The sequence below is a fragment of the Erithacus rubecula genome, assembly GCF_903797595.1.
Source record: "Erithacus rubecula genome assembly, chromosome: 12".
NCBI lineage: Eukaryota > Metazoa > Chordata > Aves > Passeriformes > Muscicapidae > Erithacus > Erithacus rubecula.
The window spans coordinates 3,517,214-4,093,929 of NC_136664.1; the positions used below are offsets into that span (position 1 = coordinate 3,517,214).

The window sequence follows — 576,716 nt, forward strand, 5'->3', positions numbered from 1 at the left end:
ATGTCTTCTTTCTAACAAAGCCTGTTTCAATATCAAGAATTCTTTTTTTCTGACACGGGCTCAGGTTCCCTGAATCCTTTCCTCCACCATTCCTGATTCAGGATTAACAGGTGCTGTGTTAAGGGATGTGGCCACGAGGGATTGGGATTAACAGAGTCACAATGGGAGAGGTTTCTGCTCCTGGATAGCTCACAGTCCTTTTGGAAATGTGGCAAACACAAAGCATGGACTGTCTCAGTGTGGTTTTGCTCTTCTCACTTTCACATGTTCCTTCTTTACCATCAGCAACTGCAGCAGAACAAAGGCATTTTAAGACAAATTCTTGAAGTTTCTTTAATTTCTTGCTCAATGGAAGGTTTGGGTTCTGGAAAAAAAAATGCAGGGAGATGAGCAAAAGTATCTGAGTTGCACTGAAATCACTGCTGGTGTGAAAAGAGGAGACATGAGAGCCTTAACTTTGAACATTTATAATGGCAGCTGGATAAGCAATTCTTTCACATCTGCTTTCAGGAGCTGAGTGGTAAAGGGAGACACAGGTGTTTTGTTGAACAGTGAATTAATAGATCCTGGTCTCTTAATATGGATGTTGCTGCATTGTTAGGACTGGAAATTTAAAATAAGTTATTATTCTGCAACTTTTTACTTCTTTTTTTTTTTTTTTTTTTTTTTTTTTTTTTTTGTGTGTGTGTATGTGATTTCAATCCATCTTCTTTTTCCACTTTGCCATTTTGATACATGGGAGGAGAAAAAAGGGCAAGAAAAATAAAAAAAATCTTGAGGAAGAAATGTAACACTCTCAAAGCTTTCCCTAGAAAAATATTTCTTTTTCATCTTGCTGTAAGTAAAAGACTGAGCTGGTCTGAAGTTGGCTCATCCTCGCTTTACTCAGAATCCCTGTCATGGTATCAGGAGCTAATGACTCCTCTTTACCTATTGAGATAGTGCTAAATTCTATTTACTGTTGTCCCTTGAACAGCTAGGGCAGAAGGGGATGAGAGAGGATGGGATAATCCCCTGCAAGGCAGCGTTTAACTCCTGTCTGGAGCAGATAATTGCTGCATTCCTGGGAGATTAGCAGCAGGAACCTTCCAGGGTGGAGTGAAGACACCGAGCACAGAATGAAAGATGCAGGAATAAAGCAGGGTGTGAGCAGATGGAATGGGGCTTGTGCCTCAAAACCAGAGAGAGAATTTCCTCTCTGGGCGCTGATTTAATTCAGAAGGGCTGGGGAAGCCTTGGGATGGCTGAAGTGGTGCCTGTGAGCAGGAGGAAGGGTGGCTGGGCAGGGAAAAACCCTCTGACACTCACCTGTGAGCAGGGAACTGCAGAGAGACACAGCAGTGTGGCTTTGGGATGGATTCACCCCAAAAATAACAAAAACAGCAGCAAAAGCTGCAGAGAGTCACAGCAGTGTGGCTTTGGGATGGATTCACCCCCAAAATAACATCAACAGCTGCCAAAGCTGCAGAGTGTCACAGCTGTGTGATTTTGGGATGGATTCACCCCAACACCAACCTCAGTCAGAGGCCTTGGTTTTGTTTTTGACACTTAATTTGCAGTACAGAATTATTTTAACAATAAACTTGATTTTAACTGTTTAATAAGCTTCACTCTGCCTAACAGTCCAACAGCTGAAAGTCACTGAGAGATTTGTGACATGCAGAATTTTGGGATAGAGAAAGAGTTCTTTTGTAGTTTTCTGAAGAATAATCCCAGAAAAACCCATTGTTTGGCACAGCAGTTTAATTTAGGAGTGAAATAAAGCTCCAGTGAGATTTGCAATTTGCACTGCAGCCCTGTGACCACTGTCAGTGTTTACAGCAGAGGGTGAGCACAGTGTTCTGAGCTGCTGGAAGGACACAGGAACTGAATTTCTGCACCAATTGACCCTGCAAGGAGTTGGGCTCACTGATGCTTTTGGGTCCCTTCCAGGTTGGGATGTGTCACTCAGTGCCATGGTCAAGGTGCTGTTAGGTCATAGGCTGGGCTTGATGATCTCAAAGGATTTTTCTAACCCAGTTAATTCTGTTCTTCTGTGATATTTTATCACTCTCTGGTGGTGTCTGTGCAATTGCAATGGAAGCCAACAGCCCATTTGTGGACTTTATCCTGAACTTCACCTACTCTTTACTTTCCAATGCAAACAGATTTTATCATGTTGCAGTGATCCTTGTTGAATGAACACAAATCTCTTACTGTGTGACAACATCTCAAGTTGAGAAATTGTACTGGGTAATGTGGATGTGCTGTTTCTAAATGCTGTCTCAGATGAAATTGCAAATATCATTGAAAATGTCTCAGGGAATGTTAATAATTCTAAATTCTCCTCCTGGCATCCTTTGAAAATTGTCTCCCACCTCTCTGCTGTGCTGGGAATTACCTCTTGTTTAGCAGGTAAGTCATGACCCCACAAACCACAGTGGTCTGATGGCAGAACAAAGATTTAATCACAGCAGGGAGGCAGAAAAGGAACTGTTTGTGTTCCACTTGCTTTGCTGTCACACCTTGTGAGTGCTGTTAATAGAGGGGGGACCAGAGCTACCAAAGGTGTTTGCATGTGGAACAGGCAATAAAAAATGCTGATTGCATTCTGACTGAACACAGCTTTGCCTGGGTATCAGCTGAGTTTGTCATTGTCACATGGGCACAAATAGAGAAAAGCCCTGTGACTTTTGATTTGAATGTTGGTTCATTTTTGTTTTGTTTTGTTTTGTTTTTTTATTCTCCTTTCAAGCTCATAACATTCTGCATCAACACTAATTTCTGGTGAAAGCAAAGGATCAGAAAATGGGGAATGACCTCACAATCAGAAGCAGCAAGTGGAATTTAACTCATTTTCCTGCTTGCCAAAGCTGTCATGGAGAGCTTGCTGCTGCTCCAAAAGTCACTTGTGCTTATAATAATTGGAGTTGCAATGATCTGGAACTGCTTGATTCAGCTGAAGTTTTGGCAGGTGGTTGACACAAAGAAGACTATTAAAACACTGTGCTAGCCTTGAAAAAGTAATTTCAAATTATTTGCATGCCTGTAATACTGTTACAGTCATCAAAAAGAAAACCCCAAGATGATCAGTCTATTAGCTATGGAGGTGCAGTTATCATTTTCTGTCACATAAAACAGGTGAATTACAGATTTTGGGGAATAAATGGATTGAGAAAGTTCACTTGGTTAGCTGCATTAAACATTTTGCTATTATAAATTAAACTGTTCCTCTCCATATTTTGATGTATAACTCAAGCTCTCTTGGCACTCTTAGTGAGCCTTCCTATCTGGAACTGTGCCTGATGAGCAGGTCTAAATGTGGAATTGCCCAAAAAATGCATGAAAAGCTTCTCCTTCCTCTTCCAATGCAAAACAATCATCCACCTCTGAAAAGCTCAGAATAAATCCTTTATTTCATTTTTGAACCTGCTCAGATTTGCAAAGCCCTGTATATCAGAAAATGCCAAGTTTGCCACCAGATGTCAGCTAAGACTTAAGGAGATGTTGTTTTCCTGGACCCAAAGTTACTTTTGAGATTGTTCAGCCCAAATCAGTTCCTTACAACTGCTAGTGGATGCTCAGGCTTGTTTTTAGCTGCCTTTAGCATGTCTTTAAATGAAATGTAAGATAACACATTTTTTATGACCATTCAGTCAGCTGCTTTTGTCTCTGTGGCTGTGGAAGGTTGTCTCACACAAGCTTTGAGGATTTATTTGACTTTTTGCACTTTTTTGCTGTTAATTTGGTGAAAAGCTGAACAAAGTCCTTAATGTGCACCTCAGAACCTCCCTCAGAAGTTTTATCTGGGAATGTTAAATAGCTCTATGATAACTCCACATCCAGGTGTAGAAGTTTTATGGCCATTGCCTCATTGCCTGCTCAGTTTTGTGTTCATCTGATCACCTTTGGGCACTCTGTGCTCAAATTCTGTATTTTGGTGACATTTTGGTGGCACAGGAAAGCAATGTGATGTGCTGAAGAGCACAGAGTGTGTTTCTGTGGCATGGAAATGTTGGTGCCAGCCACAGAAAAGGGCGGGAGAATTGGAAAGGAACTGAGATGAGTTGGAGACTGATGGATTTTACCAGCTCCTTTAATGTGATCATAACATTTATTTTGTTATCACATGGAGCAGCAGCATAAAAATAGATACTAACAACTCCTATTGACTCAAGAATTGATGCTTTCAGCCTTAAAGGGTCTGTCTTCCTCTCTGTAAAATTGTTATGTCATTCCCTGTGATTAATTCTCTGATGTTAAATTGTTGGTGGGGTTTTTTTTGGTGGTTTTTTTTGTTTGGTTGGTTGTTTTTTTGTGTGTGAGTGTGTGTGGTTTTGTTAGGTTTTTTTGGGGTGTTGGGATTTTTTTTTTTGGTGTTTTGTTGGTTTTTGGTTTTTTAATTTCAGGAGATTTTTGTTGTTTGATTGCAACTCTCAAATCTCAATACCGAGCCAAAGTCCTGTTACTACATTTCCACCATGGAAAAAGAAAATTGCAGGCAGTTTTTAATATTAAACTTTGAATTGCTGAGAGCCAAAAATCCATCCAAATGAGAACTTGCTGTGCAGGGATGCCTGCTCTGTGGCTTTTTGAAATTTGAGTCATGACATGAAGTCAGCCTTGTGAACTGCTGCTGCCCACAGGCATTTCATCAGGTTCCAGCAGGAATATTTCCTGCACCTATCAGCAAAATATCTTGAGGAAAAACTGTCCTGACCTACTGACCACAACCCTTTGCACTGCAGAAGTCACCACTGCAAACTTTAGATTGCATTATTTGTTAGATATTAATTGGTACCAGTGTATAAAGTGTTCTGGCCCTGTGAGAATTGCACACTCAAATTTGCTGCATTGCAAAGCTTTGAAAACAACGTGTGTTTCTCCCATCAGTAACAGAGACCTTGCTAAAGAGTTGAAGAGGAATGTAGATTGCTGCAAGAGCTGCTGCTTTTCAAGAATTACCTGCATGGAAAAACTGAAGGTTCAGAAAAGAGCTCTGTGAGTGACTTGGGCTTTTCTAATCCTAATGTCAAGACTAACTCGTGAAGAGACATCCAGGGTAGGGATATGTGACAGCAACAGACTTAATCTTGCTGGAAAGGATGTGATGAGGTGCAGTGGTTGGGGCTGTAAAATCAGATAAAATCAGATTTCAGAATGGATGATTCTGGGGCTGTGTCACAGCTCCAGCAGAGTTGAAGTGCATGGTGAGGTTGTGTGAAGGTTCTTGAGCTGTGTGCAGGTAGAGGGCTCAAAGTTCCTCCTGTGGTGCTAAAATCTGTTCACATCAGAATCAGTTCAGGGCTGTGGTTCTGCACTGAAGCCCAAGGCTCTGGACTCCAGGGTTCAGTCCCAGTTTTGCTCCAGATATTCTGGAGGTGTTGGACAGATCCTGCCCTGTGCTCTGCTCTGAAATGTGGGATGTGGGGCTGGGATTTCACTACAGACCTGGACACAAAACACCAATCCTGCCTTCCCTTGAGGAGCCACTTTCCCTGGGAAGTGGCAGAGCCTCCTTAGTCAGGTGTGTTGTTTGCCAAGCCAACTTAGAAGCTCAGCTTGGTGGTTTTGGGGGAATATTGCTCCACCAGGCTCTGCAGTGCTGCCTTTCTTTCCCCCAGCATTTTCACAGGCACTTTTCCTTTTGTCTCCCCTTTTGAGGGGAAGCTGAGAGTGAAGTTACCCACAGCAGAGGTGGGGAGTGCCTGCACAGCTTCTCTGGGGAGGTGTGAGAGCACCTGAGAGCCAGGCAGGGATGCTCCAGGCCAGGACTGTGACACACACACTTAGTCCTGGTACCAGCAAAGTCTGAGCTCCCCTCCTTTCACAGTCTGCTTGCATGGCACAGCAGCTTCCTTGGGCTTTTATCCATTCTAATTCCACTATTCCCTGAAAAAATAAGTCACTTATTCTCTGCTCCTGCCATACCCTCAAAAGGAAAGAAATGTAAATCAAGTTCAGAAATAAATAAGGTAAAACTCGGCCCAGGAAGGACAGGCAATGAGGCTTGAAAATGAAGTTGGGAAATCTGCATCTGTACAGATGTGTGTGGTTAGATTTGTGCACATGAAATGTCAGGCTCCACGTTACATGAGCCCATTTGCAGTTTTTATGAATAAAGCACCAGCAGGCTTTCCAGTGTGAGGAAATGGGACTGGGATCTTGTCTCTTGCTGTGATTCATCTCAGCATCAATATTCAGATGTGAGTGCACACCAGCCCCTCTCTGCACTCACTGCTCCCTGTGTGCAGGTAGTTGCACAAGAAGAAATAATCTGAAGCAAATATCTTTGAATATTCAGCCCTTAATGTGTAACATTTAATCACTAAATGCTGAGTTTGAGCTGTTTTGATGATGATGATGGAATGATTAATAAAGTGGTCTGAAAAGTAGTTCAGAGCTTCTCTCTAGGGAGTCTTCCTTAGCCAATTTTGGCAAGACAGCCTCCTGCAGCAGCAGAATCAGAAATGCCAGTTGTAATTGAAATTTTTAATTACATTTCCTGCTTTATTTGAAGGTAACAAGCATCTGGGTCAGTGGTGTTTTATTTTTCCTCCTCTTTGTGTGTTGATAGTGCTGAATGTGTACTGTGAGCCCTTGGCTTTCTAAAAATGATAAAAGATGAGTACAAAGACAAAATGAGTCCCTTCCAGAGATAACCACAGTGTTTTGCAATCCTTTTCACAGCCCTGCCAGGCACACTGCAAGTTCACTGAAATAAAGTCCTCAAATTTCATGTGGTAATAAAGAGAGATGTAAGGGTGGAATGGTGCAGGTGGGCAGAGCAGTGGGCAGGGGCTGCAGCCCTCACAGCACCACACCCAAAATCAGAAACCAAGAAGAGAGAGTGAAAGGAGATAAACCCAATATGGGATTTCTGAATGAGACAATTTCTTTATTTCTTGCAGAAGCCACCAGCACAAAGGAGAGCACCCTGGAGGGTGGGTGATGTTACCAGGGCCAAAGAGGGGATAAAACTATAAACAATTGCTGAAGATGAAGAAATCACTGCAGCCTGGTCAGCAGAGTGACCTCAGAGTGCCCTGGGCTGCTCTGCCATCACATCCTGCTCCTTCCACCTTATCCTGATGAGGTGATCTGGGATTTGTGCAGCCCTGGAATAGAAATAGCCCAGTAAAAGCTGAGACACCTCCCCAGATGGTTTTGCCTCCTGTGCAGCCCACCTGCAGTTTAAGTTCTTTAGTCACAGACAGTTGCTTCTGGCTGGGATGTGCTTTTTGCATTTCTAACTATTTTTTTTTTAATGTCTTAATGATTTGAAAAGGTCAGCAGGGAGGAAATTAAGCAATCTGGAGTTTGGCCATGGGGTGGGCATTCAGTGCTGGCTGTCTGCTCCTCATCCTTGCTGGGTGTCCTGGCATTGCACAGAGAGCCAGTGCCTGTCTTTGCTCCTGTGATATTCTGCCTTTAGGATGGGTTTATATCTAATTTTCCTGCTGAAACAGAGTGAGCTACACTGAGGCTCTGGCCTGCAGACCTATTGCTTGACACTTTTTACATTTTACTTTTAAACACAATTTATTTAATATTATGCTGGATGTCCTTCTGACAAAACTTTTGGTACATAAAGTTAATGTGTGTCTTCCTGAAGAACTCCTGTTCATATTTCCACTGGCCACAGCTTTCAAACTGGAACACCTGAGTTTTTTTCCTTCTGGAAAGGCACTGCAAAGCCTCCCTTCTGAGCTGCTTTTGTCTGTTTGTGATAAAGCTGATGGCAATATTTCTTAGACACAGCAGGGTCAAATTCCTCCTTCATGTGTCTTTTTACCTCAGAGATGTTATAGCAGAAATCTCCTTCAGGCTGTGTTGTCAAAAGATCTCATCTCCTGTTTGAGAAGCAGAGTTGCCCAGTTTTCAGAATATATCAACACATCAAGGACATTCTCAACACAGTTTCAGTGAAAACACTCAGAGTTTCTGAAATGATGTTCTTTTTCTTAGATACATAAATTGTAGCTGAGCTTTTCAGAAAATCTCTTCTTGGCAACAGAGCTGATAATGTTACAGTCCAGGTTTGAGCATCCTATAAATTGAGCTCTATTAATGTTAATTTAACAAAGTCAATAGCTGGTTTTTACATTATAGGTTCCTGTAAATATATGCTAATTTTAAACATCTGGTGTAGAAATATAAGCCAGGAATTTAAATAAACCATTAGTGTTCTTTTGTAGGATTTCCTTAATAATGTATTTTTGCATTTTTTTTTCATTTCAAATTTAAAGTTTCTACTTAATTTTTTCATTTCAAGGAACTATCTAAAAATTGTTTAAGGCTCAGAGAGAGAACTTCAAATTTGTGATTTTCAGATGATGGGGAGAGAAAGTGCAAATCCATTTTAAAATGAAAATTCTAGCATGGAGATAAAATTGACTTTTGAGCCATTAACTCGCTTTTAACTCTGCCATGTCTGAAAATAACTGTGGAAAAATTAATGTTCATTTAAGAGTGAATTTCTATAACCAGCATTTTAGCAGATTATATGGCAAATGTGTTGTTTGATTTTATTTTTTTTCCGAGAACTTGAAATACAAAATTGTTTTGTTGAGGTTTTTTTTTTTTAGTAGAACTAGAGCTTTAAATTAATTTAAAATTTATTCTGTATTATTTTGTGCTGTGGTTTTGGCTTCATTGAGATGCCAGCTGCAGCAGAGGCCCCGGGGTGTTCTCTCTGTGTTTGTTGGCGCTTGTTTTACAAAATCTGCCTCGTGTACAACAAGGATGGTTTGGGTTCAAAAACAAAACCAACAAAACAAAAGAACAAAACTCCTCCAACAACATTTTTAGTGTTAGAGAATTAAGGTGTTACTGCCTTAGTGTTGCTCTGGTGAGGATGGGCCATGGAAATAATTTCATCCTCACACTGCTTGAGAATAATTCCCCCCCACATGATCTTTGCTCAATTTCCCTCACCCTTGTACAGTTAAACCCCAGTTAAAAGAGAAATTCACTGGTTCCATGTCCATTGGTCCCAAGTTACTCAGTTCTTGGTCCTTGGTTTCCTGGTGGTTATTGATCCCTTCACCTTTAATATTAATTCCAATTTTTCATTCTCTTATGGATGTTTTCCCAGACCAGGTGTCCAGACTGTGCCAGGGGTGATGTTTGAGTTGATGGTCATTAATTGTCAGTGTATCTTCTGTGCTATTCCCATTTTGCTGAAATGTTAAACTCATTTATTCCCCAGTATTGGAACAGTTCTGTGAAAAGAAACTTCAATTCCTTCCCATCTGGGCAAAGGTGAACAAACCCCTGACTAAAGTTAAATAAAAAACTTTAAATTTGGTGCAGTTTTCAGCATTGCTGCTGCTCCTCCTGCAGGGTGGGATGTCAAACCCCAGGGGACACTCAGGGCTGGCACTGCTCTGTCAATAATTTCCCATCCCTTTTCTCTATTTCATGTGTAGGAACATTGCTTTCTGCCCCTTTTATGAGGAATTCCCTATTTTCAAACAGCAATTTCCTTTGGAGATGAATGCAAACTCAGCTACCAGCTTCTTCCCTCCTTGATGATGCATTAAAGAAATATTCATCAGGCAGCCAGAGCTGTCTTTATTTACTCCTGTTCTCCTTTCCCTAGAGCTCCTTGTGCCTCACTTGTGCTGGCTGCATAATTATTCTTCATCTTGAAATGAAAAACTGACTTTAAAATGTTTTCTTCATGTGAACACAACACTCCATCCCAAGGCAACACTTACAGATTCGAATTTAATTGTGAATTAATGGAAAAGGGAGAGAAAGAAGCTGTACATTGTTAGGGAAACTTACAGTGCTTGTTGCAATAATAAATGTTTTGGAGATTTTTTTCAGATTTTTCCTTAGTTCTTGTAGTCATGCTTAGCTTGAATGCTCAGATTGTTTCTCTGGAATGTCTGGAATATCCAGCTGTCCCTAAACATCCTTGCAGCCAACATTCACACGGAGATTCATACAGAATCTCCACCAACATCTTTTTATTTCCACTTGGCACTCATGCTCGAACCCATTCCTTTGAAAAGGGTTTTTTTTTCCTTTATCTGCTCCTTGGACCGTGTGTCTCTCTCTTTACATTCCTTCTTTGCCTCTTTCTTTATCACACCCAGTCAAATCTCTCAGGTTCACTTTTAGAGCCATTTGCAGCCTCTCTTTGCCTGACCCTTATCTCAGGGCTGGGATCCAAACCCAGCCCCCGTATCTGATGCCAGCCCCCATCTCCCACCTCTTAATATGAGCAACAACCAACTTTCAGCTTTTCCCTCCTCACTGGGGAAAAGATTCCAGTGCTTACCACAGAGCCACAGCTTGGTTCTCTTTCAAATTCCTCTTTTAAAACAAATTTCTCTTCTAAAACTCTGTTTTGCTCAGAGCTCCTATGTAAATCTGCTGCTGCTGAGAGAGAATTCTGCCATGTGATGTGTGTTTAGCACAGCCCTGCTCTTTATTTCTGCTCCTTTTTATCATAAAAATTGTGTTGTGGAGGGTTAATTTATTTTTTTTTATTTTGGTTGCATATGTAGGTCATCCAAAACAAGTCATAAATTAATACTGGATCTGTAAAAATGTCTCTTGTCTTGACAGGGAAAAGGTTGAGATCAATTCTGAAAAATTGAGAAAAGATATATTTTGACAGTTTTTAAATTTATTTTTTTTAAGTGACAGCTCCTGCAATAGATTTTTTTTTTTTAAATGCAAGTGTAACAACTGGGAAACAAAATCAAATCATATTTCAAACTGAGTGATGTGTGCTTGGAACTAAGTGCTCTGAGTTTGAGGGTAAGAAAAGTTCTTTGGCCTTTGGGAGATGTCAGGAGAACCTTCCCTCTGATTAGAGTGGAAAATTTGGGGGAATTGTACAAATTTGATACAAAACCTTTGTCTGCCAGTCCTCAGGCTCCTGGAAAGGGAAAATAGGATGTGTCTGTGTAATTGTAAACCTTGATGAGATTTTAAAATATCCTGCTCTTCTAGTTTTTTTCTCTATCAAGGGTCAAATATATTTTCAGGATCTGTCAGACTCAACAGCTTCCAAAGTCAATTTTTAGTACTTTGCTTAGTCTGGGAAGGTAATTTTTATTACCTAGAGTGATTTTTCTTGCCTCAGTTTCAATCCCTTTGTTTGCCACAGACAGAGCCCTTCTCTCCTCCATCAGTATCTGATTTTTTCCTCAGGATTTGTAGCCACATTTGTCCTCTAAGGAAGGTTGGGATGTATTTTTGAGACCTCTGAGCCCCATCAGAAGTTCCTAAAGATGTTTTTTTCTGGTCTTCCTTAATCTCCTGAGCTCATATGAGACTCCACTCTCTCTCTTCTGCTCTGAAGACATAAACACACTTGAAATAATGTGCAGCTTTACAGAAATTTCCCTGTCTTCACTGAAGTCTAAAGCTTTCATGAGAAGAACAAAGGAAAATAAAAATTTGATTTCCATATGCAAAAACCAAGGACTTTTCCAAGCCCTGCAGTCCTGGATGAGGAGGATTTCAGAGAGGATAAGAGTTTCTGCAGCAGGACCAGTGGGTGATTGAATAATTAGTGAGGAATTCAATCACTGTATGGATCTCAGTGGGCCCTAATTACTCCTCCATGCATGATCCCTCAAGCCTTATGCAAGTGAATTTTCATTAAAGCTGAAGAGAGATTTTTTTAATTGCCTGAGAATTACAAATTTAGGCTGTTGACATGTTTGGGTTTCCTGTTTGTTCAGTGGGGTTTGGATGGATACCCAAGACTTTTTTAAGCTAATTTCAAAGATCTGCCCAACTTCTCTGTGCTGAAGAAGGACAAAGCTGGGCTTTGCAAAGCACTGAAGTAGAAATAAATCAATAAATTCTGCTGAGCATTAGACTTTTTGTCTGAAGAAAAAAAAAATCCAGCAAAACATCAACTTGGAATCGTATGGTTTCCTATTTTCCCAGAAAATTCCTCTGATGGACAGAGGCAGTAAAGCAGCTGCAGGAAAATAACGGGCAAGATTCTGCATGGGTATAAAGGCAATAAAATCCTAACAGGGAGCTAAATCAGCTTGCAGGGCTGGAGCAGAATGTGTGCATTGTTGGAAAGTTTTTCTATCCAGGAACCCTGAAATAATGGCAAATCTTGGTAAATATTCATCCTCAAAGGGATGCACAAGTTCCCTGCCATGAATATCTGCATAGACAAGATTCCTTTGCAACCTTATATAAAGCTGGGGAAAAGCATATGGAAAATATATTTTCAAAGGTATTATACTAAAAACCTCAATTTTTTTTTGTGTTGTATCACAGCTTCATTTTTTTTTTCTGTCACAATGTAAAGGTGGCTGAATTTTCTTAAAATGTTAAGTTAAAAATTATCAAATTTTCACTGTCTTCACTCTCCCAAGAGACAAAGGGGGATATTCTCAATAATCTCTCTACAAGTCAGAAAGCTTTTATGAGGGAAATGGCATTTTCAGAGTGACTTTCCAAATCTTCAAGCTCAGTGACTTGGCTCTGGGACTGTAGGGTGAGAAGCCAGGACAGGAGAGGAAGGGTTAGGTCTGGATGAGATGTTTCTGTTCCAGGTTTCCAATTTAGATATTCCATTTTCCAGCAGTAACAAATGACCTTGAAGTTTGGAATGGTCAGGTTGGAGTTCACTGCCTGTTCCAGGGCATGGATTGCACATCCTGCAGCATTTCCAATGGAAATACTCTGGGAATTATTCAAATAAACAATATTTTGAATAGTTGTGTGTATTGGGTAATTCTAGAATTAGAATTCTGTAATTAGAATTTGGGTAATTTGGGCAGGAGGAAGGAGAGGAAGAGGGATGAAGGTTTGTCTGTGAGATGTGGGATCCTCACACAGCTTTTGCTCCTTGGGAATGAGCCTAAAAAGAAAAGTCTGCTCAGGTCAAGAGCAGGTATTGGTCACTCAGATCTGTGGTTCTGGAGTCTGCACTGCTGGAAGAACATGATTTTGCTTTGTGCCAGCACTTGGGGCTTGGGAAAACACTTTTCTGTGTTCATTTTTAATTGATTTTCAGGCTAGATCTTAGGGGACAACAGAAAAAAATGTTTCTTATATACCAAGAAGAAAGTACTTCTTTTTTTTTTTTTTTTTTTTTTTTTTAACCATTAGGTCAAACATCAAAGGAGAGGATAAAACCTTGATGTTTCTTCATATTTTTATGCTACTTTTCTCATCTTTGTGAAGGTTTTTGTGGGGACAGCTGTCTCTGTCCCAGAACTCTGACACTTCCTAGGCTGTCATGGGTGCCTGTACACAGAGATTTAAACCACAGGACTCCAGGCACAATGGACATTCCAAACAGTGCAAAACAAAACCTGACTTTTATTGTTCTAACTACTTGGAAAGACTGAAAGTAGGTGTCTGATTTTGCTCATTGGTATCTCTTGAGGGTTGTTCATTAATCCAGCTCTCCTAAAATCTCATTTTGGAAACATTTGGCTGTGACTGGAACCTTGTAGAGTATTTACTCATTCCTGGAAAAGGTCCTGATGCAGTGTTAGATCAGGCTTGCTCTGACAGATCTGCTTTATTTGTGGTTACAGCCATTGACAATTACTCTGGTAACTATAACTACAGACTAATTAGGAAAAAGCACTATTTAAATGCTAAATAGATAAGGGAGCTAGAATTCTTTTAGCTTGTCAAATTGATCCATTAAATCTCTGTGTGTTGTACCTGTAATTTCAAAGCTCCAATTATCATACACTTAGTGAAAGGAGTGATAAGGTTTTCTGGAGCAGAAAGTGATAAGAGATAAAAGTGAAAAGTTACCTAATAATAACTTTCACTAAAAGCTATCAACAGCAAATGTATACCTGTGATAAGAACCAGAAGGCAAGAACTTTAAATCCTGATATCTGCCAGCAAACAAAGTGAGGGGGAGCAGAAGCTGGGAGGAAATGTCAGCAGGATTTTGGGACAGGATTTCCATGTCCTGGGAGCCCTGACTTTTGGGAAATTTGGTGTTCCATGCTGTCCAGGTGGCAAAAAGCCAAAGAGGATGGAGGATCTGAGCCCTGCTGGTGCTCCTGGTTCTCCAGGGGATGGTTTGGGGCTGTAATCCCTGGAGAAAGGCAGCACCTCCTGGGGGGGGCAAGAGTTTATTCTGAAAATTGTGTTGCCTCAGATCTTCTCTTGAAAATCTTTGAGGGATGACCCAAATTAGATGAGAATTCAAGCCCTGGTGAAGACTGGAGTCTAGAGGAGAGGAGAATTAGAGGTGCTCTGCTTCCAATCCACAGTGGGGGGAAGCTGAATAAAGCCTGTCCCATCTCAGGGGTTTTCTGTTGATCTGAATCGTTGAAGTTGGGAGCTGGAGAGGTTTTTAGAAAGCCTGGAATCAATTCTTGAAAGGGTTTAAAGGTGAGAGATTGAGTGAGGGACAAATAATTTTGAGAAAAAAGATAAAAGGAGGAGGAGTGTGGCCTTAAGAAATGGTGAGACAGAAGGGATTGCTCTTGTCAGGCAGAACTTCACAGGAAAACAATGCAGAACTGGCTGCTGTTTGTGAGAAGGGGGAAAGAAATGAAGGATCATTATTTTTTTGAGAACCCAAAAGGCTTTATTTCATTTTGAAACAAATTCTTTGTAAAATAATGGCAGGTGAGCATATGTACTCTAAATGGCACTTCAACCTCTCTTCAAAAAAGTCACCAGTATTAAAACACTCATCTTTACCTGGTGGTGTTGTTTGCTTTCTTTTTCTGTTGGTAGATTGGAAATGCTAAGCCTTATTTCTAATTGGTTATAGAGATACTGATGGAGGAGTTTTGCATAGAAGCTGAATTCTTTTCAGCTCTGACAACTGAGAAAAAGATGAGAAACATGCAGGTAAAAGGCAAGAAAAAGGCGATCACTTTGGCTTTTAGAGTCTCTTTGGAAGTTTGACTTTAAATGAAGGAATGTTTTCATCTGAATGGTTGAGATAAAGCAATTAAACGGTTTTGCCTCTGAGAAATCAAAATGTTTGTTCCAGGAGAGGGAATGCTGATGCTCAGATGATTGAAATGCACTTTTAAAGCCTCCTTGAGCTGAAGTGTGTCCCCCAAACCAGTGGCAGCCACACATGACACGGGTTTGTAGGTGGCAGGAGAAAAGGAACACTGGGTAAGAGGGAAGGAGAAAATATGTGGTGAGATTCTTGTGTTTTCAAGATGTGCAAAGGAGTCAGCACAAGATTTCTTCAAGTTTTGTTCTGCAGAACCTTATTCTGAAATGGATATATTTTCTGAACACTTTAAAATTTTGTGATAAGGGTTAGGAAGGAGGCAGGAAGCAACACTGGCCTCCAGTCAATTAGAAAATTATCTGCCTCCACAATAGGATCACTTCAACAGCAGCAGCCCTAAAATTGTGGCTCAGTTGTCGTAATAACTGTCCTTCTTATAAATACACCAATTTTTTCAAAGGCTATTAGTAACAGAACAGGTTAGGAATTATTATTGATGGTGAAAACTGTGGAACCTCTAAATTTAGTAATGTTTCCTTAAGTGGGGAGAAGTGGTTGTGATTGTGTGTGACAGATTGCTGATGTCCCCTCTGACAGGACAAAGAGGAATGACTCAGATTTAAACATTTCATTAGATTTTTCCTGTGTCTTGGGACAATTTAACATCAAATCAGTAAATAAGGAATTTAAGTGCTGACAGAAGGGAGGGTGGTGAGAACTGGCTCAATATTTTTGGCTGTGTGAACTCAAAGAATTCCCCCAACAGTGAAAATTGGCCAAATCCACACTTCCCAAAAAGTAGTTTTGTACTGGGGTAGAACTGTTCCAATATTTGCCTGATAGGGAACTTTCCACATGGAATAATCTCACTAAACTTCAATGTGAGCAGAAATTACCAAGCAATGCCTTTATGCCTGCTGAAAGAGCACAAGTAATTTCTATTAATAAGTGTAAAATAAAGATTTTTAGGGTTTCTCTCCTCACTGTGAGCCTCAAAACCTCAAACTTTTGAGCAATTTATCTGCTCTGTGTTGCTGGTTCGTGGGTGCTGACTGCTCTCCCATCTGCAGGAAACAATTTGTTTCTTTACATGTTTAGAGGTTCTGTGGGATAAAATGCAACAACTCCATAATGACAATAATAACACCTGACAGGCCACAAGTATTAGATTTTATTAGCTAACCTGTATTAAGTGTGAATTAAAAGCTAAAAGGTCTGCAGTGACACCTGCAACAAACACTGGCAGCATTAAATAATCCATCTTGACCAATTTTAAAATTAAAGTGTGTTAGATTTAAATCTAAGCCCTTTGCACTATTTTGAGCATCACTTTTTTTTTTTTTTTTTTTTTTTCCCTTTGGGATAATGGATGACTATTGACCACATAAAGAAGCATCTTCAGGGAAATCAAAGGTTGTTGGAGGGCTAAAAATCCCTTCTCTGGGCTGCAGAAGGAAAGCCCCAGCCCAGTGTGTCCTGCTGGATGGAACAGAGCCAGATTCCTGGACTGGCATGATGGATTCCCCTTCACCTGCTGCCTCCATCTCATTAGACTGCAATGATTAAAGAGTTATCAAAGTTTAATATTTCAAAATGACTGCACAAAAGCAACTTCTCCTCAGGAGAAGCTGCATTAGAGGCTGTCACTCAGGTACACAGAACTCTTCCCACAAATCTCTCCCTCTGGGCACTCCTTCCCCCACCTGCACACTCAGCCCTTAAATTTATGAGGAAGTGGTGAAACCTTTAGCCAGCAAGAGCCACTCCTGAGGATAAATATGGGCTCTAAATTATCCCAGCCCATCGGGCATATTGGTTATTAAACTTTGCCTGGTGCCAGGGGGTAGATGGATGTGCTGTGTCATTGCCAGCTGTATTAATTGCATGCTAAAGATTTTCAATTATTTAGGTAGAAATATGGATTGGAATTATACCAGGATTATTCAGGTGACTCTGACAAGCTGCAGCTTGAGATGTATGGAAACAAATGAGGTGCAGCTTAGTTGGATCAGGCATTGACTGTTGTCACCCTTTTGCTGTTTTCCTTCTCTCCCTTCTCTGCACTCTGTGCACAGGTGAGATTAGTCCAGAAGAACAGGAGCTGGTGCTAAAAAAATCAATCCCCAGCACTTTCCCATCAGTAGATCTGTGGCACAGTCCTGTTCCCACCCTCATTACTCCAGAGGAAATGCTAAGAAGCTGAGTGACTTGCCCAGAGCCACTTGGAGAGAGGTGACAGCTTTGCTTAGAGTCTGTTTATCCTGGATCCAGACCCTGGCAGAATTTCCTAAGCTGTTCCTCTGTAAAAACCCCCTGAAAAAGCACCTTTAGAGGGTGGTGCCTGGGCTGGGGATCAGCACAGACCAAGCTCAGACTCTGTGGACCCTGAACTGGGATGTTTGCTCATCCAGCACAAAGCTGCAGAAATAAGAGGATAAAAAAAGGGGAAAAAAAAAATCTTTGGAGCCTCTAATTCATCAACTTTGCCTGCAGTTGACATAACATGAATTTTCTTTTCTGGGTAGCAATAGATTCTGTGAATTGTGACAGAGTGCCTGGCAAAATCCAGCTGTGCTATGTGAGTGCTGATAAGGCTGCCAGTCTGTGTGGAATGGGATCCCTCAGCATCTCTGTTTGGATATATAACATTTTCACCAAGGTCCTTCAGGTAAGAAGTTGAAAAACTTCATGCAGAAATCCAGAAGTAAACAAAAGTCACAGCACAGGAAAGTCTGAACTGATGGAAATCAGTTTAAAGTTGCACAAATGCCTGTACCTGATATGCTGCAGCTTTTACTACAGTTAAACCCTGGTATAAAAAAAACCCCAAATTTTTGTGGAGGTTTTTATATATGCAGTGGCTCTATGTTCTCACAGATTAGCTTTAAGGAAAAAGAAACAATTGCATAATACATACCATTTGAGTTTAGAGGGAAAGGAGTTATTTAATGGAAAATAATCAATCTGCAATCTGTCTTCCATCAGAGACTTGGTATAGGAGCTCATTCTTCTGCATCAGGCAGGAAGGGTCACACCTCTGCTTTTATATGGATTATTTACTTCCTAAATGTTATATTTAGCTCTTAATTTCCAGCATATTAGCATTTCCCCTTGGCTGCCTCTGTGAGTTACCTATGTCAGAAGGTTAGGGCCAGAGCACATAAATGTTAATTTAGGAGATGCAGTTCCTTTTGCAGCACTGAGCTTACACATAAAAAAAAAAATTAATCTAATTTTCAGAGCATGGGAGTGTGTGAAAGATGCAGGAGTTAAGGGGTCAGAGGCAGCACAAGGCAGAAATGGCTGAGGGATAACTGAGGGATACAAAAACTGGTAATGTTTTATGGTTTTGACCTGGTAGAGATGGAAAAAACCCTCCCCACCTTCATTACCTTATGTCAGCTGGCACTAGAAAATGTAAATGATAGCAGAGATGCAAACAGGGGAATGGAGCTCACTCTGTTCTTCATCTCTCACCAAAGCACAGCTGCAAGCAGCCTGCACAGGTATTGATAGGCAGGGGGAGGTGAGAAACACTGGGGAAGCAACAGGAGCATCTGTAATAGGATATGAGAGATGATGAGTTTATTTCCAGGCAAGCTCAGCAGTGGTTTTCATGATCTCTCATAATAAACACAGTGGTTTATTATTCTTTTTCTAATTGATTGCACTTGGTGCTGCAGGTTTAAGTGGCCATTAGGACAAGATGTCCTAGCACTGACAACATTCAGTTTGGCAGGGACACACTCAGAGCAGTGCAGCTGCAAAGAGAAAGAGTTTTACTGATTTATGCATAAATCCCTTTGATGCTGCTCTGGAAACAGAGGGGATCTTTGGCCATGAGGATAAACAACCCTGCACAGTACTCTGCACCAAGCTGCAAACTCTTACCCTTAGAGAAGTGCAGCTTGTGAAGCTTCCAATGCTTGATATTTTCTGCTTGTGGTGGGAGTGAAAGACAATTACAAGAGGTGGCCAAGCTGGCCACCAAGAGCTTTGTGCATTGCAATGCTGGAATTGTCAGCAGCTTGCCTACTTGTAACTTGTTTTTCTCTGGCCAGACCCAAGGATGGTGCTGTAAATTGGGTGTCCTGATGACCTTGGGGCTGCTGGCTGCAGAGATGAGAACTGCAGCTCTTGTGAGCCACAAGGAGCTGCACAGAGGCAGGAGTGATAATGACACCATGAATATGCAAGCAGTGCTCACTGCCAGCACCATCAGCACAGATGTTCTCCTGCATCTGGGGTCCACATCCCCTTTGCACATGTTCCCACTCAACCTCTGCTTGGAATATTTCCACCCACTGGGGGCTGGCTGACTGCTCAGCCTGTGGCATCTCCTCCAGTTTACCCTGGTAACATCTGTGTGCAGCCATCACAGACCTGGCACTTGCTCTGGGCTGGTTCTAATTTCCTCTTCTGGTAGCAGCAAGGCTCTCATTTTCCAGCCCATTGAACATGGCAAATAAAGAGAATGGTGCTGTCAGAGCCATCAGCTGTCCTGATCCCACCCAACCTGCAAGTGCTGATCCTCCTGTCACTTCTGGGATCAGGGTGGAGCTGATGGAAGCATCTCTCCCACCAGGACACCTGCCTGTGCTTCTGAGCATCACCCTACATTCTCTCAGCTCTGTGTGTGGCACACTCCACCATCACCCATCAGACTTTGTACCCTCCCTTCATTCTTGCATTAAAGCACCCAAAGAGTAATCAGCTTATTCATCAAATGGTTCCAGAGCTCCTCTGGGCTGTGGGTTTGGTGGCCTAGAATCCTGTTGCTCTGTTTTGAGGGGTGATTCATCTGTGAGGTTAGTTGTCCAATAATTATCCACATTAGGGAGAGTGAGTGTAAATGACTTTCTCCTGCCCACATTTGAGTTTTCACCATATTTGAGTTTTCAAGCACCTCCAGTCATGTTACAGAAGCCAGTGAAAATGTGGAATGGTTTGGGTGGGAAAGGAGCTCTCAGATCCTGTATTTCCATCCCCTTACCATGGACAGGCAACTTTCTACCAGACCAGGCTGCTCCAAACCTCATCCAGCCTGGCCTTGAATGTTTCCAGTGGAGTTGATAAAGTCATGTGCAAGTTCTGCAAATGACCATGAACAGGATTTACAGCATTCCCTCAGATGTTCAGCATGGTTCTTCCTCCAGGGAGGCACAGAAATTGTTGAAATGAAGGAGCAAACAGCTTTGTGAGTTCCCAATTCCTAGGAGCAGGACTGGGGGGAGGTTATTAAGAACACTTTGCAGTTTAGTTATCAAACATGTTTGCAGGAGTTGGGTTGTTCTTGGCTTGCTTGTTAGCAGTGTGTGCTTTCCGTGAGCAATAATTGAGATTAAACATCCTCTGGGGAAGGAAGTAATTTATTTTGTAGTAAACTGATATCTGTTGATATTTTAACATTTTCTTACATTATTTATCAGTAGATTTGCATCCATGAACTGGAAAATATAATCTTTTATTGGGCAAGAAAAGTAATTTAATGTTAAATTTAAATAAAATATTAATTACATATGAAAAGGCTTATGTAGCACAGACCACGTACTACATATTATTACAAATTGTTCATGCTGAATAAATTGCTTTGCAGAGAAAATGGGAATACATTAGCAGAAAATAGAAGCACTGGAAGGTAGCTGTTCACTTTCTTAGATTGGTTGGTATGGTTGAGCAGGTTGAACATGTGGATTCATCTCCTGAAGACAGGAAAGCAGGAGAGAAATTGTGGGATGGCAGCTGCCTGTCCTTGGCTGTGGGAAGGCTCTGCTGGCTGAAAGGCATTATAATTCTGCAATGTGTAATTGGTTCATGTCTCCTTTTCCTCTCCTGTCTGAGAAGCTGCAGCTGGGAAATTTGGGGTTTCCACACTGCACTTTTCCAGTTCATCAGAACCCTAATGATTCAAGGAATGGTGTAATTGGGCAAAGAGCTGGATTAATGTTGTGACAATTAATTTAGGACTTTAATTCATGTCAGGCAGAGGACAAGCTTGGGGAGAACAGCTAAATGGTGGTGGGGAAAGCATTTAATTCCACCCACAGCATCAATATTCTCTGCTAGCACCAGCTCTCAGTGCAGGACTTCACACAATAATCCCTGCACTGGGCATTAATTTCTGTGTTGTCTTGGCCTCATTTAGTGTTTTATGTGCTGAACCCAGTGATATCTGAGGCAGGAACTGCTTGCTCAGATGGATAATGTCCTGGCAGAGAATGCAACACCTCTGGAAGTTGTAGGAATAATGTGCATTGTCTCCCAGGCTGGAAAACCTTCCTGAATTTCACATGGTTGAGAAGAGTTGTGGGTTTGAGCTCGGTGTTTCTTTGGGTGAAGATGATTTATCCTGATTTATCACTGTGACCTGGGCAGAGCTGGTTCCTCTGCACCTGCACAGCCCCTCCTGCAGCTGGGAGCTCACATCTTCACACCATTTGTGACAGAGATGAGAGTCCTCTCCAAACCTTTTTCCTGAGAGCTAAATCCACCACAAAAACAAGGCTTTCAAGACTTTTTCTAAGCACAGAGATGTTGAGCACTCAGATAAAGATCATTTTTTTCCCCCTTACAGCCTCTTCAAAAGGCAACTGTGTCTAATTCACAGACACTCTGCACCCATTTGGGAGCGTCCTGCAACTCCCATCCCTTTTCTACAACTGGAACACTCAGCTAATTTCAGTAGTTTTTATTGTTATATAAGCTATGTGTTTCTGTGGGCTTGTTGTGGAGTGATTAATAATTAATACTTGTGCAATTTCACCTGAATATCTCAAAGCTCACAATCTTTGCACTATCCTTTAGAGTGCTGGATTATAAAATGCCAGGAAAACTTTGTGCATGCAAATTAATTGTCAAGTTTATGGAATGAGGCCTGAATACTTGGGTTGCAGATAGCTATATTTGAATAATATCCTCCACCAAGTGATAAATAATCTAAATATTCAGTGTGTGCAGCTGTCAGTGCGTGTCCATCCTTCATGTTTTCCTTATCTAAGGGACTTTACATCAAAGGCCCTCTTTGGTGCATGCAGTCATGCATATGTTTAAATCCACCACAGTGAGATGATTTTCCTGGCATTCCTTTGTACATTTGATGATAAAATTCTAGTGTGCTGCTTAGTTATGATGCAGGATGATTCCTGCTCTGTTGTCTCTCAAAGCTATCAGTGTATTTCATCTGTATTTCCACCTTGTCTCTCTGAGCACACAAGAGCAGTGATGAATTCCACTCTTAAAAATGTGCTGTATTCTGGCAACACAGACACAAAAACCAGCATTAACTACCCAGAATATCCAGAATTTGAGGAGAGTGCTCAGGGCAGCTGTGCTGGAAACAGCATTTGTCCTTTTACAGCTGCTGGATGGATCCAGCAACCCTGAGCTGGAAACAGAAATCCCTCCACTCTAACTCGTGCTCTCATGAACATATTAAATTAATATACACCCCTGAATCAGGGTGTGAGGATGTTTCCTCACAGGAATGTGTTGGGAGTCTATTGCCTGTCATAACATTGATCCAGGCAGTCAGCTCCAATGGATTTGTTAAACGGGTTTTTACATCAGCACATAAACCCAGGAATTTATGGCTTGCCATAAGGCACACAAAGTGAGATCTCAGCTCCCTGTGGTGCACAGAGCAGCACACATCAGGGATGTCACTGTTCCTTGTAGCATCTATTACTCCAACCTGCTGCTAAAATGCAATTCTAGGCTGTGCCTCATGTATTTCAGGAGATGGGCTAAGACAGGGAGGTGGATAAATGGCTGTGGGGTGGTAAAAGCTACCCTCCTCTGGAACTTTTTGTGATTTTATTCTGAACATGAACCTTTCTAACCCTGCTTTTGATAACCCTGACAGTTCAGTTGACCACTAACAGCACGGATTGATTGAAAACACAGGAAAATCCAAGCGATGGAATTAAAGAAGTGCCAGAGCTAAATGATGGATTGCCAGTCTGAAATGAACTTTTCCATGCCAACAAACTCCTCTGCAGGCTCCATTTGTGTACAGCAGCTGATGCTAATTGCTGCTAGCAGTGCTGCTTGGGCTCTCCTCCAGTGTCTCTCTGCTGAGGGGCTTCTTCCAGTTCTGGAGAACAATTTCTGTGCCCCTTGCAGCCAGCAGCAGTTACCCAGCAAGTCCTCAGAGAGTTTCAGCAGCTGCTGCTGAGACTCTGGAGCTTCCTTTCCATCCCCTCATGGTCTCCAGAGTTAGTGTCCCCAGTGACAGCAGCAGTTTCCACCAGAGAGGCACATCATGGGTGAGTTTGGACTGGTTTTAGAAATTTTTACACCTTTAAAACAATGCTGTGCTTCACAGCAGCCACAAGCCTCCAACAACAGCAGCTGCTCCAGGTAGGCTGAGGTTGAAAGAAAACTTCTGAGGTCAAAGGGAACCTTTTGTTCTCCTCAAAGAGGTGCAGAATCCACTGCTGGTGACACTTTGGGCTGACAGGCATAAACTCCCCCGTGCAGATTTTAATTTGTGTGGTCTGTGCTTCCCTGTGAGTCCAAGCACCAAATGTACCTTCACAGGCATGCAGCCACCCCTGAGCTGCTCCTGCTTTTGCTGGGTGAATTTCAGCCTTGTTTCATTCTCATTTCATGCACCGGTGTACAAATTTCTTATCAGCTTCTTGCCAGAGTAATGTGTGTCCCATGCTGGGCAGCTGGATGTCAGGGCAGTGTAAAAATAAAATTGTTTTCCATTGGCTGGGCTTTGGGAAAGGAGAGTGAGCTGCAAAGCTGGTTACATCCCAGCCTCCATCTCATACATTTCTCAGGTAAATAGTGACCACTGTCAGAGAGCTGCCTGCTGGCTGCTTGATGCCTGCAGTGAGGAGAAAGAACAGCACAATAGCTGCCAGCTGCTGTGCCTTTCTCAGGTGGGATCTCACTGTCCTTGGAGCCACTTCTCTGTGGGAGATGCTGGGGGTGCCCTCTCCATCCCATCCCATCCCATCCCATCCCATCCCATCCCATCCCATCCCATCCCATCCCATCCCATCCCATCCCATCCCATCCCATCCCATCCCATCCCATCCCATCCCATCCCATCCCATCCCATCCCATCCCATCCCATCCCATCCCGTTTTCCTCCCTGTGCTCTGCTGTGGCTCTGGAGCAGGGGGTGGGTGCTCTCAGCTCCCCCTGGCCCTGGGAGCTCCTGCAGCAGCAGCAATCTGCTCTCAGAGCCTGCCCTTCACACTGACTCCAGATTTCAGCTGCATTGGAGCCAGGGCTGCACTTTGTGCCATTTTCTGCAGTGAGTCCTCAGCAGACAGGATGAGAGAGGAGCTCTGGGGAGGGATGTGCTGCCTCAGAGACAGTGTTCCAGGTGAGCTCTTTGCAAAAGTTTTGTCCAAAAAACTCTGACAGGGACCTGCATGGGTAGAGAATATAAGGAAAGCTGATTTCCCATGTGTTAGGGTCTATGGCTCATTGATCTACATTACTTCCTTATTTTTATTTTAAATGTTTCACTGTGGTCACAGCCCTGATCAGACATTAGTGTGAGTTTGGAGCAAATCCTTGGGGTGCTTTAGATGGTCCACTGGAGGTGAGGGAAGCTTTAAGAGTAGATGACCTGGACCCCAAGAAAGATCTGGCTCAGAAATCAGCTTTTTTCTCAGTGGATAACCTTCATAACCTCCCTCTCTTCCTGCTTCTTCTTACAAAGCTTGCAGGTATTCTGCATCTTTGAAACTTTTTCCCCTCAAATTTGATTCTAACCTGATGGACAGGCTGAAAAGCTGATTAGTGAAAGACAAGCTCTACACTCATCCATGTATCTTATTCTCTGATAAGATACCAGGCTAGTATCTATAAATTATAAAGGAGCTGCCCTAAATTTCACAAGATAAGCTTTATCACGAGGAGCAAGAAAAGAAAAACAAAACAAAAATTATTTGTTTATTCCCTGGGTAATGTTTCAGCCATCATTATTCTTGGAACCCTGTAGCTTGCCACATCAAGCAAAGCATCAGTTTCTGGACACCCTGCTGACCACAGGGGAAGGATGCCAAGTCCTTCCCAAGCCCAGGACAAACAGATGTGCTGCCTGCAGTGCTGAGCCACTGACTAGAAAGGCTGGATCAGTTCTAGGAAATTAACATTATTTAGCCTTTAGCAGAGAAATCCCATCCTGGCTACTCTTTTTAATAATTTTTCTCGTAGTCTGTTTCATTTCTACAAATTCCCTGGTGGGACTTGTAATTTTTTTTGTGTCTGCACAGAATCCAGAGCAGAGGATCAAGCAGCAGAGGCTGAAAAAGCAAGCACATGAGCCTGGGTGATATGGCACAGGAGTGCAGGCTCCTCACTCTGCTGGCTGCTGCTGCCAGCACTACAAAGAAAATTGCTTTCCAAATACAATGACTGTCTGAAGCCCATTCAAACCAGAGCAGGACAAACCTCAGAAGGGCCTGAGGTTCTGTTTGGCTCAGATAAGCTTCAGAAAGGATCTAACTGTTTTGATGATTATCAGAAAATCTTACATCTGCTAGACTGGGCTGCAAAACTTGTCAGAAGCTCTCAGCTTTCTTTTTTTTTTTTTTTTTTTTTTATTCTGCTACCTGCTTTGAGGCAGGTGCACCTCTGGAAGGGCCTCAGCAGTGGAGATGAGTGGCACATTTAAAAGAATTCAAATGGACAGGAGTGCTGGTGTTCCAAGGAATGTGGGGCTCCATTCTCTGATTCCAGCTGGGCAGGGATGATAGAAAAGTGGATGACAGAAGGAGGAACAGCCATTGCCTTTTAGATCCCAGCAGCAACAATACAATTTCCACTCTTCTGGCTGCAAGAATTTTCATTTTTGGGACAGTTTCCAATTCATTTTTGGATTTTTTAAATTTTTGTACGGAGTGGGAGCTCCTCTTGCCCTCTCTATAATTTTAGGTAGAACAAACCACAAATTCTGGCTAACATTCTGACAAAACACAGATTATCAGTATTTGACTGCTCTCTCTTTCTTTGGATTCTGGAGATGTTTGTGAGACTCCCATTCCCATGCAGCTGCCTTGGGTTTGTGTTGATCTTGCTTTTTCCTTTTTGCCACCACCCTTTTCCAGGGGAGCATCAAGGGGAACTGACAAGGCAGTAGAAATCTGAGTGTTAGAAAAGAACATCCTTTGAAGAAAGTGCACCAAAATATCCTTATTGTGAAGATTCTGAACCCTGTGCTGTATTTATCTGTGGGAGTTGAGCTTATGCCTGTTCTTGTTCCCATTTTTGAAATGTGCACAAGTTCTGAGTTGCAGATCCACAGGTTTTTTTCAAATAAATGTGTGTAACTGGCAATTTTGGGATGCTGACTCATGGAAGGGGTCAGCAAAGGGGTCATCAAATCAAAAGGTTTGATCCCCAAACCTTTTAGAACAGCTTTATTAAGTGGTTTGAAAAAAAAAACAAAAACCCAAAAAAATGACCAGGATCCATTAAGAGCAAAACCTTTATGTTAAAGCTCAAATTCTGCTTTTAAAAAAGGTTTGAAAAGGATTAATTATGGCAGTTACCAGGCCATATTCCATGTGGTGGAACTTCAGAGAAGCCTAGAGCTGAGGAAGAGGTTAATTGACATGGAAATACGAGGCTGGGATGGTTTTGTGCTTGGAAATTTCCCTGGCCTTGCTTGTCAGGGAGCTGATTCCAGAGGAATCTTTGCACTGTAGGCTGAAAAATGCTTTTTGAGACCCAAATTCCTGAACCATCATGGTTGTTAGATCACAGAACAGTCCAGCAGCTGCATGAGTGAATTCTGAGGGAATCCCTCAGTGGATAAACTCCCAGTTTTCATCAAAAGCTGTGCAATATTATTAATCTCCTATTTCCATTGGCTCAATCCTTACTCCAGGAGCTGTGCCCACATTCCTTCCTGGTTTTTCTGCAGCAGAGTTTCTCTGGGTTGAAGAAACTTGTCTCTTTTTCCTATTTCCTGTATTTTACTGGTGCAGCTGAACTTCAGCAAGAGGGGGCACTTTGCAAGCTCTGCTTTTTTGCTTTTTTTGCTTTTTTTTTGGTTTCTTCTTGCAAAGACTGTGAGAGTGTCAAGCATCTTAGATTTTGAGATTATAAATTCTATTCTTTCTCATCCTGAAGAGCCCTTGACCACAGCTTCATTCTTTGTTTCCCACAAGACTCACTGATTAAGTCAGAGGGAATAGTCAGGATTCAAAGAAAAAGTGTCATTTCTAAGTAAAAAATAATGACTCAAGTAGAAGGATTTCACAGGAATGCTTTTCTACTGTGATTTGAATGTATTTTGGGTATATGGGTTAAATGTATTATTCTCTTTGGTGATCTGCAATAATATCTTGCATCTCTAAGAAAAAGATTTTTTTTAAAAAAAACTCATATGCTTGTTTCAGAGCTGTGGCTGAATTAATTCTTAATATTACCAGGGTTAAAGCACCATCTTTATCTGAATGGAAAAGGGGAAAACCTCAGGGTTATTTTATTTGCATACAAAAACCATCTCCAGCAATAACAGTGGTCAGTGGCTCCTGAGCACGGGGATGTGTTTCTGTCTCTCTCATTGTGCACTGGGAATTCCAGTCATTATTATTGTTATTGTCTGCCTTGTGTTGCTGGTGATGACACAGACCTGGTCTTGTTTTCTGCACCAACACATGGGTAACTTGGAGTCTGCAGTGTAGAAATTATAAGGAGTGTTAGATTATAAAAGTAATTCTAAAGTGTAGAATAGTAACATGAACAAACTCAGATATTATATTTTTAGCATCACTAATGCTAAATCTACATTCTTCCCTTATTATTTTTTTTTTTTTTTAGCAGTTTCAACAGGGATTCCTTTAAAATTTAGAATTAAAAAAAAATCCAGCTGTGAGTTTTCTGCTGGCTCACTCACAAGGACTGTTTGTTTTTATTTTTACCTTTAACACTGCAACAATCCTCCATCAACCCAGACCAAAATTAACTGCCAGAAATAAAAATTCTAATTGAAATTCTTAATTACCTGCCTTCAGGTGTGCTCATGGATCATCACAGGCTAAGGGAACCTGCAATAACTGTGTAATAATTTAGGGCTGGCAGCACATGAAGCAGAAGTGTTCATCCCCAAGGGTCTCTGGTGCCTTGGGGACAGTCCCTGGTGTGTTTGTGGCCCCAGGGGTGACAAGAACAGGGCTGGGGTTCAGTCAGGAGCAGGCTCTGACCATGATGGAATGCAGAAGGGTTTTGCTCTTTACCCATGTCCAATTCCATCAGCTTCCCTGCAGGGAAAGGTCTTTAATCAGCCCCTGCTTGGGAGACAAATCCTGCTAATTATGTCCATGCTGATCGGCTCCTTATCTCTAATGAGACAATTTTGGCTGATAATAATCTGGAAGTTGTTTTGTTTCACCAAGACAAAGACAGCCCCAGTTCTCCAGCCCTCACTCCATTTAGTTAAATACAGCACTAGAGTCCATTGCAGCTTCTCCTTCAATTCACTGGCAAACTTCTGGTTGGATGAGTTTAATTCTAGTAATTAATTCCCAGCCATGCAGCAAAGCTGTTGAATCAGAAGGATCTGAAATCTCTTGCTTGGTGTTGAAAATAAATAATATTATATTATATTATATTATTTATAATATATAATATTTTATATATGTTTATTATATATATATTGGGTTTTTTTTTTAATTAAGCTGCTGTTCAAAGTGAGCGATGACAGGATTGAACCATCACAGAAATTACAAAAATCCAGCACAATTTAAATTGTACTACCTACAACTTTTCCACTTTTCTGCAGGAAAATGAGCATCCCTTGTTACCAAGAATAGAGTTCTCTGAGTTATTCCAGCTGGAGCATGTAAAGTGTGAGCCAGCCTGAGTCTCCCTTTGAACCTGAATTTTCATTAAAATCTACAAAGTGGTGCTGAGTTTCAAACAAAAACCCAAGAAATGAAACAGAGCAAAACTCTTGAGTTTTGATGAGTTTGACTTTGAATTTTGGTTCCATCTGTAAAGGTTTGGGTATAGGAAATCAGGCCAAAACCACCAAATTAATTTGAATCCAGTCTTTCATTAGTTCCCCTCAGATTTTAATTTTAAAGTGATGTTAAGTTTAAAAGTTTATCCAAAGGCCAATGGAGTTGTTTGGAGTTTTTTCCACTGACATGTGCAGGCTGAAGTGCCAGGTGGCACCGTTTAATCTGAAATGTTTGATTGTTTTATCAGAGTTTATCACGAGTTTAATCTGAAGCATGTTTCAGTGAGGCACAAGCCATGTTTGCTAATACATGCCAAGGAGCTTTTTACCTTGTTACTCTAATGAAATATTCAATTAGAACAATCGTTTAGTTTAATTGAGCAGTTACCTGATAATCTGCACATGCTTAATGGGGTAAATGTTTGAGGCAGGTGCAAAAAAACCCCCCAACCCTTCAGTAAATTAAACTAATACAGCATTCAATGAACTAATGAGGTGTTGTGGGAGTTGCATTTCAATTAAAAATCGATGAGGGTGTAAAGAACTTATGGAAGTTGTTTGTGAGTTTTGCCTGCTTTTCCACGGAAGGAGCCTTGAACACATGGCTGAGATGGAAATGAAAGCTGAAAGTAAGTTTTATTGAAGATATAACAGTCTCTCTTCCACCTGCATTTGGCAGTTTTTCACAACCTGCCTGGCCTCACCCATGCTCCACATTTTTATTTATTTATTTTTTGTATTTTCTGGATTTTCTCATCACCCTTTATGAAAGGGCCAGCAGTGAGAATAACCAGAATACATCTCAATTCCTGCAGGCACAGTAGAGCTGGGCTGTGTGGCTGAAGCAGCCATTAGGTTTATGGACTTTGAGAATGAATAACCCCAGATATTCCTGCAATAAACCAAAGGGAGGGATCCTTAATGCTTTTCCAGACATGTTTGGAGTTATCCAGCAATTTGAAACTCCAGAGGCTGAGGCTGGAGTGGGCAGGAGCAGATTTGATTGTCAGCCTTGCAGTGTCCCAGGGAGGACACAGATCATTTGTGGGGGCTGCATGCTCCAAATGGGTTATTGGAAGGGAAGAAAAGCAATCAGGACAAGGTACAGCAAAGGGAGTGTCTTTGGCAGGGCTTCTGCCAGCCTGAACCCAAGGTTTTTGAAGTTTTTAAGGTTTTTTCCTGTTGATGTGGTGGCTGCTAAACCAGACATCCCCTCTCCTTTGTGATGGTCTGACAATGCTTTAATGAGTTATAATTGTATATCTTGAATTGTGATTACAATAATATTATTCACAAAGTTTATCTTTTGCTGCATTGCTCACAGGAATGCCCAAGGGCAGGCAGAACTTTTCATGGGCTTTCTGCTCTCCTTATTCTGTTAATGGGGGGAAATCAGTCTGTTTTGTTAGGATTTGTGATTGTGTTGTTACATGTGCTGAAAGAGCAGCAGGAGCAAAGGGCTCCTGATTCAGCCCAGGGATCTAACAACCAGCAAACACAATTAACCAAATCAGCAGCAGAATATTCACCCTGCACACAGGGGAGGCCTTACTGAGAGAGAGGGGCAGCTGAGCCACTCAGAATTCAGGATTTTGGTTTCTCTGGTGCTTTGCTGGGAATCAGATCCCCAGACAGCAGTGGAATGCTCTTCCTCACCTTGGTGTGCTGCCTGACATCCAAAATGTATGTTTAGATTACGGGTTTGTCCCCAAAATAAAGTAAAATTAATATTTTATGGCATCTGATGAGAGACTTGCCAAAAAAAGCTGCAAATAATCTAAACCCTCAAAAAGACAGGGACATCATTCTTTACTGGAGTAATTACCAGCTACAGGATTAATGAGTTTGAAATGTGTTGTTGCTTTGTTAGGATTACTCTTGACAGATGGACCTGTGATTTAGCATAGCACTTTCTTTTTCTAAAAATAATACTTTTCAACACGAGGAAATTATTTGTCATACTCAAAGTGTCAAAATATTCAGAAAGCTGCCCAGAGCAGGAGTGAACCAAACACCATCCAAAGTGAGTTTTAATGTGGATTTCAGTGGCTGCTCTGTGAATCATACAGAGCTGTATTTCCCATTTCTGCTCTGGTTTATCCTGTGGAGCACCTGACCACCAGGGCAGGGCTTTGGTGAGGCAGCAGGGAAGTTTTAGGAGATGCACAGAGCTGTGTTTTTGGAGAGGGTCAGGCTTTGGGTTTAATGCCATGCTCTGCAAGAGCCAATTCCCAAATCTGCTGGAACCAGAGGATTTGTGTTGACTTAGCAGCCAGTGAATCCATAGAGCTTTCTGAAAATGGCTCAAACCCTTCTTCTCCTGAAATCCAGCAAAACCCCAAACCTCTTCAGCCTGGGTGTTGTTCTGGATTCTGCTTTTGAGTCTTGTTCAGTTCCATATGGAACAAATCCAGGAATGGGTGAGAAGCAGCCACCAGAACCTCCTGGCCTGTGCTGTTCAAAGGCTCAGGGCTGCATCCCCTTGCAGTTTTTTATTAATTTTACAAGTGCAGTTGCTTCTCCCAGCAATTTTTTAACCTTTTAACAGGTGGGTGTTTGCATTGTTAGGCTTAGAACCAACATTCAGTCTTAAAACAACACAACCCAAATTAGATTTTAAAATATTGATCAGTTTTTTGGCATTTTTGCTGTGGCAAAGTTAGAGATAGCTGCAAGCAGGCTGTGAAAATAGGTGTGCTGGAGGAGGCTTAATTCCCTTTGATGAAGTGCTTATTTTAAAGCACAGACATTATCTGTATTGCAACCCTGTATGCTTTGGAGTTTTGCATAATTTCCAGCAATCTCAGTGCTGGAATTCTTCCCCATTACGTATTCTGCTGGTTAATTTATGAAGTGTGAGGAATAAAGCTGGTTAAAAATAAATTTACTTTGGTGCTACTTAATCTTTCTCCACAATACGTGCCGTAATTAACATATTAATCTGTAACAAATGCTAAAAGTTTCTTCCTAATCTCTTTGCCATACATTTCATTTGACATTTCAGTTATATTTCACTGCCTTGCCCCGTGAGCAGCGAGCAATAAAAAAAAAAATTCAATGAAACTCGGCATATTCATACTCAAAATCTGATTTTCGTATAAGATTAATTTGATTTTTTTCTTTTTTTTTTTTTTTGTGAAAAGGCTCCGTGGCTGGGAAGAACGTGACTCACATGAACAAAAATACCATTTGCTAAATGCCAAGGGGAAAGTGTGTGTGTGGGGGGATAGAATCAGGACTTAGAGATGATTATGTAACATTTGAGATGCACTCTGAGCTATCTCAGTAGAAGTTAAGTGAAAAGCATCACAGAGGCAAATTAACTTGTGTCCTTATGGGGAATCAAAAGCTCTGAACCCTGGAAGTGAGTGCAGAAATGTGCAGGCACCACAGCCTGCCATGGGTCAAACTCCTCTCTCAGCACATCAGCCCTGCTCACTTCAGCTTGGGAAGCAGCTGGAGGAATTTAGGGAGATGATGGAATGATTTGTTGTGTTACAATGGCAGCAATATTTTGGGTTTTAGTTTCTCATTCAGCCTTGGGAATTAAATAAAGCAGTGCTGAGCTTAATCTGGAGGAGTTATGGGAGCAAGGTGATTACAAAGAAAAGTTTCATTTGGTTCCATCAGGGCTGTGCTGGATCAGCTGAGAGCTTTTTGGTAGACAAATTATTATGGTTTGTGTTGGAGCAGCAGCTCAACGTGGACAGGGATTGACAGAGTGACAAAGGATGATGAGCTGGGTCCTGCCTCAGGTGATTTATAATCTAATAAAAGAACTCTAGAAACCATTTGATAGAGTACTGAAATAGTATTATGGCATAATATCCAATGTGGTACACCTAACTAAGCAAACTCATTAATCTATTTGTTAATTTTGAATCCATTTCCCCAAAGTCTCTCTCCCAGACTTTTCAATTATTGCAAAAGTGAAAAATCTTTTTTTTTCTGAGATTACAGGAGAATGTTTCATTAAATAGGAGCAACTAAAGGATAAGGTGGCAAATTCCCAGTGTTGCTCCTGCAGAAAAGGAAGTCCAAAACTCCAGATTCTCAAAACTGCTGCTCATCTTTGATTGTAAACTGGGAGCCACCCATTACTTTTTCGTTAGAAAATGATCCATAATTCAAAGTTGTGATCCTGTCAGAGCTTTGGCCTGAGGACTGTAAATTACACCACAATATGAATTTATTTTTTGTGGCCCCCTCTGTTTTCCTTTCCAGAATTTCTCTTGTCCTACTCAGCTGCTACTCCTGCTGTATTTGCCTGTTTGAATTTCCCTTCCAAAATGAAGCTGTCAACACTTGCATTTTTAACAAAATTGATAAATTTTGGAGTATTTCTCTATTTCATTAGTTCAAAGGATAACCCTTTTTTTCCCCAGAAGTATTTATTTACCTGCTGATTTCACATAATTTTTACAATTTATGCCCAGACAAGCCCTGGGAGTGTCCAAGGCCAGGCTGGACAGGGCTTGGAGCACCTGGACAGTGGGAGGTGTCCCTGCCCATGGGACATGGATGGGTTTTAAGGTGCCTTCAACCCAAACCATTCTGATCCCTGAGCAGCACCTGGGGCAGGTGGCACCTGGCTGTCACACAGTGCCATGTCCTGGGGCACATCTGCATCCTCTGCAGCAAAAATCCTGCAGCAGCAGCTCCAGGAACCTGCTGCTGAGCAGGAGTTATTAATCTCACTTAATTTAAAATGTATGGCATCTCCTGCTCAAGGTACCTGAGCCAGAGATGGAAACCAGACAATTCTGGCATGATGGATTCCTGAAAAGTGTCACAGTTTCTTGTCAGTTATTTATTCCCCCAGCGCTGATGCATTAATTCTCTAATACTTTGTTCCAGATTTTTTCTGGGCACTGAAGTTAAACCAGCTCATCTCCAGCTGTCTGTGTCTTCCTTTCCACCTCTTTGTGGAGCTGGGTGTGATTTTTGCCCTTTTCATTCCTCCCCCCTGCTCTGAAGCAAGGCTGCTGGTGAGAGCTGGGCTCTGCTGTTTGATTCAGAATTTCTCTGATATTGCATTTGAGAGCAGCCAGGAGAAACTCCTTGTTCTCTTTTCCTATTCAAGGAACTCCTTTTCCATTCAAGGAATGACTGGAGCAGAAGAAAGAGATGTCCAGGCCTTAGCAGGATTATAATTAAAGGGAACAAAGGTAAAAAATAAAAGGAGGGGTGAGAAAGAAAATAAAAACAAAAGACCTGAATTGTCACAAAGTAGCAAGAAGTGGATCTCTTGATTTAAATCAATGATATGCTTGTAGGTGATTTTAGCTTAAGGTCTTGCTCCCCTCTTTTATTCTTTTTTTGTCTTCAACAGAAAAAGAAAGTTTTAGGTTGCTAAAAAATATTGCTATTGGGATTTCCCTCTGGCAGACCACCATTATATTTTATAAACAAATAAATATGTGTATATACATCCTCACTCAGCAGAACTGATGGTTGCCAGTGATAGTTCTAAGCCCCCAGTCTAGGTAGAAACAGCTTTTACTTGAAATCCTGAGTGTAGCTCATGGCACATGAGATCCCAGAGGTTCTGAAATGTCATTTGGTTCCTGAAAGAAAAATTCATGAGAGCTCAGCACTGGACAGCTGGTCCAGCCCTTCCCTGGCAGGATGTTATTACAAATCTCCTCTAATATTCTGCTTGGAAGATTTCTGCCAGCATCAGCCCAGAGACCAACACTGGGGTTTGAAGTCCTCATCTCTGATGTGATATTTCTGTCTGTGATAACTCATTTGGCTCTCTGGGCTTCAAAGGAAAATTGTAACTGCTGTATTTGTAACCCAGAGAGTTTTCATGAACTCACCACTCAAGTTCTGCTTTGTTCTTACACTAAGAATACCAAACTGCTCATTTGGATGGATGTTGGTCTGGTTTTTATTTTTCAGTTTGGTGACTCATTTTCTAGACAAGGTTGATGTTTCATGGATGTGCAGTAGATGGACTCGTTCTTCTACAAAACAGCAGCTTTTTTTTGTTCTTCAGTAGTTGTTAAGAATTCTAAAACCTTTTCCTCCCTCCTTTTTCTCACAGTACACTGTATTTAGCAGTCAAAGGGCAAATTTTTCACAATGGCTTACAGGGAATATGCCGTACACCCTCAAAAATCCCCACTAAAATAAAAAATCATCATGTTAAAAAAATCATCATGTTAAAAAATCATCATGTTAAAAAATCATCAACCCAGCTTTGGAGGCCTGGGCTGGCTGCTCTGCTCTTGGGCTCACAGGATGTTTCTGGCTCATCTGCAGAGGCATTTTAAACATTTTGATCGTGCTCAGGACTTGCCCTTTTGTGGCTGGCAGGGCTGAACCCATGGAAAGATCAGGAGTGGTTAGGGTGGTTTTTTGGGAAAGGTGGCTAATCTGAGGTGAGCACAGGGAGGAGAGATGTCATGCCAGGAGTCTCTGTGTGTTTGGAGATGAGTTTTCTGGGGGAAGGCACCAGAAATGGAGCCTCAGCCAGCAGCATCCCTGGGGGTTTGTGCTGGGGTTTGGGACAGGGACTGCTCCTCTCTAGGCACAGCAGGGCTGTGAAGTAGGAAATGCAGAGGTGGAAAGGCCAGGCAAGGTCTGGAGGGTTGATTCAGAGCATTTCTCATCCATGCTGTGCTCTGCCATGCAGGGCTGCCCCTTCCCAGGGGTGGGAACCCTGCCAAGGTTTGCTTTGGGTTCTTTCTCCTTCCTGCCTCCCAGAAATTCAAATTTCCTGAGCTGTCTCCATCTCTGTGTGCTTCTGCCAGCTGTCCCTTACTGCTGACTCTGCCTTCCTTCTGAGCTGCTGATCCTGGTGCTGTCCTGGCTGCCCTGCTTTGGACATTCTGCCAAACCCCTCTGGCCAAAAACAAGGCAGGAACATCCTGAGAATCAGGAAGGGGAAGGTAAAAGACTGATGACAGACTCTCACACCGTGGGCACAGGTATGGATGAAAAGTTTATGATCATAAAGACAAAAACTCCTGAAGGAACAAGGTCTGGCATTGAATAATGGGGGAGTGCCAAAGATTTTCTGTAGCTGGAGAAAAAGTGTTGTTGTTTCTCCTGGGTGGATACAGAAAATTGATAAAAATTGTAATGTGATCTGGATCAAAAAAAAAAAAAAAAAAAAGATAAAAGATGAAATTTTGCCATTGCACAGAAATGCAGTGAGAGTCACTGAGAGCAGGAATATTGTTATGCAACTCCTGGAGGGGAAAAAACAAAACTCCAATATCCTCTGGGATGTGTTAAAATATGTACCAGCTGATCAGAGATGGTTATTCAGAATATTGCATGTGATTTCAGGTGCTGGCCATTGACTAGGGAGTTTATGTCCAACCACACCACACTGAAGGATGCTGGACATGGGAAAAACCAACAGTCACTGGAAAAAGCAGAGGAGAAAACAAGAAAAATAATTTTTCAGGTGATGAAGAGTTCACATGTGGTCCTTGAAGGTTGTTTTTAATACTGGGTATTTTAAGCACAGTTCTATTTCTTTCTTTAGTTCTTTATTTCTTTATTTCTTTGGTGCTGCTGGACAGCAAAGGCCCCTGGAACTCTTCTATTTGTGTGTAATTCACATGTGTGTTTAGAGTGAAGCAGGCCACAGATTTTTAGATTATTTAATGCAGCAGAGAGTGAAAATGGAGAAAGGGCAGAATTTTCTAAGAGGGAATTCCATCAGCAGAGTACTTACCAGTGGGAAATAGGGGTTGTGTGGCATTTAGAGGTGAAGGCAGGTGAGAATCCAGAGTAATTTGAAAAAATACTGATGTGGGGATTGCAGTGTCTGATTTATTTTGTCTTAGAGAAAGCTCTTAAATGTGAAAAACTGATGTTTTTGGGGCAAATTCATACCTAACACAGATTGGTGTACCTCCAGTGTTTCAATGAATGATGACATCCTCTATCAGCTGAGGAATTTATCTAAAATTTTACTGGAAGCAGCACCTGAAAAGAAAAATAAGAGATCCTGGTGCACCAACACTCCCAAAGCAAAGAGCTGTTATGATCAAATATCTAGAAATTTAAATGTGCTGACAAAGTGTAGCTCATTAAAACACTGATTAAAAACCTGTTTCATAAGTGATGTTGTAAATTGATCTGATTTCCTAATTTTGTGCAAATTTTTGTTTTCTTTTACCACTTTAAAGGAACACTATTGTTAAATTATATTAAAAATGTAAAAACCCACATTAATTCATTTTTCTCTCAGAATAATGAAATTATATTCAATGTTATGAGCGACTGAAAAAATATATTTACACTCATGCCCCAACATGCTTGTACTGTGTTCTGCACTGTTAAAATTCTGGAAAAACTTTCTTATAACATTGCAAAACTTTTAAAGTCGTTGCCTTTTCCACAAAACATCCAGTGTTCCAGGAAAAGCCGTTTATCATAGAAAACACATTGTACAACAAAGTTACAATCTCTAATTAATACAGGAGATTTTCCCTGTGCTCTGAATCCCAAATTTGGAATTATCAGCCAGCAAGGTAATTAAGGATAAAGCTGCTGGAGATAAGTAACTCTTCAGCCATCTTCTGGGTGACATGTGAGAGCTCTAAACACTCATTAATCTTCCAGAACTCACCCCATGTGCAGATTCAGAGCAGATCTAGTCCTGAGCTGCACCTTGAAATTTCATTTTTGGACGTGGAGCTGGCATCACATCTCAGATTTTGCCTCGGTGGATCCTCCATAAAAGGTTGATTCTTGAGACAAGAGGAAGAATATGTGCTGTTTAATTGTTTATTAGCAGGAGAAGTTCACAGGGTGGAAGGAATGATTGTTTATTGAAACCAGACCTTCAAGGGAGTCTTTAATTATAAAACAGCTTGATGTTTTAAAGGAAATGACAGCAGCAGCAGCAAGAACAATTTACTGTGGGTAGCAGGTTGAGTATAGCTTGGGGCCTATTAATCAGTTGTGCATAACAACTATCCCATAAAGAAAGTGGAATTAACATGCAGGAAATACTGCTGCTGCAGGAGGACTCAAAGAAACATGGCTGGGATTGAAATTGTAATTAACAGTTGCATCCTATGACATGGAGAGGAGCAAAAGCCTCAAATGGGGATGGACAAAATGAAGATATCAGTGGCCAGGTTTGAAAACCCCCCAAGAACAAAATAGTGGCAAATATTGAGGAAATTGGCATTGGTACTGAGACACAAACCAAGTTTGTTTTTTTTTTCTTTTTCTTTTTTGTTTCTTTGTTTTTGTTTTTGTTGTTTTTTGGGGCATCTCCAGTTTCAAAGGCAGAGATTTTGTTCACCCCAGAGCCCTGCTCTGCAAAGTCCAGGGCTGGAATTAAGTGTCTAACTCAGCTCCATGTGCCTAAACCCTGAAATCCTGGAAGCAGATGTTGCTTTTGGTCTTCAGAAATTCCTTGTAGTGATGTTTCCTTTCATCACATGTGTCAGGGAGAAGGCTGAGGGATTTCATTTCAGGAATTTCAGGAGTTTCAGGAATTTCAGGAATTATTTAATGGCTCCATTGCTCCTCAGCCAAAACAGAATTTGGGGACTTCATCTGGTGTCTTTTCCTAGAACAAGTGAGATTTCTTCTGTGTAGACTCAGAGATGGAAAATTCTGGTTTAAGCTCTGAGGTCTCTTTTCCTTTTTTTCTTTTTTTTTTTTTTTAAATTTTTTTTTCTTCATTTCATTGGGCTTTCTGTGCTTGTGGTACGCCAGGTAATTAGTTTCCAGGTAAATTAATCTTCAAGTGACACCAGGAGGTGGGAAGTTAATTCTCACACATTTCTGGCTCCTTTCTGACTCTCCAATTATTCCTTAGAGTTGTAGGGGCTGTGTTCTAGAAAGGCATCTCAGCATGGGGTTAAGCAGTGCCTGAGCACAGGGAAAAGGGTAAAAAATCACCATTTTTGACAGGCCCACAGCTGCTTGGAGATTGTCATTCCCCAATTTTCATTTCTGTCCTGTTGTTGTTGTAAATTATTAATCAAACAGTGATTACCTGTGCAATCCTCTGAATTTCCAGAGAGGTTCTTAATGTGATCTAACACACCTGTCATGTGCTGGAGAGAAGGTGGGAACCCTCAGCCAAATTTTTCCCTTTTATTCTGCTGCAGCATCTTGTTTATGAGTCAGGGAGTTTGGCATGAAGGAGCATGATTTTGCTGTGAATTAAATAGGAAAAGGAAAAGCTTGTGATACAGGTTGAAGAACAGAAGAAAATGCTGGCTTGGGTGCCCAGAAAAGATCTGTACAAGGTAAAAATAAAGTGAAAATTCTGCAGGCACCATGGTTTAGAGGACAAAGCTGAAAGTGCATAAAAATAATAAAGAAAGAATTAAAAGACTTGGAGAAAGCAAGGAGATATCAATATATCTGACAAAAAAAAAATACAGGTTGCAAGAATTTTTGTAAAATCCTGTGAGAGTATAATTGAATTTTGGGGATTTTTAAGACAAGTAAACATAAGTGATGTCATCAGATCTTAAAAAAGGAAGATAAGTTCATCTGCAGGGTCTGAAGTCTCTCTGGAGAGATTCAAGATGAGGTCAGACAGGTAGGATTGGGAAAGGCTTGCATTATTTTATCCTCTTCATGTGCAATTGCTGGAGTTGTGTTTGATTTGCCAGGAGTAGAGGTGATAAAATACATCAGTGATCAGGAGAAATAAAACCCCAACAGCACAGGTTCAACACTTACACTCAGAGTGGGGAGGGTGTAAATGCCTCAGTACAAAATTACCTTACTAATTTAGGAAAAAAACAACGTGGGATGTGATTTTTTTCTTTGAGTTTTTACAGAGGAATTGTTACTTTTCTAAACCCAGAAGGTATTGTTTTACTTTTGTTCCCCATCAGCCTTGGAGGAGTCCAAGCCTGAAAGACTAAAAGACCAAATGTAAAAAAAATATTTTCCCACCTTCTTCTTACCTTTTGACCTTTCCAGAGAAGAAAAGCAAAGTCTCGTGTGGAGACAGCAAAGAGAGGAGCTGTGGAAGGGAGAGGCACCAAGGTGAACAAAAGAGAACTAAACCTCCAAAGTCAGCTTTTATCTGAGGGCAAACTGGAGCAGAGCAACATTTGAGACAGAGAAAACTCAGCCAGGCAGGTGGAAATGACAGCTCTGTCAGCATTCCATGCAGGATCAGTCCAGCACATCTCAGAGCATTCCCTGCTTGCAGAGAGCTCCAATTTCCATCACTTGTAGAGCAGCTGCTCCCTCTCAAACCCCAGTGCTGCACACTCCCTTTTTCCTGCTGCTTTTCCTCACCTTCTACCCCAGAGCCTGCTTTTCCTTATTGATTTCTGCACTTTCACTTGCTTTACAAGGTGTTGCAGCTCCTGCTCAGGCCAGAGGGTCTCACCTTGCTCTGGGACACAGGGATGTAAATCCAAACCTTTTTTTCCTGCCTCCTCCACTGCAGGATTTTAGCAGAGCACTCAAACCAAACCCACCCAGATCCACCCACCTCACACTCTCATTTCATCCCACTGTGAAACAAACCCTTGGAATATTTTGTTAAAAGAAAAAGGGTTAATAAATAAATCGATAAACCTTTTTTTTTTTGTTGTTGTTATTTTATTGCTAGGTCAGAAAGCTGTACAAATGAAATGATTTATTCTGAGGTGGTTTTTGCCACGTGCTGGTCTCTGTGGAGCAGCAGAGGAGTTTGGCTGTCTCAGTTGCAGGTGATGCTGGCACTGGTGACATCTTTGTCTGTTGGTTCAGAGCAGAGAGAAGGTCACTGGGTTTCCTCAGTGACAGAATGAGCTGAGGACCCAAATATAAGAAGGCAGCATTAACTGAAATAGATGAAGAGGTAATTAACCTTCAGACTTGTCAGTATTTCCAAGAACTGCAGGCAGCTTTCCCTGTGTCATTGTATTGTGAATCACCCCGAGAAGATTTATTTCTCACCTGCATCCTCCTCATGTAAAAATCAAAGTAGTATAGCTTGCCCAGGAAAAAAAAAACAAAACAAAACAAAACCAAAAGCAGCATAATATCTTGGTGATTTCTTAAGAGATCTCTTCCCACAGTTATAGGTATCTTAGAAAGGAAATTGATGCTTCTTCCTTTTTTCTTTGTGTGTTCTTGGTGCCACAAGCTGTGCACAGCATGCTTTCAATTAATTTAAACTAACTTTCCATCTGCTCCAGCAAATGTAGGATTTGAGTGAAAGGCAGTATGATGGAGTGACACAGAATCTGCTGATAGCCACTAATGTGGGAGCCAGTCTGCTGTGGGAAATGCAATATCCAGAGTGTTCCCTTTCTACTCCAAATTAAAGGCTCACTTCAGTGAAAAATGATTATTGTTTTCAATATTTGCCTAATCAGGATGGGAAAGGAAAGCTCCAGTGCTGGAGATGGTGATTTACATTTTACAGAGTGGAGAGCAGGATGTATCAGATCGATTCCTTTTTAATTGCCACTTTCATCAAGCTTTATGGTATGGAATTATTTCATTATGTTTCTACACTTAAAACAAAACCACAAAAATGCTGAAGATGATTGGAAAGCTTTGGCTGTGCTATCAGTTTGATCAGAACACCGTGTATGTTGCAAATATTCTGCTTTTCCCCAAGGAATTAAATTCCAACAAAGGTATTTAAATTAGAAAAGCCAAGGCCACAATAAAACAGCGACAATGGCAACATTCAAGTAATGACAAAGGCTAAATTATAGTAAATGTGTACAATTAAATCCTCTTGCTATCAAATGTGTGCACTTTACAGACATTAATTAGTCCTTTGTGTGTGGGCATTATTGGGGGTTTGTGCTATTGGCTTTTTTTGGGAGCTGATGGTGTTTTTTCTCTTTTTTTTCAATTATACAATAGGAACTAACTGTGATTCTGGCACCAGCCCTTCAAGCAATAGCTATTTAGAGCCATGTGGTAATTAAGTTTTACCTGCAGCCCAACCTTGTTCCCAATTGAGCTCAGGAGAATATGTTTATGGTTCTTTTTTCCTCCCAATTTAAATTATTACATGAATTTGCAAACAGGAATTAATTTGGGGCCCTGCTTCCTCCATCCATGTATTTCTTATTTTAAGTCCTGTGCCCTCAGCCCTGGTTGGCCTCTTCAACTGGTGAAACCCATAAAAATCAGAATTCTGGGGCTTGGTGAGATGTGCAGGGAGCTGTGGTGGCAGCATTTCTGTGAGCAGCAGCAGGGAAAAGATAAGAAACTGCTTCTTGTAATTCATACCTCAAACTCAACACCACTTGCACTTAAGAGTGGATTTCATGGAGAATAATTCTGTATAATCCTGTGTAGATTCATGGAAATTGATGCCATGTTTTCATGGCAATTATGTACCTGCAGTCAGGGCAGATTCTTCCCTGCTGCTGCCACCTCTGTCACTGCACTGGCAGTTCTTGGTTTGGGGGTTTTTCTGTTTGTTTAATTTGGTTTTTGTTTTGTTGCTTTTATTTAAGACCTCATTCTTGGCAAGGCTGAGCAAGGGCTGAATTTCAGGTAACCTCATAGTCTAGCTATAGATCAGTGTAATTTGTAATTTCCTTCCTTCCTTCCTTCCTTCCTTCCTTCCTTCCTTCCTTCCTTCCTTCCTTCCTTCCTTCCTTCCTTCCTTCCTTCCTTCCTTCCTTCCTTCCTTCCTTCCTTCCTTCCTTCCTTCCTTCCTTCCTTCCTTCCTTCCTTCCTTCCTAATCCTTCCTTCCTTCCTTCCTTCCTTCCTTCCTTCCTTCCTTACTTCCTTCCCTTCCGTTCCTTTCCTTCCTTCCTTCCTTCCTTCCTTCCTTCCTTCCTTCCTTCCTTCCTTCCTTCCTTCCTTCCTTCCTTCCTTCCTTCCTTCCTTCCTTCCTTCTTCCTTCCTTCCTTCCTTCCTTCCTCCTTCCTTCCTTCCTTCCCTTCCTTCCTTCCTTCCTTCCTTCCTTACCTTCCTTCCTTCCTTCCTTCCTTCCTTCCTTCCTTCCGATCCGTTCCTTCCTTCCTTCCTTCCTTCCTTCCTTCCTTCCTCCTTCCTTCCTTCCGTCCTTTCCTCCTTCCTTCCTTCCTTCATTCCTTCCTTCCTTCCTTCCTCCTTCCTTCCTCCTTCCTTCCTTCTTCCTTCCTTCCTTCCTTCCTTCCTTCCTCCTTCCTTCCTTCCTTCCTTCCTTCCTTCCTTTCCTTCCTTCCTTCCTTCCTTCCTTCCTTCCTTCCTTCCTTCCTTCCCATTCCTTCCTTCCTTCCTTTCCTTCCTTCCTCCTTCCTTCCTTCCTTCCTTCTCCTTCCTCCCTCCCTCCCTCCCTCCCTCCCTCCCTCCCTCCCTCCCTCCCTCCCTCCCTCCCTCCCTCCCTCCCTCCCTCCCTCCCTTCCTCCCTCCCTCCCTCCCATTATTTTTTCATTCTAACCCACTACAGTTCAATCATGAATTTTAATACATGAAGAGTTTTTGAAGTGATCTCAATCCCAGAAATAGTTTGGCTTTAACCTGGTGGAAAAACCAGGGAGTTTTACCTGGAGCCTAATTAATAAGGTTTATTTCTTTCTGTACTTTTTAAGTAGACTGATGAGCAGCAGAACCAAATGAAGCCATGCTGAAACTTCCCTTACTTTTGCTCCTTCATGATGAATATCAGTGTTTTAAAGTATCTTTGTGTTTTTATATAAAAAGGCACAAATTCAGAGCCTGCCCTACCTCTCTCCTCAATTCATGGCAATTTTGGGACTAACATTTCTTGCTGGAGCTGTTTCATTCTGCAGACAAGAATTACAGATTTCCCAGGGCAAGGGGATGTGTGAGCAAGAGCCATTTAATTTCCTTTAGTTCCTTTCTTGTTTGCTGCAAACAGACCCAACCAAAGAGAAGTCAGTTCCTCTAAAAGCTGTTTTTCCTCATTGGATATGTTTTATATGTAGCAGTGGTTTCAAACTTAGAAAAATATGAGGCAGAAAAGTTTTCTACTAATTTTATCTGTCCAGCTGAGTTAAGAAAAAAATAAAAAAAAGACCTTCTTTTGGACAAGTGGTGAAATCATTCCTCACTGATATTTAGCAGAGATCCCATGTGTCCAAAACCTTGTCTGCTCCCCCAGTTATGTCCTGTTGTCTAATGAAAAGTGTTAACTTCCTCTCCAGACCTCTCCTCCCTGCTATTCTGCAGGACATTTATCCACCTCCAGCAGATAATGGCCTCAGGAATTTATATGCTCAACCTGAAACCCTTGTAAGAGAAGTAATTAGACAGGCTTAATTAGAGCTGGCATGACAAAATTTATGTCAGTAAACGTGCCCAATTCTGCCCAGAAAGGCATTTTCAAAGGGCTCTGACTGCTGTGTTAGTCATGCTCATTTTTCAGGCAGTGTGTACAAGTGTATAATATTTAACCACCATTAAATGTTTCTCCAGTTGGAACTGTTTCATGCAGAACTCATCCATTTAATCGATCCATCTCGTTCATTGTTAGACTGCAACTGGTGTGGCTGCAAAGAAGGGAGAGAAAAGGAGAAAATGAGATGCTCCATTAGCAAACACCATTTGCAAGTGACAGATTAAGCTATTTGAAATGAAGGGAAACGTGAGTCATTTTGGGGACACTTTATTTTATGCATAAATTGGATCGTTGGCTGAAAAATAATCACTTGGTCCATCAAAGACACAACCCAGAAATGAGGTGGAGAGAGAAGTTAACAGAGGATGAGTAATAGAGGTAAGAGAACAAGTGTGCAGCAAGGCAGGGATGATAATACAAGTTATTTAACATGGCAAACAATGGCAGCTAATGATAATTAACAGTTAAGTGAACACATTTTTCCCCTTAAAAAATCTGGTGTTGGTGTCAGTGGGATTTGCCTGACTGCAGATGTCGAGGGGGAACATGGATCTGCAGTGGTAACAAGAAGGCAGGAAAGGATTATCAGAGCATCACTTTTAGGGGGAGAGGGGAAGTGTGAGAAAAGGAATAAAAATCAAAAAGAAGGATATCAGGAAAAATGTGCAGCCTCCTAGGTCGTGCTTCTAGATCTTTCTTCTGCCTATCAGAAAAAAATTCCTTTATGGATATAACTACATGTGTGTTTAACCTGCAGGTTCTAAGTGACACTTTATTGTCAGACTAATTTCACTCCAAAGCACAGCCCCTGACAGCCCTCCCAAGGTGAGAATTGAGTCCTTAACCCATTCCTGGCTCTCTGTACCCAAAACTGCCCACAACAGCAGGGGACTCTTCCAGGTTATCCTAATGCTTGGTAGCCACAACAGCTCCCTGCTAAAATCTGTTCCCAGCTGTGATGGCATAAACATTGTATTTAATGAAGTTCCAGCTTTTTTTTTTTTTTTTTTTTTTTTCATTATTAATACAAAGGTATGTTTTCTTGCTGGAATAGGATAAAACATTCTGACTAATAGCTCAGGTATTATTTTCAATAATAATATTTTGGGACATGATAAAAAATAATATATATTTGTGTTTTAACCTGCTTGCCTGAGTCGAATTCCCTGGCTCCATTATCTGGCTTTTTTGCTTGTCTCTGAGAAGCTTCACTTGAAACAAGCCAGCCATGGATGGAGAATATCCATTCCTCCAACCTGGGTGGGGGCACAGCTCTGCAGTCCCTACAAGTGGAAAGTGCTTTCAGATTATCCTGAGTAACATACAGGAAACAATAATTCAGCTGTCAAAGACTCAACAGTCCTCACTCAGCCATGGTGAATTTTCTCTGTCCCCTCTCCATCCTCGGGAATGCTCATTCCTTGGAATAATTCTTGAGTCATGAGGGATGTGAAGAATAGGATTTAAGGTTAAATAAAGCTGTTTGGGACTAAAGAGAGTCACCCTGGGGGTTTCTGGGTTCAGCTGAGAAGTCTAGCATTAAAAAAAATCCAAATATTCCACCCTGTCCAAGCAGTTCAGTATTCAGGGAGAAAACCATGGTTGAAGAACAATAATGGGCATGGTTCAAGGGCATTAATCATTAACAATTATTCAGAGACAGCTTGCATCAGGCTGCAGGAAATCTAAAATATATATAAATTAATGCTGGAAAAGTCAGCTGAGTTTGAAATCACCTCCCTTCACAGCCCCTATATTGTATATAGGATTAAGAGTTGGGTTATTTTGGATTTTAGGGCTGCACTCATTCCTGGGCCACTGGATGAATAGAGATGTCTTATATTTTTATAGCAGGCTGTTGAAAATAAAAATTTATTTATAGTGCAGGTAATGGCTGAAAGCATGTAATATTTTTAAAATTATTTTAGACATTAAGTTTTAGCTTCCCACTCTAAAAATGTTGACTGTAATTTTTAAATGTTTGAGGTATTCCGTGGTTACAAGGAATGTTTCTGGAGCACTATTTACTATTTTCTTTTTTTCAACTTAATTTCTCCTTGTTTTGGAACTTTGGGAGGTTTTTTATTCATATTTTGCTGTTCTTGTTTGGTGTTCTGTTTTGTTTTTTTTTTTTTAAGTTTCTTTTTGTTGTTTGTTTGTTTCTGTTTGGTTTTTTGTTTTTCGTTTTTTTGTTTTTTTTTTTGTTTGTTTTTATTTGTTTGTTTTGTTTTCCTTTGTTTTGTTTTGGTTTCGGGTTTTTTTTTAAAGGAAATCTTTCTTATAGGCTCATCATGCCTTAGAGGTAATTATTAAGATTAAGTACCTGGCTTCTACAAATTGTTATCTCAATTCACATCCAAACAAATCAGAATTGCAACATACAAGACAAATCCTTCTAGAGTTCTAAAATGCTAAGATACTTGTGCACTCCAGTTCTTTACATTCTCATTTTTGCCTTGGTTTCTGTGGGCTGCTTTTCAATTAATAAACAAGCTTTCAAGGCTCATGGTGGGTCCTAGATAAGGTGCAGAAATTATGCTAAAATATGCGGCGATAATTGGGTGTCAATTTAAGAGCAGGTTTCCCATTGAACAGGTGCCTGTTGTTTGCTGTCACCCCGAGGTTATTGGTAATTCACTGTTAACAGCTTCCCGGGGGCTCCTTGCAGTTCATTTCACACTTGGACATTGCAATATTTGCAACAATTCTCAGAGTTCAGACATGTCCAGGGGACTTTGGCAGGGCCAGCCAAGCAAAATGTTAATAAGGAAAACAGAGCAGGAGCCTGAGCCAGGATTGAGCTGCTGCCAGACTCCATCAGCACTGCACAGTGTTGACATGGAAAAAAAAAAAGGAATTCTTTCATCTCTCACAGCCCTAAACCAACGGGGATTTTATTTATTTATTAGCAGAGAAATAACAGAATGAAATACAAAGGGAGGGATTGGAAGAAGCCACTGTGTTGGGCCAGTGATGCCTCTCTTGAATGAGTGGAAATCAGCTGGAAGCACAGTGCACCCACATCAAACAGAGTGTGCCACCCTGCAGGAGAATTTACAGCTCTGCAAACCAGGAGAAAAGTTCCAGCCCCAAAGCTGAGCTGATTTTACAGTCTCATGCTTTGGTGTAAATGCTCCAGCTGTGTAAATGTGTAAAGTGAGGCTCAGATGGATTCCCAAAACCACAGGCCAGTCAAGCTTCAGGTGCTGAGAGCATCTCCAGGTCTGGTGGGAGCAGCAAATGCTGGAGTTGTGTTCTGTAATGAAAGACTGACCTCCACAGGGCAGAAATCAGAGCTGGCTGCTCTGTGAAGTTCCCTCCAAACTGCACGACAAGACTTCCAGGGGGGAGCACCAGCATCAAACTTTAGTTTGGATTTTAGTCTGAGCCCCATCCTGGGTTTGGGTGTAAAGAGCTGTTCTTAGCAAATCTCTGCCATTTGTCTCTCTGCGGGATGCTGTGCTATCAAAAATGAGGGGCAAAGTTTCACTGCCTTCACTCCTGGGGCATCCTACTTCTAAGCAGGAAAACTGTTGGATTGAGGGCTTAAAAATAAAAATAAAATTTTAAAAAAGAAAAAAGGCTAGTAATCTGCTTCGGTGGTATTTCTTGAGAAATATAACATTCTTCTTTCATTTCAGTCATGAGAAATGCAGCAAAATCAGGGGAAGCCCCTGAAAGTCTGGTTTGTACCTGGTGAATGTTTCTGCTCACAGGAAACTGGGCAGCTTTTGACAGTGGCTGATGGCAGAGCAGCCTTTGGGAAGAATTAACTTACAGGGATCTGCTGAAGGGAAAATGCTCCATGGCTGAGGAGCTGAGCAGGCTGGGAATGTTGGTGTCAAATCTTAGGACATTTCACATTCATTTGTTTAAGTGAAAGATGCAGAATGCCAAGGGAGGGTCTGTACAGAAACAAAGAGAGAGGTGTTTTATGGGATAAGTAGATGAATCTGTTATTTTTCTCTTTTATCTATGTGTGAAGACCCATAGAAAAAAAAAAAAAAATCCCACTTCATTTCCCTCCATTTCCTTTGAAACCAAAATATAGATCCTTCTCAAAACCTTAAATTGGAAGCAAATCCATCTGCCAAGCCAATCCAGATGACTGGAACAAACCCATGCTGCCACTTCCACCCCTTTAAAGGTGCTAGAATTGCCCCAATTCCCATATTAATTATTCAGTACTATAGTTTAATTGCATGTTTTTTTTTTTTCCCAATGAACCAAGGTTTTAATGAGCATTCACTATTTAATAAGCAATTAAAAATAGCCTATTATTTTGTGTCTATGTGTGTGTAATAATGAAGCTCATCACCTTAACAGCTTATATTTATATGTATACATATTTTACTACTTTGATTTGAACAATAAATCTAGTGCTCCTAATTATTTAGCTCTGTTTTAAATGAGCTATACCTTCACTAAATGATGGTGTTTAATGCCTCCCTCACTTATTAACTTAAGCAGGTAGAGGAGCTGCAGTGGCAAGAGGACTTTGCCTAAAATTGAAGAAAACAAGCCTTGGATTGCATCCACTGAAGCCCAGAAGAGATGTGAGTGCAGCACTTATTTAATTTTGCTTCAGGTACTGGGAAACTGAGCAAAGAACCCTGTGCCAGAAAAATGGAATTAGGAGTGTGAGGAAGGGCTGAGCTCCCCAGGTGTGAGTGAAGGCAGACAGCTGCAATTATTTATTTACAGATTTTTTTTTTTTTTTTTACAGAATTTATTACAGAACTGATAAAAGAGAGAGCCCTGATGGGTCTCCCACAAGGTGCCAAGCAGAGCAGGAGTGATGGCAGGACATCAGTGCACAGAAACCAGAGGTGAGAAAAGGAGGAAAGTCCAGCCAAAGGAAAAAACCTTGACAAGCAGCTGTTGTTTCATTTCCTGGGTGTCCCCAGGACATGGCAAGCCATTTTCACATGGATTTATGCAGTTCCTGCATTGGTAACAATGGCAGAACTTTCCAGGCACTGTGACTGGGCTCTGCAGCACTGGGGTAGATCCAACATGATGCAGTTAATGGTCACAGCTTGTACACGTGAGTTTAATGGCACAAAAAGTCTAAATCTTTCCTTTAGACACTGTCTTGTAACAACATTTTTTCTAATTGCTGCATTATAAGGTTTCTGGTGTGCTTTATCTATGGACTCTGTCACATTCTCTGTGATCCCCACATGAATTACACATCCCCCACGTTGTTCTTTTTTCTTTTCAGCAATCAAGGATGTGAAAGGCTGGGAATCTGTTAATTGGGGCCTCTGTTCTCTGGAGGTTTTACTGGTTTTGCTCAGTATGAAACATGATGTCAATTAAGTTACCTTGGAGATGTAGGAATAAAATTTAGTGTATTAGCTCATGATGACTTAAAAGCAAAGGAAATACTTTATTGTTATATAATTATTTTATCAGCTGGGGAAGGGGTTGTTCAGCTTTTAGGGTTTTAATGATTCCAGTGGGAATCAGATGCAGAAATCCCACCAAATGCTATTTCCCTTGGTGCCAGCTGAGCCAATACTGCACACTGCAGCCCCAAGGCAGGTTACAATCACTGGTTTTAATTATATGACACACTTAATTACAACTGTCCAGCTATGCTTTGCCTTCTGAGTTTTCAGCATCCCTGACAGTAATCAAGGAGTACGAACACTTCTTGTTTTGAACAGCCTCTCTTGGAAAGTGCATCCAGCAGAGGTGATGGTGATACCCCACAGCTGGATATGGAGCAGTGAGTTGGGAAATGAGTCAGAGGAGTGATCTGGGCTGGAGTCACTCTCTGCAGAGACCAGGGAGCAGCAGAGGTCAGCAGCAGGGCCAGGGGGATGAGCAGAGTCCGGCCAGAGGTGAGCAGGTCGAGCCTCCCAGCAGCTTTGCAGCAGGAGCAGTGACCCTTGCTTTGTTTCTGCAGCTAAGAAGGTTGCACTGAAGGCAGAGGGATTGTTCTGATTTACTGTTGCTGGAGAGAAATCATAACTGGGCTGGACTGTGCAGAGTTGCCAGCTATCAGCAGCCCAGAACAGGAGGTGTGAGATGAGACACAGGAAGGTTGAAAGGGCAGCACAAAACTTCCCCCAGCTCAAAACCATTCAGCATTTTCTCTCTGTTAAGGCTTCATTGCTTATGATTTAACTTTGTGCTGTTTCAAACCTTCTTTCAAGGTCCAAGGCACAGCTTTGGTTTAGGACAACGATCTCAGCTGAGACCAAAGCAGGTGACACATGTTTGCTGTGGCTTTCAGGTAATGAGTGACCTTTTGCCCAATTGCACCACAAGCTTCATGTTGGCTCTTTCATCCTCTGCTTATTATGGACCACATGAAAAGCCCCTTTAGATTCAAAGCCTGATAAAGCATCAGCAACAGGCAGGAGCTGGAGGTGGGTCTCAGTGACAGAAAGCTGCTGGGGCTTGTACTCAAATATTTCCTTCAACTGCTGCCCTCCCTGCCCAGCTTCCTCTATTCTCACAGGTATTAAAAGGCTATTTTCAGAGATATTCTACTTTTATGTGGCTCTGTCACTTTAGATAACTTCCTAGAAGATCTGAAATACAACCTGCAGGAATTTCAGAAAGCCAACAGGCTTTGGCTTTATGCTGGAACAAGAATTCCCTGGTAGAGGGGGCTGAAATTTGTTCAGCCATTTTCTGTGCTGCCTGTGCAGTTCTTGTGTGTGCTGTGTCCAAGCTGATGTGATGGTGGTGGTGAGGAAGGTGAACAGCTGAGGCAGAAAGGAAAAGCACAAAAACCCAGGAGAGCTCCTGGCTGCAGCCCAGCCTGGGGAATTCTGCTTTGGGTTTGCCTCAAGGCACCCACACTAGTGGAAATGGGGCTTTAGACAGCAAATTGTTGTTGTTACCTGAATATTCAGCTGCTGCTTTCTTGTGTGAGCAAACCTTTTTCTTGTGTGGTCAAACCACCCCTGCAGTGTCCAAGGCCAGGCTGGATGGAGCCCTGAGCAGCCTGGTCTGGTGCAAGGTGTCCCTGATCATTCAAAAGATGGTTTTTAAGGTCCCTCCCAACCCAAATCCTCCTCTGTGATTCTGCTGACCTCTCCAAGCTCCTAATTCTCACTCTCAAACCACATCACGTGAGGTAAAGGCTGCAATTTATCTCCTTCACTAAGAACATCCTGAGGTTTCTGATGTTCAACACAGGCTGTTCCATTCCTTTAGTCTGCAGGTGAATTTGTGACCCTCCACTCCTGCAGCGAGCTCTATGTCCAGACAGAAGGTAAAAGCCCATACATCCTTTATTTGAGCATTTCACAAATAAATTACAAGTTTCTTTGCAACCACGTCATAAATCAAAACGTTTATTTACACCTCAGAAACAGCAAGCAATTCAGCAACTAGGGCCCAAAGGAATGATTACCTGGAAAAGGAGCTGGATTAAGCATCTTGAAAATAAAAATAAAATATTTTCCTCCTTGCTTGGACTATTAAAAAAGGAAAAAAATCATAAAAAAAAATCTTGATGGTAACTTAAAAGGGACAGAGGTTGCTATGGGGTAGATGTGGTTTTACAGGAGGCTGAAATGGCAATAACAACACTCCTGCTTTGTGCTGAGTTCCCCATCACAGTCCCCCAGACACAGATTTATTCCTCAGCCCCAGGCAGGGGGTGTGTGCACATCCAAACACCCAGCCTGGCTCTAGAGCACATTCATTTCACCCCAAACTGCAGAGTGCACTCCCTTGCAGATGCAGAGGAGTGCAATGCTCCAGGCTGGATGAAACTTTCCCAAACAGCTGTCCCACTGAAAGCTCAGCAATGAGGAATTCTGGCTCCAGACCCTCCCCTTTCCATTATTGGTGACCTGCTGATCCACAGACAACTAAAAAAGAGTCAGTAAACAATGATGCATATCTTCAAATTATATAATTGTGGTGTGAGGGGACAGCTCAAGGCAGCAGAAATACAACAGGAGAGTTGAGGCAAGCCTGGAGTTTAGTGTGGGGACTTTTTAGCCTTTTTTTATTTGCTTTAAATCAGACTGGTTCAGTACATGTAGCCCATGCTGTCCTTTATCTCATGAATTCATGCCTAATTGAGGGAATTAAACTGCTTATTCCAAGTCCCCATGTTGTATCAATCTCCTCCCACCTGCATATATTTTATATATATATTTATATGTGTATATCTCAATATATCTACATATATACACACATAGCAGTTGTGCAACTTTCCACTGAGGGTGGGGGGAGTGCATCCATCCCACTGGGACAAACCCAAACCTGCTCTGTGTCCTGGTGAGAGGCAGAACAGGGCAGGCAGTGGGTGATGTGCTTTGTGGAGGAAAGACTCAGCTCTATCTGCCTGAAAGAGAATAGCTTTAATGATAATTACTAATGTGCACTGCATGTTACTTCTAAAGATTATAGAGCATGGAGTTAACTGAAAGGAAATAATTGCTCTTTTATTTTTCTTTGTGTTAGCACTGGTCTGGATCTCTCAGACAACAGAGTTTCTGGAGATGCAATGAAGGCAAGACAGGAGCAGAGTTTTGCTTTAGACTTTGTGTTCTCAAGCCAATGTGACTTTAATATAATTCATTTTTTTTTTCTAAATTAAATAAGACATTTTTAAACGTATTCTGAAAGCAACTTAGCCTTTAGGCCAAGTGATGTCAAATTATTTGTGTACAGAATTCTTCTCTGAGTGAATTAGTAACATTTGAGAAGAAAATTGGCAGCTTTCTCAGTTTTTCAGACAAGAGGCCTTTGCAAAAGAAAGACAAAAGTTGTCAGGATAATAGATGTCTTTTTGTAGTGATAAGGCATTTAAGATAGGGCCCTACAAACTGCTTGTAAGTCCATAATTTAATAAATGAGGTTTGTATTATAGTGATCCATAAAATGACTGTGGAAGAGAACAGGATAAATTATTTGACCCCATCCATTTCAAACAAAGGTTAAACCAGATTATCCTGGGAGCCTTGGAGACACCTTCAGATGCTCAGTGAAGGGCAGAGTCACCTGTGGGTGGCTGGGTGTCCCAAACCTCAGAGTTCTGATGCTGTGTAAGCACTCAGCAATCCTGACAAATATTGCAGCTTTGCTTTCACAGCCAACCAGCAAAAAGCAACACGTGGGGAGGTGAAATTTCAACTAAATCTGGTTCATTGAATCTCAGTTCTGGTGATGGAGCTGCTGTTTGATTTCCAGCAGATGAGAATGGGGCTCAGGGAGTGTTTCCACCCTTACCTAATTTTCCTCCACACCCAGCAGGAAATTCAGCTTATTTCACTTTTTTTTTTTTTTTTTTTTTTTTTTTCACTCTTCAGAACTACAGCTACTGAACAAAATGGACCTTAATAAATGCACACAGGAATATTGGAAAAGCACAGACCAGGGTTCAGTTAGCAAGCACACCAAAAATGAGACCTTTCTCTTGCTAATAAACTCCCCTCCCTGATGGTTATTCCCAATTTTTGTTTCAACAGCACATAGCCTTTTCAAGTGAAATGACTTTTACAAATAAAAAGTTTTGTGCATGTTACAAAACAATAATCAACAAGTTCACTGTCTTTCCAGCTCTAGACAGCATTTATATATCTACAGACACAGAGTGAAATAAATGTTGGTGGAACTGAAATAGCTGGGTAGGAGTAAGGGGTGTGTTATAAAAACAGCAAGCTTGACTGAGGGATGTTAAATATAATCAAGTAATAGAAAATAATACAACCACTTTTGTAAATTTTCTTCTTTTTCACTCAGTTGTAGAAAAATGGTTAAGTCATTGTTGCTCCTTTGTTTCAGGAAATGGACATTGTTTTTTCGAGCCAGAGGTGACACCATTTATTCAGGTAGGAAAACTCAGATTCTGCTGTGGTTCCTCATAGTGTGTCACACTATGAATGTGCTAAAATCTGTGCTAAATGGGGAGAAACATTAAGATGGCAGCTTCATCTTCTCCTGGCATGCTTGGATGGGCTCCCTGTGGAGCCTGGGACACTTGGGAGAGGCTGGCAGGCTTTAATGTGGGAGCAGAAATAAAGGGAAAATGGGAGTGGAGCCCTGGATGCACCTCGGGTCAGAGCTTCAGCCAGACCCTGACCTCTCTGCACATCAAAATTCTGCAGAGGATCCAAAAATAAACATCTTATCCTTGGGCACAGGGTGGTAGGAAGAGTCTTCCCCCTGTTGGTGTAGCTCAGGGTGAAGGGTTTTTTCTCTTTATTCTTTTGGCTGCCTTTGGAATGATTCACCAAATGCTCTCTGAGTTTAAAGAGGGAAGGGCAGATTTTTCTGGGATTTGACAAAAATGACACCAAAGTCAAGGGGGGATCTTTCCAGAGGTGGGTTTGGCTGGGTGGAGAGAGGAAAAAAAAAAAAAAAAAGAGTATCTGTGGGGGAGGGTAATATAATTTCTTTTATTCAAGATAGAGGTTTTGTAGCTCAAAGCACAGGGTGCAGAATATCTTTGGGTGCATTCACTGAACATACAGGTTGGAATTCCAGAGGTGCCATACAGTAGTTAAATCGTTCCTTTTGGAAAAAAAATTGCTTGAAAATAATATATATATATTTTTTTAATTTAAAAAAAAAGACGTGGTTGTTGATGGCAAAGCAGCAGCACGGGGTCAATACAAGGCATGGGCAGGGAGGGAGGATAAGCTGTTAATGTTGTCCCTGTTGATGTTTGGGATCAGGCACTTCCCTGCTGGGATCCTGAAGCTGCCAAAGCCCCTCCTGGAGTCCCTGCCCAGCTCCCACTGACCCTGAGGTGCCACTTGGGTGACCCAGAGGCACCAGGGGCAGGTTCCACTTGGTCAGGACTGCAGGAGTTAAGCTGGAAGAGAAAAATAGCTCTGAAGGCAGCTCATATCTTATCAAGAAATCTCCAACTTAGGATAGCTCACAACACAAACTCATTTTTCCTCTGTCGCTGTTGTTATTACTCCTTTTGATTAAAAAAAAAAAAAAAAAAAAAAAAAAGGAAAAAAGAATCTGTTTTATATTTGGTACAATACAGGAAGTCAGAGAAAAAGCTATTGTACAGCAAATTTTAACCACCAACACACATTTAATATCTAGTGTAGCATTATGGGAAACTAAATGTATGTCTGGACTTATTTTTAACGTTTCCAAAAATCTTTACTATTGAAACATGTAGGTGGTGTGGAAGATATGCTCATAATCTCACTGTGGGAAGGATGCCATTGAGTATGACCCATAGGTACTGTAAAAATGCTAACTAAAGAATGCAGCTGCAAAGTTCTATTGCATAAGGAAGCTTTCTTGTTTAAACTTTAAATAAGCAAGTTTATTAAAATATTCTAAGACACTTACCTTACCCTAGTTACTGGCAAGCTCTAATAAAAGCCACAGTCTGTCACTAGTATACTTTTTGTGTTAATTTTATAAAAATTTGGTGTGAGCTTTGATGGATCATTTACAGTTTATTAACAAGATGATCATCTTCGTACAGTTAGAAGGAAATTTTTTCTTTTTTTTTTTTGACCTTACATGCTCACAGAATAAAAAAGGATCCATATTCATAGAGAACAAACACCCTTTTTTTTTTTTCCCCCATGTCTGCAAACAGGTGTGGTAAGTTCACACACACAAAGAAATGCTCTTGTTACTCTGAACTGGAAACTGTGTACGTGTGTATGTATGTATATATATACCCAAACTATGGATCTGTGTGTTTGTGAGGGCATTTCTAGAGCAGGGCACTGTGCTGCTGCTGGCACAGAGGCTGAGAGAGAGATCTGAGCCTTGCTCTTGGGCTCACCTGCAGAGCTGATGGAAACATTTTGCCACCTGCCCCAGTGACTCCAATCAGGCTGAGCTGCTCCTGGTTCACCTGGCTGCTCCTCCTGCCTCCTCAGCTCCCTCTGGGGCAGCTCAAGCCCTGGGGACTTGCATTTCTTGTTTGCTGACCCTGAGGTGTGAGAGGGGCCATGGCAGAGGTCAGGGTTTGCTGATGCTGAGCAGCAAACCCAGCAGGTTTAGCCACGGTGGGACAGCTGCAATTCATCTGTGGCTGTGTCATTCTGCTCCCTCCCTTCTCATGCTCCAGATGAACGTTTTATAAAAGCTAAACCTGTGGTATAACTCTTCTCTCTATATAAATATATATATATACATACACTCATACATATACAAATACTAACCCACAGACAAAATATTTTCTGAACAGTTGAATAGCAACAAGTCAACAGATAGAAAAAAATGGAGTCAATCTGGTTTGTTGTTTTGTTTGTTTTTTTTTCTTTTGTTTTTCTGCTTCCCCCAAGGTCAAGTTTGGATGTCATGGTCTTTTAACATTCAGAGAAAATTTGGAGTAAACCTTGTGTCCTGCAGGAGGAACCCAGGGGCACAGGGGCTGTCAAACACCAAGGTACAGTTGGGCAGATTGAGTGAGGTTGCAAACTAAACTGGAGCAACTGAGGCCGAGGAGTGAAGAACAGTAATTGTAAACTGCAATCTTCAGATCTGATGGTTTTCTTTTTTTTTTTTTTTATTATTTTTTCCTTCTTCTCGTTGCCACGGCAACTCGGTAGGACAGCTTCAGATGGCAGAATCCTTACAGACCTAAAGGAGGAGATGGGGGTGAGTATTGCCATGCAAATCACACATCTTTCAGCTCTTTGGGTTTCCTTCTCCCCACTCAAATCGCTGGTTGAGTGCATGAACATTGCCAGTGGTTAAATATGGATTATCTGGGTCCAGGGGCAATTATTGGTGAATGCAGAAATCTGCAAGAGGAAACCCCAAAATGTCACTTGGGGCAGTCAGAGACCTTTGTGGTGCAACTCTGGAAGATGTGGTGAGAGGATAAATTCTGATTTTCCCCCCATCATTTACATCTGTGCAGGAGCACAAGGAAATGCCAGCCCTTCCCTCCCTGCACATCCTGACAAGCAAAGAGCAAACAAACAGTTTTGAAAAATAACACTCTATTAGAGCCTTATAGTTTGTGAATATAGCAGGGAATAAAAGGTCTGGTGTATATATTAATATTGCTACAGAAATATAAGTCTTACAGGTGGGTTTTTTATTAAATAAAGTGAATGTGACATTTAAATTTTAGATGGACACTGATAATACCAAGGCAGTAAAGAAATTCAGAAAGTAGAGTTTAGGAGCAAATCTAACATTAGCTGTAGCTCCAGCCTATAAAACCAGGGGAAAGACACATCAAAACTCACTCAGCAAATGTTTGTCTAATATTTACCTGTACACTTAAAATATTTTAATATTGCAACATTGATAGTTTGTCACCACCACAGAAATGTATTGGTCAATGTTAAATACTGGTTTGTGCCCTTTAAAATTTTTTAATGATCTGTTTGCCTTTTAGGGCAAATCAAATTTAATCTAATTATTGATAAGGCTGTTTTGTTTTATCTGTTTCTTTCTTGTTATCATTTGAATTGATGTCAATATTGAATTCTGCAGCAATTCAGGCACCTGGATACCAACACCTGCCTGGCCCCTTCCCTGCAGCACTTCAGTTCTGATAAACAAAGGTAAATCAAGCAAATTAAGTGTGAGAAATCCATAGAGGTGCTGATTGATGGGGCTCATTGAAGTGAGAAGTTTAACTGAGATTTCCAAATAGCACAAAATCTAGAATTCCTTGGTATATGGATTTTTAACCTGCTGCTTAAAGAAAAGGTCTGGCCACAAAATCAGGACTCACATATAGGAGATTTATGGTCATGACTGCCAAAGTCTGGATATATTTGGATTAGGAATTCCAGCTAGAACTAAATTCCTGTAAACAACCTGATCTCCTGGGTGGTGAAAAGAAAGAATGTGAGACTCTGACCTCACAGACAACCTGGAAAATAGCATTTCCAGATGCCAATGAAGGTAAGTGTCATTAAAGGGCATTTGTTTAATCCTGGCTCAAAGGAGCTGACACTGCTCTGGGGTTGCTGGAGCTGCTCTGAATCCTTAGGAGATCCTTGGAGGTCTTCCTGCTAAGGACAGGCACTTGTGCATGATGGATGAACAGCAGCTGTGCCTCTGAGTTTCTGTGCAATCCACAGGCTGAAACGTCACCAGAGAAAGCTGTCAGCACCAAATTTCTAAATATCCCACCAATTCCAGCAGCCAGTGAGCTGCTTCCCCAACATCCTGTAAATAAAGGGCAGGATTTGGTGATTTATATGCACACCTGAAGAAAAGCTTGTATATTTTACATTATTTTGACAGACATAATGAATGTTACTACCTTTCATACACATTGTCTTTCCTGAGTAAATGATGTACAAAAACTAGTTAGTTCAGCTTTAATTATAAATCATTTTCTGTTGTATCTATTGGAGGCCAGTTTGTCTCTCACAATAAACTCTTGATCCTTCCTGTTACCCCACCTGCCTCTACAAGCACCACCCCAATTCTTACTCCTTTCACTTCAAAGCTCTACAATCCCTGCCTAGATTTTCTTTCACTGAAATTGCTTCTCAACTTCATCCTTTCTTGCCTTTGATCCATTTAATCAGATGCCTGAAAAATCTGATGTTCCCTTGGCTCCTGGGACTATCTCCTCCTATAATTTTACTATGATTTCTGTAATCACTTTTCCAGCCTGTCCATTGGTCTTCTTCCTCCAGATCATTTTTTTGGGAAACCTTTCCCTCCCACACTTAGGTTTCTTCCCCTTCTCAGTGTCACAATCCATTCCTGCTCAGCAATCACATCTGTGCTGACAGTTCAGAGCTCTTACTCTCTTTTTCCACTTTTCCATTTAGTCTAAATGTCAGCCTCCAGCTCTGATAACTTTTTGGATGTTTTCCTGACAGCTCTGCACTGCTACAACTCAGCTCTTAAACCTTTTCCCTGAAGCACTCCCTTCTTTGATTTCTCAGGACAACACCATCACCCTGCCTCTTGTTCCAGCCTGAAAGCACAAACAAACCAGAGGAGGATTTTGTCATGGAATCTCCTTTCTAGGTCTGTGCATTTAGGTTGTGTCAGTCTAGAGGATTCTCTCTCATGTTGTCCCAAAGGGCTTTTTGTAGCCATTCAAACAGCTAAATCTCCTACCCAGACTCTCACTTATGTTTTCAGCATCTTCCCTGAGCCCCTGACAAGCTGAGCTGCTGTGTGCTCATCTCCTGTCAGCCCTGTGCTGTACAGAGCATTTTCCTGCTCTGCCACTTTGACAAAACCTCTGCAGCTCCTTCCCTGTCTATTTCCCCCTGCACATTCCTGGATTTTCCCTCTCATTCTGTTTTTCCTCTCATTCACAGCCCATGGCGACAACTTCCCCTGGTGTGTGTTTAAAGAAACTTGGATATCTTCTATGGAAAGCTGTGTCCCAGCACCTGCTGGCACCTCCACAAAACTCTTGGAATTGGCTGGGGATGCCAAGACCACTCTCAGTTCAGCAAAGCCTTGACCAAGGTTGTGTTAAAAAAATTATTCCAAACACTGCTTGGAAACCATTAATGGTGATTGACCCTTTTGCACAGCTGGAATAGTTTTTGCCTCTGGAAATCAGATTCAACACTCAAAATTATGGTCTCTAAAGTTTCAGTAGGCAACTGTCTTTGGTAAGTAAGAATATTCAGGATCAAATGGATCTTGATTTTTTCTATTACACATAAAATGGAATTGCTTCTGTCCTAGAGTTGCTGTGGTTAATAACAGAGTGCCAGTTATAAATTTACATTCAGCAAAGGGTCATATAAGGTATTAATTGGCCAAACATTCTGGCCAGTAACTCCCTTAACACCAAACCTACAGGAATCAAGGATAACCAAAGTGTTGCCCAGAAAACTCAGCCCTGAATGGGAGGAAATCCACTGAAATCAACACAACTGCTCTGGTAGAAACTCACTGGGGAACTCTGAGCCTCTGGTCCATATTTAAAGTCTCTCTGTTTTCTCAGCTGGATTTTCCAGTGTTCATTATTTTTTCCTGTATAGGAATTGTGGGTTTCTTGTTGATTTTTCTTTATTGTCCCCGAAAAGAAGGAGCAAATGAAAGTTTCAGAAATGCTCTCACACAGCCAAATTTTTAGCCTGTTTCTTATTTGAGCCCCAGCTCTAACCAGCTCACCTGGTGACTTTTCCACTCACTTTGATGGGGTTGAATTGTTTTTTAATTTTTTTTTTTAACCCAATCTTATGTATTTTATAGCACAGACAATTTTAAGTTTGCAGCTGACAATAGCTCATAAAATATATTAGTATTTAAAGAACACTGTGAGCATAAAATGTGGAAATAATGTGTGCAGGGAGCACATTTGCTAATCAATGAGAACTGTTTCTTTAAAGAACTTAATTCCCTGGTAAGCCTGGCAGGTTTAGATCTGCACACTAATGATAATTAGGTCTAGTAATTATTATATTTTCTTTTTTTTATCAGCTCTGTCTCCATATCTGGCCTCAGCACTCAAGAATTATTGCACATCATGTGTTGTTTTGGATGTGATTTGGCAAAAATTACTTGCAACGTGTGATTTGCTGCCCAAGGCACTCAAGCCACAAAGGTGGGGTGGGAATTTTTGCTCTGCACATTCTCACAAACAGCTGTTTGCTGCTGGGCCTTGCAAGAGGAGCTTTGCTTCTGCTGGAGAAGAAAACTGGCAAAATTGTGAGAGTTTGTTTGGATCTGATGGGCTAATAACGTTATCAATAATAATTGTGCTATGGGGATATAGGTGTAAGTGCCCAGTTCAGGGTAGGAAGACTCATGACATGGAAAATTAGATGGAATAAATCCCTCCTTCTACTCAACTAAAGTTTACTGACTGTATTTGGAGTTGATGATGGTGGCCAGCTCCAGAAGAAAGCCTTGAATTAGGCTGATTTGGTATGAAAAGGGTGGAATCCACCTAATTCAGTCCAAGTTCCTAATATTGGCTTTTTCAGGGACAGCTCCCTGCCTCTCACACTGGACTAACTCAAGGTTTACTCCTCATGTTCATCCACACAACAGAAGAAAACGGAGAGGAAAAAAATGCACCTAATTTAAGATGAAGTTTTCATAATCTGCATTGCAGGATGTAAACTCATTCCCTGTGGTTCAGGCTGCCAGGAGCTCATATTCCAGCAGAACCCTTCCCTCCAGCCAGCTTGCAGTGCTGTTTGCACAACTTCTGATCTCAGAACATGCTTTGGTACTTCCCTGCTTTCCCTGTTGCAGCCAGAGCTTTCTCTGAACATATTTACATATTAGTCACTCAATTCCCTGCTTATTTTAAAGAAACTAAATTGAGTAATTAAAAGCCTTTGAAAGATGTGCTCCTTATGAGCCCAAGCTCACCCTACATTACACAGATTCTGCTTCTACACTGCAGTTAAAACCTCATAAAAATTAAAGGCATTTAAGTTTCCTGCTGACCATCTGTACAGGAATGAGCTTTACCCAAAATGCATTCATCCTTTAATTCCCATTAAAATAAGAGAGTTAACACAGCTGGAGTTTGGAGTTCAGCTCATGCATGCTCCATTTCTTTCAATTACCCTTTCATCAGAAATATTACATTAATCTGGCATAATTAAAAGTCTACATTACATCATGGACTTTATTGAAACTTCAGTAATGCTAAAGAGGTAACAAAAATGATGGAAGGGATCAGCACTGTGTTTCTGATTAGGCAGCTAATCAACATCCAGGTACTTCTTTCCTGGATTTACCATCTAGGAAAGGTCATTAATTAGAGGCATAGTTATTAGTCTGTCCTTGATTCAGAACTTTGAAAAATAAAAATTATTTTCATGTGCATCACTGGTTGATTTATCACAGGTAGCTTCCAACCTCAGAAGTTTCACAGTATTTGCACCATATGCCAATAAATTATTATAAATTTCCCCCTAAATCTCACTGAATTTGAAGGACTATTCCCAGTCACAGATATCCTGTGTTTTCATTTCTGCAATTAAGAAATTTGGGTTTAATATAAGCCAGAGCAAATTGGTGATCTCACTGGACACGACACCTTGGGGAAAAGCTTATAAAGACTCCAAAAGTAAATTAGTTTATCCTGAAAGCTTGCAGCTTATAAAATCACACACAATTTGTTTCTCATTTATGTGAGAAGTTATTTGGAAGTTGCTAAAGATGGGAAAGGCAGTGTGTGTGAAATCAGAGTCTCCTAATTGCACTCAGCAAACCAGTGCCAGTGTTTAACTTCAGGAGCTGAAGCTGTGCCCAGAATGTGCAATCCAACCCTCCAGCCTGCACAGGGGGACACATTCCCCCTGCTGAGGTCATTTCACCTGTGTGACACCAGCACAGGGAGTTTCCCAGAGTGGCTCTAGCACTGCTAATTTATTATAATTGTGTTTATTATAATAATTTATTATTACAATTTATCATTATTGTAAGACTGCCAGATCTAGAGCAGGGCTGGTGGAAGCCAAAGTGATTTTCTGACCCTGGCAAGGACAGTGCTGGACACTTGTCTGTGCCTGCCCTCTCCCCTGTCAGGTACTCACACTCCCTGTCTTAAGAGCTGTTCCTAAAAGTGCATAAAAGAAATATTTCCTGAAAGAAAAGTTGCTCAGATGAAGTAAAATTCTGACTGTCCTCGCTTAGAAATTCAGAGCCCAGTGCTCCCCTAGGTTTATCAAATAAAACATCTCCTAATATAATTCCTGTTCTCCAGGGATATGAACAATCTCACTGGGAGAGGGGGAGTTTTAGGGTAGAACAGCCAAGATGTTCTCCATAGTTATTTTTTAAAATTGATGTGAATTTCAGAATTTGCCAAAGCAGTGTTGCCTTCATTTAAGCAATAGGGAATTAATGCTTCCTTAATTTTTCAGCTCTGTCAAAACTAAACAATTGCAGAGGTAGCTGCCTGCAGCCTGCATGGATATTCCTCATGCTGTAATCTGATAACTTGAATGGAGTGGTTGAAAATATTCAACAAGTGAAATGAGTAAGTGCAGTTTTGAAACAGCTGCATTGAACAGGTCTGCTGATTTTTTTCATACAGATGCTGGAAATGAAATGCATCAAGGGTAGCAGGGATCCAACCTTCTAAAGGTCTGGAAGCTGCTCAGGCAGTCAGATCTCATCTCCCACAGCAGCACAGCACAGGTTACCATCACTTTCAAATCAGCAGAACATGAACAATCCAGACACATTCAGATCTGTAGGTATAGACTAAACCCAGCTTGAAATCCTAAATTAATCATCTGAAGAAATTCTTGTTGAGTAAGAATACAAAACTAGAGTGAAGTGTTATGCTTAGAAGCCATGGGAAAGGAATAGCCAAACTCAAAAATTGCCAGGTTTGACAGTGTTGGTATCAACATTCTCATTTCTATTTTTTTGAAGAACTTCTCCTAAACGTGGCCAACCAATGACCTATCCTAATTAATGATATGGAAAAAATAAGGCTTTGAGATGTGGTCTGAAATACTCCAAACTTTAATGGCCCTTTTTGAGGGCTTTGTGAGTGTCCACTGGGTATTACAGAAGCAAAGGCAACACTAATAAACCTTTAGGCACCACGAATCTCCTCCTGATCTTTAATATCCCAACTAAAACTGCATAGAAAACTGTTCACATTGAGTTATTCAGATGTTACAGAGTGGGCAAATATCCAAGGACAGACACAGGGAAAAGAAACAAACATGCCACAGTAATAGTGACCATTAATGGCAGGAAAAAAATGCTTCCACTGGTCATATATTCAGTGCTAGTTTTTAATCATGGGCCTCTCCAGAGCAATCCTGATGATAACTATCTGAAATTCAATATTTATGTGGCTTTAAGAAGTTGTTCAGAAAAGAAATACAAAATGTTATGTATCAACAATTACTCTGAAGCACTGTTGAGAAAATGAAAGCATAAAAGTGTTCCCTTGAATTCCCAGCTCTAAATGGGCCATCAAACCAATCTCTTTAAATGTCCATTTATGGGCCAGAATGACCAGCAGCAATAATATTGCAGCTCTTGGGGAAGGAGCTGCATTTGCTGCTAATGCTGCTCCTTTTAGCATTCCAAACACACATCCTCTAAACTGCCCTCTTTTTTCACCTCTGCACTTCTGCAACGTGTTTGGACTGTTCCAAATGTGTGTAAAATGCCATTTCCCACCTAATTGACTCAATAAAATGCAACGTTATCGAGCACATTTTAAATATGCTGATGTGTAATTTGGGGGCATTTCTATTTGTCTTGTCTGGTGTACAAACAGCCTGTCCCCAATTATGGATATCCATATGGATTTCTGGGCCATTTCAAGCCCCATTAACTTTAGGTGGGCTCCCAAACTGCACAATATATTGCAGGGTTGGAAAAACCTGCAGAGAAATCAAAAGAATGGACACAGCTCTGTGTTAAAAGTGAGATTCAAATTAAGGTTGGCTCAAATTGAAGCAACCCCTTAACCCCCAAACTATCCTTTCCTTAAGAATCAACCAAAATCTTTAAGGACAGGAATAAAAATGGTGTTTTTCTCATCCAGGCATTTGAGAAAGCATTTATTTCAGTGATATTTAGCTGCAAAAATAATAATATTCATGTGGACCAAAGCATCTGTGAAAAAAAAAAAAGCAATGAGTGATATGGATATTGCTGCTGCTATTTGGTTTGGGAGGTGAGATTTACATCACTGGAACTCAATAAATATCAGAAATCTCCAATTTCACAGAGAGCAAAATTTAGGTGATATTTTAGGTACCTATATGGTGCTCTAGCACAAGAACTCAAAGTAGAGCAGTGGGAAAAAAAAAAAAAAAAAAAAGAAAACAAACACAACCAACCACCTCAAGAAAGGATCTTTCACAGCAAACTCTCCCCATTTTGATAGTTTTTTTTTTTTGTAATTCTAGCCAAAATAAGGATATTTCACTTCTCAGAAATGGGAAAATCTATCTTGCCGACTTCCTTAGTCTTTTTAATTAAACTGATCAATTTTTACCTTATTTTTAAATAAACTGCTATGAAAAGTAGAAAATTGCTGTGGAAGATTAAAAGGTGCTAAGACAACCTAAAAAGAAAATCACCAAACCCAAACAAATAAAACAAAGAAACAAACAAGAAGTATTTGTTTTAGCAAATTCAAAGGTTGGGAACACTTCCTCTGTAACTGTATGGAACAGGGATGAACTTTTTCCTTTTTTTCTTGGGAAAACCCAAAAAATTCCACTGGAAAAACTGAATGGTTGAGCCCTGAAGCAAAAAAAAAAAAAAAAAAAAAAACAAAAAACAAAAAAACAATTTGACTGTTTAAAACCAAGCCAAGCAACTCAGAATAAAGGCTGCAAAGTGGGAATGTGCAGGTAACAAATCTGCACAGGTAATGGAAGGAGCAGTGACCTTAAAGGTCTCTTCCATCTGGATTTGTTTTTTTTTTTTTTTTCTGGTGCCTTTCAGGAGCTCATTGTTTCACTTTTCAGCCATTTGATGTTCCTGCAAAAATAACACCAGGTAAACAAGAGATACAGGGGCTGCTGCTGCTTTGAAAAATGAGCTGGGTGAGAGATAACACTACAGGATTAACTCTGCCTGTCCAGCTCCATGGAAATTTAAACCCACCAGGTTAATATAATTCGATTTCTTTTTTTTTTTTTTTTTTTTTTTTTTGGCAGTGGTTTAATAATAAATACATCATTTTCAAAGGAAAAAAAAAACCAACAACTGTTTTTTTCTCTATTGGCTCTGTAGCTGCAGTTCTCAAATGAGAAAAAAATATAGTGAGGGACAGCCAGCACTAAATAGGAAAAGTTTGTGGAATTAAAAAGAAATTAAATTCAGGGGTATCTCTAAGGCTTCTTTGCAATTGCAGCACAGACATCTGTGCAAGTCTCTGTTTTTCAAACACACCTGAGGCCTTTCACCCTGACTTTATCAAATTAATTGCAATGTAGAGACCTCCAGCTTATTTAATTTCTTTAAATTTTCATTTTCTCCCTCATCTGGCACTTCACTTTCTGTTCAGAATAATGGAACACTTTACTTATTCCAGCTCAAGTCAACTCACAGCTTTGCAATCCACTGGCCAGGTGAACAAAAAAAGTTTCTTATCCATGGTTGATAGTCAAAAAAAGATTAAAAATTGAGTTTTTTCAACATGAAGTGTTCAAATCCCAGTCTTTTTATAGCAAGGAAATTTAAGTAAAATATTACTGACATGACTATTGTGCTTTTGGTTGTTCTTTTATTCCCTTCATTCCACACATTTGAATCTAACGTGGTCTTTTATGTTGGTAGAATATAAAAGAAGATATGAAATGCAATTACCATTCTATGATTATGCAATTAAGTGAAATAGTTATTGTAAAATCAAAAGCCCAGAATTCAAATGCTCCTTTAAATACTACTAATAATATAAATAATTTGTAATAGATCTAAAGCTTAGTTCTGGCAGCCAGAGTGGTTTTCTCAGTCTCCCATAGGCCCTGGGGGAGATTTTGTTGCTGTTTTTTTTTTTTTTTTTTTTTTTTTGTCAACATGCACAAAAATTTGTTTTGTGCTTGTTTTGCTTTATTTCCATCTCCATCCCCATCCTTGTGGAATGTTAGAGCTGCTCTCAGTGAGAACATTGAGGAGCCTTCCAGAGGGAACCTGTTTGTAATTCTGGTGGTGTTGAGGTTTCCCTTTTTTACATTAATTCTGAGCAGGTTTAGCTGTGATGGCTGAGGCAATGCAGCACTCAGGGACACCATGGACAACCTCATACCACAGCCAGACATAATTTGCATTTTCACTCATTCTCTTCCTCAAGGAACTGATTGTTGTAGCTCCCCTCCCTGACAAAGAACCCAGATTTTTTTTTCTTGCTTTTTCCTCAATCTGAACTACTAAATTTTGAATTATATCTGAACATTTGGTCCTGTCTTGTCTCCAGTAATGGGAAGGAAAAGCTGACAGAGGTTAAAATGCATCCTAAATATGGGGTCTGCTTTAATGACAAGTGACAATATTCTTCCCAATATTTGTCACCATTACCTGTTGTGAGTTTGGAAACTCCTCTGCCTGTCCACTCTCCAGCTTGCCCTCAGTAAATCCCAATGGCAATAGATTAAATATAAAATTTACCAAGAGACTCAATTTGTGTTCATCATCTTTTAATTCCACCTCTTTGTTTCACTGTTCAAATCTGCCCATCTATTTTGGCATCCTATATTTTCTATTTCTAGCTGCCAGGAACTCCTCATTTTTTCTTGTTCCAACCATCTCTACCTTCCCAGGGGCAACTGTGCAGTCTGTATCCCATTATCCCTCAATATAGTGAGCACAGTAGGAGATCTCCAGAATGGGAGGAACTGCTGGGTTTTGCATCCATTTCAGTTTTAATCAGGCTCTTCACTTGTGTGCTCAGACACTTCAGAAATCTGCCACATCTGACTTCTTTCATGATTTAAGACGGAGGCACATGTTCTAAGCATAGATAATAATTGCACCATTTAAATGATAATGCCAAGATGTTTTCTATAGGAGAGATATTCATGCAGGGCTCTTTCACCACCAGCAGCTCTTTCTGAGGGCTATCTATCCTCACACCAGATGTCAAATACAAAAAGAAATACTTTGGCATGAGTAACAAAGTTCATTTGACTGAAGGATTTACCTCCCAGGAACATAAAACACAAACACAGGGAGCAAAGTCAGCCATGTAAGGGCTTTTGCTAAAATTAAACCCATAACTTGCCACTGGAAATGGGACGTTTCATCTGTTCAATAAGCACTAAAGTTCTCTTTGTTTTTATGGCATCGTAATCTTTGATTACTCTGATAAATATTTGGACTATACAAAGCATTGCAACGGAGCTAATCACAGTTATAAAAAAAAAATCTGTGTGTGGAAATGAATTGGGAATGGGATGATAGCAGCACATTTCTGAGAAGTTCAAGCACAGAACCAGATTATTCTGACTGGCTCCCAGCCTCATTCTGTTGTGTCCCCATGCAGTCACACCTGAGGGAAAAGCTCAGGGGAGCTGTGGGGCTGGCTGGCTCTGCACAGGCATGGCTGGGTGGCAGCTCCAGAGATGGAATGACAGCCATGGAACACCCTTGGGATGCCCTTGGGGTTTGTTCCACCCACAGCTGAGCTGAACAGCACCTGCAGCCAAGAAGAGCAGGCCAAAAAGTGCTTTCCAATACTTCAACCTGGCTTTATAATTCAAAGAAAACTGTCAGACTTCTTGGTGGGGGCTGTGAAGAACCAACATGAAAATAACTTTCCAAAGTAAAAGGCTTTTCTCTACCTCATTGTATTCTGAGCAGGTGCATTAATGTAAATAAAGTTCAAGTGCAAATCACGTCAGATAAGAAAGTAATTCCAGTGGTGAAAGTCACGCCTAGTGTAGCAGCAGCAACATTTATGAAGTGGCAACAAGAATATATTTGAATCAATGGGCTGCATATTTATATCACTGCTGCACTAGTGTCACACCCTGTCAAATATTTTTAACATATTACTCCTAACAGCTGAAGTTTGCATTTGGTTCCAGGAGACTAAACCCAGAGCAGCTGAACCGAAGCCAAAGCAGATACTTGAGATGCCACTGATTGAGACTAAGAACAGGAATTTGCACTTAGCATTTATATAGTCCTTTTCATCTTCAAAGAGCATCACAAACATTAGCTGGCACCAGCTCAGCTCACAACGACCTTCATGCCAACCTTTTGGGATGAAAGGAGAAGCAAACAGGGACAGGAGGTGTAATCAAGCACGCAGCAAGGCTCAGATGTGGAAAGGATCTCTGCCTTGACCTCTCCCCTCCCTCCTGGCAGGTTTTCTCTCAAGGAGAATACAAGGCTTGTCACCATGGCTCAGTTTAAGTCACCATGCAAAGTGACTGTTAATTGTATTCTTGTAGACTTGTATTTGTTCCTACAAGGTGAAGGTAACAGCCCTTAAATAAGAGATTTACTAGCATAGTTGTAGGATACAGCTTTTCCTTTGAAACAGATGGAAATTCAAAACTAACACAAAAATTTTGCTGGCAGCTGTCACAGGACTAGCCAGGGACACACCCAATTAAACTGTGGATTCTGGGGGTTGAATTCCTACTTTTGAGTCTTTTTTTTTTCCACTTCCAATTCAAGTTAGGAATTTTGTAAATCTCATTTGGAAATCTTTCTCAGAAACAGCAGATATTTCTTTCACCCATCAGTTCTCTCTGCCCTCCAACCCTGGCTGGCCATTTGATTATCAGCTCTGGGTGGTTCTAAGCCCAGAATCTCAAAGAAGTTCCTCATGTTCCAGTCACTTGCACATTTTATGTGGAGGAATAGATTGAAGCAGACAGCCCTCGTTTTCCTGGTGACCCAGAACAGCCATTGTTACACAAACACCTTTAATCTCTTTTTTCTGGCTTTGAATTGAATTCAAGTGGGGAGAGATGAAAGCAAGCATTGCACAAATCTGCTACTACAGCTGCTGCTTCTCAGTTTATCATATGTTAGCTCTGATTCCCTTTGATTCCTCTTAAAATTATTGCTTCTATTTCTTAATTTGACAATCAGGCATTCATTGCTATTTTATTTTATTTTTTTACTATAAAAAAGTCTGCTCCCCCCATCTTTCTCACAGCTATTCCCTCATGGAAAAAGAACCCAAAATTACAGCATTATGATATCTATGTATGAATTTAACTTCTCCCTTGGAGGGTTTTCTGATGCAGAGTGCAAATGAGCAGATAAACAACACTTCATTACTTACAGCTCAGCAAAAGACTTACAAAATAAACTGAGGAGTGAAAGGAGGATTAGGGTCAGGCTGATGTGGAGAGCATCAGTTGCACTGCAGTCCATTTTGGATTTCTTGCAGGTACACACTTGTAATCTCAGTTCTGTGGTGTTGGTCAGAGGAGGTTTTCCAGAATCTGTCACTGAGATGGGGATGTTGTAATTGGCCTTTTTCAGGTTCTGAAGCAGGATGACCTGGGCATGGGTATCTGCAAGGGATGAGGGGAGAATTAACCAAATGTTGGTGGCTTGGAAGGGTGAAGGAATCCACAAGCAACATCAGACATGTCAGTTAGTCATGGAAATCAGGAAGAAAATGAGAATGCACTAAGAAAAAAAAATAAAATAATTGAACTGGAGGAAAGAGACAGTACTGAAATTCTTTCATGGGCTGAAATCTAGTTACACATGTATTCCAAACCCCACCAGAAGAAAGACTTGCAAGAGCCCCTTTTGTTTAAATACATTATTTGCTCTGCAAATTATTGCAGAAGTTGCCTGTGAAAATTAATACTCTACTGAAATGTTGGGACATGCCACCTCCAAAATGACAAGAAGAGATCATAAATTTACTTGCCAAATGAAAAAAATAAACCTTTTTCCAGGAAGTACAGGCAAAGCTGCTGAAACACAGCCATCACATCCAGCTCTAGTTTTTTTTCTGAGACTGACATAAACTAAAAGATTGGAGAGTGGCAGAGAAAAATAATACATTCCAGAAAAGAAACAGGAATAATCCACAGTAAGAAGAAATGTTGGGCTTTGTGCCCACAATTCGACATACAAACCTTTTGCAATCTCATGATCCTCTTACCAACTGTGTAAGGTCCCAGTGCATTATTTGTGAAGAGTTTAAATACTTAAAATTATGGAAGTTTTTCAATTACATTGCTAAAGCCCATGCAAAACTTTTGTGCTGTCCTATTGCAAAGCCATGTGCACCTTGTGCAAACAAATTATGTGCCATGAGATAAATGATCTTTACAAAATTGTCAGTCATTAGTAGCCCCTCATGAATGCCAAACTGAAAGAAGAAAGTTCAGCCAACATAATAAAAGAGGTTTCAGAGCTGGTGTTTGCACAGGCAGCTGGCCCAGCAGACCCAGCACAGGTAAAGCAGCAGCAGTGGGCCCATCCTACAAAACCCCTCCTAAAACCCCACAGCACCACTGGGATGGAGGGAGGAATAAATACACCATAACTGAAGTTACAGCCTTACTGTTAAGCCTGTTGATTCTCCACAACTTTTCTGGGCCAGATTGCTTGCTGAGCTCAAATTTGAATGGGTCTGTGTTGGGATGAAGGTCTTTGTCTGATGCTCCTAGAACCACTACCCTGAGATCTTTTGCATCGTCACAGACTTTGGCCAGTGTTGGATAAAGGGATGGGACATTGTCATTGACATCCTCCAAGGTGATGTGCAAAGTTCCTGTGCCTGTAGCAGGAGGGTTACCTATAGGAAAAAAAAAACAAACATCTGTTTATTAAATCACATTTCCAGAAACTCTTGCTCCTATTTGCACCTGCAGGCTTGCAAAGGGAAATAACTTTTATTGTTCTTACCTCTTTTATATGGAAATTATTGCTTAAAAAACCTGATGAGTCACTCCTGGAAATTCAATGCTGATTTTCAGAATGAAGCCTGTCTGATTCTCTACAGCATGGAAAATTATTCTAAGGAAACCTCAGGGAGAGGAATATTTTGAAGTTAAAATGAGAGTAGGGCATGAATAGATATCTGGAACAGAATCTGTTCATCAGCACATACTGAGAGAAACATACTGGGAACCATCCCCTGGATAGATAGCACAGTATTAAAGGAATCAAGAATGAGACAAGTGAGAGAAGTGTCAGCAGAGAGGAATGAGGCTGTGTGGTGGGTGCCCAGCAGCAGAACAGGAGCAGATCTCTCCTAACAGCCCTCAGGGCAGTTGTGTCAGCACAAGTGAGAGCTGTCAGAGGCAGCTCTGGGAAATGAGATGGGTTATTTACCCTGTGCTGGCAGCTCTTTCAAACTGATTTGGCAGCCCTGACCCAGCTGCAGAGGTGAGGCTGGTGTTTGTTCACCACTACAAGGCTCAGTGCCAGGCTGTGAGTGACAGAGCAGCCCTGGTGGCACTGGTGGCACTGGTGGCACTGGGCAGGCAGGGTTTGCCTGCTGGGAGCAGCACCTCATTTCACAGGGGTCACCCAGGAGCTGACAGGGTTAATAATAACTTCCAGTCCCTGCAGAATGAGCCACTGACCCAGAGCACAGCAGCTCCTTGCAGCTCCCCTTGGCACCCTGCTAAAACCACCTCAAAGTTTTCTGAATGCACATTTTGTCCTTTTTTTGTGGCCAGCACTTAGTGAGGTCTCACCTGAAATGCTGCACTTGTGGGTTGTTGATTCCTCTGTGATCCCTGCACTTCCCTGAGCACAAACCCTTCTCAGAGTGGATTCAAGAGGCTTCACTTGACCTGTTCAAGGTGCCACAACATTTACAGTTCAGCCCTGCAAGAGGCTCCCCATGGTCACCCTGCCCACAGCAGCCCAAGAACTGAAAGTTATCCAGAGCAAATTTCAATAATCCAAATTGTTGCTGTGCTGGGAGAGCATCCCAAGGCAGTCCCCCGTGGTGTGGATCTGATAAAGTGCTGCCTGCAGCAGGGTGCAATTAGTCCTTTCAATAACAAATGTTACTAATGGTGACACTTCATCTGTTTCCTGCGAGCAGAAATGCATCACAAAGGCAGAATGTTCATCCTTCCCCAGCCTTGCCCTCCCTTCTCATCTCACACTTTGTCATCAGAAGGGTTAGGGTTGAGTTCTTTTTAATGAAATAGAAACTCTTTTTCACTTTTTATTGGACTAATTGAATTTACAGAAAGGCTCCAATCCGTTTTTTGTTCTTGATATATTATTAAGTAAAGTCATACGGCAGAATGGATGAAAAGACATTCTAGTATTTGAAATATGATCATAAAAGCCAGCCTTTCATGCACTTAATTAAACTGCTGTCTTTAATTTCAAATGCATTATTTCCACACTGGACTGATAATGTCTTATGCACTGCCCTTCTTATCTTTCTCTGAAGTCAGTAATATTAAAATCTGCCTTTTGAAATGAAGAAGCCAACAGCATTATGGATGTCCTGCTATTTTGTCACACACAGATATGGCTGTGTTCTCCCTGCCATGCAAATGTTTCACTCTTTGTATGGTTCAGGGGCTGGGCAAGTATTACACACAAAAAATAAAGAGAGAAAGGAAATTGCTTCTGCCCATTTCGATGACTTATTCTTTGCTTGGTTTATTTACAATGATTTAAACAAAAACCTTTCATTGGTTTATGAAGACCTCCAAAAGAAAAACAAGCAAATGTCAGGGTCATAAACTGGAGCTTGTTAACACATGTCATAAAAATGTAACAAGAAATGAATCAAGCAAAAATGGCCACAACTCATCCATTGGGAATATATGACTTTCATAAATTTGACTGTATCATGCTGTTGAAACAATTCAAAATCCCATGATCTCCAGACACCTTTGATTTTGAAAGGGAAGTTACCCATCGAATATTTTAATTCTGAAGTAAAACTTTTAATTTGTATTGTCAAACCTTGTAGCTGGAAGCAGAATTAATGGGCAAAGCAAGACCTAAAGGGTCCAACAATCCTTGGGAGAAGCTTTTCCAAAGAGCTCTGATCCCCCTTGCCAATGACCAGAACTGACCACCCCTCCTGAGGATGAATATTAAATATTTGGGTGGCCTTAGAGCCATAGGGGACAGAGAGAATTCTAAACTGCCAGAAGTGGCACATCTGGGAATATACCATGGCAGTCATAGGAGTGGAACAGCACCACTGGTTTGTGTAAAAGCTGCTGAAACAGAGGCTGAAGGATGGAGAATTTAATATTGAAACAAAGTGAAAACTTGGTGGCGAACTGAGTCTCCAATGCAAAGGGTTGTTGCCAGGAAATGTAGATTTTAAATTGGATTTTAGTGCTACCAGCATAAATGGCCGTGTTGCTACCTCCAGTTGAAAAAAATAGCTTAAAAATAAATGTTATAGAAAAAGATACTTAGTATACTTTTAATGCTTGAATCTTAATGAAAAGCTGCCCAGAATAATATCAGAATTATTACTGTAAAGTCATGACTTACTGCTCTTCAAACAAGGACTCTGAGATCAATGCTTTTTGTGCTTTCTAATGATGCTGCTCTGAGAATCTAACCCCAAATTTCTGTCTCATCTCTCACATTGTTTTTTTTTTTTTTTCCTCTCCATATGCTGTTTTTCTGCTCAGAAAATCTGTCTGTGCTGTGTGCCTTGGCAGCAGTCCCTCCCTGCAGGCAGGGATCCCATGCAGACAGCCCTGCTCCACTCCACCCCTGCTCAGGATGAACTCCATTAATGGTTCAGCCAAAGCAAATGGAACCAGCAGAGGGGAAGACACCAAAATCTCATGTGCTGCTCACAGAGCTGCTCTCCTCAGAGCCATATGCTGACATTTATGTCCCTAATTCCCCACAAATTCAAATTTCCTGTGCCTTTTCCACACGTATTAACATATAGATGCTTTGGAAAATATATAAAATAAATAATCTTCCAAAGTTCCAACCCTTCATTCATGCCCTCAGATAATATATGCAGCTCCTGGTTTTGAGTAATTACATTTCAAAAGAGCACAGCTCTTTCAGCATATCAAATTGCTACTGACACATGCCATCCATCTTAAACACTGTTTTCAGCATTCTAATTTCTTTTTCGAATCATGAGTCCATGATGACAAATTAAAACAATATTTTGTGTGCAATTCATATTTTACTGAAATTCAAAATGGCAAGAAAAGGATGAGTCCTCAATTTATTTTCTCTTCTCAATTAATACAGCAATTAAGATAAGGGGTATAAAACTGGCTTAATTGGGTTGCCATGGTAACTAATTGCCTGATTTCTTCCAAAATCGTGTGTTTTAGGTGGAATCAATCTGTGGTAATTTAATTATGTACATCATGGAGCCAGAAGACAGGTTAGATTCACATAAGGAAAAGTTCTAATTGCAAACTGCCACACATCCCTTTGTTATCCAGCTTTTTCTAGGTGTGGTGTATTACTGCTCAGCACACAGAGTGCAGAATAACAACTTTTCTTTCTGGTAATTAGCAGTGCCAAGACCTGCACAATAAATGGGATTTGGGATTGCTTGGGTTCAGCTGCTCCTTGGAAACAAACATTTCTTTAGGTGGGACCCCACTGGGGTGGCATGAGAAAAGTGGAATCCAACTTCAGTTTGCATTTAAACCAACCAGCAAGATTAGTGTGTCATTATTCATCACCAGGTGACAACCTTGGACAACATAGGTGGGTCAAACAACCAAAAATAACCAAAGATTTTGTTTTTAAAGAGATAGAAAAAGGCTTCACAATGGGATATGCATTCCACAAAAAAAAAAAAAAAAGAGTGATTGTTGCATGAATAAGGTAAATCTGGGGATAAATTATTTTCCATGGAATAGATATGGATCCAAGGAAATTTTATCTTTTGAAAATTCCACACATTTTCCAGGTATTTTTTTAGCTTCACCTCCAGCCATATTTTCCTTCTCCCTTAGTTTTCCTAGATTGTGACTCAAACTCTCAGAACACAGGGAAAAAAAAAGACCTTTCCTGGAGAGTTTCTAGCATGGCTGAATGAGAAAAACAGACAGGTGTTCTGCTTTGTGATCCTCATCCCAAATTTCCAGTGGATAACAGAACCTGCAGATGACACCACAGGGCACATTTGGAAGGTCTGCTCCTCACAGGTTTCTCCAACCCAAATGATTTCTCCCCTGTGTTTCACACAGGTGTGTTTGGCAGAAAAACTCCCAGTAAAGCTGTGCCACAGCATTGAGCTCAGTGATTAGAGTGCTAAATCCAGGAAATAAAATGATCACCTTTGTTAATTGAATGAAACCTCTGATGTTTCCCAAGTTTGCATAAACATGACTTTGCCCCATTATCAGCTCATTCTCAGATTAAACACAGTTCATGACACTTTAATGTGTTAACTCTGCTGCATGGTATTTCCTACCAGTGTTTAATTTCTTCTTTAATAGGCCAGAGACTCTTATGTTCACACAGGTCTTTAATAAAAAGTTTTCAAATTCCAAAGACACTACGTTGACCTTTTACTGAAATCAAATGTGCTGAGAAAATTAGGATATTTCTTCCAAAAAGACTTTTTTAAAGTGTAATGCACCCCCATAAAGGTCAAAATTTATTATCTATGAATTAACACTGTTTCCATCAAATTTGCTGTTACACATTGCTTCAAGTGTGTTTGAAAAGATACAGGAACTATTTAGATCAGGAATAACATAATTCATACTTTATCACCTTTAGCTGTTAATTTGATAATGCTGAGAAATAATATCATAAAGGTCAAAGAGAATCTCACAAAGAGAAACTTATTTCCTGCAGTAACTCCATTTTCTATGCCCCTCTCATTGTTCCTGTCCAACTGGTAAAGAACAGTTTTGTGATATCCCAAAAAAAGATAAAGATGTGAAGGATTTGTACAAAGAACTACCAAGCACAAAGCTCCAGGTTTTACTTGTGACAAAAATATCCAAGACTGCACTCTCTGTATTCCCAGGGAAGGAAAGGAAAGCCTGTGGCAGCTCAGATTTCCTCAGTGCCTGTGCCAGCACATCTCAGATTTGTCTCTGAGATAAGCTGAGAGGCCAAAGGAAATAAAAACCTCCACTGAACACTTTTGAAAAAAGAATTTCTGCTAAAGTGTTTCTTTTTTTTTATCTCTCCTCCCTTTTCACCACAAGTCAGTTAGCCCAAGCAAATGACTTGCTCTATTGAAAATGCCTGTAAATTTTCACTTTATTACCCTATTTCATTTGGCAATTCTTAATCCTGCCTTTGGCTGCCCTCTCACTGAGCAGCCCCACTCACATTCACTGGTATTAGACAGGCTCCACTTATTAACCTGAAGGGACAATCTGCAGCCTGTGGACAATGCTGCTCTGAGGAGATGCAGACTGTTATGTTCAATCTGATTTTTCCCCCTTTTAAAGTTAACATAACTTTCTTTCAGAGTCCTGAAGTAATTCTGTATTCATTTCATATCATTCTCCCACAATCTGGCTTCTCATCTAATGCAATATTTCAAGTTGGACATTAGCTCTGCTGGCTGGAGAGATAAAGTGGGTCTCCCAGCTGTGCTAGTTCACATTGTCAGTGGCCTGGAAACAAATTTGGGAACAATTCCCAGGGACCCTGTCAGTCCCAGCTGTCCCTGCAGGGAACAAGGCAGATCCCAACCTGCTGAGATCAACTCCAAAACTTCCTTGGCTGCTTTAGCCACAGACTCATTCATCCAGACCAGAAAAACATTTTCCCACTCCCCAGCCCATCTCTAAGTTGAATGTGCTCCCCAGGCTGCCTGGTAATTAATCCAGAGGTGATGCAGGGCACAAGGTTAATATCAGCTAATTAAGTTCTGCTGTTTATTGTCCCTCCCACACGTGGCAGTGCTGAAATGATCATTATTTACACCTTGGCAGTCCTGGGTGCACACAGGGGGTTTGTTTTCTGCGTTCACAGGAGTCAGTAATGCTGGGGGAGATGAACTCTGCTCTGACAGAGCTGCACAACCCAAATAAACACAATTACAGGGCTGGAATCAGGGGCTGGCCCTGAACCCCTCAGAACAGGATTTCTTTTCTGTCTAGCCCTGCTGTTCAGCACAGCTTCCCCTTTTCTCATTTTTACAGAATGGGGAAAAAAAAATCTGAGAATTCAAAGTTCTGGACATGGAATTAATGAGCAAGTTGGAGCATGGTGTCCCCCAAAATCCACTTTACTCAGGCTGGTTCCCACAGCCAAAACCACTCATCTCCTTTCTCCATCTATTCTCCTTGACAATATCTGACTTCACCTTTAAAACACAGCTTTGTCCTTTGGGTAACCCCTCAGTAATATCCCAAATTTTTGCTTTCATTGCGAGATGACATTTCCCAGTGCACCTGATTTTAGGATGCATTAAAAAAAAAAAAAAATCCAGTACCAAGCAAAGGACAGAAATATGTTTAGTGCTACATTTCCCCCCAGAAATTTCCTAAGGAAAATATGTATATTAATGTATAAGTAAATCATAATCTCAGCAGATTTTTTTTTTTTCTGTTACACTTAAGGTGATACTTTCTTTCTCCTGTCAGGCCCTGCAAATGTTCCCTGAGTCATGTGCTTACAAAAATGTAGAATTACTCTCTTAAAAAGAGCATTTTACAATTCATCACCAGGGCTATACCAGCTGCAGCTGTGTAAAAGTGTTAACATATTAGCTGTTATATTACAGGCAAATCTTTTATTTATTTTGTGCCTTTAGCTCAGGAGATTTGGAACACTGAAGATTTTCTCTTTCTTCCCCTGCTGCAAGTCACTTGCTGAATTTTCCCTAGATAGCTTAATTTGGATTCTATTTGACAGAAGGAACTTTAGTACACACAATATGCAAAAAAATGTTGCATTTTAACAAGGAGTTTAGTAATGTTTCTATTGTCACTGTCATTGTATTGAATAGATTATAATCCAGCATATCAAGGATGAGTTATTACTGGTATTTAGTGCCTCAGGCACGCTGACTGCTCAAATATTGTCAAGAAATTAACTCTGATTAGGATGATTTATTACATTTCCAAGAATGCTTCTAGACTAATTGCACCTAGCATTAAGACATCAATGTAGGAAGAAAGGAGTGAGGTATAAACCTAAATTTAAACTGCTCTAAATTTGAAGTTCTAAGATTGAAAACCACAACCAAAAGGCAGGATTAAAAGTTGAGTTTGCATAAAGGGAGTAATAACATTCAAATAAGAAGTAGAGCATAAATTCTCTTCTCAAATTTCCAGTATATCATCATGATAATCTATACATCTGCATAATTTTAAAGTTAATTCCTCTTTCTTCCATTTTCCAAACTGGTCCCTAATACATTTATGTGACCACACAGAGAAATGCTGCAGCAGATGGTTAATTGTACATGGTTAATTTTCAGAAGAGAGCATTTGAGGCAGGAAAGGGAAGGTTTGGTGCTGGTTACTCACCACTGTCGATGGCCAGGAACAGAGCAGTGTAGATGTTGTTGTGCACAAATGGAGATTCCCTGTCCAGCACTGCTGTGGTGCCAACTGTGCCATTGGTGGGGTTGATTTCCAGCCACCCTGCTGGGTCCTTGTACACTGAATACCTGACAAAAGTGCACAAGTTGTTATCAAATTATGGGTCTGAACATAAAACAATTGCATTGCTGCAGAGGAATTGGTCTCTGCACTCAATTGCTTCTGCAAGTGGATCTCTTAATATTTCAAAATCACAATTTAATTTGCCTTCCCTTAGTGCTTTTAAGGTTAGCTGGCAGAGGGAGATACAGAGAGAGGTTTGAATCAATTCCTTTGGGTGTATATATATATATATATATATATATATATATATATAAATGTGTCTGTCCCAAAGTTTAGCAGAGAAATCAAGATTTTCCAGCCAGAACACTTCCAACAGGCCCCTGCATCCACACTGACCTCATGAATCCTATCACATTCCTCCCTTTTCCTGACTCAAAACTCCAGCTGGACTAGAAGTTGTATTTTTAATTTACATTTCAGCATTTTAATTTTTTTTTTCCTCACTATTAGTTATTTTGTGGTGAGGTGCAAATGTACAAAACTGTGGGGAATGGTAGTAAAAAGTCAGACAATGGATTCTCCAGGTCTGTGGGGAGGTGGTCACACCCAGCCCTGCTTGCATACATTTGTTTTACACTCTGGATTCTGGATCTTTCTCTTTCTTCTGATTAAATTCAACCACATCTGTGTTGCCTCAATCAGAGCTTGGAAATGCTGCCTCCAAAATCCCCCAAAATTAAATTTCCTGTTGTGCTCTCTTTCCCTTAATTAGCACAAATATTCAGCCCCCCAAACTGGCAATGTTTAGAGAGATTGTGGAGTTTACACACCAGGAACTTCCCTGCTTGACTGAAACAATAAATACAAGAATGTTCATTATTAGGGCCTAATTCTATACTCAGTTAAATATATTAAGTAATAGAACAACCAGAGCTGAATTAAATGATACCAATTCCCTCTCCAATGAAATGTGTTAATATCTTAAACCAAAACTGCAATCATATAATCAATACCTGGGATAATAACCTGTTTATCTTTTTTTGTAGTGAATTGTTATAGGCCATAAACCACCATACAACCTTTTATAGACATTTTAAATTGCCAGTAATTGACATGGAACTTGTTATTATTTAATGAGTCTGTGACAAGGCAGTGCCTCATAGTGGCATTCACCTGAAAGTGAATTCACCTGAAAGTCCTGGGTGATAATATTGCCAAAAAATTGAAAAAAAAAAAAAAAAGAAAAAAAAAAATAGAAGAAGAAGTCCTGACAGACAGCCCTGCCCAGGCTGCTTTTTACCACAATTTTGGTTCAGGCTGGAAAAATGAAACTTGCTGGGGGCTGCTGAGCCTGGCTGTGGAACACCAGAGTGAGCACCAAACCTTCAGCATCTTCAGCCAGGAAAAATGACACACCTTTAAGAGCTCTTAGGATGTTATAATAAGTTAAAGAGCAGATTTGAAAACCAGAAACTTTCAGTATTTATGTAGAAAAAGAGATAAATAAGGAAAATAGTTGGCTTATTTATGCTGGCAGAAAAGAAACTCTGAATTTCACCACTGGCTTCCCCAGGAGCAGAAATTATCCCTCAGGGAATATGTGGAAAAGAATCAAAGGGAAGCATTAGTGCACAGTGAGATGTTCCATCAACCCAACATGTCCCTCCTCCTAACAGCCATTTAAACATTAATCAATACCTCAGCTTTATCTCCCACAAAAATGAGTGCCTGAAATGGCAACAAATGCAGATCATTATTTCATCTCACTTCTTTGTTTCTTCTTTTATTGTTGTTTTTATAACTTTGCAACAAAGGTATGCACAAAAATATGAAGTGAGGGCAGCCTAAAAAATTCCTAGTCTATTGTAAAACTGCAAATTCTCAATTAACCCCAAAACCATTTCAGAAGATTCAACACTTCTAAAGTAATGAGAATGTAAAATGGATTGTATTATCTTCCCTGATTGCTCTACAAAGCACTGTTGGCTGTGCAAATAAAAACCTGGATTGTATAACCTGTGATTTGGCACAGGATATTGTAAAAGTAGTACTTTGTCTTTCCCACCACATTTTTTACTTATTGTGAGAGCATATTGCAGTACAGTTAAGATGATTGGGTTTTGTTCCATTTTTTTGAGGGCTCTGCTAGCAAAGGTTTAGAACAGACCCACCATAAAAACCATGATAAAAATAGAAGTTTTGAATGCAAAGATTCACTTCCCACTTTTGACTTTGGTGGGATCTGTGGATTTCACAGCAGCTTTTAAATTTTTTTAGGTGTTTAGACATGAACTTTCCTGCATGTACCTCCTGTATCTTCAGTCCTGAGCAGGGATTTATCAGATGCACCCAGAGCTGTGCTCTCTCCTGTGCCAATTTATTTTTATTTTGGTCTTATTCTACTTGCCAGCAGTGCAATTTAGTGCTGCTCATGGAGTTTATTTCATTGTGTTTTTTTTTTAAATTTTAAACTGTGCCAACAAATCCCAGCTCCCAAGGGCTTGTGTGACAAAAGGGAAGGGAAAGTGGGTATAGCATCTTCTGACTGTGACCTCCTTGGTCTGGGTTTGTGTCCTGGTGTTGTCTAAGCCAGGTATAGCAAAGAGAGCAGCAAAAATAAATCCCTCAGACTGGAATTGTCTGTTCCAGTGTTTGGGTGCACACCTTAGACACAGACCTCCAAAGAGACACAGAGAGGTTATGGATGCAGAACAGAACACAAATCAAAATTTGCACTTGGTGCAGAGCTAAAGTAGAGTAGTAGACACATGGAAATAATTTAAAATTTGTAAATGGCATTACATCAAGGCTGGCTGAAAAATCATGAGCCACTAGCCCTGAGAAAAGGTTCACAGGGTTTTTTTGGGAGAGACTGGTGCAGCAATTACAGCACAAATATCCACACCCAGGGAGGCAGTGGTGCTTCTCAGAGAAAGATAAAAAAACCTCCCCAAAATATAAAAGTGCAACATTAAAAATCTGGATCAAAAACTGCATTGTGCTCTATATAGAGATGACATAATGCAGAGTTTTAAAGACCAACCTGCTTCCCATGGAGCTCCCTCTTCTCCACTGTGCTCTCATTACCTTTTGCCTGCACTAATTACAGCAGCATATGGCACCAGAAAGAGCAGAAAGGGAACCTTATTGTAGCACAGTGATTCTCCAGCTGAACCACACTCCACTCTCATTACTGAGGACATGGCAGCTTTTCTGCTTTTTAGCCAGGAGATAACAAAGGTACTGCTGCTCCCAGGCTGGGCTGGCTTATGAGCTTTGGGGAGGGCAAAAACCATCTATCTATCTATCTATCTATCTATCTATCTATCTATCTATCTATCTATCTATCTATCTATCTATCTATCTATCTATCTATCTATCTCTATATATATATATCTATATATCTATATAGATCTATATATCAATATATCAATATATCTATATATCTATATATCTATATATCTATATTTTATATAGATATATATCTAATCTAAATATCTATATATCTATCTGTACATTCCTAGCCTTGCACAGCTGGCTCTCTAATTCCTATCCCAAGTGAAATGAAAACAGTAACAGCAATTCTCTAATGCATACTGTAGTAATAATATATATGTCACTGTACTGACATTCGATTTTGTAAAGATCATTTTGATGTGACCTCCAAGATTGTGTTGGTTTGGGACTTTTTTTTGTGTCTGTGTGTTTTTTGTGTTTTGTTTGTTTGTTTGTTTATCTGTGATTCACTTTTTTTTTTTTTTTTCCCACATACTGAAAAACAATGTGGATTGATTATATGCATTAATTATGAGGTGCAGGTGAATACAGAGGTTTGAATTCCATTTTTTACTCAGATATAAAGCCACTGCCTAAAATCTGCTCTGCATCCCCTAAACACAGCATAAATTTATGGTCCTTGTGACTAAGCCTGGCCTAACAGCACAAGGGAGCTTGTTTGGGTTACCTGAACTAATTTCCATTGCAGGTAAGGACTGAAAAGCAACCAGAGGATTTCATATCAAAGGGAAAAAAAAGCATAAATGCTTCATCACACAATGCTGTTGGGACAAAATGTAAATATTTTGACATCTCAAGAATTACAGTTATAAGAGAAATGACAAAGGGACAATGGTGACCCATTAAAGGCTTTTCCTGATTTTCTCCTGACTCCTGGTCCTCAAGGATTTCAGAGCTCTCTGTGTCCAACCTCAGGGCTCACAGAACCAGAGTGGTAGAATTTGGAGATCATCACTGACAGATTTCAAGATCTTTTGTGAATCTTAAACCTCACTTTGTCTGGCCTAAACACCTTCCTTGTAATCATTATTAACACAGAGTAAACCCAAAAGATGCTGTTAAAAATCAGAAAATGAAAAACTGTGTTTGTGCTTTCCAGTGCCCATCTTTGATTTACACACTCCAGCTACTAAGCTAAGCCTTCTTTAGCATTAAATCACATGAAAGGAGCAGATTTGGGTTTGGGTTTAAATGCACTAAAAGTGTGGCTCTATGCTACATGAGCAGTAAAAACCTCCTGCAGTGCTCTCCTGCAGATTCAGACATGCTCAAATTACCCTGGCTAGATTCTTTATAGAAAAGAAAAGAAAAAAAAAATTAAAAATGTAAAAAAGCACATTGAACTGAAATCGATACTGTTATTAATCAGAATAAACATATCATTAACAAAATCTAAAACCTGAGATAAATCACACTGTTGAGGAAGGTGTTGGGTCAGATGCAATTTTAAACTGACTGAAGATTGAGGATTTATGCAAGAACCATTTTTCAGCTTCCTGGAACGGATTTACAGCCCTGCAATATTTTCACAGGCTGGAAATGTCAACTTAGAGCACAATTAAAAAAAAATAAAATTCAAACTCTCCATCATTTTGCAGGGTTTGCTCCTTGAAAACCTCACATCCCATCTCCCCCCATCTGAACCAAAAGATTCCTCAGCTTTGTTTTGTTTGTCACATCAGGGATTTAACAGGCTGGCATTCATCACAATTCTCTATCTCCAATGATACCATCAAAACAGAATGAAAAATTAGATGAAATTCAGTTTTCAGTCCCCCGCCACTGAGAGATGTCAAATGAGAAAATGGTTGACTAATTAGTTATTTGTGTGGAGAAATAATGGTCTAAACCCCTTGGTAAACATGAAGAAAGTAACAGGAGAGTTGTTGCAACTCAAATAATAAAATACATCCAAACTCAAAACCTACAGCAATTAATCAAATCAAAATAATAAAACTGTATTAATGAGGTGTTTGAATAAAATGTTCTGGAAACGAAAATATTTTTCATTATTATTGTACAGTCTTTCGAACATTTCTCTATGCTGAAACCTAATTTTCTCTTTTTCTTTCCTTTGAGGCAAAAAAAAAAAAAAAAAATCCCTGGAAACTGAGGTGTAAAAAAAAAAAATCCACAAACTCATTTATGTATGTTTTAGTCAGAAGTGATTAGGGCTATGTTAAATGAAGCCAGAGGCCATAACTATCAGAATTATTCCTAAAGCTAGGGAATAATACACCATATCTGGGACTAACACACTGGTATAATCAGGTTGTTACTGTTAGAATAATTGTCAACACATGCAAATCAGTAAAAGTTTTCTCATTGTAACAATTGTGCCTCAAAAGCTAATCAGCATCAGATGAGCTTCGGGGTCTTTTACAAACTACCCAGAGAAGGATTTTGGCAGCAAAACTCTATCAAAGTTTCTGCACACGCCTGCTCTCTGTGCCTGTGCTTCCAGCCAAGGCAGCTGCTCCCACTGCAGATCCATTGCTGCTCTCACTGCCCAGGAGCTGCCCTGGTGGCTCCTGAAAAAATGGGAAATATTTATAGGAGCCCAGCAGAGTCACCAGTGCCATGTCAGTATTGAGCACAGCTGGGGAAAAGCAGATTTTAGAGATTCCCCAGTTTTGTTGTCCTGTGGGATGGGCAGGATGGCTCAGGCTGGGGAGTTTTGATGTGTCTGGGTCAGTGCAGCTCCTGCTGGGCTGGGATTGCCCTGGCTGATTCCAGAGTCCCACAGGAGCCACCCTGGGCTGGGAGCAGCTCCCAAAGGGCAGGGCAGGGGGTCAGCACAGCTTCCAGCCCAGCCTGTGCATCCAAACACATCCCCTGCCCTGCCCCTGCGGGCTCTGGCACCCATCTCTGACAGAAGGAAGGGAATCCACTTCTGCAAATGTATTTCCAAGAGGGAAGGATCATAAAATAATCATTTCAGCAGAGTCTGTGTGTGTGCCAGGGCAATGCTTTCACAGAACTGCTGCCTCAGAGCAGAGTGAGAGCAGCTCACACCCCAGGACCTTCACTGAACACTCACTGGCCTCTTCTGCTGCCTTTTCTCATCAGCACTTCTCAAAAATTCCAGTCCAGTATAAATCTGGAGGATATTGGATATCCCAGCTATGGGGAATAACACCTTGCCACTGTGAAAATAATTAATAATAAAGTCTAGAACTATCCCAGGCCTTTCTGCCAGGACCAGGAAATATCAAGGAGAACTAAAAGCAGAATTTCTTCCTTTGGTACTAAACATTAACAAAATTTTCTGTTAATGACAGATCTTTGGAAAGGAAAAAAGTGTTCACAAATGACACAAACAGAAGAGACAACAAACTGTCTCAGTCTGAACATACACACATGGGATCTGTGGCTACTTCCAAAGCACTCAGAGTTATTAAAACAAAGATTTTTCTCCATCCTATCCCTTAGTTTTTACTTCTATAGTGTGAGAGGACATTCTAGAATGGTTTGGGTTGAAAGGGATGAACCAGGATGAATATTTTAACTTGCATTTCCTTAGCCTACTAACAAAACCCAAAAAAAAAAAAAAAAAAAAAAAAAAAAAAAAAAAAAAAAAAAAAAAAAGGTAGCCTAAGAAAGGACAAAATTCAACACACAATAAATTGGCTCTGCAAGAAGTGGCAATTCAGAAAGAAAATCTGTGAAGGAGCTGACGGTGCCAGGAAGCAGAGCAGTATTTTCCTGTGCTGCTCCTGGGGCATTCCTGAGCTGGCTGGACTTGCACAGGGCTCCTTTGTGAGACTCAGCTATTCCCAGGGCATAGCACAGAGATGATGGCAGAGGAAGAATGTTCTGCTGGCTGGGGAAAGCCTCTGAGTTTGTTGGCACAGTGCAGCCAGAGTGCTGGCAGGACAAACAGCCCAGCCCTGCTCCTTCCCTCTGCTGCCCCTGTGAACACACAGCTCTGTCCCCCAGCTCTGTGAAATTGGGATGGGACAGCCAGGATCAAATGTGCTGCTGCAGGTTCCCTCCAGACACTCCTTTTGGGAGGTGTTGGCTGCTAATCCACTGGTTATTAAGTGTGTTTTCATGTATTTGACAGGCATAATCTTGAGTGGCAGAGATCCACTTGGAATCCAGATTTCACTGAAGGAAAAGGAAAACACTGATCCTGGGAGTTGAGCTGAACCTGATCCAGGCAAAACCTGGCTTAAGCCTTGGGTTTTTCCCACATTAGAGCACTGCCTGAGCTGTTATTGCAGTGCTGAGAGTAGAGCTGAGCCCCAGAAGGATATTTGTGTTTGTGATTCACAACAAGAGCTGAATTAAGAGCTGACATGTCACAGAGTGGATCTGCTGTGCTCAGGGTGAGCCCTCAGGGGGCTGCAGCAGCACCTTCAGCCTCTGCAGGGCCCCTGCTGCTCCTGCTGCACCAACAAAATGCCACTGCTTCTCCCTCTGTGCCCCCCTGCATCCCTGGGATGGAACTGGACAGAGCCAGAGCCCTGTGCTGCAAATTCAGGATCCTGCTGGCACACAGAGTCCTGCAATCATGGGATTACTAAAATTGGAAAAGATATTTAAGGTCATTAAGTCAGCACTGCCAAAGTCACTCGTGTCCCCATCCTCAGGAGGATCTCTGGGCACTTCCAGGGCTGGGGACTCCACCAGAGCCTGCTCTAACTCCTGCAGTGACTCTGAAATGCTTGTGCTGGCTCCAGCCCTTCATGTGGCCAAAGGTTTCCTCCAAGAGGAAACTGTGGGGCTCCAAACCAGGCAAACCACCCCAGGATGAAATAACCAAACCAGAATGGTTTGGGTGATGACAGCCTGATGGCAAACAAGGAGTTAATCAGGAGTTGTTAGTTAGGAATTAACTCCTTGTTCCCTAGTTAAACTCTAAGAATCTGTTATGAAAGTTGAACTCTCTACAGGACAGTGAAAGAGTATATTTTTTATATAAAATAAAATATATTACTTTGTTATTAGTAATGCAAAAATTGATGTGTTTTTCCTTTCAGTTCCCTTGTTTATCTTTGTTTGGAAAGAACTGAATTCATAGTAGGAAAACACTCTCTTGGTGATTTGTAGAGTTATGTAGCCCAGAGGAATTAATATTCATCAAGAAAAAACACTTTCCAACCTTGTACATCAATAATAAGGAAAGGAAAGGGTAGGTGAGAAATTCAGTAACATGTTTAATAATGTGAGGACATAATATCCAAGGAAAAGTTACATTAGCATCTGATAATGTGGAAAAAAGCACACTTATTCCTGGCTAATAATGACTTTAAAACTAAGATTTTTTTTTTCAGCTGATTTTAAATGCACTATGTACTTCTTACAGAAGAAATTTAATTAATTCCTTTTCATTATTTTGGTAATAATGGACAATCTTCTATTTAACTTTGATTACATTGAACTATACACAAAATAAGTGACCTCTTTCTGTCCTGGATGTTGGAGCAGTGTGTGATATCATGTCACATATTTTCTCTATTTTCAGACAGTTTCTTTTGTTTGCTAACTCCCTATCTTTAATGACCATGAAGAATGAGCAGGGCAGTGTGATTCACCTTTTCTGACCTCAGCGAGTCACATTCCCACATTCAAACTATCCAAACTCACTTTAAAGCCACAGATTTCTCTGACCCACCTGGCCCTTATCATGTTTCAAGGTTCTGCATAACCATGTCTTTGCTGTTTTATTTCTAAAATCATCAAGTCCAGCCTGTTCCATTTGTCAGAGGTTGCTGTGCTGAATTTCCCCCCTCTTCACCTTTCTGCCTGTAGGAATCTCTAACATCCAGCATCTAAGAGATATTAGAAAACAAAACACTGCTTTCCACTGGTTGAACAAAACCATTAAAACTCAGATTCCACACTCTGTTATGTTCATTGCAGCATCCCTTTTCTGAGTGATGTTACTGCAAAAGAAAATTATCTTTGCACAGGTAAATGTTAAAAGAAGATGACCAAAATTAAATCCTGAGAGTTATTCTGAAAAAAAAAAAAGTCACAAGGTATATTTCAATATATAATATACAGTGTATTAAACCCCCTGTGTTTTTTCACTGAAATAAAAAATTTAAGTACATTATTTATAGAAAAATTATCTTTTATATACTAAAAGGTGAGTTCATGCTGATGAGGTCAGTAATTTCTCTTTGCAGGTGAAAAAGCTTCTTTCTTGCCAGGATACACATCTGAGGGCTTGCTGTGATGGGCTGCCTACAACAAATCTACTGTGCACAGCACAAATTTTATATCATGTTCATCACCAGAATAACCAAGCCCCATTCAGACATATATTAAACATGACAAATGTGTGTCATTTAGAAAATCTGCTGGCCAGTGATGGAAAATGTGAAGAGGTTAGAGGGGAAAGCTCCAAAGAAATATTCATTTATGACACTAAAAGAGCTTTCATTAGATGCTAAGCAGTGAAAAAACAGGAAATGGATGATTTAGAGCTGCTTGTTTAACCTTAATTTACCACCCTGACAGTGCTGATAAACTTTTTATCCAGGCCTGGCCTGACTGCAGGCTGGTAACAATGAGGTAAATATTTTACCAAAAGTATTCCACTATTTGGCCATATATAGTTTTATTTTGTGCTTGATATCCATTGCATTCAGAGCTCAGAAATATAGTGCTCTGTGAATTTAATGTATTTATTCTTCTAAGATTCTATTATGCCCTAATTACTTCATTCTGTTTAACCCTGGGTTGGATGCCCAGGAGTTAAACTCCCCACACTCTTTTCCCTTTTCTTTTGGGATCCAAATGTTTTGCCAGCCACTTTCAGTGCAGGACCAGGGCATCACTGTGAGGTGAATTTTAATGTTTCCATTTGACAGACAAGGAACTGGAAGCCTCAAAACCTGTAAAACTAAAATAATCTGTTTTCTCCCCCTCCCTGAAATGACAGCAGCTGTAATGAAAAGACTCACCTGGCTGCACAAAGAAGGATTTGTTCAAAAGCACAGTTATACAAAGATTAAAGCCATTAGGGGCTTTTCCTTCTTTTTCTTTTTCCTTGCACTTCAAAACCAAAACTCTGCAGCAGTTTCCATGAGTCAACTGATTTAACACCCTTGGCATGGACACGGGCAAAAATGAGACAGTGTTGTTTCCTTTCTGTGTGAAAATGGTTTTTTTAAACACTGGTTAATAACTTAGACATTCCAGGGCCAGAATCTCTACACTTTGCTCGCTACTAATAGAAAAATTCCTTATTTTAGTCCTGAAGCATTAGGAGATGAATGCATTTGTGCAAAATGGGCTGAATCTCCAGAGAGGCTGGGCCTTAGGCAGTGAGAATTCTCGTGGAAATTTCCCATGTGGAAGAGGAAAGAGTACTCTGCCAGACCCATTAAAACAGGTAATTGTGTGAAAATTCTCTGGGATTTGGAGTGTTCAGTGGAATCTGGGTGAGAAGGGTGGGTGTCTCTGAGCTGAGGTGGTGCCAGCACTGCCCAGAGGAGCTGCCCAAGAGATCCCATGGATAATGATTATCTGGCTCCATGAAGAGCAGGCAGGCATGTCTCTGCAGGCATATTTACCTAGAGTATAATGGCCAGAAAATTAGGAAGAAGCCAGTCCCTAGTAATTCACATTTGAACCAAGAATGAATCTGCAGGCTCACTGCTGCTTAACAAAGTGCATAATTTCACTCTTACTCAGAAACTATTTTGCAGAAATTGGCATCCTTATTACAAAGTTAATAGAAAAATTCCAATTGAACTCCACAAGGCGTTTTTCCTATTACAGTAACATTGCAGAGCTCCATTTAGTAAAAATGAGTGCTTAAACCTTCTGACAATTTCTTCACTGAACTTCAATTCCACTCCAAGGATAGCCATCAGTGAGCCTGAAAGGAGATGGGGTCTTTGTACCTCCAAATGCACAGGCTGGGGCTGCCTTGCCTCTGAGCTGTAAGCACAGGACAGAAATTCTGTGTATTTGGGAAAGCTCCTGCTCCTGGAGGAAAACCTGCTCCCAGATTTTGTGGGAATATAACAGAAATTCTGTGTATTTGGGAAAGCTCCTGCTCCTGGAAAAAAAACCTACTCCCAGATTTTGTGGGAATACAACAGAAATTCTGTGTATTTGGGAAAGCTCCTGCTCCCAGACAGAAACCTACTCCCAGACTCAGTGGGAGCTTTGCCCTGAACTGGGGGTGCACATGATTTATTCTATCCTTAGTCTGGAGATGATAAATTAATGAAATGTGGCCAGAATGTCCAGACAACCTCTGCTCAGTGCCTTCCAAGATTTGCATCTGCTTTAAAGACACAAGTTCTGAATTGTTTAATTGGACACTTTACTTTCATGGCAGGTTTCAGGCTTGGTTTCAGCACCAATTTTCCTGCAAAACTTTGGTTTCAGTGCTTGGTTTTGCAGCTTTTGCCATCCTGTAAAACATCACTGGTGCCCCAATCATACAAATAACCAGCCCAAATAAATTTTTATCACAGCACCCCTAAAAGCTGTAACTCCACACAGACACTCAGGCACGATCAAACCTGGCTGAGTGAGACTCCAGAATTCAACAGCTTTAAAATATTAAGAGAAATTCATACCACCCCCTTCCCCAACAACACAATTCCTCACACTGTGTCCTCAAACTTGATAGCTAACTTATTATAATCAAGATACTCTTTACTTCTTCCAGAGACAAAATCCTGTCTTTTCTGAGACTAGAAGAGAACAGCAATGACAAAGTGAATTATTGTCTAGATCTGCCTTCCACTGCAAGCATAACTTGTGACTGATAGATCCTATTGTTATATTTCTCAAGAAGATCTGCAATATTGTTTAGTCAGTGACATGAAAAATGTGGCCTATAATTTCACAGTTCACAGCCATTCATTCTGAGTGCTGACACGGTTGAAATCATAATGTGGCATAATATTGTTATGCAGGATAAAGACAGAGGGTCTAATTAAACTCCCCTTAAATGCTACATTCATCCTTATTAATCAAGAATTCAGGATTCTAAAGGTAATATCAAGGCAAGTTGGAATAGGTGACTGTGGCTTATTTGATTTTGTGGAAACACAGATTTTCAGTGCTATCATCCACGGCTTTAATATCAATATATTAACTGTGATTTATGCCAACAGAGTAGAGCAGTGGAAAATTTTAAGAGCAGGATCTTCTGACAAGAATTGTCAGGAGTGCTGGAGTCTAGCTTCAGGTAGCTGGGTTCTGGGCAAATTTATGAATCATGGATTGAGAATTCCTGGGCCCCCTGCTTTAGGTAGCCTTCCATAATTTAATTCAGACACTTCTGCTGTTTCAGAGTCCAATCAAGGAGGGAGGATTTATTTTTTAAATTTTTTTTTCCCCCTCAGGAAAGGGACACTGTTTTTCAGAACAGCCTTAGTCTGGGTGAAAATTTCCCCCCTGCTCTGCCTCCTTTTCTACCAGGAGAGGACAAGGAAATAATGCTATACCAACCTGTTTGTGTACATTTAACCTTTCCCCAAACCCTGGCAACTGCTAGGAGAGCCAGACAGGGTGAGGTATGAGCACAGACAGGGCAGGGAGGGAAGCTCCCTCACCTCCCAGCAAGGCAAAAACTGAGATAACAAAGCTTAACCCCAGCTGGTGAGCTGGGATTGGCTTCAAGCACTGAAAATTAAGATATACAAAAGCAGAAAGAAGCAAAGAAGAGATCAAACATCTGCCCCAACACAGAGGCAAAGAATATCAGTAAAAAGAGAGCAAAAAGAAACATCAGTGAGACTTAGGGGTGTCCCTGACTGTGAGAGACACTGAAAGCAGCTGGGGCATCAGTGATGCCAGGAACCCTCCCAGGGGAGCAGGGAGATGCTGGGAGTGAATTAAAGCAGCCAAAAAACACCTGTGAGCAGCAAAGGGACTGAGGGACAGAGCTTGGGAGGCAGAGCAGCAGCATCTGCTCCCAGCTCAGAGGAAAAGCAGCTCCTGTGGCTCTGCAGCTCTGCTCAGAGCTGGCAGAGATGGAGCTGCCTGTGCTGGATGGTCAGCATCAGCTTTTACAGGGCCTGGGCTCTACTTTGGCAGATGTTTCAATTCTCTCAGCAGTGGGATTTCATTCCAGTCGTTTGTTCTCAGATCCCACCTGAGAATTTTTATTTATTTTCTTTTTGTTTGTTTTAATCAGTTGCTTCCCCCACATTAGCTCACCTTGGTGATAAATCCAGACAGTGCTGGGCAGCTACAAACCACCTTCTGCACGGGGAAAATGGGGCTGATTTGGTTTTTGAGCCATTTTCACCCTTCCAGAGTTACATCAGTGTGGTTCAGAATATGAGAGGAGAATAAAGGGGATACAGCACCACTACAGAAACAATTTTGCCTCTTTCCCTTAATGCTGTAGGCCTAAAGAGTTTGCTGAATGGGGAAAGAGGGGTCATTAACTTTCTCAGTAAATGAAAAGTGAAAGTTAGTTTGGTCAAACTAACTAACAAAAAAAACAAAAAAAAAACCCAAAAAAGAACAGAGAGAAAAATAAAAGACAATGCAAGATTTTTACTATTTTTTCCCTTCAGACATTAGTTCTATGATAGACAAATAGAAACATGGCAATAATTACCCATTTAGATAGTATTAACACCTTCAAGGAACAGTGTCAGTAAAAAGACTGCTGTGTAAAATACTCCTGAGCCAGTGGTTGACTCAGAACCTGCAATTACAGGTGGTGGTTGTGCAGCATGAGGGAACTGCCCAAATTCATTCTTTCAGAGCTGATTCTATTCTCTCTTTTCTGGCATTGTTTGTGGATTCCTCCAACACCCACAGCCCTCCAGAGCTGATGATTCTGTGTTTCAGAGTTTACAAAGACAGAACTGAAAAAAACTTTTCTTTGCTTCAAGCAGATTCTCTCTCCCTGCCTTTCCATACAACTTAAAAAAAAAAACAGAAAGGAAGAGAAAAGCAATGTACACTGCCCAACACACAGCAGCTTCAGATCCAGAGATGCACTACAAATTCCCAGTGGCTGGGTTGAGGCAGGTCATCAATAAACCTGCAGAGCCAACTCGAGATGCTCCTGGGTAAAACTCAGAGTGAAAAAACCCTGGTGCTGCATGCTGAGAGCATGGCTCAGCCTCTCATTTGTAACAATGGAGCTATTCTTCTGTCTGCACAAGGAAAACAAATCTCCTGGTGTTAGGAATCAAAGACAAGTCCTTCAGACTCTGGGAGATATATTTAACCATGACTAAGTGTGCTGCTTCCTAAGCATTCACTCTTTAAGTCTTCCTATCCCTCTCTCATTATGTAGTACTTCTGGAAGGGATTGGAGTGTGTCCCAAAAAAGGAGTTTATTGACCTCCACCAGCAACAAAAGTGCTTTAAAAAGGCTTGATGTGCAACAGAGTATGCAAAATTGATCCCTTAAGTGGTTGTGAGCAATGTGATGTGAAGCCTCATATTTGCTCACAGGGGGTTCAGGATCTCTGAAAAAATGCTGGCAAGAGAGAAGAAAAAAGGCATTTTGAATTGTGTTTGTGATTCATGGCATTTGTTGTGTAGAAGGGTGGGGTTTGGCAGCCAAGGAAAGGAACAAAAGTAAAACCTGCTTTTTCCAGAGAATTCTCCTTAGTTTTCTCAACCATTTGGGATTTGGGAGAAGCTCACTGAGCTATGAGTCCCATTTCAGTGCAGTTTCAGCACTACTGCATAGAATTTTAGGCAGCATTTGTTTGTTTTTTGGACAGAGATCATGGCTGCCTCCATTAGAGGTTGGAACATTTCCACTGATTTCCACCAGCTCCAGAAGCACCAACCCCAAAGTCAGGATGACCTGATCTAAAGCAAAACATGTCCCAGCATCAAAAATTCCTGTTCCCAAAGACACTGATCAGTCCATCCTCTAGTTCTTGGTGAAAAGACAAATCATGCACAGGCTGCAAGAAATCCTCCAGATCCAATGGTCAGCCAAGACTCAGCTCCTAAACTACATCTCCAAGTGCCTCATCCAGACACTTCCAGATGTGTTTTCAGCCCCTCCCTGAGCAGATTATTCTAATACCTGACCCCTCTGGCAGACAATTTTTTTCCAGTGCCTAATCTGAGCTCCTCTGGGGAGTTAAAGTCCATTTTCTCTCATCCTGTCACTTGAGACTTGGCAGAAGAGACTCAGTACAAGCTCCTTCAAGGCAGCAAACAAACACAATCACTTTTAATTCAGTTGGGTTCAGCCTCCTCCTCCCCTTCCTCTGATGCTACAGCCTGAAGCCTCATTAACACTTGCAGCACAAAAAAAATGCAATTTATATCAAGAGAAACAGAGTCTGTCCCCTTCCAGACAGACCAGTAGCTGTTATTTGGAAATGCTGACAAGAATAAATGGCTTTGCTGCTTTTTCCAGGGCTTGGAAACAATGTCCTTGTGCTTGCAGGAGCCACTTGTACACTGTGGGGCAGCCTGATAGAAATATTATAAACAAATATCTACATTATTGACATTATTATGTATTATAAATAGATACCTTATTTACATACAGAGCTTCAGATATCTCTGCAGCCTTTCATGTTCCTGTGAAACTCAGTGCAGTTTGGGTTCTAAGTTCTCCAGCTTCAAATGCTGCATTTTAATTCTACTTAATGAATTAGATATGCTTTAGAGCTGGAATAAACTTTTCTTGTGAAGATATTTCTGAAGCATTGAGCCACATTGCTTGCTGAGAATAAACACTGAAACAATATGTTTACATAAATAATTTAAAATCCAAGAGCACAGTAGGTAATAAAAATATATTGCCATGATAAGGCATGAAACCAGAAAACAACACTGCTCTAATTAAAAATTACAAATACACTGCAGTAAACAACTTCTTTACATGCAGTTAAAAGTCTAACTACTGAATATTCTGGACTTGTGGAATCCCAAAAAAGGGAAAAAAATACTGAAACCAATCTCTTCACACACTCAAATATTGAGAACCATAACTGTGTTTAATTAAGATCTACTGTTAATAATGGATTTCAGAGTGAGGTTCTTCTTTTAATTTCCCAAGGTAGAAAATGTTATTAAATTTGGCCTTTAACTTCTCATTGACACGTACACTTGAAACTTCTGATTAAAATTTCAGAGGTTGGGAAGAAGTACCCAAAATTAAACTCTCAAATCTGGCACAAAAATAACAATGGTCCCTGATTAAGAAATCAAATTTCAAAAACTTCATTACTGTTCTATTAATAAATTGTTAGGTTATAATTAAAATGGGGCCTGCTGGATTTCTTTCATTTTTTAATTCTAGAAAAGATGGAAACTGCAGAGAGATTTGGAGTCTCATTTCTTTCCCTAAAACGCATTTTTTACCAGCTTGTTTGAGCTTTGAAATGAAATTCTTCCTTGGCCTGCAAAAACACTTGAAGCTGAAGAATAAGAAGGAAAATTGCTTCAAAAGTACAGCTGTCTTCAGGAAATTTCACAAAGTAAGCCACGTTTTTTGGAGATAAGTAATTTGATTCTGATTCAGATCTGCATTGTTCAAAGAATAAATTCAATCTAGTTGCAGACAATGGCAAAAATGGTTTCTCTACTCATTTTTGTTGGTCTTGAAATGCATTTATCATGTTATATCTAGTAGAGTAACTAAATTTCCTGATTACAAATAATCAGCAACTCCTTCTACAAGCTCCATACAGAAAATTAACTAAAAATATCCCTGCAGTTAGATATATTTCAGTTGTAATAGGTGGAAAAAAAGAACCCAAAGCCCACCAACATTATTAATTCTCTGCTGGTCTGCCCATTTTAAAGAGATTTATACTTTGTTGGGAGTGATGCACACTGTTCACACAGCACAAATCTGACATTCATTGCTTCTTGTAGACAAAACCTTGCTCACTCATGGTCATTAATATTCAATTAATCCACAGACTCCTTTAGGAACCTGTGCTTGTCCTTTATTTTACCATCCAGTCATAGACTGGTGGCATAATTATAAGTCTGAGAACCACAAATTTGGTATCAGGGCTCTGTAAAAGCCCTGCCCATTGTCCCAAACTCTAAACACACACCTCTCTGTGGGAATTTGAGATAAATATTTCAGCCAGATCCCAAGCAGAGAGAGGTTTTGGCTGTTGTACTTGGAATTTGACCCTGTCCTTTATTGCAGATGCTGTTCTCATAACACAGTCTGCTTTTCTCACTGCTGGTACCCAGGTGTTTCAACACCTGTCAGCATTAAAACATCTTTTAAAAATGCTCTTTTATGCTTTCCTGTTATTTTAGCAATAGCACTGACAGGCAGTCGAATTAGCCTTTTCTACCATTTCCCAGATTTCCATTACATTTGCTTTATTTGCCTCTAACTTTCACAATCACTTCCTTTTCCACAGTTTCTTTATATGATCATTCCTGATTCTCAGCCCAGCCTAGTTTAATTCTGCTCTTCTTTTCTGCACATTAAAAGAAAAAAAAAAAAAATCTTACTTTTGGCTATAAGCCTTCCATGCTTGGCTATGCAGATATAGTAAAACTTCTGGGAAAATTCTGTTTATCTTATGAGTTAGTCAAGATTTGGGGGTTCCTTGGCAGCCAGTTGTGAGGTGTGGTGAACTGCAGAACATGTTTATGTTACTTGACTGTTTACACAGCACCCTTAAAGATAATTGAAGAGTATTCAATGACTCACAGGGTATCCTTTAAATTCTGGGTCAATGTAGTTTGGAGAAACTCAGAAAATCAGCAGGTCAAGAGGAAAATTTCAGGTAATAGCTCCTGAATTGTTGGCTTTGATTACAAAATCCCTACATTTCCATGGCTTTTCTCCTTTAGCATCACAAAATCAGTTGTTACATTGATGAATGTTAGTTTTCCCATCTCCCATGGGAATAAATACATAAATTATGGAGAACATAAATAAATTTGTTTCTTAAAATCGGTTCAAAACTCAAAGGAAATAAATATCTGTTCCCTGCACAAGCCAGGTTCTGAGCAAAGCTGCTGGGATCACATTGCCCTGTCTGACAAGCAACAGAAATTCCATCCGTAGACACAAATTTTTGTGTATATGAAAATAAGGGGTCTTTGGAGCAAAAGCTAAACTTAAGAATAAGAAATCATTCTATAAATAAATCCATTTAGAATACAAAGGAAATGATGTGCTAAGAATCATCCTCCAGATGAATTAGTATTTCTATGAGGAAAAAACCTGAACTATTAATATTATTAACAGCATTATCTTTGAAGTGATGCAGAGAGTTGAAATTTTAATTCTCTGCCTTGCCTTTTCTCTTCCTTCCTTGGAGATGAGCACACTCCCCTGCTTAAATTCACCTCCTCATCATTCAAACCCAAGTCCTTTGCAGTGACATTTTCACCAAGCCTTGCCACTGACAGAGAGCATCTTGAAGATCAGCAGCTTTCTCCACTGCAGAGCAGTACACGTGTCAAACCTTCTTTCAGGGTTGCACAATCAGTGCTAAATAACAGCAGAGAGATCTGTGCCTGTGCTCTGGATTGACAGAGCCATTGTTCAGCTGCAGCTTTGAAGTTGTTCTCACATGGTGTTTATCCCCTTTTATACACACTGAGACCCGGGGGAAATGATACTTACAAGGAGAAATGAAAAATTAAACACAGCTGTAGGTTTTAGTGGTAGTGCCTAACCTGTAATTCTCAAATGCTGAGAAAAGCTGGCTGGAAAGCCAATTTAGTTTAAGAGAAGAAAGTGGTTGGTTTTTCATTTTTCATAGAAACTAAAGCCAAAAGACCAAGCCAGGCTGATCAAAATATAAGATGATGATACCACATAATACCCAAGTTTACTCCTTGTGACATGTCACAAGTGTAGTATTATATTATTATAGCACAGAAATAATATTTTATTTTCATTTATCTGGACAAGGCCCAAGCTTCCATTCTTTCACTGGGAAATATTTTCTCAGCCCTTGAAAGTGAATGGATGGTTGTTATTTTACTGAAGAACATTATGAATTATCATAAACTAATTTAAACCCTATGTTAAACAGATGCATTGTTTCTATAGACATTTTTAACTTTTATATATCTTCCCTGGCTCTCATGAAGGAAGAGGAATAAAGAAATAAATTAAAAATAATTTTGAAACTATGCAAAGCCAAGTCTACTGCTTGTGGGCACTTGATTGTTCTATTGTAGGAATCTCACAGTGTGGAAAATTATTGTTTCCTTTCTAATACACTCATGTGTTTTCAACAAACTGAATCTCTAATTGCAGGAAAAAAATACAAATTGTAACTTCTTACTGTGTAGAGACAAAACAGGTTAAACATAATTTGGGCACAAAAGACATTCCCACTCGTGGATGCTGGTGGGAGCCAGGAAAAAAAGCAGTTTGAGTTTTCCCAAGCTACTCAAAGGAAAACAGAAGGGAAAGAATTAATAACAAGGTTTAACAATTAACATGTTGTGGACAGAAGGAAGGCATGAGGAACAATGCTTTGGTACAAGCAAAAGTGATGTTTACAAGAGGTGTTGCCTTCCTTGGACCAATGAGCTTAATTCTATCCTTGGTTCTGTGAAGCAGTCTAGAAAAGTGTGATTACTTCTGCAACAAATCATTTTTTCTGCTCTCTGGATGAAGCCTGCTGCTGTATTCTTTGGCTGCTCCCCATCCTTCAGCGACACTAACGCACTCCCGCGTTTCCAACAAACTGAATCTCCAATTGCAGGAAAAAATATAAATTATAACTGCGCAGAACCAAAACAAGTTAAACCTAATGTGGGCACAGAAGGCAGTGCCCTGCTGGTCCCACAGTGCCCATGGTGGGTGCAAAGGAGAGGCAGTGCCTCACCTGATGGTCTGGTGCTGCAGCGTGTCGGGGTCGGTGGCGTTCACCGTCAGCACCACGCTGCCCACGGGGATGTTCTCCTGCTTGCTCACTGCCATGGGGTTGGGGTGGAACACGGGGCCCTCGTTGACATCCTCCACTGTGATCTGGACCGTGGCTGTGGAGCTGGGGCCGTAGGCAATGTCTGGGATCAGCGGGTCCTCGTTCTCCACCTTGATCAGCAGCGTGTGGAAAGCCGAGATCTCGTAGTCCAAAGGCTGCAAAGCAGAAGATCAGAGGCAGAGTTAAAAGACAAGGCTTAGCACTTTTTACTTAAGCTCACAGCAAACTTGCAGACAGCAGAATTAGCTAGAAAGGGACAACAGCACTCCCTGAACCTGGAACTTGGTGAGAGTTTAGGATTAGACACAGTTCTAAAGGTGATGCCTAAAGAGGCTGACCTGAAACAGAGATTCCTGTTAACTGTGTTAAAAGAATAAAGTGGGGTTTTATTAAAAAACCTTCAAAGGATTCACCTTGGGCAGTACAAGATCCCAGCCATGGCTACACTCAAGATGGACCCCAGGTCATGAGTTTTCATGTTTTATAAGTTTTGGTTCATTCCCATATTGGGTTTAATTGATCAATTACAGCTCCAGGTTCTGCAGTCCCACCCTCCCAGATTCTCTCCCCACTTCCCTCTGTTTGCATTTTTGGGGCTGGAGCTGCAGCATGTCCTTGGTTCTGGGTCTGGGAATGGATTGTTTTAGGTGATTGAGCTGTGAGAAGAACTTGTAACACTTGATAAGAAGTTCAGAGTTATAGACTTATGCAGTGCAGAATCAGGAAAATAGGAAAGCTAAAACTTAAGGCACCAAGGGCATTGAAGATAATAAACATAATGGACTTAAAAACCCATGGAGACATCCTTCTGTCCAAGAGCTTACATTTCTTTGCCATATCTCATAGGCACAATTTGATGCTCATATATCCATGCTTATTTATATGTAGCAAGTATTTAACAAACAAATGACTCACACTCACTAGCTACTCATGGCAATAACACAAGCTGCTTTCTCAATTCCTGTCTTGAAATCAAAGGCACTGCCATGGAAATACATGCATTTGTATTAAGAATTGACAATGCCTCTTCTGAATCCAAGAAGAGAGCATTCTGGCACAGGCAGCAAACAGGTCTATTTTCTTCTTTTTTTTTTTTTTTATTTTTTTATTTGTTAAGTTTGGGACATAAGATTGTTTTCATACAAAGACAGGAAAAAAAATTTCCTATGAGTCTTTAGAAATGTGGGACCAATATACTTTAGAAATGTGGATTCAGTCTGAATCCATGCCCTTTTCTTCCCTACTACTTGCAAGTGTTCTCTGAGAACAAAATAGGGCTCTTGAATTCTAATTGTACCTCCAGCAACAAACAAAACTTTGTTGTCCAATCTCACTATTAATTGCAATGATTACTGCAAATCTGGGTATTATTTTAGCACAATGGCAATACAGCTAGGAAAAGAATTTTAAAAATAAGGTTGCTGTGACAGAAGAAGGGGTTGCACACAGAGTTTGGACAAGGGCTGGCTGCCAAATTTATACCTTCGAATAACCCATCCCTGCTGTGCCTCGCTTTATGCAGTGAACCCAGAGGATGAACCTGACAGCAAAAATACAGGGCAGGAGGGGATTGTTCTTACCTTGACAACAGAGAGCATTCCCTCATTAGTCTGGGGGTTGGTGTGGATCTCAAAGCTCTGCCCTGGGTTCCCATTGATGATGGAGTAGACAGCTCTCCACGCCCCGGTGGCGGGATCATCCCGGTCACCCACAGTTAAGTTCACTATTACACCTGTGACCCCCTCCTTCACTGTGGCCTGGAACTGAGAAAAAAACACAGAGGAAATCGCTGTTATTTCCACTTAATGACCACACACACACGAAATAGCCAAGGCAACATTAATTATTTACCCCAGCAGGAGGAAGATGGAGTCCTTGACCGAAGTGGAATGTTGTGGTGTTTGAATAATGCATTCTCACCTATGAGATATGAGGTAGCACATTTCAGCTGCTCTCCATTTAATAGGTGGCAGATAAGCAGGGATGTGATAGGAGTGGAGCTTGGGAAGGTTCTGATCACAAGAAGACAGCTCAGCTCATGCTGCTGGAAAGTGAAGCTGAAAATACCTGAGTACTGCATAGCTGCACATATTCCCAGAAATGGAACTGAGGGAAGAGGAACCTCATACAGACCACCCTTGCCTTCAAATCTACTTTTATTTACAAACAAATCCAGTTTTACATTTCACACTCTTTTTTTTTTCATGAATTATCCCATCCATGTTCATTTTTCACTGCACATTATCAAGATACAAAACAGATCTCACAAAAACCATTCCCAGAGCACTTTTTGAGGGCTTGCTCTAAGACACTCAAAATTAATTGGACCTCATGCTACTACTTTGTCTGCTTAACTAAAAGTCAGTGCTGCTTCCTTTTTGCAGTGGAAGAATTTCTTATGACCTTGTGAAATGCATTGCTGGACGATTCAACCAGCCAAGCCCTGTAAGAAAATTCTAGTTTATTCCCCATCATTCTTATTTATGTAGGGGAAAAAAAACATGAAGCAAACCATTGGAAAGGCTTGTAAGGGTCAGACTTAATAACACTCCTCACCTTTCAAGTACTTGAGGCTGACGTGCTAAAAGCACTGTATATAAGAGTGATAAGATAATACCTGCTTTGGAGGTGGATAAACCAGGCTGATAACAGACCTAATCCTGAGAAGTGCTGAACATCAGCACTGCCATTACAGATCATTAGGAAATCTTAGCATTTCCAAGGATTAAGCCTTCAAAAGGCCAAAATTACAAACTTTAATGACACAAATAGGTTTTGCTGTACTTAAAAGCTGCATCGTTGGTGACAAGGCATCACTCAAGGGCAAGAGTCACCCAAGTGGCTTCAAGACCTGAATAAACTAAATGTCTTTTCTTCTGTCTTACAGAGCACAAGAAGTCATAACACTGCAGAAGAGTTTGTGAAAATATCAAATCCAGAAAATGGCGTTTTATTAATATACAGATTTCCCAATCTGGACAATAGCAGGTAAAGTGGATTGCTCCTATGAAAATAAAGAAAAGATGACTATGCCTTCCCTTGTGTCCAGTGATCTTTGTGTTTTCTTCTTTTTCCAATAGATTTGATTTATCTTGCCAAACCCTTTTTCATTTTTTCTATATAATTTGAGTGCATGTATTCAGTTCAAGCTTTCCAGCCTCAAACCTGATTTCATAAAAGGATGACATTAACACTGGCTGTTTCTATCTTCCTTGGTGTATCTAACAAAGAATTTAAAGAATCTTTTGATTTTGATAGTCAATGTGTAACAGGTTGTGATGGAGCTTTGTTTCAGACAGTTCATTAAGCTCATTTGCAGTTTAATTAATTCTAAATGATAATACAACAATATTTTCACTTGCTTTGAAACAAATTAAAAGGAAAGCTTTATTAACAATCTTGGAAATAACAGAAGAATTACCAAGACTGTGTTCCTTCCAGCTCAGCCAAATGTCATTGTCAAGCAGACTTGGATACCTCCTACTCTGATTGAAAATAGCCAATTAGCCCAATTGATATTTTTATATTATTTCATATTGTCCCAACTTGAGCATGCATTATATGAGACATCAGAACCATAGGGGTCAGAATTTTTCCCAACAATTTCCATTCAGCTGCATAAAAAAGGTGACCAGACTTTAAGGAGCCTAATAGTAAAGAATCAAACCCTTAGATTTGACCATCTGCTCCTAATTCATATTGATCCTTTGGAAAAATCTTTTCCTTAATCCTCCAATCTGATTCAATTAAGTGTTCAGTACTCCTGGCTCACCTTGGGAACTGTAAGAGCTGTTAGGGTGAAATATTAAAATATGTGGCTGTTTTATTCTGATGCATTTTTGGGAAGCCTGTGTGAGAAATTTATTATTTTTACCCCACCAGTGCCAGGCTGTGATGGAAAATATTGCAATGGTGTGCCAGCTAGTTCAAAAATTATGGAATGTCAGGCTAAGGATATCTAAATCAAGGATATCTCAGCTGGGATTGGCTTTTGTCTGCATCCCTGTTTTCTCCTTGTTTAGGAAGAGCTCTCAGTAACTTCAGCTGCAGAGAGAAAGGGCACATGGACCTGCTGAGCCTCTGACTCCTGCAGGTCAAGGAAATGCCAACATCCACAGGGAGAGGCTGTGCCAAGCCAAACAACTCCAGGTACAGTGGTACCCTCACCCCCAGCATCCTCCATGTGGTGGAAACAACCCTGTAAACAGATATTTGAAGCTGTCTGGAACGTTAGACTAAAATCTGTTCAAGATGGATGGAAAAGCAGAATGATCAGACCACAGAGGTCTACTCTAAATTTATAATGTGAAAAGTGCAATAAATCACAGATTTGTGATTGCAAAAGACACATATCTTCTGTAAAACTGTGTGGCCTTGAAAAATTGAGTGTATTTTATCTAGCAGCCTGTTCAGTCACCTTCATTTAAGTAATAAACCTCCCAACATTTATACTCTCAACATTTACACTTATACCAAGTCCCTTTCTAAAACAGAAGTAAAAAGGGAATTTCAATAATATGAAAGGGCAAAAATAGGAATTTGATTTGGAAACCGAGAAAGAAAACCCCACAGGTTCCTTGTATTTCACAGTAAAAGGTTTACACACTTAAAGCACAGGGCTTAACTGGGAAAATCTGAACCAGTGCTCTAAAATAAAACCCCACAGTGGCTAACACAAATAATTGGATCACAAGTTAATTGATTTTACTCATTTTAAATATCTGCACATCCCCTAAGCACCACTATAAATTAAGAATAAAGTAGATGAGTTCAGTACTTTATTTAAACTGCTATCATTTGGACCCATTTTAACACTAATAACTTAGAAGGTGAATACCCTGGGCCAGAGGGGGTTTTTGGGGGTTTATTGGAAGAAACTGTGTGAATTTACTGCTTCTGAGTATTTGAAATGTGATGTTAACCTGCTCTGTGATGTGCCATGCTGTCATTTATTGTGCTTATCATGCATACAGCCCAGAGATTTTAGCAATTCTGTCACTTTTAAAGTTTTAGAAATATAAGGAAAGAAAAAAATATGCAGTTCTTTTTCTGTATCCAAAATCCTGTGCCAAAATACACAGAAAATGGACTGATACAAACTTAGAAAGAAACACTGAGTGAACAGCAGTTAATGGGGAACTGAAATATTTTGAGGAAATGTAGTGATGGATGTAGATGAAGAGAGTGAGGCTTGTGAAGGTGCATAAACATTGAAAATGTGAAAAGTCAGCAATATTTACCATCATGATGGACTGATGGGAAGCAGAAAAGGACACTGGAATTGTGAGGGATCAGAAAAGGACACTGGAATTGTGAGGGATCAGAAAAGGACACTAAAATTGTTGTGGGGGATCAGAGAAGGACACTGGAATTGTTGTCAGGGATCAGAAAAGGACACTGGAATTGTTGTGGGGGATCAGAAAAGGACACTGGAATTGTGAGGGATCAGAAAAGGACACTGGAATTGTTGTGAGGGATCAGAAAAGGACACTGGAATTGTTGTGAGGGATCAGAAAAGGACACTGGAATAGTTGTGGGGGATCAGAAAAGGACACTGGAATTGTGAGGGATCAGAAAAGGACACTGGAATTATTGTGGGGTATCAGAAAAGGACACTGGAATTGTTGTGGGGGATCAGATAAGGAGACTGGAATTGTTGTGGGGGATCAGATAAGGAGACTGGAATTGTTGTGGGGGCATGGGGCATGGAGGTCCTGGAGGGTGACAAGGAGCAGCTGCTATTTCTTTCAGGAGTCAGCTCAGGGATGGCAGGGAGAGCAGAGATGTTCAGACAGTGTGCTCCAACACAGCCTGAGCAGAGGAGAGTCAGCCCAGCACACTGCTCCTCCCTGCCCTGGACCTTGCAAGCTTCATTTAGTGGCTGTTTGCTGCTGGAGCCAGGAGGTGACACTGAGCCAAATCCTCCTCCACACTGAGCTGAGAGGACACTGCACTGGCAGCTCTTTTGACAGAAATTTCCTCTGGATGGCCCCAGGACAAACCAGCCTTGTCAGACTCCCACCACAGGGCAGGCACACGAAAAGATCACTTTGAAAAATGTTATCACCTGAGAATGCAAACACTGACCCCACCTCAGTCTCAGACATAGCTGGAAATGGTACCCAGACCATGTGAAAATCAGATCCTTGTCTCTCAGCCTCATTAAAGCCTCTGTAGTAAATGAGATTCTGTTTACTGACTTCTCAGAGCAGATGAAGAGTGCACCAGAATCACCTGGGTGTCTCCTGTCCAGCAGCAGCGTGAGCAGGCACAAACAAAATCTTTTATGAAGCCACTAAAAAACTGTCTCAGAGTGGGGCACTGACTCCCAAATTAAAGAGCTGCCACAAGCAGCAAACACAAAGCAAGATAAACGTGCCTGGGGTCGCTGATCACTACCCAATGGCTCATTAAGATTCTGCATGCTGTGATTCCCAATCAGGAACAAACAAATTAAAACTCTGTGTCAGTTTGCATTTATCAGGGTGAGATTCTGGTGGAAGGTATTCTGTGCTGCTATCACGGGTTTGTTTCCTCTTCTATATATCATAAAAGATGGAAAATAATGGGATGTATTAATTCAGATGTCTGTGTTATAAATTCAACAGAGAAATTGTATTATTGCAATTATCTCCCTCCACTGAAGCCCACTGCCTTTGTGACCATATTTTGTCTCTCTAATTTCTTAAGAATGTAATGACAAGTTATAGAATCTCTTGGAACCTTCTTGCTCCTTTTGCCTTTTCCTTTGCATGCTGCCATTCACTATAAATGCACCTGAGCTCCCAGGATCTTATTTGCCAAGGAAACAACACATTTTCCACAGCTCTGTACCTGGAGCATCTCCAAGTACAAATGAATTTTCAGACTGGTCACAAAGGTCTGCATTCTGAATCAATCAGGAATGTCATCATGAATGTCAGAATTGAGCATTTCAGGTGGAATTCAGAGGGACACAAAGCCCAGTTTGCCAGAGAAGGATAAACCAAGTCATTGGTGCTTGAGGCAGGGGAAGCACAAGGAGGAAATAGCATTTGTGCATTGCCCAAAATGCTGCTGATCCTCCCAAACCAAGGGTGCTGCCCTGGGGGACAGGAAAACTTCACCTGAGCAAAATCAGCTCCTACCAAACCCTCCACTGGAGCAATTTAATGGAAAATTGTGTGGTCAAGATGAATTGTAACTTGTTGCTACATCTCCCTAATCTCTTTGCAGATTTTAAAGGTATTTTATTTAAGAGCCTTTGCTATGTGGACACAAACAGCAGCTCTATTTCACTACAAAAATATCTCTATTAGAGAGATGGAGTGAGTTGATGTAAGCTGCACACCAAGCAACACATGAAACACTTGGAAAGCCATTTAGATGAAAGACACCACATAAATATAAAGCATTTTCATGGAATGACAAGGATTTGATGGTGTAAATGAGATGCAAAGCAGAAATTATAGCTGTGAGTCACCTCAACAGGCTTTATTATTGCCATTGTCTTACTGCCATAATGCTGGCTCGTAGGCACTGCATTATTTCTTAACTGAAAGTGTTCCTTTCAGCCTATTCTATTTTTTTTTTTTTTCTGAGTACATAATATTCTTCCACCTCCCTGGTGAAATTACAGAAAGAATTCAATTGTAGCTTAGAAAAAAACCAAAAACAACTTTTCAAATATCTGAAATTGACCATAATAATTCGGGATGCATTTTCAGTTTTTACTTTTGGATGACTTTTCACAGCCTCTGCATTGTAAATGCTTTGTGATCTTTCAAGGCACACACCAGTTGCTTTACAAAGTAAAAGCAGGACTCAGTAATGAAGGACTGAATGAATATTTTTGTCTGCAAAATTTTTGTCTGCAACAAGAGCAACGAATGTAAAAGATCAATAAGGTAAATGGAAATCTAAGGATTCAATTCTGCTCTCTGGAATATGTTACAACATCTGCAGGCTCTGAATTTGTGCCTTTTTCCAGGAAAACACAAAGATACTTTAAAACACTGATATTCATCATGAAGGAGCAAAAGTAAGGGAAGTTTCAGCATGGCTTCATTTGGTTCTGCTGCTCATCAGTCTACTTGAAAAGTACAGAAAGAAATAAACCTTATTAATTAGGCTCCAGGTAAAACCCCCTGGTTTTCTCACCAGGTTAAAGCCAAACTATTTCTGGGATTGAGATCACTTCAAAAACTCTTCATGTATTAAAATTCATGATTGAACTGTAGTGGGGTAGAATGAAAAAATAATGGGAGGGGGAGGGAGGGAGGGAGGGAGGGAGGGAGGGAGGGAGGGAGGGAGGGAGGGAGGGAGGGAGGGATGGGAGGGAGGGAGGAAGGAAGGAAGGAAGGAAGGAAGGAAGGAAGAGGAAGGAAGGAAGGGAAGGAAGGAAGGAAGGAAGGAAGGAAGGAAGGAAGGAAGGAAGGAAGGAAGGAAGGAAGGAAGAAGGAAGGAAGGAAGGAAGGAAGGAAGGAAGGAAGGAAGGAAGGAAGGAAGGAAGGAAGGAAGGAAGGAAGGAAGGAAGGAAGGAAGGAAGGAAGGAAGGAAGGAAGGAAGGAGGAAGGAAGGAAGGAAGGAAGGAAGGAAGGAAGGAAGGAAGGAAGGAAGGGAAGGAAGGAAGGAAGGAAGGAAGGAAGGAAGGAAGGAAGGAAGGAAGGAAGGAAGGAAGGAGAAGGAAGGAAGGAAGGAAGGAAGGAAGGAAGGAAGGAAGGAAGGGAAGGAAGGGAAGGAAGGAAGGGAGGAAGGAAGGAAGGAAGGAAGAGGAAGGAAGGAAGGAAGGAAGGCAGAGGAAGGAAGGAAGGAAGGAAGGAAGGAAGAGGAAGGAAGGAATGGAAGGAAGGAAGGAAGGAAGGAAGGAAGGAAGAAGGTAAGGACGGAAGGAAGGAAGACAGGACGGAAGGAAGGAAGAGGAAGGAAGGAAGGAAGGATATGGAAGGAAGGAAGGAAGGGAAGGAAGGAAGGAAGGAAGAAGGAAAGAAGGAAGGAAGGAAGGAAGGAAGGAAGGAAGGAAGGAAGGAAGGAAGGAAGGAAGGAAGGAAGGAAGGCAGGAAGGAAGGAAGGCGAAGGAAGGAAGGAAGGAAGGAAGGAAGGAAGGAAGGAAGGAAGGAAGGAAGGAAGGAAGGAAGGAAGGAAGGAAGGAAGGAAGGAAGGAAGGAAGGAAGGAAGGAAGGAAGGATCCTCCTATCCCTCTTGCAGACACCATAAATCTTTGAAAACCTTTGAAGATCCACAGAATAAAAGCCTCACAAGAGCCATAAATTAATTTACAGAACTTTCTCCCTGCTTCTTCCCCACAGCAGCACTGAAAGCCCATTCAGAGCTGGTGCTGGTTTCTATCCTCTCATTTATGTGCTTGCAGAAGGCTAAAAGGCCACTTGGGGACTGTAAATAAGTGCTGGTGAAGGTTACTTGAAAAATAGCTGCTTTCTGGAATTATTTTGAAGATTTTGTTTACACAAGATTCTGATTCTTTCTCAGCCCAGCTCAGAGCCTCACTGAGCAAAGGCAAAAAGATAATTCTAACACATATTAATCATATGTTGAATACCTGCTTCAAAGCCTGCTAGCTCCAGGTATATATCAGATGTCTGAAGATTCAGAAGGAAGACAAAGATGCTCTCTTTTTTTTTTTTTTTTTTTCCTCCTTCCAGAATATATAAATAATTTAGAAATGATTCATTCTTCTTCACTTTTCCACCTATAAATGCAAGGTGCATTCAGTGGTTTCTGGAATAAATCAAGTACCCACAAATAATTGGACACCTCTAGAATGATGGTTCAGAGAAAAAACAAATACTCCTTCTCCAGGTGGACAGAGCACAGTGAAAGGTCACTCTATTTATTACATTTAAGGAACTTTGGAGAAAACCTCAAATAATGATGTTATTTCCTGAGCTATAAAAAATTCCTTCACTGCAGGTAGAGCAAACCTTATGTTTAAAACAACAGCATGAGAGAAAATGATGATCCATGATGAGCAGGGCTGAAGGAGCAGACTTCACCTATTCACCTGCCCAGGGAGAGCTCTGCCTTTCACATTTATGAGGCTCCTTGTGCTGAATTCAGCCAACCCAGCTCCTCTCATTTCTTCCTCAGTGCACTCCCTATCAAGGGCAGTGTTAAGCCTGTATTCTTTCTAAGATGCTGGATGTCTTCTTTAAATGGAAGGAACTTTAAATAGAATACACCTCACTGGATTTTTCTTTCTTTTCTCATCCACCAGATTTGAGGAGCATGAAAGTTTTAAAGGATTTTTTTTTTTCCACCAGTTATCCTAATGATGGTGGGAAGGGAAAGGGAACCTTGTCTTTTTTTCATTTTTAGCAGAGACTTTCTCATACCCAAACCTATTTTTCTGATGCTGAAGATAAACATCTGAACATATATGGTGGAATTTACTAACACTGCCCTCCTAAGAGGAAAAAGTCACCTATGACTCATTTTGCAAGGAATTCCTGCCAGTCCCAGTTTAGAGGTGGGATTTATTTAATTTAAGCAACAAATCCCTCCTGCTGCTTCCCTGAATGTGATATTTTTGGGGCCTAGACACAGAATGTGGTCAGAAAACACATCATCTTTCACTGTTGCAGTTGTTACCTGCTCCATGAAGGACTGAATTTACTCCTCTCTGAATATTAAACTGATAAAAAAAGGAGAATTTTATGACAATACTTTTTTTTTTTTTTCTTAAAATTAGCATTGACATATGGAGAGTTAATCTGCTAGAAATTTTGGGAGATTGAGGGAAGTGAAGGAGAAATTTCTCTAAGGACTTTAGTTTGCTCCCAGGTATAAATAAATGCATTGTGGCTCAGTACTGATGGGCAGTGAACAAGACCTTCAGCAGATGCAACCTACTGATGATTTTAAAATTAGTATCATATTTACCTCTAGGAAGTGACAAGAAAACCATAACTAGTGCTATACAAAAGTACTAAACAAATAGAAGTTTAAAAAAAACCCCAAAAACAACACAAAAAGAAATGCCTCATTCTAAATAGGTGAAAGAATAAAACATTTTCTAGATAAAAATCTAGAGGCATCTTGTCCATCTGTTTTATTCAAAAAGGAGCCATATCCTCACCAGTTTAACACTCCTGGTCTCTGCAGAGAGGCAGGAATTGCAATGAAAATGAGAATTTCTCTGTGTCAGAATCTTTGCCCTGGTTGAGAACAAGCAGCATATGCAGCCAGATGAGAAATCTTGCCTTTTCTGCCCCAGGAGGGCTCTGATTGCAGAGGAGGGGGATCCTTTGTGCCAGTTCACAGCTGATCAAGGCCCAGGCTGCCAACAACAGATGCTCTGACACAGGTTCAAGCTCCTCGTGGGGTCTTTGGTGGGCAATGCTGAGCAGCCCCACTCCAAGCATTCAAAGCAACTTGTATCTCCAGAATATTTCAGCTACAAATCCCATCAATTCCCCAAACTTCTGGCATTTTAGGTTGTGCCAGCTGATGGGGATGAGATGCCCTAGATTTACAAGCCCCTCCAGCTGAGAGCTGTCTGAAGCTATCCTGGTTTGAAAAGTCTATTTTGGAAGCAGATAAGAGCTCTGCAAGGCTTCACACTGTTCCAGTGGAAGCAGGAGGTACAGATGGAAGTTTACAGGCAGCATAATCTGCAGTGATACAGAATCTGCCTGAATTTTAGAAATGAAATCTCGAGCCAGCGTTTTGTTTACTGTGAAAAGCTGAGTGAGGAAAGGAGAATTTGGGCTGAGAACTCCATATTTCAATCCATCTGAACACAATAAGTCTTCCAAGTCTGCTGACAAAGTGATGAATGAAGTCTACTGCACATAGTTTCTTCTACTGGATATACAAGATTTTTTTTTTTTCTCAAATTATCCAGTCTACATCCAGTTGGCTCAACATTCATTGAGCAAAATATTACTGCTCTATCAAAAAGCTATGATACAAGAATAATCATTTAGAGATCAGAGACATAAGTGAACTTCCATGATTAATGATCTCTTTCCTTTTCTGTTTTCCTCTCCTAGCAGAAAAAAAAATATTTATTATATCCTGAACATCCAGGTGAGCACTGAGCTCTCATTACTCAAGATGGGAACAACAAAGACCTGGGGCCTCTAACCAGAAAAATTCACAGAAAAATTCTGTTAACACAGAAAATTTTTGTTTCCAAGGTCAAGAATAAAGAATAATAGATATCAATGCAGTATATTTGACTAATGGCCATGGGTGGTGTGAGCCTGCCCATGCAGCACTGGGAGGGGAGAGTTCCAAAGGCAGGGTCAGGGGTGAACCTGCTCTGGAAACTGAGATTTCAGCATCTATTGCAGCAGCAGATGTGTGGTTTGGCATTGCACAGCTGTGAAAAGGTCAGGGAAAAGTCTCAGCCATTCTAAATGGATTTATTGCTTTCTGCTTTAAGGTCTCCATCTCCCACCACCCAGCTCCTTTTGCCAGTGCTCATTGCATCTTTCCTTGAAAGAAAAATAATTGTGATAAAGGAAAATGAAACATTCCTCTTGTGAGAGCCTGTTGTGTGCTTATTTTTTGTCTAGAATGTCACAGAGGGAACATTCAGGGCCCCTTCATTTTCTCACTGGTAATTTATGTTTTCCTACCCAAACATTCTCTGCACACACAATCCTCCTGGAACACAAACACCACTGCAGCCTCAGCTGGATGTGTTTTGTGCAAATGGTTAAGCCTCCATTTGCTCCTTTTTATTAATAAGGAAGATAATAATCAGCTAAGGGTATTTTTCTGTGCTGATACTGAGTTCTCTCTGAGCTGTTTAGAGATTGGGAATGACTGGCAGGACTCTCCAGCTGATTGTCTGAGCACTGAGAATCAGCAGGGAGGTCAAAACAGGCCAGGGTTCTGCACTTGTGCTGTGGACAGAGAAAAGTGGTGCCCAAACACCCAAAAATAGGGAATCAACCTGCCAGACCTGCCTCTGTGTCAGGGTCACATGAATGTGGTGCCTTAGAGCCCCCCAGTAGAATGGGGCTAAAATGTTTCTAAAACATGGGAATTTTATGTATATAGTATATACATATATTTATAAAAAAGTAGAAAGAAAGGTTGGGTCTGATAAATAATATGATTGTTAAATCTAATGATTGTTTGGTAATTGAATATAATTGTTTTTTAATTGCTGCTGGAAGGAGAATCACCACCCTGAGCACAAATGTGCCCCATGGAGGGGCTGGGGGTCAGCAGGCAGCACCTGCACAGCCACAGCTCTGGCACTTGCTGGGATGCCCAGATTTTGTGCAACTCCCTCATCCTGATCCCAGCTAACACACTGGGAAATCCTTCTGCAGCAGCTGGTTCCAAGAACAGCAAATGTCTCATGCAAATACAGACCATTCCCAGGAAATACAGGTGGCACCAGGAAGATAAATAAGAATTTGGTATCACCTTCAGTTTATATCAAACAGCTTTACTGCAGGGCTGAATGTTTACTAAATCAGGACATGTATGAAGAGCAGGAGTTCATTAGGGGACTGTGCTATTGCTCTCTTTTAGGATGGGCTCTCCTCCTCCTGTAGAATCCTGCATGTAATGTGCTCATACATCTGCATCAGTATTGCCACACTGAGCTCTTCCCAAGGACAGCCAGTGCAGGAGGAATTAATTGGATCCTGACACACATTTCTAGATACAGATTTTTCACCTGAGCTTGCCAGTTCTAGGGGAAATCATTTTAAGGGACAATAAATACCACTTTATTTCTGTACACAGCAGTGTGATATACTGTAAGCAGCCACCCTTCCTCCCCTTGGAAGGCAGAAAAATGCTGTGCTTGCAGCTACCTCAGAACCATCTCCTATTTCTTACCTCTGAGTAAGCTCATAATTAGAGTAGAAACACGAGGAACAATTTCAATGGAGCTGTAAAACTCCAACAGAAGGGAAAAAAAAATCTATTCCAGGTTAGAACAAAATCTTTTTTTAATCTGGCTAATGCTGCTTTTGTGCTGATGCTGATCATTATATTTATGACTAACTGTGGGACATTCCAAAGCATCGACACCTGACTTCACTTACTAGAAAAGCAATCACTTGCAGGTATTCAACTTGGTGATTAATATGTAGATACCTAATTTTTAGTGGATTAAACCATGTTGTATCAATTTGGTGGTCTTTAGGATTTATAATCAAACCCTGACGACATCTGATTAATGCCAGCTCAGGCTCCCTGAACCTTACAATATACTTGCTCCTTTGGAGCTGGGATCACAGCAAGCTGATTACCCCCTGATTATCCTGAGTAACTGGGGTCAGAGGTTTGCTGGCACCACAGAACATATTTAATTCAATCAATTCAGTGAGTGAAGCAGTTGGGGAAAAAAAAAAAAAGTATATATTCCAATTGCTGTAATGTAACATTAGAAAAATTGCCCAGGACTTCTGTGCTTCAACTGATGAACATTTCTGCTTAATTTCCAATTTAGTATTTTGCTGGGCTTTGCAGCTTCGATTGCTTGTGGTATTTTCACTCAAAGTCAGGAGTGCTGAGCTTGGAGGGAGGAAGAAACCAGAGGGAGAAGAGCTGCCTGCATTAAGCTGGATAATGACCTTTGTGACAGCCACACTCACACAGCTCAGCTGTGCCTTTCCTGGTCACCCTCTCCACTGGGACCTCACCAGCTCCTCCTGGCTCTATGTGCCCCTTTTGCCACTGACAGATTTCTGGTCTTTCACTCCTGGTAGATTTTTGCTGTTGTTTAGCTGAGAACCACCTCATTTTTCTTGTAAGCAGAGAGCCTTTGATCTCCTGTGGCAGAGCACAGTGGTGATTTCAGACAGAGACTTGGGCAGCTCATTAAAGGCTCCACTCTATGCCTCAGCCTCCTGAAGCACCAAGTGCTGTGAATGGGATGAAACACAAAATCTCCTTTTACTGTTCCCTGAAAACATCGAGGCACTTCACCTGCAAGTGTCCAGCAGCTCAGTTTGGCTCCTGTGAGTGGGGTTTGCATCCCACAGAGGGATCCTGAGCCCTGGGTGGGTGATGATCACAGCCCCATGAGGTGGAATCTGCTCCAAAGGGGCACTAGGGGATCCAACAAAAGTGAGGGACACCAGAGAAAATGGTAAATTTGGATCTGACATGGAGCTTCAGGCCAAGGAAGAGGGAATAACACACAAAAAACATGTTTTTAGAAACACAGACATGACCCCAAAGGATCCCAAGGGCAGGAGGGGGAGATGATCAGTGTGAGCATCCTGTTTGTCCTACAAAGGACTCCAGGTGTTACCACTCCCCACAGCACCCCGACCACAAACACTGGAATAAACCAACTCTATGGCTCAGAGAAGCAAGGAAACGGTGAGAGAAACAGCAGGAAAAGGGGTAGGAGCTGAGAAAGGTGTGTAAAACACTTTTACATCTGTCCTATTATCACTATTGAAATCTTTTCCAAGTTGAAGAACATTTGTTTGTTTGTTTGTTTGTTTAATTCAATCTGAATTAATAATGATTCTTGGATTAGGATGAATTTGGATTGATTTTCAATTTTATTAACATCAAATTCTTGGCTTTGTATATGAAGTGGTTGCCCACCAACAAGATTTTGAATGTAAAAATACAACATCAGGGGTAGCCATTACCTGCAATGCTTCCTCAGAAATTAAAGCAACTTTCCTGAGCAGAAATCTTTAACAAAGGAAATGAAGTCTTAGACCTCTGTTTTCTCTGCAAGGAGGAGAAAGTTGCAATTTAATTTTCTGCTTGCCCACAGAGAAGATCCATTTTGTGTATGTTCCTTTGGGGTTCTTTGGAATGAAAAATGCTATATGGTTATAAAACATTCTCTTAATGAAGCTCACTCTCAACCATCCCTGGAACTGATGAATTTCCTCCTGAAGCCCTGGGCACATTTGCCCACAGGACAAACCCTGGCACAGCTGGCAGCATTTTTGCCTTAAGAGAAGCCCAGGGTAGGAGCTGCAGGACAGAAGTTTGGTGTATTAGAGAAAATCAGTGTCCTAAATGGGACATAAAGCTGAGAACCTACAGACAGTGCCTATAGAACCTACACAGTGCCTGCAGGCTCTCCTTTGTGCATGAAATATTCCCAGCCTGTTCTGCTACAAAATCCAGAACAAATAAAAAAGACAACACCGAAATGACTTAATCAATTCTCCACATCAAACACTAAACCACAGGTAGAGAAGAAAACAAACAGCAGCAAAATCCCATCTCATCCAAACCCTCCAAATCCATACACCCTTCTCCTCCTGTGCTGAGGATGAAAGAAGAAACCACAGACAGCAGATGTTGGTTTTGTCACTTGCTCTGTTCTGGAAAAGGAACTGTGGACAATAAAGGTGGTTTGATGATGTGCAAACAGCAGAAACAGAGAAGTGCAAGGAGCTGCTGGCCATGCAGGGCAGAGGCAGAATTGCTCCATCTGCTCAGCACTGGCTCACAGCAAGGAAGGCAAAGAGCAGGGGCAGAGGTCTGAAGGGATAATTCTGGGTATCAAAAAAGCTGCTGGGGATAAAAAGATTGGCTGGGTGTCAGCTGAACAGGGACAAGGCCAAGAACTGCTGGGCTTCACTGGAGCCAAGGGGAATCCTCACCAGATATGAGACTGTTACCCGAAAGCTCTTAAAGGAAACAACAAGCAAACATTGGAAATTACATAAATAGGAGGGAGGATATGAGGATACATGCATATATATATATATATATGAGGATATCTCAAGAATCCTCCCCTGAAAGTTTTGTGAGAAACCCAATTCCAATAATCTGCACAGAACAAAACACATATGCCTGATTTTCCAGCATTTTTAAGGTTCATGATGTTCATGAACACCCAGGAAGTTCTCTGGATTGCCATGATTTTTTTTTAATGTGCCAAAACCAAGTGATAGGAAAGAATTTCCTGAGTGAGATTCCAGTCTGAAACTCCCCATCAGCCAAATCTCTTCACTGTGCTGGGTTTGGTGCTGACAGCTGGAGATACAGATAATAACTCTTAAATAACTCTTACTGCAGATAAAAATTGTGCCTTTCCTGTGTAACTTTCCTAGCTGGTCATGTCCTCTTTAGGCAACAAAATGTAAGAAAAGGGGAGAGGAAAATAACTCTGATCTCAGCCTGGGGAAGGATCCAAAGGGGACAAGAGTGGCAGCACTAGATATTGAAATTTATTTGTTTTGAGGCCACTGTAGCAAAATTCCTGCTCCACTTAGAGCTCCTCCATTTTTATTAGTGAATTAAAACTCTCCCCTTGTAGTCCCCCAGGAACAAACTGCTCCTGCCAGGCAGACAAGATTTCTGAAGAAAATCACGCTTTTAACAAATCTCAGCCATTACTTCATCATTTTCCTGAATTGTCTAGCAAAAAAGGAATTTAAAGGCCTGCATTAAAATTCTGGAGCAGCAATGAAATGAAGAAAGCAGATTGATTTGCATTCTGTTCCACTCCTCTCTTTGCCAAAGTGATTTTTATAAAAAAAAAAAAATCCCTAAAAATTAAAAATACTTAAGCCCCACAATCTGAGCCTGACAATTCAGTTTTCAACATCAAACCACTGATTTTTTTTTTTTTAAATTTGCTTACAATATAAACCCTTAGAAATAGGGTTTACAGAAAAAAATGCTGCTAGAAGCCCTAGAACTGTCATCCACTCATCCCTCACATGGAATTTAGACAAAATGCCACCCTTGCCTTGCCCACAAGCCCTGCCAGCAGATCAGGATTGAGACAGGCTGAGAGCGCTGTCTGGGGTTTTTATGCTCATTTTTTTCCATGGCAACATCCCTGTTCCACGTGCACAGTTTCATTCCCTCCAATCTCTGCATTGTCTTGTTTGGTTTATCCCTCCCAGGGAGCACCTGCCACGTCTCCACTCTGCTGCAAGACACAAAAAGCACATTTGGAGTGTCTGGGGCCAGCTGGCACTTGTTCCCCAGCCATAAATTTCACTCCAATCACACCCAACCTCCTCACCTCTCCCACTTCCCAGCCATTATTTGTCCCTTCCTTGGTTTCCTGTGACACTCAGCAAAAAGAGAAATTGCATCTCCTGCACTGATACTGTGAACACCAACCCCAAAAGATTAAACACAGCTGCTCTGTGCCACCTTGTCCTGTTGGGGACAATGGCCTTGGAGCCACCTGCACAGACAGCAAAGGGCTTTTCCTCTCAGATCCTGGGTGTCCCTGGATCAGAACAGCCCTGAAGAGATGGGATTTAAATTGTATTGGGGGTATTAGTCCAAAGTGGATGAAGTGAAGAGTATACTTCTCCTTTATATCCCCAGAGTGATAAATGTGAGAGTGGAATATTTTTATTTTTTATTTTTCTAAAGCAAAGAAAATGGGAAACCAACACGGATTTCAGGCACATGAGAAATAGCTTATGAATTTAGATGATAGTTCAGCAGAAATAAATTGTACATCTGTTCATTCATTTGAATAAAGCAGGGAAATGACATGCTGCTGGAGCCTTTGGAGAATGCTGGTATTTTTAAGTGATGATCCTGTAATAGGAGCATTAACATTTGTAATGCTGCCCATACTTTAGGAATTTAAGGAAAATACATTGATGGGATAAGTGAGCTTCAACCTATAGTCTGGACTCCAGGCATTAAAAAGTGAATAAGTTGCTTCCTGAATACTCCCAAATTGGCTCAGGAAAGGCTCTACAGTGGCTTTCCCATATAACACAGATAATCCTCTCAGTGTGTGTTGATAAAGCACACTTATTATTTCTGAATAAATAATTCAGATGTGCAACATGTAGCCGAATTTCTGCTGACTAGAACCCCAGTCTGCACTTATAGGCAGCTAAAGAGGAGTGTTTTCCTTGAGAGCAGCCCATTAAAGAAACCAAGGAGATGCTTTTCCTGGCATGGAAACATGTCCCACCTTCTGTAGGCAGGAACAGAACATTTCCCCTGCATCTCCCATGACACAGAGGTTAGAAATGCAGAAAGCTGCATTGCTTCATTGTTTCTATGCTGCCATTATTAAATGCAAATGTAAGAAATAAACCAGTGGGACTGCAGGGGGTGGTGCATTTTAAAAGCTGTGTTTTGATTTTCCAAACTGATCTCCATGGGAAACAATAAATTAGGAGTTCGATACTAACTGTCATGTTCCCTTTAAAAGCACCATTATTAAGATCATTAAAATTTCCTTTTAATTGATTGCATTAAAGCAATTGCTGCTGGAGTAAGGAGCATCTAAAACTGATTAGTGCTCACATATTGCTCTTTGATCAACTGGGATCACCCTCACTCCAGGAAAGGGAAACAGGAGGGTCTGAGATCCTTGAGAAGTGAAGTTCACTTAAAACTGGATCTCAGAACCCTTTTTTAATATCCCAACACTGTTCCCCACTGTCCCAAAGGAGTGCAGGGTGACCCATTTCATCTTCCCAAAGCTGAGATTTCCCAGGGGTGATGCTGGGAGACTCCTCAGTGCTGACATCCCTGATTTATCCAGCAGCACTGCAGAGTGACCCTGTGCTCCCTGCTGCTCCCTCCAGCTCCTGCAGGCAGCCTAAAACAACTAAAACAGCCTCAGCAGGCAGGCCAGGCAAACAAGGCTCTTTGTAATTTAATTCTCTGGTGAATACAGGGGGATTGAAGAATGGAAATACCCCTGGGACACAGAGACCCCCTGGCTGAACACTTCCCAGCCACAGAACACTCACAGATTTATTGATTGGAGCTGCATTTTAATCAAATGCCTGGAGGAAAGAAAACAGTTCCCAGGGACTGTCAGCCAGCCCTAACATGAGGCATGATAAACCTGTTTGTGCCAGGAGTATCAGGCAGTGCCTGTGTCACAGGAAAAGGACATTAAAGAGTTCAACATCTGCAGGCAAAGTTGAATTTATTTACTTATGGCTTCAATTATTATTTAAGATGGAAAACTTGAAAAGGTCAGAACTGCTAAATCAGAAAGCCTGCCCTTCATTTGTCTTCAAACATACACAGGTTTCTTGGCTTTGTTCACTGAATCAATTAATCAGTAGCAATGTTCTTTGTTTTCAAATGCCAGTTGTGTTATTTCTAAATATGGAAATATATGGTGTTATTTCCAAATGGACTTGTTGATCTTAGAGCTCTTTTCCAACCTAAATGATTCTGCATCTCTGTGAAACACACAAGTACATCCAGATTTCATTTTTGTTTTAACCCGTGTTAGAAAGTGCAGCTTTAGGAAAATGAAACAGGTCTTCAGTTTAGGTAGGCAGACAACTGTGGGCCTGTGTTTTGATATATATATATATATATATATATATATAAAATAAATATATATATATATACATAAATCCAGATTTACTTCTCAGTCTGAAACTGCACTTCCATCTCCATTTGGATGGGAGCCACAGTTTGGATGCAGGCAGTTAAGAATATCAATGCCACAGATAAATCTTCTTCCCTGATATTATTTCAGACAACTGTTGGTTTAGATTTAAGCTTATTTAGCAGGATTGATTTTCCTTATGTTTCTTTCAAAACTTCCTCACATAACTCCTTTGATTCTTCAAACTTTTGGGTTATTTTTTTTTAAATTTAGCTAAAAGATTGCTTTCAACCCTTTAAACTTCTTGAGGACAGCAGTGCTCTCCTCATCATCAGTCTTCTAAATGAAATAAAATAATTGATCTGAGAACATCTGACAGTGCCAGTTAATGTGTGGGTACTGCCAGCCCTGGTGGCTGGAGATGGGTGAAACAAATGAGATGGGGAGGAGGAAATAAAACCTAAAAAAATCCAAATGAGGGATGTGTGGAAGCCAAGAGTGACTGGGCTCGATTTATAGAAGGCAGGCACATAGAATTCTGTGAGCTCTGAGCAAACAGTTTAAGGCACTGAAAACAAAAAGGAGGCTCCCAAGGGAAGTTGGTGATGAGGGGAGGAAGAAAAGTTCACTGGGGGATAGCATCAAGGGCTGGGAAAAGAAATTATAAAAAAGGGGAAAAATCACAGGGACAGAACAAGGATCATGAGAGGACAAATATCAGAAACAGATTGTGGTGATATAGTTAAAAAAAAAAAAGCTTTCCATGTAGAAAAAAGATGAAAATAAGAGCAGAGAGAAAGGGGAGTCCCTCAGCAAAAAGCAATCAGGGGATACAGTCAGGAGTGTGCTGCACATCCTGCTCCTGGAAACAGCAGCAGAGGGTTGAGGAATGTGAGTGATCAGCCCCAGACAGCCAAAGGACAGACTCGAGGAGTCTGGAGAGGGAGGAAAATTTAAAGATAATTATTTAAATTCAGAGACGGCTCCTAACAGACTCCTGACTACAGAATAGGCTCAAAAGGGGGAAAACCCAAGAGTTTGCTCTTTGGTTGGTTGGAACAGGTAAGTTTGTTTTGTCTTAAAAAAAAAAGAGAGTGAGGCAACAGGCAGAAGGAACTTTGAAGGATAAATTTCAGCACTGGGCAAATTAAATATCAAGGAGATGACATAAGTGTTTAGCACAGGGATGTAGAAAAAAAATCTCTATAAAATCTGCATCAAGAGGAGAAAACTCTAAAGGACTGGCTGTACAGCAATAGTTTTGGAGGGAAATATTGGGTGAGGAAAGCAACTGGATTTTCCTAATCAGGTTAAATTCTAGAAAGAGAAAGTGAAGATAACATCAATACTCTGTGCAGAGCTGGGCTTACACATTTTTTGTGACATATGGGCTGAGAACACGAGGGAATACATTTGTAAAAGCAAATAAATATTAAGTGACTGTTAGACAGACTGCTGGAGAAAGGGCTGCCCTTTAAGCAAAGAAGCATCTGGAAATCTAAGGAGAACAAGTCCTGGAAACAAGCCAAAGAAGGAGCTACAAGGGTAGGAATAAATTCCACTTCAGAACCATTTTCCTCAAAAGAGACTGTAACTACAAGGAGTCCTGTATGAACCCCCCTAATCTGCTTTTCTTACATGTAACAACATCATTTTCATTCTACCAAGTTCAAGACACAGCCAGACCTATGTAATTTTATTTTTTCTAAAATTAATATATTTCACAGGCATTTGCTAAAAATTTTATTTGAATAAACCTACAGCTCCTTTTAGCATGGAGAGTATTATCCATTGTCTATTTTAATGCTTCAAAGCAGAAGGAAAAAAGATATTTTGTCTAAATAATCCTGACATTTTGATTCGTGTGCACAGATGGTTAGCAAATTTTGGAGTAGCCAAATCAGTTTTACTGTTGCTGAGAAAAATCTTAAAGTCTCACTTGTCAGTGAAGGAATTGATAAACTGATGACAAAACTCATTCCACTCCAGTGGAATGACCAAGCAGTCACATAAACTATTATTTTTGAATGAATAGACCTCAGCTTTACAAATTCCCTCTGCTCATATAAACTGCAGCAATGATACCAGCTCACACATATTGTGTAATTGGTATTAAATAGGGTTTTGTCTGCTGCAAATTGAATATGTTAAGATCTATAGTGTGTTATCATGTTTAATCCTGCTTCTAAAACAGAACTCCCACAGATGCTGCAGGCATATTAACAGTGTGGGTTCCTCAACGTGTGGGATTACAGTGATATTTTACAACACTTCTAACAATTCCTCTGTTTGTTACTTCTCAAATCAGCTGCTCTGTGTCAGACAAAGAGATTTAGAATTTTTGGTATTTCTGTGAAAATTCTGCATTCCACAGGTGCGGAACTGAAATAATTTATACATGGAGTAAAAGGTCTTTTCAAGACCAAAAAGGAAATACCTGGTCACCTCTCCCTGTCTGCCTGACCTCCAATTTACATTCTGAATTGCTTTAAACTTAAAGAGGGAAGATTAGATTGGATTTTAGAGAGAAATTCCTCCCTGGGAGGGTGGGCAAAGGATCTCAGGGAAGCTGTGGCTGCCCCTGGATCCCTGGAATGTCCAAGGCCAGGCTGGACATTGGGGCAGCCTGGGACACTGGAAGGTGTTCCTGCACATAAAATTAGATGATTTTAAGGTCCCTTAGAACCCAAATAATTCTGTGATTCTATTAACAAGATGATGATGATTTAAGAGTCACTCTGCAATGAATACCAGTATAGAAATCACTGTTTCCACCTAAGGATTTTTGTCAGCTGGATGTCACCCAGCCAAACAACAGAGACCTCCAAAGTTAATTTGAGAAAAGAGATTGATGCATCAATTTTTATCTTGATCTGCAAGCAACTGTGTGAAGTTCCTTGGAATCTCTGTGTCACTTGCCAGCAGTCAGAGTTGAAGCTGGAATTCCTTGGACAATTAATGATGTACAATATGCTGTGAACCCTCTTGGGGAAGAGTGAAATCAAAGGAAATTTTCATGCTGCTTCACCAGTACATTTAGAGGGAAAAAAAAAACTATCAGGGAAAATACTCAAATTTCTAAATGTCCATTACAATTAAAATCTGTAGAAAACAGTCCTAATTTGATCTGAAGGCAAGTCCAAAATTCCAGCTGGCGAGATTTTTTTGTTGCTGTTGTTTAATTAGAAAATCACATAGCCACTCCTGGTGATGATTGCTAATAATTATGTTTATACAGCTTCCCTGAATAAGTGCTCCAAGACTAGTCTGGAGACATTACATTATCTTTGTTTAGCTTGTGCTTCCCTCAAGAGCCTTTGTTTGAGCCTTCCTTCCTTTTTAATTTCATCTCTCCAGCTCCTCACCCAATGTGTTTGTGCTAGAGGTACTCCAAACTCTCACTGCTACTGTTTACTTTGTAATCCTGACCTTAATATCTGTTGTAAAGTTCACACTTCATAGACCACACTGAGGAAGCACATTAACCTTCACTTCTTGGAGAAGAGAACAATAAATTGTGGGTTTATGGCTTTTCTGCAGCTGGCAGAGTTCGGATATGTGCTGTCTGCAGATGGAAGGAGCCTTTGGAGGATAAGCCAGCACTGGGATGGGTTTGTGAGAATTTGCCATGAGCAGTGAGAATTGCTGCTGTTAGTGCTGACCTTCCCTGCACAAGCAGAGCTTGCAAAAGGCAAAGGGTTTGCACAGGGGTTTGCACCAGGGTGGCTCAAATCAGCTGGTGACAGCAAATCAGGGCACCTGGACAAAGGGCAGGAGGGAAACAGAAGTGGGGAAAGAGAAAAAGGACTGGCAAAAATTGAGTTTACAGTGTGAGCCTGCTTGGAGAGCAAGAGTGCTGGGAGGAAAATCAGACCTGAAGGAGCAGCAGTGCCTTTGTGCTGCTCCCCAAATTCCCACTGCTTGAACCATCACTTCTATTCTCAGACCCTTCCCTGCACTGTGCAAGTGTTTTCTCAGCTGCTCCCAGGTTATAAAGCAGGCACTCTGTTGTTTTATGTACCGCTGAAATGTGTTTATCTGGAGATTAAATAGACAACTTCATGTATTTCCTGACCTTGGTGGAGAGAAACAAAGCAGTGGAGTCACCCCTCAGGAGCAGAGATAAATGCAGGAGCCTGCTGCCATGCAGTGAATCCAGCCCTAATTATGTGATAAGTGGATGGACTCCGTGTTGAACATATTTTGTAAAAGTTCTTGAACAAAGTGCTTACACTGGTGATGCAGATAGCTTGCTGAAAGCTACATGAATACAGATTATTATGCACACAGTGTGAATCTGGATGAGTACAGGAACCACTGCTCTTCCAAACAATATTATTTCATTGGCTTGGTTTTGGTATTTTTGCTGAAGAGCTCTCTGTTTCAGTGGATGCACAGAATAATCACATTTGTTTTCCTTTCTCTGAAGTTATTCTACTCTTGAAATGCTACAGCAGAGTATTTGTTGTTAAGGTCATTGGTAATTCAATCCTGAGTGGTGCTGAGCATTTCTCATCACATGAGAATCCTCAAACCAGCTAATTCTGATAAAAACTGGCACACAATATTCAAGAAGTTAAAAGAAACCCAAAAAACAAGAAGGGAAATTTCATTATCCAGATAGCCAGACTGTTTAAATAAATCTTCCAGATGTCCTTAGTTTGGTAGCACCACAACTCAGAAATATTAATAAACATTCTTCTTGATCATGGACATTTTTTTCAGGTTATTTGAAAGCGTTGAGAAGAAAGACATTTGATATTTGGATATTTGATATTCCAAAGATATTTGGAATCCTAATTGCACTGAGAGTTAAAGCAATCTGTGTTCCTAAACCCAGTTTTTTGAACTCCTGTGGATCCTAGATGCCTTTACAGCTATTTATTAAGTCAAATAATATTTAAAATTTTTTTGACATCTAAAATTATTTAAGGAAAAAAAAAAAAGAGGAGTTATCTACATGCCTGTTATTTAGATTTTTAGATTCCTAACTTACTTGTGTGAAACCTGTTCTATAAGTCATGACAGCTCAGAAAATTCTGGATGCCTTGAACTCTACCATAGGTGAGACCAATTATTAACCATGAAGAAATGGTGCAGTCACCAAAAATTTCAATTTCATTTTTGCAGTGACAACAGAATGCTCAGTCTTCATTTAGAAAATAAAATATTTGCTGCTATTTAGATTTTTGTTTCCCTTCATAAATTCTGTCTGCCACACATAAAAAATATACCAGGTAACATCTTTCCTTTGCTTTCAAGGAGACTTTTGGGCACTTGGAGGTATGTCAAGTGTGTTAGTGAACTCCTGCAAGAAGATGAAGTGGAAATAAAGCTGAGTGAAAAGGTCAGTGCAAATATTTATCTGGTGGAGAGGTTTCTGAAGGTTAAGATATGCTCCAGGAGCCTTTCCAGCTGTACTTACAGCTCTAGAAAAAACAAGGGTGGCCAAAGAGCTCCTCTCTGGTGATCCCCAGCCATCCTGAAGCTGCTCCTTGTGCCAAAGTTTACTGACAGCTGGAGAGGCTTTGCCCTGCTCTGCTGAGTTTCTGTGTGAATTCTGATTTCTCTGCATGTAAATTGTCTCACAGCCCAAAAACTGGAGCCAAATGGAAATTCCAATATGCATTCTGTTGATGTGATTTTGCTGTAATGGTTTTTATCCATCCCACAAAACTCTTTTCTCCTGACTAATCAGCGCTGGGGGAGTTTGATCCAATTTGAGCAGGCTGCTGGAGCTTTAGATTGGTTCCCATCACTTTTGGGCCATAATGGAACTCTGATTCTTAACTACCAGCCTGGCAGTGCCTTGTCACCTGCTCAGATCTGCTGGTGCTGCTCCAGCACCCCAGCCCTTCCAGCCTGCAGACAGCAGCCTGTGATGAGGTTTATTCTCCAAACTGGTTTGTTCTCCCAGCTCTCTGAGCCACCCTGGCAGCTGCTGCTGGTTTTGTCTCTGCTCAGCCTGGTTTGCAGTGTGATTTCCATCCCTGCAGGGAATGGGAGAGGGATGCAGCCCTGGCCTTGCTGCCCAGCTGGGTTTGAGTCAGAGGACAGCACTTTGGCTCTGTTTTCCACACAGATATGATTCTCACTAGAAATCTCTCCCAGACAGATGTAAAGGTCTGAGGGAAGGGGTTGGAAAGGGAATCATCTGCCACTAACATGATTGTGTCTAAAGGTGTGGTGCAGCTCACTGGAAGTCCTGCACAGAAAGGAACAAAATTAATTAGGAATCTCAAAGGGCAAAATTTTCCCTGCAAGACAAGAAAAGAAGGACTCAGCCCACAGGAGAGGTGAGATTGGTTGGCTTTAAGCATGCAAAGTCAGTGGGCAGATCTGCTCTGTGTTGCCAGGGTCTGTTTGCCACAGAAAAAAAAGCATTGTGTCCAAGAGAGATGTTTTTGTATAAGAAATATGGAAAAGTAATCCAAGAAGAACTTTAAATTGCTTTTAGCTGCATTTTTGCTCCTCAATACATTTTAGCCAATACCAAGAATTAAGACAGGCACTCTCAAAAGCTTCAAGCCCATTTCTCAACAGTCTGATCTGCAAAATAAATCTCTGCAGATGGTGCTGAGCAAGTGTGGCATCCTCTGTGAACCAGAGCAGACGGAGGTGCAGATTGTCCTCCAGGGGCTGCTTCACCCAGTGGGAAACACGACTGAGCCAGGAGACAGAGCTGCAAACCACCATAAATCATGGGGACAAGCAACCCAGCCACTTACAGGTCTCTACAGGAACTGATGAATCATTTATTAAAGCTCCCATTAGTCATTTATTACTCTTTTATAAACCATTTATCAGCTGGTGTTCAGAATGGGAGCAAATCATATTTTTCATTTAAGATTCCCAGCTCTGGTGTATCTCAAGTCTCACCGTGGTGGTGTTTTGTCAAATTACACAAATTTTATTCTGTTCACGGGAGGCAAGATCTCAAGACTGGAAAATTCTTTTCTAAGAACATATATATTAAAAAAAAGATACCAGGAAAAATATTGTTCTCCCTGGCGTGACAGAATAATTTCTGCCTTTACATTTCTTTGTCCCAGAAATGGGTGGAATTGAAGGTGAGGCTGGAATAGGCAGAAAGAGGAATTGTGTGAGGAATGTTCCCTGGCCAAATGAAGTTTCTGTTTGTTATGTGCCACTTGACAAATCCCACTTTTCCAGGTTTGGCTGGGGATGGGCTACAATCCCAAATCTGTGGCAGAGGAGAAATGTGGGAACTGGGGGCACTGCAGCAAAATCATCCCCTTCAGCCACACCCTGCACTTCTCTCTCAAGTGCCTGGCAGGATTTACCAAGGAAAGACAATATATCTGATATTTAGGGAAAATAACACATTAAAGAGCAGCAATGGAAGTTTTAAAAATTCAGGGCAGAAAATAAAGGCAAACAGAGCGAGAGGAATCTCATTTTGGAGCACACACTCTGCAGGCAGGGATGGAATAAGTAGAATTCATTGGACTATTCTTCTGGAGAAGGAAGGAAAGACAGAAAGAGGTCAAGTCCATATGTTTCTTGTGCTAAAACTCTTTTTTTTTTCCTCTCCCAGGTCTTAGGCAGTATCTGGGCAGAGCCAGGCCTCCAGGAACAGATAGGAGAGGAGAATTTGCCAGCTTGTGTCTTTCAGCAGATGCTACACTGTTAATTTTTCATCACACCACATCCACAGTGACATCAACTCTGGACTAAAATCCTTTTTTTTTTTTTTTTTTTTTTTGCAGTATACAACACTGCAGTGATCCATCAGCAGCTCTTACAGTGACACAAGGAAATAATTGTCATTTTTGTGAATTCTAGGTATGAAAACAACACTCAGCACCATTAGTGTTCACTCATTCCCACCCACTTGGAATATCCTGCAGGATTCAAGCCAGGTATCAGCTTTTCCAGAACAATCTGTGCCTGCTCCTTGCTTTGCTTCATTCCTTATTTTCACATAAGCAATCCCTTGCTGCTGAACAAAATTTGATCCTAAGGCCTTTCCCTGCTGCAAACTCCAAAATCCTTTGTGACACAAAATAATAATAATTCACAGAATTAATTTTCAAACTTTTTCCCATTATAGAAAGAAAGTTGTAAATTTTACAAAGATCCCTAACTTTGCAGGTATCTCTATTTTCAGTCTCTGCAATTTCAATCTGGCACAATATCCCAGCCACTGTGACCTTTTAAAAGGTAGACCTTGCTACCTCACCTGGGATTTTCGGAGGCACTCTTAAAATATTGCTCTATTTGGCATTAAAGATGAAATTATTAAAACCCCTGGAGGGAGCAGGGTACTGTTTGCACACCTGAATGGATTTTTTCACACTGCTCAGAGCCTATTATTAGCAGAAATGTGGATGTGAGAGAACAAGACAGATATTTTGGCAGGCTGTGGAGTGACAGGGCAGTAAGCAAATAATGAACTGGGCTGTATCCCATGAAGAAATGCCTCATTTATTGAGCCATCAAAACCTCCAGGGCTTCAGCTCTTCCTCTGCAGGCAATGATGGAATTGCTCTGCTGGATCACAGGATGCTCAGCTTACACCCTTGGATGAATTTTCCTGCCCCATACTGGCCCAGGAGTGGGATGCAGGGAGGGGAAAAGGGAGGAGGAAGAACAGAATCACTGGACAAACACTCCCTCTGCCAGGAGAGGCACTTTCCACAAAATCAGGCAGGGATAGGACAAGAAGGGATGGACTTAAGCTGGAGAAATGTGGATTTAAATTGGGTATTTGAAAGAAATTCCTCCCTGTGAGGGTGATGAAACAAGTTGTGGCTGCCCCATCCCTGGAAGTGTCCAAGACCAGGTAAGAAAATAAATAACAGGAGCTGCACTCTGGAATCAAAGCTTCAAATCTGCTGAATTTGAGCTTTTCTTTTTTCTTTCAGCTCCAAATCAATAGTATTGCAATCTGTGGTATGCAACTGGTATTAAAATACAATAACTAAGCATTTTCAGCAATAAATCAATTAAATCCCTCCTCTTACATCACATATTTTAACACAGAACCTGCTCCTAAAGGGGGCTGGCAGCACATATTCATTAAAGGCTGATTTTTCCTGCTTTCCTCATGGAATAGGAATATCACTTAGCAAGGGAGAGGAAACATTTCTGTCATTAGCATCTCTAAATAGCAAAAGGTTCAAACCCACATCAAACCAAAATGAAAAAGAGATGCCACTATGGAAAAGAGGAAAAAAATGCAAGAAAAATATCTAAGAGCAGATTTTTCAAAGAAAACAAGACAATGCTGTCTCTTCATACCTATTTAATTTCCATGCTAAAACCCCTGAACTTTCCAGGGTATAAAGTATCTTTACTGTCCCTGACAAAATTGAATTTATGAGCATTTCTGAATTTTTATAGAAATTGATACTAACAATAGATTTTTGACTAAGCAGGCACATTTGGAATTTTTGTGTCCAAATTGCCAAATTATTAAGTCAAACATTTATAATTATACAAAGACTTCTTCAAAAGAATTCAATCTAGAAATATTTCTTCCAGAGAAGAATTCCCTACCTTTGGAAATTCAAGTAGGAAGGACTCTGGCTGACATGAATTGCTATCAATGTTGATTAATCCAATAAATTCTTATTTCTAAATACACCAAGCTGTCCTTGTACATTGTTATTTTCCAGAGGGTTAAAAAAACACAGCATTTCAAAGATATTTTAAGTATTGGTTGTCAGAAAGAAGCTTTCAGAATATTAAAGGCCTGATCTAAAAGGTAATTCTAAGGGAATTAATAGTTTGATCATAGTCACTTAATTGTCACCTCTGTACTTGAAGGGTTTGGATCAGTCTCTCCATGATAATTTTTAGGTGACTGAAACACAAGTGCCAAAGCATTTTACTGTGTAATTATAGATATTTCCTTGGAAAATTGTCATTGTTTCTATTTTTTCTTTTTTTTTTTTTTTTTAACTCTTCTCTGTCATGTTGGAATCTAGTATTCATTTACTTTGTGTTTATAAAAGAACTAATTATTCAAGTAAAACAACAGCAATTTGTTTCAATATAATCCATTGTCAATTCTAATATTAGGCCAGGAAACAAATTTTTAAAAGCTAAAAATATACTTCTGGTTAAATTAAAAAAAAAAACTTCCAGCAACAGGTTTCCTTTTTCTTTTTCCACAATTATCTTAAAATCAGGATCCTGATTCTCATATTTTGGGAATTCACGATTCTCATATTTTAGGAATTTTTCCTTAAAAGTTTGCAGAACCCCAGGAAAATTTTATAGCAAAATCCAACCTGATATTAAGTGAAACTTTTAAAACTCTCTCATTCTTTTCAGATACCAAAATCAGACTCATAGGGGATGGAAGAGAGCAGTGTGTGCAGGGCAGGAGGTCTGGTAGTTTTTGGGTTTATCAGAACTTTCCAGCACCTTCAGCTGAATTAAATTCACAGGGGAAAAAAAAACCTTTCCTGGCAAATTCCACCTGTAGGTTAAATTTGAAGCTTTTAGGACTGGAGCTTTAATTACAGAGCCCCAAACTCTGGCTGGCTCACAGTGAAGTGCTGTAGACAGGCAGAAAATATTTCCATCCACAATCCTGACCATCCAAAACCTTAAGCCAGTTTTAACATTTCCCCCCACAGCAGCAAAGTTACCACCAGCAAATTTATATCACGGGTTTGCACCCTGCTAGCCAATCTCTAAATGACAGAATTCTTTTACCTTGTGGTTGGAACTGATTCACACAAGGTTATGAACATGAAAAAAAGAAAAGAGCAGCTCCAGGGAAGTCTGACACACCGAGCCAAAACATTGTGTACGTGCCATATTTCCTTAAAGAACATCTTTATATTTAGAAACCTGCTAATTATTACTCCTTGCACTGCTTTGTAGGGAACATGTGGGCAGCTCTTACCTCCTTCTTGGTGAATTCTGGTGCATGGTCATTCTTGTCATCAATTAGAATGGTGGCAGTGGCTGTGCCTGTCAATCCCACATCCATCCCACCCATGTCCTTGGCCTCTATAACCAGCTCATACTTTGGGCTTTCCATAGTCTGAGAACAAAAAGAAACAGAGAAGGAAAGGTTAAGGAAAAAAAACCCCAAAAAACCACAGAGGTAACATACTATTTTAAATTAATACTAAAATAATAATTTTTCACAACTTTATTTGGCCTAATAAAACATAGGAGGGAACAGATCTGTTACCACAATTTTACTGAAACACAAGCACAGCTTTCTGTCAGATCAGCTGCTACCCTGGAAACCTCATTTGCAATCCAGCATGAAGGTGAATATTGGTAAACAGTGCATAATTTATCCTGTTATTTAGGAAGATTAGGAAAGAGGTAAGAAATTAAAATATACTTGCTCTTTAAGAGCAAGCTCTACCTTCAGTGCACCAATGTTTAGCAGCTTGCTTCATCAGTGTTATGATGGGTACGTAATTAAATACTAATGTCACAATCTACATATAAATTCACTTTATTAAATCTCATTCATTCTGGGTATTAGCATTTAGACTGGTAATCTAAGTTTGCTCCACTGCAAGAAACAAAAAAGCAGTTTCCAAAACAGGCAGATATTTCCAGTTATTGCCCAAAGCAAATGTGTAGAGTCATGTTAATGATTTATATTTCGAATATCTGATTGTCAGGGGTTCTTACCTGGCTGCCCACCTATTGCAGAACCAGGGCAAAATCCAACTTAATTTCCTTTCATAAAACACAGCCTGAATCTGGAAAAAAACTCCATATTTTTGGCCAGTTCTGGAACGGGAATGTGCCTTTTATTTAAATTTTTTTTTTTTAGAATATGTGAGAAGGAGATCCCAGCTCCTCAGCACACAGATTTTGAAGCATTTCTAGGCCAAGAGAGAAGTCACCACCTCAGTTACTCATCAGATCAGCTATTATGAAACCATGTATTTGTATATAAAATCAACAAGTCAAGCCTGAAGATAAATTTTGTTCTAAAAACTTATGGACTGCTAGGAAATCAGATGCCACTGCCACACAGGGGATCCTATGAAATCTGTTTCCTGAAGTCTTACATTATTCCATGAAATTCATCTCAGAAGGCAGCAAACCAAGAACAGGAATTTGATTTAACATCATTAAAAAATACACAAAGAAGTAGCACAGACATGTCTGCAACACAGATTCACACCATGGAAAGTAACTAAATGTACAGTTTTCATATATTTGTTTTCTAAAGTGCATTAAAACCTGAATGAGACTTCTGTCCCCTCCCCTAGCTGAAACTTTTTCATTATTTTGATTAGAAAGTCATTATTATTGTATGGAAAATGTGCAAAGCCATTTAACACTTCATGTTTATAAGCCTCTTTGCACAGAAAGAAGCCCATTTTTACTCACAAATTGGCCTTTTTTCCCTTGAAAACCATCCCATTTTCTATTGAAAGCAAGCCCATTTATGCTAGAAATTGCATCTACTGCAGCAGAAATGCCTGTGACAGGAGTTCAGTGTTTAAGCTCGCACAAAATGTGAAAAACATTGAAATCTGAGTAGTGTTTCATATAATTATGAATACTTCACACTTCCCTGCTATGCAGCACTTCCTACAACTCGTTCTGACACCAAATATTTGCTTTGCTGGAGGAAGCAGCTGCTGACAGATGCAAACCCTGAGCAGAGGCTTGTTCCCATCACAGGCTCTCTTTGCATTCTCTTGCAAAGCACCTTGCAGAATTCTCCTGCTTCCAGCCCAGCTCAGCCAGGCAGCAGCAGGGATTGTTTGCAGCAGGGTGATTTGCCAAAAACTGGATTTCTGCAGGCAGGGCAGGGCTCCCAGTGCTCCCAGTATGTCCATTCTGCAGGGATGCTCTGGAAGATCTCACGGCACCTCCTCAGCATTTCCCTCTTCTCAAGGATCACACCTTTGACCCCAGTGTGTTCTCCATCCTTTTTCCCCTGTCTTGTGAGCAATAAGTGCTGCTGGAAGGAGGCAGTGAAGGAGAACATCCTTCCTTCCCCATCTCCATCCCTGCCCAGCTGCAGGGGAGCCATAAGTGCAGCGCCCAAAATTTGTGTCATTTTGGGACCCCACAGAGTCTCAGACATGTCCCACCAAGTCAGTGCCTGTCACTAAACCCAGGCCTGCTCCTAAGTGACCTAAGCACAGACTTGCTAAAGCAGTCCAATCAATACCATTTGTTTAGTGAGATATTAGCAACAGAAATAAGCCCCAACTCTCAACAAGTGGCATCTGCAGCTCCAAAGGGCAATGGATTATTTTAATAAATGAACATCAGCTTGCTTGCTATTTATCTACTGTGACTTTGTGGAGTGTGGCACTGTTGACAGGGTTTGTGTAATTACAGCAGGAGAAACCATTCCTTTCCCCATAAATTTTCCCTTTAGTCATTCAGCCAGGCAGGGGTGATGCTGCCAGCTCCTGTGGCTTGACGAGGGGGTGAGCTGAGTGCTCTCCTCCAAATGTCCCCTCCCTGCCACCCCCACCAGAGCTAGCATTCCCATCAGATTGCTGCCCTGACAGAGCTGGCTCAGCACACAGAGCAGGGAGAGGCAGCAATGACACTTTTTCAGAGTTTTTCAGCTTCCTGACAGAGCCAGCAGGAGCTAATCACAACACAGGGAAACAAGCAGAGCAGTGCAGGCACTCAGGTGAATGAGCCAGGGGAGAGCTTTTGGGTAATGCTGGATGAAACCACATGATGATGGGTTCTGCTGGGCTTTACTCTTTCAATATTATAGATCCTGTAATATTGGCTGTCAGTATTTCACACCAGCACCAGGAACAGTCCAAGCCTTGGTCTGGGCTGTCCAAATTCAGCTGGAATTGGCAGCAACATCAGTGCAACACTCAAAATGCAAGGTGGGAACCAGTGGAACTATTTGGGTGATTACAGGGAAGGTTTAGGGCCCTGAGGCTGTGATTCCTGCAGCAGCACCAGGGCTCTGCCAGCAGCAGGACTCCAATCACTTCCCCCAGGAAAACCCAATCCAATATTCCTCCCCTGCAAGACACCCATGGATTGCATATTTTGGGCAGGGCACACTCACTACCACTGCACCAAGCCTTCCTTTGGTGCTTCAATCTTCATCCAAAATCAAATATTGGGGAGAATAGAAATCCCCAAATTCCCAGAAAGCTGATGAAATTAAACCAAACTGTGTTTGGGAAGCAAACAACACACAGAACATTCAAAATCTTTACAAGGTTTTTAAGGATCCTTTCAATACTAATTGTCAATAGAGAGTTTTCTGACTATCCCATGGATATTTATATTTCTGTAATGGTGCAGCAGTGCCTCGACTCTTGTATTTATAATTCTGTTTATAAACTGTGTGTTCATGCATAATTCTGTATCAGGAGTGTGCTGCCATATCGTATTTGGTACTAATGACTTTATAATATAATGCAAACCAGAAAGAAAAATTCTTCGGATTGAAATAATTTCAGTTGGTGCTAAATAAATGCTTGTGTTCATTTAAGATGATAATTGCATATAATGCATACTGAATATGTCCTATTAAGACATAATCAATGTTCTTGTTGAGTAACAATATCAACATTGAATCTAACATTATCTGAGTATGCTTGTCAGGATTTTGACAAATGTAAAATTAAAAAAAAATGAAGCAAAGTGACTATTAGCAGCTCTAACAGACATAATGCTTTGATAATTATAATATCAGCATTTATTTTAAATGCCAGTTTCTGCTGCTTAAAAAGGGTGATATACACAGAGGCTTTGCATTTAGAGTTTGAATTACAGTTTGATGAATAGAAAAACCCAAACTATTCTGTAACATAAATCCTCTTTAGCTCACCAATTTTCAATTTTTTCATATCATAAAGGGAGGTCTACAGTTTAATCACTGTAATAATGTACTTCTATTATGAAGAAAATCAATATCTATTTACTACCCGTGGGGGATGTGGAATTCATGGGTATATCTGGAAGCAAAAGGAAGACTAAATTTTCTCCTTCAGCAGTAGCCATTAAAAAAGGAAAGGAGTTGCTCCAAAGTGTTTGAACCAAATTGGTTTCCTGGCCAGAGTTATTTGTTTTCCACCATGATGAAATCTGTGACTATTTAATATATAGGATATATATTCCTTATAAATTACACATTTATTTTAAATTACACATAAATTTGCACGTTTAATTCTTCATAATGCTGGCCTAACTATAGGGCTTGTGTACATGGATGAGTTTGTTATATTTTATATGAAAATACAGGAATTTAATGGGCATAATTTCAACAGTCTGTGTAAAATTATAAGTTTTGACTGATGTACAAATTAGGATTTGGATATTGAATTAGTATCACTTTGTAGAAGGCTGTACACATGTGCATCTCTACCATTATATATATATTAATATAAATATTAATATATATATTAACACCACTTAAGGGAGTTTTCTTACATGGATGATGATATTCATAAGAATTTCTTCTCAGATAGAGATCAGCAAGCTCTTGGACAGAACAATGGCTAAAGCTTGAGTTTAGTCTGAGCTATTTCCCCTTAAATCATTATTGTTTGTTAAGCTCCTACTAAAAGTAAGTCCAGGGAAGAGAGCAAATATTCAGTATTTTAAATAAAAACCTTAATTGTTTTAAAAGACACAAAACCAGTGAAGTTGGTGCCCCTACACTGGTTTTTACCAGTCAAATATATTTCCCTTCATAACAGAAGGATGTTGATCTGCAACAGCTACTCACTAGATGCTCATGGTTTGGGGAAAATATCATTTTCCATGTCAGCTGTGCTAGAAGTATAAAGCACTATAATAATTTTTAATAGCTTTGGAGAATAAGAATCACAATGTTCCAAGGAAAATACTTGCTGTCAAATATACTGACATCACCCTTTTCTTTTAAAAACACAAGCTATGTTTCAGCTTTCCTCTGGATCAATGTATGTAATTTCTTTTTTTTTTCCCCATTTTTCAGGCAAAAAGCTCAGTTGATCCTCATAATTAAACAGTGCTGCAGAAATCTTTCACTCCAGCGTGAAAGCATCAATTATTATGTAACTTCTTGTGCTGATTTTAGACCACTTAATCACTCTTATAATCCACACTGAGAGGTGCCAGGAATACAAAGACAGAATTTCTCTCCAAGCCCTCTGGCAGCAGACAATGGCTGGAGTGAGGATCTGCTCCCCAGGAAGGGTCTTGAGCAGAGAAAAGACAATTCCAGTGTGGTCTGTGACCAGTTACAGACTCTGATGTGTGCAAACATTCCCTGTGGGTGACTGTCCCCTTCCAGGGGCTGGAAACAACACACACAGAACACATCCTTGCTGGGACAGAGTTCCTCTGGGCTCAGAACCATGGGAATCCCAGAGAGCAGAATCCATGGGGATTCCAGAGATCAGAACAATTCCAGAGCTCAGGACAATTCCAAAGCTCAGGACAATTCCAGAGCTCATAAACCATGGGAATTCCAGAGCTCAGAATTAATGAGAGCTCCAGAGCTCACAATTCATGACAATTCCAGAGCTCACAGTCCATGGCAACTCCAGAGATCGGAATTAATGAAAATTCCAGAGCTCAGAATCCATGAGAATCCAGAGCTCAGAATTAACAGGAATTCCAGAGCTCACAATTCATAGGAATTCCAGAGCTCAGAATCCATGGGAATCCAGAGCTCAGAATTTATGAAAATTCCAGAGCTCACCATTCATGAAAATTCCAGAGCTCAGAATTCCAGACAATCCAGAGCTCAGAATCGATGCCAGTTCCAGAGCTTACAGTCCATGCCAATTCCAGAGCTCACAATCCATTCCAATCCCAGATCTCACAATCCATGCCAATTCCAGAGCTCACAATCCATTCCAATCCCAGATCTCACAATCCATGCCAATTCCAGAGCTCACAATCCATTCCAATCCCAGATCTCACAATCCATTCCAATCCCAGAGCTCACAATCCATGCCAATTCCAGAGCTCACAGTCCATTCCAATCCCAGATCTCACAATCCATGCCAATTCCAGAGCTCACAATCCATGCCAATTCCAGAGCTCACAATCCATGCCAATTCCAGAGCTCACAGTCCATTCCAATCCCAGATCTCACAATCCATGCCAATTCCAGAGCTCACAATCCATGCCAATTCCAGAGCTCACAATCCATGCCAATTCCAGAGCTCACAGTCCATGCCAATTCCAGAGCTCACAGTCCATGCCAATTCCAGAGCTCACAGTCCATGCCAATTCCAGAGCTCACAATCCATGCCAATTCCAGAGCTCACAATCCATGCCAATCCAAGCTGCTGGAGCTCCCCTGCCCTTCCTGCAGCCACAAGATGCTTTTGGGAGAGGAGCCCTGGAAATCATGGCACAGCTTCCCATGAGCTGCACCAGAATCCCCCTTTCCCAGAGTCTGCACCAGAGAGAGCCTCCAGCCCTCCCTGCACATGCAGCTGACTATTCTGGTGCTTTAAATGGTACCTGGCACTACTCCTGTTCCTTATAAGCTTATTTATACTCCAATTTTTGGTGCTGGATAGAAAACACATCATCCACCTTAATGAACTCTATCCACCCCCAAAAAACCCCTGAGATGGACTAGGTTACATCATTTTCCTGGTGCTTAACATTTTCCAAAGCTTCATACTAAACACTGCAGCAGTGCTAGAAAGCAAAAAAATTTCCAAGGGATTTTCCATTAAAATCAGAATATATGGTTGGAGACATCAAGAGTCTGGCTGACAAATGTAGGAGGCACCATTCTTGCTTATCCTGCTCATTACACTTCTAAAAAAATATTACAACTACTACACAATCTGCCAAGTTATGCTTAATTATATTTACAAAGGTAACAATTTGGACAGAACATATGAAAAGATCTATGTCTCAGAAGAAATAAATGTCTGCATCAGGACACCTGCCTGGATGAGGGAAGGTAAAAAGCAGTTCAACATTTTCAACAGGGCTTTCAATCTGGTTGTCTGCACCAGCAAAATCTCAAGGGAGATGTCAGGAGCACTCAAGATAAGAATTCTCCCTTCTGTATTACAAATATTTACATCAACAAAGCTTTTTTAAATTTTTTTTCCCCCCCAAATCACTCTGTTGTTGTAATAAATGTTCATTTCGACAAATCAATATATTTCCATAAAAACTGGTCTCCTGCAACACCCAATCAGCTCTATGTGCAGTGTTAATTATATATTTCATTGTAACAGTCACAATTTGCAATTCAAATAATCCACAGGCCAAAAGGTATTTGCTGAAAAAAAAATGGTCAAATAATTTTCAGCTATTAACATATTAGAGTTGTACAATCTGTTTGCAGACAATTTGTGAGGAGAAAGGAGGGCAAAGTTGTTCTAATAAATTATTAGCTGCAAATTATTGAATCATTCTTAGTCCCTGCTGTAGGTAGGAATGAGTCTATTTAAATCCTAAAAGCATGAAAGGAAAGTTTCTCTTACACAGTAACCTCAAATGGCTTTTAGTAGAGACAGCTTTTCAAATATCTCTCTATAAAAATCCCAATGCCAAGAGAATTCCCTGAGTATGTGGAGGGTGTAAAGGTCAGATAAAATGGATCAGGACAGAGATGAGCAAAGGAGTTCTGCTGGAACTCTCAGAGAGCAGAACTCAGGAGCAACCCCAAAAGCATCCAAGCCTGAAAAGATTCTCAGGCTGGAATAAATCAGCACAGCTCCACTCATTTCAAATGGACTTCCCAGGTTTATTCACACTTTTATTAAGCTTTAACTTGCTCAGTGTGTGAATGAAAACTGGCAGGTCCCCATAGGTTTGTACTCAAACCAAAGCAGAAATCAGGGTGAGAGGCTGCTGCCAAAACATCATGGCACCAAAACCACAGGAATTTAAGGAATTTAACCTCACCTGCACCTCCACATCCCCAACTCAGCATCATTCAGTGCCCTGTTTCCTGGGGGAGGTGAGCCAGCCTGTTTGCCAAAACAAGCCAGGCTCTGACAGGATCTTTGCACAGCAGCTGCAGATAAAATTTTCCCATGAGTTTCAATTTATAATCATCTAAACCAGCGTTTTCTGCCTAAGCAGTAAATGATAATAAGTTTTGTGATACCTGCCTAATGCCAAATTTTTAGATGATGTGTTATGAATGAATCAAAATGAAGTTTACTGGGTTAACATCAGAAATCACATTCTCACAAATTAGGCCCACTTAGGTTATATTTCCCTCCCTAAACATTCCAATTCCCCCAACAGAAAGCAATGTGATAAAGGTCAGGATGGAAATTGTGTTTCTGCTGTGAAATCTGCTTTGCAAATTTGTATCAGTGGTCAAAATACCCAGAAACTCAATTACTGACTTGTTACCACAACCATACATCAGCAGGCCCCAGCAGACAGAGGTTATTTCTAAAATTAGTACCCTAATGCAAAAAGCAGATTCTGTGATTCCAGCTGTACAGCCTTTGCTTGATGTTTATATTGTTAAATATTAATGGAAGCACTGTCTATTATTTCAGGCAAATTATCAGGGACATAATAGTCTAGTTAAATAAGTGCATTGTCAGTTGGAGCTGGAGGGGAAAAAAAGCCTCTGTGTCTGCTTGAATACCACATTTCAGTGTGATATCCTAATCAAAATAGTCATCAAATGTTACTTTTAATCACTATTATCATTTTTCCTTGAACTTTCATTTTTTATGCAAATCTTATTTTAGAGCTTAGTGTTCTATTGCCAGCAATAATTCCAGGTAGCTTTTGAAAAGAGGACCCTGCTGAGAGAGTAATGAATCAGTAAATGATACCAGCTTTGCTCATGGACAAAAACAATTCTGGTGGCTGCATTTACACTCTCTTTGGGTTGTACCTGCAGAATATAAATTGGCCTAATTCTAAATCATCCAAGGGAAAATGATGCAAAATGGATTTCAATTACACTATTTCTGTTTTACCAAGAAGCTTAGCACACTATGGGGTGAAAAATCAACCTCTCCCTAGGATTTGTGTTCTGATGAAAGATGTAACAATGGAATTTTACATTTAAAATTTCTCCAGTCAATTTCATTCTTTTCTTTCTTACTCCTACATATCTTTTTATCACTTCATTTCATGATAAAAAAAGAATTAAATGCCTTTTTTGGAAGTCCTGCATTTTCTGTTCAGTTAAAAAGTTCTCTTTTTGCTAGATTTTCACAAACTACTTTTATTTTCTAAGAGCATTTGCCAAGCAAAGAGCTCCCCACCATCATCCTTAAGTCAGGCTTTGTCTTCCTGCAACCAAACCAACATTTGTAGGTTATTCTCACTCTCAGCCTGTCACTGCCTCATGCAGATTTTGCACTGCAGTACAGTTGCTTTTGTGAAACAATAATTTAGATGACAGAAAACATGGGACAGGTTGCTCAAATAAGAAGAAGAAATACTACTGCAGTATAAACTTGGCTTCCCTGCTGTGCTCATGCTACTCAAAATTTCTGGTGGCCTGGTGCTCTGTAAAGTAGTTTTATATACAACTTTCCTTTAGGAGAACTCCCAAGGCACACTGGAAAGAAAAACAAATTCCTGCCAATGTGCAGACTTAAGAAAGAAATGAAGATGAGATTTAATGACTGAGAGAAATCTACTGGTGTTTGTTTTAAAGGAGGACAAACTGCAATTAAGTGAAAAACTTGTATCACCATGAGACAGAGGGAAGGTGAATGCAGGAGGTGGGACAGAGGAGGACTGGGGGTGAGCAGAGGTCAGGGAAATACAATGGAGAGACTCAGAAAGAGTTTTGCAAACTCCAAGTCCCATTTCCAGGCAGTTCTTGCAGACTAAAAGCAGCAAAGCCAACAAAGGGGAGAATGGTATGGGAGGCACTGGGAGCAGGAGTGGGAGGAAGGAATACTGAGCCCTTTGAAGAGCTGGCAAGAGACAGCCACAGCGTTATTGAAAGAACTTTTCAAAGCCAGGAGGAGCTGAGGATGTGAGCAGCACCTCCACAGCCAGCCTGTGCCTCAGGGGCAGCTCAGAACCACAGCCCTGTGCTGTCCCCTCCTCCCCTGGGGCTGGATTTGGCTGCTTGTCCAGGTGGTGCTCCCTGGGGATGTGGAATGCTCCTAAACTGCACAGTTGGGGTGTGGGTGCTGTGAGAGCTGGAGAAAAAGCAATGTAAGCTGTCCCAAGCTACTCAAAAGAAAACAGAAGGGAAAAAATTAATAACAAAGCCTAACACCTGCAGCTGTGCACGGGACAGCACATAAAAAATGCAGTGTTCTAGTAAAAGCAGGTTTACAAGAGCTGCTGCCTTCCTTAGACCAATAAGCTAATTCTATCCTTTGTTCTGCAATCCAGTCTATAAAAGTGTGATTGCTTCTTGTTTTTCTTCTTGTTTTTCTTCTTCCTTCTACTTCTTCTTCTACTTTTTCTTCCTCTTTCTTATTCTACTTTTTCTTCTTTCTTCTTCTTCTACTTTTTCTCCTTCTTCTTTCTTCTCTTCCTTCTTCTTCTTCCTTCCTCTTCTTCTCCTTCTTCCTTCCTCTTCTTCTCCTTCTTTCTTTTTCTTCCTTCTCCTTCTCCCTTCTGGAATAAGCCATGCTGCTGTGCTCTTTTGCCTCTCCTAGCCCTACAGCAGCAGTTTGGGTGCCTCAGCTCTGCCAAACCCTCATCCAGCTGTTCTGGAGAGAGCAATGTGCAGCCTCAGCTCGTCCTGAGTGCCTGAAGGGATCCACACATCCCTGAATTCCCAGTGTGGCTCACTTGGCACACTCAGAACTGCAGCACAGACAAATCCTGCCCACAGCCAGACTGTTCTGATAACCAAGCTTGGCCACAAGAAGGCAGGAGCTTGGAAAAGCATGAAAAAACTGGGTTAAAATCCACCCCTGCTTAGACACCATAGACAATGTAATTTTGTATTGCTGACAGCTCCCAACGATCTGCAATTAAGACAAATAAATGGCTGAGGCACCTTTTAAATTCCTTGCAGATTGGCAATTCCTGTGTCTGGAACATGACCTGTGAAACCTGAAATTTGTGTTCCAGCACCCAAATGTCCAACAGGACATTTCATGCTGACCTCAACCAGCTCAAGATCTAATCCCTGGCATTTCTGCAGGCCACAGATTGTGTGACATTCTGGAATGCCCTGCAACCTTTACTGAGCCCAAGAAACTTTTATTCACATAATTAATTTATGTGCACAAGTCTCTTGCTGAAACCAACACTGAGCTGCAGGATCAGGTTCATGTCCTGGAACTACTCCAAAATACTTCTGCAAAATGGGAATCAAAGCAGAACCAGCAACCGTAGATCTAATGGGATTTAAATATAATTAATACTGAATACTAAAAATTATAATGTGTAATCATAATGACAATTCAAGCTTAACAAGAGCAGCACAGTAATGAATGAATTAAAAGCAATACACTTTCTCATTCTCAACAGAAGTGTTTGAAACTATGTTTTAATACAAATCCACTGTTTGAACTGGGATTAACAAATATTAGTCTCATTATAAATTTTAATATTATTTGCATAAACTTTATTGAGAGAGAAAGGAAAGGAAAAAAGAAATTTCAATTTCACAAGAAAATTGGAAAATTGAATTTTCTTAAAAGCCGATCTTAAAAGTCACTTTAAATTAAAGAGATTTCCAGAGGCAGGAAATGCTGAGTTAACACTACAACAAATTGGAAGGGAGGCTACAAGTGAAACAATTAGCTTAATAAACAGATGGAGAAGATGTTTTTGAAATTACTGCCTTTGTCAAATGTTCAGCATCTTAAACCTGTTAAGATGCTCTTTATCAAAGCACTAATGCAATTGCTGGTGAAAATGTGAAACAAAATTCATATTATTAGGTGTTATAGAGCAGGACTGGTAGACAGCTGAAAGTAAAACAGAATAAAGAGAAATCAGCACCTAGGATTCTTCTCTGGGATCCAAAGGCTAGAAAAGATAATCAAGGAAGAATTCAGATAACTTCCAGTGCTCACCTGTCCCCAAGCCTTGGATTCTCTGTACCTACCCTTGTTTCAAAATTATTATTTGCCTAAAACGTGGGATTTTCTTATGAAGGAGGACCTACAAGTGAGTGCCAAAATATGATGAGTTTGGACTTCACTGATTTCCCTCGACCTGAGGTTTTGACTTGTTTCCAGGCCAGGGTGGGTAAAATGGATTTATAACATCCATGGAATTTATCAGACACATTTTTTACCTCCCAAGTGATTCCAATTCCAGGTGGTGAGGAGCAGCATCAGACAACACCTATTTGAGAGGTAATTCAGATCATTCATCATCTTGAGTATCATCTGAACCCTCCCTACACAGGGATAACCAACACCTCGTTATTTGGGCCATTATGGAAATTTTCCCTTACAACACACTCAGGAAAGCAGCACTTTAAAGGAAAATGTCACAGCACCAGGAAAGGAAAATGTGCAGCTTTTAAAGTGCCTCCAAACAGTGGCAAATTACAAAGCATTTTTTGATTATTCTTGGCAGATTGAAGGTTTATGTTGAGTTTAATCAATATTTTTGAGACATGGTTCCTCAGAATCCAAGCCTTGTAACCTGAATTTTACACAACTGAGACATTCCTCCATCAATATTGAGAGCAGACAATTCATGTCTCTGTTACAATATAATGTTTCCAAAACCAGCCCTGCATTAAAGGAGCATCACATCCTGCCCTTAAAGTTTATTTACAGATGCTCTATTTAGCAAAGGTCAACAGACTTGCTCCTGACAGCACCCAGAACCTCTCCCTGCAGGGATCAAAGGAAATATTATGGGATCTTTGACTGGCATGGAACTGCTGGGACTCTTCCAGCAATCCAAAAAACAACTGGCTAATAATAAAGGCACCTCTGAATATAATTCTGTCTTCAAAGGGAGCTGCTGGAATGTGCAGAGGGGACTGGGCCAGGAGGGTTTCAGTTCCACTTGGGAGGGTAAATCCAGCAGGTGCCCACTTTGTACGTGCTGTTGGTATCCAGTGATGGGATTTCACATCCTGCTCTTCCATTCACTCCTTTCTCCACACAGACAAGCTACCAGGAAATGCAATTTAATTACAAAATGAGATATCTTGGTGATAGTTGGAAAAGGGGTGGGAGGAAAGATACACACACTTACAGTGAGGGGTGCTGCAATAACTCCCATGTCAGCAATTGAATGAGTTCATATCAATGAACACGTTTAGGAAATAACAGTTTAGGTTAAATAACTTTAAAAAACACAAAGTTTCCACCCTCACAAGTGCCTTTTTTAGCAGGACCTCTTTTCCCAAGCCTTGCACCACAGTGAGGATCCAGCTATCAAAGGCTGCACTATTTCAATCTGACAGTGTTACTCTTGCTGTGCAAACCATCAGTTCAGTGTGCAGCAGGACACCCAGAAGTAATGAAATGTGTCTTCACACGCAGATCCTGATGTCTGCCACAAACTCCCATCAGCTGGATGCAGCAGCACCCCAGGGCAGGTTAACAGAATCAGGGATAAAAGGCAGGACTCGAGGGGTCACACTGAAAATCACTGTGTCTACAAACTGCCTGAGAGGCTGCAGCTCCTCATCTGCAGCTCTGAGCACCTCCTTTCAGCTATAAATGAAAAGATCAAGACTGCCTTCCTGCTCTCACAAGGACCTGCACAATTCCCCTGGTGGATGATGTCCCTGTGTCCCTTCTGTCCCCACCTTGGCTCAAACCCTGCAGCCTGCAGGGTCTGCTCCCCACAAACCAACATCCCAGGAGAGAAACCAGCTCTGTCCTCTTGTTTCATTGACATGGCTTCTGTGTTCCAGGGGTTTTCTTGTTTATTTTCATCTTCACTGAGTGTTTCAGTAAAATCAAGTTTCATCACCTCTGGAGGCAGCAGGGGTGTCAGGTTTTGGATGAGGTCAGCTGCTGACTGCTGCTCACTGAGGGACTCTAATTGGAGCATTTGCCTGACAATTTTAAAGACAATAAGCTTTATAATAAGATATTTGCATTTCTAGTTTGGTTTAGTTGTATCTTTGCTTATTATGGCTTCTGAGTAATCAGCATTCACATGCTTATTTCCCTGAGACTTACTTTGAACCCTCTAAGCCTCTAGAAAGTTTGTTTCTACCATTTAATTGCTATTTTGTGTTTGGTACAACAGGGCTCTCTGGTGCCCACACAAAGTTTGAGGCATAAGTGCTCAGATGCTGTTTTTACCTGGAGGACAACAGCTGAGACTCACTTGGCAAAACAAGGAAAAATAAAAGGAAAGGAAATAAAGGAAATAAGGAAAATAAAATCAAAATTCTTAAGCCACTTGGCCTAAATTTCTCAATGGCCAAGTGACACACAGCTATTCCCTGAAGAGGCAATAAAAATATTCTAATATTAAAGGGGTCATCACACACACTTAGAAAATACTCTGTGTGTGTCAACCTTTGAAGGCCTGAGGAAAGACCTCTGTTATCCATGCCACTGAATGAATGTGCACCTTCCTTCCTCTGTGTGCCTTCCAATTCTTTATAGAGAAAGCTTAATGGCCATGGATTATTTGCCTCATTGGTTATGGTGCTTGGAAATAAAACAATGGGAAATATTCATTATAATGCTGCCTTGTATTGAACTTCCACTTGGCTGAAGTATTAAAACAAGCTGCAAGGAAAATTAAACCTCAGAAAAAAAATGGCAGGTTTATTTATGAATGTGAGAGACAAACTAACAGCTCTATTCCTCTTGGTTTGCAGTGGTTGTACTGTAAGAGCTCTCTGCTCTGGGCTTGCTCTGTCTACCCAACAGATTTTTGTTCTCTTTTATTACTAGGTGGCAGCCTAAGAACAGGAACTGGGGGCATATGGGAGGTGAGATTACAACAAAAACCAAAAAACAAACCCCAAAAAACCAAGAAACAAAAACCCAGCAGCAACAGCAACAAAGCCACCAAATGACTGCCAAGAATAAAAAAATAAACTCATTGTCATATTCAGTATTTCAAGAAGAATCATTTGTGCTGTCAGATTTGAAGGTCTTAATTAGAAAATTCCAAACACACTGACTAAAGAGTAATCTCAGAAACAGATACTAATGGAGGACTATTAGGGTGAAAATTTACCTATAATTTCTTCATCAGTTATTATAGATTAAGACAGATTTTTTGAGAAACATCTGCAATGTATTTGAACAAAGTAAATATCAAAATATCATCTCAAATGGTAGTGAAATATTCATTTATGATATTATTTTATTGGGACTAAAGATCAGAGATTCATCAGCTGATTATAGTTTGCTGTGTGGAATCAATAACATTAAACAGGCAGATTGATCCCTAAAAGCTTTAAATTACTTTTAGCTAAGAAGTTAAATGTAGGTTTTAAATGAATGCATGTGAAAAGTGTACATTGGATATCGCTGGATATTGACAATTTATTAGCTGAATAGTCACTAATTACCTTTTCTGACATGCTAATGGGCAGTGCTTTCTGCTGTCAATAGCTGTGGCTGCAATCCCAAAATGCTGCTCTAAGTCAACACTGAACTAAATTCACATCACTTAGTGAGAGTGGGAAATTACTCCCCTGAAAACTGGAATTCCTGGTTAGTGCATTTGATGACTGCCTCATTAATAACAGAGCAAAAATGCTTCAGGGATTTATGGTGGCAAGAACTGATGATTAAATCCTTTTTTAGATTTAAGGGTGGTGTGAAAGTGCCATCTGAGATCCAGTAAGAGTGATAGGGATTTCATCTTGCTTGCTTCTTCCTGGTGATAAGGTGACTTCTTTCCCAGCACTTTTACATTTCATCTCCAAAGTGAATGAATATTTTTAAAGGCCAAGCTTGTGGTTTCATTTTTCACTCTGACAGGTTCTGAAATGCAGATAGATTTGATATCATATAGAATATTTCTCTTGTTTTAGTTTAGTCATCTTTTGTTCTAGTGCCAGAGAACAAACCAGTGACTTTTCAAATGACCCTGTAAAAACACAAGATCAGAAAACAAAGCTGTTCCTGTCCAGCTGGGAAATCACCTGCTCATCTTGAGGAAGCTGCTTTTTGTTCTTATTTTTTCCCTTTTCCAGCAGTTTCTTTTAATCTATCCTAGCAAGGGGCTTAACAACAAAGCATCTCTTTGAAAAATCCTGTTGAGATTTACAAAAGTGAAAATTCTTAGCACTGAGGTTCAAAGGTGACATGAAAACAAACTGCTTGTCTCACCTGTGCCCTTTCATTTTCCTACTTGGTAATTATTTTGGGAAAGGAAATTAAAAGGAAACATCAAGCACTGAGATTTAAATAATTACAATATGTAAATATAGATGCCTGTAGATAAAGCTGTAATATAATATAAGAGAGGGAACCCATGGACTGCAGGAATAACCAGGCCACAGGAGATGGAAAACACTTTCTAGAGAATAGATTTGCTATTTTGAGGAGAATATTGGTTTATTTGCCACAGAAAAAGATACCTTGCTTTCCCTTTGGGAAAGAGCTGGCAGTTTTAGAAAGAGTTTTGCCTCCCAGCTGCCTGGATCACCCTGGGGATGTGCCCAGGGGAAGAATTGATGAAATCCAAGCCTGTTGAAGTATTTAACTTCCACTTGTTTTTGTAGAGCTGCAGGTAAAGACTCTTTTACAAAAAAAGGAAAAATTTGTTTATTAGAAAATTGTCTGTATAATGCATGCAGAAGTGCAAAGTAGGTGTCAGCAGGGTTTATCTAACACATGCATTAAAGCATTAGCATGAGTGTGCTGACTATGCAGAAGATATAATTTCTTGGTCTAGAAACTTGCTCTAAGTGCTACAGTCTTGATTTTAAATTAGCTATTAAATTATAATATGTGGTTTACTAAACAGTAATTAAAATCTAATTTTTATAAATGCTGTGAATATTAATCCATTCCAGGTTCATTTGTTTTACATAATTCTTATAAATCAATGCATTGCTGCTCTTCTAAAATATTTTTTTTCGTGCAGCATTTCCTCCAAGAGGGACTGGAAATGGTCCCTGTATGCATCCAACAGTTCTCAGTGTGATTTATTTTTGAGAAACTAACACCATATGGGCTCTCACAGCATCCACTGTAATGGTATTGGCCACTGGCTTATTTTTCTGTGCTGTTTTGTAGACTCTGAAACATGAGGTGAATGCAAAACCTGCCTGGAAGGTATCAAAGTGATGGAGCATTAGTCAGGAGAAGAGAAAACTTCTGCAAGTGATGATTGACTAGGGATGTGTTTTCCTGCAGACATTGTACATTGCATAATGAACCCATAACACGAGCATACATCATTCTGTGTCTTCATTAGAAATTTAAACAAGCTGTAAGAGCACTGAGGATAGACCCCAACATGCACAGCAGAGCTCAGGGGGTGATTTATTATCATCTTAAACAGAAGCACAATTGGACTTGACACCACAAACTTTGGTTCACCTGCATCAAGACAACTGCATGTCACTAATTCCAGCATGGAGTAACACCCAGAATACAAATTAGTAATGGAACAGTATTTTCCAACTGCTTCAATTCATTCTTAAACAACAGGCAAGTCATGACAAGATGGAAATAAATTTTAAAAATTCGAAAAATTTCTGGCCAGTGTCTGATATATCAATTGCAAAGCCACTGAGTTGCATTGTACAGCTAAAAGGCTAAAATTTTGTATTACCTGATTAAACAGAAAACACAGATCAGATGGTGCAAGACACAACACTGAAAAATTTATGCAGCAGCAGGAGAAAAATGAAACACAAAGTATTTAAATGTTTCCCCAGGTCACAGAGCAAATTTGTGTCAGCAAATGATTCTGGAATCCTCACTCCCAGGACAAAGCTGTAATTGCAAATCTGTGCATCTTGGAGCAGTGTCTGATTCCTAATACAAAATAGCTTTTTATTTAGCAAAGACATTCAGTCCTTTGCCCTGCATAAACTGAGGCATGGACAGATGTCTGTCAGACAAAAATCTGTCTGGGATGACTTTTGTGACAAGACAGATGCTGCTCCCCAGTCTGTGCAGAGCTGAGTGCTTTGATTTCATCTGGTTTTAAAGTTCTTACTCTTTGACCCTGTCAACCACCACCAAATAATGAGTATCAGGCAGTCTGATTTCACAGAATGGTTTGGGTTGGAAAGGATCTTAAAAATCATCAATTTCCAACTCCTCTGCTGTGGGCAAGGAGCCTTCTACTACACCAGGCTGCTCCAAGAGCCTGGCCTTGAAAACTTCCACAATTTCTCTGGGCAATAAAGTTTTTTCTCCCTTCCTCTCGGGAGGAAACGAAATCTCACATTTGTACAAAAGTCAAGCATTAAGAATTAAATAGGTTCACAAAATACACTGAAATATAAGTGAAAATATCAAGCTCAGGTGCTGAATGTTTTAAAAATGCTACTCCCTTTCATTTGGTGTGTCTGAATTGCAAAACCCTGCTACCTCATTTCAATCTCCTCCTATTTTCTTGCCTTCTACCCAAGCCCAGTAATATCTGTCACTGCCTCCTCTGATAACAAATCCCTCTGATTTAATTTCTCTTAATTTATTCACTTTTGAAAAGGGCACAATAAACAATAATGGCCATTGAAAGACCAAAACTGAGGATAATGAAAAATCCAGTCACTAGCAGTGCAAACTTCAGTCCATTATTAACCTAATGATGTGAGACTGTTTAAATATGATAAAGCTCTTGTTAGGAGTTAAAGCTAAGACTAAATAAATATAAAGCCTGCCTCATTTAGATCATTTGGTCTGTCGTTTCATTTAAGTTAAGTGAGAAATAAATTAAATATTTTATGATCTCTGCTGTCAGGAATTCCTTAATGTTACATATAACCATGCCCTCCTCACTCTGCAAACACAAGCCTGGAGCTGCACTCATCACATGAGGCCAAATTCATCATTAAGGGCAAAGGGATAAGTTCAATTTCAGTAACATCTGCACACAGGGGAAACATCTTGGTTGACAGCCCAGCACAGGCAGCCAGGATGATGAATTTTTTATGCACCACCAACGTTACAAACACTTTGCAGAAGAACTGAACATCAAACTGCCCCTGAACTGCTTTGGCTCGTGCAGCCCCCAGGCAGAGCCTCACCCTGGTTATTGATCCTGGGCTGGATATTGCTCCTGTCTCTGCTGCTGCTATTTTGGGAAAGAAATGTTTTCCTGATGGCTCTGATTCACCAACACTCCCCAAGGCACACCCACAGCAGCAAACCCAGCACTGACAGTGATCCCAGAGTGGAAAAGGGGCAGAGGGAGGGCTTGGCTGGAGTTCTGTAATGACCAGGGCCTGTCAGCACAGCTAATTATTGCCACCTCACTGATGTGGTGAGCAGCAACCTGCTGGAAGATGCTGCAGCTCAATCTCCCTGCTCCTCCTCAGCTGGATTTTTGTCCAGCATGTAGTCATCAACCCACAGAAATTCTACTTTTTTTTTTTTAATTTATTCTCTGTTTAACCTTTCTAAATATATTTGAGTCGTGTGGCTCTACAACAGGTAACTGAATACATTCTTTTGAAATGGATAAGAATGTCTTCAAGAAAAATCAAAGCACCACAGCTCAAGACTTCTCCCTCTACAAACACCACCACAGGGCAGGAGTTCATCTCCCAGCTCTGTTGGATAATGCAGACTTGTCTCAGGCTGTCCTGGCTTACAAAATTTGCTCTAAAAGTAAACTTCAGGTTTCTACTTCTTTAAAGTAACCATCATTAATCCAACACTACTCCCACTCTGCTCCTGCAGTCACCCCCTTATTGCCTTATGGATTTAGAATATATTGGTAAAAGTGATCTGCTGTTCTTGATAAAACTTTTATCAAGAAAAAGAAAATGAGTGAAAACATGAAGATATTTTTATAAGTTGGTATTTCCCCCCTCTACCAGCAGATACTCATCTACTGTGGTCAGATTAGCTTCTGTTCTGGATTATTATTTATTATCCTTTTGGTTTTAAATGGCTGTGTGTGTAAATCCCTTGGATATAAAATATGAATGGAAACATTTATTGCTACAAGGATGAGACTGATTAAATGCCCAGGGCATCCAGAACTCCTGAGAAATTATAACATCTCCAGAAAGAGAAAAATGGTTTGAGCAAAAGGTGCCTTTTCTCTCTTTCTTGTTTCTCTTCCTATTAGTAAGAAGTTAATAAAATCTAATATTTATTTTCTCGGAGTTCTCTTTAAAGAATAGAAGTTTCAACTAAGTGCAAAGAGGAGGTCTCTTAAAAATCTGGCAAAAGAAGATAGAAGGAAAAAAAATTAAAGATAAAGCAGATATTGCAGAGCAATTGTGCAAATATAGCAGAGAGTTCTCCCAAGCACAAGACAAAGCCCTGTGCAGTTTGACTGCTCTGATTCTGTGCTCACACCATCCCCAGCACCTCTCTGAGGACACACCATCAGCTTCCCCCTGGTGCTGCAGCAGCTGCATCCCCAACTTAGCTCTGTGAAACTGAAAGCAATCACAAATAAATTATTTTAGGGGAAAACAATCCAAATCTGAAGGCTGCCATGCAGAAAAGAGTGAGTGTGGGTGATCACAGTGGGGACAAGGACTTCAAACTAGTGCATTAACTTCCTGAACTTCCCATCACTTACTCTTATGTCCCTCTCTATTTAAATGATTTCCTATTGAATTGCTCAGCAGTGCCTCCCCATTACAGTCTGAATATGTATAGACACAGCAGGTGGTTTAAAAATAGCTGCAAGTGCCTTGAAAAAAATCCCTGGAACTTATTAAGTTGGCTAGGGAGAATTTTAATGACACCTACAGCAATTTACAGTTGACAAATTTTTATGTTTCCTCCGTGCAGGAAAACCCAAAATGAATTATCTTGTTTATCAGTGGGAAAAGGACAGTAATGAAACATGCTAATTTGGGAAGGAAAATTAAATTGCAACGTTCAAACAGGTGCCATCCAAACCACATTTGTTCCACCTTGGACTAATATTCTGCAGTATTAAAGGCAGAGAGGTGTCCCAGGTTCACCCAAGGAGATGTAAGCAAGCTCTGCACTGTTCTGCTGCTGCAAAAAGCTTCAGTCTCTTGCATTACATCTCAGGAAGCTTTGCAAATTACACGGTGAAGGGATTTTCTCCATGGGATGTTAAGGAATAGCTGCATCACCAAATAAAAAGCCACACTCCCCCCAAACTACAGCCTCAAATTGGATCCCTTCAAACGTGTGTGTGGTAATGACAATGACCTCTTCCTAAAATGCATTGTAGGGCAGAAACTAGAAAACAGGACAAAGAAAATTAAAATAAACAAACAACCAAACAAACAAAACCAACAAAAACCTGAGCATTCTCTAAAGATAATTTCTGTTCTCACAGCAGCATTAATGCTCTTTTGGAAGATGCACTTTTGATGCCACCATTTGCTATCAGTCATGACTCAAATGTATTTCCACACACTCCACAATTTTATTCCAAGGCCTTTGATTAGGAACTCCCAGGTTTAACTCCAAGGAATTGCAGTACTGAAGTGTCTGATGAGGAGGTGACGTGTCACTGTGGAGACACAGTTATTGCTTTGGATCTGCAGTCCCTCCTGTGGCCACCCACCATCATTTCTAATTATCACTTCAAATCATACAAAGCACATCCCCTGCTATGCACAGAAGGCAGGTGGGTGAGTGGAAATCTATTATTAAAAACAGGCCTCCAGGGAAGGAGAATTACACTGGGCTATTTCTCTTGGTTTTCAGAAATCAGTCCTGTTAGTTACAGCCATTCTCCTGGAGCAACTTGAAAAGCTTTAGGGTCATCCCTAGGACAGGAGGAACCTCCCAGCAAGAGGTGGTGGCTACAGCACAGAAAGAAGGTGGTGTGTGTTTCAAAGCAGTGAAAAAAAGTAGAAAACCTGCAATTACTGCAGGATGACATGATAAAATGCCTCCAGGACAAATCAGTTGTATTTCTGTGAAGAATACTGAAAATATGTTGAGTATAATGGCTCACAAAGCCCTTTCTGTCTGAAATGAGGATCTTGCTACCCAAAGGATAGAGCAGAGTTCAGTTTGGCACAAGAGTGAAGACACTTGTTAAAGCTGAGCTGGGAAATTAGGGAATACTGGTAACTCTGGGTAAGAAACAAGCAGAAGGTTCTGAGTCAGGATATACTACTGCCCATCCTAACCCAATTTATCAGCTCTCATTCAGCATACACAGAAGCTCTTCCTGCTCCACAGCCCCAGTCACAGGAGGGAAAACTCAGTGGATCAGGGAAGGTGTTTCAGCATTCTCCTTCAGCTCCTCTCCAGTTTCCAGCCTGGTCTTCCTGCTGCTGTCCACCCTGCTGAGAAATTCAGGCTTTCACCTCTACCTCTACTTGCCAATGGCTTTGCTTCTCCTATGCTTTAAATAACTCCTTACAAGGGGGATTAAGAAGTTTTTATCTCATGTTCATAGAGGAATGTGGGGTTTTGGTCCAAGACTGAATCTCTTACTTGTAACAAAAATATAATAAAATTGGGAAGAAGCACCTGTGACAGGGTCCAGGTGAGACATGGCAACAACAGCTGCAATAAGAGCACCTCTAGATTTCCTCTCTGACATGACAGAGACTCAAACTGGACAAGATGATTTTTGGTAGTCAGTGCCTTCTGAAGGTGGCTTCTATGGCTCAGCTGGGTTAATTAGCTCAGATAAAGAAGCTCTGCTGCTGGTTTTGAGCTGCTCAGGACACACATTTGAATCCTGCACATCTGACTGGGATGGAGCAGCCAAGCCTGCAGCAGGGTGTCTGCAGAACTTTCATAGTTTAATAATGAACATCACAGAACTGAGAGGGTTTAAATCTCACATTGCTCTTATTTAATTTATGTATTTTTTTTTTTTAATATAAAAGCCTCATCACAGAAGTGCTAGACTGCTTTTTTTTTCTGTTGCCTGAAATGTTATAGTAGCACAATAAAAAGGAACTGCATGGATCTTTTATATAATCAAAGCTATTCCCCCACATCATCCAAAAGGGTAAGACACCCATTTCTCAGTAAAGACATAGGAGGACATACAAAGAACTCTCTCTGTTGTAGACATGATAACAGGGAGGTCAGGAGGATGCTATATTTTCACCAGACTGTTACAAAACCAGGCTTTTAATGCACAAGTTTTGTATAAAAGAGAAAGGGGAGGCAGATGGTGAGCAGGAAAGAATGAACAAATACAGCATTCTACTTTTTATGGGTCAGGGATGGGAAGAGCCTAAGAAAATAAAGCTATTTCAAGGTTTCTTTGAAAATCCTAGTCCCAGTTCTTCCACTCTCTTTTAAGGAGAAGATTAAAATGCCAAGAGTCCATGGGTAGGGAGCAGAAAAAAAAAAACCCCATAAAGATATGTGTGCAGTTTGAGAGAATTTCTGGACTGTAGTGGCTGGAGCAAGGCTTGGAGGGTGAGTACTTTGAGATTTTGCATTTTCTTGAGGTGAAAATCCAGCTCTGGTGAAAAAAAACCCCCAACATTGTCTGCCTCAGCACTGTACACTCTCAGTAAGGATCAATTTCTCCCTCCAGCACCTTTCACTGTGGCAAACTGGTACAGACCTCCCAGGAATTCCCTTTTATTCCATAATCACTCAGCCTTGGCTGGAGATCTGCTCCCTGCTCCTTTTGTGTGTCCTGTTGCTTCCTGCATGGGAGGCTCAGCTTGGTGTCTTCCTCCTGTGCCTGCACTCCTGACAGCTCTGTCCCCAAATTTACACCTCTTCTTACACCCTCCTGTCACTGCTCTCTTCCTTGTGCAGGAAACAAGACAATCACCTTCCTTTTAGCCGTGGTGCAAAATCATGCTGTGCCCATCCAAAAAAATGAGCAAATTCTGCAGAAACATCTCCTGTCCCAAGGGGCTGCTATGAAGAACCTTAAAAGGACAGGAACAAGGAACTAAGAATGAGAGAAAGGAGAAAATAATCAGCAAGGGGGTGAAAAATATGTGACAGCTTATCAGCCACCAGTGACCTCTCTGAACCCTGATCATGTTTATTCACTTCATTAAATATTTTTTTCCAGTTTTACTATAGGAGCTCCAGCATAAGACATGATCTTTGTTCTCCTTATAACCAGTTAGAAATGGCCTCAAGTTGTGCCAAGGGAGGTTTAGTTTGGATATGAGGAAGAGTTTCTTCACTGAAAGGGGGTCAAGCATTGAACAGGCTGCCCAGGGAAATGTCCTGGAAGTGTTCATCAACTCTGAAAATATTTTAAAAATATGTAGATGTGGCACTTGAGGACATGGTCAGTGGTGGCCTTGGCAGTGCTGGGTTAGGGGTGGACTCAATGAACTTGGAGGTCTTTTCCAACTTAATGACTCTGAGTATTAAAAAAATCTTTTAATCAGGATCTTTGAAGACCATCATTTTTAATTGGAAAGGACCAGTTTCAATGAAATATGTATAATTAGAAATTTTCAGCACCAATATGGCTTATTAAAAATAGACTGAGGTTCAAGTTCTTGTAGAGAAAACACAGTGATATATTTCCAGGTGGACATTTTGACCATGCCTTTCATTTTATAACAATCTGCACTTCACCCTTGTGCTGATTCAGATCAGCATTGAAAACCAAGCAGGAGATAAAACCTGTGCTCTGTCCTAGGCTAATGAAAATTTTCCTAAAATCTCTAATTTAAAATTTCTTTCTTAATTTACTTTTTTCCTAGTTAAACTGTTGTCTTTAAAGCTTCCAAGCAAGGTTCAAAAAGCCCAAAAAGCTGTCATGGGAATCCCTGCATTCTGATGAGGTTCTTCCACTCTCCCATTTGGTAACACCCAACACAAATCACACAAAAATCACTCTGCTGCCAGATGGAACCCATTTGTTGAGTGCTTGGAAGACAAGGACCTCCATCTCATCTGAGCTTTGCTTCTCCTCAGCTGCAGGGGGTCCAGCCACAAGGTGTTTCCAGCACCCAGCACTAATGGCAATGACAGCACATCCTGTGTGAGGAGGGCTCTGATTAATATAAAATCACCCTGATCTGATCAGTGCCCCTGCTCCAACCTCCTGAGCTGCTCTTCTCTCTGAAAGCAGAAAGACTCAGGGAAGGGAGAGCACAGACTCTGTTTGATGTGCTGTGTTACGTCTCTTTTTAGTGCATTTAAAAATTCCCTTTCATTATGTTCATAAAAGCTGCATCCATCACTCTGCTCAGCCTAACAGCTGTGGTGCACATAGATATTGATACCCACAGGCAAAACCCTTTTTATGGGACATCTCATGGGATCAGAGAGAGAGGCTCCAAATGTTTCAGCTAAGCCGTAGCTGGGATGACAAATAAATATTTGAGACACTCAGGCTTTCCACTTTTGATTCCTAAATAAAGTCTATAAAATATGGAGCTATGCCTGGAATGAAATGCCTCGTGCCACACACACTGAAACTTATTACCTGGGTTTTGCAGCAATTCTATCATCCATTTAAGCAGACAACTTATCCTAAGATTGTATCAATGATAAAGAAGATTAGGTTTAATATTTATTACCCCTCCTGACCCACATCTAAAGCAACCACAACTGTTGATTTCTGCTGCAAAAGGGATTATCTGTGTAGGATTTCTCACCAAGTTAAAGCAGAAGCTGTCTAAAATTGTCAAAAAGTATTTCTCTCGGAGGTTTTCAAGCCTAATTTTTCATTTATGAAAACTGATTTTCAAGATGGTGGCCTCACTTGTGAAAATGCAACTTTTACTGTCAGAAAAATGGAAAATATACACCAAATAATTGAGGTCCTCATTGCACTTGACTTATTGCCTTGCCTAAGTACAAAGCTGAACTGTAAAAGTGTAAAAATAATGAACAAAAATCACTGATTTCTTTCTAGATTAACCACAACATTAATATGAACACCTGTAAGGGGTTTAAGAAGAGAAAATGAACATTTACAGGGTCTAATATGTGTAAGTGGGTCTAACTGTGCAAGTATATTCATGTTCAGCTTTACTTGCATATTTTACTCATATTTTAATAGCGATTCAAGTAAATTTTATCTATTTATCAATTCAAATTTCCTAGCTGATTTTGGCCTAGACATTCAATATTTCCATGCTTCATCCTTCATCTCCCCCATGCATGAAACTGGTGCAACAATAATTCATTTTGCCCTCAAGAGACATTTGGAAGGGAAATGCTGAATGAAGTGGGGGGGTCACAAACAGCAGAATAATTTGGCAGCCACCACCATTGCTGAGAGGCACTTGTGCTTTTATCCTGGCTGCTCTTTTTGTCCTTTGCTGTTAGTTTTAATGCTTATTTCTTTCCTAATGGATTGCTGCAGCAGAGGACTAGAAATGAGTAATAAGAGTAATTTGCTGTTTCCATTGCAAGACAACACAAGTTGTATTTTTGGCCTGGAACAGAGAATATTGCAGGGAGAGCAGGGCCAGGAGTGAATCCCAGGGAAGGTTCAAGGGAAATGCAAAGTTCAGAGCCTGCTGAGGGTGAGGGCAGGGAAAATGTGACCCAGGCTGGGCCACAGGGAGGTCACAGCTGGAGCAGGGGGACAATGCCTGCACACCCAGGGCTTGCAAAGCTGGCTGAGTCCCCAGAGAGCAGCAGAGGCTGCTGAGAATATCCTGAATTTATCGCTGCTGCAGAGCACTGGAGGGTGGGGAGGGTCACCAAATGCCAGGTTTCCTTTCTCAGACTGATCCCATGGTGTTCAAGCATCATTTTTAACATTTTGACCTGGGCAGGTGTCAGCTGCCAGCTCAGTCACCACTGGGACAAGCTGCCTGCCTGGCAGCCTGGTCACCCAGTGCACTCCATGGCTTTTGGGGCAAAATCAGCTGGACTGGGATGTAACAGAGATCTCCCTCCAGAAACTGTTATCCAGGATTTATACTGCTGTTTGTACAGAGTCTTTTGGTTTCCTCTCCTTCTTCTACCCCCAAATGCCTTCAAATGTGTTATATCTCACATTTCAGCTCAAGAACAGCAGCCCAGACTCATTTATAGTGTTACCCACTCTCCTTTTTAACCTCAGTCCTCAGGGTTTAAAAACCTTTAGAAGCAGTAGCCAAGAGAAGCTGCACTTTTTGTTGAGCTCACACTTAGCAATGAGCTACCTCACACATCAAATTTTATAGTGTAGTTGTAATTAATGATGTCACAGTCGTTCTAATCTTGCATAAAATTTTGCCTGTTGCAACTAAATACCTTTAAAATATACAGCAGAAGACACAAATATTACTAATGAAAGGAATATGCACAACATGAGCTCAAATAAAATAACATTACAATGTTAATAAATTAAAATCTGTATCAATGAATAAGAAATAACATTCCCAGCTAAAAGTCAAATATTCAGATTCAGACACAGGGATCAGTTTAAAGCAAATTAACATTGTCTGATATGAGGAAATGTATGCTAATTACTAATGACTGACTGCCTTTGGAATAATTTCATGCTGTGCCAGCACAGGGAATGGTCATGCAAGGAGGACAAGCAGCACCTTATGAGCAGCATTTGTGGTTTTAGGTCATGCAAGTTGTTCCAAATACATTAATACAACTTCTAGACTGCTGTACTAGAGAGCAAAAAACTGGGATAACTGTTCAGCATAAAATCTGTCTTGATTTTCATACACTGTAAAACATTTCACATTTCATTCTTGTATTAAAAATTTACAAAACTGGTTTAATTTAACAACAGGTGGAAGACAGTCTGTAAAAGATGGTCTGTGAAGCCCCTACAAGGGACAGACAGAGATTTTATAAATATTTTACTGAGCAGTTTAAATGGAAGTGACATAGAAAGTCAGACCCTCAGATAAGCTGGTTTTATACATTTCCTGAATGCCAGGAGGTAAAACAAGTACCTGGAAATAAAACAAGTGCCAGAAAGCAAAAACAAGTGCTATGATCAGGCTGTTGCAGGAATAAAGTAGATTTTTGTTGTTCACAGGCTAGATTTTTATTTCATTACACTGCTGTAAATCCAATTTAAATGGTGTTAAAAGACACCAAAGGTTTAAAAGTGCAAGTGAAAACAAGAATTGTGTAAAGCATCCCCTAGATGGAGCAGGTTGGCAAGGGCCAGGCATCAGCTGTGCTGCCACTCTCAGCTTTACAGAGGCTTCATAACCAAATTTTGATGAAGGACCCTCATTGTACCCTCACTTTACACCCCTTCAGCACATGGCTGGCCACTCAGAAAAACCATCAGGACATTCCTGTTCTGAAAATGCCACACAGATCTTTCCTGGCCAGCACATCACTAAAATAATCCCACTAAAATAATCACCAATACTCCACTTTTTTAAAAATATGTTTCCTTAGCCCTGTAGAGCCAAGTACAGCTACCAGGGAGTGTGATGTGATCTCCCAAAGGCTTTTTCCTACATCAAAAGTCCAAGATGAATGAAGGTTCAGAGACCCAGGTATCTCTTTCAGTTATTTTAAAGTTCTGAGGACAGAATATAAATTTTCCATATCTATAGCACTTAGATCTACAGGGAAAAAAAAAATCATGGCTGTAAGGCAAGCAATTATATTTATTTGTCAATTATAAAATTAGATTTAGGGGTCACTAGAGAATACAAATTCTGAATGCCCCATAAAGCTCTGCTAATAACTACAGATACTCATGATTTTGACCTTTCTATTATTTAGACTTCTATTTCTTTCCATTTATATGGCTTGATAAAAATTAATGATGCTTCACCCTTTAACTGAATTTCCCATGCTCAGAATGACTTCTGAAAATGATTTTGTTTGTTGTGCAGACCAGAGAAATCACACAGCCCACTCAAAATCAGGCCAGGCAGGAAAGTTTTTGGAAGGTAAAAAAGTGTCTGGGACAGGAGGATTCCCTCTTTTCCCACAGTTAAATAAAATCCCACCCATCTGACATTTCCTAAGGAGGAGAAGGTTTATATGAAAAACCTCAGGAGAATTTACGAGCCTGTAAAGTATTTCTCCTCAACTTGCCTCTTTTTTAATCTTGAAAAAAATTACTCCAAATACAGCACACAGTCTCAGATGAGATTAAAAATAGTAGCAGAGTATTTTAATGAAATGGGAACTGTTTCCCCCACTCAAGTCCAGGGAATGAGCATTTCTGCCACCCTAATTAACAGAATGCAATCAGAAATGCAACAGTTCCCACAGGGTGGAATATTTACTTCCATCTCATTTTAATTATTTTGTACAAATGGGGCAAAATTTCACTCATAACAAGGATTTTGTAGTTTTTATGAAGGTCAGGGGTGTAAACCAAGCTTATCCACCCCCTCAAATCTTGAACTTTGGCAAAACTTTCAGTAAAATTGCCTTCAGGGTGAGTTGCTTTGAAATGTTTTACCTTAAACCACTCAGGTGTTTTGCATATCAATGAATCCTAAAGATTTGGTAAATTTGAAGGTAATTCTCTGCAGCTGGATGAGAACACCTGATTTCAGTATTTTCAACACTCAAAACCACATTTACAACAATCAAAACGATTCCTTTTGTAAGTAAATGACTTTTTGAACCTGAGCAGCAAGGACAATGAGCAGGGCATATGTGTAGCATAAATAAACATAATACAGCTGCACAACTATATAAAATGGGATCTCAAATAACAGGGATCATTACTATTGTGCATAGAACATTTTAATTTAAGGTCACTCAACCACAGTGACTCAGTTCTGGAAAAAATATTAACCCTGAGTCCAGGAAAAAAAAAAACCAAAAAACCCTTTTGACAGCCAAATTGCATCTCAAGCTAAGATTCAGAGAACAAGACTGCAGCCCAAAATAAGAATTTCCCTGTGCAGAACAGGCCTTTTGTGTGTGTTCCAAAGAAAATGGCATTACTGCCTCCCATCTAAAAACATCTTTATCCACTCAAGCAGCTCTTCACAATGACTGAGGACACAGAATTGCTTATTAATGTGTGAGGGACTGCAGACTGGAGATGTGGGGTCCCAGAGTGAGAGTGTTCTTATCTGGGTCTTTAAAACTGAAACACAGTGTAGTCTTGCCCTTTGTATATGTTGTTTACAAAGAAATTGTGAATAAAGATATAACAGCAGAAAAAGTTCTGTTCTCCCAGGACCTTGATCCATTTAATTTAATACAATTTTCTCCTTAACAAACTCATAATTCCTTGACACAGTAAAGATTTAAAAGCCTTTAGCTGGTGGTAGAATAGACACATTTTCTATGTTCTATGTTTTTTTTCCAGGTAAACATTTTCCAGATCTTTTCCATTTCTTTATCTGCTAACACAGGTGACAGGAGCAGGCTGAGTGAACTCCAGGCTGGGGAGTGGGACAGCTCCAGATGAAAATTATTTGAACTGGTAAGAACCTCTCATTCTGCATATCAACAGCTGATTAGCTGGAAATTGATTTCCCTGTGATTAAAGAGGATGTAATAAAGGGTATTGCTGTCTTCCTCCTCCTATTAGCTCATTTGAAATCCTTCATATCCTTTGTATTTGTAATACATGCCTTTGAGGAACATTTTCATATAAATTGTATTTTAAGAGTATTACTTCCCCTCCACTGGTACGTGGAATATTGATGTGATCATTCCATTGCCATTTCCTTTGCACCAGGCAGCTGAGATTGGATCTGACATTCTGGCTGTCTGAAATGGGATTCCTGCCTCTTCCTTCCACCAACCAGGTGGAAAGCAGTCTAATTTCAGAGGTGTTCAGCAGTCCCACCTCTCAGCAAAGTACTTTTGAATCCCTGACCCTGCTTATTCAAGTGATTAAAAATGGACAAAAATATCCAATTTTACCCATCTGGATTGGAAATTCTGCATTCTATTGTCCCATGGTCTCATCCAGGTCAGGTAAATCTTCACTATATCCTTCAACTTTAATTTGGGTTGGGTGAATTTCGTCTTTGCTGGAAAAACCACCATTACCAAGGACTTTTCCTGGAAAAACAACCACTACCAAGGGCTTTTCCTGGGCCAGGAATTTGTGGAGCTGCTGGAGAAATTTGCTTTTGGCTTCCTGGCAGGTTTGGACACACCTCCAAACTACCAACCCATGTTACAACAACAAAAACCAAGGGAATATTCAATGCAAATAAATAAATTCAGTACATTTAACATACACAAACACACAAAAAAAAATTCAATAAAGACATGAAGGATTTTCAACCAGACTAATCTCCTCTCAAAATTTAAACTATGAATGGCAAAGCAAAACTTTGCAGGAACCAGAACCAGAATCTCTGAGGATTCTGAAATTCTCAGCATATTCTCCCCAGCACTGGATGGGGTTATCATACAGTAAAACACATGCCAGAAGGTTTCTGTCCCCACTGAACCTCTCATGGTGCACCACAGGCTTTTAGAAACTTGAAATATTATTTATCTGCTGGTTTTCTTTATGTGAATCAAGCAAATCCTGATTTCAGGCATTGGTTTTACCAGATTTTTACTTCTCAGTGATATCACCATCAATTTTTTTGCTGTTTTGATGGTCACAAAAGGAGGTATAGAGAGAAGTCCTTAGTACAAGCCTCATAAATACTTACTTTAAAATTTATGCCTATACTTCAGGAAACCTTCCACCTTGATTGAGTTCAAAGGCTGGAACTGAACCCAAAGTATTTTTTTTAAGTGTCCATTTCGAGCCAGCAGATGTGAGCAAGAATTGTGAGTTTATGAACAAATCTGGAAACACAATTTTTGAGCTAACTGCCTGGAGCAATTTCTGAAGCAATTTTCCACAGTAGAGAAGGAGCTCAGATGACTCATAGACTCTAAAACAATGTGGCTAAAACCACATTTCAAACCCTTTCTTGTTTCTATTCTTCTGCCCTGCTATATCTGTTGATTTGCATTTTTTCTGAAGTGCTCAATTTATATCTTGTAAAAGACTTCCAGAGTCTGATGCTATCTAGAGAGATGGAGGGAAGTTTGTGCTAACTTTAAATAGCACCTTATTATATGAACATCTGGAAATTCAGAAATGAGCTCTTCCTCACTAAAGTCATCAGGGCTCTTCAGAAATATCAGGGGTGCTTTTCACCCATTTCCTTTTCCATTACACACTCACACCTCCCAGGAGGATTTAAAAATCATAAAAGGTCTGGGTTGGAGGGGATCTTCAGGATCATTTCATCCCATTTCATGCCAGGGCAGGGACACCTTCTACTGCATCAAAACCTGCCTTGAAAAGCCTCTAAATGTAGGAAATAAAAGATTTTCAACTCCTTTTGTTGTTGTTGTTGTTGTCTGGCTGGGACACTGTTCATATATGGCTTTTTTGGGGTTTTGTTGGTTTGTTTTTGGTTGTTCAAGCACATAGATGGAAGTTGTTGGCTCTTTTTCTGTTCTCCTCCAAAATATACCCATGAACATTCTTTTAGACAGGAATTTCGTACTTCAATCTTTGCTAGAAAAGCTTCTTGGATATTTTCCTTCACCCAGTTCCATTCTGTTATCCATAAATACCATTATTTGCCAAAATTCCCACTTAACAGAATATCTATTTGTGCTTCATGGTCCTTTAAAATTTCACTATCCTTGTTCTTCTCAGACTCTTTTTCCCAGTTTTGCTCCAATGTATTCCAGAGTGAAAAATTAAGGTATGTTTTATTATTTCAGTAATATATTTGTAGCTCCTCAGCAGTTCTTTATTTAACCTTTCTGATGCTGAAACCTTTTTAAAAATACATAATTTACTTAAGTACATGTTGCTTCTTTATGAAGGAGAAATTAATCAAGAAGTTGAGAGCCACTGAAAAGATATTATTTACGAGACAAGGACTTTAGAAGAAAAAGGAAAACAGAGCCAGGTGAGAAACCTGCTTTAAGATAAATATTTCCAAACCAATTTTTTTTTTTTTTTTTTTTTTTCTGCCATCATCCATCCAGCTATTACCTCAAGACATAAATTCCTGACATTCTGGCTACCTAGTGTTCTGTTGTCAAACACACAAGGATTAGCAGAGGAGTAAATCAGTGTTCCAGCAGCACAGCAGGCTCTGCTCCTCCCAGGGAGACAATTATCCACAGGTTCCTTCCAGAGATGGATTACCCAGGAAAAGCTGGATGTGTGCAGAGGCCATCTGAGGTTTCCCCTACTGCTCAACAAAGAAATAAATCTTAGTGGTGCTTTCCTTTTTCCAAAATCAGGATTTGGGGAAAGCAGAAATGGGTGGTTCTGCATTAGCCTGGCAGCCTGATAAACAATATAAACAACAATAAAAGATGGAGCAGGAGCTGGATGTGCTCTCCTTAATGCACATTTTATTAAAGACCCAGTGGATGCTGATAGCAGGAGAATCATCCATGATGTTTGTACAATTAGACAAACCAAAGCCATGGGCTGAGTGTCTCTGCAGATGAAGCCTTGTCTTTAATCTGCTAAGGATGTTGTTATTCCTTTCTGCTCTGACAGAGGTTGTTATCAGATAACAAAATCCACACACCACAGAAAAAAATTCTTGAGATTTTCTGATGCACAGAATCGCAGAAATTTCTAGAATTATTTCCAGCAGAACAGAAGGGGCTGAGATTGTGAATACACATAATTGTACCTCTCCAGATGTTTGCACAATAGCTAAAATCCACACAGCAGTACTGCAGAGGGAGGAAATGACCATGCAAAACCAAATTTGTTTGGGCTCTTTTTAGTTCCAACCCTTCCTGTTTTGTTTCTTTTTTGTTTGTTTTTTTGTTTTTTTCTTTTCTTCAGGAGTTGATGAATGCAGTCACCCCTTGTGTCTGCAAGGGGAGGGAAATTTTTCACACCACAGAAGGTTTTTAAGCACAGATCAGTGGCATTTGTGGTGGACTGTGGAATCTGAGAGCTAAACACCTCTTTTATCATGGACTGTACAAATGCACTTCTTACCCAAAAACCTAAATTAGGTTCCAAAACCCAAAAAAGGTACTCTGAGTCCCTTCACCCATTCTGGAGCAATTTTATTTGCTACTCATTTTATTCTCTACTCATTACTTTCTCCCAGAATTATAGCAAGAGATTCATTTCTTAGCCTTAACCTTCCATTTACAGCAGATTCTTTTTTGCCTACAAGTCTTAAATCAGCAGTTGAATCTTTGAGTGGTTACCAGCAGGCCCATGTACAAATTGAGAATATATTTATATGCAAAATGCTATAACACTTTTCCAGTGTTCTCCAATATTTATAACCAAGTGGAAAATATGTTTAAAATTATATCAAATATTCCAGAGTGTTTTCTGCAGTGCATTGTATGATTTGTTTCAAAGATACTGTCTAGTATTTTCTGAGATGGGCTGCACAGGAAATAGGAAAGTGTGCAGGAATTTACCTTTCTCACTCCTGTTTATTGAAACTCAGAATGTTCTGTTTGATCCATTACACTTATCAGTAATAGTCTGAATTACACTACATAATTTATCTCCCCTGGATAGGATTGAAAAAGACAGGTTTTATTCAAGCTAAAGCACATGGCATCTTCTGCTTACCCATTTCCTCAAAATGCCATCTAAATTCTTAATTTATATTCCAAAATCTCTGTCAGTTTTCGGTCTTCCATCTTCATAAAACAAAAATTACACACTGCTTTCTATCATTTCTGAGATGAAAAAAGAAAGCCTTATCTTGCTTTATCTATTGGAAATGAACATCCTCAGTTTAATTTAAACCCTCCTCTTCCAGTAGGAGCAGCTTACCAAGTCACTGAGATCAAATCAGACTCTCCTTTGCCTCCCAAAAATAACATTGACATGTCAGATCATGCAATCAAATCCTGTTTGCCTCACAAGGAGGCTGATAAACTAAATATGATATATAAACTTCAGGGGACAAATAACAAGCTGATGCTCCTGGAGGGCTCCTAACAGGGTAGAATTTTCTATTAAAACTTTTTGAGCCCAGGTATTCCACCCAAAAGGAAACAAGACCTGCTTTAAAACTGAAAAGAAATTCTGCTAATTTACACAATATAAATAATATATTTTTTTTAAAATAATTTTTCCTTCTTCAAACCAAGCTGTGAGACTCCATGGGCAGCTGCTTTAGTAAAAGCTTCTTTTAATTCCATCTACACCTTTCCATGGAATTGACTTTTTATGCTGAGATATGACATTTCAAGCAAAAACACATGATATCCCATGTCCCATTTTCCAATTAAAGGAAATCCTGTTAAAAAATATCTTTCAAAGGACTCTAAATCAAAACAACAACAACAAAACAAAAGAAATAACAAACCAAAACCCCAAAGAGCCAACCACATATACACATATAGATGCATATATATATACATATAAATCTGTACATTCACAATACTTCAAAGATTCCATTTAGACAACAAATTTAATATCCTGCCTACATGTGGTGCACCCAAAGAACTGAGGTTTTAAAGAATTCCCCTTACCTGAAGACACTTTGAAAAACTCAGCTCCTAACAAATTAGGGAAGATGGGAAATCCCCTGAAGCCTTGATGATATTGCTGATGGAATTTTCTCCAAAGAAACAAATTCCTTCCCAAGCTGGCTGGGGAGGAAGGGCCTTGTTGTCAGTGGTGAAAGTGCTGAGGGCATTTTTTAAGGGGTGAAAGTGCCTTCAGCTGGGTCATTCTGCACCCAGGAGGAAATCAGAGCACTCTGCAATCAGAGCTGGCACAGAGAAACAACACCAGCCTTGTTTCTGCTGGGTGGAACAGAGTCTAACCCTTGGAACTGTGCTCAGTTTGTTTGGTTGGTGTTTTGGGGTTTTTATTGGGGGGTAAGGTTGTATTGGAAGTGTTGGTGCTGCACTGTTTAGTGTAAACTTTATATTAAGTTAATAAATAAGCTGCCAGGTATTATATATGCTTGAAAAAAGGAAAAATTTGTACTGATCCAACTCTGTAGAGGAGTGACAGTGAGTTGGGAGCTGGGAAGGGGATTGTCCCCAGCAGATGGGGCAGGGAAGGGTTCCCACTGCTGACAGGAGCTTCACACACTCTGCTCAGCCCCACAGCTTCATCCCAGTGCTGGCAAAACTCAAAACAGCTTCTAAAACTTTCTGATCAAACTTAGACCTTATTACTTCTCATAAAAAAAAAAAAAAAAAAAAACAAACCAAAAAAACCCAACAAAACCAGACACCAAAAACCCAATCTATTTTAAAGTTTTCTCCTCAGAAGCTCTCAGAGCCATCTCCCCACTCTGCTAAAAGCAAAGCTTTTACCTATTGCTGTCCCAGAGCCTGACAGCCAGCAGTCTGCAGAAACTGGTGATTATTTCTCTTTTAAGGCAGGAACATGATGCCTTAATGTTATAATGAGGCCATGGTGAGAAGTCAAGAGTCCAGCAAAAAGCTCTGCTATCTCCAATTCCCCCCAGCAGCTCTCCTGGACCTGCTGCAACTTCCAAAAATCGATGGCAACAACCTTCTGGTTATCTCAGGACAGCCTGAGTCAGACCATTACTACCACCAGCACAGACTTCACTGCCTTTTCTCCAGCAGTTAATCCCATTAGGGGAAATCTCTGGGCTTCCAGATATTAGAAGTGCATTTTTGACAAATTCTCCCGAAAATTCTCCCTCATTTCAGCACTCCCCATCTCCTTCATGGTTCACTGGAAAGGCAGAAATCCCCTGGGAATACTCTGATTTCCCTTCAGTTTGTCTCTTCCATGAGTTATGTATTTTATCAAGGCATTAAAGCACACAGGGACAATTCAGACATTTCCAAGACAAGAGAAATTAGGGTAAGGGGAGATAATGCAGCCAACATGATTCCTGTCACTTCTGTCTGAGACAGCCCTGCATGACAACATGACTCAGAGCATCACTTTTCCTCCAGTCACCTTCTCTGCCAAAGATTTTAGTGCAGGCAGCAAGGTGCCAGTGCTGAGGTAAATGTCAGAGTAGCAACTGCTTCATTCCTGGAATTTTTCTAATTAAACCACATATTCTTCTTTATTATTCTGAAGATCATTTTCCTCTCTCTAACATGCAACTTGCCCTGAATTTCTGCCTGGATGGCCATTTAAAGCTGCATTCCTGAGCTGTGTGGAGCTCTGTTGTCTGGTGTGGGCTGAATCAGGTGTCAAAAAGGATTTTGGCAAACCAGAAATTATTCAGGAGTGAGAAATGAGGGCAAACCCCTGTATTTGATTCCTCCAGGCTGGGTCACTGAGCACAGAAAGCCACCACCTGTGGTGGCCATGGAATGGCTACTCTTGTCCTCTGTGATATTTAGATTAAGATGTTTATAGGAGAAGCTCCCATTAGAAGAGGTCTGAAAACTGAAAATTGAAGTATATTGGAAGAAAATTTAATTAGGATCTTTTAGTTCATCAGAGGGCTGTGGAATGAGTGTGAATGAACTTACAGGGCTACAGAGACTTGTAGCTCCCAGAGGAATATGACTCTACAACTTTCCTTCAACGTTTATAATGAAAATTCAGCTGCAAAAAAAAAAGTGTGATAAACCTAAATTGAACTGAAAGCAGCATATCTAATTTTTACAGTCTAGTTACTGCTACTATCAAATATTCATTTCTCCCAACAAGCAGGTAACTATGGCAACAAACACACCATATCTGTATGAAGAGGTGCCAAGAAACAAAAAATAAAAAAAGAGTGAAAATCTTTACATTTATCTCAGGTTTTTTAACCTTCTTCAGAATTACCAGCACAGCTATCAACTATATAAAATATCTGCAAAGATTAATTCAGTAAAATATTAAGAAGACACTGAACAACACAATGGGAAAGATCCCATTCCTCTCTGAAAACTGCAATCAAAAGTAATTTCCAATTAAAATACTTTCTGAGGAGAAGAAGAAAATTAATTTAAATTTTAGCTCTAGGACGAAAGGAGAACGAGCAATGCCATGTTTCATTTTCCTCAGCCTGTCACTTCAATTCTCTTTTGAGGAGGACTTATTTTCAGATGATATAATTACAATCCTGAAACGGCAGTTTTAAATATACAAGACAGATGTTTATTAAGTTGAAATACATTTGGGATAAAATTTATTATTTCCCTTTGCTGTGGAAGCAAAGGGTGGATTCTGGGCCTTTTTTTCTGTTGCAGTTCCTTAAAGCTGGAATATTTCCATGGCTGTTAATGGAATTATTTCCCATTTTAAAGTCTCCCTGCCATGGCACTACCACACATCTCTCCTGCAGTGTGAGTTTTGCCTGATCTAAACCTATTTTAATGTTTATGCAGGGCATAAACATCCCAATATAAACACTATAAAGAAAAATTAAGTGGCAAAAATATTCAACAATTATGCTGAAACCATCTCATGTGGGGGTTGTAGTTCAGGATTCTTAATGTCATTAAATGAGCAGTGTCAGGCAAAATATTCTGAAGATATCAAAAGTTTTTTGCCAAAGAAGAAAAGTCACCATTCATAAATGCTGCTCCCTGTACCATCAGCCTACAAGGGATAATTCACATTTCAGCATTTGAGATCTGTTTGGGGATGGTGGGATAATACAGCACAAACTTAAAGTGTTTACAAATTACTTTTCTGAGTGAACAATATCTTCCCTTAAAAGTGATTTATCTCTGGTCTCCAGGGACTCAGCTCATACCTGTTCTGCAGGGAGAATGATGCTTTATGGATTTCCTCTCAAGGAAATAAAGTTTGCTTTGGGGAAAAAAAAAAAAAAAAAAAAAAAAAGAAAAAAAAAAAAAGAAAAAAATTTAAAAAGGAAGATAAAAGCCATAGTACAAGACTGATCAAATTAAAAATGTCACAAGCAAATCAGTCCCCTGGGGAACTCTCAGCTGTATCAAACAAGCACAGAAAGAGCCAGGCTGGACCCTCTGTGCTGAAGGGAACTTTGTCTCTACACTAATCCACCAAAAAAGGGAATATCTTCATTTATGCCTCAGGTTTGGAGCTTCTGAAGGGTTTAGATGTACAAAACATGGGTGTAATGGAGAACACTTCCAGGTAAAAACAGACTCAGAGGCACCACTCTCTCACTAGGATGTTATTTAATTAAGACTTTAGTTTTTGAGATTTATTTAATAGAAAAAAATTAAAAACAATCAGGCAAAAAGTTTTGTGAATGTTTTACAAGTGGAACATCAATGGATCCTCCAGTCCAGAAAGGATAAGAGGAGAATTTGATTAACATGACTCATTATGTTTATTCACATTCTGCCTTCTCAAATTACCTTTTAATTGATGCACTGGGTATAGAAACAGAAAACTAAAAATTAATCTTATCCATGTAGACTAAGAGGGCTTTTATTTTAGCCTTGAATAGAGTTTTGTAGAACTCTACAGCACAGACTGAAAACTGGAAGTTGGACACACACACATTTAATTAATGTTATTGTAATTAGATAGCACAAAAGAGAGTTAAATTTGAGTTGAATTTGGAGAGAAATGCATTTCCCAATTGATGGCATTAAGATACAATCTTCTACAACCAGCATATTTTAAATTATTTTTTGCTACATGCACTCTAAAAATAGAAAGTCATAAGAAAACAGGAAAGATAAAAGAAAGTGAAAATAAAATGAGAAAGATGTGTCTGTTGTCTGATGACATTTGGGGAATCAAAAATAAAGTCCCATTGGTGCTAGAGGAATTATCCCAAAATAACACACCAGGAAATTGGAATTATCCTAGCAGAACTAAAAATAACCACCTGCATATTTGAAAATACCCTTTTCATGTTTAAAAAAAATATTAAAAAAATCAGATGAAGCACCTCTGGGGTAACTCATTATTGAGTCCCAAGTACTCCAATTTGCAACTCCACCAAATGAAGCCATTATTCCTACAGTGACTTTGAAGTAATTCCATTTATTTTCAGTGCTAACTCTACTTGATTTGTGCTGGTTGTAAACTGACCACTTCCAGATATTTTCCTTTCTGCTCTCTTCAGCACTGAGCATGCTGAAAGAATTGATACTTGTATTAAAAAGTCAGTCTTTGAAGATAAAATATCCAAAAGTTTTGTTTCTAAGCATTAACTCTGATACACTTCTATAGCAGGAAGTTCACCTTGTCCATGCAGCAAAAACTGTTTGGAAATGAGAAATTTTCTGAGGAAAAAATGGGATTAATCAATAATGACACACTTCTACCTTTTGGGATTCCTTTGGTGCCTTTTTGTATTCCTTGGCCCCAAGCAAGGGCTGAAAATCTCTGCCAGGGAGAATCTTTCAGATTTTTCTCACCTTTTGGCACCTCTTAGTCTACATGGATAATGTTAAATTTTAGTTTTCTGTTTATGTACTCACCCACCTCTTTCCCTGAACTGAAACCACTGCCCCCAACATCTACAAAATGAGCTGTGTGTCCCCAGTCTGGAATTTCTAAATGTTACTGTCTTCAGTCATAGATGAACTTTGAAGATCATCCTGCTCTGAGTTCTAGCACAATATGTGCAAGCAATTAGCAATTTTTAGCAATTAACCTGCTCCTCTGCAAAATCTGCAACTGGAGGTTTTTTATATTTTAAATCCACTACTTCTTTTCCCCTCTTAGCCATTTATCACAGTGGGATTTTCACTTCTCAACATCTATCCAGCTAATATTCTTCTCTCTCTCACTTTTTTCTTTAATAAAGAAATTCTCACAAAAAAAAAAAAAAAAAAGAAATAAAAGACATTTCCATTATCAGCCTCTATTCAAAATATGTGGGCAGCTGATATCATGTTTTGTGTCACTCTTTGTAAGTGCCTTGAAGATGATTTTTAAAATCTCTCTGCAATACATCAGTGTCAGAGAAACTCAGGATGTTTGGATGAGTGACATTTCTAGAGGATCAGCAAACTATCTGCCACAGGAGATAGTGATACCCAAACTCCTAACCCAAAACATCAGAGGGAGAATATAAATATTTCTTCGTGCAGCTACAGAGAGCTGCAGGTTGGAAAAATCACATTCATCTTGTGGGAAAAGTGGAGATTTTGTAAGAAGCAAACCATGAGAATTAGAATGGCTGGAGCCACCAAAAGTTTAGAATCCCCTGAGTCCATAACACACTTGGAGAATGAAGAGCCAGCAGCCCACCTAAGAAATAAAACCAAGATCCTAATGAAGAACCAGGAATGCTCCTTCTTCCCTCCTAGTCAGAGTGAAATACAGACAGAGCAAGAAAAGATTCCTTGTCAGATATCTTGGGATTCCTTGGAGAGGAAGGAAATGTCCTTGTCTTTGAGTGGCAATTTATCCCACCTGCAAGCTCCAGGTTAAAGGGTTTGACAAGGACATCCAGCAATTATCCCAGATTGTATTGGATGGAACCATAAAGGAGCTCCTACATGTGGATGTTGGTCAGCAGAGCTGCAGGAAAATCAACTTTAAATACAATTTTACATCCCACTAAGAAGCACTTTCAATTTCTGTGTCCATTTTTCCATAAGTCACATTATATTTGGAAGAATTTTTTTTCTCCCCACTTCTAAAATTTAAGATATTATGGGCTATGGAGTATTCCCTGAAAAGAGACAAAAGGCCCATGAGTTTTCCTCAGACTCAAGACTTTCTGCTGCTTATGTTTACAAGCATCAGAAACCAGAATGTAAGAAATGCATTAACCAGGGGGAAATGGTGAATACCTTATTTATTTTGTGTTTGAAGCAGAAATAAATAAGAGATATTTCTGTATCTGTTACTAAAACCCCTTAAACCATAGAAACTGAGGTACAGCTCTGGAGTTTTCCACCCTGCAAAACAAGTTAAAGGTGTGCAAGTGGGAATTCTGTCAGAGAAGACAAGACAAAATGATACAATTATTCCAACTCAGAGCTGATATGCTCCAAGGTGTATGTTTTCCCACAATTGCTGTAAATATGAATATTTTAGAGGTTAATATGAAGATCAAATGTGGAATGCATTTGCTGTAAAGATTAATATCTTTTCATTAAAAATGAGAGTGCACTGTTGGTTCAGCATTTGCATTTAGATCGAGTAGGTAATAAGTGTATTGACTGCTTAAGACACCTAGCTCCAAAATGGGAAATATGACTGAAAAAGGGTGGTGTCCACATGCAGAAGTGGACAAGATTTTTCTATTTTCCACTGCTACCCCTTCAGAGGAGTTCAGCCCTTTGAACCCAAGCTCTGTGATTTACTGATTCCAGCAGAGCTGGTTCATGCTGTAAGGAACATTCCTGCCCCTGCAGAATTCAGTGTGCTGCTGAATATGGATCAGGGGGATGCTGCTGAATTGAAAAATTGCCACCCACTGCACAGCCATGCATCACTCTCAGCCAGGAGAGGCACTGGCTGGGTGTTAGACTCTGCTTTTTGCTGGAGGGGTGGTTTAAATCCCTTTAGAGCCTTTGGTTAGGAGGGAGGTTCAGCTGGTTTTTGCAGAGTCATAAAATAGGGTTGGGACCTGTGGACACTGTTCAGTCCAAGCCCCTGCCAAGGAATGTTGTATTCAAAAAGGAAAGTGTCCAGGTGAGGTTGGGATCTCTCCTGGGAAGCTGTTCCAGTGCTCTGCTCCTTCCAGGGAAAATTCTTCCTCATGTGGAGCTGGAACCTGTTGTGTTTTAGTTTATGGCCATTGCTGCTTGTCCTGCAGCTGAACACCACCAAAGAGTCTGGGAACATTCACTTGGTGCACACCTGGGAAGGATTTGTAAGGATTGATGGGGTTCCCTCCCAGCCTTCCCTTTCCAGAGCAACCAGACCCGGCTCCTGCAGCCTCCCCTTGCCAGGGAGAGGCTCCAGACCCCAAACCATCCTGTCACTGTGGGCACATCACACAAGCACACCTCCAGACCCCAAACCATCCTGTCACTGTGGGCACATCACACCAGCACAGGCTCCAGACCCCAAACCATCCTGTCACTGTGGGCACATCACACCAACACACCTCGAGACCCCAAACCATCCTGTCACTGTGGGCACATCACACCAACACACCTCGAGACCCCAAACCATCCTGTCACTGTGGGCACATCACACCAGCACAGGCTCCAGACCCCAAACCATCCTGTCACTGTGGACAGATCACACAAGCACTGTGGGCTGATGTTTCTCACAGGTTTCTCACAGTTGATGGCAAAATCCTTTCAGTTCCTTTTTCCCAAGTCATAAAGAGAGGGAAAAAAAAATAATTTATGATTTGAACCATGGTGGATTGATGCACCAAGGTTGGTTCAAACGGCCACAGAAGACAGCAGCTGCTTCTTGAGCTTGTGGAAGACCAGCAGTGTCAGAACACACATTTTCCTCCCCCCAGTCCAGCCCAGGGTCTCCCACAAGCACAGAACACCTGAACTGGTGTCCTTGAGGTGTTTCAAACACCAGCACACACATCAGCGTGCAGCAGACAGCTCAAACCATTTGTTAACTTGAACTCAAATTAAGCACAGCAGTTCCTATCCAAAGCAAAAGCAGGTTACTTCTCAAACTGTGAGAAGTAAATATTTCACTTAAGCAACTGTGGTGACAGCATTTTTTTTAGTACTTTAGTCATGAAGCTTATACAAATGCCAGTTACTTTCCCATAGAGCAGAGGAGTCTGTGGCACTGGCAAAACTGCATTGTGGGCAAGCAGAAAACCCAATTCCTGACCCATTAAGGAAATTTCAGAGTTGATCCTACAAGATCACAAGTGTTTCTTCACTTTTGCACATGAGGAGCATTATTTTCCTTTCACTGCAGGGAAATGTCACTTTGAACTGGAGTCTCCATCCCTGAAATTTAGGACATTTCCTCAAGGTTTCTTTCCAACTTCTTCCCCTCCTCCTGTTTTTCTTGGTTTTTTACTCTCTCTCCCTGTTGTGCTCTATTTTGTGTCATTTAGACCATATACTTTGATGGAGGGCATCCTTCTCCTCTGAATTTATGAATCAAAATGTATTCTCCAACGGATACCTGGAGGTATAATTTGCCCCCTAACACTCTTCAATCTTTATTACTGACACATTCAAGGATGCCTAACTCCCACAAGGAAAAAAAAAAAAAAAAAACCAGCCCACATTAATCTTCAAAAATGTGTCCTTACCTGCCTTCTGAAAATGAAAATGGATGTTCTTTGAGAAATTACCTGAGTTTTGCTTTAAACCCCCAGGATCATGCACTTTTGGAAACAATTTGGAATCTGCTGGTGTATAAATACAAATTCTGCACTGTGCTGTTTCCTTGGGGGCAGGAAGTATTCCCTCATTCCTGCAGGATGGAATTTGGGGGTTCCTGTACCCCCTCTTTGTTCAGACAGGACAGAAGGGGTTTTTGGAGGGGATACCCCATGATGGAAACAGCTCCAAAGCAGCTCCATCACCCATTCCTGCCCCATCAAACACCCAGGCAACTCCTAACAGGAACCAGCCCAATCTCCAAATTCCCCATTTAGCAACAGACTTAATAAATGAGAGCCAAAGAAAAAGAAATTTTGAGGACTTGTAGGAATTTAAAAAAAAAACAACTTCACTTTGTGTTGATCCTGCATAGCTAAGATGCATAGATGCATTTGACAAGAAAAAAGTTAATTCTTTTCTTTCTCCTTTTAAATTTTGTTTTGTTTTGTTTTAGAAGAGTCTACTTATAAATAACTTTTTGTTTCCTGATAATACTTTAGAAATAAAAATATTCTTTCATTTCCATCTCTTAATATTATTAATATAGATGTATATTAATGCATACTAAGATTCTCCTACATGTATCTTGTATTAAAAAACTGCTCTCTAGATGTCCAACTTTATTTCATTTTAGAGTAAAAACCTCAATTTTGATTCTTTTCTCTTGAACAAGAATTTCTAGGATATGCCATGGCTCCATTTCTGAAGATGCTGAAGCATGGAAAAACAATATGGACCATCCAGTATGGGCAAAACCTGCCAGATGTTTTCTATGTTTACATCTCAGTGCCTCCCACTGGGTAAAACCTCCAGGCTCCTGTTCCCTCTGATGCACAAACATGAAATCAATCATACTTATAATGAAAAAAAAAAAAAAGGCCAAGACCACTCCTCAATTTATATTCAGCTAATTTGTCTTAAATGCAACAAAGAGTTTCCCAAAAGCATCGAGGACCAAGGAGTGGTAAATGTTACAGAGAGATGCAAAATAGGAGTCATTTTAGTCAGTGTTTTAACATGCTTTGAAAGTTCATATAAACCTCTGGTGAATATACACATTAATGATGAAAAATGTTTTTTTCCATGTCCATTCTAGAGAATTTTTTACTTTAATTCAGCTTCTTAATTGGTGTCTGGGGCTGCTACAGTTTTAAAGAGCACGCCTACAATCACTGGCAATTATTGACCCAGATAAAGGTTTGAGTCAAACCCAGGAGAAGCTGCAGGTTTGACTGGAAATCATGAATCATCATTGACCAGGAGCAGATTTTGCAGTGTCTGGACCCATTCCATGAGCAGACACCTTATTCCCCAAGCAGGAATCCAGTCAGGCATTTCCTCCTCCTGAACTACTCAGACATTTCTCCTCCACTATTTACTCCCCACCTCACACAGACAATTTTTAATAATAATTCAATTTCATCAGCCAAACAGAAATACATCAGAATTATACAAATAACATCACTATGGAATTGGTACCCGGATTTTTTTTTGCTTACCAGAAGAAAATCATTAGGCAGCTTGTTTCTAAAAGCTGCAATTATGGTTAAAAATAGAAATTATACATCTTTTACCATTAATGGCAACTCCACAGATCTGAAGAAGGAGCCTTGACCACAACTTTCTACTCAAGATATAAACAGGAAGGGGAGGAGGAGACATGACAACATGAGACTGGATTTTAATTGCAGATAATTAATTGTAGTGCTAAAATTGTGCACATTTTGGCTTGTAAACCACTCAGATTTGGCTTGTAAACCAGTCAGATCACAAAAACTACTCTGGAATTTCAACAGATTGCAGCTTGTCATTTCACCTTCAAAGTAAAGGAGTGGAATTGATTATTACTAAAAATCATGAGGAATTCTGCTTTCAAGATAGATTACCCAGCCATAACACCCATTCAACTGAGGCCAGGTTTCTTGCATGGAGACAGAATCATTATTTCATGAATCACCAGTGACCTCTGGAAAAGCACTGGGAAAAGCAGCCACGTTCATTCCCTTCCATTGATTTTCTAATTTTGAGTAAAATGGTTTAATCTGGGGAATGGTTATCTATGAGGAATAAAAATACCTAAAAGTGTCTTTAGAAAACAGTGAAAGGCTTTTAAACTGAAACAATGAATTTGGAAGGGAAACTTGAGGGAAGAAAAGGTAGTGATTTTATGAACTTTAACTTTGGCACCATGCTGTGGCCAGCCAGCCAAATATAAATAAAATTTGAATCTCTTTAAATTTAAAAACAGACCTACAGGCCTAGGCTTTAGTTTTATTGTATTGTGTGCCTGATGTCTGTGCCTGATGTACCCATGAAATACTTGCTGTTGGAAAAGCCTGTAGAAAAACTACCCACTTTAGAAAGGGAAATGCATGGGCAGCACTTTCATCTGGTAAAATGAAAAACACTGTGCTGAATATTGAGAACACTGGGCAGTCCTGAGTCTAATCAACCTAGAAGACAAGCTCAGTGACTCAGCTCACACCTGAAACACCCTGCAAGAACAGAATTTGGATGTCTCCAGGAATCTGATTTATAGAGTAACTCCTTTTGGTGCCAAGATTTTATATATTCTGGTGTCTAAACCTGTGGATTAACAGATTGCCTCTATTTTATTATCTGCTGAACATTCAGTGATCATACCTAAGCTTTCTTTGCCATCAATTTATGGTCTCATAATGTTAATGAGCACAGATTTTGGCACTATGGCAATTCACCTAAACCCCCTGAGAATCACCTGTTCCTTTCCTACCCTGTTTTATATTTTCTTTTTTTCTACTATGGGGTATCAAGTTAATTAGTGAATTTAATGAAGTAATAAAAATATTTTCAGAAATATATAGAGCACTAAACGAATAATCTCAGAGTGAGCTACATGCACAATTAGCTCTGGGTGTTAATTATTAACTTTAAGTTGAATTCCACCTAATCCTGATATCCTCTCTCTCACCACACAACACTAAATGTCTCGCACAGAAATCTTGAACTACAAGATTTATAAACACTGATCAGAGCTTAGAACTTCTTAGGTGTTATATTTTAGGCTATAGGTGAGTGGGGAAAAGGATAATGCAACATAGCTCCTTGTGCAGTGGAGAAGGAAAAGAGCATTATTTAAAGAAACACTACACTTTATATAGAGTAGTATGTGAAAAATCAAATAGAAAAGACTCTCTGGTCCAAGAAGGCAACACCTCTTTGAAAACATGCTTTCTGCAAAACACCACGAGACACTCACACGGCTCTCACACCCCCTGCAGGTGCATAATCATTGCTATAATTTCTTGTCCTTGTCCAAGGCTTCAGGGATGCTTTTTCCCTGGTTCCCAGCAGCATCCAACAACACTTCATTCCAACTAAGGAATAAACAAAACTCTTAAAAGATTTCCCAGAAATGAGCATGCGAATCCCCAACCCTCAGAACCTCCTCGCGCACGGCAGAGGAAAACTCGAGGCACAAGCAACAAATATGAGATGGAGAGAGTGCTGGCTCACCTCCCGGTCCAGCAGCACAGGGGACACCACGGTGACGATGTCCCCCTTCTCAGGGTCGATGTAGAACATGTTTGGGGAGGGTTTGGTGGGGGTCTGCCTGAGGATGTTGTAGCGCAGCAGCGCGTTGTCGGTGCCGGCGTCGTCGGCGTCGAACGCTGCCATGCGCATCACGGTGGTTCCTGGGGAGAGGGGAGAGCAGCAGGCACTGAGCAAAGCATCCTCTGCAGCTGGGCTGGGCTGCTGGGACAGCCAGTCTGCAAACACCTCACCAACACTCAGAGATGCTGCCCCTGGGGTTATATTGTGCTTGTGTTGGGATTATCTTCGCTCGTTACTCGGCCAGCACAAGTTGTGTGTGTGTGCCCCAACAGAAATTCCCTGTATCTCTGTGATTTGAAGCCATCCACTAACTAGCACATCCAACTGCATTCCACTGAATGAACTACATGTGTATCTCTTCCATTTTAAATTCTGCAGGCAGAAGGTGCACAGGTGGCTACAATGAAAACAATACTGAAATAACAGGAAGGTCTCTATTTGCACGGCAAAGTGTTGCAGTTCAAAATGTACTGGGTGTAATTCCTGTCAATAAGAAATGTCATAATTTTTATAGCCTACATTGTTCTAATTTCAATTTGTACAAATTTATGAGCTTATTTTATGAATATCAATAAGCCTCCATCTCTATTTCCCCACTGTCCTTCCAGTGCTCTGACAGGAAATTCCCTGAGCACACAGTTCTGCTGCAGAGGTAAATGTAGCTCCCTGCACAGATTCCTAAATGCTGTGCAGAGGAAAAACCTCAGTCTGCTTCTTTATCCCAGTTAATAGAGAGAGGATTGGGCTGCTGCCATTCCCATGGTCAGGTGGGGAGCACATCCTGCATCCCTGGATCAAGGATTTTCCTCTCCCCCAAGCAGGCAGCCCAGAGGCTGACACAGCATGAAAAATTCTGTCAGCATTTCCTCAGCTTTGTAGAGTACATTGAGAAACAAAGAAAGGGTAGAATGAGACACCTGGACTGAACTGTGAGATGCTCACCCCTACACCTAAGTGATTTCTTCATCAGTTCATCCATAATTGTAAATGTAAGCATTAGTTTGAAAAGCAATCTAACTAAACAATGTATGGTCACAGCAAGATTAGTTTCTGGTAATATGGAGCTGAAGACAGAATGAGATTCTACCCAATAACAAAAGAGCCATGAAAAAATCAAGAAATTAATTTCAATAGTGAATCAAGATTAAGTAACAGATTAGTTTGAGATATTAGCAAACTACAAAGTAAATAATCTAGGAAGGGGTCCAGTCTCTGGCCTAAAAATCCCAGCTGAAGCAATTGGTCACATTCTGGGATCTGCACCATTTCCACTGGAGTAACTTTCCATTATCTCGTGTGTGAGTCAGTGTCAGAGTGTGCCACAATTCCTTGTCACAGATTAATTCCTCTGTGGGAACTCACCCTTTCTCTTCCCCTCAGACTGGGCAAGTTTTGTTTTAAACTATCGTGGTCAACACATTTTAAAGACAGCATTTCCATTTCTTCATAGGTCTGTGAGACCATAGGACCTGTTTTCAATATTCACAGAGACTTCTGTGGAAAAATTACTATGAGAGGTTCAAACCTGATACAGACAGAGCCTAAGACATTAGACTGCAAGTGCCTCAATAACAGAAATATGTATCATTCATGTGCAGTGAGTTTATTTTTGTTCTGAAGGTCCTGGATTTAAAAAAAATCAAATAAAAATGAAATATTGTGGCAAAAATAAAAACAAGCCCAGTATCATTTATAGAGTGATATAACAACTGCCTGTTCACTGTTAAACAAACTCAACTGGCTTGTTTAGATACATATCTTCTCTTTTTTTTCCCCTCTTGTTGTAGTTCCCAGAGCACAAAGTGTTGCCTCTTCTTCTAGTGACCTTGAATATAAGCTCTCAAAGGTTTTATTTCATTGCTACTTCAGGCAGAGCTACCCCCTTGAGAAAAATAACAGAGACCTGACAGCGTGTTGGTTTTATTCAGCAGTGATTAAAGGTCAGACAGCTCAAAAAGAAGCTTACCACTGGATGCCATGCCATGTTTTCCAGTGCTACAAGATGATCCCAGCCCTGATATTTTCACCTACTTTGTGTTAGACTGATTCAGAAGAAAAGAGAAAAAAAACCTGCTTTCTTTGTAGAAGAATTAAGATTCACCCTCTTTTCACAAGTGCAGCACAGGGTGCTGTTTTCAGAAATTTATCACATTTTTGAGATTGTTTTTTTTTTTATATCAGTGTTAGGCAACATGTTTCACAAGGGTCTCCCAATCACAAGGTTTCAGTGAAACAAATAAGGACTAAGGCAAATCTTCAAGGGATCTTAAAGAGTGCTCAAGCTCAGGTGAAATTAAATGGGTTTCAGTGCATAATGGTTTCCTGAAGAATGCACTTTAATAAAATGTCATACTCAAGTACAGTAAAAATATTTTGAATATGAAGTTGCTATTATTATTAATCTATTAGATGAGTTGATGCTCAGCAGAGACTTGGAAGCTTATTACAATATATATTCAAGTAGAAATCCTATTTATAAAGTTGTCCTCCTGAAATATTTCTGATGATAAAACAGTGGAAGGCACATGTAAATTTTAAGATCTGATGTAAATCCCCTAATCTCTCATTACTCTGGCACAGAACTGGCTTAACACAATGGCTGAATCTGATTCTGATTTCCCAGCTGCACTTCTTTAACCTTTCAACTCACTAGACATTATCTTGTTCCCTGCAATCATTCCTTTGGTGCATACAGATAAGAATTCCAGCAACTCAGATGAGCAGGGCTTTACATTCATTTTGCATAGAGATGCCAGCTCCAGGAGGAAAGCTGGAGAGAATAAGATACATCATTTTTGTGTGCTTCTTCTCTCAAAAGTTTTGTGGTATTGGTTTGTGGCTAACAGCAAAGTGGCATTTAAATCTAATTTTAAAGTTATTCTATTCTCAAAAGTTCTCATTACGTGTAAAAATGCACATAAAATGTGGGGTTGTATTTAGATGTTGTTATGTATTAGTACAGGTTGTGTTTTTTCTGGTTTTTGTTTGGGAATCAATACAGAATACTGCCCCCCTATGTGAATCATATTTGTGGCTGATGCCTCAAAAATCACAAGAGCTTTAATCCAGCAGCTAAAACACATACCTGGAACCCTTTGGAGAAATCTAAAACCTGCATTTCCAGGGAAGAAATTCCCTGTCCTCATTGAGGTGTCCATAAAGAGAACACAAATGACAAATTGGGATTGGACCACCACAAAGGATAATGTTTATATAGAGATCTCCTTCTTAAAAGCAGAGTGGCCCAAATCAATGTTTTGAAAGGCTTTGCAAAAGTCATCCAATCCAAAAGAGCTTCATTCAAGATGTACACCTCTTCAGTATTTCTCCTTCATCATAAACTTTTATTCTTCATAAAAGATTCATTTCCCCAGGCCCATAAACTGACTAGATCTAATTCAGTGTCATTTTACAAATACTTCCATTCCTGGCATCAATCAAATGCAGCTGGCTTTCAAGCCACAAAACAACAGCTTGCTACATTATCATGTTAAACAATATATATGAACTTATCAGGCTGGGGAAGGGATGTCTGCAAAATCAGCAACTCCTCCCTTGTGCTGATGATGCACAGAGATCCACAGAGGAAATTCTCCCAGAAAGCTGCAGTTGTCTCCTGGTGGGTCTCAGTATCTGTGTCTGAGGGTTTATTTGTCACAATTTCTGGGCAGAATCACTCAGAATTCCCAGAATCAGTCAAACACCTCCCTGAGCTCCTTGTTGGGCAGACCCAGATCCCACTCCCAGGCTCCAGAGGCTGCAGTTAGCAATGTGCTGATTGTTTGAAAATATTGTCAAAAATCTCTTCTTAGGCACCAAGAAGTAAAATATAACACATGCATAGTTTTGGGCTGATTTGAACAGAGGGTTTCTTGGGGAAATCTCATTGCCATTTTGTTAATAACCTCTACTCACCTGTTTTCATCCCCTTTCCTTCCTTTTCCTTTCCTTTTCCTTCCTTTCCTTCCTTTCCTTTCCTTTTCCTTTCCTCTTTCCTTTCCTCCTTTCCTTTCCTTTCCTTCCTTTCCCTTCCTTTCCCTTTTCCTTTCCTTTCCTTTCCTTCCTTTCCCTTCCTTCCCTTCCCTTCCCTTCCCTTCCCCTTTCCCTTCCCTTCCCTTCCCTTCCCTTCCCTTCCCTTCCCTTCCCTTCCCCTTCCCTTCCCTTCCCTTCCCTTCCTTCCCTTCACTTCCCTTCCTTCCCTTCCCTTCCCTTCCCCTTCCCTTCCCTTCCCTTCCCTTCCCTTCCCTTCTCTCTCTTCCCTTCTCTCCCTTCCCTTCCCTTCTCTCTCTTCCCTTCTCTCTCTTCCCTTCTCTCTCTTCCCTTCTCTCCCTTCCCTTCTCTCCCTTCCCTTCCCTTCTCTCCCTTCCCTTCCCTTCTCCCGTCCCTTCCCTTCTCTCTCTTCCCTTCCCTTCCCTTCCCTTCCCTTCCCTTCCCTTCCCTTCCCTTCCCTTCCCTTCCCTTCCCTTCCCTTCCCTTCCCTTCCCTTCCCTTCCCTTCCCTTCCCTTCCCTTCCCTTCCCTTCCCTTCCCTTCCCTTCCCTTCCCTTCCCTTCCCTTCCCTTCCCTTCCCTTCCCTTCCCTTCCCTTTCCATTACATTTTCCCAAAGTACAGCTATTTTAACCCAAGAAGGAGGACAAGGAGTAAAAAATGGGATGAAGAAGGACAAAATCAAGAGGGTTACCTACATCCCCAGAGCCCAGCTTTCAAAAACTGGAACAAAGCAGGAAGCCCTCCTGACAATGTTCTCATCATAACTCATTACATGTTTGATTATCACTTTGTACTTTAAGACAAAAGGCCCCAGGGGAGCAAAACAAATATAAGAAGAAAGATCTATTATGGTTCCAATCAAACATATTTGCACTGCAATTATGTGTATCATTAAAAATTTGAAGGCCTTGCTGAGTAAAAAAGACATTTAGTGAGATTTATTGAGTTCAGGCTTTGAGCATATCTTATATTTGTATAGGGCAACAATTTTTTACCCTGTAGGGCTTCCTCACATTCTCTATTCAGATGTCTGGCAGGTTCTTTTAAGCTCTAGATTAGATGGCATCACTGAGCATTACTGGGAATGCCACCGTACTGCAGTGAGCAGGAGAGGTGAACTGTCAGCTGTGGGAAGAATAATAAACAAACTTCTCCCAGTACACAAAAGAAACTTCAGTAATATTAAGTAGAGATGAAGAACTGTCAAGAATTGTTGCTGTCTACAAAGAGCTAATGCAGTCAGAGGCATAGAAATTGAGTAAGAAATAATGGGACATTCCCAGCTGAACGTTATGACAGAGCAGAGAAGATGTATGGGCAGGTCAACCTTTAGCAATACTGGTATTTAACCTTTTTTCCCCATGAGCAGCACAGTTGTTTTGGCAGAATGAATTATTCACTCCTGGGATGTTTGGGACATGACTTATGCACAGTCCTGTCCCCAGCCACGCTGCAGCCACTGTCACACTGTGAGGACAATGTGAAGAGCTTTCAGGTATTCCCTGCTCCAGGCCAGACATTGATCTATGAAATGTCAGAAAGGGAATTTGCATCAGCTGGAGTTATGTGACATGGGTCTTACTTTGGTGTGTTGTATTTTGCCTGCAGTGCTGTGGATGTTTCCTTCTTTAGGGTAAAATTGTGTGGTGAAAACATGGGAAATTGTTATCCCCACCAAGGATTCTGAAATTGTGTTTGCTGTCTGCACACACCAGGTTATGACATTTTTGTGGTAGTATATTCACACTAGAATTTATCTCAATTGTGAAGAAATTGTGAAGAATGTAATTTATTCTTTCAAGAACACAAAGATCTCCTTCACAGATTTTGTGTTATACAAAACTCACAACCCCCAAACAACAAAACCTACATTTTAGACTCTGTGCATCTTCCCACACACAAAGGAAACAAAGATTTTTAAAAATGCATTGACTATTGTCTTATAGACTGCAGATAGCATGAAACAGATATTTGTTTGAGGAGTAAAATCAATGAAGTCTAATTTCCTATCTGGTACTGTCCAAAAGTTCATCTCCTGAATGGATAAGATGATGTGTTTTAGAGGGATCACAAAAACAGACCTGCTACAGCTCTGCCTTCCCCTCAACACTTCCCTCAGTTCTACTCATCACTGTTCCCCCTTCAGCAGGCAATCCTTCCTTGTCCAGGTAAGGGGAATACTTCAAATTCTTCAATTGCAATCCCTCCAAATGGACTGGGAATTGCAAGTTTAGAGAAAGAGCACTTAGAACAATGAAGATGCAGCTGAAAAAAGTAAAAAAATCTTTTTCCTCCATATATAAACAAGCTGAAGGTTTAAGCAAATCACCAAAGATTTTTTCTTAACCAGGATTCTAAGTAAAAATGTCACACTCTCATGTCTGTTTCCCTTCTGACCAGCAAAGTTTATTAAGAAAAGGCATGAATTACTTCTTGGATCGTGACCATAAGCTATAAAACTGTTCCACTGTTGTAATATTCTAAGTGCCAATTCATAACATAATCTTATATGTCAGATCCCATAATTCATAAAGCAATATAACACATTCTCTTGAAGTAAATGGTTTAATGTAAATGATGATATGCACTGAACATCTCGCAGCAGGCGAACATGACAGAGCAGTGATTTATGAGTGAAAGAATATCTATTCAACATACAAAGAGCAAGATTCAGCCCCAGGCATGAAAAACACAAAGGACCCACATTCTCTCCAGAGTTTTACTAGCACTAGAAATCAATCTGGTAAATCACAGCAAACAGAGACTAGATGAGACATTTAAAGATCATTAAAATCCACTCCGTAAAAACAAGGCAAGATTATTCTCAAATAGAGATAGACAAGAATTTTGGTTTCTTTGCTAGAAGGTCAGATGGAGAAATGTCCAGAATGCCTGTGTGACCTGTCACCAGGAGAGCATTTGGCCAGTACTGCAGAAAGGCAGCCCAAATTCATGAGGAGTTTGGCCAATGCCAGCTGAGCTCCAGGCCAGTGCAGCACCAGCAGAGGTTGGGGGAGCTGAGCTCTTCCCTCTGCTTTTATAAAACTACCAGAAGTAAAAAAAAGGCCAAAATTCAACATCTCCTGCCCAAAGTGCCCTGCCCAGCCACTGAGCCCTCAGACCTGAACTGCCTGAGAGCTGCAGCTTTTTGCAGAGATGCTCACAGCTCACACGGTGCTCTGTGCTGTTTTCCCAGGTCCCATGGCAAATTGGAATTGCCTGCAATCATTCAAATTTGATTTCAGGCGTGTGCAAGCTGTTTAAATGCAGATGCAAACTTTATAGTCAAAGGCAAGCAGAGAGCTTACTAAAAATATATATTCTGCACTTACTTCTGTTTTATAATCCAAATGTTTTCTTTCAGCTTTTCTTTACCTTTTCTTTAATAGTTTCCCATTCTTTTCCCTTCCCTCTTTATCTGGGTGGTGGAGTTCTGGCCAGAGCAATGCAAATTGTTAATAGACAGCAATTTTTAAAGCCATACAAATAAATAAAGCCTGACATAAATTTCATATCCAGAAACACCCATGAGAAATTATCTCTTGAATGTGGTTGAAAGCTTCCCCTAAACTTCATGATAAAAAATAAACCAGGAAAGAATTAGATTAATGGTTGACCTTTCTCCCCCAAAAAAGAAGCCAATATCCAGTTTCTCCCAGCCTCTAAGCAGGGTGGCATTCTTAATCAAGATAAATGTAGAAAAAAAAAAAAAAATAGAGGTTTTAGAGACTTTGCTTAGGTTAGTAGAAAAGGATTGATAATTATTTGCATTCTGAACTTCTGGGGGAGAACTGACCATCTTTCACTTCAAAGCCACTTTCACCTTGTCTCCATCCAGGCCTGTCAAGCAGAATTAGAATTCTGAGTATTTACAGGAATGGCAACAAAACCAAGTACAGACCCTTCTCCTGGCCCTTATTAAACAAAACACTGCTGATCACTGGGAGCTGAGCACACATCCATCAAGCCAGGAAAGAATCTGGATTTGGAGACCAAACTGCACTTCCCAGTTCTTGGTGAACAGCCCAGGTCTGTCTTATCCCTCAACCCTTTCTCAGCACCAGTGTCCTTTGGAAAGAAAACTGGTGGCACTGGTAGGGAGGGAACAGCAGTGTGTTTCAAATCACGAGTGCATTAAATTCTTTTAATGCTTGGTAATGAAAGTGAGAAAAACATTTTTCCTTTAATTTCATTTCCCAAATTGGGAAAAAAACCCTGAAAACAGTGTAAACTCAGTGCCTATTGTTTAAAAACACTAGAAATTACAGTCAGTGAGAAGTGGGTAATAAGGAGCCCAGGCTACACTCTGTATGTATATCTGCATTAGCACTTGTTCCAGAACAATAACAGAATGGAGATTTTTTTTCTAAGAAGGGAATATCTCCCAGATTTCCATGATATTCTGACCAGGGCCACACTCACAAATGGAATATCTCATTCCATAAATTAACTACTTTTGTAAAGGAATTGACTGACTTCTTACAAGTACAAGAAAGGCAGCAATTACACTCCCCTGTCTCAGTGAGCTTTAATCAAAAACAAGTCATTACTTCACAGAAATCATTATGCATTATTCTTCTGTGTCCAAGTAAGGGACCCTGGCATCCTTCCTGATCAAAAAGTAATAATATTATGTTTTAAAAAGATCTCTTAGTGCAAGGTCAATCTTCCCTGATTGGAAATGCTTTTTGAGACAGTGGGCCAGAATTTCTGTTGATCTAATTCAGCCCAGCACAACCATAGCAAAGATTTATTTTAGGTGAGGCCATGGAATACTGGATTGACTTTGAAGGTCTTTAATAAGTATTACAGCATTACATTGCCTTTATTCCCTTTTTACCTCCCTAATTTCTCACTTCAATATATGTAAAACGAAAGAGAAAACAAAAGGATGATCTGTGCTTTTTTTTTTAAATTTTTTTTTATTTTTAATGTGTGTGCCTCTTCTACATTGGTACCTTTCCCTTCTTACTACCACCAATTTATACAACTATCCAATTTTTCATATGGGTGTAAGGATTATGAATACACAGCACCACAGACTCCAGCAATTCCTGCCCCTGTGAAGTTCTCATCTTTCTCTTTGCCTGGTAACTAACATGAACTGGCTTTAATCTCAAATTAAAAAGTGGAAATAGAATTGAAACACCCAGCCCTGTCACCCTTGAGTCTCAGCACCTCCATCAATCCAGAATTAACCCAGAGAAGCTGAGGGTGCTGCACTATTAGAAAAGCAGTGCTAATGAAAGAAGAATCAGATGTCCTAATGAGGAGGCAAATCATCTCACATGGCTTCTGTCTTCCTCTGCAGGAACCAGAGCACACACTTAATTCTGATGTATTATTTCATCTTTGTATTGATTTCATTGCCAACTCCCAGCCATTTGATCTATTAAACATCTGAGAGTTTTTATCTGAGGGATAAGTGTTTCCATCATAATACAGAATTTTTTAGGTGAGTTTTGTTTTTCTTTCCCCCCACTTCTGCAGCTGAACTCCTGGATAAATTATTTGGTTGGTCTCATAGTGTCTGCCCTGTTGAACTTATTTAAATTCACCCTGTCTGAGCAATATTTCATACTGGACTTCACTGCTGGACCCAATAAATAAACTGGGCAACTACTCCCTGTTCTTCATTCAGAGGATTGCATTAAGTCCATTGCACTTTTCTGGATAAATCATACCACAGATGCAGTACTTCCTATCAAAACTATAAACAGAATATTTGATTTTAAGGTCTCAGAGTAAGCATGGAACAAATCCTTACTGAGGATCATAAGGCACATCTTGGAAAGATATCCTTAAAAAGAATTCATTCTTCCCCCATGCATTCTGCCAAATCCAGTTCAACATTTCCACTGCAGAGTCCACAGGAGGAAGGATAAACACCATCAGTTATTCTGGAGACCTGCACTTCAGATTGGTCAGCCTTTAAATCAAGTCCACACAGCTCATTCCCTAAGAGTAATCTGGAATAACAGAAGATGGAATTGTTTTCTGCCTCTTTCCCATCTTGAGACTGAAGTATCTGCATGTAGAAATTTTTGCAGCCTTTCTTGAAATTATCTTTTTGGTTAAATTATATTTTAAAGCCACTGATAGCTGAATTTAATAAATTATTCAGATGCTGCAAGAGTGTGCTCTGTGATTCTAAAACAGGCCTTTGAAACTATCTTGTATAAATTACAGGTTTCAAAACTGTCCATATTTTTAACAAGAATACAGTTTGGGGGGTGTGATTTATATTTTCAGTAGGGATCCTGATGTTCTTTCCTGAATTAAGTCATTGATTAAATCACTTAGTTCAGCAAGTGTGATTACTTTCACTCAGTTACAACCACTTTAGGCTCAGATATCCAGTCTTTTAGGGTTTTTTATAGTCACTAAAGAGGGACTGGCAATTTTGGATGCAGTTCATCCCATTCTAACATAAAAGTTTATGAAAGATGAGATAAAGAATCTTTTGAAGTGGTTCATTTTGGATGAAATCTGAGAAGATACCAAACTCCAGGGCACTTATACACTCCTATTAATCCTGCCCATTACTACAGGTGTGGAAAGTAGGGTTAGAATAAAATGGTTCTCCTGCATTTTTATTCTGATACCACAGAACCCTTTCTCTCCCCAGCTCATGACTGCTTAGGGCTGAAGGGATTTTTGTTCTGCACAATTTCACAGCCTGCACAGGACCTGACCCTGTTAACTGGAGCCCTGCAAGGATTAAAAGCAGGCCAAGATATCCCTGGTTTTATTCCCTTAGCATTGATGCATCTTGTTGGGAAGAGTCCTTAAACAACAAATCAAGTAATTTTAACTCTGTGTGTAATTGATTTAGTACTGAAATGGCTACATTATGTCCTTGCAAAGAAAATATGAGCCTGGAAAAGCTTCTGTATGTCATAAACCATCTAAATATTGACTATGAAACTCCTTAATGCAGAATTAATAATTAAGCACAGAACAGGTCACAATATATCACTGTCTGCAGCTGGTACTTAAGAGATCATAAAGATTTCTGGAGCTGTGTGCAAATATGGTGGCATTAAGTCACAGGCTTGCTCAAGTACATTTATACTTTATAAATGCACATATTCCCTCTTGGGGAAAAAGAAAAGCATCAGTCAGTGCCAAACCATCCTAAGAAAGGAGATCCAGAGATTTCCAATTTTCAAACTTCTCCTTTTTCCACTTTTCTACTTTTCCACAACTCTCAGCCTGAACTCACTTAAAATTCAAGTTTTCAACTCAGGGCTTCAATGAATTCTTGTCTCTTGGGGGGAAGGTGGCTTGGCCCATGTAAGGGATGTCCTGGATGGAGAAATCACAGCTGAGTGTCCATTCCACCCATTCCTTTTCCCTGTCTGGAGTAAATTGGAAGGAAAACAGGACCTTGGGTTCCCTGATGACATTTGCCCTCACAATTTCCAGTGTTGAAAATGTCAATACCAATATAGCACAAAGTTCAAAGGCAATCTGCAAACACCATTTGTCAAACACGTTCACTGAGTTTCCCTTCAGCCTCAGTTCTTTTATAATTTTGAGTGGAGCCCTGATTCAATGTATGGAAGAATGAAAATTCTAAATTCTATCAACCTTCAGGGTACGACCCTGAGAGCTTGAGTGGATTTCTTCCATGCAAAACTTTAGTTAAATAATGAAGTAAGAAATATTTTACTTCAAACCTCTGTGATTTATTTGTTTGTTTTCCCAGTAACTTATATTCTACTTTCCAGGGGTGTGAGCTGTAAATCTCTCCAGCAATCAACAAGGTCAGCAATTGAGTCAGAGTTTTTGTCTCTGCTAATGTCTGTCCCTGCCCCTGCCTCACACTTCATAATTAGATGAGATCATCAATAAATTGTTACACATGATATTTATATAAACAAAGGGTTGATGGTCACAGATTTCCCAATACAGCTGTATTATAAATTCCTTGACTTTTGGCAAGACCAGTGACTTCAAAACCCTGGCCCAAACTTAATATCCACTGAAGAAAAAAGCCAAAAAAACAAAAAACAAAACCAAAAAAACCTGACAACCAACCAAAACAAACAAAAAAACCAATAAAATCCCCAAAGTTATCAAATTTGATATCTTTACCTTACAATTATTTTATGCCTATTTTATGTTTATCTACAGCAAGCTCCCTATGACAGCCATAAATGAGCCACAATGATTTGTGCCTATGGATTATGTGCCAAACTGGAAAAATTGTATCTTAAATCACATATCCAGGACAGATCTGGAAAGCAGGAAAGAGGCATTCCAGTGGCAGGCACCAATGTCAAGTGAAGTTATTTTGTATTTTTATAGCATTACCAGAAAAATGCATTAAATAACAGCAAACACTTTTGTTCTGGGAGCTCACTTAGCTCTTCATCCAAATGTGCTGCTGTAAAAAGAGAAGAGTTTGTGATTTCACCACCTAAGAAGTGACCCGTGGACACCAATCCCAGCAGATTTCTCTCAAGATTCTCTCATATTTTGCTTTCTGTGCCTAAACAGATCTGACAATGATCTTCTTTGCACTGAATATATCTGTTGACACAGAACAACTACAAATTAAACCAAATGGGTAATTTGCAAAAGCAAATAAAAGATGGCACATTTTACAAGTTTCCCACTTATGTGGAATACCAGTATGAAAATGTTAAGAAAAAATCCAGCTGTATAAATCCATGCAAATATTGACTTTTAAAACTGCAAAACTGGTGGCAAGTTTGTCATGTTGTCAACAGCACAGAAATACAGGTGACAATAGCATGGTGAAAAAAATTGAGATAGGAGTAGGATGTTCTTCAAAAAATTAATCTCTAAAGGTGTCAGGCATGTGATTTTTTTCTGTATATATTTTTGAATTTTTCAGATTTCCCTGGTTAATAACTTTTCATATGTATTAGAGTATACATAAATATTAACCCCAAAGAGAATATATTTAATAATACATCATAAGACTTTATAGAGAGGGGTTTATCTCTCTCTATCCAATACCAGGGATATTTTCTGTCCTTGAAGTGATTATGAATTAAGACTAAGTTTTACTTGAAACTTCTAGATGCATTCAGATCTAAAAATCTGTGGTTGAAAAATCTCTATTGTTCCACATAATTTTTGTACTTTACAAATAAACCACTCATGCTTTCTGAGCCTGCCATTCTCTCAGCTCCTTGTTCCATAATACACTGTGATCTCCTAACCAGTATTTTATTTATTTGCCCAATATGACAATCACAAACTGGTTATTCTGCTGTACTGCATGCAATATAAAACAGAGCTAGCAGAATAACTCACCTACAGGAATAGGTTCACTGCCTGGAATTCAGGTTGAGCCAAAATTCCCTCCCTTGGCTGGGGATCTGCTGGGGCAGGAAATGAGAGCTTTGCTAGAGGCACTCTCCACACCTGGGTTCTGTGCTAAATAAAATGGAAAGTGCTGCCATTCTCTGCCTTGATTTTGTCCATAAATCTGTTGTTTCTTGCTTAGATTTTGTCCATAAATCTGTTGCTTCTTTTGCAGAATTAGGAGGTAGTAGAAGCCACACCAAAGCACTACTAAAGTTTTTATTCCAATTAATTTGTAACTTTAGCAGCAGTTCAGGATATCATTCAGCAGCATCCCCCTTGCAGAAGGAGCTGGTTAATGCTAATTTCAGAGGGGTTTTAGCACATTTACACACAGGAAATAAACTGGTGAATGTTCTGTGGTGTACCATTTGTGGAGTCTCCTGTGAGCTCCACACACAGACATTTCCTGCTGCTTCCAAACAATAATATCCCCATGCTCAGGGAAAAGGTTATATCCTGAATAATGCAATGGAATTGAATGCTGCTACGGTTGGCTTCCAAAAATCCTCTTTTTATCTAATGCTTTGCTCACTGATCTGCCAAGATCTGGGCAGTGGATAAAAATGCCTGTGTGAGACATCATAAGGGTGTTGCTCCAACAGGATTTGAGTGGAAATGTTGCAAAGGGGCCCCAGTGCCCAGGAATTGGAAAGAAGTTATCACAAAAAGCAGTTAAGAATTTTTTTCATTCTCTGTTCCTGTTCTTAAAGCAGTGAGATCTATGTACAAATTCACAAATTGCTTTATGAATTACCCATGCTACAGATGTTTATAAGCCATAATTAAAATCAACCCAGCGCCCCTCAATTAAATATTTATCACAAATTTATTCAAAAACTAGTTAACCATTTATATGGAAGCAGAGTATAAATGATGAGTTTCAATTTTCTGGGCAAACTTTATAAAGCACTTTCATTTTATTTTCTGTCCTGGTTACTGCATGTGGAGTCTGTGCAATATTGGAAATAATTTCTGACAGGTTTGGAGTTCATGATGCTGGGATGACTCTGAATAATAGCACAGGAGCATTACAGGCCCATAAAAGCAAATGAATGCTTTAAGAGCTGGCAGTACATTCTTAAACCTGAAATCTATTGAAATGCACTGCTCTGAAACAAAGAGAAATATTTTAATACAGGTATAATTATGAGTGCCTGTGTATTTTTCTTTGATGCAATTTTATTTTGTATTCATGTAATGGAGTTAATTTCTATATTATGTACACATATACTTGGCATAACAGGCAATAAATGCATGGATATAGAAAATATTAATAAATACATAGATTGAAATGCAGTTATTTTTATTTTATATCAGTGCAAATGCTTTTCAAATTTGGTGTCTTTTCATTGACACCTGCTGAATTCTCCACTTTGATTTGGCCTAACTCAAATAATTCTGGAAGAGTCCCTTATGGAATGAGGAGCTCAGCATCATCCCTTATCTGCTGTAGCCAATGCCCTTCCCATAAACCTGATCTCTTATCTAATCATGCAGTTCTAGTAATTAAATAGATAAATGCTTTTTAAAAGTAATTAATGTAGATATAATATTCAAATTGTTAATGTTTTGCTGCATGCATCAAAAGCAATCAGTGTTAATAAAAAGTTACACCACAATTATTACAGAGGAGGGATAAAAAACATCATTTCTGCTCCTGCTCTGAAAATAGCTCCTTAAAATTCCCTGGAAACTGAAAAGTGAGACTACAATAAATACATCTGTTTCTCAAAGAGGTTGTAATTTTGCAACTCTAATGTACAGAACTGCTTGTATCGATTCTTTCCCAGGCTTATTCAATTAGAATACTTGAAAAATATACAAATGTGTGAGGCAAAACAGCTGTAAATATTTACAGAATGTAAGCTATTGATTTTTATGTTCAGAAACTATCATAAGCACAATTTTCATTTAATGTTTCAGTTCTCAAATACAGTAACAGAGAAGTAAGTAGAGAAAACTAACCAGCACTGGAATTTAGAGACAAAAAAACTCTCATTTCCCCAATTTGTTTCATGTAGGCAAATATACAAAACCTAAACAAAAGAAAATTTAAAGATTCCTCTCCCTCTGCAAGAAAACAGCTTCATTTGCATAATCTCCTACAAGTCTAATTTTCCTTTATGATATTTTGGAATGTTTTCCTGATCAGTGAATTCCCTACGGCTGTATAAAAAGTTCTCCACTCAGTAATGAAACACTTTTTAAAATCACAAAATGAGGATTTGCAGTACAAATATCCCTGGCATCCCGCCTCAAGACAAAACAATTTAATTCCTTCCTTTAAACAGAATCCATATAATCAGTAACAGATTTATGCCCCTGGAATGCAGCAAAGGAGAGTTTCCCTGAGAGGGGATGCTCATGTTTGTGACAAACCACCTTAAAGTGTTGTTAGAGCTGTGAAACTGTGATTCCTTGGAAATCTCTGTCCTTGGTGGGACAGGCAGGAGGAATTTGAATGGGAATAAAAAAACCAAACAAGGTGTGGGCAGCTAATTAGTTTCAGCCTGAGCAGCAGTAAGGATGTGAAGTAGATTTCTAGGAACTCCTGCCCTAATTGTTCTGCTTCCCAAATCCCAGAAACTCCAGCCTTAATTACCCTGCTTCCCAAATTTCAGAAATTCCTGCCCTAATTGTTCTGCTTCCCAAATCCCAAAAACTTCTGCCCTAATTGTTCTGCTTCCCAAATCCCAAAAACTCCTGCCCTAATTGTTCTGCTTCCCAAATCCCAAAAACTCCTGCCCTAATTGTCCTGCTTCCCAAATTTCAGAAACTCCTGCCCTAATTGTCCTGCTTAAATTTCAGAAACTCCTGCCCTGGTTTTCCTGCTTCCCACATTTCAAAAATTCCTGCCCTAGTTGTTCTGCTTCTCAAATCCCAGAAACTCCTGCCGAATTGTCCTGCTTCCCAAATCCCAAAAACTCCTGCTCTAATTGTCCTGCTTCCCAAATTTCAGAAACTCCTGCCCTAATTGTCCTGCTTAAATTTCAGAAACTCCTGCCCTGGTTTTCCTGCTTCCCACATTTCAAAAATTCCTGCCCTAGTTGCTCTGCTTCTCAAATCCCAGAAACTCCTGCTCTAATTGTCCTGCTTCCCAAATCCCAAAAACTCCTGCTCTAATTGTCCTGCTTCCCAAATCCCAAAAACTCCTGCTCTAATTGTTCTGCTTCCCAAATCCCAAAAACTCCTGCCCTAATTATCCTGCTTTCCAAATCTCTCTCCCAGCTAGCTGCTCCCTGGGGTTGTGAGGTCCAGGTTTGGGCTGTTCCCAAAGGCACAGCATCCCTCCTGCTGCCAGGACTCCACTCCAGACATCCCTTCATCCTGGACAAGGTTGCCTGGCTGGCAGTGGAGGGAGAGCTGTGCAATGGGGCTGTTTGAGGAACCTGGGGTTAGGGTGAAGTGAGTGACCCCAGACCCACAAGGAATTAAATGGAAATATGAGCAGGGAAGCTTAGACAGGTTAGGACCATTGTTACTGGTGATTATGAAAGGCAGAATTATTTATTTTTGCATAATTTTCAGAGGCTGTTTCCTCACACAGAAAAGGAGCAAATGCAAAGCTCTTGGTGGTTGGTCCCAGTGCAGGGTCACAGATTTATGAACCACCAAGCTCTGATGTTCTGCACAGCTGGTTAGTGGCACCTTATTGTACTGCTGGAGAGCTGCCCAAAATGAAAACTGTTTATTTGGCTGGTTACAACTCATGCAGAGAGAACAGGGAGAGGTTTCAGAAGGAAATACAGACATCAAAATAAATCAGCACAAGGCCAGCATAAAATGAAACTGTCATCATCTTCCCTGCCCTTGAATATTCTGAAGGGATATTGCTTCAGCAGGTTTCAACCTCCTTCAAATCTTAAGTAACCATGGAAATTTAAGGTCCTAAATTTAAATCCACATTAATGGTTCCCAGGTACTGCCCACATGAATATTTCCAGGGTAGTGACACTTCTGCAGTATAAAATCTTTTTTCTGAATGGAGGATGACTTAACAGACATTCTGACATGGGATCAAGTTCTTTGAAAGATGGACTAGATTTTATTACACATTTTATTATACTTACATTCCTACTAATGTAGAATTGTTAAATAAATGTTACTACTACTGACAGCAGTAATAGTAACATGATGGGCAGATCATTATTTATTTAGTTTCCACATTTCCAATTTGTTCCATTTATTTCATAACTACACAAGCTTGAAAGATTTCTAAAAATGAATCACAGAAATGAGAACATCAGAAAACCAATTAGATCAAGTCTCCATCATTATTCCTTTACTTTCTTGTTCTCTACATGTTACATGTGTAGGAACATTAATGTTCTCTTATAAAGGCAATTCCAACAACATTTTTTTCTTACATTAAGTCCAGATTTTCCTTCTACCTCTCTACAGAATGCAGCAGTGACCATTAATATATTTATAAATGCATTTATAAATAGCCTGGAACCAGCTAGAAATGTGGCAGTCCCACAGCACCCAACAGATTGTGATTTATTCTCAGCTTCCACTTGAAACCAGGAGCAATGTGTCTTTCTCTCTGTACTGTTTTCTTTTTTTTTTTTTCAGATCAATGATTTTCAGCTGCATTTTAATTACAGAACTGTAACACAATCTATTCTCCTTATCTATACATAACACAAGAAACGTGTGTAAGAAATGAGACTTGTTCTGAACACAACAGAAAAGGCTGATTCAGCTTTCCTTTCAAAAGCAGAAGAAATGGACTTGATTCTCAGCTCTATCAACTTGCTCTGACAGTGGCAGCAGTTCCAGAGAGGTTTGGGCTGTTCAGTTCACAACTCTGAACCCAAGACCAGGTAATCTCTGTACCTTTAGAGGCTTCTGCAGTAAATGCAGGAACTGAAGTTCCCATTGAATTCCAAAGCAACCAAACCAATTTTCTCTGCAGAAAACCAGCAGTGATTTTAATTGACTGGAAAACAAAACTTTGAGAAAAGAGAAAAGCTTTTGGGCACATCCCTCAGTCAAAGGCACCTTTCAAAAGGGCTTGGTGCTCCAAAGGGACTCTCCTGCTTCCAGCTCTGGTGTACAAATGAACAACACCATTTTTCAGAATTAATTACAATTTTAGGCCATCACAATCACAGCCACTGGTGGGGTTTACACCAAAACCTTTCACCAGACATGTCCTGCCCTTCAGCTGCAGGTCAGGCACAAATCCTCCTGTGCTCCATCATTCCTGAAGGGGGATCAGTAGCAAAGTGATCCCTGAGTGCTCCTGCTTCACACTGGATAATTGCATGTTTGTACCACAGGGAAGTTCAGCTATTTGACCAAGACTCATTCAACAGGGAAATTTAACTGTGTCTGCATGAAAAGTGTACAGAGTATAGGACAGAAATAAATATTTTTAACAGTTCAGCTTTTTTCTGTTTGTAAACTTCAAAAGAGGACCAGTACTGGGTGTTTGAGAGAGCAAATCTACATAATGGCCAACATGAGAGATTTCTGAAGATGAAAATTGACTCCTGCTTTTGTTATGTTTCCTTCTTCATCCCTGGAAAACCTGCCTGTATAATAAAACACATGGAGTTTTTCTGAGGCTGATTAACTAGCTTGTTTCCAGTAAAATTACTTTCCCTTGAGAGGAACATTAAGATTTCTTTAATGCAATCTTCAGCCATTACCATTGATTATGGCTTCATTAAATATGAAAATGAGGATTTACTCTTTGCAACAGATATCATTTTCTGCATAAGTGAGTAAAGATTTTCCTCTGTGCTCTGCTCAAACAGAAGCGTGAACAAATATTTTATTTATGTACAGTTTTGAAGGAAGAAATTGCCTGTGGCAAGAACACAGCTCACTGGAAAGTGCTTTGCCAAGAGGATGAAAGTCTGGGGCACAAATCACTCCAACCTAGGCAGCCTCTGAGGCACCAGGAAGTTAAATGCAATAAACATTCATTAGTGAGATAAGCTGATGAATCACAGCAATCCTTATTTGTGAATGAATCCATACATTTATTAAAAGGCCAATTGAAGACAGGTAAAGCCAATTGGATAATAGAAAAGGATCTCTGGAAGGTAGCAACAGCTCCATCTAAAATATGCATAAAATAGCTATGACTTAAGGAAAACAGCAGAGAAATTCTGTATTAATGTGTCAATAACACTTGAGCAGTACTAAAGATTTTTTTTTAAATTATCTTTCTTGTTAAGCACTTTTTTGTTAATGTCTAACTTAATTCTGCCTTTGGAAGAAAAAAAAAAAGCTACCTTTAAGAATCTCCTAGTACTAAGAGAACATCACAGTTTTCTCTAATTAACACTGTTCTATAATCAATATTCAGTACAGGAAGCTTTGAAAAGCTAAATTCTGGGTAAGAAGAGAACTTTTCTGCCTTGCTCTCTGGGTTACCAGGGGAGCAGGTGCTCTCCTGATGCAAAGAGATGTTTTGAAAATCACATTCAGATTTTACCTCTACAGCTTTTGCACAGGCTGTAAGTCAACAAATCCACCAAATACTTGCTGTAAAGGATATCCTCAGTTTCTCCTTTATCAAGGAGATTTTTTTTAAAGGGCTGATCTGTAACCTCAGGGATCAATTTAGACAAAAGTGCATCAGATCAATAAAGTAAGGAAGAAAAAGCAAAGCCAGCAAGGAACAGGAGAGGAATAGGAAAGTTTTACTTTTAAGAGGCTCTGCTTACACACCCTTACAAACAAGAGCTGCTCTCATGACTCTCTTGGCTTCCTTCTAAACTGGCAAAAAGTGAATTTCTAATTCTCTTCTTTGGGTTTCTCTCTTAGGACCAAACACATTTCCATTGGTAGGAATTCAGTGCTCTCAGCAACTCTTTGTGAGGAAATAGAATAAAAAAGGTCAGGAAATGTGCCTCCCTCTCAAAAAGAAAAAAAAAACAAAAAAACAAACCAACCCTTTTCATGATACAACACTGATATAATTAATGTTTACCAGTGCCTGGTGAGGGAGGTGTATTCATTCACCCAGAAAAATTGTAAATGAAAATTATACCTCAATTTAAATGTCACAAACTTTGTCCTGGGTTTTCTCTAGAATTTTGTACCACAGCTGGAGAGAATTTCACTTTACCTCTTGTGTAAAAAGGGAATATTTTACCCCCGGTGTCTTATGAGATAAAGAAACTGTACAAACTCAAAGTCTGCAACAAGAAATCAGTTTCTATAAAAAACTTAAGAGCTGTAATTTCAGTGCCATGTAATAAAATGTACTTGAAATAAGGTGAAATCATTCTGTCAAAGAGAATACAGCTTGTCAATCAACAGCATCTTTTTGAAAACAGACTGAAATAAACATAGCAAAAGAAGAGTCCCATTGAGAGGACTCTCTGCAATTAAAATGTTACAGTGGCATCTTTTAAATCCCACTGAAGTCAGAGAAAAAGGGACCCTGGAGATTCCTAAATGCCAACATCAGCAGGGATAATGTAGTCACACATTCCCTAAGCCTTGGACCAGTCCAGCTCCAATGTTTCCAAAGAAATTGCAATAATGGTGAAGACTGAGTCAATCTCCAGTGCACTGTGTGAAAAGACCAAAACTGGGGACAAATAGAAGCAGAAAGATTTCCCCCATCTCAAAATCTGCATGGAAACCATTTGACATTGAAACATGTGATGGCCCCTAAATACCTTTTTCCTTAAATATTCCATTTGAAAGGTAGATAAATAAAAGGCCTAAAAAATGTAAAAAATGGATTTTTCTTGTGGTGACACCATAATCTCCTAGAGCAGTCTTTGCTTTCTGCACAGCTTTGGAGCTGTACAAAGGAAGAGCCAAAAAACGAGGTGATGCAACCAGAGATGCTGATGTCAGAGCAGGGAACAGAACCCTAAAGAAAGTCCTTTAAGATCTTTTTTTTTAGTTACTTTTAAGAGGTGGCTAAAGCCCAAATTAAAACAAAATTCAATGCAAAAGGGAAATGCCAAATAATTTATCAGTCTCCTGAACTATCCCAAATTCTGCTTTTGATCTATCACAGAAATCAGAAAAACCAGATTGAGGGATGAGCTTACTGCATCTATCCATGCAAGATTATCTTTCAATGTAAGTTATTTTCTGTGAATGCAGTGTGAACTTGGCAAAACACACAAGCAGATTCCTAATTTATAACAGCTTTAATGGAGCAGTGAAAAGCAGCTGCTTAAGTATTTATTTGTTTATGATGATTTTTAATACTTTTTGTTTATTATCATCCTGGATATCTTTTTACAACGTGCTCATCTCTGCCATGAATCAACAATGATTAGCATTAAAAGCCATACAATATTTATCACAGCAATGTGCTTCCTGCCTAGAGGGAGAAGCTAAAGAAAATAAGGATTTCAATTTTAAGAACAGACAGCACAACATTTAAGGATACTTGGCAAATATTTTTTCTCCATAAAGGTACAATCCTGTAAACTTCCCTTCATAGTGAGTGTGATCAGAGCAGCTCTTATCTGACAAATGAAGACAGAACAGAAGCAAAAAGGACAGTTTTGAACTAAATATAGCTTTGAAATGGGAACAGAGGAATCTTTGCAACTGTGCTAAACACCCATTGTGACCTAAAAAAAAAGCCCTAAACCACTTCATAAGTATTTCTCATTTTTGTATGCTCCCCATTTATAAAATGTGCTCAACCCACAAGGAAGACACTAGAGGTAGTGAGCTGTAAATAAACATGTAGATAATGAAATGATTTATTTAAAATATTTTAAACAGTCAACTTAAAAGGTAAATCAACACACTGAATGCATAAATAAATTATGTATAAGAATGAGAAAACTCTAGCATTTACTTTACCAAAAGAACCCAAGACCAAAATAAAATAAATGTACATGCATTTTAAAGATCACAGAGTATTTCTTATCTCCACTTCTTCAGCTGAAGCAGAAGAAATACCAGCTCTGAACAAGTACAGATGAAGGGTATCATAACTTGCCATTAAGCTGAAAGGAACCATGAAGGTTTCAAAAAGATTTACTGATCAGCTAGAGACTTGAGAGATCAAGGTAATGATGAATTTTAAGTGAAAACAACATTGTCGGATTTGAACTTCATTTTCTCATTTGCACTTCAATAAAAATACATTTTCCTTAAGAATACTTTTCCTTAACAAAAAAAAAAAAAACAAAAACCAAACAAACCAAAACACTTGACACTTGATTCTTAATAAAACATTGGGATGTTCAGGACAACACCTCAGACGTCTCAAACTGATGTTTTGAAATAGCATTAAAAATTAGTACATAAAAATCACACAATCAGAGAATGGTTTGTGTTGGAAAGAACCTTAAAACTCACCCAGTTCCACCCCTGTCATGGGCAGGGACAGGTAAAAAGAGCATTTAACATGCAGAGTGCTCATGGTACAGCACTTTTCCTAAATCAGAAGCCTCCAAATGTGGGAAACTCCCTTTTTTGGCAGGTTTAGTTGGCAGGTATTGTGGTGGGAGATGAGGGTTGTGATCACCAAAGCTTCCAGCACCAAAGTGAAAATTCAAGTGTTTCAGGGATGCCAGATACTCTTCCCTAAGTGATTTTGGCAGGTTTCCTATAGAACACCTGTCTCTGATCAGCAAAGCCATGAACAATTACATCAATCGAGGGCAATAAAACACAGAGGGAACATTTCAGGGTCTCTCCTCAAAGCAGTTTGTTCCTGTCCACCTCTCCTGCCCCGTGGCTCTCACCTGACCAGAGAACAGCCAAGTGAACCCAACACTGATGGAAAGTCCATAATTTTCTCAGCTTTAATTAGGGGCAGCTACTGCAGAACTGTCACTCAGGGTATCTGTTACCTTTAAACCTCACAAATCCCTCAAGATTATCCCCCCCAAAAAAAAAGAACCCACAGAAAGGAAAATCGTTTTGTACTACAGCAGCTTGAGAAGCCAATGGGGTAAAATGAGAAAGAGTTACTGCAATGACTAATAGCACATTAAAAATATATTAAAAAGGTGTAGTGTGAAATGAGATAATAAAAAACAGGTTAGTAGAAATTCATCCCCAGTGAATCATAATTCTAAAATATTTGCAGAAACAAATGGAATTACAATATAAAATCCCAATTATTTAGAATTGACTCGAGTATCTTTCTGCCTTACATATTTACCAAGGAACGATAGAGATGCTGAAAAAGCTTTTTAAAATATAAAGTAATGAGAAAAATAATTTTCTCATAATAAAATCTTTGGCAAACATAACTGTATAACCAAAAATTCACCTATTATAACTTCCTAACTGCTCAAATTTCCTGCAAATGCACTAAAATATAACCCTGTGAGAGGTGCAGAAAATCTTTTTGCTGCTGGAAGATTCCAGTTGGAAATTTGTACAATGGGAACGTGCTGAATTCATGTTTTTTTGGTTTTTGTAACAGCTTTTTTTTTATTTTTTTTAACAGCTCACAGCCTGTCACACACTGCCTGGCACTTGGACACAAAGCTTCTTGTTCCTTTTATTTCTATAGGAGCAAACATTTGGTAGCAGCATTTTCAGCATTCCATGCAACTGCAAGTTTATTTGGGGTACTGCTGAATTTGGAGCTGACTGCAGATCTTCCACTGCCAGACACAACCTACAGCTTGGAATGACACTGGCTTGCTTCTTTTGCTTTATTTGTTCTTAAAGAAGGCCACAACATGAGGAAGTGCTGCTTCATTTGTCCCAAAAATGGAAAAAAAAAGCTTTTTTTTCTTCCCAGTGTGAACCATCTGTGTTTTCATCTCAGAGGATGCAAGTTTTTGCTGTGAAACCCATCCCAGAGTTCAAGGCTGTTGGTTGAGACATGAATGGTTGGGTAGCTCAAATCATGGAACCAACATTTGGAAGAGTTCTTTATGATCATGGAGTCCAATCATTCCCACCACCAAACCCATCCCCAGGTACAACTGAGGCATTTATTCAAATCCTAACAGCCCTCATTGGCTTTCTGCAGCCTTTCACTCTGCTGTAACCAGCCCTCCTGTGTCCTCCTTAAAACACTCATCAACTGGTCAACACAGCCACAATTCCCCCTTTGCCACCATCATCATCATCATCATCATCATCATCATCATCATCATCATCATCATCATCACCATCCCCACCCTCCATGGCCTCTTGCCACCAGCAATTAGCACACCAGTGTCAAAATGACATTTCCCTATCACTCTTCACACAGCCCATGTGATTGTCAGCTGGCTAAATGTGAGGAAGGATTTATTCTTGAATGCTTTGCATGCATGTAATCAGTTATGATATTGGCATATCAACTGGGTGCATGTCATTAAAAAAGAAATTTACTAAATGGCAGGTGTGAATGGCTGTAATTTATTCATTCTTTCTGCAATTCAGCTGTCAAAATTTCAGCCTAAAATTATATTGTTAAAAATGATAATAAAAAATAGATCCAATAACAGAGAATTGCTTTTTTTTCCTTCCCACCTAAGGACTAGAAGCAGCAATCACATTCTGCCCTAAATCATTTATCCAATCTTAAAATTGTTGTTGAAATGACACTGAGAGATCTCTAGGAAAACAGAGAGGGAAACATCAGTGTCAAAACAATGATTTTTTTCCCAGTGAACTCTGGATATCAGTGCTGATTCTCTACTGCACTGGATAACAGCTGTTGAGTCAGAGAGGGACCAAAATAACAAGGTGTGACCCCCAAGTGCACACCCCCAGAGTCCTGCCATGGCAGGGCTAGAGAAACAGAGCTCTCCATGTATTTTACTTTTTTTTTTTTTTTTTTTTTTTTTTTTTTTTTTTTTTTTGTGAGACCCAGTTTTCTCTAGTTTTCCTCTAGAGAGTGTTTTGGGACTGAACACCCAAGGAATGGTCATGGCTCTGAGCCCCTCTGATGTCTGGACAACTCTCTCAGGAATGGGATTTTTGGGGTGTCCTGAGCAGGGCCAGGAGTTGGACTGGATGATCCTGGTGGGTGTCTCCCAGCTCTGGATATTCCATGATTCTGTGATAGTTTTGCAGCACAGAGACTCCATTCCAGTTCAGTCAGGACTGAATCCATCTAATCAAATTTAATAATCAAATAGCCATGGCAAAATTAAACAATCTGATAACACACCTCACACTGCTGAAGAACAAGAGTGGCTTTGCTAGTGTGGTTCTTCCACTGCCCTAAAAACTTTGAGGATGAGATGAATGATCCTCAAGAATAGATTATAACTAATTTTTATTTTGGCTTGGATTTAGGCACATTCTTGTTGTCATCATTCTGACCTGAGTCACCAACCAAAGCCAGGCAAGCCTGACCCTCACACACCCACCCTCACTTCATGTGGTTCCAACCATCCTGATTCCCCCCAACCCCTTGCTGGATCACCTCTGTCTCAAGGTTCAGCTCTTTTCCTATCACTGAATGAAATTGAGACATTTCATCACCTTGGAGGATCTGAGCCTTCTGGGGGAAATGAGAAAATTGCAGGAAAATAAATTGTTGGGATTTGAGGCTATAAAGCCTCCTTTCAAAAGCAATGAAAAGATGTCACTCAATAGCAGGACAAGGCTTTGGACTTGGCTGATAATTTAGATATTGGTGAACTTTGTCAGTTTACAAATCCCAAGAGAAACAGACACTAAATTCCATTAGAAATCCAGCAGCTTGAGGTTTCATTTTCAGGGGAAAAAATCAACCATACAAAAAACAAACAAACAAAAAAAAATAAACAAAAAGGGATGCACCCACTAAATGTAAGGTCAAAACCCCTGGAGACACAAACAAGATTTAAACACAGAAATCAGACTGCTCACAGAACACCACAGGAGTGATTTGTTAACAAAACCATGTCTTAATGAAGGTGTGGTGCAGACAGATCTTCTAAATGAAATAAAAGTCCTCTTCCTGCCCTTGAAGTATCCTTTTCAGCTCTGTCTTATTGGTTTGATCTATCACAATTACTTAGAAAGGCAGCAGAGGCTGTGCCAAAACCAGAAAAACAGTACAGGCAGTAAAAAAGAGGTGTGGCAAAAGCCCACAAACCTCCAGAACGTGTAGGAAGATGCACATCATGAGAGAGATTGCCAAAACTTTACAAAAACTCAGCCAGCTCTGGTTCTGCAGCAATACTGAGGAAAAGAAATGAAACTACACTTGGTTTCCATTCAAATAGTGAGATCCAGTGTTTGGCTTGTGTTATTCTGGATGAAAACAAAAGTACCAGAAGCAAAGATTAATACAAGGGAGACAAAAAAGTAATTACTTTTTAATAGATAAAAGATCATTCTGCACTTAAATTTTATCTTTATATACTCTATAAAGTTATATATGCATCTTCAACTCTAAAAGCTGATATTTTCACAATTTTTTGCTGTGATCGCTGAGTTTTTAACTCATATTCTCAGTAACTGGAGAAGGGCACTGTCCCCAAATGATGCCTGCTATTACTCCTTGTAACTTGACTTAAAAATGAGTTTGTTCTCCAAAATTCTATTTCAGCAGGGGAGTTGCAGCCCTACTTGCATTAAACTCACAGAGTAAAATAATTCCTGTTGTACATTAAGGGCTCAAACCCAACCAATTCCCCAAAGAACACCCTAGAGTTGTTTAGAGAAGGTCTCTGCTTCAATTGCTCAATATTGTCCAAAAATTGATTGAGTCACAAATATCTGGTGATGTCACCTGGACAGAACATGGCTTAGACCACACAAAAAGCCACTAAAATCCACAGGGAGGGGATTTAACCAGACTTCAAATGAGAACTGAAACATCAGTGTTGTGTTTTTTTCCCTTGCTAAACCAACATAAAAAAGATTTTTTTTTTTTTATTTTTATTTATTTTTTTTTTTTTTATTATTATTATTATTTGACCACACTAATTGGAGGTATGTTAAATGCATGACTTGGATACAACAGTGTTACAGTAAAACTGAAATAATTTAACAGTAATTTCAGCATCCCAAATCACACATCCCAAGCAGACCGTGGAAAATGATCATTGTACTATTAAAAATAAAACATGCTCCAAGATGGTTTGAGTATTACGGATGAAATACAGCTTTCAAAATAAACATACATCCAGAAATAATATCCTTGAATCTTAAAAGATGCTAAAAGCTCTGACATTACTTGTTATTAAAGGTGTTTCTCGTGAGTCTAGATGATTTTCTGATTTATCTTTATTTTCCTACTGTAGTTCCAAGTTCAACCTCCAATTTCATGCCAAAATGCTAAGCAATTAAGAAATTATTACACCCTACTGCTTCTGAATTTCTCTGTCCTTCAGAAAACTGCTAATTTAGCACCAGAATGGCACATTAGAGTGCTGGGGTTGAGTCCTGGAAGGGTCGTGCAGTGTGATGCTGTGACAAACCATTCACTGCTTCCACTTGCAAAGAACATTTTTCTGGGACCCTGAGGACAAAATGTTTTGGGAGTTGTTTTTCCCTTTCCAGACAACATCTGTGCACTGTCCTTGGCAGGGAATCCCCCAGTTGTGGCTGGAAGGAAGAATGGCCAGTGCAGGAGGAAGGGCTCTGTGCCTGGGCTGCTGATGGCCTTGGGGGAGGAGGGTTGAACTGGGGGAACATCCCAGACAGGGAATGGGACATTTCTACACCTCTTATCTGTCTAAAATGGAAAAGCAATCTGGTGTGACCTTTGTGACCTCATGTGTGGATGGTGGTGAAAGTGGGAAAGAAGCAGCTTGGATTTTCTCAGGCTGCTCAAGGAAAACATAAGAGACAGAATTATAACAACAATTAAGCACCTGCTGGTGTGAGAATGTGATATTTTCATGAAATCATCTTTACCAGGGGTGTCACCTGCCTTGCACCAATGAAATCACTTCTTGCTGCCACAATCTACTCAATGTAAGTGTGATTTGATTCTTTAATAAAGGGCTTTTCATTTCTCTTCTGCATGAAAGAAGTTTGCTGCTACATCCTTTTCCCAGTCACCAAGCCTGATAGCAACACACATGGAAAAGCAATGGGTCTGTTTTGTGACCACATGGAAAAGCAATGGGTCTGGTCTGATTTTTGTGACCACATGGCCTCAAATCAGGGACTTGGAGCATTGGCTCTCCTGGAGGGAATGTGATCCTGTGTTTTCCAGGCCCCTGTGGCACTGTAGCTATAGAGGGATATTGTTTTGGGGGAAAATAAAAAAACCAACTTGCTATGATCTTTTTTTTCTGTACATTCTCTACTGTAGCTTTTGGCAATTGCCTAGTTGTTTGAATTATCCCCCCAATTAATGAGTTTGCAGGGAACTACCAGCCAATATTTCATTTAATAGCTTCTCCTCTTAGTACTTTTCTAATTTTTTCCCCTACTCTCCAACAGCTCGTTGTCTCTGTTAGATGTTCAACCTGGTATGTATCATTTTAGCTTTCATTTAATTGCTTTTGACTTTCAGTTGCCACAGTGCCCTTTCTCATGTAATAACAGGCACCAAGGACTGCCAGCAAAGCTGTGAATTTTCAAGGGTTACTGCAATTTTTTTCTCCTGTAAATCTATTCCTTATGATAAAAGGAACAGTATACATCTGTTCTGCAATAGAGAACTCATTATCTTTTGGGGCTTCTATTAGCTACAAGCTGTGCAACATATTTTTTTTTGCAAAGGATGGCCATTTGCAAGTGAAGTAGGGGATCTGTTGGATACATTTAGCAAGAGATTTCCTTTGCAATTTCTAGGAGCACAATGTTAAAAAGTTAAGAAACTAATGAATAAAAAAAAAATATCACAGCTAAAAATTATACAAGATCCAAGTTGTCTGCAGTTCACCAGAGGCCAAGAAGAAAAAAGGTTAAATGAAGCAGAAATAAAGAAAAGGATATGCTTGTATAGGGCAACCTCATAACCATCAGTGTGCAAATATATGTCCTTTTTCTTACTCTTTTCATTTCTCACTTATAGCTTAAGTGAGGCATTAGGAAAGGTATAAAGTTTTAGCACTATGGTTTTTCAGTAAATTTAATGCAGTGGAATGATGTCACCTTCAGTAGTTCTTGAATATCATTAGTAGGTGTCTCCCAGCCTCTGGAGAGGTCTATTTCAGAGATGCTTTAATTATTCCTAAACTATTCTTAACAGAAATTAGCACATCAAAGCAATGAGAAACCAATGAGAAAAAATTCCCTTTGTAGAAGTGCTCAAGTTCATGTATTGAGCCCGTGTGATTATAAAAGGTAACAATTCTGGAAAAGTCATGTAAAAAGAGGACATGGAGAGAGTGATGAAATAATTTTTTCCACTCCTAAAAAATCAATTAAGAGAAATTCCTTCAAAACTCTCAATGTTTTATAGACAGGCTGCTGTAATGTAGTTATATATATATCTATATATATATACACACATAAAATTCTTCTTTAGGAAGGCATGCAGGGCAGACTTAACTTAGTTTTCTCTGCACATGGTCCTCTTATTTACATTAAAGAGGAAAATCAATCCCTGCTGCTATTTAGTATCATCAGCTTTGAATTCAGCTCTTTGACAAGAGCTTTGTCCACACCACAGTGAAAGAACCTGGACACCTGACAGTTTGATTCTGAAAATAATTCCAGGATGAATTAACATACTAAAACCAAGAAATAAGAACATTCAGTTATAATCAGTCATCTGATAATTCCACTCCATAAAGGAGAGGTGCCAATAATTCCTGTCCTCCAATGCCACAGCTGAAATTCTTGTTAACAGAGGTCTCAAGGCAAAGGAGTTCCAGATCATTGGGCATTTTATGTCACTTTAATGTTTAGGGAGGCAGCTGAGAAAATATATTGGCTTATACTCCTCTTCCAGCATTCATCACAGGCAGAATTTATAGGCCAAATGAAGGACCAGGTTTCCTTTTTTAATAGATGCCTGCAATGTTATTTCCATGGTATAAAGTATAATTAAATTCAAATATTCATCCTATTAAACATTTCAACTTTAGTTTGAATCAAGTGCAGAGATACATTTGCTGGCTCTCCCTGCCAAGCTGCCTGTCTGCAGAGAAGATTAACAAGGGAGACAGGCTGGGAAGCAGATTCATTCCAGCACTTGTGGATTTTAAGATTAGATTGGCCATTTCTTTTTATGCAAAATGTAAACATATCTGCAATTACCTCTGAGAGAAAGCTGAGCACTTGTAAGTTATGATTGATATGGCAGCTACTGTATAGAGACACACAGCAGTCCTCTTCCTTTGACTCAATATTCAAATTAGTCCATGCTAACTTTGTCACAAATCTGATTTACCAGCAGGGCTGTCTGCTTTCCTCATTCATGCTCTCCTGAAACAAGCCCACAATCAATAAACCATATTTTGTCCCTCTCCTGAGAAGGAACATGTGTTTGATCTGGGGTGCACATGAAGGGAGATGGGTGTGTTTGGGTGTGTCTCTGCTCTTTGGCTCCTCAGTGAAAAATTACAGCACTGTTGGCAAAGCAATGATATCATCATGCAATGGATGTGCAGGAAGATTTGTCATTATCTGCTCTTAAATTCACTAAACTGAAAGTAGAGCAATTTCATCAAAGACAGCTCCAAAATAAAAAAAATCCACATTTTCAGCTGTCACAAGGCTGGGGAGGTGACCAAGCTTCTCCATGGGAGGAGAGAACAGAAGTCATGACAGAACCTGTGACTACACAAAACACAACAAGGACAATTCCTACACTCTCAAGTAGTGAAGGATAAAAACATATAATAAAATCTGTGCTGCTCAGACTATGCAGTTTTCACCTACAAACTTTTGCTGCCACAGTAATAAATGCTCTGAGAACAACAATCAGAATTAGACTCTCAAATCCTACAAGCGTTGCAAAACCGTGTTTAAAATTGCATTTTGAGACTGAAATTGTAACCTCAGGCAGAAAAACTCATAGTGAGGGCTCTTCAAGAAAGGAAATTCCTTGAGTTGCTTTCAGTCCTTTCCTCATTGTTCAGTAGCATTGAAGACTTCCTCCAAAAATTGGTAGATATGAAAATTTCTAATAATAAAATCTGAATCTCTTGGACCTGGCAGGCTTTCTGTCAGGAGAATCCAGATGAAACATCCTTCTGGAGAACACTGGCATCTTCCCTCCTGAAAGAGGGAATTCCCTGGCCCAGTGTCACAGAGGAGTCTCAGAGACAGCACAAGGCTCTGCTGGGGCATTTTCTGCCCACAGGATCAGGTGTTTCTTCCATCCTCAATGACTACTCAGGGAGGTTTGGTGTTTATTTTTTGGGGTTTTTTTTTGTTCTTCTTTTTTGAAAATTTAATATCTTTTAATTCATCCTCTGTTCCAGATCTAGACTGCAGAATCTGAAGAGCAGCCTTTGGAGAGCAGATTGAAGGGGACGTGCAGAGCTGATTAAATGACAACTGTTAGGTTAGAGAACTTCAAGAATCTCAGATGGAATTTTATATGAGTGTAAAGGACAGCATTAGCAATATAATTTTTAAGAAGAAAATATCCAGAAGCAGTGCCAATCTGCCTGCAGATTACCAATTAAAATTTTTTCACTCTGGCAGTGATTGTGCAAAGTTATCAAAGAACATTTGAATTGAAGTTAGATAACCACCAACCCTAAAAAAAATGATCTTTATTCTAAGATAATATAAAAAATGGAAATTGTTTGGGGAATCCTGGACCTACAAATGACATTGAGAGTTCAGAAGCTGTTACACTGCACTGCTTTCAATATTCTGGGTTACAGTTCTGGGTGAAAATGGACTCTTTAAAAGGTGGAACATTAAAGGTTATTTGAGCTTTCTTGTTGGAAGAAATGGAGATCATTTTGCAGTTAATTTTGTAGAATAGTGTGCCTTGTTGTCCACAGAACTCCCAAAAAAACAAGTTTACAAGGAGAAGCCTGTTACCCATATAAATTAATTTTACCATCAACTTGGTCCTCAGCGAGTGTTTTTATTGCAAGACCATTAAAGGATGGGTTTTATATAAAGATATTTTAGATAAACACAGCTTGAGTCAGTGTCTGACAAATTTCCAGTCTGCTCATCTGTGGTAAATAATACAGGAAAAAACATGTAAAAAGCAAAACCATGTGCTGAACCAAAAGCAAAAAAATAAGTTTTGCCACTGGTGTTACTGGGGCAAGAGCTGTTAGAGGTAAGCACCAAAATTAGTTAAGGTTTGTCAGTAAAATAAAAATGGCTTTTTTGGCTTTTTGTTTTTAATTCTACTCTCAGTTCTCTGGTTTATTCACTCCAGCCTTTTTCCCTTCCCACCTCAGCAATAAATGAGGTGATTGCACCTGGGCAGCAAAGAAACAGAGGGGCACACACAGAATGGGCTCTGCCAGCCCTGCCCACTGAGCCCTCACCGAGGCATCTCCTGCCTTTTGTGATCATAAAAACCACCTAGGAAGGTCGTGTGAGATTAATTAACAGGAGCCAAAATAGCTGAACAGGCTCTAACCTTTCTAATTTCATGGTGTATAAAACAGAAGTAGCACAGACGATTATGTCACAGGGAGAAACTGGAGACCTACAAAAGGTTTAGTAATCCTGAAATATTTATAGAGACAGGCACAGTGAATGTTATGTCACTGAGATCAGGAAAAGAGCAGCTTTTCCTCATGTGGAAACTAAATATATATATATATATATATATATATATATCCATGATATATTCTGCTTTCCTTCCTGATTACCAATTCTCTTAATTTTATTTCACCTTCCTTTAACCCTACATAACAGGTGGGTATAATGTCAAAAACCATATTAAAAAAAATGGAGTAAACTTGGCAATTTGTACTGCATTTAACATGTTATATATTATATATATTATAAAAAGGTATCTTTATAGAAAACTTCATCTTATCTTTTATCTTTTCACCTCAAAATTGGCTGTTTTTTAAGGTATAAACATTCATGCTTTTTACCCAGATTTGTGTTTAAAGTAAAAGTATATTTGCTAAAAACAAGCAAATTAAAAGCGTGCACAAGTGATAAGAAGATCAAGTCAAAACCAAATCTAATCTTCTTAAAGTAAGATTTAGCTTGTTCAGTGGATACAACTACAGAATGGTGAAACTAAAAATGAGTATTCAAAGCCAAAAGATCAATTGACTTAATGAAAGATAAGAATTTAAAGAAATATATAGTGCAAAGAAATGTTTCCTTTTAAATTTAAAAAATATTTTGTAAATTTATAAAGCAGAAAAACATTCAAAACAGAATGGAAGATATTTGGTTCCCCTTTTCCCCTGTTTTAAGTTAAAAATATTCTTCAAATTTGATAAAAACTGTGCTATATTTCAAGGTGCCAAAACTACAGATTTGAGATCCTGGCTGTTGTGCACCTAGGTCATGACTGAGCACAGCTTCCAATACACTAAAACAAGTAAATAAATGAGCAAACCAAACATGAATCAAGAGCAAATAGAGAGAATTTGAATTCCCATTCCTTCATTCCACTTCTCTGTAGCCCAACATGACCATTACAAGAATTATCCACGATTCAGCAGGATTTAAAAGTCTGAGTAACCAACCAAACGTTTACCCTTCTTAAATAAATATATGGCAGACATCAAACCCACTCCCAGGGCTCACTGCAGGATCCATCTCCTCTGCAGGATTCTCCCCTCTGACCCCAGAGGGAAACAGAGCACTGGGCTGTGACCCTCATCCCTTCTCACATCCCTTCTCACATCCCTTCTCACATCCCTCCTCCCTCTCTCCAGCTCTGTTTCTGCCCCATGGGAAGGTGGTTTGTTGATGCACAGCCCAGCATCCACCACATTTTAAATTATTGCCTTCTTTTTTTCTTTTTAATTTTTTTAATTTTTTATGGATATTCATTATACTTGGAAATTAGGCACTGGTCTTTAAACATTTTTGAGGCTGGACTTTAGTCTGGAGTTTGATGGCAAAGCTCCCAATGTATTCCCCAGAAGTTGTGTTTCACCTGGGAGTGAATAATATTTTTAAAGAATAAAATCACCCCCAAACTTCTCTAAGCAGACTTTGTATCTCAATATTGCCTCTATTATAATGATAATGTGTGCCAATATCACCATTTAGGTTTCTAAGGCCATTTAAAAAAAAACATTAGTAACTCATTAAATATCACATTTAAAGCACTACATACTCCTCCAGTAATTAAGGGGAACTATTAATTCCCTGTATATTTTTACAAAATTCCACATACTCTGCTATAATAAATGTGATAAAGATAACACTGGGTTCAACATTATTCAGCATTTAAAAATTAATTTACATAATGTAAATATTTATGTGGCCTTGAGCACTGTGGGACTGGGGAATTCTGAACCCTGTGCATTTCTTTCCCTCTAATATTGCAGAGTTACTTCCTGCAGGACACTTGGGAGATCCTTGGTGGGGTTCATATTGTGTATTAAAAAACTAAAATATAACATGGATTTTTTAAAACTCAGGACATTCTTCTAGAACTACCTAAGAATCTCTTAATGGTCACTTTTCTGTAGATTTTTATTTTCATTGCTAAAGGGTTCAGGACTACTCTTCATTGGAGCTCTCCCAAATGTGTTTTGGTTTATAAATCCCAAGGGTTTAGGATTCTCATCACAGACTGATAGCAAGAAACAAAGATTTTCATTTTCTTTTCCCCCTCTATGCTGAGTATTGCTTTTTCAGACACAAATAGGAATGGTAATATTATATAATTTACATATATAATCTACATAGATACATACATCATCTACCTCCAAAGGAGTCACTGTTTTCTCACTAACAAATGTACTCCAGACTCTAGTGAGGCCAAACTGCTCTCTCTGCTTTCTGTCAGACCTACACACACAAAAAGCACTTTTTGCCAACCATTTCTGTGAACATCCCAAATGACAGATGAATTTGTTTCATTTGCAAGAGGTAATTCTCATGTTTTTAATAGTTTTTCAACCTGACACGGATAACACAGAGTTATTTGTCTGACTCTGAAAGGAACCTTCAGAACTGAGAATACAAGCCATTTTACTTGGCTTTAAGAAACATTCAATCTCAACCACATTTATGAATTAATTTATGAAATTTATGGATTAGGATCTACACACTCCTGGTACATGATGAGCACGTCCAAACACCATCATTCACCTTTCCAAGCCAACAGAAAAAATGTCCATAGCAACTTGCAGTCACCAGCTGTGGCAGCCATTCCCAACCATGCCAAAAAAAAATTAATTAATTTGCAAGCAAGGATTTATTTTCTTGTAATTTATTTTCTGCTGTATCCTATGTCAGTGTTCTCCAAAACTGGTCTGAAAAATCCAAATTATGTGTTTAAAAGTAAACATATGAAGATAAAAGTGCTTAGCAAACTTTAGGAAAAATTAGGAGTCAGTACCTCAGAGCAGCTTTCATGTGTCCCATCCCCAACAGTGATTTGCAACAAAAGACACTGAATGTGTATTTACATGAGCAAGAATGTATTTCAAAAAGTGACATCTACCAACACATAGAAATATACATTTCTTGGCAGCTTATGGGCAATAAAATTCCTACTGTGCCACAGATCACAAGGTCACAACTCACATCAAAGCTGAGACTATCAAAGCCACTTCAGATACCCAAGATGCTCGCCTGAAAATATTTCTTACACATTTAAAGAAAAAAAAATAATCCCTGAATCAATACCCTTTAAGACATATATTTAACAAAAATAAAGTTACAAAATACATCTTCTGGAGTTTGCAATTTAACACATGAGAAAACACACAGCATATGTGATGCAGGAGAGGTCAACAGTGCTGGAAGGCAAAATTATTTCAATTCCTGCCTTATCCATACTCAGCTTGTGCCCTGGCAGCTCTGAGACTATTCCCCAACACGAGGCATGACAGAAGCAGGGCAGGGTCACAGAGGTGAGGAAACAAGCTGCTCTGGAATCCCAGAATTGCTGCAGCCACGGGGAAAGAAAAGATTTTACACAGAGATCAGAGAGAAGCCACGGGACAAAGGGTGGGTGGAATGGTGCAAGCACAGTGGCCACCAACTTCTCCTCATGGCCAGCAGCCCCTGCAAACATTTCTGTGCTTGTCTTTCCACACTTCTAGTGACTGATCAACTCAGTGAAGTGTTGATTTTTTAATTATTTTTTTGCTTTTTATTGGCCCATTAAAAATAACACATTTTTCCCTGGTCTATTTTCAGTGGGGGGGGGAAATAAAAATTGCAATTGCAATTTTTGACCAGGACTTTCATTTCTTGAAAGTATCTCCCCATTTGCACTACAAAGCAAAGATGAAAGGTGTTAATTTTTTTAGCTGCTGGATGAAAGTAAATGCTGCATAATGGTGGAAGTTGTAGCAAGGCTGCAGGAGATCTGTGAATATATCTATGGATGAAAACTAAATGGATCCACTGAGTAAATCCTGCCACTTGCAGGAAATAATTTAGAAATAAACTGTCTGGTTCTGGTTTTCTCAGAAATTTGACCTAAATTAGAATTTTGGGAGAGTGAGGAAGAAAGCACCACTCTCAGTTGGTACATTCCCTTCAGCTTCTAGTTGTTCTGGCCCTGGATCATAAAGAATGAAGGACAAAAGCTGGCAGTAAATTTGCACACCTTTAAAACAAAAGTGAGGAGAAAGGATTCCCCACCCCAAAAATCTTTGTGTTCCTTTTCTCCACGCACTGACAGGAATGAGGAGACAGCTTCAGCTGCAGAGTGACACATCCCACTAGGAAAACTGTCAAGGAGAGAAGGATTTAAGGACATCCCACTGTCTCTTGATCTCTAAAGTCCCCTCAGTCTGGGAAAAAAACTGTGCTTTAGTGCAGCCTTGAGATGACAGAATAAACCAAACTAGTATCTGTGAGAAAAAAACACAAAAAGTTTCAGTGGAGCACAAGTCCTCAGTGCTTAGCATCAGGCCATTAAAATTCTTGGCAGCAGCTCACAGTCCAGGCTTGCCAATGGCCCACTTTTCATGCAGCCTATTTTTGTTTAGGGAAAAAAAAAACCAAAAAACCCTTCAGAACATCCTGAATATTAAACCTTTCTTCAAGCTGTAATGATCAGGGAGATTAGCTCTGATCAGCAGTTTTAGGCCATATGTAAATTCAGTGTCCCTAGGCAGAGCAGCTCACCATGAAATACCCTTCTTCTCTCCCTTTGGCTGCCAGGAATAAGGAGGCTGCTCCACAGATCCTCATTAGTTTTGCTCCACACCACCTCTTTAGCATTCAACAGGTTGTAATTCCTGGCCCTGTGAGGGACTAGCCTGCAGCTCAGGTACACCAGATTGGCAAGAGAAAATCCACAATCTCAAAGAAACCTTTACTTCTTTCAGTTTCTCTTAATTAACACTTTCTTTTAATGTTTTCACTCCTTTGGCTGCTGCAGCCCAAGCAAATTTAGAAGTATTTAAGCAGCATCACCACTACCCATCCTCACAGCTTATGGAAAGGATAAAAATCTATAAACCAAGGAAGATTTTTTTTTTTCTTCTACTCCAGCACACAGTGTTCAAACACCTCAGGGCACACCAAAGAGCTAGAAGGATGTACCAGCACTGAGTAAATATCACAACACTTTTTATGGAACAATATATTTAATATAGAGCCGTGGTGGGCATGAACAAACTCCCTGCCACAGCCTGGGCAGGAGAGCATCTCTCCCTGGATGAGGTCTGAGAAAACAATCTCTGCCTTTATCAGGAAATTTGATTTTGTTTCATTTAGGAGGGAGACGTCTCCATTCAGCAGTAAAACACTCTGAACAAAGGTTCTTTGAGAAATGGTTTCCAAATTGTGGTGCCTGGCAGGAGGTGGCACAATCAGCAGCTGGGGCTGTGCTGGGGCTCTGAGCACTGCATGGACTCCTCTGCTCACTCTGCTTTGAAGAGAATGTTGATAATGCTGTAACTGCTGCTTTAATCTATAAAGGGATCCAGGAAAACACTCAGAATTTTGATGTCCTTCCCCTACACTTCCCTGTTGGAATAGATGCTCCTAAAGGAACTGACAGACAAATTGCAATCTGCAAAGAAGAAAGAGGGTAAAAACAGAAGGTTTGCCTGCCTGCTTGCTTCCAAAAGGATTCTTCAGCTTGAAGAAAAAAAAAATTAAAAAAAAAAAAAAAAAAAGAGAAAAGAAAAATGAGTTAAAACTTTATTCAATAGCAATGAAGCCTGAAGCTGATAATTTCAGCTTTCTGGGATACAGCTGTACCAATGAGAAAATAAGAGCCCAAAGGATGGATAAACTATATTATCTTAACTAGCAAAGGCAAGCCTTCAAAAAAGGAAATTGGAAAAGAAAAGCTATACTATTAACTTCTTTTTTCCTTGGCTAAGAAAATACGATCAAATTTTCAATTCTTTAGTTCTCTCCTAGTAAGCCTGCAGCACACACCAAGCCTGCTGAAAGTGTAACCTCCCCAAATGGAACTGCCAAATAAGCAAGATTACAACAAGCCCAAGAGGCACGTCTATCTTTTGGTCTTATAATTATTTTGAGTACTGTAGGTTTTTTTGTGGTTTTTTTTTTTCTAACAGAAGCTACAATAGAGTTCAGCTTAAAAATCAAGAAGGCAAAACTGTTTAAATTAAAAAAAAAACCAAGAAGTTTGCAAAACAATGCTCACAAGTGTGTCCAAACAATAATGTCTGCAATTTCATGATCCATTGCCCTGTCTGTTAAAACATGCTGATGTTTCTCCTCTGCTCCTCTTTTCCAGGGCCCTTCTCTGCCACAGCTGGGAACTCAGCTCCTATGACAAATTTTGGCCAATCAGGGTTGGGGACCACTCATCCCATCTGCACAAAACGTTGACACAACGAGATCAGTGCTGCCCATGGTACATTGATTACATTTATTGCTAACTTTACTTGCTAAACCTGCATCTGTTTTGATAACCTTGTACAGCAGCAATGGTAGGCAGTGCAAAATCCATTTGCTCACAGCCACACCAGGGACATTTCAGTATTTCAAGTCCTTCCATTAAGAGAATTGCATTATTGTAGTGTTATTTCTATTTTTTTTTCTGTTTGAATGAATATTCATTCTGGCCACTATTTGCCAGAAATTCTCTGAGTGGTTGCAGGGTATGAGCTTTCTCTCCAACACAATTTATCTGAGTAGTCCTTCAACTTGTTCATATTTTTGCAGAATTTATCAGACCAAAACCTTAAACCACTTTTACTTTGCTGCAGTTGGCACTGGAATTTCTGTTTCTGGAATGCAGTTCCCAGATTCTAAGTACCCATAGACCATTTTTCTGCCTTAAGACAATGAACTGCTGTCTGTTAGTGGAAGAACCCAAAGCAAGTTCCTTTGAAATGCATCACCAGGGTCCTCACTCCTTTTACATTTCATCCTCATAAAAAGGAGGGATAGGGAATTTTTATAGGGAAGCTAATGACAGGACAGGGGTATAATTTTAAACTGAAGAAGGGCAGGTTTAGGTGAGATTTTGGGAATAAATGGTTGCCTGGGAGGGTGGGGAGGCACAGGGTGCCCAGAGCAGCTGTGGCTGCCCCTGGATCCCTGGAATGTCCAAGGCCAGGTTGGATACTGGGGCTGGGAGCAGCCAGGGATGGTGGAAAATGTCCCTTCTCATGGCAGGGATGGATGGGATGAACTTTAAAGTCCCTTCAACCCAAACCTTTCCATGATTCTGTGATTCCAGAGCTCACTCGACCCCAGCCCAACCCTGCAAAGGTTAAAATTCCTCTGGCTGGCACTTGCACAGCCTGTGGGAGGAAGAACCTATTCTTGCACACAGGACCAAACTCTATACTGTTTAATAGTTTGATTTGCTATTATGTGCTACTGCATAAGTTTTATTTTAATATCATGCAACTGCTGTGATTGCACTTTTATAATTGGTGCTCTGCCCCAGAGGAGAACTTTTTGAAGAGTAAAAAATGCTACCTAGGTGCTGACTCAGAGAATTTGCAGAGTGCTTTGGGTAGCAGTACTTAAGCATGAAGCTTTCCAGCAAAGGTGCTGCAGGTGCTGAAGAATTCAAACTGCCACACCAATGGCATTAATTAATGGTTCATGCAATAAAATACAAAAGAAAATTAAGGCATTGAATTAAATCCTGAAAGCAAAGTCCCATACAGAGTCAAGCTGAGATGCTGACAACCCTCTGAAATTTTGTATATTCTAAGAAATCCAGGCCTACATCATGGCCACGTTCTGAATCAAAGAGCTGGTGGTGTAGCAGGGATGGTTTTTGCTGTGCTAGACAGGGATGGGTGCCAGTTTCATCTCCAAAACTCAGATTTGTAGTGCTTTTAGCAACAGTGAGCCTGTATGAATTTCACTGACATTCCCACTGATTTCACAATATGCCAATCCCAGCTGACAATGACACAAGTTGTCATTTAAGAGCAAACCACAAAGAGATTTTTCATGGACACTCTTTAACTTCAGTGGTTCAGATGCCTTCCAAACTTCTCAGATACACCACAGGAGCACAGGGTTGATGGCAAGAAATGACAGATAAAAAACTTTTAAATAACACCTCTTAAAAAATTTATAGCCCCTTTAAAGAAAGAGACTGTATTTATAACCTCTAATGGTAAAAGAGAATGACTGTTCAAGAGATTCCTTTTTAATCAAACATCATGAAATTCAGATTGTAAAAACATACTGAGACTGGCAATATTTTCAAAGCCCAAAGGTTGTCACTGTAGATGAGAGGCTTCTGCTTGGAGCAACAAATAACACATCTTCATTTGAGAGAAGTAAAAAGAGTTTGACAAAATGAATGTGCAGAGTTGGGGATTTGGGTTGATTTTTTAAAAAAAACCTTTGGGTTTGGGATTTTTTTTTTATTTGGGGTAATACATCTTTCTTTCCTGCCTCTGTGTGATCAACTAAACTCTGCCCTTTTGGAGCCTAAAGCAGTGAGGCCAAGAAACACAATTTCCATGTGTTGAATAAAATTACACCCTCGAGTAGACTGGAAAAAAATTCATAATATATTAATTGAATGAGTAATCATATGACCCTATGGACAAGACCTGCAGTGTATTGCAAATTATTTCAATAATTAAAGTAGCTTTGTCTTGAGGTGTGTCTCTCAATTTCAAAACCATGTTAAAAATAAATTTCCCTGCCAAGTTTCCTGACAATGCTTTTGATGATTAAAATGAAATTATATTGAAAGTAGACTGTGCTCTTTACCTTTATGATGGAATTAATATTTTGTTTTTCTCTCAGAGGTTCCAAGGAGGAAACTGAAACATTTTCACCCAGTAATGTACATCTCCTTTCTTGGAGGTGTTACATGTGCTGCCATAATGTTTGCATGACAAATATTGCTCTTTTATACATAATCACATTTTTAAAATAATGTTTCTGTCTCTTAAAATAATTATTAAATACTTCTAGTACTCTTAAAATCATGTTTTACTCACATTAATTTTAGAATAGAACATTCTTTATAAGAATGCTGTTAAAACACAGATCTGAATCTGGGACAGAGCTGCCCAAGAAAACATCCACTATTGTCACCAACATAATTCTTAGCACATAGTAATTTCCATTTTCAAACCCAAGTGGCTTTTAAGTATAATAAGTAAGGACTGAGGAAAAATCAGTTAAAATTTTTTATCAAAGTTATTTTATCCTTTTACTTTGGAATCAAATTTTTTTTGCCCTCATAACTTTGACTTGTACAATTGAAACATGGAACAGAAGTCATGTATTTTCCAGCAAAAGAATATTCAATATATTTCACTGCCCTGTGCTTAAATCATAGCAATGACAAGCTACATTTGTGTCCTCAAAAATCACTGTTTTGAATATGCATGTATTAATATTTTCTTCAAACTGCATTTAAAAGCCATTTCTGCTGCAGTTTCCAACATGTACCAGCAGAAGATGGATTGAAAGCAAGAGCTGTGAGATCTCACCTTCAACCTGTCTGTCACATTGCCTAAGTGTGAATCCAGCCCAGCACCAGCTCACAGCACCTTTCCCCCTTTCCCTCCACAGGAAAGCCAACAATAAACTTTTCAACATTTCCACAAACGTCTTCAGGTACAAATGTGTCATTTTATAAAAGCTTCTCCTGCTTACTTTTGAGCATGTGCTCACCAGGAGGGTTTGATTCCTAAAAATAAATGTAATTTCCCACCTATTTTTGGTGGACAACTGCTATAGAGAAATAATGTGACTGTGTGGAAATGAATAGTGGTGTGCAAAGGTGACATTTTCTGTGTTCAGCAGATGTGATCTGAATGAAGAAGTCAAAGAGTGCCTTTTTCTAGAAGTTGTGCTCAGTATCTGAAAACCAAGTGAACTATTTTGAATATTTCTATAAAATACCACAAACTTCTCATACTGCAAAAATAGATTACTGTGGGATCAGTCTCACTAAAATTTCCTTTCCCATTGCAATTGCTTTCACTCTTCCAAGGGGAGTGTGCAACTCTTTTCTGACTTCATGGGATTACAGACTGCAATTTAAACCCCAGCCACTAGATTTAATGGTGAGGAAAGAAGAAGAACTGGGAGGGCATGAAATAGAGAAATGAGGAAAAAAATAAAGAAAAATGTGAACTTACAGTATAAAAATAACATTATTTTTCTTTTTTTTTTCCCCTTTGGTTGGTTGGTTGGTTTTTTTAAAAAAGGCACTATCTATCTGATGATGCCTTTCAATAAAACTGGGAAAATTAAGCAGGTTGAGCTGCAAGGGAATAAATAATCCTGCCTTTGTGCAGTGTGAGTTTTCCATTCAGCTGTGTATCTCTTCCACAATAGAAAGAGGATGGATCTATCTGTTGGCATTGCACACTGGGGCAAATCCTGCCTGCACTGACAATTTATTGGGGTTTTTTTTATGCTCTGGCACCTGGAGCAGTGGCCACAGTCCCTGTCACCACCCCTGGTGACACCAGCCTGGGATTTATGCCCAGCTCAGTCTGAGCACGAGGTGGGTGGGATGGGACCTCAACTGCAGCATCCCTGCACTAGCCTCAGCCATATCCTCAATTTATGGCACATGATTGCAGCTTCTGGGGATTTATCACCCTTTTCATGCACTTTTAAAGGAGCTGGATGAAATGTGGGGGTGTGGATGCTGCCAGGCCCCTGACTCCTGTAGAGCCTGCACACAGGGGGTGGTGAGGCAGCACCAAGGGTGATTTAGAAGTGTATAAACACAAGCTGAGGGTTTACACCACTAATAAAGGCTGCCCAGAGGGCTGCAGCACACTCCCTCCCTGCAGGCTGCCACACAGACTGGAGGGTTTTTTTCAGATAATGCTTTCCTGGGACTGCAGGGTCTTTCAATTTATTGATTACATTGTGAATTTAACTCATGTGCCCAAAGTGCTTGGAGCTCTAAAGCTCATCCCTCTCTCTTCTGAGAGAACAGGAGATGAACAAAGCAGGTGCAAAAGCCCAGGTGCAAAAGCCACTGGTGAGTAAATTAGTGCATAAATTTCCTTTTGCTAACAATTACATCCCAAATTGCACAAATTCCTTGGAGCCCTTGTGTTCCAGTACCCAGCAAGGACTCCAACATTTTTTTAAAAAATTCATTTGTTCTTTAATTAAGAAATAAACTCATTTTTATTTCATGAACCTGAGCTATGATGCAAAAGGAGCCAAAACCCCAACCTGCACTACATGAATTGTCCAAGGCACAGAGACCATAATGCTTTTACAGCCTTTAACTTCAGGCACTAATGCTGATCTGGCCATAAGGCTGACTTTTGGAATATCTTGTGTGTAACTATGGAAAAGCCAAATAAAACTCATTTTAGCAGGAGGGGCAGTGAGCATACAGATCATTTGTGCAGAAAGTCAAAGGGAATTTTCTATCTGGGACTGAAGAAGGTGACTCATTTCCAGTCCTCCCAAGCAGGTAAATAATTCTACCTGTGCCCTGAGCTGGGCTGGAGCCTTTCCTGGGTTTAACCTCTGTCTGCTGGAAATCAGGATAATTGAAGCCTGGAGTGGGAGCAGCCTCCTGCTCCCAGACACTCCCATCACAGACCCAGGCTGGGTGAACTAATTGCTACACATGAGATTATTTTAATTTCCTCCAAATGCACTGTTTCAACCACACTTGCATACCTGGGAACCTGCTAATTACTTGGCAGTGCTTTAATGGGTTATTTCTCTCAATTTCCAACAGGCAGATTACAGTGGATGTACAGATTTGTCTGCCATAATACAACAAATTATTAGTAAATATAAATCTTTCCATCATGTACATACACAGTAATTAAAATATACCAGAATCCCTAATAAAAGATCAGATATTTGTGTCTATATATGCTCATCTCTCTGCAAGATATGCACATCATACATATTAAAATATTTATATATATATATATACATACATACAATAACCATATTCATATACAGCTGTATTTTATCCCACACAGAACTGTGAAAAATTTCCTACTGGGATATACAAAGCAGCTGTGCATAATTAGCCTGGCTGCTGCTTGGAAATTTAAATATTGACATTACAGATGTTTTTACCTAGTTCACATCCTTTACATTTACAGGCCAGATTACAAAGGATTTTGAGGCAGTGAGTGGAGTTTTGCTGAAATGCAGATGATTAATCCCAAAAAAGGATGGCTGAAAATTTGCCATCAGCAAGTTTTCAAGTTTGCCCAGAAATGAACATCTGGAAGAAAAGGAATTTAGAAACTGCTCTGCTGAGTTGTACCCAAGGCTGAGCATTCCATCTCCAGCAGGAAGGACTGGGGAAGGTTTTAACAAATAAAGTTTTGTGTATTCTTCAGATTCCCTTGACTCAGAGGCTTCCTCACCCACAGTTCCATTCCAATTTATTATTTTGTTTTCCACAAGAGCTCGTAGCAGTAAGCTTCATAATTAAATAAGTAACATTTGACATTTCAAATCTCCTCTAAACCTAAGTATTTCTGTGAGTGGAAATGCTATGAATCAAAAAAAACTTCAGGTTCAAATATTTAATTTTGAGATAGTTTTGAGGTGAATTTTCTGAGATGCTTCTGCTTTGCAAGTCAGATCTATAGATACTTCTAAGTTTATACTGCAAAAACCCAGCTCAATAAAACATCAACAAACAAACATTTATGCACAACACTGTAACTTCTGTGACAAAAAGACTCAAGTGTCACCTAACCCTGGTCCAAACAGAATCAGAAGACTGGAAAACTCCAGATTCTACTTTTACCTAAATAAAAAGACATTATATCCTTTACTATCCTTTTCTAATGGCTCTCTGTGACTTTATAAATTTTTTTTAATCTTTCAGCATAAAGACAACTTGTAAACACACCCTCTGGTTTCCCTCTGTCCCCTGGGATTTATAGGTCACAAGAAAACTTTGAGACTTCACCAAATTCAATGCAATTTGATTAATTTTACAGCTTTGGCAAGCTTCTTCTGCCACAGGCCAGCAAGGATTGCAAAGTACAAATAAAGAGAGTGGAAAATAATACCAGAATATTTGAAATGTATCAAAGCTTGCAGCAGGTGTGTATTAAAGTCAAAGATGCCAAATTTATTTTTGCCACTTTGCTAGACCTGCCAGCCTTTTGTTTCCTTTTCACAGACTCTTTTGACTCCATCTGTCTTACACAATCCCATTTCTATTAATTTATGTATTAAACTTATTGTTAGGTTTAGAAAAACAACAAACCAACCATCCTGGAAGGTTGTTCTAAATAAAAAGCCACTGTTTCAGCACCAGTTTCCATTTACCTGAACCACTGCTCTATTTTCCACTGCAGAACTACCAATGATGCTCAGCCCCTTCCTCATGTTTTATCCATCTCTACAAATTACTATTTTATGATACTACAGAACCCTCTAGGCTATTCTTCTTAATTCCTTCTGTTTCTCTCTAAATGTCTCCAAGAGCCCCTTTATTTCCAGCAATTATTTATAGACATCTGTCAGTCCAGGCTCCTTGGCTGGAATGCAATGGATCCAGGCTATTGTGCAGCACAGAAAACAAGTTATTTTCTCTAAATGCAATTCTCAAGCAACTTTGCTAAACCACTGCAGTTAAGATTTAACCCCACTGGGTTTGCAGCATATTGTTGTAAGTCACATAATGTCAAATGTGTTTAAAATAATTTCTGTTAAGTGCCTCCAGCAAGAGAAATGAGGTGGCTGCCAGGTTCATTTGACCCTCCTGCACTTTCCAAACCTCTAAAAGTGAGATATCCAAATGTTCCTGTGGAATCCATGGGATTGGAGACACCCCCATTAATGCTGAGGTGAGGCTGCTGCAAGACACAGATCCTCAACCCATCAGCTGGCAGCTGGAAAAATCAGAGATCTACAGGAAATAAACTGGGTCATAACTCAGAAAGCAAAAACATGAGAAATCAGCAGTACAGAGAACACAAAACCCATTACACTCAGTCCAAAAATTGCCATCAGTGTCACTGAATCAGGCTCAGCCATTATTTTCCTGGTACATATGTGCTGACTGCAACCTCCCACAGAAAGAGGAGCTGGTACAAATAAAAAAAAAAAAAACAAATCAAACTGGTTCTTCTGCCTTCAAACAGTTTCTACTGGTCTTCTAATTCGTTTATTTATGATAAATAGCTTCCAAGTTTGCAGTTCCTCCAGGAAAAGATCTAATAGAAATCTCAGCACATCTGGGGTCACTTTAAGCACACATTTGAGTGTACTTTGTTAGGATTTGACTCTGGGCTATTTTCAGAACCACGACAGTTTTCTCTGAAAAGAGCTAATTTACTGTAACTAACTATATTATGAAATTTCCGTAGGAATGATATATCAAGAAATAAATCTGTAGCAGTATCACCTAGCAGTCACATATTTTTAGCATTAATTATAAGATCTGGCAAGCTCTAGCTTGAAATTCAGATGAATACTCATTGTAATGCAGTTTATATTCTCAGTAATTATAGGCAGGTATTTGCCTCTCCAGAAATGAGATGGCACATAAATTGTAGGTGTCCAAATAACCACTGGTGTTTGCTGTGAGTTTAAAAATCACACACACAAAAATGTGAATGGCCTTAGTGACATAAAAAAAGCTATTTAGTCACCATCCAAACCATCCTCACTGGGACTGTGCTCAAAAGGCTCTTTAATTTTTCATAGATAGATTAAATGAATACAAAAATCACACACTTGTTTCCATGTTTTGTTCAGTTTTGTTGGATTTACATATATCTCAAATAGAAGAGAACAGAAGATTCTTAAGAGGGGCTTGGCACAACTTTTCACTGTAATTTCTGTGTTGTTCCCTAATTAAGGAATTGACTTTCAAATCATTAAGGAAAAAAGTTACTATGTAAAACAATAAAAAGCTGGAAAATATGTCTTACAGCAACACTGGGCAAGTCTAATATGAATATTTACTTGATTGTTAAAATCAAGTTTTACAAATTTAAGTTATGGATGCTAACTCTCGCCAAGATTTATTTATCAATAATTCTCTGATATTCCTGATGAATAGAACACTTAAGTCCAACTTTAGAGTCAATAAATTAGGGGAAAGTCTCTAGAGAATTCTATTGGTTTTGTGACTGATAAAATTGTGGCCTAACAGGAAAACACACAGGAACCCTGCAGTGGGTAATTTAAAGTAAGATAATAATATCTGAATGGTTTAAAGAGGTCCCAAATCCTCCAGATGAGTTTTGCATCTTTCTCTACATAATTGTGCATCTCTCATGGAGTTACTGGTATCCATGGACATTTATACTTTGGGAACATCAAGACAAATCCAAGATATCTACTTGAACATTTTTTATTTTTAGCAGAATTTCAGTGAGTGGGTTTGATTCAGAGCTTGGAGGAAGCTGCAGGTGGCTGTGATAAGAAATAAGGTTATTCATCCAATGCAAAGCCTTCCTTTTGCAGCTTCAAAAATGAAATACAGCACAACTGCAATCCAAAGGGAAGGACTCAGGAATCTGACATGCAAGCACATCAGGATTTCTATCCAGCTGTGCAGTGCTGTAACCTTTGATTTGGAACAGCACGACAGCTGGTGAAGCCCTTCCAGCTCAGAATATTCTCTGATATTCTGTGATAAAATAGCAGAGCCTGATGAGTAATTTGAAGTTATGTGCCACAAGTTGTGCAGAACTATGGAAAACAGATGTAAACACCAGGAAACCTTGGCTGAGTGGGTGCCATCTGCATAGAGAGCTGTGACTGATTCCAGCCAACCCTGATTCCACACGTTCTATTGTGCACAAAATAATTTTGCAAGCATTGGTGCTCTTGACACCAGGCAAATGAGGTTATGAAGTTTAATGTGATGAATACCTGGAGGGAAGGGAGGGAGGGCAAGAAAAGGAAAGTTGAGAAAAATTATTCAAGCTTTGGCCAAGGGGAAAGACAATCAAAATGGTAAATGATACCTGAGTCAATACAAAGCGGCAGTAGGAGAAAATGGATGAAACTATTAGAGAAGAATTCACTGGAAGTTGGGCTGAGAAACATCTCTACTGAATCAGAAGTGTAAACTTCAATATAAGGAGTAGGGAAAAAAAGGAAAAGCAAGGAGAGTTTATGGATAATAAAAATAGAGAATTGCCAGTTTAAAAATGTACTAGATACCTACAACAGAAAAGAGTGCTCCACTGGCAGCCATATTCTCAATTATGAAACATTTCTTGTTTGGCTGAAAAGATCATCAATATCTTCATTACATGCTTGTCACAAGTGAGGTAAGTAAATATTTACCTCAAAATTTTAACCTGTTGAAGGAGCTGCTTGTAATGTATTTCATACCCACAGGTTTTTAGATATGAAGAACTCTATCTGAAAATGCAAAATTCACCAGAAAACTCACATAATATAAGGCAAGAGTTTAACTTGGATGGTTGTACCCACATTGAAACTTACCCTTGTAGATTTTCCTGATCAGACAAAATCAACAGGAAATTTAATCAGAACATTTTCCTTAGTAACTTTAATTATCAATGTGTTTTTGTTTTGTTGCAACTGTTGTATCTGCATTTATAACATCTGTTTATCAGCACTGTTCAGTATTTCAATCTGCCCTAAAACATTAGTTCTTTCATAATGTGCTTTCCATTTATTTGTGTTATTTACTAGACTCATGCTACATAAACAAATAAAAATAACCCTTCCAGTAACTAAACTTACAGGAAAATATGTGAAATTCCTACTCTGCACAGAAATTGCTCGTGGTATTTGGCTTGAATCTTAATCGTACCCTAGGGTTGTCTTCATTGATTCTAGAGATGAATAAAAATCATGAACCTAAATCAAAGCTCCCATTTCCAACTAATTTTTAGGTTTTCTTCTTTTTCCTTCTTTTTTTTTTTACACCAAAGACTTCTTTTCCAACACCCATCACCTGCTGTCCTAAAGCTGCGCCGCTCCCACTCCTTCTCGAGGAACAAGAACCCGGCGAGCCACAAAACCATCAAGAAACCTTGTGCAATGTGATGACAGCACCCTTGCCAACAGAGAATTTGTTCAGAATGCCCTGAGCTCACCTGTGGCAGATCCCTCCATGACGTGGCCAACGTAGGGCCCCTCTTTGAACATGGGTCTGTTGTCGTTCTGGTCGATGACCGAGATGTCCAGGCGCACGGGGCCATCCATGGTTTTGCCATTCATGTCCACCACCTCCACTTCCAGCTGTGTGGACAGGAAAAGGAGCAAAGACGTGAGTTCATTGTCACAGTGAGAAGAGAGAAAAGAAAAGAAGGGGTTGGGGTGAGTCTTGGTGCAGCCACACCAAAGGCGCCACTTGCAGCATTTTTTGGACCAGGCTCAGAGCAGATTTCTCCTCTAAGCAGGAGACAAGTGTTCATTCAAACTGCCATGTTGCCCAAAGAATTAATACACTAGAACTTTTAAAAGCCCCCCCAAAAAACCACTTGCAAATTTGATCCTAATCATCTAAAGATTTGGTTAGAATTTGTTTATTTATTTTATCGAGCAAACCTCCAGTGGGCGTTTGTAGAATTATCGTGGTAGAATTGGCATTAATGCTCACTCAAAAGCCTTTTTAAAAACAAACAGGAAAAAAAAAAAAAACTAGGAAAAAAAAATAGAAAAAAGTAGGAATGCTGTAGACATTGAAACATTTTCCCAATGATGGTGGCATGAAGTATTTGTTAGGCCATTTTTAGAGTTCTTTGGGTTTTCTAATCAGGTGTGCAAGAATTAAAGAACACCTGCAGTCTCAATCAAGTGGGTATATTCACAAGCTGAAGATCTGTTTGGACTTTCTTTACTTCCAAAAACTGGAGACAAAGATCCTATTGTGCAACCCCCTGAACCAGGTGCAGTGCAAAGTCCCAATGAGTCAGCAGAGCAAACCACACCAAAACTTCTGAAACAGCAGGGAAATCAATTTATATTGCAACTGTGAGCTATACCTGCAGTTTTCTCCCCTCACAAGAAATCAATAAAATACAGCAATAAACAGATCTGAGACATCATTTTCACCTGCCCTTCCCATCCCCACACTCAACTCTAATGGAGTTAAGCCAGCCAGAAAATGAACCTGAGCTCAGATGTTAGTGTCGCTCTTTCCCAGTATTTTCCTGAAAAGGTGGTGCCAGCACGGGCTGGAAGTCTCTGAGCATTTTGTTTATACTGTTAATTTATTCCTCATTGCCCTGTCTTATACCTGTAAGTTATTTATAACTTAGTGCTAAATCCTGCTGGGAAAGAAATAGGTCAGAATCTTAATTCCTTATTAAAATGGATGTCTTATTATCACCTTCCTCTGGTTTTTGTTATGCTTATAAATACCTTCCACTTTTTAAATTCAATGTGTTGGGTGTGAGTAGGAGTATTTGTTATGAGTGAGACACCTTCTCACAGGCACTGTTTGTAAATAGTGTCACAGTCCATTTTAACATCCACTCACTGCTTATCCCCACTTGTCTAGGAATTGTTCTGCCTTTCCCAAGCCTCATTTTTTATTATACGTCCTGACAGCTTAAAGGCAGACAAATATTCTGATTGGAATGATTCCTGCAGCTTTGGCACAGCTGAAGATTTCTGGGAGCTCTTCCCTTTTTACTTCTGGGCTTGTTCAGCTCTGAACTCCAGAGTCAATGAAGGAATCTTTGTCATGGGATGTGATAGGGGCTGGGAAAAGCAATTCCATTCCTGAACTACATTAAAGTCAGATGCAGTTTTACCTATAGCTGGAAACTCCTGACAAAATGAATCATAGAATAATTTGGCTTGGAAAGGACCTTTAAAGTTCATCTATTTCCACCCCTGCCATGGGCAGGGAAACCTTTCACTGGCTGCTCCAAGTCCCATCCAACCTGGCCTTGAAGGTTTTCCAGGACTGGAACATCCACCACATCTCTGGGCAACCCATGATAGTGTTTTACCACCTTTGTTGTGAATTCCCTCTCCTTATATCTAGTTTAAATCTCTTTGTTTCTTGTTGAAAACCATTATTTTTTGTCCTATCAAACAAACCCTGCTAATTTTCTATCCCAAATCTTCTCATAGTCCCCTGCAAGGGGCTCTAAGGATTCTCTTTCCTTTTCTTTTCTGGGCTGAACACCCCAACTCTGAGCTTGTCTTTCTAGAAGAAATGTTCCTCTGTCTTTCTAGAAGAAATGTTCCAGTCGTCTGCTCATTTTTGTAGCCTCCTCTGGACCCAGATATCCATGTCATTCCTGTGCTAAAGGCTCCAGAGCTGGACACTTTATCATAGTACAACTGACTCATCAGAACTATGTTAATTGCTTTGGGAAGTGAAAGAATAGCAATATTTCTCTGTGAAATTCCAGCAAATTAATTTTCAAATTCAAGATAATTTGCTCTTAATCTATCTCTCAGTATCGAGTGACTGAGCTGTTCACTAGAAAGAACAAAGGCTTTGCTAAATTTAAAAAACTACTCCAGCTGCTTTAGCAAAATTGTAACTCATTTAAAACAAAGGCTGATCTAACACTAGTTTCTGGTATTTTTCTCAGACTTGCACAGATTAAGGAAAAGAATAGGAGATTCTCATTAATGACTGAAATAGATTTACTTTATCTTTGCCAAGTCCACTGCATCTGAGAGCAACTGTCCGAAAAATTTGGCATGACAGGTCTGTGGGAGCAGTTACATGATATCTGCTTCATTTTATTAAGATGACAGAGGACTTTATTTTATTAATCTTTGCACAATAATTTTCAAGTCCTAAGAATTGAGTTAACTCACCAGCTCTTTTTAAACCAATTCTACAATGTTTTCAAAATAAAACTCTGCAGCAGTGATGTTATGGCCATCATTCTTTATACAGCCAATTTGTAAAAGAAGCTGTCTGATATCTTATCTAGCTTTTCCAATATAAAAGACCAACAAAACCACCACAAATTAAAAAAACAACAAAAAACCCCAAAAACAAAAAAAAACCCCAAAAACCCAAAAAATATCACAAAATCTGCTCACAAAATAGCAACAGAAGTATATTGTTATTTCCAAAAACCTGACACATGCAAGTGAGAAAAACATTCAAGTAAAAGAAAATATTGGCACTTTGAAGAGGCTGTAAATAAAACTAGGTGGAAAATTAGATTGTCTTAACTAACAGAACTGTGAGATTTCAGTCTTTCAATGCAGAAGGCAAGAAAGCCTATCTGCTTTTAATTCAAAACTTGACTGATGGATGAAAGATACTGAATTATTCTTCTGATGACAAGAAATTGCAGTTGCACATTCAGAAAGGATTTAAGGTCCTACATGGTTATGGCAATGCAGCTCCAAGGACATGAGCTAAGCACAAAGACAGATTTGACCAAATTGAAAAAAGAACCAACCTGCAGAGTTCTACATCTGCTTATTTTGGGAAAAACTGATGTTTTGCCACTTAAAATAATGGAATTATGTTCATGGGGGTGGAAACTAGATGGTCCCTTCCAACCCCAACCATTCCATGACTCGATGATAATGATGAAGTTATTTTTATCACAATCTAACCTGTGATTTTCAGGAACTCTTGAGGCTAAATCCCAATTTCATTTTTGACACAAGTGTACATGCAAACAAAAAAGGATAATTAAGGCTTTAGGAGAAATTTTACACCACAAAATTCCATGACCAGATACAAAGCAGACCTTGGCTGGTGCTTCTGATATAACTCAGAAACACTGATCAAATTAGCACAGCAATGGAAAGGGAAAAGCAATACCAACCCCAAAGTGCAGGCAGGAACAGACTTTGTCCTATCTGGAAAACTCCCTGCCAAAAATGGGTTATTTCTAGACTTCCTATCCAATTTCCCTCAGCATATGCAAAGCAAAGATCTTTCATCACTCCCAAATATAATGACCTCATCAGAAGTTAAGCTTATTCAAAGTTGCTCATTTTAAGCTTTCTGCTTTATTTTAAACAGTCTTGAATTCCTTTCTACTCTGCAGTCAGCAATAACATTTACATGAAAAGATAACCACTCTCGTTCTTACCATTACTTCAAGTAATTTCAAAGGTTTCTCTTCACAGAAGGGTTGTTTTCATTCATTTATAGCTTTTGGTGAAATGATTCTGGAGAGCCACCTTCCTTCTCTGCATATAAATGTCTATTTTCACCATGCAGCCAGCCAGCCAATGGCCCACATAAAATTACATCATAAATTTAGAGATTTCCATAAGTAAATCTGGAATATCTTTTAGTGCTTAATTATCTTCAAAGCCTAAGACAGGCTATTTAGTCATTACCTGCCATCTAAATTTAATTTCCAATTTGTTGCCCACAGGAATGTTTCTCTCAGAAGTTTTCCATTTGTTTCAGCAGATGTTTTTTCTGCTTGTTCCTCACCCCAGGTTCACAGGAGCACTGCACCATCCAAAAAACTGCAACACCACCACCTGCCCCACCTCAGTTATTCCAATCACTGCTGCATTTATTATTGATCAGATTCATTCTTGAGAATACTTGTTAGGTTTATTTATCATCAGGTTTTGAGTGTGGATTGACAGTAAGGAAATGGATCTTTCATCCAGGCAATTTCCTGGTAAAAGAAGAAAAACTTTGGCCACCTCTAGGTCATGAAATGTGGTAAAGTAATTCTCTTTATAGTGAAAGGCTGTAGTAAAAACTTCATTCAATTACCTAACACAACTCAGAGAAGACAATAATTCAGACCAAGAGAAACTAATTCCAAGTAATTTTTACTGATTTAAGAGAATGAATAAAACATGAGCTAATATTGCTCCATAAGAGATGGAGGGAGAAGATGCAAAACAAAAATTCTCAGTTTCTTGGAGGTAAACATAATTCTATTATCTATTATCATAATTCTATTAAAAAGCAGCAGCATTACCTGCACTTAGAGAATTTCACCTGGCACTCAGACTTAGAGCCAAGGTGGGAAGGGATTAATTAGCCATGTAAGTACTCCAGGAGTATCTTCCACTGGCTTTATCTTGCTGCTGCATCCATCTCACAATTAATTATTACATAGTTCCTGTTTTCTTAGCACAATTATCTCTGAACTGTGTGCATTCATTAAACAATTATTTTAAAGCCCAAGACTTCTATCCCTCCAAAGTGACAAGGAATGAATTCTTCAGTAAGAGCCACTTCATCTTCTTTGATCACTTCAGATGCAAAAGTTTGTAGACATGTTAACAGAAATTTTGAGAAAAGTAAGAGGAATTAAATATTATAAACAGTCAAATATGTGCTTTTATCTCTGTTTTTAAGGCAGTGGGCTCAATATTTTAGTAATTAGTCAGCAGACTGAAAGGTCAGGGTCTGCATCATATTTTAATTGGTGAAACATAACATAGAAAGCTCTGCCAAGTTTATAAACTTTTGGACTAAAAAGAACCTTTTTGCCTTTCCAAAGCTAAAGCTGCATCTGATCCTGTCAACAAGGGGGTTTATCTGTGTCTGTCAAATCAACATTCCCACGTGATTTCAACTGTTTTTTCTTTCAACAAAAGTAAAAAAATTCTTAGAGCCTTAATTAAATTTAATCAAATAACAACTTTCTGCACATTTTCCACTTTCTTTTTTTGTGCAGCAAATCTATTGTTCACCCTTCCCTTGAAGGATGAAGAACAGGAACATTTTCTTGGCCACTTTTGCAATCAGTCCAGGCCAGCCCCAAAAGCTCCTTGGACCTGCAGCTCCTGTTGCCTTGAGACAAAATCAGGAACTTTATTCCTCTGGAAAACCTGGCTCTGGCAATCCAGGGAAGCCACAAAATTCCTAGAAAATGCCAAGAGTGCTCATTGCTGCAGAATGGAGCTACAATCTAATATTTAGATACAATATACATATACATATAATACACAATCTAATCTATACATCTGATATTTTGTCCTCAAAATCAAGCAATTATGAATTCATTATCTAATTGAATGTATATTCTGTGCCACCATTAGTGTCACAGGAAATGCATTTTCTTCCCCAGCTGTGTCTGTGAATCACAATATTGTTTCAAAAAAGTGTTATGTTGTGCAGCTTAAAGCCTGAAATTTTTCTCTGTTCTAAGCCATAAAATGGTTTTTTTTCCCCATGAAAAAAATCACAGAAGGGGACTATAAAAACCCCAAAATTGTAGAGAATGATGCATAAACTGCAGAAAAAATACATTAATTACATACTCATAAAAATCTTATACCAAAATGAACTCTGACTTTTCTGTACACTAAACCCAATTCCAAAACTATGAAATAAACAGTTTGGGATTTTGTAGCAGTTTTTTGTATGTCAGCTGAAAAAATATAACCACAAAATATATAACTCAATCTCATATTTTTTTACCACCTATTCCTGAGGTTGGTTTTAAGATATAAAACCAAAGGGGTCAGCAAGCAGTAATTGGTATTTTCAGGGTGTTTTTAAATCAGTTTGAAGCAGACAAGATTTACTTGTGAGTTCTTGTGACTATTATTTTAAGATTTCCTATTTTTAATGTTTAAATATTTGCAATAAACAGTTCTTTGCAAAGATTCCTTTTGATATTCACAGAACATTTAAGGTTTTATATAATAGCAGATGTGAATAACTAGCAATTTTCCAAAGCCCCAGATGTATCCCTGTAAATTCCAATTTCTCTGAGAAATGTCACTTTCCAGAACACACTCAGGTTGCATTAAACTGGTTTTAATGGTGAATTATGCAAAAAGTGACAGGGAACAAAGGAATTCGGAGTAGAGGAGGGAAGGCTCTGCCATTATCCCAAAATTCTCTCTCTGGGGAGGGTGGCTGGGCAGGAGCTGCTCCAGGGTCCTGTTGCCCTCACTGAGCTTCCCCAAGGCTCTGGGTGCATCTGCAAACCTGGCAAATGCCCCAAAATCCCCATTTTAGGATGGGCATAAAGTGTGAGGTGCTCAAACTGTGATCATCCTGATTAATTATGATAAAAGTGATGGGACCTACAGGCACAGAGTGTTTCAAAAGTGAATCCCTCACAGAAATAAGATGGGCAAGGGGTGGGAGACAGAGATGAAATGACTCCACCAAAGCCACAGACCAGACAAAATTTAAATCAAGCTTGAATCTGGGTATTTGATCTCTGCACACAAGACTGATAGTGATATTCCATCTCTTGCTGAGCAAGTAATGTAAAATTAGATTTACAAAGATTATTAAGCTACCAACATGTGCACAGCACGATTTTTCAAAGTGCCTTATGAGACTGGATAATATATCCTATTAAAATCAAAACACCTTTGAAAGATCTTTGAAAATCCAGTTGTCCTCTCAGTACATTATTTTTCCCCCCCATTACACGCTATTCTACATCTACAAAGACACAAAAACAGGGGTGGAAATAATTCTATGTGTTCTCATAACAGAAAGCCTCAAAGAATCTCTCATATACAAAAATCGAATTAAAATAACTTCTGAGGAATACATCCTGTTAAGTATTATCTAGGAGTTGAAATGAGAATGCCCACTCCAAAAATAACCTTGGTGAAGAAATGAGAAGAGCATCCCTCAAATCTGTGGAGCAGCACAGCTCTTCAAGGAGCCACGTGCATTTCATACATACCAGAAGTATTAAAGATGATCATGTAAATATTAATTAAAATCTTCCCATATCACAAGAGAGCACATGTTGATCCCTTCCAAAAGGGAGCGGGGGTGTGGGAGAGAGAGGAGGTGTCAGGATTCACCAAAGCAATCAAGTCTAATCACCACAAAAATATTCAAGAAATCAAAAAGAGACAAAGTAGGACTGAAATAAAGGATTAAGACATAAGCTGTGCCAGAATTTTTAGACTCTCTGCTGCACCACAAAAGCAACAAAGACACTCGCAGAAGAAAAACTGAAAAAATAGCTTTGCACTTTTAAATAGCTGCTGGCATTATTTGACACTGCTCACCATTCTGGATGCTTAAAAATAACTCCAAAAGTGGAGGAAGTGGGAAAAATTGAACAGATTTCAACTTGTGGAAGGATGCAAGCAGCAACAGGGTCAGAGAGAGCCCGTAGTTAATCAGACCAAGAACTAAAATGCAAGATCTCAAATGCACCAGTGACAAGGAAACTGACTTCTTTAGGCATATGAAATAAAGGTCAGTGCAAATGCCAGGGATATATCACACATACATATATTTGGCTTTGTTATTATTGCTTAAAATATCTGTTCCTGCAAATGAGTAGGAAAAGGTCTTTGAAGTCAAGGATCACTCAGGCTGATGCCAGGCTAGAACAGAGGTTACAGATCAGGTCTCCCTGTTTTTGAGGAACAAAAGCAATTACACAAGCACTTGTACAGAGGAGTTTACAGGCTGCCCTGCAGGGCCTGCAGGTCACTGCAGCTCCAGTTTCCAGCCCTGCCAAATTCCTGGGGTGGCAGCTCATCCTCTTCACCCTGCCTGTGCTCCTGTGGACAGCTGCAGCCAGGACTCCTTCAAAGCCCAACCAAGAGCTAGAGAGGAGTGCTTGGGATCCAAGAAAACACTTTAGAGACAAGTGTTATCCTGGTGGAGATTGCTCTGCTATTCCAAATTTGAAATGGTATCATCATATCTTATACACTACATTTGTATATTTGCACTTACAGCCTTGTAAGATGCAACTCTCCAGCATTCCTAAACTTCACCTTTTGGAAGGTACATCCCCAGAAGCCAAGAAAAGAGAACTGGATGAGATTTATTTACCTCTGTTTATAGGATAGAAATGACCATGCTGCAAATCCTGAGTGTTACAAAGGCCATTGAGATTTCAGAGATGCAAAGGATGCTGTGAAGGACTGGATTTTTCCAGCACATAGGAGGGGATGACAAACTGTTAAGTGCCCTGTTTGTATCTCTACACAGTCCCTTTCTCATTCATTTATTTAATTATTTAGGATCTTATCTATTTATTCTTTATTTTTATTCCTGCTAAACCTCCTTCCAGCTCCTTTGCCAAGCCCTGACAGCCTCTCCTCCACTCAGTGCACCCACTTTACCAGCTGGAAGCTGCATGTTTGACCCATTCCTGCCATGGAACACCCCTCTCCTTCCTGCTCACATCCCTGCCCAGGAATCATTTGGCACTTGGCTGCCTGTTTGCTGACACATTTCCATGCTGATGATAAAAGGTGTGGGAAGCATCATCTCCAGGCCTCACTCCCTGCTGTGTGTTTGGTTACACTTGTCAGTAAAAGTGAGCTCATTGATCTCTCTCAATAGCATCAGAGCTTGGAAACTGTTTTATGGAGAATTTTGACACGTGTGGGTAAATATATCAAATATAACCCAGAATTATTCAGAGTTAGTGCTTGGCTTTCCTGCCCTGCTCCACTCTACTCTCAGCAGCTGTGATGATGTGCAAGCACTGGGGGTAACAAAACTCTCCTTATCCTGCCCTGCCATCCCTAACTAAAGGAGCTTTTGCTGATTTTGTCTGCAGTCAGCTTTATTGAATTTCCCATTATGCCTGGTTGTTTTTTGTTTTTTTTTCCAAAAGGGTGTTTGTGGCAGGTATTTTTATAATTCAGACAGCTGATCTTCCTGGTAAGAGAAGCTAAACAGATCAGCCCATCCCAGATCACACACACTGAGCAGTTTCTCTGTTTCATTCCAGCAGTGTAGTGTTGGTTTTTTGGGTTTTTTTTTGTTTTTGGTTTTTTTTTCTATTAGATCTATATTTCATTCATAGAAAGAAGAAATTATCTGAACAGTTCCCACATGATCATAACAGAAAAGTAGTTTGCAGACATGGATGTAGTGGAAAGATATTCCAAAGGCACCTGATCCAAAATAAAATGTCATTTCAAATAACCTCTTCTGTCTCTCCTAACTGAGACTTTGTCACTGATAACATGTTGGACCATCTCTCTACATTAATTGTGAAGAAAGGAAGATTGAGTCAATGAGTCTCAAATTAGGTGAATTAACACAGTAAAAGTCTTTTCTGAGTAGTCAAATAGCTCTAATGTAATTGCTGAAGGATCAACAAGCATCTGCTGTGTAGTGACACATGGAAGGACAAAATTTATTTCATGTTCTTTTCTTTTCCTTGCTTACATTTCACCCAGGAACTTTCTGAAATGCTTCACTGGTCTTCAGCTCTCATGACAACATTACCTGTTAAAACTATTAATCTTAAGGTGTAATTTGCAATTCTAGCATGCCTCACTGGATTTATTTATTTATTTTTAAATATTTCAGTCAACCATAATTTACTTCATTTTAACATGTTAGAAAGACACTTCCTCAGTAAATTTTATGCTCCACCACAATTTCCCCTTAATTCTGAAATCTTACAAGATGTTTTACAACACTCAACAATTCCTGTGCTGCATTTTCACAAAATCAGATCTCAAACCAAATCCTTCTGACTTACTGATTTGTCACTAACTTCCACGACTTTATCCACACCACATTTCCACACCTATTTTATTTCTGGAGATAAAGATTTCTCTTTTTCTCTCCTTCATGCTTCTAAACTCCAAATTATGACAATCTTATCTGAGCAATTTTTTTAATTCCAAGACTCACAATGTCATCTTTTTTTTACCCTTTTCAAGCACTTTTACTATCCACAAATACTAACAGACATGACTTTGAGTTCAAAAATGCAATCAAAACTTTTTTTAATAAGGATTACATTGTAGATGTCTATTTTTTCACTGCTTGCATCAAGCTGCATCAGTTGTATCAACTGGGGGAAAAAATCCTATGTGGAATATTGTATTTGGCAAAGGGAGAATTGGAAGTCAGTTATTCCAGCAAAATAAGCCTGGATATAGTCAGTCAAAAAATTAATTAAGTGCTCTTAGTACTGAAAATTGAAAGTGGGAAAAAAAATTACAGCAATGAGCAAGACCCTTCTTTATGCACTCACAAAATAAATGATTATAAAAGGAGTAAATTCCAGAACTCATCCCAGTGAGTATTGCAGGAACATTTGCTTCTCCTCTTGCAAAACTTTAACTCAAGAACCCAAGAAAGGGATCTCTGGCACCCATAAAGATAATCACTAACAGAGTAACAGGGGTCAGTTAAAAGAATAATAGAAATGAAAGTATGTCTTAGAAAAAAGAGGATTTAAATTTTAAACAAAGGAGTTTTCTGTGGCAAGACTGGAGAAATAAACAGGCAGTAGAAACAAATATGCAAAGGAAGAGAAATCTTGCAGTTTTGAGCTACTTGGGTGCAGCAATTTTTTAAAACTTGAAATGTTCTAGAAGAGAAAGTCCTTGAAGATACTTTGGGAGCTGATGCTCCAAAGCAACACAGGGATTTCTTGGACAGACTAGACTATTCAACCTTGGAGCATTTATTCCCAAAGTGGCATTAAAGTCACAAGGGGATGGAAAATCATCCTGTGCTCTTTCACTCCATTCCACTTCCCTTGAGGAGTGCACTCCTCTAAGTCAATTCAGGGACTTAACATCCCAGTGCAGATCTTTCCTAAAAATGATAGGTGTGTGTTAAAATCTGAACTTTTTAAAGCAATAGGGAGCTATTTCAACAGGACAGCATGATTTGTTTTAAATGTATTTAATTACAGCTTGGTGTGTCATTATTTCTGCCAATATAACTGCAACAGTCCCTTTGAGTACACACAGCATCTTATTTAGACACTTTAGTCAGTGTCTAAAAAGAAATATATTCAGATTTATTCACCAAATTCTGCTCTGTGAATAGTCCTGTCTCTATTCCATCGTTCCTGTCACCTTCTTGTTTTTAAGCTGACAGGCACAGCAAACATAATGATTGGACTTTACTGTTCAATTAAACAACAATTTATGGCAAATTGCAGAAGAGCTCCTCACTAAGTTCTGTTTCATCACCAAAACAGGTTCTTCTCCTTTGGCCTGTCAAGGTGACTTCTCATCAATATATTGCTGGTTCAAACATAAAATAATTTATTTTATTTGGAGTAGCCTATTTATAAATCTATCACTATTAAGAAACTTGCTGGGTCAATGCAGAACACGCAGAGAAACTCAGAACAATTGATCCCAAGGGCTTGATTTTGGAGCTGAAATCAGTAGCAATCCATCAACCCCATGGAGCCTCTCAAAAAGAGTCAACTATTCTGGTTTTAATTGGGGTGTTTTGTAGAGCTAAAGGTTTGCTCTTATGGCACCAAGTAATTCCCCTGCCATGGGAATAACAAAAGGCTCCTAAATCTGTATTTGGAAGGGACGTGGATGATTCCATAATTCTATAAGGAAAGCAAAACCAACTGCAAAAAGAAACCAACTTTAAAATTATTAGGTCTACTTAGGAAGGCAGAAAGATCTCCAAATCTTTTCTCAAACCTTAAGAAGGCCAAGAAGAATTATTTTAGAACTTCTGTGCTCATTTCATTTTACACTAAAGAAGGAAACGGGAACGAAAGGAAACGCAGTAAAACCTGAAGTGGGGAGATCATTTTCATGGAGGTTAAATGTTTTATTCACATGGTTGTGGCTCCCCTCCTTCCCAAGGCAGGGCTGCTGGCTCACAGGAGTGTTCAATAGATGGCACTCTGTGTTCTGCCAGCAGCTCTCACACACAGAGACAGAGCTTGCTCTGGGTTTACTCAACTGCCCTGATTTCACTACAGACACCCCTTAGAAGGAATTGGTTTTTGTCAGGAGATAAATTGTCCCCACTGAACAATTCAGAGAAATTGGAATTTTTAACCACAGAAAAATATGCTTGTGAGAAATGTATTTCAAGTGATCAGACCTTCATCTCTCACTGAAGAGGTCAAAAATCAAGCATGAATGTGGAGAGACATATTCATTGATATGAATATGAATATTGTCTTTTCAGCAATGAACCAAAATTGTATAACAGGAACATTTTCCTGCATTTAAAAAAAAAAAAAAAAAAAGACATTCAGAGAAGGATTCAGTGAGTGTTCAGTAGAAAGTTGTGAAAAAAACCTTTAAGAAATGTATACTGCTAAACACAACATTCATAGCTCATCAAATCCTGACATGTTCTGGAATATGATAGCACCAAACTGTGTCACTTAACTGGGTTTGACAGCAGGTAAATTATACCATGTAAGAGTTTAACTAAAATGAAATTGTTCACTAAAAAAAAAATCTTGCTCTATACAGGATTTTCAATGTTAGAAAAATGTTCTATCACTAACAAAACAACAGACAAGGAATCTGACATTAAGTTTATTTTTTCTGCATTATGTTCTGCTTTACCCAGCAGAAGATCATAGAGAGCAGAACTGAATAAATATATGGAAACATCTTTTTTTAAACCTTTTTCTCTGAACAGGTTCCTTTTCAGAACCACATTTATCTTTCAGAATTACCCATCAAAGGCTGCAGTTGAGCACATTTCAGCCTTTAGCTTCTGAGCCCAGTGATGGGAGGCTGTGCTGGCTGATCCCTTCAGTCTCATGGCATTGCTGGTGCTCTCTGACCTGCCTTATAAACATTTCCAGGGCTGGAATATGGAATTTCCTGCTCAAAGTTTCATGGCAGCACATGCTGGTGTGTTTATCCTATCCAATAGCATTGGCTGCTATTTTAATTCTACAAATATCCAAATTTCTTAAACTCATGCTGTTAGAAAACAGATGCACAGACACTTCAGCCTTCACAGCAAACCTGGGGTTTGCTGCACAAATCAATATTTGACTTGTTGCTTTTTCAAGGTTCACATCATAAAGCTAATTTCTGCTTTTTCACCGTGTTTAATATTTGTATAAAATATTTATTCATTAACAGATGTAGCTGCATGATTTAACAGACAGAACCCAGCAATCTAGAGATGGGCTCACCTTGAAACCCACAGTGCAAAATCCTATTGGAAGTTGCTGTGAACACCCAAATTTAATCCAAAAGTGGTTGATTTTATTGATGGGAGTGTCTTAAATCTTTAGTGTTTCCTGGAAGAATCCAAACTGGATTTCTCTGATCTTGCTTTTATACCTGTTGCAGTTTTATAACCTGATCACAGAAAATAAGATTAGTGACTAACATGATGCTTGGTCAGCCTGCAGATTTGGAGCTGGGTATTTTTTAGAGAGACACATGGAACCAGAGTTCTTTTAATTTTTTTTTTTTCCATCAAACAGCAAATATATTTAGCTTAATTCCTGTCAGAATGAAACTTTGATTTGTATAAACTAACATCTAAAGATCCAAAGGACAACTAAAAATTGCATCAAATAATGAAAAAACAGGTAAATGCTGTAATTACCAAGGTAATAAATGATATAATAGCCTAAGAAATATTTCTCTAATGATCATTCAACCTTCATACCCCCTATTCTTTGCCTGCCAAGAAACTTCACTTTCCTGTTACCAAGGGAGGTTTCTGTGCATTCATGTTACCTCAAGTAAATTTAACTCCAAATTTGTATATTATTCATGACAACATTTCTTAGACTGATTTCTTGTTCCTTCCACCAACAACCACCAAAGCTCATTTACCTTATGCAGAATGCAATTAGTAGGTGTCGTATTTATTTGACAGATTTCTCATTTTCTCAATCCTGTGTAATTTGACAGGGACTATTACAGATCTGTAACTAGTCTTTCAGAATGACTTTCACAAGGTTAGTTCACTTATTAATTGACCCTTGGTAATGGTAATTTAAGAAGGATATTAATCTCATCTGTCAGTTCCAACACATACTAGATGTATAAAATAATTCGTCTTTTGCAAGGAGCCTTGCAACAGAAATGGAGTGTCTAAATTTTTAATTAATATACATTTTCTTTCAACAAATGAAATTGGACTGGAAGGAGTCTCCTTCTCAGTGGTTTTCTTTATTCTTCTTTAGAAGTAGTTTTTTTTTTTCTCATTGTGAAGATAAACACAATTTCACCAGTCAATAGAGCCTATGATCTAAATAATCTTCTACAAAGGACATTCTGGTATTTTTTACAGATTCCTGAAACTTTAAAATGTGCAAACAAAGCATTTGGCACTTCAACAGCAATGTCTTATTACATCCACAGATTAAAGGTTTCTGGAATTAAGGAGATTTAATACACGAAGAACATTAAACAAAAGATTACTACTCAGAAATTGAAAAACTTCAACCAGTAGCAGATGCTTGAAGTTGCTGTAATCTTATCAAATCTGTTTTTCTGATACACCATGGCTTGAGCAGAGCCAGTTTATGTCTAAGAAAGAAGCACTCAACACTCTTAATCCCAAGTAAGGACCTTATGTAACTTCTCTCTCTTTATTCCTCTCATTAATTAAATTATGGGAACAGCTAGAGCAAGGGAACAGCACTGGTGCCCTTGGTGTGCCATCTGCACTCCATGGAGCAATAAAAACCACAGAGGGCACAAACTGTCCCTGATGAGCTCTCACCAAGGGCAGCCCAGGTCTGAGCTGGGACACAAATCCTGGGTGTGAAACACAGGGTAAAGCTGAGCTTTACTGTGCTGAGAAAGCTGCTCAGGCCAGCATTTCTGCATCACCCCAAACCTCTGGCAGCCTCAGCTGTCTTTGCTCATGCTGGCAGCAGATTTCTGCTGGTGATGTTCTGAGCAGCACAAAAATCCTGCAGCCCTGCAGGATGGAAAGCAGCAGCAGAGATTTTGCAGCCTTGCAAGATTGACCATGCAGAACAGAGGCACATCCAGGGTTTGCAGGCTCTGGGTCCATCCCAGGCTCACAGGATGTCTCCAGGGAAAAGGAAAGGGAGTTTGGAGATGGCAGAGGCTGGGCAGCTGCCCTGGGTGACTGCATTCATTCATTCAGCCCCCAGGAGCCAAATTCCATGGGAATCCACCACACAGTGCTGGTGTTTTCTGCTATGGAAAACTCCTGTGGATCAGGAATAAGTAAAGACTGCACTATTCCCTAACATTATATATTACATATTCCCACATGGGAGACTCCCCAATAATGACCACTCTATGCTATTTAGAGCAACCTAGAGTAAAATTCCAAAGAGGACTAACATATCCAAGACAAAATGCTGCCAGCCATACCCAATGCTCCCTTGCTTAAACTCCCACAAGTTCCAAATGCACTCAGGTCCAGCCAACAGCTCATTAAGAAGTCACTTTTCATGAAATGAAGCAAATATTATAGAAGATATAAACAATAATACTGTGATCTCTTGTTCACTGAAGCTTATCTCACTGCAATATTTAAGGTACTAACAACTTTGATCATTAAAAGCTAGAGACAGCTAGACCAAAAGCATGGCTTTGACTTAACAAAATTTCACAGGCATATGAAAATCCATTTCCTCACAGCCAGCATGACAGATTTTGTTGGCAAATCTTTAAAAAAAAAATAACATAACCATCCCATTTATTGGCTGTATCATCATAATGTCACCATCATTGTTAATCTAGAGCATAAACAGGTATTCAAGCAATTCTTAAAAAAACAAATTACTCACTCGACAGAATATAATGTCTCTTTCAGAATCATTAGTGTCAATCATGTGAGTACAAGTTTTAAGTGCTGTTGAAATTCAAGCTACTTAAACAATTGATCATCATATGGAACCACTTTAGCACTTCCTACAGCCCATGAGTAAACCCAGTGTTAAAAACTCAGCTCTGAAACTCCATCTTTATTTTTAACAACACTGTAAAATCTGATGGCAAAAATCAATGCCTATTTCTTCACTCAGTTTCCTAATTTTTAACCTTCCAAGCTTAGAAAATTAAGATTCTCATGAAGATCAGAGATGTTAGTGCACATGCCTCAAGAAAGGATATGGACCCTTGTATGTAGCTGTTAGGAGGCAGGGAAATCACACCAGACAGCAAAATTGGGAGCAAAATCAGCTTTTGATTCCTAGAATTCAGTGGCATCATGCATTGATTTCTGCCAGCTGAACATCTGCATTTCACTGGAGGGTCTGAATTTAAAATTATTGTGGAGACTTGCAAGTGCCAAAGAACTCTGCAGAGACAGGAGGAGCACTGTGCTCTGTCCCAGTGCCTGTGTGCAGCACAGCAGCAAGGCCAGAGCTGATCTGGGATGTGTTTGATGCTTCATCACCCTCATTGCAGGACTGGCAAACCACACTGTCATCAGAAACAATCCCAAAGAGCTGCTGACAGCTGGAGAATCCCAACTGCTACACTCTGTTTTCAACAGCAAGTACAGAAGCTCATCATGTTGTCAAATAAAATAAATCCTGAAAGCTTTCTTTTATAACCTCTCAGACCCTAACTTCCATCCAGCACCTTCACCTGAGTTACTGTAGATCAATCTAGCAAAAAAAAAATGAAAAATGGAAAAGTGGAAAGAAAGGAGGACTCGGACATTCAGTGAGATGATTTTCATGCATTGCAAGTTTCTGACTAACAAACCCCCATATTTTACTGCTTGCTCATTTTTATACTCTGCTTTGCCTTATTTTCTGATGATCACTTGTCTTTTATATTTGACAGGAAACCTATATGCCCAAACAACTTTCTTGACTTCCTATTAGGGAAAGCAACACAAATATTCACACACACACATAAAAAGAACATAAACAGCAATACATTAAGTGTTTACTTTCTGCTTTGGATAAAGTATGACCCTTTTAATGCCAGAAGAAAAATCTCTCTCTTGAAAACAGGCTGCTTCTGAAACTCAGAAGAGATGAATGCCTTATTTAATACTTTTGAAAAGGCTGGATTACTGCACAGATGGTCATCACCTTAGCAGCTTTTGCATAATTGTAGAAAAACTTCACGCACAGTTTTGCAGACCTAAGGGAATTTTAATGCATTTTATGGAACCCTTCAATAATAGGAAAGGAATCCATGCTTGCCAGCTAGAATGCATCTTTAATAAGAGAACAATGATTCCCAGAGGTGTGATGCATGGTGCTAGGATTCAAGCAGCACAGAGAGGTGGATGGAGATCCAGAGGGGGGGACACAGGAGATCCAGATGGGGGGGATCTGACCCCTGCACTCTGCTCCTGCTCCCCTCTGGTGATGAGCCCAGGATGAAGGATGAGCTCCTGGGCATGGCTTGCAGTCTGCTTTCATTCAAATGAGTTCAGGTCATCACCTCCAAGCCTGTTGCACAACCTGAACCAAAACACCGTCAGAAGAAATGGAGAATTCATTTCCAAAACTCCCTCCCACTCCAAACTAAGAGCCAAAGGGGCACCTCAGATGAAATCCAGTGTCCCACCTGTCCTCAGAGCCCCGTGCAGCCCATCACCAGCTGCAGCTCCAGCATCAGTTCAGCCTGGATGGTGCCTGCTGCTGCTTCCCCTTGTGATGAGCTGAGCCTGTGGTGTGGAATGTTTGCATCCTGTCTCAACAGCAGCTTTGCAGGAAACCTCACACATAAAGCTGTTTGTCCCTCATGAAGATGAAACCTGAATTGAAAATGGGCTGCTATGCAGAGAGGGTTTAATTTATGCCTCCCTGAATGAAAGCAGCCCACAGAAGAATCTAAACACTGAGCTTTATCTCCGGGCAAGTCGGAATTCAGGCTTTTAATGTTCATTTTTGCCTTCCTGTTTTTCGAACTGTCCAGGAGAAAAGGATAATAATGGAACAATTTTTCATATAAAATGTGCATTATGAATAGCCATTAGCTGACAAGAAAAAAAAAAAAAAAAGTGAGAGGAAAAGCAGGTAACACACCATGTAAATCTTTGATGAGAATGGAAGCTTCAGGAAGATGTAAAAGTCAGTGCTGAATACACTGAGATTAAATAGAATTCTCAATTATGCAGTTGGAAAATGAAGTGGGCATAAATTTGATTTGTCTGCAGCTGCAGTCCTGTAGGTTGCTTGGTAATGGACACTGACAAATAAGTCTAAAATCACTGAAATCTCTTCCACAGGTTGCAGGATAAGGCTGTGTCAAGATACAGATGTAATGAGGAGTTTAAGAGCAGTTTTCTCTGCAATTGGCACAGAAATGCCTTGCATATGTGCAGAGATTAAAAATGAATAGGACAGAGGGAGGAATAGGCAGGGAGATGGGACAAATTGTAAAATCCAACCATAATTTTCTAATGAGCCAAACCAATTTTGTAAACTAAGCTTTGAAATGTAAATTGCCCTCAATCCTTCAATAAACTGTCAGCACAGAATTTAAAAATGTGGAAGACATTTTTAAAGACTGCTGACTAAAACCTCTGCTCTCTATTTTCACATTATTTCACCTTATTGCTCTTATAATTTCTATTACGGTAATAGGGGGAATAAATCAGGATCCTTACTGAACTGAGGAGCTTGTAAACTAAACTACATGGTTAGAGACAGGCCTTGCTCCAATATGCACAAAATCTGAATTTAAAAATTCTCTTGTGACACAATAAGGCATAAGAGGTTTTTTTTTATTTTAAATTCAGATACAATCTCTAACTTTTGAGTAACCTCTCAGAATTAACTTCTGCTGCACTGACTGGACATTGTGCCATGGACTAAACTGGGGAGAGGGAATGATAAAGTTTTGATTCTGTCAATTAAGTCCTGTGAAAAATTCATGGATAGATTTTCCTGGATCTTGGTAGATCCTCAGTCAGGTGTTTCTTCATCCCTGCAGGAAGCTCTGAAGGAAATAAGAGGAACAGCCTTAGAGGTGATCAGTTACTGAGGGAGCTGAGGAAAACTTGGAGATCACAGTCAAAGTTAGCACAGCATTCAAAATCTCATGAAAACCTAGAAAAATCCTGTGGGATTCACTGATTTGGTATCGTGGAAGCAAAACAATTAAAGGTGGGAAAATAGCAATGCAAGAGGTCCCCACTCAGATCCTTCCCTAAGATATGATCATTCTGGTGGTGTTCTCATTCTTTCTGTGCTTTCTCTTCCCTTTATGTTGAAACAGCAAAAAAAAAAAAAAAAAGTGGCATTGTTCTCCATTTCATTGATAAAAATGGCATGGTTTCATTCATGTTGCATTTGTAGAAATAAACTAGCACCTTTCACCATATTCTGGCTACTGCATCCAGTGAAAGTTTCTGAGTCTTATCTCTTGTCACTTCTGTACTTTTTTTCCTCTGACAATCTTGGTTAATTTCTGACCTATCCATAGGATTTTGCAAATTCAGAGAATTTGTTGAAGGTGATAATGGTAGCTAAAATGGAAATGTAAGTCTTCTCAAAAAGTAAGAGAAATTAATAGCTGAGACCACAAGCTGAAAATTCCATCACTGAAAGCAGAACAATCTGGCTTGGGCTGCAGGACAGCCAGGATTTTACCTTGTGGATGCCATCTGAAAATGCTCTGTTTGCCATATTTTGCTTGCACCATATGGAATGTAAATATAAAACTTCCCTCCTACTCCAGAGCACTCAGCCTTGACTGCAGCCACACCTCACATCTTCTCACAAACAGATGGCAAGGCTCTTAATATTTCATGGCACTGCCCTTTGCAGTTACAGGCTTTGCACAAATAAACAAAACTCACATTAGACAGCACTTTGCATCTTGCAATGAAATACATCAGGGGAACATGAGCACAAGTTTAGTACATGCAACAGAAGAGCAGAAAATAAGGATATTTATTTTTTGAAACAAGAATATAAAACAGATATTCCCTGTCTCCATTAATTCTGTGAGTTTTCAATAAAGAATGCCTTTGGTGAATACACTTTTAGCATTATAAATGTATCACTGAATGGTAATTATGCTGTAATAGCTATAATGTGTAATGCATTACTTGTTAGCATTTGGTAGTTGACCCTTTGATTGTTTAGTGCTCTGACTTCACTGGGGTTATTTAAATACAAATGGATCCTGTTATCTTGTATTAACCACCAAATCAAGTATTATTGTCCAATTAATGAAGAGCTATTATTTACAAAATATTAATAGATAGTATTTTAAATGAACTGGTTGAATTTTTAAAGCATACATTTGTGCTCAGCAATTTCAGCTCAAAGCAGAAGGTCTGTCCAGCCACAAGTAATTGAACTGCTAACTTCTGCTAGCAGATTCTGCTAACTTCTTCCTTTTGGTTGACTTGAAAGACATTAAATAATTTTCTGTTCAAAAATTGGTTTTCTGTATCTTAAAGATTTTAATATGAATTGAGGGAATGAAACTCAAAATGAACAACAACATTCATATATCTTAATATTAACCATCCATGAGTTCATCTCCCAGCTAAGAGTCACATGTTGGGACTATAATCCAAGGATCAGCAAAGCCAAGAAAAGTCTCCCTTTTTCCTTTTATATCCTTTTTCTAAACTCTTTGCTTGGTATATATTGATGTGAAATGAACACCACTGATGATTTCAACAGTAAGAAATACTTCAAGAGGAAAAAAGATAGTGAAATCTGGATGCAGGATGGGAATTTCTGCATGGGGAGAGCCATAAGACCGGGCTAGTTTCTATTTTTCAGTGTTTTTCCCACCCCCAACACTGCTTTTCCATTATTAGGCACAAAGCAAAAACAGGAGTCTATGAAAAACCCCTTGTCAGAAAGTGCTCAACTTCCTTTAAATTTCTTTAGTATCAGCAGCACTTGAAGCTATTGTTCCAACATGACACATAAGCACATTTTCTTTTCAGAGTGAAGGAAAGTAGGTCTCCCTAAAACAAGCTGTGAGTAATTACTTCCCAAGGTTCTATTCATAAAACACATCTGTTTTATAGTCAGGTCACATTTATCTCACATGGTTTTGTGTGCACTTCAAGTTGATTTAGTCTATTCAACAAGACAGAAAATTTTTTTTTGTTGGTTTTTTTTTTTTGGTTTTTTTTTGGTTTTTTTTGTTTTTTTTTTTTGCCAGTGCATTTCAGGGATGGGTCCTTCACTCTCCCAAATAAAAGAAATAAGAATTATTGAAGAAATTAGCCATCAGAAAGCCTTTGTTTCCTCTGTGAGCTGCCTGCCAGTGGTTCACAAGCCCATTTGTGTTGTGGCTCATCTCAGGATCAGCAGCCCCTGAGCTCCTGTTGCTAAGAAACAGCACTCAGTTATATTTGAAATATATATTATGAAAAGGTGCTGCTTTTCTTTGTGAAATAAATGTGTTGCTAGATTGAGAGGCAGGGAAACAGGCTGAGGGAGTTATTGTTTCTTCCAGTGTTCCACAATACCAGCCATGTGCCCTGATAAAGCATTTTAAACTGTGCAACACCCTTTTATAGCTGCTGGCATTGTGTAGAATAGCTCAAAAGTGCATTGTACCAATTAATTCTGCTTTTATTCTAAAAGATGCTTATTACCATTGAGCTAGAACCTGAAACTTGGAGTCCTCATTATCTGAGTAACATGGAGCTGATACATGCCCATGTCATAAATGTATGTACATCTCATTGCTGTGTCTGTGATATTTTCCTCACTGAAGAAAATTATTTCAGCAAGACCATGAAGTTATTCCTAAAGACAAATAATTTAAAGCTTCACACCTCCTCTCCCCTCCAGCTTTTACCCTTTATCAGTAAAGAAGATATGTGAAATAACCCCAAATGACCATTAGAGGAAAAGGAGTCAAAGCAAAGTTTGTTAAAAGGAAATTCTTTCTCCTAAGTGTATATTAGTAAATAGTTGAATACAAAAATCCATAACATCTGGAAAGTGTCTCCTCACTAAGTCTCCTGACCTAAGATTTTCAGGTTATTTTTTATTTCCTGCTTTGATAAGATTATTCTTTGCTAGCACATTAACTGTAGTCATAAACAACAAAAATTAGGAACAATTAATCTTACAAAGACACATAAAATGAATGTCTTTTTAAGAATGCACCAAATTACCCAAAACAATTGAGAATTAAGACTGCCACCCCTTCAGTTCCATTGAATACCTTTAAAATTTTCCAAGGGTATTGATCCTCGTGCAGATTATTAAATCTATTTTTCCTTTTATAACAAAATTTAGAAGTTAAACAACCAAAATTTCCCATATCATGGCTGCTCCTGAGGCAACAGCATTTATAAAAGCCTTTTCCAATGGAAAGCTATTCAGCTCATTACCTCTAATTAATTAGGGCAGAATTGCTGCCCTCGTGAGCCAGTGATGACTTGGTAATTCAGAAGATTAACTGGAGATCCCAATAAGGTCTGGAGGTTGCACATTTTTGTTAAAATCAGAAACACCCACTGGCACTGGACACAACATCTTCTGTGATCCTCTGACTTCAATTAATGGGAGTTTAAACAAATTAATGGTCTGAAGAATGATAACAGTAGCAGGAAATTGAGTAAGAATGGGTTGACATGAGCAAATACTATGAGAAAAAACCCCAAATTTTTGATGCACAATCATTCCTTTTCTCATGAAACTTTGGTTCTGTTTCTGTCTTATATTGGTGACCTTGTAAAGCAGATTTGGGATAAGAAGTGAAAAGAATAGTGTAATAATTAAGACTTTAGGAATCCCTAGCATTAAGCCTGTCACATGCAGGGGGTTCATTTTAAGTTATGGAGTGTATCAAAATCCTTGCTATCCTTGCTGATGTGATGCAGGACCACAAAACAAAAAAAAAAAAAAAAAAGAAATTTCTAATTTAATTTCCATTTTAAAATATGTATATGCTTATACAACTATATACATATGTATATTTTTTTGATGCAAAGATGTGGTAGTGATCAGCAACAAAATAAAAAAAGGAACTGTTCAAAAGAAAATGAAGCAAAATCACTCAAAGTGCCAAACTTCAAATGCTTTCAAATGAGTTGATAAGATTACAAAAAGTGAAAAAGCAAAATCCACAGGAAATTCCTACATTGTTTTCTGCTTAAAAATACAAAGAAAATATTAGGACATGAAGAGAGTCCGAACAAAAGAATTGAGTCAAGATCCTGTAAATGCAGTTTTTATGATTTTCCATTAGACAAAATTTGAATTGGAAATGTTGTTTTAAAATAAATTATTTGTTTCGACATTTTATCTCTAGCCATTTTATAAGAACACACAGGGTTTTTATGTCAATTATTTAAACCACACCTAAAACTTTGATTCACTTCTAAGGTACAATCACCCTTCCAAAAACACATAGGAGTCTCTTTAGTCACTCTTTATTTATGTTTGAACCAAATTCCCTTCCAGTGAAAGATGCCCAGTGTGCAGCTTCCACAAAGCTCAGCATGTTAATGAGGTTCTTAATGAGCTTAGAACTGTTAGCCTTGGTCCAAAGCATCAGCCTGGCTGAGACATATCTTAGCAAAAACACTAAATAAATGATTTCATATCACAGTATGGTTTATTTTCAAGATGAAAAAAAAAAAATATATAGATTAAGACAGGAAGAGAGCTCACCAGGACTTCCACACCAAAAAAAAAAAAAAAAAAAAAAAATATATATATATATATATATATATATATATAAAAATAAATAAATAAACTTCCAAACTGTAAGAATAAGCTGATAACTGTCAAAGTCTATGTTGTTACAAGCTGCAGAGTTGTAACCTGGGATTTCAGCAGTGGAGGAAATGTTGGGATGTCAGTCTCCAACTGCCCCAAAGGCTGCAGGCAAAACAAAAATGTGATGCCTTAGTTTGAGACTTGCCATGGTAGAATCCCACTCCGAAGGTAAAATATACATTTGCTGTTGTAGGTGATAAAAAAGTAAAACAGGGCAGAGAGGCTCTCTTCTGTAGAAGGTCAGGGAATTTTGAAACTTTTTTTTTTTGACAGATTAAAGCCAAAACAATGTCAATTCTTTGAAAGATAACTATGACAAATTATTAAGGAAATTACTTAGATTGCTTTAGGACACAATAAAAAGGAATTTAAAAAAATTTGCAAGAACAAGCTGAACTGGATTTTCATAGATTTTTGATTCTTGTCTCCAATATATCAAATGGACTGAACTTAATTTAAACAACCATATGAATTTCCTGGACAGAACAGTTTTTCAGACAGTGCATTTTACAAGTCTGAGTTTTCATTTAAACTTGTCATTAAGAAGGGACCAATGCATCTTCTCTGGACAACTCAGTTTCTTTGGACATCTTCTACTAATGATATTATGGTGTTAATTCAGATTAAATTGAAGGTCAGGACACTCAGAAAACAACTTTGAAGAGGGAAATGCACTTCTATTCTCAAATGACATGGAAATTCAGTTCCCCAAGGGTGAAAAACTGGGACCTTAGAAAAGCTGGAGTAATTAATTTGTTTGGGGTTTTATTTTATTGTTTGAGGGGGGTGTAGGGCAGGGTAGAGATTGGGCTTTCTTTTTAATTTTTGTACATATCTAGCCAGAAAGAGAAAAGACTGTTCAGGTATTTGCTGCCTAGTACCTCACAACTCCCTAAGGACAATTTATCTTAAACTGTTTGGATCAAAACTAAGGCTCTTTGATTCCAGAGAGTGTTCATTTTTTATCTTTCTTTTATTTTTTTTTTTTTTAATAAATTTTAACACACAGAAGTAGAAGACAGTTGAGTTCAGAAGAAAACCAATGCCAGGTTTGGCATGGCTATGCAAAACCAACATAATATATACTCTAGAAAATTCTTTCATCTCTTCTTAATTGCTTCTCCTTTGAGAAACACAGACAAAAAAATGCAAGTTCAGTTCAAGGATTAATATTTGTATTAATAATATCTTATAAAGGACTTGGAATGGGTTGGACAAAAAAAAAATAAAAATAAAGCAATCCAAATCCATTTCAAAAAGACAATTTTGTTTTCCTGCTGCTGTACGTTTTTTCTGAGTGAGTAATAATAATAATATGCAAGATTGCAAAGAAAGGTTTGCTGCAGCTGAGGCTACAACTAAATGAGAATTGCAAAAGCCAACATATTAGAGCAAAAGGACAATTTCCCAAGCCACAGGGTCCTGCTGCTGGGCTGTGCTACTGAGCCCATTACTCTCCCTCAACCCGAGACAGAAATGATCCAAAAGAGAACCCAATGCCTCCCCACCCAATTAAAACACAAGTTGCTAAACCAGAGAAACAAAACCAAACCAAACTCCAAGTTAAACACATCTATTTTTTTTTTGTTTGTTTGTTTGTTTGTTTTTTTAGTGTTACAGACTCTGAAGAAGGAAGGTAAAGCCAGGGGAGCTGAAAAGCCTCAGGACTTCACAGAGTCCCAAAATGCAGCAAAATGGGAACTTTTAGTGCTTGGTGGAAGCAGATGGCAAAACATGGGAACTCCTGAGCACCCTCCTCCTGCAGCACCCTGCTCCATCAGATGGGAGCCAAGAAATTGCCTCATTCTCTTGAAGTTCACTGCAGATCTTCCCATACGGGATTTATTGGCAGCTTGGATATTACTGCAAGCTTGTTGTAAACCACCTGGTTTAATCTTAACATCAAGGAGCTGGGGATTTAATTTATGAAACTTTTTAAAGTTGTTTTTTTTTTTTTTTTCTCTGAGCCTATAGCAGTTAAGTATATTTCACATCCCATCTGCTTTCATTCTTGTTTCCTCCTCACAAGAAACTATTCTGGTAACAATTGCACTCGGGCTGAAGTAAAAGCCAGAAAAATGCAATAAATGAATATTCTGAAATATGCAGAAAGGAGGAGCATGCTCATATCTATTTCACTGCAAAAGAGAATTACGCTCATGAGTTTTTTCTGAGAAAAATATTATATTTTTCTTCCATAACCATGAAAAATACAAGTCTTGAGTAGTTTTGAGGGTGTGAGTAGAAGAAAAGAGGAAAAATAAGCACCTGTTAGTACAGTAAAATTCCACTGCAAGGATTATCAGGTATTTCCACTTCTTCATCAATAAAAGCCTAGCTCACAGTGTTATATTTTTTGGTGGTTCATTACTCCATCTTTTTGACAGCTACTTCCATTCACAATGTACAGAGTCATGTTAATATTCTCCAATGTTGTAATGGACATTAAAGTATCAAGCATTTTCCTTTCTCTAACAAGAGATATTCTCTTTCCAACACCACTCAAAAGCTCTCAATGCCTTTCTTTCTATTCAGACTCCTTGATATTTTCTTGAAAATGGCTTGTTAAAGGCATATTTTTCTGTAATGACTTAGTATTTGAGTCAAAGTTGAACTAAATTTTGGAGTAGGGAAATAAAGTCTAGAGCATACACCATATTGCCTTAGCATAAAATTGGATCAGCCCTTTGTGCCTTTAATATCTTAGATATTTACCCCCTACCTGGTACATAAACAAAAGCATTAATAATTAATTATTTCCTTGAAGAACTGGAAGAGGTAGTGCAGTATAATCCACCTCAGTATCAATTCAAATCTGCAGATCTTAAAGCACCACCAGATTCCAGAAATCATCACTCTCATTTTCCTTAGGTCTCTTACAAATTAATTCCAGCATTGTTTTGTGTGTTCCATGCTCCTGATGCAAGATATTTGCAGCATTCATTTTACTGCCACCGACAGAAATTCCTTTGATTAGATGCACCTATGACCTAGTAAAACATCTTTCTTTGAATAAAGAAACCCAGACCTGCTGTGATAAATTTAATTTGTGATAAATTAAACAAAAAAACAAAAAAAAAAAAGATTGAATACAGATCTAATCTATCCCACTCTGTCCAGTTTTAGTCCCCAGGAAGAAGCTCACTGTGCTTTCTGAACCATGACAGTGTTTTCACCTCAGTCTTTACTCACTTCTTTGAGTCAGTTTTTAATGTTAAGCAACAAAAGGACTTTACATCTTTAGGAAAATTGGCAGATATATTTTGTGTGGGTTTTCCCCCAGTTCCTTATTTTAGATTATTGCCCTCCTGTGTGATAGAGTCCAGTGAAACAGGAATGTATCTCACTGGTGTTTTCTGAAAATGACAATTCCTGATTAAGGGCTAATTATATCCACAGGGATAGATGTTTACTTTAGCAAAAAGATTAATAAAGAATATTTTAGAATAAAAAGTTTCTTTTAGGCAGCTCCAGAGCCAAATTTTCTCTTTTTGAAATAAAGTGACTCTGCGTCACACTCACTAAATGCTACTGAAACATTCTGCCTTTCCCAGCCTATTGAGCTTTACAGAACAAAGGGCTGAGGAAACTGCTGGCCCACCAGAGAAAACCAATATTTTACTGCATCACTTTCCCCCTATAAGGAGCCATTTCAAACACAGAATTTTTTGTTCATCAATATGCTTAAAACACTTTTTACCTGCCTTGTACAAACCACAGTTGTACATGGAGCCACAATTCTTGGAAAGAGGCATTTCACATCGTTGCATTTTTTATATTTGGACAGTTCCAAACAAGCACATGAAGGAAAACTATGTGAGGAAATCAAGAAAATCAACCTGATGTTGGGCTGATGGACACGAGGATGGTTGGGCTGCTTAAATTGACAGAAAACTGAGAAAATGCAATGACTGTTTCTGAATTGGCAACAAGGCAACCAGGAGGACATGTCAAGCAGAAAAGTTTTGATATAAAACTTCATCAAGAGAGAGGTCTGGATAGAGATGGAGTTGTCAGTAAATAAATAATTGGAATATATAGAATATAATGTAAAACAGGAGCAAACAAAGGGTGCAGAGAAAGAAGAAAACAAAGAGAACTCATGGAAAATCCCACAGACAGGAGATTCATCAGAGATGCTCACAGACACAATTAGCAAAAGGTGGATTCATAAAATATTGAGGAAATTGAGTTTTCCATATGTAAATTATGATGGGCAATGCCAAAAAAACCATCATTCTCTTAAGCAGAACTAGAATTTCCTTCTCCTGTTTAACCAGCACTCTCCACCCTTTCCTTAGCAAGATGGATACAAACACCACACGTGGCATTTTTAATGTGATGTAATGAACCAACCTAAACTTTGTCAAGCCTCTTAAAACAAACACATTTCTCCAGGTCTCCCCAGAACAATAACTTCCAGTGATGTCAGAACAATTACAGCCTGTTTCCAAAGTGCCAATACAAGGCACAGTAATTGAAAGCACCATTTAAACAACAATAAGAAGGATATGAAACACGCACCCATAGTTTATAATAACACAACGTGCTCTATACCATTAACTTTTAATTAACTCCAATTTTGCCACAATTAAACTCAATTAGAGCAGAATGTCTGACATTGCAATTAGCTGTATATAAACACCCCAGTTGGTGTCACATTGAATTAATGTCTCCTGGTGGTGGCCTCTCTTTCCAAGGATAATGGATTTACCACCATCAGGCTGTTAATTGGACCTGGCACCTCGTGTGTTTTGTGTATCTCAGACACAACACCAGATTCCTGAACAACTCTGCTTGTCACAGCCACACAGATTCCAAATGCAACCAGCCAAATTCTTTACTGCACTGTACATTCTGTAATCATTCCCATAGAGAAAAGCTCTTGAAAAAAACTGGGCATCCTGTTTGGTTTTTGTAAATCCCAAATGTTACATCCAGTTTTCTCTTCAATTGCTTGTCAACAACAAAAATTATTAGTTAAAAATGCCATCACACACGTAGAAAAAGAAATTGCATCCATTAGCCAGCCCTGTGTTTAATGGAATAAACTGTTGCTTTTTAGCAGAGTTCAATTTGAATCATCTATTTTTTTCTGTCCTTTTACATGTCAGAAGTTCAGTCATGATCACAAACAATTCTGAAATTATTAGGGTTTGGCTTAATCCATCACAGTCTCAATGGGAAGCCGTTAGACAACAATTTAGCTTAATTTTGGGTGCTGATGCAATTATGCAGCTCCAAAGACAGATATTAAGACACCACCACCCATCAGTTCATTGCCACCTCACCACTTGTGTGTGACACCACTTCTCATTACTCAGAGGGATAATCAACATTTACTACTTCTGAGTGCACTGGCACCCTGCCTTAAGCAGCAAACCTGTGAGATTGAGGGTGACAGAATAAGGAAAGAAAGAAAGAAACCTGATCCTAACACCTTAAGGAAAATGGTTATTCAAATCCTCTGGGTTCCCTAACTGCTAGGAAAAGAGTTACAACCAAATGTGACTCAGCAGATAGGTAAAATTCAAGCTCTGACTTCACAAGGAAAAATAAGAATTTGGTTCCCTGCATATTTAACCCTAAAAAACTGAAGAAAAAAAAATTGCACAAAGTCCTGTAAAAAATACAGAAAGCTGGGTGACAATTTATCATGTCCTTTAAAGAGCTAAAACTTGTTCCAAGAGATTCTAAGTATCTAACACTGAAACCAATGGGCAGTAGAATTACATAAATGTTGAGTTTGTTGTTTGTGGGTATTTTTGAAAATTATACATTTAATCTCCAAATTCTATCAAACCTCTGCTTCCTTTCCTTCTGTCCTAACACCTCCATTTCATCCCTGTTCAGAGTAAAGAAAAGAGTTTGTGAAGAAGCTGATAAATTCTCTATGCTACTCATACATGGCAAGTTTTGAGCTCTGAAAAGGAAAACATGCTCATTAATAAGCAGCTTTAATAAGCCCAGTTTAAAATTATGCTTATAAACTTCATACACATGTCCTGGTGTTCTCTGTGAACAGATAAAAGAGAATTGACCCGGTGGAAATTACTTTTCATAATTACATGCTTCTCCAAAGTTTGGGGATTTAGAGCAGAATGCATAATTGGTTCAAATCACACCTTTTACAGTGGCCATAAAATACTGTAATTTATGGTGCTGAATAGCAAAAATTAAGCCCAAGTAGCTCCTAGCAGCACATTTGCTTCTCACTTAACCAAGATGATAATATCAGCAGGAGCAAAGGATCCTCCAGCAGAGCTGCAGCTCGAGTCACTGCTGATGCTGTGGGGAGCAGCAGCTTTTAAATCACTCAAACTCCTTCTGTGGGGTTTAGGATGTGCCCTGCACGGCCATGGGGTGAGGAGAGAAAAATACAGATTTTCTGTAAGGATGCTGAGGTGTGAATGTGTTCTGTGGCCATTTCATGTAACAGGGGAGAATCTCAGCCAGATTGAAAATGTTGGACTATGGAGAGAGAATAAATTAGGAGGGAGGAAGGGAGGGAAGGAAGGGAGGGAAGGAAGGGAAGGGAGGAAGGGAAGGGAAGGGAGGAAGGGAGGAAGGGAGGAAGGAAGGAAGGAAGGAAGGAAGGAAGGAAGGAAGGAAGGAAGGAAGGAAGGAAGGAAGGAAGGAAGGAAGGAAGGAAGGAAGGAAGGAAGGAAGGAAGGAAGGAAGGAAGGAAGGAAGGAAGGAAGGAAGGAAGGAAGGAAGGAAGGAAGGAAGGAAGGAAGGAAGGAAGGAAGGAAGGAAGGAAGGAAGGAAGGAAGGAAGGAAGGAAGGAAGGAAGGAAGGAAGGAAGGAAGGAAGGAAGGAAGGAAGGAAAGGAAGGAAGGAAGGAAGGAAGGAAGGAAGGAAGGAAGGAAGGAAGGAAGGAAGGAAGGAAGGAAGGAAGGAAGGAAGGAAGGAAGGAAGGAAGGAAGGAAGGAAGGAAGGAAGGAAGGAAGGAAGGAAGGAAGGAAGGAAGGAAGGAAGGAAGGAAGGAAGGAAGGAAGGAAGGAAGGAATGAGGAAGGAGAGAAGAAGAGCTCAGACCCAAGTGCAAAAGTTCATGCCTGAAGTAAGTCCTGAATCTGTTATAGCAAAATATATATCAATAACCTGTAAATACTAACTGCAATTTAATATACAATGTCCATATTGTCCTTTTAAATATTTTGAGCTGAATGTATTGGGAAAAAAAATCGTTATAAGTTACTGATAGCATTTGTAGGTAATTATGTTCCCTGAATCACATCCTCAGTACTCTCAAAAATCAATGGAATTTCCTCTTTAAGCTGAAAATCTGGGAAAAAAAAGGCAAAAAAACCAATGGTTTTTTTTGTTTAGTAATTGCTGATCATCTAAGAGATTGATTTACAGAAAAAAAAAAAAAAAAAAAAAAAAAAAAAGAGGTCATTGAAAACAGTTTTTATTCATAATACAAACCTGGTCAAATATCTGTAATCTGACTGCTACACTTTGAGCAAATGTCTTGAAGCCTAAGAGATACAATTTTACCTTTAATTATAATTTCAATTCAGAATTCAACTAATCAATTCACTAATCTCACTGACCAGAATTTAGGAGACAACTTCCCCTCCTTATATCAGCCTGGGCAGATGATCCAGGAATTGAGATGGGAAATTATTTATATGCTTGCATCTACAGGTTCAAAGCACGTGGCAGAGATAGTGAGCACAGCATTGATCAAAGCTCCCAGGGAAGAAATGAAATTAAATTCACATCCTCAAACACCTGCATTCCTTTAAAGCAAATCTCTAATAAATAAATACACTGCATATATCAATTGAAAACAGGCTGAATGGGAGCTGGAGGTTGGTACTGTTGGGTGACTCAACAGCTGGAAATTAATAGTGGCTGTTAATTTTGCAATTTGGCACCTGGCAGAATGCAGGGTGTCTTTCAAACTGAGGTACTGTGGGGATGTTAAATGGGTTAAATGAGTCTCCCAGGTGTGCAGTGCCACCTCTGTGTCCTGACAGGCTGGGGGACAAGGGAGTGATAGGTCTGGAGAGCCTGGTCCCTCCCCTAAGCCAAAAACAGCACAGGCTGTGCTGGCATTGCTGGGTTTGGGGACAGCTGTCTTGGGTTGCAATGCAGGATGTGGCTAGAAATGTGAATTCTGTCACCATCTGTTGAAGCCAGGTGTGGCAGTGACCCTGATCCCCTGGCACCTATTGTCTGCTAATGGGCCATCTTTAAACCAGCTGGGGCAATCATCTTTATCTTTCCACAGCCCATCCTCCCTCAAGGAGATATCTCCTGTTAATGGGCCATTGTTTAAAACTGGGTGGGGCACTGACCCTTATCACTTTGGAAGATATCTCCTGTTAATGGGCCATTGTTTAAAACTGGGTGGGGCACTGACCCTTATCACTGTGACACATATTATCTGCTAATGGGCCATCTTTAAAACAGCTGGGCAATCATCTTTATCTTTCCCACAGCCCATCCTCCCACCAGGAGATATCTCCTGTTCATGGCCACTGAGTCCCAGGGCACGACTGATAAAATTCCATCATCCCACTGGGAGATGCTCCAGCCAGGGCAGGAGCCAAGTCTTTCCTATCCAGATAAAAACTGAGATTTTGGACACCAAGGCACTTTCTTTCCACTGGATCCCAGAGGAACACTGGACCTTTCCACATCATCCCTGGAGTTTCAGAGGAAACTGCACCTTCTCCAGGAGCACTGCTCCAGCTGAACCACATCTGCCACTGCAGGAGGATGCAGCCACCATGGAATGGGACTGCTGCCACCACCCTGACTGACTGACGGGTGTCAGCTTGGATTCTGACTCTGGCAGTGTATTTTAATTTTCCTAGTAGCTGTTATTCCTAATCCCCATATCTTTGCCTAAGAGCCCCTTAATTTCAAAATCATAATAATTTGGAGGAAGGGGGATTTACATTCTCCCTTTCAAAGAGAAGCTTCTGCCTTTATTGGCAGACACCTTCTCCTACAAACCAGGACACAAGGATACCCACAAATCCTCAGGTCATGGCCACTGGACATTCAGCACTGCTCTGAGCATCCCAAAACCTCAACTTAGGAACACTTCAGGCCCAACAAGTACCAACATCTCTGTTTTTTTCTCCAAGTTCCTGTTGGAAGCTCTGGATTTTTGGCTAGATAAAGACTGCTTTTTTTTTTTTTTTTTTTTTTTTTTTTTTTTTTTTTTTTTTTTTTTCTTTCTGAGGGAAAAGCTCCAGTTTCTGGGAATAAAGCTTTCACCTTTCACACCTGAGAATCCCTAAGGAAAATCAGGCCCTCCCCAAGGAAGAGAGCACCACACTGATCACAGGGAAACTAGAAGCTCATGAGAACTGGGAAAGAGTGGAAAGCATTCTGCTACAGCAAATGTCCTCTTTAGAGGGGAAAATATGAAATACAATAAAGTTTCATAGCATTTGGGCAATATATGTTATTTTTAGAACAATTTCTTTACCTCTTTTTTGTCCTCTCCAATATGTTTCCTTAGCAGCAAGGGAAAAAATGGAAGTTTTTTACAGGTTGTTTTAGACAACAAGAAAAATTGGCAGTTTAAAACTGTCATGATTTTCCTCCCTCTAAGTAATTTCTAAATGGTAAATCATAATCCTGCTATTTTTTATTATTACTCTATTAAATCTTCTGAATTTAACAGAAATGTAACTATAGTGCACTGCTTTATTTGTTCCCATCCACAAATAAAATCTGTACTCTGTATATGAACACAGATCACCTGTTTTATGGATACATAATAGATTTAAGAAATATATATAATAACAGAGCCTTAAATAGATAATAGGTATTTTCAATTCCTTACATTCATATATCTGAATTCCCAGTGTGTATTATAAATATTAAGAATAATGTCAAAAGCAGAGATTGTGAAGAATTCTGTAAAGATGAACTGCTTTGCAAATTTAAACTGCAAATGCAGCTGCAGAGCAGGGTACAGCACATCACACTTGCTAATGACAAATCTAGAAGAAATAATTTGTATTTCTCCAAATTTTCCATTCACAGAACCATTTCAGATGGAGGTTTTCTGGCTCCACCTTCTCCAATACTTGCCCCACTTTCCCACTCAGAAACTGGACTGTTTGATGTGCTTTTATGTTTTAGTGATGGACTTGAGAAGAGCATTTCCCAGTCCTGGCAGACAAAATGTTTTGAAGATTACAAAAATCAGAGATAAAAATAAAAGTCCTCATGGGACTCATGACCTCAAAGGATCCCAGTGCCTGTCCTTGCAACCTTCCAGTCTCACTCCTGCACAAGAGGTTTTGCCAGCAGCTGCTGGGACCTGCTCTATTCCCCACAGGAAAAATGAAAACCCCTCAAAATAAAAAGATCCATCATGAATCTAAACATATGGTGTTTCACATAAGCTCATATCAGCAAATTATCTCTTAAAAATTTGCAAACTAAAGCCATGTCTCCTGTTAATGAGCTATTAGAAGAGGAAAAATAAACCAAGACACTCTCATAAATGTAGCTTAATTTTAGGGAATTTGTCTAATTAAGAAATAATTAGTTATGACCTGAGTAAACTGGGATAAATACAGCAAGACTTTTATCACTTACATGCTAATAAAATCATGTCAAAGTAAAATTTCCATTATATTAGAAGTCTCGTCATGCAGTGTTCTCTAAATATTTATAACTTTAGTTCCCTCAACGTCTCTCACTCATTTGCTCTTATGCAGGGAAATAGATCTAAAGAAAGAAAAAGATGAACAGAAGAATCACCTGTTTCCATGGATGTTTCCATCAAAAACAACTAATAAAGGAAAATTGGAATTCTCACTGCTCTGCTTGCAGTGTGCAGTGTTGCAAACTTACATTTTTCAGAGTTTTCCTGAACTTCCACCTATCGAGTCTTGTCTTATTTTCATTTTAAAGAATTAAATATCTAACTGCCAAAAAGAATTCCAGAGATAAGATGTTGTTGATCAAAAAATCTCCCCTCCCAGAAACCAGGATAAAAGGATTCACTTAGGGTTTATGAAATCATACATTTGTGTTTGTGGCATATATTTTGGGCATATTTGGAGCTATTTAGTCAAAGAATAGCAAAAAAGCAGCCTGAACATGTGCAGCAGAGTGATGTACAGCTATATTTTCTTAAAATGAAAAACTATATAAGTGATTATCTTATTGCTTGGTTGGTAAATGTATCAGTCAGAACTATATTAAAAAAATCCTTTTATTTCTTGCAGACACCTGTTCACATGTGATGCCACAGGAAAATGGGTTTGATTTCTGCTCCTGCAGAGTTTGTGCAGCTGCAGGTCCCAGTGGTGCTGTGGCTGCCCCAAGGCTCTGAGCTCTATTAATTGCCAGCAGAGAGGTAACAGAGAGACAGCTGATATATTCTGGGATGTGGCAGAGACAACCCACAAAGGGCTCTAATTTCATTTCCACAGATCAAAATATGAAATGTTGCTATCACCCACCCACAGGTGGTCATCTGCCTCACACATGGGCTGGGATACAGATGATTCCCTGCAGTGGACTTAAAATACAGCACTCAAAAATTTGGAAGGTCACCTGGCCTTCTGCCTTTTTTAATTTCTTTTTCCAGCACACAGTAATTTTTGTATCATTTCAATATTGGAAACACCATGGTTCATAGTGTCATTTTTCCTCCAAGTGTCTTAGGGACATTTTTAAAATATGTTACAATGAGCAGGCTGTGTTTGGGGTCCTGTGAAACTGCTGCATTATAGAAGGACTCCTAAAGCTTGGTGTAAAAAAAACAAACCAAATACCCAGAGATTGGATTTTGAAGACAATTACACATTCAACTGGGCAAAGATATTTAAATTTTTTTACCTGTAGCCTAATTCCCTCTGATGTTGTTGCAGTAACTCACTGAGTCCATAAACTGAATGCTTGAAGCATCCTTATTTCTTAATTTTATACAAATTCTTTTCACAAATTTTGCATAAATATTGTATTAATTAAAATTTATGTCTCAATTGAAATTAAAAACCTGTTTAGTGCTTTTGCCCCAACACAAGCAGATCCAGCTTAAAATTATGACCCATTATCCTACAATAATTTTACAGAGATCAAGAATTAAACTCACAGTTCTGAAACCACAGAAATAATTATTGTATCAGGTGTTCTATGCTCACTTTTGAGCAGACCACAATTCCAGGGCTGACAGAACTAGATATTAGAATTACTTGAATAAACTAAATGCTAGCAATTTCCAGATAATCATACACCTCTCTAATTAATATCCATAAGTTGATGGAGGGCATGTACAGACTGAAAGGCATTAACATGGGAACAAAGTTCAATTTTCCACTGAAATTTTCTTAGCATCAATATTTACAACCTGGGCTATTTCACAAAAATTGCAGACATGGCAGAGTCCTGTAGTAAGAAATGTGAAGGCAAAAGTTTCCAGAACACAGGATCCTAAAGGGATTTATTTATGGCCACAGCTGATCAGAATGGATAAAGCTGCACAGCTCTTGCAAAGACAGTGGAAAGGTTCTACACAGTAACCAAACAAATTTATGCTCAGATGATGGTTGTGTGTTCCCCTTGAAACATGATTTATAAAGAGCAGAATACAGGTCAGTGTCTGAGCAAGGAAATGCAGAGAGTGTAGGAAAAGTGGAAGTGAATGACATAAAACATCAGGAAAGACAGGGGGAGGAAAATGTTTTGGAATGATGCTAAAAGTGCAAGGGAAAAAAAATCAAGAATGTGGAAAATGAAAAGAAGATGGCAGGGAAGGATAAGACAGGTAATATGGTTTTATTCAAGTCCATAAAGAACCAGAGGTCAGAAAGGAGGCAGCAGCTCCTCTTCCTGCAGGCATGGAATTATTGACAAAAATATAATTAATTCATTGTGTCAGTTCTCAAAAAAATAAAAAATAAACTTATTACAGACCATACCTGTCTTGTTTAGAAACAGGAGCTATAGATAATCATGGACCCACATTTCCAGGTTCAGGACACAGCCATAGAAATCAAGGTCTTTGCAGCAATTAGAACATTGAGATTCTGAATTTCAAATAAATGTCTAAATAATAAAGAATTCTTGCTGTATTGTGAGGAAGAAGAGATGTGGAGGTTTGAGCAGCTAGATTTCAAAAATGTCTGTATTACATTCTGAAGGTAATTGATGGATGACACAAAACTCATTATTAGATTAGCAAGTAGAGCCAGAATTTCAAGACTGTCTTGAGCCACAGGACAGGTACTCTGTGTCAAAATTCCCACTGCAGCACTTCTGCACCCTCCAGCAAAGGATCAGGAAACTCAACAAAGCAAATCAACAAAAATTTACACTTAATAAGAGATGAAAAAAGATCCTCCTTGCCATTCATAAAGACAAGAATAATAGTTTCTATTTAACCTGTGGTTGGTTGTGTGTCAGGCTGGTTTAAGAAAGGTTTATGGGCAGATAAATATTTCCTACCCAAGTAATTTGACTCACACCAAGCAGAAAAAATGAGATGTTCCCATCTTTCCCCTGAACTCCTAAGATTCCTTCCTTTCTGCAGGAAAACACAAGTTCTGAGGAAAGGGCAAAGTGTCTTGCAGGGTATTGTTGTTGCACCCAGCACAGTGAGGCCCCAGCAATGTATTTTGAGGGTTATTATAATACAAATAGGGAAAAGAAACAAACAAACCAATCAGGCTGAGCAGCAAAGAAACATCATGATGACTTTTAAATGCCTTAAAATGCAATTAATATATAATAACAGAAACAGCAAAGAAGCATCATGATGATTTTTAAATGCCTTAAAATGCAATTAATATATAATAACAGAAGTGGTTTCATAGGCAATTAACATAATATGACAAAAAATGTTATTAGTCTCCTTGTGTTTTACTGAACACATCATTATTCTTTCTGGGAGTGTTCTATTAGAAAATAATTTAAAATAATCCAAACCAACTAAACAACAGACAAAAAACCTACAAAACCAAACCACCATGCAAACAAATTTTATGTCACTCATTATTGTCTCAACAAACTCACATTTTCCCATAGCTCCTACTGCTCTGCATTTCCACTCTCCCACCCCTCAATAAGAAAATACTCATTTTTCCTGGTGTTTGGAGAGTGTGTTATTTTTAGGATGGAAATCCAAGCCCACTGCCTTGACAGTTATAGGTCACAAACAAAGCTTTGCTGGTTTTTACAAAATTTCTCTCTATTCCTGCTACAAATGACACGCCAGGGCTGTTGAACAGCAGGGATGGCAAAGACACAGGAGCAGCCAGAGCTCAGGATAAAGCAAATGCCCTCCAACAAAACCAACTGTTGATTTTTGCAGGCTTTCCCTAGAAATCAAATGAGGATGTTGCTGCTTTCTGAAAGGAATCACAGTTCCCTGCTGATATCTCATGGCATTAGGAGCTATTGATTTGCATACAGTATTTATTGAACAGACTATTGCCAGTAAAAATGAACAAGATATGGTAAATTAGAGAGCTCATACAGAATATTTTCTTTCCCCCAAGATAAAACACATAACAATGACCTGAATTTTTGCTTCATTTCTTGTCAGATTTCCTCTTTATCCCATAAAACAACTTTGGGAGAGAAATATTTCCAGTGGCTGGAAATCCCATTTCCATCCCAGCTGCACAAGCAATTCTTTAAACCATAGTTTTAAGAAATGTGACTCCACTTAAAATTTATATGCTCAACTATTTGATTTATGCCCACAGTGCTGGTGATCACCTTGGCTTTGACCCTGGTAAACAATCAATGCCACAAAGTTTCCCAAGAATTCAGGAGTTTGCCCATATGAATCTCAAAAGATCCAGGTTTTTGCTTCTGCTGGGTTTGTTTCTACCCCCAGGTTTTGAAGAGCCCTCTCTGAATTTACCTCATCATGTGAGCACATTAATGAATATAAATGTAAACTCAGCAATATGAAGGAAAAAACCCATCCATTTCTACATTTAACATGCAACACAAGCTACAGAGATCTTTGTCCCTGTCAGGATTTTCAGCTGTATTTCAGTTGGTCTGTCTACAGCTCATGCATATAAATAATTTTCTATCTGATTAATAATTTTATTTTTTACTTCCACAAGATCTTTTATTATAGTAAAATTTTCTTTCATTTCCTCTTGCTAAATAGTCAGGATTCTTCCCTGAAACTTTGATCTCTGCCATGATTTTTTGATGCAAGAGATGCAATTTAAAAATCACCAGTGTTTTAACAGGCTTGCTCTGTGTATTAATGATTCTTTAATTAAATCAAGCATATTTTATGGCAATTTATATATCTACAAGACCACACTTGTTGCCATGAAAGACTGAGTGCCTTCTTTTTTGGGGGATATTAGTAGGAAATTACTGAGGTCTGGCATTCCCCATCAACTGGTTTCAGCTCAGAACAGATCAGTTACACTCCAGACAAATCTGCCAGTGCAGATAACTGGGATTAAAATACATTTTAGACCATTCTTGAAATTAGAAGCAAACTCATGATCTTCCCTTTGAAGGAGCAGCATGTTTCTGTGTGCTGTCCACAGACAGCATCAGCAGAGATTCAGTATCAGGGGAAGATAAATCATTCCAAAAAGGATGTGGCTGCACTAAAATGGACTTACACAGACAACAAATTCCCTCTCCTGCACACAATAAATTACAGCCATTCACTTCCTGGGTTTTGCTATACTAACACTTCCCTTATCTGCAAAAATGCATTAAAGCACTTACAAATCTTCCCCACAAAATGCTCCTCAGCACCTGAGCAAGCTGGTTTTCCTCATCATTGTGAAGCATTTCCATTATTTGTTCCTTATTAAAAGGGGAAATTGAGCCCATTGGGGCTGCAGCCTCACCCTCCACCTTTGGCTCAGCCCCATGTATCTCACAGCAGAGAGCTGTGATGGGTCTGAAATCCTTCCCCTCCTCTCAGCCTGCTTGTGAGCCAACATACAGAAACAATTCTCCACAGAATGCACACTCTCAGTTTGCTTTTCAGTCCTGTTAACATAAGTTTTCTAAATATCTCAGTCTGTCACTGCCAGTTGCAAGGCATCCTTTCACACAAGTGTGATCTGCCATTATGAAAAAAACTGAGGGCTGATTTCACACCTCTGCTTGTTAAGTATTTTTTTAAAGCAAATAAAGCTCTTTACTTAAAAAAATAATTAAAACTAACTCTTCATTAGCAGTTCAAATTGCCTAGGTAAATTTGGTCACAGCTCTAATTTGCATGCAGTTTTATCAAGCTGCTCTATTTCATGCTTGCAGAGGATCACTTTCTGATTTTTTCCCTTCCACACACTTTTGTTGCCTTTAAATGATGGCAACATCCTTTAGAAAGCTTGAAAGTTGGAACACCCCAGTGGCACTCTGCCACCTAACCCCAAAGCTCATGCATGAACAGTAAAATGAAAATTGAATATTTTTGCCAATTCTTCTACCACCTAACTTGGAGTAAAGGACACAACAGAGTTCTTGTAACTTAGAAACTTGTTGTCATCTTGGCAGTGACAATCTCCATAACTCTTTCTGCTTTTTCTTGCATTCTGCCTACAAATACATTATCCAGGTAAATATGAGGTTTTGAAAATGAGCCCAGGGGTTTTAAATAGCAGATTACCCCATAATCACTGATTTTCAGACTTCTATTTTCACTGGCCCTCTATTTGACCCTTTGTTTCCCAATTCATTTATCAACACTGAGCACAAGTAGCCCTCCAGCTTCACTGGAATCCTCTTGCTCTGTTATCACATCTCTTTACAGAAACACTTGATTTTCTTTTTTTTTTTTGCTCAAGGAAAGGGCTGAAAAGTCACTAATATTTCTGCTCTGCTGGAATCAGAAAAGACTATGGTTCTGAAGTGAATTGCATAAATTATGAGCAGGTTTTGGATGGTGTGCACCTCACAGATTTGGGCTAGAAAATCCATCCTAAATCTCCCCACCAATCTCCCTCATCTGTTTTTTTTCCATATTTTCCCAATAGCAAATAAATAAACTACTTGCCATTGTCTGAAATTTCTGACTTAGACTGATTTATTCAAATCTCGAGAGAAAACCAAATATGCTTGAGAGCATATTTATAAAATGCAGTATTTTTTTTTTTTTTTTTTTACTTACTCCCAGTAAATAGGGGCTTTAGGCTGCCTCTTATCTCCCCAGCCCAGCAGCAATTCCACAACCTGCCCAGAGCTGCCTAAGCTCCCTCTTCAGAGCATCATTTAGCAGTTTTGTCAACAAGCTCCAGCAAGCCCAAAGTAAAACCATTCCATGTAAAACCACCAGTGGACTCAGACCTGCAGAATTCCTATCAGGATGCTCTTTAACAAACCTCTTGAGGAGGAAAAAGGAGCTGCCACACAATTTCCTAGTTGTCTTTGCTGGGCATAAATCATCCCTGAGTCCTGCTCTTATCCACAAGCAGCTTTCACTTAAAACTGAAGCTGACTGACATCTTTTGGACTTTAGGAACAAAAATCACAAAGTTTCATAAGAAATAAACTCATAAACCAAGTGGATTAATAAGTTTATTTCACAGCCTGAGGGTGGTGCCATTAATACGAGCTGCCTTGCATTCCTCTTGCCACTTTGAGTTCCTTTGCTAAAAACCAAATTTTCAACTCATCTGAAAATACAACTTCCACACAAATGGGCTCCACTGAAAAGACTGGCAGGCCCTGACCCTCAGACAGATGTTTTCACTCTATTTTAAAATATTTTCTAACTTTTACTAGAAATAAAATACTTAAACCATGGAAAGAAGGGATTAACACAAACAACAAAGTTGTCTGTGTAAAGTTTGATACTGTGTAATTTAATCATGTTCTCTTTTATGAATCCAGAGAGAAACTAAAAGTTTTTAAGTGTTCCTCCAGGAGAAAGAGGGCAGCAAAAACACCATTTTCAAATGTTCAGTGTAAAAAAAAACAAAACAAAACAATTTTTTTTAACAGATTGAATATTCTTAGCAAATTGAAAACATTCTGAGGTGGTAAAATCTGCAAATTTCTATGAAATACTGTGCTCACCAAAGCTCTGCTTGGTGCCTTATTGACATTTTTCAATTCTTACCCCTTGAGCATTTATGCTCTAAGTGCAGGATGCTCAGAGCTAAGGCAGAGCATCCCTGGGTGTAGCTGTGTCCTGTAGGATTCAAACAGATTTTATGTTTTCATCCTTCCCCCATCTCTAAATACAAACTTGATATTCTGATGGTTTGCAAAGAACTTGTATGTTTTCCACAACGATTTCTTCTTTACTTGTTGGCATTTTGCTTTGAATTTTCCCTTTCAGACCCACAGTTCTGCTCAGGGAGAAGCTCAAACAAAACCAGAAAACACTTTTCTTTGAGAGAAATTCAAGGGTACTTCAGGTTATTCACCTTTCAGTGTACCAAGGAGATCAGGGAGAAAATCCTGTTGTCTTCCTGACACCGTGACACATCTTTATTGGAAAATAATGGGCTGGATTTGAGACAGAGTAATCAAGTTGAGGATTCTCCTTCAGAACATTCCAGCCCCATTTTTTGCTGCAGGATGGGAGTGAGCTGCTGAGCAGAGTGCTGGATAACAGCTCAGGATGTGCATTTACACTGCTCTGCATCACCTGCTATGTGACATCTCTTGTGCATAACTTGCCTTGCTTCCAAAAACCTCCTCTAGGGAAATGGGTTTGTCTTAATTTAAGTTTTGCCAGATCAGATATGAGGGCTATTTGTGGTTTGCTGCATTAAGTTGAAAAGTCTACTATGATTTTCCAGGAGAAAAAAAAAATATCTAAGGTTTATGCTCAGCACATTAAGGTGGAAAGCCACTGATAAAATAAGAAACAGCTGGCAAATGAAGACAAGGAACAGTGTTAAAAAGAGAAACTGCAATGTTTTTCTTGCAAGAAGGACGTCAGCAGCTCCCATAAATCCTGTGCAAGTGCTTAACACACATTTCACTGCAGACCCAGACACGAAGGAGATGTTTAAGTGTTGAAAACCAGCATATGGCAAATTTTAGCAGTGCTGTTTGAGCAGTAGGACCCATCATCAAACTGGGAAACTCTCCCAGAGGAGGAAGGAAACAGCACTGGAGGTACAAGTGTTGATTATTACACTGCAGGAAACAAAACTGAGGGGTCAGGGGTGGCAGCCAGGACTGTCCCCAAGCCTGTGTCCCACAGATTATCCCTGTGGTGGGACACAAAACCACTGAGTACTTGGAATTCTGCTGCTCCTCTGGATCAGCACAGCCAGGGACAAGTCATGGGAGAACACATGCCCAGAGCTGGGTAGAAAACATGAATTGACATGTTTTTGTGCATTTTGGGACATTATGGGGCAGTTGTTCTGCAAATTTCAGAGATCATTTGTTGGGTGTTCAGTGGAGAGAAATATTTTTGTTGACAAGGAAAGGAAAGGAATCTTTAGTAAGGACTTTGTAGGTGATGTACATTTCATATGTAACAATTTCATATCATCAGAATGTTCTCTACCTCTATTAGAGACACCCATTAGTAAAATGTTCAATAGTACTTTTCATTGACCATTTGACAGTAAAAATGTATAATTGTGTAGTACCATGGTGACAACTTCCCCAAAAGATCTTCCTTTGTCCAAACAAAATTTTCTATTCAGAAATCAAATACAGAAATAATGTTCAGACAGCATTTGCACTGAAGATAAATGACAGAAATTCCATGCAGAAAGAAGAAAAATTTCAATTCCGTGAAAAACAAACACATTTACCATTTCCAACAGATTCTCTTGAAATTTCATGTGGACAGTGGCTGCCACTGAGTGTTCAATATAACTGCAGATCTTCCAGGAGCAAACACAAAATGCACACAATCAGCACAGAGGCAGAGATGTCATCACCCTGAGCACTCACCTCGTAATTGGCAATTGCTTCTCGATCAAGGGCTCGGGTCACAGAGACGTCCCCACTCATCTCATTGATCCTAAAAATTCCTTTGGGGTCTTGATCTACCCCCTTCCCAGAGAGACGAAACTTCACTCCCTCAGTGCCTTCACTTCTGATGACCTGCATGGTAGGAAACAAGGGATGGCCACGTTGTAAAACCTTTTAAACTCGTCCTAAAACCACATTTCAGTCTTTCAACTAGTGCTGAGCTCTGTTCCCTGCCAATAAAATGTAACTATAAAATATGATTTCAATCATTCACAAGACACTGTGCAATTTTTGTGTTAAACCCTGGGAAAGCTGCTCATGTTCTTGGCTATTTCCTATCTTATCTTTAGTGTCTTCAATTTCACTACTTTAAGTTTCTGTTATTCCATCACTGAATTTGCTCTATGTCTAGAATTTGACATTTCATTTAATGCTATTTCTTCTTTTTAGTTAAATTGATAGAACAGCTACAAACTTATAAAAAAAAAAAAGAATATTCTATTGATTGCCAAGAAGCACTCTTACTTCACAACAGCCCTTAGCATACCAGAGAGCCATCACACAATATTTTATATGTCATTGTGAAGTCATTACACACTACTTTCAGGTTGGGTTTTTTCCCCTAATTCTCTTTCAAACTCATCCTTTTCCAGGATTTTAAATCAAGGGGAGAATCTCTGCACGAAAATATCAGAATGTCCTGCCCAGAATATTCCTAAATCACCCAGTTGGAATTAATTCACATCCCAAATTTCTATTTGTATATACACACACACACACCCCCATGAGTGTATGGCAACTCCTTGTCACTCTCACCTTATTTTCCCATGAGAACAAAATCCCTAAAAATCCAATTTCATGGCAGCCTCACATTGGTGACAGTAACATTTACCAACCTGCAGAGCCACACAACGTCAGTTATAAGACACACACTTTGCAAATTTGTATTTGTACACCAGAATCTGAGGGATTATAAATTAATCTTGCCCTTTAAGGCTGACAGTCTTGCCAAGCCATTTCTTCCCTCTGCTGTTGGGTGTTTTTTTGTTTCTAGCAATTTCACATCGCTGATTTCCGCAGAAACATTGAGTCAAAAATTTATATTCTGGTCTGAATTACAGTTCAGGAAGAGGAAGGGAGAAAGTGGCCTTAGAAATCTGGATCTTCTCCAACTTTGAGATAATAAATGTGCAGGGTGTTTAATAATGTCCCTGAGGAAATAAATGTTTGCTGCCCTATTGCTGTGGGTTGAGCAAACGCTGGTTTGCAGATTACTGGGCAGGGAGATTTTGACTTAACTCCATAATCATTATTTCTTTCTTTTAATTGAGAAAAATGCCACGAGTTATAAAATAGGAAATCAGTATTTTTACAGATAAAGTTACTCTTCCCCTTTGGGGAAGGGAGACATTTCATAGTAAAAAAGATGTTTCACCTTGTTTTTTCTCCCTCTTTCCAACACTCAGAAACTCTAATGGTTGAAGTTTCTTTCCTGTTTATTTTTGAGTGAGCCATGCCAAAACACAGAGGCAGACAATCCTGCAGGTGACAAAAGGGCAAAGTCACTTTGAGACTTCTGTTTTGATGATGAACCTTGATCTTAATGGCTCCTACTGAAAAGTAACCTTCTGTTCAGGTCATTTTTGGGTCAATTTCTGGTATTTTTATGTCAAGCTTAAAAATAAATGTTTTCTTTAACAGAAAGCTATGCTTGAGATTTTGCAATGTCATGACCATTGCTCATTTTTCTAGGGAAAAGATGGATTGATCCTTTTCTGCCCTGATGTATGAGACTGAGAGGAGGCAAGAGCACCTTCCCACATAAGAACAGAGCTTTGAAAGGCTTGAAATCAGCCCAGACCAGCAAAAAAGTCTAACCCAGAGATGTTTATACTACACCCATTTCCACCAGAGTCACCAAACATTATCTGTTTGTGACAAATTTAAGACACAGTATAAACACAATGCCCCAGTTGTAACAACCCACAGTAAGAAAGAAAAATATTGGGAAGGGACTCCTCTGAAAGGGAATTTGTAAAAAAAAAAAAAAAAAAATCCAGATATTTATACGGGAAATTTTCTCTACATTGGATAGAAAAGCAAGAATGGAGTAATAATAATAATAATAATAATAATAATGATAATAATAGTAGTAGTAGTAATAATAATGGTCCCTGCAAACCCAACCAATGGGAAAATTTCTTTTCAGCATCAAACCTGGCAAAGATCTCCACCTTGAATTTGATGGTGAGTCTTCCCAAGGTGGTGCCTGAAAGGTCAGTGCTCCTTGGAGCTGACACACCCCACATCCCATCAGAGGTTTCCTGAAAACTGGCTGAGCTCTGTCAGCTCTTTGGAGATCTCAAGAACCCATCACATTCACGGTGCAAACCTTTCCAGCCCTTTTCCTTTTATCAATTCCCCTGTCCTGCACACTGATGTGACCCAGAGCCACATTGTGGAATGCTCACAAAAGAAATAATTTTCAAAAGGTTCGTTAAAACGCTTAATTAGCCACAAGAGGGAGCCGCGAACTCCCAGGAATGTCGGGGAGAACATCACCATCCCCTAATTAAGATGCTGATATAATGGCTGCATAGTTCAAAGAAAGTGCATTTCCCAGTTCACACGGAGCTCAGTACAATGAAAAGTTTAATAAAAATCGGGCTTAATTTGCCATATGGTTTGGTGCTTCAGCAAAAGCAAGGAAGAAAGCAGGAGGATTGTCTGACATCTCCTCTGGCAAGGCTGAGATTTGGAGCACTGGCATAAACACAGCACTGCTCACAGGAAATTTTCCTAGCTCACAATGCAGTTGCAAACAATGTTTTCCCAATATCCTGGTGGAGATAAAACAAGGCCAGACTATTTCTGCTGCAATGTTTACTTTGGGATTTCATTTTTACTTTTCTAAAAGACATAAATGAAATCCCACAGTCACTGCTACCTGAAGCCCAGGCAGAGACAGATATTTCCATAATTTTTTCACAGCTTCAGGAACTTCATTGCAGGTTCTAATACTGAAAAAGTCTGCACCATATGGCAGTATGTGTTGCACATAGAGGCTCTGCATTTTTAGGAAATAAGGCAGCACAGGACCCCACCACCCACCCACTGGGAATATGGATAAGACAGGAATATTTTATCCAGCATCCCAGCATCTACCTGTTTCATTCTCCCTTGTCACAGGTCAGAGGGGACTCTCTGTGGGCAGGTGGCTTAGAATAGACAGCAGCTGAGCATCCCAAAATTGCCTGGGCTGCTGGAGGCTGCCCCTCACCCAGGACACAGGGACAGCACTGCATGGACACTCCAGCACCCACTGCTCATCTCAGGGATACTCCAGGGAATAACTGGGGGTAGAAGAGATCCACCCCACAGGCACAGCACCCTGAGAGACACTTGTGAGCACACAGAGCATCACAGAGCTGTCAGGAGCTGCTTCCTGCTGAACCAAGGCCAGACTGATTTCCCCAGTGCTGCTCCTCAGCTGCCATTGTGTGTCCCTCACAGCTAAACTCATCTCAGCACTGTGATCCCCTGTTGGCACGGGTTTATCACAAAACTAAATCAGAGTGCTCTCAAGAGAAGAAGAGAAATAGAAGTACAAAACCCCACGCTGCCCCGAGAGAGAATTCACAGTTCTGCAGTGCCAGCAAATCTGTCCTGAACAGACCATCCTCAGTCACCAGCTTCATTCTTTAAAAGTGTTTGCCTCAACCACTCCCCTAATTTATCACTTCTTGATGCCAGGTGAATTATAGATGCATCATAATAGTTTCACTTTTTAATTAGAAAAATAATCCCACCCCCAGACAGGAATATTTGGTTCATGGCCCAGTTCTTTTCATTTCAGAGCATTACAGTGTCTCCCTTGTGATTATTTTTCAATTTTATTTTATTTTATTTTTTGTAGGGTTGTTTGGCTCTGGTGTTTCCTGCTTCCCCTAGCATCTTAGGAAGCAAATTTATTCATGGAATATTTAAAGGTGAACTATTTTTTTCCTCAAATCATTGTGCTCAACGAGAGCAAAACAATGGTTTAGGCCCATTGTTTAGATATTGTATAAATAAACAGACACTTCCTGTCCTGCCATACTGAAAATTACTCTTTACAGTCAGAGGCTCCATCTGCTCCACACTGACTCAAATACTCTTCCAACCAAAACAAATGCAAAACATTCCCATCGTTATTCAAAAGCATTAACCAACAGAAACTGCTTCATTACAGTAAGCTAAACATACAAAACCCGTGGCTAGAAAGGAATTTATGTAATTTGCTGAGTTTAATAATTTATTATGCAAAAAATTAATACCTCCAGCTTCTTTAATGAAAAGTCAGATAAAGTGGCTGAGCATGGGAGATGAATTGTGCTCTTTGATGAAGGCCAACCCTGACCTTGGCTTTCTCTGTGATTAGAACTTTCTCCAGATTCGCTCCATGTGCAGGTGACAGGCCAGGAAATCCTGAGGATTCATTCCCATAGTGGCAACAGGAATTATAAAGCTTCCCTAAGTGACTGTGTCTGTTATTGGTGATAATTAGAGATAAACCCAGCACAGGATATTTCTCAGGCACCACTTTCTCTTGTTCACATAATGGGCTATTAACTCCACTCTATTATCAGTCAAAGCACATCTGGGCAGGTGCCCTTTCAGGATGTTATCAAGTTATCCAAAACATCCAAAGCAAGTTACTGGAAATAAGAATGAACAATATTTGAGAAATTCAAGTAAAGAGCAAAACAAAACTTCAGCAATTAAGGGTGTTTGTGGAAAGCAAGAACACAGGGGATATCACAGCCCTAATTTTCAAACCATTTCCAAACCAGTTTTCAACTTCCAGTCTATGGAAGAGGCAAGATTTCAAAGCTGTGTCCATCTCCAAGAGCTTTCCTGAAAATCTGAAACCAGCCAGAAAAAACCCCAAGAACATCCCCAAATTCCTGATATCTGTGCTTGCAACTGGAGGGACCCTCCAGAATCCACAGGCACGGGATGGAAAGGGAAATGTCACCAGCAATGGGAATGTACAACACAGAGCCAGGGCAAGGGAACACAAAGCTGAGCTGAAGAGTTCGGGTTCTGGGGGAAGCAGAGTTGGGAAAATCTACATTTAGTACCTCAGACATTCTTCCTGTGCCATCAGCTCCTAGCATTTCACTTGGTGCTGCTGACAGTCCAAATAACAATGCACATCTACAGATCTCCCAGAGAAAAGAGATGTACATAGACTGGATTTAATCCAGCAAAGAAAGCCAAAATTGAGTTATTTTAAACTTTAGGGATTTATTTGCTGTTTCAGATGCTGGGTAAAACACATAACTACAAAATATTTGAATTTTGCACTTGAAGATACAGATTTGAATTATTGCTGAATGCTTCTCAATCAAAGACACTACTTAAAAATTTTAAATACAAGGTAATTAATCCTTTAACAAAGTTTGGATGCTGTGTTTACTTCTGTGGATTATTTGTTATTTATTCTTACACATTTAAAGCTCAGTGGCACTGGGCAAAACTCATTACAGGAGCAGCAATTACTTCTCAGTCACATTATTTTGCACTTGTTCTCTTAAGACTTATGAATTACAGAAACAAAAGGGAACGTGTATTATTATAATAGTGCCTCTGTAAACTGAAGTGTTTTACTATCTGTATAAAATTTCTGAAATATTCAGTACTGGGTATGCTAATACCTTGAACATAAAAACTTTTATACCAACTTTCAGAGAAGGAACACAGAAATTAAAAAAATCAGGCATGGATATTAAATTAATTACAAAAATGAAAAAAACATACAGTGATATTCTCAAGAGGATCCTTTTTTTGCATTTTAACTCTGAGCTTTGTCATGCAAAACGTTTCAGGAAGTGTCAGATTTAGGAACAAGGTTGGGAGAATTAAAACACATGGTTTCAGCATATTTTGGATGCATTTTTGCAAGGCTGATTAGGGGCTGCACATGGTACCAGTGCTCCTTGCCTGGAGGCATTCAGACAAAACTGTGAATGCTCTGATCAAGCACCACATTGAGGACTTTCTGTACATGCAGGAAAAAGAACTTGCACTGCTCAAGGAGCAGGTGAAACACTGAGGGATTTTTTTGGGCTGGGGCACTTTCTATAAAATGTACTGTACCAGCTATTCTTTTGTTACATCAGTGCAAACACAATGTTTTACTAAGTAGAAACAACTGGAAATCTGAAATTTGACAAGGTTTATTGTCAAATATTTCAGCAAAATATCTCAATGTATGAAAATTACACAATATATTGAAAACCAGCAAAGTTGTTTCACCACCAGGGCTCTGTTTTCCAAGTCTTTTTAGAATAATCAAAACAAATAGGGTGTTTGATATTCAACCAAAAACTATCTTCTCAACATAATGGTTTTTTTATCATAATTAGGCATAAATGTTTACAAAATCCAGATCAACTCTGTAGTGGGATGCACAGGTGCTCAAGTGAAGCAAAATGAATTTATGCATGTGGGAGCCCTGGGCACTGGTGGATCCCTTCAGCCCCAGGTTCATTATCGTAGTTGCACACAAATGCAAGAATTCTCCCTGGAGAAACCTTCCCAGCAGCTGCAGGGATTTAAATTTGAGGATTTAACCAATATAAATAGCTAACAGTGAGCATTTGCTCAGAGATCGAAGCAAAGTAATTCAATAAACACATCAAGATGTGCATTAGCTTTCGTAGCAGGTAATTCCTCAGCTTCCTTTTACTCCTAATTTATAAAGAGCAAGAAGATTCATTACCAACAATTTTCCCTTTCCCTGTTCCTAGCAGCCTGTTTCACAAATAAATCTGCAGACTCAGGATTCTGTAGGCAGCACCACCTCCCTGCTGACAGCACAGAGTTCACAAACTTTGGGGATCTCAAAGGGAGAGGACTGAGAAATGCTCCTTGTCACAGGAGGCTGGCCTGGCCTTTCAGGAACCATTTAAGCACCATATTTTATTTGCTACTTAAGTGGCTTGCAAAGCCTGTCACTGGAAGGAATTGGAGCACCACTCTCTGCTGAGTGACAGCCAGACAGGGAGCAGTTCCAAAGCTGTGCTCTGTTAGGAAAAACCTGACTGTGATTGACAATATTAAAAGCAGAGCTCAAAAGATCCACTTACAAACAAACAAACCAGGGGATTATTTGGATTTCTAGAGGAGCTTTACTGAAAGCTTTTCACAGATCTAAGGAGGCAGAAATTAAGGGGCAACATTGCCACTTTTGATGATTTGGGATTGCAGCAACTCAGGATTTAGGACAGATTACACAATGTGTAATCACCAAATCTGGAAGAAATGGGAGAAAAGAGGAGAACAGACCCAACTTGCAGCACCTCTTCCTAGGTATGTCACAGAGCTGATTATTCTGAATAAGATCAAAGTCTTAATCTATTTCTGAGGGTCTCTTGTGCAGCATCCAGCCAAACTCAGGGCAGAGATGTGGCCCTGGCATGTGAGCTGGAACCATCTGAGATGAGCTCTGAGAGCTGTGCCCTGGATCCTCTGGGGAACACAAAACCCTGGCTGCTTCCTCTGCCTGCATTTACTGCCCCTGGCACCCAGCTCAAGTGTTATCTCTAGATCCTTGCATGCAGCAAGGAAAGGAACCAAGATCTGCATTGTGGCAGCTGGGCAGAGAAATTGGAATTGCAGAATAAAACACTGAAGTTGCAGAGACCACCTGAGGAACTGAACAGGAGTAGTGAAGTGAGAAAATGGAGCTGATGAGAATGGTTCACCTAAAATGCTCTTGAGAATTAAGACTCAGTTGAAGCTGAAAAAATTTCTTGGAAGATTTTTACTAATTTTATTTTTGTTCTTGCTAGCAACCTGATGAGTCTTGAATGTGAAAATATTTTGCAATTAAAATGAACTTAGAGGAATAAGTACCCTATCAAAAGTACTTAATTTTTATAATTGAAGATATTAAAAAAGAAATATCATGATGAAGAGTATTTTTTTCTAAATTTGCTTCGATTACATGAAGTCTGTCTAATACTTCTGGATACTTTAAGAACCTGCTTAGCACCCAATTCCCACTTGAAGCAAACAACCCACAGATCTAATTATAGATTTTCCTCAGTCACTAGTTCCCTAGGAAACAAATCCATGGCTCATGTCTTGTTCATGGAAGGTCATAGGAGGAAGATAAATATTTTTCTGTGTATGGAAACTTATCTAGAGGTCACAGGTCTACATCTCAGCAGATGCTGGTGCTTGTGGCAAGGGCAGATGGCAGCTGTGTTTGACAGTTATCTGGGATATTTAAAACTTTTGAACATTTCAGTATGATGAAGCACTGAATACTTCCATTAGTTTATTCTTTTTAAAAAAAATTTAATTAAGATTTTAATTTTGGCTCTCTACACTCATTTTGATTTTTATCAGTGGCTCTACCTCACTTTTCATCTAAAACTATCAGAGGTCAATTCAAGACAGCTGTGAGTACTCACAACTCATTAAAAATGGAGGGTAGAAATGTAACTTAAAGTTATGAATGGTAAACATAATTTGTGTTTTCTTCATATTGGCTCTTAAATTATCAGTGTTATCACAAACCTGATAAAAAAATTTTGCCTACACACTTGAAAAACATTTTGTTAGCAATTGCACGAGTGACTGAAGATCTAACATGGACTAGATGGCAAAGTCTCTGATAATATTACTCAAAAGAAAATTTTAACTACACCTTAAAAAAATTGAAATAAAAGCAGCCTATATTTACTAAATGTTAGCATTAATGCTTTTTTTTAAATTAAAACCCAGACAATTTTAATAATATTATATTAATCTAATGTACTAGTAAAAATACTAATCATACTAACACTGAAAAGAGATTTAAAAAAACAACAAATGAAGTATTTACAGAGTGACTCCTGCTTGGTTTTGACAAAGCCAAGTATTCAGTTCATAAAGTGGAATTGTAACTTGAGTAGAAGGAAATGAAGGGTGGATCTCTCATGCTGATATTTTCACTGCAGCTTTTTCCATTTGTCCTATGGCAGTTTTATTTAAAAATGGTAATTTGAATATGAGTGTACCCCAAGACACAACTCAATAATTTGAGGGGTTTGGAGAGACCCAAAGCACAGAACATCTGCTCCTTCCCAGCCACTCAACAAAACCACAGGAACTTTTAGAGGGAACTTTTCAAACACTCCTGCACTTCTAAAAACACAGAAATGGATCAAGTGTGACCACAGGATGCTGGTAGGTGCTGAGATCAGGATGGTTCTTGTCACTGCAAGAAATTATTCCTGTTTATTCACATCAAGATAACTCTGGATATCTAATTCTGGACTTGCAAAACTACTTAATTCAATTTTGCAGCAACACCAATTACCCAACCTGAATTTATGCAGAAAAATAGCTGCTCTAGGTTAGTGTGATAATTCATGTAAATTTTATAATTTCCTTCCTCAAAAACCTGGAAGCTGAGCCATGAAATTTAAATGCAGAGAGCATCTGCATTTTGTGACTCAGCAAGGCAAAAATTGTCACTGTTCCAAGTGAGGGTGTCTTTGCTTCAGTCTCATCTCCTATTGACACAGATTTTTGTATCAATGTTTCTGCCTAAACATTTGCATTTGTGTGCAAAGATTGGCATTTATACCTGGGGAAACTGTGGAAGAAGGCCAAATTTGGCACAGGAAATACTTTATCCTTTCTACCTAGTGAGAACTCTTAGCAAGTGTTATCTTTAATGAACCTGTTGCCACTAATTTTCTCTGCTGGCAAACAAATGTCAACCTGATTTAATCTGACTTCTGATTTAGAATAAAAAACTGCACAAAAATCTCCTACAGAAATAATCTGGAATGTTGAGGGGATTACAAGGGTATTGGAAAGAACTGCACAGCTGCTTGCTTTGAGCTCAAACAGATTATTTTGAGATTATAAATGAGATTTACTGGTATCTCTGAGAAGAAATAACAAATAATCCACAGAATGTTGAGTGATCAATTGCACTGTGTTTCAAGTTTGAAGTAATCTCTTTGGAGAATCTTTTTTCCAGAATTCACCCAAACTAATGTCTTATTGACCATCATCAGAAAAAACGCCTTCAAGTCAGGCAACACAAAAATATTCTTCAAAATATTGTCCCAGTTTTCTAAGTGCATTGGTAAATACAGATCTTTTCCTCAAATTTCACTGAGCAACAAATAAAACTACAGTGTAACAATGTGGGGCAATGAATCTCACAATCAGCATTGCTCACTTTGGTGAAAGATTCCAACAAAAAAAAAATTAAAGCTAGAAATGAAAGCTTAGTTAAAGCTTCAGTAAACAGGTTCTATAAAGATTACACACAACAACCTTTGGATGTTTTAACCAATAATTATTAAATATGGGCTTTAAATATAAATGCTCTTTTAAAATACAAAATATTTCCAAAGTCTAAGATGACTTTTATGGGAAACTCTAGACTGAAACTATTAACATAACAATCTGTACTGCATTCTTTTTAGAAAATAACTTTCTGAGCTGCCTAAAATGTGGTACTGTTATCATACACATCACCAGCAAAATAATTAAATAAATAAATAAACAAATAGGTAAATAAAAATTTAAATGCAGTTTCAAAAAAAATCTTGTTAATTTATCTTTGTTTCAATCCCATATGAACTGTGTTTTTTCAGTGTTCTGTGGAACCTAGTCCATCAATGTCTAACTTATGTCTTTTCATAACAACTATACCTTAAAAAACAATATTTCATGACATCTAAGACTGCAGGGAAAACAAAAAATCCATATTGCAATCCATGAATGTAACAAGAGTATTGTTAGGCTTCCATCACCAACCATTAACAATTAAAATATTAACATTCAAGAATCCATATAACACACAAAGAACAGAAATTCTCTTCTGGAATTAACTGAGTAAAATTTACTTTTTAAAGGAAGGAACAGGAGCGTAAATACACACAAGGTTTGATTTTGCCCAATATTGGCCTGAGGCCAAGAAAAAATTTTAGGCAATAGAAATAATGGATTCTTTTATATATATATTTTTTAACACTGCATTTCATAGACTTTCAAGTTAGTATCAGCCTCTGAATTTGTCATTTATCATTACTTAAATCTTAATTACAATTATTATATAATTAAAACAAAAAAAAAAAAAATCTGAGGTTTTAAATCCACTTGTGGCTAAATACAAGATATTTTCCCACTATCTCTAGCAGCTTTATCTTTTCTAACTCTGACAAAATTAGATGCTTTCCAGTCACATACAATTGCTTTGCCATAACACTGTTCAAAGTCAAAAAATACTATTTAAAGCTAATAGTAAGATTTTGTGAAAGTTTGAGCTGTTAAATTACTAAAGTGTTACATACATAGGATTGGTGGATAATGGCTATGGCATTCTTTATCCTGCAGAATGTAAATGCAGCTAATAGTGTGGAAAAAAACCATTTTAATACTTTAGCTGAGATTGAAGAAAAATAAAGGATAGAGAAAGACATTCAAGAAGTCAAATTCACACTGAATAAACCAGAGCAAAAAGAAAAAAGGGGATATTTTTATAAGGTATTCTAAGTGTTGGAAAGAGTTTCCCTCTTTTGCAACAATGAGATTTTGATTTAAATGAGCTGAGGAGTTGAGGATGTTCTGTTCCAACCACCAGAACAAGCTTGAGCAACTTTAACATGACTTTAAAAGAGGAGTTTAGTGCTGTTTAATGGGAATGAACCTGACAAAATCTAGTCCTGCTATTCTAAGGGACATATTGGATTCAAAATGAAAAAACCCCATTGATCTGTGCTCTGGGACAGGGTTTGGGAGGTGGATTCACCCCAGCAGTGATCCTGGTGCCAGAGATCCTTGGAGTGCTTTATTATTATTATTATTAGTGGTTAATTCAGTGTTCTCAGGGTTTTATCCCATGGTGCTGAACAAACATGCCATCTAGCAAATAATGATGGAATTAAAACTGGAGTCAAACAGAAACACAGCTCTCCAGTGCCATTTTAAACTGGCAAAATAGAAATTTCCAACCAGCCCCTGCTCCAGTTTAGTGAGCAGAGAGAGGATCCAGCTGGATTTTCCACCAGTGCTGGAGCCACAGCTGCTCTGGGCTTTGGCTTTGGCTCTGGAGCAGCCCCAGCCAAGCCTGGGATGGATCTCAGCCCTAAGCAGGCACTGGCACCTGCTAATGAAGGGAAAAGAGAGAAAACAAAGCAGGATTTCCCTGCTTGGCTGCTCACACTTCATGCTCACCCCTCCTTGCACACAGTATTATTAATGTAATCTATAATCTATATCTGACTTCAGTTACATGGTGTGGATCCAAAATACACCTGGTTTTCACAGACATTGCTTCAGCTCAGTGCTAACAAACAGCCCAGTCCATTCCCACCAGTTCACACAGGCTCAGATCATTATTGTAGTTCCATTATTCAGAATAAATGAAAGCATTAACAGTTATTTCTGATGTAATTAATTGCTCTCTCCCTATATTTAACTGCTGTTATGACTAAAACATCCAGAGATAACAAATATTATATTACATATACTACTGAACCTGTTTTACTACAGATTTACTACATATTTTCAGGTAAAAAGGACTAGATTTCTCTAAAATATAACTGAGTCTCATATGAAAAGAGAAATATATGGAGATCATCCAAAAAATGTGCTGCCACCTATAAAGATGAAGGCACAAGAGCACACCGATCCTCACAAAGAATTGAGCAATAAACTTAAAATAATGTATTTCTCTGTTCTAATTTAAGAGAAATGCAGGTAAAACTGCAGCAATAATTAATGAGGCAAAAAGAACCTTTTAGATTAATGAAGCAAGTTCATTTCCCCAGGATCAGGTATTGTTGTTTAATTTTTACCAGAAGTTAAGGCTGCAGGTATATGGTCACAATTCTCAAATAGAAATAAAAAAATATTTAATGGTATTAATTTTTTTTTTAAATGTAGATTAGTCAACAACCCATTGTGGAGGTACAAAAATAATTTAGCAACGTCTACCAAGTTTATTAATAATTAAAATCACCTTAATATGTATGTTTCTATGGTTACACTTAATGTGTTTAGAATACAGAAAGATCTTAAAACAGTCCCAGGGTTTCCCAGCTAATATGAAGAGCAGAGATGGCTTTGAAATTGATCTTTAGAAAGAATAGTCAAGTCATTTCAACTGCAAATCATTCATTTCAATTTCAGCCAGAGAAATCAATGGGCAAGAAAACAGATCTCTCATCAATTAGAAATGCTTCTCCACATCTATCACTTGGACCTCTCTTGGGAATTTTCAGTTGACAGCACAGTATATCAGCATTAAACTAAACCTACAGAAAAATAAATACTGGAGAAATTTATATTAGAAAACTTAGTTGCTAAATTTAGCCCTTCTGCAGCATCTTGGAGAGGATGCCTGAAACCAGTCAGTTAAAAACACAAAGTTCAAATGACTCTAAGCTCCAGAAGAGCTCCTGCACATTGAACAGGACAAACAAGGGAAGTGTCAGCCCAGCATCCTGGGGGACAGCAGCAAAAAACCAAACTAAATCCAGTAGTAGATATTATAATATCTCCTTTCACACTACAGGAGATCTGGAGATGCACAAATCATCAGAAATGCCACAAGAAATAACTTTAATTCCATTTTAACTGCAGATTACACACACCATAGAGATGAAGGAAATGAGACACCTAAATTCCCCTGAAAATGTGGGTCTTGGTGACTTAATCTCACTGCTTTCAGAAATTGTTTTTTGTTTCTACCTTTGCCTACATGCTTTTGAAATGCAGAACAACTCTATAAATAATAAAGCAATATTTGAAGACAAATAATGAGTCAGACACTCCTCACCCTCTCTCTCTGCTTTCCAGATGCCTTTCAAAGCTAGAAATTGTATTTAGAAGAATAAGAGCTTAAACTAGACATGGTTTGTGGAACTACAGAACTGCAAAGTAACTATTTGTGCAGCCACCCTGAAATGTTTCTGCACTGTGTTTTCCTTACAAAGAGCAGTACAAATAATTCAAGGATGAACCAAAAATTACACAGGAAAGGCTGGAGGTCATTCCTGGATACATCTGCCCCTGGATTCTCCCTGCAGTGATATATAGATATATAGATATATCAGAAACCCTCAGGCACAGCAGCAAGGACACCCTTCCCTTTTGGCCTCTACATCTTGTGACAGCACACAGAAAATCACAATGCTTGACAAAAAATTATCAACCAGTTCTAACCTTCAGTGCTGTTAAATCTCTGTGCAACACTCTAATCTTTCCATTGCTTGTCACTCTCATGACTCATTTTGGATGATCTGCAAACTCTGTCACTGCAATGTCTCCTTTTCCAGATAATTTCTGTTGTATTAAACAACACAAATCACTGTATAAATCCTTGAAAGTATCTATTGGTAAAAGCTTCCCTGTGGAAATCTGTTTCCACACTGATGTTTCAATCATTTTTAGCCAAAGGAAGCATTTCCTCTCAGTAGAGAAACCCAAGTATGGTTTATTGATCAGATTTATCTACACCTTCAGCTTCTCCACAGGTCTTAATACACTTAGGAAATATGATTTGCCCTAAAAAGATCCATGTTCTCTTCATGATAGTTCCAAAGTTTATCTATTCCAGTGACTGCTGCATCTTGGCTTTGGCTGACTGCCTGCAGCAGGAATGGGATTCACTGGGCTCTAGTTCCTAATGGTTTTCAAGACTTCTTAGGGAGCTTTTTAAAAAGAATAGAATTTAAAAAAGTGAGCTCCACATTGCAAGTAAGTGAAGCCAAGGTGCAGGAGTAGTTATGTGCCACAGTCAGGAGTTAATTCCCACTTAGAGCTCTCCACAAACTTGCTCCCTCCTATTATGCAATACTAATTTTTTCTCTTTTGCTCTGAATCCATTTCTTTTGACACTTCATTTGGAGATGCCCCTTCATAGAGAACATCTGCAGTGTGGCACAGCCTCCCTTCTTTCTAAAATAATTGAAATATTTCCTGGTAGTTTATAATTTTTCACTTTAACAGAACTTTCACTTTTTAAGGGAGGTTGGGGATTTTCAAGAATCCCCTTTCAGTTTGTTTGAGCCTCAAATAGAAGTAAAACTGTATGAACTGTTTGCCAGGTAATTGATTGTCACCCAGATCTGTGAAACTCAAAATCTCCTGACTGCAAATTAATGACAGAAACCAATGGCAGACCCTGTTCCTAAATTATGTGCATTGAGATAATTTCTCTCTCTTTTCAACATAATAATTTCTTACTTTGAAAGCTACTGCATAAGGGTCCACATGGTTCATTACATAAGCAACAGGGAGTCCCTCCTTGAGAGAATCAAGGACAAAAAGTGACAACTGAGCTGAATTTTGCCTCTGGTCTTTGATTTAAAAATCAGATTGGAAAATTTCTGTCTAATTCTAAAAATCTACTTAACTCTGATGTCCAATAAGAATTTTAGAAAGTAGCTCTTTTGAAAAGCATGTGAAGAATAATTTATTTTTTGTTCTTGTCTGGATTGCCTGTCTCCATCTGCTATAAATTATAAGCACCTATGCATACACATCAGTTATCATCAGGGAAAAGGTGCTTCATTTGTTCCCAGAATTAAAAGGCTGCTCAGGACAGGGCTTTCAACATGAAAAACGTGGCCAAAACCTGTTTTCTAGAACATGAGAAAAGGAGCTGGTGGGTACAAACATCAGCAACACAGCAGGTGACTCTGAGCCACATCTCCTTAGATTAAGAGTTTGGAATCACAAATCTTCATGGAATCTTGGGGGAATAAATACAATCAATTTTCTACTTGCAAAAGTATCTTTCCAGTACTTACAAAGAACATCCTTCATCAGTTATGCCCCAAAGGAAACAATACGTGGTTTTTAAGATTTTTCATTAACAGATAATTACACTTTTATTTTGTTTGTTTGGGGTTTTTTTTTTTTTCCAAAGCATTATTGTATCATTATTGCATTAGAAAGAAAAAAGAATATGATTTATTAACAATTAGGATTCTCAAGAGAAAATGCCTTAATGCAGTAATGATAGTATAGGAGTTTGGATAGGAGATTAGTTAGATAGAGTTAGATAGGAGATTAGGAGTTAGATAGGAGTTTGAAAAAAAAATAAATTATTTTAATTCAAGTTACTTTTCATGTTCCAGTAACCCTTCAAATTCAGGTTTGCCAACAGCACAGCAATACTGGATGAAGTTGATCCATTGTGTTTTCCTATTGACACACTTTCAGGATGTTATCCATTGCCTTTTCTGCAAGAAATTCATACAGATCCTTACAGCCTATCTTTTAGATAATTAGCAAGTTGGCCACTGCAGACATTGCTCCTTCCATGGGTCTGATTTAACCCTTATTCCAACCCTACAACACCTGTTCAGGAACATTTAAGGATTTCTTTGTCAAGTAGAAAAGGATCTGTTGAGGAAAGGCTGTTTAACCAGACATCTGATTCTTCAGTCTGATCTCCTGAAAAAGATAACATTTATCTGATCCAGCTTAAACCTTTTAGTTAATTTTTGACCAAATCTGATTAAAAAACCATACAACATACAAAGTTCCTAAAAGTTCCACAAAAATTGGAGCAATGCAGAATGAAAAGATCTATTGGCACCTTCAGAGGCAGAAAGAGAGGAGGAATTTCCATTTTTCACATGTATATTCATTGCCTGATCAGGTCAGCTGCAGCTCCAGGATTTGCTCCCTCTTGAAATATTGAAAACTTGAAATCCCAGTTTGAAATATCAGGAGGCAGAAAATAACCCCAGTGGTGCTGAGGGGATTATTTAGGATCATTGTGCTCCAAGTGCTATCATCAATAAGAGCACCTGGGTTTGTTGCAGGGAACTCTTATTTGTAGCAAACCAGCTTTCATCACTTCTATTATCATGAAATACTTGTAATAGATTGTAAATCAGGCTTGAACATTAATTCTATTAAATTAATATAGCCCCTGAATTCGAGTTGTAGCCAAGCTCAGCTACATTTACACTGCTGCTTTTTTTTTTTTTTTTTCAATTCTAATAAGTAAAAATATATATTAAGACACATGTCATTGGATTATAGGGATCACTACTACTTTCAATTTCTGGACTTCATTGTTGAACAGATTCCTATTATCAAATCCATTCTCAAGCTCAATTGAAAATGTAAGCTTAATAGTTTCGTCCATGCTTTGTAGAAATGAAAAGAAAAACTTCTGAAGCTGTTTGAACCTTGATGAAAATCCTATTTTCCAACTGCACTTTAAAAGTTTTCCCTAAAAACCTATTGAATAAAGCATGACTTGATATATACATGATCAGTTTCAACTCACACTTCCTTCAAGGGTCATTTTTTCCCACTGCCATGTCCCAGGAGGGTTTGCCTTATCAAAATTCCTTTGCCACTTTGATGGGAGAATTTCAGTCACTTCAACATGCACAGGGTCAGGCAGGAATACAGGAAAGTGAAATGTTTTAGTGTGTGCTTACAAGGCTCCATGGCAGTGCTGAGTGATGAGCACAAGTTCAGAAAACTCAGCTTAAACTGCAGCTCAAGGTAAAGAATATTTCTAAAATAACACCCCAGCAAAATGTGATAATATTTCAACAGTCACTTCAATTCTTAAACAGAATTTGTGTAAATATTTATCCCATGTATCCACCTGCTCTTCAGGAATATGACACAGATGGAAACATGGCAGGGAAATAAAGTATGAAAGAGCAGCAATGCAATGGATATTTGTGGAGAGAAAAGCAGACTTTCCATTGACAGTGAGAGGAACTCACAGAAACAATTTATAGGTTAAAGTGGGAGAAAAATACCTACAAAATCAACAGCATGACCAAGAGGAGAGTTCATGAAAATCTGGATATGTTGTACAAGCCTGTAGTCATTTATTGTTGTGCTTCTTTGGAATGTACATATATATATGTGTGTGTGTATATTATATATATATACATATATATATATATTTATATATATGTGTGTGTGTGTGTATATATATATATATATATATATATATATATATTTATTTATATAAAGCATGGAGGGTATGAATCCTGTGTTTAAACCCCAAATGTGTAAATTCCAATAATCACCATGACTTCACAAACAACCCAAGAAAATTTGAGGAATATCATGGCCAAACCAAAAATCTACACTCTCATGAAGTTAAATACAGAACTTTGGAAAGCAGGCTAACCCCAAAAAATACAGTTCTCTGAATTCTTAATTTGCCTTTGTTTAAGCAAAGTGATTTTTCTCTTTGTGAGTTATTCCAGAGAAAGTAGAATGGTCAAACTAAACTCTTCTTTTTCAAACACAAGCAGAAAGAAATTGCTTAATATGTGGGATTTTTGTAATTGAAAATTTTAGGTAAGTAGTGGAACATTGATTACAATGAAATAATTTACATTTTTTTATATTTGACCCTGAAAGAGAAACAGGTCAATAGAGAAGAATGACATTAACTTTAAAATTAGGTATTCCAGAAATCTTTTCCAACCTCAGCTTTCTATGATTCTGCCCTATAGGCCATACCTTACTTATTCCATTTCTGAATTCAGCCAGCAGGGTTGCACAGTAAGTGACAAAGATGATAAACCAGAAAGGTTAAGAAAAGGTGCTTTTATAGGGCAGCTGGAAAAGAGCACCAGATGTTTTGGAAATGAGAAGGGAAAATGTTTCCTGAACTAAAACACAGCTGTCATTATGGATAATGGCATCATACTCCTTTATTCAACCTATTCATCTGTTGCTGTACATCACCCTAAAATACAAGGAGAGGAAAAAAAAAAAAGGAAAGAAAAATAAAAGAAAAAAAGGAATCATCCATATACAATAAAAGCAAGGGAAAAACACAAAAAGGTTAAAATTCTCTTCAATTCACCATTGAAGAGAATCAGCAGTTAGAGAGGAGGAAGAAAATGACTGTTGTTCCCTGAGTGACAGCTATTTACTCCACCTTACAGATGAGCCATATATAATATATATAATTTTTCCTTCTGGAAATGCTCTGCCAACCATCTTTACTTAATACCATTCTAACAAGCTGGTAACATCAAATTTGTTGCCAGGCCAGTCTGCAAAATGCCTTTATTAAAGTCTTTCATTAATGAAAGCACCAAGGTTGACAGTATGACAGTATCTAGTTTGCAATTTGGCAGGGATAAGTTAATTTTGTTCCTAAAATGTCATTCATTTGGATATTGCTTTATATTGTATTATAAACTTGCTAATAACTGACTGTATAACAAAAAACCAGAGGAATTATTTGGAATGGAACAGGAAAACAATCAGGTTTGAAGGAGGATGAATCAGTTCACAGCTATCAAATAAATATCTTAATTGATTTAAAGGAAGCTCTGTAGTTGTGTTCTCTCCCCTGACTTTGATATGATGCAGTTTTTATGTTTTTACTGGTAACATATGAACAGAGCACTCTGCTAAATAAAGCTGGATAAGTCTGTTGCATCTCTCATCCCACTTAAGATAAAGTGTTACTCTAAGTAGATTTGTAGAAAGAAACTTTACAAATCAAAGGGACTGAGCAAATAGAAATCCTGGATCCAAATATCCTCAATCCAAGACTACAGAATTAGGCTCTACATCTTGTTAAGTTTAAAATTTGGCCTTACTAAGAATGTAGAGATCAAGTTTTTACCCAAAACTATACATTCAACAAGAAAATAGATTCTAAAACTGAAGAGATGAAGTGGCTATTCTAAATAACTGAATTAAAACAAGACAGAAAGTCAAGATGGATAAAACAGCTTCCCATCAGTCAGGTCAGGATATAGAATCATTTTGGCAGACTGTATGGAAGTTAAAAAAAAAAAACAAACTCAGTCTGGTTTCATGAAAACCACAGGGAATGGGGTTAGGGAATGGCAATTCTTACTCTCCATCCCTATCCATTAAATGAAATAGCTGTTATGTCTGAAAATAATCCAAACATTTTAAGCTTGGGCCTACAATTAAGTTAGTGTGCCAGTGAAAAATGACTTGCCAGGGTTTTATTTCATCTTTGTTACTTTCCATAGGCAATTTACTGGCAGGGACAGACTTTTTTTCTCACCTCTACCTTAATTTGCAACACAGTTTAAAAATATCAACTTCTGAAATCAAAGTTAACATCAACAGTGTGGCAGTTAAACTGCAGCATACTTTGCTGAACAGCTTTAGAGCAGAGAATCTCTTCTGTTTGCTGCCTTCCTTCAGGTCATTAACATGATTTATTATGAAGCAGGAAATTAGGTACTGGATATTATCAATATTGTTCAGAAAATTCGATTCCATCATTGCCATATAACTACTTTATCTTCAACAAACTTGTAACCATAGTAACTAGATTAGAAAGTAGTCCCCAAATGTTTAAAATGCTTTTATTCTTATTAGCAACATCAAACACTGAAAAATAATGGCAAATTGTTGTTTTCCAGTTTTCCAAGCATTTGCAACTCATGTGTGATTCTTCTGAAAGTCTAAAGTAAACAGGTGTATTTTAACAAATTTTTCCAATAAAATTCTATTAGCTGAAAGAAAACAAATGTGTTCTGCTGGAATTGTTGATGTGAATGTCAATTTTCTTTAAAAAAAAAGGGAGGGTTGAAGAGACACCTCTCAGAAAAAAAGAGACAAAATCTGAAGTGCTGTTTTCACTTAATGGTTTGTTAGAACATCAAATACATATGGTTTAATGAGAATTAATATGCTGTAGCTTAATAATTCATGTACTTGCAGTGAAAGCCCTTTAATTTAATGGAGTGCTGCTCCTTTCATTACTTTCATTGCTGAGGTGGGTTGGTATTTTTCCCTGAAGGTCAGGAGTGTGCCAATCCTCCATGCAAGCCATGAATTTAATCAGATGTTAAACTCTGACACCTGCAACCACCCATTCTGTCCCAGCTCAGCAGGTTTTACACATTTTCAGGAACAGCAGGAGAACTCGAGGTGTCTGTTCTTCCAGGATCAGAAGTAGCTGTGTTGTGCAACTGTGATCTCATATTTATCAAATTTTGTACTGCTCAGTGCTGTGGTTGGAAATTAATTCCTCTTCTCTGGGTACCAGCAACTTTTCTTTAATCTTATGCCAAAATTTATATCCATTAGTTATTACACCAGTGTATTCCTTTCACTTAAATCATCTGGATTTACAGAAAATGCTTTTGCTAGGCCGAGCAAATTGAGCTCATATATATTTCTGCCCAATCCTAGACCATAACTTGATTTTTTCTCTAAACCCAATCTTTGTTTTTTGATGGATTTCAAAGAGCTTATTTATTGCCTAAGTGCTATTCATAAATAACACCCTTCTCCACTTGTACACTTTTTTACCTTGTTTGCTTCTTGTTTCTTTATCCTCATCCATGGATATGTTTTTCCCACATGGAATTGTTGATATACTTTACCAGAATGCTCTCCTTATACACCACCAGACTTATTCAAGGAATTAGAATTCCTTGTGTCTCTGTAATTCCATCTTCTCTCTGAACAAGTTCATCACCCACTTCTTCAGCTGTCACCAAAACAGTCTTGTCTTCTGGACAAGTCAAAATTCTTGCTGATGACCATTTCCTGTTTTCTGGCACAGCACAACCATTGCATTTGATGTGGTGAGGATTTGAAAACAAGCAATTGGAAATCAAAAAATTAATTTTATAAATCCAGTAGATTATTCCTGTAGACCCCATTTTTAGTTCCATCATAAGAAATCCATTCTCTTGCTTCCACATCATTTTTAGTAGTTGCAGCAAAGATTCCTGTCAATAATTGGGATCAGACCTTTCCCAACTCAGCAGCTGACAAGCAGTCCCACAGATCTCTCTCAAGGTGTTGGAAGGGTTTGAGGTTCCTGCACATCATTCCCTTCTCTGTGAGCACACACCATTATCTTCCAGGCTTGCACACCCTTCCTTGCCAGGTCCTTTCCTCCTCCAGTTCTCTTTAGACTCCCTCTCATTTTTTGCTTAATTTTCCAGTGGTACCAAAATTTTTCTTAATTCAGCTTTTTCATATCATCTTCCTCTAACCTATAAACCTTCTCTCTAGGTTCTCTTCCCAGGCTGAGAGGTCATGACCATCTCTTTTGACACTTCAATTTTGTGCCTGAAGTCTGACATTTTTTAAAGCTGCTTCTTTAGTCCATGACAATTCTCTTCTGCCAAGCATGTAATTTATCATATATAAATAGTTGCACTAAGATAGCCACTCAAAAATAGCAGCTTCCAGAAGCTTTTGACATCCAGTTTTCTTCAGCTTCCTCCCCACTTCAAGTGCTTTCCTACTGCTGCTTTAACAGACAAGATGAATTTGCTCTTTTCTTTAAATTCACATCTCAGAGGAGGAAAAAAAAAAACACTTCTTCATAGATCTTAAAGTTTTTATCCAGTTTGCAAGCCTGGATCACTTCTAGTCTTGAGCTTTTGCTGGGGTCAGTCCTGCCATGTAACTGCAGCTAACAGCCAGATCAGAGGCAGCAAGTACAGAAAATTTCTGATCCAAAATACACCCCTACCCTCTTTCCAAGACAAAACAGCAACAACAAAAAAAATCTTATGGGAAAAAATAAAGATTTGGTTTTGATTTATTCAGTAATTTCTTGCAAAGACTCATCTCTCTGTGTTCTGCCCTTCACTGAGCATAAAATGTCCTGCCAGTTTTCACCAGGCCACTCATGGCTTCCAGATTTTACATGCCAACAATTGCAATATTCATTCTTATGCAGGACAATTCCTTTAAACTGAAGAATAGAATCCTTGATTCACCATTTGCCCATCAATATCACAAAGAGCAAATCCTCTGAGCCTGGATAAACACAGTCTCACTTTGCAGGTGTCCTTCTCTCCTGATGAGTGGAAAAAGAGCTGGGACTTGTTGAGCATCTCCACAATTCCCTTTGTGCTCTTTGGGGTCTGCATTGTTGTGAGGGTTAAATTTCAAAAATCACCATCATCAGCTAAAATGTGTCAAAAGATTGGTTTGTAGATGCACAGAGACACCACTCTATCTGGTCTCAGAAAACATTTCCATGGGGTAGTGGAGAATTACCTGCCAGTGGAAGTGCAAAATAATCCTGCATCCCACTGCTCTGTACTTCATTTGACTTCATGTGGACAAATAAACCAGAAAAGCAACATATGGAGAGAGACTAAAAATTCAATATCATTTCCCAGTGCCCTATCAGCAAGACTAAACAAAACACATCAATAACAGTCAAGAGTTGTAGCCTGGGCCATATGGTCACAAAGGCTCACGTTACCAAGGTTGTGTTAAAATGTTTTAATCTCAGTGTTCTCCCTCAGGCACGAAGCACGATATGCAAAATCTTAAATCTTGCTAAAAGGTGAGACTTCTCCACCTACAAACACAGCATGTCCAGGATGGTTATTTAATTAAGAGCTACCCTAGTGAAGGGTATGGAAATGGCAAGGCAATAATCCAATTCCTGAGTGGGGACACTGGAGAGCCAGTAACAGGCTCCACACGTGTACTTCCTTGTTAAGCTAAATGCTAATTGGAATTTCTGTAATTAATTTGAACAAAACCCTGTTTTCACTTGTGCAGTGCAGTATCTCCTTCCTGATATACATATAAAAAAACTTAATGAAGGGAGTCTTCTCAAACGCCTTTTTTTCCCCCCTTTATGGTATTATTTCCTAACTGTGAAATAAAACTCAATTAATTGTTCTCCCCCTGCTCTCTTCTTTCCACACATCTGCCCTGCTCCCCACTAAGTGCTAATCAGCATTTCACCTGTTGGCTGCTGCAATCACTTCCAAACAACCTTGTGCAGTTCCAGCCAGCACAGCACGGGGTGGAAAGCAAGAGGAAGTCAGGACACATTAATAAACCACACTGGTAATTTGCTAAAGCAGGGGGAAGGAGGGGAAAGTAAGAAAGAAAGGGAAAATAACCCACTGGAAACCTGATTTCCATGTGAACATCCAGACAGGATCTTGTGGTGGAAACACACAGAACAAGTCATGCCTGAAATTGTCACTATCACCCATTTCATGCAGGCAGGAAAGCTTCACATCCCTTCTCACACTTGGAATTTTGTTATAACATGCAAATTACTCATTCTCTGGGTGTTTTGCTGCTTCCCCAAAACACCATAGAAAGCACAGCTAATCTGCAATGTCCTTCTGCAGGGATTATAGCAGAGCAGAGATGGCAGAGCTGAGGCTCAGAAAAAACAGAGCTCAGCATTGATCCATCAGCCCATGTTTTGGAAGAGGAAAAAAAAAACATTCCTCACACGTTGCAGAAGTGGGCAGCTAAGTGAATTTTCTAAAATTCATGAAGCCATGGAAAGTTGATAATAAATATCTAAATTTAAGGGAGGGAGATTAATAACTTTTCTCTAGTTTGTGCAGGATCTGAAACAGGAACTAGTACTCTGAGTTAGTACAGATATTCACTGTAGTTAGCAAAACCTCACAGCCTAACTTATGATTTGTGACAAGTCAAAAAAAACCTGAAATAACTGCCTTTCTTCTCAGCATCAATTTTGTCTGAATTTCTTCCCTACAACCAGTATGTCTGAGACTCCAAACCTTCTTATTTATGCTTTGTTCAGCATTCAGTTGCAAATTACCACAGTTGACCTGGAGTATGTCATTCCATTATTTTAAATATCTCTAAAATGTTTGTCTCCCCTGACACATGCATCATCTCTCTTTCTGTTTGCAGCCAAATTAATTACCTGAATACCTAAATTAGAGGTAAACTGAAAAAAAACCAACATTAAATATTGTAAAAATTATCAGAGCTCCAAGTATTTCAAGGTGCTGATTATTTGCAGTTCCTATAGTTTAAATATTAGTGGAGGACAGGTTTCTCATGGCCTTTGAAAAAGAGCCTGCCAGATGCTCTCACATGGGATGGAAGAGGGTAGGAAGACATCTGGAATATTACTACCAATGTGATAGACACTGCAAAACTGTAAGAGTAACAGATCAACTGCATAATATCAAAATTTGATACAGTTTTTTTTACTTACCTTGCCAACTAATCTGGGGAAAGGAGGTCTTTGATTTTCAGGAATTAATATTGGAGTAGTCAAAAGAGCCCTTTTTTGTCTTGGAATTCCAAGGTTGCCTTCTAGTTTTAAGATTTCCTAAAAAAGAAAAAGACATATTAATAAAACTTCCAGATATTCAGTTGCTATTCCCTTTCCCTGCACCTTTAGGCAAAATTACCACAAACCACCAGATTCTAAGTTTAGTATTATATCTTTTCCAGCAATTATTGATAACATAACAAAGCACCTATTTAATCTTTCAGGTTACTGCACTTATTTCAGTGGCAGTAGACAGCCCATATTAATTTTGTACTAATGCAAACAAATTACAAACCTGTGCAGGTGTCTATAATCTTAAACTGATAACTGCTTAAATCAAAAGCTTTTAGCAAGGTCTGGTTTGCCTCCACACAAGATCAGTAAAAGCCACACTTATAATGTCTTCAGAGAATTTTCTCTAAAGATATATATGATGATATTTTTAAAGATATAGATGGGGATAGAGATCATCCATGCTCAGTCACTTCTCAGCCCAGGATTTCAACCAGAGCAGAGTGAATTTGCAAACACAGTCCACAGGTAATGAACTCCCAATAAACACCAAAAGCTTGTAACTTCAAATTAGACACCAAAGTCCAGGTGTAACCTAAAATATGAACTGGTAGGTTGTTGGTGTTGGATGTTTAGTGTTTGTGAGAGAAAACAATTCTATTCTCTCAGAAAGAACAAAAATGAAAGTGGTTTACACACAGGACCTCTTTTCCTGCTGCTTTTCCTGGAGTGTTTCCTTCTATCTGAGCTTCAGGCAGTTCAGCACTTTCTGAGCTCCAGTGAACTCCCCACAGTGGCCTCTGGCCCCTGGAAAACTCTGCCCACCACACCTCTGCTTTCTGTTCCCTTCTGCTCTGATCTGCTCAGTTCTCTCCCTGCAGGAGTTGCAGCTTCCCAGAGACAACTCTCCCTCCTCTGCCTCCTCCTACAGTCTCTGCAACTCTCTTCTCCAAGCACAATTTCTAACAAGGGCAAAAAAACCCTCTCCCCATCTCCCAGAGCTCTCCCTTAATCCAAGCCCTTTTTAGGAAGAGAAAAAACAACAAAAAAACCCCACAAAACAAGCAAACACCCACAAAGAAATGAAACAAACCAAACCAACCAAAAACCTAACAGCAACAAAAAAAGTCCAGATTTGTAGTTTATTGGGAGCTGTGAAACTGGAAAAAATATTTCAATCATTACTTTTGGTTCAGGTTGTCATGACAGTTTAATTAAAAATCTCTGGTTGAATTAAATGTCTGATTCCAATAAGGAACTATATCTTACAGATAACACTTTGCTCTCCTGATGCAGAAACTTCTAACTAAGTTTCAGTCAGTTCTGGAATCCACGTTGATATTTTTTTAACTGATTCTTCATTACAGAATGAAAGTTCCAGCCATAGGCTGTGTTTTTATAAAACTTCCAAGCTGAATGAGTTTTCTTGGTGGCACAAGCTGGATCCACCAGCCAGGGTCTCCACAGGCTGCTCCACCTGTGGCAGTGCCTCCCATCTCACACCACAAAACTCTGCTCTAGCTCTGCTCCTTCAGCATCATTCCCCAAACCTGACAACAAGCAGGAGCAAGGGAAACTCGAGTTTTCACCAGTTTGCTTTAGTTGTGATAAAGCCAACCCACAGAGAATCCCTCCTCACAATTTTCACAACTTCTCAAGGCTCCCTCTGGTAGAGTTCCAGCTCTCCCAAAGGCTTTGCCATTTCTCTCTAATATTTCAGTCTCAAGGCCACTCAGGTCCCTGGTTTTGTCTTTCAACTTCTCTCCCCAGGAGAATTTTCCTTAATAAAAATTCATGAGAAAGTTCAAGATAAAAACAGTTGAAGTGTCAAATGAAAAGAGCTGAATCCTGTCCAAAGGCAAATGCACAGAGCAGTAAAGCTCCCAAAATCACTTACACTGTAAACACAGATGGGCTGAGATGATGCTGAGGAGCAGCAGTGACCCCAGGCTGTCCCCAAGGAAATCCCAGTCCTTTAGCTCAGTTCTTTAGATCAAATAAACATTTATGTGATCACACCTCTCAGCCCTGCTCCTGCTGCTGTGGCTTTCCTTCAGCTCAGGGAGATGTAGGGCAGAGCTCCCAGGTCTTTGCCAATGAGCCAGACATTTGGATTTGCTTATCTTTGTGTCATGGAAAGGTTTGTGTTGGAAGAAACTTTAAAAACCATCTGTCCCACCTGCAGTAAGCAGGGACAGCTTCCACCAGATCACTTTTCTTAGAGTCCCATCCAACATGACCTTGAATGTGTCATATTGTTTTCTGTGCTAGTTTGAGTAGGAAAAGCAATTTCCAGATTGTTCAACATCTAGGTCGCACAATTTTGATACCCATAGATACATAAACAACTAACTCACCACTTTCCCATGATGGGTTATCCTTATTCTTTCCCAAACATTCCCAAATGGAAGAAAACCCCAAATTATATTCAGCAAGTCATTAATAAAAATAAGTGAAGTTCTAAAGGGAAGCAGTAGGGTGGTAAGACTTAAGGCTTTAAGGCCAGATTTCTGAGCAGAACTTCAGAACAAAACAAAAAAAAAAAAGAATTATTATCTTATATTTCTAACAAAATTATTGTGTTTCATGGAGAAGGAAGTTCTGCAGATTAGGCACAGAAATTTAAGCACTTCCTGAGCTTGTTTCATATTCAAATCTCACAGTGTTTTTCTAAATAGTGATTTCTTCCTGATGATTTCTTTCTTATCATCCCCTAGTGTCTAACAGCAATGACTGATTAAATGAGTGGCCAAAAGCACCACTAGGGAATGCAGGTAAGCAGAGGAGAAGAAAAGGTCAAGAGTACTTCACCAACACATTGAATAATTCACTGCTGCTGTTTGTGGTTATCATAATGATTTCCCCATTTTTAAAGAGCAGGGGGAAAGGAAAAACATTTTGCTTCATTCCAAGTAGCTGCAAGTGCAGGTTTGATCCTCACCCAGTGTGAAAGCAGAAGCCAAGAAATCTGACATTAAATGTGCATTTAACACCTGATCCAGCAGTTAAAGCACTGATAACACTCATGCATGGATGGATATATTGTATATATTATAATTTTTACTGGATTCACCTGTTTAATTTCTTGGAGAAGCAACTCACAAGGGATATGAAATTAGTCCAGGTAGAGTTGGTAATTTTGCTTCAAACTTTCTTAAAATATCAGGCAGACATCTGCTTCTCCCACAGGTGCTGCCTTGTATGAAATACAGGAACATAAAAGTGTCTGTCCACAAACACCCACCCACAGGCAAAATTCAATATATTTATAATATTATTGATATGTGTCTACTTAAAAAAAAAAGTGCACCAAAACAAAAAATTCAATATTTTTGGTTGGTTTTGGTGGATTTTTCTAAACAAAAATGGTAAGAGAGAAATCTTATCAGGTTTGTTATTTTTACTGCTTAGCCACAATTTCATATCTGTGATCATTTAGTTCACATGATCAGTGACATCTACTTTTCATGGTCAGGGGGTTTTGATCAGAACCCAACTATTATTTCACTGCCACCATTTTATTACCAACTTTTACACCCTCTTTTTGACTTCCTTAATTTCCCCTTCTGGACATGGGATCAGCTGATTCATTGACAATAAACTTTGATTTCCTGTTCCCAATAAAAAAGCACCAAACCTCATTTTCCCAGCATTTTGGCAAAACTTGAATTAAGAGGAGCCAGTCTGCCCAAACCACAGTGTCATGCAAGTTGCAATTTCCCTGCATCCTTTAAGAGTCTCCTCTTTATTTTGATTTTCTTTCTTTTTTCCCAGGCCTTCTTGCAGTGAATATTTGAATGAATGGCCTGGTCACTCTCCAGCAGCACAAACCATTACTCTTGGCAAAGGAAATTTCATTAGAACTTGTCAGGGAAATAGGGTGGCTGAATTCTGGTAAATTTGTCATAAGAAGGGCTGGAAACACCACTGGAGTGGCAATCTGTAATCCACTATGGTGACCAGAAAAGTGCTTGAGTTTCCTGTCATTTAGTTGGTCTTATATAATAAGGTTATGGTGTAAAATATGGTCAGTACTAAATACAAAAAATAAAATTAATTGGATGCGTGTTGCAAGCAAAGTTCATCTGAAATAGGGAATGGGGTGTGGTAATCAGAGGTATATAAAAAATGACATCCCCAAAATGCTGAAAAGCAAGAACTCTGCAGGTGAGCTTAAAAAATAATTTTATATAATTCCCAGTTGAGATTTTAAATCATGCTGTAATATTTAATTGCTTTATGTTATTTCTATCATCAGAATATTGTTATCATCAGCAGTATTGAAGTTAATTATTTCTAAAATACCTAAACCAGAAAAAAATTTTCTCATCTTGGTAGCAATAAAAAAAAAAAAATCTAAGAAATGTGCTAGAACTTTACTGTAAGTTAATGAACAACTGTTTAAATAACTAATGAACTCAATGAATAAATTTAAGAAATGTAAAGGTCAATGGCATTCACACAAACATCTGCTCAAATGTAGTCTGTCCTCAATGTCAATAAATGTCACCCTAAAAATCACTTTGCTAACTTGGGGAGAGCAAACCCAGCTAAAATACAGCTGGCTAAGGGGAATTTGGTATTTCAGAGGAAAAAACTTCCAAGCTGGTGATGCATGGTGAGCTACAACATCTGGGTAATGTAAACTGCTGGTGAAACTTGATTTAATTACTCAGAGGTGAAAAAAGTTATTCTTGTTCAAAGCATTTGGTCACGTGTAAATCAGAACCATTTAAATGCTGATATATTTTAGAGTGACTTTGGTACATAGGTGATAAAATTATGGTGGAGGCACATCTGAATTTTTGACTTTGTGAAATTATTCATTCAGTTATTGCCCTGAACTTCTGCAGGATCTCTTGTGATGGAAAAGTCCTGTTTCTAATGAAATATAAGTTTCCTTTATCTACACACCTGCCTTGTTCTGTGACAAGGAGAAGTTTCTCTAAGATGAAAAAAAATTAAGTGCCATCAACTTTGCTTTAGCATGGGAGTCACCTGCCCTGAGAATAATAAACTCTTCTTTTAAATAAACATTTCAAGCTTTTTTTTGTCACTATTTAGTGACTGTTATTCTCATTCTGAAGCATATGTGAATCACCCCCTCTTACTGGAAATCTCATATTGGTTCCACACTGCTCATTAAATATAATGAGGTGTCCCCTATACACAAACAACAAAATATGCTCTGACAGCCTCATCTGTCAAACAGCTCTGAAATGCAGGATTGAGGAGAAAGACAAGGGTTGACCTTATGCCTCTGTCTTCACCAGGATACATTAGCAACATATCACTTATCAGGGGTAAAAATACCCTTTTCTCCATCCCTGCTGTGCTTACACTTGTAGCAAAGCAAACAGAGCCAGGCTGCTTTCACAGCAGGCCAGGAGAAATGAAAAATTCCTAAAGATCCCAAAACCTTCAGCACTTCAAATAGATGTAATTGAAATAAGGAAAGTGGTTTTTTTGATGCCATTGCCTAGGTATGAAAACCTTAAGAAAAGTGTCTTGTGATAAAAATCTACATTAAAAATAGGAGGTTTTGGTTTGGTTTTTCTTTCATTCAACAAATCATATGCTTTTGGGTTAGATACAAAATTGTTACTGAAAACAGAAACACAGTGGAGATCTGAAACAATTAAAATCTTTCAAAAATCTGATTCTTTTGAGACATAAGCAAAGCCATGTGGAAAATGCATTTCACAGCAAGGACACAAGGCCTTAACTTCTTACTCTCAATATTCCTGCTCTCAATATTCCACTGAGTGGACTTATTTTTCTGTTTATATTGGAGGAACTCAAAATTCAAGAGTCCTTTTAACATTTAAAAAGGAGAAAGAACACACAAAACACAAATGTCAGTTCTAGGGCATGATAAATGAGTTAAAGAAGAGTTTTTGGTGGGGCAATAAGCCTCAAAATCTGCACATCAGCAGCACAAAAATGACAATTCTAAATATGGAATAGCACAGCCATGAACAATCAGTTCCACGTTTCCCTCCTGGAATATAAGGATAATTTCTAATAAAGTTTATTTCTTATGTAAAATAAATATTATTCATAGCAGAAGTTGTTTTACCTTGGAAAACCAGCTTTCTATGTCTTGCTGCAGGGCAGCCAGCTGTAATTGTGTGCAGAAAACTAACACATTTTATATCCTTATTCTGGGCTTAAACACTATGGAATTCACTGCATATATAACAATGCTGCACAAAAGCAATTCCATGATGCCCTGAAGCAAAAATAGAGTATGTTAAAGCCATGTGTGCTGTGAAATGATTGAGCAGCTGCAGCCCCAGGTCTGTTTTTGAATGGACACATAAGACACATTTCTTCCCCTCTACATTTTGGTCACTTGGCCTGTGCAGGTGCATCAGCTGGGCACCTCCAGGTGAATCCTGCTCTTTGCACAGCATTAATCACATAGAGGAGAGCCAGATATGGATAAATTTCCATTAACCTCATGCTGAAAAACAAGGAAAAAACCAAACCAAACCAAACACCCGCCCAAACCAAACCAAACCAAAACCATTTTTAAGAGCATGAGAAGCCTGTTTTGTTTTTTTTTATTTCTGGTTGTTGTTGGAGCAATAAATGTGAGTTTAACTAGGAAGGACTTCCAATAATTTCCATTAGAACTGGTATTCTCTTGCATCTATAATATTGCAGTCATGTGCCTGCACAACTTCCTTTATCCTTTCCTGCCCTACTGACTCCCAGCAAAAATAATTTAGCCCAAGACTGCAGAGCAGGGCTGCATTATGTTTAGACCACAATAAAAAAATCTGGTATATCCTATTAGACCTGCCTATGCATGCAGGGTGCTCTCCAGAGCTGCATTCCTGAGCTTTCCCATGCAGGAGCTGCCAGGCTGACAAATGAAGCTGTGGTCTGTGATGAAGACAAAATGCTCACTTAGATCCAGGCTCCAGCAAAGCTCCTCACTCACCAGGCTGGATTTCGAATTTGGTTGAAAGAAGGAATGTGAGTGCATTAATCCACTTCACTTTTTGGTCCAGCTACTTGGAACAAATTCATTAACAGGCACTAACTGACTCCAAAAAGTTGAAATCGTAGTGTATTAATCCACTTCACAATTTGGGCTGTAGTTTTACTCCTCAACAGAGATTAGTGAGTGCCCACCAGCAGCAGCTGAACTGTGTTGTGTGGCACAATAAAGAGGCAGTGCCTTGTGGACACTTTTCATTATCACCTGAGTGCTGCTGGGCTTCCAGCTGCACTTTGGCTGTGTTTTTCAAAGGTGAGAATACCAGACCTAAAGATGCCCTGTGTTATTTGTTCCCATCACCATGACCCAATTAAATTCACAGGACAGTGACTCTTAGCTCTAAACCTTTCATTAGTCTGGACTGTCTCAAAGACTCACATGGTGTTACTAAAGAAGAGAGCACCCAGTGGAAGTTCTGACTTAGATGGAAAGTATCTAAAAATTCACCTACAATAAACCAAGTTTTAAAAAGTATTAATTCCAAAATATCAAAAAAAACCCCAGTCATTCACTCAAATTTGACTTCTAGATTTAATTTCTGCAGGATTTATAAAATATGCTGTCTAGAAATAGCAACATTGTTTTGGTGTTTTGGGGTGGGAAATCAAAGCACAGCTTTTTTTGCAGAGGATTCCCTGAAGAAAAGTGAAACATTCAAGATGGAGACCTAGACACAGGCTTGGACATGTTTGTGGATTCTCACATTTCTTTTTAATCACATGCTGGCAATTAAGTCTGCTTCAGGAAATTCAAAGAGTGTACCTGTCAGGAATCAGAGGCAAATTAATTGCTGTACTGGAACAGATCAATGATTCATGAGCTGTAACATCAAGCTGCTAACAATATTAATTGCCACATACTTCAGGGAGAAGAGCCTAAAATGGCAGGAGTCACAGTTTACAGTGGTTTGAAGATGTTTTTTCTGGATTATAACTGCTGAAACTAAAGCCAAGTACACTTTACAATACATGAAATGTGACATGAGGGTTCCCAACTGTAAATCATTCCAATTCCTATGTCTGAATCTGAGCATCTTGCCCTAACAACCTGCAACCAGAGGAGCACAGAAATATTTATATTCCTTAGCTCACACCTGCTGACCTTTAACTGAGCATCTCCATGGTATGAGAACAGTCCCCACCTACACAAACACCAAGTAAACAGGTTTTATTACAGTTTCCTGGCCAAGAGAAGACAGATCCAGACTTATTCCCTGCATGACATTTGCCTGGCAACTCCAGTGCTACTTGTTTTTGTGGCATTGGCCATGGGCTTCCCATTCTGTGTTTCTGAGAAGTGGGAAGCAGAATCCAAGACTATTAAAAGGAAATGATGCTCTCAAAGCTGTCAGAGCAGGGCTGGAGCACACCAGTGCTCCTTGTTAACTCCAGTGACTGAGCAGGGACAGAAGCCCACATTCACAGGGACAGAGGAGACACAGCTTCTGTGTGGTTCTAATAATTGCTCCACAGACCTTCCAGTGAATGCTGTTATTTCAGCACTCCACACTCAAAACCCTGCTCAGGTCTTGATTTCTAATCCAGTGTTTCTGAGGAAGAAATGATACATTCAAATGCATTCAAAAGCCTGGGCTCTGACCAAAAGAGATTACCCACCCCTTTATTTCCACTTTACCTTTCTGCTCATATTTCATATTTGTTGAGTTCTGTCAGATAAGTTCTATTTTCATCTATATGCATTTTCTTGCTCCCAAAGAAACTGAAGCCATTAAAGCCAGACCTGTGATGTCTGCTGCCTCCACGGACATGTTGGAATTTAAACAGGACAATTCTAGAACTGAAAACCTGGGTCCTCACAGCTTGAGCTAATTCAGCAACATTTCCCTACCCCTCATAATTATCCATCATGCAGCCAGCCCCAAAGAGCCTCGAGTGGACTGTATTGAAATGTCTTCCTGGATTAGTCAGGTGGATTCTTCAGTTCTCATTGCACATGCCAAGTTCAAACCTCCACAGGTGAGCAGTGTGTCAGAGCAGGCAGGAGTGATGCTGCTACAAAGGGCAGATTTCCAAGGAACACTAGAAAATAGATTCAACTCTGTATTCTTCAGCATCCTTCACCCCATTCCCTTTGGTACCCCAGCTCCAAAAGCAAACCTGCAGTGCTGTGCTTGAGGGTCTGGCTGCTCTTGCTGACCATTGCACAGAGCAGTGAAGCACTGTATGACTTTCTTAGCCTAAAATAGCTTTATTTTGCTGGAGCTATCTAATAGAGACAAGTTAATAAATTGCAGCATTCCTAATTTGATACATTTTTGGTCCTGTTTCCATTTACAAACTGTCCATTAGCAGACCCTGAAATCTGTGAACAAATACATTATCTACCATTTTACGCAAGTTTTTCAGATGAGTAATTTTTGATCTTCAGATTGCTCAGGCAGTTGCTTGGAAACATTTGTCTGTATTAGTTACACAAGTCATGTGGCATTATTTGTCTTTTCTGATTGGATGGCTTCTGTGAATAAGCAACAAAGCATGAAATGCAAATTTCATGATATAAAATTCAGGACTTGCTTTTGGCAAGGATTTGATTTATTACATTTAGAGCACAAGATGAAAACAGAAAGGTTATCTCTGTGATCTGAATGACTTGATGGGAAGTGATGCCTGTGCCACTTGGAGCAGTAATGACATAAATTACAAAACCAAAGAAAAAATTTAAAAAGATGGAATGAGGTTTGGAATAGTCATGCTGTGGAGAATGAACCCATGCAATGGAAATACTTCTGCTGATTAGTACTTCCCAGGGAATAGTACTTTTCTAGATTAAAACATAGGTGGGTAGGTCAGAAAATTCAAGGGAGCTCAAGTAAACTATTATTTTTTTTTTATTTTAGCAAAGAAATAGAAGCAAGTAGTTTTGTTCTTATTGATGGTAGCAGCCTGGTATCATTCAATAAGATTGAAAAAAGTATTCATTGGTATTTCACTGTACATTATACAAAATAAAACAGAGTCATTTTTCTGCTGATTCTATCAGTATGAGGGAATTGGAAACTCACACATTTTTGCTTTTAACTTTGTAAAAGAACACTTGTATTTGCCTAAGTGTTTCTGTACCGACTGTAATGATTTTTCCTCTCTATTGGATGCAACAATTTATAAAAATGAAATCATTGGTTTGAAACTAAATATAGAATTTTACCAGCAGAGACTGGTCTTTTCAGTAGAAGAGAACCAAATATGGTCAAACAATGTTACTGAGCACACCCAGACTGTGATCCAGGCTAATTCTACCAACTATAAATCCCACATTCAAAGTATAGCCAGAATCCAGAGGACTGAACCTAACAAACCCTGAAGGAGGAAATAGTGCTAAAACAGTTAAGAAAAGGTTAGAAAATAACTGGAGGTTTTTCCCCCCAATAAAAATTTAAACCCAGAGTGCAAGGGCAGTAAAGATCATTTGCAAAGAAGAAAATATCTCTGAGGTTTTTGCTGAATTCTGGTGCCACAAGCAAATATAAAAGTGTTGGGTCTGATTTTAGTGACACTGGTGATAGCTGACAGAACCATATCCCACTGCTGATTAGGTAAAGTCCCTGAATCACTTTCCTGGTGCTCCCAGGCTTTCCCTAGTACTTTTCAGGCTGGCATCTTTCCTAGGAACAAATTCCAGAGGGTCCCAAACAGCAGCCAGTGCCTGGCAGCTGCAGCCTGACTACAGAGCAAAATATTTGTGCCACTCATGATTTAAAACAGGCTTAGTTTGGAGGGGACTATGAGTAACCCATGATTAAGTTCAAATCCTTCTGCTGGCAGAGACAGCCCTGAGTGTGAAATATGGGTGTACAGTCCTTGGTTACTATTTAATGCTCTGTCTCATAAATCCCAGCAAAGGAGCTCCACAAAACCAGCCAGGAGTGGTGTCACACTCTGGGCACCTCTCAGAGTGCAGTCAGATGCCAAGGGGTTATTAATGAGCTGTTCAAACACTAAATATAAACTTGTCCAGAAAACAAAGGTATCAACTTGTGTTTTAACAAAACCAAATGCTTCAATAATCCCAAATTTCTCCACTGTGTGCTAAGTTTGTATAAAAAAAGTCATACATTTCTTAAATGCCAGAGAATCATTTTTTTGTCTCCATCCTTTCTGCAACACACATCTCATGCTCATCCATTTTCAACAGCATGTTGTTCCCTTCATAACTGCATAAAGAAACTTGCTTTAAGGAGCATGAGCTTATAAATCACCACCCTTTGCCTGTGCTTAAATCAGGCATAAAAAAAAAAAAAAAAAAAAGGAACCAGCATCCTGGGCTAAGATTAAAAGCTGGATTCATATTAAAGAATGGTGCCTTTTTAGCATTGAAACTGAAGCTGTAGATTATTCTGTGCTGATTAAGTACTACAGTGGGCAAAGGACTTTCTCATAATGAACACTGCTGTAAAACAATTTATCTACAAGAAAGGAAACAAAGTTTGCATAATCCATTTATGGTTGATTCAGCTTTAGAGGAATTTGTTATATAAATATATCTCACCCTGGGGAATTGTTTTGCCAAAATAACATATGAAAGTGTTTGAACAAGTTAACACTGATAATTAATAGAATTTTTCAGTATCACAATGGAAAATGACACCTTCCCATGTGCATTAACCCTCACATCAGTGAGAGACAAAACTTGACAAACTCCAAGAGACAAACACATCAGAAAGTAGAAAATGAATTAATGAATTGACTTAGCAGATGCAAAATTGCAAAGTTTTAACTGAGCCTCAAAAGATGTTTAGCAATGCTTCCTTAAAAAGTATTCCAGTAATTACCACCTTTAAAAAAATCTTAATTAATAGTTCAACTGTTCAAGTGACATCACTAATATTCAGCTATCATGCTGGAATGTTTGAGCAAACATTATCAATCCCATTATGTTGTTATCCACTTTGCTGGCAATCATAAGTAATGTTTAAAGTTTAGGTGTCAATATTTAATCACCAAGAAGGATCACAAGCTCATCAATAATGCCTTGCCAACTGCAATTCCTTAGAGACTTAAAACTTACAGTGAACCTCACCTGCTTTTGTGGTCACATAATTATTTTTATTATGCTTTGTGGCAATGTTGGCTGCCAAAAAAGGTTGTCCTAAAATCCCAGTGTGACAAAAATCAATTTTCAGATGCAAATGAGGGTGCCATAGGTGACATTTTTCATACCCAATAAATTGCCTGTCTGTGGCTTTGAACTAATGGACACATAAACAAGAGAGATTGGTGCCAAGGTATTGCATTATAATCTTAGTGAAGTTTTATGAGACTCATGCTACAGGCTGCAAAGAGAAAATAAAGCAGAGGGAGGGGGCATGAACAATTTGAGGAAACCTGTGAGAATTGATAGAGTATTTTTAATAACACAGTATTTTCTTTACTTTTTTCCTGAGCTCTGATTTTTCATCCTGCTACTTCTGCCCTCCTCTCCTCTCTCCTTCTTTTATTTTTAATTTTAGGGCTGTTCATGACCCCTTCTGTGTATCACAACTTTTGTCTCATTATGATCATACACTTCTCTTCTGCTCTGTTCCTTACACATCTTCCCAATTTCTCTCTGAGAAAATTTATGCAAACAAAATTTCTTCCTGTTGCTCATTTTTAATTCTGACAGCTCTGTCCCCATCTATCTCCAGCTCCTTGAGGTGATATTTAAATTTTCTTTAAAAATACAAGAAATTCACTGAAACTCTCATCACCTGAAGAAACAACAAAGACTTTAAGTGAACTCTCTGCTCATGTCAGGCACAGCTGCACTTCCACAAGGGATCTGCATTTGCAGCAAACAAATAGCTGGGATTTCATAGACTTGTCTGAAGCTTATCCTGAATAATCACAAAATTCTTGAGACTGCAAATTTTGGTTGGAAGTCTTGGGAGATATTTACCCTTGCAATACAGATAAAACCAATACTTTTTTTGCTATGTTGATAGCATTGTTTCCAATTGTAGATGAAATGAAAAATATGATTGCATAACAGCTTTTCAAACATCTTCAAAAGATTTAAGTAAAGTTCAAATCTTAAGCTTTTGAAACTTTAATCTTGGAATAAACAACAATCTTTTTGTCATTTCACATTTCTCTCCTGTTTGGAAAACATGAATGATACCAAAATGACAAAGAAACAAATCCTTCATCAGACTTATCCCCATGCAAGAGCTGAATAATAATTTTGGGGAAAGATCTGAAAAATACCCATTTCAACCTCTCATCCTCTCATCTTTAATAAACAACATTACTGCTGCTGTCTCTCCTTAGCTGAGTTTTGTGCTCTGTTTGGGGTAGGAGAGAGAGGAAAAGTTACTTTTTCTGCGGCACATCTATTTCCCTCCTCCTGCAGATTCAGAGCCCTTGGAAGCCAAGAAACCATCAGCATCATGCTCAGAGTTGGGGAAGTGTTGGGACCAGGCTCCCAGCACAGGGGGATTGTTGGGGTGTCCTGTGCAGGGCCAGCAGCTGGACTTGGATCCCAGTGTGTCCCTTCCAATTCAGGATATTCTGTGACATCAGCGAGGCAGAGCTGGTGTCTCAGCCTGTGCAGGCACAGCTCTTTAAATACAACTTAAACTTGTGTTTCTGCCACTGCTCTGACTGGCCAAACATCATCAGTGTGTTCCCCAGGGACAGGAGTTTATTCCCATTGCCAGAGCAACGTGGGCAGGGCGTGCAGCAGAATCCAGGGCAGGATGCCACAGCCTCCCCACCCTGCTGCTGCCAGAGGAGAGCCCTTGGTGCACAGTGTGGAACACCCTGTTCCCTGCCTTTTATAGTCACCATTCCTGCCCAAGGCACTGAAAATCCACAGCTTCTCTCTCTTCTGTCACTCCACTTCTGCATGGCTTGTTAGTCATGCAAACATTCAGAGAGTCTTTAATTCCAAAAGTCCACAAGTGACTTGAGTGGCCAAATTCCCTGGTCAGATTAATTATCTCTACCACTGCTGGCAGTGAAGGAATTGCCTGATAGAAAATTCCCAGGTGGGGGAGAATTACCTTCTAGTAAATTTACACCACAGAGCAGAACCACAGTCTGCTCCTCCTCCAAAGCACCAAAGGTACTTGAGTTGTTCAAACTGCAGGTTGGTCTCAATGTAAAACTCAATTTTACAGTTTTACAGCACTTATGGAAGCAGCTTCAAGTTGTATGGACAGAAGAAATCTATCCTTAAGGCTACAAAATAGGGTTTTATTTCTGAACAAGATTTGACCAGCTCCTATCTCCCAGCAGCAGGACATGCCAGCCAAAATATCAATTCAATCACATTCACCAGTTTAGACGTGTAAAACAACACCAAAAAACCACTTGGAATAACTTCTTAGATACCAGGTATATTAATAGAAATCAGGAGCAAAAGATGCAAAAGAAGTTCTGGGAAAAATATTCTGAGAGTTGGTTCTACAATCCTGATCTCTATTGCCACTGTCCAAAGCCATTAATTTGTACAGAAAAGTTAACTTAAAAATAGATGATATAAAGTAGCAGTTTTATTAATCTTCATTCAACATTGAGCTCTAGGACTCAGTGAACTTTCATTCTAATTGGTATTCCACCTGCAAATATTAAAGACCAAAAAATACTGGGATAAATTGATGTAGACTTGTTTAAAAGTTCTATAAATAACCTTCTATTATGTCACTTTCCCAAGTGGCTGCTTTGTTGACAGTCACTTTATTCCAGTCTCCCTGTAGTGAACATGAAACAGCCACCTAAAGAAAACCTTTGGTAATTAGAACAAGGCAGGTACTAAACCTATCCTGTGGCTTATCTCTGTATTTGTAGCTAGAGCTCATTAACTTGTCAGCACTGATTCCTTTTGAATAGGAAAGTGAAATGAAAAAATGACATGTAAATCAATATCAACTGTTAAGCCACGTTCTCATTGAGAGCAGTGTCAGATATGAAACATGGAGAATCAAAATGAAAATTTCTGCTGGAAAAACATGCTCAGTGTGCGATTTTTATAAGACAATTATTAGAGTGAATTAAGGGACTTGTCATCCCATGGTAAAAGTTACAGCATGGGGAAAGTTAAGAGAAAATCTTCTAAACTTTTTGTTTGTTTGTTTTTAGGATTTTTTAAACAACATTAAGCTTGATAAATGGAAGAAGCATTTAGGAATGTATAATTCAAGCTTATTAGTTGAGACAAAATCCATGTAGCACATTCACATATATCTAGAGAGAGAGACATCTGCTTAAATGAGTCCCACAGAACTCAGCATTCCATCACAGTTCCACTGATATTTTGGAAAAATACACTTCACACATATAAATCTGTTATCAGAAAATTACAAATTAGTCTCCTTGGACTAGATAATAATGATGCTAACGGGGTGCCAAAGATCAGAGGAAATTTGTTGGAGATGAGCACAAGGTAAAAGCAAAGATCTGCTTGGGTATGTTTGGTATGAGTAGAATTCCTTATTCCCTTCCTGGGGAGAAGCCAAGCCAGGCAGCAGCACCTGGAGATGCACCTGGAGCTGAGCCCACCTGGAGCAGATGGAATAAAGTTCAACCAAGCAGTGGAACAGCCCCAATCTCTGAATTGCTGAGTCTCCAGCAGCAAAGGGCAAAGGCTCTCATCACCCTGCACTCAACCACCCCACCTTTAATTTCCTTTTGAATAACTCCATTTTCTGCAGGGGTTGGATACAGAGAGGTGTCTAAGTGAAGATTGCCAGCAGTAACACTTTCTCCTTCTGCCCAGTTGTGTTTTCTTCTGAAATCCCTTTGCTGTATTTCCTGCATGTATTTGCTAATAATCTTTCTCAGAGCTTCAATGCTGCAGTGAAATGAAGAAATGCCAGTGCAGGAGGTTTTTCTCTCCCTTCATCCTCCTAAGCACACACCCTCTCTGGTAACCAAAGTCTTATCTTCCCACTGTCTAGACTCAAGGTTAATTCATGTTATTTTCTCATTTTATAGTTTTAAAGAATGAGTTTTAATCAAGCCACTTATCTAATTCACAATTGTTCAGAAACATATTTTCCATTAATAAAATGATCCTAAGTGCAGCCTAATGCATTGAGTGCCAACAAAAAGAAAAGACACAATAATTACCAGCACTGACAAGGAATTTGGAAAGCCATTAAACAAAACCACTAATTTCTCCACCCCAGTCCTCCAACTATAACTCTCCCATATTTTTATACCACTAGAAGCTACAGTAATTATGTCCCTCAAGTAAACCATCTACTTTTCTATGTAGTAGTCAAAAAATTACAGGAACCCTTTCCCTTTTGTACTTCTAATATATTCCCCATGTTTTTCCTCTAATTGAATTAGATATGACATGTTAAAGAAGGAAACATTTCCATTTGGGATGCAGATGATTGAACTTTTCTGGCATATGTTAAATTTAATAAACATCATAGGACTGAACAGAACCTCCTTTATGTTATTTACAAATTTGAGATATAATTCTAAAGTAATTACAGTCAGTACACAAAATCTGGGATTAAAAGCCACTGAATAAATGCAAAACTTCTGAGATCCTCTGAAGAGCTGCTTGATCAAAAAAACATTAATTTTGCAGGGATTCAGCTGAAGGCAGAAGTGACATTAAAAATAACTGAAGAGGGTTTTTTTTTCCTCCTGTTTCACAGACACAAGATATAACTGGCAGACTGTGGCTACCCACTAACATTATGCACAATTAATATTACATATATCAACTTGATGCTAATAGTATCCAATAGAAAGGACCATACCATATGAAAATCCCACTAATGCATTCAGCTTTCCTGGCAATTAAACAACATGGAAGCACTAACAATTAACATCAAGGTCACCCCCAGATAAATTTTGATTTGGACACTCCTCACAGCAGATTTATGAGTGGATTCAAAGCTCATTAAAGCCAGTGGAATGACTCCTGTTGACTTAATGGGGATTGCATTTGGTGTGTATTCCTATGACAGATTAATTACATGGTTTTGTGAATAATCAGGCCTAAAATCAACCCTGTAGCTTAAAGCTCCAAGCCTTGCTCACACCCTCGTGTAGCTTTGTCAGTGATGAGTTTGTGTTGTAGATGCAGCCAAACTCAGAGCCAGATCTTCCCCAGCTTCTACTTTAAATCTAAAATGGAGTTTTAACAACTCCCTGCCCTTAACTCTGCCTGAATTCCTGATTTGAGGGTCAATTCTGGCTTTAATGACAAAACCAGCTTCAGAGTGTGAACTATCCACAGGAGAGCTGTCAGTTTTCCCCTGACCTGTTGTTTAAAACAATTCACCTCCACTGAAAACCAAAACAGGGACAAACAATTTTGTTTTAATACCAAATTGCAGCTGTTATTGAAAAAATGTTAATAGACCATCCCACTGTATCAATTTTAAGGTTTAAGTCATGCAGGAATATAACTTTGTTGAAAAATTGTCACATATTGTTCCTAATTTTTGTTCCAGCCTATACATATGTACAATCCTATATCACTATTATGTTTCTCAACACAAAACTGTAATGTTAGGACTGAACAGAACGTGTGTTGAAGTCCCTCCTGCAAGATATTCCCCATTGATACATCATTGATTTTTCTACATACACAGCTGGAAACAAAATACACGTGAGCAGTTCCAATGAACCTCTCAGTTTGGATGCTCAGGCTTTGATATAATCAATGACAGAACTGAATTTCAAATCATGACATTTGTTTTGGTACTACCTCAGTCAACAGTCTCATCTCCTAAACCAGAAATTCAATCTAAGCATGTTATTTCTAGCAAGTCATTCTTCTGCAAAGGACTGGCAGGATTAATGTGAACTCAGAATATTAGTGTAATAAACATCATGAGCTGAGAGCTTGAAGCAAGAGCAGCAATAAGAACAGATTTAGTGTGAATATTCTTGTTTCAGCTGCTGCCAGGCTGGAGAACATTGCTGAGTAACCTGGGCCCTCCCACCTGGGGTTTTGTCACCAGCACAGTCTTTCAGCAAACCTGAGTCTCTTATCCAGCAGAAAGAAGCAGCTGACTTTTTATTTCATCTTCAGGGAAAAGGGAAAAGTGGCAGATATGAGAACATTCTCTCTGTGCAGAGAAGAAACTGCAATGCATAGTATTTGTCAGTCAATCAGGAATTTTGTATTTATTGGATTTTTTTTTTGTCCTTGGGTTTGACAATATCCAAATCACAATGATCTGGCTCTGGAGAGCCCTTGAGATCACCCTGAGGTGACTTGTTGTCTTATCACCACACTGCTGGAGCCTTCTGCAATTTTGATACAGCCTTTTAAGCTGCATTAGTAGAGCTCAAACACAAACTAAATTCTTGCTAGTCTTTTTTTTTGTGTTGGTCAAAAACTCAGGTAATACCAGTGCAGTATATCAGTGCAGGTGTAAAGCCTTCATCATCTCCCAGTTTTCATGGAATCACACCCTTGAAATCCCTGGACAAAAAAATTCTGTGCCAGCATCTGAGAATGAAAGTTTGGTTTGGTCTTCCAGATTTAAATAAAAAAAAAATTATACTATCACCTTCTCCCTGGTGATTAGAGGATTAATCTTTATACAGTACAACAGTGTTCAATACTGTAATAAAAGCCCAGCAAACATGCAGTAATTTAACACACAGCATCAGATGGGTTCTAGGAGAATTAAAGAACAATAAATTGGATTTTTATGGTTTTAATAGCACATAGATTATAATCAATAATCTGCCAACTGTAAACCTTCATCTGATGGATATATTTTGCACACTTGTTCTAGTAGTTCTGAAAAGATTTGTCCATCAAGAGAGAATGAAAATGCTGAAGTCTGTGATGTTCCTTATTAGCAGAGTCCTTAAAGCTCCATAAAATCTGGCCATTTTATACATTTATACATTTATATTCATAGAAGGTGAATCTAATCTGAAATCCACACAGACACAAATAAGACTCCAAGCTTCCATTTATAAATACACAGGTCATGTCACACATTTGACCCTTTTTGAGACAAAACAAACCAGTCCCTCCACACTCCCTTGGCATTACCTGGCCACATCAAATATTCAGGAGTTCTGCATTACCACTGGAGAGATTTTAAATGGAGTTAAGAATTTTCATTTTCTTCCTCTGCAATCACAACCCCAAGTGCCCTCTCAGCGAGAAATTGTATAAAACAAGTGGTAAACTATTTTTTTTTCTCAGATGGATCAACTGCTTAATGCAAAGGTTATTCTGTTTGATTTGGTGGTGAAGTAAGTGAGGGGATGGATGATTAATAACTCCAAGATTACTGCAAGCATTAGCAGAGTTGTTTATTATGAAGACACCAAATTGCTCTAAGCTTTAACACTGTCATTCTTCAAGTTGCCAAGTTATTCTAGGTACTTAAAAAAAAAAAAAAAAAAAAAAAAAAAAAAAACTAGCTGCAAAATAAGATGCAAAGAAATGATCATAAAAGCATCAAAGTTGTAATGATCAACAAATAAGGAATTTTAGGTCCAAAAGGAGCCATCTACCCTTGCAACGGCAGAATCAATTCTTGGGGGAGAACAAACAGATTTTTATCCTGTGATGCTCCATTGAATGTTTAAGATGTGTGCTGAGATAGGTGTTACTGTAATAATCATAATAAATGTTCCTTTAGGATTGTGAAAATCAGCATGGAGACATGGTGGCAATAATTAGGGGTTCTTATTGATGTGCCAAATTGAAAGAAATTACTAAACTCTTACTCAGGGAATCATCTATTCTTGTGAATAATTTCTCCTATCATGGCTCTCTCAAATCCATGCTGCTTCTGGAAGCTGAGGGAGAAACTGAGAGTGAGAAAACACCAGCAATATTTTGTGTCTCTCACAAAAAAAAAAAAAAAAAATCAAAAACCTCAAACTTAGTTCTGGGCACAGTTTGATTTCCTCTTGGAATTGTCTCTTTTCCTTAATAAATCTGAGATCTCTCCAGGTGGATCTAGGGCAGTTCTCTAAGTCTCACATGTTCTTCTGGTTTCTGTAACTTCTCTTTTTCACGATGGATTTGAGGACTGTCATGGCAATTCTGATATTGTATCATAATCACCAGCTCCTTTTCCCTAATCCCTTGTTTAAGAAGACTCTGTTCCTATCCTGATGTGAAAAAGTATTATGAAACAAATATCAAAAATAAAGGTATCTATGCAACTGCCTCTTTTTAGAGATGTTTGCATTAAGACAGGCACACACACATTCTGTCCCCATGTACTTAATAGTTGCACTTGGAGGATCTTACAGGATGAAAGCCACTTTATAAATGAAAGATATTACATATCCTAAGAGACATACTTATCCTTTATCATCTTGCCTAATGTTCTACTAAATCATGCTTAGCCTCTTGCTTTCTTACTTATATCCTCATTTACTACATGAATTTTAAATTTAAACCTTTCACAAAGGGTTTCTTTAAATGTTCCCCACACCTCTGGCACAAGTTTCCACAGAACTCCATAAATCTCTGAAGATTAAAGCATAGGATTGGCACAGTTTTATCTATTCCAGAATACTTCTAGGCTGAACAATAAATACTTGAAAAAATAATTATATGCCAATACATGATGGCTTATCATTCATCTACAACATTTAGTGGATTCTTTCTTTTTATGGGTAAAGGACAGTTAATGTAGCAGATCATATAGAGAAACTAATTAAATTCAAAATATCTTCAGATAACTAATCCACCACTCAAAGTCTCATAAAACTTTTTTGGTCACAAGAAGTAAATAGGTATTTTCTTGGCACTATGTGCCAGAATAAAGTTTAGCTCAAACACAAGACTTTAGCAATCCTTGAGTAACTGCTCTCATTGAGGTTTGTGAAAGATTTGCCATGAGGTCTTATGGATGGACAATAACACCTCAGTGTATTTTAAAAGACAGTAAAATTGGTGCATTCTAGAACTGCATCTGGTTCTGGGTTCCCACAAAAAGCTGAGGTTTCCACCAGAGGTACATCAAGCCATAGTGAAATGGTACCTGTTGCAGCAGGGAGAACCAGCTGAGCAGCCTAAAAGCAGCTCAGGGCTGAAAATAATTCTGTTTGCAACTGGTTTTTAATAAAATACATTCATTACAAAGAATTTTGCCTGTCATTTCACATTAGTCTATAAATAATTTGAAATCATTAACAAGATTTGCATTTGCCTCAAAAATAATCTAATTTCACCTTAGAATCACTGCTAAACTCATCCAATTCTTAGCTCTGCTTGCTGCTGAAGAGCACAAAGTCCCTTGTCCTGGGTAAAAACATCCCTGGCTCACATGGAATCTGAATGTGGATTACTCACAGAGAAAGGCTCTGAACACTCAGATTAACACCTTCTTGTCTCACAGGCAATTATTCATGTTTCCAGTCTGTGAGACCATTTTTCTCTCCTTAAATAACCGAGTACTTCTCATTTACATGCTGAAGTTGCACACTGAGGGAAAGAGGAGGGAAGGGAGCCCACACATTTGATCTAAGCACTTACACACACAGTGAATAAACTTACGAGTCACACTTTGCTCAAAAAAAAAAAGGAACATTAAATTAATGAAAGCCACCAGTGGCTCCTGTTCTTTATAGCATTTACTCTGGTATTCAACACAATATGTAATTGTTGCTATGGCAACTGCCACATCTCTTGGCACCGTAATAATTCTCAGATAAATGGGTCTTTGTCAGAGCAAACTCCAAAGCCAGTGTATATGAAACCTGCATTTCCTTGGTGCTGGGGAGGGGTGAATGCAGTGCAGGCCTGAGGAAGCACAAGCCTGGAAAAGGAGGTGAGGGGAGGATGCAGAGCTGAGCTAAAGGGAGGTGTGGGTGTCCATCAAATCAGAGATGCTCTGGGTGAGGCTGAAGGGACACCCAAAAACTGCCCAGCAAAGGGGCAGGGGAGCCACAGCCACACAACCCTGCCAGGCACAGCTCCTTTAGCTTGAGCTAAAACCCTCAGGAATCTGATCATTGCAGCATTCTGCATCAGGCTGAGGGATAAAAAGGGAAAATAGGTGACTGGTATTACTGTGGGAAAAGAGAGGTTAAGGAGATTCCTGATATAAAAGGAGCTCTTTGTTGTTTCTGCAACAGCAAGTGGTCTGCACAGAGGATTTTTATAAAAATATAGTTTAAAAGGCAGCTAAATGACATTACAGAATGACCCACTGATGAGAACAAGCTCTTGCTTTCATTGACATTGTGATGTGTTCTGTGAAATCCTAAATGTAGCATTGCAGACTTTAAAAGAGAAAAAATAGCATCTATTCAATGGTGATTATAGCACAGAAAAGTCATTTATGAAAAAGCCACCAATAGACAGGTATTAAATTCTAAGATCACTTTTACCCCAGCTTTTTATGCATGAATTCCAAGTCAATATGTGTTTGCAGTGTGATAACAAAAGTAACAGGAGTGATAACAACTTAATAACTTAATGGCTGGGAGAATGTTAATATGTTAAACTTTCTGTCAAACTGAACACAATAGTGAGAAAATGACTTATTTTTGTGGTTTGATCTTTAAGAAAATCCTTCTTCAAATGCCTGAAGGACACTTTCATATCTGAAGGCAAGAGATCGCCTCAGCTTTTCTGGAAATCATATTCCATACACAGTTTTGATCAGTATAATAACTCAAATGTATGATAGGTATTGATGCACCCCCTGTGACTTATTCTATTTTGTGCCCTAAAATTAAATGCAAAACATGGTATTTTATTTATGCAGTACATCCATTTTTGCAGCAACTGCTATATGCAAAAATCTAATAACATGGAACTCTTCAAGCCTGTTTGTCAATATCTCATATGGGAGTCCATCTCCATACCTCTGCACAGTCATTTTCAGCCTATTTGGAATTCTATTCTAAACAGAAAAATGCTAATATACATTAATGGGAACGATTGCTACATCAGAGAGGCTGATTCTTGATCTTATTTTCCAAATAACTTATTGAATTGCCAGATGACTAAACTCAACTATTCACACTTCCTTGCCTGAATATTTTCTGCTGTGAGAGAATCCTGATTCATAATAAGATTATTGATCTGTTATCATCTGTTCTAAGGCAGAAAGCCATACATGTAGGATTTAAGGCTCTAGGCACTTTTTATCTCATATCCATAATATTTGCAATCTCTATCCTGTGGGGATAAGCAGAGAGCAAGACACAAACAAGAAATGCTAAGGTTTAAATCCAAGCAGCTTAGTTTCATTATTTCTCTTTGATACTTTAGGAAACATGCACAGGCAGAAAGCAGCTTGCACAAAATGTGTCCATGCAGGCAGAGACTGGGTAGGAATGAGAATTGGGGTCTGCAAGGAAGTTTTCAGCCAGGCTGCTGAGCCTCTGCCACTGCTGTAACAAACACAGCTGAGTGCTGGTGCTGGGAAAAGCAGTGGTTTGACAAAGGGAAAAAAACCCAGCAGCTTCTGCCCAGCCCCTGGCTGGTACAAAGGGCACTGGACAAAGTAGCAGGACTGGGGCAACTTCATTTCCTTCAGTCTGAGCTGGAGATGGCTTTAAACTTTGTCTACAGCATGCTGTCTCAGGGTGTGCTCCTCACTCTTATCTCTTCTTTTCTTTCTCCTGTTCCTTTTCTATCTAGTGCCTGAAATATGTCCTGAGGGCTTGACAGTTTCTATTTAATCATTTCATCCTTCTGTATGGAAGACTGCTAAGCACCATGCAGTGAAGTTACTACCAGCCTGGAATTTCTGAGTATCTGCTTGCCCTCTTATCTGCTTTGGTGCCAGACTCTTGATATCTCACTCCCCTCCACCCCTCACCCTGTGTCTGTAACAAATATAAGTTCTAAATAACTCCCTTTGCTGTGGGGAAGGAAAAAAAATAAAGGCTGCCAACACAGAGAGGCAGAGACAGATTGTGTCCCAAGGTTTCCTTTTTAGCTCCCAGTACACTGAGGGTATGTTCATTAAAACCAGCATTAGATTTCAGAGGGGGAGCAGGACCAGCAGACACCATTTTATTTAGCCTTGGAGGACACAGTTCAAGTCCCAGTTTGCCACCTTTTGTGACTCACCATTTATTATGAGGCTCTACAAAAGCCTGGCTATGCTTTCTGCCTTCCACAAAACCTGACCCTCACAATAAATACATAAATCCACTAATGTCTGGACAAGTGTTCAGATGAAATGAAATTTCCAACTTTCAGTTGTCCTACTTTCCCCATAAAACAAAACAGGGATCAAGCATTGGACAAGACACAAGTTTTAAAAAAAGAAAAAAAGATAATGCTGTCAGTCATTGGCTTGGCCATTTTCTCCCCAACTAGGGCTTATGAGTGATTTATTTTTCCATTAGGGATTTGAGGCTTAGCAATTCTCTGAAATATTCAGAATGAATCCAAAGTTCATTTAGGGAATCTTGGATGAATCAAAACATTTCCAGGCCTCTTTTTTCTTAATATCTCCATGCACTTCAGTCCTGACTATGTGAGAGGGCATCAGGAAAAGGCTGGGCAGAGCAGGGCACATCCCAACACTGCTCCATGGGGAATGTTCCATTGCTCACCAGCACTGCTCCATGGGGAATGCATGTGGGATTCCTTTTTTTCACTGAGCACTGATTGCAGCGGGCTCTGAGTTTCTACAGACACACAGCTATTAAAGAGTTAACTATTAACACCTTCCACAGGCTCTTCTGTGCACTCACATTAAAAAGCCTCCCAGAAATGGTAGAAGATTTTTGGGAATATTCCCCTCTATCAAGACAGACAGAGACCAATACATCTATCCAAAATCACAGGAGGGAGGGAGAACACCCAGCAAGCTGCAGAAAGCAATTCCAGCTGGAGATTGATCTGGAATCTGATCCAGAATCTGATGGAATTCTGCATGTATGAATACCTGCAGGTAGAGACTGATGGGGTTCAGGTATGTTGGGCATGCAGACATCAGGAAAAGCAGCAGTGCAGTATCTGCTCCTGCAGGAAATTGTGTCATCAGAGCTGTGGCCACTCGTGATTGAGGAACCACCTCTGCCCACATTATAGCCATGGAAAGCTGCAGGCTCTGCAGATCTATTATTCTTCTGGCAGAAGAGGAGGAAAACAGCCCCTTCAGATACAAATAACAATTAAATAGTGAGTGATATTCCAACAGACACTGATTATACTCTGGCCATGAAGTTAATTTAATCTAATCACATAGGACAGATCGGTGAGCCAGCTGGATTCATCCCCCATCTTTAGCAGGAAAAAACTGCACCCCTTCACCAGCAGAATACCAAAAGCTTTTCTGCACACTCCAGATTGCACCTCTAAATAATTTCCATATTCATCCAAAGTATGGTTGGTAGCAATCAGAAAGTTTTAGGAGCTACACTCTGTTCCTAGCTCCAACTGCCAGTCAGCACATCAGAGATCATTGTTGAGAGCCATTCCCAAACATGTTGGGAATCTGCAATTAGCAACATTAACAATGGGATTTCACAGATGTAGGTTACATGCTTTCAGAAAAGAAATGGCAGTTGCTGGCAGTGGGGAAATACTTAAGAACTACTTATCCCCTAATTAGACAAGGTACTGTTCTCTAAGTACTGAATGCTAAGCAGTGCTCCAGCTTGTGCTCATCTTAACCCCACAGAATTATGCTGAATTACTAAGGTTCCATCTGAGCATTTCTTAGCCAAGGCTCCCTGCATAAACAGATGGAGCAGTTCTGCTGTTTCCGTGCTGACACATTTAGACTGCAAAAGTACAGGATTAAGTTCAAATTTATCATAAAATCACTTTAGGTAGGACGCTGTGGTCTTTGTATCCTCCTCAAGTATAATAAACAGAAAGACAACACTGTCTGTGTGGTGTTTGAAATAGGCAAATAGATTAAAAGATTGGGAAGAAATACAGATTTAACAGCCACAGGAGACTGGGTGAGGCCAGAGAGGACAGCCAGCCCCAGAGATTTTTATATTGCCTTGAAGAAGGGGTGATTCTCACTGGATGGATTTCCCAGGACACACTAAGGCATCGTGTAACTCACAATGGCATTGCAGACACTAAATCCCACATTAAATGGGTAGTCATCTGATGATGGGCTGAATAACAAAAAGCAGAAAGAGGTGATGAATGCAGGTTGAGACGATGCTGTGATATTGTCACCTGTGGGGAAAGGCTGGCAAGTGGCAGAATATGCCTGATTCAGGCTGGCTTTTTATCTCTGAGGCTAAACAAAGAGGTTGGAACAGAATCCAGGAGTGGGGCCAAATCAGCCCTGGCTTTCAAATGTAGTTTGGGGAGAAATTTCAACACTAGGCATCAATTAATATTGCTGGAACATTCTGAGGAGACACTCCCCAGAACCCAAACAGGACATAAAGAGAAAAAGTTGCTGGCAGAGCTTGTCATAGTCTGCAAATTCACATGGCTCCTACTCATGAGACATGATTGTCTCTAGATTGCAACTTCCATAGAATATCTGACAAGATTTCCCTTAAATTGTAACTTCCATAGAATATCTGACAAGATTTTCCCTAGATTGCAACTTCCATAGAATGTCTGACAAGATTTCCCTCACATTGTAGCTTCATAGAGTATCTCTCCTCACAGATATTGAAGGGTTTCTTCTCTAAGAAAACCAGAATAAATCTTCAGAATGTGATTCTCAGAGAGTCAGATCTTCACACATAAACCAATCCCTCAAAATTTAACTCCAGACCTCCTGTCAGAGACGTCACAAACTCCTCAGTGGTTTTAGTAACTTCTAACCAGAGAATGATGATCCTCATTTTGAAACTGCTCCTAAGATTTCAAAATAAAACCATTTGAACATTCTTGTGAAGGCAGCAGAAGGAGCAAGTCTGAGGCACAGGACAGCCAAGTGCCCAGCTTGCTCCTGCAAGTGTAGCTTTGCTACTCTGAATTTGGCAATCTGTGGTCCTAAACTCACAGCTCCTCCATCTAAGAGACTCCCTCAAGTATGACTGTGTTAAAATTTAATTTTGTGAAGCAGCATCATATTTAAATAAAATTAAATTCCATTTCAGAGTTCTGATCAGCTCTCTGCAGTTACACATTCTGGTTCTTTCTCTCCCACTGGCAATCCATATTCACATCGTGTGCTGCTTAAAGTGCAGAGCAAAACCTTTCCTCAGCCATGGACTTTCAGAAGGCTGTTCAACCTTTCTCCTCAAGATAATTTGTTTTTATAATGGAAGATTTAAGTTATACTAATATATTTGTGGGAATATAATGAGAATGCTGGCAATTGAATGTCTAAATACCAAATCCAGACAGTAGATCAGTCATTTTTATCAAAGTTTCTTTATACTTGGGTGAAATTATAGCTCTGTAAAGGTACCAGGCTTAATTGCCTGTGAGCCACTACCTTGCCTGCTCTCTCCTAAATGCCAGGACACACAAGTGAAGGCTATCTCACATCTCCTTTTGTTACTTGCAGGGGTGTGAAGTAAACAATTCAATCAATTTCTCAACTGCTTTATCCCCCAAAGGATGAGGTTTGCTTTACACTAAAATTCAGGAACGGGAAAGAAAGGACAAAACATTCAGTGGACAGAGCAGAACAAAAATCACCAGGGCATGGAGCCAGAGTGTGAATGTGTGCTGCTGTTTGTGTGCAGATGTTTAAGCAGTTCACCACGTTACAATGCCAGATAAGCAGACCAATATGAAAATTTAAATTACACATTAATTCATTCCCATGTGCTTAGACTTGGAGCAAAACATGAAGGTTCTGTAAATTCTAAATTACACATTTAAACTATGATTTTCCATTTTTACTTGTGGCCAAACTGTGATTACCTGGCACAACATACACTGGAAGAAGCAGCCAATTTTAATACTTGGGCTCTTTCATTTAAATAAAGTCTTTATGAATGTTTAGCATCCACACCTGAAGATGTAATACATCTTCCAAAACTCAGGAAATCTGCATCACAAATTAAACCAAGTGCTAAAATGTTACAGCAATATCTGCATTGAAGATTGATTTTGATCTCTGCTAACAGATTAAAATTGCCTACAATCCTAGGTGACACACGTAAATATTTAGCAGCATCATCTCCTTGGCATTTTTTTGTTGTTGCTGTTTTAATCTTTGCTATTTATCTTACCTTTAAAGCCCCATGTTTTTCATTTGCTTCAAGAATAAAGATTTCTGCCATGTCCTCGGCGTGCTCCGACCGTGCGTGGACAAACAAGGCTCTGCCAACTTCTGAAACATTCTTGAGTGCAACCAAATTCCCATCCAGTTCCACTGTAAAGTCTGGGTTAGAAACTTCAAAGTTCAATTTGTTGTTCCCCTTGCAGTCATCGAATTTCACTGGGGGTGGAGGAAAAAAAAAAAAAAAAAAGGAAAAAAAGGAAAAAACACATTATAAGTATCTAGTTTGGCACACAAGCTTTATATATCTATAGGTTATTAGACTGTCTACAGATTTGGGAAGAAATGTCTCCCAAAGGGAAAAAACTTTCAAATGAATTCTGTGTTTTTCTGACTCTCTCTTATAAACAAATCTATGAATATGCACTTTCAGAAAGGTGAAGAGGCTTTGGCCAGTGTAACTGGGTAGCAGATAGACAAAACACTTTGGACATGAGCCTTTTGTGATCACTCCAACCAAATGGAGTTCCAGTTCCACAACCTGAGCAGTGGCAGGAGAGTCCTTGTTGTGCCTCATCACAGCCCAGCATCTCCAAAGGCTCTTCTGTGGCAAAGTGCTTTCAAATATTCAGTATATCTTTAGGCTCAGCACAGGCTGTTTACAGAATATTCAGCCCCAGGCTACTGCAAAAGTTTTATAAAACTGAAAAAGAGGACTATAAGATTTCTTACTACCAGGATTGTCACACAGTTCAGGAGCTGCACTGTTTCTAAGGATTGTGAGAACTGTTAATGGAAGAGTTGCCATCAATAATCCTGTTACACTCTGCATGGAAAGTTTAACATATTTTAAAGAGCTGACATAGAGAGGAAAACGTCCCTAAAGCAAAAGGATGTGAGGCTTTGTCTCAAATATCTTCTCTGAGTCATTTTGCACAAAATACTGGATAAAATATTAGTGATTTAACTACCAGCTATATGAGTAAGAGATCTTCACCACAAACTTGCAGTTGCTAAATGAGTGTTTCAGGTTTTGACATCTCTGAACAATACATTTGCATGTGAAAAGTTTTGCTGCAGACAACCTGTTTTGTATTCCCTACCTTCTCCTTGAGTTACTGCTGCTGCAGAATTCTCACTTACCTATATGCACTCACTGCTTTTATTTTACATTTCACTTTCACTGGATCTTTAAAAACTGCATTACAATTTCAGAAAAAACTACAGAGTGTGATACCAGCTACATAAAATCAACAACAATGGAGTTTTACTACAAAATAAAACACTTGGCATAATTGTTTAAATTCACTGTACAGACTTCTTGTACTGGGTTATTGTTTTTAAGGGAAGATAAACTCATGGCAAATCCCTAAACTCTTCCTGATTTTGTAAACTGTCCTAAAGCAAGGAATAGTCTCATAGTGGGTGGCCACTCAACATTCCTGGGAAGTTACACAGAAATCCTCTTAATCAAATTTTGTGTCTTTTTCCAGGCAGACCAACATGAAGACAGAGGACCTCAAGGAGATCCTTCCTGTTGGGCATTCACTGGGATTTCATCCCAAAGCAGAACACCAGGGAGAAAAAGAACCATCCCTAGTTCCAAATTTACAACTTCATGATGAATATTGATGAGATGGCTTGGATTAAAAATTAAACAATGCCAGAATCTCTAGCATTCAAACAGAATAAGGCACAAAAAGAGATGTGGGGCTCTTATTTACCAAGGCAAGAGTGGAGGGTTGGCCTTGGGCTGCTCCAGCCTCCCACCCTCTCACTCCCCCACCTCTGCAGAACTGGGGAGAAAGATGGAAAAGATAAAGACAGAGGTCACTTACTAATTACCATCACTGGCCAAACAGAAATGACTTCAGGAAAATTAATTTAATTGCCAATTAAAATAGATGTGGATGCTGAGAACAAGATGAAATTAAAACCACCCGTGAAGCCTTGACCCTGTGAATTCACACCAGACAATCCTCTTCCCAAGAAGAGCCCAAACACTCACACACACATTTTCCTCTCTCTGGCAAAAAACTCCCCCAGCAGCTGAAGGATCTGCTGCTGCACAAAGTTTGAGCTCAATTACACATTTTTAACTAAAAGCTGCTCCCATTTCCTCCACTTTACTTTAGGGCAAGAGAACTATCCTTGGATTCACAGTGGGACAGAAAACCAAAATTTCATCAGCTCATTTCTGTTTCATTGAATTTTGCTGAAAGCAAGAGGGATTATAAATAAAAAAGAAACAAAACCTCTCTCCCCCTCAGACACTGCAGTCTCTCCAGACAAACCCACCTGGGGGTCTCATGGGGCAGATCCTGCCTGCAAAATCTTGTACTGAAATAGAACCAGGAGGGAAAATCACTGAATTTGGGAGCAGCAGCAGCTCAGAGCAGTTTCAGAGTGCTCAGGGTGTGCTGGTGCCCACACCCCAAGGCTGGGAGCTGCTCCCAGGTGGATTTTGATGGGAGGCTCCCAGAGCAAGCCCTCCCTGGTGAAAAATCACCTTTTGTAGTTAATGTTGGGTTTATGACAGGTGTTTTAACAGACTCACTTCAATTTCCTAAAGCTACTAACCAAAAAAAAAAAAAAAAAAGCAATATTTTCCTCTCACTAGAAACATGGGAAGTTGAAATTCTCTCTTCAAACCACTTTATAGATACTGCTTAGATCTGTGAATTCCAATTCCCTTATATTTTAATTCTCTAAAAACCCACAAACCCCAACCAAATACATTTTTTAAAAAATGAAACAAGGTTTAGGAACTTTTTCTATGGGTGACATCCCTTCCCACTGCAGAGGGTTTGGAACTGCATGACCCTCAGGGTCACTTCCAACCAAGCCAGTCTGTGATTCTCTGAATCAATATCTGCTTTTTCATAATTAAAAACTGCTGCTGATTTACTAATAATGGCTTACAATTGGAAAAATTTAACATTGGCCTCTGAGAAATTATATCAGGAGTAAAAACTTTAAAAATGTAAGAGCCAAAGAAGACTTAAATAAAGGAATCTCTTAAAACCAAATGTCATTGTTCAGAGCTGTAGCATTACCCAGCCAAACCCTGAAAATCCCTCTCAAGAAAAGGAATATTTCTATATGAAACCCTGCAACTTCTCCCAAAAAGGGCAGAGGCAGTTATTTGAAAGTGGGAAACTGGTTGTTTTTTTTTTTTTTTAACCATATCTCATCCAAAAGCACTGATGCTTTCAATTCCCAGTCCCACCACAGAAACAAGAGTATTTGGTGAGGTTAATAGCAAGGAGAAGGAAAGGAAATGAAAAGGCTCTGAGAAGTACTGATAGGTAGGAGAAATTAGGAGTGGGAGGAGATGAGGTGATCACAGGGATAGAGAACACTGAAGATTACTTGGCCTAAGGGCCAACAGGGATGAAAATGAAATCAATTGTTGAGAGAGTTGAAGGGAACTGGAGCCTTAGATAAAATCCCTAGTTTGAGCTTGGGATCAAATCTTGGGAAATTTGGGAAAATCCTCATCAGGATGATCCTGTCTCCTGGACTGGGCTGAGCAGGGAACATCACCCCAGACTGAATTTCATTCCCTCCCAGGGAATATTTCCTTAAATTCATGTGGCTTCTGGGGGAGAGCCAGTGCAAATACCCCAAATTTACCATGCTTGAGTTGCCTGCAGCAAGCTCCAGGAGCAGCTACACAGCCTAAGGAGCTGGCACTGACCACACTGACCCTCCCTGCTCTGAGCAGCTTCAGCTCCATCAGCTCCCTCAGGCCTCCCATCCATGGCACTGCATCTATCTCTTAACCAAACCTGCACTTTGCTAAGGCCCATTAAATATAAGTGAAATATGATTTTTAGCTCTTATCCTCTGGTGAAAAAATCCTGCTTTGTAGCAGTGTAGAAATCTCTGTGTAAAAACTATGAAGTGTGATTAATTAATTAATTACTGCTTTGGTCCCCCAAAAACCAAGCAGTGTAGCAAGAAATGGGACAGAAGTTGTGGATATCAGCTGTGGAAGGTGTCAGCCTGAGCTGCAAAGGTGCTCTCTGAGTATCCAACACTCTGCTGCTTGCATATGATAACATATGGTCTGTGTGATGATGTTTGTGGTGCTCATGCATTTGCCACACAGATGAGGTGTGAGAAAAGCCCTGAGATGGATAATTCATATTATTCCCACTACCCACATGTGTTAGAACAGGTTGAGTGAGTGGCAGCCTGGTGAGAGGGGCCACACACCCCAAAATTTCCCCTGTTCTTGTTCACCCTGTGTCTGTTTGGTGCTCAAGGTGCTACAAAAGTGCAAAAAATGAATAACAGCAACAGTTCAGCCCTAGTCCCAAAATAAATCATTGGTAATGCTGCACCAGGCATGACAAGTGAATGTCTCATTGACAAGAATTCAATGGGCAATTAAAACAGTGATCTAATATTCATATCAAGGTGGAGTTCTTCATTTACTGATGCATCTATGACTCTTTTGATGTTCCTAGTCATGCTCCAGCTGCCAAATGAACATCTTTATTGTGCCTAATATGCCACATGCTATGAGACTGGCTCCAAAACTCCATGCAAGCAAAATGAAAACACTGCCAAGCAGCTCCCAGTGAAAAACATGAGTGTCATTCATCGCCCTCTGTTCATTTCTCAGCCTCCTGTGTTAGACTTTGACTCATTTTTGCAAAATTCACATGTGAATTGTCTAGAATACTTCCTTCCACTGAGCAATGTTTGTTATTAGCAACACCTGCATGCATCCCAAGGCTTTAATCACTGACTTTGAGCTATTTATCACCAAAAGACCTGTTGGAAAAACTTGTGCAGTATCCCAAGTCCATTAATGCAATGATGGGAAAAGTTGGAACTGGAAATAATAACCTTTATAGATCTCAGCAAGAAATCTACTGTTCCTGGGATTCCTCCTTTCAGTTCATTCCATTTCCCCTGTTATATCACAAATGTGAGGTTTCTAAACCACTGTGATATTTATGATAATGACCCACAGATGTTTTAATGGATACCATTTTCAAACATTTAAAGGTTAGCAGTTGTATTTCTTGTAAACAAAAGAAAACAAGCTGAAATAGGTTTGTATTCAAAAGCATATGTTGGCCTGATATATTCCACTTCCAAAGTAATTTTTTTCTGAGTTTATTTCTCACAAGTTTAATTTGTTTTGAACAGAAATACTGAATCCACAATTTTCTCTCCAGTGAAATCTCCACAGAGGAATTCTGAATAAATAAATAAATACACTTATTTATCTATAAGCACACCAAAACTAACTCTGTATGTCTCCATGTACAGGTATTCATATTTTTTTGATCATAAGCAACAATTTCCTGAATGAGGAAATTTCACATTGAAAACACAGACTCCATTACTCTATCAATGAATATTAGGATGCTTTTGGTCAATATAACCTAGCCTTGCTCAAATCTGTGGGAATTACAGCATCAAAGCAATATTATCCTGTGCATTTTTATCTTCTCCTTTCTAGCAAATAACTTGAGATCATATTGAAGCCACAAGTCAAAAGGTGTATCTGTGAGAGGTCTGGAGGTGGAAGAAAAGCACATTAGAGCTGCATGGAGGTAACTCAACCTCCCATCCCAGCAGGGATCCCCCAGCTCTGCTCAGTCCTCCCTGCTCAGCCACATCTGCAAAACAGGCAAGTCAGACAGAGGCTGAGCTTCATTAGCTGCAAAGAGAGAAAAGTGATGGTTGAGGCAAATGGAAATGTTTCTGAGTGCTGTTGTTGTGGATAAAAATTCATAAAGCACTGTGACCTGGAGAGCTGCTGTTAGCAGTGATGAGAGCAGCAGGAGAGGGACCAGCTCTCAGCTCTGGGACAGCAAACAACAGCTCCAAACACAAACACCATGTGCAGAGGGGTTCCAAGGGCTGAGTTATCCTGCTGGTGTGGGGGGGATAAAATCCACCTGGAACCAGCACATCTGGAGCACTGAACCCATCCCAGAATGAGAGAGGGAGTGTCACAACAGGGACTGACATAGGAGCTGAATATCCACCTGTAACCAGCACATCTGGAACACCTGAACCCATCCCAGAATGAGAGAGGGAGTATCACAACAGGTACTGACACAGGAGCTGAATATCCACCTGTAACCAGCACATCTGGAACACCTGAACCCATCCCAGAATGAGAGAGGGAGTGTCACAACAGGTACTGACATAGGAGCTGAATATCCACCTGTAACCAGCACATCTGGAGCACTGAGCCCATCCCAGAATGAGAGAGGGAGTGTCACAACAGGTACTGACACAGGAGCTGAATATCCACCTGTAACCAGCACATCTGGAACACCTGAATCCATCCCAGAATGAGAGGAAATGTCACAACAGGTATTGGCACAGGAGCTGGGAAACAAAACAAATCCTGAAAATCCACTTGGAACCAGCACATCTGGAGCACTGAACCCATCCCAGAATGAGAGGAAATGTCACAACAGGTACTGGCACATGAGCTGGGAAACAAAAACAAATCCTGCCTTTCAAGCCAACAAAAAGGTGCACTAGGAGAAACAGCTCCTTCCCCTGCCTTTGAGGTGCCTTCAGAAGCCCCTCTGGAACATGAGTTGTGGTGTGAGCCCAGAGCCTGTGTGTTTCTGCTGCTTTTCTGCAAAAACTCCTGAGCAGCAGAAGAAAAAATGTTGCTCCTTGACAATCTGAGGGCAGAATAATGTTCACACAAGACACTCTCACTCTTTAGATTGCTCCGAAAGATATGATATTATCATTATTTCATATCTAAAATTGCCACAGAAATAATGATTTCACTGATTAGAAAACCTACTGGCGTGACTGAAGTATTTACACAAAAAAACTTATTGAACATTTAATAAAATTAACAAAATTAATTTTATGAAAACCCCTTTTCAAGGTTTTTATACAGCTTAATGCTACATACATTTTATATAGCTGAATGCTACATTCTAACTCTGCAGTAGAATTGCTACAGAATGATTTTTTTTTTTTTTTAAATCCAACAAGCAACAGTGGGTTATTATCTTGCACTGCATGTTTATGATTTTCTTGCATTTATATAATTTCTTTATGTGCCCCTGAAGTAAATTAAAATGATGACTTATTTAGTTTCCAGAGAGTCAGAAATTGAGGGAACATGAACAACAGCAAAATCTTCATCACAACATAACAAGAATTGCTTAAGAGAAATGCACATTTATATTTGACTTCTTCAGAGGAACAAGTACTAAACAACAGACATCATCCCTGGGCACACTTTTCAAGTTTGAAAAAAATAAACTGATTACCTAAACTGGCAAACATCCCTGTGTGGTTTGTGTGTGATGATTAGATTTGTGCAGAGTCCTGTTATGATATAAAAATTAGGCCAGCAGTTCATCTGCTGGGCACAGGGTGTTCATTCCTGCCCCTTGGAGAAACCTTGGAACACCCTTTCCACTGGAGAAATGGTGCCTATTAACAGGCACAGCTCTCTCTGTGCATTGCAAGTACAGATGGGAGAGAAGCTTCCTCAGATGAGGAAAGACAAGGGATTTCACCCAAAGCCAGCTGCAGCCAAGGAAAGGTGTGATGTTCTTACAAGAGTCACACTGGTCTCCCTCCTGCATATTCTCTACCACTTACAGCTGTGGCAGAGCTGGAAAATCTCTAAAAACCTGAAATTCTGCAGCACAGATCACCTGAGCAATGAGTGATACTGACTGAAGCCCCCATTTGGGTGAGGGATTTGTTCTGTGATTCCAGAGCCTGTGATTTATCCACACCAAAAACCCCACCCAGCTCTTCTTTGCTTCTCCCCTCACCCTCTGTCCAACCATCACTGGGTATCTGGAATCTTTTCACATCTCACTGAGCTCTGCTCTTCTCCTGGCACATCACAACACCACCTGGCTCCATCTGAGTATCACATCTGGTACCCTGAGCTAGAAGAGATCAGCTCTGCTCTGAAAACAGAGGCCTCACAAAATGTCCTTGCCCTGCAGCCCTGGGGTTGCTGTTTGGGATTCCAGCAAGGGATTGAGCACAGCACAAGTGAGCACATGGCCCCAGCAGCACCAAACTCCTGACTTGTTCCATTTCATTGCTACTTCTTGCCTTTTCCCACCACACTCCCTCTTTCCTTTCTCCTGAAAAGGAAGATCCCTCAGCAGCATCTCGTGCTCTTCAACAAATTTATTCTGCCAACAGGGCTCCCTCAGCTGTCTGTGACTGCTGGAAATTACAGGAATATACAACCACTACAATCAAAACTGAAGGCATTCCCTCCTCCCTGAGCAGACTGCACCAGCTCACACATCATTCTGCTGCCCATTGTCTTATTTAGGGCAAAGACTTAATCAGGTGGAAGGAGCTGTAATGAGTTGTTCTCAGTTGGAAGTTATGTTGACTTATTCATTACAAGACAGAGGTGTTATTGACTGATCTCCTGGGTCAGTGGCTGCATTATAAGGCACTGCAGTACTGTAGCTGCTATCCTAAACCCTAGAGAAAAACTGCTTCTTCACCAAAAATATTGTGTCAGAAGGAAAAATAAATAAATAAACCCTTTAGATGTTATGTCACAGACATTGATCACAACACATTGCTCAGTTTAACCAGAGCTGTTTTGTCTTTGAGGGCAGGGGACACAAACTGACCCACACCTGTGCAGCTCCAGCCTTGGAGGAGCTGTCACACCTGGGCAGGGATGTGACATTTCCCTGCTAATGCTGCATCGATTCTCAGCAGCCCAAGTGACCCCAGAGCCAGCACTGATATGTAGAAAAGATACTTTTAACATTGTTTGTTTCTGTGAAAATGTTTCCCATTGCAATGCAAATGATCAATAATTTTCCATTTTAGCAGATTTACACAACATTCTCCCAAGATCTCCAGGAGAACATCAGATTAAATTAACTTTAGATCTTACAGTATCTTCACTGGCTGGGTCTGAGACACAAGCAGACAGAATCAAAGACATTCTGATGCATTCAATATGCTCGTGGCTCTGCAGATTGCTGTGAGAATTTTGTCAATATGAAATTAATTGTGTCTGTAGAAGAGGGAGATGGGACAGAAGTCTGAGTTTGTACAAGAATTCCCAGTGGGATATAATGGATTATTTCCTTTGAATGCTGCCTGAACAAAGCTTGGAGAGGCAGTGCACTGCAGACCATGAATTTCCTTGTCTTCTTCACAGGTACACATCTGATCTTTGAGCAGTCACCCTAAGTGCTAAGAACCCCAAATTTCTTGATATATGTAATTTATTGAAAACTAATCAGTGGAGATTGAATTCAGGGAAAAAAAAACCCAAACCTGTGTCCCAGGAGATTTAACTGTATAAATAAAAGGCTGCCAGCAAATGTCAAAAAGTAACAAGAAGCAATCACTCACAGGAAACACCTACAGTGAAATCAGCCCAGAAAGAACCTTATTTACACCAGTGTGTGTTTCAAATGCCTCCAAAGCCACAAATTTATTTAGTAAATGTTTTCCATTAAGTAGACAATTAGTCAAAGGTCTTGGGGATATTCTCCCTCAAGCTGACAATTAAAACTGTTTATCTTGAAGGTCAGTTTGTTATAATTACAGTGATCTACTATCTCTTAATGTGATCTGTCAAAACTTTTTCAATTTTTTTTCTTTTTTAAAGGCATGAGGTTCTGTGAGCACTCAACTGTTTTTCTATGAGTGTTAAATTAATCTAAGAAAAATTATTATATTCTATTGGATGAACAGAAAATTCACTAAGTTACACACACATTTCTGTTTGCCTGAGATTGCTTCATTAGTAAGAAAGGCTAATAAATGATAGAAGTGAAATATGGAGCCTTGCTGGAGGAATGGAGTCTTTGTCTGCTCCTCCAGTGGCAAGTTCAAATAATTCAGCGATTGGGGCTGGAAGAAAGAAATTACTATTGCAAAAAATATCTTTTGTTCTATACCAAACCCATGGCAGCTACTCACAGCCTTATACACTTGTTTTTATCAGAGATGGGAGAAAAAATATTGCTTGAGATTTCTCTCCTACTGTGGCAGCACTTGGAGACAAGAAGTCAAAGGGCAGGAGCTTTTCATTAAATAAGGCATCACTACAAAGAGCTTTTCTGCACATTACCCACAGGTGCTGTGTGAGCCAATATTGCCTCCATCTCTTCAGTCTTGGGTCTTGGTTTCACCTTCTGTATGGAATGACAACTAATCTGTAATTCAGCTTACTGCATCCTCACCCCAACACTCCAACAGAACCTGAACTACTGGTCAGTGCACCCCAGGAAATGTTAAAATCCCCAAATACATGGATATGTATGCACAGCCACCCTTCTTCTGGAGTGACAAAAATTACAAAATTATAAAAGTACAATGATGCTTCCTTAAAAGACATCCCCTGGAATAAAGCTTTCAGCTTGTGCCCTGTGAAATAATTTCCAAACAACACTCAGTGGTGGGAGTTTGTTTCAGAAATAGAGGATGATGCATCATTTACAATACATAAAAGGAAATGAGAGTGAGTAATAAATCCACTGTGCAATATTTTCCTTTCAAAATGGATACTGTAGGTTGCTGGCCTATTTTCCCAGCTGCTGAATGAGTAATGCCATGCCTGAAAATCTGCTCAAACCATTTATTCTGTAGATTGCTCAGCTTTCCCAGTGAAAAAGTGGAACAAAGGTCTGCCCAGTTCCAGGGAAAACCTTCTGGTTTCTCATCTTTTCCATCAATGAACCTGACAGAGGAATAACAATTCCTCTTAGTGGTTTTGCCAAGTTCTCTCAAGAGAGTTCCCTCAAACATTTTTTAAGAGTCATCTGTAGAAAGTTTGTTTCTCCAGACTGATCTGATAAATGTGCAAATAACTGACCTACACTCCTTTTCAGCCCCCAGTCTGAAAATCAGGTTAATAAAATTAAGCCCTTGGACACAGTTTATTAATAACTTTTAAGAAGGCCTTCAGAATCTAAACTGCACTTAGTTTTGCAAACTGAGTTAGTAATTCAGCTTTTGTTTTACTCAGGTAACCATCCAATTTCAACACACAGATAATTCCATAAGCCTCCTAAAAATCAACCTGCTAAAATACAAAATTTCTGATGATACCAAGGAAAGACACCTCTCAGAACTGTGCTGGATTTTAAACTTGTTAAACTTATTGTCATCTCCATGAAACAACATCAGTGCTTGCCTAACAGTTACAGAACCAAATAACCTTGGTTTGAATTTTGACTCTCACACTAAGATCAGACAAGTTGCACTGCTGAGAACAGTGTAATTAAAATTGCACCATGTAATCTTGCTCTGCACAGTCATTCCCAGAACAGTTTCTATTCACATCAAACAAAGGCTTTTATACTTTAAAGAAAGACAAGCTTTGGTATATTCCACAAAAGAACTGACCTGAGGGAAAGTATATTCTGTCAGTCAGGATCACTTATAAGCAACCTGAAATTTGTTTACATAGATAAACCAAGGGAAGAACATCAGGCTACTGAAGTTTGTGCCTCTTTTAATAACTAAGGAGCAATGAAAGAAAAAAAAATAAAAGCAAACAAACCAAAATACCAAAAGCAAGAGAAAATAAAAACAGCTCAACAGTGATTATTTGATGATCTGGGCAATGCTATTATTCATGTTTGCTACTGGAATTGGTGGAATTGCTCCATGTTCAAACAAGTACTGCACGTGAAGCAAATGACAATGAAAAGCTGTGCCAAATAATCTGTATTTCAGATAAAACTCTGCTTCTTTGGGCCATTGGCTGCTGGCTGGTTGTCACAGGGGGATGTCCCAGCTTCATCTGGTTCCATGTGGGTGACACTGCCAGCCTGGAGTCTGCACCACTGGAACCACCAGCTGAGACTGGGACCAAGGCAGTGCTGATTCCAAACCTTTCTGTCACCTGCAGGAACATAAGTGACAGTTTCCACAGGAAGTCGTGACCAGGGAATGAAATTGTGTCTTGTATTAAACTCCACAGTCAACAAAAGAGTGCAGTGAAAACCCATTTGAGAATTTTATTGCCAGATACTCTCTTAGATTTAATAAACTACAGTTATCCCTGAAATTAAGTGAATTCCAGCTGCCATCATAGTTGTCAACTCAACAAAATTTGTGTCAAAGTCGAATAAAGGAAAGAAAACTTGATTTCTCATCTTCCCTCATTTCTCCTTAGGCTTGGTATAGAACCCACTAATGACAAATGCTCTGATGGTTGCACTGAGAATTACTCACACAGATTTCCTACACTCTCACCTCACTTTGCAGCATTAGAATGCAGAAACCTCAGCACATCTGTTTGAATAAGTGCCTCTTTTCCTTCACATTAGAATAACTATAATGATTATAATGCTTATGAAGTTTAAAGAGGTGAGATAATAATCAGTCAATCTTTACTTTGCTTCTGGTTATAAAGCCATTAAAAAAAAAAAAAAAAGAAAGAAAATAATGTAAAAAAACCTCAAACCACTGAATCTGTGCATTTTTTCCAGCTCACAACCCCTCCCAGAGCATTAGTCTCTTGTGACAAATAAAGCTCTGTCCTTGTGTACACTGATATCCCTCATTTGTGCTCCTCTTTACTAATGGCTACAGTCGTGACAAACAGTGAATTCATCTGGTAAATGTGAGTTGCCAAAAGTTTTCAAGTGACACGATGTAATATATTTATACACAGGGCTGCTTAGCAACTTTGTAGTAGCTCCATCCAGGAACTGAGGCATAAATAAGTAATTATGCTATAGCAGAGTGCATGAGACATTTATAAATACAGGAACAGAAAGGTTATCAGAATTCATCACCTAGCAACAAATATAATATCATCAGCTCCCCTGTCTAGCAGGCATCTAGCAAGAAATGCATTATAAACTCTGCTGCCTGGCGAGTTAACTTGGGAGTTTGGAGTTGAAATGAGCTCTACAGCTAATTAAACTCAGCTCAGTGCTTCTGTAGGCTGCTTGTTGGTGTTTCAGCACATGCTTCATTCTGGAATAAACAGTTGCCATTCACTCACCCACAGATGGGTCACATTCAAACGCTGACAGAAGCCAAGAAAATGAGAATACAGAGATGCCCTACACTTTCTCATGGCTCCCAAGAAATCGAGGCTGGCTGGGTAATGCCTGTAAATGCAATGCACAGGAGCAATTCTGGGAACGTGCTGAGATCCCTCAGACTCAGAACATGATCAAACTGTAGTGTCAACATGGTTCCCACAAAGCAAATTTGGGGATGATTCCAATACAAAAGACTGGTTTTGCAACTCCACACTTGTCTTAAACATTTCAAAGTGATGGATGTAATTGTTCACCAGATTCGCTTAATAATAGACTAGAACTTGCATCAATGAATTTTAACTAAAAATAAAATTAGTTTTGAAGTACCAAATGCTTTGTGTATTCAGCCTGACAGACAACTTTCATTCCCTCCCTCCCTCCTCTTTCCCCTCAGTGTTTTACATAAATACTCTGTTGTTACAAAGCCTGCTGTCTGGAAACTGATGAGGCTCATTATTGCACAGGCAATGGCTGCTGTTGTACTGCAATGTAGAGAGAGAGAGGTGCAGTGCTGCCACCATACTCCATTTTATTTTGTTCATCTCATATTGTTTTTGGAAAGCAATTCCTGATCACCTCCAAGCCCTTTTATTTCGCAAAACTCTTCATTAAAATTTCCTTCCAAAGCTGAACAAAACCAGATTTCATTATAACCCTGAAAGATGTCCATTAATGCTTTGAAGTTCTGCCAGAGACAAGTCTGGGTTGGGAACATTCTTCACTAGAGAAGCTTTCACAGAAGAGCAAATTACAGACAGAGAAATGGATCTTGAACTGGCAAAAACAAGTCCTTCTATCCATTTCCTAGACGTGGAAGAGTTCTCTTAGATGAATTCCAGCTCCAATAGATGAGAACATTTCCTCACAGGAGCTGGACCCCAGCAGCCCTGGCTTAGTGGATTACCTGGCCAACCATGACAAGCCATCAAGAAATAAAACATAGGCTCTTTACACCCCCCAAGTGCTCCTGCCTTGGCAGACCAATCTCAGTTTGTGCACTCAGTCCCTGGCTCTCCTCATTACTCATATCAGGGGCACATTCCCAAATGAGCAGCTGGAGGAACCTGCTCAGCTCTTGGGGTAAATTCCCCTTCTTGCCTCCCACCCCCTCTCCTGCTGACACAACCTTTCCCTACAACATTCCCATCCAGTAACTGGCAATGAGCTGTGCTGCTCAGCTTAGCTTCCTTCCCAGACTTGCTTCCCCATTATTCATTCCTCCTCCAGCTTTCCAAACCATCAAAGGAGTAAACATTATTTTACTACTGCATTCATTTGCTGTTCCAAGAGGAGACTGTATTTCTCCCTCTTTCCCTTTTGGAGTATCTACAACACCCTCCTTTACATCCATGGAAAATAAACCAACTTTTATCTGTGTTAACACATTGGGAGCTGCAGGTAAATTGCTCATTTGAGGTCACACAGCAGGAACTTCCACAGAGCCATGGGATAATTCAGGTTGGAAATGACCTTTGGGGTCAAGTCCAACCTCCAGCCCAGTACCACCACCACCTTCACCATTAAACCATGTGGCACATCCACAGCTTTTTCCAGGGATGGTGACTCCACCACTTCCCTGAGCAGCCTGTTCCAAAAATGTACAACCATTTCTGTGAAGGAGCTGCTGCAGAGCTCAGGATGCTCTCAGTGCAAGGAGCTCCACTGCCCACAGCTCTGCAGGGCACTGCTGTAAAAGTTGGAATCACTTGCCTAGGAAGAAACTTGGAAATGCCAAAATAATCAATCACCATGCCAAAAATATTCTCAGAAAATTAACTACCACCTGAAAGCACCAATTGACAATAGTGCCACAAAAACTGCCACTCTCAGCAGCAGAAAAGCTTTTCATAGGCCAAGCATGTTAAATTTATTTTGTTGTCTGCATCTACAGAAGCCATCCGGTTTTTATTTACACTGAAATGGGGTTTGGCTACAAATATTGAAAATTAATTTGTTCAAAATGCATCCTGTGAACTACAGAAAGCAGGGACAGCACGGAAACTCCCTGAGAGAGTTCATCTCAAGGGAAAACACATGTATACAGTGTTAAAAATGTTAGGCAATGATGATAAAATTGTTATTTAGGATTAAATAAGGATCTTTAAAGTTCTATAGTACCAACATGAGCATGCACATGCTGAATGTGGGCAATAATATTTTAAAACATGAATTAGTGCATTTAATTGTTATTAGGAATGGGAAAAAATCCACCAAAGAAGATTCAAATAGCACATCTCTATTCCTATTCCCAGATAGGCAGTATTTATATTTATAGACATGGACCAGCCTCCTAACAGGCAGACACCAGCTCTTCCCAGCTAACACAAATGACACAACATAGAATAACACCAGCAGGAAAAATCAAAAACCAAAAATTAGATTCAGCAAAAAGTTACAAGATTATGGATAAGAGACAAATGGAATGGGAATGCACATATTCTAAAGTGTTACTGGTCACTTGAGCAAGTTCTGTAATTGTTAGGAGACAGGGCAGTTGGAGAGTTCATTAGTGGTGAGAGTGTTTGATTCTGTGTGGTGGAAAAAGCCTCACCCAAAATGAGTGTCCTGATTTCTGAGCTGGTGGAGGAACAGAACATCAGCACCAGACTTTGGTAACAGGATCGTGTGGGATTTTTTTAAATTCTGCCTTCACCAATTATTCCAAGTGTGACTTTTTATTCTAGGATAGACAAAAATAAATGTTGATATAAAGAGATTTTTTTAAAATATATTTTTAATTTAAGCAAGGGGGAAACAACCATCAAAAAAGTCCCACAGATTTCCAAATTTAAACAATTGTCTGGGCAAAAAAACCCAGTTTTTCTCACACATGCACAAGGTGAATTATGAGGCACTACTCCAATGAACTGGTGTGTAATAGTGCTAAAGAGTTATATCAGAAACAAAGTTTCATTATGCAAAAAAAAAAAAAAAAAAAGAAAAAGATTTAATAGATCTACAAAATAGCCAGAGCTCATTAAAAAACCATCACCTTCAAACCAGTAAAAGTATTTAGTGCTCTTTATCTTGTTTCAAACAAAGTCAAAGCAAAGCAGATAAACAATTTTTCTATTTTAACTATCTCTTGTAACTTTTTTTTTACACAGTCCCAATAACCAGTCTATGTGAAAACAAATACTGGCTCTGTGTAAATTAATTTCTTGTTTATTAAAATAATATCACGTTCCCACAGGCACAGAAGGGAATTAGGAATTTCTCTTTTCAGATTTTACCTTCTCCATAAATCTTAAAACTTTATACATAGTTAATTAGAAACTGTTGCAGTGTATAACTCATCATTACATATATCAGCTAACATTTCTCATTAAGGCTACAGATTTTGCAACTGCAGCTGCTGCATGGCAAATGAATCCTTTTTATATGTATCCTTCATAAAACAGCCTCTGTTGCACATTCCTATTGTTTTGTGTTGTTTTAACAAACCACAGGTTTGTTATTTGCTCCCCTGGTAGAGATGTACTTTTCTGCTATTGCTTTAAAACTGCATTTACCTCAGAAGCAGGAGTTGAAATCCAGCACTTTAGAAAGCTCAAAAAAAAGAGACACTTCTTAGCAAACATCAGAGCAGAGCAAATAATTCACAACAATCATTTATTTATTGGATTTGCCATTTATTTTTCTATTCACCACAGATTGCTAAATTCTTATATGTAAATTATTCATGAATTTCTGCCAATGCTTCTGCCATTTAAATTACTGTGAAAATGGAGTTGCAATTATTCAGATTTCAACATTGGCTCTGTCAGGTTTTTGGAGCACTGGTTCTGTTCCATGATTGGCTGCAACTTGCCAACTTGGAATATGTTTCAAGCACTACACTTGAGTACACAGTTCAAAATTTACTTTGTCAGTTCTATACTTGCAATTTGCACTCTGAATATAATGTTTTCTGACATTTCCATACTGACAAAAGCTCTAGTGTAGACACAGCTATATCTTGCTTCAATGGACATTTCAGTGGCATTATTTCAGTCATTTTCAGTGCCAACACCATTACCAAAATGCATAGGACTGACAGAGGAGGTTTTTGACATTAACTGGCTCTGTGTTTTCTGCTATTTAGGAAGGTGTCTGGGTCAGCAGGGCTCTTGCTGACAATCCCAGGTTGAGCCACCCATAAGGTGTGTACCCAGCACCCAAGGGAGGAGCAGCTCAGATCTCAGCCCAAGAGCCCAAAAGAAAGGGAAAGGAATGGCAGGGAGCAGTCCTTCCAGGGAGAATTCTGCCAGGGGGTTGTTAATCCCTTTAACCAAAATATCCTGGCATCCCACCAGGACTGCTCCAGCCAGGGGTCCCCACCCTTCCCCAGCAGCTGGAGCTCATGGATGTGCACACAGGGAGGGCCTCACAAAAAATAAGAGGAGGGAAACAGGGACATTAATACACTTCAGCATCAAAACAAAAGCAGAGCTCAGATGTGGGGTCAGATGTGGCTGAGGTGTTCTCATCCTTCAGTTCCAAAGCCAATGTGAAAAGTGATTCCCCTGCAGCATTGCTGCAGAATATCCCATTTTCATCTCAAAACCTCCAAAACTACCTGTGCTGGGGATCTGCATTTGCACCTTTACTATTAAAACTTGGCTTTGCAGCCAGTGGCTCTGCTGGCAGCAGAGAAATGGCCTGAGGTTACACACAGAGCAGGAGGGACAGGCAGAACAAACAGAGAGACAGAAAATGCTCCAACTTTCACCATCCTTTCCAACTTTCAACAGTTTTCTTCTTCCCACCACTTTTTCAGAAGATAAATCTCAGAAGAGGATGGTTATAATTGAATCTCCCAGAGTTAGCAGCAATGCATTTTACATGAGAGAGCTTGATCTTGCTTCACAGGGTTGAGCAGTGTTTGCAAGCCAGTAAAGCCCCATCAGTTACTGTAATACATCCCTCTCTCCTCCAAACAGTGATGGAGGAGGCACTCAGCCAAAAAGATCCGAATTTGAAAGTCTCATCATGTGAAATGAGGATAGATTATGTACAACACTCAGCCTGCTCATTTCAGGAGTGAAGTTTACCTAAGAAATGCACCTTTATATTGGTACAGACAAAATGCAGTCAAAGAAATAATGACATAATCTAAAATTAAATCAAATGTAATCTAAAAAGTCAGCCTACATTACATTAATAATTGTAGCTGGGATTTGGAAACAAAGCAATTTTTAAGAGGATGGATTTTGTATAAGGTTTTCTTTGAAGTCCCTGGGCAGAAGATCAAAGAGGGAATGCAGCATGCTTATTCTCTAGGGATGGTTCTTAAAAAATCACAGAAACTCTATTGGGGACACACTTTGTCAATGCTCTCAGCAGAACAAACACAGAGAAGAAGATTCTGTGTGCTGCTTCCAGTGAAGATTAGATCTGATTATCCCATTTTGGACAAAGAGCAGCAAATTTGGGAATTGGTCACCTCTGCACAAAGTCAGGACCAAATTGTGTCACCCAGGAATAGCCAGTGAGCCACCTCACCACCACCCAAGTGAAGGATCTCAAGTTCTGCTCCCAGTTTTTGGTGGAAAGCAGGATAGAGCCCAGACCTCTGAAGGAGGAAATGTCCATCTCGTGTGATTTCTTTCAAACAAGTTTTTTTTTAAATTTTCCAACAAATATTTCAATACCATTTCAACTTAGGGGAGTAACCTGAATGCTTTTGCACCTCACATACTTGTTATAGGAACAGATGTAAATCAGTTAAATTAAAAAAATCTAGATGGTGCACTGCAAAATTTTGTGCAAGCCACTTATGCCGCAGAAAATTGATTTTCCTGCAGGTTCTGCAGCTTTGCACTCCCTTTTGAAGTAGAGAAGCTAGATATATTTTTCTACATATATTTCTCTGAGCTAGACCCCAGAATGGTTTTATATTTTGCTGAACATTTTCCAGCTGATTAATGTTATGTTTACCAAACTATAAATATAGGATGATGCCTCCTTGAAGAAGTGATTTAACTTTTCTCCTCTATTTTTGTAAATTGTTTTGCTGTGTGTTTTTAAATAAATGGTGTAAACATAAAACTGAAACTGGATCCTACATTACATTTTATGGAGAGATTTTCTTTTTTAATAATGAGCAATATCAAATATCAGTACTCATTCTGTATACAAACACAACCCAGATCTTTACATACAGCATGTGCTGAAGTTTAATATAACCTCAATAAGTTATTCAATGAAACAAGAAATTATTTCATTTTTAATGAGTTGACATTGTGAGAGGGTTTTTAAGTAGAGTTTGATGTTTAGTGGCTTTTTTCTGTCCTTTTTAGGAAACCTCTCTGCTGCCATAAACACAGCCTGACTTTTTATTACTTTTTCTTTGCTTCAGAGAGATTTGGGACACAGAGCTCTTTGTCTGGCTTCATCTGTACCCTGGAATATTTCTGCTTTTACTTTCTCACATGAAGGATACTCATTCCTGCCTGCCATGAGTTTCACTGACAGAGCTGGCTCAAGCTGGTATGCTGATGACAAAGGAGCTTTGCACTGATCTCAAAGGTTCTGATTAAGCTGAAACTGGAAATATTGTGGTTGAGGTGCAACTGTACAACATTTTTCTCTTGGAGGGTGGGGAGGCTGTGGCACAGGGTGCCCAGAGAAGCTGTGGCTGCCCCTGGATGTGCTCAAGGGCAGATTGGACAGGGTTTGGAGTTTGGGGCAGAGGGAATGTCCCTGCCATGGCAGGGGGTGGAACAGAGTTTTCATATCCCTCCCAGCCCAGAACATTCTGTGATTCTATGATTCCATGACCAATCTTCACAAAAATGTTTTTTTTCTCACCTTCTCTCATATATTTTCACAGTAATATATTGGCAGTGCCCAGAGGTGCTGGAGATGCCTCAGTGCCACTGCAAGACACACCTAGAGCAGAGGGCATTTCCCCCTGGCCACACTGGGGTTTGGATTCATCAGCACTGGGAATGCCATTCCTCCCACTGCCCCCAGTACCCTGGTGCTTGGAAATCCCTTTGGCAGTGACTTCACCAATCCACACCAGGGCTCCTTTCCAAAGCTCCTTAGGTAACAACTCATTCCCCATCTCTCAATTTTGACATTTCTTACATAGCTCAGTGTTTTTCCCCTGTGCTAAGCATCCTGGATTTGGTGTATTGTACAGATTATAAACAATGCTAAAATTAATTTGTGTCTCATGAATTCAGCTTCACACTGACTTAATCATTCTGCTGTGTGTTTACCTAGATAAATGCCTGACAATGTTATTGACACTACAAAGGAAATAAGCCATTTTCTTTACACATGTACATCAGCACTGCTCACATTCACCCAAAAAAAAATAAAAAAAATAAAAAAAATAAAAAAAGCCTGAAAGGGATAAGATCAAAAATAATCCTGGATTAATCCAAATTCCATTTCCTCAAATTTGCAAGCATTGTAGTGCAAATATTTCACTAAATTATGCTATTCTGTCCTCTAAACAGCAAGGAGCCATGAACAACAATCTGATTAGTCAGGGCCTCTTCTGAATGGCATTAAAATGATTTGTTTTTCTCCCACCTCTCAATTGTCTCATTTGAGAGCTCTGTTCATTCCAGCCCTTCAATAGACTCTCCATTCCTAATGCACTGAAGGCTCCTGACACTTATTGGGGGAAACAAATTGTTTCCATCAGAAATAAAGAATCTAGCTAGTAGTAAATAATACTTTTTTCACTAAATGAATTGATTTTTCTGCATCAATACTTTTAGGTCTTGGGTTTAACAGGGTAAAGGAAAAATTCATGTTTCTATAACACTGTTAAACCAGTGCTTCCTTACCTGCCTTATCTAAAGTCCCATAATACAACTGAGAAAAAAAACCAAAACAAACTAAAGAATCTTATTTTCTTTTAGTTTCAGAATAGAAACATTTCACAGAAGCATATTATGTTTACTTTGAAAATTCCCAATAAAAGAATGCTTTGTTTTCCTCTTTTTTGGTTGCACGAATACATTTCACTCTCCTCTTCCCACTAGTTCATGTAAAAAGTTCTTAGGAGTCCTAAACTGAGCTTTCATAAACTTATTATTTTATAAACTTATTTCACAGACATATTGTTGCTATTCAGTCTGATAAATTTGTAAACCAAACATTTGCTCATTAGAATGCTTTGCTGTCTTTACAGCAATGTTTCTACATCAACATTTTTTCCCTCTTGTTTCACAGTTTTGAATTCTTGTCTAGATCTAAAACAAAGTAATTTGCTTTTTAGGGTTTGTTTTGTCTGTTTGGTTGAGATTTTAACAAAATTTGAAAATTTCTGTTGGACACAGATTTCTTCCAAGAGCAGGTTCAGTTTTTGTTATGGCCCCTTAGAGCACTGCAAGGCTACAAGAGGGTAAAATATGAAGAATAAGTATTGATGTGTGCAGAAAAAGCAACAAAACTGAATGTTACAAGACAAAGTAGCTTCTTAGCCTTTAAATCTGACATCCATAATAGAAACAACAGCATTGTGAAATCCAAATCTGTAACACAACTTAGGCTGACAGGTAAAAAAACAAATGGTTATTTTGCTAGTGCTGATGTATAGGTAGATTCTGGTGGTTAACAAATTTTGTCACTAACTAGTGCAGCTACTGGATTGCCTGCAAAATGAGGGGCACTGCAGCTGAGTTCATTTCAGTGCTTGATGTGATACTGAAATCTTTAGCAAGAAAATTGGGGGGAACTCAAAATCTGAGCTTGTCATATTTGGCTTTGCACATTTGGCTCAATGGGCCTAATGGGCTGTTCCTAAATTGTGCCCCCCCCTGCACAGGGACAGTCACTTGAACTGGCCAAAAAAAATCACAGCCTGGTCCACAGGAACATCTGGAAAGGTGCTGGATGCAGGTTTAATGCCTCAGCTTTTGTGCAGAGCACACAGTGAAGGGTCTCAATCAGATTTCAGTGTCACTCACTGGCTTTGGGGACTCACACTGCAGCATCAGAGCTGCATTTCTCTTGGATGAACCCAGGGAATTGGTGAAACTGGGGCTTCTCCCTCATTACCAAGGTTTGTTCTCTCAAAACAAGTGGCTGTTGCTGAAGCACTTCCAGTCCTACCTCCACACATATTTTTCCATCACCCTGTGCTTACAATTCTACACTTGAACCATCCTTCACATGAGGGAACATCATTTGGTGGTTGCTTAAAAATATTTTGTAATTTAAAAATAAAAACACAGGGTTGTCAGCAGTCATCTTGACAATACATCACACCTGCATTGGGCATTTGATTGCAGCATTGCACAGCATCAGCCTCTGGAGACAGAGAACACTGAAGGAATGTGTCATTAATATGGGCTGTTCAGGTCATGTGCTGTTCCCTTTATTTGGCAGAGTAGTCTATTTGAAAAGACCTTCTCAACATTTGAAAAATTTGGTTTTAAATTATGCTATTTAAAACTATGCTGGAAATTGTAGGTGGAACTCACAATAGTGGACCACACTTCTAAAAATATGTAAAACACTGAATTCTGAATATCAATATCCACAGTAAGCTTCTGAAATTATTTTCTATCTTTCTGTGCTTGGATCACTTTGAAATCTCTTCTGCCAAGACTTTCAGAAGTACAATTTTGAAAGTTTACACTGGTTATTCTATGTTCTGCCATCAGTTATGTGATCTCATATAAAATTGTAGAAAAAAATTATTCAGTAACGATGCTACAAAACGTGGAGTGTGTCTGCAACTATTTCCTTTATAATAGATATTAACAACATAGGGTCCACCTGAAACTTTCCCCCAGTGCTTATCAAATATTTAATGGATTTTGAGTGAGGAGTTTGTGCTGTCCCCACAGATCTGTAGTCAAACTGGCAGTCCCACCTCACCTGCCTGGCTGTAACCCACTGAGACCATCCATGAGTTCTGTGCTCTGATTACCAACTGCAAAATGGGACATTCCCACAAAACACAGCTCCTCTGGCACTCTCTGGAAACACTTGAGCCACCTGATAAGATCTGCTGCAGAGCCCTGACACCTGTCAGTAACCCTGGAGCTGTGCAGGTGCCCCCCTCAGCAGCAGGGACAGGTGTGTATTTGCACACCTGATGCATCATCCATGTATTCACCCACCACAATTACTTGTGTACCTTTGAGATCTGCACGTGGAGCTCTCAAAAACCTGAGCCTGTTTTGACAAAGAGAGCTTTTCTCTGCCTTAGTTCAATGGCAGTGCTGCATGCAAGGAGCCAGGACCTCAGATAAGGCTGGAAGATAAATATCTCCCAACAATGCTGCTGTGGGTGTTAATTTGGGGAGCTAAAAGCACACAAGTTCCCTACATTTAGGTAATTCTTTCAACAGGTGATCAAGTATCATTACAACAAAGACACCAATTCAGACTTGAAGGATTAATACAAATCATCTCCATAATAATAACTAAAGAACAAAACGTTAATTTCTAAGAGAAATTCTATCACAGATTCTGCAAAACTGCAGCAAAACAAAAAATCCCAGCCTCTGAGCTGTCAATTAGTTATTGTGTTCTTCCCCTGTGAGCTCTTCCTTAGGTTATGCATTAAGGAAGTGTAAGAGATGTCTGCCTGACTGTATTTTCTATACACCTGACAGCTGCTTTCAACACAGCATTGTTAACTTGAACTTGCATTCAATAAAGGCTCTTTGTGCATTACAGTGAGCAGCACATTATAGTCCCTTTTTAGGCAGCACCTTTCTTTTCTTGCTGACTGTTCTTCAAGGCTTTATCAGCTTTGGTAGGTGTTGCTGATATCTGTAGGCTGACCATGGAATTGTGGTGGCTGTAGAAGATCCTCCCCCAAAGAAACATGATTTTGGTCTCAGCAGTAGCAGTGGGGATGATCCCAGCAGAATTCCAATCCAGCTCACCACACATGGTGTAGAAAATAAATATCATTACTCTGCTGGAAAATGTAAAAGACTAATTTGTCATGGAGCATTCAGCACAACACTCCTACTGCTCCATGTAGTCATCAGTCAGCATCCCTCTCCCCAGGAGGGGAAATCCTTGCAGAGGAAGAGGGGAAAGGAAATTTCTCATCAAATATCTCCAATGGGACTGAAACAACAGCACTTCAGCATTCCAAAATAAATCACCCTGCTCTGTGGCTTTCCAGTAGCCATCCTGCAAGGAATGGTGCACAGGGCTCTGTCCCCTGCACCCTCTGAGATGTGACAAGGGTCACTGCCTTGGGAGCTGCCACCTTGGATTTACTGTGAGACAAAACCCTGAAGGGAAGGGGGGATGGCCTGGCAAATACCAAGGAATGGAAAACAAAGGAAACTTTTGAGGTGTCATCATTTTCCAGTGAGGCACAGGGAACACCCAGCTTTATACAGCCCTGCATAATAAACCCTGAGTTCATCACAAACTGTGGAAAAACACAACTTCAGAAACAAAATATTTTATGTGTTAATAGCACATTTTGCATGTCACAGCATCATTTCACTCATTCTGCTGCCATCAAGGTCACACATACATGAAATTCTTGAGTAATACCAAGGCCATTTTTCCCTTAAAGTATTATCTCAACTGAACAATAAATTATTTATCAAAGTTTTCAAAAATGTCTAAAAAGACACTTCAACTTTCCTTCTGTTCTGAACAACTGTTTGAAGAGACAGGAGAACAGAACTTTGGGAGCCAGTTTAGGCAAAACAGAAAGAAATTGCAAGATTATGGAAAAAGAAAAGTCGAAGGACTAGACCAGAAGCTCACAAGGAATTGTATTATCAGACTGGAATATTCACAAATCCCCCTCAGTACCAAGAGCCAGTTTTGGGCCTTACACAGTTTTTGTCATGGTCTGTCAAATTTTGATTCCCTAAAACAAGGAAATAACCTTGGGGTCACATCCTCCTGCCCTTTGCAAGGCAAATCATTCTCTTAGCATCAAGAATATGAAGGTTGGGATTCCCAGTTCTTCTCTTCCTATTACTTAAAAAAAGATACAACAAAGACAAATAAATCCCTCTATCTGATTTTTTAATGTTGGAAGAAACAATTCTCTCTTTGAGGAGCTGTGTGTTTTAAAGCAGAGCAAGTAAACAAAATCAAATATTTGAATGGTTAATTTTGTTCTGTCCCAAGCAATAATTCCATCAAGAACAGCATAAAAGTTAATATTCAGCAAAAAGTAGCACAAATGTCTATAAATAAGCAAGCAACTACTAACAGATCCCTTCATTAGCATTATTATTCTTGCTATAGATATTTAAATTAAAGTGACCAGGTGATGCTGCCAGATGAAGGGAGGAGGTAGTGAGGAAGATCATAAATGGCCTAGTTTTGCATTTTTTAGTTGAGAAAAGTTGATATCAGTTTTGCCTCAGTGATGTTGAGTGGTTCTGCTTGGAGACAGAGAACAATGGCAAGAGAACACCTGGAGGAGCTGCATCCCTCCCTTTCCTACCCACCATTTGCCACTGATGTAAGATCTTTACACATGAGATTAAAGAGAAAACACACAAAGGAAAAACCCAACAAAAAATCCCCTTTGTTTTCCATCAATGCTTCTCCCCATGAATGCTTCACTTTATCAAGAAAAATTCTCTATCCAGCCTTGAAATTATGTTACATCCCAATATATATATATATATATTTAAAGGTCATTTTTATCAGTGCAAGGAATTTGATTAAAAGGCTGGTCTACTATAACAGTATACAATGCCATTCCCTAGCTCACTTAAAAAATAGATACAGATTTGTTTATGAAGGGATATCTTCTCCACTTTTGCTCCTTAAAGAAACCTATATTTTTGTTACTACAAACAACTCAATTTCATTCCACTGTAAATTTCTTTTCAAGATTCTTTGAGGTTTTTTTTTTTCTCTTTGCTTATTTGTTTTCCCATTTCCAGAACAACTTAAAATACAAATAACTTACAAAGCAGATTTATAAATACATGAGAAGCCAGAAGGGAAAAAAAATCACCACTTGCAATGTATCTTGGTGTTAAGGAGAAGAAAAATTAGTGTTTTAAGGAGATGAATGTGGTGTTGTGATGATCTTAGGTACTGAATAGTGCCAAGGACAAAGTTTTGAGATTTTTCTGAGATCTAAACTTCCATTATGGATTCCAAAACAGCTATTCCAAATCAAGTCATTAAACCTCCTTAGATTCTGGCAGAAAGCACACAACACTCAGGTCTATAAAATCTCCAGAGTAGAACCAAATTAAGAGAAAATGAAGCAAGTAATTTAAAGGGAAAAGTCTGATTAAAGTCTCCATCCATTAAAGAATTCCAACACCTCCAGCTGATGTTAAGCAGAAGTGCAGTATCTATGGGCTTCTGAAGAATGATCTCTAATAGCCAGGATTTAAAAATAAAAGGAGAACATTTCATGACAATAGAGATGCATCATGGCCACATTGAGCTATGCATCAGATCTGCAGCCTCGTCCCCAAATGGGGAGAAAACCTGCAAAAGCTAACACAGGAACGACTTGAAATGCTTGAGAACCACTAATGAATCCCATCCTGTCAAAAAAAAAGCCCAAACAAACAAACAAACAAACAGAAAAGGAGCTGGCATTGCTGTGGCAGTGCTTGAATGCAGCCATTATTCCATTCACTATTGGCTAAATAGACTCCCAGGGCTGCAATCCTGAAACAGACAGTGCTCAGCAGAAAGAGAATTGAAGGTATTTTATTAAAATGAGATTGCTCCAGTGGCCAGTCTTTAAAGCCTCCTACATTTGTATTAGACAAAAATAGAGGTAGAGCTCAGTGTTTTAGAGCTATTTAAATTCAGACCAAGATATGCCTGAATGGCAACACTTGCTGAGGCAAAGTATTTCTTGTGAAAGGCAGAGTATGGGGCAGTTAATCTTGGAAATCCTGGGAAATGCTTACACATTTGCCACATTCCTGAGGATTTTTTAAAACAGAAAGCAAAATATAGGTACAAGAAACTTTATTCACTCCCACCCTCCAAGATGATGACAAAAAGGTTCACAAAGGTCCACTGAGCACATTTTCTGCCCTGAGGTCCTAAATCATGGATATAGCACAAACCTGGAATAAAAGCTTTTTCAGTGAAGAAATTATTTCACATCCACAGGAATCAAAAGGCAAAATCTAAATTATACATCAGGAAACATTCTTATCCTTTTTTTGTCCAACATAACACCTGATGTGCACAGATATGCAAGTGTGGCTGTTGCCAGCATTCCCTAAAAAGCCAGCTAAAGAATGGATTCAGTGATGCCTGACATGATCCTTCTCCTGAAATTTTCCATAGTAGCTGTACCATTTAAGCACAGGGATTTGAGACAGCAAAAGGAACACAAAAGCTCTAAAGTCTTCCCTTGTTTTGTGGTGATTTGCTCAAACCCCTTTGATGTTACCATGGCCTTTACCTGGATCTTCCTGCACAATGAGCTGCACACCAGCTGTGGTTTCTCCTTGCAGAGCTTTCACCAGAGAGCAGCTCTGAATTTACTCTCACTGCCATTCCCTGGGGATTTGTGTTTTCCAAAGGCAGAAAGTTCCTTGGCAAAGGTAGGAGCAGAGTGCTGTGGGGCTGCTCCATGGATGTCCATGGGAAAATGGGAGCTGGACAAGAGGACAGCTGCAGGAGGGGTGGGTGCAGTGGGCACTGCTGCCTCCAGAGAATCCCTTTCTGGCAGCCTGCAGGGAACAGGGCCAGGCTTCTCCCCACTGCCCAGTCACCTGATTGCACATCTCATTAAGAACTTCCATTCCCTTAATGCTTTGTGCAACTCACAGGGCATTCCCAAGTCGAGATAAACGCAGGAAAAAACCCCCAAAACCCAACATCTGGGTATTTTTTCTCTTGGAAGTGGTTACATGTAACATTTTAGGCTATAGGAGAGAAGCCAAAAGGATAATGCAGAATAGTTCTTCCTGTAATGGTGAAGTAAAAAGAGAGCTTTATTTCAAGAAATACTACACTTATATAGGGTAGATCGTGCAAAACAGAAAAGACTCTCTGGTCCAAGTAGGCAACACCTCTTTGAAAACATGCTTTGTGCAAAACAACACAAGACACTCACACGGCTCTCACACACCCTGCAGGTGAATAATCATTGCTATAATTTCTTGTCCTTGCCCAGCCTGAGAAACCCAAGGCTTCAAGGCTGCTTTTTCCCTGGTTCCCAGCAGCATCCAACAACAGTGACAACATCAGAAGATACATAAGAGGAACCCACCACCACAAGCAAACCAGGAACAGATCAGGGAAATTGTTGCCTGTGGTAATGCTGGATGTGCAGCCTCTCCACAGCCTGTGCCCATCAGGAGATGCCCATGGCTCAGAAAGCACCAGGATTTTCAGCCCCTGCTGCACCCTGGAGGAAGAGCAGCAGCAGGGAGGAGCAGGGTGAATGCAGCTGTGCAGCAGCTGGCCTTCTCATCACCAGCCAGGGAGCACTAAAAACACCACAACTGAGATCAGAGCATGGAGATCTTTACTACAACACAAACAAGCTGCCCTGGCAGCATTAATCAGGCTATACAAGGATTGAGAGCTCATTAGACTAACAATTCCTCTCTGAGGTTCCATGATTAAAGCAGAATGAAAATAACACACAGCCAAAGACACGCCAGAGAATACTGAATGCAATGTAGGTGTCAGCACTGCTGAAACTATATTTTGTAGCAGCCATAACAGCAGCTATTGAGCCACTCTGTAACTCTGGGCAGTTGTCTGAATACAAATATAAGGCTTAAAGGCCCCTCAGTTTTCCTATGAGGTTTAAAGGAAACTGTAAACCTTACATGTGTTTTCAGCAAGGCCACATTCAAACTGATTCCATTGCACCCAAACCCAGCCTTGTTCTCACACTGTAGCAAGCAGTGTATTTTCTGGAAGCAAAGTGATTGTTCATGATGCTCACCCCTACTAAATGGAGCTCCAAGCAGCATTTTTTCCTTTTTCATCCAGTTGTCCCAGCCACATTTCCCAAAAGAGCTCCTTCATCTAGGGGAATCTTAGTTTGTGATTTTGAGAATTAAATAGCAAAGCAAATATCAGCCTGCAAGGTGCTCTCAGTCAGCATCTCCTGTTTGGTAAGTGTTAAAATGCACCTCAACTACTGAAAACTTCACAAAACTGTTGACTTGTTTATCTCCAATTCTGTTACTAGATATTTTGCTGTATCTCCCATAACAATTAACATAAGAATAAAAGCAGAACATTCTGTTCAGAGGGAGACTATTAGCTTGGCATTATCTAGCACAACGTATTTTTCTGGTTTTCTTTGCAGAGGGGAAGGAAAAAAAAGAAAAAAGAAAAAAATTATATAAATCTGTTCCTGGTCTATCTTTTTGTGTGGTTAATCCCATTTTCCTAATTGGTTCTTGTTCTGTGGCAAAGCCTGTCCAGATGACAGAGCAGCCAGAGGGAGGTGGAAAACACAGTGGTCTTCAAGCTCCACGAGCACCTTCAGATGTAATGCAGGGATGTTCTTCAAATCTCAAATTCAGAATTCATGCAGATTTTCCTTGTGCCTCTCCATACCACAATGGATGTGAGACTCTCCCCATGGACACAGCTTTTGTTCTTTTCTAGCTTTCTCCTGGTACATCTCTCTGACCTCTTCTAAAAATGTTTGTTCCAAAGCCTTATTTCCCCACAGCTGGAGCTACTCTCATGCTCTACCACTTTTCCTCTCTCCTGCATTAGGTGCTCTTTCCCCTGCCCCAAAACTCTGCTAAAAATTTCTCTCTCTCAATTCCTTTTAACGTTTTCTCTCCTGCTGTTACTAGCCAAATGACAGACTTCCAAATTTCATTCACCACCGAATATCTTTAAATTGTAATAACCTGCAATTTCTATTGTGCTGCCTTTCCCTTGTCCCATTTAATTCCAGAATGTGTTCTGGCATACAGGCAATGCATTAGAGAAGTGGGAACAGCAAATGGCAAATAGAAAGTCTGGAATTTTGTGTTTTCATTGAGATGTGTGCCTGTGAGACACAATGGCTACTGCAATATTGTCTTCCTCATCTTGTACAATACCAGTGAAAAAATAAGTATATGAACACAATTTTTAAAATATATATACCAGTGAAACACCACCACAATAAAAAGAAATTTTCAGTATTTTAGAAAGTGGAAGAAGTTTGAAAAATTTGACATCTTTTCCTGACTTTGTTATGACACTGGAAGTTCAACATTTGACAGGGAGAGGAAATTAAATTAGCCTTGAAGTCATGTACAAGTTATGCCTTTTTTAAGTATTTTTCTCTCACTGGCTTTGATCATATAATCCCAGCAAAAATAAATGTGCATTTGGTTTTGAGTTTTTTAATGCAAGTTTTGTGCTTAAAATTATTTTCTGTCTCATTTTGAAATAGCAAAAAAACCAGGTTCCTAGACAGAATTGTCTGTTTAAAAGTCTCATAAAAGGTCTGCAATTTTTGACAAGCCCTGGCTTTTTTCTACTCTTACATATAATTTCTCCTCTGTTCAAAAGAGATGAATTATCAGGATGGGAGGGATTCAATGTCATTAACATGTCATGTACTATATTTCATGTAAGTGTAACCTGACTGAAAATGTAAATAAAGGTGTCAGGTTCCAGGTGTGACTCTGCTCTCCTTTGCCAGGGAAGTTCTTGTTTGTCAAAATATGCACAGCAGAAGCTCAAAGGATCAAAGCCAAAAGCACATAAGATTTGCAGCAGATGGAGTAAACAGTGATGTGGCTTTCTAGAGAAACAGACTTCCCAGGAAAATTTAAATTGTTTGTGTTTTGTTGTTCCCTGAGTATTTCCTCAGAAATCTCCAGGATTTTGGTGGAAACCTAAAATGCACTTGAGTGACCAGGAAGGAACTCAATCTTACTGAACCTCATCAGTTAAACATCCAGCACATCAAAGTCTTCTTTCCAACTAATTCTTGAAATTTGTGTGTTTCTGCAGGGTATGAAGCACAAGAAACTCCCAATGAGAATCCTGGAAGAATGTCTGGAGTGTATCCAGCTGAAATAAATCAGTGTGAATTTAACTCAATTCACCTTACTGGCATATGAGGAGGATTACATAGGATTTCAGAAGAAATCCTATCCCTTCTTTCCCTAAAAAATGAACATGCAATATTAGTTGATCCTGTTTAGATTAATCTGACCAAAGCAATGCATGTGAAAAGAAAACCATCACTAACTGCTTTAATTCATCTTGGTCACAAATTCAACACCTCAAATGGGTTCTTAGCTGAAATTCAATGGACTTAAAACAGTTCCACCTGCAGAGAATGTGTGAGCACTGCCAATGACAATGATTGAAATGGACATTGAAATGTCCCTGACCACATCAATGGAAATCTAAAGCATTTTCCAAAGAGGGACACAATGCATGTAGATATATAATTATTCCAGAGTTTGTTAAGTACAGCTGAGAAGAACCTGGCCTAAATTTGCATTTGAATATGTGCAATACAATACAGCACACCTGAAAAACCTTTAATGACTCTTTCTGAAATGCATCTTTTCCACATCCTTCTAGTAAACAACTAAGAATCCATAAAAAACCTGCTGCAAATCCTCCACTTTAAATCTTGCACACTGAACTGGAGATGGACTCCAACATATTTATGGAATTACAACCTCCTAATGCTATGAGTAAATGGGAAAAAATGCAAAGGAAATCTATTTTGGTATATAGATCTGGAACTAAAAATCATTTGTGCTTTAAAATAATGTCAGTGAGGTATGCTGTGGTATTGACTTTTTAAGCAGAAGGCTCTGTTTAATTCAACAGGGAAGTTCTGCTAGAAACAAAAGACTTCAACATGCCTGTTGTATTTAGGGCCAGCTGATGTATCCCAGAACAACCCTGATTATTATAGGCATATCCTGATTAATTTCTGCTGAAAATTTGGCTTTTGGAAGCTGATGGAAAACATTTGTCTGTTTCCCAGAAGGATGAGAACAGAAGCAATGGTATTATTTGGATGTCAGCAGGCAAGACATCACTGTAGAAGAACATTTGCTTCTAAACCAAATGAACAGGGAGTGAAAGTTGCATTTTGCAAAAGTTTTACATGAAGCTGCCACTGGGGCTGCTTCCTTACATGTTGATTTAATCTGACATGGAATTATGAGTCTGCCTGTGATCAGAACAGCTCAGGAACGTGTGTGCTGCTCCCTCTTCTGCTCACAATGCAATGGGAAATATAATTCAGGGTAAAAAAAACCATGATGGTGTTTTCAAAGTCATATCAACATTCTTGGTCAAGGCTGGTATCATAATTCTCTAAAACAGAAATTCTATATATTTTAGCTAAAGTACAGACAAAAGACAAATACAATTATATTAGAAAATATTAGGGTTAATTTTTTCCTTCTCCAGTAAAATCTCTCAACTTTCCCAGCAGCTGAAGTCACTTTTTAAATGCATTCTGTGATATTACAAGTCACAGTTTGAAGGAGATAGCAAAGTCTTCTGTAGACAAAATGGTTTTACAGTACATGATACAACGATTAGCACTTAATTAAGGAGTGTTACTGATAGATTATTGATTCACTATTGGGAGGTTTCACATCTCTGGTTCTTATTTTAATGTTAAATTTCACCCTTGAGCAAGGTTATCTGCACTACATATCTCAGATACAAAACTATATTTTAATTAAACATAACAAGTCAATATAATGTTATATTAGAATTATTCATCAGCAGCACAGCCCTGCTTCTTTTATATTCTGAGTCAAAGAGATGATGCAGATCTCTATTGAGATAACAGATTTTCTGTGCTTCTGAATCAGAGAGAGATAAAAATTAAAAGGAAAACCACAATTAACAAGATTCATGGTTTTGCTGTTTCTTTTGGCTTTTTCAGTCTATTACCATGACTTTGCTGAATCCTGCACCTCCACTCCTTCCAGGGGTATTTACCCACACGCACCATATAAAGCAGAATGACAAAAAGTCTCAGCAATTGCTGAGTGGGGACTTGGAGTTTGAATTAATCTGGGAAAGGATCAAAGCTGCTTCTCTCTCCCATGGAGCATGAAGGAAGTGTGGTTTGTGCTCTGGTATCTCTCCCTTATTTCCATGGACATAACAGGAATTGATCCTCTGAGCCCCACAAACACAAATGTTCACACAGTGAAGTGAAAATGATCCTGTTCATGACCCCACCCACTAAAGCCACGACCCCTGGCCATTCATCCAGCTAAATAAAGCATAACACAATTAAGATAATTATCCCCTGTGCATTCATGGTGTATTTGATGCATGACATGCCTCCTTAGTCACTCTGAAATTACTTTATTTATTGAGAACAACAATTATAGCACCAAAGCAAATTATAGCCAAGAAATGTTCTTTCCACCAGGGTGAGGGAAAAATGATGCTGGGAGCCAGAAGGGCTCTCTTATTTATTCTGTGCTATGCCTAAGAAAAATTTCAGAGTCAAGCAAAAGGACCAAGAACCACCTGGTTTGGAGGTGGTGTTAGAGAGGAGAGAATAAGAAACTTATTCAGAGAGTTCTTACTCTCTGAAATTCCTGCAAAAATAAATTAAACTATTTCCCTTTACTTCTGTACATGCAACAGATGTAATTGTAAAATAGTCATTTAAATAAATTATAAAATAAAGACCTCCCCCTTTTCACTAGAAAATTCTGCATAAATGGAGGAGAAAAAATTATCACAAATTGTTTTAATGAAATAATCCATCAACATAAAGTGAAATAGATACATTGATGAAATTGAAAATTTGGTAGAATATAAACTTGTCCCAAAAGCACCAAGGAAGGTGTTTTACACTCACTGCACCATCATGTGCTGCTTTAGCAAATGAAGTGCCAGATTTGGACCTGATCCTCTACAAGACTACCAAGCTTTTTTTTTTTTTTTTCCCCCCAATTTAACAGCAAGCTCAAACCCTTGTATTTTAAAAACTCACTAATAATCCTTCTGAAGGCCCAGGATCTGCCCATGCAGTGAATATTGACCAGTGAGTGAGCACTGCAGCACATATTTGACATTAAATACAATCTAGAAAAGCTTGCTCATTGGCCTGGGTGTTCTGGTAAGTTAAAGGATGGATTAAGCACCAAGCCAAGTGTCCAGCTCTCCAATTCCATTCCTATTCTCTCACAAACACTCATTTATGCAAACAGAGGTGAGTCTGCTCAGTTTGGCACCCTGTCATCTTTACTTGGCTTTCCAAACCATGGCATGGTTTCCCTTTTTTAAAAAGCACTGTGTTCTGCCATGAGATGTTCCACAATGAAGCTATTTCTCCATTTTATTTCTTCCATTGCAAACCCTACACACTGAATTTTCTGCTGGATTTCATCAGCTATTCATGATAATAAACAACATTAACTAGGTCAGCTTTATATACTGCTTTATATAAGATTCTGCTTTCTTTAGCATCAGGTTGGCTACCAAATAATTTCAAAAAACACTTTCACAGAAAATGTTGGATCTTGTATCAGATGAGCACCTGACAGAAACCAAAAAAACCCAAAATTATACCAACCCTATGTCAGGATGTCACTAATAAACTTTTTGTTCATTATATCTTCTAAAATCACAACTGAGAAATTCTTTTACTCTCTCCTATCTTTCAACACAAAACCTACATTTTGATAAAAAATATCACCTTCACTCTTCCTGAGCTCTTTCCTTGTCTTTAGTCTTTGAAGAACCCTGAAATAATGACTTGTCTGGAAATAGTTCTTCCCCAAGGATAAAGTGCAAATTTATTTTTCTGACTGTGTTATATTCAATAACACAAACAGAAGGTCAAGAATAGATATAACTTCTGTACACGTGTCTTTTCAAATTTGAACATATTAGACCCAAAATATGCATCTTAATCCAAGATGAAAGAACAACTGCTACCAAGAGAAAGACAATGATTTACAGAATAATAACTTGACAACTGTATCTGAAATGTTTCAGTTAGGGCCTGATTGAAAAGCCTCTGATGTCCAAGGGAATTTCTTCCATTATTCCAAGCAGAATTTAGGCAAGATCTTTGTTTTCTGAAGAATATTTAGCCATCAGGTATTGATGAATAAATGGAAATAAATGGAAATAAAATGCTCTCATAACAAGCTTCTCAGTGGTGACAGGAAAGTGTCCTAAATTCAACCAGCACAGGGGGAAAACATCCCAGCCTGGCACAGGGAGAGGTGCTCTGGGCAGGCTGCAGGGGCATCATCTTTGGCACAGGGAGCACAGGGATCCTTTTTATAGCCCTGATGGCATCTGGAATATTGCACTGCCCTGCAGAAAAGCATTGAGCAGCCACTGGGGTGAAGTACAAATAATCAGAGTGAGAAATATTGATCTGAGGTAATGACAGAGAGCCAGACCTATCCAGCTGGGCTAAGGGAAAAAAAGGCCTGAGAGCTCTGTATAAACACACAAAAAGGGCAGCTTTCAGGAGAGAAGGGAATTCTTTAGGGTCTTTCACAGAAGAATCAGCAGCAGTAATGGGAATAAAGGGGAGATTGCACCTTCATCTCCTTCCCCACTGAAGGAAATCCAGTCCTGTTCCAGTGACAGAAGTTTGTACACTGAGAATTCAGGGGAAATCTTGGTAGCAACTCAGAAATCAGTGACCCAGAACCGATTGGGCACACACAGAGCTGTCCTGTGGCTTATTCCATGTTTGCAAAATCCACTTGACTCTGTAATTAGGCTGAAAACCCTTCCAGGCAGGGCACAGAGCAGTGGAGTCTTTATCTTAACTGATGTTCTGGTTATAAATAATAGACTAAGCTGGTTAACAACAGACTTGTTAGAAAGCTTTAGGCTGGGAGCCTCTAAGTGCAGTGGAGTTTGGGCTGTAAATAACTGCAAACTCCAACCCAGCAGGGCTGAAACATTAGGGATGTTGTAAGGAGAAAACTCTAATTTGGGGAGGTTTTGAAATCTATATGAACATCTGTTTTATTACTGTCCTAGCAATCTGTACACCCTCCAATCCAGAAAGTTCCCTTGCAGCAAGAACATTAGTGCAAGGAAATCAACAAAAAGAGTTCCTCAAATTGCCTGCTTCAAGAAAACAAACATCTTTCTTCATGTTTTTGAACTATGAGTGGAATTTAGGTTATGAAATCAAGGCAGTATAATACAGTAGGAACTAAATTTTCAGCACTCATTCACAACACTCGATGCAAAGTCTAAGGTATATAATTTAATGTACAGCAAAAGAAAAGGTCATATAAACTGAATATAAAAAATACTAATACAATAAATAACACTAGGAAATGGCTCTTTTTCCCATTGCACTCCAAAACTCCATTATGATGATGTGAATATTCTTATTTCTGCCTTGTTTTTAGCTCTGTGTGGTGACAGATGGGCTTTAGACCTGAGTTCTGGGACTTACATTAGGCTAAGGACTTGTCAGATGGAATATTTATACTTTTTCTAGTTTCTGAAATATTTCAGAACTTGTTTATTTTCAAACAAGAAGAAATAAAGTGAAAGCTCTCACGGCTTGGGGATGTGGGCAAGTATTTTAAAGACATATTTACAAAAATTCAGATTCCTTGAATTTGAAATTCAGTGCTCTGGATGTCATAGGACCATAGTCCCCTTAAAGAAACCTATTAAGATTGCAAATTCCACATCAGCAAGAAAACAGCATCCATGTAAACCACCCAGTGTCCAAAGACAGAAATATCCAAATAAATGCAAAATGGAACTGTGAGTTTTTAACTTGAGTTGAATGAGAACAGATAAAATTGAACTTTCCAGCTCTGGGTAAGACATGAACCATTCCTGTCTGAAGTTTATCCTCTTGTTTATTCTGATGATGCAAAAAACCAAAATCAGATCAAACCAGAATCAGTGAATAAACAGATTTTTTTTTTCCTTTGAGGTGACTAATCCCAATTTAAAAGAACAGAAATTGTAATCTCCTGTTCCTCCTTCACACACTTCCCAAATCCTTGCAGGCACATACCCTGCTTATTTGTGTCCTCAATAAAGTAAAGAAAAATAAAAAACACAAAGACCTACATGTCCTCTCTATCCCCTCCAAAATTATCCTTATATTTCCACATGGCCCAAGTAAACAGCTTTAGTTTCCTGCCATAATTCACCTCACTAACACTTATTTACATCATAAAACCCAGATCATGTTTTTAGTGGGATAATTAAATACAGAAAGAGAGGAAAAAAAATATAAATCCTTCCAGTTCAGGCAGTCAATGTGTTTTCTGCAACCTGAACATGGTTCTTGGCCAGGGCACAAAATAAAGAGCCCAGATGAGCAGAGATGTGTGTTCTGCTCAGATCTTACCTGTAATGCACAAACCCTACACACTTCATCCTGAAAGCTTATTTTCTTGAGGCACAAGGTTTAGTCCTAAAAAAGGACTGTGTTTAATTGCACCACAATGGAGGGATTTGAAGCAAAGCTCTGAATAATGGAACTTTATCCCCCTGCAAACAAGAGAGCTGACACAATGTATTCAATATTATAAATCCTGCTGTGCTGCCAAACTTATAATAAGGCATTCTTAGAGGAAAGTCTAATGATGGGGAAAAAAAAATGCACTTTTTTTTTTTTTTTTTTTTCTGTACATGAGATCATAAATTTTCTCAGAATCACAGTAAGGTTCTACCTGCAGAAAAATAAATTACCATAAAGCTGTTATGTTGGTTTAGGGTGGGGCTTTTTGTTTTTGTAACCTGATACAGATTTTTTTTTTATTCTTGAATACTTTATTAAAGGTATTACTCAACACAAGCAGTTTGAAATGTGTGGAAAACAGCTTTGGTGGAACATTCCTCTCAGACTCCTGCCTGTTGGATTTGTTTAAATGCTTCAATTAAATTCCGATCTGGTTAACTCTGAAGTCTACAAACACACAAGGATACTTTGTTGTACAATTTTGAAGGTTTAGCTGTATCTGCCAGGAATAAACACAGTGTATTAAGAGATCATGTTGAAAAAATTCAAAGTTTTCTATTTCCCTTTCTAGATATAAGAGTGTGTTTTGGGGTTTTTTTGGAGGGGAGAAGAAACCCTTTGTTTTCTTTTATTAAGTGTAAAGCCTTTGGACACCAAACCAATTCTTAGTAGTGGAACAACTGAATGGGAAGTGCTCCAAGGCAATAGAAAAGAGCTTTTTCCTCATTATTTTTACCTTGTGGAACCCAGAATGTCCCTTTTTCTCACCATCAGCAGGAGATAAACACAACGATTTGCAGTATGTTCACAAATATTCCTAGGGATTACTAAATCCCTCACCTTCAGTTTGCCATTTAATTACACACAAAAAGTGTTTATTGACTAATGTACTTCTCAGTTATGAGCAATTAATTGATGTGACTATTCCAGCTAGGGCTCAGCACAGATGAAAACATCCCCTGCACTGAGGCACAGAAACAATTAATGTCTCAGGGAGATCCACGTGGAGGTTAAACTGACTTTGGTGCATCTTATACTGTTTTTAGGCCATAGAATTGCACAGCCAATGCTGTTTCCACATAAAACAGAATTCATGAGAGCATGAGGCTTTCAAAACCTGTGTTGTAGGGAAATCCTCTATTTATCGATAAAAGCTATCCTGCAGAAATCTCATGCCCAGCAAAAATCAGATTCACCAAGATAAAGAGGTTTGGGCAGCCTCACCACTCATCCTATACTGGAAAAAAAAAAAAAAGGTGAGCACTGTCAGTGCTTCTCTGAGCTCTAATAAGCAAATTATCCTCTGCTCTAATGACAGTAATGAATTAAATCAATTTGGTAATGAATTGCTCCCACCTAGGTCTGAGGGATAAATCATACTTCACACAACCCTCCCAGTGCCACAGACATTCCCACCCAGGCTTGCAGGGTTCAGCAGCCTGAAGCTGCAGAGTTACACAAAACTAACCATAAACACAACTGGGCTTCTTGTTTCATGCTGTGGAATTTGTGTTTTTCGTGGGGCTGCTCCAACTCCAATCCCCACGGCATGGGGCCCATGGGCAGCAAGGCTGAGTGACAGTGACTGACACTGACAGCAAACCTTATTCCACTCAATGACTTTCCAAACAAGATGTGAGATAGATCACACTCAAAGTAACAGCTGTGGAAACAAGAACTTGCATTTTTTGAGTGTGTTTTGTCAGAGATCACTACGTGCAAGACATCAGGTTGAGAGGATCATGACACAACCAGCAGATTCCTATTACCCAATCCTGAGGAGTCACCTTACTCTTGATTTCAAAGAATTTAGCTGGCCTTTTGCCCATATTTTCCAAGAGAACAGGATTAGAATCCTAGAAACACAACTACAGGTGAAAGCCTGTGTAGGAATTACCCAAGATCTCTAAAATGAGAGAACAATTGCAGTCAGTGCAATGACACCACACTCTGACAATTTAGGGATGTGCCTTGCAAAGAATATGCTTTGGTAGGGCTTTGTGGGGTAGGATGTGTGTGAAATGAGTTCACAATAGAAATAAAACAATAATTGAAGAATGACTGATTCTGTCCTGAGCCTTTGTATGGACAGAAATAAAAATACAGAATAAAAAGTATAAAATTTTTTAAGGAAACTTTCTGATTCTGAGTCTTTTGAGAGAGCAAGCCTCCAACCAGTATTTCAATCACAAAAGAAAAGATTCTTAATAATTATTAAAAAAAAGAGAAACATGATCCTGAATAATGCATTAGAGCAAATTATCATAAAGTGCAACTTTATAATTACTGGTTGCAGTAGTTATAAATAGTTTGTATTTCATAGGTTTCACTTATACCATCTTAAGATCAAGAAGCTGGGTGCTTTTTCTCTCCCAAAAGAAAGGACAGCTTCTCCATGAAAAAAAATAATTGAATAAGGTACTAAATATCACAAAGTTGTGGTTTTTTGCACTAATCACACTAATAATGTGTTAGTTCCATGACACATTGGACTATTAACTGAATTCTATAATTATATTGTTTAAAATGCATGGATAAACAAAAGCTATAATCATGATACAACTCAATGCCATATCATTATTCCAAAACAGCAAGTCAGACATTTAACTCCTAAATGAAAAAAACTTTGCATCAATCAGATTGGGTATTAAAAGAAGCAGCAGCATCAGGCAGATCAAAGGATTTATTGCAATCATAACCAGATTGATAAACTGTTTGTTCTACTTCCACAAAGCCTTCATGTCTGATACATTTAACTCTGACATTTTAGATAAACACAGCGATAAGAAAGAGAGACCTCATTTTGTGTAAAAATTCCTTTTACCTTAATCTCACTTCAGGAGCTGATACAGGAGACAAAAGAGCACCAGTCTATCGTGTATTCCTTTAGAGCAGCTTTTAATTTGGAGATGTGGAATTGAATGCCTGTGGACAGACACTTGGGAAGCGTTTCCACAGGAAGATAAGGAAATAGGCTGCACTTCACTCGGGGTTTGAGAGCTGCTGTCGGGGAACTTTTGAAGCACTGATGTGATAAAGGTGAAGGCCCCTGTGGAGCAGATCTCAGCCACCTTCCATGTGCTAATCTTGTTATAAAGGATTGCTCTAATAAAAAAAAAGACTAAATAAAGAGCCAGACTGACAAAACCCAGCTTTCTAAAGTTCAAAACGGGCTTCTTTGTCATTAAAGTCCAATGAGAAATACTGAATCTTTCTGTAACATAATCAAGAAGAGAGCCTTCAAAACTGAAATGATGCTGTGAGGAAGAGTTGCACATCTGCCTCAAAGAGATCAATCCCACAAAAATCTAATCCTTTATGGACCTGAAGCAGGAGAGTCCTCTGAGCACCAAAGACTTTTCTTTCTTCTTTCCAGCTTTACCTTGACTTTTTCATTTCTAGCAGCCAAGAGAAGTCGGTAGGTTGTAGGAAGCAGCACCGGAAAAACATCCTGAAGTATTAAAAAAAATGCTGCTCCTAAACCAAAATCAAACCTCACCCAACCTGTCTTCTTTCACATCAGCCACTTTCAAAAGAATATCTGATTACATTTTAAAATTCTGCTGCTCTATGGCAGCAGTTTTGAAACATTTATAAGCTCAGCCTGTGTGTGTTCTAATCCCAGTGGCTGGCGTAACAACGGCCCGAGGATCCGAGGTTGTCAGGAACAACAAATTGCCAACAAGAAACACATCCTGTAAAACACTGCCTGGGTAGTTCATTTAAATTTGAATCTGTATCTCTGTTGTTGGCACACAGCATTAGTCATGACTTAAACCATTAGTAACAGAATGCTCTCCCCTGCCTAGCACCCAGTGCAACAAATGCCACTGCCGTATCAGCAGAGAGCAGGCTTTTTATCAGTTTGTTTGAAACGCTAGTTATTCACAAAAATAAAACAAGTTCACAAAACCCAAGTGGTGTTTGCAGCAATCCTCAAGTGGTTATCTAGCTCCCAGAGCAAGGACAGAAATCAGGATAGTAAAGGTGAAGGAGCATCAGCACATGATAAACTACAATAAAAACACATGATAAACTATAATAATTTGCAAAATATAATCTCCTGTAAGGCAGCCTATCCCAAACAGTGGGACTGAGCCTAAAAGGGCATTAATGCAAATAATGTATTGATAATAATAATGAATATTAATATAATTGATTATAATTTATATTATTGTATAATAATAATAAAGCTATGACAAAACTACAAGATGGATGAGTTGGATTTCAATGACAAAACCACAATGGCCCATTTTTAATGGCAAATCTACAGCTTGCAGTTTTATCAAGGGCTGAACACAATTGATTTTTAACATCCTTCACCCTTTTAAGAAGGCTTAAAAGACCAGAGTTTGGTCCTTGGGCAGTAACAAGCCCAAATGATTTGAGGTTCATAACAATTCTCCACTCAGAAAGGGATTTCAGCCTATGTTTGTTGGTGTCACAGACATAAAATCTTCAAACTTTTTATTCTTCCACCCCAAAAAAACCCTAAATTTTACAGAAGTTTGAGTCGTTTTTCCTCCTCTCACTTTGTCTTTTCCAGCTCTTGGAACACATTTCACCCAATTCAATTACTCCATCTCTGCCTTACAAAACTGCAAACTGTGCTGCTTTGACAGGGTAACCTTGCAGCTTGTCAGGGTTTTGCCATCCCTGGAGGGATTTCCTTAGCTCAGATAAACTCCCTGTGCCTCCCTCCTGCTCAGGTTCTGGTTTGGATTCAGGTTTTGCTTTGAACCAGGTCTTAACCTTGCCAAAGCACTCACAGCCTGAGTGCAACCACAAATGTGGCTCTTTTACAGTAAATACTTTCTCTGCTCTTCTCTCTCCACTGGTCATACTTTTGTCTTATCAGTTTTCAATTAACACCATTGATTTAGCAAAATGTTGTCAGAAAATGTAATAATATGCCAGAAGAACCAAGAGGCTTAATGCATAAACAAATTATTCCTAAGGACAGGAATTTTGCAGATGCTTGCAGATGTTTGGTTATTTAATGGAGATCCATTAGATTTTACCCAAATATTTACAAGCAAAACAAGTTAAAATAGAGAGGGAATTAACATATCAAAACTTTGATTATTTGGGCTTTAGAGAAAGCAGATATTGCAAGCTGAAAGGATTTCATAAATAAAATTAAGAGTTGATTAAGAATAAAAATTACCTCCTAAAGTCTGTTGAACAACAAGCAGCAAAAGGGTGTTAGTAAACAAATAACAAATTTGATCACAACAGACCTGTTAATTTGGAATGGACTCAAATTCACAGCCAAATGCACACATATTCTCAGGCTGAATTTTCTTTTAAGTGTCCTGAGATTTTCATTAATTGCTCTGCAAGCAGTGTATGTGTCCCCTAAGGTTTTTCATGTACTTCCTACTCTGTTTATTAGAGGATAATTACCAGCTGCCTCTTACTAGCTTACATTTGTAGCTTTGAAGAAACACACTTTCATATAATATCAAAATGAAAATTGCAACTGTGTCCTCCAAAAGCAGTTGTTATAATTACTTCAGAAACCTTGATCAATTTAAAATATGTAGCTCTGCTTTGAACTAATAAGATTCATTCTAACCAGAAATATTAAAAATGTGGTTCAGATCTGCAGCAAAGGTGATAGGCAGAGAAAACAGAAAAAGCTGCAAGAAAGAAAAATCTTCTGCTCCATGAAAATGGGATTAAAGAATGAATCTTAAAATAAACATAAAGAAAAAAGATATTAAGCTCTAATCCAACACAACTGAGCTGAAAAACATGTTGTACTACATCCACAATCATCTGTTTTGTCAAAAATTCACTCTGGTGACTGTTTAATATGCACGGTGTACATTCAAACTCTTTTTGCAAATAAAAAGTAAATCTGTGAATATAATTAAGTGTATACTGGAAACAGCAATTAAGCAGAAAAATCTAGGCAGGAATCAGTGCTAAAACAAAAATACATCAGTTTGAAATGCATGAGCTTGCTTCCCAATTTTGCAGTTTCTCTAGACTAGTTCTGCTGCCCCCCATTTAAATATTTTATAGAGACCCATCTGCAGAGGGCTGCACTCATCACACACTGCTCAATGAACCCTCCTATTCTCCTTTTATATCCCACTGCAGGCTGATCTCCTTCCAGAGAGCTGCCCTGAAATACAGGACACTTCCCTTCTCTGTCTCACAAGTTTCCCAACTTTTCTTACCCTTGAGAACCACTCAAGCCTTTTAATAACTGCCCTTTATCCATGCACTGGCTTTGGAACAATTTTGACACACATTCTCAAGGGATCACTTCCCAAGCCTAAGAAATTCTGCACTCCAGAGCTGCTGGGCTGTCCCTGCTGTCCCAGCAGCTGATCAGGATTTGATCCAGTGGCCTGGTTGAATTTTGGCATCTGTTTGTGACACATAGCCTTTTGAAAGCTTGAGATATGATAGAATATTTGTCATCATCATTCTCCTCCAGCAGAATCCTTGCTCAATTACTGCTCATTGCAGCAGATTTTCTCCCTTCTATGGCAAAATAGGATTCTGACCCCTGACAAGTTCACCCAGAGATGGTGATTCCAGAGATTCCCATTTCTCCTGTGCCATGAAGGCCAGATTCCCATGTCTCTGACACATTTTTCTCTCTTTAGCTTGGACTCACCCTACAACCCTTAGCCATCACTGGTTTGATCTATTTTGGAAATTGCTGAGCACCCCAGAACATGTTAGCTGCTCTAATGTACAAGTTATTCCAGGCAGCACTGTTCCCCTAACTCCTCTTTTCCCTTCAGAAAACAAAGCAAAGGTCAGGTTGTTGGAGTTCCCTTCCTTTCTGGGTCAGATGAGTGCATGGGCTAGCAGCAGTTGCACTGCTTTTGGAATTTGGGTTGTCTCAAAAGCCTCAAAGGTCCATAAGCCAGCACACATTGTTTTATCTGCATGCTCAACCCATCCCTTCTCTTCAGTGGGTTGTGCTGGGCTGATTTCTGCCCCTCTGTTACACAGGTAATTCTCTGTGCTTTAACACAGAATTCTTTATCACCAAAATTCCTCCAGGAGGCACCACATTCCAGCCTGGCTTCTCAGAGCTTCCACAGCCTCACATTCTGTTCTGCTGGGTCTCAGGCAGGTCTCTCCTCTGGTTTGTGTCCTGCTCAGCAGCCCAGGTGGAATTCCAAAGCACTCATCACAACCAAATTCAACATGTGCTGGAGAAGCTACAAATAGAAAAATGATGTTCCAAGAAAACCCACTGAGTGAGAGCAGTGAATGTCTTGTTTTTCCAGCCAGAAGCATCTTTTCCAAAAGCAGTTTCATGATGTACAAGGCCTCTAGAATAGCACATGTAGCATTTTTTCTTTTTATTCCCTTCCACTCCACACCCCAGGTGAGTAAAGATGAGGAGGAATGAGCTCCCTGGACAAACTACCCCTCAAAAGATGACTTGGAATAAACAGCCAAAATTCTGGTGCTCACCCCCAACTATTTGGTTGCAAAAGATGCCTTTCAGTTGACTGTGCAATGTCAGATTGCCTCACTTGAATTGCAGAGCAGAAATTATACATGACCTTTATCCTTCTGCTCAGTGTTCTTTGTCCTGGAGCTTTTTACTACAATTTAGCACAATTATTTAGAATGATTTCACAGCAACACAGAGGCAACATTTTTTTTCCTGCAACCTTCTAAAAGGCTTCTAAGATATAAATTAATTTCATGGACCCTAATTTTGCTGAGCTCTCAAAATAAAGCATAACTAAGAAAGTTCAACTGGCAAATAGAATGGAGCTGTGCAATTACAGAACATTCTTACAGGGGAAAAAAGCTGAGTTTTCATGTAAATTTAACTTTGGCATTTTGCACTTTCATTGGAAGAATTTACTCTTCACTTAATACAGATTTTTCTGGTTTAGAATGATGCATTCTTGAAAGAGAATAACTCAACTCACACTTTTGGACAGATATCATGTCACATACCAAGAAAATAAAGTGGCTTTGCATGAGCCTTCATCTTATAAAAGCAATGCAGCCTCAAGAATGCTCTGCTCACACTGCCCAATAAAGCAAACACACAGAATATACTATTTTATTTATTTAAACAAAGTCCTCTACCCCTGCCAAATCAAAACCGGTTTTCACCCAAATAAAAACATTTCCTAACAATGAGTAATTCTGTGTTACTGAATTTCAGCTGTCCTCCTACACACCTTGAACTGTGAGCTGCACAAGATTTGTTTTTACAGAAAGAAAATGGGCATTCTTCTTCCTGCTGCATATAAAAATACCTGTTTTCTTTTTTGAGTTGAAAACTGTTTTGCTTGTTTTGGTTGAGGCTTTTTTTCCAAGGTAAAATAAAATTGAAACTCAATAAAAATACAGACAACAACTACTTGATGCTGTTTCCAACAACTGAGGGAAAATGTCTCAAATATGAGAGATCAAGAAAACTGAAAACTTGAATGCAAATACTTGGGCAACCTTCACTGTACATACTTTTTTTTCCATGTGTATTAAGTCCATTAAGGTACATTAATTTCAATAATTGCAGACTCTAATCATAAATCATTTAGCAATATTTTACAGAATTATTTTCCCAGCAAAATTTTTAATGCTGATATTTGGTTTGGGTTTTGTTTTGTTGTTGTTGGGGGTTTTTTTTCTGTTTGTTTTTTTTTGTTTTGTTTTGTTTTTTAGGTGTTTTTTTTAGTTAATACTATTCAAAAACTCCAGAGGGCCAGGGACATTTATCATAATCTGAAATTTAGAAATGTATAATCTAGTATTCTCATAAGTGCAATAAACATCCCAGTCATAAGGAAGACAGAAGGAAGTAATTTACTCTTCTAGAGAGGAAAGTAATTCTTGAAGGGTTTCTGTATCCATAAAATAAAATTCCCTAATATGCAGTAATGATTTCTCTAACTCACTAATTTTTAATGAGGATAAACAATGAAATAATTAAGTTGGTGCATAAGAGATTGTATTGATAGGAAAGACCCCTCTGGATTAGAAACAAATCTTTGAGCTTCTACTAAGTCTAATTTTTCTCCCTGCAAATGTCCAGCACTCTCAACATCATCCCTTAGAACAGAGTCTAGTTTTAGCCTGACAGATAATTACTACCATTTCTTCAAAATAAAAGAAAAATGGATAAAAACATTCTTGGTGACTTTGAAATTTTGTTACATATTCCATGTCAGCAGTTCTTCCCTGTGTGCTTTGAAATAAAGTGCCAATTTAGACAGAAAAACATTACAAAATCTTCACCTTCAGTTCTGCTGACCTGGAGTCTGTGTCTCCCTGTTCTGAGATGCCCAGAGCTACCACAGATGGCAAACACCTCACAGGAGTCATAAAACCAATGGACACTTTGAAATTTGATTTAGTTTTCCTAAGCTTCGAAAGGAAATGAAAAAAAGAAATTCTGAACATTTCACTCAGCGGTGAAAACATCACCAAATGGGGGTTTGGATTAAAAAAGTCAAAACAGCAAGAGCATCTTATCTTGTGTAAGGTTTCTAAGAGCACATTATCAGGAGTGTTGTACACCCTGAATTTAAAAAGAACCCTCAGACACAAACAATGCAGTCAGACAGAGAAGATTACTTTCATTCACAGGTTCCAAATTAAACACTGGCTCAGATAACACCAAATTTATAGAGAGCAATGATAGAGAATCCTCCAGGAAAAAGATTGACTTTTGAGAACTGCAGAACAGACTGATGAATAGGCAAAGGGCACTTAAACTTTGTCCACTTGTAATGACTGATCAGGCAGGTTTGGGCAGCATATCCAGCTATTGACAGAGCAAGAATTACAGAATTTCTCTGTGCTCACTGCACTGGTGAATGCTGCAGCTGATTCAGACTGAGTAGCCTTAACCTTACAAATACAGATCAGCTTTTAAAAATTGCAACAAGCTTTTAAACCTATTAATACATGGCTCAGGGCATGCTGTGCACACACTGCAACCCAGGAAAGTTCAACTGGCCAAGGCTACTCACATGCTAAACATCCGTGCCAGGCAGGGACAATGGCCTTGCCCATCTCCAGCAGCTCTGGCTGCCCAGAGCATCAATATTGCTGATCCTCACATGAGAATCCTGCCAGAAACATGCCTGGCATGTGCTGGCTTTGCCATATGTGCTCAAATCCACTGCCAGGCACACAAACAACAGCTTTGACCTGAAGTGTTGCTAATCCAAGCAGCCAGCTACCATGGAATCTATAGAACTGCAGCCCCAAGGTGATATCACAATGCTGAGAGGCTTCACCTGCATGGTGAGAGTTTCCTCAGGAGTTTTGGGAGGTTTGAGGCTGTAACAAATTTCAAGTGAGTTCTTCTCCAGACACACCAAGCTGGAACAGAGGCTGGGAGCCTCTGGAAGGGAGCAGCCCAAGGAAGGGGCTCATTTCCAAAGGGAAGGATTCAACATCTCCTGCTGACTACAGTGGCAGAGCACTGCTGTTAATTAGCACCAGCTGGAGGGAGGAACACAGAATATCCTAAACATGACTTTGGTCTAAGTCTTCAAAGACTGAATGATTTATATCCAGCAATGTGTTTCACACAACATTGTCCATTGCTCATAAATTAATGTTTTCTGCTGCAGAGCCTGGTGGGTTTTTGTTAATAGACACCAACAAGAATGGTAATTAAAGGATGCACTGATGGGTACTCATTACAAACAAAATGCTCCCTTTGATCCTCCTGGTCCAGGCCCTTCTGAAAAACCTTTATCTTGAGAGGAGATAAAAACAATGTTTGAGAACCTTTTGACTTCTCTGCTATCAGCCTTGAAACTTTTTTTAGTCGATTTTTAATGTTTCCCTATGCAATTAGTAGCACCAAAGTAGAAACTGATTGACAAGCTACCAGCAGCTGTTTATACAGCAGGAAAACCAGAAAATTATAACAGTGTGAGATGTTTATTTAACTCCCTGTGCAAGCACAGCACTTCTCCCATTCTCTGTGCTTCCCCAGAGTCCCTTGAAGATGGTGTGGCCAAGACCTGCTGACCTCAGGAAGAAAATTCTCCTCCTTGCTGGTTCTGCTCAGGGCATTCCTGCACACACAGCAAGGAATGGGAAATTCCTCCTCAAGTGCCAATGCCTGGGCACCTGCTCCTTGTTTAACTACCAGAGTCCCACCTGGATCTGAGTTTCACTGGGACCAAATCTCAAAATTGGTGTCTGGAGAACAGCTGTATCAAACTTGTAAAATATTATATCCCTCCCATCAAAGTAAGGCAGCTCACAGTTACTCATCTTCAGGCTGGGAAGCAAAGCCTTCTTTTAAATAGAGTTTCTTAAAGCTCAAAAATGTTTTAGCTCTCTTTGTCTGTTCCCATTCTCTTGGGAAACAGCCAAATAGAAGGAATTTTCCTCTTTTTTTCTGCAGACAAAAGAAAAATTTAAAAAACATATTTTCCAAGTGGATAAGCTGGTAGAAAAGGTTTTGGAAACACAGCCCTAGGAATTAAGTCCTATTTCTCCAGCAAGTATCTGGAAAATGACTGGAATTGATTCAGTGCTGGCAGGTTTTTAATAACTTGCAAATGTGAGTTTAACCAATCCCAGAGCACACTTGTAAAGAAAGAAGAGCTCTGATTCCACATCTCTGTGATGGGCAGAGGTGAATATCTGGGCACAGATCACCAAAAGTACTTGAACACCTTCCAGGGATCTTTGCTAAAGTAACTACTCACATGAAATCTGAGCTTCTGAGGAGTAAATGGAAATCTTCTTGCTCTGAGCAAGTGCCTGGGCTCTAGACTCCCTGACCATGATGAGGGCAGACAAGGACCCTGCTTATCTTGCTCTGCAGTTCTGCTCATTTTTGCTATTGAACAGCAGCTTTTGGTCATTGGGATTTTGATCCAACTCATCAAAATGCAGTAGGATATAATGTTCCAAAATGTTATCATGCATTTGATCCATCTCTATGTTTTATGCTTCAAGAAGAGCATGAGTGAATACAGCAGAAAAAAAGAGAAGAATGTGCCTATCAGAACAGCAACAGCAGTCAAAAGCAAAATAGATTATTTTCACTCCATTTCTCCACTGCTTAATAGCTTGACTTTTGCATACCAGCATTCCACAGGTATGGACAAAGACAGTCCCAGCATAATGTGCTTTCCTTTAAAAGGTCATCATTATATTAGCAGTATTTGATGCATTTTGACCAGAGCACTCATTTTTAGAGATAACAGCCTAATATTTTTCTTTAATTTATTGCCATCAAGAAACTCTATTTAATTTCTGCTTTCAGAAGAACATCTGCAAGTGATTGGCATAACTCAAGGGACCTTTGCAGCTGCAACTTTCTCCAAGAGCAGAGCAAAAAGCCATGTTTGTCAATATGCCTGAGTAGGATTAAAAAAGAACAAAAAGAAATAAAAAATAAAAAGCCCCAAACTACAAAACAGCTAATTATTGGAAGTAAATGTTTCATGATCTGTGTATGGCACCCGGAGCTGAATAGATCATTAGCTAAAATTCCAGTCAGCATTCCACAAAGCATATGTTTTCCTCATAAGTGCTTGCATTAGTTTGCCAGCAGCCTCAGTGACTTAACTAGAAGCACTTATGTACATTGTGCAGTAAGCAGGGCCAAGGAAAAGCAGTGAGTTTTTTTAGGGTCTTAACTCCTTAATCATATGCATTTCCAACAGCACTAAGCACTTTTTTTCCAGCTTTTAACTTTTCTCTCCCTATTGAATGCTCAAGGTAAAGCTGCTCCATCAGGTGACTCTGCCAAGAGCTGCACACAAACCCTCAATGTCATTTATGCAGCTCCTTCTCCTTGTGGCAGATAACTGCACTCCCTCCTTCAGCACCACAATAAATGGGGCTGCAGAGCATTGATGGGGACCACAGACAGGGCTTGGTGAATTCCTGTTTCCTCTCCTCACAGTGAACACTCTGCTGGGTGAATGCTGTCTGTAAAACAGCACAACCAGCTAAACAAAAGCAATTCCAGCTAGAACACACTGCAAAGATCCTGAGGGAGCAATAAAGGAATAAGTCAGCAAGTGCTGGCAGTGGCTCCAGGCAGCTCAGAACTGAGCCACAACTATTTTGGTGTGAGGGGCTCAAAGTGACCATCTGGGTGTAAAGGTCCCTTCAGCATCAGGTTCCCAGCTTGGCAGCAACAGCCTGTGCACAGGACAAAGTACCCCCAAACATACCAGAGAAATGTCATTACCCAAAACTCCAAACCCTCCTGTACCCTGTTAGTGTTTATCTTCCAAGAACGTACGGAATTATTTTATTATTTCAACATTTTATGATGTATTCTAAAGGTAGGAAAACTCACTAATCCCTATTTTTTTTCCAGCAATGGTCTACTAAGATTCTCACTAACTGAAAATAGATCTAGGAAGACATTCCCTGCCTCAGAGGTCATATTACTTCTGGCAGTTAGAACATTTACCAGCTACAGGATGCTGCTGTACATGGTGTAAATAGGTTGCAATTCCAATAATGGACCTCCCCTCTCTATGGCCCCTCAAACAGGCTGTTTTGAGACAGGTTCTGCATCTCATTTAATTTTAGAACAAGAGGGACATGCTGATTGTTGAAACCTTCTGGTCAGAGCTGTTTGTTTGCTTATTTCTGGTCTGTAGGTGGGCTGGTGCTGGAGTTTGAGCTCAAGGAAGCAGGTGGGTGGCAGGGACCTTGCTTTCCCACTGCACCAATTTCCAAAGACAGAAATAAACATAAAAGAAATAAGCACAGCTCACAAAAGGTGTTGAAGCACAGCAAATGAGTTCAAAAGCCTCCTGGAGGCAGAGTCTTCCTGAACAGAGAAGTTGCAGTAGTAAAGGTGCAGTATTAATTAAACATATGTAACAATATCTGCTGGAAGACTCTTAAACAGATCCTGGCTTGTCCTGGAATTCTCCAAATGTAGCCACGGATGAAAACTGGGTAAGAAGTGATCAACTTTGGGATTTCTGTCTTAGAAAATAATTTTAAAAATAAGGAAATAAAAATCACTTCAGTGGTATAGCACATAAGGCATATGGTAAGAGAGAAGAGCTTTCCCTAGAGCTTTATTCCACTGTGAATTGCACGCCTCCAAAGAAACATGATTCCTCTCAATAAAATGAGAAGAGCTGCCACAAGGTGCTGAATTTCATCCTGTGTCTTCCTAGCTGATTCCCTATTCATAAGCATCATTACAACATTCATTATTTCAATTATTGGTACTGATCAGACTTGGTATGGATTGTGGTCTAAGCTCAGCTTCCATTGCTGTCCAGCCCTTCTGGCTGCTCACAGGTGCAGCTGGACAGGGACTGGAAAGGCACCAGATCACTTTCAAACCACAGAGCAGAGCTAAGGGAACTAAATACATTACACATGAAATGAGTAAATAAATCCCAAGAAATGGAATTAAGATGAGCATTAATCAGGAGAGGGTTGAGCATGGCCCATGCCTGGCCCAGTTCATAGGAATCCTGCTAATTGCCTTTCAGAGACCACTTTATCCTATTAAGATTATCCTGGGGGCAGTGGGGAAGACCAAAATAACCTGGTCACATTTATCATATTTAGAAACAAACAGGAATTAATTTGTATTTATCTTACGCAGCAAAACCTCCGTTATCTTCCTCTCCTGGTATTTAATCCCATTTTTTTTCCTAGCAATATAAATAATGAGAAAGGCCAATTAAGCTCAGGGCAGCCTTCTGGGTAAGGAGAGATAAATACCTGGACCCAACTGCAGTGAGCAGCACGTGCCATTTCTCTTGTGCACAAGTGTTGGTGCAGGTTACATGACAGCTTCAGACTTCTTGCTGTGGCTGAGCCAGGTATAAATTATGACAGGTCCACATGGATTGCAGGTGATTTGAAGGAAATCAAAGGCATTAAGTTTGATATGGTGCTTTGTCTCTCTTAAATGCCACTCGCACTTTGTGTGACAACAACTGCTAAAAATCAATGACCAGAGACCCCTGTGTGCTCCAGAGCTGTTAACCCCTGGAATTTTAGCACAGCCCACAGAGCCACAGACCCAGCTTCCACACACAGCATCTGCTCCATCAGCAAAATCTGTCATTTTAAAAAGTTCAAATGTTTTTTTTACTTTCAAAGTCTGTTCTAAAAGTGCTTCCCTGAAAGCTCCACCCAGGGTTCACAGTGCCCTGAATATTGTGAGAGCTACAAGACAGACATTGAGGTTCTGGGGTGTGACCCAAGGGCAGCTGGAGCCCAGATGTGAGCAGGAGCAGCTGAGGATGTTTTACCTGGAAAAAAGAAGGCTCAGGGGAGAACTTATTGCTCTCCACACCTCCCTGAAAGAAGATTGTAATCAGACAGAGTTGATCTCAACAAGTGATGGGAAAAGAGTAAATGGCCTCAAACTGTACCAGGAGATGTTTAAATTGGCTATTAGGCAAATTTTCTTCTCTAGAAGGGTTATTAAGCATTGGAACAGGATTCTCAGGGCAGTGGCTGGGTTCCCACCCTTGGAGGTGACTCTTGGATCCAGTGCTGGGGTGATGGTTGCACTCAATGATCTTAGGGGGATTTTCCAACCCAATAATCCATCATTCTGTGCAGCAGAGCTAACATGTAACCCTTGAAAGAGATGAGAAATTGAATCAAAATGCTCATTATACTTTCAATAACACAGCAATAGTTCAAGCCAAGTCTCAGCCAGCTCTCAGGGAAGTCAATGAGAGTTGTTTCACTGAAATCAAATGATGTGTGATTAGGTCCTCACAGAATTATGTGTAATACTGTATTCAAAATTGTGAAGAGTTTCAGGTTGACATCAAAAAGCCCATTTTCCTTCTGGAATTCTGTAATGAATGCAAAAGAAGAATCAATACATAATTCAGTATAGTGGAAAGATTATTATAAAGGGTTATTAAATATAGCTCCACAGTTGTGGATAAAAAGAATGAAATCCCTCATTGTTTCAATTGTGCTGTACTGACTTCTACAAAACACACTGTTTCAGACAAAAAGAAAAAAAAAGCTATTTCAGATTTTGATGTGGAGAAAATAAAAAACTTGTAAAAGCAATAACAGCAGGATTTTTTCCAAAAAATAAAAAAAGTAGAACAGGGAAAAAAAAAGTTCTAAATCTCAAGACAAATTTTAGTTTGGTACACTAATAACAACTTATAATTTAGTTTTTTTGTGAAGAGTGCCAGGACAAGGCAGAAAAGTGTTTCTTAACCTAGTTTGCCAATTTTCCTTTCAGGCTAGCACTGTTATTGATAATATCCATCACAATTCTTTGTCTTCCCAACAGGCTGGCAGAAATATCTGAGTAAGTGCTGACTCACATACCTCAACACCTCCCTGTCAAAGTTAATCTGAAATTGATTTTACTTTCCAGAGGTAAAACAGAGCTGCATGAAGTCAGCTACAAATGGCATTTGCAGTTCAGTGTTCAGCACTTTTTATAATTCCTGTAAGATTTCAGGACTATACCTCAACAGTTTTCAAGAAACCCTTGGAACCTTCAGAGTAAAATTGCCAATTATATTTCTATATTTTTGGGAGGAAAATTAATTTATATTTTCCCCCATTTTGTTCCTGTAATCCTTCTAATTAGATATTTTTTTAGCACAGAATTGGAAAGGATGTACACAGAACATTATTTGCATTCATTACATCAGACTTTGCTGAATTCAGATTTACCAGTAGAACTGGCAAAAACTCAACACTGTTTTCAGCATGGTAGAAAAGAAACTTTGAGATCAGAACAATTGATTGGAAGGAGATGCTGCTAATCAAAAATTCTTCCTCAGAGATAATTCATTCATTCTTGCTTCATTTCCTCCATTCAAGGGAAGGTTTCTCTACTTTTTCCTATCTGAAGTCTCCAAAACAAATACACCTGAGGAAGCACATGGTCTCTAAATCCAGAGACCCCCTGGAAATCAACCATCAGAGGTGAGCTGATGCTCTGGAAAATGAGAGCAATTCCAACCAATTCCAATCACTTTGGGGCATCCCAAAGAGGAAATGCAGTCTTGTGTTCCAGGGAAATCAATTACCATTAGGGCTGTGCAAATATTTTTTTTTTTTTTTTTTTTGGTTCAGCTGCCAAAGGTTTTGAGGAGTTCCACCAGAATCAAATTTGAAAGGAAAAATCATTTTTCTTACCAAAATAGAAACAAAGTAAAAACCTGTTCAATGCAAGAGAAAGCATTCTTCTTGACAAAAAAAAAAAAAAAAAAAAAAAAAAAAAAAAACCAAAAAAAAAAAAAACCAAAAAACATTGAATTTTTAACAAATGTAGGAAAGGTAAATAAGGTCCTGGAATAACAAAGCAATACACTGGAGGGAGAAGATTTAATGTAACCAGGAGCTCCAGAATCCCACCAGGATCTGGGAGGTTCCAGTTCCCTGCACTGCTTGCTCTAAAATGCTGGAACAAGCACTGTCCCCTCTGCAGAAACCTCCTACACCAGCCAGCTGTGCCAAGCCCTTTAGTGGAACCATTTCAGCTCTATCCAACTGATTATTATAAGAAAAAAAGGAATAAAAAACAAACCATAAGAATGATAGTCTAGTACATGATTTCAGAATCCAGAAAATAATGCACTTTTTCCTTTGCTTTCTGCTGGAAGCTAACTTTAAATGTCCCTACATACTTTGCAATCATTACATCCAAATATTCCTGTGCACACATCACAAGCAAGTTCCAGCTCCCTGAATAGTTATTAAAATACCTATAAAATACTTATTTGGAAATCAGTGATGCTTCTCATGGTTATATCTATTCTTTGATTGATTTAAAGTATTAAAAATAGAAATACTCAGGTGAGTAGGGATTGAAACAACAACTTTAACTCATGGAAATGGGCAAATTACCAAGGAAAACTCTTTCAACAGAAGAGGCAACAGAAGGATTAAAAACAGGCTTATGTGCACAGCTAATACTTCAGTCTCCTGGGAATATGGCATGTGTAGGTTCTAGTAAAAGCTCTGCTCCTCAGGAAAGGCTCAACAAGAAAACAGTGTGTAAAATCTCAAAGATTTCCACAAAGATTGTCACAGAGAGGTGAGGGAAGAGAAGCAGAGGTTGCTGTATTTGCCTGAATGTTGCTTTGAGGGCTCTATTCTGTGTTTGTATAACTTTGCAGGCTGTTTCTGGAAGGAACCACTCAGGGGGAAATCTGGAACATCCCTAAACTGGCAAAGCTCTGTTAAACTCATCAGGTGCTTTCCCAGAGGACAAACTGAAAGCTGAGGCTGCCTCTGGGTTCTCTAAACCCAGATCTTTAGCAGGCAGACTTGTTCTAGACCTGCATGAATAGTAAAGCTCAACAGAGAACAATTTTACCACCTTTACTCACAACCCATTGTTTTCAGTTTGGCCACATTAAATCTGGTCTTTAACCTAATTTAACGAGTATTTCTCTCTTTATTAAAGCATTAAATCTGTCAGTTCTCCAGAGGGCAGTGCCAGCTGCTGCCCCCAGCCATGCTCAGCATCCCAGGCTCCTGATGCTCTCACCCACACACTGCAGCAGCAGGTGCAGCCCCTGCACCTATTTCCAGAGCTCAGCCCTATCCAGAGATTTCTGGATTTAAGAGGTTATTAAGAGAACATTACAAAGATCAGTCGAGATTTGTTTGATCAGTTACCTAAAATCCAGTAGCCCTTGCAGACAGGAAGGATGAGAGTTTTGGCACAAGCTTGTGCAGGAAAACTCAATTTCAGCAGGAACAGCACTCGCCCATGGAAATCAAACTGCTTGCTGTATTTATGGTTCTGAGCATAATCAGCTCAAATCATCTGTTTCAGCACAGAAAACTCCTGTGCTGGAGGCTCTCAGATCTTTCCTTTTGCATGGCTGCTCACAGCTCAGCCTGAGCCTTTCCAAAAGGGCATTCTGTGCCAGAAAAAACTGGTGCTGGAGCTGAGACAACCTGGGCTCTGACAACGTTCTGTAGAGTGAGGGAAAAGCTGAAATTAAGGTGCTACTTAAACACCTTCTAAATCAGGATCTAAAGCACAGCTGCAGTGGCAGAAAGGGTTAAATCAAACGTGCCCAGCTCTCATCCATCATTTGAGTAATTTCATTTCAATTAATTACCAGAGCTAACTGTGGTTAGTATCAGTTCTGGGAAGTGATGCTGACTTATAAAAACAGCAGTAAGTAGTCAATGCCCAATGTTTTCAGAAGCATTACATTTAATAGATTTATTATGGAAGTGTTAAAGCTTCTATATTTCAGCTTCTTCAAACTTTATTGGAGAAGCTATTAAAGGAAGTGTCTCAAAGAATAAAAGTAAAGTGCCTGAAGTAATAATATAATTTTAAACAAAATTTCTTATTTTGATTTACATTGAATTGACAGAAGCTGTTATTCTATTATGCCAAAAAACCTCCTGCCTACCTGCATGAGATCTGACTGATTTCTCAGAAGAAACACCAAATCTTACAGAACATTTGGAGAGTTGCATTTTCTTATTAATCGGAAGAGTGAACTCATCAGCTCTGTTATTAAAGGTAATTTTAGACTCTTTCCTCTGTCACAAATGTAACTTTTAAAAATTTAAATGAAACGAGCTCTTTGGTTGCAAATTACTCTGTATAACTCCCACAATACTGCTTTCATTGCTCTAGAAAAAAATATTTTAAAATCACTATTTCCTATATTTTTTTATGATGCACTTGAGTGGTTCCTCCATAAATACACAAACCAGGCTGAATAAAAATTCCAGCTAAAACAGCCTTGATTTTAAAAAAATACCAAAAAAACTCCCCAAAAAGCAGAGGAATAGTAACTGGACAGCCAAACACCAAATCTTAGGCAGCTGATCTCATGGATTTTTCAGCCAAAATGAACCCCTGGAAAGCTCTTGACAACAATATTGGAAAAACTGCCTTCCTACCCCCAAAATTTTTGTCTGAATCCAGCATCACCTTTTAACACAGATATGACATGGTGTGAAGCAGCACATCAAAATTTAGGGAAGATGAGATTTTAGCAGTTAATGCTTTACCTGTCAGCAAACAGCAAAATAAAAATGTTTCAGGTCACACCAAGGCAACTTACAACTTTAGCATTCAGACATCTTCAAATGTTCCTTTTATTATGGCACATTTAAAGTATCCTTGTTTACAGCTTCAAATCTGTTTCATTTTTTAAAAAGTGACATTTATTAAGTATGTTTATTATATATTAAATTAACAACAAGAGAAGACCTGGGGCACAGTATTCATCATCTTTGCATGATGACAGAGCTAAAACACTGTGAGCTGCCACACCACAATTCAGGGACTATTTCAGCCAGAACTAACCAAAACTGCATTTGGATTTGTGACCATTTCTGGTGCTCCTGCACCTTGGAGTCAGCCCTGTTGTCCCTTTCATAGCTCAGCAGTTCTGTTCATTGCCATTCCCACCCAACAGGCCATGGACTGTCCTGCTCCATCCCTCCTCTTCCTCACCTCATCCTCTTCTGACCTTGTTCATTTCTGAACAAGGATCACAAAATGGTTCAGGGAACCAAACACACCAATATCACACTTTGCTGTCCACACCAGCACATTGCTGTGCTTTTTCCAAAAGTTAAAATATCATAACTACACTGTTTTCATAATTTCTTGAATTCTGCCTCCCACTGTGTTTTTTTAAGCTGAAGTTATGTTTTTGTATAGTTTGGTGTTAATGTTTTATAAAGGTCAAATTATAGTTGTCTCCCTACTGTTCTACTGTAAGTGTTGAGAGCTGGCACTGTAATTAAAATTCTGTAGGGGTCCTACTTGTAACCAGGTAATTTGGGTTTTTAGCAGGCCAGAGTACATTTTTGTGTTTCCTCTGTTTCACTGCCACACAAAGGAAGGTAAACAAAACCCACGTGCCTTAACATTTACATGAACAATGTTTCCTATCAGTGTGGTTAATAGAGAATATAAATATATTTAATTATAGAATACAATATTAACAAAATTAAAACTGCACCAATTTTCTACAACCTTGCTTTACACTATTTCAGAAAAAGGCCAAGGTAAGACAATCCAGTTCATGCATAAAGCCAGATCCAGACAGAGCATTTAGAGCACTGTTGATAAGGGAGAAAAGATCCACAATCTGCTGTTCAATAACACAAACCTGACTCCCTGGCAGCAGAATGGTGCTGTGCATCAAGGACATTATCACTTACTTCAGCCTAACCTGCTTTTAGCTTCTGGTACTTGCCAGCAAGTGTTTCAAAAGTGTCAGAGATTTACCAATGCTGGCTCCAACTTCAGGGAGGAATTTCTCTTCTGCTATTGACTACCTGTAAAGATGCTCCAGCATTGCCTCCTTATTAAAGGCCCCTCAGTTCTGCTTCAGTTCTCTCCACAGCTGAGAGACAAAGGTTGCACTGGGTTTTTTTTATTGCTTTTTCTTTTTTAAAAGAAGGTAAACAAATCAAAGTGAGTATTGTAAGTGGAATTCTTGTCTAAAAAGCAACAACCCAGACCACTACAGGAATCTTTTAGTTCTTCCCAAGGCTCCTAGTTTTATAACTCTTTGGTAAAGGAATTTCAAATTTTTTTAAAGACAATCCCTTACAGGCAGGGATTCTTATTTGAGCAAACCCTACCCTTTGCCCAGGCTGATATTTTTTCAGGGATTAAAAAAACCCAAGACAAACATTTTAGTTAATATTCACATCACAGAATATGACATGCACTCACTCCCCTGCCTACAGGTTCACTTCTGCCCCAGAAGCAGCAGGTACAAGGCACACAAATATGCACAAAGTCATTCCAGAGCAACCAGAGTTTTCAGAATCAATCCATTAAAAGATACTTTCCCTTCTCTAGAGGAAGAAGTTCAGGTGTATAGGCTGAAGAGAGGCATAAAACAAAATCAGAGCATTAGCCTCCAGCTAGAAAAATCCCCCAGTCTAAGAAATTTCTGAATATTTCCTGAGTTACAGCCAGTGGTACTTATTCTCAAGGCAAGACTGAGAAATCACATGGCAAAGGAAAGCTGTGTGAAAAGGAGATGTGTCCATTAAAGCAGACAGACTGCTCTGTCTGAAAAGGGATGATTTGAATAAGTAAAGGGAAAGAAAACTGCAAGTAGAAGCATGATCATAATTACATTAGAAAAGTTATAATTTGATTTGGATTAACAGAGAGAAATCCTAAAAGCTCAGAATTAATTGTGAACTACATCTACAATTATTTTCAAGAATACTTGCATGCTTTAAGATATCATTAACTTAAATGAGATTCTATGTTTAAAGGAAGATTTAACCTCACACACTCCCATTAATTCCCACTAAATGTCCACACTGCACTTTGAAATGTAATGGAAAAGGTTAGCTAGCCATGATTCTTTTGAATGGTGCTTTCCTAAGATCCTCAAATTAAAAGTCCTGTCAGAAAGGCAGTCTGTGAAAATACCAAGAAATATTCTACAGAAATGCATTAATATCTCTGTGTGGGGGGATTTGCATCTCTCTGTCAGATGGGACAAATTTTCCTGCTGACAAAGCTGTGCTGGTGCTGGATCCTGTGCAGAGTGACCCCAGCTCTAACCTGTCCCCAGAGATCTCACACCCCTGCCTCTCATTTCCTCAGGAAGATAACCCTGTGGAAACCCTGCCAGCCATCAGCAATCAGTGTCAGATTATTTGCTTATGGACCTTGGCCTAAACCAAGCCACCTCCATTTTCCTAAAAGAGATTTTGGCTTTCCAACATATTTGTCCACCTGCAGAGAAGGAGCTGCCTCGTGGCCTGCCTGGGTAATCTGTTCAGGAGTAATATCTTAGTTAATTTGATTTTTTTTTTGTTCTGAAACTGCCAACTGGAAATGAGCAGAGAAATCTTCCACTGCAGCACCTGGGGACATTATTAATACAAGGTTTGCACTGCACTGAGCAAGAGACCCAACCTGCTCATACCAAGCAGTTGGCCATTGATTTAGATTATTAGGAGAACAGCTGGCATCTTTCAGCCAACCAAAGCCCACACGTATTTCAAAAAAGTATTAGCTGTGAAACATTATGGCTCTTGGAAAGTCTCCAGAAACAAATTAAATCCCAAACCAAGTAATCTGCTACTTTTATCTTCCTAAATCCAGACCAAGCTGCTAACAGAGCACTCGCTGCCACTGCAAAGATCCTCACCCACTTCTCCTGTGGGTTTGTTTGTTTGGGTTTGTTTTTTAAACAGGATCGTGTGGCTTTTCTCAATGAAACAGGCAAGAAATGTTGAGTTAGATCCTCATTTCCTCCACTTTGGAATTAAAATGCCAAGAGGAAATTTCACCAACACATTTGCCTCTCCCTCTGTTAAAAGAGCTGACTGCAACCCAGAGAGGTTTTGATTCAGCCCTGAAGATGTTTTTCAGACACTAACTATTTCACCCTGCTCAGTTTAATGTCCCAGCTTTGCAAAGACTAGTTTTATTCAATTTATAAGCATAAAAATCAAACACTCTATTTTTGAACTCCTTCCTCCTCGGTTCTGGAAGTTGACATTCATTGTTTGGGAGGGAATTGTCTGACCACCTGGCACTCCACAACTGTTCTCTCCTACTTTGTTTTGCTTCCATCATGTGTGAAAGCAGTTAAAGAGATGATGTGACATTGTTGTGCTGAGACACCAATCCACATGTATCCATTCAGAAGCACATTTGACACATTCTGCATTATTTGGCCATAATATGTATTCCCAGACAACGTTTTCCCTCCATGTAGGAGCTCAGGATCAAACTTCAATTAAAAGGCAATGCATCAGATATTTAGGTGCAAAAGGATCTTCCTCACCTTGCCCCCACAAACAGGCAGTAAAGTTCCCAGCCTCCCACTTAAAAACTTCCAGAACTTTGCAAACATTTTTCACACTGCCCCAGATATATCCTGGAATTTTACTTACATGAATTTGGCTTCCTATGACCATTTAAATAGAAATAGTGTGCTTAAGATGTGTTGCTTCAAACCCTGACCAATATTGCTGTTCACATGGAATAAGAGTTCCAGATGCTTTATATTAACCACATACCCAAGTGACAGATTGAAGCTCTAGTATTCAAATTCTATCCATGCATATGAGCCCATTAAGATATATATTTTAGGATATAACAAGCACTTCCCTATCTGGGTAGGAAAGTTGAAATGCTTTTCCACTGAACCTGTTCCCTCAATGCCAAGGAATAGGAACCAACTCATTTTTCAATATCTTCTGAAGCATATTCTTGACACAGCGAGCGATTTATGTGACTTGAAAGAAAACTTAAGATGTTTGTAAAACTCAAAATGCATTAAAAACTTCTTCATTTTGAAAAGCCACAACACTGTTTCAGCAAGGACACACTGAATAGGTGGAAAATCCAGAGTTATCTCGCTATTACCAAGACAGTTTCCCCTGCAAGAAATTGCTAAGCTTAAAATCTTACCTTGCCTGAACATGTTCTTTTGCAAGCTACAACTACCATGAGCAATCCCAGTTGCCCAAACCCTGCAATATCCAGCTCGAAGAGCTTACAGTGACATCCAAACCCTGGGTCAGAGCCCTGCAGAGGCTTTGGCAAATCACTGGGGCTGAATGAAGCTGCCACACTGGCTCTGTGCAAGGTGTAGGGAAAGGGGAGAAGAATGAAGTGGGTGTGATAGCTCCAGAATCAGAAGGAGCAGCTGAGGAACAGCAGCACTACTGGCAGCATGGGACAGGCACAGGGAGAGGCCATCTGTGCAGACAAATGGCATGGAATCACTGGGAAGGGTGGAGGTGATAAACCACAGCTCTCACACAGCACCAGCTCAGGATCAACAGGAAATATTTGGTGCAAGCACGACCAGGGATATGATCCGTGTGCACACCAGGCTGTAGGAGGAGGAATGGTCTTCTCTGATCTTTCCACAGGCTTTATTTGGTTGGAACAAAGTAAATCTTGTTGGAGGCCACAGCTTTGCCAGACATTTGAAAACCTGCTTTTAATCATTAATTAGTCTACTAAGGTATTTCACATCCTATGAGTAAACAATGATTTTGATATGGTTGAGTAGAAAGCTCTTTGCTAAAATCCACAGAACAAAAAGTTCCAAATGCAGACAGACAAAACCTTCATCTTGAAGCAACCCAGGCTCTGAACATGCAATCTATCACGTAAGAGACACAAGAGGTCAGCCATTAATTAACATTCAAATTAAAGCTTTTCAAGTAAGGGTCAACACTTCCTTTGTTTTGACATTTAAAGCACTGGCAGTGCCTTCCCCAGTTTAGTATGCACAATGCATCACCTCGTGCTTTATGTTAATTGTCTCCATTATTCAAGTGCACTATTTGATTCATTGTCAATTAAAAATACCCCCCAAAGCCAAGCCCGATGTGTGTTAAGTATAAACGTGATTAATGGAACACAATTACATCCCCACGTTTGTTGGGTCTGATTAGGAACTTTCCCTGAGCCCAGTGTGACAGAGCCCTGTCACTGCCAGTGACCTGCCAGCCTTGGCAGGGACAGGATTTCTGAAAGGGGAGCATTTCATGGCCACAAGTGCTTCTGACAGGTGTAAAACTTGTAATTAAATGCTGTCAATTAGCACTTCATCAAGAATGTGGAAATCTTCATGATCTTTATTGGATTGCAAAGATGGTCCTGAGTGTAAAGTTAAAAAAAAAAAAAAAGTCTATAAGGAAGGAAAAACAGTGGCACAATTGTTTGCTGGAATAATAATTATGTGGACATAATTACTATTTCCAGAAAGTGACTCCATGGGTCTTTTCTCACTTCATCAAGGTTCTGCACACAGAGGGAAAAACTGGGCAGACCCAAAGAAAAAGAGCAATGCCTTATTTTGTTTGTGGTCATAGCAAATAGAAGTTAAAAAGAGATCTGAAGGGACCTGAGGGGAAAAAAAAAAAAAAAAAAAAAAAAAAAAAAAAAAAAAAAAAAAAAAAAAAAAAAAGACCAAACTGGGACAAACAAATTATCCAAGTCTGGAGTTTGCTACTAAATGAGATGCAAAAGCAAATAAATAAATAAGAATTTAAAAGCCAGTTCAGCCTGAGCACGATGACAGAAAAATTAATAGTTACTGAATACTAGTGAAACTAATAGGAAGGAGAAGATGCACACACAGCTGGACTTATGGCCAGCTCATAAGTAGGCTCTAATAAAAATTGCTACAAATCAGAACAAGAAATAAGATAAAATTCTCTACCCTCGGTATGGTCTTCTCTTCATTCTTCCCATCAGTAAATGTAAAATATAATGAACATTGCCATATGTAGAAGTAATAAATACATAAGAAGCAGCCACAAGCAATATTTAATTACAAGGGATATGCTAGCAATGAAAGGTACAGTAGATTCTTGTTTAAATTGAAAAAGAAAAAAAGAAAAAGACTGTATTATTGCACTTCAGAAAAGAATTAAGGAGCTCCTTGGCTTGTTGAGGACTACAAAAACAATCACTGCTATAGGCCTGGTTTACATATTTGCTCTATTAATTTACACAGCCCTGGTAAGCCTCCCATTGCAATGCAACTGCTGAATTACACTGCTCTTGGTAATGGGCATAAAAAGATGCAAGAGCATGCAAAGTGTATTCAAACAGACAATTAAAATTATCAATTCTGTTGACAGCTAGAATGAAGGAACTGTGCTGAGGTTTAATGGTGCTGCATGAAGGACACCCTGTTTGTGGGTGATTGAATTAACCAAGATCACACATCACCACTCTGCCTCTGTCCAACACTGCACATTAGACCAATTTACTGTCTGCTTATTAAAATAATTTAATTCCAGAGATTGTTCCCAGGCATTTCTGAGTCTCTTCCTGCTCTTCCCTCCTCCTCTCACTAATGATGGCATCTTAATTATTGTGCTCATTTTACTTTTGCTCATTTAGCACCAGAACTGGCTGGGTCACCACAGAGCAGTGCAGTCAGTTTGGCTGAACCAACCCATCCTTGGGGTGATCCCCTCCAAATCAGCAGGAGATCTGGCCAGACACACTACAGCATCAAAGGTCTGAAGCAGAAAAAGTCTTCAACAAACATTGCTTTTATTCAATTTAACACTAGTTCATCCATATTCCTTCTTTTAATAGGCCTTCAATTCTTCATGCTTATTAAATCTAATTGTATTCTAAGAATTTAAACTTTTAGCCATGTGGGGATAATGTGTTTGACAACTCCAAAACAAGAACTCCAGAGAAAAATAAAATTCCCCAAAGAAATAAGAAATTTGAAATCTCTTTCCTAAGCTGAACAACAACCTCTCATCTCTGACTAGTATTACTACTCCTGTTCTAAAGTTCCTGTGAAAAAACAGCTCAGACTAAGCAACATATCAAAATGTTGAGACTAAGAATGTTATCCTAGGTTTATTTTAGTACCTCCAAAGGCTGAGTGACTTAAGTTTAAAGGAGTTATTTCAATAGACTTTGGCAACTAATTCTGACACTTCATTTTGAGAAGTTAATGCTATTTTAAAGTGAATGTGCACAGATTACATCTTCATCTGAGGTGAAAATACATCAATATGCAGCAGTGATATCTGCAGGGAACTGAGATGGGAAATGTGTGCATTTGGTGAGTAATGTTGGTTTGCATTTATTGGTTCCACAAGCTTTGGGATGTATCCCATTGTAGGATCCAGACACTGCACACAGGAGCCAGAAGAATTCCTGGTTCAGCACCAGCAGCCAAGCACAACAAATCATCATCAGTAATAAATATCACATGTAAAAATGCAGGTGTGTTTGAAATTATTGAAATGACAGCACTTAAATCCTTTTTTAAGTCTTTAAAGACATCAACCACTGGATAAGGCACCACTTTTGTTTGACACTGCTGAAGTCCCAGAATAGAATGAACAATTTGTAACCCTGAAGTATTGGAATGAATTAACACCAGAACTGAAAAACTGTTAAATCTCCTTCAGTTTAGTGCTATAGGTATAGGGTGCCAGATTGGGCTTTATAATGTGACACCTGCTCAATAGAAATATACTGAATATTCCAGCTGTGGGACACTTTGCTATCACTGATGATCCCAAACTTCTTCCAGCCCCTGAATTTCATGTAAAGACTTGGACATCATCTGTAAATGCTTTCAAAATACAAACTTCTAAATCAGAGTTGCAGAGATAATTTAATAGAGATGTTGGAGGGCAAGTCCTGATTTCCAAGCTCATAAGTAAGATTATGAAAAAAATTCAGAGTAAATTTAATTTTTAAGAAGTGGCTGATTCTAGGTTTTCATTATATTCACACAGCCCTAAATTTTTATATCTTGTATTTTGCCATTTCTAATACATGAAACAGAGTCAAGTCCATAGAGATATAGGATTAATGTAGGGGAACTCAGACTGAATCATGGCAATATCCAAAATCTCAGGTACAAAACAAAGAAACACTTTCTGATAAATGGCAGGAATGAAATGAATACATAAACAATTCTGATTTTTGCACAATAGTAATATATGAAAATAACATACGGTTCAGAACCAGCTGGTCCTCTGTGAATTCAAATGGCTTTTCTATATAAAAAACCTTCTGCTGGAATCCAGGGACACATTCTAAATCTTCTGCACATGCAAGCAGCAGAACCTGAGGGGGAAAAAAAAACAGAAATAGACTTTTAACATCCACTCCATCATCCATCATGTTGGCTTCTGGGAACCATAGCTGGTTTTGGCTCAGTGCTCATAAAACAAAACATTGGGGTCCATACTCATAAAACAGAATATCCATCACTTCACACTTCCCCTTCAAATCTTGCTAAACAATTTTTTATGTAAGGTTTTCACTTTTATATATATGGGCTGGCATTGAAATTACAAAATAGTAGCTTTCAAGGTGAATTTCAGTTCAGAATATCAATAAAGAATGTTAGTGGTCCGTTAAAAACATAAGATGTAATGATGCTCATAAAAATCACATTTATTTAGACCTAGCTGAATACAGCTGGACCTAAATATATGCTGAAATTAAGCACGTGCAACTTGATTTGAATAAGTGATAAATGAAGAGCTGCAAATCTGTTTCAAAGTTGATCACCAAGTTGCAGAAGAAATTCTACATTCAAGGGTAAAGGCTCACATGCAGAAGTTTCATTTATAAAAGAAATTCTTTGCTAGCAAGTATGAACTGTTTCTTTTCTATCCCTCCAAGCCACAGTTTGTCCATTTTCCCTATAATCAAAAGCTTGTTTACACCAAGAGAGGACTGAAAAAAGAAATGTATGCATCACATTGGAGGTAGATCTGAAGGTTCCAGTTGAATTCAGTTTGTGTCACTGTTAGTACATGGTCACCCAGGTTCTGTGTCACCACAGGAACATCAAAGGAGGAAGCTTAAAAGCAAAATAAAATTGCTTGGGAATAGGTACAATTCTGATCTCAGACTCTGAAGCATTTTATCCCTGAATAGAGAAAACAACCTGAAGGGCTATTTTTCTTGGCAGCTGTTAAATGAGACCATGGAGGTAACAATAGTCAAAAAAGAAGCAGCAAGCAGAAAGAAATTACTAAAAAGTGTAAAAGGTTAAAGAGAGAGGCAAAAGGAGGCAAGGTTAAGAGCAGGAAACGCCAAATCATATTTTCTAACCCAAGTGCATTTTCAGAAGTACTTTCTGCTTTAGAACATCTAAAGGTGTTTTACTAAACCTGACCACCCTGATCTCCAAATTGTTATGGGCAATCTGCTGCTTGTCAGGCAGCCCAAGCACCATCAGCTAGAGAGGGCACGTGTGACAAGCAGGGAAACAAACAGAGTTCTGAATGACATTTGCTCCTAAATTCAAGCAGTTCTGCACAATGGCTCTATTTACTCAAGACATCCTCAATATGCAATTACCATTTTGGAAATGAAGTTCTTTGGGTTCAAAGTGAAGACAATTTCTCCCCAGTGCCAAGCCAGTGAATGCTGAAGGCTCTTTTCTCCTTCACCAGCACTCTCACTTCTCCCAGTGCACCAGCAGCATCTCTCAGCCCCTGATCACCCAACACTGCTGCTGATCCTGATCCTAAAGAGATGCCCTGCAATGTTTTAACATCTGCATGTTTCCCTGCTCCCCACCACTCACAGTCCATTTGTTAAATCACAGTGATACAAGACCTGCTCTCTCTTCTTGCATTTCCCACTCATTTAAAGTTTTGTGTGATCCCATTTACAAAATCCAAAGGCAGCAATGCCCCACCTGGCCTGCATTAGCTGTTCTTATGGGAACCAACTGCTGGATCATTTGTTTCATGCCACTGACAGTTGCTATAAAAGCTTGGCCAGAAGTGCCAGCAGACTGCAAGAAACAGCCAGAATATTTCATGGCAATTAATCTGATGGAAGGCAAACAAAACAGATGGACACCTTTGCCTTCCATCCTGATTTGCCCCATGTTGGTCCCTTGGAAGGGTTAACCAAGAAAGAAGAGAAAGATTTAAAGTATACACCAAGAAAAGTACAATACTCTTGACTACTATTAGTTTTGATATCATCACACTATTCCTGCATTTCTTAAAAAGGGTTAGAACCACATCTCCCAATCCCTCCTTCTCTTAATAACACTGATATACTGATTTTATTGGAGATTTTTGAGAATTGGATGTCCCCTTCAGTCTTCCAGCAGGAGACATCTGCAAATGTGAACTGAGGTATTCAGAGCCTGCCCTGAACATTGTGCATAAAGCTTGATTACTGATTGTTAAAAAACCTGCCTTATATGCATTTCAATGGGCATATGCACAGTAAGAGGGGCACACATGCATCTTCTGCACACATTTTCTGTGTGCACAGGTGCAGGTTTAAAGTACCTGTCTTTCTGACTCAGTGTTCCTGGATGAATATGCATAAAAATGCCATCACAGCAGGAGAAAACCTCTTCCCATCTCAAGATGCAAGCAAAGTTATATAATGAGTCCCCACCAGAAAAACAGCCCAAGCCATATATCCTGAAATTTATCTACAAACAGCTCTTCCCCTGAAGGATTAGCACAGCAAGTAAGAGGGAAATCATGTTCTGATCTCCCAGCTACTCAAGCCTTAAAGCTGGAACTCTTGTCTTACAGAGCTATAAATAAAAAGCCTCTTTGGACATCATCTGTGGCAGTACTTAGAGAAGGCAATAGGTCTACTTTATCAGATTTGTGACAGTCTAAGTTGACTTTGAAATCTGGGCAATCTAAATGGGTCATGAGTTAACTTCTGTAAGCCTGGTACAGAAGCCTCACATAATAGAGATGCAGCAAATAGAAAATGACCTTTACTCCCTTTGAAATAATTACAAGACTCAAGCTTGGCCTTGCTGTGAAATGGAACATTTTATTCCACTTGTGCAATTCCAGGCACTTTCTTCTTCTCAACACGTCAGACAAAATGTTAAATCTGCCATCACATGGACAGTTTTTAATTAATTGTCTTTTAAAAGGAAAATTATTCTTTTAATTTGTTTTTCTCATGAATAAACTTCTGTTGAACTAAATTCCGTTCTCATTAAAATAATTTCTGTTAAGGAAGGTTCTTCACTTTGTGGACAGTAGACTTTAAAAATACCTTGAAAAAAATAAACCAGGCAAATATATGTTTAAGGGAAAGAGGCTTGTTCAAAGCAGAATATATTCTGAATTTAAACACCATGTAGATTTCCTATTTTTAGATATAATAAAGGGTTTATAGGCTGATAGGTGCCTAAAGAAAGACCTCAGCTAAACACACTGTAAATAATATTTAAATGTCATATGTAGAATTCTGCATATATTAATATTGTTCACACAATTAGTCAAGTGCTGGGCAATTAGTACAAGAGGATCCTTTACCAGCTAGTAAGAAAAAAGCCAAATTATTGAACAAAGATAACAGCTATGCAGCAAACAATTTGCTCATGAAAACCTTAAAAGGATAGAAGTCTGAAAAGTAAAGCAGAGTCCTGACTACTCAGACCCACAGATCCTGTGCTCACCAACAAGCAAAATCCAAATTTTTTATAACCTCCTGCTTTCAGAAATGTACAGAGCAAAGACTCTGTTTTAATATTCTGACTTTTTTTCTTTCAGAATTTATTGCCAGGTGGTGTAAGGAAATGTCACAGTTCAGAGAACTCCTGTGCTAGTTTGGCCACAGTGCTAGAACTGCACTCCTGGTGAGACATCAAGCCTAAGAAACACCTTTTGATTTTAGTTAATAAACCAGCACACACATGCTGGTGACCTTTACTGACCTCAACATTTGCACTGAAACTGCTCACATAGAATATGGTTGGAAAGCAGAAAAAAGGAGAGCAATTTAATACTGTACTGCAGAGGAAATGAATGAACTCCCTGATGCTAAAATACCTTTGGGTATCATGACACCTCCAAAAAACAGTGTCCTGCTACCTCCTCTTCTGGTGACTGAAAGTCATCTCAGGAAGGTCTTTCTAAAGAATTTCAGAATCCTTATGTTCTTTTCAACTTGGACAGTTTCAGTTTGGCCACATGCTCGCTCTGCAAATGAATTTTCTCACCTTTTGCTGTGTACACCCTCATATCTTCATTAGCCCTACCTTTAGGAGATCACCTAGCACAGAAATATTAATTGCATTTCACACACATTCTGATGGTGTGAAATTCATCCCTGTGTAAGGCTTTATTTAATTAGAAATGTAAATGGTGCAGGCACCTGTGAAAGCCATCTGCCCAAACAGGAATTCTGCAGAGAGTAAATGTAAACAAATCTCATTTCAGAAGAAAATATTCTGTAGGACCACATTCTACCTCTGACTTCAGGAGAACAATCTGAATTGGAAACAAAAGAACATAAAACACAAAAATGAGGAGCTAAAATTGAAATCACTCTCATTTTTATGAAGAGCAATAATTTCAAGAGTTCAAAAATTATGAGTCACTTTTTGAGAAGTGAGTTTTTAGTTCTTGTTTTGTTTGGAATTTCTGGTAGGGTTGGGGGTTTTTTTTGTCTTTTAAAGTATGGTTTTGGGGTTTCTTTTATATTTGACTCATTTACTTGGAAATGGGTATGGAAAATTTATGCTTCTGAGCTTTTCTGGTGAAACATGAGAAACAGAAATTTGCTTTTTGCATATGAAAACTTTGGATTTTCATAAGAAATACAGTGATCCTTAGAGCTGAGAACGGAGAGAAAAAAGTAATCAGAATAATGAGAACTGCCAACACTGAATTAAATTGCTCATGACAAAATATTTTTATCATGCAGATTGAGTTCTTTGAATCTTAAAACCTTTTTCATGTTCAGGTGCTGCAACACCAGCCCCACAAAAATGGAGAGGGAGGAGGCCAGAGAAGGAAAGAAGTGATAAACAGCACAGTGAGAGATGATGAAATCTGAAATCTTCTCTAAATTTAAATAAGGGAATTATTCAAATGAAATTAACAGAGGGATCCTTAAAATAAAGAGAGCACTGCTCTAAGTAAGGTTCTGATTTTGCTTTACACAGACTCCAATTAGAGTGTCAGCAGGTCCTAAGGCAATTATTTCATCAAATCACATACACACAGGCTGGACATGAAGTTCTCTGTGACTTCTGTGGTTTTTAATATCAACTGGAACAAAAAAAAAAACACCTCAAAAGCTTGAATAAATTATCCTCTGATTGGCATAATTAACAAAGGCATTTTAACTTTACACCAAGGTGTGTTGAATTATTTATCTCTGAATGACTAAATTTATTAAATGCACAGTTCTTTTAAATTAATTTGATTTCTAGAATTTGTGGATTTTTTATGCAGTATTTTCATTTGGGGGGGAGGGGGGACGTTTTCATTGTTTCAGGCTTTAACTGCTCTTCTTTCTATCAGAAAAGAAGTTAAAAAAAAAGATTGTTCCTAATCTCTACAGCTCTACCTCTATATCTGATAGAGAATTCCAGTCATTTTTGTAAGAAATGCTATTAAGATTTGGCACTAAGATTCTTCAAGGATGATAAATATCCTTTTAAAGGGCCTACCTATCCATTTACTGCACAGCTCTGTCCTGAAAGGGAAAGTCACACTCGGAGTACTGAAGAGTGGGCTATGAAAATGCAAATTAGAATTACTTTATTGGCTTAAATGAATTCAGTTCTCCTGTCACTGGAGCTGTGTGACTGCAGTAGGCATCCATTAACTGGAAACAAAATGTGACAAACTCTTTTGTGAGACTATCTACCACAGGAACTTCCCTTTTATGAGCACTTTCCCTGCGTACCTATGTTTATTATCAGAATTTTATCACATATTCAGTAAAAGGTGTGCATCTTTCTTGGCACTGGGAATCTCATTAAGTTATTCAAGGAGTGATTTGCCAGGGGTAGTGTCAGAACAGGTAGTTTCAAACTGAAATTGAGCAGCTCTGGGAGAAGCACCATCATTTTCTTCAGGAATGATTTATTCATTTATTATTGCTCCCAGGGTCTGCTCAGAGATCAAAGTGACCAGGGAGCCCAAACTGTTCAGGCTGAGGAAGGATAAACAGGCAGTGCCTGCAGAGTACAGGAGCTCTTTGACAGAGCTGGGACAATCCTCTCTCCCCACTCACTTGTCCTGCTCTCCCACCACAAAGTGAATCCCAGTGCCCACAAGATGATGTAGCTGGAAAAACAATCCTGATGTGACACCTTCACAGCCTGCACCCCAGCCTGGGGCAGCTGCCATGGAACTGCACCCTAAAATAACTTTAAAATTAATTCTTACTAACATACCTTCCATGCTTCAGAACTGGAGCTAGCTTAGATTTTGCTTGACTTGGGAACCCAGGAAAAACTTGGGAACTCCAGGGAAGCCCTGGAGACATTCCAAACCCATCTGGGCACATTCTTGTACCACCTGAACCAGGTAACCCATCTTGACAGGAAGGTTGATCTGGATGATCTCCAGAAGTCCCTTCCAACCCCAACAACCCTGTGATTCTGTGAAAGCCTCACACAGGAACCACCTCTGGTGTCACAAGCAGGCACAATGATCTGCTGGCCAGATCACTTGATCCAGATCATAAATAGTTCCTACATTTCACAATTCCTGACCCTTATTCTGATGGTCATTTCACATCTTCCAGAATAAATTTGTTCACAGTCATTTAATAGTCATTTATTCCAGTACAAGTCTTGTCTCATAACTAAATTAACTTTTGTCCCCTCTAAATCTTTGATTTGTTGAGCTAGACAGACCAAACTCTTTCCATCTCCTATTTGGATACATCCCTGTGATCTCAGTAACATTTCTTTATTCCTTCTTAAACTCCACCAGTGCAAAATGCATAAAGAATTCCAGATAACTGTTCTCCAGGGTCTGGATATTTCCTTAAGCCCAAAATATGCTATCTAAAATTCCTTTTGGGGTCTTGTCATGCTGGTGGCTCACAATCATTTTAAAATTAACCAGCACACAAAGAGCTGAGAAACGTGACATGGGTGAAGGCACAACCACCATTTACCTACAACAATATTAAACACCTTCTGCAAACAGAGCCAGGATTAATCTTTATGAAATATAAACACAGATACAAACCCTCTTGCACTGTCAAATCCATCCCTTTCTGGCCAGATGGGAACCCACTCTGCCCATGGCCAGCAGAGATCTCCCAGCCCAGAGCCTGAGCTCAGCCTTTCCTCTCCATGCAGATTCCCAGCTGAGGCTCAGGATCTGCCCATGGAGCCAACAGAGCTCCCAGCTGAGAATGATTTGCACCCTCATGGCTCAGGGTGCAGCATCACCTTCCACTTCCAGCTGGAAGATGGATCTGAGCATCTTTCAGATTTTTGTAATCCAGGGAAAGGCTCTCATCCTGCTTCATTAAGTATTTTAATGATTAATAACAGAGAGCAAAACCTGTTACTTGTGTGCAAAGTAAGTAATATTTTAAATTACTCAAGTATTTAACAAGTAAATAACTACCCACTGTGATTAATAGCACCATTTAACACACTAGGCTCGAGCAAAAGGACGGGTTGAGCTCCAAGGTTATTTTTTGTTTATTTTTAAGCATTATGAAAGAAGTAATCATGTTTTGCTGAAACCCATACACCACCCGAATGAGATTACAGCTGGTTAGCCTATTTAGAGAAGCTGCATAATAAATTCATTTTACAGGGTACAGAATAATGCAAATGAGCCATTCCATAGCACTCCTGTACCACTGAAAGAGGCATAAAGAAGAAACATTGAAAGTCACAATTCTGGCTGCAAGGTGTGGAATTGCTGAAACCTAAACTGCCTTACAACAATAACCTTTTTGAAGATCTGCTGGTACCAAACATTTTAGTTATTTATTGCCTAATGAAATAAACAGGTTGATCCTCTTTTCCAGCAGGAATGAGTTCGTGAAGTATTTAGATGAATGAAAATATGGATCTCTGGTTTACTAAAAAGGAAATAAATTAAAAATGGTTTAAACTTCTTTTAAACCCTTCACATGGTATTGCATGGGGCAAAGTCATTATTCCACATAGGAAAACACTGATGTGGCTAAAACTGTTAGAGAAAAAATTAAAATCATATTTCTTCCAGCAGATAGTGGGTTTTGGATAGAATGGCTAGAAATTCTAAGGAACATGATACATGTTTAATTTCCCAGCAGCATGATAGTTATCAAAAAGAAAAAAAACAACCTTCCACCTATTATTTTCCTCATATTCCACAAAGTTAAAGTCTGAAGCAATTATTATCACAGCACAAACTGAACTCAGTGTAACACTGAACATCTGTCTTTTGCTCTGCTAAGCTAAAACTGGAAATGAGTTTGCTGAAAACAATCTTTGAAAGTATAACATGGATTTAAGGATTAAACACAAATGCACTTCTATCACCTTCAAACGTTGCAAAAACAGAAACCAACCCCCAGAACTCATAAAAGTATAAGGACAAGTGAAAATATCTGGTTTTCCACTTCAAAAAAAGATTTGTTGAACATTTGCTGACCTTCTCCTAAACACTCACAAATGCAAGATTTTTTAAAAATTAATACTTTCAAGTAAAAACCCTTGATTTCAGCAAGGTTATTGGAGAAGAAACAAGTCTAACATCCAAAGACTCAAAATAAAAACTGAGAAATTTCTACAAGGAGCCTAACACAAAGCTCTATACCAGTTTTGACAAGATTTTGTCAGGAAGAGGATAATTTATTTCATAGAACACTTTCTCATGAAGGGATCTGCATATCACATGGTTACTTTTTCTTTACAGCAAATAAAAGAGAGCAATAATAGTATGATAGCACTAAAATAAATAGTTGTGAAGATTGGTTTCCTCCGGGTTTCTATTTAAAAACTAAGCTCAAGGACAGGGTTGTAAATCATCTTAATCTTTTTAATGGGTCAACACATTCTCTATCTTCTCATCTGTTGCTTATTATCACAAAAATTCTGTGAGCTGAGCTTAGAAATATCCTTCAGTGCTGTTTTTTAAGTGATTTTACTTTCTTTTCCTAAAGGGCAGTAACTATCCCTTAGTAGCAGTACAGTATTAACCATATCTGGATTTAATTCATTTTGAGCAAAGTTTTTGCATCACTGTTCATTTTATAAGTCCAGGCCTTATGTATTTATCTACAAGAAATAATTCTCAAGCTCATGGAGTCATCTAGGAATAAATATTAAAGGATTTTAAAAAAACCAAAAAAAACAAAAAACAGAAAACCAAACAGGTATTTTTGGCTATGTCAGCTGCTCATTGTGGAGTTCTTTTATTGAATTGTAAAAACACAGTCAAAAATTAAAAAGAACTTGTACTAACTCTTCAGAGTGAAAGCAACCCCCAAGGGAAAGTCAGCAAGTAGTTCAATATTTCTGAGCTCATCACAATCAAGCAAAATGTCTAAAACTTACAGACTCCCCTGTGTTAACAGTGACATTACAGCAAGAATGACCTTTCCAGAGAAATAAAACCCATTAATGCTAGGAACAGATAACTATTAAAGATCAACACTTAGTAGCCAAAGTAGGGGGAGGAAATATCAGGCTGGTAAGTTAATTAGAACATAAATAATGTGAAACCACGACCCTGGTCTATAACCCTCTCTCTTATAATTGCTTGCAATTTAAAAGCTGAATGAAATCTTTTATGCAAAAGATACAACTATTGACCTCCCATGCATTAGGTAGTCAAAGAAAACCCTGACATGTTGAGAATGAGATCTCAGGAGTATTGGAGAATGACTCAGTAACACCCTGTTAAACACTTGTTTCTTTACAGAAGAACTTTTTTCAGCTATCAAGGAATGGTGCTGGATGTTAACTGCTAAAAATGTCAAGGGTTTTTTTTGTTGTTGTTGTAGAAACATTAGTCATGGAAAATGATCTGTACCCATGAGAACAACGTTTTCCTTAGGTGGAGGAACAGCTGCCAGTCCTGAGGCACAAGAACAGACTTTGTATCCCACAAACTCCACCATGGAACCTCTAAAATAAATGATAATTTAATTTGGAATCCATAATTTAAATCAAGTCCAGTTCCAGTGGTCAGGAAGCCACTGTAGCCTCCCCAAAAAACCTCATGGATGGCACTCCCAGTACATTTAATTGCTTTATAATTATCTGTATTTACCAAACAAATGAGCTGTTCCAGCTGGCATTCAACAGGCAGCAGGCACAAATAATAGACATAAAATATATGAGAAGTTGCAAAAAATGTAAATCTCTGCCCTGGATCCTGCTTTAATAAAAATAGTACTGAGAATTCCTACGGCAGGACATTTGACATTTGATTGTGGTACGTCCCACCATTACTACATGGAACAGAGGTTAATGTAATATTTTGCAATTTTATAAAATCAGATTGTTTGGCTTCTTTTTACAAAGTAAAACTAGTTGGGCTGTACGTAAAAATAAGAAAATTTAAAAAAAAAATTGAAATATCCAGTAACTTGAAATCACTTTTCCTTGTATATAGCAATTTAAATTTACTGGAGCACTTCAATCTTTTTTTTTTTTTTTTTTTTTTTTGTATGTGCTTCAGTCTGAAAGTGATTGGGGTTCTGTACTTGCACAGTATAAAGCAATTTAAAATTATTCATCTGCTTCAATTTTTATAGGTACCTTTATTTGAAAATGATTGGGGTGCTGATCATGCTCAGCATTGAACAATTTTAAATTATTTAAATTCCTTTTTTAAATCAATGCCTAATATTTGGGCCTGAATTCTAGGAGGCTATAGCACATTATCAGGCAGTTTAAATTATACAAGAGTATTATATTTTGCACAATCTTTCATCTCCTAAATAAGAATCAGTTTGCAAGGGTGAAAGCATAAAGCATTACACTTCAAAATAAATCAGCATTATGCAAAACCAGAAACCTAATTTTTCTTTTTTAAATATTGTAAGAGACTCTTTTTCCATAATCAAATTCTCATGCCTTCCTATTTTGTATGAAGCAGGAGCATTTCAGAAGCTACATATATTTCCACTTCCCTAAACTGATCTAAACAATTTCACAGGAAGAGAACAAAGTTTCAGTGAAGTCTGGGTCCCTGGAAAAATGAGAAGGATTTATTCCCACGACATTTGTCTTATCAGACATTTTATCAATCAAGCATTCAAGTCCTGTGAATATACAGAAGTTCAAGCACTTCTAGTGCAAGTTTATGGAAAATACTAAACATGTCAAAATTCAGGTTGGATTTCAGGGGTTTAACAGAACTCATGCACAAAAACCTGATGGGTTTTGGGTTTTAATTGACAACTTACTGTTCTCAATAGTGAAGAACATACTTTGCTTTTAAGCATTTTTCTATACAAGGAGAGGAAATTGAGGTGTGAGATTTGCAAAAGGCACTGGAGATGTACAAATGGAGAGCTGAGTACTAAAGGTGCCACGTCACATTTTTAATTAATCCATTTTTCATGCCTGGTCTCCTTCATCAGTGCTCTGCCAAGGTGTTTATATTTACTACAAAAAATCCAGTCCAAGTATTTTGTACTTCCCAACAAGATAATCAACAAATATGAATGTGGACTACACCTCCAGTTTAAAATGGGATATCCTGGAAAGAAAAACTTATTGACTAACTTCTTCCAAAATCTTATCTCCATATTTCACCTTCCGCTTTTCAACGCAAATGACGTAGAAGAAATAGGATAATTTCTCACCAAGAAAAACAATCCTGTGCTCCTCTGCACGTCTGAAAAGACAGGAGCTAGTCCTCAAAGGTATTGGCATGCCTTACTAATCACAAGCTTTTAATTCTGCCTCTCCAATTTCAATTAGTGAGTAAACACTGACATCCTCAACTGCGCTGCACAGAGCTCCCCTTTATCCAGTTAATCATGCTCACTGCAGCTACTCCCCAGGCTGAGGTTTCACAGCTCCCAGATTCTGTAAATCCTCAGCATTACATCTTTTGATTCAGGAACAAAAATACTGACACATCTTATCGTTCAGAAACACGTGTCCTGGCTCAGGATGGAGTGTGTTTTCCTCTCTCCCAGTTGTCAGCTGCCACGCTCCCATGTACAGAATTAAGTTGGAAAAAACCTCTCTAAACTCATCTGGAACATTTTGCTTAAGTTAAACCTCATATTATAGTAATTAAAGTAGCTGTGAGAAGCCGTAATTAGACTAAGTGTCCAACAAATATTAATCAGGAAAGTAATATTCTATTATTAAGAAGCAGCTATTCACAGTAGGAGTTTCTCTTGTGAGAAACTAGATTAGGAACTGAGCCAAAATCAAACCAGAAGGCACAGCAAATTGGGTCATTTGGAGCCTCATTTTAATGTATGAATGTTTTCACCTATATTTCACTCACATTTTAGTGCACAATGTATAAGCTGGCTCCAGGTTTCACTCCTAGACCTGTTGGTTATTCCCAGTGCTCCCAGTCACTGTGAAAAGGATTCCCCTTTCTCAGTTCTAATCCACACCAAGAGAAAAGCTTGGGCCACACCACAGGCAAACCATTTAACCTCCCCTGTTCCCCCATCTGTAAATGAAAATAATGCAATTAACACACTAAGCAGGGAGGCTCTGTGATTTGCTTCAGTAAATTTAGCAAACCTAAAGAAAGAGACACTTTCTCTAGAGGACAGAAGCAAAAAATATCTACAAAATGTAAGAATTTAAAAGTTGAGACTATTTTCTTTTTTAGTTAGGCTAAGTAGGTGCATTTATAGGTATATATTCAGGGCAAACATCCAGATATAATGTCCTTACATGGAAAATGATAACAAACTTTCACTCCCGTGATTTCCAGCACTGATAGAAAGTTCTTTATTACTGAAGAAGCAACAAGCCAACAAAGCACACCACCCGTGGCTTCCAGAAGGCTCCCATCCCTAATGGTGAACTGCAACCCATCAATTAAAACTCCTTCTCTAAGTTCACACATCCTACAACGTTGCCTTTTCCCTTTTGCACTCATTAGTGCCTTGACAACAGCAAAGGCTTCATTAGTAACTAACAAAAAAGCAGGTTTCATACACAAGAGTGAAGAATAAAGCCCTTGAAAGATGTTTGTGCTGTGACAGTGCCTTTCAAATTGACACTGGAGATAATTTTACAATTCTAATTCAAAGTAGAGATCTGCATTGTGAGAGACAAAGGAAATTTTGAAAAGCAAAGCCATAGTGCAAATGAGAGGATCATCTTAACTTCTGCCAACAATTAAATTACAATCCCTTATTGCATCCATTGGCCACAGAAATAAATAATAAGTAGCAAGAAGAGCATATATGTGAAGCAGATGGAGAATGGGAAATTGTTTGATCAGATATCTGGGAAACCACTCATTTTTTGCTTTTTTTTTAAAAAAAATAACAAAAACAGTAAAATCCAGAAAAGTAGATACAATAGATGGGGTAATAGGTATCTACTGGTAGAAAAGTTCCTGAAAAGCAAGTTTGCTGCTATAATTTATTCTCATGTAGTGAGATAAGAAGGCACTTGCAGGTTGGCTCTGGTGTTTTTTCTAATCAACTGATAAAAACTGGAGGAAAAACTCAGTGAAAATCAATTAGCCCGAGGGGGAAGAACCACAACAGAGAGGACCTGAAGGAGAAATGAGGGGAGGACATGCAAAATTGTCCTGTTTGCTGTGAAAGCTCACAGGGGTTATTACAGAAAGTGTTCTGTGGTTCTGCATTCAGCCAAAACAGCTCCCAGACTCCTCAGACTGTGCTTTCCTATCCTGTGTTAGGGCACCAGTTCTTCTTGGCATCCAATTTGTTTCCCTAACATAGTTCATATTGTTTCCATGCTTACCACAAACTGTTAGAAGCAGGCAAGAAAGGAGAAATAATTGCTCTTTTTTTCATAGCTTGCTCTAGTCAGCTTAGAGGATGGAGAATTCCATCAGCCAACAAGGGCAAAATCCATCCTAACCCCAAGGACTGTCTCATGTGATGGAGCCAGAATCCCATCTCATTCATTTTTATTTAATCTCCTTGCCTTTTCACTTAGCAATTTATTTTTTGTCTTTAGCTACCCTTCTGTCCTAGATTTGTGTTCTCTCTCTTTTTTGCCTTTCATTTCTGTCTCTTTATCCCCATCCCTGAGGCTTCCAGGATTATGGGACAGCTGAAAGGGGCTCATGTCCCTGGATTCCCTGCACAGCCCTGACAGAGACAGGAGCATCCTCCTCACTCCAAGGTGCCAGATCTAAAAATGCAGGTGGTCTGTGCTTACAGGTAGTAATTTTTCATATCCTTGCACACACAATCATATTTAATTCCAATTTCCCCTGGAAATGGCAGTGCAGCTACCAGAGCAGACCCACACACCTTTATAACCTCCACAACAATATTAACTCTTGCTGAAGCACACTAAACATATTAAGAGCTATAAATTATTAACTTGGTTAACTCATTAATAGACACTGACTTCTAAGCTGAAAGGATGCAAGAAATCAGTATGTGAGTAGGGTTGTGTTTAGTTGAGATATGCAGGGAAAGTTTTGTCAGGAGGAAAATTTCTACTGAATAATTGATATGCACCTTTCTGTTTGTGAAGAGCTCAGGGAACAAACAAAGTCCATATCTTTGAGGTAGGTCACTATTAAAGAATATCACTGGGGGACCAGAAGACCATCTAAGACTAGAAAACAGTAAATGGGGAACAGAAATCACATTAAACTGTTTTTTCCCCTGAGGATCCAAGCATGAAGCACAACAGGACTTCACAAAGAATAAATTAAATGAAACTACTCCATTCTGTTAATAATAATCATGTTTGTTGTCATCTGTTGGGCATAACTTAAAACAATATTCTAAGAAAGAAATGAAATGTGATTTTTTTTTCTCCTCCCCATGGCAATATAACTCCTTCATGGAATTAACCCTGGAACCATAAAAACCAACAAAACATTTTTTAAATTTAGAAGTGTGTGGGGGAAAAAAAAACCAAAAAAACAATCCTGGAAGTGTTGAATCACTTTGTTTTACCACTTTTGAAGAAAATGAGCAGTTCAGACTCCCAAATCAGTGTGCTTCATTTTGTGTGTAAGAGCCAAATTTTATGAATCAATTCACATTAGTTGAGCATCATATTTCATGTTATACATCACTATGTGCTGTGCAATGTGATGGAAGGCAGGAATTTTGTCTCTCTTGTGTGTGGCAGGATCTCCACCTGAGTGTCCCCCTGGATGTGCCCCTGCAGCCAAATGGGCTCTGTGGATGAGGCACCTTGAGCCCTCACCCCAAATCATTTTCAAACTGGCACCAAAGAGACAGTTCTTGCTTAATCTTTCAAAACTGAAACATATTCACCAGACACAATCTAAAATACACTCCCATTTCTGAGTTTTAAATGGAGGAGAAGGGGCAAAATTCTCTAGAAGAAATCAGAAATTTTTGTTGCCTGTGTGGCTCCACATCACTGGCTCATTGGAGAATGAGTTTCTAGTTAATTTTTTCAATCTTTATCACATTATAGTGGCTGAGTTAGCTCAGCACAGGGTTCTATAGACACACCAAGGTGGCACAAGCAACAACACACAACATTAGTGAGGTATCCCAGCACAGGCTGGACAAACCCATAATGAAGGGGGATGAAACTTCAGCCCACAAAGAAAGCTGCACAAATGCAAGAATTTGTTTCTAGAGCCCAAACTCCCTGAGTGAGGCAGACAAAGCCACTACCCAGATGAGGAGATGCTTTTCCTACACCCAAACAAGTGTTGCTTTTTCTTACAGAGTAATCTAAAACAGAACAAATATTGGGGAGAAACAGCACAGACAAGCATTGCTAAGTCAGGACCATGTTCTGAAATATATCAATTGTCAACAAGCTGCCTACAAAACTTCCTAAAATGTTACAAGTCAGACCTGTGGTCTTTGTCTTGTTTTAATGTCCTGAATGACACAAGAGTTTGTGATGGATACTACTGAAATCTACCCTTTTGAAATTTGTTATTAGAACTATTTGATCTATAGTTTAAAGGTGAATAAAGCTATCATAGCACCTCAAATTTACCTGACTTAGTTTCTACAAAGCCACATGGTGAGCTAGGCTTTCATTGTGCTGAGTGAATGCTCACCAAAGTGGATTCTGGCAAACAGGAATAACTCATGGACTCTAAAGGTATTGAAAGACACTTTCCTTCTCCATTATCTTCCTTAGTTTGTATTTCCCATTATATTTGGGTCCCCTGTTGTGCCATAAAGAATGGTGAGCCTCTCTTGAGCATAAATTAATGTGAAGCTAGGCAGCAGTTTCTTGCTTCCCCCATTCTTTCCACGACACACCTGTTTTAAGCCTGCAGTAATTGTTTTGCTGTTACCTGCTCCTAGAAGAAAAGAAGCTTGATAGCAATGAATTGAACTTGGCCTTTGTCCCCTTTCATTGTATCTGCCTACAGCAGACAGCAGCAAAATGCAGCTCAATTAAACACAGCCCTCTTGTCATCACAGAAACAGCAGCTCCTCTCACAGCAGAAGCAGGAAAGTTTTGCCATGACACCCCTTGTTGCATTTGACAAGTTTATTCAAAAGCAAATATTTCAGTGGGGAGGTCTGTCATTCTAATCCTGTCCTTTATGCCAGAGCAGCTAATGCAATTTCAGCTACCTGAATAGGAGGGCTCTTGCCTCCAGATGTTCTATTGTGCCTTGCAGACAACAACTGACATCAAAAGACAGGTATTATGAGTATTTTTTCCATGGTTAGCTTGCTCCTAGCACAGGATTTACAGCTGCTTTTTTGATTCCTGTAATTCTGATGGGCACAGTAGGAGCCAGTGTAATGCTCCCCCTCTATGGCTCTGCCATAATAGCAGCAGAGAGAGGGCAAATGTACTGAGCAAGGTGGCAAACTTAAACAGCCTTTCAATAGCTCAGGAGCAACTTAAAAGATGAAAAAGAGGCTGATTCAGTGAATGAAGCCTTTAAGAAATTGTAGAAATTGTCCTGTTTGTGCTTCCAGGATGCAAAGCTCAAACTGCAATGTCACAATCCTGCAGGGACAGCCCTGCAGGGGACACCAGGGCACTGAGCAGGGCAAGGACCAGAGCAGCCAAGCCAGTCTGGATAGAGCAGCTGGCAGGGGAACCCTCATGGAGAGGGGCATCATTAACTTCAGCCTCAGAAGCCATTCCAGCTTTCCTTGCTTGCTGAGATGCAACAAAGCTAAAAGTAAAAGAAAATATACACAAAGATGTAACCAAAAACCAGTCCTCAGCTGTTCCTGATGCATGTTGCACCACTGGCTAACAAATAAACTGGTTTCATTTCATTAATTATGTACCAGTGATTATAATCAGCAGAACAGGCTTTTTCCATGTGGCCTCTTCAAGTATTAAAGAAATAAGCCTCACCATGAAACTGTGGAACTTTTAATCCCATTGGAAAATAGCAACTAGAATTGTTTTAACTGATTGATATTTGCACTTGTCTTTGGTTCTTAATATCAATCTACATGATTTGAACATGCTGTTTATTGTCCAATAGCAACATGGTTTCTCTCCCTACCTATGATTTGTGGTGTGTAAAACACATCTATTTGCCATGAGCTTCTGCTAGGAAATAAAGTGTTTTCCTTATAGAATTTCATTCTACATAGTCAGGCATGAGCAATCACTACGTTATCACCTCACAAATGGTTTCTAGTTGCCAAAACCTTATGGAAAACAATCTGTTCTACTCATTTCCCCCCTTCAGAATAGAGGATGTGTTATAAAGATCAAAATCTGGTCCAACTGGATCAGGAGTCAGTGATATTTAAAAAGTGACATCACCACAGCCTATGCAATCTATTTTCTAAGTGCAGAGATGCATTCAGACACCACACATGGCTCACACTCAGCCAGACTCAGAGAGATGAGAGTGTCTCAGCTTAGAGAATGATTATTATTCTCCGGGGGGAAAAAAAAAATCTTATTTTGAAGTACTGTAAATGATCCTCTCTTCTCTGAAAGAAAAAATAATTGCTCCTTATTTGCTTGTTATCAAAGCATGATGATACATCCTCTTCTTCCTACCAATTCATGTAACAGACACACGTAGCTGTTCAGATATGCCACTTCTCATCCATATGCTATTTTCTTTGCCCTGTGTTTTGGGGGGTGGAAAAAAAAGCTCCAGCACAAAAGGAAAGCAGGCAAAAATTCAAATCTGTGCAGCAATGCTAAATAGCAATAGAGATGTTCTTCCAGAGACTTTAATGCAGACTGCACCCTCCCTTGTTAAACATAGTAACTAATGGGAGAAAATTAGCCACCTGGTCTGTATTCAAATTCCTTTTCCAACAGCAATTCTTTTGTAATTCTTTCCCCTGTTAATTTGGTGTTGAAATAAGAGAAAAATCTCTACAGCCTTAGAATACAAATTGCTATTAGATAGCAATGTGGTGCTCCATCCATGTGAATTATATTGTTTTTCTTTAGGAGAGGAGAAGTGGCACTAATGAAGGCACTGTCCTCTAACTCAGAAAAGTGAGTCAAACCTCCAGCATTTATTTTCAAGTGTCTTTCAGAGAGGCTGGCAGACTTCTCACTGCCATCCATGAGGTTTGGCTCAGGTCCTTCACAACTTCCAGGAAATGTGTCTAGCACAGCTGCCTTCTCTGCCTGTCTGATCCCCTGCTCCTTCATTTACCCCACAATTTGGAGGGACAGATTTATCTGTCACAGCTCCCAGCACCACATCACCTCGTGCTTCCCAAGCCCAGCCAAGCAAGACCTAAAAAACCCTCCAGGCCATGTCTGGATCTCCTCCCTTTCCCCAGCACAGAGTACACAGCCCCTGCTATGATAAATCATCCCCTGAAATGGCAAGTGACAGAGTAAAAACACTTTGAATAGCAACATATTTACACCAGATGTGAACACAGGTCACCAGAAAGATGCTCAGAGTAAAACAGATGGAGAATCAATGAGGCAGAGAACTGTAGGAAAGCACTTCTGGATGGCAGGAGCAGCAAAGGAGGCTGTGGCTTGACTCTGGGAAGGGAGAGAGGCTCAGGAAACCCAGGGAGAAAGCTGCCAAGGTCCCTATGATCTTCCTTTTTCTACACTGCTTTTGAACTGAAAGATCTTAAGAAACATTCTAAAATTTATGGAAATCAATCAAAACCTGCCCAGAAATCTTAATGGGGTTGGGATCAGACCAGCAACAAAATATTTCCTCATAATAAAAAGACATCACATTTCTCAGATCATGAAGTGAGAGTAACACATATCCAAACATCTGCCAACTTTTGCCAGGGGACAGCACGTACATAACATGGGACTGTTCAATTTTACATCAATGCACAATCAAAGGGAGGATTTATGGCATCTCCTGCATAGAAACAAAAAAAAAGAATAAATGGAGAGAAAGGATAAAATATTGTAGGGCTTGACAAAAATAATAAAAGCAGGAAAAAAAGAGTGTATCTTCATATAAGTCGTAAATGATGTGGTGAAAAGACTATCACATATATATTTTATAATACTCATATGAATATTCCTTTTCTATAGAAAACATTTATTGCTATCTCAGATTTCACCTCAGCAAGTCAGAGCCCAGAGCAAAAAAACGTTGTATTATCACGTTCTTTCTCTGAGACTTTGAAAACTTCATTGAGTGACATTGGTTTGTGTCCTTCCATTTCAGTTCTGTTTTAGTTACCTACTCCCTAAATCAACAGTAGATGCCTCAAAACACCTTTTCCATCATGGAACAGGTTTTAATACTTTCAGTGCAATTTTACAAGAGTCAAGGAGGATGCAAAGCACGAGAACTAGATCATCCAATTGATCTTTTTATATCTAGAATGTATTTGCACACTGGAGACACACACCAGTGATCCAGGCCATGTTAGTCCTTGAAGTTATCTTCTTTTTCAGGTTTTTTATTTCAAAGCCACACAAACCATATCTGATTTGATCCAATGTCTGCTGGATGTCTCTCCTTGGATCAGGTCACAGATAAGAACCCTAAGAATTCTTCCCCTTGCCAGTGTATTTACACTAAGCAAATTTCTTTTTAAAAGTTCCCTAACATCTCTGCTATCTCAGTCCACTCAGTTCATAGTCATAGCCTTAAAAATGGGATTTGAGAGAAGGTCTATATTTATTTCCATGATAGTAATCAATCCAAAAGAATCCAGAGCAATTAGGGGATAAAGCAAAGGTGTCACATATATTTGCTACTATATTCAGTGTTGAAAAAGAAAAAAAAAACAAAAAACAAGACACTTACTGAGCTTTTGACTTATAAATGACTTGGCTCAGTGAGGGTCCCCACAGAGTGAGGACAGGCTGACAGAAATGGAGAATAATCATTTGCAAGAATGGTTTTTAAAACAAGGTACAGTACTCAGTTGAATAATGAAACACCAGCAGCTCCACAGGCAGTATTTTTCACTTCTATAAAGAACAAATTTACAGAACTTTTTCATTTAGAAGGCTGAATTTTTTAAAACAGAGGAAAAAAAACAGAAGTCCCAACTTCACCTCTAAACATTTTCTTCTCAACAAATACAGCTTTCTATTAAGTCTTTATGAGACTTTTATAAAAATGCTCTATATCAATATAATTTTATGATAACTTCCTCAATCCTTTCCTCGCTGCCTTAAAAACATCTCCTGGACAGACACAGCAACCCCATTAGGAAGATATCCTGCTGCTCAAAGGTTTCTTTTCCCCCTCCCAGAGATGCCAGCCTGCTGAGTGACACAGAGTGACATGCAGCAAAGAGCAGCCACCAAACAGCTCTATCCCTTTGACACTCCTGTGCTGCTGCCCAGGACACTTGAGCCAGGCTTGTTCACCAATCCAGGGTTTCTCTGTTTCCCACTTGCACAGGAGGATTTCCCTTTCCCTCTTTGCTTTCAGAGCCCATTTCAATACAGAGCCTCCTGTATGTCACACTGAGCTGCTCCTGCCAGCTGAGATCTTGGTCCCACAGCACTGATCCCATTGCAGTGCCTGAGCCTTTAGCAAAAAAAAAAAAAAAAAAAAAAAAAAAAAAAAAAAAAAAAAAAAAAGCCAGGAAATGTGGATGAAAAAGTGTATCAGGCTGCTAACTTTACTCCTGAGGCAGCTTTCCCAGCCTTTGAGAAGAGAATCCCATCCAACAGTGCTGCTGTGCTCTGGATTCATGATCACTAGAAGACAGAATAGCAAGCAGGGAACTGGGTTCTCCTAAAGAGGAATCCTTGAAGGGCTGTAATAAGAGAGAAAGATACAGCAGCAGAAGGTAGTCTTGGAAGTCCTGTTGCTTTTGCAAACTCTGTGGTAAATCACTGAAGTGTTTCAGACTGCATTTTTAATTTTCCTCCCCCGAAATCTCTAAGTAGGGGGCTCTTCAATAGACTGAAGTTCTACATGACAGATGAAGCTTGTGGCTTCCCTGTGGCATTATAGTGATACTATCCCTGGGACTTTTTCCAAGGAAACAATTATAAATCTTCTTAGAATTCTACAGTTCTTAAGGTGACATAGATTTTCAAGTTAAAAAGAAACACAGTGATCACCCAGGTCCAAACTGCTACACAGCAAATGCCAAATATTTTCCCTCAGTAATTCTTCCTTTGAGTTCTGTGACTTTAGCTCTGTGCACCAAGGACAAGAGGATGCTCTGCCTCATTGAAATAGCCTACTTAGAGATTTTGCTCCAGCAAGGGATGTAAAAATATTAGGTTAGAACTCTCATGTGGTGGAAACCCTAAATATGGAGCAGATCCTGTGTCACAGGGTACTGAAACTCCCACTAACTGCTAAACTATTAACACCTTTCTATTCCCTGGAAATGAGATTTACCTACCTCAGCCCTGAGAGGATTTCCTTGGTGTGGGGCTTCAGGAGGTGGCCCACAATAACTCAAAAGGGGTCCCTATGATGACTGAATCACTTTGTATATTTTAACAAAAATAATCCTAATTTTAATCTATACCACATTGAGTCATATCAACAGAGGAAGCAATTAACAGAGCTCTTAATAGCTATTTATTATTATTTCTTTTTTTTTCACACAGCATGCATTAAGATATGCATGCCAAAACCTTTTATCCTCTCTGCAGATCAGAAAATAGGGATTGAGTTCTGGTAGCAGAAACAGTTTGGGAGAGAGCCAGAGATAAAGAAATGGGATAATTTTTGCTGAAACACAGAGCTGACCAGTTACTTTACAGCACAGGTGCCTTTTATTAGAAAAGGCAGTTTTACCAAGAATAAAACAGTTCAAGGGCATCTATTTCTGTTTAAACCTGACTTCATAAAGGCCAAAAGAATTAATGTTCTGATCTGTATAATATTGAGTTACATAATGCCAAAGAATTTAATATTTAATATCAAAACACAATGGTTCAGTAATGAGAAAATATGGCATTTAGATAATTCCAGTGGGTTGTTTATTTGTTTTGGCATTTGAGTTCTATAGCAATTTTTACTGGGGAAATATTCAACTGTTTCCTTGAAGAGTTTTCCTTTCCTTCAGAATATCAATTCCACTTCCCAACCAGTGCTAATCTGCTGCACTTAATTGAAATTTTGTTTCACTCCATCCCAGGAGTCCCAACCCAGATGCTCCAGACTTGTCTTTTTCCTAAGGGTGCCATCTATAATTATAACACAGGGAAGGAACCTGCATCACACCTCTGTTATTTCAGCAAGCAGGGGGAAGATCCCTCAGCCTGCAGCATCCTGGCCACAGAGCAGACCTTGGCTAAAACCTCAGGAGGACTGTCTACAAGTGCACACCTGTGTTTGTTACACAGTTCCTGGGCATTTTGACTTCTGGCTTTCAAAAGCAGACACACCTTTTCTATAAAGACACTGAGATTTTTTTTTTGTAATCAGCTGTAAGTGAGTAAAGCTAATAAATCTTCAAAGAATCATTCAATTGTTTGAGTTGCAAGGACCTTAAAGCTCTTCCAGTCCCACCCCTGCCATGGCAGGGACACCTCCACCATCCCAGGCTGCTCCAAACCCTGTCCAACCTTGCCTTGGAACTTCCAGGGATCCAGGGGCAGCCAGAGATGCTCTGGGCACCTGTGCCAGGGTCTGCCCACCCTCCAGGGGAGAATTTCCTCCTGAAATCTAATCTACATCCCCCCTCCTTCAGCTTAAGGCTACTCCCCCTTTTCCTATAATTACCTGCCCTTGTGTTAACACATTTGTACAGCTGGAGCTCAGTCCCCAAAAGTATTAAGGTTTTCAGCACTGACTACATTGGTTTTGACTTAATGTGATTACATGGGTTAAAAAGAGGCAGAAAAGCCTGGCTTTAATAGGCAATACTTGCATGCATGCAGTGCATTCCTGCAGGGCTGGACCTGCCCCAGGAGAGAGCTGTTCTGCTGACACAGCTGAGCTGGCACAACTTTTGTTGTAGGAGAAAGCGTTAGATGAAAGCAGAATTAGGCAAGAATGACCACTTGTGCAAAACCCCACTTAACAGGGTTAAGGTGGGAGCCCAGAGAGAGGCACTGGGGAGGGAGTGGGAAATGTCAGCAGGGGTCAGGCAGAGCTGCCTGCTCTGCAGTCAGGTGAATGAAAAGCAGCACAGTGCAGGCACACACAGCTCACATCCCTCTGCACTCTGCAGCCTCACCTCCTCCCCACCAGAGCTCACTGAGCTCTGACACAAACAGCCAGGACATGCACAGTGATGCATGGGAGCATCTTCTGCAGCACCACTTGAGAAATGCGATACAAGCGATGGCACCCGGGTGCCACATCTGAAAACCAGCATGATTCCCCTCAACCCTTAATTGCCAGGCAGCATCCAAGGCACCTTACTCTGATATTCCTGGCAGGAGACAACAATATTAGCTAGCAAAGCTGTAGGCTTCTGCCAAATTCACAAATACTGGCAGCAAAACTAAGGAAGGGGCAGATAGGGCTGGGAAAATGAGGAGTAATTTAATGCAAATGTTCTGTACAGCTCCCCAGGCTCCATGATTAGGGATGTCAAAAAAATTTAAGTGTTCCTTCTTTAATATTACTGAGAACTGATTATTACTCACTGTATACAAGGTTTTCTAAAATGATTGTATTTTTCATAAGTAAGTCTCTCATTATTTCCTTCGCTAAAATGTGTTTTGCTTTGTGCTCAATAATTTCCCCCCCAAAGTGAAAGCTAATTCTTGAGTTGTGATTTTAACCATGATTTCCTTTTACTTAACTTATTTTACTCCCTGGTGTAGTAGATAATGGCATATGTTGAAAAAAATAGAAAGAGAGTAAAAAAAAAAAGAGAAGAGAAATACTCTTGCTAAGGCAGGTAGGCATAACAAGCTTACATTGAGGACTAGATTGTTTCAAACCCATACCATCTAATTTTCTGAGGAAAAGAATGTTTAAAAATCCAATTCAGAGATTGCTTTTGAAGGTGAAAGTCCTCCTGTGTGCAAGGTGAGTGGAAGTTATATTTATGGTTTTTTTCCACAGTTTCAGATGATGAAGATCACGTTTGTACAGGTCACTTTGATTCACGGAGCTGGATGCACCTTACAGTCACTTTTACATAACAGAAATACTCCTGATTAATTACTGAAAATTTCTGGATTAACAGCTGTGCTCTCATGCACAGTTGAATAGTTCATTTGAGAATTTAACCTCACTGCAATATGTCTAAAGAAGAATAGAATTTATTGAGAAAGAGCTGTACCAAGATAAGAATAGTCTGTAGTCACCTGTGAAAAACAAAACAGACTTTTACTTACACTATTTCATTTTTTCCTTCAAGTGGGGCTGAAGGAAAGGTTTGTTTCTTGAATCAACATAGAAAAAACTGCCAGTGAAAATTCATCGTGTCTGATTTATAAGCCTCCTATTCCCAACAGGCAAAGACTTAAATGGTGGCATCCAAGACCTAATTCTCCACAGAAATAATAATTTGCTATCTTCAAAAATGAATGCTTTCATGGGAATACAGCCTGAACTTCTTCAAGGTCTTTAGTTTGCCATGACTCTGATATTCAAGCTATGCTCCTGAAACAGAGATCAGTCTTGCACAGTGCTTAGAGGATTCCACTGTACAGATAAACCCTTGTGGCAAAACCCTGCAGAGATGCAGAGTGAAACTGTATGGATCCTTTCCTGCAAAATTCCTGTTTGGAATCTCAGTATTTTTATCCTTCTTTATTTACTGAAAATAGTCACAATGAAACTCAAGTATTTGCTAAAATGTTTTATTTCCAACAACCACATAGTCAAGATAGAGCCACTGTTGGAAAGCTGAAAGAAAGTCCATTAATAACTAAAGTGTAGGTCCATGAGAGATGCAACTTTCTTTTGGCTGAGAAAGAGAGAATTTAAAGTTGCCCATGTTCATCAGAATCAATCTGAATTCTTTAAGAGATGCATAGCAAATTAGTCTATAATCAAATGTTCTCTAATGAGTTTAAAACTTTTTAAAGTCAATCCACAGGCAGTGGAAGGTTTGTTTATTGCCCAGTCTAAAACTGTATGTGAAATTAAGGATGGTATTCACCACACAAAGACAGTATCTCTTATTGGAATTCAAAGTGCAATTAATTAAACTCTTACTCAGAGTGATTTATCCTACTCCTGTCTCCACTGGTGTTCCAAATGCCTGCTGTGAACATCAGGTGCATTTCTCTGCTTTACAGATTAGTCTGATTCAAGAGCCATGTACTAAACACTGAATTCAAGATAACTAGAATTCTCCAAAATTTCACAATTACTAATATTTCCAGGCAAAGAAATTAATATCTACAGATATGCCCAAACTCAATACATCTACAATACACCCCCAAAATGTACAGAACCCAAGGATAAACACAATCACTCAGCTACAGAAAGAAACTCCTGAGATCACATGAAACACAGAAATTTGAATGCCCAGAGAGCAACAAGACCAGACTGAAACACACAAGTGCAGTTTCCAGCTGGAAAGAAGTTGCTGATGTTATGGCTTCAAACCATCCCTTAAATCTTTCTTTATATCTCTCTTTCATGCCTGCAATAAGCTGCAGTTTCTTACATTTGGATGCTTATTGGGTCAATAAAAGGAGAAAAATAAGAAAGGGCAAGATGATATTTTGAAAAACATCTGGCAGCTAAAGGTACTAAGCTGCAATGCAGAAGATAATATTGAAAAGATTAAAGCAGATAAAAATAAATGAAAACAACATAAAAAATAAGAGCCAACCTTTTTCTATGACACCTGCTTTGGAGCAGGGAAGCACCAAAAGGATTAAAAAAAAACAAAGATTAAAATATCTACCCAATAGAACCAGAATATTCCCACTTCACTTTGCTGGCTTTATAAACATGCATCGTTCTGACTCATGAACCAGAACAACACAAAACTTTCCTACTTGGTAAAGACATTTAGAAAATTGTTTTACATTTTATTTTTGCTTCATCAACTTCCCACCCCTCAGGGGATTCAGCTTGAACCTCATGGGTGTGGAAAGTGAGTTAGCCACACTGCAAAGTCAAGGCTGTGTATAAATTCATGTTCTTCCAGCCATTTTTGAGTGGTGTCTGGATTATCTCATTCAAGAGAGGGATATTCAGGTAACAGAGCACAAACATCTCTAAGATTAACAACCTCCTGCAAAGATGTCAGTATGTCTAAATAGACTTACTCTCCCATAGATAAAAATCTCAGGTTTGGTCATTTTTTATGTCTGGACCATATAAAGTAATAATGTTGTCTTGCATCTTTTTTTTCCCCCAGGTATTTGGAAATGAAAAACAGATCTTTACAGGAACTGGTCAAAAGGGAACATCAATTTCTGAACCAACCCAAGCAGTCAAAACACTGCCAAAAACATAACATCCAGATTTGTGTCCATTTGGAACCCATCATACTGCAATCATTAATCAGTCTGATTTAGAATAATGTTTGCAACAACTGATTACTGCTGCACATAACAGTTTGTCCTTTAAATCTGAAAACGTTTCCCCTGCAATCTGAAACAATGCAACTAATTCTCCCCGAGTGCCTGGGCTGGGCAGAAATGCCAGTGACTCACGTCAAAAGGATGGAGCCTTGCTTAAAATAAATAGCACATACTTTCAGTAAGCCCCGGGGCTAAAAGTCACCGTTCTTCTGGAGACACTCCTGGTAGAAATCAGTGTCCAGGGACACTGAGACCTGTGACTGCAAACATCACTGCTCCCAGGTCACGGGCTGGCAGGATGCACTTTTACTGCCCTGATTATCAGATCAAGTTTCTGTCTGTTGAAGTTGGAGAGAAGGCAATTTCACACCACACAATAGCAGGAGCTCTGGAAGTGGCTGTCACACCTATTGCAGAGTTAGAATTGCTCTTGCTGAGCATCACTTGAAATAGGAACTGATCAGACTTTATAATAGATTGGCTCCAGACAGATTTTTGTTTATCATTCACAATGTATACAAATGAACTGCTGCTGTTCAAGTTCAGACATCTCTGGGAGATTTCAATCTGGAGATGGCCCATTTAACATGGGGACAGGTATCCCTGGTGAATCCAAAGGGAACACTGCAACTGGGAGAAGGGGAAGCTTGAGCAGTTTTTTGCTGGTGCAGGTTCTGCTCCAAATAAAAGTAGAATCCAGCCATGGGGAGTTTGGCAGCATAGCTCTGTCTTTTGGGGTAGGAAAGAGTTTTATATTATTGGGAGGGGAAGTTTGTTGGGTTGTTAGAGGGAAAAGGGGTAGAGGATCATGTAGTTCTTCCTTTCAGGGTAGTTCTCAGAGAACATTTTAATGTGCAAATGGTGGATCCCAATTCCATAACATCTGTATCCCTAAAACAGCAACAAAATCAGTGGAGATCTTTCTCTTTTGATGACCACAAAGGACCCCAAGAAAAAACTCCCAATACAGCTGTCTGTGAGAAATTACCTTGGAAACTCTCTGAGCAGGAGCTCTCATTGCTCTGCATCACATTTAGCATGATGAAGGCTCAGGGAAATATTGAGACACAACGAGAGTGTAATTAAATAAATATTTTAAAGGCTCAAGGACTGTCATTCCTCTTTCTCAGTAAAATAACACCTTCCATCAAAACAAACCCCAGCACTGAAAGGGAAGAGAAAGACAGTGAAAAGCACAGAGCTAATGAGAAAAGAGATGAAAATGGAGATAGGAAAAACTTTATCTCCCAGTTTAAATACATTTCTGGAAACCAGTATTCTTCTGTGCTAGGAAAAGTAATAATAAACCTTTCCTGAATTAACACTAATTTACTGGTAAGGAAATTCAATCATTTTTTATAAGGAAAAGGTAAACTGCTAATCAACAGAGTAATGTGTGTGTGTGTGTGTTGCCTTGATGAAAAATCACACATTAGTAGCTGTACTGCAGAAGTGATGAAAGAAATCCAAGTGATATAGCCATACAAAAGTACAAGAGTATCCTGATATTAAGTGCAGGATATACACATTTTGCATTTCAATAATTAATTATCAGCAGTAAAAGATGAGAATCAGCTATATAACAGTCTGATTACATTCTTAATCAAATTAGGAGATATTAAAAAATGTTGCTGGAATACCTTTGAAACAAAATCAGGAATAAGAAATAGCATAAGCATTTTGGTATTACTCTGGCTAATTAAAGACCAAAAAAATTAATTCCTGCACTTAGTTAAGAAAGAGCCTTTATTCAAGGCCATTCTAACACCAAGCAGAACTACAGCTTGGACTTCTCTGTACACAGATCCTTATAAAAGGTTCAATTCTTCCCCCAAACTCTTCCCAAGCAGTGAAAATGGGGATGCAAAGGGGGCAAGGGCAGGACAATGACAGAACCCCAGCCAAGAGCTGCTCCCTCTCAGCATCCTCTGCAAGTCTCTAAAAGCTCAGAAGGTTTATGTGGTTTTGTATTAAGAAAACAAGAAATCAAACAAAAAGCTGTAATTTAAACAAGTGCCAGATAAAACCAGGATGAGGCCACATTGCACCTGCAGCTTCTCCTTGGATCCACACTGGTCATTGACTCCACCAGCATTCCAACACCTGTGGCAGCAGAATTTGCCTAAACTATTTCCAGAGCTGGTGCAGTCAAAAAAACAGTTCAAATCACTTTTTCATATCACATTTCCTTGCTCAATGACACAGGTAAAAGGAAACCATCTGTCTGTGTGGTTTTTGTGTGAACTAATTTGCATGCTATTAATAAAATTTTTATTATTTAGACATTTATACCAAAGTATTTCTGGTTCTTCCAGCTCAAAATACTCCAATTTGTAGACTGGAAGGCAATGTCCAACCTAAGTGAACTTGAGGTCACTTCAGAAGCCAACTAAATTAGGCAGGGGAGAAAAACATAAACCAAACAAACATGTTCTTTATGAACTGGGCTCATAACAAGATTGTATCAAAAGCCAGTTACATTTTTGTCTGAATACAAGAATCATTCAAGGCAACACAATAACACTAATGAAAAAGATACTTTACAAAAACCTGTTTCTTTCTAATCATGTTTCTAATTTTGGTAACACCACACATTAAGAAGCAATTAAAGCAGCTCTAATGTTGTGGGGATTTTTGCTTTGTTCTTTGCAATGACACAATTTGCTTCAGAAGCAAATCCAATAAGCCATCTGAAATCATCTTTGAAATTGTGTTTGTGACAGTTACTTAAAGCTACAGAAACATAATAGCTTCACTGACATAATTTATTTTTTCTGAAATGTGAAGAGAACTTTGATTTTCTGCAGGGGCACAGGGAAGCTGATGTTATCCTTGGATTAATTCAGAGTGTAGAACTCTCACCTGGGCTTGTTGGATGTGCTGCTTCAGACACTAGAAAGCAATTCCCCATAAATCTATAGTATTCCCTTTTTTATTATAACTGTGATACAAATACGGGGCCAACTCATATTTAGCTACAATTATAATTTTCATTATAATTTAGCTACAAAATTGAAGCCAACTCACTGCCTGGGCCACATACACCTACACCACACAGCAAATATTTTTTAGGCATAAAATCTCTCAGGGATTTGCACCCAGACCAGTCACAGAAGTATCAGCCTCTGCTTGGATCTGGAGGCAGAGCAGAGCAAGGACAAGTTCCCAACTCTGCAGGAACCAGAACATTTCACATGGAAGGGTGACAAATGGTGTGCATGAAGCAGTGTCAGTGTAATTAGTCAGTGGTAAGTGTCTTGCCAGAGAGGTGATAATTTGGCAAACCACTGAGCTATAAATGCTTTTTTAATTTTTTTTCAAAATTACTGCTCTATTGAGAGAATTGATCAGGTCAGAGAAATAGCAAAAAAAGTTCCAGTTTAAGAAATAAAGTCATGGCACTTTTTAGACCATGTTTAAGTTGCTGCAAAGTGAAGAACCAACTAAAGAAAGTTCAATTTGCTGGTCTAAGAGGAGCCTGCTGTAAGCTGTAACAGCAGCTGTGCTCTGGTGATAAACACAGAACATCTCTGTGGCTGCTTAATCTGACAAATTAACAGGGAAAATCTGCACTGGCCATACCAGTGTGAGTCAGCCTGGCTGCTTTATCAGCAGCTCTAGGTCTCCTCTCCTATCAGCCCTTTCCAGACCTGATTGACCAGGATCCAGCCCACTGCCTGCCCTACCAGCTCTGCACGAGCCTGGAACAGAATAATGAGTGGCTGGAATGAGCAGGGGCAGTTCTGCATCCACCAGACAGCAGAGCTGCTGAAGGGGCTCCCAAATCCTGCACCACTGCAGGAGAGTCAGGAGTGAGACTGCACAGCCCCAGCCCCAAACTGCTGAGCTGCAGTCAGGCTCAGTACAAAATATCATCTCAAGTCTATTAAAGAACCTTTTATAATCACATTCACCACCAATGTACTTCTTTAGCCTTCATAGATAGTCCAAATACTTAAAAATTTCATGCATTAAGGAATCATATTTTAGGCGAAACAAGGTTAAAACTGGTGCCAGAAAGAATGAGAAGGAACAATTTGCCTTTTATGAAGAGTAGATAACACTTAGAGACAATCAATCTATTGCTCCTGAGCTATTCCTGCTCGAGGAACTGTGCCTGGGACAGAGATTGTCCTTGTGCACATCAGGCTGATGAGCTCAAATCAGCCTCATGATAAATAATCTCTTCCAATATCTTTCATTGTATTTTGTTTGTTTGGTTGTTTTTTTCCCCTTTTATGCTCATTCCATTTTTTTACACTGCCTGGAATTAGCTGCATTTTAAGTTTATCTTTCTGACTTCCTCATGAGGACATTTTCCAAAAAAGTTTTTTGTTGTCCTTTTTTATTCCATGCTAAAGATGCTGGCTTTGTCCAAATTACTTTAAAATGCCTGAAAAATAAGTAAAGAAGTCCTAGGGCAACTGAGATTCGAATGCTTGTCAAAGAAGGTTGTGTAAGTAGCTGGGCTGCTAAAAAAAAAAAATATATAAAAAAGAGGTTTGAGAGAGGGAAGATTTGATAGAAAACATTTCTACAGATATTTACATACCACAAGCCAAGATAGCCCATGTTCCCATCCCTTGGTCTCCCACATTTATTTAAACATAGATCTACTACTCAAGCCAGTCAGGACTATTTGGATTTTAAATGTTATGAAGTAGAAGCTGTGTTAGACTGTGTCCAGGAGCAGAAGGATTAAAACTGACATCTGAGATAGAGCTGAAGGAGAATCTCTCTAAATGCAAATCAATTATAACAACTTTAAAAAGAAATAGATCTTGAGTGTGCTTGATTTCCTCTTCCAGAATGTTGGGGTGACCTGTATATAAATGTGTCCAGGAAAGGCAGTGCTGTATCCTCAGGGATTCTGCCTCTATCCCAGACCCTGGAGGTTGCATTTTGCACTCCAGAGCAGCTCAGGACATGCACTGCAGGCTCCCAGCTGCAGAGTGTTCTGTCTGCATCAGCAGGTGATCCTCTCCCTTGCTCAGAGGGGACCCTCTCAGTGCACAAAGCAATGATCACTCCAGCTAATTAATTTTAGCCAAGATGCTCAAGCTGATAATTTCTAAACTTGTGCATCTGTGACTTGGGATGTGCTACCCCCCAGGAGAGATTTATTTATCCTGAGAAGGCTTGTACCAAAGAGAAAATTCCACTAGTTTGTTCCCTCCCCTTCCACTGGCACTGATAAAAATCTTAGGGCATTAAGGCATTATTGTGTCACCCATCCCTACACCTACAGCTGAATTATCATCTCCTGCTTGGTCCCCTGCAATGCAGCTGCTCCCCACTCCTGCCAACAGCCTGCAGCCATCCTGCACCCACAAGGATTTGTTTTTCAGCCTGCTTAGACAGGAGAATTTTAGACTTTGTTCATTTTTTTTGTGTGTGTGTTCTACTTGTCCACGTGAAATATTTCAATCAGGAAATTAAGTTTTGATGGAAGATAAAGAAATGGTTCTTATTCACTCAGTTTTATGTGCTGCTGTTCAATGTACTTTTTCCATTGTTCCTACAAGGGAACCAGGGGCAGAAATGAGTCATTTGTAACATTAAAGTTTAATATAAATTTCATATCTACATAACTGAATATTGATGAATTGTGGCTAGTTCATTACCAAGAAGCAGCACACTTTCCAGTACTACAAAGCTCAATTCAATTATTTTATGTTAGAAAGCAAAGTGAGGAGCTGCTTTTACACCAAATACTTTCTGAGAGTGTTCTTGAGCTCTTAGTTCCACTTCTTGCTGCAAACTCTGGCTCTACAAGGCTCCCTCTGGCCACACCTTTCTGCCCTGGAGAATCTCCAGTTTTTCAGGATTTCTTTGCCTGCTCCTATGGAGCATCTCCCCTCCCAAAGGCTCTTTCCCATCTTTATTTTATTGTGGACTTGGAACATTTGGGGATTCGTTTACGTTTTACTTCCATGGAAAAAGGTTATACTGTGTTAACTTAGAAAATCCATTTTGTAATATTGTGGTTCTTGTTAAAGCCCCATTGCAGAGCCTTGTTCAGCTCCTCATCTCAAGCTCAGACACTTGGAGGTAGCAAATCAAGACAAAATGTTCCCATTTAGAGTGTGGCCTTTCCTGGACTAACAACTAAATACAATGACATGTAAAACTATTCAGAATCAGTGAATTCAGTAGAAAACTCACTTTTTAAATACATATCTCACCTTATCTATTTTATTAAAATATTGCTGAAATAATGGATGCAAAAATAACACATCACAAGGAATACACTGGCTTGTAAAGAAAAGTTTTGATCTATAACTGTATCTTGGACTTTTGCACTCAAAAACACACAAGGACCCAGAGTTAAAATTTTAAGACACCCTCAGTACCAAGTAACTTCCTGACCATGACCAAAAACAAATCCACAGCTTCAAATTTATCACAGCTTTATCCAGAAGTCATCCTGTGAAAGAAAATAGTCAGTTTTAACATTGCTGAGAAGCATTTATGGGCTTTATCTGTGATTGCATTTGTAATTTGTGTAATTGTGCATGCACAACTGGCCAGCTGCATGCAGAATCACTCCATTTGCACATGTTGCCATAATTGCCACTTGAATTATGACATTTTAGAGTTGTGTGCATGCAAATATGAGCAGAACAAGACTCATTTGATACACAAAGCCCTTTGCACTGGTTTTCAGTCCTTCCTAATCAGTCAGAGTGTTTGAGGCCCTTTCTGCTGACACTTGAAACCATTTCTGTATCCTGAATTTAGTGCTGAAGAAGCTTCTCTGACCTTACGTAAGCAAGGAAAACAGAGCAGTGCAACGTGGTTGGAACAGCAAGGGAAAACATTTGGCACAAAAAGCAGCAGCAAATCTCTACCATGTATCATCCTGGATGTCCAATCTTCACTGATAATCAAAATAACTATCTTTGTTGCTCTGGTTTTATGAAATTTAATCATCTCTAAGTAAAGCAAACTCTAAAGGTCAAACAACGAAGCAGCACCCAGAAATTCCATAGAAGTGAAGTTATTCTGCCTTGCTCTGCTTTGGAGAATCTCAGTTGTGCTGAGACTAAACCAGCAGAGCTGGATCTCACTCTTCTGCAAAGTTTGTAACTCCAGAGAAAGGTGAAGATTCAGGATCAGCACCTGGAGTCTGCCAGTGATGTGCAGACTGGATGAGATACTGCACCCCTGAGATCACCTCTTAAAAGGCCAGGAAAATTAGCTCTATGATATACTGTACCTGGAATAGGAAATACTGGAATTGAAACAGGTTTCTTGCACAGTTTAACACAAGTGGCCAGATGGGATTTAATTTAAAAAAATTAAAATCTGCTCCATGAACCTGCCTAAATTTTCCTTCTTCACTGCTCATCTTGCACTCATCTGTGCTGTGTGATGAGGATGAGGAGGTCTATCTCCTCAAATAGAAAAGTGTAACTGGACAGAGGCACCCTGGAGATTACATCATCCTATCTTCAATAAAGTCATAGTTCCTTTTTCATTAAATAAACCTTCCTGCTTAGAGAAAAGTGAGCCTTCCTGTTTACACTGAGAGACAAATGCAGAGAAAAGCTCTCAGCATAAGATGCTCAGCCTTGGGAGTACAGAGTGAAGATTTAGAAAAGTTCATTTTCAAGTATCACTATGGGTTGGGCAATAAATGACAGTCACAGTCTAAACTTAATTCCAACCTGAGCATTTGCCTCTGGAATGTGTTGTTTAATAATGTCTGAAGTGATGAGCATATATTCACATCTTTCTTTTTTTTCCACACAGACTAAGTCCCTGCAGAGTCTGGAAGTCTTCTCTATTTAGGGATTTACTCTCAGTGAAGCTGGGAAGAAAGTTTGACACTTTATTTAAAGGAGAGTGAAGAAAGGGAAACAGGGACATGGATCTCCACACCCTGCTGAGACTGACAGAGGAAGTCTGGAGCATCTGTGACACATTTCACTGCTGTCACAGGTAAAATAAACAAAGTCTGGTTGACAACTCAATAGCCTCAAATGGGACCATTCCCTAAAAAAGCTCCTCAGTCTGTGGCAGGGGACACCAGGACTGGCCCTAGTCTCACCTCTCACTTGGTTTGCAGCTCTCCTAAATCATTCCCATCATATTAAAACCACTTACCACTGCAATTAGAACAGCAAACCCTCCCTCCCTGCTGCATCCAGCAGAACAGAGGTGGATAATGGACTCTCATTTTCCAGCCTGGGAGGTCAGGTGTGTGAAAGCTCTAATTGCTGTTTCACATCTACTAATGCCAATTGTCCACACATTAAGGCAAGAAGGATGAAACCCTGGGTTCCTCCCTACCATGAACATAAACAGCAGGTTACACTTCTTTTCTACACTCTACAAGCAATTAATACACAGAGAGATGTAAGCATCTATAAGGGATCACACAGGGCATGAAATCTAAATTCATTTTTGAACTACAGAGCCTGGTTCTCATGTGGAACATAATCCCATCTTAATTCTCTATGTATTACACACAGGTAGTTGAATAACAAAGTTTCAGGCTCAGGCAGTAATCTGCCAAAAAATATGGGATAGCTAGCCAGCATTCAATTCTAATGAAAAATTGTTTCTTCAGAACTTCCCACAGGAAAAATAATTAAATAAAGATTCCACACCCATACAATCATCTCATCCAAACTGTGGTTTCTTCCTGTCTCTTCCGTTTCTCAGGTTTTGTTTAGCCCTATTCCAAATACAAAGTTTTTTCCTACTGAGTCATGGCAGATTGAAACATTTCATTAGTGTTACTAACAACCATCTCAACAAATAAACTTTGCAGTTTGGTAGAATTAAGGGCCAGTAAGGAGAGAGGAAGGTTCAGCCCATAACAGGGTGAGGTGTGTCTCTGAAGGTTGTAGCTAAACTCTCCACTTCTTTACTGAAGTGAGCTGCAGATCAGGAAACTTGTTAAATTCCTTCTGGCAAAGGTAAAAACCAAAGAAAAAATCCTCTTCCATCACCTCCTACCACTCAAGAACAAAGTCTCATTTACAGAAGCCAGACCCCATGAGTTTTATTTTTGAGCTGCACACTTGGGGGGACAGTAGATTTCAATTTCTCTCTTTTCAGGGATTGGAGATTAAAGAAATATGTCACACCCCATTGAAACATTACAGCCTGCATTCTGTCTGCCAAAAGCATTGCTGACACTTTAAAGGTCAAATACTTTCTCCTTATATTCTTCTCTGGAGCAAGCAAAGTTCTGCAGTGCTTCACACTGGCTCTACAAACACTCTTTGTTAATAAGAGTAGGAATCACAAACTATTTTTACACACCCCCTCCATCTTCCACAGCCTAGCAGTTTTCAGAACATTTTCCCCTCTTTCTTCCAAGCATTTGAATGGATTCAAACTGGCTGCATCAAAAGTGTGTTTCCAAAGCAGCATTAAGAAGGCCCTATTAAAAATACCTCAAGCAGTGTAACAAAATAGAAAACAGTTTCCAGAAAAACAGCAGAACTCAAAGTCACTGAAGTTAAGGGCAAAATGTTGATGGGAGCCAACAGAGAGATTGACTCAAGATTGTTTCTTTTTAAATATACAAATATTGGTTCAGAATTGCAGGCTACATTCTAGATGTCCTTGCAGACAAGGAGTAAGGGAGCAAGATCTCTTGAGACTAATAAATGAGCTTGAAAAAAACCCACTTGCCATGTTCCAGCAGATCATGCAGGGTGTGAGGCACCTGATATACAGAATTCCCCCCTTTTTTATATTCAATATTGAATATTTTATATTTATATTATATCTGGAGAGGAAGGGAGAACAAACCCTGTAAATTCCTGGATGCCATCCTTCCCTCCTCATAATGGGCAGAGGTCTCTGCACATTTTCAAGTATTCCAAATTCAGGAAATAAACAAGGAACAGAAAAGAAAAAAAAAGAAAAACTTCACTTGAGAAGAAACACTTAGATGGGTACAGAGCTTTTATTTCCTGGGTTTTTAAAGCCTCCACATCAAGACATTCCCCCAGGGCACACTGCAGATTTCCAAAACCTCCACCTCCTCTGGTGATGTGCATCAGTCCAAGCTAAGGTCAGCAGGATGCCCAGGCTCCCTTCCTCTGGGAAATCTCACAGGTTTGGATTAAAAAGGGAACTACAAAAAAAAGTGGTTTTCTACTCTTCAGGAAGTCTTCATTGAAAGCCATAAAATATACACATGCACTGTTGAATTATCTATGAGCTTAAAAGGATTTAATATGCATATTTCCTATTTTTAGAGAAGCACTACAAAGCCTAGATACACAAGTTTTCTACTGCCAGTTTCCATGCTTTGGCTTTCACTGTTAAAACTTACTGTGCTGCTATAAACCTAACACCCACTGGAATAAAAATCTAAATTAAATAGCAGGCATTTTTACCAATATGATTTATAAATGCACTAATCATTTCCTAAAATGAAGGTTTTATCCACTGTAGAATAGGAATCACTTCTGATTATTCTGTACAATTGCTGTCCACCAAGTTTGTGATTATTGCTTTACACACCACTAGGAGGGAACATACATGTATCTGTCACTTACAATTTATTACAATGTCCTAAAAGCAAGTCCATCAATTTATTTTTAATGGACTCCTAAAAGAATTTTTAAGTACTTCCCTTAGACTTATTGTAGTTCTCCAACATTTTCTCTCAACACATGATGGATGGTTTCCATTCTAAAATATGACATTTGTTGTAATGCAGCTTAAATTACTTTTCTTCATGGAGCATGTGTTATTCAGAGTTACCATTATGCACTAAGAAATTGTACATTATGTTGCTGCTTTACCTCCTTTTATGGCTCATGTTATAGTTGCATCTATTCAGGCACAATTACACTGGGGGAAAATGATTTAACATTTGTATTAAGAACAGTTCTGTTCAGCAAATTTATTTTAGCTTTTGGTTAATTACTAAAGAGTACTGAGGATAATCCAAAAAAGCTACAGCATGTAGAATTTAAATTAAGTAAATAAAACATTCACCCCAATACATGTACTTGCAGTACAACAGATTTATGACACTGTAACTTCAAAGTTGTAGTAACCTCCCTGTATTCCATAAATTCCTGGTAACATGGGCTAAAGAAATTTTTTCCCAACAGGATTAGCTTTCAGTATTAGATCATTTTCTGTCTGAGTTCTCTCAAGTTTCACTGAGGGGAGTTTCAGAAGATGAACATCATTGAGAAAAAAAAGTAATTGTGGTATATACTTTTAGTAATATATGAATTAAGAGCGTGGATTTCTCAGATTCTGAGAATTATTTTATAATGTAAGACTCCAAATAGAATAATTAATACCTGTTCAAAGTTATACTGTTTCTCTCTTCTGCTTCCAGTGAAAACGCAAAATATTTTCCCTATCAGTTTTTGCATCTATGGATACAAACAATAAAATTTATGGTGTAAATTAGAATCTGTTTTGTTCACATTGCCAGTAAGATGGTGAAACAATATTTTTATATATAGAGAGTGTAACCTGTTGGACAAGTACAAAGACATTTTAATCAGGCTATAATAGGTATTCTTTTTCTGTTCATTAAGATAAAGAAATGTTTGGCAGGCAAATGTTTCATTAGGTTGTAATTTGCTTTGATATGCAAATTAAGATGTAATTAGTTTTGCATTTCTGAAGAGGTAGAGTCTGTGTGCTACACATTTTTATGTGTTGAGTAATGGAAGCTCAAGTAGATACCTTCCTTCATCCTCAAAACCAACCTCCAAAGCCCCACTCCATCCTCTCATAAATATCCTTAAAACCAAGAGCCACCCACACTTTTCTCTCAGATGAGCTCTTAAAAATTCACTTCAAAAAAGGAATTACCTCAGAGGATGCCTGCTTTATTTTTTTGTTGTTTGGTTTCAGCTCTATCCTGCAATATTGGAAATTGTGAGGCAGAACAAGAAGCTGCTGGAAATAAACACTACAGCTTCCTTAGGACAGTTCTAGGAACTTCCAGCACTGAGAGCAGAGCCCGAGGTCAAGCAGGGCTGAAATTAGAGAATTAGAACACACAGAGGTGTCTGGGGTTATTAACAAGCAGTAAAGGAGAGCATGATTAATTCCAATTCCTCTTTTTAACAAGGCAAGTAGGAAGCATAAAGACAGATTTGAAATTTAAAATAATCTATTTGCTTCAGCCCACTACAGTAGATCAGTAGGAATTTGAGGAGTAAACTATGAAACAAACCACAATATTAAAGGTTTTGGGACTTGTATTATGGGTCACCATTATGGTTAGGACCTGACAGTGTTGCATCCTTTGAAAGTCATTTTGTTAGAAGAGAATTTTTCTCTTCATTTAGCAAGAAACCTGGAATATTTTAACCGGTGAAAGGTTAAAATATTTAAGTTAAGGGGCTCAGGTGTCTTCTGTGAGCCAAACAGTGACTAATGTCAACCAGGGTCATCAATGCTATTGAGAACTTCCTGATTTTAAGAAGAAAACACACATTTTTCAGTGTTTTAAGAAAGTCTCAGTGGGAAAACTTATATAAAAAATTGTGGAAAAACTTTGTCAAAAGCTATTTGGATAGGAAGCCCCCTTTTCACTTGTTTTCATTTCCACATCACTTCATGAGCATCTCATCACTTCAGTGTCTCAATGCATTCATTTTCAACAATGAATGAAAAACAGAACTAAAAGTTGGCTATAATGCCAATAGGAGCATCTCAAGATTTTGTGTAAGTATTTTAAGGTGCACATTAATAGATGGACTTATTTTCATTCCAATCCAGGCTGGAAGTTGTCTAAAAGAATTCACACAACAGAGAAACCAAGATTTTTAACCAGGTTCCAACCTGAAAGTGAGAGGTTGACTGCTGTTCTCAGAAAAGTTTAACACACCTGGATACTGTTGTGGAATTATTGCAGAATTCTGTATTCTCATTCCAACTCTCCAAGCCAGTGTGAAGTTTGACAGTGCTGTCCTACTGAATGTCTAAGTGCCACTCCAGCAAAGCAAACATTTTACTTCAGCATGAGTTGCCTCTGCAGGATTTTTGGGCTTTTGCAGTGAATAACACACTTGCTGTTTCTAAACTAGACTAAATCCACGTGTTAAGGAGCACTGAAAAGTTAAATCTGTACATCAGATGAGTTCTGTCCTGCTGCCAGGTGACAGACATGCATTTCTGAATTTTGACTCAATTTTAACTTTGCCCTTCTTCATGCAGGCTGACTGGACAGTACCATGCATGGAATGGAATTATTGAGAACTAAAATTACAGTATAGTTTCCAATATGCAAACCAGTGTGGCATTAGCATACATTTAAATCAATTTTGTCCACTGCTTTTATTTCATGATCTGATAAAACAGGGAAATTTAAAGATCACCAAAAGAGCCAAAGCTGGACAGGAATCATCCAAAAATCCAGAGACAATAAGGAACCCTCTCCCAGAGGCCAGGCTGCTGCTCAGCTTTGCTGCTAGGCTGATCTGTTCATCTTTCAAGAGATAAGGAAGGACTAAGAAATTATTTAGTAATGAAACAGCAGGTCTGAATTTGAAAGAGGTAAAAAGGGACAATAAAAAATTATATTAGCCCATAAAATTGAGGAAATATTGTTATTTCTAGGTGATAATTTTGGCTTAACACACTCAGAGCAAGCACAAACATGAGGGAGCAACACCACGAGCTGGAGATGAGGATGAGCTCAGCCCATGGTGACAGCAGCCACTGCTCAAACTGCACTGACATCTCCCAGCCTCTTGCACTCCATTCCTCCTAAAAAGCAGCACCTGCCAGAAATCTGCCTGGTGCACTCACATGCTTTCACATGACAGCTTCAGAGCAGGTAACAGATGTCACTGGAGAGTAACAAGAACTCTCTTTAGATATAATCAGTGCAGTAGTGGCTTTCAAATGCATTAGTGGCACTTACAGATCATCTACAGCTTTTGGGGCTTAAGATAAATCATTCTTCAGAACACATGCATCTTTTATTCCACAAGCCTCAAGTGTTGAGATCTATCACACTGAGAATTTACTATGCTTATAAACAGAAGCACAACATTCAAAAAACAAGGGTTTGCAGGGATCTTTCATCCTGACACTACATATTGAATGTAGCAAAACATTCAGTTCCCCTCTGGTTTTATTTTCACTTCCTGAAATAGGAAGATGACATGGATTTAATAAAATTGCATGTGTTCTATCAAGACACAGCCCAAGAGAAGAGGGCTGAAAATGAAAAGCTTCAAGTTTTGACAATGAAAATAATGAGGAGACATTCACGAGAGATAAGGAATGAATGATGCTGATCTGCAAAGATTTACAAGTGTGATTTGTCATGTTCTGAGTAGGTCTGATTTTATGCCTGTCAAACTTAATAGAAATACTCCCCTGAACCCTGCTGTGTTTAGGTGCAAGCCCTTAATCTGTAATCTTGACAAGATCTACAGGCTAGAGTTTCAAACTAGAAATCCTGGACTTGAAATGGGATCACAGTTTAAGTGAGTTGCTCCCCAACTTTCCAAGATATATATTAGCTAGACCATCAGTGCAGCCTTTAGAAAGACATTTAATATTGATTTAAAGATAAGCTGTATTTCAGTCACCAAACTGAGACAGAAATTCCCATTTCAGACCTAAGAGACTCCACAGGTGGTCACCAGCTGAACCAGTTCATTCTCACCTGGAAACTCCTTGAGGGCGTGATTGAAATAAAAATGTTGATTGAACTTTTTAGTTTGTTTGCAACAGAGGAAAAAAAAAAGAAAAAAGAAAAAAAGGAATCAGATCAGCAATGCCATGAGGTGTTTGGGAGCACAATGAATCCCCTTTGCTGGGGAAGAGCTGCAGTGGGGATGACAACTGAAGGGTTGTGCTTAAAACAAACAGAACTCCAGCACAGCAACAGCTCACAGGCTCTGCCAGCAGCCTGGAATATAAATAAAATTGTTTCTTCTGTCGCCCTTTCCCTTTGATAAGCTTTCAAGCACGTTGCAAACATGAATTAATCAGTTCTTGGATCACTCATGGCATGGAAATACGACTTGGGCAGAGGCAGGGAAACAAGATAAAAGAGTCCTGACTGCTGGTGCTGGAGAAATCATCAGCTGCTAATGTAACTCTGCCTTAGCCCAGTTTGCAATGGGAGAGCTTGGGACAGTCCACAAGAAATGACAGTACACACATTAAAGGATGCTATTTAAAACATCATCCCACATCCTGTGTTTATTATCAACCCAACTCTGCTGCAGTAAAAACATTTAAGACTTTTAGTAGAGGCTCACACAGGTGCCCAGGAAGACCAGTGACACATCCTCTGTGCAATGTCACCCTCAGGCTTTGCTCAAATTTATTATAAAATGCTGTATAAAAATTCTCATTCTTGGGTCACTAGCTTTACAGATCTATTATTGCTTCAAAACACCCACACAACTGAATGGCTTCAAACTCCAGTAAAGCAAGAGATCTCCTCAGCTTTGTGGTGAATTCTTGGTTTCATAGCTCTAACACAAGTAGCAATAATGTGCCTTTTTGCTGTTTAACCTTAGCAAACATATTTTAGCTTTAATGTACCTGTCAAGCCCATGATTTTTTTCAAACACGGAATCATTTTAATACAAATTTGAAAAAGACTATGTCAGACATTTAATTTATAGTGATTTAACTTCCCTTTTACAAGTTTTTGTAACAGAAGCAGTGCTGCAGACAGATGTAGGCAAGGTCTTGAAGTGCAATTCAAACAACTACAATTAGTGATGAGAAACTGCACAATCTGAGTTACAGATGTGACCCACTTCACCAGCACAGCAATCTTAACTGCTGCCAGGAGACTAGAAAAAAATACCTTTACAGTATTGGATTTCCGAAGCCCCATAGAAAATATCCTTTTTGGTGCATTATTACTAAATTACTCTTGAATATCTGCACTAAAGCATGAATTTATTTTTTTTTTAAGTTTCTAATTTCTACTGAAAATACGTATCTTAATAGGTTTTGTTGTTAATGGAGAGTAGGAAGACTAAAGTTTCACTTCATAGATTGAGCAGAAAAAGCATAGCTGAAAAAGAGAGGAGCATGCAAATTTTACACCAAGCTCTAGTCTACCTCAAACTTACAGCACAAGTTCAGAACAAAGTTCTAAGGTAAAACAGAATACAGGTTTTCAAGTTTTTAATCAGCTGGTACAAGTTTGGGCAGATGGGATTCTCTCTCATCCCTTGAGTTCTTCAAATGAAGGTTCAACATCTTCATTAAAAAAATTTACACAAATGAACAACTTGATGTCATGATAAAAATATGGAACTCCCAAGGCATTTAACTTTGGAATTTTGTCTCAATGCAATTGCTCTCAGAAACTCCTTTATTTACACATCTCTTGCACCTCACCATCAGTGTCCCACCAGCCTGCTTTAGAAAGTGTTGCAGATGCTGGCTTGGGCAATAGAAGGTCACAAGCCCCTCCACTCTTCTCTAGGTGCTGTGAAGAAAGGTTTTTACATCTCATGGGCTCAAAAGTTTTAACTCTATGCACCCAACAAAGTGAAATTTTAACTGCACTCATCTTGACAAAGTGGAAAAATACATATATGCAGCAGACACTTGATCCTAGCAGTTGCTATGCTTGCTGCTCACACTGTATTAATATATAATAAAAAGAATGTTCTGCCTTATTGATCTTCAGACCACAGCTAAGAGCTCTAATGCTTGAAGCATACCAAAGATGTTTTCCTCTTCTCCTCATTCTCTCCCTTTTTCTTTAGTTACATTATGCTAACCTCTGCAAAGTGGTTTTTATTACTTGGTATGTTGTTGGTCTTTTCACCTTGAAATTGTTGACAGGAGAATAGAATGCTCTGTGTTGTATTTTTAATCTCTATTCAAATATACATCTTGCTGTTTTTCACCCTGTCAAGTTAATCCCTTGGAAGTCTCATAAAATAGCAGTGAGGTATAAAGCTGCAGAAGTGCTCAGTGTGGGACAGAGCTCAGACGTGCCAGGAGCCTTGTCTCTCCCTCAGAATGAGCAAAGAATTCCTCTGGGCTTTTTGTTTGTCATCCTAAACTGAAAGCTGTCTTGGTGATAAGGTGACTTGAAATAGAAAGCCTTGCATAGGAAGCAGCCTCCCTTTGTGCTTTCCAGGATCAAATGGAGTTTTCTTTTTTCTTTGCTTGCTTTTATTGTACTTTTCTTTACTCACTTCACAGCTACTGCTCTCTAGGATTTTAATTATAAGCTGCATAGAGCCTAATATTCCTTTTTCTGCGCTTTTACTACCTCTCACTCGTGTACTGAAACGTTCATAACCATCTTATTACAAGAGGGATGACAAAAAAAGCCTTTGAAAGGGCTGGCAGACAGCAGATTCTATCACAGGGCAGCAATCAGCTGCTCTGTCCCCACCAGCCCAGGCTCAGATCAAAGGCAGAGCTGAGATTGTGATTCCTGCACGGATCCAGAGGCAGGAGCAGATGAAGGTCAGCCTTTCATGAGATGTGTGGAGGATTCCATCACACTCTCCTGCATTCAAATCACACCCAGAATTTGCTGTGAGGATTTCCTCACTGCAGAGCAAGGAGATTTTTCTCAGATCTGTGAGGGGCATTGTGCCTTTTGATCTACTGGGTTTGAAGGGCAACATCAGTGACTCCTGTAGAAGAAAATGAATTGCTTTTCTTCCCACAGCCACCCTCACCCTTCTGTAAAACACAGGGAACTTGCTCAGATGTTACAAAGCCACATTAATCAAAGTTTCATAAAGTATAAGTCAGGAAACAAAGAAAGATACTTTAGTTTCTTGTTTGAGATTGTTTGTCACTGTTGCTACATTATTTATCTTTGTGTTATTTTAAGTTAGATGCAATCTATGCCAAAAACACAACCTGTAACTTCAAAATAGTAAACATGGAAAGGGAGTCTTGAATTTTAATGAGCTTTCCCCCCTTGCTCTCCTGGACATGCTGCTTAAGTTGGGTTCACAGCAAAAGGGAACTATTCACAAATTTCTCCCACATAATGGACTTGGCTGTGAACCAGATGGAGCAGCCTTGTGGCAAAAGTAACCAAAAAAAAAAAAAAAAAAAAAAAAAAAAACAAAAAAATAAAAAGAAAAAGAAAGAAAAAAAAATCCCCAAACAAGCCTAATCTAGAAGTATCAGAATTCTTGTTGTGCACTCTCAATTGTGACCTGACATGACATGAGCTTCATGACAGAGAGCCCTCCATTACCTCCACTCAAATTCCACTTCAGCAGTTTCCTATTCACTGATATGAAAGCTCCAGCAAGACCAGTTTTAACACAATAATCATTTTTATGTCCTTTGAATCAGTACCAAGATTTTGTAATGGTTGAAGCAATCCTGCAGCTATTGTCTCCATTTGAAGTTGATGTTAAAAAAAAAAAGACAAAAGTTGAACTCTTCAAACAGATCCTCTCCTTGATTTTCACTACATGCTGTCACTCTGTTCCTCTCTTCAAGGAAGAGCAGCAGGATAAAATTGAACTTGAATTAATAGCAGGTATTATGTGCTAATGCAATCACACTGGTATTAACTGGACACTGAGCATTGGAATATATTTGATGTTAGGTTTTAATCCATTCCCTTGACACATTTTAATGTCTCATTCTCTCATTTACTGGCATAGCATTTTCATGCATTCACATTCAATAAAACACTAAAACCTAGAGAGAACCAGCAGCCTAAGGGTTAATGTACCTACTGGGGTACAAGCATTTAAATTTTTCTACAGGAGATAATTAGCTGGGCTTCTGGAATAAAAGCATGCTAGGGTTCCTTCTGACAAAGAGATTGGCTCACAACGAGAAAAATGATGGACCAAGTTTGGCTCAAATTGGCTCCAAATTCCTCAGCCAACCAAGCAATATTAGCATTTTTCTATGATGTCTAAATTAAAGGAAGGATTGTTTTGGACTGCATGTTTTGAATGAACCCACAGGGAAGGTCATGGGGATGCTCCATCTGTGCTATCTTCATCTCAGCAACCACTCACATCTATCATATACCATGCAATTAGAGTTGCTATTAGGTTTTCATTTCCTTTTGAATGATCTACAGCTGTTAAAAAGCAGCCCTTTTGAGGGAATATGCTGATTTGATTAAGGTTTTGTCAGAAAAATATTCCTTAGTTCTACATCTTAGGAAGGTACAAATAGGAATTTTTAGTCAGCTAACAGATCAAAATTTAGAGCAGTTCAATTAAAGCTCTCCAAATTTTCTTTTTCTGCTGGCTATTCAAGAGTTTCTATACTGATTGCTTAAGAAAAAAATAAGCCTTTAGGATTTGGTATCATAAACAGAGAGCCAAAGCAAAACCAATAAATTCTCAAACAGTTTGCTGAGAAAATTATTTCCTATGAAAACTCATGTTAAAAGTACATTGACCTGAGCTTTAAAATTTACAATCAAATGCTCTTTGCTAAATCTCATACACTTCTTGTACACAAGTTACACTTCCTACTGCTAGCAATTATGAGAAAAACTTAAAATATGCTTGTTTCATTTAAATCTTAAGGTTAAACAAATGTCAGGAATACAGAAATTGAAGATCAGGACTCTGTTTAAACCTGACATCACTTCTGTTGAGTAAATAAAATTTTCATGGCTGTCTTAGTTATAACTGTGTTCCCAATCCCAGACAGATAAAAATATTTATGGTTTTGCAAAATGTGTTGTACTGCCAGCTCTGTTTATTGCTGTATCAAGCATGGATGATGCATTAAGATTGTATAGTATGAACACCTACAGAAATTTAAAAAGACAAATTCAGGAAATACAGCACAAGCGAAGTCAGAACACAATTCAGAATAATCAATTCTCTCCTCCAGATTAATAATTTAGTTACCAAAGCTGGAATATTTGAAATTCTAGTGGTCAGTTAACAATTCTTTTGTTAATTGTCCATTAGAACTATTACTCCTAACTTGTCACTTTAACTCCCTATGGCCAGAATGAATGAACTAGGGATATTTTCTGGTTTAATATGCCCTGGTGAGCAAAGCAAACACTGTGTGCATGGCACCAGGGCACTGGCAATGAAATGTTCATTGTTTTCTCCTCTGTTTCACACAAATCTTCTTCAAACATTCAGAATAGTGCAAGTTGATCTGGATTTTAAAGTTGTCTCTGTTCATCCTTTTCATTAAAGGTGTTTCTCACTCTCTAAGTTATTCTGGACACAGTGTCTTTTAGCATAGAGTAGCAATGGTCATCAATTTTTGTAGCTCTATAAAACAAGATTTGTCTGTCTCCAGATTAACTTGAACAATAGTGTAGGAAGACAGCTCACTGCAATGAACATGGTTATCTGCTTTGAAAAAGGCAGCTCAAAAAATAAGCCATGAATTGGCATTCAAATGTACTGGAGAAAGCATTGCCAAAATGAGAGTAGACAAAATTGCATCTATGCTAATAGGTGACACAAAGAATATTACACAAAAATTCTTTTGAAATAAAATACATACAGTTCTACCATTTCTAACTGAAAAGAAAGAATCAAACATTTTTCTAGAATTATAGGGAAAGAGGGCAAATACAGGTATTTACAGCTTTCAGTCAGTTGCAATTCTAGGGAAATTTACTGTGATATAAAATTAGCCCAATGTATTCCTGTCCTTCACCCTAAAAGTTTAGAGCATCTTTTATCCCATCCCATGTGTGTTCAAGGCACACACTTCCATCTTCAAATGATCAAATAAATTTAACCAAAAAAAAGAATCCCATTGTTAGAATGTGCCCTAACAGTCACAGTAAACTTGAGGGTTTTGTTTGACTGCTGAAAGAGTACGAAGAATAGAGAAACCATCAACACATCATGAAAAGGGAAATTAGGAAGCCCAGCTAAAGGGGAACCACAAAGCACAGATGAGGTCTGGAAAGTGCACAGATGCATGAGAAATTCACAGGACTAAGAGCATAGCACTAATGGAATGTGTATATCCCAAGGTCCTTTCATCAGCAGAAGTCATCCCTAACTCTGGAAGGCAAAGAGGGCAAAAGAAGTGAAGAACAGAGGGAAAACTTGAGACAGAGATGACAGCAAGAAAACTCAAAGCTGTCTCAACTCCAAAAGCATCAGCTGAACAAAGGCAGGTAATGACAACAAAAAGGGGTGCAAACAGAAGTTTCACGTCAGCACATATCCCCTCAACTCCTTTTTCCAACTCAACTGTTTGACAAGCTTTGAAATAAACTGAATAACTAGACACGAGTATCAATGAAAATGTAACCAAAGAGAAAAAGCACCACTACATCACAGTTTTCAAGAGGCATCTGAGCACTTCCAACCTATTCATACTCTGAAAAGAAAGGATTGTCAATGCATGTTTTGATTTTTCAGAAGAATCACAGTGATGTGTTCACACACTGCATTGCATTTTAAATTACTGAGCAACATAAGCATGTAGAATCTTGATTGCTCTCAACTGAGTACAGGCACAGGCAAGTCAGAGAGGTATTTCTCTGTAATTCACCTTTGTTATTTTTGCTAAGGTGTGAGAGCTGATCTTGCTCTTATTTCCCTCCAAGAAATACTAACACCTTGAGTAACAGTCACCAGAACAAATAAAACCCAGCTAAATTAAAATGAGTAAGTCAGCAGAAGTGACTCTGCACGTCTGTAAAACTCCAGTATCTGTCATCACAGATGATTCAGCAGGTCCTCCATGCCCTCACTGCAGAGCCCTGGGATTTCACAGCTTAGCCCATACTGAGACTTTACAGGAACAGTTTCACATTCCCAATTACAAACAGGTACAAGGAGAAGGTGAGAGACAGGACATGACAGCAAAGATGCTGGTAGGAGTTGTTTATGAGAGCCATAAACCACACAGGGAAACATTGCCCTTCTACAGCAGAGGAAGGTAATTTCCAAGCAAGACAGTGGAGATGATATCATAAGTCATAGGGTGCCATTCACACATCCATTAATCATGTCACAGAGCATGCCCTGGTGTCCCATTTTCCCTGTTGAAGTGGCTGGGATAACCTTCCAAGGATGACTACACCTGTAAGAGACTCAGCAGAGCACCAAAGCAGCAAACCCTTCACTCTGTGTGCAGCTGGTCAGGGTATGATAATTGCTGAATGCACCTCAGTAATGTGCCCAAACCACAGCATAGATGGTGACAAAGGCCAGATCAAAAGTAATTCCTAGCTGGTTGAAAATATGAACACACCTGCATTCAGTCATTGGGAACAGCAATCATGGTACTCCATCACCTCCAGGGAGAAGAGGATCCCATTTGGGATTTGATGACCTCAAGTGAAATGCTCATGGTTTGAAGAGAAACCAACTCATGGCTCATTCCCCAAGTTTAGGAAGAAATTATTCTGGCTATTCTCTAACCAGCCCAGGAATGGCTCTTCACCCCCTCTTGGCACATTCCCTCTGGCCTTGCATGCCATCCCTGTGCTTGATGGCAGTGGGATTTCCAGCAGGCTGTACCTGCTAAAGAACCAGCATCCTGCATCCACAGAACAACTGCTGTGGGCACAAAACTGCCTGGGCCCCAAAATCAGCTGTCTTGGGGGAGTCAACAGCACATGGGAAGATATCAGGCTATAAAACCTGTCCCTCTTCTCACAAACCTTAATCACAGGGAAACAAAAGGCTTGTTTGAGAGCTTTTTCATTTCTCAAGTCTGTTCCACTTGCAACACCTTCAGTTTGTATTTAAACAAAACATTCAGTCCTGTTAGACTACAGACATCTGTTCTGAGGTGTTCAGAGTGTACCAAGGGCACAGGCATCACCAGCCTTTCCAAAAGCATGTTCTTAATTGCACACTTAATGGCTGGTAAAAGTACAGAATTGATGCATAAACAAGCAGCTGCTTCATCTATCTGGAACCTATTAAATTGCAGAATCAGAGAAGTCATCTGTTCTGCCAATCCTTATGCTGAAAGCACAAAACTACAAGAGCAAGCCAATGGTATCACCAGTATTCACATGCAAGGAACACCAGAGGATGAATGGAAGCATTTTGGCCATATTTCAGTAAGGACTGCTCAAATAGAACCATTCTATCTCATAAGCCTAATCCAAGGGGATTTTCCTTCAGGCCTATAGTAAGGAACAGCACAAATTATGCTTTTAATTGAAGATTGGCAGAGAGAAATCTCTAGGGGAAAGGATAATGTACAACCAATTAACTAAGTTAATATAATAAAAATTCATATCGAAGAGAGAAGAATTAATAGTCACCAACTCTCAGGTGAATGTCCTGCTATGAAGCTGAAATGGCTCTACCCCTTACCACAGCAGTGAAATCCTCAGCAAAATTGCACAGGTCATGTCTCCTGCCTCTTAAAGAGGGCCCGAATTCAGACAGCATCAGCATGTGGTCCAGGTATGCTGAATATTGTGCACAGAGGGAATGAAGCCCCAGTGTCCAAGAGCAAATGCTTATCTCTATTTTTAAAAGTAATTTGCTAATGCAATAGTGAATTCCACAGCTAGGTGTTGATAATTTGGACATAATCTACCTCAGGCAACAGCAAGGCTGAGAAGTGACCTTCTCCATGCCAGTCAGCCCCAATTATGCTTTGTGTGAAAATACTTTCTCACCTGTATGTCTGAAATACAGATACATTCATTTTTGCAGTCTTCACTATAAAGCCAGAGAAGAGGCTCAAATCAAATCCTGATGCCAAAGCACATCTTGAAACAGAGCCTCAAAGTCAGAAAAGTGGAAAGATGCAAATGCAAACAGTTTGATTAAATGTTCAGTGAGTAACTTTAGAAGGACAAGAGAGGGGAAAAAGCTCATTTGTTTCCTGTTAGATGAAGAAGGAAAATTCACAATCCATGGGCAATAGACTACACATCACACAGACAAAAGAACTGCACTTGCACAGGCCAAAGGACTCCAGTCTTTCCATGGGAAAGATCCATTTGTCATATCTAATCCAATTTTTGCTTCTGAAAAAGGCAGTCAAGGGGCACTGTCAAGGTTTTTTGGCACAATGGCTGATGTCTCCTGGCAGCAGCTGCTCAGCCTGGAAGATGTGCCCTCCTAGAGCACAAGGACTCAGCCTTCCCACCAGCTGCCACACACTTCCCTCTCATAGGCAAGAGCTTTGAATTAGCACAAATAATCAAATCTGTTGTTAAACTGACAGACTCAAGTGTCTCTTTTTGCTCAATTTCATAGGGAAAACTGGCAGGCTGGGAGCAATAAGGATATCCTGGGGCTCCTGTTGGGGAATAGCCATGGCTGGTCAGGGTGTGTGACATGGTGAATGAAGAGCATGGCTGGGATCAAGCTGTAAGTTATACATCTTTCTTCATGCATAAAGTGGCTGTTCATCGTGTAAGCATCAATCCTTAGCAATAAATATTAAAGATTTGTGTACATGAATACTGCCCAAATCCCAAAAGCCTAATTCCAGCAAAATCTCATTGACTTTTTGGTCAGTGTTTAACAGAACACTAAAAGAGAAGCCCTTGTGTGCTTTCTGAGATGAATGTGCAGCCAGCCTGGAATGAGGCGTGTAGGAACATTTCATTAACAAATTTTCACTCAATTCATAAATATGCATAAATATTTGGGGCTCATTCTTTGTCATTTAGAACCTGACCTAAAGTCCCCTGAAGTCAGTACTGAGATTTCCATTAACTTCTCTGGAAGCTGAGCATGTCACCTAAGCTGGGAAGATAATGAAAATGAAAATAAATTATATGCACTGGATATTTTTTTAGGTATGATAAAGTGAAGAGGGAAGAAATGTTATTCTGTCAGCTCTTATCTTTATCCTCATCTATGTACATTTTTTTCCTTGGGAAATCTGTAATGCCAGTAATAATCTGTATTTATTTTTTAATTCAAATCCACTGGCTCCATTACACATTACAAGGTCACAAAGGAAAGGAGCTGTTTGCTGCAGGGTCCTGCACATTTTGTTGATGTGCTCCTCTTGCTGTGTCAATCAAGAAGTTACACTGAATAAATTCAGCTCTCTTGGAAAAACAGCTTAAGAGCACTTAAAGTCTAAGGGTAGTAAAGTAAACAGTCTGCTAATCCTCCAAATGCAAATAAAGGCTCAACATCCAAACAGCCTTTTTCTCCAGGCAATTATATGGCAAATGCAAGCATAGGCCTTTGAAGTGCCAGCTCTTATGACATTTTATTTGCATAACAAATCTCTCAATAAACTTTTCTTTGCACAGCCTACTGTAAAGCAGGATGTATGGCTGTGTGGTTTGTTCTCTAGCACCCCAACCACCTATAGATTTACTCATCTTGTAGTCCACTCAGCTTTTATTTGTTCCAACTCTACCCAATTTTCAGAGTAGCATCTACAGGACTCACCCACAGCTGGAACATCCCTGCTCCAAACTGGTGAGCTGTGAAGTCTGTCACATTTTACAAAACATTCCAATTGCAGCCATCTAAAACAGCAGCAGGGGAACCAGTCAATTATTTCAATTGCAAGAAATTATTAAAATGACCTGGTAGGTTTTAGGCATATATATATATATACAAGTTTATTGCCCAGCCTATGAGAAGATACAAGTCATGCTACTTTCAAAGTTGTAAGTGGTATTACCAAGGAGTTACACTCAGCTAAATCAAGCTTGCTTTAATAAGTTCTTCCAGGAAGAAGGTGAGCTTTAATTAAATGAGCAGAAAAGCCTTTCCAAAGAATCTCTGGTACTTTCAATTATTTCAAAGTTAATATATGACAACTTTTCCTTTTGAAACTTTTCTTTCAATAAGAAAACTAGAAGTTTTACAATAGTTTTTTAATAGTTTAGTTTACAATACTTAAGGATTCATATAAATAAAAGTATCACAGTTGCCTTGGCTCAGTGTAACCTCAACTCTTTCATAACCACAATGCACAGAATATTATGCACACCACACTGAAGACAACAGACACTATTGGCAATCTTAGTGGCCTTTTTACCAACTATTTACCAAATTAACTCAGATTCTGTGTATCCTGAGTGATCTCAATGCTCAGAGTCAGAAACAGCCACAGAGCAAGGTTTGACATGGTCTGTCAGTCCCTGCTGTCAAAGATGCTGGATGCTTCCCTGGTGGTTCTGAGGAACCACATTTCATGGTATTTATCTTTATAAAGATGGTAAAATATCTTAATTTTAAACTGCTACATGGTTATCTCATACCTCAAATCTACTCTTTGGGGGAGTAATGAGGAAACTCCCCTCAATTAATTACATTCAAGAGCCTGAGTAAACTGTGGCTAAAGAATAATTTCATACCAGTAGTGCTTTTTCACATATGTTAATATTATATTCAGATGTAGGAACAATACTTGCATTTTACACTAGAAGTTGAAACTTCATTTTCCTGCTAAAATAGAAGCCTTTTTCCCCAGTACAGCAGGTTACCTGCACAGAGTGCAGCAGGCTGAAAATAACAGCATCAAGAGACAAAGCAAGGAAAGAAAAAAGGGCAAAACCAGTTCTATCCTCCCTGAAAACAGAAGATTAAGATAGAAAAAGAGAAACCAGCAGAGACAGTTTTCAACTTCTGATTGTCTTTCCACAAGAGCATCAACTTCCATAAACTGCTGGGAGCAGCACCACAGCTCTACAAGCAGCAAGACAAGAGATTCCCCCTCCCATCCCAGCTTTCCCTTGCCAGCATAAGTGTGCCCATGACAGAGAGGGGACAATCTGCCCAGAATTTCATTCTGAGGGTATGGGAAGCCAGCAAAGAGGAAACCTTGACCTTCCCAGAGCAGGCAGCAAGATGAGAACTCAGATCCTCCCACGCTCTGTTGGCTCCTAGAGCTCACAGCAAAGGCAGAGCAGCTCTGCATCTCTGGCTGCTCCCTCCCCTACAGACTGAAATTTTGCATTTCCAGATTTAACATGGCACACTTGTATTTATGGATTCCCAGAGAAAAGTCTGCAATTTAAAACTGCACAGGATTGCAGCAAGTAAGAATGTCAAAGTGTCTTCAAGTGAATGGCACAGACTTAAGACTGAAAGTTAACAAAACCTGACAGACATTGCTAAGTTGTTGAAAAGTTTGGCAATTGGTATGTGAAGTTTTAAGATTAAATGAATTGTGATTTCTATAAAGAATGAAGTTATTAAAGGAGTGTTCTTAGATAATGGGATGGACTACAAGCTGTTTGAACATGGTAGTCTGACTCTCCTGGTCTAGCACTGAAAAAGAAAACTTCTCAGATAACCAGATCAAAGGCTGTGTCTGTCGATGCTTTCAAAATCATGTCAGTCTGAGAATAGCCACTGATCTTCCTCTACCCTTAAGTCTTTCTCTCATTAAAAGAATTCTCAGCTATAAAATAAAAAACATTTTTCAGAGGACAAAACTACAGAGAACATGCAGCAAATGATTCAGTGTCATGCACAGAGACAGTGAAGAAACAGAAACTAAGCTTGTTACAATGACAAGTTTTACAAAATTTAATTTAAAAAGCAAGGACTGATCTTGCACTTCGCTGATTCCAGCTGGTTACATCTGTTGGAACCAATATCAAAATTCATGTAAAAACCAGGAATTGTAGCAGATATTCAAGATAATTCTCCTGGATTGTTCCCAGCTTCAAAGTGAAATCATTTGGAATCATGTGGAGGGCTGGAATAATTTCTACTTGTCTCACATCCAAGCCACAAACCTAATGAAGGTGCAGTTTTCCCATTTGGAATTGCCATAACTGGATATTTTCAGGACACTCCATTTGTAGAAACCTTTTAGTATGAAACACTGCAAAAAGCTAATTTGAGAGCCACCCAATCTAGTGGCAGTAGCAGCCCAGAAATTTTGTTTTCACAGTCAAGGTTATAAAACAAACAGCAAGTTCTTGTATAGAGTTACAATAGTGCCTTGCTGGAGCTTAACATGATTTACAAGAGGTCTCAGTATCACTTTCCACATCTTGATATGTGGGAATATGAACAGAGACTGCAAGAAAACAGCAGACGAAGCCAATCCTAACTCCTAGGACAAACACTGTGCAGGTTACATCAACTTCTAACAGCAATTTAATCAATCTGCTAATTAAACATCTCTAAACTCTGACAATAGGGAACACTGGATTTTTAACTTTTTTTTTTTATTCAGACTTCAGTTTTTAAACCAGGTGATGCTTATATCAGCAACACCTTGCTCCATCTCAGCCAAGCAAGCAGAACAGAAAACAGCAACCCATCCTCCCCAGCTGCCATTCCCTCCACTTTTCCATCCATGGCAAGCAGAATTATACCAGCCTGACTGCACTGACACTCACACCTGGTACCCAGAATTCAATTAGTCATTCTCAGATGCTGAATTTGTGGCAGCAAGGTCAAAAGCCAACTTTTAGCAGGTATTAGTCGATTTGGCATGAGAACTGAGAAAAGATGCCAAGAAGCCATTGAGATAAATTGCCAAATGAGCAGTTAGACAGGGGAAAAAGCCCATTAAAGCTCTTGCTGGTGAGAGCACAGCAGAGCCCAGTGTGGGAGCATCAGAGGCAGGCCTGTGAAAGGATTTGCAAAATGGGTCTACCCTGCACTTAGCACAAGAATTCCCAGTTTCTCAGGCACCCCAAGCCTGTCCTGGGCAATAGCAGTCACCACTTCTACCTGGGTAAGTGGGTGATATAAAAGCAGAGAGGGCATGGCATTAATCTCTGGATTGTCAGGAAGAATGGGAATGAACCCTTGACCCAGAGCTGCCTCTGGATCTTTGCTCTTTCAAGCATTAGACCCTTTTTGTTGTATAAATGGCATTTTTATTGAATATGTGCCCTCCTCCCCCACTCCTCTTTGTGGAGCTCTAATCTCTTTCACCAGTTCCTGAACATCCAGACAACTTTTGTCCAAATGTACCTCTGGCCTGGCACTAGGAATTACAAGAGGAAGAGGATGCACTCTGTAGTGGAAGAAGTTTTGAAAAGCACCTTTCCTCAAGAACCTCTTCTAACAAAATAATCAAGAGGAGATAGACCAAAGACTTCAACACCCTGAGCACTTGAAGAGGCAGGTATCTAAACCTGTGGCTAACAGGGCTGTAACAGAGAGCTCTGCCAGTGCTGCAGAACACTCCACAGGCTCAATAAATCAGTACACAGGTTGTAGAATCACTGCTATTTTTCATCCAGCAGCTGGTTGTGCAGTAAAAGAGGCACCACCATCATCACTGTTGAAGTCTGAAGTCCAGTTTAATTTGTTTCTGCAGATCATGAGCACGCAGCCTAATTAGCTGTTTTCAGAAGCATGAAGTGACTGGAAAAGCAGGGATGACCAGAACCACCTCTTTACTTGGCAGTTTTAGTGTTGGCTTAGCTACAAGTGCTGTGTGTGGCTGTGTCTCACCATTATTGTGAGCCTGAATACTCTGTTATCATCATCATCCTCTCCAAGAACAAACTGCAGCCTGTGCTGTTTGCTTACCCCTGCACTAAAAGGGCAAAAGTGCTGCATTCCCACTGCACCAAAACATTCACAGAGCCAACCTTTCTCTTTTTGGGACAGAAAGAATTATCTAAGTTAACAGAGAAAACAAGATTACCAAATCCTTCTAAGTGCTCTTTCAGGTCTGTTGAATCAAGACCTTCTTAATGCTCTCCCAAGAGCACCTGCCACACCAACTGAGAATTATCTTACACTGCACTGTTCCCTAAGTGCTTCCCTTTCCCTGTTTGCATCTGATGCCAGAGCTGCAGCTCCCAACACTCCCATCCCAGGGGTCCCCTGGCTTTAGCTCAGCCCATTGATTTCCAGGTGCCAGGATTTGTCCCCTTTCTGCTCTAGAGCAGACATCTCCCTAGAGGAGCACAGACCAACAGAGAATGAAGATGGAAGAAGCTTTTTGGACTTATAGTAAAATCATGTATTTTGTATGGTGAGAAACGAACATTTAAATATCAACATTGAATTAGTCTAAATTAAGAATATTCTGAGAAAACTAGACCTTTCCATAAGGCAAGTTCTAAAGCACGGTGTTGATCCTTCTTTCACTGAGGGAAGGATGTTGGGTGCATAACTGAGTTATGGATGGTGCTGATCTTTATTTTTTAAACTCCTTTCTGCATAGATCCAGTAACTCAGAGCTAGAAGCTGCTGCTGATGGCACTGATAAAATGCACTGAAGCTGATGGCCCAAGCTGAATTATAAATAAAATGTTGCTAAAAATTCAAATCTCTACAAGCTCACTTGTATTTCACCTGTGGATTTCCATAGTTCTTTCCCAGGAAGAACCATCTGAACGCTTAAAGATTTCATAGGAGTTTCTGTAGAATTATTCTTAGAAAGACACAGACTCATGATTTGTGAGCAAAACACTCCAGCAAAGAGCAAAGACCAGTTGTCTCCACTTTCCTTGCTCACAAAGCATATTGTGCTTCTGAGTAAGACATTTGGATCTAATTGTTAATAAATAACTGGCAGCCTGTAGAAGACAAGCTGTGGGATTTGACATCATTTTGCCACTTGAGTTATTAATCCCATGTCTCACTTGGCCCATATTCATTGAAGTTGTAAGTTAATGCAGGCTGACAGCACTAAAGCAGCCTGGCCTCCGGTATATCAGCCAGAGATGCATCCTGTGTCATAAAACAGAATAAAGTGTCATGCCTCTAAGTGTCATGGTGTAACAAGCAAATAGGAAAAAAAATTAAGAAAAAAAACAAAAAAACCCTCACAGGTCCCATTTTTGCACCAAATTTAAAATGTTATTTCAAAATATCTTCTCTTTTTTTACCTGTGACATAAGAGGTACCACAGGGTCAAAAAAAACAAAACAAAACAAAAAACAAACCCCACACACTGCAAAGGTTTACCTAGTAAAACCATTAAAATGCAGAGGGTATTTGTGTAATGATTGCAAGGAGAAGAAAGTTAAATTATGCTCACTTGGTCTCTCCTCATACAGTTCAGAGGCCTGCAAACCAATTAGGAAAACTCTTACTTCTCTTCTATTCATTAACTGAATCCTTCCAGTGAGATATTTGCCCAGTTCTCACAAAAAGGGAAACAAAACAAAGAGTGCAGAGAGTTCTGTTAACATTCTCATGCAGCATAACCAGCCTCTTGGGCCTTTCACTGCACACTAATCCCTCCTCCTCCACAACCTGCATGCAGATGGGGACACTCCAAAATCCCCAGTGAAGGAGTTTAGATGCCTGTTACAGCCCAGTCTTCCCATTTGATGCTCACAGGGGCTTGAAAAATAAATGAGACAGCAGCTTAGATTACTCACATTACAGAACTTGTCAAAATCAGGCACACAGCTCCATGATACTGGCAGAAGAAAGAGGCAGATTCCTAATTTAGATGCTTTCATTTGCCTATTAAAGGCTGAATTACCATTGGAAAGCCTAGGTATCTAACTTAGGCTCTTAAATCTGCATGGGATGAATAAATTTCCTTCTCCAATCTCACTCTCAAAGCTGCCTTTTATTCACTAATTGGTGAGTGTCAGAAGGGAGCAAAACAGGAAGCACCATTAGGAAATGTGCCTGTGAATTCACACAAGCACATTCAAGAGATTCAGGTGCAGAGTCAATACCTTGAATGTTTCATGCTAAACTGGCTCAGATTGATCTCATGCCTTGACAAGCTCTCTGGGGTTTACATCAGTGTTTGTTATTTACACACACAGCAGAAGGATTCCCCAGGTCAGGGCCAGTCCATGCACAAATTCAGAAGCAAAAAATCTCATGCCCCAGGCATCCAGCCTAAGACACAAGAAATATTTCAGAGAGGAATGGAAGATAGTCCCCAGTTAGTGATATTTGTCCATAACTCCAGAGTGAAGTTACTGATGCCTCACAACAGAGAGGAATTTTAAAGGACAGTTAAAGAGGGATAATAAAGTGGTTTTGCAAATGACTGCAGGTAGCTCCTCCTGGGTCAGAGTGGTAGCATAGAAAAAAAATTTACATAATTGTTCTCAACATAGGTAGAAGAGAGAGCTGACATTTCAGTAAGTAGGAGTATAAAGGGCCATAAAAGTGCCCATACACAATGAAAATCTTGCCTCTTCCTCCAAATAAGTACAAGAACTGCTTTAAAAAGATAAGCAATATACTGGTCTCTGTTACAGAATGTCCAGATTCTGCTGTAATGCTAGAAAACAAGCAAATGCTGGAATTATAAATATCTCCACAATTAACTTAGTGACATTAAAACTTTTATTTAACAAAGCCATTAAATCTCTTGAGAACACAGGCACAATTCAAGCCCAACTCACTTGCTACAGCCAAATTAATGAAGTTTAGAATTGCTTTAATGGTGAGATCATAAAGATCTCCTTCTCTGTTACACTTGTACACTGAAAGAACTTTTTTTTCAGAAAATAAATATCACAGCAAGTATCAAGTAGAATGCCCTCCCACAGTAGCAGCCCTGTACTGGGGCACAGATGCACAAAATAAAAAGCCTGTATTAGTTTGCTGATACAGAATGCCACATTCAAAGCCCATCAGCTGTAAGTTGCATGATGACAACAGCACCTGGGAAATTATTGAAGTTGTAGTCAATATATTTTGCCATCAAAAAGCCAAAATAAATTACAGGGAATGAAAGACATAAGGAGAAATACAGTATAAGAAAATTTTCCACCTATTTATAAGATATCAAACCCCTACTTTCTGTTTGTGGTTGTGAACAAGTTATTTCCCTTGCAGTGTACAGATTTTATTCTTCTCATTTTTAAAAGGTACAGTAAGACCACAAGCCAATTCAGTTTGCAACATAAATACAGCCATAAGGAGAAAGAAGAACATTTGGCAAGGACATTACAAATAAGATCACCACAGACTCACAGAGTACTAGGGGTTGGAAGAGGTCTCTGGAGGTCACCTGGACCAACCTCAAAACTGCAAAATCAGACCACATCCTTCAGGGCTCCTCCAGCTGAGTTTTGAAATCTCAAAAGATCTTTCTCTCTCTAATAGAGAGGCACTGCAATATCTTCACCAAAGATGTCCCAAAGGAAACGAATTAAAATCTTACAAGGGAGAGTTTTGCTTACTTTGGTTAAAATAGATTAGAAAAGAGCTACAAAAAGAGCTCTGGATGTGATTGCCCTTGGCATGCATGCTCTACACCAAATAAATCTTTGCCATCTTCACCACATTGTGATAAAATAACCTGAGGAAAAGCATCTGCTGCCTTTTATGGTCTTATTGGCTCCAAGGGACTGAAAAGGTCCCATTAACTTTCATATTCAGAGCTCCAGGACTCAGAAACCCCAGAGATGCCCATGGTCTCTATTTCCTACACAGGGACCACTGGACACAAACACAAAGAGCATCAATCATGGTGTGTAAGTGCTTAGAGGCAGCTGGTTCTATGCAAAGCCCTTGGGTTATCTCCCAGTAACACACCCTGGCACATTTGGGAATTAACAGAGGGCTGAGCCCATTTCTAACAGGTCTGCCACAAGCAGGGGAAGACAGTTTAATTAACAGATAAAAAGAGCATGAGAGTTGGCCACTGCTCAGGCAGTCCCAGCACGTATGACAACAGCTTATTCACCTCAAGAGGATGTAGGACAAAGTTCCTTCTATCTGAGATACTGAACACTTAATTTTGATCTACTCCTTCTCATCCAGGCAATCCATCTTTCCAAGTGACAGAGGATGATGACAAGGTAATGGGTTTGTATCCTCTTATTTTCTTGTCTCATGCCAAGAGCATTCACTCACACTCTGCCTCATTCTCTCTCCAAAGATGACACAAACCCACAATTTGCTCTTTTTCAGGAGAAGAGCCTCACTTGCCACAGTGAGCAGGCCCAGAGCCAGCACAACCTGCAGTGGAACGTTTCAGAAAATTGCACAGGGGAGTTCCAAACCAGAGGAAGCTGCACAGAAAATGAGAAAGATTTCAGGAGATCACAGGGAGGAGCATCAGTGGCCAAAACCCCCATCCACAAGAGGACCAGGAGCACCATCAGTGCCACAGCAAAGCAGCTCATGAAAAAAGGGGATGCACTTAAGGACAAGGTCTGGAGTTTGACTTGGCTGTGCTGGGTAAAGGTTTGGACTTGACCTTAAAGGTTTTTCCAACTTTAATGATTTTCAGACTCCAATTTGTTGATACAGAATGAAAACTCCTCTGTTCCAGCTGTAACCTGGTGACAATTTGTTGCATTTTCTGCTTGGAAGAGCATCATGTTCCAGACAGCACCAGCTCAGGTCTGGTTCCAAGGGAATATCCTGTGCACACAACCAAGCCAAGATCCTGTAAGTACTTAGAAATTACTGCAGCTACCCTATGCATAAACAAAAAAAAACCCACTTCTATTTAATAGATGAGTTAAAAACTGCAGGATCTAGGTCATAGCTTTTGGTGCACTTCCAAGCTTTTTGAATAAGATTACATTCAAAGTTATTATGCAATTAATGGAGATTAATTGGATTTAGTAAGAAGTGAAATGTCATCATTTTATTTTTTAGGTAACACTTATGGTGAAATCCTGACATTACTGAGGCCAAGGGAGTTTTATAAACAGCCCCCTGGGAGCCCAAATGTCATCCTTAATGAGTTATAACACAAAATTACTGATATTTAGCATCCTCCAGCATGAGGCTATGATTTTAAATTATTTACACTTGAACATCCATAGTGCATAATGGGTTTAAAATCAACTTATAGGTAAAGAGCCTGAATCATCCAGTAAAATTGTCATTTTGCTATAATAAATAATTAGGAATTTTTTCTAGTTACATATGCACAGAATGAATCTAAAATTGTGCCTACACAGTCAAAAGTCTACTTGTTCTGCAACACAAATGCACAGACTCTGGTCAGCACAGATCAAGATACTGGATGGGTGACTTTTAATCACTGCTGGAAGTAGGGAAGCATCAAAAGAAACTCAATGCCCCAAGGCAGAAATAAACCTCATTGGGCTCATATTCTTAAAAAGTCTTCTTGTGTCCTTATTAAGAGCTGGAAAGGAAAAACAGACATCCAGCATCACAGTGCACACATTCACTCCTCTGGGATCCTCATCACACAGAGTGAAAAAATCTATTCAAGTGCCAAATATCGAGATTATTCCACCCTTAAAGTGATATTACTTTGTACAGGTAGTTTACACATGACTGGATAAAAGGATTGCTAGCATATTGGTGCCCTAAATAGAATTCACATCCCAGAGGAACCCAGAAAGGGCCATCAAAAGGGAAGGAAAAGATGCTAGTGCCACGTGTACAGCTTTTGATGCTCTGCAATATTCTGAGATCTTATTCTGCTTCTATATAAATCCCACCAACGACTCCAGAATGACCAGAATCTGCTACAAGCAACACTAAAGTCAGATTACTTGGCAAACCTCTCTGCTTCTTACAGTGGCAAGATTTAAAAGGAACAGTTTATAGAGACATAGCACAGGAAATACTGCCTGATTGTGCACATTCAGTTCTCCCATAAACCACATTCCCATCACTGGGTGTCAGAAATGGGTATTGCTCATCCTCTGCACGTTAGAAAAACAAGCTGAGTTCCCAGGGTCGAGGGGAGTCTCAGCAGGTGCAGCATCATCTTCACCCCTCAAAGAGCAAATCCATGTGATGGATGCCCCAGGACAGAGAGAAACTCTGAAATGTGACCCTGCAGAGTGGGCTCTGGGGAGGGACCACAGCTGCAGCTCAAACTGCAGCAGCCCAAGGCACCTCTGCTCTGTCTGCTCTGCCCCACATCCCCTCAAATTGCCAGGATAGAACCAGACAGGAAAAGCAGCAAGGGAACTGCTGTCACCTCATTTTCACTGTGCTTTGTTTCAGGGATTGTTGGTTGTTTTATTTTCCTTTTAGTGCTCAAGCACCAGTAATAGAGTTCTGTGTATATCACCACAGTCAAAGCATTGGGTAACTTTCCTCAGAGGAATAGGCATTGAAAAAAAAAAAACAAAAAAAAAAAACCAAACAACAATATGAACACAATTATAACAGATCATCAATTTTAATGGGATGCACTTCACTACCAAGACAGAGTGTAGTTAAGGACTATCAGTCATTTTAGGATTTCTTCTAAAGTTTTTTCTTTCATTTCAATAGAAAACAAAATCTTTCTAGAAACACAGCTGTTTTCCTAATCAACATTTTATGCAGACCTGTTCTATTTACTCAGGTTTTGAACAATATCTTAATTTTCACTCACTCTTTCTCCTGAACAGATCTATTGCATAGTGCATCTACTCCAAAACCAGTACTTCCAGGAAAATTAACTATAACAGCTATGGATAAAATCATGTTTTGTTTATATTTCAGGTACTAAACAGCTGCTACTAGGTATTGCTACCAGATGTTTTAGAATTATATGCAACATTATGCTCAATCTTAACTTTTACAAAATTGCAAGCTAATAAAAGATGACACTGCTGTAGTCAAGTGATTTATTAAAGGAAAAATCATTAAGCTCCTCTTAAGCTTCACACCCCACTACCCCAAATAACTCGTCATTATATACATCAGTGAACAGATGCAAATGTCTGTAGCATTTTGAGGTTTCAGTATTATCTCATATCCCAATTATATATCCAGATGCCTTTAACAGCCCCATGCACATCTGTCCACCTGAACCTGAACGTGTGATGACTGTTCATTTCGTGCTTGAACTCCCTGCAGGATGACAAAAATCTGGGTTTCACACAGTTCACACAAAGAGAAGCTTTTTCTGCCACACAAATAGGCTCCTACACAGCCCAGCTAACAATTTGCACATTGAAAACACTTAGAATATAAACTCTGGGATTTGGGAGCAAGAGGACATGCAAAGATTTGGTGTGTTACATTCAATTTCATTTACACCTCACTCTGAAAATAAACTTAAAAAACAGGAACATTTGTTGTGTGATGTAAAGGGGTATAGGGGGTGGTTTTTTAAGGAAAGTCTTATCACCTGATGGTAATCAAGGTACAGGTGTTATTTTGTACAAGCTCCTCAGATGAAGCCACAGGGCAGCAGTAGCCCACGTAGCCAAAAACCTTTCCCATCCACAATCACAATAAACATGATTAACATCAAACAGGAGCCACAATAATTAGACCTGAACACTGTCGTGGGTTCTTCTAACAGAGCCAGGCACAAACATAGTAAACCTAAATAGCTCCTTTCAATCTTCTAACAGGAAAATACACACATTAACTGGTCTACAGAGTACTTTAAAAGTTTAAACCTGTGTCTAGGCAAGCAAATAAAACATTCCACCTAATTTTCCCCTCACATGGAGCAGCAGCAGGTCCTCACCAAGCACAGCAAATTGCCACAGCCTGAAGCAGAGCCCATTGGAGTGGAAGACACAGGGAAAAAGTCTTGAAGTGAGCTCAACATCAGGAGCAAGTTCACTTCAGACAGGGAAATCCCCCTGGGACAACAGGGGGAAGAGAAATACAAGTGTAGAGTGGCTTTAGGTAAGTTTTAGTGGTTAAACAGCTTATCCTGGAGCAGGAACATGTGCATGTGTTACTTCATCAGCTTATTCTACCATGGAGAGAAAAAACAAGCTAAATATGAGAAAGGAAAAGAAAAGGAGAAATAGTGAGGGAGATGAGCCAGACATGATTGTTTATAACTTTAGATAGCAAATCCCCAGTTAATGTACACTAGTCTAGCTCCTCTGAGGCCACAGTAGCCACACAATTTACACAGCTGAGCATCTGGCTCTAAATATTTAACTGTTCAGAATTCTAGTGTGCATCCTTGCATGGCAGAGCTTCTCTGACTAATCCCACTAGAGGTAACCACATCTTAAGTGTGTAATAACAGTGCCTAATTAAGACATCTATAATGTTTTTAATTAGAAAAATTGAAAGTCCTTCTGGAATTTTTCCAGTCAAATTAATTCTGAGGACTTTAGACGTTATTACAAGCAATGTTACAGGAATGAATATTAGGTCTAAATTAGGACATGTCACTGTACTTAAAAGCAGTAGGGAAAAAAAGGAAACACATTCCATTTTCTGCTTTACACACCATTCTCTGCTATAACATCACACCACAGGGGAAAATAAAAACACCATTTTGTGGTTTGCTCTAAGTTGCCCTGCATATAGTTATACCCTGATGTATCTCTAAGGTCTGTTCATATTTTGACATTTTGCTTTAAGGCTCTTTTTAAATACCACATCAGTATTCTCTTGTGAGCAAGTATTTCCAGAATCTTAAAGTGACAATGCCTGTTGGGTTGATAGAGGCTCAAACCCTCATGGATATAATTCATATGAATTATGCTTGTCCAAAGAAATCCTTCTGTGAAGCTGCATGTTTAGGCAGGGAAGCACTTGTGGTTTAAAACTATCAGATCCAGCTTGCCAAAACCACACAGGAAGGAAGGATCCACATCATCCTGAATGAAGCTCTTGAGGGTAACAAGCAGATATTTCAAAAGCCATCAAACCTGGTGAGTTTTTATTTGCACTTCTCATAGGCCAGTCCTTCAAACTACTCCATGCACATTTCTGGTCTGCAGCTGCTGTTGCTTTATCACTGCTCCCACTGTAAGAATTTAGCAAGCATAAATCCATGAGTGGTGCACAGCTGGACCAGGTTACTTCAAAGCTGTAAAGATACTCAGTTCTTGCTCTTCAGTTTATTTGAGCACCTGCTTTCATACCACTGATGCAAGTTTGAGCCTGTTCAAAAATACACACAGGTCCAAAAACCCGAGAGCAAGAGTCAGAACTTGGGTCTGGCTGGATTTTATGTGAATATCTCAGACTTAATCAGAGCAGGTGAATCCCAAAAGTTCAGAACCTTCAATCTTGAGGCATAAACATGAGTTAAGAGAATAATGAGTTACAAATCAAGTATTACCTTAAGAAATAAAAAAAAAAAAAAATTTAAAAAAGCTATTGTAGCTCAATAAAACACAGGATTTTGCCTGCCCTACATTGTGTGTGTGATCCTACATCTATTAATACATATTTTTACATATATATATGTGGATACACACAACATGGATATGCATACACTTAACATTCTCCTCACTGTGGTACTTAATGCCTCCACATTTCTCCACTCCCTGCCATGAAATGCTTCCCTCAGATCATTCTGATTCAAAAAAACAACTTTGAGTTCTGCAATTCATTATGTCTTAATAAAGACAAACACAACAGTGTGTGTTTCAGGCTGGTCTGTTAATTAGGTGGCTTGTCCTTGAGACTGAGATTGCACAAAAGGCTTTTTTTTTAATGCATTGTACTAACACTGAGGATGTTGTCAGGCTTAGATAATACTTTGAATGGGCTTGTAGCTTACAATGATTAAAGTTATGATAATAGCAAGGACATTCAGACACATGCAAGTTCTCTAATAGCTCAGGGAGGTTTATCCTCTTTCAAATCACAGTGTTGTTTACAACATCCCAGCTTAATTGAATTTAAGGACTCATCAGAGAAAGAAAATCTGATTTCTATCTTCTGTTAATACCACAATATATTAAATGCAGGAAATAAACTAAATGTTTATCTGTTACTAATACTCGACAGATAAACCTCTTGGACTTTAAAAATGGCATCACAATTATTGCACTCAAGTACAATGTCAAAATGATGAAAAACTTTACAAAGCAATCATTTCTTTTTAAGGTCTTGTCACTCAAATGCTGCATTACACCTAAAACAAGTCTAGGAAAAAGTGCTAGGATGGAAGTAATATACATGTGGATGTCATAATGCAATTTTGTATTTAAATTGAAGCACTCATACTGGCTATTATTGTTTTCTTACCAAATGTTTCACATAGAAAAATCTGATCAATTATTATTCAAACAACTAACTCTTAGCTATCAGGTTTAGCCTCTAATTTGAATTGTGTTATAAAGAAAAAAACAAATCCATTTGCAGCAGTCAGCTGCCAGTTGTTTCATGCAGGACTTGTACAAGCACTTCACTGGGGACACACAGGATTGTCACATCTTACTTTGGGGTGCACACATAGAAAGGAAATCACCAGCTTGGTCATGTGGGGAAGTTTGGGCAGGTCTCACTTCTTCCCTCCTCAGAGTAAAACCACAAACACTGGGAAAGAGTGACAGAAGTGGCACTTTGGGCCATCTGAGGAGCATCCAGTGCCTGCACTAATATTTCACCCAGAGGTGTTGATGCTCTGAAGCAGGGAGATGAGCACCTTATTCCAGTGAAGGGGAAAACTCATAGTTTGTTGTTTCATGCAGAAGGAGGGAAGCATTCCTAGCAGACCAGCTCCACTCCTTCCTTTGATCACAGCCAACAGCAGACAGTGCACAGAGAGAATGGGAACCTAATTCTTTCAGCAGGTTTAAAGCATGACAAACACAGATCCAGCAATTGTCACAGGTTCCAGCAGATTGTTTGACATAATTTCTCTAGGAGTACCAGCAATTTCATGTCTTAATTCCCCAGGTGCCTTTGCCTATCAGGATGAACAAGAAGGGTGAACTATGAATGAAACACAACCTGATGGTTTCTGTGAGTCTGAGATGGGTTTATCCAGCAATGGCAAAGGGCAGCTGAGAGTAATCTGTTATCCATCTCCAGAATTCACATGGATCTTCATATAAAATCTGTTTTTCAGTGCCTGATTATCATGATTTAGAGGGTAGAGGGGAGGAGGTACAATAAATACAAGAGGAATAAAAACTTACTGTGAGATAAATCTTTTCTGCTTTTATTCTCAGATATGTAAGCACACAATTTGCTTTAAATGCTCACAAGCAAGTTAAGTTGCCAAGCAAAGAAACTGACAGAATATTTCTGGAAAAGAAAAGGAACCTTGGGGAGAGAGGATAATATTCTTAAAAACCCATTGATTCTCACCTTATTTTTCTTTAAGTAAAACATTGATGTTGATGATGTATTTCAGATTGTTGAACAAGAGCAAAATGATAACAGCCAAGTTTCCCCTTCAGGTGAAGTAATTCTGTTAACCACAACTCCCCAAGTGCACTGAAAATGCATCTTCACTGGCACAAGAAGCCTGCAAAGTATCTTTAAGATGAGGACTGAATTCTGGCAGCACTGCACAAACAGAGGGATGGAGTGCTCATTAAGAAACAAATTAATTACTATAATTAAAGCAATTAGTTCAGATAAACAGATTGAGTACAAGACTCTTTCCAAGATCCCCCACAAGCCACACTGCCCTGGGTTCTCAGTATCAGGGCCAACATGCACTGATGGGTGATTTGGGAATCCTGACCTGTGACTGCAGCAAAGCCTACTTGATAAAGGCTCCCAAAAGACTTTTCACAAGCTCCTCCTTTGATTTGTATTTGAGTTTTCCCTTCTCTAAAGTGATATTATCATCTAACTTCTGTGAGAAATCAGGAAAATAAAATCAGAGATACAACAGCATGCAGAAAGTGAGGTCCCTTCATTGTGTCATGTTAATCATGGCCTCCAGTGATGCCATTCTGCTTTGAAAGACACATCCAGGTGTTAGTAACTGTAATAAACAGCTGTAAAAGGCAATTGAGAAGTCACTTGGAACACAAGCCATCTGTCTGTTCCCATATTTGCATTACCCTCTATTGCATGGCTTTGTGCAGTTCCCATGTAGCTCTGTATCTGCAAGGGGAAGGTGCCCCAGTTCATCCAAATCCCAGGAAACAAGTGTCCAGCATCTCCTAAATCTCAGCTCACCTGCCCAGAGCTGTGATTTCTGTTATAATCTAACAAATGCTCATTTCTTATCTTCTCACTCTTTTAAATGCTGGCACCTTTTGACTAAAAAATTTAGTCTTCACACTTTTTTGTGTATCAGTTTCTGCCACTCTGCAGCCAACATATCAAAATCTCTGCCTGGTCTCCAGCAGTCCATAAAAATCTTACAGTAAATTCCACAGCTGGAGATGTACTGCTGGTACCTTGCTGGGTGCAATAGACAGCAAAAAAGAAATAAATGGATATTGTAAGAAAGAGCATTAACTCAGTTCCACAGAGCACTTGGAGATTTTTATTTTTTTCTGTTTCCTCTTAGTTCATAAAACATTTGAAAACTTTGGAAGTTCTGTGAAAAGCAGGGTTATTTTTTCCCCACCAGAAAAACCAGTTCCAGGGCAAAGATATACCCAGAAACTCTACAAACCCTGGAGACCTGACTGCAGGACAATGTGCCAGGCAGCAACTAACCCCTTTAAAGAAAACTGAGTTAGTGCTTTATGTTATAATACTTTTTTTTTTTTTAATAGTACATCAGAGATTTTTCTCTGATATGTTTCCAAGTCCCTTCCAAAAGCAGTATCATTAGATCTTAGGAATCTCTGGACAGGAAAAGCTCAGACAAGACACAGTTCTGAGTTCTCAAACTGGTGCTGTAATTCTGAGTTCTTGACACAGGTTAATTCATAGATTAAAATTGTTCATTTCCAATATACTTTTCTATGTTACAAACATAATGCAGCATTGAACATGTCAGGGACTACTCTTGGTGGCAAGAAAAAAGTGAATGCTTTCCAAAGTGCAGTTACCCACAAGACCACTCTGACATTTCAGGAGTCAAGAGGAGCTATTATTAGCTGTGTCTAATAATATTGCAAGTTCCCACCCATGGAATCTGTGTGCAATCCTCCATTGAATTGGCAGCATCACTGCCACAAGATTCAAGCAAGCCTCAAAAAAAAAAAAAAAAAAAAATTGTCATAGCACTGTGTAGCCAGCTTGAAAATACCCTCACTTCTCTAGGGAGATGAGTGATCCCTTTGGAATTGGTTTTTGGAGCAGCAAACTAATGAATCACTAGCAGCTCTAAAGCAGACAGAATGTATTGCAACACAGCATGTAGTGCTGCAGAGCTGAAGGAAATCTGTTTACAGTGCTTCAGCAGACACTTGAAATCAAGATGCTCAACAAAGATGAGGCTGTTAAAAGAGATTTGATGCTCCAAGTGAAGTTATCCCCAGCAGGACCAGCAGCCATCCCCTGGTGCCAGGAGTGGGTTCTGACCCAAGAACAGCAAAGGCAAGGCACAGCTCCAGGGAGGGACATGGAAACAGAGCAAGGATGGAGGAATAACCCTGCTCTCCTGGGCCTGCTGGTGCTAACAGATCAGAAAGCACCCCTGTCACTCAGACACACTCAGTGCCAGCCTCCCCCCAGCCACAGCTGCCTGCAAACCTTGTCACAATTTGTGTGATATTTGCTAATGGCACAGGCTTGACACCAAACTTTGCACTCCAGCCAAAGGCCAGCCTGGTGCATATGGCTGGTGGGATGGGAAAGGCATCTGAAACATCTGCTTTGCAGGTCAGATTCTTAGTGAGGCAGCCTAGTGTGAAAAGAGAAGATAAAACACAGAGGTAATATCAAAGTTCACACAGAGTTTGATGGGCTAGGGGAAAAACCAAAGCTCAAAACCCATTTCAAACTAAGGACAGTCAAAGCCACAGCTTTGAGTAAACTCACTGCCCTGCTTTTTCCCAGCCAAAGCTGGCCTGTCTCACAAATATGATACTTGGCAAAAGGTCAGAAGTATAGTCCCAAAAATATACAGAAAGGAGCACAACTTTGATGGGAATAGCTGGTGCTTTATCTGGAAAAGACAAACCTTAATTTCAATTCACTAGTGCTGCTTATCCAGTGACCAGTAGCATATTTTACAGCAGAGAATTACTAAATAAGACAGAATACCAGTTTATCCCTTCCTTTTTTTACCCTCTTTTTTAAGTCCACAAATTCTACAACCCTCCCAGCCCAGCAGGCTTGTTTCAGCATGAAGCCTTGCCAGTAGCACTGAAAACAATCAGAGAGAACTTCCATTCCAGGTGCTAAGGAAGATGATCAGATAGTTTATACATTCATACAAAAATATGGAAAAGGGGCCAATTAAAAGGAAAATTATTTTTGATAAGCAGATTCCTCAAGATTTGCTGTTAGTGAAATTCTTGTAAACACAGCCACCAGAGGTGACTACACAACAAACCAAGGAATAAGAAAGTGGGATGAGGGAAAAATGTTTCTCTCTGCTGCACAAGACTTGACCAGCATATGACAGGCAGCAGGGTTGTACAAATAAATCCAAGATGGACTATCATTTATGCTAAGAAGCTTCAGACAAAAAAAAACCCATCCAAATTCCACTGCAGTTACTGGAAAGCAGTTTTAGAAATACCAAAAATAACTGTAGCAATGCCAGATCAGAGCCCTACCCAGCAGCTGCATAGTCTTCCCTCCCTTCCCCAAAGAGATTCAAGATGAGAGTTTAACCTGGTCACCTTATTTAAAATATCTACCCCAGCCCCAGAACCTGGCACACAGCTCTGCACACCCTGCACATCTCTGGCTTGTAAGCTGGGAGAGAGGGACTGCATGCACCTCCTCTGCTTGTAAAGCAAAGGAATGTGCTCACAAATCAACCACAGTTTTACGAGGAAAAGAAGGGAGGATCTCCAGTTCCCATCATATTTGGAGCATTATTCAGAGCTGCACATCCTGCCCAGTGGAGAGGTGATGTCCTGGGAGTGGCAGTGTCACAGGGCTGATGTGCCTCAGCCTCTCTGTTTCCACCCCTGCCCTCCCAGGGGGGCTCCAGTGGGACTGGGCAGAGTCCTGACCCTACAGAGTCACTGGAAAGCAGCTCCCAGCAGTGACATGAGGTGGCTGCATCCAAGCTGTGGCTGCAGCTGGCTGAGGATTTTGGCAGGAACTTCCCACAGGTGCCTGAGCCTCAGTTCTGTGTCAGTGCTACTGATTTAAAGTGACACTTCCAGGGAAACTCTACACTTGGAATAGACACCTGCCCACCAGGCAAGTCAGTCAAGACCAGAGTGCCAATTATGTAAGCACAGCATACCAAACAGTAAAGATTTTTTGGATGCAGCAGACATCAGGCTAATCCCTGACCTGAGGAAATCAAAGTTGACCTGTACCTCTACACCAGCAGCAGGGTAACACACACACAGTGGAGCAGGAGGAGCAGAGTGGAGCTCAAGCCTGGAGCCCTCTGTGCTGCTCAGGCTCCCAAGGTAGGAATCAGAATTCTGCTCTGCTTGCAGTCATTACACACGTACAAGAAAAAAAAAAACCTGCAAAGTAACTATTTTTCTATTTTTGTTTTCTATTCAATGTTTCGAAAGGTCAAATGTATTTGCACTCTGCTGTGTTGCCTTTATCAGTGCTTAAACTCAAGCACTGCCAGATGAATCACAAGCCCTACAAATGCCCCAGAAATACAATGTCAGAAGCAGATCCATTGTGCATGAATTGTGTGCTCAGTTGTCAGGGGAGGATTGTTTCTGTTTGAAGCATTGAAAGACCTGCAGAAAACTAACAACTAGTTTGCAAATGTGCCTGAAGCCAGGTTCTCTTCCTTTTAATCTCTTGCTCTTTAGCTGGCCAACAGGAGTTGTCAGAAAAATAAGAGAAATATAATTTCATTGATTTATCCTTTATTAGCAGAAGTGGTAGGAGAGGGGAAGTCTCATAATATCTGACAAAACTTTTGAGAATTTCTTTTTCCTGACAGTTGCCCCTTTTCAGCAAGGCATCATCCAGCTGTTCCTGGTAGCTGCCTTGTTTCATATTTATTACTAGAAAACCATAACAGAGTTGTACTTCCCCTCTGAGGTTCCCTGACCCTTTCCTACCTTTCCATTTCCTTTGGGACATACACATGCCCATCAGCACACAGCTGAAGTCCTGCTGGTGTCACACAGGGGACATGTGGCAGGTCACCTTCCTGACACATATAAAACAGCTTCAGACAGTTAAAGAACTGACATGCAAACAGCTCCAAAAGAAATTGCAAAGTGCTGCCCTGCAGTGAAGGCTGCTTCGGCCTCACAATTTATGCCCAGTTATCTTCTGTTCTCTCCACTCCCATTCCTTCCCTATCCAATTAGTCAGTTAGAGGAAGGGATGTCCTACATTTATTTCATCTGTGTGATAACAAGCTTCCCAAAGAATCAGTAGAATGGATTTAATGAACACAACATTGAAGCAGTTGTCCATCAAGACATAGAACAAATTATAATAAAGCCCTAATAAAATATAAAATGTAAAAGAGAGGAGAGTTCTGTGGCAGCTAATGAATGCTGGAAATGGATAAAGAGTTTTACAAAGGATTGAATTTCCTGCCTCTCTTAAACCAGCATGCTGATATACACAAATGTGCATAAAACACATCACCATTTCCTGATGGCAGCAACTTCAGATCCAGATATGAGCAAGAGCTCTGGGTATGGGTGTCAGCCTAAGCTCCGAGGCAAGATTGTGCAAATGAAGATGTGGAAATCAGGCAAAATCAGACTGTGCTCCATTCCTGTATGCATCTGTTGACTATATCACAAATACAAAAGGCTGCTTTCCAAATCCCAACAGCTGCAGAAAGTGACAGAACATTGAACACCATTTCATTTTTCTTTTTCCCTTGGTTTTGCTTTCCCTTCCATTTTTATACTTTAAGGTTTGCTCTTCTTTCTTGTACTCCTCAGTCAACCAGTGAAAAGAAGACAAAATTCAGCATCTATGTCAGCATGTTTATTAACAAATCACTACTCCAGCACTTCTGACTCCAGCCTAACACCATTATTGGGGACAATAAATGAAATTCTCTTTTTCACATTGCGGAAACAACTAAGCTTCTCTGAGGGACTGAGGGAGAAAGGGATAGGGTGATATGAAAAACACAAGGTTTGGGCCAGATCCACAAATATTGACATTTACAGCTTTCCTACCACATTAGCCAAAGGTTAGAACTTAACACTGCACTAACTCTGGGGAATCTTCAGATTACCCAGTGAAAATATGACCCATGTGAAATGTTAAAGGAAAGAACTCCTTAAGTGTATCTGGTTCTCTTCATAGTTCAAGAAAACCTCCATCCTCTTCTCTTATCACTAGAAGTAAAAACCTCTATAAGCACCAAGAACAGGGATGGACTTTCCAGCAGAGCCTGTTGAACACCACCTAAGTTAAACCACAGTAGCAAAAATTATTCACAGTAGCAAAAATTATTCACCCTTCCCCCCAACACTAGAAATTCTGGAAGAAAGTTTGAATATAAAAACTAAAAGCACTCAGACTATCTGAATTATTTTAAGCAGATGGAGGAGAAAAGAGAAAAAAGTAATTTGAACAAGGAAATTACAGGAATGCTGATGCTTCCAGTCAGCCTGGAGGTAAGGCAGAGAGAACCACTCATGCTGTGCACGATGGCTTTTTATTCCTGCATATCCCAGCTAGACTCCACAAACACACAGCATGCAGAAATCAGAAGTCAAGAACGAGTTGGAGAAACAATTCTGTTCAGGTTCAACACGAGTTATTGCAGGCAAGCAAGTCAGTTTGTTTTAGGCAAACTCCTTCACCCACCCTGTAATCAATGTTTAGCTCCCATGCACAGCAAGAAACAGGTTTTGTGCTTGTGTGCCTTTGACTCCTGAAGGAGGAAAAAGCTTTGAAAATTCTATTATTGGAAAGCAAGTGCAAGACTGAATCCTCATTTCAAAGAGACAAACACACAAGAAGAAGCAGCTGTTCCATAAAAACAGACTTTGGTTTTCAACAGTCCCTACAAATCCACAGAACCCCATGTTTTGGGCATGTAACAAATAGTGCACCTTTGTGCCCTAGCCCTCCCAGGAATTCAAACATTTGGGTGCATCTCCCTAACAGTGACACTTTAGATTCACAACATTCCACTTCCAGAAGATAAACCTGGAGGGAAACAGCCATGACCAGCAGCTCAGCTCCTGCCAGAGCAGCCCAACATTTTGGCAGCTCTGCCTCCTCCAAGCAGAGGAAATGAAGGAACACAGGAACCTCTGTCAGTGAGCAGATGGTGGGAGAAATATTCTGCCACTGAGACTGTGTCTCCTGCTGCAATGGAAAGATGCAGAACCTCTGCCCTACTCAACAGGGTTGGTTGTTCATTATCTGACCCTGTTTTCTACCCCAAACTTCTGTGGTCTGAAGTGTCTTGAGTGTAAATAGAATTGTCAGCCTCATCTTCCTCCTCTCCACCTGATCATTGTGCCAGCAGCCATCACAAACACCAGCTATGAGCAAGCACTCCCCATTTCCTTATGCCCAAAGAACTCTGTGCAGCTATAATTAGATTTTATCTAACTAGTTTCCTCTCCATGCAAGTAACTACTGTATAGAGATAGGCAGTTCCTTGGCAAATCATAACTAATTGCTAATTAATCTTGAAAGTTGAGCTGCACTATTAAAAACTACTGAAAACACCACCTTCTGATTGGCCTGAAGACTGGATTTATTCTGGGCTCCCTCCAATCAGAATTAATCTTTCTGAAGCACAATGAAGTGTCACCACTGAATCAACACCAGCAGCCCAAGTGACAGCAGCTGACATCATTACTCACCTAAGATAACAGAACTCAAGTCATTGAAACAGGCAGATGTTGGAGGCTGTCTCCCATTTCAGAATAATGTTCCTGTCGTAACTGAGCAGTTATTTTAGGGAAGCAAGGATAAATTCATTCCCATTGGTAGGGTGCTCAGATATCACAGCAATAGAAGCTGTGTAAGCATCCCAGGACGTGCAGAGTAGGAATGCACATGGCACTGACACCAGCCATCCTTCACCCACACAGCAAAAGGAGGGGCAATGCAATCAATCCACATCCACTTGCTCCTCTGCTGGTGGGAGCAGCAGTGCCCTGCTATTGCAAACACACTAAACTGACGTTGAGAGATGTGCAAAAGCAGAAGGGACTTCCACAAGAGACAGAATTTCATTATTGATCCTCAATATCTTTATCTTACTCCTGGTAGCACATGGTATATGAACTTATCAGCTGCTCCTTTTCCAGATTACAATAATCAATACCCTCACCACACAAAGTATCACATTTCTGCATTGATAACTAAACTGCAGAGATTAACACTTAGGGAAAACTGTGGGTGACTTTTAACAGTAGAGACTGCATTCTTGTCTATTACTTTTAGAACATTAGAAGAAAACAATTATTTCAAAACCAGATGTCAGAGGCTAATCCATTCCCAAAAAACAGGGAATGTGGGTGCAAGCAGGTGTGCTTTCTATTACTCCAAACTTTCCTGATCATCCTTTCAGCTTTGTTCCGCCAAATAATGACTCTTGCAATGATATTGCCACATTCCACACAGAATCAGATCCAGGAGCCCAAGTGCAAGAGAGAGAATGGATTGAGAGTGTTCAAGGCCAGGCTGGACAGAGCTTGGAGTAACCAGGTCTAGTGGAAAATGTCCCTGCTCATGGCAGAGGGGTTGGAGTGGGATAATCTTCCAACTCATACCATTTCATGATCCATTATTAAGGAAAGATGATCAAATATGCACCAGACTAGTTTAGTGTTCAGGTCAGAACTGTGTATCAGTAAATTGACAGAAATATCAATATCCATAAATCAAGATTTATAGAGTTCAGAGTCCAGTTAGTTTAATCTGATCATGAATTATGGAAACAGACATTTTAGAAAACAATACATACACTTTGCCTGGCACCAAATACAATCTTCAGGTAGCAAGCTATCAAATACACCCAGAAATCAAAACAGATTTTTATGTATTGTTCTATTTCAATATCATTCTCATTTATCTTTACTCACAGGTATTTCATTTTACATTTCACCTGGATAATACCCTGGACTTCCTGGCACTTGCAAGACCAGTTATCTTGGCAGAAGGTCAAACTGAACACCTTTTAATTTGGCTGGTTATTTAACTGTACAGATCAACTCAAACCCACAGCTGAGATATCCATTCTTGCTGCAGAGCAGAGCTGGAGCTGCTCAGCTTCCTCTCACAGAGCTCTGAAACAATGGCTTTGATGGGGAAGGAAATGCCCATCCAATTCTAATGTGTAATTCCATCTCCTTTCACTCAGGGAGCAAAGTACCAGATGCTCTGGATTTCCTGCTTTGTCAACTCCAGAGCAGTGCTATGCTCAGTTCTCACATTTTGTCAGAGCTGTTTGTTGTCTGATAAAAAGCAGTTCCTCAGGGACAACACAGGGCTGCCTCAAGAGAAGTGTATAAATACACCTCATTTGGCAGCACAGGAACTCAAAGCAAGAAAGTTTGTCTATGAGAAAATGTAAGATCCTGGGGACACCATTTCTGGGGTTATGTCTGCTCCCAGGTCTTACCAGCTGCTGAAAAATGTAATTAGACACAAGAACACTCTAACAGGCTAAGGAAGGGGAAACTTTACATGATACTCCCTTGCCTCTATCCTTATATGCTGTCTCTACAAGCTCCTATTTCAGGCAGCTTTACAAAGTGACCCCATGGACAGCTGCCACCTTTTGGTTTACACCTATGGGTTCAAAATCCCCTATTTGACTCCAGGACTGTCTATTGCCAGGACTCTAACTTGCACAGAAGCCTAGTTCCAAGTTGTGCCAAGAAGATGAAAAGAAAGAGATTGAGTGTCTATAAAGTAGATGAGCCAATTATCAGCATGATAAGTGCTTTGTTACATGTTTGGGGTTTTTCACTCCACAGCAGTTTGAGCAAAACTCAACGTGTCAACGCTTTTATGGATTGATCTGAAGCAATCTAAGCAGTTCTCCATGCCCTAAGTGTCCCACAGCTGTGTTCCTGCCTGTGTGCCACTGGGATCAGGACTGCCTGCTGTGTGTCCAGCTAAGTTTGTCAAGCTTGGGAGAGGAAAGGAGCTCTCACAGCCAGCCCAGGGAAGGGAGAGGGCAGCAAACAGCAGCCTGCAGCACACAAAGCTGAGGTAACCTGAGTTTACAGGTACAGATATCTGCAAGTGAGCATCTCCTGTCCTAAATTCCATCTTCATGCCCTAGAACCTGAGGTCTGCAGCATCTCGAGTCCTTGCTACACACAAGTTCCATCTGCCATGATTACTCAAAACCCTAAAATATCTGCAAACCTCTAGAAACCCACTTGCTGTCTGTACTGTTAGCACAGCCTTCATACACACAAGAATTATTTGTTCTTCATTACATACCAGGCTGCAAGGTCCTTGGGAATTAAATATTAACTTTTAGAAATATATACATTGCCATTACTAATAAGGAATTAAGCTCTAGTTGTTCACAGCAAGAGAATGAATTAATTTAGACTGAAATAGATAGCTATTATTAATAGTTTGCTAGGTGTTCCATCAAATGGAGTCTAAGGAATCCTGGGTAATAAAATCTTATTCATTTCAGGGAGCTGTGTACAGGTGCCCAACTTTGAGACATTTCAAAAGCTTGAAGTATGTTCAGTTTCCTAAGAACAAGACCCATAAAGATACCAAATTAGACAGTCATACATGGACATTCATAGATATCAGAAGTTATTTAAACACCTTAATCAGCTTTTCCAACTGGTTAGAGATACTGAAAACTGCTGTGTGCTGAAAAGATTCACCCCACTCTTAATATGTCATATTTATTTTAGTCTGTTCATAGAACTGTTTTAACCAGCTCCATCGAACCAAATCTTAAAATCCTCCTTTTTTTCCTCTAGCCAAGAAAATTAATGGTGCAAAACAGTAGAATATTGGATAAGATAGGAGCAGAATGAGTTCCTTTCATATGAAACAGTAAGGCTTTCAAAGAATTGGATTCTTCCATTTGACAGAGAATACAGTCCACATCACACACAAAAAAAAAAATAAAAATTAAAAGCAGTAGTGGGCAAATTTCCAAGACCTCTGAATAATGAAACACTGGCTAATAAAACAAGTCTTATTTTTCTCTCCTCTCTGGCATTTAATATCCTCCTGATTTGTGTACACTAACATTGTGTTAGCTGCAGGACACAAGAAGTGACAGAAAAACACAGCCTCCCATCTGGGCTGGTCCCATCCATCTGGAGATTAGGGCAGGGCACAGTGCAGCCATATGGCCATGATCAAGAACCCACTAATACCATCCAGAGTTAGCTGGGAAATGCAATAGCCCACTTAGACTCCTAAGGATGATAAATGCCTCTCATTGTGTTTCTCCTCCCCTGTGGACATTGCAGATTTGTCTTTTTGCCTGCACAGATGAACCTCTAGTTAGAAGCACAGAATATGTGGAATTGGAAGGGACTCACAAGGATCACTGAGCCCAGCTCCTGGCCCTGCTAGGACATTCTCCAGAGTCACCCCATGTCCCTGAGAGCATTGTCCAAACTCTTCCTGAGCCCCCTCAGGCTCAGTGGTGCAACCACTCCCCTGGGGAACCTATTTTACTCTCTGGGTAAAAAACTTTTTCCCCTAAACTTCCCACGACACAGCTTCAGGTTGTTCACTGGTCTCACAGAGCAGAGAACAATGCCTGCTCCTCTCTTCTCCTCAGGAGGAAATTGTGACAGCACTGAGTTCTCCCCTCAGCCTCACACCACTTCCCCTCAAGGCCCTTCACCATCTTCATTGCCCTGCTTTGGACACTCTCTAATAGTTTAATATCTTATGTTGTGGTGACCAAAAACACCCTCAGCACTCAAGGTGAGGCTGTCCCAGCAGAGAGCAGAGCAATCCCCTCCCTTTCCCAGCTGGCAAAGCAGAGCCTGATGCCCCCAGGACACATTTGTCCCTACTGGCTGGAACACCAAAATATCAAAACAGTGAATTTTGGCCCATAACTGCCCATGAAACCATAAAAAACCTGCCAACCTGACCTTGGTACTCAAAGTCCTACATGAAGCCCCCATCCCCCAGAAAGGTTTGTGCTGTCATAGGAACTCTGAAACCTGAGGAAAAATCCTGACATGCAGCACCCTGGTGCAACCCAGCAGTGATGCAGGGAGGGTGGAACACTGAGAGCTCTGTCATCTGGCTTGCTTTTACATATTAATAGAATGGGAAGAGCTGCTTATCTTGCAGCAAACAGGAAGGAAAGGAAAGCAGAAACTTCACAACTCCTTGAAGGGGCACCATTGTTGCCACCTACCTGGTTCTAATAGTCCCTGTTGCACTGGTCTGTTGAGACAGCTTTTAGGAATAATTATTTCCTAGCTGCCAAGAAGTCACTAAAAGCCAAGTCAATAACTCCCACTGGATCACAGCACAAATATTACATGTGCTAAGAAAACCTTTTTGAAGTTTTGATCCTCAGAAACAGAAAGCAGGTCCCAACATATCAGCTAAGCTATGTCTTAGATTGAAGGGTGGAGTCTCAGGGGGTACAAAAAGTGGGGTCTAATTGCCATAACTGCAGAAGCATTTTCATGTTTTCATGTGTCTATTCTAACAAAACCTCTTTGCTTAGCAGTAAGGACTGTGGTCAAGTCCTGTGTAAGGATATTTTTAGAGGCTGGAGCTGTAGCCAAAATCCATCCTAATTCACTAGTGTCAACCTTCCCCCCAAGGAAATTTTTGAGAAATAGGACAGCACAACTGCTGGAATGGCTCTGTGTTTTGGGAGAAACCATCTTGTGAATGAGATATACAACTGGAAGATGTTTTTTGACTGCATAGCCAAAAATGATGGCCTGAAACTGTGGGGAGCAAGTGTCAGCCTGCTCACAAAGTGCTCACCAGTAGAAATAATTACACAGAATAATTGACAGTCGAGTTTCTCTAACATTTTTAAAGCATTTTTACAATTCTGATGTAGCACAAGAAGCTTAAGATTTCACCTCTAGAACTCTCAAATAATAAGACCTACAGCAACATGATAGAACTGGGAGATTCTTGATCAGAATTTGAGCATAATCTGCAATGTTATATCAACACACTTGTCTGAGCAAGACTTTTTTCCTGAAGCTGTTAAATTTCTTTTGCTTTCAATACCTGAGTGCTGCCTTTCAAGCTGTGCATGGAGCCCTCTTCTGGAGAAATTTGAACAAATAAAACCTCAATGATGCAGCAGTGTGGGCTCTGCATTAGGAGAAAGAGTTTGAGGACTAATTTTCTCTATTCACTCTAATGATAAGCTTGTAAAATCTACACATTTTTCCCATTTACTTAGTTATAACCCAGTGAAACGTGAGAGTTATTGTTAAAATTATCAAAAGATATAGGGGATATTCCTCACCTAAGTAAGCCTTACTTACAAATTTTGAGTCATCTCTCTGCATAAAATGCATAACAGGGAAAAGGAAGCCTGTGAACAATTTTGTCTTGAAACAAATATTTTGTATATAGGTTTTAGAAAATACCTTTTGGGAAAAATGTAAAACATGCAGATTTTTAAATCTATCAGATCAGAGTATTCATTTACTGCTTACTGTACCCTGTATAGTAAACTGCATAAGCTACCAGAGTACATTTAGTTTTTATTGTCAGCTTCAGATCAATAAAGCTGTATATTATAGTTATGCTTTGGAGTTCTAAATGTGAGTCTGAATTAAAAGATTACTTGAAACATCTTTCTCAGTTATTCCAGCTAATGCTCAGTTTTCCTCTTGGTGAAGACAGAACAGTTGGTAGTAGTGTAGATTAAATCTTTGCAAATGGAAAAATTAATTTATTGCCCACCTGTTTACCACAGTATTTGCATACATACTTAATGGGCTGCTTTGATATGAAAAAGTAATTCTCCATCTCCATCCTTTTAATGCCTCAAAAGGCAAAGTTTTTGTACTTTAAAATTGCAGTTGAATTAGAAGCAGACCAAGAAAACACAAAACAAGTTACTAATTTTAGAAATGGTCTTTTCATTAAAAACAAACCTTTTACAATTCACGTTCCTATTGACATAAAAGAATTTCCTCAAACTTTTTCCTCTACCCTGTAAACTTTGCTATCATTACTTTGAAACTAAGTTATCATTATCTTCTGCTTCCACAGAAAGATGACTGAATTGCTCCTTCATAGAAAGAATTCTATCAAAGTTGGTCCTTCCTGGTTCAACTAGCACTGCATTACGAGACATTCTTGCTACTCCTAAGGGAGAAAAAAGAAAACTTGCAGAAAGAGATCCCCAAATGTGTTACAACCACTACACAAGCAGATGGCTGCATTTGTTTAATATGTTGTTTCTCACATTCTTCTGTTTACTTTTCCTGTCACATGAAAGCTGTGCTTGTGGGGTGTCAAAGGCAAAAGCCAAACAGCATTTCAGTAAATCCCATTTCTTTCCCCAGCATGGCACCCACTCCACTCCATACTTTAACCTGCCAATTCTCAACAACCTAGACTTGAAGACAGAATTACATACACTTCCACATTACAGTCTGATTCATCCTTCAATTCATTAACTCTTACACATAATCTAGAAAGTAAATTTGGAGATGCACTCACTCACATGGTGGAGGGAGACACGGCCAGATAGAGCTGTACATGCTGATAAAGAAGGTGGAGTGAAATTTGAGCACTTAAGCTGGAAACAAGGCTAAAGCACCACATGCACAGCCCTGCAGTATAGCAGAACTCAGCCCAGCCTGGGAGAAACTCTGAAGGATCACTGAAGTTAGCAAAGGGCACAGCTGTTTTCAGAACCAGGTGTCTGCACCTTGTCAGATTTTTGGTATCATTAATGTTAAAAAGTTGCAGCAGTGTTTAATAGGCCCTAGAAGTTCATCCTCTTGTATCACACACATAGTGCTTTCCTACCAACCACTAAAGAAAATCCTAACTCAGTGTTCAGCAGTGTGTTAGAGAAGCTGTACCCAAAAAAAATAATAAATAAATAAATAAAATAAAAACAGGACTGAAAACAGAGAGAAAGCCAAGCAAAGCAGATGGGAGGTCTGCAAGCCAAGATGAGAGAGCAGCAGTCCAGCACATCCACAGGTTACCTTCCCACTGCCTGTGCCCTGTCCCCCAGCCCCTCTGCTGCCTGAGCACTGTCACTGCCAGCCCAGGCTGGATCTCTGCCCACTGGTGACAACTTCTGGTCCCCAGGATCCCTCCATGTGGCACCAGCACACGCTGCTGGGCACCAAACCCACGGCCCAAGGCAGCTGCTCTCATTTGTTCCACTGCCCGAGCAGGATTGTAATCCCGAACCCACCCGAATGCCTTTGTGCTTGCTCACTCCCTGTGCCCAGCACGGAGCATCCTGCTGTCCCAAAGCTCCAGCCAGCCTGTCCCTGCACCTGGGCAGGTGGGACAGGACCTGAAGGGGTTAACCTTGACCCACAGACACCCTGTCCCTGCACCTGAGCAGGTGGGACAGGACCTGAAGGGGTTAACCTTGACCCACAGCATGTGTGCATTCAGCTCACCCTGCTGCCTGCTCCTCACTCGCTGTGCAGCTGCTCTCAGCATTAGTAAAGCTCTCCCAGTGTGAACCCTCGGGTTTTCTCCTTAGTGCCCTGTTTGGGATCAGCAGACCAAAATCCTGCTGTAGACTGCGCTTACCCAAACACGGGGGCTCGAGCTCAGCGTCCCGAGCACTTTGAACCCCACCAACCCTCCAAGGGTTAACAAAACCACTCGCTGGCAAGTCAGAAAGGAATTAACTTTCATCCCTGCTCAGCGCAGAGGATCTCAGCCCACTGCCGCTAAACACAAGTTTACAGAGCTCCCGAGACAAAAGGAGGGAGAAACACTCAAGCTGGACAACAACAAAGGATTTCCAAACGTGCTCTGGGCTGCCCAAAGCTGAGCCCTGTGCCAGCAGCCAGAGGAAAAGAGTGACCAGGAGCTGCTGAGAAGTGAAAACCCAGCGAGTCCCTGCGCTTTGACAGGCAGCAGCAGCGGGGTTCAGCACTCCGTGTTTTTTAAGGCTGGCTGTTTTTTCCTCTGCTCTCTGGCAGAGGGGGATCTATTACATTTAATAAGAGAAAGGCTACATAGCAAGTCACTAACGGAGTATTACACATCTATCAGGAGAGTGCGGGGAAGCGAGCCTTCTGCAAGGTCTGGTTTTATTTTTCCTCCATATTCCCCCCTACGATCCCTTTATTTTAAGAAAAAAGCAATAAATAACGTGAGCTGCCTGTAGCAGCCTATAAACCTGCTACCCAGCACAAGCCACAGAGGGAAGAGGCAAATCAAAGTTGCAGCATTTGATATGACAGAAAATATTGCCGCTGCAGCTGCAACCGAGACACTTGAAAGATTCCCCCCACCACCCTTCCTGAAGGGAAACAAAAAAATGCTATATATCACACAGCAAATTGGTTGTAATTGTAAATCAGGGAACTATGAGATCCTACATTCCTAGCAACTGGCTCAGAGCATAGATCCTGCATCTTTAAACAGTAATTCAGGCAATGTATAATTACTCAGAAATCAGAGCTGAATTACAAATACTTTCAAATCCAAACGCACAAAAGCAGAAAGATGAAAGAAAGCAAGGAAAAAACCCACGCATTTCTTACCTGGGACAGCAGAAAAGACAGAGTGAGTTGAGTTTTGTGCTGCATTTTGCCAGACTAGAAGGTACCAGAGGCTTTTTCATTCATGCACTCGGCTGCACTGAGCATATTTTCACTGTGAAACAGCCTTTGAGAAGAGACTCTGCCTTGAGAGCCAGCCAACTTCCCAAATAGATCAGCAGCATCATCACTAAAGCATTGGATAGAGTCTGATGACCAGAACCAATGGCTTTACAAGGATGATTTCTTCACAAAGCATCCCCATTTTGCATCACACATTTTGGGCAAGCACCTCTACAAACACAGCACCTTTAGAAAGGATTTTGCTTAGGTGTATTTCTGTGTTTAGTTTCAGTCTAACATCATGCTTTACAGATCTCAATAGTATTTTCTCTTTTAGAGAATGGAATTGCACAGAGAGAAATAAGAGCAACTCTGAGTACCACTGCAAAGAGATTCTCTTTATTAAAATGTTAATAAGGTGGACTTTTTTTTCAATAACTAAAAAAAAAAAAAAAAGACCTGTGCAGTATTGGTTACTTCCAAGCCTTAGAAGGAGAACACATTGAAATTTTTCAGTGCAGTAGAAATATAGGCTATATTTTGTGTTTTCCCCTCAATCTCACAAATCACAATGAAGACAGATCCATTCTAGCCTGCAGAAAAAAATGCATCATCAGGCAATAGATTTTATTAACTGCTCAGATAATGGCAGAATTTGCTTTTAATACAACCAACTAGAATCTAGGACAGAGTTTCAAAGGTGCATGTCCTTCAATTAGGAAAAGTTTTCCTGTTTGAAAGAGGGAACTTGCTGTCTCCAGGACCTGCTGTCTCTGGATTGGTTATGCTGCAGCCCAGCAAATAACACAGGCAGATGGACCAAAGATTAGGGATGAATTGCCCTGAGTTCATTTCCAACTCCACCTCTCTTGCCACTCCCCAGCATCACAACACTCCAGTCCTTTTTTGAGTTGTCACCAGGGTTACTTAGCAGTACCCTTCCCCCATTTTTAGAAGGATCAAAAGTCTCCTCAGCTCTCATCAGTGATGTTTTTCCCTCACTTGCTCATCCAGCAGAAGCAGCTGCCATCACTGTCTGCTCTGCCCCACCACGGGTGGCTGCTGTGCTGCTGGAGATGAGAAGAAACGTGGGAAGGGAAAGGCAGACATGAAGGGATAAAGGAGCTACCAACCCCTTTGAGCTCCCCAGCATCAGCAGGAGCCTCCAGCTGAGAATAATGTTGTTTGATGCAACCACTGCTACTCCACTGCTCAGAGCTTACATCTTCCTTTACATACCCACCAGACCAAAACTGAGGGAAAACACTGTCCTTCCAGGTCTAAACCCTCACAGGCAGCAATAGCTCTGTTCCAGTACCTCCATTAAATGGGAGTTTAAATTAATACTTGAGTTGGAATAGAATCCAAACAAAACCCAGCAGGAGCTACCAGTAGCAATAATAATGTTCTACGTAACCACAAAAGGTTTGCTACTTAGACATAAAAAGAAAAAATAGCAGGTAGGTTGCTTTCTTTTTCTTTTTTTTTTTTTTTTTTTTAGGAAGAAAGCCAGCATAGCAGAGTAAAAAAGAAAAACCTTTCAGCTCTTTATGACTAGAAATACATGAGTGACCACCTCCCATTTCTCTTTCAGGAAGCCTGTTTACCACCAGGTATAATTCCCAGCCTCAAGGGGAGCACCTAGGAATTTTTAAGCCAGGCTGGGTGGGGTTTATAGGGCATATCCCAGAAAACAGCAGCAGCCATTCCACAGTGTGCACAGCCTTTGTATGGGGGCACTGGGATTTGGACATCCTTAACCCCACAACAGGGGCCAAACAGCTGAGTGAGTTACCAGACCAACCAGAAGTAGGTGGTGGCTGAGAGAAACAAAGGCATATCTGCATCCTGCTTTACAGGAAAGGGACTCATTTAAAAAAAAAAATAGAAATCAAGTCATGGGGTAGGTGATTCATTGCAAGATAATGCTCCATGAGATTTGAGCCAACACGAGCAGTTATTTTCTGTACAAGGCATGACATGGCTGTGGGGCTGTGCCAGCACAGGGGCAGGGAGGGGAAGGAGGAGTTTGAGGTGTTCCAAATGGTCCTGCAGGAGCATGGCCACCCCTGCACCATGGCACCCCTCCACATCATGGGGGGCACCTGTGTCTGCAGGGGCAAGGAGCAGACTCCTCTCTGCTAATTAGCTCATTAATGAAGAGCTGGTAAGTTATTAATTAGAAATTAGTAGTTGGGGCCTCTGTCTCAGAGGAGATTCAAACTCTACAAAACTTTCCTGGGGAGCTGGACAGGAAGCAAGAGAGAGGTGATGGAGGGTGGTCTCTCTCTAAAGCCCAGCTTGAGGCAACTTTGCTGCACAAATGAAATAAAGCTGAGGTGCCATGGAACAACAGCAACAGAAATATCAGCCTGAGGTTTAAAGCATAATTAATGAGAGGATCCAGACCTCCCCTTTTACAGTGAGCTGTGCTTCTCTTCCCTGCCAACACAAAATGAGGAGCAAGCTTAGGCAGTGACGGAGAGGGTTTTGGTTTGTCACAAAGAAAACTCCTGCCATGGCCTTTTGTGATCCTAAACCATGTTAACTGATGGGTGTAACATAGTCTGTAGTCTTTAGGCACAAAATGCCATCTTTTTCACTGATAAAATGTGGAGCAACTTGACACGTCAGCTCAGTCCCTCTCTGTGACATTCTCTGGCCACAGGGGCTGAGCTGAGGCTAATGTGAGCAGTAGTAATTGCCTGCAACACTCAAGGAGTTTCCAGAGACAGACCCATTAGCAGATGAGGCAGTGACTGCATGCTGCCAGAAATGCCTTTTGACCTTCAGAAGATTTGCCCTATTTCGTAAGAGCTGAGGATCAGCTGCCATGAATCTCTCAGAACAAGGGAAGTTTAATTTCCCATTAAACTGGGTCACATGAGGAACCTGGATGTGAGAGAGAGGGACTAATGTCCCTTGCCATAGCACTGCCAATCTACACTCCTGGCTGCTTCACCATTTCCATTTTCTTTAAGTCCAGGAAAAGGTTTTAGCCCTGGGCAGCAGCAGGGGGTGTGACAGTAGGACAAGAAGTTGTAGTCAATGCACCTGGACTGAGCTGGAATCCATGGAAGAGTGGAATCCCATCCTCCTGCCTGAGGTTATCCAGCAGGAATAAGTGAAGCCACTGGCTGCAATAATGTTTTATTCTGGAGGATAGGTGTTCAGAAGTCTGCAACAGAGCTGATTCAGTGAGAGCTGAGGAATGCATTTCCAAGTTTTCTGCTTGGCAGTTCTATCAAAATAAGTTTGGGTACAGATTTCCAATCTTAGTGCAGCTGAAGTTTCCTTGATAAAGATTCACAAAAACACCAGAAGAAGGAGGGTTGCAGTTTGAATTGGAGCCCACAGCTTTTCATTATGTACCCAACCCAAGCAATTATATGTAACCTCTATAATACCCAAACTACTGGCAACGGGAAGTTTGGCATTAGTTCAGATTTCTCTAAAACCTGTGGGACTTCTGAATGATTTGTCTACAGTTTCCCTACATCCCAGCCCAAGCTCTGGGACAGTAAAAAGGTTTTGTTTTCATACTTGCTAACAGGCAGGTCACAGCAGCTAGAACAAACTGATACTTCAGTGGAAAGAAATAGGGTGTGTTCCATTGTCAGAGCAGGATTAAAAAGGTTAGTCAAACAGGAATTTTACATTTTAGAAAAACCCTTAAGAGACCATCACACCCTTTTCTGTACAAGTAATAACAATAATCAAAGAGTTCCCTGGTTTTGTGAACACGGGATCCAGTATTTCATTTCTTAAAGGAATAAAACCTATTATTGCTTGTGTTTTGCATGGTTTTAGATCCCTGAGCCCTTTAAGCATAAACAAAATTTACCTTGAACTTCTAAAATTGAGCTCTTGTGAATCATTCTAGAGTATTAATCTGCAGTTGTGTGCATCTAAATTTCTAACCCTTACTTCTACCAGAAGCAAACTTTCCTTAATTCAATCTTAATCTGAATCAAGATGAGGAGCCTTAGATATGTGGTGGGTTGGGTCCTCCACAGAATCTTTTCTATGGAAAAAAGTTTGGGTTTATTTCCTTTGTCCCTCTAGACCCCTTTGTGGAAGAAGCTCTTGCTCCTCAGCTGATATCCAGCATCCAAGAGTTTCCTGGAGTAGTATTAGGTATTATTCCATATCTGTTATGAATTTATGCCTTTCAGCTGAATCACAGCAATTTTTCTTGTCCTGTGAGCTTGCCCCAACTACAAAACCCCCAGGTACCATAGCTGAGAGACAGCCTGCAGTAATTCAATCTTTGTAATCCTATCCATGGGAAGGCTGTTGGGTTCTGTCTCTTTACCCTCCTTCCAGTCATCCAAAGACTTTGGAATGGGCTGCCCAGAGAGGTGCTGAAGTCACTGTCCCTGCAGGTGTTTTAAAAATGACTGGATGTGGCACCTAGTGACATTTTTTAGTTGATAAGGTGGTTTTAGGTCATGAGTGAACTTGAGCTCAAAGGTCTTTTCCAACCTAGTTAATTGTGTGATTCTGTGATCTCACAGGCTGTTACTATAGATGTCCTCCCCAAAGAATAAGTATAGAAAAATATTCCTGCAGTGTTCCAGAAGGAAAACTGAGGCACACAACACAAAGGGACCTGATTAAGATCATAAAAGCAATCAAACCCAGAGCTGTAAATTGCTAAATACCTCAGGGACTTTTGTGTATTGAAAGAACCTGGAGCCTTCTTGGGAGACCCAGAACCTTCCTCTGTTACTGTGCAAAACCCAAACTGAACCAGAGCTTAATTCAGCATCTGTTCATTGGCTGGGCTGCCTGTTCCATCCCTACATGTGCCTCTCCCTCCTTGCTTTAACACCACTGCTCCTTTGCCCTCCCTCCCACACACGATTGTATCTGGCCTGAATACAGGTGCTCTGGAAGCAATTACAGCTTCCAAGGAGAATGTGATGCATGGCAGCTCATTAGTTGTTTGCCATTATTATGGGAATGACTCCTTGTTTCCCTTCTGACCTCACCTATTGTCTAGGAAATGAATGGATATAGGAGTGAGAAAATTTGTTTTGGCAATGGGATCTGTATTTTCCAAAGCTGGGTGATATTGAATTCTGCCCAGAAATACAAATCAGAATAATTAACCAAACAAATGCACAAAAGGCCTTATCATTCCTTATTTTGGTAGCAACTATACTAACTCAAAGTCATTATTTAAAATTCACTGTGTAAGTTTATTAGAAAAGTTACTCCTTTATATATTAAAAAAAATAACATTTCCACAGGAAATGGGAGAAAAAGCAAGTTATCACTGTCAGAAGTTCTTCTAAGACATATCCAAACTCAAGATATTCATCATGAGTAATGGGAAAGTTAATACTGCAGGAATAAATTAACCACAGAATTTTAATGGCTTTATTGTGTGACAGTTTCTAAAGCCCAACCAAATATCAGCTAGGAAATTCAAAAGTGAGAGATATGCTCTTAAATCTCAGTTCTGTTTTTTTTTTTTAAATCCCTTCTTATGATATAAGGGTCATTTAAAATATTCTACCATGAATGTACAGCTTACTTATGGCTAGAACATTTCACCATTCTTACCCAGCCACAAGCCAGCTTAATCTTTCATCTTTTCACAGAGGAACAGCAGATACATAAGTATATTTTAGGGGGAATAAAACAGTTGAGAGAGAGAGAGGGAGAATCTGTCAGTCTTTGAATATGTCTGTGCACAGGGCTTGAGCTGACACATCAGCCCAGAGCTGTTAAACCTCCTGACTTTGGGCTTGCACTGGAGGTGTTAAGAGAGAGGGGCTCTGCTCTCTTCCATGTCAGCTGTTTTTTTTTTTTTTTTGCCCTGACCATTGCAGCTCTGTGTTTCACATGCCATTATCATAAAAATATGTCTGCAAAGCCCCTCTATCAGAATCATGATTGTGTTTGCCTGACTGGGTCAGGGGCCAGAGAGCTGCCCCAGCAGGAGGACATGGCAGGAAAAGAGAGCAAAACCTCCCTCAGGAAATTAAAAGCCACATCTGAGCAACCTGGTCCAGGGGAAGGTGTCCAGCCTGAAGGTCCCCTCCAGCCCAAACCATCCTGAGATTCCCTGATTTTCCAGCCTGGCTGTGGAGAACAGGTTGGGCAGCCCCAGCTCTGGCTAAGGCTGAGCTCAGGGATATCCTTGTCCCACTAAACTCAAATTGCCAAGATTTCATCCTTAAACTCCTTCTTCTCAATTTACATGCACAACCTTTTCTCTATGCAACAGTCATGGCTTTTAGGCAGATAAATATCTTACATGCTTCTCAAGGGTGTCATATGCTATTTAGTATTTTCCCTCTGGTATCAGCACCTGTTAAGCATGGAAATAAAGTGATTAGCCTTACATGTTTGGCTTCAAAAATTGATTTTAGGATACACCTCCTTATCACTGGTAGATTTGCCAACTCAAAACTATATTCTCTTCAATGATAAATTTTCTCAGTCTTGAAAAGCAGGAATTGCACTGGGAAATTTTCAGGATGTCCCTTTCTCATGGAATTTTCTATACCTATCAAACCATTCATGACACAGCTCTCTGATATTATGTAGCCTGAGAGGAAATTTGTCTCTGCAGATCTAGACACAACTTAAGGAAAAAAAAAGTCCTTGTGATGCAGGGGTGGAAAAATTAACATTTGAAAAAGTCCTTGTGATGCAGGGGTGGAAAAATTAACATTTGAAAATTGAATGTTCTTTTAATAACCAGAAAGTTGTTTTGTTTGGGTGTTTTAGGTCTGAAAATAACCTGAAATTTTAATCAGGATAATCAGATTGGATAAAACACAGCACTCAACCTGCATCAGGGAATCTTTTCTGCCCTTCTGCATCCAGAGGGTGCATTGGGGCTTGATGCATCTTCAAGTTTTGGCTCCTTAAGGAGGAATCTTTCTCAAACAAACTATTCTGTATACACCAAAAACATCTGATTCCTACACTGCTTCTTTACATGCCTTTGAAATACTGTATATTATGCATGAATTCTTGGTTCATCATGTATCTTGAGATCTCTTTGTATTTCATTGTTTGTCTTCAATTTTGTATCTTGCTTATGTAAAATTCATTAAGCCTTTGTAAATATGAGGAAAAAAACCTGTTCCCTTTGCTGTCTCCCTTGGGATGCTAGAAGGTTACCTTGCCTCATGCTCATCTGTAATCTCTCTCTTGGGTTTAGCTTTTAATGTGTGCAGTACTCCAAGGAAGAGGCAATCCAGGAATGTTTTACTAGGCTTAGCCTCAACGTGGAACAAACAGTTCCTTTTCAATTGATGGATCTGGATCTTCTAACACTAGAATAAAATATTCCTGTATTCCCTTGCCTTGGTCAGGTTGTGACCATAAAATTACCTGATTTTTGCTGCCTGGGCCTCTCAGAGGAGGAGCAAACAGCTTGCAGGGTCATTCTGGGGCTCTGGGGTAACCCTGTTCTGAGGTCCCTTAGCTGTTCGCTGATAGAATCTGCATTGGAAATTTGCTTTCTTTTAATCAGGGATGAAGGAGGGATAGGATGCTGTGATAGTGACCTACATCCTACTAATTTCCCTTTTTTTTTCCTGCTTTAAGTCAAAATAGGACTTTGGTAAATCTAAGAATCCTACCAGCCATGCTTGGTAAAAAGCTATTTCTGCATGGTCTCGTGCCTGCCATGCAGCAGATCTTTGGTCCCCTGGGAGCTGCAATCCAATGACATTTATCAGAGCAGCTTTGGGCATGTTCAGCTTTGAGCTGAACCCATCACTGACAAGTCAGCAGATCAAAGAAGCCACAGTCAGCTTCACAATACCTTTGTTCCCTCATGCTACAGTTAACAACATCAGACCAGGAAATCCCCTGAGCTGCAAATAGTTGGAAGTTGGAAAAGCACTCAGGGGAAAGATCATGAGAATGGTTTGTTCCTGCTCCTCCTTAGGCATCTGTTTATGGCCACTGTTGCTGTGGGTCTCTCAGACACCAGGGTAAATGCATTCCTGAGAGATGACAAAAGAATTGCTGAGAAGGCAAAGGGCAGAGCAGAGGGGAGGGAGGTGGGGGCTTTTGGTGCAGTGGTACCCGTGCAGCTGCAGTGATGCTGGCAGAGGCTGGCACCTCAGGGGTCAGCAGGCAGCAGTCCCTCCCCATGGAGAGCAGGAGGTGTCTAGGCTGGCCCATCTCACTCTGCTTGTGGCCATCATTTCACCCATTTCCTCCTTTTTAATCAGGAGAAGAGTCCCTCCCATCAGTGAGGTTGGAGCAGCAGCTGATGCTCAGGGGAAAGCAGAGGGTGCCCTGCCAAGGGAAGCTGTGCTCCTGGCAGGATGCTGTTAGCTCAGGCAATGCAGGTGAGATGGATGGAGCCAGTACAGCTGTTCTTGTGCTAGACACTGAACAGAGCTTAGCAAGGAAAACGAAAATCCAAAAAAATACCAATTATTCTGTAGTGCTAGAAGTATTCTATAGAAACAGAGATATTTTCTAAGCAGCTATTTTTGTCCTCATTTGGAGAATAAAAGAAGTATTTTCTTCAGAGAGCTGGGGAAGATCTGGGGAAGCCAAACCTGTTTTCTGAGAGATTCCTCATGAAGATTGATGTCTGGTTCCAAAAAATGTTCAATGTGAGCTCCTAAAGCCCAAGTACCATACCCTGTGCAGCATCACTGGCCAGCTGCACCCTAGGGAAATCTGGGCATCCCAGTGTGAGGATGCAGCAAAGATAATAAGATGCTGAGAGGTGCCAGTTTTCCACTTTTCAGCAGGTTTCAAAAGAGATTCAATAGCACCAAGGCAACAAGAGCTCTTAGAAAGCTCTGGTGAAAGTGTCTCAAGTGCAGATCCTGCAATGACCTGGGTGGGTGGCACATGGGAACAGCATTCCTGAGGTCCAGCTGCTCTGGGAGCAATGGCAGTGAGCTTTTTGTCACATCTGTGCCACCCCTCCCTGGAGCCCAGCACATCCAGGGTGCTGCAAGGACATTCCATAATAAAACATCAGCTCAAGGCATTGACTCTGTGTCTGGCACCCAGAGAAATGTGAATTTTTTGTGCTGTGGAAGAGGAAAAATTGGATTTTTAAAGCTTTTTTTCATCTTCTTTTTGTAATTCTTCCTGCTAAGTAAAGAGGGATTAAAATAAAACTTCAGACCAGAATGCACAAACTAAAATACTGCTTTATTTTAGGAAGGAGGATTTTGGGAATGCTGACTCAGCTACTGGAATCAGCACTTCCCTGATTGCCCTCAGTTTGAGACCAAATTTAAGTATTTAAGTAAGACACAACAAAATAAAGGGTGCAGATGAGCTTGTTAACCAGTGGGTAGGAGAGAAGAAAACTGGTTCAGTGGAAGCAATTATTAATTATAATTATTAACAATTAACTCTTTCAGTCTATTGAACACTGAAAGCCAGAGATATAAAGTAATAGCAATCAAATGTTATTAAACATGCCAAGTGTCTTAAGAGATAATCATATACAATCAAGCCTCAATAGGGAGAAATAAAATTTACTTATGATTAGATCCAAGTCAAAACAGTCAAAACAGATGCAAAAGGAGCGAGTAAACTCAGCAGATAAAAGTCCTCAGGATATCTACTTATATGGAAATTTAATGGAGTTTACTAAATAAGTAAGTTGACTGAAAAGTGATAAAAGCTGGTCTCTGAAGGAAGCAGACAGGTTGTATGTTCTTTGGGAAATGTCATAATTTATCTATCTAACACAATTTCAAAGCTTGTAGTTATAATATTGCCAGGGAGCCATCAGCCTGAAAGTAGAAAACAATTGTTGAAAAACTTCCTGAAAAACAGCTTTTAAGCCTAGAAAGCTGAGAAGAGCTGGTTTTAATCATAAGTCAAGTTAAGGAAGAAAATAATGAAACAGAAATCCAATGTAGGCAGAATGCTGTTTCAACATTTAAAACCAGTTGCAAAGAAGAGCTGCAGACAGCATTTCAGCTTTATACTTTAATCAGAAGATAAATAAAAATAAGATAAATCAGAACATAAATTAGGAGCCTTAGTCTACCATGAGAGGATATTGGATCATTAGCACAGGAAAAGAAAACACCAGTAATATTTTCTGCTTAATAAAGAGGGGGAATAGAAAGAGATCTGTTGATCAGTAATTTTCAGGCAACTTTAGGTAGGTGTCTTTGTGCAGGTATGGAGCCAGCTAACCTAGGAGCTGATCCAGGGTTTTTGTAGCTTTCAGCTGAAATTGGAAGAGAAAATGGAGCTGAATCCTGGCTTCTCATAACCTCTTTTTCCAACTGGTTAAGAAAATAAAGCACATTTCTCCCTAAAATCTCTGTCTCACTGTGAACTCCTTTGCACAGTGTCATTGCTTGGATGATGATGCAAAAACAGAAGAGAGGCAAAGTGTAATATTGCAATCCTTCAACCAAAGCCTTCAGTTCTGACCAAATATTGCTGGAGTGTTGGACAGATTGAAAATATTGGAATTTGGGGAATCAATTTTCCAGTGGAGTTCCAAAGTAACCTGCCAGATACATGTGAGCTGGTGTGACAATATCCAAAATCACACATCCTGCTGCCATCCCTCCCAGCCAAAAACTGGCTTTGCACTGCCTGCTGCTGCTTTATGCAAAGCCCTTGCAGACCACAAACCTCCCAACAAGAACAGACAGAAGGGATTTGTACACTGAGGAAAAAGCCCTGGAGGCCTGGCTGTGCCTGCTGGTGACACTTGCCCTGACTGGAAACTGTGTTTCTATCGATTAATCACGAGGAGCAAGGAGGCAGAGTGCTAATACATCCTGAGGGCATTGATTAAAGGAATCAATGCTGTCACGTATTTATGCCAGGTTTTCTTCCTTGGCAAACCTCTTATTTTATGGCTCTGTGGTTGTACAAGAGCCTGGTGAGACTCTGCTTCTCCCAACACCCACTGCTGAGCAGATTTTACCTGAGTTCATGTGATTTCACAGGTTTTAACAGCACTGAGTTCACTCTAGCTTAGCTCCTTGCTCTCCCAGTTTCTAGGGAATTCATCCCAAACCATTTCTTCCACACCAAGAAATACATCAACCTCAGTCAGCAGGTAAGAAGTTGTTAAAGATGCCAGGTTGTCTTGTTTCTTCCTCTTTGCCACGACACAAAAAAAGCATGAAACACATTCAGGCTGATGCATTTTTCAGACCTTTTACAATATGTACTCAGCTGGTTCAGTTGACAGAACTATCCAAGTATTATAAAGCATCCAAACATCACATCTTTATCTCCATCCCAGACTAGCAGGCAAAAAATATTTTTATTCCCCACCAGAGAACTGGAGCATTTGTCTCCAGGTACATTCTCTGCAGGCATTTTCTCCTACTCTGAATTCTCTTTAGGAAATTCATAACTGTGGCATAAATGGCCAGTTCATAGCATTGTCCATTACTCACTTGGGGAATGCAGATGCAGACAAACTGGGTTCACAGAATATTTTGTTTCTTTTTCCACAGGAACTAAAAGTTCTCCTAGATTTCATACTCATGAACATAATTCCTCATCAGGGGAGTTCAGGTAAAGGACAAGGTTTGCTGGAGATTTTGGTAGGAGCTGCACCACACCTGATGCTTTGCATTGAGGAGATTCCCTTGATAGCCAGATGAGCTGAACCAGACAGACAATGTACAATAGCACCATCTGGCGACTCCCAATAATCTCAATTTACCCCAATTGCCAAAGACAGGATCCACTACAAAAAAGAAAGAAAAATAAAGGTATACATATTATTAAAAAGGAGAAGGATTCCGTAAGAAATCATTTTAAGTTACAGAGCAATCATCTCCATATGTGTGCAATTTTCCTTCTGCATGAAGTGGTGACAGCAAAAAGAGATGGTTCATAGAGGATTTGGGGAATCTGGTTTTAGCTAATGACTGTGTGATTTTCTATCCCTAGTCAAGCAAATTCTAGCATTTAACAAAATATTCAAAAGCCAAGCCAAGCCCCAGGAAAACCATACTTGGTTAGTATTTAATAACCAAGCATTATGCACCTGTGCATCTCAAATGGGATCATCTTTCTGCTTTCATTGTGACCTGTTTGAGTTGAAGATTGTGTCCTAGAGATGAATCTGGATGGGCTGAAGTGAGAGTGTTGTTCTGGGAGTTCTCTGGGAGACAAAGCTGCAATCGTAAATCCTGGTGAAATAATTACAGAAATACTTTCTTTCTGAATATTAACAAGGAAGATATCCTTAAAGGATTTAACAGAGTTCCCAAATTCTTTATCTTCATTTATTCCTTGCTGGTGTTGCCCAATCTCTGAGCTGAATTTTATAAACATCCAGCCCAGTTTTCTGCTGTGAATGTGATGTGATTAGGGACAATATCCAGGCAACAAGCTGATGCTTGGGTAAATCTATCCCCTGAAACAAAAAACTGAAAGATTTCTGTAAGAGCACAGGAGAAACATGGAAAAGTCCAGGAGCTTCCTTTCATGGTTCTGTGGTTGGTTATCACCTAGAAACAAATTGCAGGAGAAACACTGAAGAAAAAGGTTCAACTTGCTATGGCTACAGCTGTGTTTATTTTTTCTAAAGAAAAGATCTGGAGTAGTTGGGCACAATAAGATTTTCTGCAGAGTTAAACCAAAGAAGAAGGATTGGGAATTTAAGTAGCATGAGAAGTCACTGGAGAGTGAAGCCAGTAATTACAAGGTCATTGTACATCTCAGGGGTCTAAATGATAACCTTAATGCAATTTTGTGCTGCACCTGGATCCCAAAAGATTTCCATGACTCTGCTCATGGCAGCTGGGACATGTGTTTGGTGCTGTGCCATGAATTCCTCACTGACAGCACCATGTGATTTTTCAGTCTTTTCAGGTGCTCCTTGTTATACTCAGTTTTGTTGAAAGATGCATATGAAGGGACAATCTTGCTGCAGATTTTTCATTTAGGTATGTCTCAAAACTGTGAAAAAAACATTTTGAGCTGTCTTCTGTGGTTAAGAATAAATTATTGTCCTTTTGATTTATTGTATATGTACCTGGCATTGCAATGACCTGCAGCCAGAAAGAGCTCAGATTTTGACTATAATACAACTTGCATTAGTTTTCTCTATTCATGAAGAGTGAACAATCTGCTCTTCTGCAATATGTATATTCATATTCTTTTAGTGAGGATAGAAATTGGAAATATCCAGAGAATGAGGTAGAAAACTATTGACTTAATGCCAAACATCTTTCCCAATCAAAATAAAGAACTAATAATCCTCGTTGTGCCTGTCAGCTGTGGCCAGGTTAATGGTATGATGATAAAAATAAACAAGCTCTTTCACAAATTGGCTGTAGCACACTATGGAACTCATAATGCCCTGCTTGAGTTTGGCCATTCCTGCTGATTTTTCCCATTTTTGGGGGCAGCAGAGATTTTTCTGTGCTGTTTGCCATGTGAAATAGGAATTCCAGAGACTGGCTGTGGCTTAGTGCACTCTGTGCAGCTGATAGATGTCTGTGTGTGTGTGAAAGGAGCTTTGCACGTCATTACATCCTCCAAGGGCCTGAGCCATCCAAATCCTTTGGGCTGTGCCTGTTCCCTATTTCCCAGCCAAAAGCAGACAGAAAATGCTCGTGCAGATGCAGGAGATTTCTTCAAGGAGACAGTGCTTTGTTTTTATTCCATAGTGTCATCCTCTGGTGAGCTCTTGACTTCTTTTCTGGGATCCATGAAACATCATTTTGACTACAGAGAGCCATTTCAGGATGATTTATTGCACCAAAACCATCGGCACAAACAGAGGAATTTATTCTGGTTCCCATTTTCTGTCTGGTCCCATGAGTGCTGCTATCCCTCATGTTCCTCTGCTCAATACTCAGGGGGATGAGAACGTGGGTGTAAATATGTATTATTTATTTGTTGAGCTGAGAGTGAGGTCTGACACAGATGATTTTCCCACATTTCCTGTAGGGAATGTGTGCAGAGAGGGAAGGGCCATTATTTAGATCTCTGTAGCAAGCAGGAAGATTTGAGGAGAAAGCACAGCAAGTCCTTGTGAATACACAGCACACAGCAGTGGCTGCTTCTGCTGCCATTTATATATATATATATGTATATATATATATATATATATATATATATATATATATATATATATATATATATATGTATGTTTTGGGGTTTTTTCTGTTAGAAGTCCCTTGAAAATCCCCTCTTGACTCAGCTTGCATCTTTAGATAATTAAATATTTAAACAGGCACTGGTTTCTGTTCCCAAGAGAGTTTTGTTCCCTCCACTTGTGGACCTCAATGTATTTTCTGTCATTTTATGTAGCATATTGATGTCCTTGGAAATCCTAACAATGCTTATGACTGGAAGGGGACAGTGCCTGGTTCTGATGATTCATTGAAGGTGTTAACATCTGCAGTCAAAAATAGGGCCCTCAATTAATATGTGTTCCAGCTCATTTTAGTTCTTCACATTTTAAATCATTTTTGCTAGGTATTTTTTACAAAAGAGAAATTCAGTTTTTCGGTGTGGTGTGGAAAGTGAAGGAGCAGAAACTTGGTATAAAAATTTGATATAGTTTTCTTGTCAAACCTTAAATCTTTAAAAATGAGGATTTCTCTGTGTCCAGAGATAGAATCCTATCACACAGTGAGTTTCTTAGGCTTATAAGCTATTCACTGAAAGTCAAAAGTTTATTGAAGGAGAACTGCAATGTAAAGTTGTTTCCTCTAAAGTATTATTAACTTTTGACAGACACTGATAGATGTTACTAAAACATCTTGGAAAGGCAAAGGAATAATTCATCCAACAGTTCCACTGATTTCGCTTTTTGATATATCCCCTCATAAAAAATATATCTTTTGATGGATATTTTTTCCAGAATAGAATGCTATATCTGAAAAGTGGAAGCAAAATATTTCCTGCAGTATTTTCACACTGATGAAAAGCTTGCAAGAAGGAAAAGGTCACTGCACTAGGATGCAATGAAATAATTAATATGAAATAATTAATACCTAAGACACAATAGAGAAGAAATAATGTCTGGGTTCAGCCTGAAATACCCAGTGCTGACTTATGGGTTCCTTTCCTCATATAAACAGGAAAATTTGAAAGTTGATTTTGAGGAAATCCTCAGCTGGTTTTGAATTGTTCCTTATAGAAGCTCTTAAGTACAAAAAGTTGATCTCTCCTTTTCCTTTGTGTAGCATCCTTTTCTAACTCTCAGTTCTGCTGATGGCTTTGGGCAGCTGAAGTTTTTATATGAGACTGTTCTGAAATTCTTTTTGCATTTCCCCCAGCTTCAATCCCTGCTCTCCTTCTCCTGAATTATTCAGCAGCACAGATAACTTATTGGCATGAATCTGTCACCTTTGTCAGGAGTTTATCTACCTCTTTTCTCAGATAATCCCCTATGACTAGCTAATCTTTCCTTTTGACTTACATCCCATGAACCTTTGAACCCTTTTTTTTTTGTTGTTGTTGCTACAGCCCTAACCACTTCAATCTCTGCTGAGTATCTTATATTTATTTCAAGGACCAAAACTGTTCATAAAATGTTAATGGTGTCTATCTTATTTCCCCATAATGCTAAAATAACTGCGATGTTCTGTGGGCTTGTCTACCCCAAGAAACCAGTGCACAGCAAAGCCAGGGATGGATTTACAGCTCCTCACTCCTCTCCCAGACATTTTAAGGGCACACTGAGTAGAGGATGAGTTCTTACTCTATTAAACGTGGAGTAAGCCACCGTGAACTTAAATGTTCATGGGGCTTTAGAAAGTAGCAACTAGGGCAGAGAAAAAATCCATAAAAGCTGCCTACCTCCTGTGGCAGAGAATTCCTGTATTCCTAAGCAGCTTCTTCCCTGTCTCTAAGAAGGATTTTCTTGTGGTTATAGCAGCGTGGAGGAGAGTTGTGTTCAGGTGTTCCGTGCATCTCCTGGTGGGTAGACATCAAAGCACTCAGTATAAAATGGCTGAAAATTTCCTTTCAAATTAGTGCTTCTTTAAATTGGAAGCTTGGCTTGCAAAGAACTAATGTGCATATTAATTAATTCGTTCTTCCACTTCCTTTGAAAAAGCTTTCCTTTGTGAGGGCAGAAAAGGAAAAGACATGCAGGAATACTTTCATTGTTTTTGGTTGTTACCCAAAACACCAAGGTTTTTAGCTGCAGCTCAAAATTTCCCATGAGAATTGTGTCAAAATTTAAATATTTTTCATATTCAGCTGTATTTTTAATTAAAAGGTCACATTTTTCAAACAGCTGAAGCTTTACCATCTCTCTGCCTCAGTTCTCTGTCTGCCATTTGGGATTATAATTATTTTCTATCTTTTTTTGTCTCCAGTCTATTTAGATTATAAAATACCTCTTACTGTGTGTTGATCCAGTGCCGAGCAGAATGGGATCCTGAGCTTGGCTGGGATACAAAGTTGCTACTATAATGCAAATCAATACTAATAAATGAGCATCAACCACCTTTCCTTTTCACCTTTTACATTTTACATGTTTCAGTCAATATGCTCTTGAAATTATTGCTGGACTTTCTCTACTCTTATATATCTATTTATCATCTAAAATAATTTTTAAACCCTCATCATGATTGATGTCTCCTAAGAGTACAGCCTTTAATTATTTTCTGTCCCCTGCTGCATCACCTTATACTTCCCTTCTAAAAAGTGTATCACCCATTTACTTGCACATAAGCCTAATTAATTTTGTCAAATTATTTTTAATTTGCTGGCTTTGCTCCATCACATTTGTTGCCCTTCTTCCCTGATGGTAATAAATTCATTCTCTTCTCAAAATACACCTGCTGCCAAGTTTACACATGTAATATGAAAAGTAGTCCCTAAATCATCCCTGATGGGACCAGTCCCATTGCCTCAGCCACCCTTCTGAAGAGCTGCTGGTGACTTATTCCTTGTCACTCAGCAGCTTTTCTGGAGCCAAATGAACAACTTTCCCCACTTAGCAGCTACACTGACTCTGCAAATTAACCTTCTGAGTGGTGTGGCTTTTAAACTTGCATTATTTGTATCATCTGCTTCCCCTCTGTCTGATGATTTGCCCTCATGCTCAGCAGTGTCACTCACAGGACACAAATATTTTGGGTAAATTTTACTTTCCCTGCTTGTCAGAGAGGGAGGGAATGGGATGGTTAAAACTGCTGTGATGAATTAAATGAAAGAAAGCGAGTCATGACACGAATCATGCTCCAAAGCTGAGCAGACTTTCAAATGGAGTATTTTAAAGGTAATTTGAGAGGAATTTCATCGTTGCACATTTGTCAAGATGCCACAGCAGGTTGACCTTCCCATGCTGCTTGAAGAGATCTGCACTCGAAGGGCCTGATATCTCATGAGCTCACCCAATATCTCAGGCAGCTCTTGAGATTGACAGGCCTTTTTTGGAGCCATAAAACTAAGCTTGAGCATCTTTATTCTTTGGTGCTATCAGGTCTGGCCTTCTGAGCTTGTTCCAGCAGAAATAGAGAGTTTTCACAGGGGAAAACTGGAACAAAGATAGGTAGTAATCTTTCTAAAAGAGAGAATCAATTAATAAAGTGTCCTGGATTTGCTCCAGGACCAGCTTTGCAGGGATGTCTTTGGAAGCACTGCCATCTATGAGCAGTCAGGACTCCCCAGGCAGCACAAGATCATTCAGTGTGTGAATTATAGACTTCAGCCTTGAGAGTATAAGTGATGGTGGGGAACAAGAGGGCAGATACAGAGTTGTAATCATTCCAGCTTCAAAGTTAACTCAGCACTATATTGCTTCACTACAGTACAGGAAATCAGCAAAGAGATCTGATGCAACCTTGATGGAAGTTCCTTGACATGCCCTGGTTGTTAAAACAGGCTTCCTCCAGCTCCTTCATGCTGTTTGAACAACAAACATTTGAACAGCTCCCACAGCACACAGACCTCAGGAAAGCCAAGGGATTCATATCATAAACTCGTGCTTAGAAAGAGGTGAGTCCAAGATTACTAAATGTCCCAACACACCAGAAAAATGCACTTACAATATCAGTTCATCTGCCTTTATTAATAAACTGATATGGTGCTAGACCATAATATAGAAGGCAACATTTGGTCTGAATTTAGTGATTGATAACTTTTTAATGGCAACCATTAAAATGCAACTAGCTGGGTGCAGTTGTTCCTGCCTGGAACAAGGTAGAAATTCCAATAGCATTCCAACAGCAGTCAAAAATTTATAAAAGTTAATACTCCAAAAACACCTGCACAGAAATTTGCAAGAGAAGAGTAAAATCTGCACGTGCAGTAAATACAAATGACAAACAACATCAATATTTTGATAGATCAGTAGACAATGGGACAGGCTCACCAGTCACCCCCAGGAAAGGACTGATATATGCATAGGTATAGATCTATTATATAGATATACTTAAGAATGTATTAAAAGTACCATTTGGTTCCTACAGATCTGGAAGTGTAGTCAGCCATGAGGGGTAATTGTAGTCTACTGACCTGTAGCCCCTGCAGCTACTCACAGAGCACAGAGCTGATTATTTCTCAGAAATGCTCTCTGGGGTTGTAAAATGGATTTTGCTTAATACAGCAATGGTGGAGCTTCAGGTCATGGGAGTGAATAGTGGGCTTTGTAATGAGCTCAGAAAGAGAAGGGCTCTCAGAGCCTCCTCTCTGTGTGTCCTGGAACACAGAGCAGAGTTTTCTCTCAGTGTGTTTCTGCCCTGCTGTCAGACTGAAGCCTGTCCTCACACACCCATGTGCACACACACACAAACCAGCACTCTAAAAATCCCTTTAAACACTGACTCTCCCTCTTAATAATCCCTCCCCTTTGTGAAGAGTCTTACATTAGGATAATCTCATTATGGGGTATCTCCTTGACAGGTTAATCTTCTCAGTTGCCTCCTGAAGATTTTGTCGTCTTTTAATCTGGAATACAATTGGATAACATCTACAGATCAATATCTCCTTTGTAGTCCTGTTGCAAAGGTTATGAGAGCTGTTCTTCCATGCAGTTCAAATGCCTCATTAAAGATTTCTCACACTGTAAAACCCTTCCAGAGATATCATGCTTTCATTTGCTATACACTCAGTATAATGTTCCTTAATTCACTCGAGTGTTTTAATGTCTGTCACAGTGACTGTTCCTTCCTTAAAGTCAATATATTTCCTTAAAATAAACTTAACAGCTCCTACACATTTTCAACAAGTAGTATATTAATTTGAACAAGCTTTAAGTGAATCATATCAGAACATTTCTTATGATGCTCTGTCATATTTACTGCACACTTCAACATGAATATGGTATCTTCTCATTTGTTAACTTTATGTCTCTGGTGACAGTAAATTAAAATGATCTGTTGAACTCGTGGTTTTCTCTTTTTGCCTACACTTCTTAGCATAATTACTTTTCATCATTTTATTGACTTTTTTTCCTCTAGTAGAATGTTTCATATATATCAAGGGCTTAAGAAAAGATAAGAAAAGATTGTGAGATTACCTGTTGAAGGTTCTTGGCTTTGTGCATATTTTTAATCAACAAGATTTCTTGTTCATTCACATAATTTGTTTTTCTTCTTTTCTAAACAGCATGATAAGGGAATTATATGGGCCAGAAGGTTCATAACCATTACCATTCCCAAATGCTATTGATGAATTCTACTCTCTGAAAAGCAGTGAATAGAGGTATTAGATATTTCCTTCTGTGGCAAATATCATAATGAAAGAAGGAAAGAATAGACAATGTTAGAAAGACAAACAGAATAAACTTTCAAAAGACATATGAAGAATTAAAACTAGCAGAGAATGAGTATTTCACTCAGAAAGGAGAAAAAAAAAAAACAAATAATGATTTGCCATTTCTTGGTAAGCTTCAGTGACTAAGAGTCTGAAAATTTACCTGGTCTCAATTTACACAGCAAGGTGTTTATTAGTTTGTCAGATCTCACATAGGCAGAAGCTAATTTGCTCATAGGGTATTCTGTAATTATACCACTGAGCAGTTGTTTTAAGGGATCCAGTTTTAATTTCTTCCTCTTTGATATAGTCATTTAATTACAACACAGCACGATTGATTAATTGCAAGTGCAATATTTTTTTCTGAGAATTCACCCAGAAAATACAGTGGGATATTAGAGAGTACATGGCAAAGAGCTGCAGAATTTATTTTATGAGGCCAAAAGAGCATATTCAGGATATAGACCTGGTGTTCTAGGTAGAAATGCTGCACAGGTGAGGTGATTCTGTTTTAAGTTCCTCACTTCCATCTCTTTTTAATTTGTGGTAGGGGTGGGAATCTTCAGTGTCTCTGTTTGCCCATTTGTCAGAGCTCTCCTAATGGCCCTGATCCACAACTCAGTGAATTCCATGAAAAGATTTCTATTGACTTTGGAAGCCTTTGGACTTGGCTGGTTAGGAACTCATCTTTCTTTCTGATCTGCCAGCTTCCTCCAGCCTTTGAGGGCAGCTCAGAGTGGTGATAATTGAATCAGCACGGGCTCCTCACCTCTGCTCCCTGCCTGGGTGAGGCTGGCCTTGCCCAGAGAGCTGGAGGCAATCAGAACCTGTCAGATGATGACCAGATTGCCTTGTTACCTTTTCCTCAATAATTTCCCCGGTAAACACAGAGGTTACAGACAGGCTAATAGCCAGTGAGACAGTTGGTGTCAGCAGAAAGCAAGTTCAGCTAAGCACAGGAGAGACAGCAGGACACAGGCATTGCAACACAAGCACAAACACAAAACCTTTTGGGCTTTTTGGGAGCCCACTCAGCTCTGTGCTGGGTCAGAGGCTGCTGTAGCCAAAGGAGGCTGCCCTGTGTGTGCACTGATGCTCCAGGATTTCTGGGTGTCTCAGCTGGTGATCCTGAATTGCACTCCAGCCCCCAGGAGCCCTTTCCATCAGCCCAACCCCACAAGGCTCATTTTGGGGAGGCAGAGCACAGTCAGAGTGATTGGGTTGGACTCCAGGTCACTGTCATGGCCATCCTGAGGGGGACATACAGCTCTGTGTCCTCTGCTGTGCACCTGAGGAGGGAGGAGGATGTGGAGAGGCAGTCTTCATCTCTAACACCTGAATTTTGCCAGAGCCCCTTTCAGGTCTCAGTATCCTTTTGAGGATCTCAGCCCTCAAGCCATATCTTTCTCAAGGCATTTACTGCAATGATCAGTGAAATCACATAGGAATGTTCTTTACCTCACCATGAAAAGGCTGAGCTTTAAATCTAATGAAATTTAATTACAGCATTAGCATTGCACAGATACTGATTTCAATTCAGAACACCAGAGTGATAGGGAGCATCTCAGGAATTAACTCTGTCCTAACTTACCCTGCTTTATGTGGTGGATTTTCTTTGTAGACAAGAGGGAAATATTCCAGCAGTAAATTCACAGAGAAGATACTGCTTTGATATATGCCTGAACAGTGCACCCAGCAGGGTTCAAACAGCCTCACATTCAAAATTAATGCTACAAATGTGACCCTAAAACCATCTGGACTTCTAAAGTAGTGGGCCATTAACTTTCACAGTGTCAACCTATTCACTCTTACATCAGTTTAATTAGTGCACAACACAAGATATGAGTAAATACCATGTGGACAAGCACAATGCTCATTGTTGGCCTCAAAGAAATCAACTTTCTGATGAGCTGCAAAACATTAAAAAAGCCACCTACACATTGCCCACACATACCCATGGCAACAAACATACACTGACACTGAGCAGGAAAAAGCTCAACCTATCCAAGTTTTAATATTCATCATCTGAGGCCAGTGTGATTGCATTTGCATGTCTTTGCTGCTTTTTTCCCCCCCAAGGACAAAATGAGGGGGGGTGGGGGGAGGTGTAGAAATGAAACAGAAAGTGCTTTGAAGCTTCTGAATGGTTTTGATCATATGTCCAAAACGAATCAAGTGTTACTTAGTGCAAGTGTGTGCCTGTTACAGGACATTGCTTATGCCCTCTGAAAATAAATCAAGATGGACATTAATCAATATGTGAATATGCACAGAAAAGCACTGCAGCCCTGCCTGTTACCTTCTAGGATCTGCCACCAAAAGGACAAAAAGTGATAAATTCAATGCAATTAAAATTCTTTTTCATTCTCTTGAAAGGGGAATGTCTTTGCAATTCATATATCTTTTATTTTTCAGTGCTGGACCAAAACATCTGGTAAATGATTACTCCAAATTGCCATAAAACATTGCCTACATTCCTTTCCATACATGTGTATTGACATTCCTCTCCTGGCATGGGCTCAGGTTTACTTCTTGAATGCAGTAAGCTTTTTATATTTCCTTCTGCTTTCTTCATCCTATTTGCCTGGCATCTACCCAACACTCTGGATCTTCTCTTCAAATTGTTTTTACAGCAGCAGAAGGGGCTTGACTTCCAAGAAGCCCATCCCTCCCTGCGAAACACCAAATGATTTCTGCTCAGTGAGATGAGAACATCCAATATCCTGCAGAACCTGTCAGTGTGAATGGGTCTCAGGGCTGCATCCAAAGGGTTATGAGCTTTTGTTGTTGTGTGGTTTTTCTTTTGTAATAGGTTGTGAAATGAGTCCTGACATTGTTTCAGCTGTGACATTGTAGCTTGAATTGGAACCACTGGCCGATGAGATTCTCCATTAGTGTCAGCTCCACCACATCCCTTCCCTGCTCTCCCTCTCAATTTTATCAACTTGCCCACCCTGTTTGAGAGAAGACACAACGTGCAGATGTGGCAATAAAAGTGATTAGCAGGTGGAGAGGCTCCTGTTTAAAGGGAGACAGGAACAGGGCATTCCACATAATGTGGAGGCAAGAGAAACCTCTGGAAGGGACAGAGGGAGACAAACAAAGTCAGGGGCATAGGAAAAAATGCATCTGTTACTGATATTTGCCCTCTCACTTAATGAAGTCACAATCAATTGATCTGATTAAATTAAAAGCTGATACACAATAAAAGCAAGCACAGTGTGATGCATAGCAGCACTAACCAAAATGAAATATCACCGAGGACAAAAGCTAAATTCAATCCAAAACCAGATTAGATATGCAAACAATGTGAAAGTGGATAGTTACACTGCAGAGAAACACAATTTATTTTATTCATATCAAGTAAAAATTACTGTGATATAGGTCATAAGTCAACTGCCACTAATAAGGTTTAGAAGAATTTTCCCCAGGATCATTTTCCTCTGGACTAGGCAGACTAAAGAGCTAATAACTTCTGTGTTCTTCCAGCAATTACAGGCAGCCTTTCAGTGCAGATATATGGTTATGTCAGAGGGCAGAACAAAGTTTGCATATATACTCTATACCCAAGACAATGTCTGGAAACAAATAAGTCTGTGCACAGTGGAACCAATGAAGCTCCTTGCAACTGTCTTAAATCACAGCTGCTGTGTGAGTTCCCTTTTAATACCACTTTTTTCATCAAGTACAAAAGGACTTTTAATGTCTGTTTCTCTGAAGAGCCGAACATTGCAAGGAAAATATTCCTGATCACTGGTAACCCTCATCTCAATGGGAATATTAATTGTCTGTTCTCCCTGTTTACCTGCAGAATAGTTATAGGATCTCAGCAGCTATTAGATTAGCCAATAGGCATAAAATGGGAATAAAAATATTTAAAAGAGACCAACAGCTCAAAATGCACACAGAGCACGCTGTAGTTGCATAAGCACTGCCATGAGAAATCAGGGCAGAAACATTTATATGGGAAGTGCACTCCAGCCCAGCCACTCACCTCCCCCACACTCCCCCAAAATCATTCAGGAACAGCAGATTGCAGAGAGCAATCACACCAGCCACAGGTTGGCAATCACATCTTCTCCAAACAGCAATCATGGCTCATACTGATGGACAACAACATGTGAGAAACTGTCATTTTGATATTTAAAATCTGTGCTGTGTAAAACACTGTCAGTCTCAGCTGGTGGGATCCGAGTTACTGGCGAAGAATCTACAGAAATAACAGGACCTGAAATGGACCCTACAAGTCAAAATGTTTATTTTTTCACAACTTTTCAACATTATTTGTCTATGCTGCAGACTGTACAACTCATTTATTTACCTGACACTGTATTTCAACGAATAACATTTGCTCTTAGGACTTGAAAATTGTATTTTTCCTCCCAACATCTTCTTACCAAGTACTGGGGACAAAAAGGTTTAATCTTGTCCTAGAGTCTAAGAGAAAGAAAGGTTGTCTGAGGCCACTTGTGTGGAAAAGAAGGCTGTGTTAGCAGCATCCCCCATCCTGTCCCTGTACACAACCCTGCTGTAATGCTGGTAGTGTGACTGGTCATGCTGGAGAGGGAGTAAGGGCTTGACCCAGTCAAACTTTATGGTTTCCCAACTGACAATGAGAAATTACTTCCTGTGTTCCCAGCACCAAAGAATTACTTAACTGGAAAAATTTGATTTTTTTTCCTTTTTTTTTTTTTTTCTTTTTTAAAGACAGATAGAAGGAGAGAGTCCTGATGGTTTTATGAGAACAGAACAGCAAAAATCTTAATGGATTGTCCAGCACAAAATGTCCATGGGATGAATGAGGCCCTTAAAACGTCATGCCTGGGGCTGACATACTGCCAGGCTTTTGAGCAGTTTCAAGACTTTGCTTTCAATTTGAACTTTAAATCAATCACCCCCTTGATTCCAAAATTGAATTTCAGAGCATGGGGGACAATGTACCCTTTTGACTTCAGAGAGGGGTTTTTTTTCAAGTGCACACGTAACTTGAGAGACCAAAGCCTGTCCCCTCCAATGACACATCCATTTCCTTCAGGAAACTGAGGTGCAATGCTGACAATGAGAAACCCCACACTGAATATGTTCTACTGTGCAATACTCAGAAGAAATAAACCTGGTGATTACACAGAGAATGGGAAAGAAACTCCCAGAAATTATCATGAAATAAAACAAAATTATTACACTACTGGTGGGGACAACATCAAAAGATTCAGCACATTGTTACAACAGACCAAATTCTGTTCTCTTCATCTTCTGACAGAAGTGCATGAGCACTGACCTGCTGTGCCTGGTGAAGGAGGAGTTACAGTCATTACAAGCATAGGCAAAATCCTGATTCAGCAATTTGCAGATTTAGAAGGGGATGATGGAAATAACATCCACTGAGGGCAAGGTGTGACTACTTGTTCCAGCTGGAGTTTCTCCATTATTCTCCACAGCCTTTGAAACAGGAACTGAGAGAGCTTCTGCACTGTCCTCTCTAAAACAGGTGCAGAGCCATCTGCCAGGGGACATGGTTTGCCTTATTTCATGGAGAAGACTCCAGTTATTTTTGAAGCCAAAAAGTGGAGGAATTTTGCATAACCAGCACTGAGGAGGACTCAGAGAACCTGCACCTTTTGGTGCTGGTTAATGATGATGAACCCAAGTGATGGGAGCCTCAGCACTGCTTTAAATGCAGCAGCAGAACCCCCTGAACCAGGACAGGGCAGGACAGGAGAGAACAGGACAGGGCAGGACAGGACAGGGCAGGACAGGACAGAACAGGACAGGGCATGACAGGGCAGGACAGGGCATGACAGGAACCTGTTCCTTCTGCTCCTCCTTCGTGCCACATGTCACCAGCTGTGGGCAATGCCAGGGAAAACCAGCCTCTGGCTCCTCTGCCAGACCAAGCACATCTGAGAGATGTGCCAGCCATGCTGCAAAGCCACAGCTGAACCTTCTGCAAGAGTGCCAGCTACTACAGTTGTTGCATTTGTTTGCATTTTATTGCCACTAAGTCAGTCAGTGTCCTTCAGCTGCCACAAACTTGAGCTGGTTTGGCTCTCCTTTGGAGATATCAGCAAGAATTCAAACTGTATGGTCGTGCTACAATCAAAAAGTCTGTTTGGGTGGCTTTACAGGGTGTTTTTTGGTGCTTTTTGTTTTATTTCTCGAAGATGTCCGACACAGCCCTGTCCTGGTTTGCAGCAATTCATGAATTTCAGGCAAACATTCAGCCTTCCAGTGATGAAGAGCTTTGCTGCTACTGGAGGGAAAGCTGATGTGGAGTGCAGACCCATCTGTTCCTTAATAACATTTAGAGGCAATATTCCATTTCTACCTGGAAGGCAAGCCTGGAGACAGAAAATAATCATTTTTTATGAGATATTTAGATAACTATCAGAGACTCCTGCTTCTTACAATCAGTGGTATCTGCTACTGCTATTCCTCATGCTTTAGTGGTTTGGACTTGTGACAGAAAATTCATCTTTGGGAGGATACATCTGTGAGTGCCACAGCATATAAGATTGATCAACTTCTGTTATTGCTTTGCTGTGTTCAGTTCTTTTTCTGGATGTACATCTAGCCAGAGAGATAGGCGGTCAATTTTCTCCTATTTTTTTTAGACCACTGATTACTTCCTGCTCTTAAGGCATAAAAAGACTAAGATAATTTACAAGGACATTGGACACAACCCAGAACCTGCATTGGAGAAAATGGTGGAGTGCCTGCAAGCATCCATTGGAGGTCTCCTAGAAAAAAAAACTGGGCTGCCAACTCTGCAGAGTGTTTTGCATAGCAAATCTGAATTCTGGGGTTCTAAATAAATATGAAGCTCATTCCACTGAATGACAGGGATGGAAAAGTAATCACTGCTAGAAAGGGAAAAGATAAAATTCTGTCCCTCTATGGTGCCTTTCAGGAGAGGATTTCACTCATGTTAATGAGGCCCTGCAACATAATAGCAATATTGAATTTCTTATGGAGGATTGATTCAGGATTTCCAGAGATGTGTGGCAGAAAGAGTGCTGAGGGCAAAAGTGGAGCTTGGGTAACAATTTGGCAGCCCAGACTTGTGGTCTTTTAAACCAGCCATTAAATCACAGTGATTTAAGGGAAGGAAAAGAGCAGCTCCCTGAGGCTGCATGGCAGTGCTGTGCACTCCAGCCTCCCCTTGCTCTGAGGACTGGGCAAAAGGAGTGGGGAACAGACCATGGCTGCTCAACTCACTCTCATCAATCTTCTGAAGGGACTGAGGAGTCCAGCCTGTCCTAGGATCTCTGCTCTGCAGCACCATGCAGGACAGTCACCAGAATTAACACTGGGAATTACCAGCAATGGCCAAAAATTAACATTGGGAATTATCACCAGTGATCAGAATTAACACTGGGAATTACCACCAATGGCCAGAATTAACATGGGAATTATCACCAGTGACCAGAAATTAACACTGGGATTTACCACCAGTGACCAAAAATTAACACTGGAAATTACCACCAATGGCCAGAATTAACACTGGGAATTATTACCAGACACCAGAATTAACACTGGGAATTACCACCAGTAACCAAAATTAACACTGGGAATTATCACCAATGGCCAGAATTAACACTGGGAATTACCATCAGTGACCAGAATTAACACTGGGAATTACAACCAGTGACCATAATTAACACTGGAATTACCACCAGATATCAGAATTAACACTGGAATTAGCACCAGACAATGACCACAATTAACACACAGAGGAAGGAAATGTTTGCCTGGCTGGGGTGAGGTTTTGTGAGGTTCTTCTGGCAAAAGCCACAAAGGGGATGGAGTCTGCAGATCCCAACACTCCCAAAAGCTCCAGTCCTTTGCACTCCTCCAAGCTGGGCTGATTTGTTCCCAGCAATATCTTCATTACAGGAAGGTATATTAAGAGTTTATTTGATTTTCCCTTTCCCAAAGCACAGTTAGCTGAGGGACATGCAAAGTGTAATTGCTTGTGCCAATATCTCTTTTGCCTGCAGATTGCACTCACACAGTTCATTCTTCTCTCCCTTCTCCTCCTCCTCCCCAGCTGACAGTGCCAGGATGCCCTTGCTGCACGCTACAAACAGTATGAGCCTAATTATGGGTTTTTTCAGGCTGGATCTTAGCGAGTTTAAGCGAAAACCAAAATATTTAGTTTCTACAAATTAATGAAGACAACAGAGCACACATCAGTTGAACGTCAATTAGCAACATATGGTGAAAGGCTTGCAAAATAATCAGATGATCTAACAATAAAGAAATGAAATAATGTAGCAATTTCTCCCTCTTAGTAGCTAAATATGTTGCATGATGCTTCTTCCACAGATTTTCCAAGCAGATTGTGGAACACCTGCAAGCACGTAGGTACTGCTTTATCAGGACAAGCAGGGTAGATTGTCTATGTAAACCACTGCAGTTTGATTTCTTTTGCACAGTTAGAACTGTGTTTAGGAAAAAAATAGAGATGTCAGACAGCTTCATGGGGTTTGGTAGGGTTGGATTTTTTAAATTAGGTTTTGGAGTTGTTTTTGTTAGTATTGGTTGGTGTGAGCTTTTCTAAAAAATGATAGAAGAGACAGTAGAACGTTTCCTTATAAACTAAACCCTTTCCACCTACTTTTTTTGTGCACAAACCAAACACTGGGGGTTTTGTGTACTCAGGAGCATCAAAGGGAAATGGGAAGGAGCTGGGATGAGCTTCCCTGTTGCAACCCCTCTGATCCTGCAAGCAAGCTCTGCTTCCCACAAAATGTGCACATCCTTCAAATTCTTACTTCTGAACCCGGCTCATGAGCCCAAAAGAGGCAAACTTTTCCACTAACACTTCTGAAAATCTGGTCATTTATTTAAATGTGAAATATAAATTAGGACTTGTATTGAGATCTGGCTTAAAAGCCTTGTGTAGCTTTGTTACATGAAACCTTTATGAGGCTCACACTATGAGCTATCTGCAGAAAAATCTCCCTATTACTACAAATAGCTGTGCTCCTTTGAGATAATATATGTACATCCTCAGATCCTGGTTTTTCTAAGGTTATAAATCCACCACTCCAAAGCACAGCAGCAAATCCAGTACTTGAAAACACACTTTAGTGATGATGATGAAAAATTGTATTCACTGTCTTCAACAGCAGAACTGCTGCTTGATCCAGTTAGCCCAGATGCCTAAATTGTAAAGTGAGTTTATTTGCCTGCAGAAAAACCTGCAGGATGATGCCAAGGGACTGAGCAGAAGGACAGATGGGGATTACTGGGCCACAAAAATGAGGAGGAAGAGAAGAAAACTGGAGTAGAAAAGAAGGATGGGCGTGGAAATGGCCATCTTTAGCTGTATTTTTGTGACAGCTCATGGCATGGGGATAAATAGGGGGGAGGTGTCACCAGGTAGTGCACAAAACCACAAAGCATGAATATAATAATGGAAGTTCAACGTCTAAACTTTTCAAGGTCTTAAATGAATAAAAGAAAAAGGTAGTGGGGAGAGGCATCACTGCCATAAATAAAGCAAAAAGTGTCCAGAACTGCACATGTCACCATGCCTCTCCTCACCAGCCATGGCCACAGCTCTCAGATCAGGTCCCTCCTCTGCCCTTGAACTGAATCCCACTTGGCAAGGGCAAGACAGGAGTTTAGAGGAACCCAGAGTATTCCCAAAACTATGCCAGAGGGAGGGAAAGAGGAAGCCTAGTGCAGGAGAACAATAGAAAAACTCCACATCCTGGAAAATGATCAGATTATAAAAATAATAAAGTGATAAACCAACTGTTCTTTGGGGTCAGTCATAAGAAGCTGTGGGATGAAGCTGAGGTAACCTGCAGTGGAAATAATAATAACTTCAGTTATTAGTTCTCTAAAATAGACATTATCCATTAAATGGGCACTATCTCCTCTTTTTTCATATTTATGGACAGATTACAAGATGAGGCAGAGCAAGTGCTGGGAGAGAAAAAGATTCAGCTACTGAAGCACAACATGGCTCAGACCTGAAAGTCCAGAGGAGGCAGGAAATGTGGAACCAGAGGAATGGCCCAAAAAAAGAGAGGTGGGGGAGAACAATGGGTGGTGCCACAAAGCCTCTGACCTGGGCTCCAGGGCTGGCAGCTCCACATGGGCAGGAAATTCAGCACCTGGGAGCAGAAGGAACTTCAGCATCAATGGCAGAATGGGCAGGAGCTGCTCCTGGTGCACAGAAATCCATCACAGAACTGCTCCTGAGTGGAGAGAAAGCCAGCCAGCCATCCCTGCTGCTCAAGGTCAAGTCCAGACAGGGAATGTAATGCTGTCCTTGACTAGACTGCAACAGGAAAAATTACTTTGGTGCCTTGTCACAGAGTTCAACCGTTCCCAATCAGTAATCATAGTGCAAAATCATGCCTGGTTTGTGTTGTGAGGAGAGAGCCCAAGTGTGGTTTTTTGGCCTATGCATTGAAAACTGAGCTGAAAACTACTCATTTATATAGGCCACCAATTACTTATTTAATTATAACTTTCATTCTCTCCATACAGTGATAAAAGGATCTTTAACTCGTACCAATAGCATAAAGCAAATCTTCTGGATTCTTTTAGCTCATATAAGAGATTAAACATTCCTCTTTAAGCATTGTGATTTGTCTCTTCTTTCTTGTAGAGTCAGAAATAAAAAATTCGTTTCCTCTTTGTTGTACCATGAAATCTCCCTTTTCTAATGAGTGTATGAACCAGTCATTTCGCTCTTAATAGGCCACTTACTGAATTTGATGGAGGAGATAATTAAATGTGACAGATATTTGTATGCATCTATCTTAAAACTAGCACTCAAAGATTATAAAAGCCATAACATTCTCTTAATGAAATATGGCTGAACATGAGAAAAACACATTTCGATGTTTCTGAAAACAACTGCAAAATTCAGAGATAAACACTGTTAACACTTGATAAGCCTGCAGGGTTTTGATATGTACCACAGACATAACAGCAGCAAACAAATACCTTTTTTGAAGTAGATGAAAGCTGGAGATAAATTTGTTTTGCTTCCAAACAAGAGAGAATGAGTATTAAAGTCCAAGAGAATATACACAGTATAACTACCGAAGCAAGAAAGAGCCTTTTTATAACTTGTGAAGAAAATGCCAAGGAAAATTCATTTAAATAAACTTTTTCAAAATTCAGTGTTGAATTTCAGTGGCCATTAGTCAGGCCTTGTGCTCCTGGGTGGTGTTAAAAGCCTGGACCATGGTAAAATATATTGAGAAACCAACAGGATCAATAACTCTGAGGATTTTCTCCATTCAATCTCAGCCCTGCTCTATTCACCCAGCTGGGTTCTTGGCACTTCAATTTAGTCCATTTAACTAAGGAACAAGAAGATGTTATGGAAGGTGTAGAACTAATTGTAACAGCCTTCAGAAAGCAGGAAAATGGGTTGGTTTTTAGGGCTTGTGGGATGAGAGATGCATCCAGGTGCCCTGGCAGAAAACCACTGGTGTGCCAAAGCCAGGGCAGTGGGAAGGAGCACCAAGGCAGGGCAGAGCTCCATTTGGGGAATGGCTGCTCTGGAAAAGTTCAAGCAGTTAAACCCTTGTGACAGGTGAAAGATACTAGAGGAGAAAAGAACAATTTTCAAAAAGAGAAGGGCAGGGAAAGGGATGTGAAGAGGGAGGCTCCCGTGGGGAAGATGGGGCAGCAGGCAGGGACACTTGGTGACCTCAGTGCCAGCCTCAGACATGGAAAACACATCCCTCAAGCTATGGAGATCCATATGTGTTGAACAGTTGGACAGGATGATGCTGTGAGATCATCTGAGACCCCAATCCAAGGCTGATGATGGGTTTCCACTTTAAATTTTATACTCTCTGAAAGATACGTGCTTGCTTTCCTGTGGGGAAGGAACTGGTTTGAGTATTGCTAAGATTGTTGTTCTGTCCAGCTGGATTCTGTGTTGCTGTGGTTTGACTGCCTGAGTTTGGAAAACATGCCAGGATGCAAATGATCTGACAGGGAATAACCTCCTTTTCCTGCTTAGTCACAATTCTCTCTCAGGTAACTACAGAAACACTACCCACTCCTGAAATTTATTTACAAGGGATCCATTGTTTATACAGTATTTAGACTTGACATGATCAGGGGGCAATAAAAAAGGCATGTAATTTCATGGCTATAAAACCTGTTTCTAGCACAGATGAACTCTTTTGTTCCTCCTCTGATTCTCAGGATGTTGCTGCTTTTAGGAACTTTTCTTGGGTTAAATTATTTCCTGAGCAGCTTCCAATGGAGGAAAGTACTTATCCCAGAGTTTTGTATCAAGAGCCAGACAAGAGTTCCAAGGCAATGATGGAGCTGTGTCATCCAAGTGGTTGGGCCATGGCCTCTCAGATGATTGGTGCCATTAGAACCCAAAACCTGGCTTCATAAACAGAAAGAGGCATTTTGGAGAGCTCAATGCCTGGTGGTTTCAGGCTTTGTTCCAGGAGCAGAGTTCACAGAGTGGAGTGAGATGCCTGAATCCCTCCGGGGTGAAGGGAGGGGATTAAGTGCCTCAGAATGAGATTCAAGGCAGGCAGTGAGTAAAGCAAGGAACACTTAAACCTGCCTTAGGAAATGCTAAAGAGTGGGGTGTATTTTAAATTCTCCACAGATCCATGGTTTAGCAGTGACCCACATCCATGAGACAGGAGATGCTGTGAAAACGGGATTCAGAGCCCATAACCCCCTTCCAGAATTAATTTGTCAACTTTGAGTAAAAGACTTCTCCTTGCTGCTGATGCCAGGGTTAGAGGCAGATGGGGCAGGAAGTGGAGGAAGTAACCACAGTCTACTTTTAGAGCAGCAAAAACCTGTGTCTGAGTTCCTCCATGAGTTCGAGAGGCAAAATCACATCCCTCCCTTTCCAGAAGGGCACACATAAATCTCAGGAACCACTTTCCCTTTCTCCTTTTGGAGTAACAGAACAGCTGGAGATGGGGACAGGACACCAGGTGAGAGGTGGCACACAAAATGAGCATTTTCTGCCCCTTTCCTGCAGACCTGCAAAGCGAGGAGCCTCAGCCGCCCGCAAGGACACACAGCTTTGTGCTTCACTCACCTCTGTCATGTAAGAGGAATGCAGCAGGTGTAAAGGTAGCAGGAAAGTGTGCTTTGATCGTGAACAAAATTTATTTCAGGCCACAGGAGAGGAGAGAGGCCAGGGGGCAAGAGGGACAAGGTGGTGGAGAGGAGCCAGCCGTGGCAGCTGCAGGCAAATGCGCTCTCGTTACTGGCGCTGGGAAAGCCTTTGGATGAAGCACTTAAAAGAGCAGCCTCTAGCTATTAGCAGAAGATTTTATTAATTTCCATGTGTGTGCCCTTGCAGAAGGTTGAATTTCTTTCCATCTCCTTCAGCCCTGGTGTCCCACAGCCCTCCTGCTGCATTGTGTTGGCAGCGCTATCCAACGCGCGTCTCTCGGGAATGCGATCCACACGCTTCTCCTCCTTGTGTCTGGTTCATTAATAGGAAAATTCAGCAGGACCCACGGCAGGCAGGATTTTTAGTCTTCCTCCTCCTCTAGTGTCTGCTTTTATTCAGACAAATCAGCAGCACTTCAAAGCTCCCCACTTTCCCAGCATCCAGAACACCTCATCCCACTCTCTTCAGAGACACTGGGATCAATCAGAGCCGCTGCACTTCCTCGCCTTGCTTAATATATTGCTTGTGGGGATTTGTTTTCAAACAAAACATCAGGATAGCTTGGCATGGGCTATTTTTAGCAAAGCTTAGTTGCATTTTCTGTTTCCCACTCAACAAAATGTTTTTTCCCACCCTGATTAGCTCTGAACCTCATGCAGAGACTGTACCAGTAATGGGGAATCTTTTGGATTTGCTGTGACAAAGACATTTATTTTTTTAGGCATCATAATTTTTTTCCTTGGTAGCATACCAAACCTGACTGAACAACCAATGATTTTCTGTCCTGGGTTACCTAAAAACAGCTCCTGTTTCCTCCATTATATTTTTTAATTTTGCTTTTCTCCATTCACACTGAACTTGTCCAGGTTTGAGTAGTAAATTACCAGACCTGCAGTTGTTTTGCTATTTCCCTCAGAAGTCTAGGATGGAAATTGTCTAGTCCTTCTCTCATGTATGCATTAAGCTTTTTTCTTTAGAGGAATCTTAAAAATGCAAACAAACAGTAATGGGTAAAAATAAGGCTTTTTGGTCTTGTTGAGTGAAGGGATTTTTTTTTTCCCTTCAACATATTGATATGAGGAGGTTAATGTGTCACTATAAAAGAAATGTGGCACTCTGCTGTTCTCTCATGGAATACATTACTTAAATTCTCTCTATGAATTTACATTTTTTTCCTGAGATGTAGTTTGGCACTTAGTAGGAAATGAATCTTAAATATTTTGAAAGTGAAATTTAACATCACAGCAAACCCCCAAATTGTGAATTGTGCTTTATAGAAATTTTAAAAGCTAGCTGAAGCTGACTTGGTGCTTTAGCTGTAGATGATTCTCCTACACTTTTTAGATACCTTATTTACCTAATTGTAAACTTGGGATATACTTTTTCTATTCTCAGGGTGATTTTTATTTTGAATGACTTTTTATTATTTGTGAAAATATCATATATATATATTTATACATGTAAAAAGTTATATGGAAGCAAAAATTGCTTTTTTAACAAAACAACAGAAAAAAATCCAGAAAAAAAAATCTTGATACTCTGGAAAGAGAGATTAATATTGTTTATAATTGTTCATTTACGTGTTTTATAGTTTCTGAAGACACACCTAAACCATTCAGATCAACTCCACAAGGCCTGGGACAAGAACTGGTGTTGAACTCATATTTTTGTTCTGCTCCCATCCAATCTGTTAGGAATAATCTGCCCTTCTGCTTATATCAATTTTACATCATCTTAAATTGATGCTCACACCCATCAGTTCTGTTTCACATGGATCTAAGTCAAAAATCAGGGTTGCTCCGAGTGTGCAGCTGACAAGCCCAAAACATTAATGGGGCAAAAAAGCAGTTTCACCCTGCAGAGAGAGGCATTAGTGGGTGTCCCCAAGCCCAGGTACACAAAAAAGTTCCCTGCAAAACCTCTCATCCATCTTTTATGTCTTTTCACAGCCAAACAGCACCAGTTTGTCCTGTGATGGACCAAAAAAAAAATAATAATAATAAAAAAAAAAGAAACATCACTTTAAATGGAAAAGTCCAGCTGCAGTGAGCAGCTCCCAGAGGAGAGGGTGCCCTGGGCACTGGCAGGTTTACCTGAACTGTCCCTTGGCTTGGTGGTTGGTGTCTGCCATTCAAGGTGATCATTGTGGTTCCTCCTTGTCCTGGTTTGAAGGACAGGCGTCTGCCAATAAAGGCATAAATGGAAAATGTAAAATGTGAAATGGAGAATGTAAATCCCCTCCCTCCAAATTATTATAATTTTGAAATTAAGGGGCTCTCAGGCAAAGATATGGGAATTAGAAATAACAGTTCATTACTAGGAAAATTAAAATAGAAATACAGTATTACAAAGAACAATCCCAAACCCTTCCAGAGTCAGAATCCAAGCTGACACCCGTCAGTCAGTCAGGGTGGTGGCACAGTCCCATTCAATGGTGGCTGCATCCTCCTGCAGTGGCAGATGTGGTTCAGCTGGAGCAGTGCTCCTGGAGAAGGTGCAGTTTTCCTTGAAGATCCAGTGATACTGTGGAAAGTTCTGGTTTTCCTCTGGAATCCAGTGGGAAAGGCTGCTGTGGTGCTCCAAATCTCAGTTTTTATCTGGGTAGGAAAGGCTTAGCTCCTCCCCTGGCTGGAGCATCTCCCAGTGTGATGATGTAATTTTATCAGTCATGCACTGCACTCAATAGCCATTAACAGGAGATACCTCCTGGAGGGAAGATGGGCTGTGGAAGAGATAAAGATGATTGCCCAGCTGGTTTAAAGATGGCCCATTAGCAGATAATGTGTGCCAGTAGATCAGGGTCACTGCCCCACCCAGTTTTAAACAATGGCTCATTAACAGGAGATATCTCCCACAGTGATAAGGGTCACTGCCACACCCAGTTTTAAACAATGGCCCATGAACAGGAGAAATCTCCTGGAGGGAGGATGGGCTGTGGAAAGATAAAGATGATTGCCCAGCTGGTTTAAAGATGGCCCATTAGCAGAGGATGCCTCCCATGGAGATCAGGGTCACTGCCCCACCCAGCTTCAGCAGAGGGTGACAGAATACACATTGCTGGTTACATCCTGTATTGCAACCCAACACACTCCGAAATGCTGAACCAAAATCCATTTGAAGAAATTTTTTCCTCCAGCCTCAATCAGCAGCATCTCAGTTCTTTGAGACGCTGTTTCAAACTCTGGGTTTGATGATGTCTTGAGCAGGCATTGGAAGGGGTTACACTTTATTAACCATCCCTCCCGACTAAGGAATTGTTTACTTTGCAATTCATTAACATCCTAATGGTCACTCAGGCCTTGTTTGAACACAAGGGGGGAAAAAAGCCTGAAAAGATAGAAGAATGCTCATTTTGTAAGATTGAAATCAATGTGTGTGTGTAACTCCTGGTAACAGTGTTGGTCCATCTCAGTGTGCAATTCCCCTCCAGTTGCAATATGTTACTGCACATTACAGGAGAAAATATCACCATTTTCAGTATCATCTTCTTGTGGCCAGTGCTGAATAGGTTCATCTGACCAGCCTACACTGCAGCATCTTTTATTTGGTAAGATAACCTCTTCTAGTTTTTCTTCTCCTGTTAGAGAAACAAATTAATCTTGAATGCCTCCTTTTATTGAGGCTCCACACATTTTTATTTTTCTGGGGTTTTTTTTTTGTGTTTGTCTGGATTATGTCTATTTTTGCTTTTTCTTTCCTTGAAGCAAGACTGCCCAAATTAAGCACACACCATTTACAAGGTTACTGAGAGTTTTGTTCTCATCTTTCATAGTCTCACCCCTGGGTTGGTCTGTGTTTGCTGACTCAAGAAGTTTTCCTTTCCAGGATGGCTGCACCTCTATTTATTTCTTCTAATCAGGCTGAGTCAAACATATGCTCCCTTCTGCTGGAGCTCTCTCCTCTCTAAAATTGTTTTGGCTGAAGCTTTATTAGGTTGTTAGATCTATGCTGCTTGCCCTCTTGCTCAAATCTGCTTTTGGGGTTTTGTTTTTTATGCTTGTCTCCCATCAGTCCTTTTAAAATGAGTAACTGTCAGAGCTACGAGATTTATTTTTATTCTTGCCATCAGTTTCTGCTAACAGAATGACCTATTCCAGAGCATGTTCCTGTGCCTGACTTTCTTTTCTTTCCCTCCATGAGAAATAAGTGCTCAAGGGAAAGTTTGGACATTTGACACTGTGAGCAAGAGGCAAGTAGGGGATCCAAGAGTCCCCAGAACAGAAGAGACACATCCAAAAGAATTGAATTTCAGCTGCAGGCTGATCTGTGAGACTATTCTGCAGCTAAAGAAACAAAAGAAAACCTGGGGGTGGAGGGAAATGAAAGCAGTGTAGAGGGCAAGTGGAGTCTTTGTGTTTGGGATGGAGTGTTAAGCTTAATTTAAATCATAATTGGAAGCAAGATGCAGTGGGGAGAACCAGACAATGAGAATACAGCAAAACAAAAGACTGACCAGGCAAAGTGTGAAGAGATGTGAACAAGTTCTTTTAAAAATCAAAGGCAGAGCTGGTGCAAGCTTGGAAAATCCTCTTCTTTACATTCTGGTAGTTCAGAAAATCTGTTCAAAATCAGAACAAAACCAAGGAGCATATGACAATTTCCATCAGAAGAAGAATCCTGGAGAAATTAATTTGGAAAAATCAAAAAATTGTTTATTTTGATGTTCCAGGGCAGCAGGGAACAGCCAGGCTGTGGGGAGCAATCTGGACAGGCAGAGCAGGGATGGACCCCAAAATCTGACAGCCCTGGGCTGAGTTAAGGCAAATCTGTTTGTACTTATCTGCACATTCATATTTCTGAGATAGAAGTTACATCCCCATCCTGTAAAAAAAAAAAATTTACGGAGAGAGAAGATAGCAGTAGGTATTAAAACAGACATTTTCTTTTTACCATGCAGCATTCCTCAAAGTTTTGTCTTGGATTTTTTCAATTTTTTAATAGAAATTTGGTCCCAAATATTTTCAGAAAAAATTTAAGCAACCAGTGGCTGGCAGGAAATATACCTGACGTGTCTGTGCAAACATATGGCAACTTATTCTGTTCCCAAGGACTGGGGTCTTCACACTTAACACCGGGTAAACTGTGATTGTCACCTGATATTTTCTTTTGAGTCCCTAGCCAATTGTATTCTTAATTTCTTTTTTATTTACCTCTTTTTGGTACATGTAATGAACACAAAATTCATAAAGACCACTTACAACAGCACAAAGAATCTACTCTCTAAAGTGACTCTAAATATGTGGTGCAGAGGAAATCAGCTAAGATGATCTAATGAACCTAAAATCTGTCAATTAAATTGTGAACAACAGAAAATTCAACACCCAGCACCTGTTTGTGTGAGCTCTTATATAGAATTATCTTTGTTAATGGGCAGAATTCCCAAATGGAAACACTTGTTAGCAATGCAGGAAATTCAATTCTGAAACTGGTCACGTTATATTGTACAATATATAACAATAGCAGCAACCAGAAGAGCCATTTTATCCCATGTTTTGACAGAGGTTTAATTCACAGCTGATTTATAACATGACCATGAAGACCTGAAAGTCCATGCACTGAGTATCAGCCTGGGGAGAACTTCACTTTTAATACTTTACATTAAATATAGTTTATTGTTGGCCCATTCTAAAGGGATGGAACAGCAAGGACAAAATAAAACAAAAGTTGGTGTCTTTTGGCAGTTTTGTGGCAGTACTGAGCATCTTCTGAGCAGGAATCACAAATTATATCCACTGACAAGCTGAACTATCGTAAAATATAAATGAAGTGAGGAAAGTTTTGGTCCTGCCGTTGCCTTTCTTTGGTTTTCAAGGATTTTTTTTTTTTTTTTTAAGGATTTACAGTTTAAACCCTATGAGTAGTGCTTATGCCTCTTTTGAAGCTTGAAATGTGTCAGCTGAAGCTGGGCAATAATTTATAAAGCAATCTCACTGCTTCTGCACCTCTCCACCCCTTCCTCCCCAAGAATCCAGGTGTTGGCACCAGGCTGAGCAGCACCTTGGTGCATCTTCAGGCACCCACAGCACCCTGGGGGTGCTTAGAAATGCTGTGAGGATGCCATGGCAGCACATATTGCATCTGGGAAACCCTCAGAGATTAAACCCTGCTGAGAGGGTCTCTGCACCCCCTCTGATGTCCCTCCAGCTGCTGACAGGGAGGGCAGGATAATTGCTGATGGTTTTCATCCAAGTGATCTGGAACAAGAGAGGGAAGCAGCATTCTCTGCCACATGCCCAGCACTGCAGAACTCCCTTCACTCTCATTAGAAGCAAAATCTTTGAGGAGTTAAAGCCCTCCAGTACAATCCACACCATTTACATCCCTGGCGACCCATGGGGCTCTGATTTTTATATTTATGTCCAACTGTTTAAAGTCCATTCCTGGTTTGGTTTTAGTGCCTGACCATGGCTTGATTGCCCATTACTGAGGCAATCACTGAGTTCCTTGATTGAGTGAGCAGCACAGGTTAGAGGATGAAGAGATTCCTTTTGGCAATTACCAGTTGTGGTAATTCCCCACGTTAAATACTTGCTTCTAAAGTAAATTTATAATCCTTATTCTTTAGCCACTGCAAAAGTGACTTCTACAGGTTCTTTCCATTAGTTACTATTTTTCATTTCTAGATGTAGACCTCAGCACTCTGAGCATGGCTTATGGAAGCACAAGGAATGGATATGCATGGATGACTAATCCCTGGAAACTGCAATCCACAGCACAGGAGTGCTATCAGTAAATGCAAGTTTGGCAGCCCTTTAGTACCTGTGCCAGAAAAAAGCTCCTGTTGTACCCTCCAGGCACGGTGGTGAGAAAATTGTAGAGTCACAGATCCTAAAATGAGCACAGAGGAGCCCAGCAGTGTGGAAGGGCTCAGGACTGGGAGGGTTTGGCATTGTCCAGTGTAAGATTCCAGCACAGATCACACCCTTTGTGCACAGTGCAATGGAGCTGCAGGGAAGATTCCAAACACTGAATTTTAGCTCTTTGCCTCTTGCTATCCCCACTGCTTTCCTCTAGCCACTCACCACTGACACAAAGGTGAGGCTGAGGGAGAGGATTTGGTTTTAAGCTCAACATAGTGGTCACAGCAGTGGTAGAGACAGGTCCTTTTTTTTGCAGAGCCCTGACTCCAAGTTCTGCCTTGGTTTGCTCAGGATTGCTCCATTTTGCTCCCCACAGCCAAGTGGTAAAAGGGGGGACAGGGATCCCTGCTGCCCTTAGAAAAGTAACCAGTGGGTGGAAGGCAGTGCTGGAGCATCCTGCTGGAAAGCAGGGATCCATCTTCTTCCTGCTCTGCCTTTCAGGATTTAAGGTGGTGAAGGGAGGTAACATGCCCCAATTATTTTTGCATTCCTTGTGTCATCTGCAGAAACAAGGAGTTTCCTCTGAGGCAGGGACAGGTGTCTGGCAGCCTGAAGCAGAGGCAGAGCATCGTAGATTTGGCACTTGGCTGCATGACCAGAAAGTGGCTTCTCACTTCTGCTTGCATTTCACTCTCTGAAAGCTGTGTGGAAGAATTTAGAGCTGCCTGGGTAACCTGTGATATTCTCACTGTAGCTTGAAATCCTTCTAAATGTTGTCTCTTTGTGAGGAGCTTTGATGGAGAAAGGCAGTACCTTGGACCAGAGTGTTTGCACTAAACCCCTTGAAGATCAATGAGCCAGAATGATCAGACAGTTCCAGTTACTTTTGGGGACTGCATTTATCTTACAAGCTGGCCTTAAAATTTGCTCTTCATACATTATTCAAAGTCCAGATGTACCTAGTCTTTATGCATTTCTTCTTGCCCATAAAGTCTCTTCATTGCTTTTATTGCCACTGTAATAATAAAGTGGCCTCTTTAATATGCACAGTACAGCCACCAAAGCTGTACTTACTAAGCAAATGTTTTGGATCAAGTCAGTTTGGCATAAAACAGATTCTGATGATTCCAAATAGAAACCTCTCTCCTGCAGGAGCTCCCAGGAGCTGGGAAATGCTGTATTGCATAAGACACAGGCACCTTGTAACCCTGGGAAAATATTTCTGGAATGTTGTTCCTCTCCATGCTACAGCAAGGGTTTTTCTCTAACTTAATACTCCTAAAATGCACTGTCAGGATGTGTACACACACAGCACAGGCTATGTGACTCTCCCTCTGCTTGTTTGCTCTGTTGGATCAAAGCTTTAGGGAAAACACATAAAAATTATTAGCCTACAGAGGCATATGATGCATTGATGTGTATGTTTACATACATAAATGCATATATTTATATACACATGAACATATTTTATTTAGTATTCAATGCTACTAATCCACATTTATAAGCTGTGAGGTGTTCCCAGATCTGGTCCACTGGGGTAGGCAGACAAGAAAGACACAACCCATTAAAAGAGGCCACTGAATTTCTGTGGTATAATTCCAGCTCTGTTTTATTCATTTGCTTTCTTCTTTGTGCTCTCTTTATTTTCTCCCTGCAGCTTCTTTATTTGCAAACACTGGGGAATTTTGCTTTTATGAGGTGTCTACAATGCTCGCTTTAAGGCACATTTTAAGTACCTGAAACACTTTGGATTTGTGATGTTTAAGTTAAATATAGCATTGCTCTGTCATGTACAACATGTAAATATCTATGGCATAAGCATTTTAAAGCACTCAAAGCTGAAGTCCCATTCCACCAAACGTGTTGTTTTCAATTCAAGTAGATTAGGATTAAGTATAAAATGACTGAATAAATGAACACAGGGAAGTAAAAATTCCCTTATCCTGAGAAGGAGTAGGAGTTTAAGTCTGCCTCGAGAGCCTTAAATGTCCAGGTGGGATGAGTTCAGGTGCTGTGCCACCTCACTGCCCTGGGACCTGTCTGGGTGTGGTGTGAGCAAAAGCCTTGGGAAGGCTCAGGTGAATTCCTCACTCTTCTTCACTTCTCTGAGCCTCCACTGAGCAGAGAGAATTTCACCATTCCTGGTGAAAGTTGAAATAAATGCACTGTAAACTGTGAAAGTCAGAAATAGGAGGTAGCAGGGCCGTGTTGGCTGAGGGATTTTTGTCCTGGCTGCTGCAGTCTGCAGAGAGGAGGGGGCTTTTATGCTGACAGGGTCACACAGGACCTGGTGCACCTCAGGGACAAAGTTTCAGAAAAGAGTTTCAGCCTTTCATCAACAGTCTCTGCAGCTGAAAATCAAACAAAATTGTTTAAAGAGCTCCAACAGTGCCATACAGATGGCTGTCTTGGGGGAACAAGGTGGTTGTTATGCCATCACCAGTGTAAGCTTATTGACCACAAAGTTGTGGAGACAATAAGAACGGAAAACACGAGAGTGAAAATTAAAAACCTTCGGAAAAAGCCTTTGTGAACATGTAGGTTCTTGGAGGATGTTTCCCACCTCTCTATTGATCTGCTGCTGTAAGCCACAATGACTGTCCTGCTCAGAAGAAAAGGATTGCTTCCCTCAGAATGTGTGGTAGACAAAGATTTCAATCATTGCTCCCTAACAACAGCAAAATCCATGCTCAGCTCTGACAGCCCTGCATGGGCAGGGTGACTCCCCAGCTAATTGCTGCTGTCTGCTTTAGGAAGGCACTATCTGCATGTCAGGTGCATTTCCCTGAAGGGCCCCACTTTGCTCTGAGCAGGGTTTGGAGCAGGCAGCAGCACAGGGAGCTCAGCTGGGAGGGGCTGGGAGCTTTCCAAGAGACCCCTGGTGTGGTGGGAGCTCCACCACCTGCATCTCCCACCCTGCTCCTCACCAGGCTGGGCTGTATTTATAGCAGCAGGGCTCTATTTTGTGGTTGGTGCATTCTGCTGGGAATACTTAGGCAAAGGAATGAGCTCCTGCCTGTGACTGGCATCAGAGCTCTGTTCCGGCTCACACCAGCTCCAGGAGGGTGAAAACCCACTGGAAAAACCATAAGAGCTTCATTATTTATTAAAGCTGGAAAAACAAGTTGCCCAAGTCATAAATACATGGGTAGCAGTGGTTAATCCTGCAAAGGCAGAGCTCTTATCACAATGACTTCAAGCACAAATAAATTGTTTCTGGGACCAAGAACACATTTACAAATGTGACTGAAGCTGCTGGCAGTATTAAGATGAAGATGCAGTGGGGTTTACATCATGGAATGAGTGATGCTGAGGATAGTCCTGGAATAGGCCCTCTTATGAGTGCTCAGTATGCTTAACAGAAGTAGTGTGCCCCAGATTTAACCAGGCATGAATAAAAACCAAAATAAAATGTGTGTGTGCCTGGTACTGAAGTATTACAAAAAATGAGTTGAGCACATCCTTTTCGTGGTTGTGCAGCCACTTTGGGAGATTGTTTTCCCAGCTCTGGTTTAGAAATGATTCACCCTCTAGAAATTAGGAGGCTGTATTCCCTTCTGCTCTGCATGGAGCTGTGTCTGTTTGCTGCTGTGCAGACACAGCAACAACGTCACTGGGTAAGAGCAGGGATTAAGATGATGCAGAACCAGGATTGCTCCTCTAAAATGAAGGCACTGCCCTTCTGTGTGCAGTGGGCAGATGTTAGTGTGCCACCTTGCAGCTACTTGCACTGATATCACTGTTTGATGGATTACTACCTGTCTACCATATGCTGCAATAGAGTGAGAAACACCAGTTTGTATAAATTCAAGTTCAATTGATTCTTGTGCCAGTGTCCTTGTTTATTTTACTTCTAAGGGATGAGGGTCTGGAAAGGGTCTGAAGGCAAGTTTCAAACCTTTTTGAAAAGTACCTAATCTGCATCTATTCTTTTAGCTCACACTCTAATCCCTTTGACTGTTGTGATTGCAGCAGGCTTTAGAAGGTTTTCCAACAACTATATTCTTATTTCTGGATGTCATAGGTAGAGCTTAGAAGGGTGCTTTCTTGTCTTCCTCTCTTCCCACAATAAAGCAGCTGCAGAGAAAACAGATGGCATAGAGTCAATCCAGTTGAAATTAATGGAGTCAGGCTCTCCACACAAATCTCTGCAATGAGAAAGGAGAGATTCTTTTTTTTTTTTTTTCAGTGCAATGCGTACGAGATGTATGTTGTTTGTAAAGGAATTTAGTTCACGTAAGGGATAAAAAGCTGTAACCAGTGAAGGGGAAAGCCTGCTTTTTAAATCAAAACTCAACTACAAGTACACAGGAGCAGTCATACTGTCTCAGTGGATGCCTTCACATTTGGAGTTGAAGGATGGAGGAATATTTGTATTCCAGCAAATTTATGTTTAAACTATAACTGTGTATTCATTGTTACAATATGCAGCCACATTTTACATGCAGATTAATAACAAATTTATGACTGGACTCATTTGAACCCACATAAACCCCTAACAGTGCAAATAATCCTTAAACCACTGATCAAAACTGTGTGACTTCATGAATAGGCATTTGTACATGGGTGTTTATAGTCTCTGTCCATAAAAATCGGGTTGCACAGGGGAGTAGATTTACAAAGATCTTTTCATGCCTACCAGGAATTTCAAAAACACTTAAGCAATTAGGCTCTGAATACTTTTATGGCTGGTACAAATTAGGTGACTAACTTATGCAGGTGCTTTGGTGAATCCCACTAGGCTCATCTATGCATAAACAGGCTCCTAAACAATGCTGATACATTTGCTCCGTGGTCCTTAAACCTTTCGGTGACATATTTTGTTCCTTCCTCTGAGTAATAGAATTGTCTCCTTGCTGTGAGTAATCCACTTGTCAGGAGCTAATGCTGCATCTCACAGCTGCTCCATGCAGGTGGGGTCATGGCTGGTGTCGAGCCAAGCCAGTTAATTCTCCTTCTCCTCTTGCTGATGCTTGGAAAAACTCCAAAAGTGCATTGCACGTCTGCTGGAGCACACCTGTGCTTGGCACCAGGGAATTGCAGCCTGGATTTCCAAGGATGCATCATTAAATAAAGGCAGGATGGAGTGTGTGGTGGCTCTGAACCAGGCAGCTGGGGTGGGGCAGGGCTGTGTGGAGGGAAGTGCTGGGTGGATGTGTTGGAGACTCCTCTCTGCACCAATGTGTCACAATCTGGAGGCAGTAAATGTGTCTGTGTTGGGGCTGGAGCCTCACACTGTTGTGATGAGACAAGTGTACCCTAAGCAACAATCTTACATCTCCTCAACAGAAATGTGAAAGCTTCTTTTTATTCACAATAATCAGGGATTTGGAAGAAGAAATGGCAGACGTAGCAAGATGAGGGTAAAAAATAATTTCAAGAGGGATATCAGATGTTCCTGATCAGCCAGGAAATACAGCAGGTCATGCACAGCAGAATCCTGCTGCTAGAGGTGTGAGCCCTTTACAAACCAACACCAGGAAAGCTCATTCTGTCCCCATCCCTGGAGTGACACAGGGAAACTCAGGGAGTCACATTTTGGCATTCCAGGGAGCACAGCCTTGCTTGTGTCACTTTTGGGCTCAGGCACTGACATTTCCTGAGAAAGCCTCCTCTGGTCAAGTGTTGCCATTTCAGTGGGAGTGTTGTGTTGTCTGGGGAGGAGGGAGGAAAGGAAAACTTTCTAAAAGTGAGCTTGTTGGCAGAAAAGGGAAAACTAATCCAGCTGATATTTCAGGTGACGTTTCACAATTGCCAGCCAAACCATCAGGCAGGTTACCCATATGCTTTTGTGTTTGAAATATTTTATTCCTTTTGACTTCCAGACTCAAACAGCCTTCAGGGATTTATAACATTTACTTAAAAACAGCAAACATTTTCAATTATTTCCACGCTGTTCAGAGACCATAATTTACTTAATGCTATGAACAATCACATTTCTTGGGGACTGCTGTGAAATGTCACCTCTAAAGGATGGCTCCCTTGTTGTTAGCAGTGAAAGCCTGGGTTGTAGTTTTCATTTTTTATTTTGATTTAATTTTCAGACAATTCAACTTTCACACCATGCATGAGTGACTAAATTCATTTCACTTGTCAGGAGAGAAAAATTTTCATAATTAAAATCTAAACCAAGGGTGGCTTTTTGCTTGCTGACCATATATTGTCTTCTCCTGTGGTTGGCTTTTGTTCTGGACAGTTTGAGGTTGGGTTTTGGGGTTTTGTGTCCCTCCCAAGCTGAGGGAGCTGGGATTGTTTAGGCTGGAGAAAGGAGGTTTGGGAGAGACCTTGTCACTCTCTACAATGACCCCAAAGGAGACTGGGGAGATGTGGGGGTTGGTCCTTTCTCCCAGTAACAAGTGATGAGAAGAAGGAATATGGCCTCAAGCTGCACCAGAGGAGGTTTAGATTGGATATTAGGAATGATGACCTTAGAGGTCTTTTCCAGCCTTAATGATTCTGTGATTCTATTAACAATAGACAACCTTCAGCAATTTGTCTGAACTTTGGAAGAATTTCAATGAAAGAGTCATATAGGCTATGGATGAAATCCCTCTCTGCCTGCAGCAAGACAATTCACCCTTTTTTTTTCTTCCAGGCCAGTGCATTAAAAGTTGATATCATATATAATTGAGCTTTTTATATGCATGAATTCCCTCAGGAGCACCCTGGTGTGAAAAATAATGTGAACTTCCTTGTTGCTCTAAAACCAGGCATGTTCCAGCAAGGTCATTCTCCACTCCATCCCTCTTTGGCTGATCTCCTGGAGCTGTGAGTGACCATGGCTGCTGCAGCAGGTCTCTGTTGTGCTGGGAGCTGGCTACTGCATGGGAATAACCTGAATTTCTTTCCTGTGATGTGACAATCACTGGAGGTGAAGAATCCCATCCCACCAAGCAGCTACTGAGTAAAGAATAATTTAGCTCCAGTCTGGAGTGGCCAGGGCCAAGCTGTAGAGAAAGCTGGCAGTGAAATGGTTGTGGCTCCTTCACCTGGCTGCCATGGAAAGGTGGGTTGGCTGCCCCCTGCTTGGACCAACCACTCTGACCAGCTTCTGGTTCTTGGGATGGGTCATCCCCTCAAAACACCCCTGGAAAAAGTGCCCTGAGCTCTTCTCCCAAAAGCTGGGCTCATTTCCATTAAGAATCTATACACTACTCCATGAAATGTACTGGGCATTAAACCCTTATGCAAATAATTATTACAGCTAAGCCGTGGTTGTAATTTCCATCTCACTGAGGTCACTTGCATTACATTTTTTGGTCTAGCTGCTGGTGGGATAAATGGCTTGTGCTCATCTTTGAGGGTGCTGGTTTTAAATTAAATGTAAAGCTGGGATGTGTGCATCTGCTTTAGGCTCCCAAGCTGCCGAGGTGCTCTCTTTAATCAAAACCCATTACCTTTCATGAGATGCAAAGGATTAACCCTTAAGTGACTCTGGGGACACTGTTCAGTTAAAGTTGCACTGATAAAGTCAGTATTTATGCTTTTCTGTTGAGTTAAATGGTCCCTGGGAAGCGCTGAACTAAGCAAACCAACAAGCATAGAATTTCAAAGGTTAATTGTATTAATGTTCTTTTCCAAAAATGGCTTTCAAAGGATTATTTCACCATTATTATTTTTTTAAATCTGGTTAAAACTTTTTAAAGTGCTATATCCATCCTTTATACAGCATGGTTCTGTTTTTCCTGCTGCCAGGAATGTACCTTTTAAAGATATGGAATCACACATGTGCACAGTTGTGTTATCAAAAGTTTATCTTTCAGTTAGCCAAGGTTGGAAAAGAAGTGACAAAATCAAATGTTTCTGTTGCTACAAAAAGTGAAGGAGAAACAAGTTTTAATTTCAAGCTGTGTAGAGTGCATACTGAAATGAATTGTACTTTTAATTAAATTTGTCAGCACGTTATGCATGGCTGAGGCTTAAGGAAATACTATGGAGGTGTGAAAATCTAGGGAGAGAGAAGTTGGTATTTTACCTCTTATGGTCTTGAGGAGAAACGTGGTACACATGAAAAATCAACCACCCTGCAGCATATCAGAGTTATCTAAACAGAGTTATCTGATAAAAAAGAAACATTTTTCCACCAGCCTTTCCTCAGTCACATCCATTTTCATCTGAATTGGGCAGTGGAGGCTGCTGTAGCTAAACCAAAACTTCTCTGATGTGGAAAATGAGTTGTTTATTTAGCACAAATTTAACAGCAAACATACCAACAACCTTATAAATTCAACCAACAGAATGGCTTTACCCCAGCTGGTGGCAATCCAAACATCTGAGGAGTAGGAAAGAAATCCAAAAGCCACTGTTGTATCTTGTTCAGCCTTGGAGGAATTCCAGCCCAGGTCTCCAAAGGAGAGTCCCTGGACAGCAGGCTCTGAGCTGGATGGGGCCAAGGGCAGCTGCAGGGCTGCTCATCCTCCCTGACCCAAAAAGGTCACATTTGCACTGAGCTCTAACCCAAGGATCTTTATTTACATGTTCCTTCCACCTTTGTGCATGAACAAATGGGAATGTCTGTTATGATCCTGATAAATCTGCCCAAGCATCGATTCTCCTCCATCCACAGGAATTGAGGCAATTTGTTGTCCTTACAAGTATCTTTTTATCACTTTTTTGAGGAGTTTCCCATTTGTTCTTAACCTTTAGGGAGGTTAATAATCACTTTTCTTAATGATTTGGTTTTCCCCTTCCTCCAGAAATTAGCAAGCAGGGCCCTGTGCCTCCATTCTCCACATCACCTCATCCACAACACCTGAAGCTGAGGTGGGTGGAAGGGTAATTAATCCTGTTGCAATTAATTAGGCACAATTAATCCTGTTGGAGGAGATGTGGAGTTGGGAGGCTTTGTTGCTCTGTCTGTGTCAGAGCTTTCCTTTGGCAGGGCTGGTACTTTGAAAAACACAAGGATAGGCTGGGAAGGGCTGGAATTTTGGCACTGCCAAAGGAGGTTTGATGTAGTTTTTGCCCAGGAGTAAGATTTCATCTGAGATTTTTTACTGTCATTAAGAACTGACAGAATCCTTGAAGTCTCAATTTCCTTGACAGGAGTCAGCTTGCAAACTCTTATTTATTTGCTATGCAGCATCCTCAATATGCCACAGGAATCATTAGCCTACGTAAATTAACTGCATCCTCAAAATGTATAAACAAGCTAATTTTAAGCATCCTCTAGATCTGAGTGAAACGTATTTTGTGTGCTAAAACATTGAAAATTAGAAGACAAGACTGTGAGAAGAATGGTGTTTAACACTCTGAGTGCTTTTTATCTTCAAAGAGTTTAACAGACTTCAGTTGATTAATAATTTAATAAGTGGTGTATATTAAAGTGTAAATAGTGCAAATACAAGTCTCTCATAAAGATTTGAATGCCATTGCTGAGGATTTTTTTTTTCAGATAAAGCTGGTGTAAAATTAATTGAGCAGCTAAATGAGCTTGTACATTCACCTTTTAAACTCGGAGTTTCAAAAGTTATTACAGTAATATAAAACATAAAAGTATTTAAAAAAGGGAATTAAATTTACTTTTTAATTCCTGATTTAGATGGCCAATAAATAAGGTGGCTGACAACTAAACAATAAATTAGTCTAGAAAATTGTTAGAAAAGTCCTGTGCTGGACAGTGACAGTAGTTGTCATTTGAAAATGCAATTTACCATGACAAATCTTCCATTTGATACTTACAGAACAAATTAGGCAGAAAAGCACCTCATATTCCCAAATATTTTTAGCCAGTGGGTTTTTCAAGGTTAAATAGACAACACACACGATCTTTGAAGTAGCAAATGGTGCTACTAAAAAATCCATTAATACACATATTAACACAAATTTGACAGGCCCTCATGGCAGTTGTTGGAGCCAACTAACAAGGGATGCTTCACAGGACCAGTCACATTTCCATGAGGTTCATTTTGTTAATTATTTGTTACTCTGAGTGCAGTGATAAAAGCATACTAATATGCCATAGAAGCTTTTTCTTTCCTCTGGTCTAATTAAGGACAAACTCTTCTTTTGGGCAAGACATTTCGGTGGCATATGTTCAAAAAGGTGCTTTTAAATTTCTTTTCACTGTATTTCTGATTATTCTAGAATTATTATCTAGGAAGGAGCAATCCACTGACTGGAGCTGTCAAATATTCAACCCACTGAATAGCAATAGCTGTCAAATTAGTAAATATTATCTGTATTTGCAACAGCCATCAAAAATACAAGAGTGTGGTGAGAATTCTAAGTGAATGTGTGGAAAACAGATCTCCTTGGCTCAAACTTATACCAGCAATGGATTTGCAGTGAGTGCACTTCCTCCTGTGGAAAATCTCCCTTTTTACAGACAGCTCCTGTGACCAGGAGTTTTAACTTCAGGGAACACCTGGGCTGATGTTTTGTGGCTCCTGTGTAAGCAGGTTGGATGATTGCTGAGGCTGAAGTTTTCTATAAACTCTGCTTCTGTTCACCAAAGTCTCTTCAACACATGTTCAGCTTCAAGCCCAAGGATAAGGAGATTCCTGTCCAGCAAAGCACTGAAGCAAATGCTTAAATTTCAAGGGAACAACAGCCTTGCATTAAGTAGATGCTTCTCTTTAAATAGTCAAGCCAATATTCCTCTTCCCAAATATTCCCTTAGCTACAAACTGTAGATCACCCAGCTCCTCCTGCACTTCCTTTGCAAGCAGGATTGGTGCCATTTCAACCTTTTTGCAAGATCCTCAAAGATGTTTCCCATTCCTGTTCCTCCCATGAGATTTCCTCAGTAAAACAGCCTAGATGTGGGTCTGGAATTTAACATGAGGATTGTGCAGATGTGAGGGAAAATATTCCTGCTTGCAGGCCCAGCATTTTTACCAGTCCCAACAGCACATGGTGGTTCTTGCTGGATCAGCACAACCTCCCTCTGAGCTGCTCCCTCCTTAATCAGGCTGATGATCAGAACACTTGGGGATATTTTTCTTGTTTCTCCACTCCTCTGTACAGCACTTCCATCAGCCCTCAAGCACCCCCAGATGTGTTTTCAGTGTGCATATGGAAATGGCAGGCACTGAGATGCTCTCTGGGACTGTTTCAGTCGCTCTCAGTTTGCTTTCACAGTGCCAGGAGTGTTTGTGCTGCTCTCATCCCCACGAGTGCTGTGGCTGCTGAAAGCACTGCCCACTTCTCAGGCGTTCTCCCCCTTCACCCTCTTCCCAAGGAGGTGACAAGAGTCCTTCTTTGCCTTTGCCCTGCAGCACAATCCCCTCAGACATCTCAAATACTGTACTTGGCCATCACATTGCTGGGCAAAGTGGGAACAGGCTTGTTCTGTGTCTCTCTCCCCAGCCCTATGAGGACACACATTATCACCCCCTCCCACATTATCTCAGCCTCCACTCTTCCCTCATTTATCAATGCACCACCACGTCTTCACTTAAGAACATGATAGCTCTTTAAAGCACTTCTGTTCCTCTCTCCCTTGGAATTACACAGTTAAATCCATTTGGTGTCTTGTCAGTTTACTCTTCCTGAATACTAAATTATTTTTTCCCTTTAAATAGGTAGTCACTAGATTGTGTCATTAAGAATTTTGGCAGTGCTTAAGCCCGAAAAATAAATAAAAATATGAGTAAAGTGATTCAGGATTGTGCTCCCACACAAGAGGCCACAATGTCCAACATAATCAGCCTCTTTCCATATGTACAAAAAATTAATTTCAATTCTGTATTAAAAATAACACCTTGTTGAACCAGATTGGCACTAAAATAATTTTAAATGGAATGATGATATTAAATGTATCAAAACCACCTTCATGGCTATTCAGGGACCAAAGGGAGAAAAATAAAAGGAAGTATGGAGTATTGATGAGGAAGTTATTACTAATGGCTTGAAAATTTAACAGTCCCCAGGCAGAGTGCATCCTGGAGCAGGGAATTGGCTTGAAGGTGAGTTGAGCTTGGATCAGCTGGGCACACAAAGTGCTGAACTTCCCACATCCTCCTGTGTGAGTTGAGCAGACCTTGTTCTCCCTGGTGCCAAGGAGAGGAGCCACAGAACCCTGTGCTCGTGGGGATGGTGCCCAATCTCTTTGAGCTGCAAAATTTGCAATTTGGTTACTTTAGGGTGGTGTGAAGCTTCACAGCTTTAGGTGTGTCTTTTCCCCAATTGAGGAGCTGTGTGCTGTTGTGCTGGTGGACAGCCAAGGCACCTGGGGACTGTGGGTCACCCAAAAAGTCATTAGCAGAGCAAGGACTGAGCCTGCCCCTTGACATGCCCAGGGTTGGGCCATCCCTTCTCCCAACACGTGCTGTTCTAGCAAGGGAAAAGGGTTTTGGAGAGAAAGTCTGTGTCTGCTGAAAGTGGCAAGCTGGTGGTTTGAGCCATTCCTTGCCCCCACCCACAGAATCAGAACTGGAATCCTTCTCTCTTTGAAGCTGACTAACATAAAATCCATTTTTTCACATAAAATCCATTTACTCAGGCTGTATGCAGGAGGAAGAAGGGTGAACTTCCCCATAATGCTCACAAAACACTTTGGTATCTTAGCCTTGAAGGCACCATCGAAGTGCAGTGGATAATTATTAATGAATTAACTAAATGATTAATTTAGTTAAAAGCTAAATTATTTAATTATTCATTAAATTAGCCCCAAATGCGACAGCAGCACTGAGACAAGCACTCAATCTGCACAGCAGTAAAACAATTGGCATTAAAAAGTTGTTTTCCCCACTATTTAATGAATTAAAGCTTTGGTCATAAACAAGTCATCCAGCAGCCTTTTCAGTCGTGGGACAACTGATGCCTCTCTGGTGTGTCATTACAGATGATGGCAGTCAGAGACTGGAGACAAGAGGAGGTCGTTCCTAATGAAGATGAACTTAACCTTTTTTGGAGTGGCATGTCTAAAACTAATTAATAGTATTCTTAGAAACTCTAACAGGGGTGATTAAAGATACGTCATTTAACAGAAACTTCCCTCAGGAGAGCAATTGAGGGTTTACCAAAACTGCAGAGGTTTTCCAGAACTTAAGCACATTTTCTAAGTAAAACCATGTGTGAGAGCAAGAGACAGAGAGAGAGAAAGGGAAGCCAGATTCATTTCTGGTGTGTGGCTCCACTGAAATCAAACACAACAAAAAGGAATTTGGGCCTGCTCATTTTTCAGCTGCACCTCTAAGCCAGGCTTTTAGCATGTCCCTCTTCAAGCAAAACTAATGGAAAGCAAAAATGAGGATGGGCTGTCTCTTGCTGTGTGATGGTTTATCTTCTTTGCCATGAGAGAAGCTTTAAAATAATCACCTTTTTTGAGCACATGTGCAGGTGTGGCTGCACAGGAGATCCAGCAGTGGCTGGGGGTCACTCAGAGCAGGGTGACACCCCAGACAGGCAGCACAGGCACTCAAGGAAGTTCTTTTAAGATCTTAATTTGAATGCATCAGGCAGACCTCTGCAGAGGAAAAATGGCCTCTGGGGAGTTGTTGAACATGAGTTCAAGGGCTGATGCTCAGGTAATACTCTAAGTGCAGTGGACATGGTGAAAAATAATTCCTCTGGCCCATCAAGGCTTTCCTGGATTTTATTTGTTAGTGGAACTACTGTAGCATATTCCTCTCCCCCAAAAATAACAGCTGAAAGGAAATGACTGTAAAGGAGCATTTCTGTGATGGTGGGCACCCATCCAGGATGTGGGAGATCAGAGTTGAAGCCAGGCTTGGGCTGAGCTTCCATGTGCTCACCCAGCTGCTTCTCCACATGGAGCAGTCCCAGCAGAGAGACTGGAGGAGCTCTGCTCCAGGGCAGTGGCAGGAAAATGCCTCTGGGGTGTGGGAGAATAACTTTGCTTCCAAGATCACAGGAGTGTGCATTTCCCACTCTCTAGGAGCATGGCCCAATTAGCTGTTTGCATCTTTCTCTCAAGACACTTCATTTTGGAGGTTAGAAACCTTCCTCAACAAACATTTTGATTTATTTTCTGTAAAACATGTTTTCTTTCCTGGCATACTAATGTCTGTGAACAGAAAGATGCTCCAGCAAAAATCTTCAACCAGCTTTGGACACATAACACAACAGATTGACCTCCATGCTTCAACCCCAAAGCACCTCTGGTCCCTTTCTGCCTGGACACTGCAGGGACAGGTCCTGTCAGAAGTGTTGGCTTGACCTGGGCAATCAGAAATGTTCCTGGAAAGCAAACACCTCCTCAGCCTCTTTGCCTTACAGTGACTTTCATTCTCTGCTCAGCCCTGTGCTCCTTTTTCTCCCCAATTCCCTTCTGTGAGCACTTGGATGTTAACTGACACTGCCATTATCATCCTACAAGGCAGAAAGGAGTCAAGCTGCACTTGGGAAGAGCTATTTAGCCAGTCCCATGAAGTCTCACAATTTAGACCATCTATCAGCCACTGGAGTCCAGTCCTTGATTCAGCAGCATCCCCAACAGACAATTAAATCTATCATCCCAACTTGCCCTATTGAAGTCTGCTGGCAGGCACAAGGCTGAAGTTATGTCTGTCCTTGAAAGATTAGACTCCTTATTCTCCTCTAGTGCTTCAAATAAAATAGTTGGAAGCCAATTTCTTGTAAAGTTCACTGGTTTTCCACCTGCAGAGCAGCTGTGGGCAAAGGGCCTTGTGTTTTATGACTATTAATAATTCTAGCCTGTGCTACAAAAATATATGAGAAACTTCAGCAATTTTTTTCAGTTCAGTACTTGAAATCTAGAATTAGACTTTGAGACATCTTGTTTCACACATACTGCAGAGGCGGAGAATGGAGACAAGTTGTCATGCATGAATGAAGATGCTGGGAATTAGATGAAAGAGATTTTCCCACCTCCTAATAAAAGTCAAAAGTGACTCATCTGAAATACAGGAGATTAACAGTGGCCAGTAATTTCAGTACTACTTTGATAAAGTTTGATGTTGGATCTTATATGAAAAATATGACCCAAGAAAATCTGTGTGAAACACCTGAGAGCCAGAAACTTGATGGTTTCATGTTAGAACCATTTTAGGTCAAAATTTTGAAACAGAACTCTCTCTGCTCTTTTTTTTTCCTCGAATCCACAGTTCCTTAAACCTGAAAAAGCTTTTGGAAGGATTTTTGGTTTATTCCTAAAACAGGAATTGACAGGATTCAGAACATTTATTTTGTAAAAGAAGAAAAATGGTCTCAGGTTAGTGGCCATTAATGTGCCAGCTACATAAATCAGATATCCTCCATCCTTGACCTTAATATTAAAATAAAATGTCTACATGAAAAAAATGGAAAGTAGGAAAATAATCACCAGTAGACCTTTAATTCCCCCAGGTTGCAGGGAGGAACTCTGGTGACATTAACTATAGAGGCATTTAAAGAGGCATCACTTAAATTTATCCTTATGAGGATTTCTGGCTGACAAAGTGTTACTTTAAACTGATTTGCAGTATCCATCAAAAAGTAGATCTTCAAATGAAAAGATTTAGATTTTTAATGCAGGTCCATAAAGTCCCAAGGAGTTTTGGGCAGTGAACAAAGAGATCAGCATTCCCTTCAGAAGCCAGGGTGATCTACAGAATCCAGAGGTTCAGTGTCCCAGCATTGATTGCTGCAGGGAGATCTTTCAAGTTCTGTGTCACAATACAGAGATCTCAGAAATTCACTGGGGTTTGTCCTGGGTTCTTTACCTGTAATTTCTATCTCTGCAACCAGTGGGAGGGGATTTGCACTTGATGTAGTCCAGGAATTTGGCTTGGAAGTAACAGGAGTTGTCTTGGTCCCCAGCAGACAGATTCTGGAAAGGTTTTATTGATGTGTTGTGCAAGAAAATGATCTGTTTCTTCTCCATTTCAAGAGGGAAGAGGCCATAAATTTTGTCATTTTTTGAGGCTGCAGTGGAGGAGGTCTCCTGGCTCATTCAGGTGCACTGAAAGAAGCAACAAGTTCAGAAACAAATACTGTCTGAAGCACTGTCCTGCTGTAGATCAAGAGGAGAGCAACAGGTCAGTGGGGTCTCTTCCATCCTTCTGCATGAAGATAAACTATGTGCTGAAGCCTTTTAAATGGAATCCCTGGGAAAACAAAAAAAAAAAAAAAAAAAAAAAAAAAAAAACAAACCAAAAAACAAAAACAAAACCAAAAAAAAAAAAAAAAAAAAAAAGAAAAATAAAAAGAAAAAAATCAACCACAGAACCTTTTCCCTGTGAATCTCCATTCAGCCCATATTACAGCTGAGCTGCTTTACAGACTGGGAAGAAATCCCCAGCTCCATTCCAAGTTGGGGATTTGCAGACCTGGAGGTCTCAGCCTCTTCAGAGGGAGAGTGTAAAGAGAGATGACATAATCATATATTAACAGCACAATAAGCCACTTACTCCTCTCTCTGACACTGAAGCTTGGCTCTGGGGAGACAGCCAGACCATTGTCTATTTGAAGGAGCAAAGGTGAGGCATCACACTGGTGTTTCTATGAATATTTCATAGCTCAGAGCAGTAACCTGTCTGTTCCCTTACAGATGCCTAGTTATGCTTTAAACAAAATGCAGAATATGTAGCTATAAGCAGATGCCCATTTGCTTAAATTTTCCTCTGTACATCAGTAAGTTGATTGAAATTGCAGTGTGTGAAAACATTGTAGAGTGGAGGAGGAAGGCAGGAGAAAAGATCTCGAGGGTCTGACATAAATTTTTTTTTGTACTCTTTTCAAATGAGATGGAAGCACATAATCAAAACCCTAATAACAAACCTTATGTGCTCCCTGTGGCAGTGGCACTGGTCCCTCTGCAGGTGACACCAGTTCCAGGGGATGCTGGAGGAGAGGAGCTGTCCTCTGCTGCTGCTCACAATACACAAACAGCCTGGACATCAAAGGCAAGGGAAACCTGTGCCTCTAACAGTGACTGCCCTCTCTGTGACTCTTCCCCTTTCATTTACTCAGCACTTTCAGTCCAGGCTGTTTCTTTAGAAGATATGAGTCAAATAAAATGATAAAAAATAATCCAAAGTATTTCTTAATAGCATTTTATGCCCTATACCAGTGTTAACCCCTAGCAGAGTTCCCCAGAATTATCATTGATGGTGGCCTATGGATTGACTCTAAATTTTGTTGCCTGGCTTTTTCTGGACTTCTTTGCAGTATTAAGTACTGGTGGCTCTGCCATAAAAAGTGAAAATTCTATGTAGTTTTTTGTTATTAAGATAATGAAAGCTTGCAGCAAATTTTTTATTGCACAAATTTTCACAGGTAACAACCTCCAGAAGCAGCAATATCCTGGTGCATTTCCTACGTGCTTGCACTGCAGGAGGGAGGCAGGCAGCTCAGAGGACTAGCAAATGCCACATGCAGTAATTTGATGCACAACTGCCATTAATAATGGGAATTGTATGCCTGATGATCCATCATGCAGAGCAAAGAAGATTCAGCCCTGGGGGTTTGCTGTGCAGCCTTCAAAAGTGCAAGGTAAAGTATGGAGGATGAGGAACCTGCTTCTTCTTTCTTCCCCATAAAGAGATGCTAAGAACAGCATTTTTAAAGGAAAAATCTATGGAAAATTCTACCTCTCTGCTTTGCTTTGTTATTTGGGTGGGTGGGGGGGTTAATTGATGAGGCAAAATAAGTTTCTAAGCCTAACTATCTAAGCTGAGATTGAACCAGCTGCTGGTAACCAGGTGATTAACTAAGGTGATTCTGGTCTCAGCCCCAGGGCTTGGTGCTTACAGGTCAAGAGCTTTGCTCTCTGGCTCTCTTCCCTCTTGAAATAAGCAGGCTAAGCTGTGTAAATGGCAGGAAGACCCAGAAGAGTCTTGGCCCAGCTCCTCTCCCTGGTGTTATTTGATGAGCTACCTCAGCATTGTAGCTGGTTTAGAAAATAAAATAAACACACAGTTTCTATCTGAGCTCTTCCAGGCAGCTTTAATTATAAATTTCTTAAAATCACAAATATAAAAACATTTTGGGAAAATTTTCATCTTTGTTCAGCTGTTTTTACATGGATTTTTTTCCCAAAGAGAGTACTTATTTTCCAAATCAAATTTAGTTAGGACCCAGTTTGCAAAATTTGTCCCACATCCATCTGAACACAGAGGCAAAATGTTCCCCATGGAAGAGAATCTCACTGAGGAAATAGGACAGTGACTGGTACACAAGGACAAAATCTAGGCCAACATAATTCATTATATTTCTAAAAACAAATGGAAAACATCATCTCCCCAGATTTCTCATAAGGAAACCTTTGGAAGTGCAGCCTATTCTTGATTGCTGACCTCAAAGTCCATTGTATGGTGATTTATTTTCTTCTCTTCATGATACTTTTACTTAAGGTACAGTCTTCCTCTGAAAAGTCAGACTTGGCTAAAAGGTCAGGCTCTCTTTGTTCTCTGGGCTCTGTTCTTCAGTGTCAGCATGGAAATGTGTTTTCCCTCCTTGTTGCTCAATCAGTGGTGGAAATCAGGCACAAGTAGAGGGCAAATGTTGGACCTCAGTTTTAGGTGCATGCCCACACTCTCACACACACAAGCTCAAATGAGTTAAAATGAGCACACCAAGAAATGGTCAAGTGGTGATTTGAGAGCCCAAACTGACTAAAAATTCTGTGGAAAAAGTGTGGAAAAAGAGAAAATGGGAGAAAATGAATGTGAGCTTCAGATCCAAAGTAGAGCCTGCAGATCTGTCAGGCAAAGATGCTTCTGAGTTGGAAATGGGACACGTCTTTTTTTGAGGTTTCAGAGAATTAATGTTGGTCTCTTGTGTGTCACTTCCACCTTCATGTTTTGCACTAAGTTGGAATTCACCTTCCCTGAAGGTTTTTCCCTTCAAGGCTACATTTCTCATCTATTTGCCACTACCTGGGAAAAAAATAAGTTGCATGGAAGATAAGCTGAAGGATTGTTTTTAGACATAAGGATTTCTTACAGTTTGATGTAGTTCCTCACCCTGCCCCTTTGAAGGTATCTCTGCAGTGTAATACTTGAAAGGGAATAGAAGAGCAGCCATGGGATGCTGCCAGAAGAGTTTTGGTTCAAAATCCTTCTGTTGGTAATTTATATCTGTTTTGGTTTTTTATTAGAGAATAGAGTTGTTTCCCAAAGTGGGAAAAGCTCCTTCATTTGGAATATCTAAGAACAGTGAATAAGGTATTAAAAATTCATTGTCTGGCTCAGCAGTAAGGGGTTTTTAAGGCTTAGATGCAGAGTATGGACAAAGTGGCCTAATAGCCTTTTTTCAGCTGTGTTTTCATGGTCCTAAAAGACACTTGACTTAAATAATTAACTGCCCTGTGTTCCCAGTAATCTCCCACCTGTCCCTTTCAGAGCACACACTCGTACTGTATTAATAAATGACTTTACATTTGTGCAGTCATTTTCCTACTACCTGTCTCTTCTACTTTTTCTGTAATTTTTGTGACCTAAGAAGTCCTTTGGAAAAAAAAAAAAATCTTACTTAATCTTTGGTATGCATATCCCAGTGTTTTATAGCCACAGAAAAGGATGGAAAGAGAGATAATTTTTAGCAGTATAAATACAGGATTGGGCACTGGATGATATTCCTGATTTGATCATGAATGGTGGTGTCTGCACACAAATAACTCAACTAGAACTTGAGCACTTCAGGAGTCATTTGTCCACACACTGGCATGCACAGTGGCATGTGGGATGTGATAACTGTCTATGCCCTGTTTAGGGCAAATAGAGTCAAGATGTTTGAGATCTGCATTTATTTCGTTTTTTATTGCCACTTTCTGATTGACAGCTATTCAGAAAAGTGTTTCCTTGAGCTATGTTTGTATTCTCCAAGGTAGGAGTGTATACTGCATCTATTAAGACCTTCTGATGACTGTCACTTTTATTTTACTGAATAATATACCTGTCGCTTTAGCTAAATCCCAATTCCCATTTTAGTGGGAGCTGGTCTTTTTCTCTTTCTTCCAACAGTAGCTTTTCAAAAATCACAGGCTGCATCTTCAGAGCCAGCCCCTAAATCTGCTCCAGCAATCAACCACAGGTGCAATTTTGTGAGTACAACCAATTGCAGGAGGAAATTATGGAACTTAAAGATGGAGCATGGCCCTGATTTGTAAGCACAAATAGCAAGGATAAACGAAGTCGATGGGAACTGTGAGTGCTCAGTTTCTCAGAGTAATGCTGCTGTTTGCACCCACAAATTAGATGATAAGAAATCAAATCCTGCTATTCACACTGTCAGTTGATTGCAGGATTGAGGCAGGAGACTGAGATATGAAGGAAGTCTCCCTAAAAATGTGATCCTTCAGGCTTACATGTGCTTTTCCAATAAAGGCAGCATTTGTCACGCATTGTTGGCTAATCTGTCTGCTCTGGCATCTTCAGCAGTGGGTGGTATCCCTTGCTTCATGTATTTTGAAAAAATTAAATTAAAAAAATGGGGAAACAAAACATAAAGCAGTGGGGATGCAGAGAAGTAGCTTGCAGGAAGCAAAGGGGTAATTTTATAGGATACAGTTTCTTACACACTGTTCCCTTACAGTAAATATCAATTATGGGAGAGAGTTCACAAGTGCTGGGACAAGAACTGGGCAAGAAACTCTCCCTGCCCCATTCCCCTGCCTTCCTCAGTGTGTTTGGGTCTTTGGAGCATGTGTTCCTCAGGCCAAGACTGTCTCCCAGGATGTCTCTGTGCATTTACAGTCCCTACCTCCGTGCAGACTGGTGGCAACAGAAACTGCAGTGGATAAATCACTCCATAATTGCTGTGCCTTCTTGTGTGTTCCTTAAAAAGAGGTGTAAAATGTTTTATGTAGTCCCACTGTTGGGTTATAGGTTATACTCAAATCCAGACGTATTTTTTGAGCCTCTTACACTTTGGACTAAAAGGTAATCATTTACTACTAGCTATCCAGACTTTTATATCTATATATATCTCAGGGCTTTCCTAATATACACTTAGTAGTTTGAACTCGACCATAATTACACTGTTATTATCTTCATAAGCTTTACTTATCTCATTATCAACTCCTTCCCATGTTGGAGGTCAGTGGAGTCTCCCTTCTATTAGCCATTTAATCCTTTTACCCAGTAGCTCTCTTCTCATTGATTCACTTACTGTATTTCTCTGTAGTTAATATTTCTGACATTTCAGACCAACCTCTCCCCTTGCCTTTTACTCTGTCCAAAGTAATCTCTGCCCCTATAGATTCCAAGTTCATTACTGGCTGGTTTAGGAGTGCTGCAGGTCTCCAGTAAAACCTTGATGATTTTGCCTTTGGAGTCGTGCAGGGTTTGCTGTCCTTGGCACAGGGTGGGCTGGGGGACACTGCCAAAATGTGCTTTATTGGCAAACAGAGAGGTGAAGATGGCTGTGCTGGTGGCAATAAACAAGAGGAAGCCTTTCCCATAACTAGGAAAAATTACCATTCTCATAACACTGCTTTTACTGATTTATACCAGGTATCTTAGCTGATGGATACTATGTTGTTTTAGAAATAGCATTTATTGATTTTACTCTCCCTCTGAGATACAATTAACATTTTTGAGGCTTTGTTTCTCAGTCTCTTTCCATCATATTGTCATTCACATGTGATCCCATTCAATGTGAACCCTGGTTTATATTTCTGACTGGGATTGTTGCTGCAGAAAGGAGATTCTGCAGAGAAAAGAGAGTTTGGTTTCGAAAAGTCTTCCCAGTATTTTCAAAAAAAAAAAATTATTTCCTGCATGCTAGCTTGAAGTACCATTGAATTATAATTCTTTTGGATTTTTTTTTTTTATTTTAATGAGGTGACAGTCACTTAGGCATCCGGAGTCTTCTTCAGTTCTTGGCAGTCTTAAGCTGAACACGTGCTAAGTCTAGCAAGGATAATTACACCAGCTGTGACCTTTTTGAACACATATTTGGACCAAAGTAGTTTTCAGTCACTTTTGATTGACTCAGAGCTTACTTGAATTTGCTTTCTGTAAACTCCAAATGTTACCTTCCTGTTGCTGTGTTAGTGTGTATGTGAGCAGTTTTATCATTTGATATTTGTTCCTCTTTACCAAGCCTGAGGAAGCTTTACAGAAGATTGGGACACAGGTCCAGGTGCTGCTTTGGGAGGTTTTTGGTTTGGTTGTGGTTTTGGGGGTTTCTTTTGTTGGGTTTTTTTGGCTTTTTGTTGTTGTTGTTTGATTTTTTTTTTTTTTTAATGGGGTGACTGGAAATGTTTGTTCAAATCAAGAAACTATTGGAGGTCCTAAGAGTCTCCCAAGATCCACAGTGAAGTTTAAGTTCTGTTTCATGGGCTTACACCTGTAATGCTACATCTTTGGCTCTGGTTTATTATTAAAGGGCAACTACTTAATTAAGAGAGCTTTATTCAAGAAAAAATGTTCTGCAAAGTATTCAAGAGAAATTTTAGTTCTGTTTTTGAGGTCCACCCCTGAGTGTGCAAGCTGGATAGCGGAGTCATTTAATGCAGCATTATTATTAATTTAATCTAATAAACAGACTTAGAAGTTAAGTGTGTGGGAATAATTTGTTGCTATTTATGCATTCCTCCTCCTCAGCATTCTTACGCTCACAAGACATATATAGTCACATTTTATTATTTCACCTATTTTGCCTTCTGTGCTACAGGGCAGGCAGAGCTGGCAGGGTTTATCAGAGTTGGTTTCTTTCCACTAAACAATTTCACTGTTGACCAAACAATGTGTTTGTTTCTCTGGGAAGGGTGTGCTCACTGTGAAATCCAAGGAGCTGTCAGAGTGGAGACACATAACTTCAGGCTGCTGAAAAGATCCTGGGCTTCACAGGGCTTTGTAACCTCCCAGCTGAGTCCAAACCAGGTCTCTCTCCATCACTGCTCTGTTGAACAGAGCTGGGTTTTGTGGGAGGGAGATGTTTCCAACAAAGGTAAGCAGGGGTGATTCTGTTGTTGGGTTAACTACAGCTGAGAGGATTAAAAAGGTGACATTTGCATCTTCTCTCTGACCATTCACCTCTGTTTAAGGTTAGAGGGGGCTGTACTCTGCATGCACCAGTCTTGTGTCTGTGCCTGCCTGTGGCTGGCCAAGTGAGCCTCTTCCCTTGAGCAGCCCATTTTGGGGACATCTGTGACTTACCAGATGGATTCTTGCAACAACAACAGCAAGGCTTGTTTACACTGGGAAATGGCACAGGTTTGCAGAGTAGAGCTGTTGCTGCTGGGGACAGGAGTAATTTTAAGGGATTTTACTCATGGATGGCTCTAATCTGATCATGTTGGCTGAATGTTCATTAGTGCTGGGAGCACACTGCACACCTCTGGAGCACATCTTCCAGAGCTGTTTCACCCCAGAGTTTGCACCCTTGGGGATGTTCTGCCACATGAACCAAATCAGAGTGGGCATGACAGAGAGGGGCAGCTCAGTGGCGCTCTGCTGATGTGCAATCAAACCCTAACTGAGAGTCACTCTATATTTTGCAGCAGTAATAAAACTTAGAGAGTGTTTTTAAACCAGCACACAGCCTGTAGAGATCCATCTCACCTAAAACCTTCTCTCTGTCTCAGACAAGTCACTCAGATCCAGCTCATCTAGCACCAGGGCCACTGATACCCCGTTAAGCCTTGATGATGTTTTTTGTCTCTGAATTCCCTGGCTGTGAGCTTGGCCAGAGCTGCTCCTGCTGCTCAGCAGGGTCCCTCGGGGTGTAGTCTGCCATCCAATTACCCAGGCTTTGCCTCCATACAGCCCTTAAGTGGCTGCTGAAGGGATGATTCATCTTAAATCATCCTTCCTGCCAGCTTTTTTTTGCTCTACACCACACTCTTGTTTGTTTAAACCAACACAGTCACATATAAAACCCTGACAGCACACGCTCAACGTGCAGGTAATAAAGAGGGCACCCTCTCAACAGCTTGTCCTCCTCAGCAATCCTTATGTTTGTGTACTGCTGTTTCCACTGAAACCCTGCAGGCTGGGATTTTGCTTGTGGGGTGGCAGGAGGCTGAACATTCCTGTAAACCCCACCCTAAACTGTGCATTTGGCATAACCATGTGGTCTTAAAAGATGGTAAAAGTCAATAGATGGGATGTAATATGCCATTAGCTAATCGTGCATGCTCCACTGAGCTGGATTTGTGTTCTGTGCAGGTTGTACACAGTGCTATAGATATTGTGGCCCAATTTTTCCCTAATTCTAATATTTTAACTGCTGGATCCCATAGGAAGAAGTGGGTGATAAAGTTGTGGCAGTGCCCAGCAGCCACCCTGCTGAAGGCAGTCTGACCCAGCAGAGCCACACATTAATTTGGAGCCTGGTAAATTCTCCAAGCAAAACTGCTTTTTGCTTTTGTGGAAAATAAATTCCCAGCGTGAAGCAAATTCCTTCAGAAACACGGATGCAGGTTTGCACCCAGGAGACTACAGTAAAAAAGAAAAATGCTGCATTGATCTAGAGGACCTGAAAATAAAGGAGATTGAGGGGTTTGGGTTGGTCTGTGGGATTGCTTCCCCGTCTGGAGCATTTTAAGCATCTGTACTGATCAATGAGTGTGTCCCAAAATGTGGCACGTTCCAGGGTCCCTGCCTCTGACCCATCTCCCACTGGGAAGATACAGATAAGAAAGCCCAGAAAGTTCAGCACTGACTGCCACACACAGCACTTTGTGACTTTCAGCAGTGTTTTACTTTCCCCTACACCATCTGACCTGCACAGTTGGTGCTGCAGGGCTGTCCCAAGGTGAGCACCAGGAGCAGCATCTCTCTACATCCAATGTGGAGGGAGCCTGAGATTTTCCTAGATGTCAGTGTTAAAAGCCATAATATCCTGAAAATCTTTCTCTCAAATATATCTTGGGATATATTCCCAAGAGTTTGGGGTTTTTTTTTAACTTTGGAGAGAATCCAGAGCTGGTTCTTTTAGGCTGTAAATTCTTCAGTGCAAGGATTTTTGTTTTCCTTTATGTCCCCAATGCACCTTGTGCCATTGCACTGCTCAGTCCAAGCCATGTAATATATTACCATATGAAAACATCATTTACATTCAGCCAAGGTTCCTTTTATTCTCCTTTGGAAGGCTCAGCCATCTGAGAGGCAGATGGGGTAAATCACACCACTCTGAAGGGCACCAGCTCTAACCTGGCCCAAACCCAGCCCACCCCACCTACCTACACTCCCAAATCCCTCAAAACACAAAGAGAACACAGAGCTGGCCCTTATCTGAGTAAGAGTTTAGCTGGGGATGTGGCCCTGGGTGAAAAATCAAGGCAACACCACGAAAAACATCCAGTGAGGAAAAAAAACACACTCTGGAAACTTCTAAGTACTGATGATCTTGTGAATTCCTTTAGTCTGCATAATAACAAGGATCATTAAAATGAAAACACTCTGCCATTACAGCCAGGAAAGGAATCTATACCACTTATATGATAATACTGTGGAGCTACATAGAGGTTCATGAAATATGGATGTGCTTATATGCACCATGGTCTAACTTACATTTGTAATGCTAAGTAAAGTATCTCCCTGCAAAACACACACCCCTGCAAAAACATTCCAGTGGGGAAGGCTTAGTTTGATTTACCTCGGGTTGGCACTCTGTTTTCTTATTATTGTGCCATTTTATTGTGCTTGTTATGCAGAAATTCTGGCACTGAGACTTCTCATATTTATATTGATGGATGGGAGGTCACCAGAGTTCAGCTCTGGGTCATTTTCTACCTCTCCCTTTTCCTGACATCTATCTGTATTGTTAAATCTTGGATTCTCCACTTTAGAAACTGCAACTAAATGACATGTGCTGCATATTCTATATGTGAGCATGCCTCACACACGCGGATTATATGGGATTATTATTATTTGATAATTACATATTTGCAGTTTAAAGACCTGCTCATAGCCATCAACAGCCATTTCTACAGCTCAGTGTCCAAATACATAGGAAAATAACTTCTATGGCAGTGAATTCACAAACTAAGGCTACACACAAGTTTAGTTTTGTACATTTTAGGCTTCATCTTCCAGCATGGCAAGGTTTGCATGGGTGATATATTTATGTGTTCATAAATGCACTAAATGAAAGATGGACATGATCACAATGAGAGAATTAAAAAAATACATCTTGGACTCAAAGAGGGTTAGGACAAAGATTAAAAGACCCTGGATTTATCATTTTCAGATTATATGGCTGAATCATAGCTCCAGATCACAACTGGTGTTATGTTTTAAACACACAAATTCCTGGAAATCAGCCAGAGAAAACTGTACTTTTATCAGCAAATGCATGGTTGGAGATTTAATGAAGATAATGGTGCCTTAGCCACAAAGACTTCTCTATTGCTCATTGGTGCAATGTAATTGCTTCAAGTGTCATGCTTTTGGAAAGGAAAGGAATATTTTTTGGTAGCTAAAGAGAGAATTGGACAGATCCTGCAGTGCTGGTGGACTTGGCCCAGGCCATGACAAGCACTGCCACTCCATTCCTGGCCCCTGGCTCTGCTCCCTCTGCAACAGGAGCTGGGATGGATTTGCAATCCAGCCCCTGCTTAGATAAATGGGCTGACACTGCCAGTGTTTGACACAACATGGTTCTTGTCCTGCTGAGTGTCCCAGGTGCTGGGTATTAGACAGCCTGGACATTCAGTCTGGTGAGGAATTGGGGTATTTTTAGGAATTAAACTTCAAGATTAAACTGTTTCAAGATACTTCTCCCAGCAGGGTCTCTCTGTAGCACAGCTGGCACTCGTTGTGCTGCCCCATGGATTTGGGGATGCTTGAAAAAGCCACAGTGAATTTTCTTGTTCTTCCTTTTGTCCAGGGATTTGGGGACAGGGAGACTGCAATGGATGGAACCCATGGGATGCTCAGCCTTGCTTCTGCAGGTGCTGCTTTTTATTGCCAACAAGTGACACATTAAAAGGCTGTGTCTCCTTCTCAGTGTGGGCATTTTTTGGGGTTTTGCTGCAGGACAAAACCCAAACCTCCTGTGGCTCCCCAGGACCCTGGGGCCAAGCTGTAATTGCACAGACAAGAACCAACAAGAACAAATCAAAGATAAATCCTACTCCTGCCATTTGATACATTTATAAACACTTTTTTTTTTTTTTCATGCAGCCTTTAGGACAAGTGTCTAACAGCCTATTTTTCCTTGGGTTTAGATTTTGAAGCCTGTTTCTCCCCAGGAAGTTGAATGGATGAGCAGGAGTTTGATATTATCTGCCCCTTGCTGTGGAAAATGTCAGAGGCATGCCATGACAAATGCCACTGCTCTCCTCTTTCAGAGGCAGGAGCATCAGCTGCCACTCACTCACTAACTGTGGTGTATATTACCAGGCAAGTAAAGCTGGCTTTTACCCAAATCCACATTTGTGGAAGAAAAAATGCCTGTGCATCCCTTTGTGGCAGAAATGAAAACCAAGATCAATGGCTGATTCTTTTTAAGTCTTATGTGCAAGGTAAAACTACTCTTTCACTCTGTGATAATGTCAAGTGCAGAGAAATATACACCCAGTGAGGTCATGGTCAGTTCAGGAGAAATATGTTTAAGAATAAATTGCTTGCCTTTTCTCTCTGTGTGGGGGTAGGGAGTGGCCTTTTGAGTAATGAAAAATGCATTAAATGGATGATTGCTGTATCTGGATGAAACATCATGAAAATTCACAATTATGGGATTTTTTTTCTATTTCTTTTTAATGGATATGATATTTCCATTCTAAGCTTCCTGACTCTTCCAGGATTTTGAGGAAGGCAAACTGCTCCTGGCTGGCTTGACATTGATTTAAATGTTGTCAGCTGCATTTTGCATCACAGCCCCAGAGTTTTCCTAGTATTTCCAGCAGGGTGAGGTGAGATATGCATGGAACCACTGTGGAGAAACTGGAAACCAGGAGTCCCCGTGCTCTGGAGGGAAGGAGGGGATGCCCAGCTCAGATATCAGCCAGGAGCTGTCTGCAGTTGTCCACAGCTTTTAAAGAGTGGTTTCTTATAAGGAATAGCAAGGAATACCTGAATGTGCTACCTGGGTGGGAAGCAGATCTTCAGAGCTTTAACCAGCAAAGATTTGGTTTTTTTTTTTATTTGATGGAGAAGCAGGAGGTGCAGCTCCTGGCTCCATCACCAGGGTCAGGGCAGAGTCACCCCTGTGCCAGAGACAACCATGCCACTCCTGCTCTGGGCATCATTTTCTTGAGTTTCATCTGCCTCCAGAATCAACTGAGAAAACCAAAATCTAGGAAAAAAAACTAAATCAAAACTTGGAACATCCACAGCTGATGATTTCCTCAGGAAGGGTTTTTCTGCTGTGACTTTGCACCCAACCAAAATCTAAATTTGCTGTCCATGTAAGCCAGCACTGGCTCTTAAAATAATTTCCATACAATATTGTATGATACACATTCCAAGTTCTTTTTCTTTTATAAAAAAAGCCTGACCTCACCTTTGTGTATCTGTATTGAATTTAGATAATTTAATAATTTATCAAACATTTAGACAATTTAAATAATTTATCAAAATTGGGGATGATCTCCCTCCTTGTCCTGGAACACAGCACAACATTCCAGTTTGGGGATCCTAATGCTGCTGTATATATATATATATTCATATATATATATATATATATAGCAGGTGATGGCTGAAATGAGCACTTTCCTTTCTCTCTGTCATTCTGTTCTTCCAGCCTTGGGCACCTAAGGGTTGTATCAGTTTGAAAAAAAGCACAAATGAAGAAAAATAAAAAGGGGAGGAAGTAACTTCCTGGTTTAACATTGTGGTAAAATTCAGGTTGTTGTAATGTGCAGCCAAAACAGCTGGAAAAAAAGAAATCTAGGAGGTGGGAAAGCAGTTGGGGAAGGAAAATGGATTTTTTAGGAAGCAGCAATGACTTCAGGCAACTGCAGAAAGCAAAATGAGAGTAATGTGGGCACAAAGAGCACAGGGGTTAAGTGCTCTGTGTGTGTCATGGGGAGATATCTCTTTAAGCCACAGAGCAGAGCACCTCTGAAATATTGAGGACATTTTGTCCTGAAGGTTGGAATTTTCACAAACGCTCTGTACTTGCCAAAACCTCCTTCCAGTGAGGATCCCGGGAGTCTTGCCATGGATTTCAATGGGAGCAGATTTGGGCCATTGCTGAGACCTCTCAAAAATTGACCCTTAAAAGACAAAAGAGGCTGACAAGTTAATTTGGCCTCAGAGGTAGCAGCCAGGATGATTAGAGAGATTCATTTAAAAGACAATATTAAAATAATTGACTGCATGTTGGCTGCACGGATGTTTGGGAAGATAATGGCCTTAGCACCCCTTATCTGTGGGCAGCACCCAAAACTGAGGTGCTAAATGTGGATCAGGAATGTCCAAAGGGCAAACATCTGGAGTGAAAAAGCATTATGAGAAATAAAGGTTGAAATGCAAAGTCCTTTGCCAGGATGAAGGGCAGCCAAGGACTATTCATCAAAAAGAAGTGCTAGGTTTTAAAAGACAGTGAGCAGAGCACATGAAATTAGAGTGTAGCACTAAGGGGACTCTTTCCCTCCTGAATTCAGTTATTCCATAGCAATTAATCAGATAGATATTTGTGGGCAGAAGTTAGAATGCATTTTGTTGACAGCAAACATTTCTCATCCCAGATGCAAAGCAATAATTTTACTTTTTCTCTCTTCTTTTGGAGTGTTTGCACTTCTCTAAATCCCTCCTGTTATCCTCTCATGATAGGGCTTTAAGAGGACATTAGAGGCTTAGTTTCTTTTAGGGAGTGGTGACATTTGGGGACAGGAATGTGCAAAGACACTCCTAATCCTGCAAAGAGCACTGGGGTTTGTATAACCCTGTTCCTGCTCAGGGATGGAGAATATTGGGCTGATCTCTCTGGCAGGTTTCCTCCAAAGACATAACACCCTTCATGGAAAATAGCTGGGTATGATTTGTCAGTACAGGAAACATTGTTTAGCATCATTTGAATGCAGATGTTTAATTTAGCTTTCATCTGGGGTGCATTAATGGACATGTGGTTAAATAGAACATTTTACATCTCACTGCAAACCACCCTGAGATGCTGGGAACTTTTCAGGGCTGATTCTCACTAATGCCCACCAGCATAAAGGGCTCTGGAGAAAATTATGCTCTTCCTGACATGAGATGGGGGTGTAAAAATGAGCTTTCATGGAGCCCTCAATGCAGAAGTGATGTGAGGACAGCAGAGAGTAAATTCTGGGGTTCACTGAGGACCAAGCCAGGGTGGAATGAACTAAAACATCAAAAACTCTTAGATCCAAGTCAAGGGGAATTTCAGATGTCTTGCTCCTCAGTTATCTGTTTTTGATTTTTTATATATCTTTATTTGATATTACATATTTCATATCCTCACCCCAACCCAAAAATAGTGAAATTTGCAATGCAAAGGAGGTCATTGTGTTACTACAAATGAAAAAATCACTACTGCATTTGTTAGCCTTAATCTATGATCTCATCTACAATATTTTATTCATAAATGCATATCTGCAAATCTAAAGTTAGTATCTACATAAAGTATTATAATAAACACCTATACAGAAATATTGGAGGATAAAGAGGTGAAATAAATCTTTCCACTGCTATTCTGAATATAAAGAGAAAAAAAGTTCAATCAGCTCTTGTAATTCAATGTCTTGGCAGTGAGATGAGAAACAGATTTAAACTGTTTGATGTGTTTCAATGGAGATACAGAAAGTTTAGGTATGAAGAGGGAGGTTTCTGACTATGAGTCAGTATTGCCATCCTTGAGATTTTGGTGAAACACTAAAGAAAATATTTGCAACTTCTTTTATCAAGAATAAAAAGAAGTAGCTGATGTTATTTGACTAATTGGTTTTGTCACTTCAGGGTTACATTTCACTCCACCCCTCACCTTCCTGGGGTATTAACCAAATGTCAATACCCTTCCCTCATTCTGAAGGAATTGTTTTCAGTATTGGACAGTAAAGAAGAAAACTGCTGAAAATTTGTCAGATATGTGTTCTTGCCAGACAGCTGATAAAATTGAACACTGATAGAGAAATGAGAAAATTTCAACTAGCAAAAAATACTTGAAAATTCCTGAAAGACAGAAAAGAGGCAGAGGAGCATGGATGCATTTGTCACAGGGTCTGTTTTTGATCCTGGGAAGGGATTGATGTGCTCCAGGTGAAATCCCCACTGCTCTAGTCCACAAGGCACTGGAGCTGTGGTGACATCCTTTGCCTTGGCCTGGAAGGTGAATGGCACATGTATGATGAATTTACAGGCATTTTGTGTCAGCACTACAGCAAGAACTTATTTTGCTAAGAATTGGTATCTAAATACCACAATATATTTCAATTCTTTGCTGCATTTGATGAGTGTTTAGCACTGACATGTATGTGTAAAAGTTATGCCTTATCAGACATCCTAAGCACTTGGAAACTAGTTAAGCCTAATATTTTAAAATTAATATAGCTCTAAACAGTTTTCTCTGACCTAATAAAACTCATGCAACATTGCAGTCATAAAATCCTAAGTGAGCAAGATTGGGCTGTACTCCCACAACTCTGAGAATTCATGGGAGAGTTTCAGCCAAGGCAAGGCTCCAACTGAAGTCCCAAAAGCTGAGAAAAGCAGTTGGGAAATACTAGTTATAGGTAACAATCTTTAAATTTTGGTTAGACCAGCAAGTCCTTTAAAGTGTGATCCCAAGTAAATTTGGGAGCAGTGGCAAGACTGGGATCACAATCTCTGTTTGCCATGCACCAGGATGACCCCAAGTTAGAAGATAACATTAGCCCAGGGTCAACCCAAGTTAACAATACCCATGTGGGGGCCAAATATGGATTTTTATTCATGGAATTACAGATACCTTGTATATTCCATGCATATTCCAATGTATTTCCCATGTATGTGCAGATGTGTAGAGATAAATACATGAATGATTATGAAATCCATACAAATAGTCAAACATTTTAAGAGCAATGAAACAATATAAATATTGCTCAAAAATATTTTTGAGGGATTCCACAGCTGATGAAAGAGGCAGTTTTCCCTTCCTCCCACATCTTTCTCAACAGAAAACTTTAGAATGAATGCAATGCAAAATGAAATTTGCAGCTCGCTAAACTTTTTGTGTGTGTTCAGAATACAGCCACAGAATGAATTTATCAGAAATAATTAGTGTTTTTATAGCCAGTGCTGATTGCTGCAGCATCACATTCCAGTGCTGGTTTGTATAATTGCAAATCATTTCCTAGAGGTGTCACACAAAAGCAGAAGATGCCTTTTGGAGTAGTGTAGTGCCCATGGAATATAAGATTAACACTTGTATAGTACAAGAAGACTATGTAAAGACTCACTATCTTTTTTTTTTTTTTCCTTTCTAACCTTGTTGATGTCATGAATATCAATTTACATCTTTCTCTTTTTTTTTTTTTTTTTAGATAATTTAACACTCCATTTAGTCATCCTTGGTAATGCAAATCATATCAATTCTCCTGCCAGACTACAAGGTGATCTCCATTGTATCCCTTGGAAGTGAGAGATCCTTTTTCCTTCGCTTATTTTTAATAAAAGAAAAATCCTCCTTTTTAAGCCTTTTGATAAGAAACAATTGAGAATTCCAGGAATTTTAATCAGGGAGCAGTCATAACCACCCTTAAGTATTACCCTTCCCTCCTCAGTTATTCTGTCTGCCTCCTCTCCCTCCTTCCCGCTCAGCCCATTTGCATAACGTGATTAAGAGAGCAGTAATAATTACAGCAGGGATGAGGGATGTACAGCCCTGCACGCTGCTTGCAGCAGCAGCAATGCTGCCCTGAACATTTTCCAGAGATGTGAAAGAGCCTCTGGAGTGCTGCCTCTGCCCCAGCTGCACCTGCAGGGTCCTCAAGGCTCCTCTCCCTGGGGCTGGGGTTACTCCAGGTGCTCTCCCAGCCCCATGGAGCTCCTCAGATCATCCCTGTGCTCCCCCAGGTCATCCTGAGACCCCAAAAAATGTGCCCATCTCCTCCAGGGCACAGTGGTCCCCTCGCTGTCTTGTCCTCCTGAACCACAGCCCCTGTTAACACAAAGCCAGGAGATTCTGAGCACTGCAAGGGAAACAATTTTCCATGTAGAAATCAGTGGGCAAAGATTTAAAAGCTTTGAAGGACAATTTTTTTTTTTTTTTTTGGTAATTTGATTGTTTTTGTGGTTTTTGTTACCATAGCTTGGGTTGCAGATATTTTGGGTGCTTGTGTGTATTGTGTTTATGCCCTAGCTTTGCTCTACCATTAAAGGCTACTGAGGAAACATCATCTTAGAATGAGAAAATTCAATATGGAATTTCAATACTGTGTTACAAATCTGTTAACCAGGACCAATTTACTCAATAATCACTGTTGCTCAAAGCCTCTGAGGTCCTTTCCAGCCTCTCCACAAAGGGGGAAGTGTCCAGGCAGGGATTGTTAACCAAAGCACCCATGAATAAACCCTTCCTGCAGCAGGAGAGCAGCACCTGCTGATCAGTGTCTTCCCATCCTGCTGGATATACACCTGTCTATATTAAATATAAAAATATATACTGTGTCTTTGCTTTTGATTTTCATTATACAAATGCAAATATAAGAGCTGAACACGTGTTGTAAGAGAGGAAAGCCCTCAAGGACTTGTACCTTTATGGCATAAATCAGATAAAAAAATATATTCAGTGTTCCAGAGGGGAGAGGAAATCATATCTATGAGAAAGTAGGGATTTTCCTATTGTGTATATCCAGGTGCAAAAAAACAACCACAAAACCATTTGACTTTGTCTTCAAGCCAAATATAGGTAATGTTGGGAGTTTTTCTTCTGGAAAAGATTATCTGTTTTGGTTGTCCTGGGATGGGATTGCAGCCAGCTACAGATAAGGACTGACAGATATAGTATCTGATAACACTGATATTTCTGCCTGGCACACAAAGCCTGCTGTTGCAAAGTAGAAAGGTGCTGAAAACACTCCTGAAAACAAATACCAGACACCCAGAAGGAAAGCAGAGCACGTCAGAGCTGAGTAACAGATAAAAAAAGCCCCTTCCTCTGCTCCTGCAGGAAAGCCCAGAGGAGATGGGCTCCCAGGGACCAGCCAAAAACTCTCCCATGCTGCAGCATCCCCAGTGATGCTGGGGATGGGGATGGGCTGGTCCAGGCTGCACAGACTCCCTGGGCTCCTGAAAAATTCACCAGGGCTGGAGGGAGGAGGAGAAGGAGCAGGAAGAGGAGGAGGAAAGACAGCCCAAAGATCTATTGCATAAAACATAACAGCTTCTTGGTTTCTTATGGTGAATTCTTTTGAGGCAAATAAGTCAATGATTTCTTTTTCAATTTATTTTCTGCTGGGTTTTTTTTGTTAACCCGAGCAATTCACTGGTTGAGCACTGTGTCTCACTGAGCAGGTCATTGTGAGGAGCTGCACATCCAATTGTTCCCCTTTGAGGAGAGGGAAGGTTTATGGGGACTGACCTGGGAGCACAGATCTGCACAGGGAATGGAGAGGGGCAGCTGCCTTCCCCTCTTCCTGCAAGTCAGGGCTGAAAAGAAAACCCTTTCCATAACTTCACATGAAAATAGCCTGTGCAAAGGCATCCACGTAATTGATAATTAGTTACAATTAACAAGAAATTAAAATCTAATTGCATGATGAAATATTGCTAAAGATCTCTTTCCTGGTCCATTTCTTGGCAGTTAATCTGGGGACATTCTTTGTGACAAATCTTCTGCAGAAAACTTTTGCTTTTAAAATATAATGGCACTGGTGATTTCTGATTTCACTCAGGAGGAAATGCCTGAGAAATTTTCACTCTAGAGGAAAATGCACCAAAAATATTCTTTTAAAGTTCTTGTTTCCATGGTTTAAAAGCTGTAATTATTTTAAATGTTTAATGGTAGCTCAGTATCTATACTTGTGACTGCTCATTTCTGTTTGCCCTGTAAATTTATCCTATTAGTACACGTGTGTGAGTGAGTGCATTTGTGTATATTTAAAACACATATGGTATGGAAAAAAATATATATTTATCCATTAGAAGTTACTTGTTCTTCCATCTTTTCAAGTGTCTTGCTGCCAGCTGCCTGTATCAAAGGAAGTGAACAGCTGAAACATTACAGAACTCTAATTTTATGTCTATTGGGCACTGCTGCTTTGCTGTGTATTTTCTGGAAGAGTTTATTGTCCACTAGGGCTCTTTTAAAGTGAGACTTGGCTACCAGGGACCTCAAAAGTGATGAAACTTAAATGCAAATCCATTCACCTTTTTTTTTCCATGCAGTAAATTCTATTACCTGCACTCTGAAATGCAGAAGATAACTGTTACAGTACTCTATTTTTTTAATCTAATGTTGACTTTTTGGGCTAATTTACTTATATTTGCTGTGTCCAAATGTGATGCAAATCTCTGGATAGAGAAATCACTGAAAGTTTGTTCCTGGTAGAGGAGGATTGAACATCCTTGGTCACTGCTGAGCTGGTGATATTGCTTTCATTCCATCTTTGCTAGAGGGTCTGTTCCTGAGTAATGTTGATGTCCCTGGATTTGAAAACACAGCTATGGGAGAGGAGGTGCTGGTAGGAGAAAGTGAGGATGGGTGTGAAACACTGAGGTGGAGAAAATATTTCTTCTTCAGATCAGCAGAGTAACAGATGTGTTTCTACTCTGTCTTTTGACTCCTCATGACTCATCTCCACAGCTAGGAATCAACACAGCATCCTCGAGGAGAGATTGAGTCCTTGACTCAGAAATTCCTGTAACAGCCTGTGCTTGGCTCTGAGCATGTGCTCAGCTCTTAGCTTGCCCTCACTGCTGCAGGGATGGCAGAAATAATCATCTGTGATGCTCAGTTTTGCTGGAAAAACCTTCCATCCATCCAAGGAATTTACATAAACGATTCCTGGGGCCACATTTTCAGTTCCAACAACATTAGTTAGGAAAAACTTCATTAATAGCAGAGCTCAGCTGTGTTTATGATGTTTGGTGGGACCATCAGCATCGAGGATGAGCTGGAAGACACCAACACCTGCTCAGCTCTTTTTAGGTGTGTTTTGCAAATGGTTTTTCCTCTCTGGCATCACCTCAGTGATGCTTTTAATAATGATCTTCATCATGAGCAACCTCTTTGCACGGTGATGGGGATGTGCTGAGGCAAGCAGAACACTGCACATCGACGTGAAGAGCTGTTCTTCTCATAACCAGGAGCTGCAAGTGGAGACTTGATGCTTCATAAAATTCTGACATCCTGAAAAGGAGTCCTAGATCTGTTTTATACGCTGTAGTAAAGGTGATTTTGGAAATTGCTTGTTGAATAACTCCTCAGTCTGCTGTAGATCATTTTTATTGATGATAAGGAAGATGTCATCACTATGGCTTGCCTTGGAGAGCAGGGTGCCGAGGCATTGAGTTGGTTGAAAATATGATATTCCATCTTAAAGACCTCAGTGCCTATTGTGGAAAGAAAATGTTCCCACTGGTACTCCCTGGTGTATTGGCTGCAGAGTTTATCAACATCTCCCAGTGGCACAGAACTCTGCAGCTTCCAGGATTTCCTTTTCTCCTGTGCTAGGTATTCCTATTTTTCAGTGCCTTTTGGTGGTAGCTTGTGTGAATTACTGACTTCTCTTTGTATTTCAGCCATGGGGATGGACCTGTGCAGGTCTTTAACCTTCAAACTCAGAATCAGACCCTTGCTGCTAAAGATGGTCAGGGTGGGGTTTATGGTGGCTGCAATTTGTAGACTGTTAAGGAAAAATTATTTGTTTTATGAGTGGAGCAGGATGTCTCTGCTGCATGTGCTGGATCATAAAGGGGTCACCTATCTCATGGGGGATTTACATGGGCAGCTGCTCACTGTGCTGCTGAGAGCAGGAAACCATTCCAGGGTATGAGGAGAAGCAGTTTACAGATGAAATCATAGAGCATGCTCTGCTACAAAAGGACTTTGCAAATGGTCTCTCTCCTACATCAGCTTGTGTCCATGGAAATTGCACAAAACAATTAAAAATTAATCATTGTTAAAGCAAATGCTTGCTTTCCCCTTCAGATGGGATCTTAAACTTCCTTATAGAGCATTTTCTCCTGGAGTTTTCCACCTTCAAAAGTATTCTTTTAGCCCTGGGAATGAGGGTGTGCATGCATACCAGATTTGTCATTTTCTGTGGATCTCTGGGGTTGCAACCTCAGCACCAAGACTTGAACACAGCTGGTTTATGCTTGGGAAAGGAATTGTGAGGCAACATCATCTGCAGCTAGGAAAATAAGGACTTAATGACTTCACAGATCATCATTCTGTCTTAGTACTTGGGCTCATGACTGCAATGTCAGTGTATCCCACACAATCTTGTGTTTTCTGTACGTTTAAATCCTGTACAATTTCTCCCTTTATATATGTGATAGAGGCACCCCAGTGACTGCAGAATTTGAGAATTTCCTGTAAGAGGGCAGCTGCCCCAACCTTCCTTCTAAGACATTCAGCTGTTTTTCATCTCTTCCTTCAGGAACCTCTGGATAAAGGACACACTTGGATCTTGAGAGCTCACAGCATTTGCTGTACCTGCTTTCCATTTCACTCTCTCAAGGCATTTGCTTTCAGAGGCATTTTCTTCCTGTTTGTAGTTTTGATGGATTTTCAGCTTTTCCCATCCATTACTGAAAACAGGAATTAACCTTGAGTTTGAAGATTCATAGTCTGGTCATTACAACATCCACAGCTGAGAGATCAGTCTTGTGTGAGCAGGGAATGCAGCTGTTTGCATCCCAAAACATGGCAGGCTCTTCCTGTACCTGCTGCCACTCCCTGCCAAAACAGATTGATTGGCATGTGCCCTATATGGCTGCACCTTCCAACAGGAGGAAAATGTATTGGTGACATCCATGAGATTTGAGTTTTCTCAGTGCCATCTGCTCTGGGGACTCTGTCTGGTCACTGGTGCTCACCATGCCATAAGGTCAGGGAAGATGAAGGAAATTCAAAATTTAATAAAATCATGGTATGGTTTGGGTTGGAAGGTTGGACACCTAGTCCAACCCCCTGCCATGGCAGGGACACCTTTTATTATCCCAGGGTGCTGCAAGCCCAACCTGCCCTTGGGTACTTCCAGGGATGGGGCACCCACAGCTTCTCTGGGCACCCTGTGCCTCATCAATCTCCCACTGAAGAATTTCTTCCCAACATCCAACCTAACCCTGCCCTCCTTCAGTTTAAAGTCATTTCTAAAACCTGGAGAAGCAGAAATTACCACTTGGGTGGGACACCAAGGATTTATTGAGACCTGGCATGTGAAAACCCCAGCCAGGCAGCATCCTCCAAAAACAGGAGCCATTCCCTGTTGGGAGGACAGGATGTCCCACACCCAGCAGCAGCTCTGAGCTGCTGCCTCTGAAGGCTGGGCAGAGCTGCCACAGCAGCTGTCAGCAGCCATTAAAAACCTAAAAAAGGTGAAAACTTATGGCAGCATTTAGCAAGTCCCAGGTTATTTGCTCGGTGTGCGGGGAGACCTGCGTGTCACATTTTATATCAGTGCATGCACCAGCAGCACATTTAATGTGCTGCACAGAAAGCTTATTAAACACTCTGCATTTAATAAATGTGTGTGTGAGTGGATGTTCAGCACTTGGCCATGCGAGGAGCAGCCTTTTTTTTTTTTTGTAAATGAGGCCACCTGTTCCTCCTTCCCTGATTTGACAGGTTTTAGTCTCTCTTCTCTGCGAGTGGGCGGACAGTTGGATTTGATTTACTGGATACTCTCCTCTGGTGTGATTGCAGCATAATTATATCGATAATCAGCTCAGTTTGTGGTCAAAATGTTCTCCAACACACACACACACACTCAAATCCCAGATTGTACAATGCCTGGAAAACCTGTCCTGCTTTCTGTTTCACAAAGGTTTGGTTATGTGATAAATATAAATTGATTTCTGAGGGCTCGTAGCTGTTACTCAATCGACCAAGGGTGTGTGGTAGACAATAAAATTTACAGTTATGCTTTGTAGGTATTTCATCAGGTGAGACTGGCCCTTGTTAGAGAAGTGTAAAAAATTGGAGAATCGATTTTTGTTTTTCACATATTTTGATGTGAGGGTTCACCTGGAAAATGGGAAAGAGACTAAAACTGTGGAAGGTGGATTCGTGCTACACAGAAAAATTTATACATTTTTCCACCAAAAAGATTGATCAAAATCATTTTGTAGAACGTAGAGTTTTTCACTCATTTGAAAGCAAGAATTGTTTTATTTGTTTAGGCTTTGACTGTTTTTGCTATTTTTGAGCTTCAAGAAAGTTTGAAGACAGATATAATTAGAAACATCCTTTCATTTTTAATAAGCGTCATTGAAAATACTTTGTAAGGGTCATGGTGTTTTTTAGATAGAGTTATTTTTCAGTTTTATTATTTTTCAATGGTTGCTACATTGGCTGTACACTCATGGATTACCAATTGACCAAGTATTTTACCATGGGAAAAAGTTGTTCTGAGCACTTGGACTGGCTTTAAAACACACACAGCACTTTGCCATTAGTATCCAGCAATGAGTGTCTGGTAAATTATACTTAAAGACAACCCAAGTGCTTAAAGGCTTTGTAAATGAGGGCTCTGGGATGGCTGTGTTGGACTGGTCAAACCCTTAACCCAAGCCAAAAGCAGCCCCAGGAATGTGCTGAGACTGCAGCTGAGCAGCTGGAGAGGTGTGGAGTGGCACCACTCACACTCAGGGGCACCAGGAATTGGCATTTAGCAGGTTTTTTCTGTGCTTCCACTCCAACAGAGCAGCCAGAGGATGAGGATGAGAATGAGGATGAGGATGAGGATGAGGATGAGGATGAGGGCCTGTTCTGGATAAACAGGCACTGTCAGGACTGTAGGGCTGGTGCCTTCCAGCAAGCATGAAAGCAAACAGACCCTCCCCAGCTCATGCATGCAGGGTAACTACATCAGCACATGTGGTTTATCAGGGGATCATGTTATTTCTCTGCCTATCAAACTGCTCCTAAACCTCCTTTCTTGTATTTAAGACAACCAAGCAGTGCAGAGTCAAGTGTGCAAATTACTCCATCCATGTGATTCACACCAGTCTGCAAGGCCATGGCAGATAAGTGGTTGATTTATTTTTGACACCCAAAAAATCAAAAAGGGGGAATCACTAAACATTAATTAATTGTAGCAAAGGCTCCCTCTGCCTTCAGCTCCACAGTTCTCTCCTTGAGAAAATGCCAGGCAGCAGGGAAAGGGATGCTTTTCTCACCAAAAAATTCTTTATGAGGTTCCCTGGCTCACACTCACAGCCTGGCTGATCTGGAGCCAAGGCAAGCTGCAATTCCTTGATTTGGGGGCAGCTGAAATGAATGACCCCATGAAAAATGCAGCAGAAGGAAACAGCACTGAACAATGTCCCTGGGTTTAGTGGCTGGCCAAAGCCAGACTAGCAGAAGATGCTCCAGAGAAAAAAATGTGGCTTTGCCCTGTCCTGTGTCCTGTGGTGAACCAATCCACAGCAAATTCCTTGCGCAGTGCCTTGGATTTGAAAACATTTAATACAGAAAGGAAATCCTGGCTGGCTGGGGTTCATACTGTGTTTTTACCCTGGTCCTTCTTGCTCTTTATACCCTGGTCCTTCCTGCTCCCAGGTCCCAAAACACTTCTCTGGGTGAGGAGATGGCAGTGATGTCTGTGACACCTCTGGGGTTTGTGACATCACATCAACCCCCAGAACATTTCCAGTAAATAAGGCAGGACTAAGGTGGTTTGCCAAAGTGGAAAATTTAATTTTATTGTTGGCTACACTGAAACCTGGATGTTATAGAGCTCGAGTTTTGCCTCTGTGTTCTCCCTCTTGAAGGTAATTTATGTTGTGCCTCACAGTGTACCTGCAAACACCACAAACAATAACAAACCTGACACCTGCAAAATTAAAGTCCTTCCTGATACTGTCCTGTATGGGATCACACAATGGGTAGGACAGAGGAATAATTCATCAGAGCACTGGGAAAAGCTAATTTCTTTATATACATGTTGGAGGGGAAAGGTAGAAAGGAAACCTGGCAGGCAGGAATATCTAGTACCTTGCTGCATGTGATCTTAAAGATCACACGTCTTTAATAATATAAAAACCCATTTCATATCGATTTTCTGGCAGTTGTGTATTCTTAAATAGGCCAAGCAAAATTATAATATTTGTTTTGCTTTGTAAGCAGAAAAGTTAAATCATTTTAGCTCAAATAAAAAAAAATAAAAGGCAACAAACCCAGAAGAATTATTCCCCCAGCCACAAGAATGAAAATTTCTCAAGATCTTAAAAACATCTTTAAATAAAATGCATTGAGAAAGACAGTACTTCAAATAAGCTCGACCCTTTTTACATATAAAAAGCTAGAAAGTATTTGCAGAGAAAAATTCTTCTGATTTAATGTCACCATTTTAGTGGTGAGGGGAACCAAAACTCTTCAGTCTAGTTATGAGTCAGGTTTTCAATTAGTGTTTTGTTACCCTAAAAATAATGGAAAACTCTAGAAAGGCTGGAGACTTTTCAGTGTCTGCATGTGAGTGTGTTTATCTGAGTGTTTAATAGGGGTAGGTCTTTATCTTTAAAATTCATATTTGAGTAGAAATTTAACCAGACCTTTGGCTACTTCATGCTGTGAAAATGGAAGGTGTTAACATTTTGTTGGTGAAATGTGTGCTTTCAAAGCAGAACAAGGCCTTTAAAATCCCTTGGGAACCTTGTTTGATCATTTTCTCCCTGATAATGTTTGTGTTGCTCTTGCATGTCTTTCTTCTTGTTGTTCCCTTACTGTGTGATTTTATCTATTCACTAAACAAATTGTTTTATCTATTTTAAGAATCTGTGCAAGAGAATTTATTTATTAAGATAATTGGTCCAGAGAAAGAAAGATCAGGAGATTTCCCCTCTAGAAAATTGAACTTTAGTTAAGTGAAAATTTGAAAAGGAATGATCTTCTTTCTGGTTTTTCTTCTGTGTGAAGTGGAGGAGGGCATCAATTCTTTCTCCCTCCAGCTTTGTTGCTGTGTCACCCTTCCTTTGAAATTCCAGCTGCTGCACTGAAGGGTCCTGTTCTGGGATGGAGTGTCTGCAGAGGGTGGATGGGGATGGTTAAACTAGAAGAGGTGATCAGATCTCTGTTCCATTTTAATGGCTCAAAGTGTTTGCTTCACTCCTCATAGGGAAGGATAACTGCAGCTCATCCCTCTCCAGCCACCAAGGTCCATCCATCACTGGTGGCTTCTGCTGGATATGACCAATTGTATCCAAGTTTCAGGTGGTGAGGCCTTGGAGAGCTGCAATTTTTTTTAAATAAGGACAGATTCTTTCAGGTTTTTTCTAGGCTGTCCTACTTGAAATGCTATTTCTGCATCTGAGACTGCCTGGTGTTGATACCCACTAGACATAGCCCAGCCTGGGATGAGAACTCAAGATAAAACCTCCTTGTAGCCCCAACACTTAGCTTCTATCTCTAAAGTACAGCTGGAAGCCCCTTTCACTTCACCCTTCCTCTTCTCCTTGCTGTAGATATTGCAGCTGTTATCATCCTCTCTGAGAAGGGTCTGTCTCACATGCAGCACCATGTGAACTGTAGTACCTCAGCCCAGTAGAAAAAGTGGGGGGAAAAAAAAAAGAAAATAAGAGCTGAAATGTTTCCATGTCTCTTGTTTTAGACTGTTCTGGTGTCACTGTTGTGTTATGTGCAAAGAGAATCAAAAGAGCTGACCGTGGGAAACTTTTCCTTGGTAGAGTTCCTCCAGCAGCAAACAAAATGCCAAAAGCAATATCCATGTTCTGAGCTTAATATTAAAGAGGAGGCTATTTTTAGAAGTTTTACCCAGAAAGCACAAACTTTTAACAGCACAGTGGTGCTCCAGTGAGCTGGCTGTGTGCTCTGGAAAGCCCTTCCCAGGGTGAGAGCAGACAAACCTGTCCCTGCTGAAGCTCTGTGCTCAGCCAGAGCCCTGCAGCTGCACTCAGGCAGCAGAGAGCAGCTCCTTCCTGCTTACAGACCCTGCCTGCTCCTGAGGAAACTGAGGGCTTTCTGAAGAAAACATATGGGGATGCTCTCCTGTCTGGTGATCATGCTAATTTTTCCAATTGCATTGTTTTTTTGGCTCAGTGCTTGCCAGCATTCCCCCAGCAGCAGTGCCAGGCACTGGCACGAGGCTGCTCCAGGGGCTGTGACACAGAGGGTGACAAGATGCTTCTCTCAGCACAGCCCAGATGGAGAAACTTGAGTTTTTCCCAGCAAACCACAGCAGCAGTGCAGGGAAAACCCAGGCCACAGCAGCTCCATGTGAGCTTGGTTCTGGCTGTATTCAGAACTTCAGATATAAAAGGTATAAACAACCATTTGAGGCTCTGCTCCTGGGATGTAAATGGGGCAGGAAAGTTGAGATTTTGGGGAAAGCAATTGCAAGGAGCAGGTAGCAAAGCCAAGAATGTGGATCCTGCAATAACCCACAGCAAAATGATGAAAACTAGAGAAAACAAAGGAGAAAAACTAGAAAATTCAGGGGTGTGTTTGACCACACAGGATCTACCCCACCCCACCTTGGCATTTGGTCAAGTAGGAGCCAGTCCCTCTGCTCCTCTGGTGAGAACCAGCCTGGCATTTTGCAGATGTTGGGTCCAAGAATTCTAAGAGCTACTGACTATTTCAAAATTTAAGTTTGCCCTCAGATCCATATTTGTGGAGTCAGCACTGACCTAGAGATCTTCCCTAACAAGAAATAGATTGTAATTTTAAATATATATATTTACTGATAAATTAAACCACATTTCAAAGTGATTTTGGCAAAAGATAGGTGAGATTTTTGTACATTGTTGTTACGTTAGACAGTGTGATTTTTTTCTTTTTTTTCTTTTTTTTCTTCTTTTTTTTTTCATCCCTATCTGTCAGAGCTGGGTTAGCAAAATTTCAAATGTAGACCAAGTTTAGGAATCCAAGTTGTATTTTACCATTACTCCTCAGGCTGGGAGTATGGCACACATAAGAGCATTTCACTTCCATGAGTAACAGATGAAATAAAACATCCATCTCCTTTTCATGCCCAGAAATAGTAATAGTGGCTGGAGAAAGGAGATGACAATTTATTCTGAACACCAGTCATTGCAGGATGGTTATAGCAGAGTTAGGGTTGGTCTGTGACTGTGCTGCAGCCAGCAGGTTTTACAGTGGTAATTTTGCCCGTCTGCCTGCCTAGAGATTGTCTGGAAATTTTTGAAATGCATCTGTATCAAAAAGTGGTCTTGGAACAGTTTCTAGGACAGATCCTCAAGCTTGTAATACCTTCCCTCCCTCCCAGCAGTGCTCCTCTCTGGAGCAGATACAGCAAACTCTGCTCTCCCATTTGCTAACTGAGACCAGCTCAGTGTTAAATTGCTCATCCTGAATGTCCATCAGGTTTCTCCTTTGTTTTCACAGGTTCTGATTCAGCAAGACATTAGCATATATATGAATTCAACTATGTGACTATTTCCACTGAAATATAATAATAGCAGCTATAACAATGATAATAATTATAATGAGATGATGATGATGATGGTGATGATGATGGTGATGGTGTTAGTAATAATAATAACCTTTCAGCCCTAAAAGTGAAGCTTATGCTGCAAAGTCCCATCCAATCTTTGCCTGAATGCTGGTGTCTGAGGGCATATAGCAAAAGGCTTTATAGAGCCAAAAACTCGATCTGAACTGTTCACCACTCTGAATGAACCAGGTGTTGAGTTTCTTGTTTGAGTCAAGGAAAGCTCTCCCTGAGCTCTGCAGCAGCTTTATCAAATCTCAAGCTCTTCCTCATAAGGATTTTCCTTTCCTTTCCTTCTCACCATCTCAGCACATTCACCATCCAGGCCATGCTGGCACTCCCTGCCCACATCACTCTGCTGCTGGGAAGCTCAGTAGCTTTAAGCCACTTTCTTCCCACTGATGGGGGAAAAGAGAGAGAAAAAGGGAAGGAGACAAGGCAGAAAGATCCATCACATCAGCTTTGGGAGCCCTGGAACATTTTGCCTCTGGTTTGTGAAGTTTCCTTGTGTTGAAGGTGCTTTGGGCAGGGCTCTGGTCTCCCTCCCCAGTCCATCCCACCAGGCACGCTCACAGCAAGGAGCAGTGCAATTCCAGATGGCATCCTACCCCCAGAGGGACTTCCAAGGCTTTTTGGGTTGTTGTTACACAAGCTGCAGCCTTAACCCCTAACAAAGGGGCTCGTTGCAAACAGAGAGAGGATGTGGAGCAGTCCAGCTTTAAACAACTCGAGCAATGTGTGCTCTGAAAATGCATCAAAAGGTAAAAAAGTACACTTCAGTGACTTCATGCTTGAGGAAGGCAAGAGGGAATTAAAAATCACTAAAAAGCAAAACCCATTTCAACTCAGGGAGATACAAACTGACTGAGAAGGAGAGGGGACAGCAGGGATGCTGAAGGGAGCCTGACCAGCAGTCCAGGTCCCCAGGCTGCCACAGAGACGTGGGTGACCTTGGCCAAGTCTCTCTGCTTTTGCTGGGCTTATTTTTTATCAGAACTGGCTTAGGTATTCAGGCTGCAAACTCTTCCCAGCTGGGACTGTCACTGCAGATTCACACAGTGCCAAGCAGGAAAGGTCCTGAGCAATTCTGCATTTTGGGGCACTGGGTAGGAAATAGCTGAAAAGGTCTGGGGTTAATGTGTGAAGATCAGGCATTACAGTGGATGTGAAAAGAGAATACAGCCTGTACTGAATTTTTCTCTCCAGAAGTCCTATTTATTTCTTTTTTACACCTGCAAGGAATCCTAACCACAGCTGAAAACCAGTCACTTCTGTGCAAAAATGAAATAGCTATTTTTGAAACACACAGTAGTTTTGGCCAGGATATGAAGAGCATTACATCTGATTGCAAGTATAGCAGCAACAGCAGAGGTGGGCAGGCTATAATCACCCAAATTGTGGTTTGGCCAGGACAGTAAAAATATCCAGGATGAAATGCCATGAGGTTGACAATTCCTTTCAGTGTCCAGCACGAGTATCTCACAGGGCCCCCAGAGATGGCACCTCCCCCAGCACAGATCATTCTCCATCCAAGGACAAGTGTAATCAGCTCAATTGCTCAGCAATACTTTCTGTTTTGCTTAATAGCTTCCTTTTCCCAAGCTGTATAAAGCCAAACCTATTTGCTTGCAAAAGCTGCCCAAAACACTGTGGCTGCAGGGAGGGAGCCAAGGCATCCTTAAAACCATGGGACACGTGGGGTTTGGATCCACTCTTATTCCATGGGGTGGAAACTGGTTCCCTGGGTGGATATCAGGCAAGAGAGGTGAGTGGTAGTGATGTGCATGAATTAATTTTAAAAAGTGCCTCACAGGCAGTGCCTGGATTTACCTCTGTGCTGGGACAGAGGAACTCATCAGCAATTTGGGGCTTAGCCAGAGGATCTTGCTTTAGTCAAAGAAGCAGTCCTGAAGCCATGAACTGAAACAGGAGCACAATGAGTGAAGGAAATCAGCAAGGGGAGGAAGAAAAAAAAAAAAAAAAGGAAGGTACTAGATCTCAGGTTTTTGCTCTCCTTTCATCATACAGAGCCTGCAAGGGTAACCCACAGAAGGGCCAAAGCTCTTCTCATCTCTCCCTGGGTAGCAGGGTGGTTGCTCCTTTTTTTCTACCTCAGAGAATAGAGAGGCTCCTGCAATAAGAAATTGTTCCTTGAACTTTGTAGTCTGGTTTTCATACGTGAGCCTTTAGACAGCTCATTCTTGCTGATTTCTACTTCTGGCAGTACTATTCATGCAACCAGACTCTCTTTAGTAAGGATTGGCAGGAATAAGCTGACAAACCCTGTGGCAGTAGGGAGAGGAGGGAAAAGAGCTTTTTTGCTTTTTTTTTCCTCACTAGAAGTAATTTGTGTCTCTATATTTGAAAACTGCTTTTTACTGAATATAAAATTACTGTAATCCCAAAATGGTCTCCAAAGTGCCACAAAGTCGTATTTAAATGTATGTTAATCTTTACATCACAAATGGCCTTCTCATTTCCCAATTTTACAATTCCTTTTGCTTCTAAGAATAGTTTTTATTTACATCTCTATGAAAACACAATCAATTCCCCCATATACACAGTTGCATATTCTTTGGAGTGAATATATTGATTGAAAAACCTTCTACCAGTCTTATTAATCTCAGCAGTATTGACTGAGTACAGTTGTACGTATCAGTTGTACACGTGGAAAGCTCACAAAATAACAATATCAATAATGTTCTGCAACAGAAACAATCATTTTATAAATAATGAATGGGCCATATTGAATTTTACAGGTATTTGGGGCACTTTTTTACTTTTAAAGGCCCCGTGTCCAGCTTTGTTGACACCAATATAAATAAAAAATAAATCCACTGCATTCAATGCAGTTACATTCGAGCAGGAGCCAATATAAGGGAGTCTTAGAGCAGTCATTTGTCAAATGGGAAAGTAGGACATGGCATAAGTACCATCTGTGGAGAGTGATTCATAGGACAAGAATGCAGCATAATCAGTTAAATAAATACTACCCTTGTGTTTTCTGGTCTAAGTGGACCTTACTCCAGCACAAATCACAGTGCAAAGCCAAAGCAATTGCAGAGACACGTGGAATTTGTTATTCCAATGCCTTGAACTAGGAGGAATTAACTCCACTTTAAACCAGAGCAAAGCCAGAGACCTGCAATTACTCTTCTCCCCGACAAGCAGGATCAGTTTCTGCCTGGAGGGACATGGCACAGGAGGCTGGAGCAGGGCTGAACCAAAGAATCAAAGACATGAGTTTTTGAGACAAGACATCCCCCAGGCAGGGCTAATCCATATTTTGGCTGTGCTGGGCCACCACTGGTCCATGTGGGCACACAACCAGCAGGAGAGGCTGGAGGGGCTGGGTCCCTTTGCAGGGGGAGCCAGGCAGTCCCTGGATGTGGGATGAGCAGTGGTGATGTACAAAGGGTTCTGCTCAAAGCCAGACCCAGCTCTGGGGCATGGGCAGGTCTGGGGGGTGAATGGATCTGCTGGTGCTTTTTGGAAGCTGTAGCAGTGTCTGAGGTCTTGGAGACAGAGGTGAGGGGAGCTGCAGAATGAAGAACCTCTCAGGCTGGTTTCCCATCAGAGTCTGATCACAGTGTGTGTGTCCAGTCAAGGAGATGAGAGGAGGGAAAACACAAAAGCAGTGCTCAAATGTCATCTGGAGAATAAATAGGGTGACTTGTGGGCAAAAACATTTCATGTGCATTCTCCTGTTTTTGTCTCAAGACTGGGTTTTGCAGGAATTTGCTTTGTGTGTGCTCTGTTTAGGAGGAGGAGCCTGTGCTTTTCAGAATCTTGACTCCATCAGAGTCATGATATCCTTCAAAGCTAAAACAAAAATTGACATAATAAATACTTTAGCAATGAGTAAGACATTTAAAGTTACTTCAAAATATACAAGATTGTTATGAGGAAAGATACCACATATCTTTTATTTTTTTATTCACTATATGATTATCTCTTCAATCATCCAAGGTCCTAAAGGTCAATTCTACATTAAATATTCAGTTTCACCCAACATGAGTGGAATAAAGCCCCTTCTCAAAAAGGGTCTGAAACATCAAGTAATCAGACCAAGAAAAACATTAGAAGGAAAAGCACAGCATGACTTGTCCCAGCAGGCAGCAAACCAAGGAACAGGCCCCAGGTCCTGTGGCTGAGAGCTGTAATTTTTCTTCCAGCCTCCATGGCCCCTTGGTTATCTTTTCTATTCAGATCTGCTCCTTCACCCTTTAGCTATTGTGACACTCACTGCTCTGGACTGCAGTGCACTTGATCCAGGAGGAAAATGCCCTTTTAGTTACCAAGGATCAGATGGATATCTGGAGATTGGGTGCTTTGATTTAGTACCCTCAAGGTTTAAATTCTAATTTCAGCAGTGCTGCAGCTTGGGTGTGCCACTGTGGACCAACTCCCTCATTTTGATCTGGTTAATCACAGCTAAAGTGACTCAGACCCATACAGTGCAAACAAGGCTGGGACCCAGGAGAATGTGTCTCCCTCTGTATTTCTAGAACTTTTTGTTCTTGCTTGTTCCAACAATAAAAAGGGAAAAGCCTTTCTTTGGTGGCATTTTGGCATTTCTGCTGCTGTGACTCATCAGAGGTATGTAACAACCAGAGGAAACTTTTTCAAACTTATTGGCACTGGAAGGAGGCAAAAGTTTATTTTAATCCAGTTGCTTACATTTTTCACTTTTCTTTTACAATTCCGTTTGTAAAAGGGAATGCAAATTACTGACACTATCTTAAACATGCAAAGAAGATGAGCATTTAGAAAACTGCATGGAATGTACATTTCTAAATCTCTATGAAAGTGCAAAACATTAAACTCAACCACGTTTTAGTATTTGGGCACTGTCTGAAGGACAAAGGATGCTGAAAACATTACAAATGGACTAGCTTAATTTTTCAGTTTGTGATGGATTAGCTTTAACATGCATTTTAATTTGTAGTTGGATTTTATCAGCTGTAGACAAAGTTTGATAATCTCTTCTTGTTTAATTAGCACAATCCTCTTAGGAACGAGAAAAGCACAGACAGTAGTAATTTATGTTCTCTGACAATTTCATACTGACAACCTGAAATATCTTCTGTCTTTAAAACATACCTACATGTGGTTCTTTCAAACATCTTTGTCCTGCCTTCTCTTTCTCTAGTGCATGCACTTGTAAGGGGAAAATAACGAGAGGGAGCTTGCACTATAAAATAATTCCTCTGCATAAAGAGCCAAGAGAACGTGTAAATAGACTGCATAAATAACAGCTGGCTCCTTAGAAACCAAGAGCAGCACTCAGAGAGAGGCTGTTACACTGCTTGATAAGTGAATCCACTCATTAACATTGGGGCTTCAATCTGGTTGGTTTTTTGGGGTTTCTTTGCATGGGTGGGAGTGGACAAGACCCTTTGTTTCCATGTTTAATCAGCATTTGTTGTTCTGGAGAGTTGAATCCTTTATCCTGGATGGGGGGCTGGTATTTTCTCCTGGTGTGAAGCCAAGAAAGTTTCTTGCCTCTGTTCAGGTTCCACCCCATAAATCCATCCTTTTCACAGGGATGCTGCTCCACCTTGACCTGCTGTGGGCAGGGGCTGCTCCTGGGTGCCCATGTCAGCAACAGGGACCTGTAGCCCCTCAATTCCTCCTGGAGTTAAGCCTGTATCACCATATCCATGAGCCCAGCAAGGACCTCCAGGAGCACGAGCTGTTGTAGGGGAGGGGAATGCCCTGAACCATCCCATCCCATCCCATCCCATCCCAGAGGTGCTGGGGAGCAGCAGAGACACCCTGAGCTCCTTCTCCAGCCACAGAAGCCTTGCTGGGGCAGAGGGCAGTGACCTGTGCTGCTCAGCTCACCCAGCCAACACAGCTGTCCCTGCTGACTCCAGTCAGGCTTTGCCCTTCCACTGGGAAGAGCTTTTGGAATTCCATGGCCAGCAGGAGCAAGGTGGAGCTTGTTCTTTATCACACCTCTACATACATATAACCATAGAAACCTGACATAAATTTTTTAGTACATATTTTACACTGCAAGCCTTTTTTAGGTCAGACTTTAAAAGGACTGAATTTTTTTTCTACTCTTCCCATCTTTTGACACTGTTTCTAAAAACCAAAATCTTCCCCTCTGATTTTGGCAAGCCCTAATGGTAAATTAATGCTGTTGTAATAACTTGGGCTGTGCCTTTGGAAGGTATCAGAAGACTCTTTTATTGCAGCTGCTTCCAAAAAGCTCCATCCAGTTCCTAGCTCTCTGAGAGGCTGTTTTGCCATCCTTCCCTGCCAGTTTCCCAGCTGGAATAGATGAGCATTGCTCTGTACCCACGGATGGCTGGAACATTACTGTCAGAGGTATCATTTTCAGACTTGTGGTTTCAGTATGCTCATTCTGACCTTTAGGGGAAGCAACAGTGCCCTGACATTTAGCTTGGTTTATATCCCCTGCAATCCCTTTTCAATTAAAACTCATATCTTCAGGGCTCCCTCTGAGCACCCCACAAACATTTATGATAAATCCCCAATGAACCAGCTCTGGCTGGGCTGGACTGTGCTTTCACCTGGCTACCAGGCTGCTCTCAACATCAGAAATCCTTGATGTGACCCTTCCTGGATGTATTACTTTGGCCATGAAAATCCCAGAGCTGCCTTAAAAAGCTGTGGTGCTTCAGATGGAGGTGGTGTGGGAATATTCCAGCCTCCAGTGATGCAGAGCAAGAGGGCTGCTTTCCATGCTGATGAGGCCACTGGTGGTCCCCGTGGGGAGCTTGTCTCTTAATGATGTGTGAGTGGCTGCAGGAGCAGGGAGAGGCTGGGAGCAGCCAGCCAGGGAGATAACTCCATCCTCTGCCTTGAATTGGCTGCCCTGTGTCATTGGGAGCTGCTGCACCAGAAATCCTGTGCAAAAATGCCCTTAATGAATTAGCTGCTAAGCCCTGCTTCCCCTGTATTATCTGGTTCACACTGATGTCTCTACCTTCTCATTCTGCCTTTGAAGTAGCTTCTTTGAAAACTCATATTCCATGTGCTCAGGCTCTGTGGACTGAGATCACACTCCTTAAACTCCTCGCCTTCCCTGATCATGCTTTTTAGAATAAATATATGCAGATATTGTTGCATTTTCTTGCTTAATCTCAGCAGTCAACTTCACTTTAAAGTAACTTCAGGTAATTACCACCCAGCCCTCCCCACAGCAGCTTTTCTGACACAGGACCCAGCTATGGTGTGACAAGACCCAGAATAAAGAGTGCTCAAGTGTTGTTTTTGCTTCTGCACTGACACTGCATTGGGCCAGCACGTGAAGGAAGAGCTCACCTGTGCTTGGAGAGCCCAAAGCAGAGCAAAATTCAGCTTTCAAAGCAGTGATTTATCACTGCACACAGGTGACTCTGTGACCAAGGGAAGGGTCTCAACAGGAATCTCAGCTGAAGGAACTGAAGCTTTAAGGGAGGATTGCTGTAAAATATAAATGATAGCAAGTCTACCCATTTTTATCAAGGGTACTCTGGAACAGAGTTTATTTACTTCTTGTGTCTACCAAACAAAAGTTTGTCCCCTTTTTTATTCACCTCTATTCAGCTGCTCTCCCAGTTAGTGCAGCATGTTTGCAATATCGACTTGTTCAGACTCCCTGGGCTGTTTTTAGGATGTTTTCAGGCTGTTTTTTAAACGGGTTGTTGTTGTTTTACTTGTTTTGCTGCTGGCCATAGTCAGCAAAAGGAGTCAAGTGCATTATTCATAGAGGTGCTGTGAACCTGTGAACAAGCCAGATAGAAAACCCAAGATTTCTGCTACAGTAAATCCTGCCTTTGCCTACCAGTAAATATTACTACAATTATTATTAGAATGTTAATAGTATCAGCAGTGTTGTGCAGTGCAGGCATTAGGAGGCACAGCTGAGCTTGTCTGACCTGATCAGCTGAGGCAATGCATGCATACTAATGAATTCATTGCCTTATTTGTCTCCTAATATGTTTTAAAAGGTAAATTAATGTTCTTCTACCTGGTCTTTAATGAATATCTTACATCCTGCATTAGGAACTCATTTACTTTCCTAACCTATTGTCAGCACCAGTCACAAAGAACAGTTAGAAATCTGCTGGTGCAGGAAGCCATCGTCTTCAGAGCTGCAGATTGCCTGATAATGGGATTTTTTTTTTCTCTTTTCACACCTATGCTTACAGCTAGGAAGTGTTTACATCCAGCTGATGAACTGTATTTGAAAGATTACTGGAATAATTAAGATTTCAAACGGAAGGAGTTACACATTCCCCTTTCCCTACCAACTCATATATAGGAGGCTGTGCCTTCTACTATTGTAAATAAAGAGAATTATTGATGCTCCCTTGACATTTAGGGGCTGTCTTAAATACAGCACTATCATTTCCTCAATATAGCAATTTTTTTTCAGAGAGATTTTTATTTTACACAACAAAAGTGGGTTATTTTGCTTTGCCTTGTGCAACCTGACATCTCCACAGGCACTGCAACCAGCCTCCCTCAGGAGTCACAGTCTGCTGCAGCTCTCAGACACTGCTGGGACACAGACTCCTCAGTGTCTGTCATTCATAATAAAGAACTTTTCTTTTTGGGGATGGTAAAATATAAGGAAACACCACATGGGCAGGGCTTGAGGTTCATGGAATCTACTTTGGCAGTGGCTGTTAACAGATGAAGCCAAGAGCCCTCCAGATGTGAGCTCCTGTAGAGCATCTCCTCCAATGAGCTGATTTTTCATGTCATCCTCAGGTCCTTGCCACATTTTGATTTTTGTGAGCTGGCTCAAACCACTGGGATTTGATTCTGGCTGTGCTTCCCCATGTCCTGTGCCACAAGAGCAGAAGATGAGGAGGGAGGGCAGTGAGCAGGGCACCCTCCTCATCAGCTGCTCAAGGCTGGGGCACTTTACATGCACCAGGCAGCCCTGTCACATCACAGGCAGTGCCTGGATAAACAGGGATGCATGTTGTTAGCTGAAAAGTCTCACCCTGTCTGCCTCTGCTTTCACATCACCACTCAGAAAGTGAAGATAAGGAACCTCAGCTCCCTCCCAAGAGAGCAGTGAAAGGTGTTTGTTTATGTGTGTGACATCCAGAAACACAGAATTACAAATGTCTATTTTAATGTTGCTCTGGGGGAAGGGGGGTGGTTTGAGGAGGTGACAAGAGGGAAGTCTGGCCAATAAATGACAAAATCCAGGTCCCTGCCAGTCACTCCTGATCTGTGACAAGTTTTATCACTCTTTGATCTCATGTTCCAGGAATCTGAGCTTTGCAAGCACAGAGGGCTGGGAGAGCTTCCAGTGTAAGTGAGCAAGAGATGAAAAATCAAGGAGAAAAAAAAAGCCCAGGTGGAGAAAGGTTGCTCAGAGCACAGGGTGAGGGGCCAAGCCACATCTCCAGGACTTTTGTTCTGTGCATTGAACCAGGTTTTTCCCCAGAAACACCTTTTGTGAATGTAGCAATGGCCCAAGACTTGAGCCATGGGATGTCCTTGTCGCTGGACAGCTTTGGTGCAGCTGGACTTTGCATTGGGTGCCAATGAGTTTTCACAGAGATAATAACTGGCACAATAACCAGTCCTTGCTGGATAATTTCTTTGACTAATTTTGTCATTAAACATTTTCAAATTAAATATAAATTTAAGGGAAAAAAAAGTGAAGAAGGAGTAAAAGTATGGTTGGTTGCCTACTACCCATTTTAGAGTGTAATATTTCTGACAGTGTGTGTAAGTTTCTCCATGGACAAAAGATCTCATGATTTATGGAGCCATTTATTAATTAGAAGATTACAGCATGACTGCTTCCCAGTAGCACCAGAAAAAAAAAATAGACTTAGAGTTAATTATAAATGCTATAAAAGAGAATAAGAAGATTCATAATCCAGTTTGCACGTTCTTGCTTGAAGTTATCCATGAAAACACTTAAAATATGTTCAATATTAAATCTGCTAAATCTTCTTCAGCAAAAACCTTCATTTAAATAGATGCTGTTATGCCCATTCTTAGCCAGGTCAGAGGCATAAAATATGATTTCAACATTAAAATCTCTCTGCATCCTGTCCTGAGCTGTGCTCCTCGTGGAGGCTTCTGTGTTTTAGTGTCTGGAGAGGTTCTGTCCCTTCCTGGTGATGTTTCCTCCAAGCTTTTCATCCCCTTGCCCTTCAGGGATCAGCACTGTTAGAAACTGCAGCTCCTGACACCTGTCCCTCCAACATCTTCACTTTAGTGAAACAAGAAAATCTGATCTTGTCTTTTGCTAAGAGTTTTGTTCCTATTTCCCACAGGATTTCTTTCTCTGTCAGTTTAATAGCCATGAGCTCTCTCCTTGTGCTTGATAATCCCTTTGATCTTCTTCACTCATTGCTCAGCACAGTGCCAGAAGGATGTTACTACCTTTAATCTTTTTGCCATTGATCAGTAATATTTCTGTCTGCTGCTTCTCTGTGATTCCTTTACTGAAATTGCCACTACATGCCCTCTATGTTTTGGAGGAGGAAGTGTCATAACATGGGGAGCTGTGCAGGAGAAGATCATAGATCTTCTGGAATGAGTTAAAGAGCTTGAGGAGAAGGGTTAGAACACTAAAAGCAAATTTTTTTGATGTTTTACATATTTGTACTGTAATTTATTTTTTTTCCAGATAGGGGAAAAAATTACATTTAATCACAGTTTCTGGTCTTTAGAGCTGTCTCTGCTTCCTTTCTCTTCAAGGCATGAAGAAGGAATTCTATAAACTCTATGCGCTCCCATTTCTAGTGTCTCTCAATGGTTTGTGGGTGGAATGACATCCTTTTACAAGGCAAACAGGAGATTTCCAACTCAGCTCGAGATCTGAGAATACTCAGCTTTCCTGCTGCTTCCTGAAGTAGATTATTGCTAGGAACAGAACAGCTGATGATGTAGCTGGTGATATCAGGGGATGCAAAGTAAAACCTAACCTTCTTTCCACAGCTATATTGCCTAACAGCAATAGTAATAACTAAAAAAAATATACTATGAGGAAAGTGATGCCAGAATGACTCAGAGTTTCACAAAAGTTAGGCACTGGTTCAATAAGAAATCTTTTGCATATGCTCATTATTCGGGGTATAATTACACTCCACTGCAAATGGGCTTCACCTGCCACATTTTGTGTATAGTTTTTTAATTGTCTAAGTAGTGAGGCAGGGGAGGAAGGAGGCAGATTTGGTTGTGCCCATTATATGTATGAAGAGCCTTTGCAAAACTAATTCAAATATGAGTCAGAATTTTGAGTGCACCGAGGAGTGAACCACAATTACCAACTTTTTTGAAACTAAGATTGTAATGCATCAGTGGGAGAAATAACTTTATGTTAATCTGCTGATCATCTAAGAAAGGCAGAGTTTGGGGTGTTAAATTCAGCTCATGCTTTGTTACTAGGTGAGATCTGCTCTGCCACAGGTATGGAGATGGAAAAGGGGTGTCTCCAAGATCCCATTTTTAATAAGTTCTCCCAAATGGAAGGTGGCTGTGCTGGCAGGGGGAGATCAGATGAGCTTTGCTGGATGTTTATTCCAGTAGTGCCATCTCTGCCTGCTGTGGTGCCATCTGACCTGCTTTATCTCTTTTTTCCTTAGCAGATTAAATAATAATTTCCTGTTTGTTTCAATTCTAAGTGAGCAAGAAATTCTGCTGCTCCACTCACATGACTGAAGGTCTTACATTTCCAGAGGATTCTCTTCCCCACAGCCCTGTGTTCAGATTTGCTTTTTACCCAAGACTGAAGCCTATCTACCAGACCACAGGCTGCTGGTGCTGAAGTGTCAGGGTTTATGATGTATGGCAGAGTGTCACCTGTACAGAGAGGAATTATCCTCTCCACTCCCTCTGTATTTACACCTTGTATCTGTGAGTTATCACATCTTCTCCTGGCCAAGGTTGATAGCCAGAGAAAAGAGTAATGGGCATAAGGGAAAGTTCCTGTCTGGCTTCACCTTGGAATCTGGAGGGTGGTTGTTTTAAACACCCACCCAGGCTGTGCACCTCACACAGGGCTTCATTTCCCTCCTGGTCCCATGTGGAGCAGTTCTGCAAAGATATGAAGCCTCCTTACTTTTGTCAAATGTTCCTCAGTTTGGGGAAAATCTGAAGGTAGCTGAGGAGCCCACCTGGGACTCAAAGACTGCAATAACAAATTCACAGGCTAAAGTCAGGCTGCCAGAGGGACTGGCTGTCACCTGCAGCCCCTTTGGTCACTGTCAGTGCCATGGGCACCCCCAGTGCTCCCAGCCCCAAATCCCACCCTGGCAGGTGTCCCCTCTGCAGGCCACAGTGTCATCAGCTGGTTGCAAAGCTGTAGGCTTCACTTCCAGCATCATTTGCTGTTTCTTGAATTATTTATTGCAATTATGCTGGTGATCCACACAAGTGGTGCTGCTGTGTGTTGTATCCAAATGTCTGCAAACACACTCCCAGGGCCAAATCCTAATTTTAGCTGCCTCTGCAAAATATTCTCCTCTGGACTGAGGCCCTATTTGTGTTCCTGTTGAACCCTACAGCCAAGGACATTGCTGGCTCAGGGAGCTAAATCCTGCTCCTCTGAAAAACAGGGATCAGGAAGGGCACAGATTGGAGCTGTGCACGATGATTAAGCCAGGCTTCTTCTCCATGTGGAGATCCCTTTTGTGACCAAGAGGCAGAGAGAGGAGCCAGGGCACACCAAGGATGGGATCATCTGCTCCAAAGACACTGCAGATGTGCAGTGTCTCCCCCTGTGCACGGCAGAGCCCCAAGGCTGCAGATCCTGATCAAGCTTTGGTTTCACGTGGCAGCTGCAGATGAGGTCCTGGAGCCTCAGTGAAGCCAAGGCTGTGATATTCATAACACCTAAACCTGTCACCAGGAGATACTGTCATCCAGCCTGCTGTTCCTCCTCTGAGTGAATTGCTAAGCATGCATAATAAGATGCATCTATTTAGTGACAAATATAAGTTGTTTATCAAGAACTTGGTGTCAGGATGGGTTTTGCTTTGTTCAGGGGCATGTGGGGCCAGCCTGGGAGATGGAGATGTGTCCCATTATTTAAAAACTCTCCAGGGAAAATGGCAACACAAAATATGCCAGAGTCAATGTGTTATTTATTTGGGCAGGTCTGAATTGTTCCTATACTGTTTTGTTAAGATTTTTGGGCTGAAGTTTGTTTCCCTGTTCTCCTAATCAATTGGTTCATGGGTCAGTTTGAACAGTGGGTAGGAAAGGAGTAAATACAGGAAAATCCACAAAATGTGTGAGACTGGGAACCAGTCCTGTTTCTTCTCACAGTCCTCTTTGCTTACCAAATTAAGCAACTAATGTGTTATGAAGCTGAGTGTGTAGGAGCACACCAGGCTGCGAGTTTTTGCACTGGACTCACATCTCTATTTATTGATGTCATTATTATTGACACTGGTGGTAATTCTGTGTGTGCAGCCTCCAGGCTGAGCATTTAGAGCACAGTGCAACTTGTTTTCAGAGTGATGCAGGAGGTTTAACAGCACAGGATTCAAATCTGTGCTGCTTGTAAAAGGCATAATTTCTGTGTGGTGTTCTATAATTATTTTATGGTGTGTTTATTAATAATAAAAGTCACATTGGGAAGCTTTCTGGCTGAAGTGCTGTGAGAAATGAGAAGCTTCCACCATCTCCCAGTGGGCCTCCCCATCCCAGACAGCAATACTCTAATTAACTTTTGTCAAGTGGCCCTTTGAAACTAGGAAAATGAAGTGATCCAGAGGTGCTTACAGAGCTGTAGCTGATACCTGAAAAATTGCTTTCTGTTCTTCACCAGGAAAGAGGGGGAAACCCACTTGGTAATGATCAATTTTCTAAATGTGGTGTGTCTTGGGACAGCAGATGCATGTGAACTTGGGGGAATGGAGCAGACCCCAAAACTGTCAGGATTCAGAAATGAAAGGGCAAAAGGAGGGAAGAAAAAGGGAAAATGTTCCCCAAAGTGCATGGCTCAGTAAGGAACATTTATGCAAAAGGTGGTAACAGCATTTCTCTTAAGATGGAAAATAATGATGAACTACTGATACTGAAATATTTAGTGTCCATTTCAGGAAGAGTTAAAAATCAGCAGTACAGCTTTCCAGACTCTGCATACATTTGTAAAATCAAAAACTTAAGTCGTAAATTCCCATCTCACTCATCTTCCCTCTCTCCCAAGTTCATGGATTTAAATACCAGAAGAGACCATTACAAAAATTTTTACTGACTGCTGATGGGACTTTATTTCCATGCAAGGGTCCTGCTGAGCTTTTCTCATCCCTACAGCTTCCTCCCCACCCTTGGGGTTCTCACTTCCCTGGGTCCCACAGCTCTGGTGGCACCTCTGTACTCCCCCTGCCATCCCTGTGTGCACAAAATTGCAAAATTGGCCCCTTTGATTGCAAACTTGTCAGGACAGGGGGGCTGTTTTCTGCCCCATGAACTGCCTGGCACACTTTTAGCCCAGCAATGATAATAATCACACTTCTGAAATGTGCTCTTTGGGCATAAAGTGACTTTGGTGTCCAACAAAGGCTTTGGCTGCTTCTGTCAACACTTTAGATCTTGAAGGTTCTATAAGGAGCAAAGGGTGTAGCTTTAACCTGAAAATACACAATATTTACCCATTAACCCACATCAGGAGCAAGAACCTTGGCATTTCTCTGATGAGACTCAGCCCAGTAAATGTCCTCAGAGTCCCTTTTGGGTCTAAACACATCCCAGAGCTGTTTCACTGCATTTTTCTCTAATGTAACATCTCTCCTGAATGAAGGAGAAAAGATTTTTGGTCCCCTTTGTTCAAATCTCAACTCTGTTTTTCAGGGAAGAGTATGGTCTTTGTCAATCCTGTTTCCTGCACACAAATACATTTTTTATTTTTTAAGAGTCTTCCAGCTGTTTATACTTGCCTGTGAATGTGTTCATCGTTTAAAAAAATCAGCATTTCACTGTATCTGTGTGGATATGTAATAGGAAATGGAGATTCATTTCATCCTCAATCTTGTTATTACTTCCACAAAATACACCCCTAACAACATACATAAAACCTGCACAATTTTGCAGTGCAGAATTGTTTTGACTTCATTTCGAGCAAGGAATCTGGGCTACAATGGAGGAGTTCATGAGATCATAAATTCTCACTTCTAAAACTGTGCCAAACATTGAAACTACCAACTACAGCTTTCACACACATAAGTATTATAATTATGGAGTTTGCAAGGTAAATTTGAACACAAATGCTTGTTTTATAAATGCAAATGTTAATTATATGGTCTTTAAAGATAACCAATTAATTTCTTAAGGGATAGGTTTGGAAAATTCCCCTTTGAAAGCTTCCTCCCAATTTGAACTGCTGTTGACATAATGTATTTTTTTGCTGCATATAGTATTTTCTGGTGATAACATAATAGGCATAAATTTGATGCACAGTAAATGTAAGAATGAAGATAGAATTTGAAATTGGCTGCTCAGGAGGCCGCACATGACATTTTATTGTTGGACACTATTTCATGCAAAGCTTATAAAAAGTCTCTTGTAGACACTTCTTTTGTTTAATTTAAATCTTTGAAGAGTGTTTTAAGAGTGATTGTCAACTTTCAACTTTTTGCCTTGTGGAATCATTATATCAATTCATACAACCTGTAACCCGTGTCATTTCCAAATTTGAAATTCACCATTCCTCACTGCTTGAATAAATCATGCCAGTTTTCAAATGTAAAAAATACTTTTTCTGTCAGTGCTCCATTGCAGCTTTTTGTTTAACCCAGCTACTGCACAGGGTGAATTTTTGCTCCTGGTATAATTATCTCCAATTGAATGTGATTAGCTGCCCCTCAGTTTTGCACAGGAGTGTCTCAGATGTGGGAAGGTGACTGTCCCTGTGCTTACTTGGTTAAACACCCCATATTTTTGTGGTTTTATCCACAACTGGGGTCAGACCCTTGAGCTGGGAATCTCTTGCCTCTGGAAGCTGTGAGCTCCCTGCTTTTCTTTGTCCATAATTCATGTGTTTGTGGGAGTTGGACAGAGTTTCTTGCTACAAACAATTGATTTTCTGGTTTCTCCAAGCTTTCCTCAGATGATCCCACGGAAGTTTGGATCTCAAAGGTGCAGGAATTAGCACAGCACACAGCAAAGTGGGGCTTCCCATTCAAGGCCAGCCAAATCCCACTCATCTGACACCACGAAATCTGAGAGAAGGAAGAGCAAAGGCTCTGCAGGTGCTTTTTCACCTTCCTCCCCATGGACAGGGATGCAGCACCTCATGTGAATAAACTGCTGCTCAGCTGGGTGTTGGCTCTGCTATATCCCACCACAACTCCAGGTTTAGCAGAGGAAAATTAATTAATTAATTCTGCGTTATTCAAGCAGACTGCTGGCTTTGCTCTTCCCCCTGGAGAAGAAGAACTTTTCAGTGTTCCTCTCAGGTTCCAAAATGCTTTCATCTTTTGCTTTGTAGGATGCTCACATGCTAATATTTTGGAGAGCTGGTGCATTATCCCTGTGTTGCCTCTGTGCATGCTGTATGGAAATTCATCTTCTCCAGAGCTCTTTCTGTGTGAAGCTGAGGTTCAGGCCTATTATCGTTATTTAAAGTCACTTTTGCAGCAGCGTAATAGTAAAGCTTTTTATAAAATATATTATCATTCTGAACTTTGTTGTTAGCAAGAGAAAGCAGAAATAACAGCATGCTGGGTTCAGCCATCAATATAGAGGGTGTATCATCAGTCAAATCCATAAAGCTTTTAAGCTGTCTTGTTTTAAATTAAGGTTTACAATGCATTACAATGGGATATTTAAAACTGTGTACACGTTTTATCAGGTCCTCGTGACTCTGTAAATACTCTCTGATTAGCAGGTCTAAACAGAGCAGACTTGATCCAAAGGTGACTTTTATAATTAAATCCATTTATTTTGAAGGATGTTACCTGTGTTTCATGGGGGGACTGAGGGGCTCTGTTTTCATTTCTCAAGAAAGGCAAAATTAAATTGGAACCAGCTTTGATATTCACCAGAATCTAACAAGACTCACAAAAACTGTTGAATCAGATGATTGGAGCCTTTAGCCAGGACATTACATTGTGATAGTGAAGGGGAAATATTTATAATCTGGTACCTATGCCATCCCTTAAAATAGGGGCTGCACAGTGCTAAATGCCCTTTGGGTACATCAGGGTGACATTAACATGCTGTAAAGATCTCACACTCATTTAGACAACCCAGAAAAGGTGGAAAGGGGAACAGATGTGGAATGATTTGTCTGCAGTCAGAGACCATCCTGCCAGGTTGTGATTACAACCAAGGCTCCTCGTTTGCAGCCTGCTGCTCTGAACTCAACCAGCCAATATCCACATTCAAGTCCTGCCCATAACTGCACATCCTGGCTGGCAGCTGTGTAGGGCAAGCCATGCTTAATTTCTAAGGGTAAATGCAGCATTGTTAGTGGTAGAAAGTCCCACCTCATCCTCCTCCCACACTGCCAAGCATCTCCTCTGGATCCAGGTGCTAAATATCCTAAATATAGGATGGGAGAGGTTTGATAGGTAAGGAGAGTTTGGTTTCCAGGCCAAGATTCCCCCAGCAAACCTGCCAAGTGATCTTCCACCTGAAAAAATTGGTGATTCACACAAAGGGTAGGGAGATGAGCTGGGATACAGAATCTGTGGATGCAAATGTTGGTGTAGGGAAAAATTAATTTGGTGCTGGAAAATAGCTTTCCTCTTCTCTTTTTCATTTAGAAACCTGTTGCCCCATTGGTAACAAGAATCTTTGAGGTTGAACAGAAGGTCTGCAGACAAACAGCAGGAGTTTTAAGTTTGGAGGAGTAAAGAACACACAGAGAGATGGTGATGGAAGAAGGTGCCTTTGGGGAAACATGAGGTGTACATGGACCTGTGAGGTGAGCAAAGTCCTGATGGCAGTGGAGGAGATCAGGAGTTTCAGGTTGAATCATAATTGTATTTCCAAGTGTGACTGCTCTCTGAAATATTGGCTGGCACTGTTAGGCTAGAAAGAATAAACTTATAAGTTTCACATTCAGCCCCCATTAAATTAATGGTATTTGAGTCATGCCTACAACTGGTGCAAAGGCGGGAGAAATCAGAGCCAGAAATCAAAAACTCAGATCAAATCTAAATATTCTCTTAATAGCCTTACTAAAGGCTGTGGTCAAGACAAGAATTGGCATTTAACTTTGACTATACAAGACTGACAACTAAATGAAGGGGAAATCAAAAGCCATTTTAATTGTTGCCTGTTGTTATTGTCCAAATGACCGGCTAATTAAATATTTATTGTTTACTGGTTTCAAGCATACATTTGGCATGTTGGGATGCTGTGTAATCAGTAGATCATAGGTTTCCCCAGAAGGCAATAGCAGCCTGACAAAAGCCTGTTGTGAGGATGAGCTGGCTGATGGGCTTGCCTCACCCCCTGAGCAGCCAGGGTGCAATCTGCAATTGCAGCTCTGAGCTCCCAGCTGCAAGAGCTTCGTGCTCCCATTCCACTCCCAGCAGGGAGATCCAGCTCTTCAACTCCAGCCTGGGCTCTCTCAGCCCTTCCAGCAGAAGCTGCCTGCCAGTAGCAGAGATTTAGCACAGCTGGCTCATCCTCTGCTCCCCTTCCTGCCTTTCCCTCCTGCCTGGCCACGTCCAGCTCCTGTGCTTGA

At 39.8% G+C, this 576,716-nt stretch overlaps 1 protein-coding gene across 3 annotated transcripts; it reads right to left on the minus strand.

Annotated features, from left to right (window-relative positions):
- Positions 1–55,032: 55,032 nt before the first annotated feature.
- On the minus strand, positions 55,033–474,189 carry CDH13 (cadherin 13; the record flags this gene model as incomplete). 3 transcript variants are annotated; one of them, XM_079316432.1, is made up of 14 exons in its annotated part: positions 474,022–474,189; positions 390,268–390,379; positions 324,524–324,732; positions 296,408–296,524; positions 271,405–271,557; positions 227,402–227,546; positions 177,615–177,793; positions 130,166–130,306; positions 100,625–100,807; positions 98,946–99,199; positions 78,826–78,968; positions 70,959–71,192; positions 69,733–69,948; positions 55,033–56,659 (listed from the first exon to the last, which is right to left on the minus strand). In XM_079316432.1, the coding sequence occupies exons 1-14, from the start codon at positions 474,064–474,066 to the stop codon at positions 56,652–56,654; spliced, it is 2,139 nt and encodes a 712-aa protein (XP_079172558.1). In that variant the 5' UTR covers positions 474,067–474,189. The 3 variants fall into 3 exon arrangements, with proteins under 3 accessions (XP_079172558.1, XP_079172559.1, XP_079172557.1); XM_079316433.1 differs by lacking the exons at positions 390,268–390,379; positions 474,022–474,189 and adding an exon at positions 371,841–371,972 and having other exon boundaries at positions 56,197–56,659; XM_079316431.1 differs by lacking the exon at positions 55,033–56,659 and having other exon boundaries at positions 69,710–69,948.
- Between the last annotated feature and the right edge of the window lie 102,527 nt (positions 474,190–576,716).